Consider the following 413,456-nt stretch of genomic DNA (forward strand, 5'->3'; position numbering starts at 1 on the left):
GCTTCGCGACCTGAAAGTGGTGACCATCCGGGAAGGTTCGTTCATGGTAGTGGGGATGAAGCCATTCCTGAGGCCGGGCATCTGGCTGCTCTATCTTCCAGAAAGCGGGAGAGAGAACAATCAGAGTGTCAGACACCCTTCACCTTCCTTCTCAAATCAAAATCAAATCAAGTTTCAATGTTATTAAAACCATACATGGATACCACCGAACGAGACAGCATTCCTCCGGGGCCAAGTTGTAAAAACATACACACCACATTCAAGATAGCGAGGAAGGAAAAAAAGAACATAGTCATGTAAGAAAATACATTTTTAGTCCAAGAGACAAGGAGGGCAGAGCCACGGTTTACAAAGCCCAGGTACGAAGTATCATGGAGTATGCCTGCTTCTCACGGACGAATGCCTCACAGAGTGTCCTCAGCCAGCTTGATTCCGTTCAAAGAAAGGCTCTCAGGATTATAGGTGTAGATGAAGCCACAGCTCGTGAGAAGCTGGCCATCGGTAGCTTACACCACAGACGACAGGTTGCTGCAGCTACTGCGCTGTACAAAATGCACACCAGCCACAGCCCTGCAGACCTTCGCACCATGCTGCCTTCATCTCATGAGAGATGGCGCACCACACGATCAGGTTTATCTGTGCCTGCTCATGCTGTTTCTATGTCTGATGCGAGAGCCTACACACTGGATAGAACACGAGGAAATCTGCAGATGCTGGAAATTCAAACAACAACACACACAAAATGCTGGTGGAACGCAGCAGGCCAGGCAGCATCTATAGGGAGAAGTGCTGTTGGCGTTTCGGGCCGAGACCCTTCGTCAGGACTAACCGAAAGGAAAGATAGTAAGAGATTTGAAAGTAGTGGGGGGAGGGGGAAATGCGAAATGATAGGAGAAGACCGGAGGGGGTGGGATGAAGCTAAGAGCTGGAAAGGTGATTGGCGAAAGTGATACAGAGCTGGAGAAGGGAAAGGATCATGGGACGGGAGGCCTCAGGAGAAAGAAAGGAGGGGGGAGCACCAGAGGGAGATGGAGAACAGGCAAACAACTAAATATGTCAGGGATGGGGTAAGAAGGGGAGGAGGGGCATTAACAGAAGTTAGAGAAGTCAATGTTCATGCCATCAGGTTGGAGGCTACCCAGCTGGTATATAAGGTGTTGTTCCTCCAACCTGAGTTTGGATTCATTTTGACAATAGAGAAGGCCATGGAGAGACATATCAGAATGTGAATGGGACGTGGAATTAAAATGTGTGGCCACTGGGAGATCCTGCTTTCTCTGGCGGACCGAGCGTAGGTGTTCAGCGAAACGGTCTCCCAGTCTGCGTCGGGTCTCACCAATATATAAAAGGCCACACCGGGAGCACCGGACGCAGTATAACACACCAGCCGACTCACAGGTGAAGTGTCGCCTCACCTGGAAGGACTGTCTTGGGCCCTGAATGGTGGTGAGGGAGGAAGTGTAAGGGCAGGTGCAGCACTTGTTCCGTTTACAAGGATAAGTGCCAGGAGGGAGATCGGTGGGAAGGGATGGGGGGGACGAGTGGACAAGGGACAAGGGACGTAGGGAGCGATCCCTGCGAAAAGCAGAAAGGGGGGGGAGGGAAAAAACACTGGATAGAAGCTTCCTTCACTGTGCTGTCAGAATCTAGAACATCCTTCCAGATGCTGTGGTTGGAAACGTCTGCGACGATGGGGTCCAAGCCTTCAAGAGTCGAGTGCACAAACACCTATCGTCTCTGGGAGGGAAGTCACATGCTTCTTCATAAGCTCTCGTGAAGGGGACCAGGACGGCAATGCTTGGTTGTTGGTAGGTAGGATTAATACCTGACTTTCAGGAGCACTTGTGAGTTATGTTCCGGCTGGACTTAGTCCTTAAACTGCTGGAGAACAGTGCGGAAAGATCAGTTGCTGTTTTCTCCCGGTAGGGATTAGTTTTTAGGTCCAAGTGCTCCTGCCACGTTTTGTCACCCTGCAACCTTATCCTTCAATCTCTTTGAATTATGGAGGACAGCATGTGTATAAATGTCTCTCTCCAGCAGACTTCATCATGATCATCATGACTCCAGTATTTCTACTATTTTTTAAAGTTTCTTAATTGTACATATGATTTGTTTTATGTTCTATCGCTGAGCAGCAGATGATTGCTCTTAATTTTTTTAAAAAAGCAAGACCCTGTGCAAGAAGTCTCACAGATTGTTTCAGGGTAGGCATACTGTACCTCGAATTGATGGTTGAGGGCAGTCCAGCCTGTAATTCCACTGACCCAACACTGGAGGGCAGCACTAACTGGAGCGGCCACCTTCAACTGAGCCCAGATGCCATGCCACAAGGCAAGCCCACAGCTGGAACTCTTGTCCTCACTACAACCAAGGCGACACTCACCACCAAGCGAGGGAAGCAGGCCTGCAGCAAGCAATGTCCACCAGGGTCTTGCAATCACAGTCCAAGGCAGTCTCTCGCGGTTTCACTGCACACCGCCTCCGCGCACCAACTCGGGTGCCGCCGGGCAGCTGGCAGCAGCATGGTCTGCTCTTCCAAACCTGGCACCTCCTGCGGCCCAACCCCCCCCCCCCCGACCCGACCCGACGGTCCAACTCGAATTTCTCAGTTCAACAGCCCGACAGGCCCACTCGTATCCCTCGGCCTGATGACCCGACTCTGAGACACGTTGCGAAGATGGAGCGAAAGGCCTTGAGTTTACCATTCTCCGCAGCTCTCGGCGTGGTCCAGGGCAGACCGGGCTGAAACGCAGCCCCACAGGGCGCTTTCTCCAGAGCGCGTCAGTAGAGGTCGGAGAGAATCCCCATGGAAAAACCGAACCTTCTCAGTCGCCCAAGCAGGTACAGCCGCTGACGTGATGCATCATGCGAGGAGGTCAAGAGAAAAGTGTCAGTGCACAGTTACAAGATAATAGAACATAGAACTGTACAGCACAGGAACAGGCCATTCCGCCCACAGTGTTGTGCCGAACTATCTAAAAAGCAAATCAAAAACACCCAAACACTAATCCCTCCTACCTACACCATGTCCATATCCCTCCATCTTCCTTACATTCATCTAAACATCTCTTAAAAGCCTCCAATGCATTTGCCTCTACCACCATACCAGGCATCCATGGCTCTCCCTCACATCCCCCCTTGAATCTACCCCCTCTCACCTTCAGTGCATGCCCCCTGGCATTAGACGTTTCAACCTCAGGAAACGGATTGCTCCCCCCCTGTCCCCTCTATCCATGCCTCTCTTAGATCTCCCGTTTACATGCCTCATGATCTCTCTTATCTCTTAGGTAAGCCTCTATCAGATCTCCCCTCAGCCTCTGACGCTGCAGAGAAAGCAAAGCAAGTTTATGCAGCCTCTCGAGTAGGAGATATTGGTTTGAGGTAATATCGCTCTGTCCTTTGTGGTTTATTGATGCATCACCCCGACTGTACGGTTATGGTTTCCCGGGCGTTGATGTTGACAAGTCGTGAGAAAGGGATCTTGAGTGCGCAGATCACAAGGTTTCGTTTTCTATAAGTTGCAACCAGACGCAAGGCTGCTGGACTTCCGGCCATTTGGGAACAGTTTTTATTGCCTGCTTAAACCAAAAACACACAAAAAAACAACATCAAGCATTGGTGGAAAACAGAAAGTTTGAGGTCATGGACCACTTAAGCAGAAGAAGGATAATGTCCTGCAAGCAAATGTAAGAATGTAAGAAATCAATTAAGAAACAGGACCTCCAAACGTGGTAGTCTCTGGATTACCACCAGAGCCATGAGCTGATGAGTATAGAGACAAAACACCACGAACTAGTTAGTGATGGCACAAGAGCAAGAATTTAGGATTTCTGCAGCGAGCGGTGCCTCCTCAGGCCAAGTGGATTGTGCCCCTACAGAACTAGAAGCCCTGTGCTCACGGCAGGAACTTGAAACTAATGTGGATGAGCTTCTGCCCAGGAAGGTATCACTATAAGAGGGTAAAGATGATCAAAAATACTTGGAGGAAAGAAAGACAGTTACAACAAAAAAGGTGATAAGTCACGTTACTGTACTGTTGGGTAGGTTTCCATCTAGTAGATAGGATATCCTGTAGGCGGCGCGGCACACAGCAGCAGCAGCCTTTCGGATCTGGTGCTACTTTAGTTTTTTAATTTAATTACAAGGCACAATTGGGGTTTAGGGCAATGGATAACAGAGCGACTATCTACCACCGCCAGATACTGCTGGAATGCAGAGATCGCCCAAAATCGAACCTTCATGAGAATCTGCTGGTTAGATTGCGCGACCTCGGCTTGCTGAGGGAATCGGGCCTGCAGAGTCCTCGGAGTCGCCTGATGCCGGTGGCCGGAGGTGGGGACGGCGTAAGCGGTGGGCGAGGAAGCGGAAGGGAGGTGAGCGGGCAGGAGTCCATGCCAGGAAAAAAGTAAGCCCTAGCCGGTCGGCTCTCCCGTCCATTCTGCTCTCCAATGGACATTAAACTGGACTACATCTGTGGCAACGAAATACTCGGCGGGAGTACAGAAACGGACAGAATCCTGGACGCTGCCATTCAGCTGTTTATATTATGTAGCAGATTTCCCCCCAAGCCATCGGACTACCAACCTACTGCCCCCTGCTGTGCTACAATAAGTGTATGGGACATTGGAAAAAATGTTGAATTTCCCCATGGGGATGAATAAAGTATCTATCTATCTATCTATCTATCTATCTATTGTCTTGTTTATTATTTATTGTAATGCCTGCACTGTTCTGTGTACTTTATGTAGTCCTGGGTAGGACTGTAGTCTAGTGTAGTTTTTGTGTTGGTTTACGTAGTTCAGTGTAGTTTTTGTATTATTCATGTAGCACCATGGTCCTGAAAAACGTTGTTTCATTTCTACTGTGTATTGTACCAGCAGTTATGGTCGAAATGACAATTAAAAGCAACTTGACTTGACTTGATATTTATCCATTTATTGAAATAGGCCCTTCCGGTCCTTCGAGACATGCCACCCTGCGACCACTGAATTAACCCTAGCCTAATCACGGGACAACTTACAATGACCAATAAACCTACCAACTGGTACGTCTTTGGACTGCGGGATGAAACCAGAGCACCCGGAGGAAGCCCACGCGGTCACGGGCAGAAAGTACAATCTCCTTACAGGCAGCACCAGGAATTGAACCCCGGTCGCCTGTACTGTAAAGCGTTGTGCTAGCCACCACACCACCGTGTAGAGAAATTGCCGGGATGTACAAAAGCCGTAGAGTTGTCGGCGTTTAATTTTATTGGTAAAGAGAATAAAAGTGCACAAAAGACTGCAGGCATGATCTCGTCAAGACTGGAATAATGAGGCCAAAGCAACTTCACTCCTGCAAAGTTATCATTTATCATCGCCACTGCTTGTCAAAGCAGTTTGGTTTCATTGACTGGTGTACATGAACACACAGGTTCCTTTGTACATAAGCATTTCCCAATCTTTCTGTTGAAATAAACTTCCCGCATTACTGTTTTTCCACCGAAATGAAGTCAGTCGTTATGCACCTGTCATATGTTTTTCCATTCGCTCAGCTTGCACAAGCCACCCTGAAGCCTCTTTGCAACCTCAAATCGGGTGCTGGAGGGCCTGCAATGTGCTGTGCTCTATGTAAAACTCAGTATTGTGCCTTGGGCAAACTTGGGAATATTACATGAAGATCATAAAATTGCAAGAGGTAAAAATCTGAAGCGAATAGAAATACAGTGGATTGTGGTTAATTGGTCCACCGATTAATCGGGACAGCTGCTTATTTGGGACAACTCTCAAAGAACAAAGACAAACCGAGATTCCCTTCGTTTATTTGGGACACCTTGCCGCTTAACTGGGCCAGTCTGTGCTGGTTGCCATGTGTCCCAATTAACCGGAATCCACTGTACTGCATTTTGTTCTCTGGTCTAAATTGTTGATGTATATTGTGAATGGCTGGGGTACGAGCACTGAGCTATGCAGTGCGCCCGTGCCCTCCCTCCATCACCCATTCCACCCCAAGAAAGGCCCCTTTATTCTTGCTGTCTGCTTCCCATCTCTCAACCAATTTTCAGTCCATGCCATATATTACACCGGGATCCAACCTCTTGCATTACACCCCTACATACAAACCTCTTGCACACAAATGTTGCCTGGCCACTGAGTTCCACCAGAACTTTGAAGTTCTGAAGAGGTTGCGACACACCAATCAGTTTAATTTTTATGATGGAGGAGGTTCCCAAATCAATAATCAAGGAAGTCAAGGCATACCTTTGCAAAATACTGCTCGACCACAGCCGGAGTCTAGAGTCCAGTTCTGGGTGTTGTAGGAAAGATGTGAAGCTATTGGCAAGGGTGCAAAGGAGATTTACCAAATGACTCCACAAACGTGGGGTTTCAATTACGTGAATGGATTGGAGATGCTAGAATTGTTCCACTTGGAAAAGGACAGATTACAGGGGGATCTGACGCCATTGGAAACAAAAGTACGATTAAACCATTTAGCTCTGTGTATCTGTTCCACCATTCAGTAAGATCATGGCTGACAGCCAAATTATTTCACCCTATCAGAGAAGTTCCCCTTGTTCCACCCTTTGCCCTTCTCAGTCCCCTAGATTGATTTGATTCTCCCTTCTTCTGTTCTGATAGTACATCCCGGACCTGAAACAGTTTTAAACCTTCCGCAGATGTTTCCTGACCAACTGTGTTTTTCTTTAAGTGTTGTGGAGGCTGAGTCATTAAGTATGTCTAAGGCGGATGTCAACTTTTGGCCAGTGGGGGGGGGGGGGGGGAGGGTTCTTTTGGTTATGGGGAGCAGGCAAAAAAGTAGAGTTGAGGTAAGATCAGGTCAACCACAGTCAAATTGAGTAGCAGGGCAAGACTGAATGACCACTTCTCTTTCTTTCTAGGTTCCTTTAATATCAGAGAATTGGATAGAGTATACAACCTGAAATTCATACTCTTTACAGACATCCACAAAAAAGAGACCCTGTAGAATGAATGATAGAACATCGACGCCCCCAAAACCCTCCCTCCCCCCAACCTTCTCAGAACAAGCACCAAAACCCCCTCTCCCCCTCCACTGTGCCTGCAAAAGCACCGAACCCCCCCCCCCCTTCACCATGCAAGCAACAGCAAGAGCACCCCAAAGAGATCTTGATCCAGAGTCCATCAAAAACCCTGCGCACAGACAAGCTCTCTCTCTCTCTCCAGGGAGGGAGAGAGAGGCTCCTGCAACTGTGAGAGCAGAGACCAGCAGCTCACTGTCCCGATGTTACGCCTCTCCGAGCCCCCGCCCTGTCTCGAGAGCCATTGAGCTCTCACTCTCCAACAAAGGAGAGAGCGAGAGAAAGAGGGATCACGACAGTACAGGGACCTCCTTCTGACAGCAGCCGGCAATTAGCAAACACACCCCGCCGCTGTCTCGCTGTTTCGATCTCCCGCGATGCTTCAGTCGGCCAAATCGGCAAGGAATCGGGTCATCTACTGGGCCGCTCGTCTTCCAGGCTGCTCCTGGAGATAGCCAAGTTCCAGGCCGTACAGCTGGTCCGAAAACCCACTGCTTGTGAAGAACCATAGATTGAACTGTAGATCACAGACTCTGACAGAACCCCAGCCACCTTGAAAAGAAGGAAAAGACATGAGAGAAGAAGAATAAGCTGTTTCTGGGATGACCTGGAAGAAGTCGCCTTGGTCTGCAAAAACCTCTGGCAGAGGGAGAGGGAGAACCAGGATTTGTTGTAATTTATTGCTTTCGTAACTCAGGGTGCTCTGCTAACAACCATAAAAAAAAAACATATGTTTAGTTAATGTTCTTTCTATCCTTTTATTACTGTCTGATTCACAAATCATTAATTAAACAATATCTTATTTGAGGCTCAAAGATAATGAAACAACTAAAGTAATAGCAATAACCTTGTAAAACAGAGGGGAAATGTAGTTATGCATTAACGTTTTGTTAATCAATAAAGCGATGTCATAAAGATAGAACCTACTGCCAGTTTAGTTACAGTTAACTTTAAAAGTTAGGTTCTAGTGATGCTGAGTTTTATTCAAAAGCTAGTGCTCGTAGCTTTAGAAATATCCCACACAGAAGCCTGGTGGAACTTCAAAGTTTCTGGCCAATTTTCACAAAAATTGAGTAATATTAAACCACGTAAGCTGTTTCAAATTAATATATTCTGCCACAGGTTTATATAGTCATATATTGCAGCTGCTGAGACAAAATGAAATCGTGAATCTGGTGAGCTGAATATCATCCACAAGATTAGAATTCATATGTTATTTTGATAAAGTCACCCCCAGTGCAATGAAGCTGGTGACTCCAACAAAAGGCACTCTGTTGAGAACTTTCTCTTTTTAAGGTCACCAGTTCAGCTAACAAGTCGCCGGAATGACAGTCTGTGAGCGGAGGGACAATAGCCACAAGGACTTACACACATCAATTGAGTCATAGAGCGCCACAGCACAGAAGCAGGCCCTTCAGGACATCTAGTCCATGCTGACCCATTTTTTTCTGGCTGGTCCCATCTACTTGCACCAAGATCAAAGCCCTCCATACCCCTCCTACCACTTACCTATTCAATCTTCTATTGAATGTTGAAGTTGAGCCTGCACAGACCACTTTCTCTGGCAGCTCTTTCCATGCAGATACCACACTCCGAAGTGGTTCCCCTCAAATATTTTACCTTTCACCCTAAACCTCTGACCTCTACTTTCAGTCTCACCCGTCCTCAGGTGGGAAAGCCTCCTATCTGGAACGTAATTTTGCATACCTCCATGAGATGGCCTCTCATTCTCCTACACTCCACGAAATAAAGTCCTATTCAACCGTTCCCTATAACTCAGGTCCTCATGCCTGGGGAACATCCTCACAAATAATTTTCTTTACACCCCTTTAAGCTGAATGAAATGTTCCCTGTAGGTAGGTGCCATATCTGCCAACAATACTCCAAATGTGGCCTCAAAAATGTCTTATACAGTATAATTCAACATAACATCCCAACACCTGTACTCAGTGCTCTGATCAAGGAAGGCCAATATGCCAGAAGCTGTCTCTAGAACCCTATCTACCTGTGTTGCCACTTACAAGGAATTTTGGATCTGTAATCTCAGATCCCTTTGCTCTGCTACACACACCAGAGCTGTAACATTCACTGTGTAAATCCTACCTTGGTTTGTCCTGCCAAAGTACAAATCTTTAATAGCCTTCCTCACTGTTCACTACACCCACAACCGTGGTGCCATATGGAAATTTGCAGATTCAGTTTACCACATTATCATCTAAATCATTAATACTGATAGTAAGCCACAAGGGACCCAGCCCTGATCACTGTGACAGGCCTCCAGTCAGGAGCATAACAATCTTCCGACCCATTTCTGTTTTCTCCCGCTAAGCCAATGCTGAATCCAATTTACTACTTCATTCTGAACGCCAAGTGACTTAACATTCTGGACCAGCCTCCCATGAAAAGCCTTGCCAAGGTCCATGTAGACAACATCCATCAACATTCCTTCATCAGTAAACTCCTCAAAAAATGTCCATAATGTTGGTTAGACATGACCTACCACGCACAAACCCTAATCAGGGCATTGTCTATCTAAACCCTTACATATCCTGCCCCTTAGAACAGCTTCTGTTAATTTACCCATGACTCACCGGCCTGTCATTTCTTGACTATTATTAACTAAATACCTCTGCCAGGGTCTGTGCAATTCTTGCACTAATCTCCCACAAGGTCCGAAGGGACACTGTCAATAAGGGATAAAGTGTGCACCCTAACTTGCCTCAAGATGGTAAGCACCTCCTCTTTTGTAATCCGGTTACAGATCGAAACACGGGAATAGGCCACTTGTCCCACGGACCCACCTTGCCGGTTCGGTAAGATCTTGGTTGAACCGATGATTACCTCAGCTCTGGATTATGTAGTTGGAGGCTACCCAGAGATAAAGGAAAATTGAAAGAGCTCATTGTGCTCAAACTTCGGCGGAGTTCTGCATGATTTTATTACACTGCATGTCTCATGGAATATCTGGGAAGAAGTTGGAAAAGCTGAGTAAGTACTACCATGTTCAACCATGTATCTGGAAAAAACACACCTGGGAATTACAAACCAGTGAGTCTTACATCATGGTGGGCAAACTATTGGTGAGGATACTGAAAGACAGGATTAATGACCATTTGGAGAAGCGTAGTCTGATTAGGGATTATCAGCATGGCTCTGTGAAGGGCAGGCCTGGCCTCATTAGCCTTATTGAATTATTCGGGGCAGTAACGAAACAAACTGATGAGGGTAGAGCAGTGGATGTGGTGTGTATGGAACTTAGTGACGCATTGGGTAAGGTACCCATGGTAGGCTTATCCAGAGAATCAGGAGGGATGGGATCCTGGGAATGTGGCTGTCCGGATTCAGAATTGGCTTGCCCATAGAAGGCACAGAGTGGTGGCAGATAAACCATAATCTGCCGAGAGGTCGGTGACCAGTGGTGTTCCGCAGGGAGCTGTCCTAGGGTCCCCGAGTTTTGGTGATTTTTATAAAAGACTTAGATGAGGGTGGGTTAGTAAGTTTGCAGATGACATGAAGGTTGGTGGTGTTTTGGATACTGTAGGAGGTTGGCCAACGGTGTAGTGGCGTCAGCACTGGACGTTGATGTGGATGGTCTGGAGTTCGAATCCGGCCAGGTCCCAACCTGGCCAGCAGCGGAATCTGCGCGGAAGAAAGGCCGGACAATCTACTTCCGTATCTTGCCACAAAACCCTTTCGGACAACTACACAATCCATGAGTCCCTGACTCGACAGTGTTACGAACCCCATAACTGGGTCACTTACCAGCAAAGATAGAGAGGTCCGTTGAAGTCTGATGGTACTATTTTTAAACGTTTTTATTTATAAAGGGGCACAAAAGTAAGGTTAATACAAACATTCAGATAATATACGTCGTCAATACTCAATCTAAAGCGCGGGTATAGTAATAATCATCAATAAGAAGTAGCTCTATCGTTTTGTCTAGGGGTAAAAATATTGTCCGATGGAAATATAAAAGTCTCTCGAGTTCATGCAGGCTTTTAGCCTTTCGGGGTCCGCTGGGTTTCACGTGTTGGAGAGAGAGAGAGATTTTTGGTGAGAAAAGAAACTTGCCCAGTCTTTTAGGACGCAAACCGTTGAATCAGGAACGTGGGTTCCCCGTTGTTAGTTCAAAGTCCTTTTCGGTGTTATCAGCCACCCGCTCCCCAGGCCAGGGGAAACGGAACACACGTGGCTTCCGAATAGCTTCCCGTTATCACGGGAGCGATGAGCGATGGTGTCTTTTTCTGGTGCGTCGCTAGGGGACTGCCCCCTGCAGCCCCTCTTTTATCTTGACTTGCAGGGTTGTAGATGTCAATCAGGGTGGGGTGATGCAATCCCCAGCCCACATTGCCCGAGGGTGTACACGTAGCCCTGAGAGCTGGCACATAGTATAGGATCGCAATCCACAAAGGTGTCTCCAAGAAACAATGGCCAAATCCGTTGCTTTGTCCTGCTGAGGATTCTCTCTCATTTCCTGGGTCCAAGACCCGAATTAATAGCGATCTTGCGATTCTCAAGAAGGAGGGGGCTGGGATCATAACAACAGCACTCAACAACTACAACAGAAAATGGTCATGAGTTACAATGTGTCATCTATAGGATGCAGAGCTGGGCTGAGAAGTGGCAGATGGGAGTTCGATCTGGAAAAATGTGAAGTAACACACTTCGGTAGATCAAACTCAAAAGTTTACCATGCAGGTTGATAGGGTGGTCAGTAAGGCTTATTGACCTTCAGTAGTTGGAGGATTGAGTTCAAGTGCCACGAGGTAATGTTGCAACTCCATAAAACCTAAGTTAGACACACCTGAGTTTTGTGTTTAGTTCTAGTCGCCTTATTGGTCACAGAATACTACAGCACAGTAACAAGCCCTTTGGCCCACTTAGTCCATGCCAAACTATCAATCTGCCTAGTCCCATTGACCTGTACCTGGACCATAGTCTTCCATAACCCTCCCATCCATGTACCTCTCCAAATTTCTCTTAAATGTTGAAATCGATTCCACACCTTCCACTTCCACTGGCATTAAAGGAACTTAATTGTTTAGAGTTCAAAACGATTAAGAGTTTAACTGCGCACAAAAAATCTTAACAGAATGGGCAACTATCCACAGGCTTCCATAAGGGACGAAACTTTTGCAGTAGTTGAAATTTAAAACACTCAGCAGATCTGGCAGTGTCTGTGGTGGGCAAAAGTTTCTGTTTCAGGGCCAAGGTCTTTACTATTTGGGGGAAGAGGCTCAGATCGAACGGGTCAACTATTTTTCTTTCCAAAACTATTGCTTTACCTAATGAATGTTCCAGCATTGCTTTTTTAAAAATTGTTTTCAGAGTTACTCCATTTCAGTGCTGGGCTTAGTATATGGCTTGTAAGACTTGCATCCAAAGATAATTCACAGCATCACAACAAAAATGCATACCTTTGCTTCCTGAATGTAATATGATACAAGTGAAGACAAAATAAATACTTCAGTTTTGATCAACTTTATTTCTATACAAAGACCCATCAATTTCATATTGTAGGAAGGATTTGGAAGCTTTAGAGAGGGTGCAGAGAAGGTTTGCCAAGTTGCTGCCTGGATTAGAGAGCACGTCTGATGAGGTTGAGTGAGCTGGGGATTTTCTCCAGAGGTGACTTGACAGAGGTGTATCAGATGATAAGAAGAATGGACATGAGCAGGCAGCCGATGCCTTTTTCCCAGGTGGAAATATGAGGGGACATAATTTTAAGATGATTGAAGGAAAGAGTTGGGGGGGGGGGGTTGTCAGAGATAAGCATTTTCACACAGAGGGGCTGGGTGCATGGTGCGCACTACCAGGGGTTGTGATAGAGGCAGGTATGGTAGGGACATTTAAGAAACTCTTAGCTAGGCACATGGATGAACGAAAAAATGGAGGGCTATGTAGGAGGGAAGGGTTAGACTAATCTTGGAGCAGGTTACAAGGTTGGCACATTGTAGGCTGAAGAGCTTGTTCTGTGCTCTATATTCTAAACATCTTCAAGGTGAAAAGGTTTTGAATGGTTGCTCGATCAGAAGTGACCCAAGTACCCTATTTCATCTCATTGCAATATTTGATCCTCCTTCTCTCCAAGGTCAAATCTTTCCCAGTTTGTCAACATGATGTGGACCTCAATGGATTGAGGAGTATTTACTGACCACCCCTAACTGCCCCTAAACGAAGAGCACTTCGGAGTCAATCTCACCGAGGAGCCTGAAGTCCCATACAGTGTCACACCAGGTAGCGCTGTTGCTTCGTAGCTTCAGCAATTCAGATCCAATCCTGACCGCTGGTGCTGTCTGTGTGGAACTTCCACATTCTCCCTACGGCGTGTGGCTTTCTTCCACGTGTTCCAGTTTCCTCTTCCAACCCAGAGTCCAAAATTCAAAGTAAGCTTATTATCAAAGTACCGTATACTGAGCAACACACACAATATATACTCAGGTTCATTTTTACGGGCATACTCGAAGGATCTATGATAGAATAATAACTATAATAGAATCAATGAAAGACTGCACCGACTTGGGCATTCAACCAGTGAGCAAAAGACAAAAGACTGTCCAAATACATAAAGAAAGTAATAGTAATGATAAATAAGCACTAAGGCTGGTCATTGGCTTCAGGGGGTTGCAGTGCTTGTCTGCATTAATGGTGCTTAGGTCGAGTGTGTTGAGACCTTTAAGTTCCTAGGAGTGCTGGGAGTGAACATCACCAATAGCCTGTCCAGGTTCAACCACACGGACACCATAACCAAGACAGATCAATGTTTCTATTTCCTCAGGAGGCTAAAATACCTGGCATGTCCCCATCACCCTCACCAATTTATGCTGGTGCACTACAGAAAGCATCCTATTGGGATGCATCAGGCTTGGTATGGCAATAGCTCTGCACGTGGCTGCAGGAATCTACAGAAAGTTGTGGAGACAGCTCAGCATATCATGGAAACCGACTCTCCATGGACTCTGTCTAAACTTTTTACTGCCTTAGTAAAGCAGCCAACCTATTCAAAGATCCTACCCATCCTGGACCTTCACTCCTGCCTCCACTTCCATCGGGAAGAAGATACAAAAGCCTGAAAACACATACTACCAAAGTCAAGGTCAGCTTCTGCGCCCCCCCCCACCCCCCCCCGCCCCCGATACAAGAATATCGAACGGCTCCATGGTACGATAAGATGGACTTAACCACCCAGCCAGCCCCGGTACGTGTGATCTCTACCCTTTCCCTGGAGCTTTTACACCCGACTCTGCACTCTGTTTTTGTTTACTTTGTGCCACCTCAGTGCACGGTGTAATGATTTGATCTGTATGAACGGTGGGCTAAACAGCTTTTCACTGTTCTACCAACGACTTATACAACTGTAACAAAATGTCCCAGCTCCTGCACTCAAATCTCCATCAATCAAGAAAGATGTACATGTTTAATGAGGAATTACAAGAAAATTTGAAGCAAATGGCTTTTAAGGCAGCTTTAACAGGAAATGTCATGCCTTTTCTCCTTACTACCATCGGGGGGTGGTACAGGAGCCTGAAGACATGCACACGATGTTTTAGGAACAGCTTCTTCCCCCCGCCATCAGATTCTGAACCCCATGAACACTACTGCACTATTTTGCTCTCTTTTTGTGCTACTTATTTATTTTTAAAATATTTCTTATTATAATTTATAGTGATTTTTTTAATGTTTTGCAATGTACTGCTACTGCAGGACAAAAAGAACTCACGACGTATGTGAGTGATAATAAACCTGATTCTGAAACTTGCTGAAAGCAGGTGTGTGCTTGGGCTGGAGCGATGTGGACACAGATGACTTTAAAAGTCAGTCTGAGCTACCCGGCTTTTCTCTGTGTTCATAAAAGATGTGGACGTCAGTGCAAAAGCCAGAACCAATGCAAAGTTTTTTAGATTACACTAAGATGTATGGTTAAAGATGATATGGATGTTTTAGTATGCTAGTCCAATAGCATTGAAATTAAAAGCAACATGACTGGAGAAATAATGAGACTAAATGCTTATTGACAGCACGAGTAAAATAACAACAGTCAGGTTAGTTATTTATTTGATCTATTTAGTGATACAAGGCGGAGTAGGTCCTTCTGGCCCTTCCCTCCATCTCTAAACCCCCAATAAACCCGATTAACCCTATCCTAATCGTGGGACAATTTACAATGACCTATTAAGCTACCAGTATGTCTTTGGACTGTGGGAGGAAACTGGAGGACCCGGAGAAAATCCACAGATTCCACAGGGTGGATGCACAGAGTCTCTTTACAGAACGGCTCCAGAATTGAACCCCGGACTCTGGAACGCCCCGCTCTGTAATAGTGTTACAACTGACCGCAGTGCTACCACGGTGTTGTTTTTTATTGATGGGCTTTTTGCTACTCCAGCTATTTCAATGAGCCCTCACATTGTCCTTCTTACCTGACCTTCCTTATCAAAGTCCTCTTGAATCCTTTACATCAGGAGGTGTGATCAACGCCCGCCCTCTGGCACCTGTTTTCTCGTCAGCCCTTTCCCCGAGAGACATCAAATAAGGATTGCTCGCCTACATCATCAGAAAAATTACGAGGATGCCATTAATGCCTTCAACTAATGCCAGGACTCGGGTCAAAGATTCAACACTAGGCACTGAATTAATGGCTAGCATTGTCGCCACATAGGACATCTAGAGCCCCGCTCCCCCTGCCTAGTTAACTCTTCATCCCTCTTGCTGAGAACTAATTTTTCCTGTGAGAGTGAATGAAGTTGCTCCTGGTGTGCATGGTGATAGGACATCATGGTTATTGCTAACAACTTACATGAGATGTGAACCTGCAGGGCATCATTTCTGGGGGGGGGGGGGGCGTGATAAGGCATATAATATTCTATACCAGGAGTTCCCAACCTTTTTTATCCCATGGACTCCCACCATTAACTGAGGGGTCCGTGGACCCCAGGTTGGGAATCCTATTCCATACCAAGGACACTTCATTGGGGAATTTCCACAACAATATCTTGAGGCAGTGATGAATGGCCCCACAAAAGCATCTTCCCCTGTACTACACAGAGATTCTTACTGACCCCAGTTTTGTTTGAGCACTTTCATACCACGTTGGACTAAATGGTGTCACTCTAACCCAATTTCTGAAATTCAGCTCTTTTGTTCCAATTTCTAATTGATCCTGATGGAGCACAAATTGATCATTAGGGAATAGATCAGTGATAACTAAGGGCTCTTGACCTTGATGGATGCAGGATGTCTCTCATTCTGCTTTCCTTCTGAACCAGATCCTCCTATGCACAGACTATAAGTCTTAGAAGCTATGTTCTTCCCAGTTTATCTTTCCTCAGTAATTGCCGGCAAACATTCATTTTGGCTGCTCCTCTCCTCCACGACCTTTAATCAGTGCTGGCTAGTTTGAACTGGTGTACGGAAATTCTGGCTGAAGGTGCCGTGCCAATGTATGCACCAAGAAGTAACCTTCTGTGTCATCTGCTAAACAGTGAACTCAGAGGAACCATCGTTGGATGAAAGTTAATCATGCATAAAGATCCCCACGCACAAATCCCAAAATAGGCAATTTATCCCACCTAATACAATGCTTTACCAGAAGAAGGCCGTGGCAAACCGCTTCTGTAGGAAAATTTGCCAAGAACGATCCTGTTGAAAGGATCCTGATTGCCCATGTCATACGACATGGCACATAATGATGATGATGATAAATACAGTGTAATAACAGCACTTGTCTCTCTGCAGTAAGTTGAATTAATGTTTAGGGGTAAGTTTATTAACATAATGCTGACTTGGGACTGAGCTTAGCATCTTTTATAAACCACAGTTGATATATCTCAGTACCACAGAGGCCAAAGTACTCAGAAAACAAGCCAGATTAATTTCAGATAATAGATGTGCCTGGTACTTCATTGCACAGCAAGTGATCTGTACTGTTCATTCTGTTGTATTTTCAATGTTATTAAATTTCAGTTCAAGATTTTGCAATGTCTGAGCTCCTGCTGAAGTGATCTGAATCAGATGGGAAAAAATTTTCAAATAGCACATAACAAGGAGAGTGCAATAACGCCTCCAGGCCTAGCATCCTCTAAATTGCTTTCCCGATACACTTGCAAAGTAATTCATTGCATGTAAAATGTTTTGGGACAACATGAAAGATGGCCGGTAAAGACGTGAGTTTGCTGTATGGCACGATCTCAAGGCATTTCAGAGCAAACAGCTCAATAGCTCCAATAACTGGGTTTGGTCCTGACTTCATAGGCTGTCTGCGTGGAGTCTTCATGCTCTTTCTGTGATCGTCTAGGTTCCCCATAGCTGCTTCAGTTTCCTCCCAAAGAGGAGCTGATAGGCAATGGAGTACTATACATTACCTCTCGTGTAGAAAATTCAAAAGAATCAAAGAGTTGACGGCAATGTGAGAGATAGTCAAGTCAAGTTTATTGTCATTTAACTATATACAGTATGTATATACCACATATATAATCATATAGTGTATATAGAAATGAAACAATGTTTCTCCGAACCAGGGTATAAAGCATTGTGGTACAGGAGGATCTAATGCTTTCCCAGCCTATATGATGAATAAACTCTTCATTCAGATTCAGATTCAGTTTATTGTCATTTAGAAACGACAAATGCAATGGAGTTAAAAAATGAGACAACGTTCCTCCAGAATGATATCACAAAAGCATATGACAAAACAGACTACACCAGAAAATCCACATAACGTTTGGCAATCCCCAATCCAGAGTCCGGAGAGGCTGCTGCGTATTAATATCACGCTACCGTCTTAGCGCGGTTCCCCGGAAAGGAGCTCCAAATCCACCAGACAAAAACAAGACCAAAAACTAAAGCTACAAGACCTGCACAAAACCACATAGTTACAACATATAGTTACAACAGTGCAAACAATAGCATAATTGATTAAAAAAAAAGACCATAGGCATAGTAAAAATAGTCCAAAGATGTTAAAGGACTATAAGTTCAAAAGAAATCACCACAGTTTCCACAAGTCCCCAGGGTCCTGACAGACTCGCCATCCCACGCTGGTGGCAGAAGGGAATACCCCCACTATGGACTTACACGGCGCCGCCCGACTCAGCCTCGTAGATGCAGCACACAACGAAAGCGACCTGACCGCAGCGGATTCCAAGTCTGTCAAACTTCCGAGCCAACGACCATCCCCTCCGGCACAGCTTCTCCGAACACCATCCTCTGCCGAGCGTATTAAGAAGGACCTGCCAACGGCCATCGGCAACGTGACCCCGAGGACTAGGTGCCTGTTCTTCCCAGCAGAGTCCCAGACCTCACAACAGCAGCAGCAACAACGAAGGAGGTCTTCCTGGAGATTTCCCGATGTTCCTCTGTGCTCCCACGTCCATTTCCAATCGATTATGATTGCACACGGCACCCCACTTCACAAATAACAGATAATCAGCTCTGGAGTGGCCGCTGCAAGCTGCATTGCGCCGCCATCTTGGAAATTCATGGGCTTCCAGCTGGGTACAGGTATTGATAATAACCAACGTTTTGATGACAAGCTCTACCATCTTCATCAGGGATGATTCCTGGGCATGTCTAGGCTGGTGGTATTTATACCGTTGTCCGTCCCTCCTGATTGGTTAGTCCTCATCCAATCAGGTTTCTGCTCTCCCACCTTGTTTACAATCAAATTCCAGTTCTTAGAATGAGACATTTGTCTAATGCAAACCGATACACCTTCTGTGCTCCTTGATATGAGATTCCACCCGTGTGTCCTGACTGGTTGATACATGCGGCTCTGCATTCACAGTAAACACCGTAAATGCCAGCTGACCTGATTGCCAGTTCATCTTTGACCTGCATAAGCTGTGATTTGAGCTTCCTTACAGGTTAGTGGATGGTATTAATCTGGTAGTTCTTCAGCATCCTGGCAATCCTTTCATGTAAATCATGTAAATATAAGAAGGTTTTGCTCTAAGTAAGAATTGGAAGAGTGGAAACCTGATTGGATGAGGACTAACCAATCAGGAGGGACGGACTACAAGGGTATAAATACCACCAGACTAGACATGCCCGGGCGTCTCCTTGATGAAGACGGTACAGTTTGTCATAGAAACATTGGTTATAATTGACACCTGCACCCGGCCGGAAGCCTGAGAAGAGTTTATTCCACAGTAGTGCACATAACACATGATAACTTATGAAGATAAGGCTAAAATCTACAGATGAATTAAGCATTAATAACAAACTAAAGTGCATAAATTAAATATTGTAAGGTATGGGACGGATTAACTTGTGACTCTCCCAATACGAAGCGGCGGGGAGTTCAGAGGCTTAATGTCCGGCAAGGAGAAACTGTTTCCCACCTTGACTGTTCTTGTTTTCATGCATTGTGGTCTCCTGCCTGATGGTAGAAAGTCAAAGAGGATGCTGGATGGATGGGTGGGATCTTTAATAATACTAATGGCCTTGTGTATGCAATGCTCCTGATAAATGTCTCTGATGACCCCCATGTTCTCACAGTCCTTTGCAGGGACATCCAATCTGATGCTTGGCTGCTCCCATACGAGATGGAGATGCAACTTGTCAGGGCACTCTCAATGGCTCTCCTGTAAAATCTATTAAGGTGGAGAGGGCAGGGGAAGCTGGGGGTAAGCCTTGCTAGCCTCAATCTTCTTAGGAAGTGAAGACACTGCTCTGCCTTCTTGTTCAGGGGGGGGGGATAATAAGTTGCAGAGCCTCTGGGAATATAAGGAAAGGCAGAATGCTCTGCTGGATCTGACAGGAATTTGTTGGACCGAAGAGTCTCCTCCTTGTCAATGAGTTCCAAGTTAAAATATGTCACTGCTTTGAATTTCCATTTCCTATTTTCTTTGGTTGAGCATAGTAAGTCAAAATACTTTATAATTTTTATCTAATGGATGGAAAGGGAAAGGTGTGGGGGGGGGGGGGGGGCATTGGTGATGCGGTCTGGAAGCCAAGGGAGGTACGTAAAGTGTGAAGAGAAAGGAAGAGAAACTGCCAGAAGTCAAGAGGCCACGGACCAACATATCAGAGTGGGAAGGGGATTGGAATTAATACTTCATGCCATTTATCCCTGGGGCCAAGTGTTGCCCCTGCCCCTTCACCTCCACTTTTACCACCATTCAGGGCCCCATAGTGCAGGTGAGGCAACACTTCACCTGCAATTGTGTCGGGGTCATCTACTGTATCTGGTGCTCCTAGTGCTGTGGCCTCTTCATTGGTGAGACCCAACGTAGACTGGGGACCACTTCATTGAACACATTCATTCTGCCTGCCATAACAGGCAGGATTTCCCATCAACCACCCATTTTAGGAGAAGAGTTAGGCCATTTGGCCTATTGAGTCTCCTTCACCATTTCATTATGGCTGATCCATTTTTCTATCCCTTAACGCCCTGACCAATCAAGAATCTATCAACCTCTGCCTTAAATATACATAAAGACTCGTCTCCACAGCAGCTGGTGGCAATGAATTCCACAGATTCACTACTCTCTGGCTAAAGAAATTCCTCCTCATCTCCGTTATAAAAGGGCATCCATCTATTTTGAGTTTGTGTCCTCAGACACCCCCACCATAGGAAACATCCTCTCCACATCCACTCCATCAAGGCCTTTCACCATTCGATAGGTTTTAATTAGGTCACCACTCATTCTTAATTTTAAATCTACTTCTTAATCCCATAAAAACATGTCAGTTCATGGCCTCCTCTAATTCCACGATAAGGCTGCCTTCATGTTGAAAGTGCAACATCTTGTATTCTGTCTGGATAGCCTCCAACCTGACGGTTATAAATATTGATCTCTCTAATTTCTGGTAATGACTCTCCATTCTCTCTTTTTTATTCCTCATCTGGCACCTTTGCTAGCCCTTCCCCTCTCCTCACCTGCCCACCACCTCTCTCTGGTCCCCCCCCCCACCCACCACCTCCATCCCATTCTCCTCTCCTGTCAGATGCCTTCTTAGTCAGCCCTTTACCTTTTCCTCCTCCCAGATCCTCACTTCATCAGCCCTCCTCCATCCACCCATCTTCCCCCTCACCTGTCTTCACCAGCTTGTACTCCTTCCCCTCCCTCTCCCCTCCTTGTTCTGACTTCCTCCTTTCCAGAGCTAATAAAGGGTCTCGGCTCAAAACGTCAACAGTTTATTCTTGCCTGACCTCCCCCAGCATTTTGTGAGTTATCATGATTTAGAACGTAGAACAGGCTCTTCAGCCCACAATGTGCCAACCTTTTAATCTTCTCCAAGATCAGTCTAACCCTCTCTTTTCCATTACCTTCCATGTTTGCTTCATCCATGTGTCTATCTAAGAATCTGTTGAATGTCCCTAACGTATCTGTCTCTACCGCTACCACCCCTGGCCGCACAGTCCATGAACCTACCACTCTGTGTTTAAAAACTATCTCTGACCTTAAAAATTATGCTCCCATATTATACCCCCATTTCTGCCCTGGAAGAAAGTCTCTGTCTGTCCACTTTATTGTGCGTGCTATCATCTTGCACATCTCTATCACATTACCTCTCAAATATATATTTTCCCCGAATATCTACAGCCCATGATTTGTCCACTATTCTTTTGGCAGAGAAGCAAAGAGATGCCTCACGTGAATAGGTCACCATTCTCCAGGAGCAGGGAATGACGTGTAAGCCTGATTGTCGTCTTCCCCTTTCACACTGCTCCGCACTGTCAGCAGCACTGTGCTCAGATTGCACTCGGCTGACCCTGAGGTAAAGAGTGAAGAGGGGACAGGGGACAGATGTGTGGATTATGGCAGGGGGGGGGGGTCATCAGGAGCTCTTCGTCTGAAAGTTGCAGTGATGGTGGAATGGTTCTGGATTAAATGGACCATCATCCACACTGAGAGGTCATCTATTGTGAAGATTCACTACAGTGGGCCTCAGGAAGACTTGTTCACCTCCTACCATGGCCTCTCAGGTAGCAGGTTAACCTGATTTCCCCCTTCTCTGGCAATTTCAGATCTGCTCCTTCAGTCTGGCCAACCTAGACCTTACCGCAGGGCAATACATTTAAAAATTGTTATTCAAGATTCGAAGCTCAAAGTACATTTATTATCAAAGTACATAAATGTCACCATATACAACCCTGAGCTTCATTTTCTTGTGGCCATTCACAGTAACTCCAACAACTACAATGGAATCAATGAAAGACTGTGCCCAACTGGATGGGCAACCTAAAGACAACAAACTGTGCAAGTGCAAAAAGAAGAGGAAAAATAAATAAATAAACAAGCAATAAATATCAAAAGAACATGAGATGTAGAGTCCTTGAAAGTGAGTCCATAGGTTGTGAAAACAGTTCAGTGTTGGGGCAAGTGAAGTTGAGTGAAGTTATCCACTGTGGTTCAAGAGTTGACTGTTGAGGGGTAATAACTGTTCCTGAACCTGGTGGTGTGAGTCCCGAGGCTCCTGTACCTTCTTCCTGATGACAGTAGTGAGAAGAGAGGGTCCCTGATGATGGATGCTGCTTTCCTGCAACTAAACTCCATGTAGATGCACTCAGTGGTGGGGAGGGTTTCACCTGTGATGGATTGGGCTATATCTACTACTTTTTGTAGGATTTTCCATGCAAGGGCGTTCGTGTTTCCATAACAGGTTGCGAGGTAGCCGGTTAATGCACTCTCCACCACACATCTATAGAAGTTTCTTCAAAGTTTTAGATGTCATGCCAAATCCTTGCAAACCTCTAAGGAAGTAGAGGTGCTGCTGTGCTTTCTTCATAATTGCACTGATGTTCTGGGCCTAGGGCAGAATATCTGAAATGATAACACCGAGGAATTTAAAGTTGCTGACCCTCACCACCTCTGATTCCCCAATGAGGACTGCTAGTTTCTTCCTCCTGAAGTCAATAATCATCTCCTTGGTTTTGCTGACATTGATTAAGAGGTTCTCAGCCAGATTTTCAGTCTCCCTCCTGTATGCCAACTCATCATCATCTTTGATTTGGCCAACAACAGTGGTGTCATCAGCAAACTTAAATATGGCATTCGAACTGTGCTTAGTCACACAGTTATAAGTATAAAGTGAGTGGAGCAGGGAGCGAAGCACACAGCCTTGTGGTGCACCTATGCTGATAGTGATTATGGAGATGTTGTTGCCATTCTGATTGGAATCTGCAAGTGAGGAAATCAAGGATCCAATTGGACAAGGAGGGATTGAAGCCAAGGTCTTGGAACTTATTGAATAGATTTGAGGGAACTTTAGTATTGAATGGCAAGCTGTGGTTGATAATGAGCTTCCTGATGTTGGCATCTTACATGTGTACTTGGAACCATCCCTATAAATTTACAGATTTAGAACTCAAGAAGAGATTAGGCTGGGTGGCCTTTTTATTAAATCTGTCCCAGACACGACAGACCTCATTCTGCACTTCAAATATGATAGCATCAAAATAAGGAGCACAACGTGAAAGGGAGTAAGCAGCCTTCGAGCAGGCCGACTGCAGATGTACAAGACAATGCAATGTCGTGCTGTAACATGGAAACCCGTCTACTGGATTGTTAATTGGGGGTGAAAGATTAAAGATGAATAAAATGGTTTATTATTAATGGATGGTTTGGTCCTGGATAGTCATAAATCATTTTGAAGGCACTTGCACTGTTAAAATGGGTCTTCATTTACAACAAATCACGTACTGTAGATCACTGTGCAGTGATAAGTGGCACTGCAAACCCTGGGGAATTTGTTTGAGCATTACGATGATTGGTACCAGATACTGACTGCAGCAGACAACATGATGTGAAATAATTGAGATGCATGGTGCAGCTGCCATGAAATTCTGGCAATGATTTCATACAACTTCTGATATTAATTTGATTAGTATCTCACAGATAATATACCATGCATAGTCCTCTCTTACAATAATTATGTCCACTTCTGAGACAAGGGCTCCTATGAACAGCTGAGAATTATAAGGGAGAACATAAGAAACTTCTGGCCCTTTGAATCTGCCCTACAATTAATCAAGGTCATACCTCACCACAGTTCTACTTTCCTACATTATTCCCAATATTGCTGCTTCCTCCAATATCCAGAAAGCTATCAATCTTGGCTTTAAATAAACCAAACGAGTGTGCCTCCACAGCACCCCAGCAAAGAGAATTGTCAGCATTCACCAACTGCCTTGAAAACTTCTCCTCACCTTAGTCCTGGGATGAGAGGGCACGATGAGATACAAATACAAATGCAAATGAATACAAACGCAAATACAAATCAATAGCAATAAATAACAAGAACATGAGATAACAAGACAAAGAGTCCTTAAAGTGAGATCATTGGTTGTGGGAACATCTCAATGATGGACAAGTGAGTGTAAAAGTTTGTCCAGGAGCCTGATGGTTGAGGGCTAGTAACTGTTCTTGAACCTGGTGGTGTGAGTCCTGAGGCTCTTGTATCTTCTATCTGATGGCAGCAGTGGGAAAAGAGCATGGCCTAGAGGGCTGGGAATTTCTGATGATAGATGTTTCTTTCCTACTACAGCATTTCTTTTAAATGTGCTCATTGGTTTGGAAGGCTTTACCCATGATGTACTGGGTTGAATCCACTACCTTTTGTAGGATTTTTCATTCAAAGACATTGGTGTTTCCAAACCAGGTCATGATGCAGCCAGTCAATACACTTTCCACTACACATCAAAGTTTTAGATCCCGTGCCGAATCTCTGCCGGCTCCTGAGGAAGTAGAGGTGCTGCTATGGTTTCTTCGCAATTGCTTATGTGCTGGGATCTGTATCCTCTGAAATAGTAGCACCCAGAAATTCAATGTTGCTAACCCTCTGCACCTCTGATCCTCTGATAAAGACTGGTGCGTGGGCCTCCGGTTTCCTTCTCCTGAAGTCTACAATCAGTTCCATGGTCTTGCTGTCATTGAATGAGAGGTTGTTATGATATGACTCAGCCAAATTTTCAATCTCCCTCCTGTGTTTTGATTCATCCCACAATGGTGGAGTCATCAGCAAACTTGAATATGGTGTTGGAGTTGCGCTTAGCCACACAGTCATGGGTGTAGAGTGGGGACTGATGAGGACTGGCTCATAGATCTCTGGTTTCCTCCTACTGTTGTCAATAAACAGCCCTTTGGTTTTGCTGAGGTTGAGGTTAGCAGGGGGGCTAAGCACACAGTTCTGTGGTGCAACTGTGCTAATGGAGATCGTGGAGGAGATGGCGTTGCCAATCCAAATTGATTGGTGTCTACAAGTGAGGAAATCCTGGATCCAATTGTGCAAGGAGGTATTGAGGTCAAGGGTTAGTTTTGATGGAATGATGTAGTCGATAAAGGACATTGTGATGCATGCAACTTTGCTGTCCAGATGTTCCAGGGTTGAGTGATGAACCAATGAGATGGACCTAATCACCTACTCCAGATATTTAATGGCACTGCCATCACTGAGTTCCCAACTTTCATCCTCCTATCGATACCCATTGACTGGAAACATATCTGGTGCATCTAAATAAATATATCTGGCCAAAGAGCAAGCAGATGTTGGATATCCTGTAGTGTGTGCCTGACTCCACAACTGTCAACAAGCACAATACCATTCAATACAAAGCAGCCCAGTTAATTGGCATCCTGACCATTTCCACCAGCAGCCGTGCACAGTGGTTGTAGTCCGTACTATACACAAAATGCATTGCAGCTATTCACCTAGGACACACCAAGAGCATCAGGCAAACATGGAACCTCCACACGAAGAAGACACACGGGAGCACCATCACCTACAGGTAGTCCCTCTCTCCACACATGCCCTTGAACAGCATCTTGACTTGGAAATTTACCAGCATTCCTTCATCAAAACTAGGACTAATTTCACTCTGAAATCTGGCTGAATGGTGCCACAACAACCTCTCACTCAACCTCAGCAAAACCAAAGGGCTGTTTATTGACAACAGTAGGAGGAAACCAGAGATCTATGAGCCAGTCCTCATCAGGTGATAGGGGGTGAAGAGGGTCAGTGCCTTTAAATTCCTTGGCAATAATCATTTCAGAAGATCTGTCCTGGGACCAGCACATCAATGTCATCACCAAGAAGGCATGGCAGCACCTCTGCTTTCATAAAAGCTTGCACAGAGTTGGCATGTGAGCTAAAACTCTAACAGACTTCTACAGCTGTACAGTGGAGAGTATCCTAGCTGGTTGCATTGTTACGTACCCGTGACACGTGACAGTGGTACCCTTGTCACGTGACTGGGGTTGAAGTTATACTGGACTTGAGGTAATGGTCTTGTGATGGTGGAGTGACGTCATTTTCCCACCAGTAGAGGTCATGTGACAGGTTTTTTTTTACACAGGTTATAAAAGGAAGACCCACCCTGTCAGGTGGGGCAGTTCGTGGCTGGGTTTGCCAAGCTGACTTCATGTCACTGCGTGATTTAATGTTATGACGCAGTTTAGTTGAAAAATGAAGTTTTATATAATGCCTAAAGTTTAAAAGGTCATTGCCAGCAGTTTCTTACAATACTGCTAGTGGAGAGTGAATATCGGAGTTCGGAAGTTAAAGATCGAGGAGAATCGATTTTCGACGGTGGATGGGTTTCGACCTTATTTGATCCTCATTTGGAAGGATTCCATTGACTATTCTTGCTGTTAATCCCTGGGTTTGACCAGAAAGGATTTGAGAATAGTGTGGAAGGAAGGTCAGTGCCTTTAAGCCGTTATATTTCATAAAATTCTTCGTGGGAAAGTTCGACGCCGGGGATCGAAGGACAACGACATGGAAGAGAATTTAAATCGTCTTAAAAAGTCTCTCCTTTTAAATGGACTGTGAGCTTTTGAACTTTCGGCATACCGCTTTAAAGAACTGTTTTTTTTCAATACCGCTTTAAGAACTGTTTGAACTGCAACGCTATTAAGAACTGTGAATCTGCCGCACAGCAGCTGATTTTCCGGTTATGCTAGTGTTTGTTTACTTTTGGGGGGTTTGTTTTCAGTGTTTAATAAACGTGTTATTTGTTATTAAACCCTTGCCTAACTCATATATATTTATTGTTGCCTGAATACGTAACAGCATCATGTCCAAGTATGGAAACACCAACGCCAAGGAACAGAAAACCCTATAAAAAGTAGTGTACACTGCCCATTCCATCACAGGAGAAGCCCTCCCACCATTCAGCACATCAACGGGTGCTGCCACAAGAAAGAAATGGAAATATAATTTTAACGGTCTCCAACTCATATTTCAATCTTCAGAAATGCCAACTCTTCCCTAAAGGCCCCTTAATTACACACTTTTCAATAAATTTAATGAGACGTTCCCATTATAGAGTACTTGATATAATCCTTTCCCTAGTTGGTTTAACAACCTCCTGGTCTAGAGAACTATTTTGTAGACTATGAATTCTCACTCCACACTACAAGATTGGTTATTTAATTCACTGGAACACTGCACCCAGATAAGATAAAGAGAAGCCCCTGCAAAGTCACAAGATTTACCCTTCTTGCAGGGCAATGTTTGTGACGGTTTTAACCTTCAAATAAAGAACATTAAAGTATCATCATAAATATCACAAACACAGAGGTTATTTCTGCAGAAGACCAGAAATTTACATCTATAACATGCTAATCAGTTGAGATTTATTGAATATATAAAATAAGTAAATTCAACCTTAAGGACATGGTACAAACCATCTTGTCAGCTCAAAGAAGCAATTCAATGAATTAAAAAATTGACACAAAATGCAATAACTTCTAGAATTAAAAACTATCTTTCTATATTGTCACGGTACGTCTCCGGCAACAATGAATATAGAATTGAGACAGGTTTTTTAATAAACAAATAAACATTTATTTAACTTTGTTCAACAAAAATGAAAAGTAAACAAACGACTAACTTAACCGGAAGTTAACTGCTATACGGCAACTCGAACAGTTCGGAAAGCGATAAATGCGAACACAGTTCTGAAAGTGGTAAATGCGAAAGTCCAAATGATTTATACAGTCAATTAGGAGAGACTTTCCTGAAGTAACGAATTCCTCAACGACGTGACGTTACTGCTGATCCCAGCTGAAATATGCCTTGCCCGAAAGGCTCACGACAAAGGAAGTAAAAACGGCTTAAAGGAACTGTCCTTTTCCTTGACGAATAACACTGCCCCAACCCTTTCTGCTCTTACAGGCAGGGGTTATCTCAGATGCAGGTTACTATTTCCTGAACGAAGATCCAATAAGGTCGATCCTGTATTAAACCGCTGCCGACACCAACTTTATTCGATCCTTCGGGTTTCCGTACATTGATAAATTCTTCACTCTGCAACTGGATTGCAAAGGTAGATTAAACCAAACCTGGCAGTGTTTAGCAAAACTGCCAGCAATAACCTTTGAGATGTAAGACAGAAAGTAAAACTCCGCTTTAAAACAAAACCACGCCATGAGACGAATACACAGCATAACGGAGTAACTGATGAATTAAACAATGAACTAACCTGCATCACAGCTGGGCTTTCCCGTTTTATACCTGTTGGAACAGGCCATCACATGACCTCCCACTGGCCGGAAAACTACATCATGTGACCTCACACTGGCGGGAAAATACGTCACCCCACCATCACAAGACCATTACATCATTCTCACCAGATACTCAATTACGTCATGGTCATAAGGCGGTCACAAGATACCCACGGGGGATGTAACAATATGAAAAATAGAAAGAGGTTGGGAAAGTGTGCCAATACAAACAATGTGAGGTAGGCAAGATAAGTTGGTTTATACTAGTCATGACATGCAGTGAAAAACTTTGCTTCATTCCAATAGTGCACTGGGATTGTACAAAGGAAAACAACAGCAGAATGCAGAATAAAGTGCCACAGAGTAGTGGGAGTGCAGTGCAGGCAGACAATAAGGTTCAAGTCCATAACAACCTAAACTGTGAGATCAAGAGTCCATCTTATTGTACTAGAAGACCGTACAATGGGTGTGTGAAGATGGAAACATAACTTCAACAGACTCTTGCAAACAAGTTACTATTGGGAAAACCAACCTGGTCTGTGACTGGTAAATGTGATGCTCTGTTACTTTGAGCATGAAAGAAGCTTGATGAAGCAGAGCTCATCCCAAGCAAACGATCATTGGTGACAATGCACAGTCAAAGTAAGTCATCCGTTGCTTGGAGACATTAGGAGCATATTGGTCACAGGGGCTTCCACGTGGTCAACAAAAGGCACTCCCGCTCTACTTAAACGTACTTCTGAAGATCGCAAGTTCCTGCTGGACATTAAGAACTTAAAGCAATGCAGGTCCACACCATCAGCGAGGTGCTCGCTGGTGGAGATAATGAAGGAGTTGCGTAATGTGCTGTTGCATGAGTTGATGGAGACTTACAGTCAAATAGCGGGTGGCCACCTTGGTTGCTGTACTTGTGATCGCAGGACCACTTTGTACATTCTTAATCTGGTATGCCACAAGTTTGATTCGCTGATTTATTGGATGAGAGCGGGGGCAGACGGCAGGGGAAGCTCCCTGACCTCAGTTGTAGTAGAGACTAGGCCTCGAGCCTCGGTGTCGCCTGTTTGCGGCTGCCCGGAGTGAGGACACGAAGCTGTTACGTTCTGGCGCGGCACTCAGAACGGAGTCGACGCTGCCCTCCCGGGGTTTCCCTCAGCAGAAGACAAGCTCTGTCGTGGCTGACTGCAGATTTTCTTGGCTGCACTCAATGGGCACGGGGGCCTCTAAGCATTTGTTTCATTTGGCTGTATTCAAGAGTACTCGTGTGTGGCTGAATGATAATTAAACCTGAATTGAATTGAATCAGAAGGACCGATTTCAATATTAAAATCAACAAGCAATCATGGATCAAAGTAAATTACATGACAACACTTCAGACAGTGACAACGTTCCCAATGCTGAGATCTAGGACCCCGACATTGCCAGATTCCACACAGTCAGTTTGATTGGATGAGACTCTTAATAACAAAAAAATTAATTAGAGATGAGAAGAAGAAGAGGAAATGTTAATTTTTAAATCCTGCACAGAGGACGGACCTGGAGCTCACCAGGATGATTGTACGTTCATGCCAAAGTAAGCTAAACGATTAAGCCAAGGGGTAAAGAGGGAGCTGGAGAAAAAGATATAGAAACCCCCCCCCCCGAGAATCTCAAGAGAGTAAGTGAAAGGACACTGCTGGTGGTGGTGGTGAAAGTGGATACAATAGAGTCTTTTAAGAGCCTCTTAGAGAGGTACATGGAGCTTAGAAAAATAGAGGGCTATGTGCTAGGGAAATTTTAGGCAGTTTCTGGAGTAGGTTACATGGTCAGCACAACATTGTGGGCTGAAGGGACTGAAATGCGCTGTAGATTTCTATGTTCTAACATGTGAGAAACGGAACCGATCAGGCATGATGCCTGAAACAGAAAACAAGGAAATACTGTAAATCATAAACACCAGGGATTCTGCAGATGCTGGAAATCCAGAGTGACGCACATAAAATGCTGGAGGAACACAGCAGGTCAGGCAGCATCCGTGGAAGTGAATAAACAGTCAATGTTTCGAGCTGAGAGACTGCAAGTATTTTGATGGCAGGTTCCTCCAAATACTTAACAACCCGCATGCCCAGAGTCAGAGTAAAATCAGGCTAAATTGCTGGTTTTAGTAGCTGCATTGAATGGAAAGGTTGAAAAATTCAAGTTCATGTTCAAGGATCATTCAACCAAACATGAATACAGCCAAATGAAAACAGCTTTCCTCTGGGGCTAAGGTGCAAAACACAGTGCCAACAGTCACACACGGTACAAAGCACAAATAAGATAGAAGTAAAATACAGTCACACAAGAAGAAATAGTCTGAGTCCCTAAGACCATCAATGTTGCAGCAGTCTGCAGTTGAACGCAATACAGCTTGTTTACTGCCGAGCAAACACTGGAAGGCAGCAAGGACTCCAGCATAGATGCCATGCCACACCACCTCGGTACAGTGCCCAGCTCCGACGCCTCCCCCGGGCGGCTGCAAGCAAGCGACACTGCAGCCTGAGACCTAGTCCTCGCCTCGACTGGGGCCACAAAGCTCCCCTAGCATCTGACCCGCTGCCCGCCAATAAACCAATGAATTGGACTTGCAGCATTCCACACCACCAGTGTCCATCAGGGCCTAGAGATCACAAGAAAAGCGACTAAGATGATCACTTGCTGTTAGACTGCACGCCTCCTTCGTGCACCGATATCTCTCCGTTACGGGCAGCGTCGTGGTCTGCACCAAGTCCATCGCCGTCAGTTTCCCTGCCAGCGAGCAACTCGTAGCTGGGGTAGACCTGCAGTATTTTAAGTTCTTAATGTCCAGCAGGGTCTTGCGATCATAGAAAATACATTTAAAGAAGACAATAACACCTTTGGTTACCTCTGTAGAAGCCAATGTGTCCAAAGCGTGCCACCATCTTACCAGGAAAAAAAATACCATCCATTTTGGAAATGTTTATCCTCATCACTTAAGTATAGACAATCGATCACTATCTTTGCAACAGCTGTTTGTCACTCCCATTAGTTTCATAGGTGACTTATTCCACAAGCTTCATTAACAGTATATTGTAACACCTAAGTGAAGATTAAGCCAAAACGTCCTCAGGGAAGGCCAAATTTAGTTGCCCCAGTGTTTGAAAGAGACCAAGGCGGGAGATCTGTGAGGCACTGACAATCATCCTGAGAGACTGCCTGGTCAGGTGGGGAGACGACCTTGATTGGTCATAGACCCAAATGACTTTGTCTGCTTCTAAAAGTAAGAGTGGAATCAACTACAGTGCAAAGAATCTGATTCTAAAATACAGCTTTAGTGCCATTGAAGGGGTAGGGGGTGGAGAAGGAAAATAAATTGCATCCAATCTGGAACCTACATTATCGATCCCCGCAGATCTGTGAAACCAGAAGAGGTCCCTTTCATGATTTATTACAGATTATAAAGACACTGAAGAGCCCAAGAATTGTGAGGTTCCTGACGATGGCCCATCAACATTAACTAACGTTCACTCTGTTATGAAACCAGTAACTGGTTTCACTTACCAGCAAAGATAGATATGTCAGTTGAAGTCCAATGGTACTATTTTCAAAAGTTTTATTAATAAAGGGGCACAAAAATTAAGGTTAATACAAACATTCAGATAACATGCGTCAATACTCAATCTAAAACGCAGGTACATTAATAATCACTCAGAAATAAGCTCTTTCGTTGTCTAGGGTATAATACTGAGTCCAATTGGAAATATAAAGAGTCACTCTGAAGTCTGCAGGCTTTTCCCTTTTTGGTTTCACGTGTTGGAGAGAGAGAGATAAACGGAAAAACTTGCCCAAAACATCCGTGGAATCAGGGGAGCGATCTTCCCCGTTGTTAGTTAAAAGCGATCTTCCGTTGGTCCTAGCCACAAACTCCGCATTCGGAATTTAACGCACGTGGCTTCCTTCAAAATGGCTTCCCGTTCCCACGGGAAGCGTTATCGTGCTTGGTGCGTCTGAGGGTCGTCCTCTTTCAGACCCTTCTTTATACTGCCTCACGGGATCTCAGGTGTCAATCAGGTTGCAGGTGATGCAATCTCTCTCAACCAGCCCACTTTGCCCGAGGGCTTTACAATGTCCCTGTGAGTTGGCACGTCTGCAGTTCCCAGGTGTCTCCTGAGAACAATGCCACAGTCACCAGCTTTTGTCCCAGTGGAATGCGGTATCCAGCACGTCGCTGTCTTTCCATTTCCTGTGTCCATTCAGCCTGTCTCTCTCTCTCTCTTGCTCTCTCTCTCTCGGGTCATTGACCCCCCTTTCACTAGGGCTCTTGCAATTCTCACAAAGGAGGGGGCTGGTATCATAACAACTCTCTCTTATCTCTCTGTGTCACCGTGACCAATTAATTATTCCCAGCATTTTCTGCCTTTAGTTCAGAATTGTAGTTCTTTGAGGTTGAGGGTTGTTGAACATCATGGGAAAGAACAGAGAATCACCTCCAGTGCCCTTTTTTATTGGTGCTCCCTTTAAATATTTTAGAGAAATATATGGGCTCCCAATGGGGCTCTACCATCAACGTCTAACACCACCATTAAAAATGTGTTAGCTCCCGCAGAAAACAGTTCATGCTGTTGTGATTTCATGCTCAGATTCACATTCCTGGTCTTTGCAGATTTAGGTGGTCACTTCACTCTCTACTAAACTCTCACTTCATTCACCTACCGAATCAATACAAATCCAGGACCGAGTGCATCGATGTTCTGGCCCCGTCTCGTTAAGACAAGGTGCTCCGTGAGTGACGTGGATACGTGGATCAGATCGACTGAGATGGAGGATCAACCATGTTCTTCCTGAATGGTAAACCAGCCTTCTATCTTCTGGCAGAAGATGCACAGTGATAATGTTCCGATGCAGTCATAGTGTCCGTTTTGTTGTCCAGCTGGTGATAAAAGTGGTGTGTAAGATAGGGTTCCAAACTTGGGGTCCACAGACCCCCTTGCCTAACGGCATTGGTCCATGCCATAAACAAGGTTGGGAACCCATGGTTTAAGGGAATATAGACCAAAGGCGTGGGCATCATGTGACTTACAGGATGAGTCATAACTGACATTAGTGCTCAGGGACAAGGGGCACCGTGCCAGCCAATGCCCACAAGGACTACAGTCTGCTATACAACCTTGGAGGGCAGTTACTCATGCATCTGAGCCAGAACTTTGTGGGTTTAAGCTCCTCTGAAGCCCGGCAAAGGCAGTCTTGTCAAAAGTGCTGACTTTGCTGTCATTTGGACCGGAAAGATGCAAAGGCACTAAATGAAATGCCCACCGCTCTGACCTGCACTTATCGACCGGGAAAGGACTCGGTTGGCCACTTTCACACTGCTGCAAGGTATTAGGCCCCAAATGGCTGTTGGTTCCTACATTACAAAAAATGACCACAATTAAAAAGTCAACCAATTGAAAGTCAGTGCATCTAATATGTATGAGACGGTGCACTTGAGAAGATTCTGTGAGACAAGGGATGTACAATAAATGGGAGGATACTGAATGGACTGGAAGAACAGAGGGAGGTTTGCAGCACTGTAGGTCAATAAGGATCTTAAGCATGCACATGGAACACTTCTCCTTATCAGCTGTGCGTAGGGGGTCATGCTGGAACTATGTTAGATTCTCTCTAGACTACATCCTGAGTAATACATTGGTTCTGGGCTCTCCCCTGCCGGAAAGATCTGACCGTACTGAAAGGCGGGTTACAAGATTTAGCCAGGATTTGAATGTTGAGATGATGAGAACATTCTGGAGAAGACAGGATTAGACCACTTTCCCAGCATTCTCCTCTAATCCTCAAGGACCCAGTTCCTCCGGTGCAGTGCCAAACCCAGGGGCACGTGTAGAGGATGGTGCGGGAGGAACTGAAGGTTATTTTCCCCCCACTAAAATGTAGGTAGGAATCTAGAATTCGCTGCCTGGAAAGAGAAACCCTCAGTTTAAAAAAAAAAGTATTTTCATCCTTAATTGTGTCAGTAGCTCACCGAATTATCCCAAAGGTATAAACCCGTGCTCGTTCTGGATGGGTCTTTTGAGTCTCAGACAAGGTATACAGAGCACCGTACGGTTTGATCTTTGTTATTGTCGCCCTCGGACATATGGGGGCGGCACTTTCCAGTTTACTGAGCCTGAGGGAACCTGTTGGAAGAGAGCATTGGAAAACAGCGGTAACCGGGAAATTAGAAAGTTAACTCTCCCTCTACCGGATGAACGGTGTTGCTGTGCTTGTTTGAACACCAATTACCCAGCTCGGCTGGCGATGAGGTGAGCGAGGCGTTCTTTCAGCCGGCTCCGCTGCAGTTGGCCAGGGGGGTCAGCCCCGTCAGCCCCCCGACTCGGCCCTCCTGCGTCCAGACACTTTCGCCGTCCGCCGCTCAGACCCCCCCGGCATGGAGAAGACGCAGGCGGGGAAGCTGCAGCCGAAAGGCTTCAGGAAGAAGATCGGCCGGGTCTTCCAGCGCAGCAGGTCAACCGGAGACCAGGAGGAAGATGCCCAGGGCGAGTGCAAGGACTCGCAGGCTGCCAGCCGCAAGAGGAGAAGCTGGGGCTCCTGGCGACTGAAGAAGGCTCGGACGCCCACCACCCCGCTGCCGGCTGGAGGAGACGGGCGCGATCTCGCCTCTACAAACACCGTAACGTGAGCTAATTCTTCTTTACCCCCCCCCCCCCCCCCCGTGTTTCCCCCTTGGACTTTATCATGCAACGGCTTCATTTATATATTTGTTTTAAAAAGGCGTTATCCTAACCGCTGGCCGTTCATTTCCACCTTCTTCCGCGTGAGGACGAGTTTCTACTTATAGCATATAAACAGGCGGGTTGACACTGAACTCAGCTAACCAGGACACTGGATCAATAACTAACATATGGCACAAAAAAACTGAAGTTATTACCGTGCTCTGGGAGTAATTGTTTTTTAATGAGTGGGTAGGGACGGGCTGATGGAATCGACCACCGCCCCCCCCCCCCCATACACCGGCGTTCCCACTCACATAATTCGGCCAAAGTTTGACCCCCGCCCTTCTCCCCCCCCATAAAAAGCAGAGCACCCAGTCACTGGCTGCTGTTCATCGGTGGGAGCTCGGACTAATTACACAACGCATGGAGCCGCCAGTCCGCGCTGTTCAGACGGTGGGATCGGCCAAGGTCGCGTCTCGGAGCGATAACGGGGGGTGGCATAGCTGCCGGTGTCTCCAGCCACCAAAACCAGCGAAGCTCAGGAAAAGGAGAGGATCAGGAGCTGGGTGTGCTCGCTCTCCTCGATTCCCAGTCCAGTCATTAAAGCCTGTTTGTTCCGTGTTTTTGGCTTTTGCATACTTTTAGCCTGAAATAATTTTGATATTTGATATTCACTGTGTCATATTGTGGGGGCGTAAAGAACAAGTGAAGGCTGCAAATGATGTTTGATCATCATGCATTCAGAAATCTAACTTTAAAAGAAAATGTTTAATTACCTGAGCCAGGTGACTTCAGTATCATCAGTTTTACTGGATTATTCAAAAGTAAGAAACCTCCAATGGTTAGTTAGATGCACTTCACCGGAATACTAGAATCTAGACTTGGTTATCAAAGGGGGGGATGTCAACCCCTCTGGGGGAGATGGAAGCTTCTAAGGAGGCGATGAAGATAAAGGGGTGGGGGGTGTGCTCGGTAGCAAGGGGGCAGCTGAGGGACTACAGGCATCATTTAAGAAATGGGTTACTTTGAACTGGTTCAACCCTGGCGCCCGGCGGGGATTTTCTTTCTTTGGCGAGATTGGGCTAAATCGAGCCACGGCAACAACAAGATGTCACAAGCGGCGTTCACGTAGCGAGCGGCAAACTCGTTGGCGGAAGTTGCATGCGGCAGCAGAAGTGGCATTACAGTAATGAGGGAGGTTGGAGAGATTATGGGCTTCCACGGGGACAGGAAGGAGAGGGGTGGTAAGAGAGGGACGGGGAGTAGTCACATAACTGACATTTTCTTTTGTCGGTTAAAGGACTCGGAGAGGGACGGGGTTTTGTGGAGGTGGTTGAACAGTTATGGCCCTGGAGCAAGGGCTGTTATGGTTTATGAGGTTCATGCAATATTACATTGCTAAATCTGGAAGGTCCCCTACAACTGGAGAAGAACTGATTCTGTCAGCAGTAAGGGAGGTTCTGAGTATGGTTTTGAACAAGTCATCAGACCAAATAGAGTGATTCTGCTCAGGCATTACTCTGTTCAAAGACAGATAAATGAAACGTCTGAGAAGTCGATATTTCAGGTTGTTGAGCAATTTTTCAAAGAGGAGGACATTCTGCTCATCAGCACTCTTGTACAACCAACAGGGCACCATTAATGACAGGATATCGCCGTGGGGTTATTACTTCTGTGAAGAAAGCTGTACCTAACATATTTGCCATTCATTGTGTAATTCACAGATAATATCTTGTTGTAAAAGAAATCCTAAATCATCAGCTGCACAAGTCATTAAATACTGTCCAAGTTTAAGTTTAAGATGGTCATTCAACCGTGAATACAACCAATCGAGGCAGCATTCCTCCGGGACCAAAGTGCAAAACGGTACCAACAGTCACACCCAACTCAAGGCACACATACAAGATAGCAGTAAGTATACAGTTACACACTAAGAAAATAAATAGCCCAAGTCCCTGAGTGACAGGTCTTGTAAACTGATGGCGCATGGCCGTCGTCAGCAAGAACAAGTCCTCAGCAATCCACGCTGAAGGATCTGGTTGCGCAGCGAGTGGTTGAGACCCAGTTCTCAGAGCTTTGTTATTAGTTTTGAGGAGATGGTAGTGTTGAATGCTGAGCTGTAGTCAGTGAAGATGTTCCAGTGAAATGGCATCTGCGGTTGACCTGTTGTGACAGTAGATCAGATGTGATGTACTATCCCATTGATTCGACTGATGACTCTTGGTAAAACTGAGTAGTAAGATCTGCAAGCTGCCATGAACTGAACATCACTGTAAGCAAGATATGTTAATTATATAGAGAGAGCCCGGGTGCCTAAGACTATTACAGAGGACTAATAATTTTATGTATTGCACTGTACTGCTGCCACAACAAAACAAATTTCATGACATTATAAATTGGAGAAAGGCCAGTTTTGATGGTATCAGGAAGGATCTGGAAAGTCTGGATTGGGTTAGGCTGCTTTCTGGCAAAGGTGCACTGGGTAAGTGGCAAGGCTTCAAAAAGTAAAATTTTGAGAATACAAAGCTTGTATGTGCCTGTCAGAATAAAAGGTGAAGACAACGGGTTTAGGGAATGTTGGCTTTCAAGAGATATTAAAGCCCTGGTTAAGAAAGATAAAAAGCAGGTACAGGCAGGTAGGAACAAACGAGGTACTAATGAGTATAAGGAATGGAAGAGAACACAAGAAGGGAATCAGGAGGGCTAAAAGAAGGCATGAAGTGGCCCTAGCAGACAAGGTGAAGAAGAATCCTATGTTTAGATCAAAAGGATTGCAAGGGACAAAATTGGTCCTCTGGAAGATCAGAATGGTAATGAATGTGTGGACCGAAAGAGATGGGGGAGATCTTACATGATTTTTTATGCACCTGCATTTACTCCAGGAGAGGAAGACAGAGTTGACAGAAGTGAGGCTAAGCTGCATTAACTTCATGAACCCCATACAGATCACAGAGGAGGGGGTGTTTGCTGACTTGAGGCAAATTAGGGTGGGTAAATCCCCAGGGCCTGACAAGGTGTTCCCTTGGATCCCATGGGAGGCAAGCACAAAAATAGCAACGTCTCTACCAGAAGTATTTATATCGTTCTTAACAACAGGGGAGGTACCTGAAGATCGGAGGATAGCCAATGTTGTTCCGTTTAAGATAGGCTCTTTTAAAAAAAAAACCAGGAAATTATAGGCCAGACATCAGTAGTGGGAAAGTTATTGAAAGGTTTTCTAAGGGACTTTATATCTGTGTATATGGGCTGATTAGGGATAGTCAGCATGGCTTTGTGCGTGGTAGATCGTGTCTAACCAATCTTGCAGAGTTTTTTGAGGAAGTTACCAGAAAAGTGCATATTGTCTACATGGACTTCAACAAGACACTTGACAAAGTCCAACATGGGAGGCTGGTCAAGAAGGTTCAGTCACTCGGCATTCAAGATGAGGTAGTAAATTGGATTGGACATAGTCTTTGTGGGAGAAGCCAGAGAGTGGTAGCAGACGGTTGCCTCTCTGACTGGAGGCCTTTGACTAGTGGAACGCCACAGGGATTGATGCTGGGTCAATAGTTGTTTGTCATCTATATAAGACCATAAGGTGTAGGAGCAGAATTAGGCCATTTGGCCTGTCGAATCTGCTCCGCCATTTCATCATGGTTGATCCATTTTTCCTCTTGCCCCCAACCTTCGGCCTTCTCCCTGTATTTCTTTATGCCCTGACCGTTCAAGAATTTATCAACTTCTGCCTTAAATATGCATAAAGACTTGGCCTCCACAGCTGCCTGTGGCAACGAATTCCACAGATTCACCACTCACTGGTTAAAGAAATTCCTGCTCATCACCGTTCTAAAAGAACATCCCTCTATTTTGAGGCTGTGTCCTTTGGTCTTAGACGCCCCCCACCATAGCAAACATCCTTTCCACATCTATTCTATCAAGGCCTTTCTCCATTTGACAGGTTTCAGTTAGGTCCCCTCTTATTTTTCTAAATTCTAGTGAATAAGGCCCAGAGTCGTCATATGAGACACTATTTAATCCTGGAATGATTTTCGTGGAACTTCTTTAAATTCTCTCCAGTTTCAGCACATCCTTTCTAAGATAAGGGGCCCACAGTGCTCACCATACTCCAAGTGAGGCCTCACCAGTGCTTTATAAAGTCCCAACATTACATCCTTGCTTTTATATTCTAGTCACCTTGAAAGGAATGCTAACATTGCATATACCTTCCTCACCACACACTCAACCTGCAAATTAACCTTTAGGGAACCCTGCACAAGGACGCCATTTTGTATTTTCTCTCCATTTAGAATATAGTCAACCCTTTCATTTCTTCTATCAAAATGCATAACCATGCACTTCCCAAAACTGTATTCTATCTGCCACTTCTTTGCCCATTCTCCTAATGTGTCTGTCCTTCTGTGGCCTCCCTATTTCCTCAAACCTACCTGCCTTTCCACATATCTTTGTATTGCTTGCAAATTTTGTAACAAAGCTCTCAATTTCATCATCCAAATCATTAACATATAATGTAAGAAGAATTGGTCCCAACACAGACCCCTGTGGAGCTCCACTAGTCACCAGCAGCTAAACAGAAAAGGCTCACTTTATTCCTATTCTTTGCCTCCTGCAAATCAGCCACTGCTTTACCCATACTAGAATCTTTCCTGTAATACCGTGGGATCGTAGCTTGTTAAGCAGCCTCATTTGTGGCACCTTGTCAAAGGCCTTCTGAAAATCCAAGTACACAACATTAATCGATTCTCCTTTGTCTATCCTGCTTCTTATTTCTTCAAAGAATTCCAACAAAGTTGTCAGGCAAGACTTTCCCTTGAGGAAACCATTCTGACTATGGCCTATTTTATCATGCGCCTCCAAGTACCTCAAAATCACACGCGTAACAATCGACTCCCATATCTTCCTAACCACTGAAGTCAGACTAACTGGCCTATAATTTTCTTTCTTCTGCTTCACTCCTTTCTTGAAGAGTGGAGTGATATTTGCAATTTTCCAGCCTCCTGGAACCATTCTGGAATCAAGTGACTCCTGAAAGATCATTACTAATGCCTCCACAATCTCCTGAGCCCCCTCTTTCAAAAACCTGAGCTGTACACCATCTGGTCCAGGTGACTTATCTACCTTCAGACCTTTCAGTTTCCAAAGAACCTTTTGCCTAGCAACGGTAACTTCACACACTTCATGACCCCTGACATCTGGAGCTTCCAGCTTACTGCCAGTGTTTTCTTCAGTAAAGACTGATGCAAGATACTTATTCAGCATTTCTTTGTTGTACCTCTCCAGCATCACTTTCCAACAGTCCGATACCCACTCTCACCTCTCCTTTACACTTTAAGTATTTGAAGAAACTTTTGGTATTCTCTTTAATATTATTGGCCAACTTACTTTTGTATTCCATCTTTACCTTCTTAATGATCTTTTTAGTTGCCTACTGTTGGTATTTAAATGCTTCCCAATTCCTTTTGGCATTTTCTATCTACCATTGTAGCTTGTAGACCACATCCTTACTACTGCTTGGGGGTCTGTATACAACTCCCATCAGGGTCTTTTTACCCTTTCAGTTCCTTTGCTCTGTCCACAATGATTCAACACCTTCTGATCCTATGTTGCCTCTTTCTAATGATTTGGTTTTTTTTTTACCAACGGGGCCACCCCTCTGCCTTCCTGTCTATTCTTTCGATACAATGTGTGTCCTTGGACATGAAGCTCCTAGCTATAACCTTATTTCAGCCATGACTCAGTGATGCCTATAACATCATACTTGCCAATCTGCAACTGTGCTACAAGTTCTTCGACCTTATTTCTGTATGCTGCGCGCATTGAAATATAACACCTTCAAACCTGTATTCATTCTTTTCAATTTTGTCCGCCTTTTATGTTTCAATATTGACTGCAATTTTGCCCTATCGTCAGCCTCCCCTTGCTAGGAGTCTCACTACACACTGCCTCCGTTTGTAAACCAACTACCTCATCCTCAGCACTATCACTCCAGTTCCCATCCCCTGCCAAATGAGTTTAAACCCGCCTGAACAACTCTACCCAACTTCCCCGTAAGGATATTGGGCACCCTCAGCTTCAGGTGTAATCCATCCCTTTTGTATAGGTCATACCTTCCCCGGAAGAGATCCCAATGATTAATAAATCTGAACCCCTAACCCCTGCACCAGTTCCTCAGCCACACATTCACCTGCCAGATCATCCTATTCTTACCCTCACTGGCATGTGGCGCAGGCAGCAATCCAGAGATTACTACCTTGTAAGTCCTGTTTCTCAGCTTTCTACGTAGCTCCCTAAAATCTCTCTTCAGGACCTCCTCAACTTGTCTACCTAGGTTATTGGTGCCAATATGTACCAGGAGTTCTGGCTGATTGTCCCCCTTGAGAATTCCAAGGACATGATCCAAGACATTCCTGATCCTGGCACCAGGGAGGTGACATACTATCCAGGCGTCTCTATTGTGCCCACAAAACGTTGCTCTGTTCCTCCGACTATATCAATGATCTGGATGATAATGTAGTTAACTGGATCAGCAAATTTGTGGATGATACCAAGATTGGGAGTGTAGTGGACAGCGAGGAACATTATTAGAACTTGCAGCAGGATCTGGACAATTTGGAAAAAAGGGCTGGAATATGGCAGATGGGATCGAATGCAGGCAAGTGTGAGGTGTTTTACACTTTGGTAGGACCAACCAGGGTAGGTCTTACACAGTGAATGGTAGGGCACTGGGGAGTGTGGTGGAACAAAAGGGATCTAGGAATACAGATTGAGTGCGGGAGAGGGGATGTTACGTTGAAGTTGTTTAAGACTTTGGTGAGGCCTAACTTGGAATATTCTGTGCAGATTTGGTCACTGGAAAGATGTAAATAAGGTTGAAAGAGTACAGAGAAAATTTACAAGGATGTTGCCACGTCCGGAGGACCTGACTTATAAGGAAAGAGAGAATAGGTTAGGACTTTATTCCTTGGAACGTAGAAGATTGAGGGGGGGGGGATTGATAGAGGTTTACAAAATTGAGGGGTATAGATAGGGTAAATGTAAACAGGCTTTTTCCACTGAGGTTGAGTGGGAGGTTATGGGTTAAGGGTGAAAGGTGAAAAGTTTAAGAGGAGCATGACGGGAAATTTCTTCACGCAGAGGGTTGTGAGAGTGGAAGAAGCTGCAGCTGAAGTGGTGCACGCAAGCTCGATTTCAACCTCTAAGAGAAGTTTGGATAGGGACATGGATTGCAGGGACATGGAGGGCTATGGTCCCAGTGCAGCTCAGTGGGAGTAGGCCGTTTAAATGGATTGGCATGGATTAGATGGGCTGAAGGGCCTGTTTCTGTGCTGTACTTGTCTTTGACTCAATGACACATATGAGTGTTGGTAAATCTGATTCTGATATTGGTCTCTATTGTGGACAGAGTGGGAAGGGGAATCATGGTTGAGAGAAGAGGAAGAGAGAGGGAAGGGAGCAGAGAGGACTGGAGAGACATTCTGTAATGATGTCAGGATGCTGATGCAGGGCTCCAGTCACAGACCCAGGACTGTGCACGCAGTGATGTTAATTGAGTAACAAGTCCCGAGGTGCAAACAAAGTCGGCGTCAAAGTTCAGACAGAGATCAAAACATCCAGAGAAATCCAAAAACCAGAATCTGGAAACAGGCAGAGTCGATATTCAGACGGGCAGAGTACAGATACGAATGCTGGACAGGCTCAGGACAATTCACTGGCACAATCTGGCATCAAACAGGTGAAAACACAGGACTAAAATACACTGAGCAATAAACAGAGGCAGATGATAGATGGAGCACAATGAGACACAGGCAACTGCAATACAGGTAATAATAAGAAACAGGTGAGAGGCGGAGTAGAGCAGGAGCGGGGACAGGAGCACATGGGGCATGAAAACAAACAAGAGCACATGGCAATACAAAATCACAGAATGACGGCTAGGGGAAAAACACACAGAAAGACAGAGTTCAACTGGAGGTACTGACAAATGACCAATAAACCATTTGTTTGGAATCAGATGACCTTTCCTGGTATCTCAGGGCTGGGTGGGTATGCGACCACAGCACCTCTCCCTGTCCCTGGCACTCCCTCTGTCCCACCTGCAGAGCTCCACCTTCGCCATTCCCAACATCCTTTACTCCCTCCACATTTACCAACTCGCTCTCCATTCCATGTTGACAAATACAGCACCGTGGAAAAGTCTAAGGCTCCCTAGCTACATATATATGTGCCCAAGACTTTTGCACAGGGCAGTACATCACAGAAGCGTTCGCTCGCCATGCTGACCATTACCTGAAAAAATCCCATCTCTCGGCACCTGGCCTTTTAAACCCTGGTGAGTGAAGTACTCGTCTGGATTCTGCTGAGCTATTGGGAGGGTAGCTGCATCTGCTCCACCCATTTTCTATGTATTCCGGGTTCTGAGTGGGAAAAGTCCTCTTCGTGACTGCCTGAAATCTTTGTCCTCTTGAGTTTAGACTCCTCTGCTGTGGAGATGGGTTCTCTGGTCTCTACGCTGTGTATTACCCCTCGTACTGTTGTTTGGTATACTGTACCTCTTCATCTTCCACTGCTTCACAGGAAACAAACTCACTTTGTCCAGTTACTGAAGTGTTCCTTTCCAGGCAACATTGTGATAAAAATTTCCCTGCACTTTCTCAGGTGCAGAAACATAGCTTCAGGACAGCAACCGTGCACCAGCAATCTATAGGTCATGACAGTCAGGGACTTGGGCTCTATTATTTTTTTCTAAATACTGTTTTATTGGTAACTGAATTTTTTTCCTGCTATCAAAATTATATTTGCTGCGCGAGCCTTGTGCTGTGTGTGACAGTTGTTACTGTGTTTTTGCACCTGGGCAATGTGTACTGTGTTCATGGTTGAATGACAATTCTCATCAAGTCAAGTCAAGTTTATTGTCTTTTAATTATATATATGTACACCGCTTAATGAGAGAAAGTTTCTCCTGACCAGGGTGTAAAGCACAGCCATCCACATAACACACAGTATCTTAGGAAAGTAAGAATAAAATCTACAAATGAGTAACACATAGTTAAAGTGCATAGGTTAAATATCGTAGGAGTTAGTACGAATTATCCGGTGACACTTCAAATGCGATGCGGCCGGGATTTCAGATGCCTAATGGCCTGAGGGAAGAAACTGTTTCCCATCCTGACCGTTCTTCTCTTTATGCATCAGAGTCTCCTGCCTGATAGAATCTCAAAGAGGATGCTGGATGGATGGGTGGGATCCTTGATAAACTAAGGGCCCTGTGTATGAGGTATTTCTGATAAATGTCCCTGATGGATGGTAGAGAGACCCCTATGATCTTCTCAGCTGTTCTCACAGTCCTTTGTAAGGACTTGTGGTCCGATGCTTAACAGCTCCCATACCAGATGGGGATGCAGCTTATCAGGACGCTCTCAAAGGTGCTCAAAAATTCAGTTTAGGTGGGGGTGGGGGGAGCCTCACTTTCCTCAATCTCCTCAGGAGTTGGAGGCTCTGCTGTGCTTTCTTAGGCTATGTCCACACTAGACCAGATAATTTTGAAAACGCTGGTTTTGCGTAAAAATGATAGGCGTCCACACTATGTGTTTTTAAAAGTATCTCTGTCCACATTGAAATGGAGATTTCGGTGAATCTCCTCCTACTGTGTGTGCGCAGGACACATCTACCGAAAACAAGCAACATGTTTGGTGTCGAATCTCGCCGTGAAAGTGCGCGTTTGTGTAGTTACAGACTAGAAAAACTTAAACGACGAGCAGCTGCTGGCTCTCGCACAGGAGGACTTAAAACTTAAAAAAAAACGAATACTGGAGTGTATGGAGGCAACCGACAAGGAGTTCACGGACAGTATGAACCGGCTGACGATGAACATTGAAAAACTGACTAACTCTGTTGCATTAATAAAGGACCTTGTTAAATGTATAAATGTTTTAATGTCTGCATCAGTGTTATCTTGTATTTCCATGCAATGTTACATTAGGCTGTTACACATCTATTGTCAGAGAAGTACTTGCATAAATAGGTAAACCACCTTCATATGAGCAAGGACAGAAAACAGGGCAAAGTGAGTATACTTATTTATTTAGTAAGTTATGAGTCAAAGTATTTGGTGAGTACATTTCTAACTCTTCTGGCTTCAGTCTCGTTGCCGTCTGTTCTGAAATTGTTAGGTTGCGTTCAAGAAAACAATGAAATGGCGCGCTGCCGTCACCATCTGTTCCGGCACATCATGACAGCATTTTTAGATTTCTCCGGTTACCCCGTCCACACTGCTCCAGCTAAGCGGCGTTTTCAAAATTACACACCCTGGAGAGCGTTTCTGAAAAGCTCCCATTTCAGGGGATGAAAATGCTGTTTTAGTGGGGACGGAGGGTAAAAACGACGAGAAAAAGCTTCGGTTATGGACTTATCCGGTGCAGTGTGGACGTAGCCTTATTCAGGGAGGTGATAATGAAGGACCAGGTGAGGTCGTCCGTGATGTGAACTCCCAAGAACTTGGTGCACTTAACTTTCTCTACGGAGGAGCCACGTAGGCACAGAGGGGGATGGTTCATCTGCACCTTCTTAAAGTCCAGAATCATTTCCTTGTTCTTCTCCACATTCAGACTCGGGTTGTTGGTCTCACACCAGTCGCTCCATTTCCCTTCTGTCCTTGTCATCGTTATCGATGAGGCCAAGCGCTGCTGCGTCATCCGCAAACCTGATTCAGTTGGAGCTGAATTCCGTGACCCAGTCATGCAGTCAGCAGTGCAAACAGGAGCGGGCTGAATGAGACCAGAGGCGTTGCTGCCCACATGGGCTGAGCGTGGCCTTTCTGTTAAGAAGTGCAGGATCCAGTTGCGGAGGGAGGTGTTGAGGCCCTGCTAGGACAGTTTCCCCACCAGTTTCTGGGGTATGATGGTGTTAAGTGCTGAACTGAAGTCTATAAACAGCAGCCTGGCATATGAGACCCCATTTTCCAGGTGGGCAGAAGCTACGGCATCCTCAGTGGATCAATTTGAGCAACAAGCAAACTGAAAGTGTCCAATGTAGCCAGGAGAAAGACCTTAGTGTGCTCCATGACCAGCAGCTCGAAGTATTTCATAATAGTTGATGTTAATGCCACTGGACGATTATCATTTAAGCAGGTTATTGACGATTTCTTTGGCACTGGAGTGATGGTTTGCACCTTGAAAACCGAGGGACAATGGACTGTCCCAGAGAGATGTCCGTCAGCTGGGCTGCGCAGTCTTTCAGAACCCAACCCAACAGCTTTGGTTGGGTTGACTTTGATCAGGGTCTTCCTCACTTCAGCTTTAGCCGGTCTGCTCCCCTGGGAGGAGGGCTGTCACTTTGTCCTGTGCATCAAACCGGGCGGAATGTAAAAGACATTCAGCCTGCGAGAGAGTGAGGTCACTGACACGCATCGTTTGTGATACTCTGAATCCCCTGCCACATATGCCTAGTGGCTTTGGTATCACAGAAATGCTTGTATATTCTCTGAGAATGCTCCCGTTTCTCCTTCCTGATGGAGCGGGAAAGCACAGTTCTTGCTTCCTTGACAGCTGTCGGCGTCCCCCAAACTAAAGGCACGATCCCTCGATAGCACATGGACCTCTGCAGTAAGCCATGGCCCTCACTCGCATGAGGTTTCGTCATGGTAACATCCTCCGTACGCAGAATCCTCATGTTCCTCAGTGTTAACGTGGTTGCCATAGGTAGCAGCCTTCCCGAACATTCTCCAGTTCGTATTATTACCACCTTTAGAACTGGTTTGGCCCGTTTAATCAGCGGTTTCTATGCTGGAATTAACATAATAATTGATCTGAGAGGCCAATGCGGGGCCGGGAAGTGCACTCGGTATGTTCGTATAAAGCATGTCTAGTGTATTTTCAAAACCAACATGCTGGTGGGATTTCGGGAAGACTGTTTATAGGTTCGCATGGTTAAAGACACCAGCGACAGTGAAGATACAGAGAGTTAGCTTTGAAAGTCACTGTAGAGTTCATGCCTGTCAACATTAGTAGAGGAGGGAATATATACAGCTATCAGAACAATTATAGTTAACTCCCTCAGTAAACAAGACGGCCTACTCTTCACAAAAACAAACTCGATCATTGGCGAACAATGCACTGCCACTGCTGAAGCGTCCACACACCAGTTCTTATTAACGGAAGTACAGATACCGTCTGAGATCGCTGTAGATCCTCTCGGGCCGAAATGTGCTGGATGGCAGCATCCAGGGTGGTGCCCTGAAGCCATTTCCCCCCCCCCCCCCCCCCCGCCCCGCCCATGAGAATGAGTGCACAATTGTCCTTGGCAAGAAAAAATCTGCAGATGCTGGAAATCCAGCTGAGTGAGTGAATGAGTGTGAGTGTGTGTGGTGCAGTTGTCCTGGTTCAGTCCCAGGCGCAGGTAGTCCCGTTTATTTCAAGTGAACACAAGTTTGCCAGTAAGAACGACTGGCGAGCTGGGCGGAAGGGCTCTGAACTGACCCCCTCCCGGATCCCAGTCTGTCTTTCTTGCCCACCGCTTTTGACAGCGCCTCCCGCGGCTGACTGGAGCGGAGTTGCGTAGCTGCTCTGTGGTCCAACAGCTCACCAGCGAGGTGGAATTGCTCTTGACAGTATATTTAGTAGCCAGCAGCGTTTTCCAATCGTAACAAAGCCATACAAGACAAGGATGAAGTATTACGCCCGGAAACTGAACGCGCCGATATCTTACCAAAATTGAACTTGAACTAACGTGGAGCCTGCTATCTGATCAATAAACAGCAATAAAGAAATTATGGATGGCGAGGAGGAGGTGGAGATGTAAAGCGCCCCTTCCTTCCACTGGCCTGCAGGTCACCCTTGGGCAACGAATAGCACCTGCTTAGCCCCCCGCCCCGGATCAGGGTCATGGGAAGCCGTGGGAGCAGGTGGTGGACGGTCGTATGAGCAGCTGGTGCATATCACAAGTCCTGGTTATGCGACCACTGACGCCAGGCAGACAATCTCTGAAGAGCATTGATAATGGCTGGGGGTCACCCATCTTGTAAAGACACTGCCCAGATGAAAGCAATGGCAAACCACTTCTGTAGGAAAAATCTGCCCACGGTATATAAGGGATGATCTTGAGTACTGCAGAAGGAGGTAATGGTGAGTGTTGGCTTATTGTTTTGCTGGCCAGATACGTGAACAGCTGCCGGCAGTGCTGATGGGCACCTTCGTTTGGATCAGCACGCGATGAATACACAGTTTACACAAAGGTGAGAAGTCATGTGCTGCTGGTGAAGCACCTGGACCACTGCCACTGAGTAGTGAACGTTTTGGGCAGCTTGTTACAACTTCTGCTTTTTGTAACAGCTGAACCCAGGCAACACTTGTGGATGTCCGCCCTTTCAGTATTTCATTGCAAAGTCGGAGTCACCAAGTTAACAAATACTGGAGGGTAAGCAGCCAATACAAACACATGCATAGACTCTGAAGCATTGTTGTGCCTGGTAAATATGAAGTCAACAGGCGTGCACATTTATAAACACAAGATATTCTGCAGGTGCTGGAAATCCAGAGTAACACACACAAAGTGCTGGAGGAACTCAACAGGCTGGTAGTGTCAATGGAAGTGAATAAACAGGAGATGTTTCAGGACTAGACCCCTCATCTTTGCTGGGTCATTGTAACTTTGCTTCAAATTGAGACTGCTGAGCTTGCAAGTAGCTTAACAAACAAAAGTCTGGAGGACTCAGCAGGTCAGGCAGCATCTGTGGAAGGAACTGGGTTGGGGAAGTTTAGGGGTCAAACCCCATCACCTGAACTGAAAGATAGAGGGGGATGACCAACATAAAGAGGTGAGGGGAAGGATTGGAGCAAGAGCTGGCAGGTGATGGGTGGATCCAGGTGAGGAGGAATAGGGGAGGGAGAGGAAAGGGCAGCAGAAACTGGCAGCTGATAGGTGAGGGGGTGACATTGGGCTGCCAATGTTGGAATCCAGTATCTGCAATTCTTGTGCCTCTATTATTTATTGTGATGCAGTGTGGAATAGGCCCTCCCAATTCTTCGAGCTGTTCCACCCAGCAAACCCTGGTTTAACCTTCTGGTAAGCTGGTGGCGCACTCAATCTATGGGGTCAACCAAAGGTGCTACTGTCTTTTTTAAACATACTTTGTTTACAATCACAAGCCCTGCTGGACATTAATAACTTAAAGTACTGCAGGTCTGCCCCAATGGCGTGTTGCTCGTTGGTGGAGAAACTGAAGGAGCTGGGCCTGGGGCGGATCATTCTGCCTGTGACATAGAGGTGTCGGAGGAGTCAGTACGTGAAGGTGGGCAGTGTAGCTGCGAATGAACCTCTTGGTCGCTTTTCTTGTGATCGCTAGACTCTGTTGGACATTGTTAATGAGGAACTCTGCGAGTCCGAATCACTGATCTATTGGCGGGCGATAGGAGAGATGCGTGGCCTCAGTCAAGTTCAGGACTAGGCCTCGAGCCGCGGTGTCGCCTGCTTACAACTGCCTGGGAGAGAGGTGTCTGAGTCAGTGCCCTCCACCAGAGGAGGGATGTTGTGGCCTCCGAGTTGGAGTCGATGCTGCCCCCAGTTCATGGACTCAGCATCGTGGACTATGTTTCTTTGCGTGACTGTATTTTACTGACTTCGTGCACATGCCCGCTACCTTGTATGTGCTCTATGTGCCTTGTGCTGTGAATGACTGTTGGTACTGTGTTTTGCCCCTTGGCCCCAGAGTAACGCTGTCTCACTTGGCTATATTCATCTGTGGCTGAATGACAATTGAACTTGAACCCTAGCCTAATCACAGGACAATTTACAATGCCTTATTAACCTGCCAACAGGTACTTTTTTGGACTGTGAGAGGAAGCTGGAGCGCCAGGGGGAAATGCCACGGTCACAGGGAGCTGGTACAAACTCCTTACAGACAGCGGCAGGAATTGAACCTGGGTCGCTGGTACTGTAAAGAGCTGTGCTAAACTATAGTTAGGTTACGTTTGTCAAATAGCTTGACTGCAAGCAGTGCGAGCAAGAAGCTGTTCCATATGCAAACTGACCCAATTTGTAACAAGGCAAACATTGTGGAAGCCAGTATTTGATTCTGGGTGGTGTTCGAAGTGTAGTGAGATAAGGAACAGATGTAATGCCAATATTGTGCCTCAAAATTTGTTTAATTGCCCTTCAAGATTTGGGTGCAAGGTTGGGCTGGTCATGAGAGGGAGGAAGAAAAGACATGGCGGGGAGGAAAGGAGGTTCTTTTAACAGCACAAAGTTGGGAACAAAGAAGACAGTGACATTGATGATATGAAGGCAAAAGAAAGATTGAAAGAGCTGACGGGGGGGGGGCTTGCTGTATAAATGGTAACAAACAGGTCAAAGGAACTGAAGAGGAAAAAAATTAAAGGCGAGGGAACATACTGAAATTCAAAAAACAGGTTCAATTGTAGCTTTTTTGAGTTGCCTAAAGATAATACCAAGGTGACACAAAAGAGGTATTTTCTTTTATTGTTCTGTATGAATGGCACGGCAAGCAATGCAATTTAGTCTGTTCACTACGTCTAATAAAATTTTAATGTAACAACATCAAGAACCAGAAGCTGGAGAAGGCATTTGGCGGTAATCTGCCATTTTATAAAATCATGGCTGATGATCTATCTTTGCATTATTTTATTGACCTGTCCCATATCTTTTAATTACTCCAATATCCACAAATACACTCAGTGGCAACTTTATTAAGTATACCTGTACACCTTGTTCATGCGAATATCTAATCAGCCAATTATGTGGCTGTAACTCAATACATGTGGAGATGGTCAGGAGGTTGACCTGTTGTTCAGACCAACATCAGAAGAAATGTGATCTAAGAGACTTTGACAATTGAATGATTGTGGTGCCAGATGGGGTGGTTTGAGCGTACAACAGTTTCTAGAGTTTACAGAGAATGGTGCAAGAAAAATCACCCAGTGAGTGGCAGTTGTGCAGGTGAAAAATAATTGTTAATGAGGGAGGTCAGAGGAGAATGGCCAGATTGATTCAAGCTGACAAGAAGATGGCAGGAGCACCAATAACCACACGTTACAACAGTGGTGTGCAGAAGAGCATCTCTGAATGTACAACATGCTGAACCTTGAAGTGGATGGGCTGTGGTGGCAGAATACCACCAATGTGGCCAACTTGATGAGATATGGGAGGTACCCAGTAAAGTGAACACTGAGTGTATATCCAGCTCTGTTGTGTATTTAATATTTCAATAATTTTGAATAATTGTTTAAATAATTCATTACGGGTTATATGTGAATTGCATACGTCATGACGCTTTCACGTCATTTATGCTTAAGGTGAAAAGCAAACTAAGACTCGCACCTCTCAACTGCAAAACATGATCTCAGTTTTGAATAATGCTCATCTCCATCTGCCTTGAGTACCCAATTCCGAAGGCCCACCTCCTTTTGAGGGAACTTCTTTCTCATTTTAACCATATAACAATTACAGCACGGAAACAGGCCATCTCGGCCATTCTAGTCCATGCCAAACGCTTACTCTCACCTAGTCCCACCGACCTGCACTCAGCCCATAACCCTCCATTCCTTTCCTGTCCATTTACCTATCCAATTTTTTTTTAAATGACAATACCGAACCTGCCTCTACCACTTCCACTGGAAGCTCGTTCCACACAGCTGAGTAAAGAAGTTACCCCTCGTGTTACCCCTAAACTTTTGCCCCTTAACTCTCAACTCATGTCCTCTTGTTTGAATCTACCCTACTCTCAATGGAAAAAGCCTATCCATGTCAACTCTATCTATCCCCCTCATAATTTTAAATACCTCTATCAAGTCCCCCTCCACCTTCTATGCTCCAAAGAATTAAGACCTAACTTGTTTGACCTTTCTCTGTAACATGGGTGCTGAAACCCAGTAACGTTCTAGTTAATCTCCTCTGTACTCTCTCTATTTTGTTGATATCTTTCCTATAATTTGGTGACCAGAACTGCACACAATACTCCAAATTTGGCCTCACCAATGCCTTGTACAATTTTAACATTACATCCCAACTCCTATACTCAATGCTCTGATTTATAAAGGCCAGCATACCAAAAGCTTTCTTCACCACCCTATCCACATGAGATTCCACCTTCAGGGAACTATGCACCATTATTCCTAGATCACTCTGTTCTACTGCATTCTTCAATGTCCTACCATTTACCATGTGTGTCCTATTTTGATTAGTCCTACCAAAACGTAGCACCTCACACTTATCAGCATTAAACTCCATCTGCCATCTTTCAGCCCACTCTTCTAACTGGCCCAAATCTCTCTGCAAGCTTTGAAAACCTACTTCATTATCCACAACACCACCTATCTTAGTATCATCTACATACTTACTAATCTAATTTTCCGCCCCGTCATCCAGATCATTAACGTATATGACAAACAACATTGGACCCAGTACAGATCCATGAGGCATACCACTAGTCACTGGCCTCCAACCTGACAAACAGTTATCTGCCACTACTCTCTGGCATCTCCCATCCAGCCACTGTTGAATCCATTTTACTACTTCAATATTACTACGTAATGATTGAACCTTCCATGTGGAACTTTGTCAAAGGCCTTACTGAAGTCCATATAGACAACATCCACTGCTTTACCCTCGTCAACTTTCCTAGTAACCTCTTCAAAAAATTCAGTAAGATTTGTCAAACATAACCTTCCACGCACAAATCCATGTTGACCGTTCCTAATCAGACCCTGTCTATCCAGATAATTATACATACCATCTCTAAGAATAATTTCCATTAATTTACCCCCCAGTGATGTCAAATTTACAGGCCGATAATTGCTAGGTTTACTCTTAGAACTCTTTTTAAACAATGGAACCACATGAGCAATACACCAATCCCCCAGCACCATCCCCGTTTCTAATGACATTTGAAATATTTCTGTAAGAGCCCCTGCTATTTCTACACTAACTTCCCTCAAGGCCCTAGGATATTCCCTCAATATCCTGTCAGGACCCGGAGACTTATCCACTTTTATATTCTTTAAAAGTGCCAGTACTTCCTCTTCTTTAATCATCGTAGTTTCCATAACTACCCTACTTGTTTTCCTTACCTTACACAATTCAATATCCTTCTCGTTAGTGAATACCGAAGAAAAGAAATTGTTCAAAATCTCCCCCATCTCTTTTGGCTCCACACATAGCTATCCACTCTGATTCTCTAAAGGACCAATTTTATCCCACACTATCCTTTTGCTATTAATATAACTGTAGAAACACTTTGGATTTATTTTCACCTTACTTGCCAAAGCAACCTCATATCTTTTAGCTTTTCTAATTTCTTTCTTAAGATTCTTTTAACATTCTTTATATTCCTCGAGCACCTCATTTACTCCATGCTGCCTATATTTATTGTAGATCTCTTTCTTTTTCTGAACCAAGTTTCCAATATCCCTTGAAAACCATGGCTCTCTCAAACTTCTAACCTTTCCTTTCAACCTAACAGGATCAGAAAGATTCTGTACCCTCAAAATTTCACCTTTAAATGACCTCCATTTCTCTATTACATCCTTCCCATAAAACAAATTGTCCTAATCTACTCCTTCTAAATCCTTTCGCATCTCCTCAAAGTTAGCCTTTCTCCAATCAAAAATCTCAACCCTGGGTCCAGTCCTATCCTTCTCCATAATTATATTGAAACTAATGGCATTGTGATCACTGGACCTGAAGTGCTTCCCCAACACATACCTCCATCACGACCTATCTCATTCCCTAACAGGAGATCCAACACTGCCCCTTCTCTAGTCGGTACCTCTAAGTATTGCTGCAAAAAACTATCCTGCACACATTTTACAAACTCCAAACCATCCATCCCTTTTACAGTATGGGCTTCCCAGTCTATGTGTGGAAAATTAAAATCTCCCACAATCACAACCCTGTGCTTACTACAAATATCTGCTATCTCCTTACAAATTTGCTCCTCCAATTCTCGATCCCCATTAGGTGGTCTATAATACACCCCTATAAGTGTTACTAAACCGTTCCCATTCCTCAATTCCACCCAAATAGCCTCCCCTAACTGGTCCCAAACTGAAATGACTTTTGCCTTTTCTGACTGTGACACATAGTTCTTGCTCAATGTCAGCAAACAAAAGAGCTGGTCATTGACTTAATGAGGAGGGATGGTTGAGAGGTTCAAATTCACCAATAATTTGGCCTGGCCCAGCCACGTGAACATTACATCTTAGAATGCACACAAACATCAGAATCAGGTTTATATCATTGGCACATGTCAGTGATTTGTTGTATATAATAATGCTGGAATACCTAAAACTAAAAAAAAACTATGGATTACAATAGGAAGTATATATAAAAATTAAATACCTAGTGCAAAAAGAGAGAGAACAAAATACTGAGGTAGTGTTCATGGGCTCAATGTCCATTCAGAAATCTTCTGGCAGAGGGGAAAAAGCTGTTGCTAAAATGTTAAGTATGTGGCTTCAGGCTTCTGTAACTCCTCTTTGACGGTTGCAATGAGAAGAGGGCATGTCCTGGCTGGTGAGGGTCCTTAATTATGCATGCTGTCTTTTTGAGGCTTCGCCTTTTGTAAGTGTCTTTTATGCTGGGAAGGCTGGTACCCCTGATGGAGCTGGCTGAATTTCTGCGGCTCTTTCTGACCCTGTGCCAAACGTTGATGCAACCAGTTTGGATACCCTCCATGGTAGATCTGTAGGAATTTGCAAGTGTCTTTTGTGACATATCAAGTCTCCTTAAATTATTAATAAAGTATAGCTGCTGTCGTGCCGCCTTTGTAATTGCATCTTTATTTGGGCCCAGGATAGATCTGCAGAGATGTTGGCATCCATGAACTTGAACTTTCTCACCCTTTCTACTGCTAATCCCCTAGATAAGGACTTGTTTGCGTTGCTGTGATATCTCCTTCCTGAAGTCCACAACCAATTCCTTGGTCTTACTGTCTTTGAGTGCAACACCACTCCACCAGCTGATCTGTCTCACTCCTGTACGTCTCCTCGTCACCATCTGAAATTCTGCTAACAATTGTTGTGTCATCGTCACATTTGTAGATGGCATTTGAGGTGTGTGTAGCCACACTGTCATGGGTGTAGCAAGAGTAAAAAGTTGGGGTAAGCACACAGCCTTGAGGTGCACCCGTGTTGATGGTCAGTGAGGGGGAGATGTTATTTCCAATCCACACAGACTGTGGTCTCCCAATGAGGAAGTCAAGGATCCAGTTGCAGAGAGGGGGACAGAGGCCCAGGTTTTGGAGTTTGATTAAAACTGAGTGTATGATTATGTTGAGCTCTGAGCTGTAACCAAGGAACAGCAGTCTGACATAGATACTATCCTTGTCCAGGTAATCCATGGGCAAGTGGAGAGCTGGTGAGATTGCATCCTCTGTAGATCTATGAGGGGTGATTGATAAGTTCATGAAAAGGAGTCAATTTTAGAAAACCTAGCACATCTATTTTTCTTACATTTACACACTTAATCCAGAGGTCGTGGAGCATACAGATCCCTTCTTTGTGGTAGTCAGTGTCTTGGACCTCCAGAAATGGTCCACAGCATGGGGTGATTGATAAGCTCGTGGCCTATGGTAGAAGGAGATGAGTAATGAACTTCAAACTTTCTGCATAATCACTCAAAGAGTTGAACTGCACGTGCATGTAATGAGAGCTGTATAACTCGTCTCCTTCTACCTTAGGCCATGAACCTCAGTTGGGATTGTTTCTCGCTCTTGCTCAGAGACTAAGGAAATTTCTCATGTGCAAACACGAGGAAATCTGCAGATGCTGGAAATACAAACAACACACACAAAATGCTGGTGGAACACAGCCGGCCAGGCAGCATCTATAAGGAGAAGCACTGTCGACGTTTCGGGCCGAGTCCCTTCGTCAGGACTAACTGAAAGGAAAGATAGTAAGAGATTTAAAAGTAGTGGGGGGAGGGGGAAATGCAAAATGATAGGAGAAGACCGGAGGGGGTGGGGTGAAGCTAAGAGCTGGAAAGGTGATTGGCGAAAGTGATACAGAGCTGGAGAAGGGAAAGGATCATGGGAAGGGAGGCCTAGGGAGAAAGAAAGGGGGAGGGGGGGAGCACCAGATGGAGATGGAGAACAGGCAGAGTGATGGGCAGAGAGAGAGAAAAAAAAACAACTAAATATTGTCAGGGATGGGGTAAGAAGGGGAGGAGGGACATTAACAGAAGTTAGAGAAGTCAATGTTCATGCCATCAGGTTGGAGGCTACCCAGCCGGTATATAAGGTGTTGTTCCTCAAACCTGAGTTTGGATTCATTTTGACAATAGAGGAGGCCATGGATAGACAAATCAGAATGGGAATGGGACGTGGAATTAAAATGTGTGGCCACTGGGAGATCCTGCTTTCTCTGGCGGACCAAGTGTAAGTGTTCAGCGAAACGGTCTCCCAGTCTGCGTCGGGTCTCACCAATATATAAAAGGTCACACCGGGAGCACCGGACGCAGTATACCACACCAGCCGACTCACAGGTGAAGTGTCGCCTCACCTGGAAGGACTGTGTGGGGCTCTGAATGGTGGTGAGGGAGGAAGTGTAAGGGCAGGTGTAGCACTTGTTCTGCTTACAAGTATAAGTGCCAGGAGGGAGATCGGTGGGAAGGGATGGGGGGGACGAGTGGACAAGGGAGTCGCGTAGGGAGTGATCCCTGCGGAAAGCAGAAAGGGGGGAGGGAAAGATGTTCTTGGTAGTGGGATCCTGTTGGAGGTAGTAGAAGTTACGGAGAATTATACGTTGGATCCGGAGGCTGGTGGGGTGGTAGGTGAGGACAAGGGGGACCCTATCCCGAGCGGGGTGGCGAGCGGATGGGGTGAGGGCAGATGTGTGGGAAATGGGAGAGATGCATTTGGGAGCAGAGTTGATGGTGGAAGAAGGGAAGCCCCTTTGTTTAAAAAAGGAAGACATCTCCTTCGTCCTGGAATGAAAAGCCTCATCCTGAGAGCAGATGCGACGGAGACGGAGGAATTGTGAGAAGGGGATAGCCTTTTTGCAAGAGACAGGGTGGGAAGAGGAATAGTCCAGGTAGCTGTGAGAGTCTGTAGGCTTATAGTAGATATCAGTAGATAGGCCGTCTCCAGAGATGGAGACAGAAAGATCAAGAAAGGGGAGGGAGGTGTCAGAAATGGGCCAGGTAAATTTGAGGGCAGTATGAAAGTTGGAGGCAAAGTTAATGAAGTCAACGAGCTCAGCATGCGTGCAGGAGGCAGCGCCAATGCAGTCGTCGATGTAGCGAAGGAAAAGAGGAGGATGGATACCCGTATAGACTTGGAACATAGACTGTTCCACAAAGCCAACAAAAAGGCAGGCATAAGTGGGACTCATGTGGGTGCCCATGGCTACACCCTTGGTTTGGTTCCTCCAATTCTCCTCTACCACCACTCTCCTCCGTCTAGCGGAATTACTCTCAATAATTTCTCCTTTGGCTCCTCCCACTTCCTCCAAACCAAGGGTCCATTTCCGTCTCCTCCCTCCCCTTTCTTGATCTTTCTGTCTCCATCTCTGGAGACGGCTTATCTACTGATATCTACTATAAGCCTACAGACTCTCACAGCTACCTGGACTATTCCTCTTCCCACCCTGTCTCTTGCAAAAATGCTATCCCCTTCTCACAATTCCTCCGTCTCCGCCGCATCTGCTCTCAGGATGAGGCTTTTCATTCCAGGACGAAGGAGATGTCTTCCTTTTTTAAACAAAGGGGCTTCCCTTCTTCCACCATCAACTCTGCTCTCAAACACATCTCTCCCATTTCCCGCACATCTGCCCTCACCCCACCTGCCCGCCACCCCACTCGGGATAGGGTTCCCATTGTCCTTGCCGACCACCCCACCAGCCTCCAGGTTCAACATATAATTCTCCGTAACTTCCACCACCTCCAACGGGATCCCACTATCAAGCACATTTTTCCCTCTCCCCCCCCTTTCTGCTTTCCGCAGGGATCGCTCCCTACGCGACTCCCTTGTCCACTCGTTCCCTCCATCCCTTCCCATCGGTCTCCCTCCTGGCACTTATCCTTGTAAGCGGAACAAGTGTTACACCTGCCCTTACACTTCCTCCCTCACCACCATTCAGGGTCCCAGACAGTCCTTCCAGGTGAGGCGACACTTCACCTGTGAGTCGGCTGGTGTGGTACACTGCGTCTGGTGCTCCCGGTCTCGCCTTTTATATATTGGTGAGACCTGACTCAAGACTGGGAGATCGTTTCACTGAACACCTACGCTTGGTCCACCAGAAAAAGCAGGATCTCCCAGTGGCCACACATTTTAATTCCACGTCCCATTCCCATTCTGATACGTTTATCCATGGCCTCCTCTACTGTCAAGGTGAAGCCACACTCAGGTTGAAGAAGCAACACCTTATATACCGGCTGGGTAGCCTCCAACCTGATGGCATGAACATTGACTTCTCTAACTTCTGTTAATGTCCCTCCTCCCCTTCTTACCCCATCCCTGACAATAGTTGTTTGTTCTTTTTTCTCTCTCTCTGCCCATCACTCTGCCTGTTCTCCAGCTCCCTCTGGTGCTCCCCCCTCCCCCTTTCTTTCTCCCGAGGCCTCCCGTCCCATGATCCTTTCCCTTCTCCAGCTCTGTACCCCTTTTGCCAATCACCTTTCCAGCTCTTTGCTTCATCCCACCCCCTCCGGTCTTCTCATATCATTTTGCATTTCCCCCTCCCTCCCACTACTTTCAAATCTCTTAGTATCTTTCCTTTCAGTTAGTCCTGACGAAGGGTCTCGGCCCGAAACATCGACAGTGCTTCTCCCTATAGATGCTGCCTGGCCTGCTGTGTTCCACCAGCAATTTGTGTGTGAGATTCCTCATGTGCCTGGCATCTCTCAGCAAAGTTTACAAATGCACCATAGAAAGCATCCCGTCCAGATGCACATCTTGGTATGGCAACAGCTTTGCCCAAGACTTCAAAATATTTCAAAAGGTTGTGAATGCAGTCCAGCCTTCCCCACCATGGGCGCTCCATACCTGGAAAAGCGGCCAACTCTGTAACAGTGTGTACTGACCAGAGGATGTGTGCACATTCCTCTGTATGTGCAGAGGAATCCCACATACAGATGGCAAACAGAGTTTATACACTGGAATTCCAAAGGAACATTGGTGGCTCGAACGAGTGACACCGCGAGACGAAACAATCTCCAAAACTAGGACCCCGCGATAAGCACAAAGGAACGTTTGCTTAAGTGGTACAGATGACCCAGAAACCTGAGCCCATCAAATAAACTTAACAGGGTTAACACAGTTAATGATACCAGTTAAACAACAATGAACTAATTAAGGTACTCTGGAAACATAGGAGCAAAATGTTCTCCAACTCCCCATGTAACCCGGAGAGCTCATGGGGAGAATGTACAGGACGACGGGAATTGAACCTGGTTCGCTGGCACTGTAAAGCATCGTGCTAACCACTACACTACCGTGTTGCCCAGTATCTCTATAGTTATGTATAGAATGATATGTCAAGATGTTATACAAACAGCAGGTTATCACTGTATCTTGGTATGTGTAATGATGATAAATTCGTTACCAATTACTAAATGTAGTTCCTTCAGACGGGAGAAATATTTTTTCCACATTGAACTTACCAAAGCCTTTTTATGTTTCATTGAGGTCCCCTCTCGTTATCCTGTACTCTGAAGAGTTGAGCCCTCATCTACTCAGTCTCTTCTCGTACAACAGCTCTGCCATCCCAAGAACAACTCTGGTGAATGTTCACTGCAGCCAGTACCTCTGCCTTTAGATAAGGAGACAAAAACTCAGCATATTCCAGGTGTAGTTCACCAAGTCTGTTTGTAATTTCAGTAAAATGTGTACTACAGTAAGGACCAGAATAACAACTTCAGTTTCAGTTTATTGTCATTTAGAAATCACAAATGCAATGCAGTTAAAAAATGAGACAACGTTCCTCCAGAATGATATCACAAAAGCACATGACAAAACAGACTACACCAGAAAATCCCCATAACGTTTGGCAATCCCCAATCCAGAGTCCGGAGAGGCTGCTGCGTATTAATATCGCGCTACCGTCTTAGCGCGGTTCCCCGGAAAGGAGCTCCAAACCCACCAGACAAACAAGACCAAAAACTAAAGCTACAAGACCTGCACAAAACCACATAGTTACAACATATAGTTACAACAGTGCAAACAATAGCATAATTGATTAAAAAAAACAGACCATGGGCGCAGTAAAAATAGTCCAAAGATGTTAAAAGACTATAAGTTTGAAAGAAACCACCACATAGTTTCCACAAGTCCTCAGGGTCCCGACAGACTCTCCATCCCACGCCGGTGGCAGAAGGGAATACCCCCACTATGGACTTACACGGCGCCGCCTGACTCAGCCTCGCAGACGCAGCACACAGTGAAAGCGCCCCGACCGCAGCGGACTCCGAGTCCGTCGAGCCTCCGAGCCGACGACCGTCCCCTCCGGCACAGCTTCTCCGAGCACCATCCTCTGCCGAGTGTATTAAGACGCCCCCGCCAACGGCTACCGGCTACGTGACCCCGAGGACTGGGGGCCTGTTCTTCTCAGCAGAGACCTGGACCTCGCAGCAGCAGCAATGAAGGGGGCCTTCCTGGAGATTTCCAGATGTTCCTCCGTGCTCCCACGTCCGTTTTTCATCCGATTAGGATTGTGTACAGCACCCCGCTTAACAAATAACAGATATCAGCTCCGGAGTGGCCGCTGCAAGCTGCGTCGCGCCGCCATCTTGGACTCTGAGATGTCCAGAAGTTGCTGATTCTCTATATCGACTTTCAGTAATTTGTTTACTAAGTTATCAAAAATTACAGGGTGATATCGATCAGCTGGGTCAGTGGACTCCACATTGGCAAATGACTTCCAATTCAGATATGGTCTACGCCTTTATTCTTTCTACCAAAGTGCATGATCTTACACTATATTCCATCTGCCTCTTCTTCACTATTCTCTTAATCTGCCTAAGTCCTTCTGCAGACTCCCCACTTCCTCAACACCATCAATCTTCATACCATCTGCAAATATGGCTGTTATTTTAACAAAAGCTGTTAAACGGTATCATTTAGAAGCACCTGGAAGATGCATGCAGGGGTGTGACTTGGAGGGATGGGCTGAACACAGGAAATTGGGACTCACTGGGTTGAGGGCCCTGTATCTGTGCTGCATTGCTCTTTTATTGCAGGACCTCTAGGTCTGAACAAAACTTTGGGTTTATAGAGCCGTCATCCTTCCTGCACTATTGCATGGAGCTGAATCATGGACCACCTACAGCAGGCACCTGAAAGCCCTGGGACAAAGATCCTTATGATTGATTTTGAGCACCAGCTGGATGGACTGACACACTAACACCAGTGTTATTGGAGGAGACCAACGTGCACAGCGATAAAGCAACGCCAGCTCTGATGGCTCGGTCACATCACCCCGATACCTAACTCGCGTCTCTCCAAACGGAGCCCTTACTCCCAACTGAAGGCAGGTCAGCGAGCCCCCGGTGGGCAAAGGGAGCACTTCAAAGATGACATCAAAATAATCCTGAAGGAAATTCAACAGTGCACCTCAAAACTGGCAAGACATTGCACTGGGAGGAAATCTGTCAAGAGGGCGCTGCGTTACGTGACAGCGACCTCTGCTGTGATGCAGAGAACAAGCGGCAGACCGAGACCAAAAGACCCAGCCACTAGCCACAGCCACCGCTTACTCTTGCCCACACTGCACCAGAATACGTGGGTCCTGGGTCGGCCTTCACAGCCATCCGAGGGCCCACCAATAGACAAACCCCTTAGGAGAAGATCATGGAGAGCTCTTTGATTCTGAATTGAAGGAACCAGCTCCCATGGAGCATCCCATCTGCACAGTGGTCTACTCGTGAGTGGCGTTTCTCTGTTCAGAAGCCTTCAATCTCTTATGACATTCTTACTGTTCATTTAGACCTCCAAACTGTTCTGCTGTAGCAGAGACCGGAAAGTCCAGACAGACCAGAGCAAGACTGCAGACAGTCAGAACCATCTATGTGTCCTCCATCTGTGCCTTTACAGGAGCAGGCACTTTCTCCAACAGACTCTGTGTGGGTCCTCTATGGAGCTAAAAGTCACTTGGGATCTTCAGCATTTCCTCATCTTCACCCAGTGGACAACAAAGAGTCAATCAGGTTCTGATAGGAGGTTGTTTTTCTCCATTCCGTTACCAGAGAGTGGGATTGCAGATGTCTCCTGTCTCCTCGGTGGGAAAGTTCCCTGTCTTGGCATTTTGATTTCATTTATGAGGACAAGCAGAGGATGCAATGTATTTGGAACTCTGTAAAGCTTTTGACACAAGAGGTTGGTTATTGAGGGTAATACACTGACGTGGATTATAATTTGGGAACCCAAAGAACTGAACGGGGCTGGTGGAGTTCGATAAGGATTAGTGCTTGGGCTCCACAATCTATGTCAAAGATTTGGCCAGGGGGGCTGAATGCATCATTTCCACACTTGCTAATGATACAGATCTAAGCTGGCAGGTGGGATGTGAAATTGATCCAATTTAGCTTCTGGTTAGTAAAGAGATTTGGGAATATTTGAGATTATTCACATCAGTAGAAGAAGACACAAATGCAGGCTATTTTTTATATGGTCAGAGATAGGGTAATGTTATGTTCAACGAGACATGGGTGTCCCTGTACACATCATGATAGGCTTTTTTGACCCAACTCATCCATCCTGAACAAAGTGCCCATCGAAACTTGTCCCATTTGTCCACATTTGACACATATCCTTCTAAACCTTTCCTATTCATGTACTTGCCCAAGTATCGTTTTATTGTTGTTATTGTACCTGCCTCAATCACTTTCTCTGGTAGCATGTTCCAGGTACACTCTGCGGCCACTTTATTGGATACCGCCTGTACCTAATAAAGTGGCCACTGAGTGTCCGCTCGTGGTCTTCTGCTGCCGTAGCCCATCCACTCCAAGGTTCAACGTGTCGTGCATTCAGAGATGCTCCACTGCACACCACTGTTGGAATGAGTGGATACAGTTGCCTTCCTGTCGGCTTGAACCAGTCTGGCCATTCTCCTCCGACCTCTCTCATTAACAAGGCGTTTTTGCCCACAGAAACTGCCCCCACTCACTGACTGTGTCTTTCTTGCACCATACTCCGTAAACTCTCACGACTGTTGTGCACGAAAGTCCCAGGAGATCGGCAGTTCCTGAGATGTACCCAATAATGTGGCCACAGAGAGGTTGTATTTCACCGTGTGAGTGAACACGATAAGATGTTAGCACAAGAATTCAGTTGTCGTAGTGTTTTTCAACTAGCAGGCTATGGCTTAATACCGCACAAGCTGATGAGATGTTTCTCGTCGATCACTTTCAGCTTTGTGTCTGGGGTGTGCTATAATCTGAGCTATAAATTGTCTCTGTATTTACTTTCTGAACAGACTGCAGGACACCTGTTTCATCTGTCAATAACTGGAGCTCTAATTCTGGACAATAAAACTCAGTTAACCTGCCATGGTCAGGACTAAGGTGCTGGGCGAGCAGGTTTTCTGAAACACGGATGTTATTCCTTATTAATATTCAAACACTTTTAAAATCACTTCATGAGATGTTAGGATAGCTTTCCAAGTGAGCATGGTAAGTTGAAAGGAATCAGAGATAAAGTAACCCGTTCAAGAAAATGAATCTCGGGGTTGTGTTTGGTGACATACGTGTACTTTGATAAGAAATTTACTTTGAACTTTGAACCTTAAAGAAGGTATGTGGGAAATGGAATTCCAGGGAGTTGAATGGGAGTGAGGATTAGGGCCAAAGTGAGTTGGAACATAAACTGGTAAACCAGATGTCAAACCATTAGAGATTCTGAATAGGTGGATAATGGATTATAGTTCTGTATTCCGATTTGTCGGGTAAATCACACAGGCCTTACATAATCTGTTCAGTAGCTGACATCTATTCACTGTTTGAAGCTGAAACAGATGTTCTGAACCTGGTCTCCAAATTGACCAGAGCTGAGCTTCCGATTCCTGCAGTTCTTCCATTGTTAAGACCACTAACTTCAACTTCCCAGACTACATGCCGCTCTACCTGCCTTTGCATCGTCTGCAAACTTGGCCAGAAAGCCATCAATTCTGACATCCAAATTATTGACATAAAATGTGAAAAGTAGTGGTCTTAACAATGACGCCTGTGGAACATCACCAGTGACTGGCACTCCTTCTCTGCCTCCTGTCCCACACCACCAGTGACTGGCACTCCTTCTCTGCCTCCTGTCCCACACCACCAGTGACTGGCACTCCTTCTCTGCCTCCTGTCCCACACCACCAGTGACTGGCACGCCTTCTCTGCCTCCTGTCCCACACCACCAGTGACTGGCACTCCTTCTCTGCCTCCTGTCCCACACCACCAGTGACTGGCACTCCTTCTCTGCCTCCTGTCCCACACCACCAGTGACTGGCACTCCTTCTCTGCCTCCTGTCCCACACCACCAGTGACTGGCACTCCTTCTCTGCCTCCTGTCCCACACCACCAGTGACTGGCACTCCTTCTCTGCCTCCTGTCCCACACCCCTCCAACCCCCCGTGGTGCTCCACCCTTGCCATTCCCAACATCCTTTGCTCCCCCAGATTCACAAATTCACTTTCTGCTCAATGTTGACAAATACAGTACTGTGCAAAAGTCTTAGACACCCTAGAATATATATATATATATATGTATATGTGTGCCTAAGACTTTTGCACTGTACTGTATACCCCTAGACCTCTTAGATTTGTACTCCCTCTTCTCATTTGTCGTATCAAAATGTAACACTGCTAATTTCTCAATATTATATTTCATCTTCCATTTTACTACCATTTATTCTACTGTTCTGTCTATATTTCCATGAAATCTCATACTATCGTTTTCACAGTTCCCCTCACCTCTAAGTTTTGTGTCATTTGCTAATTTAGAAATTGTGTCTTAAGATCATAAGACATAGGAACAGAATTAGGCTATTCAGCCCGTCGAGTCTGTTCCACCATTCCATCATGGCTGATCCAGGATCCCACTCAACCCCATACACCTGCCTTTTCGCCACATCGTTTGATGCCCTGACCATTCAGGAAATGATCAACTTCCGCCTTAAATATACCCACGGACTTTGCCTCCACTGCAGTCTGTAGCAGAGCATTCCACAGATTTGCTACTCTTTGGCTAAAAAAAAATCCTCCATATCTCTGTTCTAAAGGGTCTCCCCTCAATTTTGAGGCTGTGTCCTCTGGTTCTAGATACCCCCACCACAGGAAACTTCCTCTCCACATCCAGCCTATCTAGTCCTTTCAACATTTGGTAGGTATCAATGAGATTGCCCTACAATCTTCTAAATTCCAGTGAGTACAGGCCCAAAACTGCCAAACGCTCCTCACGTGTTAACCCCTTCATTCCCAGAATCATCCTCCTGTACACTCATATCCAATTTGGTGATATAAATTAAGGAATAATAGGTGCCAAATCATGGAGAATGCAAGAAAATGTGAGTAGACCAGCTGGCCCTGTAAGCCTGCACTGCCGTTCAATATGACTGTGGCTGATGTACACCCTAGTGTGCGAGAGTTTTCCGTGGCACTCTCTTCCATCACCTTTCAGAAATGTATTCCATCTCTTTTTTTTTAAGTGTCGCAGTCTCCACATTTCTCTGGGATAGCGTATTTCAGATATTCACCACCTTCTGCAAAAGGAAATTTCGACGCATCTTGGTTTTGAATGCTTAATCGTGAGGCTGTCGTGATGCCACTCAACCAACCAATCTGCCTCTCTCCTCTGCGCCTCTTCGTAACGTTCTGAGATTCTGCCAGCGACAGTGAATTTGTAGGTGATGTCTGAGCTGTGCTAAGCCATACGTGGGTGTAGAGAGAGTAGAGCAGTGGGCTAAGCACGCATCTCTGGTGCACCTGTGTTGATTGTCAGCAACGAGGAGATGTTATTACTGAACTGCTCTGACTGCTGCCTCCCAACATGGAAGCTGAGGATTCAATTGCAGGAGCAGGGACAGAGGTCCACATTTTGAAGCTTAGTTATTAGTACTGAGGCAATGATGGCGTTCAACACGAAACCGTAATCAATCACAGTAGCCTGATGTATATCTTGTCCTTGCCCAGGTGAACTAAAGCAGAGTGGAGAGCCAGTGAGGTTGTCTCCACTGTAGAGCTGTTACAGATTCAGATCCCGGCTCAGGCAGGAATTATTTCTAGCCATAACCATCCCCTCGAAGTACTTCCTTGAATACTCCAGCCAATTGGTCAGCACAGGTTCTAAGTACACGGCCAGGACTACCGTCAGCGCCAGATACTTTGTGGGGGGTTCTCCTTCCTGAAAGATATTTGGATCTTAGCCAGTGTCACTGAATGTTGTAAGATTTGCACAGGTGTTATGTTATTCTCCCTCTCAAATCATGCATAAATTTTCCAGAGTTGATAACGTGTAGTTACTCTGGATCTGGAATTTATTGAGTCATAGTGGCTTTCTCTTTGCCACTCTCCCATAAACTGCAACTGGTGAATCACCCGGGCAACAGTTGTTGTACGTGCAGTTTCCCCCACCTCAGCCACTGAAGCTTGTAACTCCTCCAGAGTTGTCATCGGTCTCTTGGTGGCCTCCCTCGCTAGTCCCCTTCTTGCACGGTCACTCAGTTTTTGAGGACGGCCTGCTCTAGTCAGAGTTAAGCTGTGCCATATTCTTTCCACTTCTTGATGATTGACTTAGCTGTACTCCAAGGAATATTCAGTGACTTGGAAATTTTCTTGTATCCATCTCCTGGCTTGTATTTTTCAATAACCCTTTTGTGGAGTTGCTTGGAGTGTTCTGTTGTCTTCATGGTGTAGTTTTTGCCAGGATACTGACTCACCAGCAGTTGGACCTTCCAGACACAGGTGTATTTTTACTCAATCAATCAATCACCTTGACTGCACACAGGTCTCAACAACAGATTTTTATTTAACTAATTATGTGACTTCTAAAACCAATTGGCCACACCAGTCATGATTTGGTGTGTCATATTAAAGGGGTGAATCATTATTTTCTGTTTTGTACTTGTATTAATTTAGATCCCTTGGTAGAGATTTGTTTTCACTTTGACATGAAAGTGTCTTTTCTGTTGATCAATTATTTAAAAAAAGCCAAATTAAATCCATTGTGATTCAGTGTTGTAAAACAAAACATGAAAACTTCTGAGGGAGTGAGTACTTTTTATAGGCACTGTATGTGCGAGAAAAGTTGCCCTCTTGTTTTTAGATTCCCCTACTATAGGAAAAATACTGGGTCCATCAAACCTCAAGATTCTGAGATTCTGTATACCTCTAATCCAAAGTCTCATTTTCAAGATCATGAGAAAATCTGCATTTGCTGGAAATTCAGATCACACACAAAAATGCTGGAAAAACTCAGCATCTCCGGAAAAGTGTGAACAGTCAACAGTTTGGCCCGAGACCCTTCATCAGGACTGGAAAGGAAGGGGGAAGGACTCAGAAAATGAAGGTGAGGGGAGGAAGAAGTAGAAGGTGGTAGGTGATAGGTGAAACTGGGAGAGGAGGAGGGGTTGAAGTAAAGAGCTAGAATGTTGATTGGTGACAGAGATAAAGGGCTGGAGAAGGGGGAATTTGGTACAAAAGGACAGAAAACTATGGAAGAACAGGAATGGGGAGGAGCACTAGAGGGAGGTGATGGGCAAGTAAGGAGATAAAGTGAGGAGATATGGTGAAGAAGGGGGGGGGGGGGCGTGGTGGGAAATTACCAGTAGTTCAAGAGATCAATATTCATGCCATCGGGTTGGAGGCTATCCAGATGGAATATAAGGTGTTGCTCCTCTAACCTGAGTGTGGCCTTATTGAGGTAGTAGAGGAGGCCATGGTCTGACATGTCAGGATGGAAAGTAGAATTGAAATGGGTGGCCACTGAGAAATCCCACTTTTTGTGACAGATGGAGCGAAGGTGCTCGACGAAGCGGTCTCCCAATCTATGTCAGGTCTTACCGATATACAGGGGACCACACTGGGGCCACCGGAAATTTCAAAATGATTTCTTTTGATCTTTTTCATAAATTTGGCAGCAAGACAGCACAAGTCCTGGTTCAGCCTTGCAGTTTCTCCGGTATATCAATATGCTGCTGAAGCTACAATGGTGAAGTCAGTGTTTTTGCCAGATTGAAAAGGTCTGGGCAGGGTGTCAGGGCCGGATGTGAGAGCTGGGCTGGTGTTTAGTTCATGGCTCACGAGGTTTATTCATCACTGTGCTGAGCTGAGGTGTTAGCTGCAACTCGCAGGCTCCTGGATCAGTCACGACGGGCTTTGTGGCTGTGAACTCACTCTCGTGAGCTTCAGTACTGAATGTTATTTGCTTATTATTATTGTTTGCAAGATTTGTCTTTCTTCTGGGTGTTTTTTCATAGGAGGTTTCTCGGTTTTGTGGCTGCCTGTAAGGAGACGAATCTCAAGGTTGTATATAGTATGTGTTGAGCTTTGAAAATTCCTCTCGAGGTAAGAAGTACAAACCCTTTAACATTTAAGTGTCAAGTACAAGTTGGCATGAAATGTTAATTCCATTTCTCTCTGCAGAGATGCTGCTTGGCCTTGAGTGTTTCTGACATTTTCCGTGTTTATTGCAGATTTCTGCAGTTTTTTTGTTTCAAGGGTGGAACATTTGAGCAATGGCTCTGTCCCTTGTTGTCAATGGCTGCTCTGTTATATATTAATTGTGCTGAATGCTGCTGAAATCTGCGGAGGATACCAGGTGGTCTGTTTCCGTTGTGCTTGCTGCTCAGGAATTGTCGAGTTGTTTGAACGTGGGCTTGGATTTCTGCTGGACTTGGGATGTTGAATGAGGCTTTTTGTGAGTTGATTTTGTGATTAGCAACCTGATGGGACTAAAAGGTGCAGAGCAGTATCACTTCAATAGCGCAAAGGTGGAGTGTTTCACCGATGAGAGAGACTGCATAGACTGGATCTGCTTCCCTTGGAATGCGGATGACTGTTAGAGATACACAAATGGAAATTTTCCTTTTAGAGATGAATAAACTAGTGGGCATAGATTTAGAGTTAAGAGAGCAACAAAAATCAGAGGATAGTTAGAATCTGGAATACACGACCTATGGTGGTGATGGAGAAAGACGCTTAGGTGATGAACACTTGAATTGTCAAGGCATGGACTTGGCTATGAACCAAGTGTTGGTAAATGGGATTTCCAAAGATGGACATTTGGTAGTCAGCATGGATTAAAAAGGCCCATTCTTGCTGTCTGACTCTACAACTCTATATCCAATAAGCCAGAGATTAACTTGTTGAGAAAGAACAGCTGTTTAAAGTAACTGATTCAGAAAAGTTAGCAATGGAAAGGTTTGCTGTGTCTGACCCCTTTATCACCTGTAAAGATATTCATTTACAATTTATTCTTTCTCATGGGGTGAGGAGGGGGGGGAAGTAAGGGGGAAAAGGGGCATTGAGTCCAGTTTGTTCCTCTGGGAGCTGATGTGCTAAATCACCTCCTTTCTCTGTTCTTACAAAAGGCCAGATGACAAAAGGAATTGGATGAAACTTGAAAAAAATAATTTTCTGGGGAAGATGTAATACCAAATATCAAATTTTATCTAGAGCAAGGGTTTTGAACCTTTTTTTTAATTTCATGGACCCCTACCGTTAATCGAGGGGCCCGTGGACCACAGGTTGTGAAACGCGGAGCAAGAGGTTAGACTGAAATAAATAAGTTCTTTCTAGAATGTGGAACACCTGTCATGATTCAGTAAGGTGTGTGAAAATAATTATCATTGCAAAAATGTTACCAAGTTGGAAACTTTTGTTAACCTTGCTTACTTTCTACTTTGACTACTGGTTGGAATATTGTAGAATCAGAAATATCTCATTGTACTCTTCCCCTCTAAGTATTATTTTTAGACATATCATTAATCTTCGCCGTGTTTGTAGGAATTTTTCAGTGAACCATTGTGCTTTCTGAAAGTTGCCCATCTGCACTTAAGTGCTGGGAAAAGGGTCAGAGAGGATGTAACACTGATCAGACGATATTGAGAAAAATGATGATTAATGTACACAAGAATGTTACTTAACCCAAAGCTGAGCACAGAATGAGAAAATTATATGAGTCTGAAAGGTGGTTAAGTCTGGCAAGAAGCGTGTTCTTGGAATAGACTCTAAACAAATCCTGCTCCAGCTGCCCCGAGCTTCGTGTCTTTGGACTCTCCTTCTGAATTCTATTTGCTCACTTTTATTGTTTGCACAATTTGTTCTTTTCTCTCTCTGCATGTTGGGTGTTTGATGGTCTTTTTATGTGTTCTTTTTGGGATTCTTTGTCTTGTAAGGAGACGAATCCCAAAGGTTGTGTAATACATACATACTTTGGTAATGTACTTTCAACTTCATATCTTGACAAATTCTGTCAATAGGTATGTAGTGTGTAGTTAAAATATGCATTCATATACATATTCAGAATACAATTAAATCTTGCTGGGATAAATGTGGACATTAATAATTGGATATATTTGTATCACTGGAGGTTTCTTGTTGAACTGGATGGATGATTATATTATGACTTTCCTGAAATGGAGTGATTGATCATCCAAGTCAAGTTATATAGCAATACAGCAAGGGTACATCAAGGGTATACAACGTTGAGCTTCTTCAGCCCAACCTGTCCATGCCTGCCATATTGTCCACCCAGCTAGTCCCAATTTCCTGCATTCAACTCGAGCTCCACACCCCCATGTACCCATCTGAGTGCTTCTTAGATGGACTGAAATGCTCTCAAGTATGTGAAAGGCCGGTCTATCCGCTCTAGCTCTGCATATTGTTACCGCATCAGATGTCCCAAGGTGGTGACTGGGCTCCATAAATCAAAGCCTTCCATTCAGTGCTGCTTGTCTTTCAATAGGTACATTTAATGTCAGAGAAATGTATAGAATAGGACACGAGTTGAGAGTTAGGGGACAAAAGTTTACGGGTAACACGAGGGGGAATTTCTTTACTCAGAAAATGATAGCTGTGTGGAACGAGCTTCCAGTAGAAGTGGTAGAGACAGGTTCGGTATGATAGGTATATGGACAGGAAAGGAATGGAGGGTTATGGGCTGAGTGCAGGCCAGTGGGATTAGGTAAGAGTAAGCGTTCGGCACAGACTAGAAGGGCCGAGATGGCCTGTTTCCGTGCTGTAATTGTTATATGGTTATATACATCCTGAAATTCTTTTTCTTGTTGATTACACTGTTTCTACATCTTTGAAGGCCAATGTGTTGGACCCATGATCCTTTGCTTTAAATCGGGTGGTTTGGAGCCTGATTTCCATTTTGTAAACTCAGCAGCAGATTATCCCAAAGGATGATTGGAGGTATTAAATTGGAAAAATTATTGGCAGATACTTGATGATGACTGAGAATAAACGATTGAACCATCCTACACAGAAGGAGCCATTTGACCAGCTGGCTGTTTCAAAGCTGTCCACTCTCCTTGATATGAACGAGTGACGAGGTTTCTCCTTTGACTCTTGATGAGTCATAAGACAAGCCTTGCCAAGAACTCAGATGCTCTTACTCCCACTTCTGAAATTCAGCTGCTTTGTTTGTTTGCATTTAGACAAAAGTTGTTGAACAGTTTTGAGCTGAATGGTCTCAGCAGTACAGGGTAAAAGCATGTTATAATTGAAAAGGAGGAGTTATTAGATGTCGTAAAGGTGGATAAATCCACAAGGCTCCCAATTCAGCTGTCAGACACATCTCCTCCATTTCCCGCATGTCTGCCCTTGTCCCCAACCCACCCTCCCAACGTAGGCTTAAAGGTGGATAAATCCCCAAGGCTTGCTGAGCTGGATCCCAGGAAGGAAATGGCAGCCAGAGATTTTTTTAAATCTTTGCTGGCCATAGAGGAGATGGCAAAATGAGTAGAGGACAGCAACATTGGTACCTTTATTCAAACAGGACAACACGGACAAGCACCAGAAAAAAAAAGACAACTGAGGGTCAGGATCATTCTGACGGCGTGAAAGTAGAAGAGAAGTATTTAGATTATTTCTTGAATTACTAAGGTGTTGAAGCAAATGGGAAAAGTGCTGAGATAGAGGAGTATTTGATAGTCATAATGGACCTAGTAGGCCATTATCTGTGCAACGTGTACTACTTACCTGTACCAATCGCCTTTCCCTTTATTTACGGGGCTAAGTGTGTGGAATTGAAAATGACTTTTTGCGTGCTCCAGGGTGAACTGAAAGTGTTAGCAGTACTGTGAACAAATAAATATGCATCAACATTTCGCTCATCTTCCTTCAGACGCAGCCTTGCAATCATTGATTTATTTGTGAGAATTCATCACTGTATTTTCCCAGTGGCTGACACAGACCAAACTGATTTAAAAGCTCATTGTGTAGTGATAGACTCCGTAGTGGGAACATTATTTTACTAGCTGTCTTGTGAAGGTTTTACTGACTTAGTGTTTACTATTGTACTTCGAACTTTTGAAATCTTTTATGAGTTTTACACTGGCCAGATCTGCAGAGCCAAAGAGTAGTTAAAACCCTAAAAATTTAAAAGGGCCTAGTAAAGGAAAAGAATATGTAGAATAATGCTTAGAAGTACAACTTATGCTATTATATGCTTTGAGTTGAGACTAGGTGATCCTTGGGTTGAAGCATTGTCAGATCAATATTGTTCTGGGTGGGAGGGATTATTCTGCCCAATTACTCTCCCCCAAGGAGATGAAATTCTGTCACAATGTGGGAGGAACTTGAAGACTCACAACTTCATTGCCAGCATTTATGACTTGATCAGAGGGACAATAGAGGTAGCTATCGTTTTCATTCTGGAGTTTAGGATCTTGCCAAGTTTTACATTGTCCTTGTCAGCAATCTTAGAGGAAGGGCAGGAGAAGAAGACAGCTATTTAAACTAGAATTCATATGTATTTTATCGCTGACTGATGGTTATTAGAGATTGAAACACTTGGGCCCAGAATTTGTCGTCAATGGTGTAAGGACAGTTTTGAGATCTTGATGAAAGCTCTACACAACAACCTAGTGGCAAGAACTTGCCCTTTTCCTATATCTACTGTGAGAGTTCAGTTTATTTGGGTATCCGATGCAGGGCAGCTCTGATGTCGTTGACCAGTCGAATGGCCTCTTGTGTGAACAGTTCCATTCAGCTTACTAGGGAAGAACTTAAAATTTATCTTTGAAAGAAAATTTGGAGGCCTACATCAACAATGGGTCTGTTCAATGTGGAAACTGAAGCTGAAATGTACCTGTGACCATGTTTGATGTGCTAAGTGATGAAGTCAATCTGGTCTGCAAGCTCCCTTGAACTTAGTCACAATGGTGCAAATAACTTAGCCAATGTTATCTGGTTTGATGCAGGCCAATTAACAGAACCCCATTGTTCTACATTGATTCAACACAGGCCGACAAGACCTCATTGTTTACTTGTTTACAACAAGAACCTGAGCAAGGAATGTTGGTTAGAAGTTTAACTTTGTCACAATTATAACCCTTTGGAAAGGACATGCTGTGTGCTGGAAAGCTGAGGTTAGCAATAAGCTTCTCAGACCCTGGAAAATGAATATCCATCAAGTTAGGTCCTGACAGTTTACAAATCAGTAGTCATCAATAAGTAATCATCAGTAATCATCATAAATAAGAACTAATTAAATAATTTTACAGTTATTTCATGAACATGTTTGTTCATAAATAACTTAAGCTTGCTTTACCCTGTTTACTGAACTTGATTGTGATAGAATAGGCAGTAGCTTACAATTTAAATCCTGGTTAGCAGCTCCTGGATTTCTGCAAAAAGCAATGGGGAATGGGGGTACCAGTTTCACAAGGTGGGGGTCACAGAACATAGAAGCAAGCTGTTACACACCATTATGACAATCCCAACCGTCATGCCTATATACCTGAATTAACTCCATATTCTCCAATGCCTTGATTATTCAAGTAACTGTCCTGTTGCGTCTTAAATGTTCTTACTGTCCCTGCCTCATCTGCCAGCTCATTCCAGATACTACCAATTCTGTGTGAAAGAGCTATCCCTCTCACCTACTTATCTCCTCTCTCTCGCCATAAACCTGTGCCCTCCAGTTTTAGGCACTCGTATAATGAGAGACAGATATTATCTCTCTATGTCTCTTATGATTCTAAATATCTATCTTGTCACCTTATAGCCTCCCTTTGTTTGAGGGAAGACAGACATGCCTATCCAATATTCCTTATAACTCAAGCCGTTTAATCCAATAAGTAAAACAAACACACACACACACACACACACACACACACACACACACACACACACACACACACACACACACACACACACACACACACACACACACACACACACACACACACACACACACACACACACACACACACACACACACACACACGTCTGATAAAATCTGTGGAGGGACCCAGCAGGTCCGGCTGTTGGGAGAGTTGATGCTTTGGGTCGAGACCCTTAATCAGGACTGGAAAGAAAGAGGGAAGAGTGCCAGTATAAAAAGGTAGGAGAGGACGGTGACAAGCGGGAGGGTTGTAGGTAGGTGAGGGAAGGAGGAGAGTGGGATTGATGTAAGAAGCTAGGAGGTGATAGGTGGAAGTTACAAGGTTTGAAGAAGAAGGTATCTGATGGAGGAGGACAGTTGACCATAAAGGGAATGAGGTGCGGAGGGGAGTTGGTAGTGTGGGCAGGAGAGGGGAAAAAGTTGGGATGGGAGGGGAGCATGGGTTGTTGGAAGTTAAAGAAATCAACACTTTTGCCGTCCGGTTGGAGACTACCAGGGTGGAATATGAGTCACTGAGCCTCTAATCTACGGCTAGCTTCAGCTTGGTGTGGAGGAGGCTGCTGACAGTGTGGGAATGAGAAGTGGAACTGAAATGGTTGGCCACCAGAGATCCCGACTGTTGCGGCAGAGGGATTGACGGTGTTTGAGAAAGCGATGCCCGATCTCCATTGGGTCTCCCCGACTGGATCAGTAAGTGGATTCACGTGCAAAATGCTGCTTCACCTGGAAGAACTATGTACAGCTGCGAATGGTGGTGAGGGAGGAGGTGTTTCATTTAGCATGGTTACAAGCATAAGTGCCTGGAGGGAGATTGGTAGGGAGTTGATGAGCAGACAAGGGAGACACGGAGAGAGTGATCCCTATGGAAGGCAGAGGAGCGGATGGTGTCCCTGGTGGCGGGATCCTGTTAGAGATAATAGAAGTTGTGGAGAATAATATGTTTGGATTTGGGGTCTCGTTAGGGTGGTAGTTGAGGACAAGGTGAACCCTATCCTGTTTTGTTGGGAGGATGGGATTGGGCAGGCATGCAGGAAATGAAGGAGATGTGGCTAAGGGCTGTATTGGTAGCAGTGGAGGGGGAGCCCCGATTTCTGAAAATAGAAGACTTCTCGTAGGTTCTGGAAAGCAAACCCTCAGCATGTGAATAGATGTGGCAGAGACAGAGGAAGTGAGAGAAAAGAATAGCATTTTTGCCAGTGACAGGGTGGGATGGTCAAGGTAACTGGTAGTCAGTGGACTTGTAAAAGACGTTGGTAAATAATTTACCTCTGGAGATGGAGACAGGGAGATTTAAGAAAGGGGGGAGAGAGCTGTCGGAGGTGAGCAAAGTGAATGTGAGGTGTAGATGAAATTGGCAATGAAATTGATAAAAAAAGATAAATTTGACATGGATACAGGAAACAGCACCAATGCAGTTGTCGTTGTAGTGGAGAAAGAGTGGGGAGCATTATTGGTGTAGGTTTGAAACCTGAATTGTTCCAAGTAGCTGACGAAAAGCTGGTGCTCAGCCCTGTGCCCATGGCTACACTCTTCGCCTGGAAAAGGTGGGAAGAGCTGAAAGAGAAATTGTTGAGAGTCAGTACCAGGTCTACCAGACAGAGGAGGGTGGTGAGGGAGGAGAGATGGTTGGGATTTTTATTGTGGAAAAAAAAAGTGGAGAGCCCTGAATCCTCCCTTTTGGGGTTGGCAGTGTACAGGGACTGGACATCCATGGTGAAAATGAGGTGGTCAGGGCCGGGATCCGAAAGTTATCGAAGTGGAGGAGATCGTGCAAAGAGTCATGGATGTAGGTGGAAAGGGACTGAACTAAGGGCTCAAGTGGAGTTGTGATGTGAGGGCAGTATGACACGAACAGGTGGAACTGGCAGACAAACTGACTGAGTATTTTGAGTCAGTCTTCACAGACAGAGGGGCAGGTGGTATTGAGGAGGCAAAAGGACTTGGACAAATTGGTAGACAGGGCAAAGAAGTGGCAGCGTAAGGAAGTACATGGTCATGTGCCTTGATAGAATAAATAAAGGCATAAACTATTTCCTAAACAGGAAGTGAATTCAAAAATCAGGTGCAACATGAGAGCCCTAGAGCAGAATTTCCTACAGGTTAAGTTACCGGTTGATTCAGTAGTGATGAAGACCAGTGCAATTTTGGCATTCATTTTGCAATGACGAGCATACATATGTTTAAAAAACAACGTAATGCCAAGGCTTTATAAGGGTCAGGGCTCTTTGGAATATTGTGAGAGCTTTGGGCCCCTTATCTAAGAAGGGATGTGCTGGCATTGGAGAGAGACTGGAGGAGATGTATGTGATTGAATCTAGGAATGCAAGGGTTAACGTATGAGGAGTGTTTGATGGCTTTGGGCCTGTACTCACTGGAGTTTAGAAGGATGAGGGCAATCGCATTGAAAGCTACTGAATTCAAAAATGAATATTTAATAAAATTCCTTTCCATTGTGGCTTTGCTAGTGACGTGTAACAAGTACTCCAGTGAACATCTGTTTGATGGGGAAATGCAGCTCCAGCGCTGTTTTCTCAGTTTAATAATCGATGATTCCAGTCTGGCATATTGTACTGAAGGAACTGCACCTGACTTAGAGTGGATCCACTTGACAGCAATGTGTCTCTGAGTTTGGTTTCACATCTAGCCTTTGCTGGTCAGATGAAAATCTCCCTCGAGTCCGGATCGATGTCTGAAGGGATAGGGTTTTTTAAGTGACTCCTGGATAGGTACATGGAGCTTAGAAAAATAGAGGGCTATGGGCAACTCTAGGTAATTTCTGAAATAAGTACACGTTCGGCACAGCGTTGTGGGCCGAAGGGCCTGTATTGTGCTGTAGGTTTTCTATGTTTCCTTACTTACTCTTTTCCATGGATGCTGCCTAGCCTGCTTGGTTCCTCCAGCATTTTCTGTGTTTTGCTCTGGAATTCCAGCGTCTGCACATTTTCCCGTGTTTGTGATCAGAATCTTATGCCTTGTAGGATAATTCTTAAATGTTGTGAGAAACCTGCCTTCATCACTCCCTCAGTCTGGGCAGTCTAGATTCCAAACACCTGGGTGAAAATCTTCCTTCTTAGATCCCTCTAAACCCCTTACCCTCAAGCTATGACCTTTACACCTTCTGAGGGGTTTTTCCTCTGACTACCATTCCTGTGCCTCTTTCTGTGGCCAGTAAAATAAAATCAGATTTTGATCAAACTAACTTCAAAATTGAACATGTTTTAAGTTCAGAGGGAATATCTTTGATGGAGTGAATGATTAAGGCAAAGGGTAGTTCTGCTGAGAAAGGCTGGCTGAGGCTATCTGAAGGAGGTGAAAATGGAAGGGGATGGATGAGGTTTGCGGAGAGGGAAAGAAGATGGCAAAACTGAGACATAAAAAATTGCACTTGCTGGAAATCTGAAATTAAATGTTGAAAAATACTCAGTAGGTTGGGTGGAATCACGGTGAGGAGAAAAAACAGTTTGTATTGCAGATTGATGATTTTTGTCAGAATTGGCTGGTTTTGACATAACCCAGAAAGGCTGATGTTTGAACTGGGGGCAGTGTGGCACGGCACCTAGGCTAGAGTTGGTGCTGACCCCCCCCCACCCCCAGTGTTCACTCGACAGAAAATAAGCGACGGCAGATTTCTGCGGCATATACGGACTCTGGACTTTTATTTTGTGTAGCTGTATTTTCCTGATATCTTACATGCGCTCGCTATTTTGTATGTGCTGTGTGCGCTTTGTGCATGAGTGACTGTTGGTACTGTGTTTTGCACCTCGGTCCCACAGCAGCACTGTCTTGTCTGACTACATTCATGGGTATTCATGTATGGTTGAATGACAATTAAACTTCAGTCGAATTGAAATTGTTGAATTAAGTGTGAGGGTCTTACCTTGTGACTAGAGGGATGATGAGATGCTGTTCCATGAGCTTACATTGGGCTTTGTTAGAACAGAGGGGGAGACCCAAGATTAGAGTAAGATGCCGAATTACACTGCGAGAGAAGCAGTGCTTATTTTGCACTTCTGTTCCCAACATCAGAGACCCAAGCACTCCAACCACTTGAAGCTTCCAACCTGCTCACCAAGTTCAAGTTTAATTGTCATTCAACCTAACAGTACAATGAACACAGCCGAACAAAACAGCATTACTCTGGGATCAAGGTGCAGAACACAGTATCAGCAGTCACACACAGCACGTAGCACAAATAAGGCAATTAGGTTTTGTAATGTGTTCGGTCCTCACAATGTGTTCAGTCTCCTAGTTGCTACTTGCTGCAATTTTGTCATGCGTAGCCCTTATTGGCAGTGAACATTATTGCATCAGAATAGCAGAAAAGTTGGTGAGAAGATTTCATTTAGGAATACTTTTTTCAAACATTGGCCGTGTCAAGCTTATGTTTCTTTCAGTAAGTAATTTAAGGGAATAATAATTATGGACATTACACTTGATTTTCTAAATGTGTGAACAGAATGCATTCATTGCAAATGGTCCTGTGCAATTTCTCAGGAGAAGTATGAACCTATTTACAAATACAAATACTTTTTTTGTCACCAAACAATTGATACTAGAGCGTGCAATCATCACAGTGATATTTGATTCTGCGCTTCGCACTCCCTGAAGTACAAATCGAAGTAAATATAATAAAAATTTAAATTATAAATCACAATTAGAAAATAGAAAAGGGAAAGTAAGGTAGTGCAAGTCAGGTCCGGATATTTGGAAGGTACGGCCCAGATCCGGGTCAGGATCTGTTCAGCACTCTCATCACAGTTGGAAAGAAGCTGTTCCCAAATCTGGCCGAACGTATCTTCATGCTCCTGAACCTTCTCCCAGAGGGAAGTGGGACAAAAAGTGTGTTGGCTAGGTGGGACTTATCCTTGATTATCTTGGCAGCACTGCGTGTGGTGTAAAGTGAGTCCAAGGATGGAAGATTGGTTTGTGTGATGTGCTGGGCTTCTTCCGGTCTTGGACAGGACAACTTCCATACCAGGTTGTGATGCACCCTAGAAGAATGCTTTCTACGGTGCACCTATAAAAATTAGTGAGGGTTTTAGGGGACAGGCCAAATTTCTTAAGCTTTCTCAGGAAGTAAAGGCGCTGGTGGGCCTTCGTGGCAGTGGACTCTGCTTGGTTAGACCAAGTCAGGTCATTTGTGATATTCACCCCGAGGAACTTAAAGCTTTTGACCTGTTCCACCTGCGCACCACCGATGTAGATGGGGTCCTGCGGTCCGCTACTCCTTCTGAAGTCAACAACCAATTCCTTCGTCTTGCTGACGTTGAGGGATAGGTTATTGTCTTCGCACCATGCCACCGGGTTCTTAATTTCCTCTCTGTACTCAGACTCATCATTACCCGAGATGCGGCCTTCAATTGTCGTGTTATCAGCAAACTTATATATAGAGTTCGATGGAAACTTGGCTACACAATCATGGGTGTACAGTGAGTAAAGCAGGGGGCTGATAAAGTGATATAAAATAGCAGTGATAGAACTTAATGCAAATATATTATCTTGCATGATGATATCATGGTGAGTAATTTCCAAATCAGTAAATTAATGACACAGTGCCTGAGGATGCGTTAACTTTGTGTTATTGAATCCAGAGTACAAGATATCATGCAGAAATTAGTTCTCATCTTTTAACCTAATTAAAACAAAATGATAGTTATTTCTAAATTGCATACAGTTTTTGAGTTATGCTTATAAAGAATGCTTTTAAAAGATTAGCTTTCTTTCAAATGACCAAATAATTACTAAGCGGTCAGCTGATTGCAGGAAGGCCCAAGTCATGACTGCAGGTTAAAATAGTCAACTTGGTCAGATTGGCCAAAAACTGCTCAAGAATGTGGCATTATAATGATTGTGTTTTACAGAATAGTCCCTGGACCCCTCTCTGCCAGATAAATCCAATCTCAGTCTGCAAAAGTAATCCTGCTGTCTGGGAAGCTGAGTGGTGAGGCTGTCATGCTGCCAAAAGTCTCCCACAGATGCAACAAAATGGACCTCACCCACAGCAACCTCTGACGGCAAGTCCAAGCTACCGGTGTTGCCGTCTGTCAAAACTGCTAAAGGCTTTCAGTGCTTGTGGATTATTACCAACTCATTTTCAAAAAATCGCTAAAACACTTTTAAATATTGTTGCAAGCAAATCCAGTGCGAATCTGTCCCAGGTGCTCTGGTTGCTTCCCAGATGTGTGGTGGTAGGTTCGTAGGTGCTGCAGTGAGGGTAGGTGGCAGGATAATCAAAGGGGGTTTGATGGGGCCTGTGAGAAAGAAAGAACCTTCTAGCAATTCAGAGAAATAAGCGAGGAAATGGACGTGCGTTGACTCAATGATCTCCTGTGTGGTGATGGTTAAGTGAAAGGACAAGGGCCCAAAATGGATGAGATCCAGCCAAAGCTTTTGGCTTGGTGAGCCGACTGTCTACGTATAGGAGGTGCCTCTGACTCATGCAGGAAAATCCGAGTTAATGTAACACAGTTGTTCTTGGAAAAGGTGGAACAGAGTGGCGAAGGGTTGTTAAAAATGCAAGTCCATCAATATATGGCAGTTTAAGGTAGTGTGGTCACTGTACGGTCTGCCTGAATGTGAGAAATGAACAAAGGAACCAGGACAACATAGTATGACAAGATAGAACAGAGAAAAATAACAATTCCATGATATTGGCAGAGTGAAATACAAATTATTAATGGGTGATTTTGATTATTTTAAGTAAGGTCGAGGATGCTGGAGCATGGATATCTCTGAATTTATTAATATGGTGCCTACCTGCCTTTTGGATTTTTAAACATCTAATCTAACAGATTTTGGTACTTTTACGATGTGGGTGCATGCCTTTGATTAACACACATTTCAGAGGCGTTCCTCCGGCTAGCCTTCAGAAAACACATTGGTCAGAATAGGTCTTTTTCTCCTCGGAGCATGGGAGGCGGAGTGGTGACCCAACAGAGGTTTATAAGTTGGGAAGGCATCAATGGGGTGAGTAGCTAACATCTTTCCTCAGAAGAGGGGAGTCCAAAACTGGACGACATAAGTTAGAGGGGAAAGATTGAAAAAGAACCCGAGGAGCAGTTTTTTTTTTTTTTTGCAGAAGTCTTAGGCACATATATACAGCTAGGGTACCTAAGACTTTTGCACAGTACTGTATTTGTCAACATGGAGCAGGGAGCGAGTTTGTAAATCTGGTGGCAGCAAAGGATACTGGGAATCCTTTTGAGGAATCCTGTGAGGGTGGAATGCCAGGGTAGGAGTGTGGGACAGGTGGCAGCGAAGGAGAGCCAGGGACGGGGTGGTGATGCAGATGCCAACACACCTAGCCCTGGGACACCAGGCAAGGTCATTTGATTCCAAACAATTGGAATCAGTGTTGAGTGTATAAACATATTGGGACATTTAGAGGTCAAGGAGGAGGAAGTGTTGGCCATCCTAATGAGTATTAAGGTGGATGTCCCCAGGGCCTGATGGGATTTATCCCCAATTATTGAAGAAGACAAGAGAAGAGATTGGTGGGCCCTTGACCAGCATCTTTGTGTCCTGTCTAGCAAGGCGAGGTCCCGGAGGACTGGCATGTGGCTAATGCTGTGCCTCTATTTAAGAAGGGAACAAGAGAAAATCCTGGGAAGTATAGACCGGTGAGTCTCACGTCAGTTGTAGGGAAATTGCTGGAGAAAATTCTTAGGGATAGGATACTTGAGCATCTGGAAACCCATGGCCTATTTAGGGAGAGCCAACATGGTACTGTGTGTGGCAGGTGATGCCTTACCAGCTTGATTGAGTTTTTTGACAAGGTGATGAGGGAGTTTGATGAGGGTAGGGCAGTGGATGTTGTCTACGTGGATTTCAGTAAGACATTTAACAAAGTCCCTCATGGGAGTCCAGTCTAGAACATTAAGATGCATGGGGTCTGTGACAAATTGGCTGTTTGGATTCAGAACTGGCTTACACATGGAAGACACAGGGTAGTGGTAGAAGGGACTTACTCCAGCTGGAGGTCTGTAATTAGTGGAGTTCCACAGGGATCTGTGTTGGGACCTCTGCTGTTTGTGATGCAAATAAATGACCTGGATGAAAATGTAGGTGGGTGGGTGAGTAAACTTGTGGATGTTACCAAGATTGGTGGAGTTGTGGACGGTGTATAAGACTGGCAAGGAACACAGCACAATGTTAGATCAGTTGCAGATATGGGCTCAGAAATGGCAGATGGAGTTTACCTAAGATAAATGTGAGGCGTTTACCTTGGTGGAGCGAATGCAAGGAGACAGTACACTGTTGAGGACAACATCCTTAACAGTGTTGCTGAGCAGAGAGATTTGGGATCCAATTCACAACTCCATTGAAGTGGCTGCACAGGTCGATGAGGTGGTTAAGAAGTCGTATGGAATGCTTGCTTTTATCAGGCAAGTCATTGTGTTCAAGAGTCAGGAGGTTATGTTAGGCCACATCTGGAGTAGTGTGTACAGTTCTGGTCCCCCCACCATAGGGAGGATGGTGAGGTTTTCGATTGAGTGCAGAAGAGGTTTACCAGGACGCTGCCTGGTTTAGAGGGCATGTGCTATCACAAGAGGCTGGATAAACTTGGGTTGTTTTCTCTGCAATATTGGAGACCTGACAGAGCAGTGATTCCCAATGGGGGCGATACATATCCTCAGGGGGCATTAGGGGAAATAGAAATCAGGGGGGTATTCAAGGTTCTTGGGGGGGGGGGGGGGGAGGTGAGCGGCACCCTAACTTGAGGCACAGGACCTGACTAATAGTTAGTAGAGCAGGCACTTCCAAAAAAAAATGCTGAGGCACAGAAACACAGGAGCATAGCTGTGCAAGTGGTGAGCACTCATCGTTACAACACGTCTGAAACACTGCAATCGCATCCGACCTTACAAACCAAACAGGCATTATTGAGGAGGCATACGTTAGCAAGCAGGGTGCCCAGCAGTTCCCCTTGACTCACAGCATGGAACGAGTTCATGCAATTTAACAGTTGATAGGTCAAGTACACCCTCTCAACTTCCTCTCCAGATCTGCAGAAAACAGGTCGTGCAATGACACAGTGCTGGCCAGAACCGAATGGTGAAACTAGAGCCGATCAGTAAACCTGCCGACCCCAAGGATTCTTCTTGAGGTGTTCAAAGTGACTTCGGCTTCATATGTGCAGTCAAGAACCATCTTTGTGATCTTATGTGATTGGTCAATCGCACTAACTGGAATACTGTAAAGGTGGCTTGCCGAACACCAGCTCTATCCCGACTAACATTCAGATTCCAATCTGAGTCCTTGTCAACGTAATTTTCACTGTTGTGATCGTCTTCATCTTCGCCTTGCCGTTTCTTTGCGTGCAGCCACTATTGCTCAGTCCGTGTCAACTTGCTGCTGTCGTCAAAATCTGGTAGGCATTCCCAGTTTGTGTTAATTTTTAATTTTAATTTAACCCTGTTAATGATGGATAAATATGTACGGTATGATCTCTGTGAGTCCAAAGGCGAGTGAAACCTTGAATTCTAATCCTGATAAGAAATAGAAATTACAGAAAGTGCATCAATACAATGTTACGTACCTGGAGTATGATTTTATTCCATTCCCATCAGATCAGCGATGCCCCATGTGTCTTACTTGTAATACTGTGCTGTCTAATGAAGCCACAAAGCCATCTAGATTGCAGGGACACTTCCATAAAACACACCCTGAAAAGGCCACTTACGGTATTACTCAGTTCCAGAAGATGAAAGAAGCATTTGAAATGTGTTGACACTCAAGTCATTTGCCAGGACCTTGAGAGCGGTCTCATTGCTTCTTATTACATTTCCAAAATGATAGCAAAGTGTGGAAAATCTCATACAATTGATGAAAGATTAATAATGGCTGCTGTATCAGAAGTGCTCACCACTCTTCTCAAAATGGATACCAGTATTTTAAAATCAATCCCTCTGAGTAATAACTCTGTAGCTCGTTGTATCGATGAATTGAACGAAGACATTTAGTATCAACCATGCGCAGTTACAAAATACATAATTTGGGATACAACTGATGAGTCAACTGTGTGAGACAGCAAGACATTGCTAATGGCATATGTATGGTTTATCAAAAATGGAGAAGCTTATGAAGAGATTCTCCTCTGTAAAAAGTTTGAAATAAAAATCAACGGAGAATCAATCTACAAAGAGTTCAAAATGTATTTTGAGAATAAAAGTATTTTTGATTAGGAACATCATTTCTTGTGCAACAGATGGAGCACCATACATGATAGGTCACCATGCTGGTTTAGTGGCATGTATGAAAAAATAAATTCCAAGTCTGTTTGCAATCCATTGTGTAATTCATCATCAACATCTCGCAGCCAAAAACCTCAGCCAGCGACTTTTATTCAAGCATGACTCTCGTAATATCTGCTATCAACAAAATTAAAGCTCATCCATTAAGTAGCAGAATATTTTGCCTGCTATGCCAAGGTAACGATGAAGAGTTTGAGCGTTTAACTCTTCACACTGAAGTGCATTGGCTGTCAAAAGGTAATGAACCAATTTCTTTGCAACGGCGAAGAACAGGAAGAGAGCTTCTAAGAAGAAATTATTGAAATTCAGAATGATGAAGAAGTAAAAATGTCATTCAAAAATGTTGGCTTTTGTGGTATGTGGCTGCACTGACATACAAAGTTTCCTGGTCCCTGGAGAAGAGTCAAACTGTTCTTCATTGCATTTCCATCCTCTTACCTTGTTGAAAGAGGCTTCATTGCAGTGAACCACATATTCATAAAGAACAGAAACCACCTGAACATTGTTAATCATGGGGACTTAAGGCTTTTGTTGTCACAACTTGAAGCAGTATTTCAACTCTTGCTAAAGACCATCAAGCTCAAGGATCACATTGATATTGAAGCTGATGTACAACGTACCAAGTACTTTGTTAGCTAGGTTTAAAGACAAACGTTTAAAGCAGAATCATTTTTCTCATGTTAGCATATGGTAGACATGTTTTTACACAATGGGAGCTCAGTTATATTGTGCCTAAGAAGGTCATTGGCAAAAATGAATGTGATTTTGTGGGGGAGGGGGGTTTTGGGCTAAAAAAGGTTGGGAAACACTGTGATAGAGATTTACAAGATTATAAGAGGCATAGATAGAGTGAATTGAGAGTATCTGTTTCCCAAGGTAGAAATGTCTACTGCCAGAGAGCATGCATTGGAGTTGAGAGGTGATAGGTTCATGGAGGATGTGCGGAGTAAGTTTTACACTCAGAGACTGTTGGATACCAGGAATGTGCTGCCTGGTATGCTGATGAGGCAGACACACTAGAGGCTCTTAAGAGATGTTTGGAAAGGCACATGGATGTAAGGAAGATGGAGGGATATGGACACAATGTAGGTGGGAGGGATAAGTGCTTGGGTGTTTTTGATTTGCAAGTTATGAGCAAAATGGCCTGTTCCTGCACTGTACTCTTTCCCCATGGGGATGAATAAAGTATCTATCTATCTATCTATCTATCTATCTATCTATCTATCTATCTATATCCTATATTACAGAATGCCTCTCCAGTGCTTTCCGCTCCCTCTCCCTTTTCCCAACCATGATTCCCCTCTCCCTGCCCCTCCCTAATCTCAGCCCGCGATAGAGACCCATAGCAGAATCGGGTTTATTATCAGTCACGCATCTGCTGAGATTCGATTTTCAGCAGTACTGCACAATACATAAAATTAGGACAGTACTGTGCAGAAGTCTCAGGCACCCTAGTGATTTATATATGTGACTCAGACTGCTGCACGTTGCTGTAGGTGGAATGTGCTTCCAGAGGAAGTGGTTGAGGCAGTTACAATTCAAACACTTGTGTAAAAGGCATTTAGAAAGATATATGAATAGGAACAATTGAGAGGGATAATGACCAAATGCAGGCAAACGGGACTAGCTTAGTTCGGCCCCTTGGCTGCCACAGATGAATTGAGCCGATCTGGTTTATTCCGTGACTCTAACTCATCTCTCGTGAGAAATGCTGATTGTGAATAGCTTAAGTGTTACTTACTTACGAGGGGCCTTAGCTCCCAAGTGGAGCAGAGGCCAATCAATGACCTCCTGTCTCCTTCGTTCTCTGAAGTCGATGGTCTTGTTGATGCTCATCAACGCCTGTGCAATCCACTGAAAAAGGGGATTGGCCTACACAGCTTCACCAAGGCCCTGTTGGCCGGCCTTACCCGCGTCTGCCTCTCACGACCGGGACACAGGGTTGTACTTTGAGAGGCGAATAGTTCAAGTGTGAAAAATAAAATCAGTTCAATGAGAATCCAATAATTGCCATTTCTGTATTAGGCAGTTCATTGACTGAATTGCCATAGCAACCATAGGAGAAAAGATGGGCATACGTGAGAGAGAATAAAGTAGAAACTGGCAAGGAAGTAAAAAGAGCAAGAGTTTGCTTCCCAGGGATACACTGCAACAAATGAGAATCAGGCTTATTACCACTGACAGATGTTGTGAAATATGTTGTTTTTGGTAGTAGCATAGTGCAAAGATTTGACAATTACAATAAATTACAGAATAACTAGTGCACAAAAGGTAGTGTTCTTGGGTTCAGGGGCTGCTCAGAAATCTGATGGAAAGGAGAAGAAGCTGTTCCTGCAACTTTGTAGGTCTTTAGGCTCCAATCCCTCCTCCCTGATGGTAGAGTGGGAAGAGGACATGTCTCAGGCAGTGAGGGTCCTTAATGGTAGGCGCTATCTTCTTGGGGCACCATCTTTCGACGCCATCCTGGATGGTGAGGAGGGTTGTGCCCATGATGGAGCTGGCAGGGCCTACAACCCTCTGCAGCCTCTTGCATTGGAGACTTCATGCCAGACTATGATACAACCAGTCAGAATGGTATCTGTAGAAATTTGCAACACAGACAAAAAGCTGGAGGAACTCAGAAGGCCAGGCATTATCTGTAGAAAAGAGTAAACAATCAACATTTCGGACTAAGACCCTTTGAAACAGACTGTTTACTCTTTTCCATAGATGCTACCTGGCCTGCTGAGTACCTCCAGCTTTTTGTGTGTGTATTGCTTGGATTTCAGGCACCAGCAGATTTTCTTGTGTTATAGAGATTTGCAAGAGTCTTTGTCAGAAATTTGAAGAGACTTGGTATGTCACCAAAGTCGAGCCATAGCCATGCCTTCATTGTAAATACATTGATGTATTGGTCCCAGGATAGATTCCCTGAGATGTTGGTGTCCAGGAGTTTGAAGCTGTTCACCTTTTCCAATGTTGACCCATCGACGACGAATGCTGTGTGTCACCCAACTTCCCCTTTCTGAAGTCCACAATCAATTCCTTGGTCTTGGTGATGAAGAGTGGAGGTTGCTGCGACACCAGTCAAACAGCCCAATTGTCTCACTTTTGTGTGCTTTCTGTGTCACTGCAAAATAAGAAACAATTCACAACTACATTTAGTTGGATTACTTTGGAGAAAAAGAAACAATAGGTGTGCCTAGTTCTTTAATTCATTTGCAAAAGGGCTGCAAGTCCAAAATAGAATCAGAAGAAGCTGGAAAAACTCAACAAATCTGGCAACAATGGAGAAGCAAGGCTACAATTCTGGCCTGACGAGGGCCCACACATTTAATTGCAGCAACACTGGCAGTCATTCATTCACTTGCCAAATCTCCAACCTAGTGTGGAGGAAATTACAGAGAGGGGAATGGTTGAGATAAAAATAAGTGAATTGAGAAAATCCTGGAGTCCAGGCAAGCCAGGATGCAACTATGGAGAGAGAAAAGTAGAGATTTCAACTTGATGATCTGTTTCAGCGTGCTCAAATGAAAGTTTATCGACCTGAATTTTTTTTTCTCCCTGAGATGCTGCCTTACCTGCTGAGTGTTTCCAACATCTGTTTTTAATTTTGTCTTTCTGAGTCTAATAGGAATTAATTAATTAAGCCATTTTTGCCACAGATTTGAGCCACTGCTTCAATACCAAAATTAAAAAGGACAAGTGACATGGTTAAGGCAAAAGAGCCAAGAGAATATTTGGGTCCTTAGTGAAAGTAAAGAGTTAAATGATTCCTTGTTTCCTCTTAATCAAGGAGCATATTGACAAAGTAATATCAAGGGACTTGATTCTAATAAACCAGTTCTGGTGAGCTTCAGGACTGAAAACTAACAGATATGTTGCAACAATCAAACTACAGCCTGGAGTATTGAGAGAGGGAAAGGAGAGGAGCTCGTCCCACTCCCCTGCACTTGGTCCATATTCCTTTCAAGCTTTCCTTTCTCTCTTTTAAACATTGTTATTGCATCTGCTTCCACCATTTCCTCTGGAAGTTCATTCACCATACTCGCCACCTTCTGTGTGGAAAAAGTTTAAATCTTTCACCTCTTACATTAAATACATGACCTCTAATTTAGATTTCTTTCACCTGGGGGGGGGAATACTTCAACTTATCTATGCCCCTCATTATTTTAGAAACGTCTGCAAGGTAACTCCTCAGCTTCACATGTTCAAAGTAAATTTATTATCTAGGTACATTTGATACCGTATGCAATCTTGAGATTCATTTTCTTACGGGCATAATCAATAAATCCATAATACAATAATAGCCATAACAGAACCAACGAAAGACCACATCTACTTGGGGGTTCAACCAGTGTGTAAAAAAACAACAAACTGTGCAAATACAAAAAGAAAGAAGGAATAATAAAGAACCAATAAATATCAAGAGCATGAAATGAAGAGTCCTTTTTAAAGTGAGTCTATAGGTTGTAGGAACATTTCAATGATGGGGCAAGTGAAGTTGAGTGAAGTTATCCCCTTTAGTTCAAGAGCCTGATGATTGAGGGGTAATAACTGTTCCTGAACCAGGTGGCGTGAGTCCTGAGGCTCCTGTACCTTCTTTCTGATGCAATAGTGAGAAGGGAGCGTGGCCTGGGTGTGGAGGTCCCAGATGATGGATGCTGCTTTCCTGTAACAATGCTTTTGTAGATGTGCTCAATAGTGGGGAGGGATTCACCCGTGATGGACTGGGCCGGACCCACTTATTCTTCCAGGAGTCTTAGCCCATCCAACCTTCACTACAACAAACCCTCAAGTTACAGTAACATCTTCACGAATCTTTATTGCATAATTTCCAGTTTGGTGACATCTTTCCTATGACAGGAAAATTAGAACAGTACACAATACTTGAAATATGCTTTATCAACATCATGTACATCTGTTTTCAATGTTACGACTAATGAAGACAATTCTGCCAGATGTCTTCTTCACAATCCTGCCTACCGTGTCATCACTTTCAATGTGCACCCCTATCTACAACACACCCAGGAGCTTACCATTTGCTGTGTCCTGGTTTGTCTTACCAAAATGCATTTATATGAATTAACCTCCATCTGCCTTTCTTATCCCACTGGTTCATTACATCAATATCCCATTGTAATCTTTGGTAAAATTCTTCACTCTACATGGTATCACCAATTTTAGTGCCATCTCCAAACTTACTCTTATTTACAGATCCCAGCATGGCCTTTCCCCTTATCCTCGTTTACAGATTTCCACGTGGCCTTTCCCACTGCCTGGTAACACACTGCTACATCTGTGTTCCATCTGAAAATTACAGTTCATTGCTCTAACACAGGTACCATGTCTTGAGTTCCCAAGGCTCATTTTGCTCCAACTTTCTCTGGAAATTACAAGGCTAAGAAGGAGTGCTGTCACCAAGGGACTCAATAATGTGAAAAAATTGGAAAATGAAGAAAAATTGTTTCCCAGGAGGAAGAATAGGTCAGCATCTGTCCAGGTTTTGGTTGAAAAGGACAGTGCAATTTAAGTTAGTTTGGGCAGCAAAGCTTTCTATGGCTTTGTAAAATGTGGTTCGAGGGACAGTAGGGGAGAACATCGGAGTCATCAAGCCTATGGGAAGAAAGTTGAAGGAATCATGCTGTTGTTCGAAACTTGTTCAACGTTTTCCAAACATTGAGATCTGCGGGATTATCTTTTCAATAAATTGAGTTCAAATGACCAGGCAGTGTTGATTTAGGTCAGAATTCACTGGTGTTACTGTTTTCTAATGGACTCGTATCCTGGCACAGAAGATGCTATGTAGAATGTAAATTTGACGTAGAAAGAATGAAGTAATCCTTAGCTGTGAAAAACACCTTGATAAGCTGATGGTTTCCAGCCTTGAGAACTGACAGAGAAATATTGTATGCGAGCAAAAAGAATGAAATGATCTCAAAGTAATTCTTCTGATCAAGGGATGTAGTTGGACCGAAACCCACCGCTTCCAGAGCATGCTTAAATCAAATGACTAGAAGTATGCCCCCTGAAGCACACTGCCAGATCTCAGATGCAGGGTGTTGACCTGAAGTGGTGACTTTTCCCACTGCAGATACTGCCTGACTTACCATGTACCTCCAGCATCTGTAGTCTCTTGTTTCCCTAGCTACAAAATCCATTTAATGGTGAAGATGATGGAGTTAGCATTCTGGAGAGATATAATTAAATTTATCTGAAGTTATTTTCGCCTCGTAAAAATCCCTTTTTTGATTGATTAGTACATTAAGAGTTATATGGGAGAAGGCAGGAGAATGGGGTCGAGAGGGAAAATAAATCCGTTATGATCAAATGCAGAGGAGACCCAATAGGCTGAATTCTGCTCCAGTGTCTTGAGGTTGGGTGGCTTAATTTTGAACTGTTTTTAATCCTTTTAGCCCTCTCTGGGCTAACGAGGAGTCATCTCCAGCTTCTCATGGCCTTGTTTACTCAGGAAGAAGCCAAGGAGGAAGATTTTAAACAGATTTTCTCGGGTGTGTGTCAGTCTGGCAGACCTCTGTTTGGTGGACAGCATTTCAATTCAGCTCAGTGTCTGTTTAAAATCATTTATTTACAAGCCTTTCAGTTCCAAAACTCAAGGAGGCCAAAAGCACATTTGAAATCAGATGTGACACAATATTTATTATTCTGAGCCAAGGATTGAGCAACTGTGTAATTCATGTTGCAATTTTCTGCCCCACGAGGAACCCAGTTGCACAAAGTACAATCTGAATATAGAAAGAAGCTTTTCAGAAATATAGAAAAAATCTGAATATAGAAAGAAGCTTTTCAGTGCAGATGGATCTATTTGTGTTTATCCCAGCCGAACATTGTTCTACTTCAGGAGGAAGTAGAAACATTTACCTTCAATGTATACTGTTGGCGTACTGCTTTACTTTTTTACTCCATGTAATTTGAAACCTCATTGTTCATATGTTAGTATTGTTTAAATGTCAAGGTGATTCCTTTGGAGAAATTGGATAAAGCCGTTGACTGAAATAGCACTAATGTTGACTCAACTTCTCATTCCTTCCATACAACAAAAACAACAGTTTACCTTAGCAGTGGGGGGAAAAAACCATTAGAACTTTCTCTCACCTGATGTTCCAGGATTTATGAGAATGTTGCCAGGACATGAGAGCCTGAGTTACAGGGAGAGGTTGGGCAGGCTAGGACTTTTTTACTTGGAGCATAAGAGTCAGAGGGCTGACCTTATGAGGGGCTTAGATGGGGTTAATGTGCGCTATCTTCTTCCAGAGAAAGACAACTAAAACGAGGGAGCATAGCTTTCAGATGCGAGAGGAAAGATTTAAAAAGAGACCTGAGGAGAGCAACTTTTTCACCAGTGGATGATGTAGGTGTGGAGTGAGCTTCCAGATATAGCAGGTAATGCAAGAACATTAACAGAATTTAAAAGGCATTTGCATTGGAAAGGTTTCGAGGGATACGGGCAAAATGCGGGCCAATGGGTTGAAGTTAGACAGACATCTTGTTCAGCGTGCACCAGGTGGCCTGAACGGGCTTTTCCATGCTCTATGAATGTCATGGCTCTTCAGAAGAGCATTTCTGAAATCTGACTACCAATAACAGCCAGATCTCAAAGCCCTCATCCATAGACATAATTGATTCGAAGGACCTTCTTCATATATGCACGTTACATCTTTTGTTCATCATATAACTAGACATTCAGGTTTCGCAGGAGTTTAGTTGCCCTAGGCTGTACTCCATTTCTGACATGTTATTGTACTGGTGCATCTGACAGGTGTGTAATTTCTTCTGGAAATCTATTCAGTATTAAAGAATCTACATTATGCGAAGTGAAATATCACAATAAATGTCATCTGATGAAATACATTTTCCGATGAACAAACTTGGCAGCCAACTTGCATATTGCAAGATCCCAAGGGTGGTAAATGAGTTGGATGATCGATCTGCTTAGAAATATTGACCAGGACTTCGAAAGGAAATGCATGCTTATTTTTGCAATTATTATATTTTAAAGTCAAGTAGTCTGGCTAATATGATTTAGTTCTTTAAAGAACCAACAAAGAAGTTTTGAGAAAGAAAATGCTTTGGATATTGCATAGATTAAATTTTAAAGAATCTTTAAGTACCAAACATGGACTTGATCAAAAATGGAAGCACGTGACATAAATTGGACGAAGTTGTGTTGGTTTGTAATCGGGTTTGGAACAAAAAGGAAAAAAGGAGAGTTGCACTGGAGAGAGGTACTCAGCTGTTCCCATGAATTAGGATTATTTTGTTTTGTATGCAAGTAACTTGGACAGAGGAATTTAATTTCGTATTTTGCACATTAAAACCAATTCAGCAAAGTGGTTAATGGTGAGCAGAACAATAGGCAGTTGAGTTCCATCAAGGGATGGACAGGCAAAAGTTTGAAAGAGCTTATTAGAAGTTCTCGAATTAGAACTTCTCAAATTCTCAGCCGGCCCATAATGATGATGATGATGAGGGCATGCATTGAAGGTGAAAAAGAGGTAGGTTCAAAGGGGAGGTGAGGGGTAAGCTTTTTACTCAGATGCCTGGAATGCACTGCCTGGTATGGTGGTAGGCAAATGGATTAGAGGCTCTTAAGAGACATTTGCATAGGCACATGGATATGAGAAAAATGGAGGGATATTGAGATGGTCTAGGTAGGAGGGATTATTTATGTAAGTATGTATTTATTTATTAGCTGGTTCAGCACAATATTGTGGCCCTCCTATGCTGTACTGTTCTATGTATGATGAATGACAGGCTAACTTCATAATTATATGGGCAGACTAGTGTAAGGGGCAGGTAAAGGGCAAATACAGTTTAATTGGAATGTTTGAAATAGTGTACTTCGGTTAAAACAGAATCTGATAGGGTAATCTAGAATGCTTAGGGGGATATATGCAAATGATATGTTTGGTATCACAAACAAGGAAGTAATCTGTCCTGTCCATTGAACCTGGAAACAGAAAAAAGTTTTAAAACACTGAGCAAGAGAACCAGAAAGTAGGAGACACTGTTGGGAGGGTGTGGCATCTGCTACATATTGTATTGATTGTGCACTTCAGAAAGGTTAAGATGAGGGAACGCACACCTGTCCCTGTCGAGGGATCAGAAGTGGAAAGGGTGAGCAATTTCAAGTTCCTGGGTGTCAACATCAGTGAGGATCTATCTTGGGCCCAATGTATCGGGATGCAGTTACAAAGAAGGCATGTCAACAGCTATATCTCATTAGAAGTTTGAGGAGATTTGGTAGGTCACCATACACAATCGTAAATTTTTATAGATGTACCATGGAGAGCATTCCAGCTGGTTGCATCTCTGTCTGGTATCATGGTGCATGGTGATGGGAGGGGGGCTACTGCACAGGATCAAAATAAGCTGCAGAAAGTTGTGAACTCAGTCAGCTCCATCATGGGCACTAGTCTCCCCAGCATCCAGGACATCTTCACAGAGCAATGCCTCAAAAAGGCAAAATCCAGCATTAAGGACCCCTGTCACCCAGAACATGCTCTCTTTGCATGGCTGCCATCAGGGAGGAAGTACAGGAGTGTGAAGATACACACTCAACGTTTCAAGAATAGCTTCATCCCCTCTGCCATCAGTTTTCTGAATAGACATTGAACCCATGAACACTACCTCACTACTCTTTCTTTTTTTGCTCCTTTTGCTCTACTTATTTAATTTAACTTCAAAAATACATATTCTACAGTAATTTACAAATCTTACTATTATGTATTGCAATGTACTGCTGCTGCATAACGACAAATTTCATGACATATGCCAGTGATATTAAACCTGATTCTGACTGTATGTAAGCGTAGTGATAATCAGATTCCACACAAAATCAATTAGCAATGAGCACCAACTTTCAGGATCATAGGGAAAAAGTCTGGATGAAACTGAGTAGCCCTGTGACAGAGCCCGTGCATGCACAAAAGCCAAATGGTCTAATCCCTGGCCGTACAATTTTGTTGATACATCTGAACAATTGTCATCTCTGGCAGTGCAGAACTCCTGTGGTGTTTAGCAGCCTTTTGAGATTTATGTGTTCAATTCTGAGGCATTAACCAACAATCTTTGCATCTGCAGTCAATCTAATATCTCTTTCAATATTTTTATTAATGTATACAAGAATATATAACAAATACAGAGTATATATAAAAAAATTACTAACAGAATACAGACAATAGAAAAATTGAACTGTATAGGACTGAGTAACATAGGTGTATATTGTACTCCGGTAATGATTACTAATACTACAAATTTATAAAGAGTATACATTAGGAATTTTTTATATATATATATATATATATATATCTATATATACATACATAAGAAAAAAAATCTAGCCCCTACCAAGAAAGCCAATGGGTAAGAACAAGGAAAAAAATATTTTTTAAAAAAAGTATCGCTAAGTTGTTAACAAAGAATAACATAATTAATAACATCTACGTAGGAAAATAAACCTTTCACAAGTTAGAGTAGTAGTTCATAAAAATACCCCATGTCGTATAAAAGTACTGTACTGAATTAGAAATAGAACACCGAATCTTCTCCAAACTAAGATGAGTCATAATGTCTTCTAACCACTGCATTTGAGTAGGAGAGACTGCTCCTTTCCATTTAAGCAAAATCCGTCTTCTCGCCATAAGTGAGATAAAAGCTAGAACATACAAGTCTGAGGGAGTTACCAAGTTATATCTTGAGTTCCGAGAATACCAAAGAGAGTAGTAAGAGGATTAGGTTCAAAGTTAGTGTTAAAAAGTTGAGAAAAAGTAGAAAATACATCTTTCCAAAAATTTACGAAGCTGGGACATAACCAAAACATATGAATTAATGAAGCATTGGCTGAATTACATTTGTCACAAGTTGGAGAAATATCAGACTAAAAACGGGATAATTTCTCTTTAGACAAATTTTGGAACGATGTAATATCAATCAAATTGAGTTGGCAGTTCAAAATGTTGGTGGGCATTTTAAAGCTGAGGGGTCAGAGTTGAAAACTGTTTGTCATACTTTTTTGACTAAAACGTCCCATTAAGCTGCCACATTACACAAAGCTGAGGTTCAACTGACCTGAAATCAAGTCTGCGCATGTTACCTTACAGAATGGAAGTTTGTTGATTGAGTGCAGCACTAAAATAAACTGGCTACATTTTTCATTAGCTATGTTTCCATGGAGTGACTGTTTCGGGCTTGTTTTGAGATTAAAATGATTGGCAAATATTTCAACTTTTTTTTGTACTCAAGGCGATGCTCACCATCAGCCAAATTCAGTTAAGTTCCACAGTGAGCATTATTTTCCACTGTTCCTTAACTGCTTGACATCGACCTCATCTATAACACTAAAGAGGCTAATACTTAAACTAAGATGAATGTTCAATTGCAATGGGTTTGGTTGGAAATAAATTAATTTTTATTGTTTATTGGCAGCCTGTAGTGTGTGTGGCCTCCGTCGGTCGTGGTGGACCATGGGTACTGCGCCTCTGGTAGTCACTGGTTTATCGAGCAGTGTTGACAGTGGCTATTGAGGCCGATCCTGGAACAGCAGGCTGTGCCACAGTTGCTGCATGTGTAGGGCATCGTGGAATTGTTGTCCGCTGTGCTCTCCCTTTAGCTCTCCGCTCCTCAAACTGACTCAGGATCACTCCCTTGCCTTGCTCTAGGTGTTGATGAAGAGTACCTCGCCATTTGTTGCGTTTATCTGCTGTAACCTCCCAGCACTCTGTGTTGATTTTTAAGGATTTCATGTCGCGCTTGCAGATGTCCTTGAAGTGAAGCTGGGGTCTACCAACGTTCCTCTTGCTTGTTGCTAGTTCTCCGTAGAGGATGTCCTTTGGTAGTCTACCATCCTTCATACGACGGACGTGGCCCAGCCAGTGCAGTCTGCGTTGTCTTAAAAGCGTGAACGTTGTGGGAAGTCCAGCATGGGAGAGGACCTCAGAGTTTGGGACTTTGTCTCTCCAGGTGATGCCGAGAGTGTGGCGAAGGCTGTGCAGGTGAAAACTATTGAGTTTCCTCTCCTGTTTGGAGTAGATGGTCCACGTCTCACTACCATACAGGAGGGTGCTGATAACGCATGTGTTGTTCAAGGCAGTCTTGGTCTTTGTAACGAGTTTCGGATTCTCCCTGACCCGCGAGGAGAGTCCAGCAAGGATCGAGGCTGCTTTGCCGATACGCCTATTGATTTCAGCATCGAGGGAGAGAGTGTCGCTAATGTTCGACCCCAAGTATGTGAACTTGTGGACCACTTCTAGATCGTAATTGTTGATGGTAATGACTGTTGTCTCCACTCCGTTCTGGGCAAGGACATTTATTTTCTTTAAGCTGATGGTAAGCCCGAAGTCCTTGCATGCCTTAGAGAAGCAGTCCATGAGAGTTTGTAGTTGCTGTTTGGTGAGCGAGGTTATAGCAGCGTCATTGGCAAAGAGCATGTCACGTATTAGGATCTTTCGCACCTTTGTTCTTGCTCTCAGGTGTGCAGGGTTGAACAGCTGCCCATCAGACCTGATGTGCATGTAGATGCCTTCTGTAGTTGTCCCAAACATGTACTTCAATAGCATAGAGAAGAAGATGTTGGGGCCAACACGCATCCTTGTTTGACTCCACTATGAATAGCGAAGGGTTCTGATGAGCTGCCATCGTACTGAACAGTTGTCATGTTGTCATGGAATGACTTGATGATACTTTGGAGTTTCGGGGGACAGCCGAACTTGAGGAGAATCTGAAAGAGCCCATCCCTGCTGATATGGTCAAATGCCGTGGTCAAGTTGATGAAAGCGATGTAGAGGGGTTTCTGTTGTTCCCTGCACTTCTCCTGGAGTTGTCAGAGTGAGAAAATCATGTCAGCAATTGACCTCCTTGCACGAAAACCATATTGGGACTCAGGGTAGACCCATTCTGCCAGAGTTTGTAGACGTGCCAGAGTTACACGAGCAAAGACTTTGCCGACAATACTGAGGGAGGGAGATACCCCTGTAGTTGTTGCAGTCACTCCTATCACCCTTGTTCTAGTACAAAGTGACGATTTTGTAGAAGATGCAGGATATCCAACATTCTGTCCTAGAGTGATAGAGTGAGGTGAAGCAGAAACAGGTTTTGAATCCTTGCCAATCATTTACGCTAAAATTACATTTATCCTATATTATTCTCCCCACATTCCCACCGCCCCATGCCCCCATGGTTTCACACTCGGGGAAAATTCCAGTGGCCAATCAGCCCACTGACTGGCACACCTTTGGGCTGTGGGAGGAAACCAGAGCACCCGGAGGAAACCCACACGGTCACGGGGAGAACGTACAAGCTCTTTCCAGACAGTGGTGGGAACTGAGCCCGGTCACTGTCACTTGTAAAGCCTTGCACTAACCACAGCCATACCATACATACCACCACAAAACCACGATGGCTTTCTCCAGTCCATTCACACTTGCCCCAGATGACCATTAATTCTGTTTCTGACTATTGTTTCAGTAACATTCCCCGCCATCAAAGAGGTGGCTGGTCTGTTTCCTCCTGCGCCTGTTTTGAATGTAACGTTTGTAGATATGCATTTTTTAATTGCCACCCTTGAAATTAGATACGCTTGGAAGACATATCTTGCCTACCTCTGATTAGCAGTACAGATTATTTTTAAGATGTGGAAGGTGCCTATTTAGTTTCAGCTATTTCTCTTCCCTTTACCACCAGAATGAATGCGCCTACAGACATACGAAAATCACAACAATGAACGCAAGCTCATTACTGAAGTTGTCTGTCTTCTCTGCATCTCAAACTGATCATTTTGAGTTGAGACCTCAGCTCGATTTGTATACAAAGAGCATTGGGCTGAGCCAGGAGTGCAGCAAGAACCTCCCTAGTAAACCCTTCCGCGTTTCAAAAGCACCTGTCAACCGTAGCCTGCCAGTGTCAATTCTGTGAGTCATCAAGATGATAATATTCCGGTTCTCTTGTTGCTGGGGAGTCGGCTTGGCTCCTGACTGCCACCTAGCGAAGTTAGAGGAGAGATAGCCAATATATAAAAATGGAGGAAAGGGCCGGTGGGCGGAAGGCAGATCCAGGTGAGGAGCTGGTAGGCAGATGTGGGATGGGAGAAGGGGAATTGCTTCAGAAGCCGGAAGGTAATTGGTGGAGGTGACAAAAGGCTGAATATGATGGAATCTGATAGGAGAGGAAGGTAGAGCTTGGCATCCCAAGGGGCTCATGGGAGGAGCTTTCTCCAATCAGTTCACACTTACCCAAGTGAGCAGGTGGAGAGAGTTGTGGAGGGGAAAGAAGGGGAACTCACACGTTGCATCCTCAAAGCAAACAGCATTATGAAGGACCCCACGTACCCCTCATACAAACTCTTCTCCCTCCTGCCGTCTGGGAAAAGGCACCGAAGCATTCGGGCTCTCACGACCAGACTATGTAACAGTTTCTTCCCCCAAGCCATCAGACTCCTCAATACCCAGAGCCTGGACTGACACCAACTTACTGCCCTATTGTCTTGTTTATTATTTATTGCACTGTTTTGTGCACTTTATGCAGTCCTGGGTAGGTCAGTAGTCCAGTGTAGTTTTTTTCCTGTGTTGTTTTCATGTAGTTCAGTCTAGTTTTTGTACTGTTTCATGTAGCACCATGGTCCTGAAAAACATTGTCTCGTTTTTACTGTGAACTGTACCAGCAGTTATGGTCGAAATGACAATAAAAAGTGAGTTGACCTGACTTGACTTGGTAGTGGGGTCCAGGTGGATCTGGCAGAGAGAGGAAAGGCCCAGAGGGGAGACAGATTTCTAGAAGTTGGAGAGTTCATTGTTCACTCTGCCGGTGTAGACTATCCAGGCGGAATTTGAGGTGCTGTACTCCTACTTTGCCTTTAGTCTCATCTTGGCAGTGGAGGAAGCTGATGGCTGACTTGCGGGTGCGGGAATTAGGAGGAGAATTAAAATGGCCGGTTACCAGGAGGCTCAGACAGCCGGAATTCAGCTGCTTGGCAAGGTGGCTGTCCAGTCACCGTCCAGTCTCCATCCAGTCACCGTCCAGTCTCCAGACAGAACAGGGGTGGAGTTCCCCTGGCCCTCAGCTGCCAAACCATCAGCCTACATATCCAGCACATCGTTCTCCACAACCTCTGCCAGTTTCAATGAATCCCATTACCTGGCAAAATTTTCTCCTCTCCCTCACCTGTCCACTTTTAGTAGATATCACTCCCTTTGAGGCTCCTGGGTCTGATAATCCCACCCAGACCTCTCCCTCTTCAGGCTCTCAAAACCACAAGGTGTTACACTTCCTCCTCCGCCACCCTCAGGGGCTCCTGGGCAGCCCTTCCAGGAGAGGACCTTTCACATGGAAATCCCCTGTGCTTTTTGTTGCCTCAGGTGCTCTTGGTGTGGCCTCTTCCACATCAAGAAGAGTGCGACTCCTTCTCTGTGTACACACTCTGTCTTCCCTTTACCCCCTCCACCCTCCCCATCTGCCTATCACACCTCACTACCTCAACTGGATCCATTATCCTTGCCAGCTCTTGTGCCATCTTTACCCTTCACTTTTCTATTCTGGCTCCCTCCCCACTACCTTTCAAACCCAATGACGGGTTTTGACTTGGAATATCGACCTGTCCATTTCCCTCCTCGGATGCTACTTGCTTGACCTGTTGCGTTCCCACAGCTTTTCTTGTGTTGCTGCAAATAAGACATCCTCCCCTTAGCGATCACTAGGTGGCAGTCAGGGTCAAAAGCTTCTCCCCAGCACCAAAGAATCAGAATATTAGTCTTGTTGATTCGCATAACTGGAACCAAAGTTAGCACTTTGCAGGCTTTCAGATGACGGTTGTCAGGTGCTTTTGAAATTGCTGATGGTGCAGGAGACAGTAAACCAAGAGGGGCAACTTTGGATGGAGGCTTCAATCTGAAGTTCAGAGTAGATTTATTATCAAAGTAGGTGCATGTAACCTGAAATTCATTTTCTTGCAGGAATTTATAGTAGAACAAGGGAATGCAATAGAATCAATGAAAAACTACACGCAAAGACTGACAAGCAACCAATGTGCAAATACAAAAATAAATACTGATAACTAAATAAACCATGCTAAGTACATGAGTTGTAGAGTTCTTGAAAGTGAGTCTGTCGGTTGTGTTCAGTCTTCAGCTCAGCGTCAAGGTGAGTCAAGTTATCCGCATTAGATCTGGAGCCTGATGGTTGAAAGGTAATAATCATTCCTAAACTTGGTGGTGTGCAGCCTTCTTCCTGATAGTAGGAGGGAGAAGAGATGCCACTTTCTTGTGGTAGCTCTTGTAGATGTGCTCAATGGTGGGAAGAGTTTTCCCTGTGATGAACTGGACTGTATCCGCCAGACGGTGATGCAGCCAGTCCCAATGCTGTCCACAGTACATCTGTAGATGTTTTTGAGTGTTTTAATTGACAAACCAATTCCCTTCAAACTCCTAATGAGATATGGCTGCTGCCTTGCTTTATAGATGCATCAATATGCTGCATCTTCAGAGATATTGACAGGAACTTGAAATTGCGCACCCTCTCCACTTCTGATCCCTATATGTGAATTGGTTTGTGTTCCCTCATCATACCCTTCCTGACGTCCACAATCAGCTCTTCGGTCTTACTGACGTTGAGTGCAAGGTTGTTGCTGTGACACCACTCAACTAGCTGGTATGCCTTGCTCCTGTACATCGTTTTGTCACCATCTGAAATTCTGCCAACAATGGTTGTATCGCCATCAGATTTATAGATGGCGTTTGAGCTGTGCTTAACGGCAGTAATGGGTATAGAGAGAGTACAGCAGTGGGCTAAGCACACATCCCTGATGATGTGTGCCAGAGTTGATTGTCATGAAGGTGGAGATGTTACTTCCAATCCGCACAGATTGTGGTCTGTCAGTTAGGAACACGAGGGTCCAGTTGCAGAGGGACACTACCTGACTACTTTTTTCTGCATTACTTATTTATTATTATTATTAATAATAATATTATTATTGTACTCATTGAACGAGTACAGTCGATGTTTCAGACTGAGACCCTGCAGCAGCACTGAAGGGTCTGTGTTGCTTGGATTTGTAGCATCTGCAGGTTTTCTTTCGTCTATATATTACTGTAATTCTTTTTCTCTATTTATTTATCATGTATTTCATTAGACGGCTTCTGTAAAGTGACAAATTTCACGACATATGCTGGTGGTATTAAATCTGATTCTGAAGAACATCTCGATGTATGCATCGCCACTGTTCTAGATGTTCTAGAGCTGAGTAGAGAGCCAATGAAATAACGCCTGCTGTGACGGGAGGCAGATTGGAGCAGATCCAAGTCCCTTCTCGGGCAGGAGTTGGTATGCTTCATGACCAACCTCCCAAAGCACTTTATCACAGTGGATGTCAGTGGTCACTGGATATCGAGGCACGTTATTGTGTTCTTCTTGGGCACCAGTATGATTGAAGCCTGCTTGAAGCAGGTGGCTACCAGAGACTAGTGAAGCGAGGGGTTAAGAATGTCAGTAAACGCTCCAGTTGATTAGCACAGGTTTTTAGTACTTAGCCAGGTACATAGTCTCGGACAGATGCTGTCCGTGGGTTCACCCACCTGCAGTATGCTCTGACGTCAGCCTCAGAGATTGAGGTCACAGTCCCTCGCAGATGAGCTCAGGCAAAGGGAACTTGAGTGTTGCCCTTACAGGTGTGAAACTAGAAACCTCGGTGTTATACCTATCGGCAGTTGCTCTGCAGGTTGGCCACCCAGTCTGTGTTTGGTGCTCTGAAAGTTGCAGGAACCACATTGTGACTTTTGAATGAAGTGCACCGGATTGGAAAAAGTTCAACCACTTTTTTTTTACCCGGACATACTGATTGGGCCCTGGGAATTGTGGGAAGGGAAGAAGTGAAAGGGCAAGTGTTGCATTTCCAGTAACAGCAAGGGAAAGTGGCGTGTGAGAATGGAAAAATGGATCGGAGAACCCCAAAGAGATCGGTTCCTATGAAATTCTCAGAAGGGGAACACCTGTCTGGGAGTGGTTACTTAGGATGATGTTTGGCTCAATGCGGACCTGGTGTGGTAGAAGCTAATGACCAGTGGAAATGCATCCTCGTTTTGTCATGGTGGAGAGGAGGGGAGTACAGAGGTGTAGGAAATGGATGAGATATCAACAAGAGGTTTGTGGATGTGCTAGAGGGGAAGTCACAGTTTATAAGACATGGGAGCAGAATTAGCCCATTCAGCCTATCAAGTTTTCTGTACCATTCCATCATGGCTGATTTATTATTCTCCTCAACACCACTCTCCTACCTTCTCCCTGTAACCTGTGATGCCCTGACTAATTCAGAACCTATTATCTTCCACTTTAAAATATTCAATGACTTTGCCTGCACAGCCGTCTGTGGCAATGAATTCCACAAATTCTCCTTCTCTCTGTTCTAAATGTCCCTCTATTCTACTTTGCCCCCTGTTCTCCACCATAGGAAAAATCTTCCCCACATCCCGACCTTTCAATAGTCCATAGGTTTCAATGTGATCCTCCCTCATTTCTCTAAACTCCAGCAAGTACAGGCCCAGAACATCAAACGCTCCTCGTGTGTTAACCCTTTCATCCCCGGATTCATTCTCATGAATCTCCTCTGGGACATTTCTCATCACCAGCACACCTTTTCTTAGATAAGGGGCACAAAGCTGCTCACAATTCAGTACTCCCAAGTGCGGTCTGACCAATACCTCATAAAGCCTCAGCATTACATCTTCGCTGTTCTATATTCTGGACTCCTTGAAATTAACGTTGGCATTGCATTTCCCTCCCTTAGCGCTGGCTCAACCTGCAAGTTGACCAGTAGGAAATGCTGCACAGGGACTTCCAGATCCTTTTGACCCTCTGATTTTTGAATTTTCTCCCCATTAAGAAAATAGTCTAAGCCTTTATTCCTTCAACCAAAGTGCATCACTTCCCTAATACAGTACTGTATTTGATTTGCCACTCTTTGCTAATTCTCCCAATCTGTCTAAGTCCTTCTATAGACTCCCTGCTTCCTCAACTCTGTCTGTCCCTCTACCTATCTTCAGATCATCTGCAAATCTGGCCACAAGCCATCACTTCCAACATCAAAATCATTGACATATAATGTGAAAAGAGGTGACCCTAAAAATGGTCCCTGTGGAACACCACTGGTCATCACCAGCCAAACAGAAAAGGCCTCCTTTATTCTCACTCTTTGCCTCCTGCTTGTCAGCCATCTTCTATCCATGCTAGTATCTTTCCTGTAATACCATTGGCTTTAACTTGTTAAACAACCACATGTGAGGCAAAGGCCTTCTGAAAATCCAAATAAACATCTTTCACTGGCTCTCCTGCCTGTTATTTCCTCAAGGAATTCCAACAGATTTGTCAGGCAAGATTTCCCCTTAAGGAAACCATGCTGACTTTGGCAAATTTTATCCTGTGCCTTCAAGTATCCTGAAACTTCATCCTTAATAATGGGTTTCAACATCTTCCCAACCATGGAGTCAGGCTAACTGATGTATAACTTCCTTCTTCTGCTTCCCTCCTTTAAAGAGTGGAGTGACGTTTGCAATTGTCCAGTCTTCCGGGACCATTCCAGAATCTAGTGATTCTTGAAAGATCATTACTGAGGCCTCCTCAATCTCTTCAGCTACCATTTTTGGAACCTTGATGTATAGTCCATTTGCTCCAGTTGACTTATCTACCTTCAGACCTTTCAGCTTCCCAAGCACCTTTTCCTTAGCAATAACAGCTACACTCACTTCTGCCCCCTGACACTCCTGACACTGTCTGGCATACTGCTAGTGCCTTCCACAGTGAAAATTGACTCAAAATACTTAAGAATTTCATCCGCCATTTCTTTGTCTCCCGTTTCTACCTCTCCAGCATCATTTTGCAGCTGTCAGATATCCACTCTCACCTCTCTTTTACTCTTTACGTATTTGAAAAATCTTTTGGTATTCTCCAGCTCACCTTCATATTTCATCTTCTCTTACCTTTTTTAAAAACCTGGGTTTTTAGTTGCCTTATATTGGTTTTCAAAAGCTTCTCAAACATCTAACTTCCTATTACATTTTGCTATATTATTTGTCCTCTCTTCTGCTTTTCTGCTGTCCTTGACTTCCCTTGTCAGCCATGGGTGCGTCATGCTGCCTTTAGACTACTTCTTCATCTTTAGGATGTCTCTATCCTGCACCTTCCCAATCGCTCCCAGAAACTCCAGCCTCTGCCGTTCTGCCATCATCCTTGCTAGTGACCCCTTCCAATCAACTTTATAATTCCCTTTATGCATCGCTGTCATACTGATACATCTGACTTTACCTTCTCCTTCACAAATTGCAGGGTGAACTCTATCACGTTATGATCACTGCCTCCTAAGGGTTCCCTTATGTTAAGCCTCCTAATCAAATCTGGTTTACCTTATCCACAATTGCCGTTCCACCAGTGGGCTCAACCACAAGCTCCTCTAAGATGCCATCTTGTAGGCAATCTGAAAATTCCCTGTCTTGGGATCCAGCACCAACCTATTTTTCCCAAGCTACCTGCATATTGAAATCCCTCAGACTATCATAACATTGTCCTTTGTACATGCCCTTTCTATTTCCTATTGTAATTTATATCCCACATTCTAGATACTGCTCAGAGGCTTGTATATAATTCCAATCAGGATCTTTTTACCTTTGTAGTTTCTTAACTCTACTCACAAGGCCTCTACATCTTCTGATCCCATGTCACCTCTTTCGAAGGATTTTATTTTATTTTTTACAACAGAGGTTTTGCCCTGCCCCTTTGCCTACCTGCCTGTCCTTTCAATACAAGGTGTATCCTTGGATATTAAGCTCCAATCATTGATCTTCTTTCAACCACAACGTTATACCTGCCAATCTCTACCTGTGCGCAAGGTCATCTACCTTATTCCATACACTACAAGTTCAGGTGTCTTATCTCTGTTTGTTATGTATGAATCATCAAAAAACTTTTGGAAATTATGATTTGTGTATCTAAGTCCAAGCCATACTTGGAGATACTTGGCTGTGCTTTTTGCCAGCAATGATATTGTGGGAGAGACTGGAGGATTGTGCCTTCATGAGTAACAAGGAATAGGGCTAAACATCACCAGGTTCAACTGTCATCATGCTTTGAACTGAAGTCTTCTACCAAAAACTCAATTTTATTTTGAATTGTCTGCATCAGAAAGTGCTGTCTAGAAACAATAGGTCATAGTTAATTCATCAAAGGGTTAAACATTAATAAAGTGAAACTGGAGGGCTTAGTTTAAAAACTGTACAATATATACTTGTGATATTATTTCTGTAAATCAAGAAGTAATAAGGCAAGTAGTAATGTTCACTAATAATTAACACCAATGTTTTACTGGGAAGAGTAAACAGGGGATCAAAGGAAGCGATCATGGCACAGGCTACTGAATATTACATAAGGAAGAGCTGGTTTTTGTTTCAGCCTCTGACATAACACAATTCCTTGATTCTATCTTATTGTGGAATTATTGAAGGTAGTGTCTAATGATATTTGCTGTAGTGTACCAGTGAGACAACATCTATCCTGCTGCCAGAAGCCCTTAACTTTCTCTCCTTCAGTTAGTTACCTAATTGTGCCTTATTCTATGAAGCCATCTTTACTTCAGTCATGTTCTGTGGCAAAGCACCTTGTGCCTCAGCAGTACATTAAAATCTACCAAGTGAACACATCTGCACAAAACCAGGAATTGGGAAGGGAGTTTCAGAGAAAGCTCCAGATGGAAGACGCTTGGGCTGACCTGTGACCTAATTCATAACTCATTTCCTTTGACCTTACCCTTGCTTAACAAAGTGTGTGAAATTCAGATTGAAACTGGCTTTGCATCCATTGCCATCTTCTTAAAATGCCTCTCTCCCAGCATTGTGATGGGGTAAAAATTAGAAATGGGTCAGGTTTATTATTGTCATATTGTGGCGACCCACTTCCTAGCACACTCGAACTGGCTCACAAATAGCCAGCGCGCCGGCATAAAGGACAGTCCCAAAAGGGCGCCAAGTCTGCTTCACCAACAAAGGGAAAAGCCCGCGCGGGACTGTGAGTACGTGCCCCCTACAGCATCCGCGCCTGGGGAGGGCGGGATCAGGGAGGCTTTAAAGCGAGGCTGCGAAGTTCGAATAAAATCTTTTTTAACTGCAGTTTACCGACTCCGTGTCGTTATTTCAGCGCTGCGCGTAGCACACCACTACAATTGGTGACCCCGACGGCCCAAACGATATTTGGGCCGAATATGACCGACGCCGCATCTGTTCATGCAGTTTCGTTGAAACTGCCAAGCTTCTGGACGCTGCAACCTCACCTATGGTTCCAGCAAGCAGAAGCCCAATTCCACATTCGGCAGATAACCTCGGAGGACACACGTTACTACTACGTGGTGAGCTCCCTCGACCAGGACACAGCGGCCCAGGTTGAGGAGTTCATACAGTCACCCCTGGAAGACGGCAAATACACAGAATTCAAAGCCCTGCTCATAAGGACTTTCGGACTCTCACGGCACGAGCGGGCTGCCCGTTTACTGCACCTGGATGGTTTGGGAGACAGACCTCCATCGGCTTTAATGAATGAGATGTTGTCTCTGGCCGGAGGACACAAGCCCTGCCTCATGTTTGAGCAGGCATTCCTGGAACAGCTGCCCGAGGACGTACGCCTGCTGCTGTCCAACGCGGATTTCAGCAACCCCCCGGAAGGTGACAGCCCGGGCTGACGTGCAGTGGAAAGCCAAGAAGGAGAGTGGGGTGTCCGTTGCACAGATCACCAGGCCACGCTCCCAGCAGCAAACCAGACCAGGCCCGGCCGCAGAGCCCGCTAACTCCAGAGGCAGGGGTGAGGAGCCCAACGAACAATGGTGCTTCTACCACCAGTGGTGGGGCACAGAAGCCCGCCCTGCCAGTTCCCGGGAAACGCCAGGGCCAGCCGCCGCTGATGGCTACGGTGGCTGGCCATCGGGATAGTCTCCTGTGTGTGTGGGACAAACAGTCGGGACGCCGTTTTTTGGTCGACACCAGTGCCGAGATCAGCGTCTTACCTCCGACGAGTTACGACACCCGCAACAGGGCACCAGGTCCCCCCCTGAGGGCCGTGAACGGCAGCACAGTAAGGACCTATGACACCCGTCCGGTGCAGCTACGGTTCGGCTCCAGCCGGTTCACGTGGGACTTCACACTGGCCGCCGTAGCCCAACCGCTTCTGGGTGCGGGTTTTTTGCGGTCTCACAGCCTGCTGGTCAACCTGCTGAGGCAGAGACTGGTCCACGCCGAGACCTTTCAGATGTTCTTCCCACACCTCGACTCCATCACGCTGTCCGACAACGACTTCACCAGAGTCCTGGTGGATTTCCCATCGGTTCTGGCACCACAGTTCACGGCAGCCATGCCCCGACACGGCGTACAGCACCACATCCCGACCCAGGGACCACCCCTCCACGCCCGTCCTCGAAGGCTTCCCCCGGACAAGCTCCGACTGGCGAAGGAGGAGTTCAAGAGGATGGAGGAATTGGGGATCATACGGCGGTCCGACAGCCCATGGGCCTCCCCCCCTGCACATGGTGCCCAAAGTGACAGGGGGCTGGAGACCGTGCGGCGATTACCGCAGGCTGAACGAGGCTACAACACCGGACCGCTACCCTGTGCCGCACATTCAGGACTTTGCAGCAAACCTGCACGGCGCACGGATCTTCTCCAAGGTAGACCTCGTCCGGGGATACCATCAAATCCCAATGCATCCGGACAACGTCCCCAAAACGGCACTCATCACCCCTTTCGGCCTTTTTGAGTTCCTCCGCATGCCGTTCGGCCTGAAGAATGCCGCACAGACGTTCCAGCGGTTAATGGACGCGGTGGGACGCGACCTGGACTTCGCATTCATCTATTTGGGCGACATCCTCATAGCCAGCAGCAGTCATCAGGAGCATCTGTCCCACCTCCGTCAACTCAACGCCCGACTGAGTGAATACGGTCTAACAATCAACCCGGCCAAATGCCAGTTCGGGCTCGACACCATCGACTTCCTGGGCCACAGGATTACTAAAGACGGGGCAACCCCTCTGCCCGCTAAGGTAGACGCGGTCCGCCATTTTCCCCAACCCACCACAATCAAGGGCCTTCAGGAATTCATGGGCATGGTAAATTTCTACCACTGCTTCCTCCCTTCAGCTGCCCGAATCATGCGCCCCCTGTTTGCCCTGATGTCAGGTCCGGGCAAGGACATTGCCTGGGATGAGGAGTCCGCCGCCGCTTTCGTTAAAATGAAAGAAGCCTTGGCAACCGCCGCGATGCTAGTGCACCCCAGAACGGACGTCCCTACCACCCTCACAGTGGAAGCATCTAACACGGCAGTCGGTGGGGTACTGGAGCAACTCATCGCGGGTCGCTGGCAACCCCTGGTGTTTTTCAGCAAACACCTGCGGCCACCCGAGCTCAAATACAGTGCTTTCAACCGGGAACTGTTGGCGCTATACCTGGCAATCCGGCATTTCAGGTACTTCTTAGAGGGTAGGCCCTTCACCACGTTCACGGACCACAAGCCGCTTACCTTTACGTTCACGAAGGTGTCCGATCCCCGGTCGTCCCGCCAGCAGCGCCATCTGTCCTACATCTCTGAATACACGACGGATGTCCGGCACGTCTCGGGTAAGGACAATGTCGTGGCGGACGCGCTCTCTCGCCCTAACATTCATGCCCTTTCTCAAGGGGTAGACTTTGAGGCGCTGGCAGAGGCGCAGCAGGCAGACGAGGAGATCCCTAGTTACAGAACCGCAGTCTCCGGTTTGCAGCTCCAGGACCTCCCCATAGGCCCAGGCCTACTCTGTGATGTCACCACTGGCCAACCCCGTCCCATTGTCCTGGCAACCTGGCGGCGACGCGTTTTCGACTCCATTCATAACTTGGCGCACCCCTCCATCCGGACTACCGTCCGGATGGTCTCCAGCAGGTTCGTTTGGCACGGACTCCACAAGCAGGTCAGTGAATGGGCCAGAACGTGCATACACTGCCAGACGGCCAAGGTACAGCGGCACACCAAAGCCCTGCCGCAGCAGTTCCACCCCACCCACCGGCGTTTCGACCACATTCATGTGGATATCGTGGGCCCCCTGCCAGTGTCAGGCACCTCCTGACTATCGTGGACCGGTTCACAAGATGGCCAGAGGCGATCCCGCTCACCGACACCACCTCCGAATCTTGCGCCCGGGCACTGATCGCCACCTGGGTGTCCCGCTTTGGTGTACCGGCCCACATTACCTCCAACAGAAGCACCCAGTTCACCTCCAGCCTGTGGTCAGCTATGGCCAGCCTTTTGGGGACTCAACTGCATCACACTACTGCCTACCACCCACAGTCGGACAGTTTCCACTGTCACCTGAAGTCGGCTCTCATGGCCCGCCTGCAAGGAGCTAACTGGGTGGACGAGCTTCCCTGGGTCCTACTCGGCATCCGCACGGCACCCAAAGACGATCTGCACACCTCGTCGGCCGAGTTGGTGCATGGCACACCCCTGGTTGTCCCCGGGGAGTTCATACCAGCCCCAAGGGGGCAAGAGGAAGAACCCGCAGCAGTCCTGGGCAGACTACGCGAGAGGCTCGGTGCCCTGGCCCCCATACCCACTTCGCAGCATGGGCAGAACCCGACCTGCGTACCCAAAGACCTGCAGAACTGTAAGTTTGTGTTTGTATGAAGGGGCGGGCATCGGCCACCGCTGCAACGGCCCTATGAGGGGCCATTTACGGTGCTCAGGAACAACGGGTCCACGTTCGTGCTGGACGTTGGGGGGAGAGAGGAGGTTTTCACAGTGGACCGACTCAAACCGGCCCATGTGGACTTGGCGCAACCGGTCGAGGTTCCGGCACCGCGGCGCAGAGGCAGACCTCCCAAACAGGGTCCGGCCCAGTCTGTGTACATTGGGGGGTGTATCGCCGGTTCTGGGGGGGGGGGGGGGGTTATGTGGCGACCCACTTCCTAGCGCACTCGAACCGGCTCACAAATAGCCAGCGCGCCAGCACAAAGGCCAGTCCCAAAAGGGCGCTAGTTCTGCTTCACCAACAAAGGGAAAAGCCCGCGCGGGACTGTGAGTATGTGCCCCCTACAGCATCCGCGCCCGGGGAGGGCAGGATCAGGGAGGCTTTAAAGCGAGGCCGTGAAGTTCAAATAAAATCTTTTTTTAACTGCAGTTTACGACTCCGTGTCGTTATTTCAGCGCTGCGTGTAGCACACCGCTACAATATGTACTAAGATACAGTGGCAAACTTGTCTTGCATACTGTTCATACAGATCAATTCATTACCCAGTGCACTGAGGACAAGGTAGAACAATAACAATGCAGAATGAAGTGGAATTGCTTTAGAGAAAGTGCAGGTCAGGTAGGCAATAAGGAGCAAGATCATATGAGGTCCACTGTGAGTTCAAGATCCATTGTAGTGTACTAGGGAACCGTTCAGTTGTCTCAGAACATGCTTTCAGTTCTTTGTATCTTCAGCCCAGTTGGGGGGGGGGGGGGAAGAACAGACAATGCCCAGGGTGTGTGGGGACTTCGATTATGCTGGCTGCCTTGAGGCAGCGTAAGTATTCACAGAGTCCTTAAGATAAGACTTAGAAGCAAGTTAGGCCATTTGGCCCATCGAGTCTGCTGTGCCATTGGATGATGGCTGGTTTATTTTCTTTCTCCATCCCATTTTCCTGCCTTCTCCCTGTAACTTTGGATGCTCTTACTAATCAGGAAGCCATCAATCTCAGCTTTAAATATACGTAATGCCTTAGCTTCCACAGCTGTCTTTGGCAACGAATTCCACAGATTCAGCACCCTGAGGCTGAAGAAGTTCCTCCTCATCTGCGTTCTAAAGGGAAATCTTTCTATTCTGATGTGCCCTCTGGTTCTAGACTCTCCCACATCTTCTCCACTCTTCCCTCATGCTAAAGTCCAGCAAATACATTTGCGGCGTTATGAAACGCTCTTGATACATTTACCCTTTCATTCCCAGGATTATTCTCATAAACCTCTTCTGGACCCTCTCCAGTGTCAGCACTTCCTTTCTTAGCTATGAGGCCTAAAACTGCTCACAATACTCCAAGTGTGGGCTGAGCAAGGCCTCAGCATTACAGGGGTCTGGTTTCTGTCTTGTGCTAAGCTGTGTCCACAACTCTGCAGAGCAGAGCAGTTGACGTGCCAAGCCGTGATGCATCCAGATAAGATGCTTTGAATGGCGCACCGGTAGAAAATGGTGATGGTCGACAGGGACATAACAAATTCCTTTAGCCTCCCAAGGAGGCGGAGTTGTTGATGAACTTTCTTGACCTAGGTGGTTGGACCAGGGCACTCCTTGGTATTTGAAGCCCTCAACCTTTCAACCTCAGTGCTGCCTCTCTTCCTGAAGTCAATTACTTGAACGACAAGAAGATTAAGTGGTTCAAAATGACTTCGGCTACTTTGTGAGCCGACCATTAGATGAAAAGTGCAGTTCGACTTGCAGCTTATCAGCTGATGCAGGAAGGAGAGCTTCAGATTTATGGATCATTGGGCAATCGTCCAGGGCACACGTAAGTTGTAAAAACAAGATAGTTTACATCTGAACTGGAGGGTATCCTTGCTGGGAGGTTGGCTTGTGCTAATCAGTAGGGTTTTAACTGGTGTGGCAAAGGACCAACAACCACAGCAACAAGACAGCAAGGTGGGTAGGGTATAATACAAGAAAAATGGTATGACAGGTAAGACTGAAAGAAAGGCTAGCAAGGAACAGGCTATTAAAGATGGTACGATGGGCTGGAATGTATTAGGAGTATTATGGGCGAGGAGGTTCAGTACATGAAATTTCTGTGTAGTTGCTGTTACAGAGGTGGATGTGTGAAGAACAGGACTGGCTGCTCAATGGCTTTCACTGTTTTAGACGCGATAGAAAATGGGGTAAAAGGAGTAGAGGGGTTACATGGCCATTAAGGGAAAATATCACAATGGTACTCGAGAGAGGACGTACCATAGAGCTCAAACGCAGAGGCAGTTTGGGTGGAGCTCTGAAATGGGTAATACTGAGGGGATTATACTCTAGGCCTCCCATAGCCACTGAGAGGTGTAGGAACAGAACAGCAGACAGATTATGGAAAGATGCAGGAACAACAGGCTTGCCATAATAGGTGGCTTTAACTTCCTCAGTATTCATTGGTATTCCCTTAAAAGAAGAAACATTTAGATGGAGTGGCATTTCTTCAGTGCATCCAAGAGCAGTTCTTAGAAACATAGATTACAGGAACAATATAGAAACAACACAATACAGGCCCTTCGGCGCACAATGCTGTGCCGAACACGTACGTACTTTAGAAATTACCTAGGATTACCCATAGCCTTCTATTTTTCTAAACTCCATGTTCCTATCCAGGAGTCTCTTAAAAGACCTTATCGTATCCGCCTCCACTACCATTGGCAGCAGCCCATTCCACACACTCACCACTCTGTGTTAAAATCTTACTCCCTGCCATCTCCTCTGTACCTATTTCCAAGCACCTTAAAACTGTGTCCTCTCATGCTAACCATTTCAGCCCTGGGAAAAAGTCTCTGACTATCCACATGATCAATGCCTCTCATCATCTTACATCCCTCTCTCAAGTCACCTCTCATTCTCCGCCACTCCAAGGAGAAAAGGCCAAGTTCACTCAACCTATTCTCATAAGGCATGCTCCCCAATCCGGGCAATATCTTTGTAAATCTCCCCTACACCCTTTCTATAGTTTCCACATCCTCCCTGCAGTGAGGTGACCAGAACTGAGCACAGTACTCCAAGTGCGGTCCGACCAGGGTCCTATTTGGCTGCAACATTACCTCTTGGCTCTTAAACTCAATCCCACAGTTGATGAAGGCCAATGCACCGTATGCCTTCTTAACCACAGAGTCAACCTGCATAGTGGCTTTGAGTGTCCTATGGACCCGGATACCAAGATCCCTCTGATCCTCCACACTGCCAAGAGTCTTACCATTAATACTATATTCTGCCATCATATTTGACCTACCCAGTTTTGCATCCTATCAATGTCCTGCTGTAACCTCTGACAGCCCTCCACACTATCCACAACACCTCCAACCTTTGTGTCATCAGCACATTTACTAACCCATCCCTCCACTTCCTCATCCAGGTCATTTATAAGAATCACGAAGAGAAGGGGTCCTAGAACAGATCCCTGCAGCAGTATGTGGAAACTCCAACTACAGGCGGCAGTTATTTAAAAAGGGAGCAACAGCTTCTTACCCTCTTGCAACAGTATGTGGAAACTCCAGAAGAAGAAACTGGGCTTAGTTTTGGGAATTGAGCCAGGCCTGGTGACAGACCTGAACATTTTGGGAACAGCGACCATAGCTCCTTCTGTTTTAAGATGATTATGAGTGAGGATAAAACTGGATCTTGTAGGAAGGTATTAGATTGGGAGAGGCCGAATCATGACAAGATAAAACAGGAACTAAAGGGCACTGATTGAGAGCAGCTGCTGTCAGTCGAGTCCACACTTGAGGTGTGGAAGTTGTGTAAAGACTAGCTGATCAGAGCTCAGGATCGGCATGTTCTGCTGCGGAGCAAGGGCAAGGATGGTAAGGTAAGAGGACCCTGGATGATCCCAGGGGTCCAAAATTTATTCAGGAAGCAACAGGAAGAATATGCAGGGTTTAGGAAGCTAAAATCGTTGTGGAATGTAAGGGTAGCAGGAAAATGCTCAAGCAGGCAATTAGGAAGCCAAAAGAGATCTTGAAATGCCCTTGGTAAGCAGGATCTCAAGTATAATCCCAAGGAATTTGATACCCATACAGTCGGCCCTCCTTATCCGCGAGGGATTGGTTCCGGGACCCCTCGCGGATACCAAAATTCGCGGATGCTCAAGTCCCTTATTCAACCTGTCTCAATGCGCTGGACCTTAGGACCCAGCAGAACCCCAGACCTTATTTAACCTGTCTCAGTGCGGTGGACATCAGGACCCGGCGACAGAGATCTGAATCCACAGTGTTTCTGTTCGCGAAGATAATCACGATCACGATTGAAAATAAAGTGGAAATAATAAAGCGATCGGAAAGAGGTGAAACGCCATCGGTCATTGGAAAGACGTTAGGCTACGTCGGTCAACGATCGGAACAATTTTAAAGGATAAAGTGAGAAAGGCTCTGCCCCGATGCAAGCTACAATTATTACTAAGCAACGCAGTGGTTTAATTTTGGGGTTTTGGGTTTTTGATCCTTTGATCCTCCACATCAACCCGGCATGGATGGAGAGCACACTCGAAAACGGTCTGTCACTGGATCGAATTCCGTTCCCAAGCCCGGCGCTGAAACATACGTTTCTTAAGTGTTTTATATGCATAGAAAGGTAAAATATATACTATATACTAAGGCAAACATTTGACTAACTAACGCTAAATAATACCGGATGTACCTGTTCCGACTTCCTTGGTAAGAGAACTTCCGATTTTTCTCGATCCTGATCCACGATAACACACACACAACCTCCAATATACTTTAAATCATCTCTAGATTACTTTTAATACCTAATACAATGTAAATGCTATGTAAAATAGTTGTTATACTGCATTGTTTAGGGAATAATGACGAAAAAAAAAGTCTGTACATGCTCGAACAACAAATGCTGGAAGAGCACTTCCGGGTTTTCGCGATTGGTTGAATTCGCGCATGCGGAATTCGCGGATAAGGAGGGACGACTGTACTAAGAAAAAGAGGAGATACAGGAGTCTGAAGATGCATACTCTCAGCATTTCAGGAACAGCTTCTTCCCTTCTGCCATCAGACTCCTGAACGTTCCATGATCTCATGAACACTACTTCACTGTTCTTCTTTTGCATTCTTTAACTATTGCACTTTTTAATTGCAACTTACATTAATGTTTTATATCTTGAACTATACTCTGTCATAAAACAACAAATTTCATGACATATGTCAGTGGTGATAAACTTTGTTCTGATTCTGATAACCAAGGAGAGGGAGTGGGTAGCTCCACTCCAGGATAAAGGAGGGAAATTGTGTTTGGAGTCAGAGCAAGTGTCTGAGGTACTAAATGAGTACTTTGTGTTGGTATTGAAGAGAAGATACTAGAGAACAGTGAAAACAGAGTGGGGTGTGCTCATGTTCTGGGGTATTTTGAGATTAAGGAGGAGGTGCTGTAGGTCTTTGAGAAAGCATTAAGGCTTGTATGTTTCCAGAGCATGATGGTGTTTTTCTCAGAATATTGAAGGAAAGAAGCGGGGAGATTACTGGGGCTTTGACGAGGATCTTTGTGTCCTCATGAGCAACAGGCTGAAGGGGGTTTAGAATAGCAAATGCTTTGCCTTTATTCAAAAAAGAAACAGTCCTAAGGAGGGGAATAAACAGTGGCCATTTCAGAGCAAGGCCCTTTATCGAGGCTGGAAAGGAAGGGGGTGGAAGCCAGAATAAGGTGGTGTGGGGAGGGAAAAGAGTACACGTTAGCAGATGATAACTAGAACCAAGTATGGGGGAAGGTGAGTGGGTGGGGAAGGGAGGAGGGAAGTAAGAAGCTGGGAGGTGATTGGTGGAAGCGGTAGAGGGCTGAAGGTGAGGGAATCTGATAGGAGAGGACAGTGAACTGTGGAAGAAAGGTAAGGAGGAGAGGTTTTGCTATTTGTGATGTCGAAGTGGAAGAGAAAATTGTACAGTTGATGATAGTACAGAGGAATCTTAGGGTCCAGGCCCATATTGCACTGAAAGTGGCTGTGCAAGCGTGGATAAAGTGGTCAAGGTGTATGGCATGCTCGCTTTCATGGTGTTTAACGAGGAAGTCAGCCATGCAGGAAGTCAAACAAAGGTGGGGAGCTGTCCTGAAACTGGACGTGGTAAGGGAAAGAGATTCCACAGGGGCAGTGCTGGATAACATTGTCAGGGGCAGTAGACAGCCTTGATGAAGGTGCTGATGTAAAGTTGAAACCGTGGGGTCAAATATGACATGGACTTGCAGTTGGGTTTTCTAGAAGGTTTCAAGCCTGACAAGTCAGCCCAAGCACAGTTACAACAGCAAGATTGTGAGAAATCTGGTTCAGCCAGACACAAAGAGTGGAACTTGCAGTAGGGACTCAATGGCTTTGGTCTGTCCCGTATTGAAATGGAGCAAATTCCTGCTCTTCCAGTAACGGGTATCGGACGAGGCAGCCTGGCTTCACAGAGGATCTAGGGAGAAGTGGTGACAAGTTGAGCTGAAGGAAAAAAGGGATGGTATAGCTGAGAAGCTGATGACAGATTGAGGAGAGCCGAGGGTATATCCTTTCAGAATTCCAGAAGTGGCTCTGAGAGACTGGAAGAAAATCCATGGTGATAAATTCTGCAGCTGCAGTTGACAGGTGAGGGCAGGCTCAGCAAGAAGTGAGGTGTGGAGAGCACTGAAATCCATGGGTGGGGGTGAATCCGTCACGTTCTGACTTGAGAGGACATGAGTGCGATGACACTTACTGTAAGGCAGGTCTTTCACAACACCACAGACTCTGTAAATATAATCTGCCTGAGTGTGTAAAGTCTCTTTCTATGTGTTTAATCAGGTTGGGGAATTACAAATAAAAGCAACCTTAATAAAAAAAAAGATTACATTTTGCTACAAAACTAGAAATGCTTTCACCTCAGGACAATGAGTAGAGTGATGCATTGGTGAGAGAGCAGTCATCTGCAATTGGCAGAGTAGGGAGGTTGTTTCTTCTTCAATTGTGCTATATCCAGAAATTCAAAGAGTTCCCCTAACAAGGCTCCATCTCTTGCATGCAAATGTAGTTGCAATGTTTGCCTTACACAGGCGAGACAACAGATTGAAATAAAACCTTTCTTGGTACCCAGCAAGTCAGGCACCGTGTATGGAGGAAAAGGCAGGAGATGATGTTTCAGGCCGATTGGATGTTGCCTAACCTGAAACGTGAGTTCTTGTTCGTGGTTATTTTCCAAGAGTATTTCAGATCTCCAGTTTCTGCAGTGTTGTCCTGATGCTTTGAGCCTGTGTGCCTATTCACTGACTCACAGCTGAACTCCAGGATCATACTTCTCCACAGCCGAGGCCTGCTGCTTCATGTGGTTTGGTAAATTGCACCCACAGATCCACAGGATGTACTTGGAAGTGGTGTGAGTTATTTGAAGATCATGTGACTGAACATCAAACTTTACTGCAATACTTGTATGGTGCACAGTTGTCCCAAGGTAAGAAGCCCGGAGGGTCTACTCAGCCTGACCAGCTGGTCCCATTAAAAAGCCTGGTCTCTGCCCCATTACCACCTTATCTTGGAGACCCTTCTCAGTACAAAGCACTCAATGTTGTGCCCAGATATACTTAGAACTTACATGAACTGTCAATGTACCCGTGAGGGTATTTATTAAAACTTGCGAAATATCCCATCCAACTTGTACAATGCCAGCATGGACTTTGTTCAACAGTGTTTTATTAGCATCTTATCAGCTGACGAGGAAAAAGCCTTATTTGGCCTTGCTGTGACAAAATACAACAGGAAGCACTGAAGGTAATGAGATCGGACAGGGAACCTGGAAGAGTACGGCATCAGGCAGGCCATTTGGCCCACAATATTGTGCCAGTCTTAATGCTGATTTATGGTCCTGTTTATCACCCACATCCCTCCATTCCCTTTGTATTCATGTGTCTATCTAAATTTCTCTAAACTGCTTGATTCCACTGCTACCTCTGGAAAAACAGTCCAGGCAACCAACCACTCTCTGCAAAAAAAAAAATGCCCCTCACATTGCTTTTAAGCTCCTCCCCCCAATATTAAAAGCACGTCCAGTGGAGTTTGACATTTCTATCCTGGGGAACAATTTTTTTTACTGTCTGCCCTATCTATACCTGCCATAATTTAAAAAAAAAACTATCCATCACATCTCTCCTTAAAGTCATCAACGCTCTAAGGAGAACAACCCAATTTTCCCATCAGAGCTCACACCCGCTGATGCAGGCAACATCAAGGTAAACCTTGTCTGCGTCTTTTCCACAGTCTCCACATCCTTCCTATAATGGGGCGACCAGAAAGGGCACTCAATGCTCCAAGTGTGGTCTGACTGAAGTTTTATATAACTGCAGCATGATTTACTTAATTAAACACCCTGCCACTAATAATAAAACAGAAACAACGAACTACGCATAAACAACGAACTTGGCGCATTCATAAGATGAGCCTGCTGTTGGAATTGCAATGGTCAGTATATCATTTTAGTTGCTGCGGTAACATCTTATTAGGAAGCATTGAAGAAGGGTATTTGGTTCAAGCATTAGATTTGGAACAATATTGTTACTCTTCTACAGATCCGTCCAGACCAATGATTGCAATGAAGGTGAACAAGTCACACGGGACTCTGAATTGGTGCACAACAATGAACAGGTAGCAGACACTATTCAAAGCACAAAGCTGGAACCCAAAAGTCCCAAAAGCCCAACTGGAAAATCTAGCAAGGTAAGGAAAATGTTCAGTATTGAATACAAATGTTTGTTAATTGTTCTCTTCACGATTGTAATAAAATACCATTAATTTTAACCTGCCAACATCTTAAAGAGAGAAACATGAGCTGCATACATTAACATTTTCTTTTCTTGAGATGGTCCTGGGCTTGTACTCACTGGAGTTTAGAAGAACGGGGGGGTGGAGGGGAGTGGAATCTTAATTGAAACCAATTGAATATTGAAAGATCTGGATAGAGTGGATGTGGAGAGGATGTTTCCTATAGTGGGGCAGTTCAGGAGCAGAAGGCGCACCCTCAGAATTGAGGGATGTCCATTTAGAACACAGGTGAGGAAAAATTTTGTTAGCCAGAGGGTGGTGAATCTGTGGAATGCATTGCCATAGACAGCTGTGAAGGCCAAGTCATTGGGTATGTTTAAGGTGGAGGTTGATAGGTTCTTGATTAATCAGGGCATGAAGGGTTACGGGGTGAAGGCAGGATAATGGGGTTTAAGAGGGATAATAAATCATCAGGGTTGAATGGCCTAATTCTGCTACTGGGTCTTATATACCTCAGTTGTTCTGTGGTCTATATTACTTAACTTGCTTATCCTAGATAGAAGTGCTTACACAAACATAAAATAAAGAACTTTAGTGGGTTGTTGAGGCCAATCCTTTTCTTCTGCTCAATTGTCAGGAATTTTCCTTGTATCCATAATTCTCACATTATCCAGAAATCCTTCATCTATCTTGAATAAACTCAAAGACTGCACCTCCAGGGTGGAGAATAAAAAGACTCAACTCAATCTGAGTGAATGCATTTTTCATCATCTCAGTCCTAAATGTGCTCTTTAAATCTGTGAACCTTAGTTCCACACTTCTCAGCCAAGGGAAGTACCCTCCTTGTGTGAATTTTGTTCACTGCTGAATTCTACAGCACAGATGCCCAGCCTACTCAATCTCTTATCAGACATCAGACCTACCATTTTCGGAACCAAATTGGTACATCCTTGTGTCAGTCCTCCTATGACATGCTTAAGCTTTTTAAAGTAAAAAAAGAATCAACAATAGATAGACTATAATGGTTTCAGTATCACTTAGTGTCTATAGAGTTAATTTAAGACATCTGTATTCTTGTATTCAAATCCTCTTGTAATGCAGTCTACTGAAAATTTTGCCCAGTGTATAGTAGTTGACTCTGGAAGGGAGAGGGGTGCAAGTTGATGAGAAAGTGGGAATAAACAATGGGATTAACACAGGCTTAGAGTAAATGGTCAGCATGGAATTGATGGGTCAAAGGGCCTGTTTCTGTGCAGGATGCTCTATGACTATTTGACTCTTAAAGACCAGTATACCATTTGCCTCATTTGCCTTCATAATTGCCCTGTCATTGTTTTAAAAAATCGCCGGCATTTCTATACACCAAAGTGGATTATTTATAACACTGTGCGTGCCCATTCCCCCTGAAAGCACTTTACATCTCCCCATCCTCCCCACCACCACCTCACCACCCCCTATTCACAGTCCTCCTGGTTTTGTATCATCAGCAAACACAGCGATATAACGTTTGGTCCATTCAGCCAAGTCACTGTTCTGGTCCCAAAACACAATCCCTGCAGTTTCCCACTAATCACAGTGCAACAATCAGAGAAAGATGCATTTATAATTTTCTTTTTCACCTGATTGCTTTCCCATCTGTTCACCAATTTTATAACTATGAATTATTATTATTGTTATTATATATTACCGATAAACTATATAATGCAATAGTGACTTGCCTGTTGATACACTAATCCCTTGTGTTTCCTGAATGATATTCATGGCGTGATTTCTTATATTGTATGTATTTCCATTGGGCATCTGTAATTTTCCATCAGAGTGTGTCAAGATGCCATAAGCATGTTTAGTTTATTGTAGAGACCCCCTTTGAGCAATGTGGTTAGCTGGGTATGTTTCTAAAATGACTAGGATGCTTGTGACAAAACACTGCAGCCGCTGGAAAGCTGAAAGAAAAGTGGTGAATGTTCAGCAGGTTAGACAGCATCTATGGAGAAGAAAGCAGAGTTCATGTTTCAGTCTATGACCCTTTCTCAGAGCATCGGGCAAGTACCAACTGCTAATCAGAGCTATTCAAGCTTTGAATAATGTTATCATGCAAAGTCACAAACCCAAAATGTTACTGCAGTTTCTCTGTACCAGATGCTGCTGAATATTTGAATATTCTGTTATTTATTGCATATGTAATGTATAATATCAAATAATACCCATAATTCACCGAGATGATGTTGCTATGGAGAGGTATAATATAAATAGTACCCATAATTCACCGAGATGATGTTGCCATGGAGAGGTATGATATCAAATTGTACCCATAATTCACTGAAGTTAAGTTGCTATGGAGAAGTATAATATCAAATAATCTCACTTCTCTGTCAAAGTGCATGTCATATTCAACAACTAGTTTTCCATTCTGAGCATCTATCACTTTGGGATTACCCCATTGACCAAAAACGTTTCAACAGATCACTGTAAAATTAATTGTTTTTATCATCCACGGCATTTTTCCTTTCAAATTTCTAATATTGAAATAAGTGTTGAAAGACTTTCGAAACAATCCGGACAGTTTCATATATTGTTTGAATCTGATGATATTTATCTGCTGAACTGACTTCCTTAATGTTTCTTATTTCAACAATTTGACAAATAGACATCAAACCCAATTTTCAGCATATACCAGTACCATTCAGTCAACAGTACTGTTGGAATAAGGTCTTCTGGTTGCACACTTTTTTCATTCAACAATTTTCCTTAATTTTGAAAATTAAGAATGGCAATTTTACTTTTTGAGATAATAATTAATTTTAAATCCTCTGTGGCTGAGTTGGGACTAGCTTTCAATATTGAAGGATTGATGGGATTTCAGCAAGTGTAATCTACACATTGCTAAACAATCTAGTTGGAAGGTCTCAACTTGAAACATTGTCCACCCTTTGTAGATGTTGCCTGACCTGCTGACTTTCTCCAGCAGATCATGTTTGGCTCCAGTTTTCAACAACTGCAGTCTCTTCTGTCTCCAACACTAAACATGGTTCATTTGTGCAATCAGTACTGGATATTTACAACACAGAATGAGCCTGCTCCACTCTTCACTGAAAGACACCTCACCAACTCCTTACTACAAAGGAGATGGTGATGGATTTTAAGAAGACTAAGTCTGCACACTTCCCTGTTACTGTTGATGGTGATGTGGTGAGGACCTGGATGACAGATTTGAGTGGAGCACCAACACAGAGGCTGCTTACAAGAAGGGCCAGAGTCACCTGTACTTCCTGAGGAGTCTGAGGTCCTTTGGAGTGTGCAGGCCTCTCCTTCACATGTTCTACCAGTCTGTTGTTTCCAGTACAATCTTCTATACAGTGGTGTGCTGGGGCAATGGCATCAACACTGGTGATGCCAACAGGCTCAATAAACTGATTAGAAAGGCTGGCTCTGTTACAGGAGTCAAACTGAACACACTGGAGGCTGTGGTAGAACAAAGGACCTTATGGAAAATCCTGGCAATTCTGAACTATGTTTCTCACCCTCTGCATGCCATCTTGATTGAACAGAGGAGCACCTTTAGTAATAGACTAAGACAACTGCGCTGCTCCAAAGAGCACTATATGAGATAATTCTTACCCTCGGCTATTAGGCTCTATAATGAGTCACCTATAGCCAGGGAAGTGATGACCCCCTCCTGTTAGACTGTTTGAGGTAACGTTTTTTATTCTTTCTTACTTCTCTTCTAATAATTTATATATCTGTGCACTTGTATTGCAACTGTGACCACTGGAATTTCATTTGGGATCAATAAAGTATCTATCCATCTATCTATAACCTTTACCTAAAAAACTGAGATGTCTGCTCTTGTTCTTGTGTTGCACCTGTTAAGATTCAAAAGAACCTGTGTGTTAATTTTAGTTTAAAAAAACTGCAGTTGAATTTGAAAGTTGGCTCATTGACTCATCGATTCTAGCTAGGTCAACTTGAGATCTGAAAGATATAGTTTCTAGCACCCATGAGATGGACGCAGACATTGAGTAAGATGCGGTTCCAGTGAACATTCTTTCTGTCACCCTGATGAAGTTTCTTTAAAACAACTTGAGTTCTGAATGTAAGCAAAGTAAGAGAGGACTGAGGCTAGGAAGAGAAATCAGCAGAGGGCGACAACGCCTGAAGACCACACATTCTTAGAGAGGAAAGAAGAAGGCAGGTTGTGAGTTGGTCAATCAGTATCTGAGTCATGGTTATGGAGTACAGCACGGAAACAGCCCATGAAAAAACCTTTTAAACTGCCTTGTCCCATCAGCCTGCACTGGGACCACAGCCCCCATATCCCTATCATCCATGTACCTATCCAAACTTCTCTTAAACGTTGAAATCAAGATTCCATGCACCACTTGTGCTGGCTATTTATTCCACACTCTAATGACCCTCTGAGTGAAGAAGTTTCCCCTCATATTCTCTTAGATTTCTCACCTTTCACTCTTAACCCATGACCTCAGATCGTAATCTCACCCAACCTCGGAGGAAAAAGCCTGCTTGTATTTACCCTATCTATACCCCTCATAATTTTGTATGCCTCTATCAAATCTCCTCCCAATCTTCTATGTTATATATAAAAAAAACAGTCCTAACCTATTCAATCTTTCTTTATAACTCAAGTCTTCCAGAACTGGTAACATCCCTGTAAATTTTCTCTGTACTTTTTCAACATTGTCTACATTTTCCTGTAGGTAGGTGACTGAAACTGCACACAATACTCCAAATTAGGCTTCACTAACATCTTATACATCTTCAACATAACATCCCATTCTTGTATTCAATACATTGATTTATGAAGGCAATGTGCCAAAAGCTTTCTTTACAACCCCATCTACCTGTGATGCCACTTTCAACAAATTATGGACCTGTATTCCCAGATCCCTTTGTTCTACCACACTCCTCAGTACCCTACCATTCACTGTGTAGGATCTACCCTGGCTGGTCCCACTAAAGTGCAAAACTCACGCTTGTCTGCATTAAATTTCATGTGCCATTTTCAGCCGAATTTTTCCAGCTAATGCAGATCCCTCTGCAAGCCATGATAGCCTCCCTCACTGTCCAGTACACCCCCAATCCTGGTGTCATCCACAAATTTTCTGATCCAGTTTTAACCACGTTATCATCCAGATCATTGATACGGATGACAAACAAGAAAGGACCCAGCGCCAATCAGTGTGGCACACCAGGCCTCCAGTCAGAGAGGCAACCCTCTACTACCACTCTCTGGCTTCTCCCAAGAACAATATCTAATACAATTTACCGCCTTGTATTGAATTTTGAGCAACTGAACCTTCCTGACCAGCTTCCCATGCAGGACCTTGTCAAATGCCTCACTAAAGTCCACATAGACACCATTCACTTCTTTGCCTTCATCCACTTTCCTGATAACTTCTTTCAAAAACAAGATTATCTACAATGCACGAAGCCATGCTGACTATCCATAATCAGTCCCTATCTATCCAAATACTTATATCTCTGCTCCCTTTGAATACCTTCCAATAACTTTCCTGCAAATGATGCCAGACTCAACCGCCTGTAATCTCCTGGTTAATGTTTAGAGCCTTTTTTAAACAGTGGAACAATATTGGCTATCCTCCAATCCTCTAGTTCCTCCCCTGTCACTAAGGATGATTTAAGTATCTCTGACGGGGTCCTGGTTGTACATAATTTGATGAATGGTCACCTAAATAATTTAAAGAGTTATGTGTTGGGGGTGGGGTGGCAAGAAGAAGAAGCGGGTCCGTTATTAGAGGAGAAATGCATCACTGGGAGGGTAGAGTGTTAGAGGATGTGTCTGAACAAGCGATTGGGAGTGGTGATGGTGACAAGTATCTATTAACACAAGATGAGTGTAAATGGGTGCTTCATGGTTGCCGTGGTCTTGCTGGGCTGTTGCACCTTGCTCGGTGCCGAATCTCTCCCTCTGACTCCAAATCTAGGCAGAGCCAGCGGTGGCTGGCAGCTCCTCGTCTTGCAATGCTGGACCATACCTTCCATTAGCCCTCGCCTACAGGAAGGAAGAGACAGACGGAAGCAAAGGGGGTAACGGAGGAGAAAATGAAAGAAGATTAATTCCCAAGGAAGTGACAAGGAAAATAATATGCTACTGTGAGGGAAGGGTAAGGTAGGGGGCACCCACAATGGTGTGACGTAGTAGGACAATGATACCAGGATTTTTAGTAGGTGGGAGGAGCGGAAACAAAGACAGTGAAATAGTTTCTCAAAATCTTTCATCTCAACACTGCTGTAAAGTTAAACGTGAATTAACAAAAGCTGACAGACAGGGAAGCTGCAAGCTTTTTGGGTTACGTTTACCCACAATGAAAACAAAATATTCAAGGGCTGGTTCGTGCTGGGACTGGTTTGCTGTGTTATCTGAGGAGAATTTATTTATTTTGATGTGCACCGACGGACTTTTAATAATGGCGGAATCTGCATATCGGTTAACCCAGTATCGCAATTGCAGATGTGTGCGTCGGAAATGTCTGCAGACACTGTGCTTCAAGTAGTAGTTACCTTACCTAAACCTAATCTGCTCTGCCCACCGTGTTACGCTCCACCTTCCTCTTGGTATTCTGCCAGTGCTGTTTTGTGTCCTTGCACCCCTCTGTTGACAGCATTGACTCTCACTGTGATAACGATTATGCTGTACGTCCACAAGGCCCTGACCAACCCTGAACCACTCGTCCACTGTTTGTTGGCGCCTCTCCCACTGGGAGAAGATGATCACCCCTCCCCGTGATCGTAACCCTCTCCATCCCTGACAGCTTGTTGTAACAGAATCTCTTGAGCAGGTATTGTTATTGCACTTCCGACCCAGGTGACACAACATCAGATAGGAGTGGGGCCTGAAGCCTCCTGGTATTAATGTCTTGGCTGCTATTTATTCGGTCTCCTTCTCCCTTCCCCTCCACTCCATCTGCTCAGTTATATGGCAGCTATCCCCCTGAGCTTCTAAGAGGGCCACAGCCTCGTCGCAGGGTTTGGGGGCTTGCGTGACTCAACGACCTGGAGAGCTATGGCGGCTGGGGTCCAGGCCTTGAGTATTTGCTCCTGGTAGAGTCACCCGTGCCAAACAGGTCAAAGGGTAGAGGTCGGACCAAGCATGGTCCACTGGTCCTCCAGGTTCGGAGGTTCAGCTCAGGGCTAACGTCCCTGACTGCTCAAAAAAAATTGATATGGAGACAGCAAGAAAGAATCCTTCTATATACAGATGGAGGATCTTTATTGGTGCCCTAAACACCAGCGGCGTAGGGCAGTAAGTAAGTATCCACATTTGTTGTGCTTTATTTAACCATCACAATCCCTACACTGTGGCGTTCTCAGGTTAAGCAGATGGTTGCTTCGTGAACGGCAGGACGGACTGCTCTAGTTAACGGGAGAACTGCTGCTTTGAAGCGGCCTTGCACTGTTTTATTTGCAGGTTCAAAGAGAGGACCGTCTTTTAAAGATAGTAAAGGAATATTTGGAGGAAGGCAAGTTGCAATAACGACCCAGGATTTGTCATTCTTGAGAACAACCTTCGTAGTGAAGTGTAGCCAAACCCCTGAGTGAATGCACCCAGAACATGCCATTTGTAGCGGCAAAAACAAATCCAAAATCAAAACATTTGCAGCTGGCCTGCAACTGCCACCGGGTTGTTATACCTGGATGTCACACCCACAGTTCCAATGAAATCACCGTTCCAGAGTCGACTTCCTTATTTCGATCCTTTATCAGCAATTAGCAAATGTGCAATTAAGCATTATTGAGCATTTTCTCAGCAATGTTAGTCGTTGTCTCAGCAACATGGAGGTGGCCAGCAAAGATATGAGCTCCCAAGCTACAAACAGCCGCAAAATAAACAAGGAGCTTTTGTTCTCACCGCGCCCCCACTAATGTGACGAGGTGCAACACAGAACGCAAAGCAAATAGAGGACAGGTACACGGCTCCCACACCGTCGATGAAGTGACTGCATGCAGGGGCTGCAGCTGCCCGTTTCGGAGCACGAGCAGACCTGGCACTGAAGTGTTGCTTGAGCAACCACAGACACACCGAGCAGTGTGTCAGCTCCGGAACAGCTCACAAAAATCATGGTGATGCTCGTCTCGGTTAGTTGCACAGAGTAGGAGGTAGTGAATCATGGCATTCCTGGCCAGCTTTTCTCTTTTCCAACGGAGCAGAGGCTAACTGATCCACTTTCCACTACCAGCCAAGATAAATTTCGGTCAACGCACACAAAATGCTGGTGGAACGCAGCAGGCCAGGCAGCATCTATAGGGAGGAGTACAGCCGACGTTTTGGGCCGAGACCCCTGGTCAGGACTGAATAAATTTCAGTCCTTTAGTTACAGCATAATAGAGTAAAAGCTATCAATCAGTATCGTAAACTTGCGCTTTTAAACAGGGAGAGAACGTTAGCACCTGTGGATCACTCTGACGTGGACCTGTGCTGTCTCGTATGTTATTCTATCTCATCTGCCTAGTTTTCCTTTAGCTTCTGTATGTACCCTTCTCATTGTACAGCATAGTAGGCTTACACAAAGCACCTAGTTTGTTGTACGGTAGCCCTGCCCCAAGTGTATCCATTAACCTGTCAGCTAATTGTACTTATGACTCATGTGCCAGGTGATATATTTGCATAGTTTTCTGCTGCAGCCTGCTCAGTTGAACGAGGATCTGTGGAGACCGGTAGGAACAAAACTCTTTTAATAAAAACTGTGTTTGTAATATATATGAAAGCTTCCAGACATTTGCTTATCGGCATTGCTGTACAACTCAAGCTGGGCTCTGATCACTCGCCTTGCGCAGATTTGGAAACTGGATTGTTGCAGTGCTTTGCAGTTAAGAAGTTGCTTTGTCTGAAAGTTATAAACAAGTTTACTGATGGCTCTAGTGTGATTTAAGTTGTTTCAGCTCTTTCGTACGGTGTGAAATTTAGCCCAAAAATAGCCCGAGCCAATTAATGCAATTCAAGTGAGTTCAGTGTCCCTACAAATTGGAGCTGGAATTAGCCCTTAACTAGGTTAAAAACATCAAATGGACCTCTGTGACTGCTTTAGAGGGGAGGGTGGGATGGATAAATGATTTTCCAGTTTTTCTCTCTTCCTCTAACAGGAGGGCACTGTGACAACGAAGTAGGGCGGAGGGAAAAGAGGAAAGGGATGTAATGGTGTGATCTCTGCCTAGGTGAGATCCCAGCTGGGAGAAGAGAAGTTTGCTGTGTCAGCAAGTCATTTCCTACCCATCAAGTTTATGTTGGTGATGGAGAGTGAAATGCAGTACAATTGTACATCAATTGTTCCTTTACAATTCTGTAAGTTTCAGGGTACAGAGAATCACATTCCACTGTGAGCTTGCTGTCTGGAGAGGGAAATGAGTGGTGAGGTGACCCATCACCCATTCTGCTGTCGGCACCCTACAGTAACCCAATGCAGCCTAACGAGTTGACATATGATCGGGCGGGTATCCGAGGTTGTGGCTTTACCCGTGAAGATTCTTGTGTCAGGGAGGGAGGGGTGAGAGGGAGCGGGGGAGGGAGAGAGAGGGGGGTGAAGGGGGAGGGAGAGAGAGAGGGGGGGAGACAGAGAGAGAGAGGGAGAGGAGGGGAGAGAGTGTGGAGGGAGAGAGCAAGTGAAGGAAGGGAGGGAGAGAGAGAGGGAGAGGGGAAAGGAGGGAGAGAGAGAACGGGGAGGAGGGCGGAGAGAGTGAAGTAGGTGGAGAGAGAGTGAAGGAGGGGAGAGAGAGTGAAAGGGGAAGGGGAGATTGAGAGTGGAAGGAGGGAGAGGATGAGGGAGAGAGAGTGAAGGAGGGAGAGAGGGAAGGTGTGAGGGAGAGGGAGGGGTGGGAGGGAGCGAGGGAAGTAGTGAGGGAGAGGGGGAGGGAGGTAGAGAGGGGAGGAATGAGGGACAGATGGAGGGAGTAAGGAAGGAGGGGTAGAGAGGGAAGGAGGGAGGGAAAGAGTGAAAGAGGGAGAGAGGAGAAAAAGGGAAAGACAAGGGGAGAGGGAGAGAAAATTAGAATGAGGGGAGGGAGAGAGGAAGAGAGAGAGAGAAAGAGAATGAGATAGAGGAGGGAGAGAGGGGGAAGGAGAGACAAGGAGGGGAGGGAGAAGGAGAGAGAGGGGGAGGGAGGGAGGAGGGAACTTGTGTGACTCCAGCAGGAATGAGTGCAGAATAAATGGGAGATTTCTCACGCATTCAAGTCAAACAACGGGATGACAAAGAACCCCACTTCAGCCAACAGCACTTTGTAGTGCAGATCAGAGAATGACAATGTATTGATTTCAAACATCATCAAGGTCCCCAAATCACTCTGTTATGTAGGGGTATGGACCTGAAATATTTATTACTTCTTCCACTGATGTTTGAATTCTTGAGGAAGTGATTAAGAAGATAAGAACATAAGAAATAGGAGCAGGAGTAGGCCACCTGGCCCATCAAGCCTGCTCTGCCATTCAATGAGATCATGGCTGATCTGACCATGGACTCATCTCCACCTACCTGCCTTTTCCCCATAACCCTTAATTCCTCTATTATGCAGAAATCTACCCAACCTTGTCTTAAGTATATTTCCGCAGACTCACCACTCTTTGGGAAAAGCAGTACCTCCTCATCTCCATCCTAAATCTACACCCCCGAATCTTGAGGCTATGTCCCTAGTTCTAGTCTCACCTACCAGTGGAAACAACTTTCCTACCTCTATTTTATCTATTCTTTTCCAAATTTTATATGTCTGTATAAGATCTCCTCTCATTCTTCTGAAATCCTAAATGAGTGGTGTGCAGGAACAAAGAGAAAGGCAAAGAATTAGCAGGATAGCTAAAGAAAATGGTTACACAGGCAGAGGAATACCATCATTGTTAGCCAAGGTAGCAGTGAGGTTATGATAGGATGTATACAGAACTATTTAAGCCACAAACTGGGTTACTGAGTACATTTGAGGATGTGTGTTTACACTCTAGGGTACAGAGGGATTTGGAAAGATGTGGCCAGCATTGGAATACTCTGGCTATAAGGAGAGATTGGGTAAACTAAGTTTCTTTAAAAGAAGTTAGGGATAAGACTTTCAGTACTGTGCCAAAGTCTTAAGCAACTATGTACAGCTAGGGTACCTAAGACTTTTGCACAATACTGGATTTGTCAGTGTGGATCGGAGAGCAAGTTTGTAAGTCTGGCAGGAACTAAGGATGTTGGTAATGGTGAGGGTGGAGCGCCACGGGAGGGGTGTGGGACAGAGAAAGAGTGTCAGGGCGTGGGTGTTTGGCACGGGTGTAGACGCACCCAGCCCTGAAACACCAGACAAGGTAATTTGATTCCAAACAATTGCTTTATTGATCTTTGCAGAATGTCTCTCTGGTGCTTCCCGTTCGCTCCCCTTTCCCTTCCCCCTTTTCCCAACCACGATTCCCCTCTCCCTGCCCCCCCTTCCCACTCTCAGTCCATAAAAGAGACCCATAACAGGATCAGGTTTACCATCACTCACATGTGTCATGAAATTTCCTTTGCGGCAGCAGTACAGTGCAATACCCAGAATTGCTGCAGTACTGTGCGGATTTCTTAGGCACCCTGGCTATATATATCTGTGCCCAAGACGTTTGCACATTATTGTAAGTATGAATAGAATATACATCATTTTCTACTTAAAGTGTAATTGATATATTTTCATGAAGAAGGTTGTTTTCTGGAGTGAATTAACTGTTACAGGTTTGGGGAATTATTATCAATTTGTATGTTTGATATTAAATCCTAAAATACTTCACCTGCAGCAAAAGTATCGTTTGAATACGCCCTTCACATACTGGAGGGATCAGAAGCCAAAGAGCATAGATTTTAAGTAGTTGGTGGGAGGCTCCGAGGGGAAATGAGGAAAAACGTTTTACTGCTAAATGGTGGGAGGAGAACAGAACTCCCGGCCAAGAGGGTGTGCGAAACAAAAAAAAACCTCACGTGGCATTTAAAGATGGATGAGTTCATAAGGAGTGTGTAATGTAGGAGTATGAACTAAATGCCAGGCAGCTCACCAGTCACATGGCCGTTACATGACCAGGATTGTTCTTGGCAAATTTTTCTACAGAAGTGGTCTTACCATTGCCTTCTTCTGGGCAGTGTCTTTACAAGACGGGTGACCCCGGCCATTATCAACACTCTTCAGAAGTTGTCTGCCTGGCGTCACTGGTCGTATAACCAGGACTTGTGATATGCACCGGCTGCTCACAAGACTACCCACCACCAGCTCCCATGGCTTCACATGACCCTGATCGTGGGGCTAAGCAGGTGCTACGCCTTGCCCAAGGGTGACCCGCAGGGAAAAGGAGAGCCTTACGCCTCTTTTGGCAGTGACGCATCTCCCACCCACCACCCCAGCGAATCTCAGCCAGCTCCACTTCAAGCCTTAATCGCTTGCTTTTTAGAAAAAGGCTTTGCCCATTTCCTTCATTTTATGTCCCCTCGTCCTGGATCATCAAGCAGTGGTTTATCAGTTCTCCATTATTTTATCAAAAGAGATCAATCATATTGTATATGATATGTGTTATTAATTTAAACGTGGGGTGTAAACGGAATGGCATTACATTTGTTTATGACACAAAGTTGGGTGCAGAGAAGCTCCAGGTAGATTTGGACAGGTTGAGGAAGCAGGCGTGTGCTGTAAAATGCAGCTCATCCACACTGACTGCAGTAACAGGAAGGCAGATTCTCATCGGCATGGTGATACATTGGGAAACGGGGGGGGGGGGGGGGGTAAGATGGCCTCCTTATCCTCGTGCACCAATCACTAAAGGCAAGCCTGCTGATACTGCCGGATAGAGGAAGGCTTGTCTTCATGGCAAGAGGTATGAGTCTGGGGGAAGGAGGTCTTGCTGCAACTGCCTGTGACCCTGGTGAGACTGCACCTTGCTCACTGGGTGCAGGTTTGCTGAGCATGGATGTCCTTCCTGTGGAGCGAGTTCAATGAGCTTTTGCCAGGATAATTCCAGGAATGACGGGACTGACTTACGAAGCGAGGTTGCTTCTACCTGGCTTTTATTCAGCTGAGCTGAGACGATTGAGAGGGTATCTTGTAGAAACAGGATGCTGCAGGGTAGAGACAGAAATGATGTTGCTGGTGCCTGAGAAGTCCAGGACCAGGGATTATTGTCTAAGGATAGACCATCACCCCGAGAGCAGTTGAAACCAAACTGTTAAATATTTGCAAGATATTTTTCTATAGCTGGTGGATCAGGGATATGGGGAGAAAGCTAGACTGGGGGGCTGACGTTGAATAATAAAGCCGTGATCATATTGAGTGCTTAAAGGATTGATAGACCTGTTCCTGCTCCTACTTTCACCATTACTTAAACAGAGAGTGCATTTAATAGTTATGTACTGACTTTTTCTAATCAGCACACACTCGTTGAAATGACTCCAGCTTCTGTCCCGGATTACTGTTTCTGGAACCTACACCACCATAAGACTTTGGAGCAGAATTAGGCCATTCAGGAAATTCAGTCTGCTCTGCCATTCCGTCATGGCTTATTCATTATCCCTCTCAACCCCATTCTCCTGCCTTCTCCGCATAACCTTTGACGCCCTCGCTAATCGCGAACCTATCAACCTCCACTTTAAATATACACAATGATTTGGCCTCCACAGCTGTCTGGGCAATGAATTCCACAGGCGTACCACCACCCAACTCAAGAAATCTCTCCTCATCTCTGTTCTAAAGGGACGCGCCTCTATTCTAAAGCTGTGCTCTTTCGTCCTAAACTCACCCACGATAGGAAACATCCTCTCCGCATCCACTCAGTCTAAGCCTTTCAGTATTTGATAGGTTTCGATGAGATTCCCCTCCACTCATTCTTCTAAACTTCAGTGAGTACAGGCCCAGAGCCATCAAGTGCTCCTTGTACATTAACCCTTTTATTCCCAGAATCATTCTCATGAACCTCCTCTGGACCGTCTCCATCTTTTCTTAAATAAGGAGCCCAAAACTACTTGCGCCGATTCAGCCTGCAGGTCAACCTTTTAGGGAATCTTTCATGAGGACCAAGTCCCTTTGCAGCTCAGACTTCTGAATTTTTTTCCCCCATATAGAAAATAACTTTTCTTAGGCAAGGGGCCTAAAGCCGCTCACTGTGCTCTGTGTTGCAAGCTTAAAAAGTTTTTTGATCTTTGAGGTAGTGGGAGGGTGGGGTCTAACTAGAATGGTTGATCAGATGAGCTGCCTAGGGTAAGAAACTTTTAAAATGGCATGAAATTTTTGTTTTAGTGGCCCTGGAGTACTTCCTAGAAAGGAGCTTTTGGGAAAGAAAAACAGTTTTCTGGGTGGGTCATGTCCGCAATGACTTTTCCTCCTGACTTTTCTTATCCTGGACACATATTGTGATGGTACGTTGCAGCCAATAACCTCCAAAGTTCATTGTTCAAAGTAAGTTTATTATCAATGCACTCTGTCACCATATACAACCCTGAGATTCATTTTCTTGTGGGTAGTCTCAGTAAATACAAAGGAACACAATAGAATCAGTGATAAGCCACACACAACAAGGCAGACAAATGACTGATGTGCAAAACAACTTGTACAAATATAAAATGAACAGACCAAAACAATAATAACAATAAATGAATAAGCAATATCTGTTGAGAACGTCAGATGAAGAGTTCTTGGAAGTGAGTCCACAGGTTGTGGGAACATTTCAGAGAGGGAGCAAGTGAAGCTGAGTGAAGTTACCCCTTCTGATTCAAGAATCTGATGGTTGAGGGATAGTAACTGCTCCTGAATCTGGTGGTGTGGGTCCTGAGGCTCCTGTACCACCTCCATGATGGCTATAAAAGTTGAATATTGTGAGAAGATGCTATACCAAACCAGACAGTAATGGCTGATGTGTGGCTGTTTAACAAGTTGGCAGTATTAAATCGCACCAGTAAGTTTCTGGGGAAGGTGATGTAAGAAGTATGTTCTCTGCAGAGAGCCTTTCTGTGAATGAAGGAGGTGTGATTCTCCCACATGAGGTCCTGTGAAATAACGATGCTCTGGACGAATATTCTAACTGTAGAGTTGGTAATGGTGAGTGGGTGGAGAGGGGACACAGTCCTCCTGAAGTCGATAGGCATTTCCATAGTGTTGAGGGCATTCAACTCCAACTCGTTGTGGTTGCACCAAGACATCAGCCTGTTTACTTCCTGCTGCTGCTGCTACTTGCATTCCTCACCGCCAGTGATTAGTCCAGTGACGATGATGTCATCCACAAACATTATCCTTGGCTGAACAAGAATGAAATATTAACAGTTTCCCAGTCCTCAAATACAACCTCTGAACTTACAGATACCTGGAAGATAGAAGAACTACCGAGATTTTGTCCGTAAACTCTCTCATGCAGTGCATCTTATATGTACCAGGTGGTTAAAAGGTTTTACGTGCCATTGGCCTTTCTAGTATTACCTCATTATCCAGAAAATTATGTTCCTATGGCAATAGCAGAACAGTTTGTGAGGCCAAGTGTATATGAAGTCTGTGTGCAGAAACATTCCACTGAAATTATCAGTACTTGTTAGGGTCGCACAGCATAGAAATGGGCCCATTTATCCACCACATCCATGCACAGAACCTGTGCTCAGACGTTAGGACAGCCCATGTGAAGAGTTTTACCATGAAAGGGAATGGAACACTCAGCGAATTTGTATTTAGTTAAATTGAATGTAAATGTGTTTCTGTAAATCATTAATTCAATGTACAATTGCATGCATGTGGGTAGTTATCTGATGGTGGAATAATGAGTGTTGATAGAATCTTTGATGATCTCTGTGGGTTTGTTAGTTTTACAGGTGGAGTTCTTCATCAGAGGATGGTGAGAGTGTGGAATGGGCTACCAGTGACTGGGCAGATTAACGGTTTGGCACAAACCAGATGGGCCGAAGGGCCTGTTTCTGTGCTGTAGTGTTCAGTGGCGATAAAGGGAAGCAGCATTCTGAGGAGGTGTATGTGTTCAAGAACTGAGTTTACAAATATTATTATGCTGATAGATTTATGAACAGAGCACTCTGCTTTTGACCAAAAAATAATTGATAACCTTTGGATCGCTTGGAAATTTCTCCGTGTCATGTTCTTCTTTTAAATATTCAGCTGTGTCTTTTGCCATTATAAACTAGGCATGGAACCCAGTCTCTGAGAAGATGCTCTTTCTCAATGAATTACCAATTGATTTATGTAGGAAACATCAAGAAGGGAAAACATCATATTTCATATAGTCTAGGACTGAAAAAGAACCATCAACAGTAATTCACATAATCCATTGTGAGTTGTTTGTGTGCATGCAATGGAGGTATTATTAAATAAGGAACACAGCTACCCCTTATAAATTATTGGTTGTCTTGCTACATAGTACTGAAGTTCTGACTTCTTATGATAAAACTGTGAGATGTTCAGAATTAGTCTATCAGAATTAGAACTACTGGAAATTTTTTGTAAGATCATAAAACTGTTATGTCAAAGGAAACCATTTTTACAAAGGTTCATGTGATGGATATTTTAGATATAAAAACAGATAACATATTGCCCATGAATTTTGTGATTATTTTCCAAGTTCCAAGTTCCTAAATTGCTTCTCGTTATTGAGTCATAGATTAACACAGTGTGGAAACAGGCTCTTTGGCCAAACTGGTCCATGGTGACCACAGTTTCCTCACTGGTAGTCCCAGTTGCCCGTTCATCACCCTCTGCTTCTAACCTCGAGCCAGTTCTGAATCCACTTTGCTAGCTTCCTGCAACCTAACCTTTCAGATCAGCCTGCCATGCAGGACCTTATCAAATACCTTACTATCGTCTATTGGTAATATCCATTGTCCTGCCTCTTTGAACAACCCCAGGAAATTTGTCAAACATTCCCCCCCCCCCCCGGCACAAAACCATGCTGACTATTCTAGAGCAATGCATACAAAATTCTGGTCTTGGCCTGAAATGTCGACTGCTTATTCATTTCCTGCTGAGTTCTTCCAGCATTCTGTGTGCGTTGCTTTGGATTTCCAGCATCTGCAGACTTTCTCATGTTTATGATTATTCCTGATCAGGGCTTGACTATCCAGTTGATAGTAGACCTTGTCCCTCAGTATTCCCTCCAGTAACTTCCCTACAACTAAGGTCAGGCTCACTGGCTTGTAGTTCCCTGGCCTGTCCTTGCTACCCTTCTGAACAATGGGACAGCACTAGCCACCCTCCAGTCTTCTGGAACTTCACCCGGGGCTAGTGGCAAAATGAGCACTGCTACAAGGGCCTCTGCGATTGCTTTCCTGGCCTCCCATAAGGTGAGGGGTGCACTTGGTCAAGCTGTGAGGATTAGCCCACCTTAATGTGTTTCAAGGCTGCAAGTACATCATAATATGCATGTGTTCTTATCACAGTGATTTCTTTAGCATCCATGATATTCTCCTCAGTAAACACTGACAAAAATAGATAATAATCTTGGCCGTCTTTTACATTCCACATTTCAGCAGCCTTGATGTCCTTAGAGGACCTTTTCTCTTTCTGGTCACCATTTTACTGTGAATATACATACACACAGTGGATCCCCGTTAATTGGTCCATCGGGTAGTTGGGCTGCTGCTTATTTGGGACAATTCTTACGGAACAAAATCTCGTCAGGAAAATAGCTGGCATTCCATTCACTTACTTGGGCCATTTACTGCCTGTTCCGTCACCAGCGCTTAGGGCCACAATGAAGGTCCTCCATCTCTGGCAGTGTTCAGGGCTTCCTTCATCATGTCAGTAGCTTCCTCTGGGTTTTCACTACTGTCAGTCGTGCAAGTCCTGGGTGGAGACTCAGGAATACCGTCACACTGATGTAAGAGGATTCTTCATTGGTGTTTCTGTAAGTTGGAAGCCCAGGCTAACCAGAGGGATGCCAGTAGACTATGGCAGGGTCTAAATGAGATCACTGGGCGCAAAGAAAAGGCTGGGAATATCAATAACTGTAGCGCTTCTCTTCCTGACGAACTTAACGTATTCTACGCAAGATTCGAACAGAAGAGGAGTGCCCCGCCCCCTCCGGATGAACCAGACCTGGTGGCATTGAGATTCATCGTCACCGAGGAAGACGTTAGAAAAGCCTTCCTGAAGATAAATCCAAGAAGGCGATGGGCCCAGATGGCATCCTGGGACGGGTTCTCCGGGCCTGTGCAAGCAAGCTAGCTGGAGTGTTTGCTGACATCTTCAACTGCTCCCTGCTTCAGTCTAAGATCCCCTCGTGTTTTAAGAAGGCAACGATAATCCCAGTGCCGAAGAAAAGCAAGGTGGCATGCCTGAATGACTATTGACCTGTGGCTCTGACATCAATTGCTATGAAGTGCTTCGAGCCATTGGTTATGGCACACATCAACCATAGCCTACCGGTCAACCTTGACGCTTTGCAATTCGCCTACTGGATCAACAGGTCAACGGCAGATGCCATCTCTCTGGCACTACATTCCTCCTTAGAACACCTGGAGAATAAAGACACATATGTAAGGCTCCTTTTCATTGACTACAGCTCTGCCTTTAATACCATCATTCCAAATAAACTGATTCCTAAGCTCCGGAACCTGGGTCTCAGCACTCAGATCTGCAGCTGGATCTTCAACTTCCTTACAGACAGGACCCAGGCTGTAAAAATAGGGGACAAGCTCTCCTCTACAATCACTCTGAGCACTGGTGCCCCACAAGGCTGTGTACTCAGCCCCCTGCTGTACTCACTGTACACCCATGATTGTGTAGCCAAGTTTCCATCGAACTCAATATAGAAGTTTGCTGATGACACCACAATTGTAGGCCGTATCTTGGGTAATGATGAGTCTGAGTACAGAGAGGAAATTAAGAGCCTGGTGGCATGGTGCGAAGACAATAACCTATTCCTCAACGTCAGCAAGATGAAGGAATTGGTTGTTGACTTCAGAAAGAGTAGCGGACCGCAGGACCCCATCTACATCGGTGGTGCACAGGTGGAACAGGTCAAAAGCTTTAAGTTCCTCGGGGTGAATATCACAAATGACCTGACTTGGTCTAACCAAGCAGAGTCCACTGCCAAGAAGGCCCACCAGCGCCTTTAGTTCCTGAGAGAGCTGAAGAAATTTGGTCTGTCCCCTAAAACCCTCACTAATTTTTATAGATGCACCGTAGAAAGCATTCTTCTAGGGTGCATCACAACCTGGTATGGAAGTTGTCCTGTCCAAGACCGGAAGAAGCTGCAGAAGATCGTGAACCTAGCCCAGTACATCACACAAACCAATCTTCCATCCTTGGACTCACTTTACACCACACGCAGTGCTGCCAGGGTAATCAAGAATAAGTCCCACCTAGCCAACACACTTTTTGTCCCACTTCCCTCCGGGAGAAGGTTCAGGAGCATGAAGATACGTACGGCCAGATTTGGGAACAGCTTCTTTCCAACTGTGATAAGACTGCTAAACGGATCCTGACCCGGATCTGGGCCGTACCTTCCAAATATCTGGACCTGACTTGCACTACCGTACTTCCTCTTTTCTATTTGCTAATTATGATTTACAATTTAAATTTTTATTATATTTACTTCGATTTGTACTTCAGGGAGCGCGAAGCACAGAAACAAATATCACTGTGATGATTGTACGCTCTAGTATCAATTGTTTGGTGACAACAAAGTATTTGTATTGTATTGTAACAATTTAGTTTTACCAGTCAGGGTTGTCAGCCTGAGCTGAACACCCAAACCTGGAGGACCAGTGGATAACTCTTAGTCTGTCCTCTACCCTTTGACCTGTTAGGCATGGGTGACCCTACCAAGAGCCAAAGCATAAGGCCCTGATTCTGGGTCATGGAGGCACACAAGCCTCCAAACCATGACCAGGCCATGGTCCTCTTGGAGGTATTTGGGACACTTGTTGCCGAACAGTTCCTAGCTAGCATCAGTCCATAAACTTGTGTGGCTGTTAGACAGTACACAGCTTTTAAATGGCGACCTCTGTATGTGCTGCGTTTAAAAGCAGTGATTTTTTTGTCACTGACAGTTGGTAGGGCAATTTCGAAGTTTGAAGCATTTGGGTTTGGAGATGCCAGCAACAGGCGAGAGTGAAAATGAAACAGTTTCTCTACTTCAACAAGTGGGACTTACGACAAAGTTGAAGATATTGGCCATGGACTTTCTTGCTACAAAGAAAATGAAAATTTGGAGGACGCAATAATTGAAAGCTTTGTATGAAGACAGTCCATTATCTGCATGAGGTGTCTGCGCTGATACTGTTCATTTGCAGTCAATCATAAAAACACAGCAGTGGAATTCCTCCATCAGTGACTATTAGGGACTAATATACAGTTTTATCATACTGTAGAGGTATTGGTAGTATTCTAATTTATTTTGTATTTTGTTATTTAAACATTTTATCAATTGCTTTGAATTGTTTCCATGAAACGGCTAATTGGGGCAGCCGCTTAATTGGACAAAAATTCATCCTCTCACCCTCTCCAACCTCTCTCCCCTCTCCCCACCCTCTCTCCCACTTCTCTCTCTCTCCCCCCACAATCTCCCACTTCTCACTCTCTCCCTCTCTTCCCTGTTATGTTTTATAACTCCAAAGCATAAAAAAACTAATAAGCAATAAAAGATTGAGTCCAAAATAATGCGATTCTCAGTTTGCGTTTACTTCAAGTGAGACACCTATACATCACGTGGTAGTATCTGGATGTAAGCAATTCACTTATGTTTACTTATAACCCGTAATGAATTATTTAAACAAAGAAGAATGCTTAATCAACAGTATATTTATAATAGTAATCAAAGATTACACAACACTCCTCCCTGCTTAGCTAAGAACTCCAACTCAATAGAGAATGAATCTCAGTTGCGTACACAGAATACTATATAATACAACTACTGTACCGACAACCACAGCATAGTAAATTTTAAACTGTCCCATTCAGATTTAATTGCTGTGGAGGATTTCTTACTCTTGTGGGGTAACGTTTTTTCCTGACAAGGAGAGATTGGAGTGTTTGGCAGGTGAGACAAAACTTGTACCAGCAGCTTCTTGAAGTTCATACAATAACCTTAATGCACACAGAATAGGTTTGGATTCTTCACACTCACAAAAGCCAAATGCTTGCAACTTTCCTGAACCTCCTTGAACTCTCTTCCAGCTTAAAACCAAGCCACGTTTTGCAAGTACATGTCTGATTAACATATTGGAAGCTTTCTCATTTATGTTGCCTACAACTGTTGTAGTTGGACCACTGCTTTCGTCACTTCCACGATTATTCTGAGCAGCACAGTCCTTCCTTGGTCCAATATACTTTCCAACCAGAGGCACAGATGTTGGCATCAATACCTGTTTGACCTCTATTGGACAACAGGTCATGGTGTACAACATGGAGACAATCGAGGCATCATCCAGTACCTTCCTTAATTCGCTTTCAGTTGAATCTGTTGCAGGGGATGTGGCATGCAAATGGTGGGTGAATTAATTTGCCTTTCACTTCTGGTGTAAACCATAATGCTTGCCTCTTGCTAGTTTTCACATTGTAAATTTCAAAACTACTCATCCTGTGTCACACTTATTATTGGATTTTTCATCAAAAGCATGCAAATTAGTGCTCTTCGTGAAACTGCAACTTATTATCTTCTCTTCCAGTGCAGTCCATTTAATTTTGTCTGCCTGACATACTCTTTGTACAGTGTGTGTCCTACTTTGTTGCAGTGTCTGTAAGCTTTGCCTTTGAACCTGCATTGGTCTGGTGTATGTGAGCCTCTGCCACAGCAGTAACCCAGGTTTCTGTTTAGATACTGACATTTTGTCCACGCTCGCTTTCATTCCTGACTGCTACACAATTGTGCCTCTGCCTGCTGTTTCCATTGATAAGGCAGTTTCAACTGCTCTTTTAAATGCGAGTTGTGCCTCAGATTGGAGCTGTTTTAGGATGCTTTCTAGTAAGATTCCAGAACCTTAATGACCTCTCAGTGCCTCATTAAGACCATAACTGAACAGACAATGCTCGGACAATACCTTCAATTCAGCCCCATAGATGAATTGGACTCCCCTTCCCTTTGATTCCACTTATGAAACCTAAAGTGTTTAGAAGTTCCAGTTCCAAATCTTCCCGTATTACTTTCATGATATCAGCAAAGCTCATGTCGGCTGGTTTGGTTGGAACAGTCAAACTTAAAAGCGAATTGTATGCTTTTAAATCCAATGCACTCGGCACTTGTTTTTGGCACTTATTTGTCGTACTGCTCAATCCGTTCAATATATAAAATCCAAGTAACTGTTGTGCAATCAAAGGCATCAACCTTTCCAATGTAGCTAGGTACTTCTGCTCTTTTTTTAACGATTATTATCACCTGGTACGCACTGTTTATGAACCTGTGATTTATTTCACTTTGTCTTTTAAAAAAAAACTCAATAGTGTCTTTCCTTCCGAAGAAATGTTTTTTCTTTAAAAACTCAACCGTTTCTCACTGCGACTTTTAAAAATAAATGTCTTGCTGCACTCCAACAGGTAGGCAGTGACCTTGAGTTTGTTTTAAAAACACCTCGTTGCCACTGTTTTGTTTTGTAACTCCAAAACATAAAAAAAACTAATTGCAATAAAAAGTTGGGAGCGGAAATTATATGAGTCTTAGTTGGTGTTTACCTTAAGCGGGATGTGTTTGTATCACATGGTAGCCTTATGGTGTATGCAATTCACTTATTTTTACATATAATGAATTACTTAGATGACCAAGAATGCTTAATCAAATACTACTGAAATATTAAATACACAACATCCCCTACCTCTCCATTCTCCCTCATCTCCCCCTCCCCTCCTCTCAACACTCCCCTCTCCCCCTCCCCTCTCCCCCTCCCCTCTCCCCCTCCCCTCTCCTCCTCCCCTCTCCTCCTCCCCTCTCCCCCTCCCCTCTCCCCCTCCCCTCTCCTCCTCCCCTCTCCTCCTCCCCTCTCCCCCTCCCCTCTCCCCCTCCCCTCTCCCCCTCCCCTCACCCTCCTTCCCCCTCTCTTCCCCCTCTCCTCCCCCTCTCCTCCCCCTCTCCTCCCCCTCTCCTCCCCCTCTTCCCCCTCTTCCCCCTCTTCCCCCTCTTCCCCCTCTCCCCCCTCTCCCCCCTCTCCCCCCTCTCCCCCCTCTCCCCCCTCTCCTCCCCCTCTCCTCCCCCTCTCCTCCCCCTCTCCTCCCCCTCTCCTCCCCCTCTCCTCCCCCTCTCCTCCCCCTCCCCTCTCACCCTCCCCTCTCACCCTCCTTCCCCCTCTCTTCCCTCTTCCCCCTCTCCCCCCTCTCCTCCCCCTCTCCTCCCCCTCTCCTCCCCCTCTCCTCCCCCTCTCCTCCCCCTCTCCTCCCCCTCTCCTCCCCCTCTTCCCCCTCTCCTCCCCCTCTTCCCCCTCTCCTCTCTCCCCTCCCCCTCTCCTCTCTCCCCTCCCCTCCCCCTCCCCTCTCTCCTTCCCCTCGCCCTCCTTCCCCCTCCCCTCTCTTCCCCCTCTCCTCCCCCTCTCCCCTCTCCTCCCCTCTCTTCCCCCTCCCCCCCTCCTGTCTTTCCCACTCCCCCCTCCCCTCCTTGTGCGACTACCCAAACCGAATGCACTCATTCAGATATAGTTTGTTGTCAGAGGGCCAGCTTACTAGATATGCACTATTGATTAAAGGAAATAGTTTAATGAATCACTTGGGCTTGGTCCCCAGAGGGCAACCAATGAAACAGCCCTGACTGATCTTTGACAGAGATGAAGTTTGCACCAGATATTGTCAGGAAAGTGACAAAGGTGAATTTTTTAGATTTGAAATACCTCTGGCAGTCAAACATTGAAACTAAAGTACTTAAGGAAGTTATAATTTTGTAAAATATAGAAAAATTTAGATAATTGAAAGAAAAACTTAGTTTCTGTTTTGTAACTATTTCTATTTTACATACATTTCATGTTTCCTGTTGGGCATCTTAGGCCCATATTCCTGCACAGTTCCCGATATATTTGAGGGGATGGGTGCTGAATGAGAAAGTTACCAGTAGTCTGTTTGAAACTGTGCAATTTGGTTGGTCAAAAATCAACAAGGAGCAAATGCTACAAAGCTGAAATCGAGAATGCGGGAAAGTATGCAACAGTTCAGGCAGCAGCCGTGGAGGCGGAAACTGAGCTAATCTGATCCTTCATCAGATATGGGGAAGTTCAGAAAGTGGGCATGTTTTAACTTGAAGAAAGGAGAGGGTGTGGAGCATTTACACGAGAATGCCAACCAACAGCCACTGAACGATAGATTGGCACAGACAGATTGAGGGTGGCGGAGGAGGCTTGTCCGTGCCAGCTCACCTGTCTGGAGCACGTGTGATGTGAGAAGACAAACCCAAACCGGCGAGAATACAGCTACGCCGGGGCTCAGGCCGGCCGTAGCAGTCGCTGGAAATCGGAAATAAGGGGACGGGCACAGAGGCCTAGTGGCTAGCGTAACACCATGACAGCGCCAGTGACTCGAGTTCCGTTCAGCCATCGTCTGTAGGAATTTGCATGTTCTCTCCATGACTCCATGAGTTTCCTCCAGGTGCTCCAGCATTCAGGAACTAATGTCAGTACCCTCTTCCAAGCCAGCGTTCCAAGTTCTGGACTGTAAGACATAGGAGCAGAGTTAGACCATTTGGCCCATCGAGTCTGCTCTGCCATTCACTATTGCTGAATTATTATCCCTCTCAACCCCATTCTTCTGTCTTCTCCCCGTAATCTTTGGCACCCTGACTAATCAGTATGCCTGAAGTTGATGTGTGTGAAGGAAGAGATGTGGATGCAGTTACTGTTACAAGAGAGAAGGTGCTCAAAAAGCTGAAAGATCTGAAGGTACATAAGTCACCCAGACCAGATGAACTGCATCCCAGGGTTCTGAAAGAGGCAGCGTTAGAGATTGTGGTGGCATTAGAAATGATCTTTCAAAAATCATTGGAGGGGCATGGTGTCAGAGGACTGGAAAATTGCATATGTTGCTCCAGTCTTTAAGAATGGAGGAAGGCAGCTGAAAGGAAATTATAGACCAGTTAGCCTGACCTCAGTGGTTGGGAAGATGTTAAAGTCAATTGTTAAGGATGAGGTGATGGAGTACTTGGTAACAGTGGACAAGATAGGACAAAGTCAGCATGGTTTCCTTAAGGGAGAATGTTGTTTGACAAACCTGTTTGAATTCTTTCAGGAGATTACAAGTAGGATAGATAAAGGGGATGCAGTTGACGTTGTATATTTGGACTTTCAGAAGGCCTTTGACAAGGTGCCACACATGAGGGTGCTTACCAAGTTAAGAGCCCATGGAATTACAGGAAAGTTACTAGCATGGTTAGAACATTGGCTGATTGGTAGGAGGCAGCGAGTGGGAATAAAAGGATCCTTTTCTGGTTGGCTGCCAGTGACTAGTGGTGTTCCGCAGGGTTGGTGTTGGGACCACTTCTTTTTATGCTGTATATAAATGATTTAGATGATGGAATAGATGGCTTTGTTGCAAAGTTTGCAGATGATATGAAAATTAGTGGAGGGGCAGGTAGTGTTGAGGAAACAGGTAGGCTGCAGAAGGACTTAGACAGATGAGGAGAATGGGCAAGAAAGTGGCAAATGAAATACAATGTTGGAAAATGCATGGTCTTGCACTTTGGTAGCAGAAATAAATGTGTGGACTATTTTCTAAACAGGGAGAAAATCCAGGAATCTGAGATGCAGAGTGACTTGGGAGTCCTTGTGCAGAACACCCTGGAGGTGAACTTGCAGGTTGAATCTGTAGTGAGGAAGACGGATGCCATGTTCACATTCATTTCAAGAGGTCTTGAATACAAGAGTGAGGATGTGATGCTGAGGCTTTATAAGGCACTGGTCAGACCTCACCTTGAGTATTGCGAACAGTTTTTGGTCCCTCATCTTAGGAAGGATGTGCTGGCATTGGAGAGGATTCACACGGATGATTCCAGGAATGAAAGGGTTATCATACGAGCAACGTTTAATGGCTCTGGGTCTGTACTTACTGGAATTCAGAAGGATGAGGGGGGAGCTCATTGAAACCTTTCGAATGTTGAAAGGCCTTGACAGAGTAGATGTGGAAAGGATGTTTCCCATGGTGGGAGGGTCTAGGACAAGAGGGCACAGCCTCAGGATAGAGGGGTGCCCTTTCAAAACAGAGAGGCAGAGACATTTCTTTAGCCAGAGGGTGGGTGATTTGTGGAATTTGTTGCCACATGCAGCTGTGGCGGCCAGGTCTTTAGGTGTATTTAAGGCAGAGCTTGAGAGGTTCTTGATTGGTCGTGGCATCAAAGATTATGGGGAGAAGGCCGGGAATGGAGTTGAGGAGAAGATAGAAAAGAAGGATCAGCCATGATTGAATGGCAGAGCAGTCTCGATGGGCCTGATGGCCTAATTCTGCTCCCATGTCTTTTGGTCTTATGATCTAATCAAGAACCTATCAACCTCTGCTTTAAATATACTCAATGACTTGGCCTTCTGTGTCAATTAATTCTGCAGATTGACTACCCTCTGGCTACAGAAGTTCCTCCTTATCTTTGTTTTCTGTAAGTTAACCTTTAGGGAACCCTGTGTGAGGACTCCTAAGACCCTTTGCACCTCTGATTTTTGAATTTTCTCCCTACCACCTCTGATTTTTGAATTTTCTCCCTACTTAGAAAATAGTCTACACCTTTATTCCTTCTCTGAAAGTGCATGACCAAATTCTTCCCTACACTATATTCCACCTGCCACTTCTTTGCCCATTCCCCCCAATCTGTCTGAGTCCTTCTGCAGACTTCCTGCTTCCTCAGTACTACCTGACCCTCCACCTTTCTTCATATTGTCTGCAAACTTGGCCACAAAGCCATCATTCTGTCATCCAAATCATTGACATTATAACCTAAAAAGAAGCGCTCCCAGCACTGACCACTGTCCCTGGGCACATCAATTCCGGTGGTATGTACTATATACTCAACTCCCATTGTCAGTCCTTCCTGATTGGTTAGTCCGCAACCAATCAGGTTTCCGCTGCCTAACCCCGTTTAAAATCGGATTCCAGTTCTTAGTTTTAACTACTTAACAAGTTAAGAGCTCATGGTATTACAGCAAAGATAATAGCATGGATAAAGCATTGCCTGATTGGCAGGAGGCAAAGAATGGGAATAAAGGGAGCTTTTTCTGTCTGACTGCTGGTGACTAGTGGTTTCCCAAAGGATCTGTGTTTGGACTGATTCTTTTTACATTATATGTCAATGACTTGAATGACGGAATTGACAGCTTTGTGGCCAAATTTACGGATGATACAAAGATAAGAAGGGGGCAGATAATTTTGAGGAGGTAGAGAGTCTTCAGAAGGACTTAGATTAGGAGAATGGACAAAGAAGTGGCAGATGGAATACAGTGTTGGGAAGTGCATGGTCATGCACTTAGAAGAAATAAAAGTGTAGACTGCTTTCTAAATGGAGCGAAAATTTAAAAATCTAGGTGCAAAGGGACTTGGGAGTCTTCATGCAGGATTCCCTAAAGGTTAATTTGCAGGTTCAGTCAGTGGTGAGGAAGGCGAATAGCGATGTCAGTATTCATTTCGAGAGGACTAGAATATAAAAGCAAGGATGTAATGTTGAAGCTTTATAAAGCGCTGCTAACCCTCACTTGTCAGCAGTTTTGTGCTCCTTACCCAGAAAGGATATGCTGACATTGAAGAGGGTTCAAAGGAGGTTCGTGAAAATCGTTCCGGGTTTGAAAGGATGGCCATATGAGGAGCCTTGACGGTTCTGGGGCTCAACTCACCAGAATTCAGAAGAATGAGCGGTAACCTCAATGAAAGCTGTTGAATGGCCTCAATACTATGGATACAGAGAGGATGTTTCCTATAGTGAAAGTGTCTGTAGCTCAGAATAGAGGGATGTCAATTTAGAACAGAGATATAGAAGAATTTCTTTTGCCAAAGAGTGGTGAATTTGTTGCCACAGGTGTCTGTGAAGGCCCAGTCATTGGGTATATGTAAGGCAGAGGTTGATAGATTAGTCGGTATGAAGCAATACGGGAAGAAGGCAGGAGACTGTGGCTGAGAGGGAAAATGGATCAGCAGTGATGAAATAGCAGAGCAAATGGCCTAATTCTGTTTCCTATATCTTATGGTCTAAAACAGCATCAGAAACAAGTCCGTGGTAGGGCAAAAGGTGACCCATAGTGTTCATTTGCAGATTCAGCACTAGTGTTGTGCAGGTCAGTTCAGAACTTAATATCCTGGCAGGAGATTTGCTAAGGCTATTGGGAAGAGTTTAAGCTGGAATTGCTGGGGGATGGGAACTGAACTGAAGAGATGAGAAAGGGGCAGTTAGCTCACAAATCAAGAAAGCTTGTAGGGAGTGGGAGAGGGAGAATAGGCAGGCGACAGAGAATGGATATGCTCAGACTGATGGTTGGGATGTGTCTCTTTTAATGCAAGGAGTATTATGAACAAAGTGGATGAGCTCAGAGCGTGGATCAGTACTTGGAGCTATGATGTTGTGCCATTACAGAGACTTGGATGGTTCAGGGGCAGGAATGGCTTTAGATGTTTCAGAAAGGATAGGGAGGGAGGCAAAAGAGGTGGGCGTGTGGCACTGCTGATCAGAGATGGTGTCACGGCTGCAGAAAAGTAGGAAGTCATGGAGGGATTGTCTACTGAATCTCTGTGGGTGGAAGTTAGGAATAGGAAGGGGTCAATAACTCTACTGGGTGTTTTTTTTATAGACCACCGAATAGTAACATGGACATCAAGGAGCATATAGGGAGACAGATTCTGGAAAGATACAATAATAACAGGGTTGTCGTGGTGGGAGATTTTAATTTCCCCAATATTGATTGGTATCTCCCTAGAGCAAGGGGTTTAGATGGGGTGGAGTTTGTTAGGTGTGTTCAGGAAGGTTTTCTGACACAATATGTAGATAAGCCTACAAGAGGAGAGGTTGTACTTGATCTGGTATTGGGAAATGAACCTGGTCAGGTGTCAGGTTTCTCAGTGGGAGAGCATTTTGGAGATAGTGATCACAATTCTATCTCCTTTACCATAGCATTGGAGAGGGATAGGACAGGCAAGTTAGGAAAGTGTTTAATTGGAGTAAGGGGAAATATGAAGCTATCAGGCAGGAACTTGGAAGCATAAATTGGGAAGAGATGTTCTCAGGGAAATGTATGGCAGAAAGGTGGCAAATGTTCAGGGGATATTTGCGTGGGGTTCTGCATAGGTACGTTCCAATGAGGTAGGGAAAGGATGGTAGGGTACAGGAACCGTGGTGTGCAAAGGCTGTTGTAAATCTAGGTCAAGAAGAAAGAAAAGCTTACGAAAAGTTTAAAAAACTAGGTAATGATAGAGATCTAGAGGCTAGTAGGAAGGAGCTTAAGAATGAAATTAATAGAGCCAAAAGGGCCAAGAGAAGGCCTTGGTGAGCAGAATTAAGGAAAACCCCAAGGCATTCTACAAGTATGTGAAGAGCAAGAGGATAAGACGTAGGAGAATAGGACTAATTCAGTGTGACAGTGGAAAAGGGAACTGGAGGAACTAGCGAAGGTACTTAATGAATACTTTGCTTCGGTATTCACTACAGAAAACAATCTTTGCGATTGTATAGGGATGACTTACAGTGGACTGAAAAGCTTGAGCATATAGACATTAAAAAAGAGGATGTGCTGGAGCTTTAGGAAAGCCTCAAGTTGGATAAGTCACCGGGACTGGATGAGATGTACTCCAGGCTACTGTGGGAAGTGAGGGAGGAGATTGCTGAGCCTCTGGTGATGATCTTCGCATCATCAATGGGGATGGGAGAGGTTCTGGAGGATTGGAGGGTTGTGGATGTTGTTCCTTTATTCAAGAAAGGGACTAGAGATAGCCCAGGAAATTATAGGCCAGTGAGTCTTACTTCAGTGGTTGGTAAGTTGATGGAGAAGATCCTGAGAGTCAGGATTTATGAACATTTGGAGAGGCATAATATGATTAGGAATAGTCAGCATGGCTTTGTCAAAGGCAGGTGGTGCCTTACGATCCTGATTGAATTTTTTGAGGATGTAACTAAACGCATTGATGTAGGTAGAGCAGTAGATGTAGCGTTTATGGATTTCAGCAAGGCATTTGATAAGGTACCCCATGCAAGGCTTATTGAGAAAGTAAGGAGGCATGGGATCCAAGGGGACCTTGCTTTGTGGATCCAGATTTGGCTTGCCCACAGAAGGCAAAGAGTGGTTGTAGACGGGTCATATTCTGCATGGAGATTGGTAACCAGTGGTGTGCCTCAGGGATCTGTTCTGGGACCTCTTCTCTTTGTGATTTTTATAAATGACCTGGATGAGGAAGTGGAGGGATGGGTTAGTAAGTTTACTGATGACACAAAGGTTGGGGGTGTTGTGGATAGTGTGGAGGGCTGCCAGATGTTACAGCGGGACATTGATAGGATGCAAAACTGGACTGAGAAGTGGCAGATGGAGTTCAACCCAGATGTGCGGGATGATTCAGTTTGGTAGGTCAAGTATGATATCAGAATATAGTATTAATGGTAAGACTCTTGGCAGTGTAGAGGATCAGAGGGATCTTGGTGTCTGTGTCCATAGGACACTCAAAGATGTTGTGCAGGTTGACTCTGTGGTTAAGAAGGCAGGCAGTGCACTGGCCTTCATCAACCACGGGATTGAGCGGTAATGTTACAGCCATATAGGAGCCTGGTTGGGCACCACATGGAGTACTGTGCTCAATTCTGGTCACCTCACTGTGGGAAGGATGTGGAAACTATCGAAAGCGTGCAGAGGAGATTTAGAAGGATGTTGCCTGGATTGTGGAGCATGCCTTATGAGAACAGGTTGAATGAACTCGGCCTTTTCTCCTTGGAGTGACGGAGGATGAGAGGTGACCTGATAGAGGTGTATAAGATGATAAGAGGCACTGGTCGTGTGGATAGTCAGAGATTTTTTCCCAAGGCTGAAATGGCTAGTACGAGGGGGCACAGTTTTAAGGTGCTTGGAAGTAGGTACAGAGGAGATGTCAGGGGTAATTTTTTTACGCAGAGAGTGGTGAGTGCGTGGAATGGGCTGCTGGTGGTGGAGGTGGATACGATAGGGTCTTTTAAGAGACTCCTGGATAGGTACATGGAGCTTAGAAAAATAGAGGGCTATGGGTAACCCCAGGTAATTTCTAAAGTAAGTACATGTTCGGCACAGCGTTGTGGGCCGAAGGGCCTGTATTGTGCTGTAGGTTTTCTATGTTTCTGTGTTAATGGTTGTAGAGAGTAGCTGCTGGTGTGTGAATTGCCAGTCTCCTGGAAACTTCCAGCCTATGACCGCTCAAAGTTGAGAAGGAGTATTCAAGGCGGCATTAATGGTCTTGTGTCCATGCAGAAAAAGCTCACAAAGATCCTGAGTTAGCAGCAGACGGAATGCACCACCCCATAATCTAACAGGCTGTCTGCCTCATCAGCCACCTCCTGCCTCATTTGTTTAAAAGTTGCCATTTTGGCCTGAGTCACTATTACAGAACCACAATTCAGAATAGAAGTAGGCTATTATCATTTCTAGGAATTGTCTTAGAAGTAAAATTGAATTTGATTCAAGTTTAATTGTTCATGCATGAATGCCTATGAATGTAGCCAACGAGACAGTGTTACTCCGGAGCCAAGGTGAAAAACAGTTTATTGTCATGCAAAGCACAAACCACACATAGCACATACAAGATAGCAAGCACATGTAAGATATCAGTAAAATACAGTCACACAAAAGAAAGTAGTCCAGACCTTTTGTCCGTGAACGTTGCAGATAACTGCGGCAATCTACAATCCAGCTTGTCTTCTACTACGCGAGCACTGGGGGGCAGCACTGACTCCAGCTCTGACGCCTCTCTCCTGGTGGCTGTAAACAGATGACACCATGGCTCGAGGCCTAGTCCTTACTCCGATCGAGATCACGCAGCTCCCTTACTGAATCGGTGAATCAGACTTGCTACATCCCACATTAATAATACCCAAAAAGGGGTCTTGCAATCACAAGAAAAACGACTAAGACGATTGCTCGCCATTATACTGCACACCGCATTCACGCACCGACTCCTCTGACATGTTCCGCGCCAAGCCATCTCCTTCATTTTCTCCGCCAAAGAGCAACCCACTGATAGGGTGGACCTGCAGTACTCTTAAGTTCATAATGTCGAGCAGAATTTTGTGATCATAAAAAATACATTTAAAAAGGACAATAGCATCTTCTGTTCCGGTAGAAGCTGCTGCGATTCGATGCGTCACCACCTTAGGAAATAAAGTCAAATGCACTGCCTACCAGAGGGGTGAAGATGGAGGAAGAGAACTCCACGGAGTTTGCCCTGAACAGATCATTGAAGGGTGGGGGGGGGGGGGGGAGCAACACCTCTTTGAGTTTGTGTCTGTGAGACTGGACCACCCTAAATAGCCTGGTCTTGCATACCAGACGTCAAATAGGCATTGTCTCCAAACCTGACCCTGACCAGACCAGACCCTGCAGCTTCCTGGATGATGCAATCGTTAAGCTTTCCGCCTGGTGATCGTTGAAAAATGGACTGGAAGCCCCATAAAAATATACTTATTTGAAAGTGTGGCAAGGAGGTCATGGGCAACATTGGACTTGCCTGGAGCTTTTTTAATTGCTTCTACATCCTGCCTGGTCCACGCCTTCCTGTTTTACTGCGTTCCCTTGTTCCCACCCTACAGGCATTCCAAATTGCATCGGCCAACCGTTAAAATTCGTTCACCGCCAAACTGCCGATTGCATGCAAAAGGCCCATCATTGGGTGTGCCCAGCTGCCAGTTTGTGCAAGTGAATTACTGAATTATAATAAATTATAAAGTAGCTTCATTCGATTCTCACTGAATTGTCAGCACACCAGTCTTTTTCTGCACCTGCCTTTGAAACATAATACTTCTGTCCTTGTTGAGGGAGTCAGATCTAATCAGAAAATATTCAAAAGTGCTGACACTGTCCTCAGACTTCAAAGAAATTATAATGAAATGATGAATACTAGGGCTTTTGCTATGACTTTCTACTAAAGCTGGTGCTTTAAAACCCATGTTGTACTTTGAACTATAAATTTAGACCATGGAACATTAGGTCCTTCCCAGTAGAGTTATTACTTCCTTCCCATTTCTGACTTTCGCCTACACTGATTCAGCAGACAATCCCTCCACAACATCCTCTTCTCTGCAGCTGTGATACTATCCCTGGTTAGCAACGTCACTCTCCCAATCCCTCCCCGTCCCTTTTGAAATGTCTACACCCCGGAACCTCGTCCAGCAGTCATTCCTGTCTTTACAACAGCCAAGTCTTCATAATGCCACAGTCAATGGCTTTCTGGATGAGATGTGTGTGTCAGTGAACTGATGTTAAAAAAAACAAGTCAGAGGCTAGCTAAGAAGCTGGGTCACAACGATTTTAAAACAACAGGTAGCTGGTTGCAAACAAGAGGAAATCTGCAGACGCTGGAAATCCGAGCAACACACACAAAACGCTGGAGGAACTCAGCAGGCCAGGCAGCATCCATGGAAAAAAGTACAGTCAGCGTTTTAGGCCGAAACCCTTCGGCAGATGATGGTTGTCTTGAGTGAAATTTAGGCACCGCATTAAGTTCAAGAAAGCACATGTGAGAAGGATAGTATTGATGCATGCAAAACTACAAATCTCCCCGGCTTGCTTCAAAGATTTTGTGCTGATAAAACAGGCCTTTTTTAATCGTGCCACGCCGGATGGTTCCCTTCGCTACAAATGCACAACACTACCAGGTACAAAGAAAGCAATGGATCGCATAACTGTGTTGTGCTGTTGAAATATATCAACAACTGATTAAAAGATTGGTTATTGGGAAAAGTTTTAAAGCTCAATGCTTTAAGGGTCTAAGATATTTACCATTTGAGGGCCATGCCAGCATTCACCCGATGCGTTCCTCCACCAGTAGCCATTACGAACCAAGAAACAGTTTTATAGTACTTTAGAATTGGTGGTGGTCTAATTTGTTCTGTATTTCATTTAAATACATAGCTTACTACTCGGTTAAATGATAGATTGCTTTTTTTTAATACCTTTTTAACTATTTCTGTGAAACTTAAGATAATTGGGTCAGCCGCTTAATTGGGTTAAAATGTACTGGGCTCAATGTGTCCCAATTGTGAAATCCACTATATTTGTTATTGAGGGGGGCAGCCACAGAGGTACCCTGCCCTACCTGCTTATTACCTGTCACTCTCCTGACAATCACCTAGTTACCCGACTCTTCCACTTCGGGGAGACACCCATTCAGTAGATCATATTGATCTCTTCCTCCTCCTCCTCCCTATTGAGCTGCTGATCATCTAATGGTAGCTCCATTTCTCTCACAGTTTGGAAGGAGTTACAGCTGGATGCATCTCACACAGATATAGTTATCAGGACGACTGGTCTCCCAGATTTCCCATATCTGACATGAAGGACACACCGCTGATCCTGGACGCATTCTCCCTGAACTAGCTATGCAATAACAGACAAGGAAAGAAACTTACCTTGGCCTTTACCTCTTCTCACCTAAGCCTCAAGCCATCCACTCTAAAACTGGTCCACTCCCACAACTGCCGCTCTGCTTAAACCTAACCTTTTTATATTGGCCTTTGCCAATTGCCCAATAAATCAGAACGACTGAAGCCCATCAAAAGACCTTGTTCTCATTTTTTAAAGCCCGCACTGGCCCATCAAAACAAACGACTGCTTGTGATGATTGAAGCCCGCTGAAAATTGACTACTTTCCGGCTGAAAAGCAACTAAAAGGTTTAATACTTTTGAAGTTAGTAATTCATTACGTATACAGGTCCCCGATCCCTTATCCAAAATCCTTGGGGCCAGTTGCATTTCGGAATTCAGAATTTTTGGATTTCAGAATCCCTCCTTATCGGTTCCGGGACCCCCCGCGGATACCAAAAAACACGTTTGCTCAAGTCCCTTATTTAACCTGCCGCAGAATGGGTGGGCTTTAGGACCCAGCAGAGCTCAAGACATACGCACATCCTCCCGTATACTTTAAATCATCTCTACATTACTTATAATGCCTAATACAATGTAAATGCTATGTAAGTAGTTGTTAAATTGTATTGTTTAAGGAATAATGACAGGAAAAATATTTTATTTCCAGCAAAAACATTCAATAAAAGGTAAAAATATACAGCTTTGAATGAACCGAATCAAACACATGGTAAATGACTTATTGGAATAAATGCAGAAGGTCACTATCACTATAAAACTTAAGTAACTTGTCTTTCTGTTGCTTTAAATCATATACAGTGGTAGTTCTGACACCATATTCTTCAGTAAGATGCCACACAGACACACCACGATCAAGCTTCTGCAATAACTCCACTTTCTGCGTTATTGATAATGATAAATGCTTCCTTCTCTTTTTCTCATTGTAACCCACAGGGGTATCTGCAGCTCACAGTGAAATTAAACACAAAGTCAGCAGTGAAGACAAAATATCAGCGAACAGCAAATGCACGTGTAACCAGTACGAGCGCTGAGCCACAGCTGACGTCTGGCGGCCTCTGCTAGTGCTGCCACGTCACACCTGAGTGACGTCAGCTGTTGGCGAAAAAAACTTTGGTTTTCGGAGCTTTTCGGATTTCAGAATTTCGGATAAGGGATTGTGGACCTGTGTAGGTATATTATGTCAATGTGTTTCTTTTATAGAGGCAGCTGATAATTTTGATTTTAGATCATTTTAAATGAGCAAAAATTGAGAACGTTTATCTTTATTATTTGAGGCTTTGATTTCAAGAGTCAAGTTGCAGTTTTATATGTTAGGCCACATCTGGAGTAATCAATTGTTTGTTGCCCATTTATTTATTTATTATTTATGTAGCGATACAGTGTGGAATAGGGCCCCTCCGGCCCAACGAGCCACGCTGTCCAGCCTCTCGTGTAGGTGGTCACGGTCTTTCCGTGATCATGTTCGTTCTTGGCGAATTTTTCTACAGAAGTGGTTTGCCATTGGCTTCTTCTGGGCAGTGTCTTTACAAGACGGGTGACCCCCAGCCATTATCAATGCTCTTCAGAGATTGTCTGCCCGCCGTCAGTGGTCACATAACCAGGATTTGGGGAGTGGGGGGCTACACCTACTCCAAGGGTGACCTGCAGGCTTAGCGGAGGGATGGAACGCCCTACACCTTTTGGGAGAGACGTATGTCCATCCCGCCACCCAGTAGGTACATTGAGCTTGGAAAAGGGAACAGAATGAGGTGTAGCGATAACAGAGGAAGTGTGCAGTGCAAGGGCTGCAATAAGGGAGATTCAGTGTTTGGGAGGACTGTCCAAGTGTCTGGTTACGGTAGCAGAGAAGGTGGTATGTGCTTTCAAACCTTTGTATCTTCTCCCTGACAGGAGAGAGTCGTCTGGATCAGGGAGGTATCCTTGATGATATTGGATAACATACCGAGGCAGTGGGATGCGTAGGTGGGGCCAGTGGGGGGGGGAAGGTTGATTTGCACGGTGGACTAGACTGCGTTCTCAACTCTCTGCAGTTTCTTGTGGTGTTGAGCAGAGCGGATACCTTAGTAAGCTGTGATGCACCCAGGAAGGAAAGGCACATCTGTAAAGAGTGGTGAGTCATCTGCGACATACCAACGTTCTTTACTCCTCTGAGAAGTGGAAGTGTTGGTGTTGTTATATAGGCTACAGCATCAGTGTAACTCTTCCTTTCCCTTACCCCATCACCCTCCAACTCCAGGAGTTTAAAACATACCTATTTCTTAAAAGCTTGCCGTTCTGATGAAAGATCATTGATCTGAAAGGTCAGCTACATTTCTCTTCCCACAAGTGCAGCCAGACCTGTCGAGTATTTCCAGTGATTTTTGTTTCATTATGGCCACTACCTGTTCTTCATCACTGAAGTACTGAATGAAGAGCTGGAAGTGCTGGCTCCGGGTCATGACCAAGGGGCCGTTGTACAAGGATGAGGGACTTGTGTATTACATAGTGACTAGAGAAAATTGGTTTGCACTTCGAAAAATATCAAAGTAAGTTTTATTATCAGAGTACATCTGTGTCACCACATACAGCCCTGTGATTAGTTTTCCTGCGGGCATACACAGCAGATCCATAGAATAGTAATTATGACAAGATTCAGTGACAGATCATTTAGAGTACAGAAGACAACAGAGATGGCTGAGGGTTGATTTAATAGAATTACATAGAAATCTGCAGCACATTACAGGCCCTTCGGCCCACAATGTTGTGCCGACTATGCAACCAGCTTTAGAAACTGCCTAGAATTTCCCTACCGCACAGCCCTCTATTTTTCTGAGCTCCATGTACCTAAGAGGCTGTTAAAAGACCCTATTGTATCCGGCTCTACTCGTCGCTGGCACTGCATTCCACGCACCCACCACTCTGCGTGAAAAATTTACCTCTGACATCCCCCTTGTACCTACTTCCAAGCACCTTAAAACTATGCCCCCTCACGTTAGCCACTTGAGCCCTGGGGAAAAAAGCCTCTGGCTATCCACATGATCAATGCCTCACAGTTGTGCATGGTTTTACAAAGGAAGAAGCAACTATAATTCTATGGATCATTAACCAAAGGAGACAGATTCAAAACAATTGTCTTAGAGCCAGACGCTACATAAGAAACACACACAAAATGCTGGAGGAACTCAGCAGGCCAGGCAGCATCTATGGAAAAGGGTAAACAGCTGACATTTCAGGCCAAGACCCTTCATCGGGAGTGATGATGCTGCCTGGCCTGCTGATTTCCTCCAGCATTTTGCTTGGATTTCCAGCATCTGCATATTTTCTCTTGTTTGTGTTTGGGCTACGCAAGGAGGTAAGTTTTTATTTTCTCTAAGTTGATATAATGTACGGCCTAAAAATGCAGATACAATAATATATCAAAATGGAACAAGATATAGACTTGAACAGAAAATGTGAGCAGGGCTCTGAATAAAGAACAAATGGTCTTTCTAACAGCTAGCTTAGGCATGGTGGAACATCTTTTGACGTTATGTCTTTATTTTTTGAACGTAATGTGGAAAAGCTTGCTGTTTGTTCAAAGGCCTCTTTTCAATATGACAGAGTTCATTGTGAACATGCGGGTTGATAAGTTTTGATAAATCTTTCAGTCAGACATTAAAAATTAATTTGACAGTTGCACTTTCTTTGACATGTGGCCCAGAAGAGAGACATCTGTTGGAAAATGTGATTCAACATGATGTTGCCTTGATTAGAAATTTCACATTGCAAATCTATAACTCCTCTTACTGAAGAAGCCAGCTCTTGAGGTACAATAGGGACGATTCTTGCCCTGTTTTAATATATCTCAGACATGCAATCAAAATGCATATTATAATTAGAAAAGTGATGAGAGAAAGAAATATTCTTGTAATAAAATAGTAAATGCCACATACATTGTAAGCTGTGGAATCAGTTATTCACATTCTTCACACTTCATGACTTTACCTTCCAAATTATCCGTATGTTGTGAAAACAAGAGCAAAAAATAAACTTCTGAAACACCTCAGCAGCCCAATTAGAGTCTGTGCAGCCGAAGGGATGTTTGCCGTTTCAGTCGAGACCACTCAACCAGCTGAGTTCTTAGACCATAAGACAATAAGGCATAGGAGCAGATTTAGGCCAGTCAGACCCTCAATTCTGCTTCGCTATTCCACCACGGCTGATTTATAATCCTCCTCAATCCCATTTTAAGTTTCAAGGTATTATCCAAGTATGTATTCATTATGCAGCCTCATGATTCGTCTCCTACCTTTTCAAATTGGCCTGGCGCCTAAATCAACATCCAAACATTGGGTTCAGTAGCCCAGTCTGCTCTGGTGCCTGGACTTTGCTGGCTCGATCCAGCCTGTAACCGACTTTTAGCACTTGGCATGGCTCTGTATCGATCGAACCTTGGGCCTTCCTCGCTCTCTGTGAAGGGGCTGCCGCCTCACCTCATGTATCCTCGTCATCCATCCCTCCTGATTGGTTAGTCCTCATCCGATCAGTTTTCCACTGTCCCAGCTTGTTTATAATCAAGTTCCAGTTCTTACTTGGAGCGAGACCTTCGTCTTTGTTGTTTCCTGACCTGTCTCACAGTGTTCCTTCGTGAACTAGTTAATCTTGGATGGCATTGGACCAATCACTAGGAGAGAAGAGCACTGACAAGAGAGACAGTAGTCTGTTCGCGTTGATGTCCAGAGCAGATCCAATGCAATGGATACACTCCCTAATCAATGCTTGGCTAACTCGTCGTAGGTTGCACTTAGCTGCCGGAAAAACCACCGCAGAATACAATCTCACAAACTTAGGGATGATGTCCTTGTTCCGGCATCTCAGAAGGAAGTCTAAAGAACAAAGAAGCTTGGCCTTCTCTTCACTCAATGATTCAGTATTGTGGAGGACTTCCTCCCCATGGAGGTAAATGTAAAAGGATCTAGTTCTTTCCTGGTGTATATGACGAATAAACTCTCTCAGGCTTCCTGTGCCTTTCAAATTCCCACAGAAACTCCAACTATCGCCGTTTTCCTGTAATCCCTGCTAGTGTACTATTACAATCAACTTTGCACAGCTCCTATCTTACCTCTGTAAATGCATTTACTCGGTTGCAGTAATGACTTTTGATTTTCCCTCTCAAACTGCAGGTGGAATCAAATCATATGATCACTGGCTCTTAAGGGTTCCTTTGCCTTAAGCTCCCTAATTCAATTTGTTTCATTACAAAACACGCAATCCTGAATAGCAGTTTCTTAAGAAGTTCTTAAAGAGCCATCTTGTAGGCATTCCACAAATTTCATCTCTTGGGATCCACCACTAACCCGATTTTTCTAATCTACCTGCATATTGAAATCCCCCATCACTATCATAACATTGACTTTTCTACATGCCTTTTTTATCTCACACACTCAGCGATTCAGGAACAGCTTCCCCTTTGCCATCCGATTCCTAAATGAACATTGAATCTTTGGACACGACATCAATTTTTTTTAATAAACAGTATTTCTGTTTTTGCATATTTAAAAAAATCTATTCAACATGCGTATGCTGTAATTGAGATATTGTTTATTTATTATTATTATTATTTTATTTATTATTATTTTTTTCTCTGCTAGATTATGTATTGCATTGAACTGCTGCTGCTAAGTTAACAAATTTCACGTCACATGCCAGTGATAATAAACTTGATTCTGATTCTTCCATTGTAATTTGTATCCCACATCTGGGTAACTATTTGGAGGCCTGAATATAACTCCTATCGGGGTTTTTGACCCTTGTAGTTTCTTATCTCTATCCACAAGGATTCTGTATCTTCTGATCCTCTGCCTCTTTTTTCTAAGGATTTGATTTTATTTTCACCACAGGGCCACCCTGCTCCTTCTGCCTACCCGCCTATCCTTAAGTTACAATGTGTATCCTAGGATGGTAAGCTGTCAACTATGATCTTTCAGCCACGACTCAGTGATGGCCTCATTGTCGTATCTGCCAATCTGTAACTGCGCTACAAGATGATCCACCTTATTCCGTACACTGTGGGTGTACAAATATAACATTTTCAGTCCTGTATTCCTCACCCTTTCTGATTTTGCCCCATGTTACACTTCACTTCATCCCACTGACTGCAATTTTGCCCCATCCTCTGCAGCTACTTGTATACTGTTGTGTATTTAATATTTCAGTAATATTTGAGTAATATCATAAACATATTGTTTGATGAAGGATTCTTGTTCATTTAAATAACTAATTATGGGTTATACGTAAGAATATATGAACTGCATACATCATGACACTAACCATGCACTAAGGACATGCCTTGCTTAAAGTAAAAATGAAACTAAGACAAGTTCTCCTGTCTTTTTGCTTTCAAATAGTTTCATGTTTTGGAGTTACAAAACATAACAGTAAGATGAGGAAGTCTCAAATAAAGCAGAGATGACTACCCGTCGAAATGTAGCAAGATGTTCGAGTTTTAAAAAATATCGCAGCTCGCGTCTTTTCAGAAAGGAGAGCGGTCCAGTTAAAAAAAAAGGCATAAAACAAAATTACGGCTTTATAAACAGAGTAGTGGGTGATAATAATCATAAATAAAAGTAAGAACAGAAATGTCTGGCTACAGCGGAAAGATTGACTTGTTTGATCGCACAAGAGATAACTGGATTCTGTATACTGCGTGAATTGAGCAGCATTTTAAAGCAAATGAAATAGCCATTGAGAAACAAGTGCCGGTTTTGCTGAGTGCATTGGGTTTAAAGGCAATCAGGTTGCTTCAAAGTTTGACTGCGTCAACCAAACCAGCAGAAATGAGCTTTGCTGATATAGGAAAGTAATGCAGGAACATTCAGAATCAAAACTACTGTTAATAACAGAACAGTTTAGGTTTCATATGTGGAATCAAAAGGAATGGGACCATTTCAGTGTATGTGGCTGAATTAAAGAGGCTGAATTAAACATTGTTCAGTGATGAGCTTAATGATGCACTGAGGAACCATTTTGTTTGTGGAATCTTACAAGAGAGCATTCAGAAACTGCTCCTAACTGAAGCACAACTCACATTTAAAAGAGCAGCGAAATAGCTGTGTCAATGGGAACAGCAGACAGCGACGCAGATGAGTTGCAGTCAGGAATGAAAGTGAGTGTGAACTAAATTGCAATGTCTGAACAGAGACCAGCTCGGCCGCACAATTTGTGTTAACATTGTGGCAGTGGCTCACGTACACCAGACTTGTGTAGGTTTAAATGCAAACACAACAAACTACGGAACATACAAAGAGCGTGTCGGGCAGACAAAAATAAATGGACTGCACGGGGAAGAGAAAAAGATTAAAAAGTCAAGTTCCAGTTTCCAAAAGAGCACTAATTTGCATGCTGTTGATGAAAAAACTGATAATGATGAGAGTGTTGCAGGACTGGTAGCCTTGAGATCTACAATGTGAAAACTAACAATAGACAAGCAGTATAGCTTACACCAGAAGTAAATGGCAAATTAATCAAAATGGAATTAGACACTGGATTGGTTATTTCAGTCATACAAGCCACACATGGTTAATAACAGGAAGGCCAGCATTGTGGAGCTGTGATTGGCTGAGACAAATACAACTTGATTGGAGATCCATCCGCCATTGCATGCCACATTCCCTGCAAGAGAGTCTACTGAAAAAGATTTAAGAAAGGTACTGGATGAGACCAGAATCAGAAACTGGTTTTAATATGACTGGAATATGTCGGGAAAATTGTTTACGTTGTGGCAGAAGTTAAATGTAATACATGATAATAAGAAAAAGAAAACTCTGATTTATAGTAAGTATATATATTATAGTTAAATAGTGCAAAAAATAGGAAATAAAAAAAAAAAGGTAGTGAGGTAGTGTTGAAGGATGGCGCTGGAAAACTCAAACGTATCAAAGGTAAAGTTGTATTAAATGAAAATGCCACAGCCAAGTTTTGCAAAGCCTGTCTGGTTCCTCATACCTTCCATGCCAGTGAGCTAGATCGAGGCTGAGTGGAGCCCATAGGCAATGTCACTGGTCCCGGTAGCCAAGAAGAAGGAGTCTGTCAGGATCTGTTCTGATTTTAAAGTCACCATCAACCCAATTCTGAAAGTACATCGATACCCTCTGCCCAGGATAGAGGATATCTTTGCAAACCTTTCTGGGAGGAAGCGCTTCAGTAAAATGGTCAGCTTTAGCAAACATGCTTGAACTGAGAGACTGGTAGAAAATCTTCCAGCAGTTTCTTTTTGGCTCCAGATCACTGGTGTGACGTACTTAAATGACAGATTTTGCCAGCCTTTTATTTGATTGGTATCCTTAGTGATTTGGATCGACTTGACAGCATGTTTGCAGAACTGTTGTCCAGAATGCCCAGGCATGCAATAGTCAACTAATTCCTTGTGCATATTGATGCTCACGTTATTAATCCACATCCTGTTTTCACTTGAAGGGAGTCGCTTCATTGCTTTATTTTCAGTGTGGCTCTTTTCCCTGACATACCATGTCTGCATTCCAAGATATGAATTGAGTGAGCACTCGCCTAAATTCAGGTGGGTGAGTGTGAGAAGTACTGGGGGTGGGTAGGGGTGTGAGGGTGGTGAGAGGGGCTAGAGGCTGGGGCAGGTTGTGAGTTGGGATTAAGGTGGATGAATTATACCTGTCATATAGCATTTGCTTAAACTAACTTTAATTTATTTCTGCTGGTGAATCATATCCTGCTTTCACTAAATATGCCGGTAGTCACTCATATTATGATAATGCATAGCCTGGCCTGGGAGCAATGAATATTTACAAAGTTGCAGACTTATTCCATTGGCTTGGGGAGTCTCGGACCTGTGGGAATGACAAACAGTCGCACTATTAGGAACCACAGAGCTTTGGATTCTTTCCCAAGAGGCAGGCAATGTCTGAGTTTAATAATATTTTATTTTTTAGAATCACATGAAATTTGTTGCACTGTGACAAAGGCAAAATCAATATGTCTTCAGACTCCTGTACCACCTCCCCGATGGTACTAATGCGAAGAGGGTGGGTGTCTGATGGTGAGGGGCCCTTAGTGATGGATGTCATCTTCTTGGGGCATCGTCTCTTCAGGATGTCCTTGATGGTGGGTGGGGGGGGGGGGGGAAGCTTGTGTCTGTGACGGAGCTGGCAGAGTCTACAATCCTCTGCAGCCTCTTACTGTCCTGTGCAGTGGAGACTCCATACCAGGCTGTGATGCAACCGGCCCCCGTGCATCTACAGAAACTTGCAAAAATCTCTGCTGACATACCATTCAATCACTGCCCATGCCTGGGCAATTGACTCAGTCAAGCATCACCCTCAGCTCTCATCACCCTATTTGAAGTCAGAGAGTCAAGTGGTGTGGAAACAGTCCCTTTCACCCACTGAGCCTAAGCCGGCCATCTACTTTCAAACAGTGCAGAAATGCTTGATACACCCGTGTGAAACAGAGCACTGCCAGGACAAATCTATGTGCATGGATTTAAATTTGAAATATAGAAAACATACAGCACAATACAGGCCCTTCGGCCCAGAATGTTGTGCTGAACATGTCCCTACCTTAGAAATTACTAGGCTTACCTATAGCCCTCTATTTTACTAAGCTCCATGCACCTATCTAAAAGCCTCTTAAAAGACCCTATCGTATCCACCTTTGCTAGCAGCCCATTCCACGCACCTATACTCCCTGAGTAAAAAAACTTACCCCTGACATCTCCTCTGTACCTACTCCTCAGCACCTTAAACCTGTGTCCACTTGTGGCAACCATTTCAGCCCTGGGAGAAAGCCTCTGACTATCCACACGATCAATGCCTCTCATCATCTTATACACCTCTATCAGGTCACCTCTCATCCTCTGTCGCTCCAAGGAGAAAAGGTTGAGTTCTCTCAACCTATTCTCATAAGACATGCTCCCCAATCCAGGCAACATCCTTGTAAATCTCCTCTGCACCCTTTCTATGGCTTCTGCATCCTTCCTGTAGTGAGGCGACCAGAACTGAGCACAGTACTCCAAGTGGGGTCCAACCAGGGTCCGATATAGGATGGTGATATCTGTTTAGACATTGTGCTTGTAGTGTGCTGTCAAAAGATTCAGGCATGTTGTTCTGTGCTTGGCATAAAATATTAACAAATATACTTATTGTATCCAATAGTTATGTGCAAAGCCTGCGGACCCGCTATATTATCGACACCATTCTCTGCGGATCTTTGTTAAGTTGGGGGAGTCAAGGTTATAGAGTTTAAATTGGAAAATGGAAGGAAGCCAATGATAGATCATCTATGGTCTTATTGAATAGAGGGTGCAAGTGGGCTTGCTCTATTTCCCTTAACCTTCTCATTCTACACAAGTTGATAAATATAGTAATGAAGCATTTATGTTACTAGACCCGCAATCCAGAAATCTGGAAATGACAAATGAGAGATTCACAAGTGGTGAATTTTTCAGCTATTTATTACTGGAGTTGGAAGTTAGTATCAGCCACGCTCGCTGGAGTGTGGCTGCACATCTGCTGTGCTTTTCATGCATCTGCAGATCCACAGCAACGTGACTGACTCTTTAACTGCCTTCAGAAGTAACACTGCAGACTGCTCGTTTCAGAAGTGGGCAAAAAAAGGTGTTGACTTCACCCGCAATGATCAAGCACAAAATGAGCAGAAGTTTTTAAATACCAAGAAAAATCAAATCAACAGAGTGGTTCTGAATCTGCAGGATTTAAATTAGTCACCTTGATAATTACTAATAACATCATGAATTTTATCTTATCAAAAGCATAACTGTTTTTATGAGCAATTGCTTTGACTATAAGTAATTGTAAAAATAACAAGTATCAAGAAACAGCAATAAAAATTCAAAGTATTGAAGACAGCAAGTCAGACGGATCTGCAGAGAGAGAATGAGAGTTAAATGTTTCAGGACCGTGACCTTCCACCAGAACTGAAGAAGCTGGCCATGTATATAAAATATTGGCAGATAAAGCCTTCAGTATATACAAAATAGCAGCTGGGAGGTCTGACAATAAATACAAGATTCTTTGATGTATATAAGTCTTCAATGAGTTCTTGGTTTCCTACTCTTTATAGGGGTTTAAAAGCTGGAAATGCAGCAAATCCTCAGGCAATTTTGCTGGAGTGCAAGACTGGAAGATAAACGAAGCAGTTTATTTTTATGGACAAAATTTGAAGAGATAGTAGATGTGCTCACCTGAGACAATGGTGCTCTTCCAAGAGGCAGCTAAATCGGTCCAATGCAGAGGTTCCCAACCTTTTTTATGCCATGGACCCTTACCATTAACCAAGGGGTCCGTGGACCCTGGGTTGGGCACCCCTGGTTTAATGGTTTGATCAGTTGCTTGAAATATTGGAATGTACTGAATATTTAGATGTTGTACCCCCACTAGGTAGGTGCTCCTCATTTCGTCCCTGCTCTCTTAAGGCCCTAGTGCAACTGAGTTTTAAATCTGATATAAACTCTACAAAAGATGCACTGAAGAAGAAAGACTGCAAATAGATTGGGTCCAAGGCTGATCCCCCTTTTCATGAATCCGGATGACGCATTCCTGCTTTTCCACCACCGACAAATCTGACCTCTCAACCTTGCTGCCACTTGGACTCTGTTTATTAAAACTAAGAAGGAGGCCACTTTACCCAGTAGGTTTGTGTGAAGTCCCAGCAGATGAGTTCCTCTGATCCCAGTGTCCCGCTGATTCTTTCACTGTGCCCTCACATTATATTGCCACAAACATACACAGTGGCAAATTGGCCTATCAACGTTGATGTGGGAGGACACCAGGGCACCCAGCAGAACTTCACCTGGTCGTGAGAGAGATTGAACAAATTCCATGCAGACAGCATTCAAGGTGAGGGCTGAAGACAGGCCCTGGAACTGGGAGGCAGAGGCACTGAGTTATGTAACCATGCTGCCTTTTTTGCATACTCTGAGTCAGTGGTAACTCGATTTCCATCCATTTGTGGCTGGCAGCCTGCTGATTCATTTCCAAGGGGACCTGACAAAGAATCTTTTCAGCCAGAGGGGGGCAACAATGCCTGAAATGTGGTGGAGGCAGGTACTCTCACAACACTGAAGAGGCATCTGGAAGAGCACTAAAATCTCCAGGACATGGTAGGCCGTGGATCTAATGCTCTGGCAAATGGGACAACGGTTCCTGATCCTCTTTGAGAGAAAAGTTTAAGCACCAGCTTCAAAATCATGGCATTAAAGTTGAATTACATTTCTTGTGCAATTTTCACTGAATTTCACTAAAAGTCCCTGGACCTCAATTTTTTCCCCCAGAGATTCCAGGATACATTTAAAGTCCACGGAGCCTTGGTCTTCTTCAGGAGATGTTTTCCATCTCTTGAATAGAGCACTTGACTACACCAAAACACTCTTCTGTTGTTCTACTTTTCATTCCAAAAACAAGCTGCTCTCATTCTCATATTGATCAGCTGCCACTTGCTTGTAATATAACATGGTCCCATCATCCCCTTCACTTCCTGTTGTTGCTTTCTGTGAGGTCTGATTTTTTTCAGGGAGATCTTTATTAACAGTTTCACCAACCTTGAGATCTGATAGTTAATTACTGCCTGTTACGCCTCTGGTGTTTAGGGCACCAATGAAGGTCCTCCATCCCAGTCTGACCTTGGCCATCTTCTCTATTGTGCCCCAGGTGTGGTTCAGGGACCTCATTTCTGCCCTTAGGGTACAGCGCCAAATTGTCTTTGGTCTGTCATGTTTCTTCCGCCCTCCAAGGGTTCAATGATGTACTGTCCTGATGATGGAGTTGGCCTCTCTTCTCATCACATGCCCATGCCATCTCCAGCGTTTCCTCAGGATGACTGCAGCCATGTCCTCTTGATGACACTGAAGGAGTAGGGCGTGGTTGTAGATCTTTCTTGGCCTGAAAATACGGAGGATCTTCCAGAGGCTCGTGGTGTGGAATGGCGTCAACTTGGCAAGGTCGTTCTCTGTCATGTGCCAGCATGCTGTCTCATACAAGGGTGTGGACAGAACACAGCTCTGGTACAGCTTCACCTTGGTGTGGACACTCTACTTGGTTGATCCCCATATGTGGCTCATTGATCAGAAGACATTTCTAGCTTTGCTGAGTCTGCACTAGATGTCGTCCTTAGTCCCAGAAACCTGCTAAATAATTCTGCCCAGGTAGTTGAATCTGCCGATGCTGGGTAAGTTGATGCCATATGCCTTGACGGGAGGTTGAGACTGTACATTAACTGTCATGGTCCAGTCTTTCTGTGGTTGACTCTGAGTCCAGCTTGTCCACCAAAGGTACACGGGCACTGAGTTTTCTCTTGCGAGTGCTGGTGTGTATGTGGCAGTAATGCAAGGTCATCTGCAAAGTCAGGGTCTTCTAAAGTAGAGAATAGAGTCCACCTAATGCCTCTCTGCTTATCTTTCATTGTTTGCCTCTTAACCCGGTCAATCACCAGGTTAAATGACATCACCGACACCACACAGCCTTGCCCGACTCCTGTCTTCACTTCAAAGCTCAAACTGCAGTCCCCAGCTGCGCAGGTGAAATTAACAGAGAAACTCCGATTAAGCTGGACAATTTAATCCCAAATGAACTTTGAATTTGTCAGAGGCTGTCCCTGTGGATGCTATCAAAAGTCTTTTCAAAGTCCACAAAATTCACGTACAGTTGTCTCTGCCGCCCTGTGCACTGTTCTATGATGCTACGCAGTATGAAGATCTGGTGGACACAGCCTCTGTTCCTCCTGAAGCCAGATTGCCCTTTCCTCAATCACACATCGACAGCATCTGTAATCCATTGGACATTGACGTTGGTGAGAATCTTGCTGGTCACTGACAAAAGTGTAATGCCATGCCAGTTATTGTAATCACTTAGTGTTCCTTACATGGGGATCCTAACAATAACTCCCTTCGTCCAGTTCTTGGGTACTTGTCCCCACTCCTAGATTATAGTAAACAGTGGTTGCAGGATGGCTGCTGCAATTTTTGGTTCAGCTTTGAACGGTTCGGCTTTGAAATTGTCATGTCCTGGAACGTTGGATGCATCAGCAAGGGAGATGAGGCTGAGTACAGGGCTATGGTGGGAAGCTTTGTCACATGGTGCGAGCAGAATCATCTGCAGCTTAATGTGAAAAAGACTAAGGAGCTGGTGGTGGACCCGAGGAGGGCTAAGGCACAGGTGACCCCTGTTTCCATCCGAGCGGTCAGTGTGGAGATGGTGGGGGATTACAAATACCTGGGGATATGAATGGACAATAAACTGGACTGGTTTGTAGAACACTGAGGCTGTCTACAAGAAGGGTCAGAGCCGTCTCTATTTCCTGAGGAGACTGAGGTCCTTTAACATCTGCCGGACGATGATGAGGATGTTCTACAAGTCTGTGGTGGCCAGTGCTATCACGTTTGCTGTTGTGTGCTGGGGCAGCAGGCTGAGGGTAGCAGACACCAACAGAATCAACAAACTCATTTGTAAGGCCAGTGATGTTGTGGGGGTGGAACAGGACTCTCTGACGGTGGTGTCTGAAAAGAGGATGCTGTCCAAGTTGCATGCCATCTTGGACAATGTCTCCCATCCAGTTCATAATGTACTGGTTAGGCACAGGAGTACATTCAGCCAGAGACTCATTCCACCGAGATGCAACACTGAGCGTCATAGGAAGTCATTCCTACCTGTGACCATCAAACTGTACAACTCCTCCCTCGGAGTGTTAGATACCCTGAGCCAATAGGCTGGTCCTGGACTTAATTCCACTTGGAATAATTTACTTATTATTTAATTATTTATAGTCTTATATTGCTATATTTCTTCACTATTCTTGGTTGGCACGACTGTAACGAAACCCAATTTCCCTCGGGATCAATAAAGTATGTCTGTCTGTCTGTCTTTGCTGTTCATTAATGATTTAAACATGACAACAATCTCTTCTTTCTTGGGTGGATCCGTGTTGATGTCAAGGTTGTCTGCTGCCTCTTCTATGTCAGGTTCTTCATTTGGTGGTGGTCTATGCAGTAATTCTCTGACCCATGACTGTGCTGCAACACACAGCTTGAACCACATCATCAAGTTCACCGATGACACGACCGTGGTGGGTCTCATCAGCAAGAAGGATGAGTCAGGTTACAGAGAGGAGGTGCAGCGGCTAACGGACTGGTCCAGAACCAACAACCTGTCTCTGAATGTGAACAAAACAAAAGAGATGGTTGTTGACTTCAGGAGGGCACGGAGCGACCACTCCCTACTGAACATCGACGGCTCTTCGGTAGAGATCGTTAAGAGCACCAAATTTCTTGGTGTTCACCTGACGGAGAATCTCACCTAGTCCCTCAACACCAGCTCCATAGCAAAGAAAGCCTCTACTTTCTGCGAAGGCTGAAACTTATCTCTTCCTACTTAAGAAGTCATTGAATAGTCTTAGCATTGAATATTATTTATAGATATGTGATAAGGGGCTGAAAGCTTCCAGTGGGTAGATAAGACCATAGGATATAGGAGCAGAATTAGGCAATTTGGCCCATCGAGTCTGCTCTGCCATTTTGTCATGGCTGATCCATTTTTCCTCTCTGCCTCAATCTCCTGCCTTCTCCCCATATCCCTTCATACCCTGACCAATCAAGAACCTAGCAACCTCTGCCTTAAATATACGTACAGACTTGGCCTCCATAGCAGCCTGTTGCAAAGAATTCCACAGATTCACTGCTCTCTGGCTAAAGAAATTCCTCCTTATCTTCATTCTAAAAGGACACCCCTCTATTCTGAGGCTGTGTCCTTTGGTCTTTGACTCTCCCACCATAGGAAACATGCACTTCACATCCATTCTATCGCGGCATTTTACCATTCGATAGGTTTTAATGAGATCACCCCTCATTCTTCTGAATTCCAGTGAATATAGGCCCAAAGTCATCAAACTCTCTTTATATATCAAGCTGTTTAGTCCTGGAGTCATTTTCATGCACCTCCTTTGAACCCTCTCCAGTTTCAGCACGCCCTTCCTAAGACACAGGGCCAAACCTGCTCACAATACTCCAAGTGAGGCCTCACCAGTGCTTTATAAAGTCTCAACATTACATCCTCTTGAAATGAATGTTAACTTCACATTTGCCTTCCTCACCACAGACTCAAGCTGCATATTAACCTTTAGGGAATTTGTACAAGGACTCCCAAGTCCCTTTGTGCCTCAGTTTTTCTAAAATGTTCTCTGCATTTAGAAAATAGTCAACTCTTTCATTTCTTCGACCAAAATGCATGACCATACACTTTCTGACACTATAAACCATCTACCACTTATTTACCCATTCTGCTATATTTGTCCAAGTCCCCTTCTATAGCCTCCCTACTTCTCAAAAGCACCTGCCCCACCCCCAATTTACCTTTGACCTGTCCGCAAACCTTGCAACAACGCCATCAATTCTGTCATCCAAGTCATTGACATATACCATAAAAAAATAATTGTCCCAACACAAACCCCTGTGAAACACCACTAGTCACCGGCAGCCAAACAGAAAAGGTGCCCTTTATTCCCACACTTTGCCTCCTGCCGATCAGCCACTCCTTATCCATGGTAAAGTAAAGCAGAGGTTACACGCAGCAAGCACGATCTCATTATTTAATGATCTCATTAAATGGTGGAGTAGACTTGAGGTGTTAGTTGGCCAACTCCTACTTCTAATTTGTATAATAGACAATATTTAGCACTGAGTGACTAAAAACAGAATTACATGCTTACTGGAAAATTAAGATTTTTATTATTAAGTTGATGCTTCTTCGATCAGGAGACAAGTAGCAACATGACAACATGCTAACCAGATAAATGAGTGGAACAAGAGCCCAAGGGTAGTAATTATGTAAATGTAAATAAAAGGGATTATGTAAATACTTGCTCAACAGAAAGATTCTGTTTGAATACCAGACTGAATCGATTGTATGAGTTGCCTATAGATAACAGCAGATGCACTTTCAAGTTTTACAAAAGAAATGTGAGCACTATAAGATGCATCTTGACTACAAAAATTTATAGTACACTTGAAGCTTCAATTCCATGGGTTAGCCTGTAGTTATGAAATAAGAAGTTTCCCATTGCTGCTTGCTATTTTTAAACAAAGTGGCTGCTGGGTAGACTGGAACACAGACTGAAAGAAGGTTATAATCTGCCCTGAATCCAAGTTGTGCCCAAGAAACAGAATACCGTGTCAGTAAAATTGAATTTTGATTAATGCCTGTGCCATTTGCTTCAGGATAGTAACCAATTCAAACCTCTTTGCTATATTCCCTTAAAAAACAGCAATGTAAATTGCACGCAAATTAATGTTAGATTATATTGCACACTCCTGACTTTTTAAAATTCTGTGTTAACATTTCATGGTTTGTTGCTCAATGCTGTGAAAAACAGGGGCTGCAAAATCTCTATTTTTGACATTTTAATAAAAAGCATTTGCTGGGTAGCTTCAGCAATTTGTAGTGAAGTTCTGTTTGTAATAAGTTGGCATAATGTTACTCTGGTTAATGGAGTAAAATTGGTAATACTAGATCACCCATGAAATGCACACCCCTTCCAATATTAAGATCTATTTACTTCAATGGAATCTAAAATGTTAAAAAAAATTGCTGAACCAATACTGTGAATTTTACATTATTAGCAGAGAGTAAACTCTGTGTGTGGAAACAAGGAGCATTAAAGGAAGATATTCAAAGGACTCAAGTTAACCTCAGAAGCTCTCGTTGAAATCATTGGGACTCAACGGGCTTTTCTCGTGACTTCCTTTTCAGTGATTTTGATGAATGACATAAATAATGTGTGTGTGTGTGTGTGTGTGTGTGTGAGTGAGTGTGTGTGGGTGGGTGTGTGTGTGTGTGCACGTGCTTCACTGTATATATGCATGTACATATGCATTTCTGTATTTGTGTGTTTTATGTTTGCATATAGTGAGAGTGTGCATAAGCTTTAGTGAATTTTAAAAAAACATAAAACTTTTACTGCCTTTCAACTTGCTCTTTATTACCGAATGAATTGAAGCCGAGACGATCTCTTCCTACGTAAGAGGAAAGTGAGGCAATTGGACGGTAGCCCAGAGGGTGGGGCGTATGAATAAGGTATGTGTCACTGAGCTTTGCATGTAACACAGCAGTTGAGTGCAGTGTGGCCAATCCATCAAAACCCTCAGGCTCACAACAAGCCCACGCAAACTGATATGAACAGCACGTTGTTAAGAAATGGTAAGTAAGAGATACAAAGAAAACGTTGTCTGAACTTTGAAATTGTATTGAATGCTAGGAGTTGGCTGGGTTATCAGTTTCAGAAGTTCGATAATGGTATATATTCCAGTATTCATTGATTTGTGTCTGGGCAGATTCAACTGGTAGTTCTGGATTCCAGAGAGCTGATTTGCTATGACAGAATTTAACTCTTGAAGTGGTTCCAGCCATTTTCTTTAAAGTCAAGAACTTATTTAGAAATGCAACTGATAGCTTATGGAGCGATGCTGGTAAACACACATATTACAAAAAAAGATGCATACATGTGCATCCTTAGCATGTTTGATGATTATTGGTGATGAGGGGTTCCTGTGCACCCGACCCTTTCTGTAGTACGGTGAGCTTATGGTTTGATCTGTAACGTCTTGCAAAGTGAGATTTCAGATGGAATGGTGAATAATTGCATGGTACTGTGGCCCTTAGTTTTCCTGGTTTTAGGAGAAAAAGAGAAGTACTTTTTTAAATTCCCTGTTGTTCAGAGATGCTGGAAGTATGGTGGGTTATGGATTCCTCCAGGTAAAACCGTCCTCTTATACTTTGTCAAAGCAGACACGTGAGAAATAATCATTCAAACAATATATTAGGGAGTGTCTGTTTTCTAATGCAACATGGAATATTGGAAGAGAAGGCTATGTAATTCCTTCTTAGGTCTATATCTGATCGTGGCTGATTGGTAATTCAGCCATATCCATTAATACTCTTGCTGAAAAGTAATGTACATATTAACGACTGTTGACATTTTGAAATGACCTAAAATTTAGTCTTTGTCATTGAAAAGCCTGAAGGTTTCTAATACTCTGCAAGCAAAGAAGTGCTTCTGCTTCTTTTCTCAATGAAGGGGAGGGTTATGGGGGTTTGTGAGTTTTGTTTCATTTTCTTTTTCATGCCAGCAAGGGGGGGGGGGGGGTGGGGGTTGCGAGTTGATGTCTTTTCTTTCAACAGCTCCTGTGTTTTGTGGCTGTCTGCAGAAGACAGCAGAGTTCTATAGAACATGCATACTCTGACAATAAAATGAACCTTTGAACCTTTAAGTGGCCTGGTTCTAGTTTGAACATTTTGCAACCTTCTTTCAAATTCTCCCACTGGAAATAATTTTCTTTTATCTAACTCAGCGAATCATTTAAAAATATAAGCTTCCATGCTCACTTGCAATTTTAACTCTTTAATTTTGGTATCACAATGATTTCCTCCAGCAAGATAACTACGCGTCCAGTCACAGCGATTTTTAGGCGGCCAACCAAGGGAGCTATTGTCTTTTTCTGATTGTAGTTTTTTATGATTGCAAGACCCTGGTGGATATTAAGAACTTAAAGTACAGCAGGTCTACCCCATCAGCCAGTTGCTCATTGGCGGAGAAACAGCAGGAGCTCAACTTGGTGCGGCTGGGCTGTGTTGTTGCCTGTTACAGGGAGGCATTGGAGTTGGTGCGTGCAGGCCGTGGGCAGGCTAACTGTGAGTGATTGTCTTAGTCATTTTTCTCGTGATCGCAAGACCCCGTTTGACGTTGGTAATGTGGAATGCTGCAAGTCTGGTTCACTGATGAGATTGATGGCAGCAGAGCATGGCCTTGGTCATAGTGAGGAGCCTGTCGGTCCCGGCTTTTATGCTGCGGTACCGTTTCCCAGATAATAGCAGCTGGAACAGTTTGTGGTTGGGGTGACTCAAGTCTCCAATGATCCTTCAGGCCCTTTTTACACACCTGTCTCTGTAAATGTCCTGAATAGGGGAAGTTCACATCTACAGATACACTGGGCTGAAGCGTATTTCATCTCCTTTGTTTTCCATGCCTTTGGGTTACATCATTCCATTTGCCCTTTTAGTTATTTTATATTCTTGCCTTAAGACTTACCTAATTACTTGTATACAAGGCATCCCGGCTGTTTCATAACTCCGATTTCCTCACCACTTGGAAAATATTACCATTTCTTTTTTTTGGACTCAAATTGGATTATCTCAGCTCCAGATGAGTTCCAGTGGTACAAATTTGTTCTGCTTCTTCTATTTATAGGGAACGAATTTTGGAAATTGTGCACTACGTGCATCTGCACACGAGTTCATGGCGATATGGCCAAGGACAAACTTCTATCACCATTTTGCATTCTTTTGACAGTTGATTTAATCTGTAGACATTTCTTTGTCACATTCTGCCCTGTCTGTGTTCCTCAGAGTTTCAGTCAGATTTCATCCCATGCTCCAGTCACAATAAAACCACCCACTGAACACATCTACATGAAACGTTGCCCTAGAAAGGCAGTATCAATTGTCAAAAGACCCTCACCACCCAGGCCAAGCCGTTTTGTAGCGGCTGCCATCAGTTAGAAGATACAGGTACCTCAGGACTCACACCACCAGGTTCAAGAACAGTTACTACCCCTCAACCATCAGTTTCCTGAACAAAAGGGGATAGCTACACTCATTTAAGGACTATTTATCTTGTTATTTCATGATTCATTTTTCATCTTTCCATTTGGTGTTATTTTGTGTCCATCTTTGCTTTTGAAATTACTTTTTCCTCCCTACATTTTCTATATTTTTGGAAGGCCTGAACAGTTTTTAGTTCTCTCTACCTGGCATATGTTCCTTTTTCTTCATCCAGCACTTGATATCCCCTTTACATCCAGGGTTTCTTGGACTTGTTGTCCTTAACGTCCGCCCTGACGGGATCAGGTAATTTTTCTATAGATCTCATTTAACTAACAGATAACAATCAACGCCTGCACACCTCAGGGGTGTGTCCTCAGCCCAACGCTCTGCTCTGTCTACACCCACGACTGTGTGGCTAGGCACAATGTAAATCCCGTCAATAAATATGTTGATGACACAACTATTGTTGGAAGAACTTCTGATGGTGACGAGGAGATGTACAGGAGCGAGATAGATCAGCTTATCGAGTGATGTTACAAGGACAACTTTACCCTCAGCGTCAGTAAGACCAAGGAATTGACTGTGGACTTCAGAAAAGGGAAGTCGATCAAATACACCCCCATCCTCATCGAGGTTTCAGCGGTGGAAAGGGTGAGCAGTTCAAGTTCCTGGGTGTCGATATCTCTGAATATCTATCCTGGGCCCAAAGTATTGATGTAATTATGAAGAAAGCATGCCAAGGGCTAAATTTCATGAGGAGTTTGAGGAGATTTGGTATGTCACCAAGAACTCTAGCAAATGTCTACTGATATACTATGGAGAGCTTTTTAACTGGTTGCATCACCACCTGTAATGGAGGGGCCACCGCACAGGATCGGAAAAAGCTGCAGAGGGTTGCAGAGCCCATCATGGGCTCTAGCCTCCCCAGCACCGAGGACACCTTCAAAAGGCGGCATCCATCATTAAGGACCCATGTCACCAAGGACCTGCCCTTTTCTTATTGCTACCATCAAGTCACACACTCGATGGTTTAGGAACAGCTTCTTCCCCTGCACTGTCAGATTTCTGAATGAACAATGGACCCATTCATTGCTCTTTCCCTGCATTACCTATTTAACTTTTATATATATACTTCCTGTAATCCATAGTATATTTATATATTAGACTATACTGCTGCCACAAAACACCAAATTTCACAATATCTGTCAGTGATAGCACATCTGATTCTGATCAGTTTTTGTAGGCTGGATCTCAAAATGATGATAGGAAGGAGATTGAGAGCCTAGCAGTCTGGTGTGAAGAAACAGCCTTTTGACATCAAAACAAGATAACTGACCATTAACTTCAGGAAGGAAGCAAGGCAGAGCGCACACCTCTGTCTGTATCAGTGGTGCTGAGGTGGAGATGGTAGGAAATTGTAAGTTCCTCAGTACAAACAAATTGTCCTGGTCCAACCACTTGGATGCCACGGCCAAGAAGACACACCAGAGATCTCAGCTTCCTCAGAAGGCCAAAGTAGAAGATGCAACCCAACCTCTTTTCTGTTAACTCTGTCTACATTTCCTACTGCCTTGGTAAGGCAGCCAACATAATGAAGGACTTCTCCTACCCTGTCGTCCTCTCTTCTCTCCTCTCCTGTTGGGCAGAAGGTACAAAAGCTTGAAAGCACATACCACCAAATTCAAGGACAACTTCCATCCTGCTGTTATCAGACTCTTGAATGGACCTTTATATGCTAAAGATGAATTCTTGATCTCGCAATCTAACTCATTGTGGTTCCCTGACATTATTGTTTCTTGCATTCTCTTTCTCTCTAACACAAAATTGTGTTTGGTCACTTGACAACTAGTACGATACGTTCACTGACCAACATAGAACATATTCGGGCTGATCTTCCTGGAGGGGTCCAACTCACCAACTACAATGTTTTTTAAATATTTTGCCTTCACTGTCCGGATTGAGTTTTGTGCTGTGAACTGATAAAGGTGTGGCATGCACATTTGGGAACAGTGGGATCAACAATGCATCTCCTTATCTACGGTGCTTCAATAATTGTGAAAAGAACAAGAACAGCGAAGGGGGAAGTAGCATGAATCTTTCAAACTGGCTAGAGAAAATGAAAGAAAGAAAAGTTGGGCAGTCATTTAAACATTTTCATCATAAAATTTCCTTGTAGTTTGCAAAGTAGCTGCAGTGATCTCAAAATGTCCTTAGCGGTCAATCTTGTTTCCTGATCCAGGATTCTCCTTACTTAAGCAGACATGGTGAAAAGGTACCCAGCGAATGCACCAGAAAATTCAAGGTAAATCTATTATTAGAGTGCATCTATGTCTCCATATACTGCCCTGAGATTCATTTTCTTGCAGGCATACTCAATAAAACATAATGGAATAATAACCATAACAGAATCAATCAAAGAACACACCAAATTGGGTGCTCAACCAATGTGCAAAAGATAACAAACTGTGCAAATACAGAAAGGAAGAAAAGAATAACAATAAGTGAATAAGCAATATACGTAGCCCTCAGAAAGTCGCCGTGGTTCACCGGCGTCATTTTGATCATAAATCAGAAATTCAAGTAATTTCAGAGCTTGATAACCGCACAAAAGAAAACACAGGAAAATAGGAGTAACCCAGCTGCCCTCCACTCAATATGATCATGGTTGACCATTGCTGACTTCAAATCCTCTCCAATACAATTTCCCCCAACTCTCATTTTCTCGATCTTTCAAATATTTATCCATCTCCACCTTAAATACATCTAATGACCCTCTACCACACACTGGGCTGTGATTTCCAGAGATTTGCTGCTCTGAAAGAAGATATTTCTAAGCACCTCCATTTAAAATTACTGGCCCCTTATTTTGCAGTCACATCACATTGTCTGTGACTCCCCCACTGGTGGAAACATCTCAGTATCTATGCTGTCAAGCTCCCTTTGGAACTTAAGGAATTAAACAACCTCACCCCTTTTTCTTCCACACTTCAGGAAGCACAGAGCCAGAAAGTAAGCCTCTCTTGATAGGGCAACCCTCTCATCCCAAGAACTGGCCTGGAAAATTTCCTTTGGACTGCCTCCAATGGTACTGTAGCATTTCTTTCCAACGATGTACCAAAACTGTGCACAGCGTTCCAGGTGTGGGCCCACCAATCCATGTAATAACTACCTCCTCCCAACTTTTTGTCTAGTTTCCAAGCAACTTCATGCTTATCTTTTTTTCCCCTCTTAAAATTGACGTGCCATAAAAACGTAATGTGCAAATACTGTTCAGATTTCCAAACAAGTACCTCCTTGTTACAAAATGAAAGACTGCTTTGTAGGCATATGATTGAGAATGAAAATAAAAGAGAGACTGTAAGTGTTATAAACTTGAACTTAAAAACAGGGAATATGGGTTAGTTAACACTTAAAAATGAAACTTAGTATTTGGTGTGAGTAGTTAATTTTGGGGTGGTACGGTAGCATAGTAGGTTAGCAGAACGCTCTACAACACCAGCGACCTGGGTTCAATTCCCTCTGCTGCCCGTAAGGAGTTTGTACGTTCTCCCCGTGACTGCATGTGTTTGCTTTGGGAGCTCCAGTTTCCTGCCACAATCCCAAAAGACATACCAGTTGGTAGGTTAATTGGTCATTGTGAATTGTCCAGTAATTCGGCTAGGATTGAATCGGGGGGATTACTGGGCAGCGTAGCTCGAGGGGCCAGAGGGCTTATTCTGCATTGTACCTCAGTAAATAAATTACTGATAGCTTAATGAGCAGAAATGATTAAGACTGAGAAAGGTTTTTACAGGTTCCATGAAAAATAACTAACCACCCCTGCCACCTAAATTGGAGTAAGAATATCTTCCTTTATTTGTATGGCCCTCCGTACTGGCCTTTGGGGTAGAACAGTGGTTCCCAACCTTTTCTCTGCCATTGACCCCTACCATTAACTGAGAGGTCTGTGGAGACCAGGTTGGAAGCCCCTGGGGTAGAAAATAGGAACTGCCACATGCAAGTAAGTTCATCTACCTTTCTGATGATCCCAAACACAGAAAACAGCCTTATAACACAGATTGTGGAACTCCAGAGTACCACATGTAACATGCTGGAAGAACTGAGCAGGTCAGGCAGCATCTATGACATTTGGACCCAAGACCCTTGATCAGGACTGGAAAGTTCAAGTTTACATGAATGCCCATGAACAGCCAAACAAAATAGCATTACTCCCGAGCCAAGGAGCTAAGCACAATGCCAACAATTATTCACAGCACAAGGCACAGATAGCACATAAACGATATCAGTAAAATACAGTCGCACAAACAAAATACAGTATACAGTCCAAGGCCCTGGGTTCATGAATGTTACAGCAGTCTGCATTTGAACACAATACAGCTTGTCTTCTGCTGAGCGAACTCTGGGGGGCAGCACTGATACCAGTTTGAATGTTGCGCCACACTGCCCCCCTGGCACTCTGCTGGAGCCCACCAGCTCCAATGCCTCTCTCCTGGGTGGCTGTAAACCATGGCTTGAGGAATAGTCCTCACTCCCGACTGAGGGCAAGCAGCTCCCCACCATCCACCCCTGCCGTCCGCCAATAAATCAGTGGATCGGGCTTGCGGCGTCCCACATTAACAATGTCCAACAGGGTCTTGCGATCACAAGAAAAGTGACTAAGACGGTCACTCGCTGTTAGACTTCACACCAGCTCCTCTGACGCAGGCAGCAGCACGATACACATTAAGTCCAGCTCCTTTGGTTTCTCTGCCAACAAGCAACTCCCTGTTGGGGAAGACCTGCAGTACCTCAAGTTCTTGGTGTCCGGCAGGGTCTTGTGATCATAAAAAAAAATAGATTTAAAAATGTAAGGGGGAAGAATTCAGAATAAGAAGTGGGGGGGGGGAGGGGAACGAGTACAAGCTGGAAGGTGCTTATCCCCACAAACAGAGGAAGTGCTACACCTGCCCGTTCACCTCCTCCCTCACCTCCATTCGGACTTCAAATAGTCCTTCCAGGTGAGGCAACACTTCACCTGCGAGTCTGTCGGGCTCATATACTGTATCCAGGGCTCCCAGTGCAGCCTCCTCTGTATCGCTGAGACCCAATGTAGACCAGGGCACCACTTTGTCCAGCACTTTTGCTCCATCCACAACAAGCAAGATTTTCTGGTCGCCGTCAATTTCAATTCCAGCATCTCGTATTCTGTCTGGGTAGCCTCCAACCTAAAGGCATGAACATCAATTTCTCTAACTTCTGGTAATTTTCCCCTCCCCCTCTCACTCTTCTTTCATTCCCCACTCTGGCTCTCTTCTTATCCCACCTGCCCATCACCTCAACCTAGGTGCTCTTCTTCTTTCCCTATCTCCCATGGTCCACTCTCCTCTCCTATCAGATTTCAACTTCCTCGGCCCTTTACCTTTTCCACCTATCACCTCCCAGCTTCTTACTTTATCTCCCCTCCCCTTCCCACCTACTTTCCCCCTCATCTGCTTCACCTGTCACCTGCCAGCTTCCAGGTTTTGTTTTGGCCTTAGTTACATTGAATTTCTTTGCTTACTTGTCTTTGCAATTCGCAACTACATTCCCAATTACCTGTAGATTGTTGTGAAACAGACCGGATAAAAGCTGTACTTACTGTATTATTTAGAGATACAGTGTGCCCTTCTGGTTCTTCAAGCCATGCCACCAGCAACTCCCGATTTAAGCCTAATCACAGAACAACTTACAACGACCAACTAACCTACTAAGAACATAATAGGAACAGAAGAGTTAGGAGCAGGAGTCGGCCATCCGGCCCATCGAGCCTGCTCCACCATTCAATAAGATCATGGCTGATCTGGCCATGGACTCATCTCCACCTACCTGCCTTTCCCCCGTAACCCTTAATTCCCCTACTGTGCAAAAATCTATGCAACCTTGTCTTAAATATATTTACTGAGGTAGTCTCCACTGCTTCATTGGGCAGAGAATTCCACAGATTCACCACTCTCTGGGAAAAGCAGTTCCTCCTCAGCTCCATCCTAAATCTACTCTCCTGAAGCTTGAGGCTATGTCCCCTAGTTCTAGTCTCACCTACCAGTGGAAACAACTTTCCTGCCTCTATCTTATCTATCCCTTTCATAATTTTATATGTTTCTATAAGATCTCCTCTTATTCTTCTGAATTCCAGTGAGTACAGTCCCAGGCGACTCAATTTCTCCTCATAGTCTAACCCCCTCATCTCTGGAATCAACCTGGTGAACCTTCTCTGCACTGCCTCCAATTCCGGTATATCCTTCCTCAGGTAAGGAGACCAGAACTGCGTACAGTACTCCAGGTGTGGCCTCACCAGTACCCTGCACAGTTGCAGCATAACCTCCCTGCTCTTAAATTCAATCCCTCTAGCAATGAAGACCAACGTTCCATTTGCCCTCTTGACAGCCTGCTGCACCTGCAAACCAACCTTTTGTGATTCGTTCACAAACACTCCCAAGTCCCTCTGCACAGCAGCGTGCTGCAATCTTTTACCATTTAAACAATAATCTGCTACCAACCGGTTGATCCCTTTGGAATCTGGGAGGAAACAGGAGGACATTACAAACTCATTACAGAATGTGCCGAGATTGAACTCGGAACTCTGACAGCCCGAGGTATAATAACATCATGCTAACCGTTACGTTGCCGTGGCACCCAGTCAGTTCCCTAGTGGAAAAGATGGACTCTTGCCCTCACAATTTACCTCGTTGTAGCCTTGCGCCTTATTGTCTACCTGTGCTGTATTTCCTCGGTTACTCTCTGGTCTACATTCCTTTACTTCACACTGTGCTACCTCAATGCACTGTCGTCATGAGTTGATCTGTACGAACAAGACAGGTTTTTCACAGTGCCTCCGTACATGTGACAATAAAAAACCAATGTACTCAAAAGTTTTATTATACATCTTTAATATCTGAAAGGGGAGGTAAGAGGACAATGATTTTGATATTTTGGTATTTAGACACAACCTGCGGAAAGATGAACTAGGAAATCTCATACTCTCTGGAAAGATTGAGGGGAGCAAAATCCAAAAGTTGCTGGTGACCTCATAAAGGATTGGAATTGGTTTTTATTGTCACATGCAGTGAAAAGCTTGCTGAGTAAGAAGCCGACCCCTCTGACTACCTGTGCCCCTCATGATGTAAATCTATGAGGCCATTCAACCCACAAAGCCCGTGCTGGCCTTCAATTTCCATTTGCATTAATCCGACACGCTCCCATTTTTTTTCTCTCCCCACATTCTCATCAATTAACTCTAGAAGTCTGCCATTTACCTACAGATGAGAGGCAATTTATAGTGTTTTATAACGTCCTGCGTTTGGGAAGTAGCCGGGGCAGCTGGTGTAAGTCCAAGCAATCACAGGGGTAAGGGTGCAAACTCCACACGTTGAGCTGTGGAGATCAGCTGTGAGCCTGTGGGACAGCTTGAACCACTGTGCCACCCACCAGCTCTGCCAGTATTCTAGTCAGAGGCCTAACAAGATCAATGGCTCCCATTCACCAGGAAGGGATGAACTTGGACTAATCTCCTGGCTGGAGTATGGACAGGTGTGTGATTGGGAGCTGTAGGTAGAGTGCGACTAGGAGTGGGAAGCAGTGTGTAGCCAGGAGTGGGGCCTGTCAGAGATGCACGAATGAACAGATAGGGTTACAGACTTAACGAACGCAGAAAAAGGCCATGCTAACCAAGGAAACTTCCTGAGCTATCCCATTTTTCTGCATTTGATCCATATCACAGTAAACCTTTCCTCATCATCTACCTGCCCAATTGCCTTTTAAAATGTTGTAAATGTACCTACCACTTCCTCTGGCAGCTCATCCAACAGATGCACCACCTTCAGTGTGGAAAACGTGCGCCTCGGATCCCTTTTAAATATTTCCCCTTTCACTTTAAATCTCAGCTATTTACTTTGAGACTCCCCTATGCTGGGAAAAGTCTGTGACAATCCATCTTATCTATGCCACTCATGATTATATGCACCTCTGTAACATCACCCCTCAGTATCCTTTACTCTGTGGAAAAAAAGTCCAGGTAAATTCAGTCTTTCCTCGTAACTCAATCCCTCTAGTTGCGGCAGCATCCTTTTAAATTTTCTCCGCACCCTTTCTTGCTCTCGTTGTCCTGGTGAGACCACATAGGTTTGATCAGAAGAATGGACGTGCTCGCCATGAGGCAATGATTTCCTTGACTGGTTTCATATTTTGTAGTTACGGTGTAGGGAGACATGAGGAGAAATTGAGAAGCCTGAGCCTGTCGTTCAGCCTGAGCGCTGGTGCTGAGAATCGTGTGTTTCCCCGTCACGATTTCAGTTTGCTCTGCATGCTCCCAAAGGCAAGGAAATTGACACGACTCGGGCCTGATACCACACACAAACGCCACGAGGTTTGTTGTTTTTCGCTTGCAGTACAGTCCAATATATTTTTTTGAAAACTAGAAATGACAGTAAGAAATATATTCTTAAAAAATTAAATAAAGACAGCAAAAATATTAAGGTGGTGTTCATGGGTTGGTTCAATGTCCATTCAGAGATATGATGGTGGAGGAGAAGAAGCTGTTCTTAAAATGTTGAGTGTGTGTCTTCAGGGTCCTGTACCTCTTTGTTGATGCTAGTAATAAGAAAGAGAGCATGCCCTGGGTGATGGGGCCCTTAGTGATGGGTACCACATTTTGAGGTATCGCCTTCTGATGAAGTCCTCAATGTTGGGGAGGCAAGACCTCATCATGGAGCTGGCTGAGTTTACAACTTTCTCCAGCTTTTCCTGCCCCTCCATACTAGATGATGATGCAGCCAGTGGAGATTGCTGTCCATGGTACATCTGTAGAGTATTTGGTGACCTAATGAATCTCCTCAAACTCCGAACTGGGACATAGGCGTTGACGTGCCTTCTTCATAATTGCATCAGTACGTTGGCCCCAGGATAGATCCTCAGAGACGTTGACACACAGGGACTTGAAACTGCTCACCCTTTCCTCTGCTGACCCCTCATGAGGACTGGTGTGTGTTCCCTCGACTTCCCCTTCCTGAAGCCCTTCCTGTTTGTTGTTGCGACACCACTCGGTCAGCTGATCTGTCTCATCAATTGACAATTGCAAATTGCCACTCGTGTTCTATGGGAGTGCTAGAATCTAGGTACACTGAATTGGCCAAAGTGACTATTTCCTGTGTCATAAAAAGAGACCAGTAATACAGCGGAACAGGCCCCTTAAGCCCGTTATCTGTGCTCCAGCCGGGATGCCACTGCTGAACGTGGTCTGAATCCGGTATTCCCTGTATGTTCATGTGTGTGTCTAAATGCCCCTGCATCATTACTATCATGTCTACAACTACCACCTCTCCTGTCCCCTCAAAACTAATCATTCATCTCCGAGACCTGGGCCTCATCACCTCCTTGTGCAACTGGATCCTCATTTTCCTCACTTGTAGACCCCAGATTGGCAACAACATCTCCTCCACAATAACTGTCAGCGCAGGCTGGGTGCTTAGCCCACTGCTCTACTCACTTTATACTCATGACTGTGTGGCTAAGCATATTCAAGTTTGCTGGCAACACCACAGTTGTTGGCCGTATCGGAGGTGTTGACAAATCGGCATATGGAAAGGAGATTGAAGATCTGGTTGAATGGTACCACAACAACCACCACTCAGTCAACATCAGCAAAACCAGACGTCAGATTATTGAGAACAGGAGTGAGAAAGGAGGTGTCCATGAGCCAGTCCTTATTAGGGGAGCGGAGGTGGAGAGGGTCAGTAACCTTTTGGATTCCTTGGCGCTATCATTTCAGAGGATCTCTCCTGGGACGAGCATGTAAATCCCATTACAAGGAAGGCTCAGCAGTGCTTCTACTTTCCCTGCACAGATCTGGCACGTCATTGAAAACTTTGACAAACTTTTGCAGATGCACAGTGGAGAGTGTCCTGACTGGTTGCATCGTGACCTGGTATGGGAGCTCCAGAAAAGCCTGTAAAACAGCCCAGTCCACTGAGCACATCTACACAGAGCACTCCCAGAAGAGAGCAGCATCCATCATCAAAGGGCCTCTACCATCTCAGCCACGCTGACTTCTCACTGCTGCCCTTGGGAACGAGCTGCAGCAGCCTCAGGTCCCACTCCACCAGGTTCAAGAAAAAAAATATTAACGTTTATACATCAGTGGATAACTTCACTGTCCTCAACTCTGCACTGATTCCACAACCTGAGGATCTAATTTCAAGGACTCTGCAACTCAAGTTCTCAATATTGTTTGACTTATTTGTATTTGCACAGATTGCCGTCTTTCGCTCATTGGTTTTTAGTCAGTTTTTGTTTTGTGAACTTTTTCATTGATTCTATTATATTTCTCCGTGCTACTGTGAATGCCTGCAAGGAAATAAATCTCAAGGTAGTATATGGTGGCCACTTTATCAGGGATTCCTGTACACCTGCTCATTGATGCAAATATCTAACCAGCCAATCAGGCAGCAGCTCAATGCATTAAAGCATGCAGACGTGGACAAGAGGTTCAGTTGGGGGCTGAGTGAGTGGGGAATGACGAGCTCAGTCACGTGGTGCGCCAGCGTGCTCGAGCGCGGATGACTCTGAGCTGCTGAGCGGGGTGGGAGCAAAGGACTGAGCCTGCTGTTGGGAGTTGCTCTCAGGAAGGAAGGGAGAAAAGACAGAGGAACGAACAGGAGGTGGTATTGGGTGATTGGAGTTGTGTAGAGAAATGTGAATGGTAGGCTTCTGGGAAATGGAAAAAGTAATTAGACAATTAAAGATTGTCCATTGATGAAGACAGTAGTCAGGATTTAAATAAAAGAAGGAAGGACGAGTTTAAGGTTTGGTCGGGTTTTGCATGTGGACCTGTTTCTAATATCAGTCCAATTAGACTCAATTAGACTTTTATATCTTTTTCAGGCTTTACCTATTTTTATCCCTAAGACCTACTTTGATTCTTTAGATTCAATTTTAACATCTTATATTTGGAATAATAAACAAGCTCGTTTAAGTAAAGTTTACCTACAAAGAAATAAAGAGATGGGTGGATTAGCCTTACCCAATTTTAGGTTTTACTATTGGGCTGCCAATATAAAGAATATTACTTTTTGGTCCTATTATATTTATCGTAAAGATTGCCCATCATGGGTCTCCTTAGAAGTTAATTCTGTAAAAAATTCCTCTATTGTCTCTCTTCTTGGATCATACTCTTCTTTTTCAGCAAATACAACAACAGATAACATATTTGTTAAGCAAAGTTTAAGGATCTGGTTTCAATTTAGAAAATTTTTTGATTTAGCGAATTTTTCATTATCATCTCCCATTCTCCTTAATTATTTTTTTATCCCTTCCATGACTGACAAAGTCTTTAAGGATTGGGATGAACTAGGTATTAAGTGTTTTTGGGACCTGTTTATCTCAGGATCTCTTGCTTCATTTGACCAATTGTCAGCTAAATTTGCACTGCCAAAAACACATTTTTACTTTTACCTTCAAATTAGAGATTTCTTACATTCCCAATTAACTACATTTCCCATAGGTCCTGATAAAAATTTACTGGACGATCTTTTAAATTTAAAACCTTTTGTTAATGGTTCTATTACAAGTATCTATAACTTGTTGATTGATTCTAGACAAGACTTTTTAGATAAAATAAAAAAAGCTTGGGAGGATGACCTAAATTGTCAGATTTCTGATGAAAGATGGAATAAAATTCTTAAACGGGTTAATAAATCATCTTTCTGTGGCCGTCATTCTCTTCTACAATTTAAAGTGGTTCATAGAGTTTACATTTCTAAACAGAAGCTGTCCAGTTTTTATTCGAACGTTTCTCCACTTTGTAATAAATTCAACTCTGCTAATGCCTCTTTAATTCATATGTTTTGGTTTTGCCCTAAAATTGAAAAGTTTTGGCAGGAAGTATTCCATACCTTCTCACAACTTTTTAGGGTCCAATTTGACCCAAATGCCCTACTGCCTTGTTTGGTATTATTGCAAATGAAGATATAACTTTAAATACTCCGAACCTACAGGTTTTAGTTTTTACCTCTCTTTTAGCAATGAGAGCAATCTTGCTTAAATGGAAGGAGTCTACCCCTCCTACACATCTTCAATGACTACGTGATATTATGTCTTATTTAAATTTAGAGAAGATCCGCTGCTCAGTCTTAAATTCGAAGCAATCTTTTTATGATATCTGGGGACCTTTCCTAAATTACTTTTCCAATTTATAAAGTTTAACAGTGCACAGACTTTTATGTATATTTCTATCTTCTCTTAAGCGGATTTTTTTTTCTAATTATCCATTGTCATCCATCAGCTTTTTTCTTTGGTAGTTGGTAGGGGGTTGACTTTTTATATAAAAAATTTATTTTATGATGTATGACTTATCTTTAATTTTTTGATTACAGAGTGGTATACCTCTATGTGATATGCTATAACATTTTGATCAATTTTATTACAATATATGAATGTACACAATTTATGTTGAGATGTATCTATGTGTTTCACTCTGTAAATCTTGTTTTTTTTCTTCTGAATAAAAATATTGTAGAAAGAAAAGACTCACTAAAGATATGAAAAAAAACATTAGGAGATATTGTGGACATGAAGCCTTGAAGAGATGTGATACTCTTAATATTTTGTAAAGATAGTAAGCAATGTGAGAAGGCTTTGGGGTTAAAAGCTGTAGGAGGAAGGGAAGTAACATCAAGGAATTATAATGAATGATGGTGGCTTTGGGGAGTAATCTCTGGAGTGCCTCTAGCTGTATCTATGGACCAAGTTAAAAGTAATTTAGTTGGGTGAAGAGTTCTGGGCATTAAACGTTTAAAACAGTTTCGTAGTGGAGTTCGAATAGATAACCTATCAACCTTGATTAAATTTGATGGAAAAAGGGTGCTAGCTAGAGTTAAAGTACAGTACTGTACTTTACTGTACTGTACAGCGACAGGTTACTATCGATGCAATGCTCCTCAGACAGGATGAAGAGGTCAATACTCCCCAATGCCATTAGGCTTTACAATTCAACCGCCAGGACTTAAGAACTTTTTAAAAGCTATTATTAATGCTTTTTGAGATAGTGATTTCGATGCATATCATATTTTTTACTGAGTTAAGTATTGTATGTAATTAGTTTTGCTACAACAAGTGTATGGGACATTGGAAAAAAAGTTGAATTTCCCCATGGGGATGAATAAAGTATCTATCTATCTATCATCTATCTACTGTGAAAAAGTTTAAGGCATGTATCTATGGTTAGGGTGCCTACGACTTTTGTACGGCACTGTAGTAATTTACTGTAGTGCTGCTCATTTCCACGGATACTGCCCGACCTGCTGAGTTCCTCCAGCTTGTTGTATGTGTTGCTTTGACCCCAGCATCTGTAGTGTACTGTGTGTAGTAATTTTATGTTATTGTACTGTACTGCTGCCACAAAAAAAACCAAATTTCATGACGTATGTGAGTGGCGATAAACTTGACTCTGATATGGGGCTCTGTTATAGACCGAGAGCAGGAAGTGGGCAGGGAAAAGGGAAATCATGGCTGGGAAAAGAGGAAGAGAGGGGGAGGGACCAGGAAGCACCAGAGAGATATTCGGTAAACTAATTGTGTGGAATCAAATGACCATGCCTGGTGACTCAGAGCTGGCTGTGTCAACACCTGCGTCAAACCCCCACCCTGACACCTCCTTCTCTGCCACCTGTCCCACACCCCTCCCACGGCACTCCACCCTCGCCATTCCCAACATCCTTTGCTCCCAGGAGAAATTCCTATACTATTTGGTGAATCTCAATTCTGTACGCAGGAGGATGTGACTTCAATTAGTTTAAAACGGGCTTGGACGTATTTCTGGTTATTAAGAGAATAAAGGGAGCTGTAGGTAGGAGAGGAAGATGGAGCTGAGTAGTGATCTGAATGAATAACAGAGCTACCTGTTATTGGGCAGATGGTCCTTTCTGCTTGAATCCTTATTAATTATTGTCGACTAATTCCAGCATAGACCTGGATTTCTGCTTTTATTTGGAACTTTCTACTTTCAAAAGTACAATTATATACATTTCAATTCTCAGTCCCATTCCACTATGTCAGTCCACGGTCTCCTCTTGTGCCAAGATGTGACCACCTTTAGGTTGGCAGAGCAGCACCTTATATTCCATCTGGTTAGCCTCCAACTTGGTGGCATGAATATCGATTTCTCCTTCCAGTAAAAATAATTTTCCTCCCCCCTCCCCTCTTCTTCCCCACTCTCTCTTACCTCCTCTCAACTGCCCATCATCTCCCACTAATGCCCATACTCGTTCCTTTCTCCTTTTTCCAATCTCCTGTCCTATCAGATTCCCTTCACTCACGTCCTTTACCTTTCCCACCCACCTGGCTTCACTGATCACTTTCTACCTATCCTCCTTCCCTTCCTCCCACCTTTTTATTCTGGTGTCTTCCCCCTTCCTTTCCAGTCCTGAAGAAGAGTCTCTGCCCAGAAATGTCGACTGTGTGTTCATCTCCATAGATGCTGCCTGGCCTGCCGAGTTCCTCCGGCATTCTGTGTGTGTTGTTTTGGATTTCCAGCATCTGCAGGCTTTCTCATGTTTATTGTAAACAAGAGATCTGATTGGACTCCAAACACTGAGGATTCCCTCCCTGCCCTCCCCAGTGCGGCTCGACCCACTGAATTCCTTCAGAAAACTGCCCGTTAAGATCGTAAGTGATTTGCTTAACATGAAAAATCCTTGTTTCTGGTTTGCCTTCCCCCAGATGCCTGCTATCTTACTGCCTAACTGACTGGCAGGCGGGCAAGTACACTGCCTCACACACCCTCAACTGCAGTGGAGTGTGCGCCGGAGGAATGGGTGGAAGTTGTCCGGGATGGATGAGTGCTTTTTCTGTGGGTGGAGGTCACCTGGAGCCAGGTGTGTTCTGCAGGTGCTGCTGCTGCTTCAGGGCAGCATGGTGTTTCCACAGTCGAACAGGGGAAAAGTAATCACTCAGTGCTCTACTGTAAAGATTAAGCAACAGCGAGTCTTCAGAGCTTTACATCATATTTATCTTGCAGTTGCCTAGTTACAGCAGTCTCTCTGCTCAGTGTATGCTCATTGATAAAAAAAATGCTGTGTGCCATGCGTTGGCCATAAAACAACGCAATTCCTTTGGTTGTGACACTGCGTTCCAGTTGTATAGATGACACAGTTCTACTATTGATTATACTTGTAAAAATGTTTGCCTGATCGGACTGTACTTACCCCATTTCTGCGCCTATATTTTCTCTAACTCTGTTTCTTGTTCCTTTTCAGTTTCAAAATAATCGTTCTCCAAGCTCCGGAAAGGCAGAAGAGGGCAAAAGAAGCCAAGTGTTGGATTATTTGGGAGGGATTTTTAATTCTAGTAGGAAAAAAAGTGTGAAAGCATCATCTGCAGTGCCTTTAAGCCCAGGTAATTCTGTTGCGGAATCTGCTCCAACAACAAAAGACTTAAGTTCTCCTGGGCAAAACTCAAGTAACATTCAGGGTTCAGGATCTTCCAAAGACCATGGGAGTGAAGGACTGACTGAGGCTGATGTCCTTGACCGAAATCTAGCAGAGATATGCTCAGCTTCTCCGGATGAAAGTTGCCCAGTTGCTGTCTCAAGCGATCCGGGCGAACGGTCTGCAAGTTTGTCTGAAAATAAGAAAGTCACAGTAATTGATATCAGCCTGCAAGGCTCAGATAGAGACCCCAGGCCCAAAGGTCTTGAAAAGCAGTTCTCTATTGAAGTTGTGCGTAGTAACCCAACAAAAGTTAGAAGTAATGTGTTAAACGTATTGGTAAATAAGGGGGAACCTTCCTTCACGTCAGGCTCTGGAGATGCAAGTTTGCAACGTATTGACAGAACTGTAAAGGAGTGTGAAGCTGCTGAACTCAGTGATACATCCCGGCACACCCAACCAAAGAATGACAGCAAATTTGTAAATAGTGACAGACTTACTGAAGGCCAGTGCGATTGTGAAGGGGATGAGAAATGCATAGATTTACCAGCCATAAAGGAATATGTTTTGCCAATATCTGAGATTGTGAGAATTGAACGGGTAGCCGGAGTTGCTGAAATTGACATAAGCCCACCTAGAGTCAAAGTAGATTCTGGTATAAAGTTGTCAAAAGCATCTGTTTTGTTGCCCATTAATAGCATTGGCGTGGAATTCAAAGGGTTGGAAAAGCCATTGAAAGAAGAAGAAGACAAACAGTTGAACCATTCCACGCTTCCAGAGTTTAAAAAGGATATCAAAAATCACAGTATTTCTGAAAAAACTAAGTTTACACCTGACGTGGCAAAGCAACAGTTACTCAAAGTTGAGAGTCACGCTGCAGATAACCCATCAGGAGAAGAATCAAATACCGATAAACCTATTTCTAATTCTCACACTAATGCAAAATCTTTTAAAAGTACAGTGGAAAGGTCGAGCAGTTTGGAGTTAGACTTTGGATTAACGCTGGTTAATTCCTTTGAAATGGATAAGAAGTCACCCTCTGATGGGAAACAAGGTGGAAAAAAGGGAAAAAGGAGACGGTCTGTGAAATCTAATCAGTCTGGTAGGAGCGCTGTGAATGCAGAAGCTGGTGCGATTGAAGAAAGCTTTAACCAGAATGACTCTGAGATAAATGAGGTGAACCTGACACAACAGTCCCCTAAAGTCCCAGGTTATATGTTGCAGTCACCAACACAAGGCACTCCGCCATTAGTCCGCAGGAAAACATTACCTGAGTCTGTTCTGTCTGCTGAAAGATCTGCAGAAGCTATTTCCAAACCAGTTGTATCAAGAAAGAAGTCTTCTCAAAGGACATCTTTCAGTCCATCTCCAGATAATGAGGCGAAATCCCCAAAGATCAGTTCTTCGGAAAAGGCATCAAGTGGAGACGCCCAACAAAATGTGGGAAACAGCAACATTCATCACAGTGTGTTTACAGAGGAATCTCATGCTGACATGGAAAGGCTGAAAACTCAGAAAATGAATAATGCAGAAGGAAAAAGTAACCCCCAGAATGTAATTACTTCACAACTCCATTCCACAGTGACGACAAGAATAAGGCTGTAAGTGTATCTTTTCTTTACCTGGAGTTTATTGGTGTTAAAATCCTATGGTTTCACTATATCCCCAGGCAAGAAGTAAACTGCTGGAAGAACCCAGCAGGTAAAGCAGCATCTGTGGAGCAAAGAGAAGGTGAATATTTCAGGTTGAGTGGAGATAGTGAGATATGGGATGGAGACTCCAATGAGTAGGCCCTTCTAGCCATTCGAGCCTCGTTGCCCCAGCAACCCCACGACCCCGATTAACCCTAATCTAATCACGGGACAATTTACAACGAGCAATTAACCCTGATAGGTCACTGTAAATTTTCCCTTACTTCTTTGGACTGTGGGAGGAAAGCAGTGCACCCGGAGAAAACCCAGGCATTCCACAGAGAGGACGTTACAGAGACTCCTTCGGGAATGGCTCCAGAATTGAACTCTGAACTCCTGAATACCCCGAGCTGTAATACTGTCATGCTAGTCACATCGCTGCTGTGGCACCTGCTAATGGAACCATTCTATGCAGATGTCTCACTCTTTGTTCCTTAATGATAGCTAAACTAACTGGCCAATAGTTACACACCTTTTGCTTACTTCCTGTTTCAAACAGTGGCATGATATTCATTGTCTTCCAAGCCGCCAGGACCTACCCAGAGTCCAGAAAAGTTTGATAAATGATCACCAACATGTCTGCTATAACCGCCACCCTTTCTTTCAGTACCCTGGGATGCATTAGGTTCAGGGGACTTGTCTATCTTCAGGCCAACTAATTTATCATCACGAGGAAATCTGCAGATGCTGGAAATTCAAACAACAACACACACAAAATGCTGGTAGAACACAGCAGGCCAGGCAGCATCTATAGGGAGAAGCGCTGTCGACGTTTCGGGCCGAGACCCTTCGTCAGGACTAATCGAAAGGAAAGATACTAAGAGATTTGAAAGTAGTGGGGGGAGGGGGAAATGCGAAATGATAGGAGAAGACCGGAGGGGGTGGGGTGAAGCCAAGAGCTGGAAAGGTGATTGGCGAAAGTGATACAGAGCTGGAGAAGGGAAAGGATCATGGGACGGGAGGCCTCAGGAGAAAGAAAGGGTGGGGGGAGCACCAGAGGGAGATGGAGAACAGGCAAACAACTAAATATGTCAAGGATGGGGTAAGAAGGGGAGGAGGGGCATTAACGGAAGTTAGAGAAGTCAACGTTAGAAGTCAGAAGTAATTCCACGTCCCATTCCCATTCTGATATGTCTATCCATGGCCTCCTCTACTGTCAAAATGAATCCAAACTCAGGTTGGAGGAACAACACCTTATATACCGGCTGGGTAGCCTCCAACCTGATGGCATGAACATTGACTTCTCTAACTTCTGTTAATGCCCCTCCTCCCCTTCTTACCCCATCCCTGACATATTTAGTTGTTTGCCTGTTCTCCATCTCCCTCTGGTGCTCCCCCCCCCCCTTTCTCTCTCCCGAGGCCTCCCGTCCCATGATCCTTTCCCTTCTCCAGCTCTGTATCACTTTCGCCAATCACCTTTCCAGCTCTTAGCTTCATCCCACCCCCTCCGGTCTTCTCCTATCATTTTGCATTCCCCCCCCCCCCCCCCCACTGCTTTCCAATCTCTTACTATCTTTCCTTTCGGTTAGTCCTGACGAAGGGTCTCGGCCCGAAACGCCGACTGCACTTCTCCCTATAGATGCTGCCTGGCCTGCTGTGTTCCACCAGCATTTTGTGTGTAATTTATCATCACTGTCTCTTTGGTGACAGTGATTCTATTGAGGGGCACAACCTCCCACTGCTTCCATAACACCTTTCTTTGGCACGCTAGACCTCTTCAGCACCTGCATTGTTGGTTATTCTTCCATCCAGCTTATCCTTATCTTCACTTTTTTTCCCTTTGGTAAATGCCAAATTTGATAAATTTTAGCAATGCTATGGTGCTGGGGCTGAGTTTCACCGTTACATTGCCCAAGTGTAAACCCCATGTGTGTTTTGCACATACAAATTAATCTTATACTGCTGTCTAGGATAACTGAAGCTTCAGTAATCTGGCATAGTTTAAACTTTTGTGTTGCTGGGTGAGCAGATTTTCCTTGTGTTGTCTCATAATACATTCCCCAGTGAATCCAGCCAGTTTAACGGGTCTGTGTGTGTGGGATGGAACCCTGATCGACAGGAAGAAAGCATATGGTGAATTGAGTGGGAGCATGGGACTAGCATCACCAGTAGTTGAAAGGGGATACATGCGGCAGACTTTACCACTGGAAATCAGTGCGTTGTTTTGTTTGAGTGTCCCCTCTCGCTGTGTGACACCTCTCTGCCCCTTCATTAGGGGGGAGAGAGAGAGAGAGAGCCTGTGTATGTCGAACTGTTGGGTGAAGAATTAGTTTTTGTTGGACTGCAGATCACGGTCTTCCTTGGGGGCTTTGCTATTGCTTGCTCGGTGGGTGCTGGTGCTTGTCTGTGCGTGGGAGGGCGGAGCTTTGGGGTTCTAACATTTTTACCGTCGCTTATTCTTTAGGGTGCTCTTCTGTTTTTGTGGATGTTTGCGACGAGCAAGAATTGCAGGTTGTATATTGTACTGATTCTCTGCTATTAAGTGGTACCATCTGAAGCAAGGCTCTAGTGGGAGAATCAAAAGGGGGAATAGGATGAAGGACCCTAGCGGATGGAAAGGAGCAGAGGAAGCAGGGCCCTGTAGAATGGAAGCAGACACTGGCAGCAAGGCCCCGGCAAGCTGAAGAGTGTGGGAAATGGGGCCCTGGTGATGCAGGAGAGAGTGTGGTTAAAAACCGCCTGTTGAGTCAGATGCTGAACCAAATGATTGAATGCTGTGTAATCAAAGTTTTACTGGATGGGCTGTCCCCAACTATGGCAGGCTTCCCTTGCCAGGAATTGTTCGTAATCTTAACAATCTTCAGGTCAGAAGTGTGGCCATGAACCAAGTCCCTACACAGCAGACAGCAAATCAATCCCCCTGATCTCCTGAATGCTTGTTTATGTCCTGTGCATAATGTCGGCCATTTATAATTTGCGAGGATTTGTATGTAATATTTATTTGTAACCAAGTTTGAGAGATCAATGTGCTGTTTCTGAGCAATCACATAGTTCTGTTTTCTCATTCACTATGTTGAAAGTGCAGTTGCAGATCAGAACAGTCCTGATGTTTTATGTTTAATCATAACATCCCTTTTAAGTTATTGGTTAGCTAAGTCAACTTTGCTTAGCTAAAACTTGATTGGTATAAATAACTAACAAGAGAGAATTTGCAGATGCTGGAAATCCAAGCAACACACACAAAATGCTGGAGGAACTCAGCAGGTTAGGCAGATCTATAGAAAAAAAAAGAGTACAGTCGATGTTTCGGGCTGAGACCCTTCGGCAGGACTGGAGAGAAAAAGATGAGGAGTAGATTTAAAAGGTGGGAGGAGGGGATGAAGAAAAACACAAGGTGTCAGGTGAAACCGGGAGAGAGAGGGATGAAATGAAGAGCTGGGAAGTTGATTGGTGAAAGAAATACAGGGCTGGAGAAGGGGGAGTCTAATAGGAGAGGACAGAAGGCCATGGAAGAAAGAAAAGTGGGGAGGAGCATCAGAGGGAGGCAATTGACAGGCAAGGAGATAAGGTTAGAGAGGGAAAAGGGGATGGGGAATGGTGAAGGGGGGGGCATTACTGGAAGTTTGAGAATTTGATGTTCATGCCATCAGGTTGGAGGCTACCCAGTCTGAATATAAGGTATTGTTCCTCCTGATGCACCATCAATAACTCACTCTGAGACGTAAGAAGCGAGATATCGGCTTTTATTGACTGGAAGAATGAACAACACTACATCCTGGAGAATGAGGCCGGGCTCAGGCCTCAATCGCCTTTATACAGGGGTCTGTGGGAGGAGCCACAGAAGCAGTCAGCAGGGGTCTGTGGGAGGAGCCACAGGAGCAGTTCAGACAGGTATATGTAGTTCACCACACCTCTAACCAGAGTGTGGCCTCATCACGACAGTGGAGAAAGCCATGGATGGACATATTGGAATGGGAATGGAAAGTGGAATTAAAATGGGTGGCCACTGGTGGATGGAGGATAGGTGCTCGGCAAAGTGATCTCCCAGACTACGTTGAGTCTCCCAATCTACATCGGTTCTCATCGATATACAGGAGGCCACACTGGGAGCACTGGGCACAGTTTATGACCCCAACAGGCTCACAGGTGAAGTGTCGCCTCACCTGGAAGGACTGTTTGGGGCCCTGAATGGTAGTGAGGGAGGAGGGGTAGGGGCAGGTGAAACACTTGTTCCGCTTGCAAGGATAAGTGCCAGGAGGAAGATCGGTAGGGAGGGTTGAATGGTCAAGGGAGTCGTGTTGGGAGTGATCCCTGCAGAAAGCAGAAAGCTGGGGGAGGGGGGGGTGTGGCGGTAGGGAAAAGTGTGCTTGGTAGTGGGATTCCATTGGAGGTGGTGAAAGTTTTGGAGAATTATGTGCTAGACGTGAAGGCTGGTGGGGTGGTAGGTGAGGACAACAGGAACCCTATCCCTGGTAGGGCGGCGGGAGGTTGGGTTAAGAGCAGACGTGTGTAAAACGGAAGAGATGCAGGTGAGAGCAGTGTTGATAATGGAGGACGGAGAGTCCCTTTCTATGAAGAAGGAGGACATCTTCATTCTCAAATGAAAAGCCTCATCCTGAGAACAGGTGTGGGGACGGAGGAATTGAGAGAAGGGGATGGCGTTTTTACAGGTAACGAGGTAGGAGGAGGTAAAGTCCAGGTGGCTGAGAGAGTTTGTGGGTTTGTCATAGACATCGATGGATAAGCTGTCTCCAGAGACAGAGACACATTGAGAAAGGGGAGGGAGGTGTCGGAAATGGACCAGGTGAATTTGAGGGCAGGGTGGAGGCCAGAGGCAAAGTGGATGAAGTCGAGGAGTTCAGCACGGGTGCAGGAAGCAGCACCAATGCAGTCGTCGATGTAACATGGGAAAAGTGCGTGGCGGTCACCAGTGCAGGCTTGGACATAGACTGCTCTATCTAGCCGACAAACAGGCAGCCATAGCTGGGACCCACGCAAGTGCCCATGGCTACACCTTGTTTTTGAAGGAGGTGGCAGGAGCCAAAGGAGAAATTATTTAGTGTGAGGACAAGTTCCGCTAGGCAGAGGAGAGTGGTGGTGGTGGGGAACTGGTTGGGTCTGGTATCCAGAAAGAAACAGAGAGCTTTGAGGCCTTCCTGGTGGGGGATGGAGGTGTACAGGGACTGGACATTCATAGTGAAAGTAAGATGATGGGGGCCAGGGAACCTGAAATCATTGAAAAGATCCAGAGTGTGTGAAGCGTCACAGATGTAGGTAGCAACTTGGGGTGGAGGAACAATGCCTTATATTCCGTCTGGATAGCCTCCAACCTGATGGCATAAATATGGTTTTCTCAAACCTCCGGTAATGCCCCCCACTACCTCTCCTTCACTAATCTCCATCCCCTTTTCCTCTCTCACCTTGTCTCCTTGCCCACCCATCGCCTCCCTCTGGTGCTCCTCCCCACTTTTCTTTCTTCCATGGCTTTCGGTCCTCTCCTATCAGACTCCCTACTCTCCAGCCCTGTATCTCATTCACCAGTAAACTTCCCAGCTCTTTACTTTACCCCTCCCCCTTCAGCTTTTGCCTATCACCTCGTGTTTCTTTCTCCCCTCCCCGAACCTTCTAAATCTACCCCTCAGCTTTTTTTTCTCTCGTCCTGCTGAAGGGTCTCGGCCCAAAATGTCGGCTACACTCTTTTCCACAGTGGCTGCGTGGCCTGCTGAGTTCCTCCAGCATTTTGTGTGTGTTGCTTGGTACAAGTGACTACTTGCTGATTTTAGACAGGCAAACTCTCGGTTAGGGTGGCATAGTGGTTAGTGTGACATCATCAGATTGCCAGTGATCCTCGTTCAATTCCACCACTGGCTGTAGTTCACACTGTACGTTCTCCCCATGGTTGCGTGAGTTTCCTCCGGGTGATCTGGTTTCCTCCCACATTTCAAAAACACACAGGTTTCGCAGGATTCATTAGGCAGCGTGGCTTCATTGGACCAGAAGGACTTGTCACCTTGCCCTATCTCTTTAAATAAAAAGTTCTTAGAGAATGTAATGGTTGTAATGGATATCCAGGATGTTCTTCAGGCATTAAATTCCTGTCTTTTTCCATTCCTTTGTTTTGGACATTGCTTGCATTACCCTGAGCCAATTACTTCACTTTAACTAATGCCCACTGGATTCTTGTCTCTCAAAAATCCACAGGGAAATTCTCCAAAAGACCAAAGGTGTGTTAAATATTTTAGCAGCAGGATGTCTGACGCTGTTTGCCCTTCAGCTGCTAATGCAAACACATTAACGAGGAGCTTCCTAAACTGGCTCCATCATTCATTGAGATCATGATTTGCGTGCTAGTAACATGAGCTCCACCTTCACACGAAACATTTCACCCCATTATTTATGTCGGGCTTGTCTTGAAAATATTCAGAGGACAGGTATTTACCTCATCTGTCTTAAGTGACTAACCCCTTTGTTTGCTACTTCTAGCTTCTCGCAGAAGGTGAAACGTCCTCTCTACATCCACCTTGACAAAACTTACTCGGATTTTTAAATCAGCCAAGCCACTTCACGCTGTTCCAAATTCTGTTCTGTCCGATCATTCCTTGTTGGACAACTGACCCATTTCAGCCATCACTATGTTAAATCTCTGAACCACGTCCCGTATATTTGCATCCTTCCGTAAACAAGGAGACCGCTGTGATTTGCATGTCAGTGTGATTTTTAGTTGTTTATTTTAGTTATTGAGATACAGGGTCCTCAGTACGTCTCTGGAACGTTAGAGCAGGCAAAGCCCCTACTGTCCTGCTGCTCATTGCGAGCGTGGCTGATCTGCCCTAAGTCTCAGCTTTCCTTTTGCAGCACTTCACTTATTTATTTTGTCTTTATTTGGAGATGCAGCGTGGTTTTGGCCCTTCCTGCCATTCAAGCTGCACTGCGTGCAATCCGCCCCCAATTTAACCCTAGCCTAGTTCATTGTCAATCACTGGAAAGCTGGTTATAAGGGCATCTGTAAATTCCAGAAGTCTGCCGTTGGCTTTGTAGTTCTTGGTGACATTCTGAGTTTGAGGAGGTCTCTTCATAAATGTAACCACTCAGTGCTAAGCAGAAGTTTTACTGTTGGGTGCTCTATTTCCACATTTAAACAGTTAACAAAATTAACTTTCTTTTTCTGTTTCATTGCTCGTGAGTAGTCCAGAGCAATCCACTCTCCGGATTGATTGTCATAACTAGCATTACCGGGGCAGTCCGGGCAAGAGGCAGATATTGCTTTTAAGGCATGAAAAAGTTTGGGAGCCCCTGACTTTAGTGAGAATTGTTTTCTTCTCTTGGAAAAGCAAGGAAATGTATTCCTTCCTTGGGTCTTCATCCCCTTAAGTAGAAGGAAAAAGCTTCCCTGAGAGACATTCTGAATCTATGTCGATTTTTATTTAGAATATTGAGCAAACTACTTTTGACATTGTTCTGTTTCCCTTGACAGTCCGTCAAACGAAAAGGAAGGGGAATCGGATGCCCAGATCAAGCCAAGCCAGCTGAAGGGCTGCACTGAAATCAGAACTGAGGAAGAGGAAACCATCAGAGTTACGCTACCTAAAAGAAAGAATGCTACAAGCCACCACAAAGTCGACTTCTGCACCATTAAAAATCTGCCTTTAGCCCCCGCCTCAAATAAAACGTGCGTCGGGAGTCTAACGATCCAGCTGCAAAACAAACCTGCCAGGCGGACAGACGGCACTTTAACAGTAATCGGTAAAAGGCAGCCAAGCGCTTCCAAGAACGCTGAGGCAGCTGCTGGAGTAAAGGCGGACGCAAGGCCTCAAGCTGATGAAATATCCAAAGCAAACGCACAGCGTATTTCTGAGGGAGTGCACAGAACTGAAGGAGAGAAGACTGCAGGTGTCCGTGTGGAAACTGATCGATCAGAGGAAAGCTGCTCAGTTGAGACAGGATCTTCAGGGTTGTGTGGATACAGTGATGTGAAAAGCCAGTCACCTTCTGTGGATATGCAAACTTCTGAAATAAGTTTATCCGAAGTTGAGAAGGGCGTCTCCTCACAAAGTTTTAAAAAACATCAGGACCAGGTAGATACAGGCAAGTCCCCTCCAGACCCAGCAGTGGAAGTGCCCACAGCTTTATTGTCTGATGAGAACAAGGATGCAAGCCATGATCTTAATCGAGGGAAGAGGTCAAGTAATGTGGTAGTCAGAACTGTGGTATCTGCACAGCAGCGTCTACCATCAACAGGTGATGCAGCTTTGCCGCAGGCTCCTGAAACCATCATGCCTGAACTGGAGGAGAAAGACCACGCGAAAGCTGCCGATGAGGGGCCTACTGGCGCAGGTAAGCTTGCTCAAGAGCGTTCGCCGGCGTTGCGAGCTAGTGACTGCAAAGCACAGAACTCAGTTCCTCGGCCCAAGGACATGTCTGGAGAAGCTGAATCCGAAATCAAGACAGACACAAGTGCCAGCCGTGCTACTGAGCAACAGGGACGCTTGGGTACTTCAGCAGCTGAAAGCGACTCAGCTATAAAGTTAAGCTCATTACAGACGCAGGCAAAAGAAACTAAGAAAATGGATGAACTTGCAAGTGATGGTGCCTTACCTTTGCAAGTGGAGCCAGTGGACTCAGAGCATAAGGAAAAAGAAACAGGTCTGGTGTCATCTTTCTGTGAACAAGCATCCAAAATTAACACTGACATCTCTGCGGGTATTATTACTGACAGCAAACCAGGATCTACCGAAGCAGAAACGGGCCCTGATTTCCCTTCACAGCAGAATGTGTCTCTGCTCCACGGTCATGGTTCGGAACTGAAGAAGAAAGCATCTCTCCAAACTGTGCAGGCACTCAAACCGACGGAGGCTGTAGTTGACAAAGCATCGGCAAGGAGTTCTAATGAGCAAAACGATAACTTTGAAACGAAGAATGGATCCCTTGAGCCTCCACAGACTATTAAAAGCAGTGCGTCCGAGGCGGAAAAGTGTGCTACAGGAAACAGTGTTACTGAGCTGCAGGAATCTTGGGCTACTGCAGCAACTGATGACGCCATGCCTGTAAAGTTGAATTCACTACAGACGGAGCCTGGAAAATCTGAGGCAAAGGGTAGCTCACCTCAAAGTGCTGAAATACCCGAAGCACAGACAAGCTTACCGGGGGTTGCTGCTCCAGCTTTGCAAATGAATGACACGACACACGTGTGTGATCAAGCCCCTGACATTAAGGCTGAGACTGTAGCGAATGCTGCTGGTGGCATTGTATCAGGGCCCAGTGAAGTAACTCTGGGGCCTGCACTGCCTTCACAACAGATCGCTCCAACAATTCGAAGTGACGACTCTGAAATAACCGAGGCAGAACCACTTCAAAGTCCACCAGCTTTTGAAACCACGAAGGCTGAAACTGGCAACGAAGAACCAGTGGAGTTTTCTAAGGAGCAAGTTAACGACTGCAAAGCAAATGCACCTCCCGAGTCGAGGCAAATCTTTGAAAGCGCTGCGTCTGAAACGGAAAATGGCAGGAGTGCAGGTACTGTTCTTGGGCAGCAGGAAAGCAGATTGCCTGCAGGGTTAGCTTCCCCACAGACAGTCCAAAGAGAAAATGAAAAAACGAAGACATCACCTCAGAGTGCAGAAGTGTCAGATATGTTAACCAGTGCCAACAGTAATCTAGCGATTAATCAAGGGATGGCCAACTTGCCATTTAGAGAGAGTGAGGCAAACGATGCATCCGTTCGTTTACAGACCTCTACCGCGGAGCCTTCAATTGGGAAAGATGTCCCTGCTAATGGCGCTGGTGACACTGAAACAAAACTTGTCCAACCTTCAGAGCAGGACCTATCCATATTAGAAAACAGAGGTATTGATAAAAATAGCACAGCCTCTTCCCAGAGTGTACAGCCACCTGGGACTGCCGAATCTGACCAAAATGAGGCTTCTTCTACAAGGACTGCTTTGGAGCAAGATGGTGGTTCAGCGGTGACACCCAACAAATTGGGCCTGCCCCTGTTATCAAGCACACCTAAAGTACATCGGGAGGTGGAGTCAAAGAGTGCAAACCCGGCTTTAAATTTGGAGGCACCTGCAAGAAATTTATGCGGAGAAAAAGATGCCTTTGCAACAGATGCATTTGGGGAAAGGACAGAGGTCGGTGCATCGACAAATGCACGAAGTATAGAAGTATCACAACCAAGCAAAGCTAGTGTAAAGGAATCTTCCGTTGTCATTGATACGTGTACAGATAAAGTGAATGTGGACCTGGAGTCAACAACGAATGGCACTACGACAGCTATAGAACCAGCAGCCTCAATATCCCAGCAAGAAAGTGAAATCACGGTTTCTTTCAACGAAGGCAGTAGCTTGGACAGCTCTTCTGACATGGATAGCTTTACGGAAACAATCCGTCGATATGGCAATCCCATTCAACTCCAAAAGAGGCAGCGGGTTCCTAAAGTGCCTTTAACACCACCATTCGCCATGCCACCAATCCAGGAAGATCAACCATCACCAAAAAAGGAGAAGAAATTTGACCCAAGTACATTCAAGTTCGGTTTAATGAGAAAAAGTATCCGACAAAGTGAAGCGCCCTCCAGTCTCCTCAAAATGCAGCAAATTGAAACAAAATCAAAAGTAGTTAAACGTGTATCTGCTGAGCAGAGCTTGCTCTTTAAAACCCTAGCTAATAAGAAGCCGCTATTTAAAAAAAATGATCGTGTGCAGGATGATCTTGCCTCTGTATCTGACAGCAAGAGATCACGTTTAGAGATGGGAAAGACACTTGGCCAAACATCCAGTTTATTAACTGGACCTGAGACATCTGCTGATACCTCTCCATCATTACAGAAAAATTACACTGATAAAGAGCTTGAATGTGATTTGTCAAATACGACCTCTTCAGAGATCCCGTTACCAGCTAACGCAGAAAAATGCTTGAAATCCAATACCTCTGAAAATGAAAGTAATTCTCTTTCTGTATCAGAAAAATATTCGGAAAGTGGTTCAACCATCCCTAATTTGAAACCGAATCTCTTGGAAATTAATACAAATTTTGGGGCTAGTGTGAACACAAGTGAATCAGTTAGTGAACTCACATTCCAGGGGCTGGACTTTCTGCATCGTGATCAGAATACTCTAAGCTTATTTGGTACCGACCTGTTTACTCCCAAGTGTGATTTTCCCAATCAGCCGGATACTGAGGTAAAGTTTTCTTTTGGGGATAAATGTCTGGCATCTTAAATTAGATAGAATTTACATTGAAGTCTTGCTTCAGTGTAATGACCTTAACATGGAGATCATGCATGTTCACTTTTTTATGCTTGGGATTTATAGTGCTAGAGTATTTTTCAAAAATCATTATTTTTCGGAAAAATACAATGTGGGTAAAAAAGATGAATGAAATAGGAAGGTAGCTAATAAAGTGACGACTGAGTGTATCTTGCAGAATGCATCCACTTCATTAATTGAAAAATACTTGCATCCCAGTCCCTCTGCTCCTGCGTGTCTTTCAGAACTGTGGGTCAGTGTTATCTCCTTACTCTGAGCCAGAGTGTATCATTCCACACCAGTGTGGATTATTTTCCATCTGCGTATCAATATCTGCTTGCAACCTGTTACTCTCTCCTTGACACCTTCACATGTTATGTCGTCTGCACACTTTGCCATTTTACCCATGCAGTTTGAAAGAAGAGTAGCACCTCAGTGCTGACAGCTGGGTGACACGTCTCTCTACCATCCTCCATGTTCATTTCTGTGTGACACACAGTACTACAATAGCAACACGAGTGAATCTGCAGATGCTGGAAATAAATAAAAAAACAAAAAAAGCACAAAATGCTGGCAGAACTCAGCAGGCCAGGCAGCATCTATGGGAGGAGGTAATAACGACGTTTCAGGCCGAAACCCTTCATCAGGAGTGAAGTAACATGGGATGGTCGAGGGGGGATAAGAAGTGGGGGGGAGGGATGAAGTAGAGAGCTGGGAAGTGATAGGCTGGAGGGAAATGGGCTAGGGGGAAGGTGGAGAATTATGGGAAATAAAAGAGAAAGAGAGGTAGGGCTGGGGGGAGATTATAGTGAGGGGGGAAAAGAGTGAGAAAGAGAACTAGACTAAAATAATAAATAGGGATGGGGTAAGGGTGGGGGGCAGGGGTATCAACAGAGGTCAGTGAGTACTACAATAGCCTCTGTTTTATTATTTCATACATTATTATTGCACATTGATAAATTAAAATTTACCTTGTTACTTTATTAATTGATATTATTATATTTATTATTATTGATTATTATTGCTAAGTGTGCTTTAAATGTTGCTGCAGTACAAAATAATAATAATTATTATTACCACAACGAGGGTCTTAGTCTGTTCGCCACACCCGTACCGACGCTGCTCTGTTTCATAGACCTCAGTTTTGCTAGCCAACCTTTCATTCCGTTCATCAGTCGTCTTCGTTAACTAGATATAAATTGAATTGAGGTCTTTAATTTTTAAGTTGAACTTGGTATTTTTGGTGCCCATCTGTTATTGTATTGTAGATAATCTCCACCCATTTGGCAAATGTTTGAGATGTGTGGTTTTGCAGGCCAACTTCCTACTACGTGCTAGAAGTTTCCCGATTGAGAAATTAGCCTGATGACTACTGGGCAGTTTGATTTATTCCATTACAGATTTGAAAGTGCAATTTCTCTTTGTTTGCTGTATGCAATTGTGGTCATTGCCTTCCAGTGATGATAGGGGTGTGTGCGCGTTTAAAATCAGGATTAAGGTGTAGCTGTGATGCTCATGGTCAAGTGGCCTGTGAGACTGACCATCTTGGCAAGATAACAGGAACGGTGCGGTAATAAGCAAAATGGAAAAAAAAGAGGAAGGTATTAAACTCTAGTCATTCAGCGTCCCAGCCCTGAAATTGTAGCGAATACTGATCTTGCCAGTTATGTCCACTTTGCTCGAACAAATGATTTTCAAAAAAAAGCTTTAGTTCGAACGACAAGACTGCTGAAGGCAATTCAATATTCGTGGCTGTTTGAATGTTCAACAGCATGGCTGGGAGTTGATCCAGTAGTTCAGTTTTGGAAAATAACTAAGCATCTTTCTCATTTGTCCCTTTGAGTACAAAATAATCATCATATTGTAAGTGGGAGCTGGAAAATTCCTGCATTATTTTCGTTAACTTCCATCCAAGAGTCCATTTCATAGTAATTGTGATTTTTTTCGGTATTGTGATCAGCGGCCATTCTATATGTTGAGTCATAAAATATTACACCAAAATTGCAGCATTGATTTAGAATGGTCAATGGCCGGAATTCCCTTAATTTTTGGGCAAAGCGTGTTCAATAGCTAAAGAAACGTTAGAATATATGCAACAAAAAATAATCTAACTATTTAAAAATTTTATTAACAGATACCTGAAATGGAAAAAGTAAGATTAAACTCTAGACCTGGAAAGGTAGGAAACATATGCAAACATTTAATTCAGTGGTTTGTTGCTGAAACACAAAGCAAGGTGTTTAAACTCTTCTGTATTTTTCAGATTGTCATCTATAGTGAGCCCAGACTTAATGGAGAAGCTTCTGAATACTTTCATGATGTTCAGGATGCTACGTCCTTAAAGTTGTCCTCTGAAATTTCTATTAGAGTAGTAAGAGGCTGGTAAGATGTCTTTCCATTTGGGTGCTTCACTATATTAACTTCCAGGTGGCGGGGTCTCTACCAAAGGAGGTGTACAACACTCCTTCCTTCCGCTAGCCTGTAGGTCACCCTTGGGCGAGGTGTAGCACCTGCTTAGCCCCCCCACCCCACCCGATCAGGGTCTTGTGAAGCCATGGGAGCAGGTGGTGGATAGTCATATGAGCAGCTCGTGCATGTCGCAAGTCCTGGTTGTGCAACCATTGACGCCAAGCAGTCTCTGAGGAGTATTGATAATGGCTGGGGTCACCCATCTTGTAAAGACACTGCCCAGAAGAAGGCAATGGCCAACCGCCTGTAGAAAAATTTACCAGGCACAATCATGGTTATGGAAAGACCACGATTGCCCATGTCGTACAATGCGGCACATAACTAACAAACAAACTATATTAGAGTTGATGGAGAGGGAGCAAAGGGAAAAATTGGAGGAGGAGTCGAGAAGGACAAGCTCCACCTGAACCATGCTGGGACCAGGGTCCCGGTGAAGCACATAACAAGGGCTGTAGATCTAAATAGTCAGGTGGTGGGGGTGGTTCAACAGCTTGGAAGAGTATGGATGAAGTAAAAGGGAAAGAGAGTGCAGGCAACGTTGCTGAAGGACGAAGAATAAAACAAAGTTTTGACAGGGATTAGAATTTAACTTCAAGCAACGTAGAGACAAAACTGCAAAGGAGGGTGAAATAAAGACTGAACCGAAAGTGTTTTAATTGAATGCACACATTGTACAAGATAAGGTAGATGAGCTTACAGAGCAGCTAAAAATCAACAGGTATGATGCCATCTTGGCCGGCTGGTGGCGTAGTGGCATCAGTGCCGGACTTCGGAGCGAAGGGTCCCGAGTTCGAACCCAGCCGGCTCCCTTGCACGCTTTCCATCCGTGCTGGGTTGAGCGTCCAGCTAGCAACTCGGCCTCGTAAAAACAAGAAAGCCTGCATAAAAGAAAATGCCGTCACGATGGCGTCCCGATGACTCCACTTGGCTTTCTTCTTCTTTCTTCATGACGGCGTGTAATAATGTAATGCTACGGTGCTCATAGGGAATTTCAATATCGAGTTCAAGTTTAATTTTCAATTTAAAAAAGTTTAGTTTGTAAAAGTATAGCCCAAGTCCCTATGTTGCAGCAGTTCGCAGTCAGACACAATACAGCTTGTCTCTGCTGAGCGAACATGGGAGGGCAAAAGTGACACCTTCCAGCCACCTCCGCCACTCCCGTGGAATACACCAACTCTACCGGCTCGGCCCTGGACGGCTGCAAACAGGTGACACCGTGGCTTAGGCCCAGTCCGGGCCACAACTGAGATCCCGCAGCTCCCCCCACTGCCGTTCACCAACGTCCAGTAGAGTCTTGTGATCACAAGAAAAGCGATTAAGGCAATCACTTGCTGTTAGACTGCACACTGCCTTCACGCGGTGACTGCAACGCGGCTGCAGCACCATCCTCGCCAAGTCTGGCTCCTTCAGTGTATCCGCCAACGGGCAAATAGCTGATGGGGTTCTTAATGTCCAGCTGGGTCTTGCAGTTGTTAAGTATACACATTAACACCATTGGTTGGTTCTGTAGAAGCCACTGCGTACAGTTGTTACGTTATCATACCGGAATTACACAGGTAGATTAGGAAAATCAGGTCAGTACTGGATCCCAAGAGAAGGATTTTGTAGCGTGCCTTCCAGATGGCTTTGAGAGGACTAGAATATAAAAGCAAGGAAGTAGTGCTGAGTTTTTACAAGACGTTGACCAGAAAACATTTAGAGTACTGTCAGCAATTTTGAGGCCTGTGTCTAAGAAAGGGTGTGCTGGCACGGGAGAGCATCCCGAGGAGATTTACAAGAATGATCTCGGGAGTGAAAAGGTTAATGTGTGAGGACCATTTGGGTCTGTACTTGCTTGAGAAGGATGAGGGGGATCTCACTGAAAGGACTGGCTAAAGTGCACATGAAAAGGATGTTTCCAATAGTGGGAGAGTCTAGAATCAGAGGGCACAGCCTGCAAATAAGATGTCCCTTTAGATCAGAAATGGGGAGCAATTTTTTTTTAGCTGGAAAGTGGTGAATTGGTGGAATTCCTGGCTACAGAAGGTGGTGGTGGCCAAGTCATTAGGACTATTCCATGTGGAGGTTGAAAGGTTCTTGATTAGTAAGTGCATCAAAGGTTATGGGGAAAAGACAGGAAAGTAGGTTTAAGAGGGAGGATAAATTAGCCATGATCAAATGATGGTTCAAATTGCCTAATTCTGCTTCTATTATGTAACGGGTGCTCACTGAGATGCCAAGATAATTTTGTTGTGTTTACAGAAGCAACTTCAGTTGGTTGCTATATTTAACATGGGATGGCTCCACGATGATAACAGCACTGACTGAAAATAGTTTTGATTTGCTCCGGCACGACTTGATTGTAAATGCATGAGTGGCTGTGAATTCTGAACATATTGATAATATTGATTATTGTCACGTGTACAGTGAAAAGTTTATGTTTACATGCCATCCAGTCAAATCGTTAAGATACATAACTACATCAAGATAGTAAAAGGGAAGCGATTCAGAACTTAAAGCTACTGATCCAGAAAAATGCACTGCATGTACAGTATACAGGAAAAGAGACACGACAAAGCAGATGGGGAGATCAAGAATTCTTCCCTCTGTGTTTGAGGGGTGCGTTTAAGTGTCATGTAACGGTGAGGTACCGGCTGTCTTTGAGTTCATGGCAAAGTGTAAGCAAGATGAACTCCTGTCTTTGGTTTGAAACATGGCTTTTAAATGGACCAAAGTGAACTGAAATGCTTCAAAATACAAGCAGAATTAATAATGTGACTGGTTTTCGCAGTGTTAGTAATAATATTCCAAATTAATTTCAATTTTTTTTCCCCCAAACAGTTGGCTTCTTTATGAGAAACCAAACTTCGAAGGTAGCAGAGTTGCTCTGGAGGAAGGTGTAGTGGAGCTGACAGATATTTGGAGAAAGGAGGAGAATGAAGGCAATGCATCAACCTGTAGTGAATCCGTTATTGGATCGATAAGGAGAGTAACTAAGGTGGGCCTCCTTCAGAATTATTTTGGTCAATGTAATAACTAAATTACTTTGGAGGCAGAAAAAGGAGCTAACAAATTCTTCAACAATTTAGCAGTAAGTTGTTGATAGTACTGTACATCTGGGTTGCGCAGGTTTTGGCCTGTGGGGAATGCTTTAATTTTAAAGGCCTGGATACCTTCTGTGAGCTCTGAGGTGAGGTAAGTAAGATAAATTTTGCTCTAATTCCAGACAGGCCGTACGAATATATGATGAAGACAGAGTTGTGCGCACTAAAATACAACAGATAAGTAGGCACTCTGCTATATTTATATAAAGGGAAGTACCGGCTATATTGTAATAACAGCCAGTGATTCAGAGCCATGAGTTTAAATCCCATTAAGGCAGCTGGGGAAATGATCTTGAATAAAAATGAAAGTAATTTAGAATGAGAGCAAGTTCATAATGCCAACCATGAAACTATTGAAAATAGACTGCATATGCTGGGTATCTAATTGCCCCACCTCCCTCAGTTGAGCAGGCTTGTGTTACCTCCTCCTATGTTCTGATGAAGGATCTTCATGCTGAAGTGTTAGCCCTGTTTCTCTTCCCACAAATACTGCTTGGCTCACTGAGTGGTTCCAGCAGTTTCCCCTTTGCCACCGCCAGGCTGTGATTAGAACTAGTTCAGTTCACTAACATCCTTAAACGAAACAGGAAGCTTGCTTTCGTTCCCCGTTCTGGTCCATATTTGACCTGTGGCCTAGCAACTCGTTTGACTTCTACCTGCCTCCACAGTTCAGTGAGAATTAGGTCTGGACAATAAATGATGGTATTGGCAAGTCTTTACTATTGAAATAATTCAATAGTAAAACAAAGTGTTAATGTTTACTATGAATGCATGTGGGTAGAAAGAGATTGTGGGAAAGAAGGAGGAGAATCAACAATCGTAGAATTGTGGATAGGTAAGAAAGGGACTAACATGATAAATATTTAATTGGAAAGATACTGTCACAAAACACAAACTGACTATAAAGTGAAAAAGGTGGATTTAGTGGAGGTAGGAATAAATTTAGTAAACAATGAATTAAGCTGTAAAAAAATGACTCTGGTTATTGAATATATCTGCATTTGTGCAGAGTCTTGTCTCCACTGACTTCATCTTAAAGAACTGAGCCGTCATTCTCCTGAATATTTGTAATATCTCGAGATGTTAGTGATGCAATATTATAATTACAAGCAGGTACATGTACAGAATGTAAAAAGACATGTGGACATTTGGATAGAAAGGTGCAAAGGAAGGTGTGCTCAGCTGGGATTAAGCTGTGGGGCTCTTACTGAACTGACCTGGACAGAATGGGCTGCATTTCCCATGTGTTTCTATGATTCCATAAGATTTTTTTTCTGTGTGCCATACTCTGCCAGAGCCTCGGCGACCACTTACTTTTCCAAGTGGTTGTCTTGGAGGAAAGATTCTGTGAGTGGCCCCCCACGTCCTGCTCACAGCGCAGTTTTTTTTAAACGAGGTCGAGTTGCGAGCTCGACACTCAACCGGGCGCGGATGGAAAGCGTGTCCGGGAGCGGCCCGACTGGGTTCGAACTCGGGAACCTTCGCTCCGGAGTCCGGCGCTGATGTCACTGTGCCACCATAAGATTAGGACCTCTTAATTGGTGTAACTGTGAACGAGGGATTGTTAAACGACTTTCTTCCTGATACTGCATGCTCCCCCAGGGAAAATAAGCCAAAAGCTTTACATAACTTGTGAGAGAGAAATAAAGAATGCAAGACAACACAATTGTTAGTGTTTGGAGGTTGAGACGCAGGTGTGATTGGCAGAAGAAAATGTACCTATTTATTTGCGTTGGCTGATCATTAAGGAAAAGGTGGAAAAAGAAGGAAAGGTTAAACAGATTCGGAGTCCGCTGAGGGCGAGATCTGTGGCATTCAAGACTGGCGATCCAGAACCCTACAAGAAGTCTAGGTACAATCTACGGAAGGCTATTTTAAGAGTGAAAAACAATTCCAATTAAGGTTAGAGACAGAATCGGATGCATGTCAGCTCTGGCAGGGTTTGCAGGCCATTACATCCCACATGGCAAAACCTTACATCACGAATGTCTGTGATGCTTCACTCCGTGATGAGTTCCGTATCTTCAATGCACACTTTGAAAGGAAAAATAAGACTGCACCGGTGTGAATCCCTGCAGCAACTGACGACCCTGTGATCTCTGCCTCAGATGTCAGAACATCTTCCAAGAGTATGAAACCTGGCAATGTACCAGGCCCTGGTGGTATACCAGTCCCAACCGACTGGCAGGAGAGTTCAAGGGCATCTTTAACCTCTCACTGCTGCAGTGTGGCAATCAGACCAGTGCCCAAGAAGAGCAGGGTGACCTGCCTCAATGATTATCAGCTACTGGCACTCACATCTACTGTGATGAACTGCTTTGAGAAGTTAATCGTGGCAAGAATAAACTCCCCCCCTATGCCAGGACCTGGAACCCATTGCAATTTGCCTATCACCATAATAGGTCTATATCTCACTGGCACTTCAACCAGCCTTTGGTCACCTGGGCATAGCAAAACCTAAGTTAGGCTATTGTCTGTTGATTACAGCTTGGCGTTCAATGCCGTCATACACTCCGTAAGCTCCAAAGCTTGGGGCTCTGTACCTCCCTCTGCAACTGGATCCTTGATTTCCTCATCAGGAGACCACAGTCAGTGCAGATCAGAAATAGCATCTCTTCCTCTCTGACAATCAACACTGATGCACCTCAAGGCTGCGAGCTTCGTCCACTGTTCTACCCTCTCTACACCGACGACTGTGTAGCTAGGCAGAGCTCAAATGCCATCCGTAAGTTTGCCAACCGCACAACCACCATTGGCAAAATTACTGATGGTGACGAGGTGTACAGGAGCGAGATAGATCAGCTGGTTGAGTGGTGGTGCATCAACAACCTTGCACTCAATGCCAGTAGAACCATGGAAATGATGGTGGAAGGGGAAGTCGAGGGAGAGCACACGCCAGTCCTCATTCAAGGATCAACGGTTGGCTTTTTGAAGTTCCTGAGTGCCAACATCCCTGAAGATCTGTCCTGGGCCAAACATATTGATGCAATTACAAAGAAGGCACGACAGCAGCTATATTTCATCAGGATTCTGAGGGGACTTGATTTGATACCAAAGACTCCCGCAAATTACTACAGATGTAACGTGGAGAGCATTCTAACAGGTTGCATCACTTGCTGGTATGGGGGGGTGACTGTACAGGACTGGAAAAAGCTGCAGGAAATTGCAAACTCAGCTCAGGGCATCAAAGACATCTTCAAAAGGTGATGCCTGAAAAAGGTGGCGTGTGTCATTAAGAACCTCCATCACCCAGGACATCCCCTCTTCTCATTGCTGCCATCAAGGAGAAGGTACAGGAGCCTGAAGACACACACTCAATGCTTAAAGAACAGCTGCTTTCCCTCTGCCATCAGATTTCTGAATGGACAATGAACCCATGTTTAGTGCCTCAATAACTTTATTGCTCCCTTTTTGCACTATTTATTTAATTATTTTTTTTAAATAAATTTATTATTGTAAGTTATAGTTTATTATTACATGTTGCAATGCTCTGCTGACACAAAACAACAAATGTAATAACATATGCCTGTGATATTAAACCTGATTGTGATACAGAAGTATACTTGAAGTTCCTCATCTATGAGATTAAAAGTGTAAATTCAGAAACATTTCATGACAGCATTTATTAACAAGCCTTTAATAATAAAGCAAAAAAGGCAGTAAGTGTTACACGGATTTTTGTACTCCGGCAATATTTTATACTGTTGATAATTATTTGAAAAGAACTTGTAATAAAAGATCTTTAGGAAGTCATAGTTTTGAAACCCCCCAAACAGAGAATTTGATTAATCAAAGATTTAATGTGTAACCTTCCAGGAATGGTGTTTGCCTGAAATAAGTTTATGTACGGAGCTGGATGGTTTGGGAAGAAGGACAACATACTTTGATGAAATGGAGGAAATACAGACATATGGGATTCTGGAACCGACATTATCCCTTGAAGTAATTTCGAGCACGTAAGCAGAATATTTAAATTCTGAGCATTGTTCAATATTAGTTTAGTATTAGTTCAATATTAACTGATGACATAACTTTCAAGTAAATGTCCTACATGTGGCTGCATTTAAGAACTGCAATGTCTCACACACACACACACACACACACACACACACACACACACACACACACACACACACACACACACACACACACACACACACACACACACACACACACACACACACACACACACACACACACACACACACACACACACACACACACACACACACACACACACACAATGCTGGAGGAACTCAGCAGGCCAGGCAGCATCTATGGAAATGAGTAAACAGTCGATGTTTCGGTCAGTGAACCCTCATCAGGGTTAGCTGCCTGCCCTGCTGCTCAGCTCCTCCAGCACTTTTGTGTTAATGTGTCACCCTGGATTTCCAGCATCTGCAGAAAATATTTTCTGTAGATGATTATGTGATGCTGCTTATTATGAGTTGCCTTTGGAAGTTTGCTTTGCAGATTGGAAACCTGTAACCGGTGGTGTGCCACAGGGATTTTTGCTAAGTCTATTATTGATCATGTCTATTAACATGACTTGGAAGAGAGTGTTGAGGGGATGATCGGTAAAGATGTGAAATATATGACGGGCAGTGGAGAATGTTGTCTAAGGTCACAACAAGATCTACGTGAACTGTGGAGGAGGGCAAGGGCATTTTACTCAGATAAGCCCAAGTGGTCCAGAGGAGGTGGTAAAGGTAGGCTAAGCTGCGATGTTTAAGAGGCATTTGAACAGGCAGGTGGGTAGGAAAGGTTTCGAATAACGTGGGCCAAATGCGAGCAAATGGGATCAGTGTAAATAGGCATCTCAGTTGGGTCAAAGGGCCTGTTTCCTTGCTGCGTATCTGTGAGTCTAAAGATCATGAGCAATAATAAGCTCCCAACCTCCCTTTTATGACCTTGCACCTTAGTGTCCACTTGCACTGCCCCTTCTCTATAATTGTAATGTTTTACCCTGCGTTATTTTATTGTTTCCACTTTTACTACCTCAATGCACGGTGACATACTGGTCAGCACGATGCTTTACAGTACCAGTGACCTGGGTTCAGTTCCCGCTGTGGGTTTCCTCCAGCTGTCCAAAGACGTACCGGTTGGTAGGCTAATCGGTCCTTGTAAGTTGTCCCTTGATAAGACGAGATTGGGTGTAGCTGGGGCGGTGTGGCTCAAAGGGCCAGAAGGGTCTGTTCTGCGCCGGATCTAAATAAATAAATAAAAATTTTAAAACCTGTATGGATGACATGCAAAACCAAGTTTTTCACTGTGCCTCAGTACATGTAACAATGGTACAAGTGAGGTGTTGAGTTGAATTAGTCCCACTTCGTTTTGCTAGTTATAACTGTTATGCTTTGTGACTTCGAAACATTAAGCTAATTCAAAGGAAGACACGGGAATCTGAAATGTGAGCCTGACTCTCGTGTTTTACTTTAAGCGAGGCATGTACGTATCTTGTGATCATGTGATGACATACACAATTCACGTATTTATATCCCACAGGGGGCTGCATTGGCTCCCTTCCTGTTTACCCTGTATACCTCAGACTTTAGATACAACGCTGAGTCATGTCATCTACAGAAATTCTCTGATGACTGAGCAATAGTTGGGTGTATAAAGGGAGGACGGGAGGATGAATACAGGGCCCTGGTGGAGGACTTTGTCAAATGGTGCAAGCTGAATCATCCGCAGATCAACATCAGTAAGACAAAGGAGACAATGATGGACTTTAGGAAGACTAAACCTGCACTGCTCCCTGTTACTATTGATGGTGAGGACGTGGATGTGGTGAGGACCTACAAGTACCTGGGGGTGCACCTGGATGACAGACTTGAGTGGAGCACCAACACAGAGGCTGTGTACAAGAATGGCCAGAGTTGCCTCTATTTCCTGAGGAGACTGAGATCCTTTGGAGTACACAGGCCTCTCCATCACAGGTTCTACCAGTCTGTTGTCACCAGTACAATCTTCTATACAGTGGTGTGCTGGGGCAATGCCATCAACACGGGTGATGCCAACAGGCTCAATAATCTGATTAGAAAGGCTGGCTCTGTTACAGGAGTCAAACTGGACACACTGGAGGCTGTGGTAGAACAAAGGACCCTACGGAAAATCCTGGCAATTCTGGACAATGTTTCTCACCCTCTTCATGCCACCTTGGCTGAACAGAGGAGCACTTTTAGTAATAGACTAAGACAACTGTGCTGCTCCAAAGAGTGCTATATTAGGCTCTGTAATGAGTCAACCTATAGCCGGGGAAGTGATGACCCCTCCTGTTAGACTGTTTGAGGTAGGTTTATTTTTATTCTTTCTTACTGCTCTTCTGATATTTATATATTTGTCTATCTGTGCACTTGTAAATCTACTGTGACACTATGATTTCCTGTGGGATCTATCTATCTATAGCCATAGGAATTATGTACACCACAAAGAATTCTTAATTAAACAATATATTGACAAGATTACTCAAATATTACTGCAATATTAAATGCAGCATGATGACTACATGGAAGAGACTGATGTCAAAGTTCACATAAGGTCGTTGGAGAACAACAATAAAATAACCTCCTATCTTTAGGAGGTAAGGGGGACATGGGTATGTTCAGCTTTGGTGGTGGTGAGTCCTGAGCTCCCGTACCTTCTTTCTGATGGCAGCAGCGAGAAGAGAGTATGTCCTGGGTGGTGGAGTCCTTGGTTATGGATGCTGCTTTCCTGCAACAACGCTTCATGTAGATGTGCTCAGTGGTGGGGAGGGCTTTATCCGTGATGGATTGGACTTTCTATTCAAGGGCATTGGTGTGTCCGTACTATGCTGTGATGCAACCAGTCAATATACCCTCTGCCACACATCTATAGAAGTTTGTCAAAGTTTTAGACGTCCATGTTTGTTGATATAAACACTTTGCTGAGATGGAACACAATATAGCCCACCCACTGGCTTCACACAACATGGAAGGTATCTGCACTGGATGACTCAAATGTAAACATTAGGTATCTGAGAGTAGAGACTCAAGGGACTGCAGATGCTAGAATCTGGAGCAACAAGCAATATCTTGGAAGAGCTCTACGGGCTGGGCAGCATGTGTGGAGGGGAATGAAGTGTCACTTTGTGTCAAGGTCCTTCTGAACTGAGTTAGTCTGGGTGGAGGGTCGGAACCAAACTGTGAACTGTCCATTTCCCCTCACAGGTAATGCCTGGGCCTCCTCTAGCAGCTGTGTAGCCCCAGGTTTCTAAGAGTGCAGCTTGCATCAGGTCCAGTGCAGGGTTGAGCTAAAGGAAGGAGTCGATTGAAAAGGGAAAATATGTTGATAATCAATTGTTATAAAATTGATCAAGGGCTAATTAAAATGTTAATGTTTTGTAAATAATCCCCTGTTGGGAGTGCCATGATACAGTTGTTTGCACACAATATCAGATAAGAATGGAAGTGAACCAATCTCCAGCTTGTGGGAAGCTGACTGGAATACAGTGTCACCAAACGGCATGTTGCTTCCAAATACTACCAATTTATTGAATGAGTTATTTCTCGAATATTAACAGTTTAATCATATCATGGCCAGGCAAAATATAATGCGGCTAATTACACATAATTTGCCTCTTTTTATCATTTTATTCATTAACATTTTGGGCTAATCAAGATGATTTCACGTGCCACTGAACTTCATTTCAGTGGGATAATTTATTCTTAAATTGTAATGCATTTATATTTTGTACTATACCCTTTCAGTGCTGAGTTCTTAGAATTTTGTCAACTACAATTTATATCTGGTCCTTTACTTTTCAGCAGTGGGTCAATCAGAACTTGTTAATTTAGATAGGTTTAAAGCCATATAACTCTTTTTCATTCCCTTTCCCTCTCCCTCTCCTCCTCCCTCTCTCTCTCTCTCTTCTTCCACCCCCAACTTGCCCTCCCTCCATCTGCTGTGTGCCTCTTACATGTGTGTGGAGCCAGAACGTCAGAGACATAGTAGGGTTTTTACACAGTAGGGTTGGGACGTGCTGGGTAACTAACAGCGATGGGGCGACCAGCCCTCCGGGCATAGTTGGCCCAGTTGATTCACAGCATGGTCACTTGTCCACATGCACTCCTGAACATTCTTGTAATTGATCCGATATGGTCCATTCCCAGCACACACCCCCAAATCCATAGGGAATAAGTGAAGTCAACTAAGAGAAAGAATGAAATGTCTATCCTACCCCTCTGTGCCTGCGTACCCTCCGCTCTCTGGCTATGTGACCCCTCTCTCTGCCCGTGCGGTGCCTCACCCTCTGCGTGCATGGCAGCCTCTCTCTCTGTAAGTGCGTTCCTCTCTCTCCCTCTCTCTCCCTCTCCCTCTCACTCCCTCTCTCCTTCTCTCCCTCTCTCCCTCTCTCTTTCTCTCTCTCTCTCGCACTCTGCCTGCGGGCCTCTTTTCGCTCTGCCAGTACATCCCCCCTCTCTCTCTCTGCCCACACACCTCCCTCCCTTTCTGTTTGCCCTCTCTCCCTCCGCCTGAGTCTAACCTGCACCACCCCCCATCCTCCCGCGCTGTCTGCGCCTCTCCGCTTCTCCGTCCTTTTGATGTCATTCTGCACCGATGGATAATCATTGTCATCTTCTCTTCTCGTCTATTAATCTCTAAACTCGGTAAGCTGAGCCCTTCTTCCCTCGAGGCTAAGTATGTAGTGTCTGGATAAGCTGCTGCTTTCAGAGGAAATTACTTGCACAGTTACTCAGAAAATACCTTGCTTGTTCCGGCCAAACATAGTCAGTCATGAGTTCCCCCAGCCTTTGGTGGGTGATGGTTTCCAACTCAAGTTGGTCATGTTTATGCTTGTTTCAGGTTATGTAGAAGCTTCAAGGAATCAAAATTATTTTGAACATTAAAAAAACAGCCGTTGTTGGAAATCTGAAATAAGCACAAATGAGAAGGACAGAAATACTGTCAAGTTAGGAAGCTGTGGAAGGAGAAGCTTCATGTTACTTACAGTTTGAAGATCCTTCGGCTAATTTTGTGCAGAACATCTGCCTGTTGTCAATATCTATGTTGTACATGTGTGCTGAAGCATCAGTAAATTCTGGCATCTTCCCAACTTAATACCCTTATTCTTTCCAAATGGCCTCTTTCTCAGTGACATTTTCCTTCCTGACTTGTTCTTAAATGTGATGGAATGTGATGCAGTGACAAGCTTCCTTTGTACTGTCAAAAGCTTGTTCGTAATTCAGAGGCCACGCTGCAGGTTTGATGTGTTTCTGTATTTAGTCGCAGTTACCTACAAACAAAACATCTTGCGCAATCGTTTTGCTTCGTGTCTGATCTACTTCGGTGTTCGTTTCCCTGCTACGTATTATCAAAGGCATGCTGGTATGTTAACCGACCGGTGTAACTTGTCCCCAAAGTACCTGGTTGCCAAGAGAGCCGGGGGAAGTTGATGGACATGTGAGAGAGAATAGACTGTTGGGGGGAAAAGACGTTTGTGCATGAAAGCATCGGGAGGAAATTACTTGTGCTATTACTCAGGAATACCTTGATTGTCAGCATTCCAGCCAAGCATAGTCATGGGGCTAATGAGAAATCATAAATGACGGGCTTGGTGGCTGCCTTCATTGTCAAGAAAATATGAAAATATGACAGAAAAAGATACAAAAGGAACTACAGAGCTCTCACATTTATTTGAAATTCTTCCCAGTAGTCTGTAGCCTCTGAAAGACGGGAGTGGGTGGTTAGGTGTGCTTCGGAGGCCAGAAATCTGTTAAAGAGTGGGTGCGTGTATGATGCTAGTCCGTGAATCGAGCGATCAGGAGTATGTTGGAGTGGGTTGGGTTCAGCAGCAATGTTGGTTCGAGGGAACTTGTGGACCCATGTAAATTGTAAGGATTGCTCAGGAAATCAGGGTGATAAAGGTATATATCTTGCGGGTCAAGAGCAACACACAAGCTATTACTCCAAAGGACACATTACACAGTGTACGACATCATTCCACGCACATCTGATTTTAGAGTTACAAAGATGACCAGTGGCAGGAATCTCGCAGTTACCTTTTCAGAATGATGTGAAATGTACCAGAAATTGTCGCCCAGATGACGGGTCTCAAGCTCATTTCCCATTTCCCCTCAGTAATGTTGCCTGACAAGCTGATTTCCTCTAGAAAATGTGTTTTTAGAAATTACGGCTACCTTGTTTCACTCATAATCTTTAGTCACAGTATTATGCGCTTCCACTTCCTGCCAATGGGCATTGTCTAGTATGTAGAAATGTAGAAGAATAGGAGCCGGAATAAAATATTTTGCCCTTTTTTATTTATTTTATGAGATGTGGGCATTGCCAGCTAAGCCAGCATTTATTGCCCATCCCCATTTGCCCTTGAGAAGGCAATGATTGGCTGCCTTCTTGAACTGCTGCAGTGCCTGAGGTGTAGGTACATCCACAGTGCTGGGAGTGAGAGAATTCCATGATTTTGACGCAGCGACAATGAAGGAACAACGATATGTTTCCAAGTCAGAATGGTGAGTGACTTGGAGGGGGATTTCCTAGTGGTGGTGTTCCCAGGTATCTGCTGTCCTTTGATTCAGTGTGATCATATTAATTCTTTATCTCAAAGCTACGTTCTCATTTCTCCACTACCTTTCGATGGACACTGTAGCGTGCCCTTAACACCGAGCTTTTGTGGCATTAATTATTGTTCGGCACGGTTAACTTTGTTTCCTGATTTTGTCGTTCCCTGAAGTAGCATCTGATGTTATCCGGGAGAGCCTTGGCGTAACCGGGAAGAAACACCGGAGTTGGATAACAAGTCAAACAAGCTAGTCAAACATGTTAGATACTAAATGCTTGTTTGAGCCTTGGCATTTTGTACCAATTTTATTTGCTAGTTTGACGACGTGAGAAACCGCATGGAATCCAACTATATGTTGTTAGGACTGGGTATCAAAAGAATTCATGCACCCTCGGGCAAGCATAAGTTGTGATCAAGTCAGGTTTTAATTTTATTCCTGAGCAGATTTGTCAAGCAGCAGATTGTATACATGTTTTGGCTCATCAAGTTGGAGGCTTGCTATATTGGTTAGGTGCAAAGTTAGTTGGATGCTAAATTTCTCGACCTGATGTTAATTAATTGCCATTGCAATTTCCAATATAATAGTTTTCTCGTACATAATCATTGGATAAAATTTGCTTCGAGCTCCATTGGTTAAAGAAACTAAAATCAAACTTTGAATAAAAAAGCAATTTGGAAGTTTTCTTTTAACACCAGTGTGAGCAGAATTTCCACAAATCTTACTCTGTAGAGAATGGGAGCCCACTAATTACCCTCCCTTTGGGAAGGGTATTTGAAAATTACATGTCTAAATTAGTTTCATTTTTGTTAGTTGAATTGGTTGGACAATAGTAACTTTAACATGGTTTATGCAATCTTGATTGGTACTGAATGCAGAGAAACTACTGTACGTATACAACTGTGTAAAAAAAAAAGGATTAATTGAAGGGAAATAACTTGCATTTCCAGAGCTGTTGGTAAAGAGTGATGGGGTGAGAACAGCATGATTATTTTTCTCGGCCCTGATATACACTCAAGTTGAGTCAGGTCAATCCAGTTTGTTGTCATTTAGCTTTGTACATGTATATTGCCAAATGAGACAACACTTCTCCAGGAGTAAAGCACAGTAACACACAACAACTTAGGAAAGTAAGAATTAAATCCACCAATCGAATTACGCATAGATAAACAAAGTAAAGTGCATAAACACGAGGAAATCTGCAGATGCTGGAAATTCAAACGACAACACACACAAAATGCTGGTGGAACACAGCAGGTCAGGCAGCATCTATAGGGAGAAGCACTGTCGACGTTTTGGGCCGAGACCCTTCATCAGGACTAACTGAAAGGAGAGATAGAAAGAGATTTGAAAGTAGTGGGAGGAGGGGAAATGCGAAATGATAGGAGAAGACTGGAGGGGGTGGGATGAAGCTAAGAGCTAGAAAGGTGATTAGCGAAAGTGATACAGAGCTGGAGAAGGGAAAGGATCATGGGACAGGAGGCCTCGGGAGAAAGAAGGGGGGAGGGGAGCACCAGAAGGAGATGGAGAACAGGCAAACAACTAAATATGTCAGGGATGGGGTAAGAAGGGGAGGAGGGGCATTAATGGAAGTTAGAGAATTCAATGTTCATGCCATCAGGTTGGAGGCTACCCAGCCGGTATATAAGGTGTTGTTCCTCCAACCTGAGTTTGGATTCATTTTAACAATAGAGGAGGCCATGGATAGAAATATCAGAATGGGAATGGGACGTGGAATTAAAATGTGTGGCCACTGGGAGATCCTGCTTTTTCTGGAGGACCGAGCGTAGGTGTTCAGCGAAACGGTCTCCCAGTCTGCGTCGGGTCTCACCAATATATAAAAGGCCACACCGGGAGCACCGGACGCAGTATACCACACCAGCCGACTTACTGGTGAAGTGTCGCCTCACCTGGAAGGACTGTGTGGGGCCCTGAATGGTGGTGAGGGAGGAAGTGTAAGGGTAGGTGTAGCACTTGTTCCGTTTACAAGGATAAGTGCCAGGAGGGAGATCGGTGGGAAAAGATGGGGGGGGACGAGTGGACAAGGGAGTCGCGTAGCGAGCGATCCCTGCAAAAAGCAGAAAGAGGGGGGAGGGAAAAATGTGTTTGGTAGTGGGATTCCGTTGGAGGTGGCAGAAGTTACGGAGAATTATACGTTGGACCTGGAGGCTGGTGGGGTGGTAGGTGAACCCTACCCCGAGTGGGGTGGTGGGTGGATGGGGTGAGGGCAGATTTTCGGGAAATGGGAGAGTTAAGTGCATAAATTAAGTTTTGTAGGACAGTACAAATTATCCGGTGACACTTCGAATGCGATGCGGCCGGCAGTTCAGAAGCCTAATGGCCTGAGGGAAGAAGCTGTTTCCCACCCTGACCGTTCTTGTCTTGATGCATCGGAGTCTCCTGCCTGATGGTAGAAAGTCAAAAAAGGACAAATGAAGGAATGTCAGATATCCAAATAGCTTCTCCTGTGTGTCAATAAAATGCAACAATTCTCAATGTATCATTGTTTTATTCCAAGCAACGCACACACATCATGCTGGAGGAACTCAGCAGGCCAGGCGGCGTGTATGGAAACGATTAAGTAGTCAACGTTTCGGGCCGAGGCCCTGATGAAGGGTCTCGGTTCGAAACTTCAGCTGTGCTCTCTTCCCTAGATGCTGCCTGGCCTGCTGAGTTCCTCCAGCACTCTGTGTGTGTGCGTGCGTGCGTGCGTGCGCGTGCGTGTGTGTGTGCGTGTGTGTGTGTGTGTGTGTCTGTGCGCTCGTGCGTGTGTTGCTCGGATATCCAGCAACTGCAGCTTTTCTCTTGTTTCTGATTGTTTCATTCCAGTCAAGATTACCAATGCGTTTTTCAAGATTTTGCTTTCCTGGGAAAAGCTGTCGCCCGACTCTTGACATTTTTGTATTTATTTCACAGATGGCTGCTCTTCGAAGAGCCCTTCTATCAAGGAAATTCTTACATTGTGGAACCTGGTCAGTATCCTTGCCCAGAATCTTGGGAAGCTACGGATCCATACATCGGCTCGCTAAGACCATTAAAAATGGTATATATAAAGAAGCTTATCTGAAATGTGAATGTAATTGAATACCGATATTTAAAACAGTGCAAAATGACCAGCGTAGCTAGTTGTCCTTTTACATGGTGACATTCCACTTCAAAATTGAATTAAAAAGTCTGAGATTTGCTAGGTTGTATTCTGCAGAGGGCACCCAGCTCAATGAGTAGTAGCAATATAATCCTATTTGAATCTACAATTTCAAACAGTATTAGGATTCCCTGAAGGTTAATTTACAGTTTGAGTCTGTGGTGTTAGCATTCATTGCAGGAGGACTAGAATATAAAAGCAAGGATATACTTTGAGACTTTATAAAGCACTGGTGAGGCCTCACTTGGAGTATGGTGAGCACTCTTGGACCCCCTTATCTTCAAAAGGATGTGCTGAAACCAGAGGGGGTTCAAAGGAGGTTCACAAAAATGATTCCAGGATTGAGCGGCTTGTCATACGAAGAGCGTTTGAAGGCTCAGGGCCTGTATTCACTGGAATTCAGAAGAATGAGGGGTGACCTAAGTGAAATTTATCGAATGGTGAAAGGCCTTGACAGAGTGGATGTGGAAAGGATGTTTCCTGTGGTAGAACAGTATAAGACCAGTGGACACAGCCACAGAATAGAAGGGCATCATTTTAGAAGGGGGATGAGGAGGAATTTCTTAAGCTAGAGAGTGGTGAATCTGTGGAATGCGTTGCCAGAGGCAGCCGTGGAGGCCAATTCTTTATGTGTGCTTAAGGTAGAGGTCAATAGATACTTGACTGGTCAGAAATTGAAGGGATATGGCGGGGGGGGGGGGGGAGGGAGGGAGGAAGCCAGGAGATTGGGGCTGACAGCAAAAATGGAGCAGCCGTGATGAAATGGTGGAACAGGCTCAATGGGCCAAATGGCCTAATTCTTCTCCTATGTCTTATGGTCTCAGAGTAAAGAACTCATTTGCCTGGTATTAGTATTTGACATACACATGTACTGTTCCCTAGCTGAGTGAACTGAGTTGAAACATGTTCCCTTGGTTTCCTTTCATTGGTCCACTGTAATTAGCCTTCCCCACTCCCTCCTTGACAATTGCCTTCCAGAACATAGAATAGTACAGCACAGGAACAGGCCCTTCGGCCCACAGTATAGTGCTAAACCAAATAAATTAATAATCAAGTGACCAACTAAACTACAAACGAGAGAAAATCTGCAGATGCTGGAAATCCGAGCAGCACACACACAGAATGCTAGAGGAACTCAGCAGGCCAGGCGGCATCTGTGGAAAAGAGTAAACAGTTGACAGATCGGGCCGAGACCTATCATCCGGACTGAAGAAAAAAGATTTAAAAGGTGGGAGGAAGGGAGAGGAAAACAGAAGGTGATAGGTGAAACTGGGATGGATGAAGTAAAGAGCTGGGAAGTTGACTGGTGAAATAGGTACAGGACTGGAGTAGGGGGAATGTAATAAAGGCCATGGAAGAAAGAGAAGTGGGGAGGAGAACTGGAGGGAGGCGATGGGTAGGCAAGGAAATAAGGTGAGAAAGGCAAAAAGGGTTGGGGAATGGGGAAGGAGAAGGGAGTTATTACCCTACACCTGCCTAACACCGCCTCCCTCACTACCATTCAGGGCCCCTTCCAGGTGAGGCGACACTTCACCTGTGAAGTATTTTGGGGTCATATACTGTGTCTGATGCTCCCAGTGTGGCCTCCTGTATATCGGTGAGGCCCAATGTAGATTGGGAAACCGCTTCGCCAAGCTCCTACGCTCCATCCACCAGAAGAAGCGGGATCTCCCAGTGGCCACCCGTTTTAATTCCACGTCCCATTCCCATTCCGATATATCAATCCATGGTCTCATCTACTGTCTAGATGAGGCCACAGTCAAGTTGGAGGAACAACACCTTATATTCTGTTTGGGTAGCCTCCAACCTGATGGCATGAACATTGATTTCTCAAACTTCCAGTAATGCCTCCCCTCTTCACCATTCCCCATACTCTTTTTCCTCTCATTCAGTACATTCAGCCAGAGACTCATTCCACCGAGATGTAACACTGAACGGCATAGGAAGTCATTCCTACCTGTGGCCATCAAACTTTACAACTCCTCCCTCGGAGTGTCAGACACCCTGAGCCAATAGGCTGGTCCTGGACTTATTTCCACTTGGCATGATTAACTTATTATTATTTATTTATTTATGGTTTTATATTGCTATATATCTTTACTATTCTTGGTGCAGCTGTAATGAAACCCAATTTCCCTCGGGATCAATAAAGTATGTCTGTCTGTCTGTCACCTTATCTCCTTGCCTGTCTATCGCCTTTCTCTGGTGCTCCTCCCCCTTCCTTTCATGGCTTTCTGTTTTCTATTAGATTCTCCCTTCGCCAGCCCTGATTCTTTCTCACCAATCCACTTCCCTGCTCTCTGCTTCATCCGTCCCACTCCCGGGTTCATGACCTCTGGTGTTAGACATGTTGACTCTGAGGGAAAGATACTGTCTGTGTATTCTATCTATGCCTCTCATAATCTTATAGACCTTTATAAAATCTCCCCTTGACCTCTCCACTCCAGAGAAAACAGCCTCTCGATATAACACGTGCAATCTAATCCAAGCAGCATCCTGGTAAACCTCTTCTTCACCCTCAAACTCCTCAACATCCGTCTTGCAATGGGTGACTAGAGCTGTATGCAGTATTCCAGATGTGGCCTAACTAGAGCTGTATGCAGTATTCCAGATGTGGCCTAACTAGAGCTGTATGCAGTATTCCAGATGTGGCCTAACTAGAGCTGGGTTTTATAAAGCTGCAACATTAGCCCCTCAGTTCTGAACTCAGTGCCTCGACTAACAAAATCAAGCATGCCACGTGTCCTCTGAACCACTTCATCAAACTGTGTAGCCAGTAAACTATAAACTTGGACCCCAAGATCCCTCTGCTCATCAACACTGTTAAGGGTCTTGTCATTGACAGAAGGCTGTCTCTTTACATTTGTCCTACCGACGTGCAACACTTCACATCTGGCCGGGTTAAACTCCATCTGCCATTTCCCTGCCCATGTCTGCAAACGATCTATGTTCTATTGCATTCTTTATCAGTCTCCTACACTATCCACAACACTACCAATCGTCGTATCATCTGCAAATGTACTAACCTGGAAGAATGCATCTTTTCCAGCTCTAGCAATAAAGTTACTCATGAGGATCAAATTCTCTACTAGCATGACGTCTAAAATAAACCTTTGAATAAAAAAATATAATCAGAAGCTTTCTTTTAGAACAAAAAACATACAACAGTGCAGGCCAACGATGTTATGCTGACTTTTTAAACCTATTCCAGGATCAATCTAACACTTCCCTCCATTTTTCTTTCACCCTGTGCCTGACTTTGAGTCTCCAATGTATCCACCTCTGCTGCCAACTCTGGCAGTGCATTGGAGGAACTCTCTATGTTAAAAAAAATACTTGTGACATCCCCCCTATTCTTTCCTCCAATCACCTTAAAATTATGCCACCTTGTATTAGGCATTTCTGCCCTGGGAAAAAGGTATTGGCTGTCCACTCTATCAATGCTGCTGATCACTTTATATACCTTAATCAAGTCACTATTCACCTTCCTTTTCTCCAAAGAGAATTGCCTTGGCTTGCTCAACCTATCTTGGCCTCTAATACAGGCAGCATCCTGATAAATCTCCTCTGCACCCTCTCCAGAGCTTTCACATCTTTCCTATAATGAGGCAAACAGAACTGAACACAATACTCCAAGTGTGGTCTAACCAGAGTTTTATAGAACTCCAACGTTACCTCGAGGCTCTTGAACTTAATTCCCCATGACTAATTAAGGCCAACACACAATACGCCTTCTTCACCACTTGATCAACTTGCATGGAAATTGCGGGACCTATGGATGTGGACCCCAAAATTCCAGTGTTCCTCAACATTGTGCTAAGAATCCTACCATTAACCCTGAACTCTATCTTAAAAGTTCTACCTTCCAAAGTGTATCACTTCACTCTTTTCAGGATTGAATTCCATCAGCCACTTTTCAGACTGGCTGTAACCTTCAACAACTTTCTACACAATCCACATCATCAACTTTGCTGACACCTGCAAACTTAGTTACTCACCATTAAACTTCCTTATCCAAGTCATTTATAAAAATCACAAAGAGCCAGGGGACCCAGAGCACCACTGGTCACCGACCTCCAGGCAGAATAAGCCCCATACTCGCTGTCTATGGGACAAGCCAATTCTGAATCCCAGCAGCCAAGTTTCCCTGGATCCCATGCACCCTGACTGTCTGAATGAGCCCACCACGGGAAATGTTGTTGGATGCCTTATTAAAATCCATATGCACTGTTCAACTTTAAGCAATTTATTTTGTCACTTCCTTGAAGAATTCAGTCAGGCTCTTGAGGTACAATCTTCTCACAAATCTATGCTGTCTATCCCTAATCAGACTATACTTCTCCAAATGTTATCCAATAATACTCACCAGTGGATTGCTCACTACCAGTGAAATACTCACTGGTTTACAATTCCTAGGATTATCCTTATTATCTTTCTTGGACAAAGGGACAACCTTTGACACCCTCCAGTCTTCTGGAGCCACTCCTTTGGTCAGATAATCTGATTACATCTGCCCCCAATGTGGGGAACAATGGTAGTGTAGCGATTAGCACAATGCCACGACACCGCCAATGTCCCGGCTTGAACTCTGCAGCTGTCCGGAAGGAATTTTTCCTTTCTCCCTCTCTCCACATGGGTTTCCACCAGGTGCTCCTGTTCCAAATGCGTATGGGTTGACAGGTTAATTGGGTGGCAGGGGCTCGTTGGGCTGGATGGACCTGTTATGGTGCTATACCTCTAAATAAATAAACATCACCACCAAAACCGCAGTAATCTCTTCCCTCATTTTCCATACTAAGCTGAGGTACATCCCATCTGGCTCCAGGGACCTGTCTATCATAATGTTTTTCACAAGTTCCAGCACATCCTCTTTCTTAATAACGTGTTCTAGCATGTCAGCCTCTTTTATGCTGTCCTTACTTTTGTCGCTGGTGAACGCTGATACATAATATTCATTAAGGACCCCCTCTACCTCTGACTCCAGGGACATGTTTCCCCTTTTATCCATGGTCATTCCTACCCTCACTCCAGTCACCCTGCTAACCTCTGAAGCAATTCTCGAACCACACGTTTATCTGCCATATCCTGTGCTTACTCACACTGACCTGTGGCCCAGGCAGCAGTCCAGAGATTACCATGCTTGAGGTCCTACTTTTCGGCTTTCTACCAAGCTCCCTATATTTGCTCAGCCCTTTTCCTACCTATGTTGTTGGTGCCAGTATGTTCCACGGCCTCTGGCTGCTCACCCTCCCTTAAGAATGCTGTGGACCTGATCTAAGGTGTCCCTTCATGTAATTCAACTATGTGATTTTATACTTTCTCTGCCATCTGAAAATGATCAATAAGTATTGGCCTGAGATGAATATAAATATGCTGTATTTTCTGTGGGGGAGTTTTAGGAAGTTTTCCCTCTTCATTTGAATGACATTTACCTAAATTTCTCATTTGCATTTATATTTTTTTCAGCTAATCGGCATAAAATAGCTCAAGGGAAAACGGTGATATTTGGCGTGGTTACTTCAGTGTCTGATCAGTATATAGTACCTACCTGGAAGCTTGTAATGCCAGTGTCATATTTTTAATCACTCCAACCTTTGACTTAAGTTCTCAAAATATTTGTTTTTCTGTTTATTGACCCATTAGTTCATTAGTTAACAAAAGTTTACATTTGGGCGCCTTTGAAGAGTTGATCTGTTATTATTTTACCAAGAAGAAGACAAATATTAAAAAAAAGTAATACTTTTTTTTTGCAGGGTGCATTAAAAGTAGAAAACCTTCATGAACACAAGGTAAGATTTTCTGGCAGTACAGTACAAGTATTCTCCCATAATCTCATTATCTAGATTGCATACAGTAATTGATATTTTGTTATTTGAGCTCAAAAATCTTTTTCATTCATGTTGTAAGAAGGTGTTTCACACTTGGTGTGCATAAAACTGTGTGCACCCCTCCAATATTATGGCAAGGTAGTGATCAGCACAACACTTTATAGTGCCAGCAACCCGGGTTCAAATCCCGTCGCTGTCTGTAAGGAGTTTGCACGTTCTCCCCATGACTGTGTGGGTTTCCTCCCACAGTCCAAAGATGCACTGGTTGGAGGGCGAATTAGTCATTGTAAATAGTCCCGTGCTTGGGCTAGCGTTAAATTGGTGGGTTGCTGGGCGGCGTGGCTCAAAGGGCCAGAAGGGCCAATTCCACGCTATCTCAATTAAAAAAGAATTCTCTTATCAAACATCCTACCCTAATCCTTGACATTTTCAGATTTGTTAGCTACGTGGAGCCAGTTTCTGTCCGTATAGTGACAGGCATGATGATTCCCAGTCGAGTATAGTGACATATGCCCAAGTGATGTAAGCACAGTTGCAATGAAAGCCCTGCAGCATCAGCACAGGAACATAGCATTAGGTAAGTGGGATTCATGAGGAAAACAGAAATGAAACACTGAGTTGACTGAAGAACAAAGCCCTAGGCCTACTGACTCCATGTCAGAGCACTTGAATCTCTGCATTTGGAACGGCTGCTATCAGTTGTACAAAGCTTGGTAATTCAACCTGAAATGCTAACACCATTTCTCTTCCTACAGGTTAGGCTTGATCTGTCAATCATTTGCAGTTTTTAAAAATTTTTCCACTTGGTCAGAGCTTTCTTGCCACCTCGCAGTCCATTTGCCTGATATCGGAATGTTGGCTGTTTTTATTTCAGTGCTGTAATTGACAGATCCAAACTGTACTCTTTCATTTCCTTAAGTATGACCCTTCAAGGTTCAAAGGCCATTTTATTGTATTTTCTGAATCATAGCCAGCATCTCAAATTCCTAAAATTGGCACCTGAAGCATATTTAAACACAACAAGACTGTACAAACCCTTTGTATCCTCTTGGCACTGAATTCAGTCTCCATTGAAGGTTATTGAATCTGCTTCCACACCCACTGGCAGTTTACTTGTACTCCCTCGACGGCCTCATCACCTCTCTCCTCATGCACATTCTCCTGTTCCGTTTGGAATGATTAAGTGTCACTGCACCCTTCATTTTAATATTTTTTGATTTAAAAAAAAATATTAGAAGAATTTTTTTTTGGTGTTTCCCAATGCTAACTTGCTTGCTATGGAGTTGTGATATGTTAAATTTGTGTGATCTATGGATTATATACTTGGAGCATGTCCTGAACTTATGAAGAATAAATTGTGTAAACGAAATCAAAATTAAAAGTCATTTGACGCTCAGAGTCAGGTGAAACAATCCCTCATTATAAATTTCAGAGCAAATCCTGCTGCCGCTGACTTAGGAATCTGTGATACGTACTCGGGTAACTTTGCTGCGGGTGTTTAATGTTGTGCTTCTGTGTTCAGTCCTCTAAGAAGACCACAACCTTGCCATGGGGTTTGGGGGCTTGCGTGCCTCAGTGACCCGGAGAGCCATGCTGGCTGGAGTCAGGGCCTTTTGCTTTGGCTCTTCATAGAGTCACCCATGCCAAACGGGTCAAAAAGTAGAGCCCAGACTAAGTGTGGTCCACCGGTCCTCCAGATTCAGAGGTTTATCTCAGCGCTAACAACCCTGACTGGTCTAAAGACAATTGTAACGGAAGCAGCAATGAAGAATCCTTCTGTATAGACAGAGGTGGAGGACCTTCATTGCTGCCCTAAACACCAGCAGCATGAGGGGCAGTAAGTCGGTGTTCAGTAAATGAAAACCTGCAATAAACGCGAGAAAATGTTCACTTCCCTCACTTAGGCGTTTGTTTTTGCAGGTAATCATATATGAAAAACCATTGTTTGAAGGCAAACAGCTGGAAATAAGAACAGATGCATTCAGCTTCACTGAAGATGATGAAGAGTCAGCTTTGTGCCACACGTATCCGTTTGCAAATATTGGATCCATGGAAGTTTTAGGAGGATTGTAAGTTGTATATAAACACTGGCTGGTACTAAATCTCTGTTTTGCTTACAGCTTGAATCTTACTGTCACAAATTATCTGAGTGTTATATAATAGTAATTAAACCTGATGGAAATACTGCACCTGTTTATTTTCCTAATTTGCTTTAAACATTGTACCTGGATGTGTGTGCTAAATTTCCTAGTAGATTTCCCTTTGTTAATCTAACCTTACTGGTCAACAAGTCCATGATCATATGCAGTGTAATATGCTAGTTGTATGGTTTGGAGCAAGGGTTGCCAATCTTTCTTATGTCATGGACCAGTACCATTAAGCAAGGGGGTGGGGGAGGGGGGCGTGGGCCACAGGTTGGGAATCCCAGGTTTGGTAATGCAGCCATAGACTTATTAAGGGGTTGAGTAGCAAATGATTTCTTCCATTAGATGGAAAACTATCAATTTACATTTACTATTTCTCTTTGAACTTTTGTATAAACAAGGCAACTAACTTAATAGAAATAAACGTTATTCAGGCACTTAGACAGACAGACAGACAGACATACTTTATTGATCCCGAGGGAAATTGGGTTTCATTACAGTTGCACCAACCAAGAATAGTGTAGAGATATAGCAATATAAAACCATAAATAATTAAATAATAATAATAATTTTAATAAGTAAATTATGACAAGTGGAAATAAGTCCAGGACCAGCCTATTGGCTCAGAGTGTCTGACACTCTGAGGGAGGAGTTGTAAAGTTTGATGGCCACAGGCAGGAATGACTTCCTGTGACGCTCAGTGTTACATCTCGGTGGAATGAGTCTCTGGGTGAATGTACTCCTGTGCAGTACATTATGGAGTGGATGGGAGACATTGTCCAAGATGGCATGCAACTTGGACAGCATCCTCTTTTCAGACACCACCGTCAGAGAGTCCAGTTCCACCCCCACAACATCACTGGCCTTACGAATGAGTTTGTTGATTCTGTTGGTGTCTGCTACCCTCAGCCTGCTGCCCCAGCACACAACAGCAAACATGATAGCACTGGCCACCACAACCTCAGTATTGTCTGGCAAATGTTAAAGGACCTCAGTCTCCTCAGGAAATAGAGACGGCTCTGACCCTTCTTGTAGACAGCCTCAGTGTTCTTTGATGTTGACATTGCAGTAGAGAAGACTGTAGGCAGGAGGTTATCAATAAAGTTATTTTCAATCAGAGAATAGACTACTGTGCACAAGCAGAGTTTCAGAGGAATGATTTGTTGTCATAAACATAAGAGATTCTACAAAGGTTGGAACCTTTTTTAAGCAGCTCCCAGAAAATGCTGGAAGAACTCAGCAAGTCAGGCAGCAGCTATGAAGGGGAGTAAAACAGTCAACATTTTGGGCCCAGACCCTTCATCAAGACTGGAACGGAAGGGGGCAGAAGGCAGAATAGAAAGGTGAGGGATAGGAGTACAAGCTGGCAGGTGATAGGTAAAGCCAGGTCAGGGGTAGATAGGTGGGTGGGGGAGAGGGGGTGAAGAGAGAAGGTCTGTGGAGCTAGGTGGAAGTGATAAAGGGCCAAAAAAGGAATCTAATAGGAGGGGAGGGTGGAAGATCTCGGATAGCAGCAGATGTAAGTGAGATATTATCAGTCTTATGAAAGGTATTTTGGTTGATGGGGTTTATAAAAAAGAGCAATAAGCTTGTATGAAGCAGTAAGTATTACACATGGAAGCTTCTGATCTGAAGTTGCATGCACTAGAACTTCTGTATGGTTTTGAAATTTGTATCAGGGGTATAAATCATTCTTGGTTTGTCTCCTTGCCCTTATCCTTGTAATACAACAGAAATTCTAGCTGAGTAACGCTGTCATTTAAATTATGCATTACCCTTAGCACACAGGTACCCGTGTAGATGTAAATGTGTGTGTCGCCTCATGATGGGGAAAGAGGACATCGTAATTGTTATATAGTGAACTTGTTTGTATTTATCTTGTTTTATTCTTAACTGTGGTTATTCATTAGAGCAGTGTTTTTTTATTGTTCTGTGTGTTCCAACACCGAGCCACTGAGCTGTTCTCCTCATCTCCAGATCCTGCCCTCTCTTCATCTCTAGATCCTGCCCTCTCTTCATCTCTAGATCCTGCCCTCTCCTCATCACCGGATCCTGCCCTCTCCTCATCACCGGATCCTGCCCTCTCCTCATCACCGGATCCTGCCCTCTCCTCATCACCGGATCCTGCCCTCTCCTCATCTCCAGATCCTGCCCTCTCCTCATCACTGGATCCTGCCCTCTCCTCATCTCCAGATCCTGCCCTCTCCTCATCTCCAGATCCTGCCCTGTCTTCACTTCCAGATCCTGCCCTCTCCTCATCACTGGATCCTGCCCTCTCCTCATCTCCAGATCCTGCCCTGTCTTCACTTCCAGATCCTGCCCTCTCCTCATCACTGGATCCTGCCCTCTCCTCATCACCGGATCCTGCCCTCTCCTCATCTCCAGATCCTGCCCTGTCTTCACTTCCAGATCCTGCCCTCTGCTCATCACTGGATCCTGCCCTCTCCTCATCTCCAGATCCTGCCCTGTCTTCACTTCCAGATCCTGCCCTCTCCTCATCACTGGATCCTGCCCTCTCCTCATCTCCAGATCCTGCCCTCTCCTCATCACTGGATCCTGCCCTCTCCTCATCACCGGATCCTGCCCTCTCCTCATCTCCAGATCCTGCCCTGTCTTCACTTCCAGATCCTGCCCTCTCCTCATCACTGGATCCTGCCCTCTCCTCATCACTGGATCCTGCCCTCTCCTCATCACAGGATCCTGCCCTCTCCTCATCTCCAGATCCCGCCCTCTCTTCCTCTCCAGATCCCGCCCTCTCCTCATCTCCAGATCCTGCCCTCTCCTCATCTCCAGATCCTGTCCTCTCTTCCTCACCGGATCCTGCCCTCTCCTCATCACCGGATCCTGCCCTCTCCTCATCACCGGATCCTGCCCTCTCCTCATCTCCAGATCCTGCCCTGTCTTCACTTCCAGATCCTGCCCTCTCCTCATCACCGGATCCTGCCCTCTCCTCATCTCCAGATCCTGCCCTGTCTTCACTTCCAGATCCTGCCCTCTCCTCATCACTGGATCCTGCCCTCTCCTCATCACCGGATCCTGCCCTCTCCTCATCTCCAGATCCTGCCCTGTCTTCACTTCCAGATCCTGCCCTCTCCTCATCACTGGATCCTGCCCTCTCCTCATCACAGGATCCTGCCCTCTCCTCATCTCCAGATCCCGCCCTCTCTTCCTCTCCAGATCCTGCCCTCTCCTCATCTCCAGATCCTGCCCTCTCCTCATCTCCAGATCCTGCCCTCTCTTCCTCACCGGATCCTGCCCTCTCCTCATCACCGGATCCTGCCCTCTCCTCATCACCGGATCCTGCCCTCTCCTCATCACCGGATCCTGCCCTCTCCTCATCTCCAGATCCTGCCCTGTCTTCACTTCCAGATCCTGCCCTCTCCTCATCACCGGATCCTGCCCTCTCCTCATCACTGGATCCTGCCCTCTCCTCATCACCGGATCCTGCCCTCTCCTCATCTCCAGATCCTGCCCTGTCTTCACTTCCAGATCCTGCCCTCTCCTCATCACTGGATCCTGCCCTCTCCTCATCTCCAGATCCTGCCCTCTCCTCATCTCCAGATCCTGCCCTGTCTTCACTTCCAGATCCTGCCCTCTCCTCATCACTGGATCCTGCCCTCTCCTCATCTCCAGATCCTGCCCTCTCCTCATCTCCAGATCCTGCCCTGTCTTCACTTCCAGATCCTGCCCTCTCCTCATCACTGGATCCTGCCCTCTCCTCATCACCGGATCCTGCCCTCTCCTCATCTCCAGATCCTGCCCTGTCTTCACTTCCAGATCCTGCCCTCTGCTCATCACTGGATCCTGTCCTCTCCTCATCTCCAGATCCTGCCCTCTCCTCATCACTGGATCCTGCCCTCTCCTCATCTCCAGATCCTGCCCTCTCTTCATCTCCAGATCCTGCCCTCTCCTCATCACTGGATCCTGCCCTCTCCTCATCACCGGATCCTGCCCTCTCCTCATCTCCAGATCCTGCCCTGTCTTCACTTCCAGATCCTGCCCTCTCCTCATCACTGGATCCTGCCCTCTCCTCATCACTGGATCCTGCCCTCTCCTCATCACAGGATCCTGCCCTCTCCTCATCTCCAGATCCCGCCCTCTCTTCCTCTCCAGATCCTGCCCTCTCCTCATCTCCAGATCCTGCCCTCTCCTCATCTCCAGATCCTGCCCTCTCTTCCTCACCGGATCCTGCCCTCTCCTCATCACCGGATCCTGCCCTCTCCTCATCACCGGATCCTGCCCTCTCCTCATCTCCAGATCCTGCCCTGTCTTCACTTCCAGATCCTGCCCTCTCCTCATCACCGGAATCTGCCCTCTCCTCATCTCCAGATCCTGCCCTGTCTTCACTTCCAGATCCTGCCCTCTCCTCATCACTGGATCCTGCCCTCTCCTCATCACCGGATCCTGCCCTCTCCTCATCTCCAGATCCTGCCCTGTCTTCACTTCCAGATCCTGCCCTCTCCTCATCACTGGATCCTGCCCTCTCCTCATCACAGGATCCTGCCCTCTCCTCATCTCCAGATCCCGCCCTCTCTTCCTCTCCAGATCCCGCCCTCTCCTCATCTCCAGATCCTGCCCTCTCCTCATCTCCAGATCCTGCCCTCTCTTCCTCACCGGATCCTGCCCTCTCCTCATCACCGGATCCTGCCCTCTCCTCATCACCAGATCCTGCCCTCTCCTCATCTCCAGATCCTGCCCTGTCTTCACTTCCAGATCCTGCCCTCTCCTCATCACCGGATCCTGCCCTCTCCTCATCTCCAGATCCTGCCCTGTCTTCACTTCCAGATCCTGCCCTCTCCTCATCACTGGATCCTGCCCTCTCCTCATCACCGGATCCTGCCCTCTCCTCATCTCCAGATCCTGCCCTGTCTTCACTTCCAGATCCTGCCCTCTCCTCATCACTGGATCCTGCCCTCTCCTCATCTCCAGATCCCGCCCTCTCTTCCTCTCCAGATCCCGCCCTCTCCTCATCTCCAGATCCTGCCCTCTCCTCATCTCCAGATCCTGCCCTCTCCTCATCTCCAGATCCTGCCCTCTCTTCCTCACCGGATGCTGCCCTCTCCTGAGTGTGGCTCCTTCAAAGATCATGCAAGCAGTGCATCTCTTACCTAGTGTCTCTCATAAGTAGTGTCATCTCTATGTCTCTCCTCTTTGCTTCTCATTTTCTGTTTGCTTTTAAATGAGTTGCCTTTTATATCTCATATTCCTCTTCAAGCTGGGAGGGGAGTCCTCAAGATTTCTGAATTACAGGTTGCAGCCTCCATCTGTGAGTGGCAATAACAAGGAAAATAGAGGCGGTACAGTACATTGCAGGTGTAGGCAGGTAGGAACAAATGAGGTACTTGAGGAGTATAAGAAATCCTCGAGGACACTTAAGAAGGAAAGCAGGAGGGCTAAAAGAAAGTGTGAGGTTGCTCTAGCAGACAAGGTGAAAGATAATCCTAAGGGCTTCTACAGATATATTCAGAGCAAAAGGATAGCAAGGGATGAAATTGGTCCTTTGGCTAATCTAAGCGTGGAACTGAAAGAGATGAGAAAGTACTTAACTGGATATTTTTGCATCTGCATTTACTCAGGAAACAGATGCAGAGTCTAAAGGAGTGAGGTCATGGACCCTATAAAGATTACCAAGGAGGAGGTGTTTGCTGTCTTGAAGAAAATTAGAGTGAATAAATGCCCAGGGTCTGACAAGATGTCCCCTTGGAGGCTAGTGCAGAAATTGTAGGTCCCTAGCAGAGATAATTAAAACATTGTTAGCCATGGGTGAGGTACCAGAGGATCAGAGGAGAGCTAATGTTTTTCCATTGTCTAGGAATGACTCTAAGAGTAAGCCAGGAAAATTTAGGCCAGTGAGCCTGCCATCAGTAGTGGGAAAGTTATTGGATGGTATTCTAAGGGACCGGATAAGAACATAAGATGTAGAAGCAGAATTAGGCCATTTGGCCCATTAGGTCTGCTCCACAATTTCATCATGACTGATCCATTTCCTTCTCAGCCCCAGCCTCCTGCTTTCTCCATAACCTTTCATGTCCTGATTAATCAAGAACCTATCAGTCTTTACCTTTGATGTACCCAATGACTTGGCCTCCACAGCCGCTTGTGGCAATGAATTCCACAGATTCATCATTCTCTGGCTAAAGAAATTCCTCCTCATCTCCGTTCTAAATAGATGTCCCTCTTTTCTGAGGCTGTGCCCCCTGGTACTAGATATATAAGTATTTGGATGGACAGGGGCTGATTGGGCATATTCAACATGGCTTTGTGTGTGGTAGGTCATATGTCACCAAGCTTAGAGCTTTTTGGGGAAGTTACCAGGACTGTTGAGTTAAGTTGCTCTGCATTCAAGGTGAGGTAGTAAATTGGATTAGACATTGGCTTTGTTAGAGAAGCCAGAGAGTGGCAGTAGATGGTTGCCTCTCTGACTGGAGGCCTGTGACTAGTAGTGTGTCGCAGGCTGGGTCCGTTGTTGGCCTGTCATCTATATCAATGATCTGGATGATAATGTGGTAAAATGGATCAGCAAATGTGTGGATGACACCGAGATTGGGGGTATGGTGGACCGCAAGGATGACTATCACAGTTTGCAGCGAGATCTGGACCAACTGGAAAAGTCAGCTGAAAAATGCCGATGTAACTTAATACAGACAAGTGCAAGGTGTTGCATTTGGGAGGACCAACCAGAGTCGGTCTTGCATAGTAAGCATTAGGGCACTGAGGAGTGTGGTAGAACAGAGAGATCTTGGAATATAGATCCATAACTCCTTGAAAGCGGTGTAACAGGTTGAGAGGGTTGTAAAGAAAGCTTTTGGCTCTTTGCCCTTCATAAATCAATGTATTGAGTACAGGGGTTGTGTAAGACATTGGTGAGACCTAATCTGGAGTATTCTTGGTTACTTACCTACAGAAGAGATGTCAATCAGATTGAGAGATTGCAGGGAAAATGTACAAGGATGTTGTTGCATCTCGAGGATCTGAGTTGAGGGGAAAGGTTGAATAGGTTAGGACTTTAGAAAGTAGAAGATTGAGGGGAGTTTTGATAGAGGTATACAAAATTATGGGAGGTATAGATAGGGTAAATGCAAGCAGGCTTTTTACGCTGAGGTTGGGTGAGAGTGCAACTGGAGGTCATGGGTTAAGGGTGAAAGGTGAAGTGTTTCAGGGGAACATGAGGGGGAACTTCGTCACTCAGAGGGTGGAGAGAGAGTGGAGTGAGCTGCCAGTGTATGTGGGGTCAATTTGAAAACTTGAGAAGTTTGGATGGGTACATGGATGGGAGGGGTATGGAGGGCTATGGACAGGTGCAGCTCGATAGGACTAGGCAGATTAATGATTTGCCACAGACTAGATGGGCTGAATGACCTGTTTCTGTGCTGTAGTGTTCTGTGATAATATTTTGTAGTGGAACACATTACAAATGCAAATCCTTAATGTCTGCATATTTTGATATGAGCACATAGAGCAAAAGTTATAGGCATGTCAGGCTCAGAAATGTAACAGGCAGTCACCCTTTCCTGTGCTTTATTAACATTTTAATTGACAAGTATTTTATGGCATATTTTACAAGATTGTCAACTGTAGTTCTGAACTTTGCTTTTGGCAGGGACAGTTACTTCACTTAATAAATAATTATTTTTGCGCTACTTGTTGACACATAAATGACTTGATTTTTGACCCGTGTTTACAATCTCTCCTAGTTGGGTTGGTTATGAGAAACCAGGCTTTCGAGGGCATCAGTATGCACTTGAGGAAGGGCAGTATAAAGCATGGACTGAATGGGGAGGCTACAACAGACACCTACAATCTTTGCGGCTTATCCATGTTGTGAGTACTCCTTGTTTGAATGTATATAATTGCAAACGAACAGATCTTGTGTCCTTAAATAAAATATACTTGCAATTGTTTGCTTTCTTTATACCAACCTGCCATCACCTCCCCCACCAAAAAGTATCCCAGAAAATGACTTGTGGAGGAAGAATGTCGCTTGTCTGTGCCTTGTCCTGAGAAGAGAGTGAGTCCTGCTTGAGTGCTGATGTCTAGCTCAGTTGTACTTGGAGAAAGGTGGCCCATAAAGTAAAGAACTTGTTGATAATGAGCAGCAGTTACATCCCTTCATATAGAGCACCTTAACTGTAATGAAAGTGTCTGGAGGTGCTTCACTGGAGTTTTAGCAAAGGAAATCTAGCGAAGCCGTGCAGATATTTTGACAGATTACCAAAATCGTTCAGGGGTAGGTGCTGTAGAGTATTTTGAAGGTTGGGAGGGAGGTGAAGAGAGACTTTCTTAACTTAGGGCTTAGATAGTTGAAGACATGGCTGTGTATAGTTCCATCAGTTAAATTCAACAGCTGTTTATAGTCTATAAACCTCTGGTAACATCACACTTGCAGTATTGCATTCAGTTCTGGTTGCTTCATTATCAGAATGATGAGGACGTTTCCGAGGGGGTGCCTAGGAGATTTAGCAGGATGCTACCTGGATTAGTTTGTCTGATTATGAAAGGTTGAGTGAGCTCGGGCTTTTTATTTGGAGTAAAGGAGGATGAGAGGTGACTTGACAGAGGTGTATAAGATGACGAGGCATTGCTAGAGTAGAGGGGCAGCACTTTTATCCCAGGGTAGAAATGGTTAATATGAGGGGGCATAACTTAAGGTGATTGGAGGAGAGTATTGGGGGGTGTGGAATTCAGAGGTAGGTTGGTGGTAGGGGTTGATAAAATAGGGACTTTTAAGAAACTCTTAGGTGGGCACATGGATGAAAGGAAAGGACAGTTTTGCAAGAGGGATGTGTTAGATCGACTTAATAACTCAAAAGGTCGACACAATATTTAAGGCTGAAGGGCTCATATTGTGCTGTACTGTTGTGTGTTGTAAAGTCAGAGGAGTTCAACCATCTCAAATGACTGAGGCTGGCAGAAGTTGTGGCACTGTAGATATTTAAAGATAAGTGTGGTAGTTATAAAATTGATGCATTGCTCAATCACAAGTCATGGTCAACAAGCACACAGAAGGATTTAGAATGCTCTGATATTATTCACTATAATCAGCCAAATAAACGATGAACCTGCCAACTTCAAGGTTATTGTCCGCTTTTCTCGCCCACTTTGCAAAATCCATGATTTTTTAAATCTTACTTTTATGATTTACTGTCCATATTAGAGGTAGCATTCTCTATCTGGTTCAACAATGTTCTTTCTTTTTTCATTTAATACATAGGACTTGTCAAATCCAGCCATGATAATGTACAGTGACGCAAACTTCTCTGAAAAATGTGGAAGCATTGAAGTAGTAGGGCCTGTCCCAATCTTGGAGGAGACTGACTACGGATTGAGGACAATGTCCATAAATGTTCTCAGTGGGACGTAAGTCTAACTTAAGCATTCTTAAGCAAATAGCCAAAAGTTCAGCTTTTCTTCTGCAATGAAAACAAAATGAGTATTTGAAGAATTCAGTCAACTCAGCTCAGTAATTTCACACCAATGATGGCTTTGGCAACTCGGTATTATTGACCTGTGGGTGATTGCCACTTTGAGAAGGCAATCCTGTTAATATCAGGATCAGAATCAGGTTTATTATCACCGGCATGTGACGTGAAATTTGTTAACTTAGCAGCAGCAGTTCAATGCAATACACAATATAGAAGAGAAAAATAAATAAATAAATTACAGTGTATGTATATTGAATAGATTTAAGAAGTGCATAAAACAGAAATACTGTATATTTTAAGAAATGAGGTAGTGTTCAAGTGTTCAATGGCCATTTAGGAATCGGATGGCAGAGGGGAAGAAGCTGTTCCTGAATCGCTGAGTGTGTGTCTTCAGGCTTCTGTACCTCCTAATTGATGGTAATAGTGAGAAAAGGGCATGCCCTGGGTGCTGGGGGTCCTTAATAATGGACGCTGACTTTCTGAGACACCACTCCCTGAAAATGTCCTGGGTACTTTGTAGGCTACTACCCAAGATGGAGCTGACTAAATTTACAACCCTCTGCAGCTTCTTTCAGTCCTGTGCAGTAGCCGCACCATACCCATCTGTGATGCAGCCTGTCAGAATGCTCTCCACGATACATCTGGAGAAGTTTTTGAGCGTATCTGTTGACATGCCAAATCTCTTCAAACTCCTAATGAAGTATAGCTGCTGTCTTGCCTTCTTTATAACTACCTTGTTATAGTAACAGAGCATACTGTAATATTGTACAGCACATTTTGAATATGCTCCATTTGCTATAATGAGTTTGGGGTTGGTTTGAGATTTGAGGCTGTGAAAGATGTCCATGTAAATACGTACATTACCAGAAATAAACTAGGTAGTAGTCCCATTGTCCTTGAATTTGTCTGAAATACATAGGATTGGAACATTGTTTCATCAGCACATATGTATGTTATAGGTAATCAGTGCCGTGTTCAAACTTTTGGATCTCGCTTTTGGATTTGGATTTGGAGTACATTATTTTATATTCCAGTGTGAGCTTTATTGACCAAGAGATGAGGGGGAGAATTGACTTAGGAAGAATCCGCTGTTCTGCGGTTGTTGGGCGAGGGTCTATTTCTAAATAGCATTCTTGACTTTTGTCATGGTGCTGAGAGACAAGTGTTGACCCCTGCCACCTTTCAGTGAACTAGAGCTACCCAGCCTTTTGCTGTGCTTGCTTGAGTTCTTGATCCTCCAGCTTTCTTTTCCCTGGAAAACAAGAAGCAATGTGAATTTCGTTATGGATATTTATCTTTACCAAGAGGTGTCGATGAAGCCAAGGTGAAATTCACATTTCCCAGGATCTCATTTTTAATCTGAGGGGGAAGATTGTTCTGCTTCTCCCCTCCTCTATTCTCCTCTTCTTGAATTCTACCGATAGTAGCAATGGTAAATTTCACAGAGTCGTAGAGAAACACAGCACATTTTGATTAACCTTGCCGATGCCTTATGCGTGGCTGGGTATTTCTAGTAAGTGGGGCACTGACTGTTATGTTTGCCACAGTGATTGTTACTGTGCGGTGCACTGGAGAGACTAGGAGAGCTGATGCTGTCTCAGAGACCTGGCTCAATCCTTGCCCCAGGATTACACATTTTCCCTGTGACACTGTGTTTTCTCTCTGGATGCTGCAGTTTCTCCTCACAAGATGTGTGGGCCTTTGGGTAAATTGTTCCTAGAATGTAGGTTAGCAGTACAGTCTGGGTGGAGTTAACGGTATGTGGAGAGAATAGGAAATGGGATTAATAGAGGATTAGTGTGAGTAGGTGACTGATGATTGCCGTAGACTCAGTAGCCAAAGTGCCTGTTCCTCTGCTGTATTTAGACCATTAGATGTAGGAGCAGAATTAGGCCATTTGGCCCATTGATTCTGCTCCATTTTCCCTCTGAGCCCCAATCTACTGCCTCCCCTCACCCGAATCCCTTCATGCCCTGACCAGTCAAGAATCTATCAACCTCTGCCTTAAATATATGTAAAGGCTTAGCCTCCACGACAGCCTGTTGCAAAGAATTCCACAGATTCACTGCTCTCTGGCTAAAGAAATTCCCCCTCATCTCTGTTTTAAAAGGACACCCCTCTGTTCTGAGGCTGTGTCCTCTGGTCTTGGACTCTCCCACCATAGGAAACATCCTCTCCACATCCACTCTATCAAGACCTTACTCCATTCGATAGGTTTCAATTAAGTCACTAATGAATTCTAATGAATACAGGCCCAGAGCCATCAAACACTGTTTCATATGACAAGCCTTCCAATCCTGGAATCATTTTCATGAACCTCCTTTGAATCCTCTCCAGTTTCAGCACATCCTTTCTAAGATAAGAGGCCCAAACCGGCTCACAATACTCCAAGTGAGGCCTCACCAGTGCTTTATAAAGTCTCAACATTACATCCTTGCTTTTATATTCTAGTCCTCTTGAAATGAATGCTAACATCACATTGCCTTCCTCACCACAGACTCACTCCGCAAATTAACCTTTAGGGAATCCTGGACTTTTTTTTAATGTACTTCTCTGACTGTATGAACACTCTGAAGTTCATAAGAGTTATTAATCCAGTCACGAGAAATCCTAATTGAGTTGTTTCCTGTATGGTTCCATATTGCTCTTCCCTGTATAATTTGACGTGATATTATTCATTTTTTCCTTCCACACTGGACTGATATCCTGATAGTACATAACAGTATTGTAAGTGTGTCCTCCCCCTGGGTCCACTCCCCTCTCCTATCAGATTCCTTCCTCTCCAGCCCTTCATCTTTCCCACCCACCTGGCTTCACCCATCACCTTCGAGCTGTCCTGCTTCCCCTTCCTCCCACCTTTTTATTCTGGCATCTTCCCCCTTCCTGTCCAGTCCTGAAAGGGGGTCTTGACCCGAAACCTGGGCTGTTTATTCATTTCCGTTGATGCTGCCTGACCTACTGAGTTCCTCATGCATTTTGTGTGTGTTGCTTTGCAAAGGTGTGGGCACCACAGAACAACGCCTCAAGGAAAAGGCATCGTTGCATAAGGAGGAGATAGTAAAAGAATCCTTGACAGTATCACCCTTAAAAGAGTAAGTTAGATTCCTGGCTTAATGAGTCACAACCCAATTGATGTTGATTTGCGCTCTTCCAGTGAACCAGAAATCCACACATTTCTTCGTACTTTTGTTCTCCTGATTTTTGGCTCATGATTAAGACAGGCAGTTTGTATTTTTGTATGTGCCTTTAACGGTGAGAGGGAAAAATCAATCTGCAATTCACCTGCGTGTAGAAATCTTCTGGGGACTTGCTGTAAAACAGATCTAGCAGGAGAGTCGCTTGTACTCGAGTACTGCGGACTGGGGGTGGGATCGAGGAGCCTGCTGTCTTCAGTCATCTCGTGGACAAGTTAAACTTCCCACGTCGTTCTCGATCCTTTGTTGCATGATGAGGTGGAGAAAAGGAAGCAAGTCAGTGGTTTGTTTTCGTCGCACGCACAGCAAAAAGCCATCCAGACAGATAGTACAGAAGCAAAAAAAAATAAACAGCATTATTAACTGTGAGCACAAAACTACTGGCATACCTATACTCAGTGCCCACTGTATCAGGTACACCTTGTTCACCTGCTCGTCAACGCAAATATCTAATCAGCCAATCCTGTGGCAGCAACTCGATGCATAGAAGCATGCTGGCATAGCCATGAGGTTCAGTTATTGTTCAGACCAAATATCAGAATGGGGAAGAAATGTGATACAAGAGGAATGATAGTTGGTGCCAGATGGGGTGGTTTGAGTACCTTAGGACCTGCTGACCTCCTGAGGTTTTCACACACCACATTCTCTTGAGTTTACAGAGAATGGAGCGAAAAACAAAACAAAAAAATCATCCGGTGAGTAGCAGTTCTGTAGGTGTAAATGGCTTGTCAATGGGAGAGATCAGAGGAGAATGGCCAGACTGGTTCAAGCTGACAGGAAGTCGACAGTAACTCAAATAACAACAGGTTACAACAGTGAGGTGCAGAAGAGCATCTCTGAATGCACAATTCATTGAAGCTTGAAGTGGATGGGTCACAGGAGCGGAAAACCATGAACATACGCCAAGCGGACACTTTATTAGATACAGGAGGTATCCCATAAAATGACCACGGAGTGTACATCCTTCATCCTTGGTTACCTGGTCTGGCCCATGCGAGATTGCAAAATCACTGAAGTGTTGACTTTTAATTTTCCTTTGAAATAATTCAGCAAGCTGGTCTGTTTAAGGACCACTTGGAAAGGAACCATAAATTCTGGCCTTATCAGTGACATCCACATGCCATATCTGAATATCTTTTGTTTAAAAGTGAAGAAATCTCTGCAATTTTTTAAAAAACTGTTTAAAAAGGAAATAGTTAACTGGAGGAAGGGTTGGAAGCTTACAATGTAAAGGCATAGATAATAACTGGGGATTGGTTTAAATTCGTAGAAGTTGGCAGTGGAGACATGGAATCTGTGAGATTAGTCACAAACTATAGTACAGTCTGAGGCACATACGGTGCTTATTAAAAATATTAACCCCCCTCAGAATATTTCATGTTTTATTATTTTGCAACATTGAATCACAGTGGATTTAATTTGGCTTTTTTGACACTGATCTTTTGTGGCAATGTGACAACGGATCTCTACAAAGTGATCTAAATTAATTACAAATATAAAACACAAGATAATTGATTGCTTAAGTATTCACCCCCTTCAAGTCAGTATTTAGTAGTTGCACTTTTGGCAGCAATTACAGCCTTGAGTCTGGGTGGATGGGTCTCTATCAGCTTTGCACATCTGGACACTGCAATTCTTCCCCATTCTCTTTACAGAACTGTTCAAGTTCTGTCAGATTGCATGGGGATCATGAGTGAACAGCCCTTTTCAAGTCCAGCCACAAATTCTCAATTGGATTGAGGTGTGGACTCCAACGCGGTCACTCCAGGACATCAATGTTGTTGTTTTTAAGCCTTTCCTGTGCAGCTTTGGCTTTATGCTTGGGGTCATTGTCTTGCTGGAAAACAAATCTTCCCCCAAGTTGCAGTTCTCTTGCAAACTGCATCAGGTTTTCCTCCAGGATTTCCCTGTATTTTACTGCATTCATTTTACCCTCTATCTTCACAAGCCTTCCAGGGCCTACTGCAGTGAAGCATCCCCACAGCATGATGCAGCCACCCCCATGCTTCACAGTAGGGATGGTGTGATCTTGATGATGTGTGTAAGCCAAAGATAGCGTTTAGTCTGATGGCCAAAAAAGCTCAATTTTGGTTTCATCAGACCATAGAACCTTCTTCCAGCTGACTTCAGAATCTTCCACATGCCTTCTGGTAAACTCTAGCCGAGATTTCAGGTGAGTTTTTTTCAACAGTGGCTTTCTCTTTGCCACTCTCCCATAAAGCTGCAACTGGTGAATCACCTGGGCAACAGTTGTTGTATGTGCAGTCTCTCTCATCTCAGCCACTGAAGCTTGTAACTCCTCCAGAGTAGTCATAGTTCTCTTGGTGACCTCCCTCACTAGTCCCCTTCTTGCATGGTCACTCAGTTTTTGAGGACAGCCTGCTCTAGGCAGATTTACATCCTTGCCATATTCTTTCCACTTCTTGATGGTTGACTTGACTACACTCCAAGGGATATTTGGTGACTTGGAAATTTTCTTGTATCCATCTCCTGACTTGTGCTTTCAATAACCTCTTCATGGAGTTGCATAGTTTTGTCTCCACGGTGTAGTTTTTGCCAGGATACTGACTCACCAGCAGTTGGAGCTACCAGACACAGGTGTATTTTTACTCCAATCAACTGAAACACCTCGACTGCACACAGGTGATCTCCATTTAACTAATTATGTGACTTCTAAAACCAATTGGCTGCACCAGTGATGATTTGGGGTCTCATATTAAAGGGGATGAATTCTTATGCAATCAATTATTTTGAGCTTCATATTTGTAATTAATTTCGATCACTTTGTGGAGATGTTCTTTCATTTTGACACAAAAGAGTCTTTCTGTTGATCAGTGTCAGAAAAAAACCCAAATTCAATCCACTGTGACTCAATGTTGTAAAACAATAAAACATAAATACTTCCGGGGGGGGGGGGGGGGTGACAAATACTTTTTATAGCTAGCGTGACTAGGACTTTTTCACAGTACAGTAGTAATTTTATGTGTTGCACTGTACTGCTGCCATACTAAAAAAAAACAAATGTCATGACATAGGTGAGTGATGATAAGCCTGATTCTGATATGTATCTCTCTTGTGTGCCTGGTATGTCAGGGATGGGTGTGTCTGTACCTGCATCACCACCAGGCACACCTTCTCTGCTGCCTGCCCCACAACCACTCCCATGGTGCTCCACCCTCACCTTTCCCAGCATCCTTTGCTCCCACCAGATTTACAAACATGTTCTCCACTCTACCTTGACTACAGTTTAAATGTAATAGGCTCCCTAGCTACATATCTCCCTAGCAACACTGTGCCTAAGACTTTTGCAAGTATGGTATGAAATTGGCCTTTGTCACTGGGTTTAAAAGTCCTCAGGTCCCAATATACAAGCCTCAGCTGGTTGTTGAAACCCATCGTTCTTTCCATGTTGCTTTTTTTTCTCAGCGACGAACTCCTAGGAGTCACACTCAACGGTTCCGCTTTAATGCAACTGTATTTATAAAGCTCAGTAGAAGTAACCAGTCTGTTTTCTGCTTAATTTGCAGCTGGGTTGCATACGAGAATTCTGATTTCACAGGAGAGCAGTACATTCTGGAAAAGGGGCTATACAGTACCTTTGAAGACTGGGGGGCAAGAAATTCTACCATCGCTTCAGTTCAGCCTGTTGTAGTGGTGGGTATTTGTGTTAATCTCTTGCTTATTTAAGTTTGATCCAGGAATTGCACAGATTGTGATAATAACTTAAAGGTGTTCTAATCCAGGCTGTGACGTTGAGGCTCGACGTATTTTAGAGGAACCATATCTCATATTCCACCTTGGCAATCTCGAACTTCACAGGGAAAGAACCCTTCGGAGCCAAGGACCCTTATCAGGCAGTAATCATAATGTGATAGAAATCACCCTGCAGTTTGAGGGGAAGAAGATAAAATCAGATGTATTGGAATTACAGTTGCATATAGGTAACTGCAGAGGCATGAGAGAGGAGCTGGCCTAATTCATTGGAAGGGAACACTAGCAGGGATGATGGCAGATCAGCAGTGGCTGCAGTTCCTGGGAATAATTCAGAAGAGGTTGTATTGGTTCATCCAAAAGAAGAAGCATGTTAAAGGGAAGGTGAAGCAACCGTAGCTGACAAGCAAAAGAGAGGACATACAATGTAGCAAAAACTTGTGGGAAGCTAGAGGATTGGGAGGTTTTTATATGGTCAACAAAAGGCAACTAAAAAAGGAGAGAAAAGATGAAATATGAAGTTAAGCCAGCCAATAATATAAAAGAGGATACTAAAAGTTTTTTTAGATATATGAAGAATAAAGGAAAGGTAGGAGTGGACATCGGACTGCTGGAAGATGACGCTAGAGACAGTAATGGAGAACAAATAAATGGCAGATGAACTGAATAAATATTTTGCATCAGTCTTTGCTGTGGAAGACACCAACATCTTGCCAGAAATCCGTGAGTGTCAGGGCAGAAGTAGGTGTAGTTGCTATTACTATGAAGAAGGTGCTTAGGAAGCTGAAAGGTCTGAAGGTAGATCTGGACCATCTGGACCCTCTGCCCTCTGAAGAGATTGTGGAGGCATTTGCAGTGATCTTTCAAGGATCGCTAAATTCTGGAATGGTTTCCGAGGGCTGTTACTCAACCTTTTAAGAAGCGGTGAGGCAAAAGTCAGGGAATTATAGGTCACTGTGCCTGACTTCAGTGGTTGGCAAGATCTTGGAGCCAATTACTAAGGATCCTCTTTTGGGGTATGTGAAGGCACATGATAAAATAGGCTGGATGTGGAAGTAAAGGGGGCCTTTTCTGGTTCACTCTCAGTGAGATGCTCACACAATGCCCAATAGTTAAGATTTATATTTCAACTAAAATATACAGACTGGGTACCTAAGTTACCATGAACAAGAATAGAATTTCATTCCTAAACATTCTCTAACCTTACACAAAGAGGTACTGGAACAGATGAGGTAGGTATTAAAGAGCACCTACAAGGAAGATGGGGAGGCAAAGAAGTTGAGTGAGAAAATTCCCTGGATAAAACACAAAAACTCTAGCTTTGGATTAAAATCCAAAGCTGAAGATTGTTGGGTTGTTCACCTGTCTCAAATTACCTTGAAAGTGTGGCTGAATTATCAGAGGACATTTCATGGAACCGTGGGTAGATGGGTGTAATGGATGGTTGGCATAGATTGGGTTGGTTGAAGGGTCTATTTCTGTGCCATATGAATGTGTGATTGAAGCTAGGCTTTTCTCTTCTGGAGACTCAAGAAGATGCAGGTGCTGGAATCTGGAGCAAAAAACATGGGTTTGTTTCTGGTACCATTTGCCATTCGCCTCTCCCCTAATGGTTCCCATCATCTCCTAGCACTGGTAACCTTTAGAGTTTTGTTTATCTCTCTCCAGCGACTGTTTCTCACCTTCATACTTTTCTCCATTCACATGGTTTCTCTTTCCATCTTTGCCTGTTGTCATCTATCATCCACCTGCTTTGTCTCCCAAATCCACCCTAGCTCCCCCATCTGGTGCAATCTGCCTGATCCATCCTACACCCCTTCTCAATCCACCAATCACCAACTCTTCCCTTGTCCTGTTGTGCAGACACTCTTGGTCCTGATGCAAGGATACAACCCGAGACATTGGCAGTTTCTTTCCTCTCACAGATGCTGCTCAGCCTGCCAAGTTCCTCCAGCACACTGTTTGTTGTTTGCTCTACCTTTACTGTTTGGCATAAAGCCAGGGAACTAGCCTTGGTTCAGTGAGAATTAGAGAGGATTATTCCAGAAACAGCACCAGATACACTTAAATTGAACGGCCAACTTGCAGAAGACCAAACAGTGGAAGCAGTATGTTGTGGATGGAGCTAAGGTTTGAAAAGTATCAGAGCAGGTCAAATCGCACAGTTCTGCCATATTTGTACAATTGCAGTTGTTGAATTAACTGTTTCATTTTCATTTTCTTTGCAGTTAATTATCTACTTGCATATTATATAATTACTTATATACAAGTAACTCCTTCCTATGATTACTAGTGGTTATAATATACGTACCAATTTTATATGTCTGTAGCTATTATACGAAGTATAATTCTGGAAAGCTCTTGATGCTTTGCATTAAGTGAATAAGTATTTTCTCTTTGTTCAGTTTTTACTGCTGTATTGACTAAATATTTTCTAATTGGATTATTATTGTCTATAAATTAGAATGGATTTTTTTCTTACCTTTGAGTATAAAGGTAGCTGTGTTATGCTAGGCACCATCTTTAGTTTCTGTTCTCCTTCAAGTATCAGACTTCTGTCCCGTTTTTTATCGTTTCAACTTCCCTTTGTTCTATCAGCTCTTAATAAAACAATCATGAAGCAGCAAGCTTTATGCCTCATTCCTGACTTCTAAAACAACCTTGGATTTAAACAAGAGAATCCAACACAGTACTGGATAATTGAGGCAACTGGAGACGAGGGGATTTCATCTGATGCTAAGAGCCACAGAAGAATTCCTTTAGCATCCAATCCTGAGTTTAATTCACTTTAAACAAAAATAACTTAGGTCATTTGGCAGTGATGAATGAAATGATGGTAAAAAGCTAAAAAACTATCTGGAATCCTATGAATTTCAGATTGAAATAATAGATTTTGTGCATTAGCATGGACCTTAGGGATAGCATTAAACAATCTCTACTGTTAACTGGGCTTATAGGTTAAGAGCGTCTTATTAGCTAGGTAAGTAGTTTGTATCTTTCTTTGGGAGTGATATAGGGTTCAGTGGTGTTTTCTGGTAAATCTTCGTAATCTGTGCCTATTTTTTAATTTCAGGATGCAGTGGATAGCGAACTGTCTAAATTTAAGGTAAAGAATAAAGTTTTATGTTTTTATTAACTTGTTCTGTCAAAGGAATTATTAAGAGAACTTGAGAGTCTGAGCTAAATTGCCATGGGGATTTGCTCAATTATAATTGTAATTTCATTACGATCATTTTTACAGTCCATGTTATTTATGGTTTAAAGCAAATAAGATTGTTGATATATTGAAATTGTAAATTTCACACAGCATTAGCTCTGTATCGTATTTTTAAGCATATTGCATGTGTTTTATGTGATTTATTGCGAGCAGGTGAAATTCTTTTCTGAGCCTGAATTTCAAGGAAGCGTACAAATCTTTGACATGGATGCAGTCCAATTTCCTGATGGTTTTTCACCCAAGTCCTGTGAAGTTCTAAGTGGCAGGTGAGCAAATTAATCTAGATCCTGAAAACATAAAGGCTTCATAGGGTAGTTATGGATCACAATGGCAGTTCTTTAAACTGATAGTCAGTTAAATAGAATATTGTAGTCTATTTCAATATGTCTTTTATGGTTTTTAACACCTAACCTTATTGAGGTTAAATTTTGACACTCCCTCCTGATGCCCTATTTTAAGCTAAGGCTACCTGACCATTTCAAAAAACAATACCTATCATTTTGTTTCAGTAAATGAGAAAGCCCTGTTCATTATAATTGAAAAATATTTTAAAAATGAAGCAAAATGCTTTTGTGAACTCCTGTTCTGAGACCCTCAGCTTGCAAGACATTGATCAGTGATGTAAGAATTTTGTTTCCTCAGTTCAATAGTTGACAGTAAATACTGTGTGATGACACTTAGTGCAAAATGTCCGTTGTATGATCCGTTACGAGAATGAAATGAGAATTATCATGGGAATGATAGGGTTAACGTAGGAGTAGTGTTAGATGGCTCTGAGCCTGTACTCACTGGATTTAGAAGAATGATGGGAGATCTCACTGAAGCCTGTCCGATATTGAAAGGTCAAAACAGAGTGGATGTAGGGAGGATGTTTCCTACAGGTGGCGAGGTGGGGCGTAGAGCCAGCGGGCACAGCCTCAGGACGGAGGGACGTCCATTTAGAACATGGATGAAGAAAACCTTTTTGAGGCAGAGGGTGCTGATTCAGCGGGCACAGCCTCAGAACGGAGGGACGTCCATTTAGAACATGGATGAAGAAAACCTTTTTGAGGCAGAGGGTGCTGATTCTGTGGAGTTCATTGCCACAGATGGCTGTGGAGGCCACGGCATGGAGTACGTTTAAAGTGGAGGTTGAAAGGTCCTGGATTAGTCAGGGTGTCTAAGGTTATGGGGTGAAAGCAGGAGAGTGGGGTTGAGAGGGATAATAAATCAGCCTTGATTGAATGGCGGAGCAGACTTGATGGGCCAAATGGCCTAATTCTGTTCCCATTTCTTTTACTGTTATGCTAACCCCCTCTGGATTTCACTAAATAAATTAAAAATCTTGTGTTCTATTGAAATAAGTTGGGTTTGTGAATGTGCAGAAGTTGCAGGATGATTTCAATACGGGTTGAGGTGAAATTCAGAGTATAGCTAGTAATTAAAGGTGGTCCAGCAGACTTTTTCCTTGCGGCAGTAAGGAACAATACTTAGATTGTCCGCACTACATCCAAGCTGCCTGCACACTCCAGTGAGATGAATGAAGGGCGTAAATGATATTAAATGCATTGCAGTTACTAGTCCAGATTACTCCAGCAGCTCCCTCCAAACCTACAATTTATACCATCGTGTGAAAGTCAAGACAGCAGGAGGAGTCTAACACCTTTAAGGGTAGATTTCCCTCTATTGCCTATATCCTGAGCGTATCATAGGCCCACCATGGTTAGTGAGTTGAAATCCTGCATTTCCCTACCCAGCAGCACGGTGGGAATACTTTGCCCCGCTCTTCAAAGAGACCATAAGACATGGGAGTAGAATTAGGTGATTTGCCCCATCGAGTCTGCTCTGCCATTCCATCATGGCTGATTTATTATCCCTCCAAACTTTATTCATCCATTCTAAATGTAATCTTTGAGATCCTTATTAATCAAGAAGCTATCAACCTCCATCCAATTACCTGGCCTCCACAGCAATGAATTCCACAGTTCACCACTCTACGGCTAAAGAAATTCCTCTTCATCTCCATTATAAATGAACGTCCCTCTATTCTGAGGTTGCACCCTCTGATCCTTGATTCCCCCACTATTGGAAACAGCCTCTCCACATCTACTCTACCTAGGTCTCCCAACGTTCAACAAGTTTCAATGATACCCCACCCCCGCCCCATTCTTCGAAATGCCAGCAGGTACAGGCCCAGAGCCATCAAACACTCCTCATATGTAACCCTTTCATTCCTGGGATCATTTTCATAAACTTCTCCAATGTCAGCTCATCCTTTCTGCTTTTATTACCTTTGCACCTCAGGCTTTTGAATGTTTAGAGAGTAATCTATGCTTTTATTCCTTCTACCAAAGTGCATGACCGTACACTTCCCAGCACTGAGTTCCATCTGCCATATTTTTGCCCAGTCTCCTGAGGTGTCAAAGTCCTTCTGCAGCCTCTCTGCTTCCTCACACTACCTGCCCCCCACCTATCTTTCTATCGTCCGCAAACTTGCCTACAAAGCCATCAATACAGTCATCCAAATCATTGACAAGTACAAGGGGTGATTGATAAGTTAGTGGCCTAAGGTAGAAGAAGTCAATTTTAGAAAACCTAGCACATTTATGTTTCAACATATTCCCCTCCTACATTTACACACACAGTCCAGCAGTCATGGAGCATACGGATCTTGGACCTCCAGAAAGTGTCCACAGATGGGTGATTGATAAGTTTGTAGTCTAAGATAGAAGGAGATGAGTTATACAGCTCTCGTTACATGCAGGTGCAGTTCAACTCTTTGAGTGATTATGCAGAAAGTTTGAAGTTAATAACTCATCGGGGTGATTGATAAGTTCATGACCTACGGTGGAAGGAGATGAGTTATTAAATTCACACTTTCCGCCTAATCACTCAAAGAGTTGACCTGCATGTGCATGTAACGAGAACTGTATAACCCATCTCCTTCCACCTTAGGCCATGAACTTATCAATCACCCCTGATGAGTTATTAACTTCAAACTTTCTGCAAAATCACTCAAAGAGTTGACCTGCATGTGCATGTAACGAGAGCTGTATAACTCATCTCCTTCCACCTTAGACCACAAACTTATCAATCACCCATCTGTGGACACTTTCTGGAGGTCCAAGATCCATATGCTTCACAACTGCTGGACTACGTGTGTAAATGTAGGAGGGGATTATGTTGTAAAATAAATATGCTAGGTTTTCTAAAATTGACTCTTTCTACCTTAGGCCACAAACTTATCAATTACCCCTTGTATGTAAAAAGAAGCATTCCCAACACTGACCCCTAGTGTAACACCACTAGTCACTGCCAGCCAACTAGAAAAGAATCTCTTTATTCCCACTCTTTGCCTCCTGCCAATCAACCAATGTTCTTATCCATGCCAGCATCCTTTGTGTGATACCATGTGCTCGTCTTGTTCAACAACCTCATGGCACTTTATCAACTGCCTTCTGAAAATCCAAGTGCACAATATCTTCTGATTCTCCTTTGTCTATCCTGCTTGTTATTTCCTCAAAGAATTCCAACAGATATGTTAGGCAAGATTTTCCCTGCAGGAAACCATGCTGACACTGGCCTTTTTTATCATGTGCCTCTTAGTACCCTGAGATCTCTCTTTAACAATAGACTCCAACCATTTCCCAGTAACTGAGGTTAGGCTAACTGGCCTATAATTTCCTTTCTTCTGCCTCCCTCCCTTGAAGTGTGGAGTGACATTTGCAATTTCCAGTCCCCTGGAAGCATTCCAGAATCTGGTGCTTCTTGAAAGATCATTACTAATGCCTCCACAATCTTTTCAACTCTCTCAGAATCCTGGATGTAGTCCATCAGGTCCATGTAACTTCTCTACCTTCAGACGTTTCAGCTTCCCGTGTACCTTCTCCCCAGCAATAGTAATTGAACTCACTTCTGCCTTCTGACACTCTTGAAATTCCAGCATACTCCTGGTGTCTTCCACAGTGAAGACTGATGCAAAATACTTCTTCATTCATCTGCCATTTCCTTGTCCCCCATTACTACCTCTCCAGCATCATTTTCTAGTGGTCCGATATCTACTCTCACCTGATTTTAAATTTTATATGTCTGGAAAACATCTTGGTATCCTCTTTGAGATTATTGGCTGGCTTACCTTCATATTTCATCTTTTCTCTTTTTGTTTTAGTTGCCTTCTACTGGTTTTTAAAAGCTTCTCAATCCCCTAACCTCCCACTAATTCTTGCTCTATTATATGTCCACACTCTTGCTTTTATGTTGTTTTTGATTTCCATGTTTTCCTCATCCTGCCTTTTGAATACTACTTCTTCGGGATGTATCTATCCTACTCTTTCCCCATTGCTCCAAGATACACCAGCCATTGCTGTTCTGCCATCATCCCTGCTAGTGTCCCCTTCCAATCAACTTTAGCCAGCTCCCCTCTTATGCTTCTGTAATTCCCGTTACTCCACTGAAATACTGATACATCTGACTTTAACCTTTCCCTCTCAAACTGCAGTCTATCATATTATGATCACTGCTTCCTAAGGGTTGCTTTACCATAGCTTCCCTGGCACAATAGCGTAGTGGTTAGCACAATGCTTTACAGCACTAGAGACCCGAGTTCATTTCCTGACACTGCCTGTAAGGAGTTTGTATGTTCTCCCCAAGACCATGTGGGTTTCCTCCAGGAGCTTGGGTTTCCTCACACAGTCCAAAGACATAGCGGATGGTAGGTTAATTGGACATTGTAAATTGTCCCATGATTAGGGCTAGGGTTAAATCGAGGGATCCTTGGGCAGCACAACTCGAAGGACTGGAAGGGCCTTTTCTGCATCGTGTCTCCGGAAATCCGGTTCATGATACAACACCCAATCCAGAATAGCTGATCCCCTATTTTAGCTGCTCTAAACAGCCATCTTGTAGGAACTCTACAAATCCTCTCTCTTGGGATCCAGTACCGACCTGATTTTCCCAATCTACCTGCATACTGAAATCCACCCCCCCATGAACCTGACTTTTGAAATAACAGTAATACTTTGAACCTTTCTGGTCAGAAGGCAGGCGAAACTAATTGATTCATGGTTTGTGTTTCTTTGTAGCTGGGTAGTTTTTGATGCAGAGGATTTCACTGGGAGACAATACGTACTTGAGGAAGGAACTTACCCTGACTTGGCAGCTATGGGCTGTATAGTTGATACGTGTATCAAATCCGCACGGACAGTAAACTTTGTAAGTATCCCTTAAATATTTAACTTTCAGTCGAGAAATTTCTGATGCTGTTGATAGATTTAACAGCCCAATTTCCTTTTAGGAGTTGAAAGATACATAACTCGTGCTGGTGTTTTTTTCATGTCCTTTCTGCATCAACGGACGGTCACAATATTAGATCCTAATTTGTTCTTTGTGCTTCAGCAAGTCAAACAATAATCACCATCATCATTATTACATGCCAAGTCGAATGACGTGGGTGATCATGGTCTTGACCATGATTGTTCTTGGCAAAGTTTTTTACAGAAGTGGTTTGCCATTGCCTTCTTCTCAAACAATGACATTATCTTCCAAAAACATGATTGGAACTGGTGGAACTCAAGTCCTTTTATGTAAAGCTTTAAAATTTTCTTCTCTAGCTAAACGTGTGGAAAGATAATTTCTGAAATTGCAACTTTAACATTTAGCGCCTATAACTTACCTATTAATCATCAGAACATCCTAAACTGTAATATATAATGGGTGTTATTTCACTTTCAAGGCTGAATTGCTGATTAGATTGTGATATTACATGTGATTATTAAATTTTTATTTTGACTCCTCTAAGGAGATTTCATGAGTGGTGTGATAAGAAACTAAGAGAGAAACCCACAGCTCAGAACACTATTATGTCTGAGTTACTTTTCTGTTGAAAGATATATTCACTGTCTAACCCTTCTGCTCTGTCTCCACTTTCCTGTGAGCTTCCTCCCACACATTCACCAAGTATTCTTTTTAGAAGCTCTTATTAAATATGTTTCCATTTCCCAGTTCGCAATGTTAAAGCACTTGCTGTATAATTTCACTCTCTCGTGATATTATCTGTTATTCTTCCTGCCAGTTTCTGAGGTCTTGTTACTGACCCTATTGCCAGTAGAAAATCCATCACTATTTTGTAAAATTCATACTTTCCTTTAAGCTTTCTGTGAAGGCAAATCAGTCTATTGTATTCAGGCTTTCCAAATAGCTCATCTTTTGACTTCAGGATCATTCTCAGAAATCTCCTCTGCAATCTCTATTAGCCTTAAATTTTGGTGATTTATATTATGAACTACCAGTGTTCTTAGAAATATATACTACATATAATCTCCTTCTGTTTATAAAGCTAGCGATCCCTTATGTTATTTTCAAAAATGATGTGGACCTTTCTGACAGTAATCAAAAATAATTGTAATTGGTTAATCATGATCACATGTAGTGAGATACAATACGCACGATACCATATGGGGCACCACGGTAGCCCAGAGTTTAATGCGACCTTACAGCTTGGGGCTTTGGAATTTGGTGTTCAATCCCAGCGTCCTCTGTATGGAGTCTCTGTACGTCCTTCCCGTGGAATGTGCGGGTTTTCCCTGGGTGCTCTGGTATCCGCCCACTGTGCAGGGATGGACCAGATAGGTTAATTGGTATTGTAAATTGACCCATGATTAGCTTAGTGTTAAATTGGGGCTGTCAGAGGCGGCTGGGTGGTGTGGATCGAAGGGATAGAAGGGCCTATTCCACTCTGTATATTGAAATAAGATAAAATAAATATAATTGTTTTCTATGCTATCTATACAGATAATTTCAAAACAAAATATATTTGACTACTACAGAATGCAAAATATAATGTTCCATTTACAGAGAAAATGCCGAGTAGTTAAACAATAAGGTGCAAGGGCCTTGGCAACATAAATTGTGAAGTTACGAGGTAAACTTTATCGAAAAGAGGTCCTCTCAATAATCATATGATGGGATAGAAACTGTCTTTGAGGCTGGTGTTGCATGCTTACAATCTTTTGTATTTTCTGCCCGGTGCAAGAGGAAGAAGAGAAAATGTTCAGGGTGGGAGGGGTCGATGACTCTGTTGGCTACTTTCCCAGAGCAATGGGAGGTGGAGACAGAATCCATGGAGGGGAGGCCGGATCTCATGATAGCTGAGCAATGTCCACAGCTCTCCGTAATTGCTCGCTGTCGTGGCCAGTCAGTCCATACACTCAGTTTGTTCCAAGTTGTTCTGAGTAGCTATAATTGCCTTTTCTCCCTCTTCCTATGAAAAGTATTTTTTTCTTGTTTTCAGTGTTTCTCAATGCCAGGCATAATACTCTTTATGCGAGAGAAATTTGAAGGAAAGAGAGTTGAGTTGATCTCGGAAGTGTTGAATCTGAAATTAGATGGATATAATACTCGTGTTTCTTCAGTCAAAGTTAATGGTGGAATGTAAGTAAAAGAAAACCTACTTCAAAACTTCTGATGCAAGGGAACAATCTACTGTGATATTAGAAAATAATTGTCTGGATTGTGCATTTATTATTTATACACAGTATTTATCTTTATCTTTAATAATCTTTTGTGTTTGAAGTCATTTTCAAGTTGGTTTTAAAAATTAAATAAAACAAATTCAAATGATCCAGTTACCTAATATGCTAACTAGATTTGAATAAAATTAGATGCATGTTTTTCAGGCAACATGAATCGATGTATATGTAAATTACATTTCTTAAAGATGGCAGGTTGGATGTAAATTTGCATTTCTGATGCTTGGGAAGAGTCTCTTGAGTAAAATTCACTAACTCTGCCCCAACCATCTGACAGGGTTTTCCCAGTTGTCTCTGAAGCATAAAAAATCATATGTCTACCTAAAGATCTCTTGAGCATTGCTATCTTATCAGCTTCTAACAGCTCCTTTGGCCATGTGTTCCAGGTTCCTGTCTCTTCTCGTGCTTTTAAAAACAAATATTGCCTTGAGCATCTCTTTTAGATTCTTCCTCTCTTACCTTAGCATTATGCTCTCCAGTATCTGACATTTCTATCATGGGGAAAACACTCGATTATATATGCTATTCGCAATTGTACTGCTATCAGGTCTCCCCCCTTAATTTCAAGGGGAGTAGAACATAAAAGCAAGGAGGTAATGCTGAGCCTTTATAAGACACTAGTCAGGCCACACTTGGAGTATTTTCAACAGTTTTGGGCCCCATATCTCAGAAAGGATGTGTTGTCATTGGAGAGAGTCCAGAGGAGGTTGACGAGGATGATTCCAGGAATGAAGAGGTTAGCATATGAGGTGTGTTTGGCAGCTTTGGGCCTGTACTCACAGGGATTTAGAAGAATGTGGGGAATCTCTTTGAAACCTGCTGAATGTTGAAAGGACTAGATAGGGTGGATGTGGAAAGGATGTTTCCTGTGGCGGGGATGTCCTGAACTAGAGGGCGCAGCCTCAGAATTGAGGTGTGGCCCATTAGAACAGAGGTAAGGAGGAATTTTTTTTTTAGCCAGAGGGTAGTAAATCTGTGGAATGCTCTGCCACAGACTGCGGTGGAGGCCAAGTCCGTGGGTATATTTAAGGTGGAAGTTGATCATTTCCTGATCGGTCAGGGCATCAAAGGATATGGCAAGAAGGCAGATGTATGGGGTTGAGTGGGACCCAGGATCAGCCACGATAGAATGGCGGAGCAAACACGATGGGCTGAATGGCCTAATTCGCTCCTATGTCTTGTGGTCTAGTGGTGACCATGTAGGTTCCTTTGGGTGTTCCGGTTTTCCTCCACAGTCCAAAGACGTATCGGTTGGGAGGTTAGTTGGTTTTTGTAAATTGTCCCATAACTAGGCTGGGCTTTAATCGGGATTTGCTGGGCAGTGCGGTTTGAAGGGCCAGAGGGCCTATTCTGCACTGCAGCTCTAAATAAAATGAATGTTAAAAGTTAGAGCAAAATCTTGTCATGCAGTCATGTGTACAGGGAGTAGAATAGGGCCACAATACTCTGGAGCACCAGTGTTGAGAATAATCGAGGCAGAGGTGTTGCTGCCGATCCTTAAGGATTGTGGTCTGTTCCCACAAGTGCAGTCTGACCTGCTGAGTGTTTCCGGCAGTTTCTCTTTTATTACAACTCGTAGCCAGCTGGGATGTTCTAGTGTGAAACACATCTGTTTTTCTGATGTTGTGTCATTCCAACCTGGTCCATTACTTTTAGGTTGCTCTGCCTGTTTTCTCCTAAAGGGGAAAAAGAGTCTTGTCCCCTCACTAAAATACTTGAAGGTAGATCATTTTATGTTGTGGCTTTCCAGTGTGTCTTTAAACCAATTTAGAAATCAACGCAGTATCACAATCTTAATGGATCCTTAATGTTTTACTGAAGTAGCCTCTGTTTGCAGAAGTAATGCTCAATATTAGTGTAACATTCTGCAGGTATTTTGTATTGTGTAAATGTGCAAAATATATTCTGTCTTTTTAAAATGAAAAACAGGTGGGTCGTTTATGAAGGCAGTAACTACAGAGGTCGACAGGTATTGCTCCAGCCCAGTCAGATACCCAATTGGCATCAGCACACTGGATGGCACGTGATTGGTTCTCTGCGTCCACTGATTCAGGTCAGGACACGTGGCTATAAAGATCTGTCGTGTGAACTTTTGAATAATGTTTGTGTGGGACTTCATCACTGTTGCCCATCCAATCAAAAGTAGTTGAAACACTAATGAAGAAAAGAAAATTCATTCTCTAATGGATTAATGAAATTTCAATAGAAATCAAACGGGGTGGGGGGGGGGGGGTGAATGCCTGATTTCCTCAGGGGTTAAAATACATCTTCAAGCACAACCCCAAACAGATTCTTCAGGAAATGAAAAAAGTATTTTTGAAATTAAGGTTTTTTCTTTTCCTTGCATTGAATAAATATGTATTTTCTTCTGCATTCGCAGTACTTTTCCTTTTCCCCCTTATAAAGAAATGCCCAGACTTCGCAGATTTGCTGTTCTGTGTACCATAGAGATGATCAGGAATTCCTTAGCTGGGAGCCAGGGGCTTGCGGTGCCCCTCACGGCACTGGTCTCCTTGCAGGTCCGGCCTCAGGAGCTGCTTGTGTGGAGTTTTCACGTTCTCCCTTTTGGTGTCCTCTGGTTTCCACCCACTCTGGCAATAATTGTCCACTATAAATCGCTGCAAGTGCAACAGTGGATTCTGGGACAGAGCTGAGAATTCTGGGAAGCATAAAAACTGGGATTAATATTGGATTAGTGTTAATGGGTGGTTGATGGCTAACAACTACTCGATGGGCTAAAGAGCCTGTCTCTGTGCTAAATTTTTTTAACTACTGTACAGTATAAGGCAATGGAACTTATAGCTGAATGTTTTGGCAATTAGAGCAGTCAGATTGTCTGGAACAACATTTTTAAAAGAAAGTGTAGCTCAGTTACTAATGGGTACATGTTAATTTAGGAACTCTTTGGCCTACCTCCTCTCAGTTATTTCTGGTTTGTTTAACTGCAGAAGATATAAATATCCACGTGGCATAAACCAATGCATAATCAACACTGTAGTTTAAACTTACAATATTACAAGTGTTTAAAAAAGAACTGAGGAACATTTCAAAGTTTAGAGTGCATTTGTTATCAAAGTATGTGTACTTTATACAACCTTGAGATTCGTCTCCTAAAAGACTGTCAAACACACAATGTGCGGAGAGAGAAAAACACAAAAACCGTATTGTGCAGATAACAAAGCAAGCAAACAGCATTCAGAACTGATTTTTACTGCGCCAGGCATCGCTGCAGCTGATTCAGAAATCCCCTCGTTGCAGGCCGCTTTATGAGTCCAGCAAACCCAGCCAAACGGGCCTGCTCTCACCTCAAACCCTGACACCACGAGCATTTCAGTCCTGGCCAGCACCTAAATCTTCTAAACCTCAGGTCATTCCTCACCCGCAGTCTCAGGCTCCATTGCCTTGTTACGGCCAGTACCCGAATTTTCCAATTCGGCTTGATTCTTAAGTCGATAAAAACTTCAGATCTTTTCCACACCTCACCTTGGCTCTGCCACGTCAATTGCCTCCAAGTCTGCAACAGCAACTCCAGCCCCAACATGCTGCAACCATAGTGCCCCAGGGGGAACCGTCCTGCCCCAGGGAGAACTAACCTTCCCTAGGGGGAACCGTCCCTCCCCAGAGGGAACCGTCCTGCCCCAGGGAGAACTAACCTTCCCTAGGGGGAACCGTCCCTCCCCAGAGGGAACCGTCCTGACCCAGGGAGAACTAACCTTCCCTAGGGGGAACCGTCCCTCCCCAGCGAGAACTGTCCTTCCCCGGAGGGAACCATCCTTCCCCAGCGAGATCTGTCCTTTCCCGGGGGGATCCGTCCTGCCCCAGGGAGAACCGTCCTACCCCAGGGAGAACTAACCTTCCCTAGGGGGAACAGTCCTGCCCCAGGGAGAACTAACCTTCCCCAGGGGGGAACCATCCCGCCCCAGCGAGAACTGTCCTTTCCCGGAGGGAACCTTCCTTCCCCAGAGGGAACCGTCCTTCCCCAGCGAGAACTGTCCTTCCCCAGAGGGAACTGTCCTGCCTCAGGGAGAACCGTCCTTCCCCAGCGAGAACTGTCCTTCCCCAGAGGGAACCGTCCTGCCCCAGGGAGAACCGTCCTTCCCCAGGGGGGATCCGTCCTGCCCCAGCGAGAACCGTCCCTCCCCAGGGAGAACTAACCTTCCCCGGAGGGAGCCGTCCCGCCCCGGGGGGATCTGTCCTGACCCAGGGAGAACTAACTTTCCCCGGAGGGAGCCGTCCTGCCCCAGCGAGAACCGTCCTTCCCCAGGGGGGAACCGTCCCTCCCCAGGGAGAACCGTCCTGCCCCAGGGGGATCCGTCCCTCCCCAGAGAGAACCGTCCTGCCCCGGGGGGATCCGTCCTTCCCCAGGGGGATCTGTCCTTCCCCAGGGAGAACCATCCCTCCCCTGGGAGAATGTTCCTTCCCCAGGGAGAACCGTCCCTCCCCTGGGAGAATGTTCCTTCCCCAGGGAGAACCGTCCCTCCCCAGGGAGACTGCAACCACACAGCAAACATGCTAGACTGTACAGGTGATTCAGCTCATTTCTGACAGGGAAGCCACAGGCCACTGTTGTAGTGGTTACACACCAGAAAAAGTGGGAATAGCAAAGCGTTTAATTGCTTTTTTTTGTATAGTTGGCCACCGGTAAGTTGTCGCTCAAACCAGTAAGCAGCACCGCCTTAAACCAAATAGTTGATGCAGATAACCTGTTTCCTTCACAGAGGCGAGTATACTTCAGGGTGCGGAACAGAGGCACTGGAGCATTCCTGACTTTGACTGGAGAACTGACTGATATGAAAATGATTCGAATACAGGCCTTGGAAGAGTCGGGCATGGACGATCAAATTTGGTTCTACCAGGGAGGGTACATCAAAAACAAGGTACTTAGAAATAAAACTTAAATGCGATACATTTGATTAAAATATGCATCAGGCAGCTTTTATGATCAGGCAAAGGTATCCAAATGCTCTTTGGTTAATTATTAAAGCATATTCTCTTAATGTTTTATCAGTTTAATTTTATCTCTTTAATCTCTGTCCCATCCATTATCAATCCCTATCCCATCCCTCATCTTAATGTTTATTTAATGAATAAGGCACTTGATATTTTTAGGAGAGAGGATTGTCTTTTCACCCTTCCCAGTGAGAAAGACAAAGAAGCTGTGTTATAAATGTAGCTGTCAGAATGCAATCACTCTTTGGCTTCAAACTTCAGTGACAGTGAGGCAGAGTTTAAAGTTTTATAACCTCAGTCCTGAAGAAGGGTCTCGTCCCAAAACGTCGACCGGTTATTCATTTCAATAGATGCTGCCTTAACCTGCTGAGTTCCTCCGGCATTTTGTGTGTTGCTCTGATATCCCCTTGGAGCCTCTGTATGTTTATTTAATAAGCAACATGAATTTTGCATGTTACGTCGGTCCACTTGCTAGGTGGTGTGTCTAGATAATGGGCTGTATTCATTCTGTGTCTTCAACTTCTACCCTCTTCCTGCCTTCAGTAAATCTATCAAACGTCTCCCTTTCATCCTTGTAATGTTCTGATACCTTGATAGTTCGTTTAAAAAAAGTTGATTTAAAAAATAATTACTTGCATTTTTATTGAAACATTTCATCCTGTGTTGGTAATAGTAGCTTTTCTTCTTTGTGATAATATTTTTTCACCTTTTCTACAAAGTTCAACATGCTTTTATTATTTATTATCTATAAAGAAGGCAAGGGGGCAGCTATATTTCAATAGGAGTTTGAGGAGATTTGGTTTGTCAACTACAACACACGAAAACATTACTAAGGTACCATGGAGAGCATTCTGACAGGCTGCAGCACTGCCTGATATGGAGGGGATTGCTACTGCACAGGATTGAAAGTTGTAAAATTAGTCAGCTCCATCGTGGGTACTAGCCTCTGTCGTATCCAAGACACCTTCATGGAGCAGAGCCTTAGGAAGGCGGCATTCATCATTAAGGATCCCCAGCACCCAGGATATTCCCCCTTCACGCTGTTACCATTGGGGAGGAGGTACAGAAGTCTGAGGGCACGCACTCAGCGATTCAGGAACAGCTTCTTCCCCTCTGACGTCTGATTTCTAAACGGACATTGAACCCATGAACACAACCTCAGTACATTTTTATTTGTTTTTTTTTGCACTACTATTTTAACGTAAGTATTTAATAGGCATATATCGTATACTCTTACTGTAATTCATTGTTTCTCTCATGTATTTCATTGCCCTGCTGCCGTAAAGTTAACAAATTTCGCGACATATGCCGGTGATATTAAACCTGATTCTGATTCTGTAGTATGTATACAATATACAACTTTGCCACACCACATGCTCTACTGTGTCCTTTGTATTTTCGAGGATTAAGTTATTTGTAATAAATGAAGATCACATAGTATCACATCAATATTTGAATATTTTTCTCTATTGCTGTCTGTTGTTTAGAAGAAGTTTATTTGGAGTTATAGAACATTGAAATCTTCTTCGGCTCACTTACCATCAAGCCACCTTTCAGACTAATCCAGGGTGTTCCCAACCTGAGGTCAACAGACCCCTTGCTTAATGGTAATTATAGACAATAAACAATAGGTGCAGAAGTAGACCATTCGGCCCTTCGAGCCTGCACCACCATTCTGAGATCATGGCTGATCATCTACTATCAATACCCGGTTCCTGCCTTGTTCCCATATCCCTTGATTCCCCTATCCATAAGATACCTATCTAGCTCCTTCTTGAAAGCATTAAATATTAATTGGCCTCCACTACCTTCCGAGGCAGTGCATTCCAGACCCCCACAACTCTCTGGGAGAAGAAGTTTTTTGGAGAAGTAATTGGCCCATGGCAAGAAGAAGGTTGGGAACCCCTGGACTAATCCAGTTTTTATTCTCCCCATACCCTAAGCAATTCCTCTCTGATTCTACTACTCACCCACATAATAATAGCGATTAACTGTGAGCAATTAACCCACCAGTCTGCGTGTCCTTGGGATGTGGGAGGAAACCAGAGCACTCGAGAAAAACCATGCAGTGAGAGAGAGGAAGTAAAATAGCACCGGAGGTCATAGTTAACACAGATCGCTGTGGCTGTGAGGCAGTAGATCGGTTAGCTCCACTATTGTGACACACATTGCTCATGGGAGGTCCAGTGAAGATATAGATATAGAAATATAAAGGCTTTGAGAGTTGGTATGGTCATCACTGCTTCCTGTCCTAAAGTCCCTCTCCCATCTATAAGTAAATCAATACTGTAATTGAGTTCTTTTTCCCTGTATTATCGTGTTTTGCATTGCACTGCTGCCGCTAAGTTAACAAATTTTATGACATATTCCAATTATTTTAAACCCTCTTTTCTTCACAAGCCAAGAACCTGATTCCCAGGTAAGTAATCCTGGCCATTACAGTGCCTCCGGTAACGGAGTACTGCCAGTGGTGTCACCACCGGGAAGACACTCAAAAAGTGAGCGTCTCACCGGGTTAAAGATAGCTCTCATTTACTCTAGCTGACTCTCTAGAGCAGGGCTTCCCAATGTGGGGTCCACAGACTCCTCGTTTAATGGTGTTGGTCCATGGCATAAAGAAGGTTGGGAAACCCTGCTGTAGACTTTGAATTGTGTTGAAGCAGTCTTTAGTGAGGTGTGAAGATGCAGTCAGGTCTCCCAGGGGTAGTAGAGCTTCATTTTAAGGAACACACACACACAATGCTGGAGGAACTCAGCATCAAAGGAGGGAAATGAACAGTCAACATTTTGGGCCACGGCCTTTCATCGTTTTCAGTTCTGAACAGTGTTCCTCTGAGACAAAAATAGTCCAATTTATATCACGGAGTTGTGAGCCATTTCAAACTGCGTATGCAGCCGGTCAGTATTTCATTTATATTCAGTGACTCTCCCTTCATTTGGATGGAATTGATTGAAACGGTTCCCTTCCTTTCTCCGGCCACAGATAGGAGAAGATTGTTGCTTGGATGTAACGGGAAGCTTGCTTGGCGTAGGTTCAAGACTGGGGATTTCACTACTCAACAGTAAAGACGTTCACATCTGGAGCATCGATTCCGACGGAGTCATATGGAATTGTATTAGGACTGACTTGGTTATCGACATTAAAGGTGAGGAGTTGATCCATTTTCTAATTCTCACGTTCTTGTCAGTGCATTCCTCTCCACCACTTAATGATATTTGCTTTAGCAATGTGAACCCAAGGCAATAATGCTCTCCCTTCCATCCTCTCGACTCGAGTTTGGACTGAGCTGCAGTGTTTATGCAAGTTCTACTTTAAAACACAAACCAATATCAGATAGGTAATTTTTTTAAAAGTAGGGAGTGATGGTGTTCCCTATAGGCGACTGTTCGGTAGGGTTAGTGCATAATTTGTTAGTTTAAGGGATGTGTTGATATAATTTGTTTTATTAATCATTAACCATATACAGTCATTGAATTGTGAGATTTAATTTAATTACAGTTTGTAAATATGTCATTCCTTTCATTAGGAAGTAGGTCAGTATCTAACTTCAGGAAAGGCATTAAATGATTTACTGGGAGGGGGGTGCAATTAATGTGGAAACCCTTATAAAATGCTTAGTTTATAGTCAGTAGAATCACAGAATATATATTTCAGCACATAAATGACTCTTCATCTGCATTCACAAATCAGTATTACTTTTTTAAGTGAGAAATCCCAGCCTGGAGAGAAGGAAATGTCCTTCCGGGTGTACCCTAAAATGGGAATAGAATTTGCATCTTTTTTAACATAATGTAATTTTCAGAGATGGCATGCAAGATGGTGTTCTAGTGTAATCTATGACCCTTCAGATTCGCACCTACTAAAAGTAAAGGGAATTTTAGCCACAATCCTGTCAGTTTTTCTTTACTTCACACCTGCCACTGAGAAGCTGGAAGGCCAGTAGCACATCAGAAAGCCCAAGCGTGCTGCACGAGGCGTCAGTAGCTGGGAGAAGAATCAACGACTCAAGGAGCGTTCACAAGATTTTAGTCACAATGAAAGCTTGGCTCTTCCGTAAGCAGGTGCTCACTGATGAAAGGTTAAGTCGGAACATTATGTCAATAGGCCTTAAAAGGTGTAATCTTCGTTTTTTTTTCAAGGGGGTCAGCATTACGACAAGAACCAAACCATTCTCAGCACATTTGATGAGGTTCGGCCAATGCAGAGGTGGGACCTGGATATCGTTTGATTCTTTCAAGGTGGAAACAGAAATGAAAAATCGTGAAGCACTTTCTAAGCACTGTGCATAAGTTGTCTACTGTCAGTGCAATGTTATATTTTCAAAGTAAATTCAGTAACAACTGCCATCTGCTTTTTGTTACATTATAATCTTTGTAAGGTCATAAGCATTCTTACATTTAGTTCATGCGTTGGGAACTGGCTGTTTTTGTTTAACTGAGAAAATCTCATTCCTGGTGTAAAATATGCTGAAACATTTTTAAATACTATTTATAATTGACTAATCCTGCTCACTGGTTTTACTGAACACTGGAAGTCTCTTCAGGAAATGGGTATAATAACTTCTCTGGCAAATTAATGCATTGGGATGAAGATACAGTTTTGCAACGATCCCCGCTTGACATTGTAATTGCTGTTGATGGTGGGTCATAAATATGAGGGTACTCATGCAGAATTGAATATCCGTAATATTGGATGTTTGTAACTGCGCTTGTGCTACCTTGGTTTGTACAAACCATTAAAAGTTCAGGATGTATTTTTGGTGTGAGAGATGGATGTTTGACTTGCTCTGCACAGATTACTACTGTGATGGTTCTGTGTTTTTTTGGGGGGAAAAAATTGAAAATGAGAATTGGTGTTAAAGTTTTAAGAACCTTTTTTTTTACAAGTGGTTCTAGTTCCTTATTATGACTTTCACTTTGTGGCTGAATTTTGAACTTTGGTTCAATTCAAAATCCAACCCTTTTATCGTTTGCATTGAAAAAAGCTTTTGAACAACTGTGAGATACAGTTGCTGGCCAACACAGCCACAATTTGCGAATATACAGATTTTAAAAAGTAAATTTCATATTGACCACCTGAAGACGATTTAACGTGGTGATGTGGATATCATATCATCACTAGTATCTTTGTAGGATGTTGAGAGTTGTTATGGGCAGGCCCAGCAATTCCTTCGACGTTACGGAGACAGTGGATGTTCAAATGACGATATTGTTTGATAAATTGCATCAGGGATCATCATAAACACTTTCACCTTAAAGGTTTTGTAACCTTTTAATCACCCATACATTCCTTTTTGTACTTTAGCAAATGAACTGGGGGCTGTATTATCTTTAATATTGGGTATGATGGTACTTTACCTTTATTATCCTCTTCGTCATTTTTATCAACTCAACTATTTCAACACTTGTTTGTGCCGTAAACTTGGATAAATACTTGTATAACCATCTTATTTAGAGTTATTTTGGTAAATGAAAAACGGACAATATTTTATTTCCTTTTCACTGTACAGTACATAGTTGCTACGATCAGCGACAGTACTACTGTGTTTGTTGTTTTGAAATGCTTATGCAAAAACTGCAAAATAAAATAATTCATTCTCCACTCCTGTTGATTACAGTCTTCCCTCGTGCATGACCTCCTTCCATTTTCAGGAAAGCCTGCGGTACTGCAGAAAATGGGAAGAGCTGCTCAACAACTGGTCGGACCTGAAACACGAGAGAGAAGGTTATAAAGGAATTACCTCTGGCGATTATTCGTTGCCTCGAACCAACAAAATAACCGCACAACAAAAGTTAAAGCTTGAATATAAAGCTCATCTTTTATCATTGGCTCCATGCAGTGCTTTCCTGAAACACTTATCTTGCTTCAGCAGATCAATGCATCGTGCCAGTACCAATTGAGAATTGGTAAGGGTGCATCTGGTTTGGGCAACATGTACGCCGTCCCATAAAGTAATACATATGCACTCAGTGGCCATTTTATTAGACACCTGTACCTAATAAAGAGGCCACTGAGTGTGTTTCTGGTCTTCTGCTGCTGTAGCCCATCCACTTCAAGGTTCGACTTGTGCGTTCAGAGATGCTCTTCTGCACAGCTTTGCTGCAGTGCGTGATTATATGAGCTACTGTCGCCATCCTGTTAGATTGAACCAGACTGGATACAATAGGGTCTTCCAAGAGACTCTTAGGTACATGGAGCTTAGAATTATAGAGGGCTGTGTGGTAGGGAAACTCTCGGCAGCTTCTAGATTAGGTTACATGCTCATTTTCTTCTGACTTCTCTTATTAACAAGGCATTGTGGCCCACAGAATTGCCGCTAACTGGATGTTTTTGTTGCTTACACCATTCCCTGTAAATATTATAGGCTTTTGTGCGTGAAAATCCCAGGAGATCAGCAGTTTCTGAGATACCTGAACCTCCCTGCATTTCGTGGTCAAAGTCACTTAGATCACACTCCTTCCCCATTCCGATGTTTGGTCTGAACAACATCTGAGTCTCCTGACATGTCTGCATGCTCTTATGCATTGAGTTGCTGTCACATGATTGACTATTTAGGTAGCTGCATTAATGAGTACGTGAATCTAAACTGGCCACTGAGTATATCCCTTGCTGGTTTCTCAACATTGCACGATGGTCACCAATAGGCATGGTGTTGCTTCACTAATTCAACTCTACTGTGGTTTATACCTGTCCCAGGACTTATTATTAATCCAGCTGACAAAAATAGCTATTAGAACTTTCAAATCTTTACCTTGATAATTAAATACTAAGTGCTGATATTCTGCCTGGATGTGCTGTCATGCAGAGCTCCTAATGCAAACAGTAAATTGGGTAAATTGATTTATTATTGTCACATGTACTGAGGTATGGTGAAAAACATCGTCCATGGAGATCAATTCGATATAACTGCGCCTTGAAGTGGTACAAGGGAAAACAATAACAAAATGCAGAATAAAGCGTTACAGAGAAAGTGCAGGCAAGACAATAAGATGAAAGGCCATAACAAGATAGATTATAAGGTCGAGTCCATCTTACGGAATGTAATATTTTTCTAACATTTCATTATTTAACTTGCATTATTATCATAAACAAGAGAAGATCTGCAGATGCTGGAAATCTAAACAACACATACACAAAATGCTGGAGGAACTCAGCAGGCCAGGCAGCTTCTACGGAAAGGGTAAACAGTCTTCAGGATTGGAGAAAAAAAGATGAGAAGTCAAGAGTAAGGTGGTGTGGGGGAGGGCAGGAAGAAGTACAAGGTGATAGGTGAAATTGGGGGGCAAGGGGTGAAGTAAAGAGCTGGGAAGTCAATTGGTGAAAAAGTTAAAGGGATGGAGAAGGGGGAATCTGATATGAGAGGTCAGAAGGCCGTGGGAGAAAGGGAAGGGGTGGAAGCATCGTAAGGAGGTAATAGGCAGGTAAAGAGATAAGGAGAGAGAGGGAAATGGGAATGGAGAATTGTGATGCGGGGCGGGGGTTGCCATTACCGGAAGTTCGAGAAATCGATGTTCATGCCATTGGACTGCTGGAAATTCACACCAGAGAGTTAGTAATGGAGGACAAAGAAATGGCAGAAGAACCTTATAAGTATTTTGTATTAGTCTTCACTATGGAAGACATTATGCCAGAAATTTGAGAGTGTCAGGAGCAGAAATGAGTGTAGATGCTATTACCAGGGAGAAGTCCTGAAGGTGGGTGAGTCACCTGGACCCGATGAAATCAGAGGTACAAAGCGACTTGGGAGTCCTTGTGCAGCATTCCCGAAAGGTTCGTGTGCAGCTTGAGTCAGTGATAAGGAAGACAAACGCAATGTTAGCATCCATTTTGAGAGGGCTAGAATATAAGAGTAAGGATGTAATACCGAGTCTTTGTAAGGCATTGGTCAGACCACATGGAACATTGTGAGAAAATTCGGCCCCTTTTCAAAGATTTGCTGGCATTAGAGAGATTTCAGAGGAGGTTCACAAGAATTATTCTGGAAATGAAAGGGTTAACATATGCCTCTGGGCTTGCACTCACTGGAGTTTGGGAGAATGAGGGGGATCTCACTGAAATGTAACAAATTTTGAAAGGCCTAAATAGAGTGGATGTGGAGAGGATGTTTTCCATCATGGTGAAGTCTAGGACCAGAGGGTACAGCCTCAAAATGCAGGGATCTCCCTTTTACAGCAGAGATAAGGAGGGATTTCTTTAGCTAGAGGGTGGTGAATCTGTGGAATTCATTTCCACAGACAGATATGGAGGCCAAGTCATTGGGTATATTTAAAGCGGAAGTTGATAGGTTTTAGATTAATAAGGGTGTCAAGGGTTATGTGGAGAAGGCAGGAAAATGGGGTTGAGAGGGTTAATAAATCAGACATGATGGAATGGTAGGACAGATTCAATGGGCCAAATGGCCTAATTCTGCTTCTGTATCTTATGGTGCAAATAGAATATGCACGTGCCAACTGCTGTTCACATTGGTGGAGAGCTAGTTGATAGATTGTACAGCATTAAAGCAATGGACAACTATGTGCTGATTGAACATTGCCTGGGTTGTATTCACTGAGCCCCAATTCCTGCTCTCTTCACTGGTGGTGAGCATACAGGTGATGATAGTAACTTCACCATTAAAAAGAAAAGCAGGAAAAATACTTTTTCTACAAAAATGCCACTCATGAACAAAGTCTAACACAAAGCTATCAACCAGGAGAGACTGGCAGGGTTTCATCCAATGTCCCTTAGAAAGACGGGCAAAATTCAGCAAGGCAATGATGTTCACAGAAATTGTCCTCAATTTCTTAAGAAAGAAACCAAAAGCACAATGATTTTGTGACAAGCAAAGAACTAGTGATAAAAATGTAGTAGATGTCACGATTACGGTCTCTCAAACAAGCATTTGAGAACATGCCAGAATGCTACTAGTGGAGTAATTGTACACAAACATCAGAAGCAGTGGCTAAAAGAACAAGAACTTTTCTGAACAGTATGTTCTGAGTCCTGTCCCATCCTCTTCCCCATTGCCCTCCAACCCAGGGATAACATCAGACCATTGTTCGCATAAACAATTTCGATTTGAGATCAGGGACTCTATCAAAACTTAAAACCATCAAGAAGTCCAATTAACAGTGCAGGTAAATCAAGTTGTGGAAAAGACAAAACCAGGCTAAGCAAAGATGTAATTGAAGAGACACACGTCTCCACATTGGAACACCATATACCCGTGATCATAGGGCACCTATCAATCCACCAGGTGCCTATGATCTGGAAGGTGCCTCTACAAGTCTTTTGCTCCAGTTATAGAAAGCTCTGGTTAAATGTCATCTGAAATATCGCGTATAGGTCTGGTCTCTGCCAAAGGAAAGAGGCATCCACATCTGAATCCCATCTGAATGGTGACTAGGATCCGCTACAATTCTCCTACTGAAGCAGCAGGTCTACAGCAGATGCTATCTCATTGGCTCTTCACACAACCCTGGAATATCTGGACTGTAAAAGTGCATACATCAGGATGCTCTTTATCCATTACAGCTTGGCGTTTAACGCCATCCTCTCCTCAAAACTATTCAATAAGCTCGGGCCTCAATACCCCCTTGTGCTATTGGATCCTGGATTTCCTCACTTGTAGACCCCAGTCAGTTTGGATTGGCAAAAACATCTCCTCCACAATCTCCATCAGCACAGGAGCACCACAGGAATTAGCCCCCCTGCTCTACTCACTCTACACCTATGTCTGTGTGGCTAAGTACAGCTCCAACACCATATACAAGTTTGCTGACAACACCACGGTTATGGGCTGTATCAAAGGGGTGATGAATCAAGACTGAAAACTTGGCTGAGTGGTGTAATAACAACCACCTCTCACTCAATGTCAATAAGACCAAGGAACTGCTTGTAGACTTCAGAAAGGGAAACCAGAGGTCCGTGAGCCAGTAATCATCGGAGGATTGGAGGTGGAGAGGGTCAGAAACTTTAAATTCCTGGGTGTCACTATCTCAGAGGACCTGTCCTGGATCCATCATATAAATATAATTGCGAAGAAAGCACGATAGTGCCTCTACTTCCTCAGGAGTCTGTGGAAATTCAGCATGTCATCAAAAACCTTGGCAAACTTCTATAGATGTGTGGTGGAAAGTGTGCTGACTGGCTGCATTTTGGCCTGATATGGGAACACCAATGCCTTTGCACAGAAAATCCTGCAAAAGGGAGTGGATTCGGCCCAGTACATTACAGGTAAAACCCTCCCAACCATTGAGCACATCTACATGAAACATTGCCGTAGAAAAGCAGCATCCATCATCAAAGATCCTCACCATCCAGGCCACACTCTTTCCTCACTGCTGCCATCAGGTAGAAGGTACAGGTGCCTCAGGATTCACACCACCAGGTTCCAGAACAAAAGGGGATACTCATTTAAAGACTATTATATTGTTATTTTATGTATTTATTGCTATTTATTTATATCAGCATTTGCACTTTTTTTTACAGTTAACAGTTCCTGATGTTTACGTTACTGTTCTATAGATTTGCTAAGTATAACCCACAGAAAAGAATCTCAGGGTTGTATGTGGTGAATGTATGTACTCTGATAATAAATTGATCCTTTGACTACTTTGTTATTTGCTTGTAGGGGCTGTAGCAAAGGTTACTACAGTACTCCCTGGGATGATCGATTAGGTTTTTGGGTCTTGACTGTGCTGCAGTGATAGCCTACACATAGAGGTCACTGTGCTACTGTGACACACAGATTCCAGGGCATTGAAGCATAATTGCCTGAGACAAGAGGATATCATCCACAATCGTACTCCATTTCAAAGCTGCACAGTAGAAAAACTGGCCAGAGGTAGAATCGGGGACAGTATGCAGCAGTCGAGCAGCCTACTGACACTCTGGCCTGGATTTCCTTCACTCATGAGCCAGCTTTTCTGAATGCAGTGTCCACAGTGTCCTAAAGGAGGCCAATTGGGATGCTGATACTGGGCTTCTGAAAGTGTTTTCAAGGTCACCTGTTCATTCATCTACCTGAGAATAGAGCACATGGGAAGGCCCAAAAGGCTTCCAATTTGTATCTCTGGGCAGAAATGCATGGCCAGCACAACTGATAAAGGAACATGCTCTCCTTCCTACCTCCAGTGACCCATGTTGTAACCCACCCGGTATACTGAGAGGGTCTCGTTTCACACAGGCTGACAATGGGGGTGGGGAAAGGTGGGAAGGGGTAGGAAAACAGAGCCAAAGTGGCAAGAGACAGAAGAGAGAGCAAGGTTAAAAGAGAGGAGAGGGAGGGGAAAGACAAGAGAAGAGTGAGAAAGGGAAACAGGAGAAGGGAGAGCGATGGAAAGAAGAGAGGGGAGAGGGAGGGAAGGATGAGAAGAGAGGGAGGGAAAGACAAGAGAAGATAAAGAGGGAGAGAAAGAAAGTGAAAGAAAGACACAATAGGCATGAGGAAAGAGAAAATGTTAAATAGGGTTATTAGCACAGTAGGCATGAGGAAAGAGAAAACTACATAGGGTTATTAGCTGCTGTTGAGTAAGGACTGCATTGCCACCTATTGGACAAGAGCTGTTAGTTGTAGTAAAGCTGTACAACACATCACTCATAAATGAAATAAGTTCATTTAATGATTTCCTTTCATGAAGAAACTCTCCAGGGCATTTCATTTGACATTCACATTCAGTAAGACTAAACCAGGCCATGATTCCAATCAGCTTTGATGAAAAGTTGTTAGTTAGCTAGCTGCTAATAAACTGTGATTCTTTTAACACTTCAGAGTCATACAGTTATAGAGCACTACAATGAAGAAACAGGCCCTTCTGCCCATCTAGTCAGTGCCAAACTGTTGTTCTGCCTAGTCCCAACAACCTGCACCTGGACCTTAGCCCTCCATACCCTTCCTATCCATGTGCATATTCAAACTTCCCTCAAATGTTCCAATCAAACTTGCATCCACCACTTCCTCTGGCGGCTCGTTCCACACTCAAGTTCAAGTTTACTGTCATTCAACCAAACAAAATGACGTTTCTCCAGACCAAGATGCACAATGCAGTAATGTAACTCACACATACAACACAAAGTTGACAAATAAAAAGGTGCGAATACAGCACCTCCAAAAAGTATTCACCACCCCCCCTCGGAAGTTTTCATGTTTTATTGTTTTACAACACTGAATCACAGTGGATTTAATTTGGCTTTTTTTTGACACTGATCAACAGAAAAAGACTCTTTTGTGTCAAAGTGAAAACAGATCTCTACAAAGTGATCTAAATTAATTACAAATATAAAACACATAATAATTGATAGTATACAAGTATTCACCCCCTTTAATATGACACACCAAATCATCACTGGTGCAGCCAATTGGGTTTAAAAATCAGATAATTAGTTAAATGGAGATCACCTGTGTGCAGTTAAGGTGTTTCAGGTGATTGTAGTAAAAATACACCTGTGTCTGGAAGGTCCAACTGCTGGTGAGTCAGTATCCTGGCAAAAACTACACCATGAAGACAAACGAACACTCCAAGAAACTCCATTAAAAAAAGTTATTGAAAAGCACAAGTCAGGAGATGGATACAAGAAAATTTACAAGTCACTGAATATCCCTTGGTGTACAGTTAAGTCAATCATCAAGGAATGGAAAGAATATGGCACAGTTATAAACCTGCCTAGAGCAAGCTATCATCAAAAACTGGGTGACCATTCAAGAAGAGGACTAGTGAGGGAGGCCACCAAGAGACCTATGACAACTCTGGAGGAGTCACAAGCTTCAGTAGCTGAGATGGGAGAGGCTGCTCATACAACAACTGTTGCCCAAGTGCTTCACCAGTCACAGCTTTATGGGAGAGTGGCAAAGAGAAAGACACTGTTTAAAAAAAATCTCATATGAACTCTCAGCTAAAGTTTGCCAGAAGGCATGTGAGAGATGTTGAAGTGGCTGGAAGAAGGTTCTATGGTCTGATGAAACCAAAATTGGGCTTTTCAGCCATCAGACTAAATGCTGCATTTGGTGTAAGCCGGACACTGCACCTCATCGAAAACACACCATCCCTAGGAAAGCCTGATGCAGTCTGAAAGAGAACTGTCATTTGGGAGACTATTTGTTTTCCAGCAAGACAATGGTTCCAAGCATAAAGCCAAAGTTACACAGAAATGGATTAAAAACAACAAAGTTAATGTCCTGGAGTGGCCAAGTCAGAGTCCAGACCTCAATCCAACTGGGAATTTGAGGCCGGACTTGAAAAGGGCTGTTCACTCATGATCCCCATGCAATCTGACAGAGCCTGAGCAGATTTGTAAAGAAGAATGGGGAACAATTGCAGTGTGCAGATGTGCAAAGCTGATAGAGACCCATCCACACAGGGGTGAATACTTATGCAATCAATTATTTTGCGTTTTGTATTTGTAATTAATTTAGATCACTTTGTAGAGATCTGTCTTCACTTTGAAACAGAAGAGTGTTTTTCTGTTGATCAGTGTCAAAAAAGTCAAATTAAATCCACTGTGATTCAATGTTGTAAAACAATAAAACATGAAAACTTTCGGGCGGGGGGGGGAATACTTTTTATAGGGCACTATACAAATTAAAAAGTAAACAGTATAACAGAGCTGGCATTCCATACGTGATGATATCTAGGTAATGGCAGGGAGTTCAGCAGTCTTCTGGCCTGGGGGAAGGAACTGTTTTTCATCCTAACAGTCCTTGTGATAATGCAAGAATAGCCCTGCCTGATGGTAGGGGGTCAAAGAGATTGTGGGATGGATGAAAGGGATCACTGACAATGTTAAGGACCCTGCATACACTGTGCTCCTGATAAATATCTCTAATGGGTGGAAGAGAGACCCTGATGATCTTCTTCACAGTCTTTGCAATCCTTTGTAGGGACTTGTGGTCAGATGCCTCACAATTCCTGTACCAGAAGATGATGCAGCTGGTCTGGAGACTGTCGAGGGTGCTCCTGTAAAAATTGGTTAGAATGAAGTGGGGGGGGGGAAGCTTTGCTCACCTCAATCTCCTTAGCAAGTGGATATGTTGCTGTGCTTTCTTGACGAAAGAAGCAGTATTGAGAGAGAAGGTGAGAAACGGTGCTCCTAACTCTCTCCACAGAAGAGCTGGTCATGTGCACTGAGGGGTCAGGCTGCAGCTTTCTGAAGTCCACAATCACCTCTTTGGTCTTGTCCGTGTTGAGACTCGAGTTGTTGCGCTCACACCATCATCCCAGCTGCCCTTCCTCCTCTACGTACGCCATTTCGGCGGCGTCGTTGATGACATCAGCCACTGTTGTGTCATCAGAGAACTTGATTCAGATTGAGCTACATCATGCAGCGCAGTCGTGCACCAGCAGTACGGAGAGCAGCGGCTGAGCATACAGCCCGGGGGTACCAACGCACAGAGATACAGCTGCCAACACGGACAGACTGGGGCCTTTCCGTCGAGAAATCCAAGCTCCAGTTACGGAGAGAGGTGCTGAGACCCAATGTGGTCAGTTTACCCACCAGCTTCTGAGGGATGATTGTATGAAATGCCAAGCTGAAGTCGATAAACAAAATCCTGGCAGGTGAAGCACCATTTCCAGGCGAGTCAGGAGAAAGTGGAGGGCAGAGGCTACGGCACCATCAGTGGACCGTTTTGAGTGATAAGCGATCTGGAAAGAGTTCAACGTAGCAGGAGGATGGAATTTAGTATGATCCAAACCAGCCTCTGAAAGCACTTTGTCATTGTTGAGGTGAGTGGCGCTGGACAGTAGTCATTAAGGCAAGTTACTGTCACCCTCTTGGGCAGGAGGATAGCGGGCACCTTGAAGTCTACAGGGCCAGTGGACCGTTCCAGAGAGATGTTGAAGGTGTCTGTTCGAACGTCTGTTAACTGGGCTGCTCAATCCCTCAGCACCCAACCAGGTATGTTATCAGGCCCCACAGCTTTACGTGGGTTGACCCTGGCTAGGGTCTTTCTCCCATCTGTAGCGACCGACAGAGTGTCTGATGCTCGGGGAAAGGAGGGCCTTCCCTCCCTGGCACATCGTTCTGTGCGTCGTCTCACTGTCCTCTGAGTGAAGGTGGTCCCCCCATGTTCCCCTTAAATATTTCACCTTCCACCCTTAGCCCATGACCTCTAGTTCTAGTCTCACGCACAACCTCAATAGAAAAAGCCTGCTTGCATTTACCTCTGTCAAAGCTTTCCTCATTCTCTGATGCTCTAGGGAGTGAAGCCCTAACCTATTCAACCTTTCCCGAAAACTCAAGTCCAAGTCCCGGCAATGTCCTTGTAAGTTTTCTCTGCACTCTTTCAATCTTATTGATATCTTCCCTGCAGGTGGGTGACTGCACACGATACTCCAAGTTTGGTGTCACCGATGTCTTTTCCAACTTCAACATAACATCCCAACCGCTGTACTCAGTTCTCTGATTTATGAAGATCAATGTGCCAAAACCTCTCTTTATGACCTTATCTACCTGTTACACTGCTTTCAAGGAATTATGGATCTGTATTCCCAGAGCCCTCTGTTCTACCATACTCATCAGTGCCCAACCGCTAACCGTGTAAGCCCCACCCTGGTTGGTACTCCCAAAAGTGCAACACCTTGCTCTTCTCAGCATTAAATTCCATCTGCCATTTTTCAGCCCATTTTTCCAGCTGATCCACATCCTGCTGTAAGCTTTGGTAGCCTTCTTGACTGTATTACTGGAGATATTCAGACATTCATAGTGCTTGACAGTTTTGACAGGCAGCAAAGCAGGAAAACAAGAAAATAGGAGTGAGACAGCCTCCCCTGATCGTGGCAGATCAACACTGGCCTCAACTCCTTTGCCAGTTGCTCAGAACACTCAATTCCTCAATGTTTCAATTATTTATCTATCTCCAACTTAAACTATGTTAATGATCAGACTCACAGATGCAGAATTTCAGGCATCCACTTTCCACTGAGAGATAAATGTTTCCAGACCTCAGTTTTAAGTGACATCCCTCTATCTTGCAGCTACGGCCCCAGATGCATAAACTCTCCTACTTGTGAGATCTTTCAGGTCTCAATCTGAAACATTCACAGTCCATTTTCCTCCGTAGATGCTACCTGACCTGCTGAGTTCCTGGCTTGTTTGTGTGCTGCCCTTCATAATAACGGCCAACATTTTGTCTTCTTAACCACTTGTGAATCCTGCCTGCTAACCTTTTATAACTCCTGCAGTAGAACACATTGGTTCCTCTGAACGTCACGTGTAGGCAAAATGGAGACTTCATATCTGCAAGAGGTAATTTTAAGCTATCGGTGACTAAAGCTGGTGATTATGGTCAGTGAGCCTCTGCCAATAAAATCCAGGCTATCGTACATTTCCCTCTACACGGATGGTGGCCTCTCAGAGCCTCCAGCACACCCAACCATTGTTTCAGATGTTTTGCTCATTTATACCACTGAAAAGTGCTGAACAGCCCAAATGTGAAAATGCTTCAGATGAGGTATAAAGCTGGTTTTAAATGTTGAAGATAAAATTTGGTCTTTACTTCCTTTAAAATCTGATATTGTTGAATATCAGAGACTTGATAAGCTGTCAATACTTTCTCGGGAGTGATACTTTCATTGAGTGGTCCTGTGACCACCCAGACCAGATGCTGAAGTCCAGGACAACCTGTCTCAGTGAGTATACTCTTCACATTCAAACCAGCTGAGCTCAGACTGCAGGTTATGACTGTAGAACCAAGACCGTCCCGTTGCACTCACATCCATCATCATGAAGTGTTTCGAGAGGCTCGTCATGAGGCATATCAAGACCCTGCTGCCCCCCCTCACCGGACCCCCTGCAGTTTGCGTACTGTCCCAACCACTCAACAGACAACGCCATTGTCATCACCCTCCACCTGGCCCTAACCCAGCTGGACAAAAAAAGACACATATGTTCGAATGCTGTTCATAGATTTCAGTTCAGCATTCAACACAATCATCCCTCAGAAACTGATTGGAAAGCTGAGCCTACTGGGTCTGAACACCTCCCTCTGCAACTGGATCCTAGACTTCCTGACTGGGAGACCTCAGTCAGTCCGGATCGGGAGCAGCATCTCCAACACCATCACACTGAGCACGGGGGCTCCCCAGGGTTGTGTGCTCAGTCCACTGCTGTTCACTCTGCTGACCCATGACTGTGCTGCAACACACAGCTCGAACCATATCATCAAGTTCGCCAATGACACGACCGTGGTGGGTCTCATCAGCAAGAACGACGAGTCAGCTTACAGAGAGGAGCTGCAGTGGCTAACAGACTGGTGCAGAGCCAACAACCTGTCTCTTAATGTGAACAAAACAAAAGAAATGATTGTTGACTTCAGGAGGGCATGGAGCGACCACTCCCCGCTGAACATCGACGGCTCCTCGGAAGAGATCGTTAAGAGCACCAAATTTCTTGGTGTTCACCTGGCGGAGAATCTCGTACCAGCTCCATAGCACAGAAAGCCCAGCAGCGTCTCTACTTTCTGTGAAGGCTGAGGAAAGTCCATCTCCCACCCCCCATCCTCATCACATTCTACAGGGGTTGTATTGAGAGCATCCTGAGCAGCTGCATCACTGCCTGGTTCGGAAATTGCACCATCTTGGATCGCAAGACCCTGCAGCGGATAGTGAGGTCAGCTGAGAAGATCATCGGAGTCTCTCTTTCCGCCATTATGGACATTTACACTACACTCTGCATCCACAAAGGAAACAGCATTATGAAGGACCCCACACACCCCTCATACAAACTCTTCTCCCTCCTGCCATCTGGGAAAAGGCACCGGAGCATTCGGGCTCTCACGACCAGACTATGTAACAGTTTCTTCCCCCAGGCCATCAGACTCCTCAATACCCAGAGCCTGGACTGACACCTTACTGCCCTATTGTCTTGTTTATTATTTATTGTAATGCCTGCACTGTTTTGTGCACTTTATGCGTCCTGGGTAGGTCTGTAGTCTAGTGTAGTTTTTTTCTGTGTTGTTTTTTTACGTAGTTCAGTCTAGTTTTTGTACTGTGTCATGTAACACCATGGTCCTGAAAAACGTTGTCTCATTTTTACTATGTACTGTACCAGCAGTTATGGTCGAAATGACAATAAAAGTGACTTGACTTGACCCATAGCAGTGACCTCTAACCCAGTGTCTGCAGTGAGCCAGAACCTACTGTAATTCAGTATAGTTTGACGGGTTCAGTAACAATGGGGAAGCTAAGGAGAGAGAAAAGAAACCTGTGCACGGAGCACAGGATGATGCTTTTCTGGGAACAGCCACTTTAATAGGGACCAGTGAATATTGTTTGATCAAAGACTCTGGGCATGGCGAAACAACTGGCTTGTTAGCTGTGACTTCCTCAGTCACCGAGGGCCAATGGCCATTCCACAGCCTGACTAACAACATAGTCTCCGGACAAAAGAGACTGCAGATGCTGGAATCCAAAACGAACAAAGGGAACACTGAGAAAGCTCAGAGAGTTTGCAGCATCTGCAGAGGCAAAAGGTGTAGGTCAACATTTGGTACCGAGACCCTGCATCCAAAACGCGAACACACTGCATGGATGCTGCTTGATCTGCTGAGACCTTTCACCATTTTGTCCACTGCTGCCGCATCCATACCTCTTCCAGCCTTACAAAGTCAACGGATCCACTGACTGTACAATCAGAAATCAAGCCCAAACCACTCCCAATGTGTAAGGGTCAGTCTTCAGGTTCACACAGGAGGCCTGGTGGCCACTGTAGAACAGTCATCTGCAGTACTGTGCAAAAGTCTTGGGCACATATACATAGCTGGGGTGCCTAAGACTTTTGCACAGTGCTGTATTTTCCAACGTGGAGCAGAGAGCAAGTTTGTAAGTCTGGCGGGAATAGCGATGGTGGAGCGCTGGGGGAGGGGTGTGGGACAGGTGGCAGAGAAGGAGTGCCAGGAGTGGGGTTGGTGGTGCAGGTGTAGACACACTCAGCCCTGAGACACCAGGCAAGGTCATTTGATTCCAAATAACTGATTTATTGATCATTACAGAATGTCTCTCTGGTGCTTCTCACTCCCTCTCCTCTCCCTTCTCCTTTTCCCAACCATGAATCCCCTCTTCCCACTCTCAGTCCACAATAGAGACCCATATCAGAATCGGGTTTATCATAACTCACATATGTCAGTAAATTTGTTTTTTTTTGCAATAGCAGTACAGTGCAATATAGAAAATTACTACAGTACTGTGCAAAATTCTTAGGCAGCCTAGCTTTTGCACAGTACTGTATCTAGTCACCTTTCTTCTGGTGCCATGTCTCTCCCAGGTTTAAAAACCATTAACCGTGCAGTTTAGAATTGCCATTCCATCCATTTCCAACCAAGTCCTAGGGAGCATGTCCAAAATCATGACAATATGCTGCATTTAGAAACAAATCTTCCCGCTTATATTTTTGCCAATTGTCTCCTAACTATTGTGCTAGGTACTTAACCTGCTTTGTATTTAGATGAGATAGAATGGAAGAAAGGCAAAGAAAGGATTGGAGCGGAAGAAATAGCATCAGTGAATGCAACTCCTCGAGACATCAGGCATCTGTCTGTATGTAAGAATAACTGGGCAGTGGCTATCAACACATCTGTGTTACGTTTCACTTCTGCAATTGCCAATCCGATTTTCATCAACAATATGTTTGCAATCAGTCTGCGTTCGAAGGCCAGCGACGTGGAGGAGGGGTCGGGATAAGAGACATAAGAGGGGGCGGGATAAGAGACATATGGGGGTGTCGGGCTGTCTGAGGGCAGTGAGTCGGAGAGCCCAGTGTTTGAGCTCTGGAGTTTGGGGGTCCCGTTACTGGCTCGTCTGGGGCCGGACACAGAAGATCAAAGCCTGAAAGCTGAGCAGAAGTCCCGATGGGTGAAGGCTAGAGACCGGAGGTCTGGAGACCTGCCCTAAGAGAGGATGACTGTCTGCATGTGTGGACCGGTGGGAGGGAGGAATGGGGCTTGTTTTGCTGCTGTTGTTTTCTGATGCTTGTTCTGTTGACCTGCCAAGCATGGTGGGCATGCTATGTTGGCGCCAAAGCCCCCAGCACACCCCGCTCGAATTGCATTGGTTGCTGGCACAAACGATGCCTTTTATTTCTGTGCATTTCGATGCACATGTGATGAATTAATCTGAATCTGGATCAAAATGCTGTACACGCTAAGTAAACAAGCCAAGCCCAAAAGCAGCCATTAACATCCTGAACTGAACTGTAATCCAGAAGAATGAGAGACGGCATGTGACTCAAATGCCGACTCATTTCAGTTATGCAGTGACTCAACACAATTTACCCCTCACTGGTATATTTTAAAGCAATTATGCAGCGTAGAGGTTTTTGAAACTGCTGAATGGAATTTTCACTGTGTTTACCTCATACAGCAAGTTTCTCTGAACACAATACATTCACTTCATTCTCTGCTATCCTTTCATTGTCCTGGTGTTGTTAAGGAATTAACCAAACTGAAAACTCTCCTACAACTAGTTGGAAGTGACAGTGAGTGGAACTGAGGTCCAAAAGACCCCGGCACATTACGGCTGCGATGTGTACACTATCCACACCGTGCTCTGCTACAACTGACCAACACCTTACAAAACTGCAGCCTGTGCCGATCTGCAGGTGCATTGAAGCATCATAACCTCCAAAGACCCGCATCCGAATCAGGTTTATCGACACTCACATCATGAAATTTGTTTTTTTTTGTTGCAGCAGCAGTACAGTAAAATTACACCAGTACCATAAAAATGTCTGAGGCACCCTAGCTATATATATGTGCCTCAGACTTTTACACAGTATTGTGTAGTTACAAGTCAGAGTGACGTGCAGCTGGGAGTGGATGGTGTTGCAATGCACCTACTGCCTTGGTCTTTCTAAGCAGTAGGAGTATGAGATGCTGTCAAGTTAGCCTGGGTGAGCAAGTGCAGCACATTTGTAGATGGTAGACATCACAGCTCGTGATGGAGGCGATGAATGGTTGTCGGCGGAGTGACAAAATGCCGGTCAGGTTAACTGCTTTGTCCTGGAGGGTATTGAGTTTTCTGATTGTTGAAGACTGCATGCATTCGTACAACTATTGTACTACTCTCCTGATTTGTGTCATATGTGCAGTAGAAGCACCTTGGGGCATCAGAAGCAAGTTATTTGCTAAACGTGATCCCGTTTCTGACCTGCCCTTGTAGCCACAGTACCTAGATAAGACCGTTAGACATAGGAGCGGACTTGGCCATTTGGCCCATTGAGTCTGCTCTGCCATTTCCCTCTCAGCCCCATTCTCCTGCCTTCTCGCTGTATCCTTTCACAGGCTGACTTCTCAAGAAGCTATCAACCCCACTATAAATACACCCAATGACCTGGCCTCCACAACCATCTGTGGCAATGAATTCACCACCCTCTGGCTAATGAAATTCCTCTTATTCTCTGTTGTAAATTAATGTCTGTCTATTATGAGGTTGTGCCCTAGACTCCTACACCATACGAAACATCCTCTCCACATCCACTCTGTCTAGGCTTTTCAACATTTGATAGGTTTCAATAAGATCCCAGCCTACCCACATTCTTCTGAACTCCAGCGAGTACAGACCCACAGCCATTAAACATTCCTCATATGATAAGACTTTCACTCCCGGAATCATTTTCATGAACCTCCTTTGAACCCCCTCCAATGTCAGAACACCCTTTCTTCGATAAGGAGCCCAAAACTGCTCACAATGCTCCAAGTGAGGCCTCTCCAGTGCCTTACCAAGCCTCAGCATTACATCCTTGTTTTTATATTCCAGTCCTCTCGAAACGAATGCTCGCATTCCATTTGCCTTCCTCACCACCGATTCAACTTGCAAATTAACCTTTGGCGAATCCTGCACAAGGACTCCCAAGTATCTTTACACCTTGGATTTTTGAATTTTCCGCCTGTTTGGAAAATAGTCTATGCTTTTGTTCCTTCTACCAAAGTGCATGGCTGTACACTCCCTGACTCCATGTTCCAGCTGCCACTTCTCAGCCCATTCTCCTAATCTGTCTACGTCCTTCTGCTTCTTCAATGCTATCTGCTCCTCCACTTAGCTTCATATCGCCTGCACACTTGGCTACAAAATTGACATATAACGTAAAAAGAAAAGTCTAGCTGGTCCAGTTGAGTGTCGATCGATGGCATTCCCTTAGATACTGATGCAATAGCAATTAAACTTAAGTCAAGGGTAAGTGAATATATTCTCTTGTTCTGTGGATGGTCGTTGCTTGGAGTTTTTGTGGCAGAAACAGTACTTACTACTTATCAGCCCAAGCCTGAGTGCCATCTTGGTCTTGCTACATGTGACATGGACTGTTTTATTGGCTGAGGAGTTGTAACAGGAATTGAATAGTGTACGATCATCAGTAAACATCACAGTGTCTGTACATGATTTTCCTCTGCTTCAGTAACGGGTAGATGTATGCTCCCAATGGAGTCAGAAGGTTCAAGAGTTGGATCTCCAGTCTGCAACTGAAGCACATTTACCAGGCTGAACCAACAGGTGGCAGCATTGCCCAAGACAGCCAGTGGGTGAAGGATTTAAAATACCCATCTTAAATCCTGATGGGGGGAAACAGTGATGGGAGGTGTGGTATAATGTCTCAGTGCCTTAGAAACTCAACTCTCTCAACCAGCAAGGCAATCGTTTCTAATAACATACAATATCCTTTGCAGTAAGCTTAAAGGGATGCAGAAAGAGAGCAGAAATTAAAGCTACACATCAAAATATCACCAGTAGCCTTTACCTTTTGAAAGATGCAAACTGTAGTACAATTTCTTAGCCCTGAAATATGCAAGAAATTCACCTGCAGCCATATGGTAGTAAAGGAACCAGAAAATGCTTTTGTCCTAGAGAGAAGGTTAACCTACTTGACGGTTTTAAAAATTATGACGAGTTAAATGAGAAGATGATGATTTCATTCACAGCAAAACCCAGAGTTGGGGCCCAGAGCAACATCCTCATTACTAATAGATCAAATTAGGAGAAATTTATTTACCCACGAGGTGATGAAATGAGAACTTGGCACCAAAGAGGGTGTTGAGATAAATAACACTGAGGGTAGGTTAGATAAGTACATGGGTTAACGAGGGAGCAGACGGCTGATAGAGAGAGAAAAAGGAAGAAACATCCATTTCAGCAAAGACAATGGATTGGAGGGTGTGCAAAGTTTCTCTAATATTGGGGCTTTGTTTCCTTCATCCAGACTTACCTTTCTCTTCTCTACAAGCTCTGTTATTTTATCCAGAGTTGGGCCACTCGGGGCAAAAAAAGCCCAGCGATAGTGAACACCTTTGCTCAGATGCTACGAGGAAGAAGACAGAAAATGTTATAATGCAGAAGTGACAGAAGACAGAAATGCAGACCCTCAAGTTATCTCCATTAACAATCCTTCTAAATCTCTTAGAGCGGGACGCAATGCCACAATGAACCCATTTAGCTCAGTGTTCACCAAAAAAAAATCTTTTCTCTGCAACTCATCATTTTAAAATTAGCACCCGAGTACTTCAGAGACAGCAGAGTAAAAGTAAGCAAGGCCTCTAATTTACTGAGGATCTGGTTCTGCACTTTCACAGATAAACTGCAGCGACACACGCACACACACAATGCTGGGGTAAGTGGACAGTGGAGCAAGGGAAGGAGGAGGGAACCCAGGGGGAAGTAATAAGCAGGTGAGAAGAAGTGAAAGGTCAGAATGGAAAACAGGGGAAGGGGGTGGGAGTAATTTGTTCATCGGAAAGAGAAATCGATATTCATGCCATCGTGTTGGAGGATGGTCAGACGGAATATAAGGTGTTGCTCCTCCACCCTGAGGGTGGGCAGACAGACGGATATACTTTATTGATCCCGAGGGGAATTGGGTTTCCTTACAAGAGGAGACTACAGTCCAAAATGTCAGAACAGGAATAGGAATTGGAATTAAAACGTTTGTCCACCAGGAAGTCCCACTTGCGGTGGATGGTGCAGGGGTGTTGACAACAACAAATGCCTTTGTAAAGGCATTAATTGGTGAGTATAGATTGTATATCTGCTTGGCTGTTGAAGATCTCTAACATAAATGGAGGGAACCAGTGAATGCAGACCTCAAAATAACTGGTACATTTTCAGATGTTGATGCAAGTTAATTTGTGTGAATGAAAGCAGCTACCACAGCCTACCTTATGAATAATATTTTGGTTACGTGCTTTGCAAATATCTTCCTACGTTCGATGGATTCAGTTTTTGCAGAATGAGGTCCTGCGGGAAGTGCTAAGTAAACTGTGCGACTGGGTGAAGAAACCTCTGGGATACTATCTGTTTCTTCCAGACACACAAGTATTTGTAATGACAAACTACAATATCAGACTCCTTCCATCCTCTGCAGGGACCACTCTCTTAACTCCCTGATCTGCTCATCCCTCCCCACCTACCTCTACCTATCCATTAGCACTTCACCCACCAACGCCCGTCCCTACATCTCCTCCCTTACCAGCAAACAGCACCTCCAGGTGAGACAAAGGTTCCCATGCACATCCTCCAGTCTACTGCATGCTCAACACGGCTTCCTCCACATTGGTGAGAGCAAACACAAACACGGTGACTGCTTTGCCAAGCGTGTTCTCTGTCGGCAACGGGCATCTGGAGCTCTCAGCTTTCACCTCCCTTTCCCATCTCCGATGCCAGAGTGAGGCCCAGTGCACAGCAGAGAAACAACATCTCATAGTCTGCCTGGGCAGTCTGCAACTCAGTTTCAGGTGACTTTTACTCTCATATTCCCCCTCCCCAAACCTCTCTCCTTCTGATCGCTGACATTTTTATTCCCTTAATCATACTCCACTGCCCCCCCCCCCCCCCAGAACCTTTCCTTGACCTATTTATGTCTCCCTCCTGATTCCATCCATCTAACAATGAAACATGCTTTGCCAATAAAGAGAAGTAGGGTCAAGCAGAGCAGCCATTTTGGTGTTGCCATTGAGAGAGTGGGCCAGTGAAGGAGTGGGGAACCGAGGGTTTGGCTAGAGAGGCTTCAGTGAGGAGACACGGTTGAGGAGAAGTTAAGAATTAGGGAAGGTTTTTACTTTGCTGTTAATCCATGACCTTTGTCAGTGTAGATAAAATGGCAGTCAGGTCAGTGGAATGCTTCTCCTACAAGATATAACCATATAACAATTACAGCACGGAAATAGGCCACCTCGGCCCTTCTAGTCCATGCCGACGCTTACACTCACCTAATCCCACTGACCCGCACTCAGCCCATAACCCTCCATTCCTTTCCTGTCCATATACCTATCCCACTTTACTTTAAATGACAATATCGAACCTGCCTCTATCACTTCTACTGGAAGCTCATTCCACACAACCACCACTCTCTGAGTAAAGAAGTTCCCCCTCATGTTACCCCTAAACTTTTGCCCCCTAAGTCTCAACTCATGTCCTATTGTTTGAATCTCCCCTACTCTCAATGGAAAAAGCCTATCCACATCAACTCTATCTATCCCCCCTCATAATTTTAAATACCTCTATCAAGTCCCCCCTCAAAGACCTAACTTGTTCAATCTTTCCCTGTAACTTAGGTGCTGAAACCCAGGTAACATTCTAGTAAATCTCCTCTGTATTCTCTCTATTTTGTTGATATCTTTCCTATAATTCGGTGACCAGAACTGTACAGAATACTCCAAATTTGGCCTCACCAATGCCTTGTACAATTTTAACATTACATCCCAACTCCTATACTCAATGCTCTGATTTATAAAGGCCAGCATACCAAAAGCTTTCTTCACCACCCTACCCACATGAGATTCCACCTTCAGGGAACTATGCACCATCATTCCTAGATCACTCTGCTCTACGATGTGGTAATTCAGGGAATTTCACAGTCTCTCTGATGACCACATTCACAGGAAGTGCAACCAAGCTGCAGCTCCTGACAGGTCGGCAAAAGGAACTGGAGCTGGAGTTGGGTGAGCTCCTCAGCCGGCATTCCCAGGATATCACAAACAAAAGTTCTAGTGAGATGGTCACACCTTGGCTGCAGCAGATACATGGGTCACCACCAGAAGGTGGTGGGAGGGTACTGTGCAGGCAGAGCAGGTTCCCCTGTTGTCGTTCCCCCATCTAACTGGTACAGGCCTGGGGATACTGTGGGGGAGGGAGGGGAATGACCTTTCAGAGAACAGCAGTATCCGGGTCAGTGGCACCATGCCCAGCTTTAGGAGAACAACAGAAGATTGAAGTCAGCAAGAGTGGACTCAATAGTTAGGGGCGCAGATAGGAGTTTTGACGGCAACCATCGAGACTGCAGGATAGTGTATTTGCCTCCCTGGTCCCAGGGTCAAATACGTCTTGCAGTGGGTACGTGACGCTCTGAGAGGGGAAGGCGAGTGGCCAGACGTTGTGGTTCAGTGACATAGCCAGGGGCAGGGGTGCCGTCCTGCAAAGGGGTTTCAGAGAACTAGGTAGAAAGATAAAAAGGTCTGAGGATTACTACCCATGCTACGTGGCGTTCAAGACATGAACAAGGAGTTGATGTAGGAGGGTGGGCTTCAGATTTACGGATTATTGGACTCTCTTCCAGGGCAAGAGCGGAGGAGAAACAAAACCTTCTCTGGGTGGTTTGCCGGTGCTCCTCAGGAGGGGTTGTACTAGAGTGATAGGGGGGTGGGAACCACAGCAGCAGGGAAACAGGTGGCACGACGAGTAAGGGATAGCACGAGCTACCATGGTGAGACTGCTGCCTGAACTGTGTTGATTTCACCGTTGGGAGTATTATGGGTAAGGAGGCTGAACCTAACAGCCAGGATCAGTACGTGGAATGACAACGTTGCTTCCATTTCAGAGACCTGCTTGCGAGAGGGACAGGACTGGCACCTCATCGTTCCTGGGCTTCATTGCTTTAGGGGGATGGGGTTAGAAGAGGCAGAAGGGTTGCACGACTGATGAGGGAGAATCAGCAGGCTACAGCTGCCCATTCACCTCCTCCCTCACCTCCAGGTGAGGCAATACTTCACCTGCAAATCTGTTGGGGTTCTGTATTTTATCCAGTGCTCTCAATGCGGTCACCTCTGCGCGGGTGAGACCCACCGTAAATCAGGGAACCACTTTGTCGAGCACCTCCACTCCAACCGCCAACAGAGTAATTCCCCAATGGCCAACCATTTTAATTCCTATCCCCATTCCCTTTCGATATGTCAAGTCCATGGCCTTCTCTTGTGACACGATGCGGTCACCCTCAGGGTGGAGAAGCAACAGCCCATATTCCAACTGGGTAGTGTCCAACCTGATGGCATGAACATTGATTTCTCCTCCTGTTAAAAAATCTCTCCCTCCCCCTTCCCTCTTCTGTTCCCCAATCTGACCCCTTATCTCTTCTCACTTGGCTATCATCTCTCCCTGGGTCCTCCTTCCTCCTTCCCTTTCTCTCATGGTCCACTCTCCTCTCCTATCAGATTCCTTCCTCTCCAGCCTTTTACCTTTCCCACCCACCTGGCTTCACCTATCACCTCCCAGCTATTCCCTTCTCCTGCCCCTATCATTTTATTCTGGCATCGTTCCCCTTCGTTTCCAATCCTGAAGAAGGGTCTTGAACCAAAACACTGACTGTACTGGAGGACCCATTCACAGAGGCGATTTGGGCAAAGAATAGTTGCAATTACGCTGATGGGATTATACTACTGGCCTTCCAACAGCCACTGAAAAGCAGAGTAACAGAAATGTAGACAGATTCTGAAAAGGCACATAAACAACAAGGTTGTCAGAGAGGGGGAGGATTTAACTTCCCCAGCATTAAACAGGCCTTCCTTAATAAATTTAAGATGGGCTGGAATTTCTTCAGTGCATCCAAGAAGGGCCGTTGAAATGATATGTGGAGAAAAATATTTAGACCTGGTTTTAAGAAATGAGCCAGGCCAGGTGACAGACCTGATAGTGGGTGAACGTTTTGGGAATAGTGACCAAAACTCATTAATCACGAGTAAAGGTCTTGCAGGAAGATACTGAGTTTGGGGATGGAGCATTACAACAGGATAGAACAGAAACTAAGGGGCACTGATTGGGAGCACCTGCTGTTGGACAAGTCCACACCTGACATGTGGAAGTTGTTTAAAGACAAGCAGGTTCAAGTTCAGGATTGGCAAGAACAAGGATGGTAAGGTAAGGGAACCCTGGACAACCCAAGAGGTTCTTAATTTAGTCAGGAAGAAGTATATATAGGTTTAGGAAGCTAAGGTCAGACTGGGCCCTTGTGGAATATAAAGACAGCGGGAAAGTGTGGGATCATGAAATGTCCTTGGTGAGCAGGATCAAGGAGAATCCCAAGGCATTTGATACTTATATTAAGAAAAAGAGAATAACTAAGGAGAGGGTAAGTCCAGTCAAGGATTAAGGAGAGAAATCATGATTGGAATCAGAGCAAGAGGCTAAAGTACCAAATGAGTACTTCCATCTGTATTAACTGAGGAGAAATGGGAGGACAGCAGAAACAGAGTGAGGTTTAGTAACTTGCTGGGACATTTTGAGATCAGGGAGTAGGTAGTGCTGGGCCTTCTGAAAAGCACTGAAGTGGATATGTACCCATGGCCCGATGGCATTTATCCCAGAATATTGAAAGAAGCAAGTGACGAGATTGCCAAGGCTTTGACAAAGATCTTTTGTTGTCTGACTAGCAACGGGCGGGCTCCCAGGGGACTGCAGAGTAGCAAGTGTTGTGCTTTTGTACATGAAAAGAAATAGGGATAATCCAGGGAATAATAGGCCACTGAGCCTCACTTCAGTTGTAGAAAATTGGTAAACTGGCTGATCATTATCATGTGTACCAAGGTCATCTAAAATGTTAGCAAACTATTTATATGAGGTGAAGACCGACTGCATCACAGCCTGCTACGGAAACACCAATGCCCTAGGAAGGAAAAGCCTACAAAAAGCAGTAGATACAGCCTAACCCATCTCAGGTGAAGTCATCCACAGCACTGAGCATACCTACACAAAGCAGTGATGCAGGAAAGCAGCATCCATCATCGAGGACCCCCACCATCTAGGCCATGCTTTCTTCTCTCTGCTGCCATCAGCAAAAAGGTACAGGAGACTCGGGACTCACACCACCAGGTTCAGTAACAGTTATTACCCCCCCAACCAACCATCAGGCTCCTGAACCAGTGAGGATAACTTCACTCACTCCATCACTGAACTGTTCCCACAACCTATGGACTCGTCTTCAAGCACACCTCATCTCACGTTCTCGATATTTATTGCTTAGTTATTTAGTATTTGCATTTTGCTGTCTTGTGCACATTGACTGTATGTGGGGCAGCCTTTCGTGGATTCTCTTGTGTTTCTTGTATTTACTGTGAATACCATAAAAAAAATGAATCTCAGGGTTGTACTGTATATGGTGACTTATATACACTTTGATCATAAATTTAGTTCAAACTTTGGCAAAGTGAAAAACATACAGATTAATTCATTACAATCGTGTAACAGTTACAGAGAAAGTGGAGTGCAGGTAGACAATAGGATGCTTGGTCTTAACGTGGAGATTGTAAGGACAGGAGTCCATCTTACTGTACTAAGGAGCCATTCAATAGTCCTATAACAACGGGATAGAGGCAGTCTTTGAGCCTTGTGGGATGTGCTTTCATGCTTTTGTACCTTCTGCCTGATGGGAGGGGTGAGAAGAGAGTCTGGCTGGAGCGAGTGGGGCTTTGATTATACTGGCTGCTCTACGAGAGGTGCTGACAGGAGTTCATGGGAAGGCTGATTTCCAGAACGTGCTGGGTTGTGTCCTGCAGTCACAGACAGAGTGACTCGTATCAAGCTGAGATGCATCCGGATAGGGAAGCTATTGGACAGGAAGCTGGGGGATAACATGTATGCTCACTTGAAAAGGCATCAACTACTTAGAGAAAGTTAGCCTAACTTTGTGCAGGCAGGTCATACCTTACAAACTTAAGCAAGTTTTTTTTTGAGGTGGTGACAAAGGAGCTTCATTAGGTTAGTGTAAGAGTACGGAAATCAAGCTGCAATTTTCTAAAACTTCAGTCAGACCTCACTTGTTTGTGTGCAGCTCTGGTTGCCGTAAAATAGGAAGAATGTGGAAAGTGTGCAGAAGAATTTTACCAGGGTGCTGCCTAGATAGAAGATACATGTTATAACCAGGCGGCACAGGCTCACTGGGCCAGAAGGGACTAGGTATTACCGGACAGTATCTCTGAAATGAACAAACGACAGCCACCAGGTGGCAGAGCTGCTCCAGCTGACACCTCACACACTCCCCGTGTGACGGCGTGGTCTTCCCACGTCCCAAACACATCTGCAATGGTAGGCTGTGGGAATTTGTGCAAATGGCAGGAACCTGGAGGAAGCTGATGAAAATGCGGGGTAAGTAAAAGGGTATGAGTGTAGATTAGTGCAATCAGGAGTGGATTTGGTAGAACAGAGGACCTGCTTCCGTGCTGTATGACTCTATAATACTAAGTAAGCCTCTGCCTATCCAATCTGGATTGGACTTACAACCTCACCACACAGTAGAGCCTGCCATTCAAGAGTTAAGTGAGGAACAGAGCAAATCACAGCATGCATTGTAAATATCTGCTTTACATAGACTGGAGTGGCTGTGCAGTCTCGCTGTCTTGGACAATGACAACAAAGTTCTGTTCTATTCTCTTCTACGTGCATACTACCAAATTGCTTATAGTGCTGCTGGGGTCCAAAGCAGATGCGGCGTTCAACGAACCAGGTTGGTCCGCTTAAGGCCTCTGCTTTCTCAGCCCGCTGAGGAGCACTGCTCTACAGTACGCATCCCTATTCTGACCTTACGTATCGGTGGGCTGCTGATGCTGGAGGTTTTGCTGGAACAGAAGCGACCCAAACCCTCTCCCTGAAGGCAGATCTAATTCCACCGCCATCATCCATTCCGCTGCTGCCACTTTAGCATTTCCCTCTGCACAGCTTCAGACCGCGTGTGGCTTACATCAGCGCGGCATCTCAGAAAGCACCTTACAGCCAACCAAGTGCTTTAGAAACGTGGTCGCAGTTGCAGGAAGTATTGGAGAGCCAGAACATATTTTGTGCCCGTGCCCGTACAGTGAGACGTATTTCCGAAAATAATTTTACCTTTAGGACCTTGCTGCCTATGGTGGCCCCCGAGCGAAACATTCCATCAGTGACTCCAAGTCGATCCATATTGAGCATTAATGGCGTCACCAGTGTTACGTATGTAGCCCCTGACCATGGCTTCAGCAGGTTCAGTGCCCACTGCTCTGTCTGTCCACCCAGATTATCCAAGATAAAGTCAAACCTGGACAAGAGACACATGGTTGTGATAATCCTGGGGAAACACATCTGTAAATTCCCACTGAAAGCAACAGAAGGAGGGATCGAAGGAGTGGAGAGGGTTGCTACTCACATCCTATATAAAATGGGACTTGGATCTGTACCTTCAAATTATGCTAGGAGCCAATGCCAAAAGATCTCCCAAAAGAGGGACATTTTGTAGAAGAGAGACTCACTGGCCATTGCTGCAGACCTCCTGACTGAAGAGGATGGAGAAATTAAACTGAGGAAAGCTCAAGGGGATTGAATTAGTGAAACAGTGATAACAATGCTGCCGGAGATTCCAGACACAAGAGGTTCTGCAGACGCTGCAAATCAAAGCAACACACACACAATGCTGGAGGAGCTCAGCAGGCCAGGCAACATCTACGGAATTTACAATAACTGTAGAAGGCATCTGATAGGAGAGGAGAGTGGACCACAGGAGAAAGGGGAGGAGGGTCAGCAGGGGGAGGTGAGAAGAGATAAGTGGCCAGAGTGGGAACAGAAGGGAGAAATGGAGGGGAAAAAATTACTGGAAGAAGAAATCGATGTACATGCCATCAGGTTGGAGGCTACCCAGACGGAATATGAGCTGTTGTTCTTCCACCCTGAGAGTGGCCAGCTCTTCTTTCCTTGCTCTCTATTTTGGAGATGCCCATGAATTTCAGGACACATTCTTGAACTCGGGAACTCCTGTGTCTGATGCAGGCACATCCTCTGATTTAGATGAAGGGATTAAAAGTAACATTAGCAAATTTGCTGATGACACAAAGCTGGGTGGCAGTGTGAAATGTCAGGAGGATGTTATGAGAATGCAGGGTGACTTGGACAGGTTGGGTGAGTGGGCAAATGTATGGCAGATGCAGTTTAATGTGGATAAATGTGAGGTTATCCACTTTGGTGGCAAGAACAGGAAGGCAGATTACTATCTAAATGGAGTCAAGTTAGGAAAAGGGGAAGTACAACGAGATCTAGGTGTTCTTGTACATCAGTCAATGAAAGCAAGCATGCAGGTACAGTAGGCACTGAAGAAAGCTAATGGCATGCTGGCTTTTATAACAAGAGGAATTGAGTATAGGAGTAAAGAGGTCCTTCTGCAGCTGTACAGGGCCCTGGTGAGACCCCACCTGGAGTATTGTGTGAAGTTTTGGTCTCCAAATTTGAGGAAGGACATTCTTGCTATTGAGGGAGTACAGCGTAGGTTCACAAGGTTAATTCCCGGAATGGCGGGACTGTCATATGTTGAAAGATTGGAGCGACTGGCCTTGTATACACTGGAATTTAGAAGGATGAGAGGGGATCTGATTGAAACATATAAGATTATTAAGGGATTGGACACGCTGGAGGCAGGAAGCATGTTCCCGCTGATGGGCGAGTCCAGAACTAGAGGCCACAGTTTAAGAATAAGGGGTAGGCCATTTAGAACAGAGACGCGGAAAAACTTTTTCACCCAGAGAGTGGTGGATATGTGGAATGCTCTGCCCCAGAAGGCAGTGGAGGCCAAGTCTCTGGATGCATGCAAGAGAGAGTTAGATAGAGCTCCGATAGATAGTGGGGGTCAAGGGATATGGGGAGAGGGCAGGAACGGGGTACTGATTGTGTATGATCAGCCGTGATCACAGTGAATGGCGGTGCTGGCTAGAAGGGCCGAATGGCCTACTCCTACACCTACTGTCTATTGGCCTCATCGTGGCAGAAGAGGAGGCCACAGATCAACACGTCGGAACGGGAACAGGAAAAGGAAGTGAAATGTTTGGCTGCCAGGAAGTTCTGCTTTTGGCAGGTGCAGCTCAGCAAAGCGATTCCCTAAACGCCTCACCAACAGGAGGCTGCACTGGGAGCACCGGATACAATAAGACAACCCCGGCAGATCTGGCATACCTGGAAGGACAGTTTGGGACTCTGAACGGAGGTGAGGGAGGAGGTAAATGGGCAAGTGTAGCGCTTTGGCCATTTGCAGGGTAAGTACTGGACACAGTAATTACGGAGGGAGCAAACCCTACAGAGAGCAGGGAATCGGGTGGGAGGTAAAGATGCGTTTGGTGGTAGGATCCCTTTGGAGATGGTGGAAGTTGCAGAGAATGGTGTGCTGGATGCGGAAGCTCGTGGGTTGATAGATTAGGACAAGAGGAACTCCATCCCTGTTGAGGCAGTGGGAAGATGGGGTGAGTGTGGACGTACAGGAAACGGAGGAGACGGGTGAGGGCAGCATTACAGAGATAGTGAGAAGTGAAAATAAGGTAAAGAATTTTGAGTTCTTGGCATCGCTTAACCAGGGTTAGTGCAGCTGAGCAGGTACAGAGCCGATGGGTGAAAGGGGCTTGAAGTGAGATAACACATTGCAGCTGACCTTAAATTTCCAGAGAGTGAAATAAGGGTCATTGGCCAGAAATGTTGTAATAATCGAGTCTGGAGGGGTTTCACCGGCAGATGAGCTGAGGGCGAGGCAGGCTCAGATAATCGAAAAGACTACCAAATGATGGCACTGATAGAAGTTCCAAAACCTAACTCTAGTGATGCAATGGCTACGGACGGTGCATTTCAGTTCTACGCTGCCAGCACGGGTCCTGGCCACTCTACATCTCTTTATCGCCTAGCGTGACACTTCGCAGCGCCACCTGCATGATTGGGGGTTCAATTCCCACCACCGTCTGTAAAGAGTTTGGAAGTTGGCCCCGTGACCACATGGGTGTCCTCCAGGGGCTCATGTTTCCTCCCACAGTCCAAAGACATACGAGTTAGGGTTTGTAACTTGTGGGCATACTACATTGAGGAATACAGCACACCTACACCTGTGGGCTGCCCTCTGTACATTCTCCATGCAAACAACACATTTCACTGTATGTTTCAATATACATCTGATAAATAAAGCTAATCTTTAATCTGCCAAGAGAGGAACGGTTTACTCTGGTCACTGGTTAACTCATGACATGCACAGGAGGGGTGAAAACATATTGTCTGCCCTTCTTTCTTCAAAGGAGCAAACCTACATCTTCAAAATCTGCAACCTGAACTGACAGCCTTAACATAAAAAGCTATGTTCATAGGAGCACAAGGCGTACATTCACCTTTTGGTGGAAAAACAATGAGATCTAGGGATAGAAAATCGAATCTCTGCACGTAAATAAATTCCAATCATCAATACCATTCTCATGCCAGTACAAAATATTATCAACAAAACCCTAACTTGTTGGACAAGCTGCTGCAGTAACCCAGTGAGTCGAGCTGCATCTGTGAGAGGAAGGAATCGTAGGCACTTCCAGTCTGATACAGGGTTTCGACCCAAAAAAAAATCAACATTTCCTCCCCCCACCAGCCCCCGCAGCAGACTGTTTGTTGCTCTAGATTCCAGTATCTCTAATCTCTTGCGTCTTCTTGTCAGAAATTGTCAAGAGTAGCTCACTCTGCTGCTCTCCACCACAGCTACCTGGCACCTGTGCGTACTCCAGCACTAACCCTTCCATAGAACATTACAGCACAGAAACAGGCCTTTTGGCCCTTCTTGGCTGTGCCGAACCATTTTTCTGCCTAGTCCCACTGACTTGCACCTGGACCATATCCCTCCATACCTCTTTCATCCATATACCTGTCAAAGGTTTTCTTAAATGTTAAAAGTGAGCCCGCATTCACCACTTCATCTGGCAGCTCATTCCACACTCCCACCACTCTTTGCGTGAAGAAGCCCCCCCAATGTTCCCTTTAAACTTTTCCCACTTCACCCATGACCTCTGGGTTTTTTTCCTCCCCTGGCATCAGTGGAAAAAGCCTGCTTGCATTCACCGTCTATACCCATCATAATTTTATATACCTCTATCAAATCACCCCTCATTCTTCTACGCTCCAGGGAATAAAGTCCTAACCTATTCAACCTTTCTCTGTAACTCAGTTTCTCAAGTCCCGGCAACATCCTTGTAAACCTTCTCTGCACTCTTTCAACCTTATTAATATCCTTCCTGTAATTTGGTGACCAAAACTGCACACAATACTCCAAATTCGGCCTCACCAATGTCTTATACAACCTCACCATTACATTCCAACTCTTATACTGAATATTTTGATTTACAAAGGCCAATGTACCAAAAGCTTTCTTTATGACCCTATCTACTTGTGATGTCACTTGTAGGGAATTATGTATCTGTACTCCCAGATCCCTCTGTTCTACTGCCTTGGGAAGGAAGATAAACGTTCACGCACCTCAGTTAGTATCGCTGGCAGCCTCTGCAAAGAACGTGGCATAGTGAGGGAACGATGCAGAAATACTACCCTCAGCTCAGATTAAACTCCGTCAAGCACCAAACGCCTGTTGTGTACAACGGACACCAGCTGGTAGGGTATACAGACAAAGAGCAAGGGTTGCCTGCTTCCAAAGATGCCTCAGAAGAGAATGCAAAAAATGGCTCAGACTTTGATGGTATAACTTCTTCCAGCTCCCAAAGTTAGCAACAGTGGTACACTAGTTCACAAGAACCTCCAGGAAGACCACTACCTTGTCGTGGTTTGGGGACATGCATGCCTTAACGACCCAGAGAGCTAAGTTGGCTGGAGTCAGGGCTTTAAGCTTTGGCTCTTGGTAGGGTCACCCATGCCAATCAGGTCAAAGGTTAGAGGCCAAACTAGGAGTTGTCCACCAGTCGTCCAGGTTCGGGGGTTCGGCTCAGGGCTAACAACCCTGACTGGTCAAACAAAATTATTAGAGAAACACCAGCGAAGAATCCTCCTGCATCTGAGTGCAACAGTATTCCTGAACCCCCACCCAGGATTTGCGTGACTGAGAGTGGTGAGAACCGAGAGGAAGCTACTGACGTGATGAGGGAAGCCCTGAACACGGTCAGAGCTGGAGGACCTTCATCGCTGCCCTAAACGCGAGTGGCGTAATGGGCAACAGAAGAGCTTCACAAGAAGTTCCTTGTTGTGGGTAGAATGGACAAGATGAAAAAAGAACGCCTAAACTAAACCAAATACGTGGCACAGTCCCCAAAAAGGTGATGTCACATCCCTCAGCACTCTATCCTTCCCCAAACCACACATTTCCAAAGTTCCCGCACTGCACCGCATCTTCTGCGGTGGTTTCCAGCAACGCTCATTGAGATACGTGTTCGTTTAACTCCCTTCCCAAGGAAGGGTTAATGGTGGAGCGTGGGCAGTGGAGAACGGCAGCAGAGTGAGCTAGGAGAAACAAGGAACTGCAGAAGGCACCAACAGGATTCTCCAGGACAACTCCAACCTGCGCGTTCACTTCAGACATGGAGTTAAGGGTTAGAGGCTCTGCCCCTGCCACGGTGTGGAGTGCTGAGTGTACCCACCAAAGAGTCAACCGCGCAGGTCAGCAGAACGTTTCCAATTTCATGATTACGACAGCAAATCACTTACAGTTCCAGGTCCTTGAGCTGCTCCTCCACACTCCGAGCTCTATAGTCAACGATGTGATCGGCACCCAAATCTTTTAAGAGTGAGAAAGCATCTGCTGAGCAGGTAGTGGTCACATGGGCTCCCCAGGCTTTCAAAAGCTATACAGGAGGAAAATTCCAGAGGAAATGATGCACATGGCCACCATATACTGTATACAGAGTCTCATCACTGGTTTGATTAGGCAAACAATTTTCTATCAATGAGTCCAAAAGTACTTCAATTTAAGGAGCTGTGATGTACCCATCACTGTAATTTAATCTAACACATTCACTGCGGAAGGAGGGGAAAGGTGGGGTTTGCAGTTTAAAGTAATTCAGTGGAACAATTACCATCCAGTGCTGGAGGCATCATTTCCTCCCAAATGTTTAAATAAGGCCATGTAGTTAAATGTAGTTAGGAGTTTGAATGAACAATCATTGAACCGTTTGGAAAATGCCTGTAAAGGATGTTGGAAGGATATTCAAAACAGAACGATAAAAATAGCTGGAAGAATATTACAGGGCAACGAGGAAAGAAGAAGAGCCAAAAGGTAAAAGTTGAAATATCTATTTTCCCCCACACGTACAAGTACACATATGCGCAGGTGCAACAAAAAAATCTGCGTACAGCATCAAAAGCATTACATCACGGGAGCCCAGGAGTCACGGGAAAATCATAATTAAACATTAATTAGACAAAATTATATGAGAAAGAACAGAATTAGAACAAAGACAATGAACGATTACAGTGCAAAATAGTCATGCTGTCGTTATACTGAAGTAGTGAATCGGGCTGCGCAGGTTGGTTCAGTAACCGAAGCTTAAACCCAGGGCAGAGTGGGATTTCAAGCTTCTGGTCCTCCTAACGTTAGCTGCAAAAATACAGCGTGGCAAAGATTGATGGGGATCTGGGATTAATCAGTGGCGGTATGGACACTGACTGACATTGACACAAAGGGCATCTTCAGCACTAGACGATTCAAACAGAGGATGAATTAAAGTCTAAACCATATATGCGTTCCGTACACACTCTTTCAGCCAATGAGCTGTACGTCGACAGTGACCAGTCTGAGCCGTGCATCAACGTTTCCCAGTCACAATGCAAAGTCCCCCAACCTGAAGCAAGTGACAGATGTAAATAAATAAATAAAGATAACTGAGGATGGGACCAAGGAGGCCCTTAATGGGGCTGAAGAATATATGGAAGGAATCTTGGAGCTCAGGGTTTACACTGTTAAGGCATCACAGCTAGGAAAACAGTCTAGGGACAGGCAATACACCAGATATGACAAACAAATAATGTTTTATGAAGTACCAGTCCTGCCTGTTTTCTCTGACTGAACAGACAGTAAAGCACAGCTCGAATAGTAAGTGAGGCTGAATGAAATAATATTACCACAAATATAACAATCACATGATAGCAAACAAAAGGCATGAAATGGTGAGAAAACCAAAGCAGGACTCGCAGAAAATAGCTCCAATTAAACTAAATTAAAATCAGTTTATGCAACATTAAGTAATGACAACACGTTTCGTTTGAGTGGATTATATATGATAAATAATCATTAGGCAGGTTCATTTCCATTTCACCAGCCAAGGTTGCTACTCATTAATTTTCTACGGCTTGACACCAGGGACTATTAATGAGTTCTGCATCAATACTGAGAAAAACATGAAGCTGTTCCAACCCCAGATGGTCAGTTGCATTGAAAGATCAAAACACAGAGGAGTCAGGGGAATAGAAGTGATTTTGATCCAAACAAAACTAATTAGCTCGAGAAACAGCACAAAAATAATGTTTTTGTTCCATTCTAACTTCGCTACTATATTAAATTTACGACGTGCCTTCAACACGGATAACCATGAAATATTTTTACACAATATTTGGGCATCAGTGAAGCTAAAAGTCCAGAAGGACCTTTTCACCTTTGACATTTGAACTGAGTGAGGACCTGCTTTACTGAAGCAAAATCAAAAAGGGAGACTGAATGTGGCAGAAGTAAGGACGGTGTGAGGGAGGGGAGGTTAATAAAGGCAAAGAAAATGAGAGATACTGCACTTAGATCAGGGAAGCATTAAAATAGTCTGTTATGATATGAGCATGTTCAAAGGAAAAGATGTGGGAAAACAAAAATAAAACAAAATGGTCCAAGTTGAGAGAAAGAGGAAGGGAAGACGAAAGGTAAAATGCAATTATTATGGCTGGAAGACAGAAAGTACGGTGAGGGATATAATCAGGGTACACTGCAGGAAACCTTTCTCCAATATCAGAGGTAGACGAAACTAGAAAGGTAAGGGGCAAAAGATTTAGAGGGAATATGAAAAAGACTTCACATTATATGCCTAAGATTTGTATGATGGAATTGATGGCTTTGTGGCCATGTTTGTGGACTATACAAGGATAGGTTTTTTTCAAATATATAAAAAGTAAAAGAGAGGCGAGAATAGACATTGAACTGCTGGAAAGTAATGCTGGAGTAATGGGGGACAAGGTTCACTCCAGGTTCTGAAAGAAATAGCTGAAGAGACGGTGGAGGCATTAATAATGATCTTTCAAGAATCAATAAATTCTAGCATGGTCCCGGAGGACTGTTAATTGCAAGTGTCACTCCCCACTCTTCAAGAATGGAGGGAGACAGAAGAAAGGAAATTATAGGCCAGTTAGCCTGACCTCTGTTGTTGGGAAGATGTTGGAGTTGATTGTTATGGATGTGGTTTCAAGGTACTTGGAGACACATGATAAATTAGGCAAAGTCAGCATGGGAAGGGAAAATATTGCCTGACAAATCTATTGAAATTCTTTGAGGAAATAACAAGCAGAATAGACAAAGGAAAACCGGTGGATGTTGTGTACTTGGATTTTAACAAGGAGCCGCACATGAAGCTACTTAACAAGCTACAAGCCCATGGTATTACAGGAAAGATTCTAGCAATGGCTGATTGGCAGGAGACAAAGAGTTGGAATAAAGGGAGCCTTTTCTGATTAGCTAATGGTGACTAGTGTTGTGCTTGCTCCGTGAGTCAGTGTTGGGATCATTTCTTTTTATGTTGTACGTCAATAATTTGGACGATGGAATTGATGGTTTTACTGCCAATTTTGCAGATGATACGTAGAACGGTGGAGGAACAGGAAGTTTTGAGGAAATAGGGAGGCTGCAGAAGAACTTAGACAGATCAGGAGAATGGGCAAAGAAGTGACAGATGGAATACAGTGTCGGGAAGTATATGGTCATGCACTTTGGTAGAAGCACAGATATGATGCTGAGACTTTATAAAGCACTGGTGAGGCCTCACTTGGAGTACGTGAGCAGTTTTGGGCACCTTATTTGACGGTGAAGAGGGCTCAGAGGGGGATCCACAAGGATGATTCCGGGAATGAAAGGGTTATCATACGAGGAGCAATTGGTGGCGCTGGGCATTTACTGACTGGACCTTAGAAGAATAAAGTGGATCTCATTGAAGCCTATCAAATGTTGAAAGGCCTAGATAGAGTGGATGTGGAAAGTGTGTCTCCTATGGTGGGGGAGTTTAGGACTGGAGGACTTAGCCTCAGAATGGAGGGATGTCCATTTAGAATGGAGATGAGGAGGAATTTCTTTAGCCAGAGAGTGATGAATCTGTGGAATTCGTTGCCACGGGGCAGCTGTGGAGGCCAGGTGATTGGGTGTATTTAAGGTGGAGGTTGATAGGTTCTTGATTAGTCAGGTTGTGAAAGGCTACAGAGAGGAGGCAAAAGAATGGGTTTAGAGGGAAATGGATCAGCCACGATCAAATGGCGGAGCAAACTCAAAGAGCCAAATGGCCTAATTTTGCTCTTATATCTTATAGACTCAACAGTACCTGGCACGCAGTGCTTGAGAGAGTGGTTTAAACTGAGTCGCTGACAGCATTTCCAGTCAGCAAGTCATACAGCATGGAAACGGAGCCTTCAGCACAATCAAGATGATTATCTGAGCCAATCCCATCTGCATGTATCTGGACCATATTGCTTTCAATCATTCTTATCGCTATACGTGTGCAAATTTTTTTTATAAAACAGTGTAAGTGTTCATGCCTATACCACTTTCTCTGGCAACTCGTTTCATTTATCCACCATTGTCTGAGAGAAAGCGTACCCCTCAAGTCCTCTTTGAATCAAAATTCGAAGTACAGTTATTATCAAAGTATGTGCATTATATTATATACAACCTTGAGATTCATCTTCTATGAACAAAGAAACAAAAGCAAATTCATTAAGAAACAAAGACAGTAGAAACACATGTTGTGTGATAAAAAGAATAAGTCACGCGAATAATAAAAGAGTAAACAAATAACAGAGAGAGCGTGAACGACAGGGTCTGTGAAAGTGAGCTCACAGCCACGGAGCCAGTTCGGAGTTCGGTCAGTCCGGAGCCGAGGGCCGCAGGTCACAGCCACGGAGCCAGTTCGGAGTTCGGTCAGTCCAGAGCCAAGGGTCGCAGGTCACAGCCACGGAGCCAGTTCGGAGTTCAGTCAGTCCAGAGCCGAGGGCCGCAGGTCACAGCCACGGAGCCAGTTCGGAGTTCAGTCAGTCCGGAGCCGAGGACCGCAGGTCACAGCCACGGAGCCAGTTCGGAGTTCAGTCAGTCCGGAGCCGAAGGCCGCAGGTCACAGTCACGGAGCCAGTTCGGAGTTCAGTCAGTCCGGAGCCGAGGGCCGCAGGTCACAGCCACGGAGCCAGTTCGGAGTTCAGTCAGTCCGGAGCCGAGGGCCGCAGGTCACAGCCACGGAGCCAGTTCGGAGTTCGGTCAGTCCGGAGCCGAGGACCGCAGGTCACAGCCACGGAGCCAGTTCGGAGTTCGGTCAGTCCGGAGCCGAGGGCCGCAGGTCACAGCCACGGAGCCAGTTCGGAGTTCGGTCAGTCCGGAGCCGAGGGCCGCAGGTCACAGCCACGGAGCCAGTTCGGAGTTCGGTCAGTCCGGAGCCGAGGGCCGCAGGTCACAGCCACGGAGCCAGTTCGGAGTTCGGTCAGTCCGGAGCCGAGGGCCGCAGGTCACAGCCACGGAGCCAGTTCGGAGTTCGGTCAGTCCGGAGCCGAGGGCCGCAGGTCACAGCCACGGAGCCAGTTCGGAGTTCGGTCAGTCCGGAGCCGAGGGCCGCAGGTCACAGCCACGGAGCCAGTTCGGAGTTCAGTCAGTCCGGAGCCGAGGGCCGCAGGTCACAGCCACGGAGCCAGTTCGGAGTTCAGTCAGTCCGGAGCCGAGGGCCGCAGGTCACAGTCACGGAGCCAGTTCGGAGTTCAGTCAGTCCGGAGCCGAGGGCCGCAGGTCACAGCCACGGAGCCAGTTCAATGCTGAGGTGAGTGAAGCCCCTCCAGGAGCCTGACACCTGCAGGCCACGGCTATAGAGCCAGTTTAGCACTGAGGCAAGTAAACCTCACGCAGCTTTCGGCTGACTTTTGCCCTCTACTCTGATGCTTCGATCTTTCTCATCTGGCTCAGCACTCAAATCGGCCAAACATTTTTCACTCTCTCTAGCCCAGGCCCACCGGTTCGACCAAGCCCCAAGTCTGCTCCAGCAATAGCCGCCGTAGCCATGCCTCCATTTGCCAGAGTCCGGTTTGCCAAACCCTTCAGGATACCGCAAACACCAGCTCGGGCAGACTGCTCAAAAGCACGTCTCCCTTCGGGAAATTACAGCCTACAGATTGCAGTGTTCATACTCCAGAAAACGTGTCATTAATAGTTTTGTTTGCTGCCTGTAAAACATCATGCGTCTCACAATTATCAGCGCAATTGTTCCTCTCATCTTAAATCTGTGTACTCTGACTTTACACTACCCTGCAGAAAACAAATGTGCCCATCCCACCTTACAGTATGCCCCTTATGAGTTTATAAACCCCTATCGGCTCACTCCTCAACCTCCTTTGCTCCAGCCTATCCAGTTTCTCCTCATAACTCTAGTTCGAGTACCAGCAACGAGCTTATGAATCTTTTCTGCACCCTCTCTAGCTTAATCAAGTCCTTCCTTCAGCTGGGCAACCACAACTGCATACAACACTCCAAGTGTGGTCTTGCCAGCAACTTATAAAGCTGCTAGACAGATGTCCCAGCTGCTGTACTCAGTGTCCTGGCCAATGAAGGCAAACATGCCAAACAGACTCATTATCACTTTGCCTACCTGTGTTGCCACTTTCAGGAAATTTGGAGTTGTATCGCTAAGTATCTTTGTTCTACAGTACTCTCCAGGGCCCCTGTCCTGGTTTAACTTCCCAAAATGCAACACTTCGCACCTGTCTGAGTCATATTTCATCTGCCATTACTGTGCCCATTTTCCCAGTTGAGCTAAATCTTGTTGTAGTCTTAGGTAACCATCTTCACTGTCCACACACCGCCAATGTTGGTGTCATCTGCAAACTTACACATCTTGTCAACTACATTCTCAGCCAAATTGCTAAGACAGGTGACAAACAACCAGGGACACAGCACCAAAATTTACAACACAGGTCACAGGCTTTGAATCTGAAAAACATGCCTCCACTGTTACCATCTGAGCTGCCGCGAAGACAACTTTGCAACCAAAGGACCACATGTGATGTAACCTTCTGAACGAGTCTCCCAGGTGGGACACGGTCAAAGGCCTCGCTAAAGTCCACATAAGCAACCCCTAAAACCATGACCTCATCAATCTTCTTGTCACCTCTTGAAAAAACTCAGTGAAATTCATGAGCCATGATCACTCACGTTTAAGAAGTGTCTCCGGGAGCTCTGGAATTGCTTTGACATAGAAAGTAATCAATCTAGTGCTAGGAGAGGAGATTGATAAGGTTTGGACGAGTTGGGTTGAATGGCGTGTTACCATGCTGTATGATTAAATGATTCAATTAATTTAACTAGAATATAATAAGTACAATCATTACAATCAATACAAGAATTGAGAATAAATAAAACAAGTTAATAACATTCACTTACCTGAGTAGCAAAGGTACCGATTCCTCCTGATCCTCCAAGGATCAAAACCCTAGATTGAGGAAGATTCAAAAACATTATAAAAACCGATAAACAACACATTCAACATTTCTGGAACTCCTGAATGTTAATGGTCTTGCATGAAATTGCATTGCGTTCGAAACGTTTGCAGTAATCACTTACGAACCGCCCAGTTACACAAAAACGTGAAGAATTGTTAAAGATATTTCAAAACTACCACAGTTTCCATATACTGCCTTGAGACTCATTCTCTCGCAGGTATTTACAGGAAAGCGGGGAAAAAAATCATGAAAAGCTATACATAAACAGACAAAGATTACCGAACAACCAACGTGCAAAAGACAAACTACAAATTTAAAAAGATACTGAGAACATGAGTTGCAAAGACTTCTTGAAAGTGAGTCTGTTAGCCATAGAGTCAGTTCAGAGATTAGATTAAATTTCTAGTTAATGATACCTCCGAATACTGATAATTTAGAAAAATATTATGTTTTGTGGCTAAGCTGTTTCTAAGGTAGTCCCTAATTCACACATATTGGGAAAAATATCAACAACTGCTGACTCTGGATTAGTGGGATTATATTTTATAATTTTGGTGGGATTAAGTTTTATAATTTCACATTCCCATCATATAAAATTCAGTACCAGAAGTGGATATTTAGAAAATGAAGAGAGGTGAGATGGGAGTAAAGAGAAAATTGTCAAGGAACTTCAAAATGACCTCAAGAGGATTCAAAGTAGTAATTTTACAGTAAAAAAAAATAGACTTTAAATGTTCTGCAAAGTCTATCCAGCTCTTCCTTTATGGTGCACTTGAACCATATCTTAAATGCTACTGCTTTGTGTGGTTTTGGTACAGGGTTTATTAATGTGTATGCAATAATACAATTAGTTCTACCATTTCAACAATAATTGAAAAGGAACTGTTTTCTGGCAGAGATAAAGTGAAACTATGTTGATTTTGGAGTACTATTAAGTACACAGCAAGGTTTTTTTTAATTAAATACTAAAGTGCAGATTATTGCAAATTTATTTACCTGCAATACTGAGACAATTTTCATATATCTAAACTACATGTTAATATAATTTTTCCACCTTACCCAATTCAGACAATTGAATCTAATTTCAAAGGATTCTCTTGGGCCTAATCCTGCCTGGATGATTGTAGTTGCTAGGAAATACAGAGATCAATCAGATCCATTTGCTGTCTCCTACTACCAGTACACACATAAACCAGAGGATGATGAATGTTAATCATTGTCTGTGTAACAACATATTGTTCAAAACTACATAGTGTACTCTGATGCTTGAATCTGTTTCAAAGTTGTTGAAATCCATTGAAGTTCAAAGTAAATTTATTATCGTATGTTTAAAACAACGAGCAGGGCAGATGAGACATCCTGCGCATCACAGATCGTGGGGTAAGGGCCAACAAAATGGAGTTAGGTTTAAGTGGAGTGGCCATTGTGGGAGTGGACCAGTGTTAGAGCGGGGGCAGGTGGTGGTGGGGGCTGCAGCAAGAAGAGGCAGAGGCTGTAGGTAGACTTTTCACGTAGTTTTCTTTCCTGTTTTTTGCACAGTCAGAGCAATGGGAATGCCAGGCTGGATAGTGGAAAGCGGAACGTTTCTCCTGTAAGATGTGGGAAGGTAGGGGCACCTCCAGACGAATCGACCCACAGGAAGTGCATCCAGCTGCAGCTTCATGCAGACTGTGCTAAGGAATTGGAGCTGGAACTGGATGAACACCAGATCATTCATGAAGCTGAGAGGTTGATAGACAGGCGATGTAGAAAGGTAGGACATGGATAAGTGGGTGAATGTCAGGAGGGGAAGGGGAATAGGCAGTCAGTGCAGAGTACCCCAGTGGTTGTTCCCCTCAATGACAGATGCTTTGGATACAGATGGAGGGATAACGTAGCAGTGGAAAGCCACAGCAGTCAAGTGTCCAGTGCCAAGTCTAGCTCAGTGGCTCAGAAAAGGGGAGAAGAGGCCAGCTGTAGTGATAGGGAATTCAATGGTTAGGGTGTTCAGTGGACAAAAACAATATTCCAGACGGTATCTTGCCTCCCGGACTTGGATGGAGTCCATAGCATTCTGAAGTGGGAGGGTGAGAAGACAGAGGTTGTAGACCCCGGTCGATACCAATGACTTGAGTAGGAAGGGTGACAAGATCCTGAAAACTCTTCCCCAGGGAGTTAGGTGCTTAGTTAAAGGACAGGACCTCCAGGGTTGTGATCTCAGGACTGCTATCTGTGCCACATGCCAATGAAGCAAGACGAAGGGTCTCGGCTCGAAACGTTGACTGCTCGTTTCCACGGATGCTGCCCGACCGGCTGAGTTCCTCCAGCGTGTTGTACGTGTTGCCTTGAAATGGAGTCTGTAGTTCAGAATCACTTGCAAGGACTCTTTATAATTCAGGTTCTCAGTATTTTTATTTGCACACCGGGTTTCTTCATCAAAAGTACAAAGTAACAATTTATTTTCCAAGTACATGCATGTCTCCACATACAACGCTGAGATCCCTTTTCCTGCGGGCATACTCAGGGAATCTATAGAATAGTAACTGTAAACAGGATCATTGAAAGAGCAGGAGCATAGAAGGTAACAAACTGTGCAAATGTAAATATGAATAAATAGGAATAAATAATGAGAACACGAAGTAGCACCTTAAAGTGAGATCATTGGTTGTGGGAGCATCTCAATAGGTGAGTATAGTTGTCCTCTTTTGTTCAAGAGCCTGATGGTTGAGGGGTAGTAACTGTTCTTGAATCTGGTGCTGCAAATCCTGAGGCACTTGTACCTTCTACCTGATGGCAGCAGCGAGAAAAGAGCATGGCCTGGGCCAAATCCACTACCTTTTGTAGGATTTTCCACTCAAAGGCATTGGTGTTCCCATACCAGGCCATAAAGCAGCCAGTCAGCACACTTTCCACCTCACATCTATAGAAAAAAGGATCAGGTGCTTTCCCAGCATATACAACAAATAAACTCTTCTTGGGCTTCCAGCTGGGTACAGGTATCGATTATAACCAACGTTTCAATGACAAACTCCACCATCTTCATCACGGATGGTGATGCCTGGGCATGTCTAGTTCGATGGTATTCACACCCCTGTAGTCCAACACCCGAATGATTAGTGCTCATCCAATCAGTTTTCCGTTCTCCCACCTTGTTTACAATTGAATTCCAGTTTTTTTCTCAAAGTGAGACCTTCATCTTTGTTAAAGTACTTTTTCTCTAGTTTTATTTCAATGGCTTCCTTCACCAGGCAGTCCCAAAAACCATTGGTGTGGCACAGTAGTTTTGTGTGCCATTGTAGTTACTACTATGGCCATCGCGAATGCAATGTTCTGCTACCATCAATTTCTCTGGGTGACCCAAACAGGTACGCCTCCTGTGCTCCATGATACGTGTTTCCATCACACGTCCCATTTAGACAACATACACTACTCCGCACTCCCAGGGAACACCGTAAACGCCAGCCGACCCGAGTCCCAGGTCATCTCCGGCCTGCGTGAGCTTCTTCATGGGTTTGCGGATGGTATTAATCTGGTATTTCCTCAGGATCTTGGCCGTCCTTCCAGAAACCAAGGAAATACAGGGAAGACAGGCGGTAGTGACGGATTCCTCCACATTTTTAGGTTTCCTGGATTTCCATTGGATTTCCTTCACCTTGTAGCCATTCTGTAGGAACGTTGTGTGTAATCATCTTATTTCCTCAGGGAGACTCTCTGGATCTGAAATAGTTTCCACATGGTTAATCCAAGTAGGAAGAACTGCTGTACATCGGGAGGCATGACGGAGGCTGTTATTGTTGAGGTACAAGTCCGTGTGAGTGCATTTCCCATAGACACCATGTCCAAGGCTACCGTCCGGTTTCCATTGTATTGGAATGTCCAGATGGAACGCACGGTGGAAATGCATATTAAGGAGCACAGGAGGTATATCCATTTGGGTTAGCCGGTGAAATCGGTGGTGGCAGAAGATAACATTTGCAACTGCCGTAGGTTTGACTCCAATGGTACAAAACCACCATGCCATCCCAATGGTTTCTGGGACTGCCTGGTAAAGGAAGCCATTGAAATAAAACTAGAGGAAAAGGATTTTAACAAAGGCAAAGGTCTTGCTCTCAGTAAGAACTGGAATTCAATTGTAAACAAGGTGGGAGATTGGAAACCTGATTGGATGAGAGCTACCAATCAGGAGGAGGTATAAATATCATTGGTCTGGACATGCCCAGGCATCATCCCTGATGAAGGTGGCAGAGTTTGGTATCAAAATATCTGTTATAATCGATACATGTACCCAGCTGGAAGGCCGAGAAGAGTTTATTTGACATCTATAGAGGTTTGTCAAGGTTTTTGATAACATGAGAACCTTTGCAGAGTCCTAAGGAAGTAGAGGCACTACTGTGCTTTCTTTCCAATTATATTTATATGATGGGTCCAGGACAGGTCCTCTGAGATAGTGAGAGCCAGGGATTTAAAGATATTGACCCTCTCCACCTCTGATCGTCCGATGAAGACTGGCTCGTGGATCCCTGGTTTCCCTCTCCGGAAGTCCACAATCAGTTCCTTGGTCTTGCTAACATTGAGTGAGTGGTTGTTGTTATGACACCACTCAGCCAGATTTTCAATCACCTTCCTGTATTCATCGCCATCTCTGATATGGCCCACAATAGTGGTGTCGTCAGCAAACTTGAATACGGTGTTGGAGTTGTACTTAGCCACACAATCATAGGTGTAAAGTGAGTAGATCAGGGGTTCAAAGGGGCTTCTTAGAGCTCAAAGATGCCTACTGGCTGGTTTCCAATTGCAAGTCTCTGAAAGAAAAAATCAGAGATACAGGAGGAGCTGGGCAGCATAGGCAAGGATGGACCAAATGGCCTTGGCTGCACTGCAAGAATCCATGACAAGCAGCAACATCCCCAACAAGTTGTCCACCTGCTGCATTTGATCTCACAGACAATGACAAGCAACACATATTGTCAGTTGAATTTACGTGCTACCTTGAGGTCAGGCCTTAAATTATCCATATCCTCTGTTAAATTATCTTTCCCTTCAGGCCACACCTCAAAACCAGCTGATAATCCATGTTCAAAGTCCAAAAGTTCAAAATAAATTTATCACCAAAGTACATATGTATCATCGTATGCTACCTGAGATTAATTTTCCTGCAGGCATTCACAGGAAATAACCGATTAACCGATTCCAGTTATCTGGGCCATCAGTTAATCAGGACAGCCTCTTATTTGGGACAACTCATAAAGAACAAAAATAAATAGAGAGAAGGGCCAGGATTCCCTTCATTTCATTGGGACACTATGCTGCTTAATTGGGACAGGAGACCATTGCCGAACAGTTTCTAACTAGCGTCAGACACTTGCACTGGTATGGTCGCGAAGTGTTTTTTATAGCGTCCATTATGTGCGTTTGTGTTCAAAAAGCGGTGATTGTTGTCACTGATAGTTGGCAATAAGTAAGAAATAAAACAATTCAGAACTGTTTTGCTACTGCAGTTTCCAGCATTCAGAAAGAGGCAGTGTGAAAATGAAACAATTTCACTACTTCAACAAGTTAGGTCCTGCAAAGAATTTGAAGCTCCTAATTTGCTGACATAGTAAAATCAACAATCATCTTGAATGTTATGATGAGAATAAAGATTTGGAGGATGTAATCGTCAGTGGCATTATGTGAAGGTAGTCCATTATCTGCACTGCGCACAACACGCTGGAGGAACTCAGCAGGTCGGGCAGCATCCGTGGAAACGAACAGTCAACGTTTCGGGCCGAGACCCTTCGTCAGGACTAGGTGTCTGTGTTTGTTCATTCACAGTCAATCAAAAGAACATGATACCCTTCTTCGTTAACTATTAGGAACTAATACACAGTCAAATAGTACTGTAGTAGCATTGATAGTATTTTAATTTGTTCTGTATTTCATTTAAATACATAATTTTTGCAGTTAAACAGCAGTTTGTCTTCTTTATATCTTTTTAACTATTTCCATGAAATGTCGGCTAATTGGGGCTGCCATTTAATTCAGTCAAAATGTAGCAGTCCTGATGTGTCCCAATTAACCAGAATCCATTGAACAAAGAAACACAATATAATCAATGAAGAATTGCACAAAACAAAGACAGACACATAACTAATATGCAAAAGACAACAAACTGTGCAAATATAAAAAAAAGAACAAAATAATAAATAAATATATTGAGAACATTAGATATAGAGTCCTTGAAAATGAGTGGATAGGTTGTGGAATCAGTTCACTGTTGGGTGAGTGAAGTTATCCACTCTGGTTCAAGGGCCTGATGGTTGAGGGGTAATAACTATCCTGAACCTGGTAGTGTGGGACTTGAGGCTCCTGTACCTCATTCCTGATGGCAGCAGCGAGAAGGGAGCATGGCCTGGGCGGTGGTGGGGGTGTGGTCCTTGATAATGGATGCTTCAGCACTCACTGTAGGTGTGGTCAGTGGTGGGGTGGCCTCTACCTGCAATGGACTTCAGCCCTCAGCTGTATGCTCCAAAAGCAGCAGGAAACGTGCCATTTACCACACACGAAGAATGAAGCCGACATTACCGTTTCCCTCTGCAGTTATCTTTGTTCAGTCCTCCAGTGTTCACCAGGGCCGACCACGTCGTCAGAGCCACGTAGGGTAAAGCTGCAGCTTCACTGTGACCGAGGGCTTTTGGCTTATGGGACACCTAATGAGAACAAACCCTCGGGTGAGAAGAGTGAACCAAGTTTTAAACATGAAAGCTTGTCGAGCAAATTCACAGCAACACACACAAAATACCGGAGGAACTCCAACGGTCAGGCAGAATCTATTAAAGTGTTTCAACTGAAGTGTCATTGCACCAAGTGAACTGGGTCAAAGGGTCATCTCCTCAAATATAAATATCTCTACCTATTGCATTGTTCAGACTACTAATGATTATGCTTAATTAGTGGAACTGTAGTTGTTACACAAACTCTACCTTGGAGTTTAAAATGAAACAGCCATGCCAATTAAAGGCCACAGATGTAGATTAGCGTCAGCCTCAGGGAAATCTCCCAGCACAAATCATCACAGGATCAGATGCCCTATTACATTCTTGCAAATTGTCCCAGATTTTGCTGGTAACTGGCAGTGTTCCACACAGAACCAGGTTAGGCTTGAGTCTACTGACTACAGTAGGGATTGTATAATTGCACAAAGGACAAGACAAGTTCATTTTTAAGTAATCTTTGCATAGTTTTTAATTTTAGCTTTTTAATTTTTAGGTACTGTTACTTTTTATTCTGAAAATGTTTGATCCACTTTAAACTTCCTGAAAAGTTCGGGAATATTTGGGAATTCAGAGCTGCAGATGGGGGAGCTGCCAAGTGTTTTACCTTTCAAGGGAGTTTTGGGGTTTGGTGGCTCTGCTATTGCTCAGAGCACACCTCTGGAGTCCAAGGTGCTTCAAGCCAGAAAGGTAGACACTCTGCATCATGGCCAGGTACATGTGAGCATGAGCTCACAGAGCTGGGCCAACAAGATTTGCCCCGGCCTTTCGGTATGTCCTGGAGCCTTTAAGACTGCATAACTGTTGGGTGGGAACTGCAAGCAATTAAATGGCGAGCCACTTTATTAGGTACATCTACACACCTGCTCGTTAACGCAGGTATCCAATCAGCCAATCGCGTGGCACCAATTCGTGCACAGAAGCATGCAGACACGGTCAAGAGGCTCAGTCGTTGTCCAGGCCAAACATCAGAATGGGGAAGAAATGTGATCTCTCTGACTCTGACTGTGGAATGATTGTTGATGCCAGACGGTAAGGTTTGAACATCTCAGAAATTGCTGATCTTCTGGGATTTTCACGCACGTTTACAGAGAATGGTGTGATTTTTAAAAAATCCAGTGAGCAGCAGTTCTGTGGCTGAAACTTCTTGTTAATGAGAGAGGTCAGAGCAGAGTGGCTAGCCTAGTTCAATCTGACAGGAAAGCAACAATAACTGAAATAAACAAGCGTTACAACAGTGTTGTGTGGAAAAGCGTCTCTGAATACACAACACACCAAACCTTGAAGCAGATGGACTACAGCAGCAGAAGACCAGGAACATTCACTCAGTGGTCGCTCTTTAGCCACAAGAGGTACGTACTAAAGAGTCAACCGTGTGTATATGACCATTCCGCATGACAAATCGATCATCTGCTCTCTCAGCTTACCTCATTTGCACTTGCTACCACAAATTCTGCCAGCGTTCCCTGTTTCCAGGGCGGAACAGCTGCCCATACCTGAAACAGAAGCAAAGAATCTATCTGAAATTGCTTTTGTGAGATTCTGTGAAAATTATCAGTGGCAACTCACAATGCCATAATTCCATTAACAGAGCGAAGCTTTGACAAGCATAATGAGGCAGAAATAGGCATCTGTAATTGACAGAGAAATTGTCACATCCTGTGCTTCTGCAAAAGGTTCATTTTCCCAGCATTTATACCCTGGGTATGTATGTCCATGATGATAAACCAGAACGTATCCAAAGGCCAAAGAGAGCAAATATTTTATGACACTAAAATCTGTAAAGTGAAACCATTTTTGTTCTGCCTTTCATGACATCAAGATGTCCCAAAGCATCTTACAATCAATTGTTTACTGCTGAAGTATTGTTACACTTAGTAAATACCATCCTCAGTACAGTATGCATCACTTACAAAATGTTTTGCAAATATTCACAGAGCCTACTCTTGACCTGAAACTGGGAATCTGAAAATAAAAGCAGAACATACTGAGAAAAACTCAGTAGTCTAGACAGTGTCTGTGTAAGGAAAAACAGAATTAATATTTCAAGTTGAAGTCCCTTCATCAGAACAGTGGTGATGGATTACACCCACTCCTAATTCCCACCATTCATGTCAGTGCGTGATTGACCAGAAACATTAACTGTCTCACCATTTGTGTAAATTAACTCAGGTCTTTCAAATACTTTCTGCCTTTATTTCGGATTTCCAGCATGGCCCCCGATGGTGCCCTTGGTTGTGTCCTTAGATCCTGTTTGAGGGTCAGCTTCAATATAAGGTTCAAACATTCTTTAAGAAGACTATTGTTGTCCTGGTACTTCAGATAACGTGCCTTAATGACTACCACCCGACGGTGCAACAGGAAGTGCTTTGAGAGAAGGGTCATGACACACATTAACTCCACCCTTCCAGACAATCTGGACCATCTGCAACTCCCTTACTGCTGCAAAAAGCCAATGGTGAACATCATCTCCCCTGGTCCTACACTCGTCTCTGGAGCATCTGGACAATAAAGTCCCCGGTATTAGACTACTATTTATTGACTACAGCTCCTCCTTCAGTACTCCAGTTGCCAAACAACATAATCTCTGGTCTCCCAGATCTGGGACTCAACAGCGCCCTTAGCAACTGGGCCCCTGAGTTCCGGACCAATTGACTGCAATCAGTAAGGTAGGCAGAGGTGGTGTGACCATTTACAACGCCAGTGCCCCGCAAGGCTGCGTCCTCAGCTCCACACTCCATTCCCTATACACTGACGACTGTGTGGCCATTCTGTCCTAACTCCATCCACGAGTTTGCAGATGATACCGCTGTAGGGGTCAGTATCTCGAATAACGAGGAGGAAGAAGATAGACGAATAACGTGGAGCCATGACGCACCCTACCCCTTAACGTCAGCGAAACAGAAGAGTTGGCCATTGACTTCAGGAAGTTGTGGGGTGGGGGCGGGGCTCTTTACGACAACTGTGCTGAGGTCGAGAAGCTCGAGAGCCTCAGGTTCCTCGTAGTGAACACTATCTGTCCTGGTCCAACTATATAGAAACCATGACTAAGAGAGCTCAACAGCACTTTGACTTCCTCATCAAAGAAATTCGTCACGTCCCCGCAGACGTTCACAGATCTTTATCAAGTAGCCTTCCAGATGCACTGTGGTTGGTATGGCAACTGCTCTGCAAAGTTGTGGACACAGCTCAGCACATCACGGACACCAGACCCTTCTCCATGGACTTCGTCTACAGTTCACATTACCTCAGGTAAGCAGCCAGCATAATCAAAGAGGAGGCAAAGAGTGGGAATAAAGGGAGCCTTTTCTGATTGGCTGCTGATGACAAGAGGTGCCTCACAGGGGTCAGCATTGTGACTGCTTCTTTTTACGTTGAATGTCAATGATTTGGCTGACAGAATCGATGGCTTTGTGGCCAAGTTTGCGGCCAATACAAATACAGGTGGAGGGGCAGGTAGTGTTGAGGAAGCAGGGGGGCTGTGGCAGGACTTGGACAGATTGGGAGAACGGGCAAAGAAGGGGCCGATGGAATACAGAGTCGGGAAATGTACAGTCATGAACTTTGGTGGAAGGAATAAAGGCGTAGACCCGTTTCCAAATGGGGAGAAATTTCAAAAATTCAAGGTGCAACAGGACTTGGGAGTCCTTGTGCAGGATTCCCTGAAGGTTAACTTGCAGGTTGAGTCTGCGGTGAGGAAGGCAAATACAATGTTAGCATTCATTTCAAGAGGACTAGAATATAAAAGCAAGGATGTAATGCTGAGGCTTTATAAGGCACTGGTGATGCCTCACTTGGAGTATTGTGAGCAGTTTTGGGCCCCTTATCTAAGAAAGGATGTGAGGATGTGCTGATATTGGAAAGGGTTCAAAGCAGGTTCATGGAAAAGACTTATCATATAAGGAGTGTTAAATGATATTCATTTAAAACCTTCTTCACTGAAACAGATTAAATCATTATTATCTCATTGCTGTTTGAGTAACCTGCACCAAAAACATACTTAATTTGCTGTGAAGCGGTCTTGTCACATCTAGAGGTCATGAAAGGCACTATGAAAATGCAAGTTCTCTCTGACCCTCATATCCCTTTTATAATGTAGGTCAAGAAAAAATATAACCAACGTTTAATGTGCTCAGACACAACATTCTCTCAGGCATATCAAGAAACAAAATCCAGCAGCTACCTGATCTCCAGGTTTAAAATAAGATACATCCAGTCCAGTTTCCATGATGACACCAGAGACATCACGACCCAAAATCAAAGGAAATTCACTCCCGGTAGATTTTAAATGTAAGGGGTCACGTTTCACTCTTAGCGCAGTAGCACCATAACCATCTTTAAGACACAACGAACATGCAGACTGTTGGTAACGGCAAAGAGACTCACCAAAAACCCCAGGCATCAGTTGCAATCATGATGCAAATTAAGAATTCATTTGAGAAAAAGTAAAACAAAATTTCAATCAGTAATCAGACTCTTTCACCGAAAGGCATTGGAACAGTGTAATGCACGACATAGCTTGAATCAAGTGTGAAATTTGTTATTTTCTGAAAATTAAGTTGTCCTTTTAATCTTATAGATTTGAATTGAGACTGTTTAATGGAACCACTGACACAGCACAAAGGAACAAGCATTAAGCCCGAAACTGACACATGGATTAGAGAAAGGGTGGAGTGAGAAGAAGTGATAGCCGCAGGCATTATTCTCCTTTTCAACACAGGGAATGAAATTTTTCCAAGTTTCCACTGAGTGCAAGAACAGCAACTGGTCACCTTACTCCTCGTCTGGTCTGAACTCTTTTGCACTCATAATTACTATGTAGCTTTCACTAACTACAGTTAGTCATCCTCAGATTTAAGATTAACAATTGAGCTGAGTTCAAATATCAACTGTGGAAGGGAGTTTCTATGTACCTGCTTGTTCAATCAGTATTCACAATATAAACAGTATCATCCAATACAAACAACCTTGAGATAATACAAAGGCCGAGTAAGTCTCCTTCTTCCCTCCACGTTGTAACACTAGCAAGAGAAATGAAACACTGAGTAGAATTCTCCCTAGATGAGCTTTCTACCCCAAAGCCAGTAGTAAGCTTGTAGGGCCATTTGGCTCTCACCTTACAAAGCACTAGGAGAAACTTGCTTCCTGTAACACAACTATTTTGGGAAGACAATGGGTTCCACTTGTACTCCAACAGGATTTGAAGAGCAGAGTTACAATCTGACTTGGGAGTTGCTTACACAATGCAGGTAATAACAGACACCATGTCACGGAGACATCGCTCACTTTTTACAGCAGCCCAGACACCCCTTCTGAAATCCAGAAAAATCTAAACACAATTTCTGAAATTTCAGACAGTAAAAGATACCAAATTTGGTTGAAAGCCAAGAAGGAGCTAAAGTTGTTCCATTGTTCATGACGGCTAGCAAGGCCAGGCCACAAAGCCTGACTTCAGTTGCGGGGGAAGGTATTAAAGGGAAATCAGAGAGACAAGGTCTACCATCACTTGGATAATGAAGGCCTAATCAGGAATAGCCAGCATGGTTTAGTGCGTGAGAGATCACGTCTGACAAATCTGTTGGAGATTTCCAAAGAGGTAACTAAGGGGATATAAGAAGGTGGGGATGTGGATGCTGTCTAGGTAGGCTTCAGTAAGGCCTCTGACAAGGTCCTGCAGGTCAGGCTGACCTGGAAGATCAGGTCACATGGGATTTGGGGAACTGGCGAGGTGGATTCAGAATTGGGATCCCTCAGGAGTCAGTGGTGGGACTGCTGTTATTCATTTTGTGCGTACTCATTTGGATTTGAATGTTCATGGCAAAATTAGCAAGTTTGTTGATGATACTAAATTCATGTGTGTGTGGGGGGGGGGGGTGGAATCTTGTTGATAGTGATCAGGACCTCTATAATGAATACAGAGATCTTGATCAGTTAGGGAGATGGACTGAGAAATGGCAAATGGATTTCATAGAACATAGAACAATACAGCACAGTACAGGCCCTTCGGCCCACAATGTTGTGCCCACCCTTAAACCCTGCCTCCTGCATATCCTCCCCCCCACCTTAAATTCCTCCATATACCTGTCTAGTAGACTCTTAAACTTCACTAGTGTATCTGCCTCCACCACTGACTCAGGCAGTGCATTCCACGCACCAACCACTCTCTGAGTAAAATACCTTCCTCTAATATCCCCCTTGAACTTCCCACCCCTTACCTTAAAGCCATGTCTGCTTGTATTGAGCAGTGGTGCTCTGGGAAAGAGGTGCTGGCTATCCACTCTGTCTATTCCTCTTAATATCTTGTACACTTCTATCATGTCTCCTCTCATCCTCCTTCTCTCCAAAGAGTAAAGCCCTAGCTCCCTTAATTTCTGATCATAATCCATACTCTCTAACCCAGGCAGCATCCTGGTAAATCTCCTCTGTACCCTTTCCAATGCTTCCACATCCTTCCTATAGTGAGGCGACCAGAACTGGACACAGTACCCCAAGTGTGGCCTAACCAGAGTTTTATAGAGCTGCATCATTACATCGCGACTCAAACTCTATCCCTCGACTTATGAAAGCAAACACTCCATAAGCTTTCTTAACTACCTATCTACCTGTGAGGCAACTTTCAGGGATCTGTGGAATGTACCCCCAGATCCCGCTGCTCCTCCACACTACCATGTATCCTGCCATTTGCTTTGTACTCTGCCCTGGAGTTTGTCCTTCCAAAGCGTACCACCTCACACTTCTCCGGGTTGAACTCCATCTGCCACTTCTCAGCCCACTTCTGCATCCTATCAATGTCTCTCTGCAATCTTCCACAATCCTCTACACTATCCACAACACCACCAACCTTCGTGTCATCTGCAAACTTGCCAACCCACCCTTCTACCCCCACATCTAGGTCATTAATAAAAATCACAAAAAGTAGAGGTCCCAGAACCGATCCTTGTGGGACACCACTAGTCACAACCCTCCAATCTGAATGTACTCCCTCCACCATAACCCTCTGCTTCATGCAGGCAAGCCAATTCTGAATCCACCTGGCCAAACTTCCCTGGATCCCATGCCAGTGGTTAGTGAGGTTATACTTGCGAGGATCGTGCCTAGTTTTGGTCCTCCGCTATAGGATAAACATCGTCAAGCTGGAGAGGACGCAGAAAAGAATTAGAGGAGCCCGAGTTGTAGAGAGGGGTTTTTATTCCTTGGAGGGCAGGAAAATTAATGGTGACCTCGTGGAAGTTTATAAAATCACGAAGGTATCCATACGATGGACAGCCATTGGCTTTTCCTCAGGGTTGGGGAGTCTCAAAACTAGAGGGCAAACGATAAGAAGGGAGAGATTTAAAAGAGAACTGAGAGGTAACTGAGAGGGTAGTGAGTACTTGGATGAGCTGCCAGAAGAAGTGTTTGCGGCAGATGGAACTGCAGCACTGAGAAAGCATTTGGATAGGTACATGGAGGAGAGAGGCGTCAAGAGGGTAGTGTTAGACAACCAGGACTAGCAGGGAGGATGCTGTGGCCAGCATGGTCCAGTTGGGCGAAAAGGCCTGTTTCCTTGCTTTTTTTACTCTATGACTATATTGCACTCTCTTAGGTACACACCATATTCAGTCAGCTTCATATTAGCTACTTTATAGATTAAAAACATTTCTGTAGCCGAATCGTGATCATATTACTGCTTGCCTATCAGGCGAAGGCAGTGCGGAGTTAGGGAGATGACAACAAAAGAAACCTACAGCAAAAATTATTTCTCAATAACAAACATTCGCCATAACAATCAAACACAGCCACTCTCAGAAATGTTAAATTGAAACAAGTTCAGTTTTATGAAAATACTCAATTACAGTTCAGCACTTTCCAATCCTTGCAATATTCCATGGGCCATCAATCTCCCTACACATCAGTAATTGCATCAGCCCCAAATTACCTTCACACTCAGGCTTTCATTAATGTTCAGTTAATTGGCTTGGTAGCAAGCAGAGATGAGAAGACAAGGAGATAGAAAAGCTGGGTTGCAAGCACTATTTTAATGCTGTGTAGGATTCTGTGTTTTTTTTTACCTGACAAGCCACAAACAAGAACAGAAACGGAAAAAATAACTTAACAGCAACCACTTCATGAAAAACATTGATCATTTACAAATTATACTGGCAAACATTAATTATATTGATACACATCAGTTTGCTTACACAGTATGACCCTTACTGTATGAATCTACTCACATTACCATGATTTGCCAAAATATTAAAGTAGTTTAAAAGTATACAACAGGCCCACCCCAAAATATTCTAAGTTTCACCATGTCCAAATTTACAATAATAGGCACATTTGTAACATAAACCATTTTAAGATAATTAGCATTTTTAACTTTACCATAAAAACATGAACTTACTTCTCATGAAAATGTCAATTGGATTTAAGCTGCAAGCATGAACTTTTATTATAACTTCATTGGGGTAGTGTATGATTGGAAAGGGAGAATTTTTTGTCAAACGCAGCATACTGTTATTCCCATACTTATCTATCACCCAGGCTGGCATTACTGTCTGCCTGCATGAAGAAGTGGTAATCTTTCTACAAAAACACTGGATTAAAACATTTCCTCCGATTCTTGCTGACGTGCCTAAAGATCCACTACCAACTTTTCTACTCACAAAATGCAACATGATGAGGGACGTAACCAAACTGTGAAATTGTAGGTATATCAAACGCTGGATTTACCAGTGATCACTTACACAACCTCTTGTCTAAACTAAAATTCCCAACAATAGACTTTCGCAGCAGACTTTATACAGAAGCTCACACATTCTAGGTGTAGTGTAAAGCCGATAACCGTGTTCAGTGTCTGCACTGTTAAAGTCTGTCTTGGACGTACCACTTTACCTAATGCCAAGCTTCCTGTACCCACTTCCTCGACCTCAGTGACCTCCAGCAGACATCCAATCAAACGCCACTTCCTACGGGCCGCGTCCAATCAGCGGAGTCGTTGTTGCCGGGTTCCTGACAAACAACCTGCATGGCGGCGGTCATAGGAACCGGTTGGTGAGAAGGTGAATGGTGACTATGAGAGGCTGGAATCTGCGGGAGGTGAGCGTCCACACTCCGCCGCTCTTCACCTCATCGTCGCTGGGGCCGGCTCAGCCGCTCGCAACAACTGCACTTCCCCGTTTCTCGTTCACCGAACGAGAAAATCTCTCACTGCCCTAGTATTCCTCCGATCCAACATCTCTCCCCACTGTCTCTGTCCTATTCCCTCTTCACCCTGCCCGCGTCCCCTCTTCTGACGCATCCCCCAGAATTGTACAGAGATTTTATGAGTACCCATTTTCAGAATCGGATGCGATCACATAGAGACAAGTTCTGTGTCCGCAGAAGGCAGTACTGCTTCACTTGCTTGTTTTCTGGTTGAGGAATTGTCCTTCACTGAGAAATTGAGAGTGGCCCATACTCGCAGAGGTTTACAAAACAAGTGTAATTATATTGCAGCATAAGAATCTGTAAGCAACTGACAGGATTGATGCATAAAGGTTATTTCTCCTACCTGGAGAATCTAGAACTCGTAAGGTTTCATCTCAGGATATGAGCTGCAGTTTTTTCTTAAATTCAAATGGCTGGAAATTCTCCTTTATGAATGTGAATGCATCATCGTTGAGTACACTCAAGGTTGTTATTATGCAACAAATCACACAAGCTGCTGGATTTGTTATGGGCTTATTCTTGGTTTTGAGAGGCTGGATAAACTTGGTTTGTTTTCTCCAGAGCAGGTGGAGGCTGAGGGGAGATCTGATAGAGGCTTATAAGATTATGAGAGGCACAGGTAGAGTAGACAAGGAGTGTCTGGTTTCCAAGAGTTGAACTGTCTCAGACCAGAGGGCATGCATTCAAGGTGAGAAAGCTCAGGGTTCAAAGGGGTTGTGAGGGGTAAGCTTTTCACTCACAGAGTGGTGGATGCCTGGAATGCGCTGCCTGGTATGGTGGCAGAGGCAAATACATGCTGGTTTGGCACAACATTGTGGACTGAATGGCCTGTTCCTGTGTTGTACTGTTCTATGTCTCTGTCTAAACGATGGGCCTCATGGCCAATTTCCCCCTTTTTAAGAAATCTAAAATCATCCACTTTAAAATTTGTATATGTAGTGATAGAATGCTGGGGACTTAAATAAAAACCTTTTTGGGAAATGGCTACTATGAAACCTCATTGGATAGAAGAAAATTAAGCTTTTAGATGGTGTTTTCTTATCCTATCCATGTTAATATGTAAGGTTAATGTAGCCTATTAACATGCATTATTAAAATTGTAGGTTTCCCTGGCTTTAAGGCAAGGGCGAATTAGTCCGACTGAGCTGTGCCAGAGATGTCTGTCTTTAATCAGGAAAACAAAAGTTTTGAATGCCTATATTACTGTCACTGAGGAGCAAGCCCTGAAACAGGCTGCAGATGCAGAGGAAAGACTGCAGAGAGGTAATTTCAAAACTTATTCCCAACTTCATTGCATGAACATTTCTTTCATATACACTTGATACACCTTTCAAAACTTGCCATCTTATGTTTTGGGAACAAGCCATGTTTTCACTTTATCCATGTTTGACTGAGCGCAGTTTTAATTTTCACTTTGTTTTCTGTGACCGTGCTTGTCAAAATAAAAGGTTCACATGCAAAATGCTAGATGAACTCAGCAGGACAGGCAGCATCTATGGAAGAGTAAACAGTCAACGTTTCACGCTGAGATCCTTCATCAGGATATTTGATACTAATGTTTCTAATCAATTTATTTACTAGTCATTGAGACTTCAATTATTAATACTAATTTTACATATGCTTAAAGTAACTGCAGATGAAATGCAGAAATGTTAGAAGAGAGAAAAGCTCCTTTGTGTTGTAACATTTATGACAAAGGATCAGTCGAATTAATTACTTTTCTAAAGCAGCCCTGTTTTTCATTTGCAAGTGTAACGGTCCCAGGAGACAATTAACTGGATAATACGTTTCTTTGTAGTGTTAGTTCTAAAAGAAATGTTGACCGAAGCAACAGAAAAAAAAACAGCATCTTCTAATTACACTGCACAAAATTTTATTCACGCCGGTATCTTTCACATCTTTATGAAAAGGCAGGCAGAACTTCATCAAAGCTCAGAAGCTCCGCTAATGTAGCGCTCACTGTAACTATTTGAACCCTCAGTCCTGTTGTGAGGCTTGAAGCCACAACTGTTCATTCTTTTAAGCAAAAAGCTGGAATGCCAGTAACTAAAAATCATGTGAGAATAAACTTACTAGAATCATAAGTGACACACACAAAATGCTGGATGAACTCAGCAGGCCAGGCAGCATCTATGGAAAAGAATACAGTAGACATTTCGGGCCGAGCCCCTTCACCAGTCCTGCTAAAAGGTCTCGGCCAGAAACATTGTCTGTACTCTTCAATAGGTGCCTGACCTGCTGAGTTCCTCTAGTATTTTGTGTGTGTTGCGTGGATTTCCAGCAACTGCATATTTTCTTGTTTGTGATTAGAACCATAAATGGACTGTTAAAGTTTTAATAAAGTTGTGCAGAGAGAAAAAAATAATTTATGGAGACAGATGCAAGTGCCTTGCAGTCAGAAATTGGGGAATTTATAATCGGAAATATAGAAATAGCAGAACAATTAACTATATAGTTTAATTTGTCTTCACGGAAGAGGACACAAGTAACCTCCCAGAAATTGCTAAGAAAACAAGAAAAAAGTGAAAAGAATTCAAAGAATTTAGCATCAGTCAAAAAAAGTTCTAAAGAAATTAACCACACTAAAAATCCCCATGAGCTGATGATCTGCATCCTAAATATTGAAAGAGTAAGTATAGAACTAATAGATGCATTGGGTGTCACCTTCCAAGCTGCCTTGGATTTCTGCAGAGTAGAGGGTGGAAAATATAATCCCAATATTTAAAACAGGAGAGAGGAAAAACTGAAATACAAATTAATAAAGGCTAACTTGAAGTGGGAAAAATGCCGATTGAAAATTATAAAAAAAATAAATAGGCATCCGTTAGTCTCGAGAGACCATGGATTTGCACCGTGGAAAGTTTCCAGGGCATAGGCCTGGGCAGGGTTGTATGGGAGAACGGCAGTTGCCCATACTGTGAGTCTCCTGTCTCCACGCCACCGATGTTGTCCAAGGGAAGGGCAAGGGCTGATAACAGCTTGGCACCGGTGTCGTCGCAGAGCAATGTGTGGTTAAGTGCCTTGCTCAAGGACCCAACTCGCTGCCATAGCTGAGGCTCGAACTAGCAACCTTCAGATTACTAGTCCAATGCCTTAATCACTCGGCCACGCACCAACACACTTAAGTATTGTGATAACGGGATATATCAGGTGGTTCCACATGGTAGGCTTATTCAGAAAGTCAGAAGGCATGGGATCCAGGGAAGTTTGGCCAGGTGGATTCAGAATTGGCTTGCCTGCAGAAGGCAGAGGGTTATGGTGGAGGGAGTACATTCAGATTGGAGGGTGTGACTAGTGGTGTCCCACAAGGATCTGTTCTGGGACCTCTACTTTTCGTGATTTTTATTAACGACCTGGATGTGGGGGTAGAAGGGTGGGTTGGCAAGTTTGCAGACGACACAAAGGTTGGTGGTGTTGTAGATAGGGTAGAGGATTGTCGAAGATTGCAGAGAGACATTGATAGGATGAAGAAGTGTGCTGAGAAGTGGCAGATGGAGTTCAACCCGGAGAAGTGTGAGGTGGTACACTTTGGAAGGACAAACTCCAAGGCAGAGTACAGAGTAAATGGCAGGATACTTGGTAGTGTGGAGGAGCAGAGAGATCTGGGGGTACATGTTCACAGATCCCTGAAAGTTGCCTCACAGGTAGATAGGGTAGTTAAGAAAGCTTATGGGGTGTTAGCTTTCATAAGTCGAGGGATAGAGTTTAAGAGACGCGATGTAATGATGCAGTTCTATAAAACTCTAGTTAGGCCACACTTGGAGTGCTATGTCCAGTTCTGGTCGCCTAACTATAGGAAGGATGTGGAAGCATTGGAAAGGGTACAGAGGAGATTTACCAGGATGCTGCCGTGTTTAGAGAGTATGGATTATGATCAGAGATTAAGGGAGCTAGGGCTTTACTCTTTGGAGAGAAGGAGGATGAGAGGAGACATGATAGAGGTATACAAGATATTAAGAGGAATAGATAGAGTGGACAGCCAGCGCCTCTTCCCCAGGGCACCACTGCTCAGTACAAGAGGACATGGCTTTAAGGTAAGGGGAGGGAAGTTCAAGGGGGATATTAGAGGAAGGTTTTTCACTCAGAGAGTGGTTGGTGTGTGGAATGCACTGCCTGAGTCAGTGGTGGAGGCATATACACTAGTGAAATTTAAGACTACTAGACAGGTATATGGAGGAATTTAAGGTGGGGGGTTATATGGGAGGCAGGGTTTGAGGGCCGAAGGGCCTGTAATGTGTTGTACTGTTCTATGTTCTAAAGTCAAAGTAGATTTTATGATAGAGAAATCGTGTCTGGCAAATCTACCATTGTTTTAGGTGGATGTAATTAGTAGAATATATTAGAAACCACTTTAAGTAGTGTATTTAAATTTTCAGAAGGCATTAGATAAATTAGAATTTAAAATGTTGGTGTGCCAAAGGAGAGTCTGTGTTTCGAGGGGGTCATATGCTTGTATGATTAAAATTAGTTTGACAGATGTTTCAGAGTATGAATAAAAGGAACTAGTATTGGGTGACAGGTGTTTGACATAGGGTACTGCAGTAATTGGTGTTTGGGCCCCAGCTATAGATGAGGGAACTAAATATATTTCTATATTTGCCAGTGACGCCACACTGGTTCTGGGTTTTGCGAGGGAATCCAAGAGGCTTCAAGGTAATTTGGACAAGTTGAGTAACCGGCAAATGCAGAATAACATGGATAAGTGTGAAGTTATTCATTTCAATAAGAATATTGGAAAGGCAGTGTATTATTTAAATAGCAATAAACTGGTAAGTGTTGATCTACACGGGGAACTAAGTACAGTATTCCCGTACACCAGTTGCTAATAGTAAACATGCAGTTAAGGCAAATTGATGTTTTCCTTCATTACATGATATCTTGAGTACAGGAGCAAGAATATTGTTGCACAGAGCCTTGGTGGACCACACCTGGAGCACCAGGTGTGGATTTGCTCTATTTCCCCAAGAAGGATATATTTTCCACAGCAGAAGTTTAACAATGGTTGTTCAGGCTGATTCATAGGATGGAGAACTTCTGCAAAAGGAGAGTTTTGGTTAACTTTGGATAAGTTTATTAAAGTGTAGAAGAATCAAGTCAGTGAGGTACAGACACATCTAAAGCCTGCTTGTGCTTGTGGCAATAAACTTGATGACATGATTTCAATGAAATCTCATTCTTCTAAATGCTAATGAACACAAAGTTAACCACATCTCCTCTTGTATGACAGTTTTGCATCATAGGAATCAGTCCAATCAAGCTTGGTTAAACTCCCTCAGAAGTAAAAAAAAAACTTTCTTGAGTAAGGAGAACAAAATAGTGTATAAAATTCTGGCAGGTGTAATGCAGGGATGATGTTTCCTCTGATGGGGGTTAGGATATTGGGTAAGATATTTAGCTCTGAGATGAAGAAAATGTTTATTCAGAATGGTGAAGCTGTGGAATGCTTTACCACAGATGGCAGCGGAGTGCATGTTTCTGAAGTTATTTAAAAAGAAGGTAGATTTGGGTAAGGGAGAGATTGGGAATACAGTACTGATACAGAGGATTTTTATTGTATTTTATAGTACATCAACTGTGAATCGCCTACTTTTCTATGTTTCCATGTCCTACTAATCAGTCAAGAAAACATGAACTGCTGCTTTCAGTTATTGTGCTTAAGGCATCACCTGACATTTGTTTCTTAACTTTGATAAATAACAATTTTTTGACTAGGTAATCTGTGTTTCATTGTATTAACATTATTTATTAATATGCACTCAGGAAATCCTTTAGGTCCATTAGATGGGGTTCCAGTTGCCGTTAAAGATAACTTCAGCACTGCTGGTATTGAAACAACATGTGCATCAAATATGTTAAAAGGTAAAGATTTTTAAAAGTCAGTTTGAATCCATTTGAAGCAATCAAATTGAAATAAACAGTGGGAGGAAGATATGGCATTAATGAATCAATTTTAATATTTATGTAATCCTCAATGTCTTAAGTATTCTTTGTGGTTGAATATTCTGTTCACAATCTGTCCTTAAGAGTTAGTACATTACTATATTTGATTTACCAATATTCTGCTGAGCAGTATTTGCTTTCTAGAAATTACCTGTTATTCAGAATGTTGCAGCTAACAATTTAACACTACAAAGTCCATCATTCATATTTGTAACTGTTTGTGATTTTTTTTTCGGTTTAAAACATAGACATTTAGCAATTGACTTTGGCTACCAGTTTTCACATCTGAAAATGTATTGTGCATTTAATTTGGAGTGCAGCTCTGAACAGTGGGTTCTTAAAAGCTATGAATCCCAGACCAGACAATGCTGATTAATATTCATTCGGATGTCTGTGGTGGGGATGTGACTCAGGAGGTGTGAAGGTTGTATGTAGTTTCAAAGAAGGCACTGTCCATACATTGTAAATATGGAGTTGTCCTTTAATGTTTGGCACATAAAATATCAAGCTTCATGTTGTACCAGCCAGACCTTTTGACCGATGCCTGCTGTACCTCGTTTTGGCAAATAAAGAAGCTGGTTTGTACGTACAAGCAATTATCTCCAGTGACTTCATTCACGCAACAACAGTAACAGAATTCTTTGGCTATTGATCCAGAAATATTATACTTAACTATTGGTTTCTTAAAACATTGCAGCTTCAGCTTTATGGAGCTACAGTGAGCAGAGTGTCAGGTGTTAAACCAGTCAGGAGATGGAAAAGCTCATAATGTTAAACAGTTTATTATCCTGATCCAAATGTCCGAACAAATATTCACAGTTTCCAATTTGATGAATTCTGTTCTGTAGAGGGATAACGTACTCTGTCAACCAAGAGAGCTCTTGGGTACAGAGACAGTCAGTTCAATTAACAGTGCATGCAAAACAGTTTGCTGCTTTACGCTGTCAAGGTTAATAAGGAGAAAACATTGAGCCAGGATTTGAAACAACCCTCTATTTCTAACTTGAAATGTTGTTGAAAGGAGCTGTTGCTTGTAATTTTAAAATCTGTTTTCCAAATTTTTCAGTTCTTAACCAAATGCTATTTCAGACACGTGAAAGCATCTAATTACTGTTGATTGCGGAGACATGGGTTATCACATGTGATCTGTCAACTCTGTACAAGTCCTAGTGACTCACTCAAGATTGGTACTGCCAGAAGCCGAGAGTTCCCCAGTGATAGTTGGTATATGAGCTAAAAAAAAGTACGTGAAGGAAGGTTGGAAATATTTTGAAAAATAGCTGCAGTCGATTCCTCCAAAAGAAATCTGGGCTTGCTTTCTTTTTACTGCTACCCACCACTTCGGGTATTGAGCTGAATTTCATAGCCCTCCAGATGTGCTTATAAATTGCTGCCAATCAGTAAAGAGCAAGTCAATATTTGCAGAAGAAATGGGGGGAGGGGGGAAGAGGGATATGTCATAGTTGAGCTTTGCATTGTTCTTACCCACAGCTACTGGCCATCAATAAGACTATCATTGCCTTTATTTATTATGATGATTTCTCCTTTTCTTACCCTATCCTCCCAATAACTGAGATAAGTCATTAGTGCAGAACTCCACTGTCACGCAGCTAAGATTGAGCTCAGTTTAAATATGATCAAATTAGAGTCATTTCTGAATTTTTGAACTGGTGAGAAGCTATTACTTTTTTCAAACTGTAATAAAGTTATTTATCAGTCCAAGTTATTAACCTTTTCTGCAATGAACTATATTCCGTTAAGTTGATGCTTAGCTAATGACTTAATGCATAGCCTTTCAAAGTATAAAATATGTCAGGCATACTACAATAAATAAATCCTTTAACTATCTCATTCATTCTGTAGTCATTTCACTTAAGAGTTCAAAATTGTTTCTCAACTGTCTTGAAATACTTGACTTTAAATACTAAATCTAAAAGGTAGGCTGAAAGTGTCCATTAATTGTATTCTGAGATTTGGAGATAATCTAAATATATCCCAAATTAAGCAACTTGTTTAACAGAAGGATGGACTGAAATGTTGAAAGCATGTAATAAATTTAAGTTATACATTTTAAGCAGCATGGTAACGTAGTGTTTAGCACAGTGCTTTACAGTGCCGGCGATACGGGTTCAATTCCAACCACTGCCTGTGAGGAGTTTGTACGTTCTCCCAGTGACTGTGTGTGTTTCCTCCCACAGTCCAAAGATGTACCAGTTGGTAGGTTAATTGGTCATTGTAAATTGCCCCGTAATTAGGCTAGGATTAAGTTGAGGGATTGCTGGGCATCTCAGCTTGAAGGCGGAAGGGCCTTCTCTGCGCTGTATGTCAAATAAATAAATAAAGCTTTTCTGTCTAATGGAACTGATTTAAGAAGGAAAGAAAAAGTAGACCATTCTTCTCACCGTGTCTGATTTGCCATTCATTAAAGTGGTGGTTGATCTTTCACAGCACTACTTTATTACCATTCCTTGATTCTCTTAACATCTAAAAATCTACCTGCCTTTTCTTGAATATACTCAATGACTGTCTCCATAGCATCTTTGGTAGACAATTTACAAGGATTCACTATTGTCATGGAGAAGCAATTGCTTTTCAACCCTGTTTTGAATTCCTGACCCTGCATTTTGAGTCTGTACTCTTTTTTTTTTAGACATTATGGGCAAGGGAAGCATTATCCCTTCATACGCTATAGATAGATAGATACTTTATTCATCCCCATGGGGAAATTCAACTTTTTTTTCCAATGTCCCATACACTTGTTGTAGCAAAACTAATAACATACAATACTTAACTCAGTAAAAAATATGATATGCATCTAAATCACTATCTCAAAAAGCATTAATAATAGCTTTTAAAAAGTTCTTAAGTCCTGGCGGTTGAATTGTAAAGCCTAACGGCATTGGGGAGTATTGACCTCTTCATCCTGTCTGAGGAGCATTGCATCGACAGTAACCTGTCGCTGAAACTGCTTCTCTGTCTCTGGATGGTGCTATGTAGAGGATGTTCAGAGTTTTCCATAATTGACCGTAGCCTACTCAGCGCCCTTCGCTCAGCTACCGATGTTAAACTCTCCAGTACTTTGCCCACGACAGAGCCCGCCTTCCTTACCAGCTTATTAAGACGTGAGGCGTCCCTCTTCTTAATGCTTCCTCCCCAACACGCCACCACAAAGAAGAGGGCGCTCTCCACAACTGACCTATAGAACATCTTCAGCATCTCACTACAGACATTGAATGACGCCAACCTTCTAAGGAAGTACAGTCGACTCTGTGCCTTCCTGCACAAGGCATCTGTATTGGCAGTCCAGTCTAGCTTCTCGTCTAACTGTACTCCCAGATACTTGTAGGTCTTAACCTGCTCCACACATTCTCCATTAATGATCACTGGCTCCATATGAGGCCTAGATCTCCTAAAGTCCACCACCATCTCCTTGGTCTTGGTGATATTGAGACGCAGGTAGTTTGAGTTGCACCATATCACAAAGTCCTGTATCAGTTTCCTATACTCCTCCTCCTGTCCATTCCTGACACACCCCACTATGGCCGTGAAGCTCCATTCATTCTTATAAACTCAATAAAGTACAAGACCATTCTGTTTAGTTAGTCCTTATGACAACTATTCCATGTTTCAATCTGATGAACTTTTGCTCTACTCCCTCATTTGCAAATACAACCTTTCATAGGTAGGAAAGCTGTGTGTATATATATATATGGTATTTCCAACACAGTCCCATCAATGTCTTGTGTAAGTCATCCCTGATTCCTACTCTTGTACTCTTGCGATAAATATCATCGTGCCATTTGATTTCTATTTGCATGTTAACTTAATAATTTATACACATTGACACTCCGATCTCCCTGAACACTACAAACCTTTCAAAGAAATCTCAGTACTTCTGTAAAGTTTTACCAGAGTGGATGGTCTTGCATTTTTTCACATTGTATTTCATCTGTCATGTCTTTATTCATGCCTCTAATGTGTCTCATCCATCGTGACATCTCTCTTTTACCTCATCTCATTCCCACTCCGACGTGGCTTTGTGTCATCAGTAAATCTGGATGCATTATACTTGATCCTTTCATCCAGATCATTGACTGTGAAAAGCTGAGGCCTCAGCACACATCCTGTAGCACACTGCTAATTATAGCTGCCAAACCCAAAAATGACCTACTTATTCCTGATCTTTTTCTCCCTGTTTCTTTGTGTTCTCATTCCCTCTAGACTTGCGCTTCTCCACTACAGAGATTAACACCGAGCAATTGTTCAATTTCTCAGCCAACTCCTTATTCCCCAATACAATTGCTCCTGGGAATCGATATTAACTTTATTTTTTTCCCCCTTTTTTCATGCCTATAGAAGTTCTTGCGTTTCTCACTCAGTTATGGTTTATTCCTACATTCCTTTTACTCATAAGTACTTTGGTTCTCTTGAATTCTGACATTTTCTCAGTCTTCAAGCTTGCTCTGTGTGTGGTTTTTTTTGGGAACATTTATAAGGGTTTTTCCTTTACTCTAATGATATTTATAATTTCTCTTATTCCCCATGGCTGAATTTACAGATGTTTTTGTGCCTTAAAGGGACTTGATCTGACTTCAGTCACACTAATGAACTAATCTCACAAATTGTAGCAAAATTTCTTACAGCTTTTAAGCCTTTGTTTTATGCTTTTAGCGTAATGGATTCAGATTTGATCAGCTCACCAATTGCTACACTAACAGAACAGTTCACAGACTTGCATCATTCTTAAAACAGTTCTATTTGATTCTATAGCTTCCACTCACTGTAGCTTTACAAATGATGCATAGCCTCATATTGTATCTAATAAGACAATGTTTCTGTTTCCAGGTTATGTTCCACCTTTTAATGCCACAGTAGTGCAGCGGTTACTGGACCAAGGTGCTGTTTTGATGGGAAAGACCAATCTCGATGAATTTGCAATGGGGTAAGAAGATTTCACACTTTGATTACCTGACCAAAAGCTTCCTTTAGGATGTTTTTGCCATTCCTTTCAAAACTTTTTACAAGCATTCCTGTTTGGAATATAACAATGTATGTGGGGTTCTCCAGCAAACTTTGCAGAAAGTAAGCCAGTGACAGGAAGAAAGCTAAATTCATGATGAGAAGAGTTTGTACTTTAATCTGCAAGCAGAAATGTGAAGAAACCTTTTGGAATGTAATTTACTAATTCTGTAAATTCAGCCTCAGGAGCAGGAATTTTTCTGCTGCTGTTCTCAGCATTTATTTAAACGACATTCATCAGAAAATTATGAACAGGATCCATAATAGGCAGATAGGGTTGGTGTTAGATATCAATGGCACCAGTACTAGACTTGTATTTACATTAGCTTTACATATTTTATTGATCCTTTCAAGTTATAGCATAGATTTGTCAGAGGAACACTGAGATGTTTAATGCAACTAACTTAAGACAGCAATAGAGCTTTTGGCACTACGATGAAAGATCCAAGTACAAATTATTTTTCTTGAATTCACTAGGCCAACAAGAACCAATGCCCAAAGATATAAACTTGCACACTATCCTTTTTCTCTTGGTTATATGATGATTAGTATTTCATGAACCTGTATGTTCCCTAAAACCATGAACAAAAAGATCCCTCTTTTAGATACAGTTCCTCTTTTGATATTACATATCACTTATTTTTTGATGCGGGTACACAATATTTAAGAAATGGGTATTTTTGCGACATTGTATACTCTTAAAACTCTATCAAGAAGGTTTCCGATGTCCACGGTGCCTGTGGAAACTTCACAACTGATCTATCTTGTGCAATCGTCTTCTTGTTACTGCATAAACCTTTCTCCCCAAAGACATTTCTTGTAGACTGTGATATAATCTTATCAGATTAACTGTACTAGAGGCATTGTAATCATTACAGCTACAATTTTTTTTATGTCTTAGTTGGAGATGACAGGTTAAAGACTTAATAAACCGCAGAAGTGTTAAATATGATGTGCTGCGGCACCTAATACTGTCACTGTAAATCATTCCAATTTCCTAGGAGTGGAAGTATTGATAGTATCTATGGGCCAGTAAGGAATCCTTGGGGATATTCTGAACAATATAGAGAACGGCATGTTGAAGATGATGATGTGGAAGACTCCAGCTGGGTAACAGCAGGTGGTAGCTCTGGCGGTAGTGCAGTAGCTGTTGCTTCAGTGACATGCTTTGCGTGAGTATTCCAGTATGATTTTCTCTCCTTGAGTTTCTGTTCCCCAGTATCAAGGTGTGGATTTTTAAATGCAGTGCTAAATTGGAAATTTTAAAAAAAACTTCAAAATCATCAGTAAAATAAAATGAGTAAATCTTCTGACCAGACCAGTAGTTAAACCTGCAGTATGTTTTTTTTTTAAAATCAGCATGCTTAGGAATGCAGCAGACTTATCTATCACAGATTGGCTAGTGAGGGTATCTGTAGGGATTTCTAATCTCTTCCTGCTTCAGTATGAGGTTCCCACCTTATTTAAGAAACCACTCTCCTCCTGGTACCTAAGAAAAGCAAGGTAACGTCCCTTAGCGACTTTCACTTGGTGACTCTTGACAAAGTCATAGAACACTATGAAGCCCTTCAGCCCATCTAGTCCATGCCGAACTATTAATCTGCCTAGTCCCATTGATCTGCACACAGACCATAGACCTCCATACCACTTCCATCCTAATTTCTCTTAAATGTTGAAATTGAACCTGTGTCCACAACTTCTGCTGACAGCTTGTTCCACACTCACACTGTGAAAAAATTCTCCCTAAGTTCACCTTAAACATTTTACCTTTCAACCTTAACCCATGATCTTTAGTTCAACCTCAGTGAAAGAAGCTTGCTTGCATTTGCCTTATCTATATCCCCCCCCATAATTTTGTATATCTCTATCAAATCTCCCCTCATTCTTCTATGCTTCAGGGAATAAAGTCCTAATCTATTCAACCTATCCTTGCAACTCAGCTCCTCAAGTCCTGGCAAATTCCTTGTAAATTTTCTCTGCACTCTTTCAATCTTACTGATATCTTTCATGTAAATAGGTGACCAGAACTGCACACAGTACTCCAAACTAAACCTCACCAACATCTTATACAACTTCAACATAACATCCCAACTCCTGTAATCAATACCTTGATTATGAAGGCTTTATGACTCTAAAGCCACTTTCAAGGAATTATGGATCTGTATTCCCATATTCCTCTGTTCTACCATACTCCTGAGTGCCGTACTGCTCACCATTTAAGTCCTACCTGATTTGTCCTCCCAAAGTGCAACACTTCACTCTTGTCTGCATTAAATTCTTTATTAAAATTGCATTAAAATCATTAAATATGATCTAGATGATGGGGTGGTAAATTGGATTAGTAAGTATGCAGATGATACTAAGGTAGGTGGCGTTGTGGATAATGAAGTAGGTTTTCAAAGCTTGCAGAGAGATTTAGGCCAGTTAGAAGAGTGGGCTGAACGATGGCAGATGGAGTTTAATGCTGATAAGTGTGAGGTGCTACATTTTGGTAGGAATAATCCAAATAGGACATACGTGGTAAATGGTAGAGCATTGAAGAATGCAGTAGAACAGAGTGATCTAGGAATGATGGTGCATAGTTCCCTGAAGGTGGAATCTCATGTGGATAGGGTGGTGAAGAAAGCTTTTGGTATGCTGGCCTTTATAAATCAGAGCATTGAGTATAGGAGTTGGGATGTAATGTTAAAATTGCACAAGGTATTGGTGAGGCCGAATTTGGAGTATTGTGTACAGTTCTGGTCACCGAATTATAGGAAAGATGTCAACAAAATAGAGAGTACAGAGGAGATTTACTAGAATGTTACAGCACCTAAGTTACAGGAAAAGGTTGAACAAGTTAGGCCTTTATTCTTTGGAGTGTAGAAGGTTGAGGGAGGACTTGATAGAGGTATTTAAAATTATGAGGGGGATAGAGTTGACGTGAATAGGCTTTTTCCTATTCTCCTAGGGGAGATTCAAATAAGAGGACATGAGTTGAGAGTTAGGGGGCATAAGTTTAGGGGTAACACGAGGGGGAACTTCTTTACTCAGAGAGTGGTAGCTGTGTGGAACGAGCTTCCAGTAGAAGTGGTAGAGGCAGGTTCGGTATTGTCATTTAAAGTAAAATTGGATAGGTATATGGACAGGAAAGGAATGGAGGGTTATGGGCTGTGTGCGGGTCAGTGGGACTAGGTGAGTGCAAGCGTTCAGCACGGACTAGAAGGGCTGAGATGGCCTGTTTCAGTGCTGTAATGGATATATGGTTAAATTCCATCTGCCATTTTTTTCAGTCCATATTTCCAGCTGGTCCAGATCCTGCTGCAAGCTTTGATAGCCTTTTCTTGTTGTCCACTGTGCCCAAATCTGGGTGTCATCTGCAAATTTGCTGATCCAGTTTTGTTGATACAGATGACTGAGGGCAAGCAGCACCACCAATAATCGCAAGCCTCCAGTCAGGGAAGCAACCATCTACTACCACTCTCCGGCTTCTCCCAAGAAGCCATTGTCAAATCCAATTTACTATAGCATCTTGAGTGCTGAGCGACAAACCTTCTGGATTAATTTCTCATGCAGGACCTTGTCAGGTACCATGTGGGCAACATCCACTGCTTTACCTTCTTTGAAAAACTCTGATTAGCCACAAACAACTGCGCACAAAGCCACGTTGGCTATCCCTAATCAGTCCCTGTCTATCCAAATACTTCTATATTCGGTTCCATAGAATGCCTTTCAATGACTTGCCCACTAATGATGTCAGGCTCACTGGCCTATAATTTCCTGAGTTATTCTTAGAGCCTTTTTTAAACAATGGAACAGCATTGGGTATCCTCCAGTCCTCTGCAAATTTCCTCTCTTGGGATCCAGCACCAACTTGATTTTCCCAATCTACCCGCATATTGAAATCCCCCACAACTATTGTAACATTGTCCTTTGTACATACCTTTTCTATTTTCTGTTGTAATTTATATCCCACATCCTGGCTACTGTTCAGAGGTCTGTATATAACTCCCATGAGGGATTTTATACTTGTAGTTTCCTAACTCTACCCACAAGGATTCTACATCTTCCTATCCTATGTCACCTCTTTCTAAAGGGTTTGATTTCATGTTTTACCAACAGTCACCCCACCACCCTCTGCCTACCTTGTAGCTTTCGATACAATCTCTACAATGCACTGATGTAATGAATTGATCTGTATGAATGGTAATGCAAGACAAATGTTCCCACTGTACCTTGGTACATGTGACAATAATAAACCAATTTACCTGTTTTTTTTCTACGTAGTCCATTTACATATATAAGCAATCTTCTATAACCTTGATCCTGTCACATTCTGTTTTGCTCCCTGTGTGCTATACTACAAGTCACATATCATTCTTAACGGAAAGATCTGTGAATACATAATGGATATTTATTTGTCCACATTGAATGAGTTAGTGATACAGCAGATCTTATCACTATTCTTAACATAATGATATAGCCATCCGAGCTACTTGACATGACCTGTTTGTAATCTCTAAGCAGTTCAAGTGATAGGATTATGATCAGACCATATTAGAACCAACAGTTGTTCAACTTGTACATTGTCTAATTTTCAAGTTTTTTCTGGTCTCTTTACTAATTTTATAAAACTTGGTTTTATCTGTTTTAATTTTATTTTATTCTCTCATTTACTAGTTTTGTTGCAGTTTACTTTCTTTTATCAAAAAATCTTCAAAGGTGAATAGTTAATATTTTGATATAATTAATTAAAACAATCAACAAGCAAAGTATTAACCACCCAACACTTATTCCAGTTCTTTAGGTTCAGATACAGGTGGTTCCACACGTAATCCTGCAGCGCGTTGTGGTATTGTTGGCTTTAAGAGTACTTACGGATTGCTGTCTCGCCATGGCCTCATACCGTTGGTCAATTCTATGGATGTTCCTGGCATTATGAGCAGATGTGTAGACGATGTAAGCACGGTATTTGGTAGGTTACATATCTAGCATTTCCAAACACTCTTCATGTTTGTATTTATTTCAGTGACTTTGAAATGAAATGAGAGTGGGCCAGGGTCCACCAATGCTGTGAAATAACATTTCAAAAGCTTGGCTGAATTTTTATTGATTATGATTAAATAATGTTACAAAATGATCAATTGCAGACATATGAATTATTTGATCTGTCATCTTTAAACAACTTGTATGCCTATTTGTGCAATTATGGCCAAATTTGGAAACCTTTTAATCAAATTTTAATGAGTTACTTTTGAAGGTTATTACTCGACTCTTCAATAAACTAGCTACTAATATGTGCTGCTTTTAAATCTGTTTACTTTTTTAATTATCAGTTTCCTGAGTTTATTTATCCCATTTGCACTGTTATATAAATCTTCCATGCAGGGGAACATTAAGCACCCTGCTGTTTTTCAAGCACTTATGGGGTGTAATAAGAGTGACAGGCACATACTTAACTCCAAAAATGCAAACATTCCCTCAACTTTGCATTTAACTACTGGCCTAAGTTATAAGTTCAAGTCTGTATCAAGCCTGTTGTGCCTAGAATGGAAGATTGGTGACAAACTTATTTAAAATGGCACACAAGTTTGAGTAAGTCAGATGTCTTATCACTGCAAGCCAAAGGTAATACTTGTTCAATCAACTTCACTTGGTAATGGAACAGGCAGAAGGTTGGGAAGTAATGTAGTTATCATGTCACTAGAATACTTCCTTTTCATACCTTGCTAGTGATCTCAGCTTCTCATGAATGATGTTAACTGGACTGGAAGGCTTAAATTATAAGGAGAGACAGGATAGGTTGAGACTTATTCCTTGGCGTATAGCCCAAGGAATGACATTATGGAAGCATGTAAAATTGAGGAGCATTCAGACATAAGATCAATAGACACAGTCTTTTTTAATCCCCAAAGGAGGAGAACCTTAAACTGAAGTACGTAGATTTAAAGTGAAAAGAGAAAGACTTAAAGGGAACCCGGAGGGCAACCTTTTCACACAGAAGGTGTTGGATTTGTAGAATGAGCTACAAAAGGAATTTATGGAGGTGCGTGCAATTGGCGACTGACAAGTAGCCAACTTGGTCAGCAAGGACAAGTTGGATGGAAAAGCCCATTGCTGTGTTGTATAAATCTGACTCTTTCACCTTCAAAGTGAGTGATCTTGACCTTTAGGTCATTATTTTATCTAAATCTTTAATGATTTTAAACATCTTTCCATATCTCCCAGCAGTGTTTGCCACATCACAAAAAAACACCTTGAAACTTTTTGAGTCAATAACTCATGTACCCTTCCCTAATTGTCCCAATACCTAGGCTGGGGTAAACTAGTATCTTATGGAGGTATGTAATACCCTCTTGGCATTTGCACTTGTATGCCTGCACTTATTAAGATCAAGATTCTGATGTATTTATCCACACTTTGTTAATCTGTCCTGTCAATTTCAAAGATTTGCATTTGGGTGTGGAAGTATGTCTCCTTTTGCAATCCCTTAAAAAATTTCTTCCTTCCTGCCAAAATGGATTATTGTCTTTTTTTTGTTGAATTTCCCTGCCATATGTGCACACGTTGCATCAACCTGTCTATGTCCTTTTGTAAACTGGAATTCCTGATAATAGTTTATTTCATATTGGGACAAGATTAGTTACACATTTAATTCAATGTTTCATATCAGACTCCAAATTATCAGTCCAGTATTTTTATAATAAAAATACTTTGAATTTTTCTAAATGTAAAAAAAAATGTTGTCAAAGGCAAATCCCCATTCTGCAACCCAGTCCACCTTTTCTAGGAAGTAATTCTTACATTCCGAGAAGGCACAGGACAGGTTTGCTTCAGTGCAAGAAAACCTAACAGGAAGAAGAGACACTAAAGCAAAAAATGAAACATGCTTTAAAATGTACAGTATAAGTATGTACTTAGCACAAACTTTTCAGTTTCTGAACATCATACTTTTAATCTTGCCTTAACAACACAGAGCTCCTGTATATTTATGGTTTGCAAACCCAGCTGTTCATTTAATTGTGTGTACTGTATGACTGCCAGCATTGAAATGTGATTCCATTAACTTGCCTATAAATCTTGCATTAGGTGTGCTTGCTGGCCATGATCCCAAAGACTGCACCACTGTACAAGATCCATTTAAACCCTTTGAATTACCTGATGAGATCGATGTCAGGAATCTATGTGTTGGAATTCCAAAGGTGAGTCCTATAAGTACTTGGATTGTTGTAAATTAACTATTAGAAATTAAATAGGAAAAAAGCAGATAATTTGTTTCACAGCACAGCACTTTGTCACCTACAAAGTACAAATCAAAGGAAGGTATTACAATAGGATGATAGAAAAGATTGCATGAAATTTGCAGAATATTTCATAGTAATAGAACTGTTATTTATTTACTTAATGAGCTACAGTGCAGAATTGGTTCTTCTGACCCTTAAAGCTTTGCTGTCCAACAACCCCCAACTTAACTCCAGCCCAATCACAGAACAATTTACGCGACCAATTAATCTACAAACCAGTACATCTTTGGACTGTGGGACGAAACCCACGAGGTCACAGTGAGAACGTACAAACTTGTTACAGGCAGTTGTGGGTTATAGAATACAGCACAAGCAAAAAGAGCAAACTGTTGGAGGAAGTCAGGTCATTCAGGCTCTACAAAGGCAAAGGCAATGTTTCAGGTTAAGACCCTGCTTTGGGATTGACACCGGGCATTCAGAATTTGCAAATGTTGTAAATTTCCCTCTGAAGTGGATTGCCAATTTGTATTAGGTGAAGTAGCACCATATTTGTGGGTGCTGCCTAATTCCATTCCATCCAGTGACACAAAATCTGTCACCGTGAATTGGAATTGAAACCAGGTTTTATGTGAAAGTTCACCATCAAGCAAACTTCTCTTCTAGTTCCTACAGGTTTAAAAAGGAGGCTACACTCTGGAGCTGCTAATAGAACCACTGCATCACCACTTTGGTGATCCAGTATCCTTACCAATCTTGAGTGCTGACTGTATGAAGTTCGCATGTTCTCCCTTTGACTGCTTAGATATAAGAATTAGGCCATTTGGCTCATAGAGTCTGCTTAGCCATTCGATCATTGCTGATTTATCGACACCATTCTCCTGCCTTCTCACCATAACCTGTGACAGCCTTAGTAGTCAAGATCCTATCAACATTAAATTAAATATACCCAATGACTTGGCCTTCACAGTGGTCCGGTGGCAATGAATTCCACAGATTCACCATTCTCTGGCTAAAGAAATTAGTCCTCACCTTTGTTCTAAAGGGGCGTCTCTCACGCAAAGTACTGAAGGAACTCACCCAATCAGGCAGCATCTATGGAAAGGAAAACACAGTCAACATTTTGGGCACAAACCCTTCAGGACTGTTCTGAGGCTGTGCCCTCTGGTCCTAGACTCCTGCAATATAGGAAACATCCTCTACATATCCACTCTATCTAGACCTTTCAATATTAGGTAAGTTTCAATGGGATACTAACTCATTCTTCTAAATTCCAGCAAGTACAAACCCAGAGCTATCAAGCACTCCTTATATGTTAACCCTTTCATTCCTGAGATCATTCTGATAAACCTCCTCTGGAACCTCTTTTCATCACTATCTGCCTCTCCACCTATCTTTGTACGGTCTGCAAACTTGGCCACAGAGCTAGCAATTCCATCATCCAGATCATTAACATATAACATAAACAGTAGAGGGCCCAACACCATACGTCACCAGCAACACACACAAAATGATGGAGGAACTCAGCAGGTTAGGCAGCATCTATGGAAGTTAATAAACAGTCAACATTTTGAGCCAAGACTCTTCTTCAAGACCAGTCACCAGCAGCCAACCAGAAAAGGTCCCCATTATTCCTAGTGTTTGCATTTTTCCAGTCAGCCATGGGCTTTTAACTTGTTTAACAGCCTCATGTAAAGCACCTTGTCATAGGCTTTCTGAAAGTATAAGTAAACAACATCTATTGACAAACAAATCCTGGCAAGTGGAAGAAGTGCCACACCTGCCCCTACACCATGTCCCTCACCGCCATTCAGGGCCCTAAACAGTCCTTCTGGGTGAGGCGGCACTTCATCTCTGAATCTGTTGGAGTCATCTGCTGTATCTGGTGTTCCCGGCGTGGCCTGCTGTATATCAGTGAAACCCGACATAGATTGGGCGATTGCTTCGGCAAACACCTACACTCCATTCTCCAGAAAAAGCGGGATCTCCTAGTGGCCACCCATTTCCAGTCTGATATGTCAGTCCATGGCCTCCTATCCAGCTACGCTGAGGCCACACTCAGGTTGGAGGAGCAACACCTTGTATTCCGTCTGGGTGGCCTCCAACCTGATGGCATGAAGTTCGATTTCTCAAACTTCCACTAATTGCCCCCCCTTCGCCATTCCTCTTTCCCATTTCCTCTCTCACCTTATCTCCTTACCTGCCCATCACCTCACTCTGGTACTCATCCCTGTTCCCGTTCTTCCATGGCTTTCTGTCCTCTCCTGTCAGGTTTCCCCTCTCCAGCCCTTTATCTCTTTCACCAATCCATTTGCCACGTCTTCCCCTCTCCCAGTTTCACCTATCACCTACTGTCTTGTACTTCATCTTCCCTCCCCCTCCCCCCACCAACCACCTTCTTAGTGTGACTTCTCATCTTTTTTCTCTAGTCCTGATGAAGGGTTTTGGCCCAAGATGTCGACTGTTTACTCTTTTCCATAGATATTGCCTGGCCTTCTGTGTTCCTCCAGCACTTTGTGTGAGTTTCTTGAACATACATTGACTCTCCTTTGTCTACCCTTCCTGTTATTTCCTCAGAAAATTCCAACAGATTTATCAGGCAAGATTTCCCCTCAAGGAAACTATTTGGCCTGTTTTACCACGTGCCTCCAAGTACCCTGAAACCTCATCCTTAATAATGGACTCCAACATCTTGACAACCACTGAAGTTAGACTAACTGGCCTAAGATGTCTTTTGTCTCCCTTCCTTCTTAAAGAGTGGAGTGACATTGATTCTTGAAAGGTCACTAATGCCTCCAGAACCTCTTCAGCTACCTCTTTCAGAACACTGGAGTGTAGTCCATTTGGTCCAGATGTCTTATCTACCTTCAGACTTCTCAGTTTCCTAAGCACCTTCTTGGTAATAGCGACCGCACATTTTTCTGAAATTTCTGGCAAGCTGCTGGTGAATTCCACAGTGAAGATTGACACAAAATAGTCATTCAATTAGTCCGCCATTTCTCTGTTCCTCCATTACTACCTCTCCAGCATCATCTTCCAGTGGTCTGATATCCACTCTCGCCTCTCTTTTTCTCTTAATATATCTCAAAAGAATTTTTGGTATCCTGTGTTATATTATTGGCTAGCAGTTTCATCTTTCCTCTCCTTATTGCTCTTTTAGTTGCCTTCTGCTGGTTTTTAATAGCTTCCGTGTCCTTTGTGTTCCCACTGATTTTGGCTGTATTGTATGCCCTCTCTTTTGTTTTTATGCTGTCTTTGGCCACTCTTGTCAGTGACAGTTGCGTCATCCTTTAGAATGCTTCTTCACTGGGATGACCTAGTTAAAGTCTTACTAATTAAAGATTGTCTTTATTTATCATATGTACATCGAAACATACACTGAAATGCGTCAAAAGCATCAACGACCAACATAGTTCATGGAAGCATTCTTTGTATCTACATTTACTCAGGAGATGGATACGGAGTCTATAGAAGTGAGGCAAAGTGGCATCAACTTCATGGACCCTGTACAGATTACAGAGGAGGAGATGTTTGTTACCCTGAGACAAATCAGGGTGGATAAATCCCCAGGGCCTGACAAGGTGTTCCCTCGGACCCTGTGGGAAGCAAGTGCAGAAGTTGCCAAGGTCCTAGCAGCGATATTTAAAACATCCTTAGCGACAGGAGAGGTACCAGAGGATTGGAGGATAGCCGATGTTCTGCTGTTTAAAAAAGGCTCTGAACAGAAACCAGGAAATTATAGACCAGTGAGTCTGACATCAGTAGTGGGTAAGTTATTGAAAGGTATTCTAAGGGACCGGATATATAAGTATTTGGATAGACATGGACTGGTTTAGCATGGCTTTGTGCCTGGTCGGTCATGTCTAACCAATGTTATAGAGTTTTTCATGGAGGTTACCAGGAAAGTGGATGAAGGCAAGGCATTGGATGATGTCTCTATGGACTTTGGTAAGGCATTTGACAAGGTCCCGCATGGGAGGCTGGTCCAGAAGGTTCAGTCGCTCGGCATTCAGGATGAGGTAGTAAATTGGATTAGACATTGATTTTGTGGGAGAAGCCAGAGAGTGGTAATAGGTGGTTGCCTCTCTGACTAGAGGCCTGTGGCTAGTGATGTGCCGTAGGAACTGGTGCAGGGTCCTTTATTGTTTTGTCATCTATATCAATGGTCTGGTTAATAATGCAGTTAAATGGATCAGCAAGTTTGCTGATCTCATCTAGATTGGGGGTGTAGAGAACAGTGAGAAAGGCTATCATGGCTTGCAGAGGGATCTGCATCAGCTGGCAAAATGGGTTGAAAAAAGGCAGATGGAATTTAATGCTGATGAGTGCAGGCTTTTTCCACTGAGAATGAGTGGGACTACAACCAGAGGTCATGGATTAAGGTTGAAAAGTGAGAAGTTTAAGGGGAACATGAGGGGAAACTTCACTCAGAGGATCATGAGAATGTGGAATGATCTGCAAGCACAAGTGGTGCATGTGAGCTCGATTTCAACATTTAAGAGAAATTTAGATAGGTGCATGGATATGGAGGGCTATGGTGCCAGTGCAGGTTGTTAGGAGTAGGCAGTTCAAATAGATTTGCCATGGATTAGATGGACCAAAGGGCCTGTTTCTGTGCTGTACTTCCCTATAACTGTGCTTTGGGTAGCCCAAAACATTGCCATGCTTATAGCATACCATTAGCTTTCTAGCCATTCTCGTATATATATGGAATGTAGGAGGAAACGAGTGCCCGAAGGAAATCCTCGCAGTCAGAGAGAGAACATGCAAATACCTTACAGACAGCAGTAGGAATTGAGCCCCCTATTGCCAGCTGTAAGTGTTACGCTACTGTGCCGCCCCAGCACTCCCAGAAACTCCAGCCGTTATTGCTCTACCATCAACCCTGCTGTCAACTTTGGCCAGATCCTCAACGTGCCTCTGTACTTACCTTTACTCAACTGTGATACCAATACATCTAATTTTAGATACTCCCTCTCATACTGGGTGAATGCTATCATATTATAATCACTGCTTCCTAATGGTTCCTTTACCTTAAGCTCCCTAATCAAACCTGCTTCGTTGCACAAGTCAATCCAGAATTTCCCTATTGGGCTTGACCACAAGCTGCTCTAAAAAGCCATCTCTTAGACATCCCATGAATTCCTTATCTTGTGATCCAGCACCAACCTGATTTTCCCAGTCTACCTGCGTATTGAAATCCCCCATGGCCTTCATAGCATTGCCCTTTTTAACATGGGTTTTCTACCTGCTGTTGTAATTTTTAACCCACATTAATGCAGTATATACTGTATGTAACTGCCTTGTGAAGGTTTCCTCAGACATAAATATTGATAAATTAATTGGCCACCGTAAATTACCCCTAATGTATAAATAAATGGTAGAATCTGGTGGGAAAGTGAGAACAGTTTATAGGGAAATTAATGGTTGACTGGGATTAAAGTTGGAAAGCATCGACTTAATGAGCTGACTTGGCAGCCTTTGATGTTGTACAGAAGTATTCAGCACCTCATTCAGTCAGTGGTATATTGAAGATCTGTAAAGGGTGCCTTGAACACCAATGTTCTTGTGGATGAAAATTTAAAAAGCTGTCGATCAATTGCAGTGGAGAGGCCGTCATAGTGAGGCCAGAAGGACTAACTTCAGCTGAGAACAGTGTTGGGCCATTAACAGTATTTTGCTTTGTCCCATTTTTCTGCAATTAAATGACAAATGTCATGATGAATGTGCCCTTCACATTTGATTTGCTATTGACCATCTTTCATCTCATTATAAATCAAAATTATTGTGTCTGACAAGAAATGTGATATCTAACTTTTGGCTAAATTTTTATCTGTGTTGTCACACTATTCCCTGTGTTAAAGAGAGCCAAACAGTATTTATCTCAATGACTGGTAACGCACTGAAGTAATATCATATCACATTTGGAGGCCAATTTCAATAGAATCAATATACTGAGAACTTTCATGAAAACAATCAAAAGATTGCTACTTGCTGTTTCATTGTACCCAATGCAGAAAGATTTTTATCACTGCAGCCTAGAACTCCAATGAGAATATTGCAATCCTACAAAATACAATAAAGGATGCCAGAAATGGAAAAGTAACTTTGCTTTGCTTTTCTATATAGTGCCTTATAAAAGTATTCAAACCTAGCCCTTTGTTGATATAAACAATTATTACAACCAACCAGGGTATTTTTTTAATCAATTTAACTGAGGTTTTACTTGTGAATCACATCCTCCTTTTTTTCACAATGGAGCCCAAAAAAAACCCAGGGAAAATAGTAAAGCATGAAAAACTTAAAAATTTAAAAACTGAAATGGTAGCAATTCTAAAGTATTCATACCCCTTTGCTCAAATTAGTTGAACCATTTGCAGCTATTACAGCCAGTAATTTTGGTTAATATTTTGGTTAAATCTCTAATTAGCTTTGCACAATGTGATGGAGCAAGATTTTCCCCATTCCTCCTTGCAAAATTGTTCAAGCTGTGCCAGGTTTGTTGGGAAGCGGCAGTGGACAGTGTTCTTGAGGTCTTGCCAGAGATGTTCAATCAGGTCAAGGTGAGGACCCTGACTGGGCCATTCAATGGCATCAACTTTCTTCAATTGAAGCCACTCCATGGTTGCTCTGGCAATGTGCTTTGGGTCATCGTCATGCTAGAAAATGAACTTCCTCCCCAGTCTGAGCTTTCTGACAGAGGCTAGCAGGTTTTTTTAATCCTGGATCTCTGCGTATTTAGCACCATTCATCTTCTCATCAATCTTAACCAGATTTCCAGTCTCTGCTGCTGAAAAGCATTCCCAGATGATGTTACTCCACCGTTCTTTACAGTAGGGATGGTGTTAGCTGGCTGGCGTACAGTGTTAGATTTATACTAACACCTTAGTATTGAGGCCAGTCAGTGCTGTGCAAAGGCTTTACAGGCAAGGATGTGCCTTCTACGCCAGGGCTTCTTCCTTGCCACTCTTCCATAAATACTCTTTTTATGCAAGGGCCTTAGAGATTGTGGAGCCTGAACTACTCCAGTTGCAGCCGCTGATTTCTACAACTCACTCAGCGTGACTGTTGGAGCAATGTTCTGTGTATTAGCTCAAAAAAACTCCTACTTCAATATATTCTAAAATTAGAAAATTATGAAAATAGTTGTGGGGGCTGAAAACTTCCTCTGTAGATCTCGCAAAGTTACTTAATTCAAGTGTATTATTACAAAATCATTTTACCATTTAGATGTCTAAATAATCTATAGATCTTATGCAATACTTAATTCTCACAGGTATTTGAGAATTTCCATCCATTGCAGTAAATTTGCACTTATCTGATTGTGACGAGGCCTTAACTTTTGGGGAAGTCAAATCTGGCCAGCACCGTCCACATATATTCATGAAAGACAGAGTCTAATACCTTTGTGAAATAAATGAAGGCCATGAACGTTTTCCATTACTTTCTTCCCTATACTTAACCTAGATTTGGCAGCAATAAAGGTTATGTTGGTTGCCTGTGGGATGGCCTTGAAGCCTCACTGTTGTTCTGGCAGGATCCACTTAGCAAAGGAAAAGAAATAGTTAAGAGAATATGGGCTATAAAGCAAAGCAATGCCTTGATCATTCCTTCACTCAACATCTCCCCTGTTAAAGTTTGTAGCAGTGCTGGCAGATCTAAGTTCAGTGGAGCTTTTTGTAATGTGTCACCTGTGGAAACATATTTTGTACTTTGTACCATCAGACTTGCATCAGTATGCCATCTCATCCTGCAGAATTGTTGATTTCGTTTGCATAATGATTTCTCTGTGCTCTTCGGGGATATGTTGTTGGGGATTGTTGAGGGTTCACTTTGAAGTTGCCTATGTGAGATTCCCTTTCAGAGCATTGAGAGTGGATTCATCAGTGGCATCGGTCACGAGCTTCAAAGCTCAGGACTGTCTTGAAGTGCTGCTTCCATCTGTGTGTAATGCTTTGTTTTCCTTAAGGAGCATCAACTCATCTTTGTACCTGACTGCTGTGGGACCAAGAAGCTTGGGCTTTCCCAAAGTTCTTCTAATCGGGCTCATTCTTATTGGCAAACGCTCAGCCCTTTTGTCCTTTTCTTGTCACCCCTCATTTCCGATGACTGTCGTCTTCCTTTGAGCTGCCATCTTAATTTAGTTCATCGTTCTGATGGAAAGAAGTATTTTCTGGTCAAGCAGGCTGATAGGTTGAAAGTCAGCAGCAAAGACCCAGGCCCATGGTTGAAAAGGTAGCACACCAGTCTAAAGATTTGAAGGCAACAAGGGATACAAGAGACTGTCTGCATTTAGGGGCAGTGTAAGCTCATGAATTTAAGGGCCATGTGGCGGAGTGGGTGGCCCTATGGATGTTGGAGGCTCTGTTTGGTTTTGGAGCAGTATGGGACCAGCTATTGGATGTGCTACATGATGTTAGCAACCAAGTGAGGTATTGTCATTCCCACCGTAATGGTCAGATGAATCCACCTCTGTTGGTTGGGAATTCATATCCGGGCACCCTCCAGCCCATTTTTGGAGCAATGGCAGATCATAGTCTGCTGACATCAAGTAGTATCAGGCAGCCAGTTGAATAAACTCCTGAGGTTTTCTGGGAAAGGTTTGAATGATGTTGGTTAGGCCACAGGTTTCAGGCAATAAAGCTGGATGGTTGGGGTTTCAAGTGACTGAAAATCTGGAAATAATCCTGAAACGGTGGCATCAGTTTTTGAGAGAAAGAGAGCAAAGGGCTGGCAATTGAACAATTGGGGAGAAGGCAGCAAAGAGGAGGGGCAGGCTGAAGACAGAGGAATTGAAAGAGGCACACGCTGATCTCTCACATATATACACAGGCATGCTATATATCTTTATCTACATGTGGATGTATATACATAAAACAGAGAAAGAGATACACACAGCCATTATCCTTCAGGTTGCTTTCCTAATGCTAGTAACATGAAAATTAAGTCTGTCATCTGTTTTAATAATACTGGAGGATAATAATACTGCTTCAGTTTGCATACTGAAGAGGAAAGAAGGCAGAGAAGGGTTAGAATGAAAGAGTTAAGTGAAGGGAGGGAGAGCTGAGAGTGAGTGAGAACTGGAGCAGATTGGTACCAGGAAGATAGTCCAAAGAATGCAGTATGATCACACTGTGTGGGGGTGTGTGTGTGTGGGGAAGCCAATGATCTTCATGCTTTTGTGACAATGTAGAGTGCTAAAACCCATACGGGTTAACTGCACAACATTTTTGACAGAATTAACTGACAAAGTGTTTACTCTACCACTTCCCCCATCTCCCATGGCCTTCATCTTTTGACATTTCTAAATTCTGATATCATAATTTATCTTAATTAACTCAACAGCTTTTCAAAATGTCTTCAGCAAATATTTACAACTCCTTAGTGCAAATATTAACACTCCCGGGGATTCCATCCCTGCCCTGAATGGGGATTGTCAGGCTGCCTGAAATTATTGCAGAAGACAGCAGCAGAAAATGGGACTGCTGTCTGTGTAAATATTCACCATCTTGTTAAAAAGGTTCCAGCCATTGATAGCTAGTTGTAGGATTTATTTGTTTTTTTTAAACATAACCCTCCAGTATTATTAAAAGAAAACAAATGACATTTTATTTTCCTGTTACTAGCTTTACTGAGAGAGAAGTAGAATATTATATATTGTTCCTAGAGCTTCCTTAATCGAGAATATGGTCCTCATGTGGTTTTCACAGTATTATGTGGGAATGAATGGAGGTGTGTTTAATTACCATTATTACTAGCAGTTTAAGGGCATTTTAAAATAGGTACATTGACTATGCATTTTGTTTCTCATCATTGTTCAGTAGCTGAACAGATATATCTGTAGACACGCTGCTTTATTAGTACCACCAAAGTGCTATAATACCCAGTGTAATTGTATGAGGACATTGTTAGGGTCACATCAGTTTGCATTGTCATGTCTGTGAATAAATGCTGCTTTGTTGTTGGGTCAATATTGTAGCATTTAATACATATCATTTGTCATGTTGGGATCTGTACTGCTGCACAGTGAATGTGTAATGTCTTTTCTGAGTTAGATACACCAGTGCCAATGCGTATGAGTGTATTTAATTACACATAACTGTTAGTGGGTTCATTCTTGTTAGCTATGTAATACAGTTTGAGTTTAGATATGTCTATTTCACAATGGAGTAAGCATGCAATGCAGTGTTGAGAATAAGTGGGTTGATATTAAATATTCCGGTGGGTATGAGGGATGATCTTATTATGGTTCAAGGCAGAATAGATGTTTCTACTAGTGGAAAATCTCAAATGAATCATAATTATAAAATTAGGGGGTTGACAATTAAAACTAAGGTGTGTATGAACTCTTTGCAGAGGATGGTGAATCTGTGGAATTTTGTAGCCCAGGCAATTGAAGCTGTATTGAGGAAATTTAAAGAGAAAGTAAATACATTCCTTGTTTTTGAATAAGCAGGGAAATGAGAGGAATGGGGAATTGGCACAAAAGAGGAGATGAGGCTCGTGGAATATCGGCCATGGCCATAGTGAATGGTGGGGCAAATTTGAGTGGCTATGTATCCCGTGACTGCTACTTTCTTACATTTTTATGTTTTTAGTTTGGCTGATGTGTACTTCTGCAGTAGATGGGTGTGGAATTTTTTTTGGAATTTGTGAAGCTGTGCTGCATAGTAGCCAGGTAATGTTGTGTTAGGGTTAGATGAATGATGCCACACCAGGGTTCACCATAGAACCATTTTACTAGCTTGTTAAATGGTCTCCAGATCTGATCCTACCCCATGCTTCACTCTGCTTCTGTTGATTGATCCTCACGTTGTTTTTCTGAAAGACTGAGGGAAGCCCGAGTGACAGCTTGTCTGTCCACATTAGTGAAGAAATTGGTGGGCACCAAGCTACTCCTATGTAGTAAGAGAAATGTTTTGAAAACTTTCCTCAAACCATGATTTGAAAATAGTTTTACAATTTATTTATTATAGTTATAATGCCCCTCAAGTCTTCAGGAATGGATTAGGCTACATATTAACCTTGAAAACATTCTCCCAGTAGCTGGTTCTCTATTTTTGAAAATGTTAAATATAAACTTTTTTAAACCTGTAATTTAATTATGCTAATCTGACCCAGGAGATTAGACTTTTATTTAAATCAACACCTTTCCTTTTTTTTAAAAGGAATATCATGCACCTGGACTTTCCAGTGAAACATTGCAAGTGTGGACCAAGGCGGCTGAGCTGTTTGAAAATGCAGGTGCCAGAGTTGTTGAAGTCTCTATTCCTCACACCCAATACTCAAATGTGTGCTATCACGTCCTGTGCACTACAGAAGTAGCATCCAATATGGCTCGCTTCGATGGACTGGAATATGGTATGGAGCTACTGTATGGATACCCAAGAAATTGATTAAGTGGGTAGCATCAATTAAGGGCACGGTAGTGTACTTAGCACAGTGCTTTACAGTACCAGTGACCCAGGTTCACTTCCCATCGTTGCCTGTAAGGAGTTTGTACATTCTCCCCGTGACTGTGTGGGTTTCCTCCAGGTGCTCCGGTTTCCTCCCACAGTCCAAAGACGTACTAGTTGGTAGGTTAATTGGTCTTTGTAAATTGTCCCATGGTTTAGGCTAGGATTAAATTGGGGGATTGCTGGGCAGCACAGCTCGATGAAGGGCCTATTCCACACTGTATGTCGATAAATAAATAATCAGCATTTACAGTGCATGTGCTGAAATGGGAATTGATATTAAAAAGATAATAACTTTGCAATGACCTTAAAATCCATATGAAATGGTCCAAAATTATGCAGTAAAGCAGATGGTATACATTTAGTTACAAAGATGAAATTCAATCTTACTCAAATCTCAATGGGATAGAGTAAATCACATGGAATCTGGTCTCTGAAGCTGTTGTAAAGGTGTAATCAAATAAAGCAGGTTCAGGTCACATTGGCAATCACAAAAGTGAAGCAAAGGAATTAAGTGGTTGTGAACATGTTGACTTAAATGGTTGATTGTGATGAATGTGTGCTCTGTGCAGTTTGAAACACGACCTTGAGCAATAACAGCTGAATGTGATGTGAATTCATGTAGAAAATGTTAGAAAACTACAAGACATGCACACAATGCTTTTCACCCATCAATTTTCTGTGTTTTTTTAAAGACTAAAATTAAATAGTACAACTTGGGTTAAAGTGGCTATTCTGTTTTAGAAATATAATATTCTGCATTTGTAATTACATGTTGCACTTCTATTACAATAAATACTTGCATTCATCTGCATCCTTAATACCATAAAGTATATTAAAGAACTTCACAGGGATAAAATAAAATCAAAGCAAAATAAAACTCATTCAAATATTAGTTAATGAGGCAGGTTTTAAAGGAATGAGGGGTGGAAAGTCAGAGGTTTTGAATGAGAATTCCAGATCTTAGGAAATAGACTTCTGAAAGCATGTGGAAATGATGGACAGACATACAAATATAAACCAATAATGTCCCTTATCCACTAATGTTATTTTCTCACCTTCCTATTAAAATGCAGTCTTCTGGTGGTATACTTGGAACTTGACATAATGAAATACTTGGGCATTCGGGCTCTGTAATTGATTTAGAATATTTTTAATTAAAGGGCACCGCAGTAAAGTGGAAAGTTCAACAGAATCCTTGTATGCGGCAACCAGGCATGAAGGCTTCAATGATGTGGTTCGAGGAAGAATCCTGGCAGGCAATTACTTTCTTTTAAAACAGTAAGGCACTGAATAATCAGCTGATGTGCTGAGGTTACTATATTTTTCTTGGCTTTAATGTGGTTTATCTTGTATTGGGTCTATCAAGCACATTCATTACACTGGAAGCCATTTCATGAACGCTCTCTTTCAATGAAAACTGATGTTTAATTTGCATTGTGCTCCTAATTTATATGTTAAGTCTTTTTTGGTTGAACACTTGTCTCAAAGACTTGACTGCGGGAACATATGGCCACCAGGTAGTATTAACTTTTCAACATGTTCAGTTACACATTGAAAAGTATTCTTGTTGCCCCACCTGTCTTACTATAGTTGTACAGTTTGTGTCTGATACAGTGATTATTCTATCATATTAATTTTATTGAATCTAAAATTTTACTTATCACCATTAACAGGCTCTGCCATATTACATTAAGCCATTGGCTTTATCTAAAACCTTAGCAGCTGCTTCATGTTTATCTCTTCAACCATTATACCCTCTTGATTATATAATGATTCATGTTACAGTAACATTCCAATAATTCGGCACTGTGGTGATGCTGCCCTAGCTATTCTGAACTTTTGGATGTCATTTCTATTAGTTATCGCATAATGATGGAAATTGATATTACTTTAGATGTTATGCAGTATATAATGGCTTTGCTCCAGGAGCTCAGGTTTCCTCCCACAGTCTAAAGACGTACCAGCTAGTAGGTTAATTGGTCATTGTAAATTGTCCTGTAGGGTTAAATAGGTGGGTTGCTGGGCATCATGACTTGTTGAACCAGAAGGTCCTGTTCTGCAATGTAACTCTAAATAATTTTTTTTAAAATAATTGCATGAAAGTTAAGTTCCCCGGTCCTGGTGTGAGGAAGTAAGATGTGGCCATCGGGGCTTGGTGAGTGGGGAAGAAAGTGTGGAATCTGTGGCTCCAGTGAATAGAAATAGAGTGTGGGAACTGGAGTTCAGTGAATGGAAGATATTAGACAATGATCCAGATACTAAACCATTGGAATTTCTAAATTGGCAGACTGTGGATTATTGAAGTTTTATATGATAAATGAAATCTTTGCACACAATGAGCCATTAACGGAGTTTAGTTCATTACTTCTTACTAAATTTACTAAGGCCTCTCCCTTCCCCTGCCCTCTAACTCAGTTTGATCAATTTCTAGGTGCCATTTAGCTTTGTCATTATCAATAAAAGAAGAATGATCTAGGACTTGGTTCCTGTAAAGATGCTTTGTGTTAAAACATTGACCTGCTCTCTTAGTTGTTTTCACACTACAAGATGAATACTTTATTTTTCTTCCCTTATTTTTGTCTTTTCTTAGGAATTACGATGACTATTTTGTTAAAGCCCAAAAAGTGAGACGCCTTATTGCAAATGACTTTCTGAAGGTTTTCAGGTCAGGTGTTGATGTCCTCCTTACACCCACAACTCTAAGTGATGCCTCCACATATCTTCAGTTTATCAAAGAAGATAACCGGACAAGGACTGCACAAGAGGATGTTTTTACACAGTCAGCGAACCTAGCAGGTATACAATGCATCCTTTATAAAGGAAAATGGAGAGCTTTTTCGTATTTGCACTATAACTCTCATTACTTGGTTATGTATTTACCGATAAACCTCTTCTCAGGAAACGTTTCAGTATTCTTTGTGTAAAAGCTATCAAAGTTGAAGAAAAACCTTTTATCAAAAAAAGGAGCGTTCCTGCTGATGTTCCAAAAGTATTACCGTGGTTTAGATTGGAATGGCTTCAGATGGATTTTGTCCACAATACAAAACTCAAGTGTGTTATTGTACATTGTATTTTACAGTATCATCATCGTCATCATTATGTGCTGTGGCATGTGACATAGGCGATCATGATGACTGTGATTGTTCTTGGCAAATTTTTCTACAGAAGTGGTTTGCCATTGCTTTCTTTTGGATGGCATCTTTGAGCCAGCCATTATCAATACTCTTCAGAGACTGTCTGCCCAGTGTCAGTGGTCGCATCCACCACCTGCTCCCATGGCTTCAGGGGGCTGAACAGGTGCCACACCCTGCCCAAGGGTGACCTGCAGGCTAGCAAAGGGAAGGAGCGCCTTACATCTCCTTTGGTAGAGACATATCTCCACCCTGCCACCCATTTTCATATTGTAACAACATAATTTCAGGCTTTAATGTGAATAGGATTACAGAACAGAAACATTTCCAGGTTTCCTTATTACAAAGAAGGAAGCTATTCAGCCTGATCAGGTTGTGTTGCCTCTCAGAGCAATCCTGTTTCCTCAGTTATCTCCCAGTGACCTCCTCCTGATTCTCCTACGATGCACCTACATGAGGGGCAACTTACAGTATCCAATACTAATCAAAATGTCTTTGGGATTTTTTTAGTTTGTGGGGGGGCGGGTACCCATAATACTCAGGTAAAGGTCACAGAGAGAGCATGCAAACTTCACATAGACAGGATTGAACCCAGGTTTCTGTAAGATGCATCACTGCCTGCTGTGCATGGTACCAACCATTTACAAAAAAAAAGTTATATGGATAGTTAATTAGAAGAGTGAAAATCTCAAAAATTCCAAAGCCTATTAGAGACACAGGAAGTAAAGAAAGCATTAAATGTGGACTTCCAAGTACAGCATGGACAGCACAGTCTTCAAATTATAGTTATACAGCACAGAATTGGGCCCCTCAGTCAAATTTCAAGTACATTTATTATCAATGTATGTATACAGGCAGACACAAAACAAAGAAACCCAATAGAGCCCATTTTAAAAAAAACCATCAAACACCCAATGTACTTATATTGTGTAAACAAAGAAAGTAAGCAAATAGTATTCAGAACTAAAGTTAATAAAAGTGACTCCTGAAAAGAAACCAGCAGCCAATTCAGGAGCCATCATGTCTATGCCAACCTTTTTACCCATCTATACCAACTGTATTGTTCACATTAGGACTGTATCTTTCTGTCTTTCCTATTTAAGTATCTGCCCAAGTGCCTCCAAAATGTAACAATAATATCTGATTCTACCACCACCTCTGTCAATGCCTTGCAGTTATCACTCTCTGTGTTTAAAAAAAAAATCCTCAAGTCTCCTTGAAAGTAAATCCTTTACTTTTGATATCCCTGTATTGGGGAAAATCTGTTATCATCTGTGATCATCACTTAGCCTTGTCCTTTCACTCCAGGAAACAAATCCAGTCGAGCTAATCTTTCCCCATTACTAAAGCCCTCCAATCTGGGGAGCATCCTGGAGAATGTCCTATGTACTCTTTCTCTGATGCACTCGTAGGCAGTTGTTACCTTTATACTGTCATAAGCAGGGGAGACAGTAAATCCCAGTTTTGTTCCTCAGTCTGGTCACTGCTCCTTTCTGTTCATCCAAATGATGTCTTGTCTTACTGTAAGACGAAACTAAACATGCACTGACTGCTTTTGTCGATGTAGAGTGGAGAGCGAGTTTGTAAATCTGGTGGGAGCAAAGGGTGTTGGGAGTGGCAAGGTTGGAGCTCTGTGGGGGGAGCATGGGACAGGTGGCAGAGGCGGAGTGTCAGAGATGGGGGGGTTGACATGGGTTACACACACCCAGCCCTGACACACCAGACAAAGTCATTTGATTCCAAACAATTGGTTATTGATCATTACACAATGAAATCCTGCTGCTTCCTGTTCCCACCCCTCTTCTTGTCTCCTTCCCACTTCAGTCCACAATGGAGGCCATATCAGAATCAGGTTTATCATCACTCACCAGTGATGATCCACTGGATCCTTTTTCTTAGGCCTAAGAAAAAGGATCCAGTGCTTTCCCAACGTATATGAAACATAAACTCTTCTCAGGCTTCCAGCCGGGTCCAGATATCGATTTTTAACCAATGTTTCGATGGTAAACTCTACCATCTTCATCAGGGATGTTGCCTAGACATGTCTAGTCCGGTTGCATACAGGCAGTCCCCAGGTTATGAATGAGTTCCATTCCTGAGTCCGTCTTTAAGTCAGATTTGTAAGTAAGTCGGAGCAGGTACATCCGGTATTATATAGTGTCAGTTAGTTAAACGTTTGTCTTAGTATATAGTATATATTTTACCTTTCTATGCATATAAAACACTTAAGAAACATATGTATTTCAATAATTAAACTACTGCGTTGCTTAGTAATAATTGTAGCTTTCATCGGGGCAGGGCCTTTCACATGCTCCATTATTCTCACTTTATCCTTTAAAATTGTTCCGATCGTTGACCGACTGTAGCCTAAAGCTTTTCCAATGACCGATGGCGTTTCACCTCTTTCCAATCACTTTATTATTTCCACTTTATTTTCATTTGCGATTGTTTTCCGTCAACGAAAGAGAAAACTGCGGATTTTATTCTATTGCTGAGCAGTAGTGAACCATCTGATTGGCCTATCAGAGTTCTTTTTAGGAACTAGTTGACTTGATCAGCATTTCTGATCTGGCTATTGCTCACGATCGCACTTAATAAAAAGAATACAGCAGCAGCTGCGAGCAGCAAGTCTTGTGCTGCTCTGGGCCCTAAAGTCCACCCGCGTTGAGACATGTTAAATGGGACAAGTGGGGGCGGTGCTGACTGGAAAAGAGGGGGGTCAGAGTGAATCTTGCTAAGAATATTTAAGCCAAATACAAAGTTACACACTCAACACAGTGTTAACGGCAACAACTTAAAATGGTGGATGGCGTTCTCCTCCCTCTGTTCGTAAGTACGAGTTGTCCGTAAGTGACTGCCTGTATCTGCTCAACTTCTATCATCTGTGGCTCCTGATTGGTTAGTCCTCAACCAGTCAAGTTTCTGCTGCCCCACCTTGTTTAAAATTGTATTCCAGTTCTTACTTGGAGCAAGACCTTTGTCTTTCTTGGAACTTTTATTCTTTAGTCTTATTTCAATGGCTTCCTTCACTAGGCGATCCCAAAAGCCATTGGCGCAGTGGAGTAGTTTTGTGCTGTCGAAGTCAATGCTGTGGTCAATTTGTATGTAGTGTTCTGCTACCACAGATTTCTCCGGGTAACCTAAGCGAATACACCTACTATGCTCTTTGATGCGGGTTTCCACCATGTGCCCTGTCTGACCGATTATACACTGCTCCGCATTCACAGGGAATCCTGTAAACGCCAGCTGACCTGAGTCCCAGGTCATCTTTGAACCGCATATGCTGTAATTTGAGCTTCCTTACGGATTTGTGGATGGTATTAATCCGGTATTTTTTCAGGATCCTGGCAATCCTTCCAGAAACTGTGAAAATATAGGAAAGACAGGCAGTAGCAACAGGTTCCTCCACGTTGTTAAGATTCCTGGTTTTTTCATTGGCCCCTTTAAGGATCTGATTGATTTCCTTTGCCTTGAAGCCATTCTGTAGGGATGTCATACGTAATCATCTTATTTCCTCATGGACACTCTCTGGATCCAAGAGTTTTCACACTATTAACTAAAGTAGAAAAATTGCTCTATGTTGGGAGGTGTGTCACTGTTGAGGTACAAGTTCCAGAGGACATAATGGTTAGTTTCGACAGTGTCCCTTTTCACAAGGGTTCCCGTTAAGGACACCCTGGTCCTCCTGCGATCAAGGTCTGTTAAGTGTATTGTTGACCTTTTTGAACACATCCTTAGACTGATGTACTTCCTCTGTATGGGGAACTACTATGAACAATTGGACTGAGTAGCCATGGGATTGCCCTTGTCACCAGCCATTGCTAATTTCTACGTGGAGGTCTTTGAGGAGAGAATGCTGAGTTCATCGCCCTTAGGCCCCAAATACTACTTCAGATACGTCAGTGATACCTTTGTAGTGTGGCCACATGGACTCCAGGCACTCCAACAGTTCCATGACCATCTAAACAATATACATTCAAACATTCAAATCACGATGGAAACCAGGTGGTAGCCTCGGGCAGGGCATCTGTTGGTAGCCCACATGCATGGACTTGTACCTCATCAGTGACAGCCACCATCACACCTCCAACATTGAGCAGTTCTTTGTACTTTGATTAACCGTGCAAAAGCTATTTTGGACCCAGGGAGTCTACACGAGGAGATAAGATGATTACGTGCAATGGTCTTTCAGAATGGCTACAAGGCAAAGGAAATCAATCGGGCCTTTAAAAGGACTGACATAAAGACCAGGCAAACTAACAACAAGGAGGAACCATTGCCGCTGCTTGTCTTCCCTATATTTCCAAAGATTCTGGAAGAATCGCCAGAATCCTGAAGAAATACCGGAAAATACCATCCATATACCCGTAAGGAAGCTCAAATTATAGCTTATGCAGGTCAAAGACTCAGGGTGGCTAGTGCTTACAGGATCCCTTGTGAATGTGGCGCTGTGTATATCGGCAAGACGGGGTGCACGGTGGAATGTTGCACGTGAAGTGACCGCAGGACTGACTTCAGCACGAAACTGCAGTGCCACACCAATGTGCTTTTGGGACTGCTTGGTGAAGGAAGCCATTGAAATAAGACTAGAGAATAAGAATTTCTACAAAGACGAACATCTCACTGTAAGGAAGAACTGGAATCCAATTTTAAACAAGGTGAGACAGAGGAAACCTGATTGGTTAAGGAGTAACCAATCAGGAGGGACAGACCATGGGAGTTGAGTATATATTCCACCGGCCTAGACATGTCTAGGCATCATGCCTGATGAAGATGGCAGAGTTTGTCATCAAAACGCCAGTAAAAATCGACACCTGGACCAAGCTAAGACTTTTGCACAGTTCTGTAGAAGTGATTTTTTTTTAATGGTGAACAATTGATCATTGTTGATGTACAGAGAAACATAAATAATTAAAAATGAACTTGTAGGTCCATTGAAAAAGTTAAAGTCAAAAAGTATGGAGAGCTTAATCCATACGTAGAGGCACCGTGCTCCAAATATGCAGAACACTAGAATATTGTGTAGAAGTCCAATCTTCCCTTAGTAAGGAAAGCGTGGAAGAGACTGGTAAAAATTAGTGAGGTTGATTCTTAGGATGGTGGTTTTGTCATATCAGGAGACATATACTTCATTGAGTTTAGAAGACTGAACAGTAATGTCACTGAAAAGTACAAAATCCTTACGTGGTTGCACAGGGTAGTTGTAGAGTTGATATTTCTCCTGGTGATATCCAGAGCAATGAGTTGCATTTACCAAGTAAGATTTCTATATTCTGAGGTGGAAAGTAAAGCTAGTGTTGAAACTGCAGACTCATCCACAGATGGGGAAGTGGCTGGTGGTTGGTTTGTATAGTGAACTCTTCCTTCCAACACTAATGTAGGGCTTCTTGGAGCTCCCAGTGTATGCCTTAAGGTTCACAGTGCCATCACAAATGCTGCTTCTCCACTTTGAGTGGTCATGGTGCAGAGACAAAAAGAGTGTGTGGGAATATTGCCTTTAACCCAATAATGCAGCAGAGTGGCTTACCTACTGTAGATATTTGTAAGGTTTGATTGATCATTTTTAAGATTCAAGATTGTCAGTCTTCAGTATACAAGTGTAAAGGAGAAAGAAATGATTGTTACACCAGATCTGGTGCAGCAGAAAAAAAACATAATAAGTATACTGAACACAATAATAAAAACACACAATAAATATAAAAGCAATTCTGTAAAACACAGTATACAAGTAATTTGTATACATAGACTGATTGTACATAAAGTGATGCTAAGTCATGTCTGTGTGTAGATGGGGGGGATGTGCTGGGATGGGTTCATGGGTGGAGGTGTTGATCAGCCGGATGACTTGGGGGAAGTAACTTCTTGAGTCTAGTGGTCCTGGTGTAGATGCTGCATAGCTTGTTCCTCGATGGGAGTGAAACACGCAGTTCATAAACGGGGTGGGCGTGATTCTTCAGGATATTGCTGGCCTTATCTGAACATTCTGTACAAATGTCCTTGCTGGCAGGTAGACTGGTGCTGAAGACGTGTTAGGCAATTTTAATGACCCGCTGTAGCACTCTTCCGTCCGCCACAGTGCAATTTCTGTAGCACAGTGATGCAGCATGGTGGGATGCTCCCAGTGGCACATGAGTATTGATGTACGTAGATCAACTTCCTTCATTCTCCACCAAGTGCAGGCTTTGGTGAGCTTCCTTGACTGTGGAGGATGTGTTTTTGGACCATGAAAGATTGTAGGAGATGTGCACTCGCATGAGTTTGAAACTGTTAGCAGTTTTTACTATTGTGCCACCATTGAAAAGGGGGTGTGGGTGGTATATTATCTTTTTCCTGATTTAAATTAAGTGGCGAATATTATATATGGTTTTTTGTGGTTGGAAAATTAAGAGCTTTCTTATCCCCCTCTCCAATCTGTTCTGTATATTTTACCCATACTGACTTTATCGTCAAGGTTATAGCAAAACAAGGAAGGGAAAGGATTTAAGAACCTTGTGTCAGAAGCCAACATTGTTTTCCTATTAGTGGAAGCTTTACCTTACACTATCATAATTTTGCATTTCAGGTTTGCCAGCGATAGCTGTACCTGCCACATTGTCAGGAAGAGGACTGCCACTTAGCCTTCAGTTCATCGGACGGGCCTTCTGTGATAAGCAACTGCTGACTGTTGCCAAATGGTTTGAACAACAAATGAAATTTCCACTTCTCGATCTCCAGGCACTGTTAAATAATTGCAGTGATCTTGTCAAACCTCAGAGTTCACTTGGTGTCTCCTGATATTTTTTCCAAAACCACAATGGCTTAAACCATAAATGTTTGGGAAGGACTTCTAACTGTGAAGTTAAAACTGGAACTTATACATTTTAATAATGTAACAGAGAATAATACAATGCATCTTATCCAGAGGTACTTTCTCTTTTATCAGCTTATTTTCTATTTCCTCTTTTGGAGGCTTTGTCTAAACAGTACTCCTGCCTAAATCACTACAGTTGAGCAGTTCTGGGGTGCACAGGATTATTATTTTCTTCTCCATTTCTTTTTTAGATTTCTGTATCGCTGGGAAGATAGCTATTTAGTTCCAATTCCCATATGGCCATTCTGCCTGTCTACCCTATCAAGAATCGTGATGGTCTGATCTGGCCATGCTGTTCAATTAAAAAAAAATTAGGAGCATTGGTAGAATGGTAGAAGCGAGCATTTTAATTTTCAAAGTGCGTTCATGACTTTATGATTAAAAGTTTGATACAAAAAGGAAAAGATCACCTCTCTCCTGTAGTGCGCGCTAATGCATGCTATTGTTCAACTAGAAGAGTACTTCTAAATGTCAATACATTGCTGACACTGAAGAGATATTAATGAGACATAAGGGTGGACTCTTAAAGCTGAGGTCTGAAGGAATTCCTTTGCAAAAAGGGAAATTCTCGATTCTCTACTTTGTTGAGTTGTGGAGACTAGATCACTGGGGATATTGAGAGAAGAGGTGGATACATTTTTGAAAGACCAGAGCATTGAGGCCAATGGGGATGTGGAAGTGGAGAGAATAGTTCCTGTAGTAGGTAAGTCTAGGAACAGAGGGCACAGCCTCAGAATAGAAGGACATCCCTTTCGAACAAAGATGAGGAATTTCTTTAGCTAGAGGGTGCTCCATCTGTGCATACAGTTGTGGAGGCCACTTGGGTATCTTCCACTACTCGGAGCTAGAATCATTGGGTATATTTAAAACAGAGTCACTAGAAGTCATTGGGTATATTTTTAAAAGTCTCTAGAAGTGAATGTGTATATTTAAAGGGGAGGTCAGTAGGTTCTTCAACAGTAAGGGTCTCAAAGTTTACAAGGAGAAGGCAGGAGAATGGGTTTGAGAAGGATAATAAATCAGCCACGATGAAATGGCAGAGCAGGATCAATGGACCAAATAGCTAATTTTCCCATGTCTTTTTGAATCCTGACACAGAAGAAGAGGTGAGATCTGAGCAGTATGATCAGCCAAAGTCACATTGAAGTCTGAGACAAACTTGAAGATCCCAGTGCAAACTCTGGACATTTTCTTGAAATCTTATGAAGTTGGATTCAACAATGACACATCTTCAACTGTTGATTGATGGCTCAGGAATATATTGAAGCATTGCCTCCATTTGGCTTTGATGCCTTATATTCCTGAAGGAATATCACCTCGTCTTTGGTTCTGAGTGGTATGGGACCATGGGTGGTTATGCCTTGTCTCAATTATCAGCAGGGAACGCCTTGCCCTTTTCTTGCCACCACATTTCTGATGGCACTGATCTTTGGGATTTCAGTCTTAAGCTGCTGCTTTCATTCTGCTGTGTATGGTTTTTTTCTAGAAAAGCAGATCCTGAAAGCCAAGACCATTTTCCAATCCAACCCCATAAGTCTGAAAGGCAGCACCAGAGGCACAGACCCTGTGTTTTGAAAGACAGCACCTGCCTCAGCATTTTATGACCAATATATAAGACAATATATATATGATGAGTGTGAATGAGAATGGTTATGAGCGGCCACACTCTGGGAAGAGGTGACTGAGTGAATTGACGGGCAAGAGTAAAGGAGATGATTGAAGGTAGCAGAGAATCAGAATCAGAATCAGGTTTATTATCACCAGCATGTGTCGTGAAATTTGTTAACCTAGCAGCAGCAGTTCAATGCCATACACAATATAGAAGAAGAAGAAAAATAATAATAATAAATAAGTGAATCAATTACAGTATACATATATTGAATAGATTATAAAATGTACAAAAATAGAAATAAATAAAATAGGCATCCGTTAGTCTCGTGAGACCATGGATTTGTGCCTTGGAAGGTTTCCAGGGCGCAGGCCTGGGCAGGGTTGTATGGGGGACCAGCAGTTGCCCAAGCTGCAAGCCTTCCCCTCTCCGCGCCACCGATGTTGTCCAAGGGAAGGGCACCAGGACCCAAGCAGCTTGGCACTGGTTTCGTCGCAGAGCAATGTGTTGTTAAGTGCCTTGCTCAAGGACACAACGCACTGCCTCAGCTGAGGCTCGAACCAATGACCTTCAGATCACTAGACCGATGCCTCATTCACTAGGCCACACGCCAACACGAGAAAACAGAAATAATATATATTTAAAAAGTGAGTTAGTGTTCACAGATTCATTGGCCATTTAGGAATCAGATGGCCGAGGGGAAGAAGCTGTTCCTGAATCGCTGAGTGTGTGCCTTCAGGTTTCTGTACTTCCTACCTGACGGTAACAGTGAGAAAAGGGCATGCCCTGGGTGCTGGAGGTCCTTAATAATGGACGCTGCCTTTCTGAGACACCACTCAGAAGATGTTCTGGGTACTTTGTAGGCCGGTACCCAAGATGGAGCCGACTGAATTTACAACCCTCTGCAGCTTCTTTCGGTCCTGTGCAGTAGCCCCCATAATGCTCACTGCCGTACATCTGTAGAAGTTTTTGAGTGTATTTGTTGACATACCAAATCTCTTCAAACTCCTAATGAAGTATAGTCGCGGTCTTGCCTTCTTTATAACTGCATCGATATGTTGGGACCAGGTTAGGTCCTCAGAGATCTTGAAACTGTGCATTCTCTCCACTTCTGATCCCTCTGTGAGGATTGGTATGTGTTCCTTTGTCTTACCCTTCCTGAAGTCCACAATCAGCTCTTTCGTCTGACTGACGTTAAGTGCAAGGTTGTTGCTGTGACACCACTCCACTGGTTGACATATCTTGCTCCTGTACACCCTCTCGTCTCCACCTGAGATTCTACCAACAATGGTTGTATTATCAGCAAATTTATAGATGGTATTTGAACTATGCCTGGCCACACAGTCATGGGTATATAGAGAGTAGAGCAGTGGACTAAGCACACACCCCTGAGGTGCACCAGTATTGATAGTCAGCGAGGATGATATGCTATCACCAATCCGCACAGATTGTGATCTTCCAGTTAGGAAGTTGAGTATCTAAATACAGAGGGAGGTACAGAGGCCCAGGTTCTGCAACTTCTCCATCAGTATTGTGCAAATGATGGTGTTAAACGCTGAGCTATAGTCAATGAACAGCATCCTGACGTAGAGGGGAGATCGAAGCGGGAAAGAAGTGAATATGGGTAACATCTTGCATACCTGCTCTATGCATCAAAGTATTTCTGCTTTAAATGTATGAATATGTGTATGAGACCACATAAGTATTTAGACCAAGACCTTTCTCTGTCAGGAGTATGAAGCTGATGTACAACAACATAGAAAACCTACAGCACAATACAGGCCCTTCAGCCCACAAAGTTGTGCTGAACATGTCCCTACCCTAGAAATTACTAGGCTTACCTATAGCCCTCTATTTTTCTAAGCTCCATGCACCTATCCAAAAGTCTCTTAAAAGACCCTATCGTATCCGCCTCCACCACCTTTGCCGGCAGCCCATTCCACGCACTCACCACTCTCTGAGTAAAAAACTTACCCCTGAAATCTCCTCTGTACCTACTCCCCAGCACCTTAAACCTATGTCCTCTTGTGGCAACCATTTCAGCCCTGGGAGAAAGCTTCTGACTATCCACACAATCAACATCTTATACACATCTGTCAGGTCACCTCTCATCCTCCATCGCTCCAAGGAGAAAAGGCTGAGTTCACTCAACCTGTTTTCATAAAGCATGCCCCCCAATCCAGGCAACATCCTTGTAAATCTCCTCTGCACCCTTTCTATGGCTTCCACATTCTTCCTGTAGTGAGGCAACCAGAACTGAGCACAGTACTCCAAGTAGGGTCTGACCAGGGTCCTCTGTAGCTGCAACATTACCCCTCAGCTCCTAAATTCAATTCCATGATGAAGACCAATGCACTGTATGCCTTTTTAACCACAGAGTCAACCTGCGCAGCTGCTTTGACCGTCCTATGGACTCGAACCCCAAGATCTCTCTGATCCTCCACACTGCCAAGAGTCTTGCCATTAATACTATATTCTGACATCATATTTGACCTACCAAAATGAACCACTTCACTCTTATCTGGGTTGAACTCCATCTGCCACTTCTCAGCCCAGTTTTGCATCCTATCAATGTCCCGCTGTAATCTCTGACAGCCCTCCACACTATCCACAACACCTCCAACCTTTGTGTCATTAGCAAACTTGCTAACCCATCCCTCCACTTCCTCATCACAGTCCTGTGATGAAAGAATTCACACTCTGGTATTCCACTACTCTGATCTGGAGTGAAAGAAACCAATTTCTCTTCCAGAAGGACTGAATACACAGAGAAAGCACCCAATCCTTTTAAAGAACATTAACAGCAATCGGAAACAACTCAGGAGATTTTAATTGACTTTTGCTGATGAATGGGGGTGATTAGGTTACAATTAGCCAATTGACATTGTCCTGCTTGTTGCTAGGACATTCATGGGAAATCTTCCATGTTATTGTATAAATGCCAAGCCTCAGAACTAGCTTGATGCAGCTAGTTCTGAGACACAGGCCTTCAGTACTACAGCTGAGATGCCAGCTGATCCCGTACCCTTTGAGTGAATGGAATTGGCTGAAGGTTGGCTTTTTTGATGGTAGGGATTTAAGGAGCAAGCCAAAGATATGGGCAGTTATACAGAGGAATCTGGATTATTTACATTTAATTGTAGAAAAGTGCAGGGGTTCTCTCCAGTCTCTGGGTCAATATCGTTAAAACAGATACACCACTGGATATCTTTGTCATTTGCAGGAACCTGTTGTGCACAAATTTGCCACTGCATTTTCTCCAGTAGTCACTGCACTTTGACAGTATTTTAGAATATTCTGTGTTCTGAAAGACACTGTATAAATAATAATCCTTCAAAAATGTAGTAAAAATTACGAAGTAATCATTTCTAAATCTTGTCAATTTTTTACCACAATCTAAGCAGAATTTTGAATGGATGAATTAAACTTGCATTAGGATATATTGTGTAAATATTTTTCTGATATTACAACATAATATTTGAATATTTGTGTTTATACAGAGTGGATAAGCTGGAATCAGTCATCCCAGAAATACAGATATTAATTCAAATTTATCCACACTTTGACATAAAAATTCTTGTAATTCTTGAGTCAACTGTAAAACCAGTCAATATATTTTAAATCTAAACTCTGAAGTTCAAAGGTGATTAGTCCTTTAACTGCACGAGAAAAAGTTGGTGTAAACCGTGCCAATTTTAATATTTTTTCCTCAAGTTTCAGTTTCATCTCATTCGCATGCTATCAGTTGTAAAATTTGCTCTGAGCAAAGGCGGTTGGACAGACTTTTAAAAAAAAAAGTTAGCTTTTTTTGTATTCACTCACCTATAACTAATGAGATCCTAAACCAGGAGATGGAACAAAGCTGGAACAGAAAATAAACCTTTATTCAGTAAAACCACATGGCTACACAAATCTACACAAAAAAAGGAGTATTTAAGCAGCTTACCCGAGAATTTTTGAGATGTTGTTGGGAATAACAACCAACTCAACCTGGGGTTGTTTGTCAGTCGACCAAAATGCGTTGTTTGTTTCGGCTTGCCATAACACCTTCCTCTTGAAGATGATTACCAATAGGATTTTAGTCAAATGTTGATTTGGATCGTAACAACCAGCTTGTGCTGGCAATCAACCCTTTGTAGTGGTTGCAGGCTATGAGTTTCTTGTCGTGATGTTGCTTGCAGCTGTGCTGGGGGTTGGTTTGCTTGGGCTAAAAAAGAACCCTTCCAGAAGAAGACAACGGTCCAGTTCTGTGTTTAGATGATCTGCCTGATGAACCTGTTGTACTGTGGAGAACACATGGCCACAGCTGGTTGATGTGACAATGTCATCCATGACAACTTAGTAGAAGACTTCACCCATTCATTTGACAACCTGGCCTGGTGTCCAGGAGGTCTTGTCCATTGCAATACTGTCCAGGCCACACTGCAGATCTGGGCTTGAATGACTTCACCCGTCGACCAAGATCTGTGTGACTGCCCTTGTGCACCTGACCATCTATTGTCTCAGACGCTGGACACTATGACAGCAGTGTGTGCGGCACTGTGCACAGTTTCCTCCTTAAAACAACTTCAGCTGGAACCTTCCCTGGATGGGGTGTAATTCAATGTGTCAGCAGAAATGCATTGAGAGCCTCGAGCAATGCTCCCTCTTAATTTCAGAAGCAATCCTTTTAAAAGTATTCGCAAACCTCTCTGCTTGGGGATGAATGGATAATTCCGCTGTTCTGTCAGAATGCAGCAAACCGCTGTGAACTGAATTGGGTGCCATTGTCAGAAACCTGTTTATCTGACATCCAAAAATGGCTACAGATCTGCAGCATTTGCTGAATGGTGGCCTCTGTCGTCATAGACTTCATAGGTAATACTCCTGGCTGTTTGGAGTAGGTGTCAGTCAGGACAAGGAAGGTTGATTGGGCCAGCAAAGTAACTATGTACTTGTTTCCAATGTCTGATAGCCTGAGGCCACGGTTGTGGATCTGCATTACTTGGACTCCTCGCTGCCATAGAGCACTGACTACACTGCTTGAATGTGGATGGGATATAAAGATGTCAGCATATTCTTCACCCTATCAAAAGCCTTTTGGCATTGTTTCTCCCTGTAACCTCTGATGCCCTAACTAATAAAGAACTTATAAGCTTCCACTAAAAAAAAGTTTAAAAACTGTTAAGCATTTACGGGATTCTAACACATTTGTTAATGCTTAACAGTTTTTAAAAATATCTACCTTTTCAAACCTTACGCAGCCGTCATGAAAACAAATGGAAACAAACACTTTCCAAAACATCTCATTCTGCAGAGATGTTTTGGCCATGGAGCGTTCTGTACATATTCATTCTCATTCTCCTCCCCTCTCTTTCCCCCCTCTCTTTCCCCCTCTTCCCCTTCCCCCTCTCCCTCTTCCCCCTTCACCCCCTCTTTCCCCCACCTTCTCTCCCTCTCCCTCCCATCCTCTGACTTTCCCTCCTTCCCCTTCACCCCCCCCCAACAGCAAAGCTGAGGAAGAGATAGAACCTAATAGTGGGATATCCAAGTTTGAGGTGTTATATTTCCTGCGGAGGAATTTCAAATTGAACTCTATTTTAGTAGTTTGTTTTGGTCTGAGGATTTGAAGAGAAGAGGCAGAGGCAGAAAAATCATTGCAGTTTTATTCAGGAGAGTGATTATGACTATGTACGATAAAAGGAAGAAAATAGGTTCTTACCAATAAAGGAAAATGCAAGGTAATTATATGGTGACACATGAAGATTCCTGAAATCATGGGTGGAATGGTTGCATTACAGAAAGGCCCCATCTTGCGTGTCTACCATGGTCTACGTAAGAGAAATTCCTCAGCCCCATTCCCTGCCTTCTCCATGTAGCCCTTCGAACTCTTTCCTTTCAAATATACTAGTTCCCTTCGAACATTACACCTGTATCTGGAAGCTGACTGCAAGCATAAAATTTGCTATTATACACTATATGCAACAACACACCAGAAAAGATCACTCGGGGCCAACAACTGTCAGAAGCTTGGCAACAAATCGAGTAAGTACGTGGTGTCTTCATACATACGGATGGGCATTACCGTTGTTTTTAAAGCACAATATTACAAACAAACTCGGGCAGCCTTCTACAGAGTGGTTGCACTTGCCAGTGTTTCGATAATACTAAAAGCAGCTCCAAGTCCATCACATATACATCCCAGCAACTGCGAACAATCTGCTGGAGAAGCTCAGCTGATCCTGAAACGTGTAGGGAGGAAAGAAATTCGGATTGGGAACCCTGCATCAGGTCCTGAAACGCTAACCATTCCTTCCCTCCCACAGATGCTGCTCAACTCCCCGAGTTCGCTAGGCAGATTCCAGCATCTGCAGGCTCTTTATCTATTTGTTTGGTCTTTAAATACTGTTTAAAAAAAAATCAGAGGAATCGCATAATGCCTAAACAGTTAAGGGCAAAGGGAAGGCAAACAAAGCTAAACGATCCCATTTCTATTTACAATAAAACTTTGATAACTCCCTAAAACACACACAAAATGCTGGAGGAACTCAGCAGGTCAGACACCATCTATGGAAGTGACTAAACAGTCGGTGTTCCAAGCTGGTCTGACTCTAGAAATTCCAGTGGCTCATCAAGTGATGTTTCCCATGCTCCTTTTCCACTCACTGGTACTCTGAAGTGTTGAACTCTACCTCATTACTTTTTTTAAAATTTAATTTAACTATTTAACATATGTTTGCTTACTCTGATTCATTTTTCTATATTTATTATGCGTTGCATTTTACTGCTGCCACAAAGTTAACAAAATTCACAACAAATGCTGGTAAACCTGATTCTGATTTTGATTCCTGTGCTCCTATCCTCCCACCGTTTCTCTCGTCGTCTTTAAACCCACAAAAGTTATGCTGCCCCATGCTGCTTTGAAACTTACTGGGTTCACTGGAAAAAGCATTATTCTGCATTTATCAGACATGAATTTAAAGCTTGCTGGAGCATTTTTGTTAAGGAAACATCGGATCATGCAGAAGATCTGCTGCTCTGGCTGAGTCAATGTTCCACGGGTGCCAGATTAGAGGAATTTTGTCGCTTATTGATTTGAGCAGCGTTGGGTGTTTCTGGTGCCAGAGACATTTAAGACCACCTCAAAAGTTATCAGGGTGCACCACTGCCCAGAGCTTGCTCTGCCTTGTAGGATGCCTCTTAAGTGTAGAGGGTCAGCCAATAGGGAGCCTGCATCTGGGCAGATGACAACCCTGGGTAGAGGGCTGAGTCCAGGCTAATCCAAACCACTGTTTCTGACATAGAGTAGTGCAGCACAGAAACAGGCCCTTTGGCCCAATAGGTCAATGCAGACCACAGTATTTTTCCTGCTGGTCCCAGTTGTCCACATTCAGTGTACAGCCCTCCAAATCCTTCCCCTTCATTCAAATACTGAAATTGTGCTCACCTCGATCAATTCCTCTGGCAGCTCATTCCAGGTACTCACTCCCCTCTGTGCAACTAATGGAATTGGATCACTTGACCCAAATTCTCAAATGCCACTTCACTTATTTGGCCTGCCTCATCCTCTCAGAGGAGATCCAGCGATTCTCCTTCCTGAGTAAATCCCCCTCAATTTGTGTGAGAAAACTGTCTGGGATGCTCTACACAAATTTTGTGTCATCTTGGCCCTTTGCACTCTGGGCGGTCCAGTTGATACTGGGAAAATTGAAATCTCGCACTAACATTGCCCTACTATTCTCAGAACTGCACGGAAATGCTTAACACTTCTGTTCCTCAAGTTCCCACTTGTGGGGGGTGGAGTCTATAATATAGAGCACCAATGAGATCATCACCTTATTTCTAAGTTCTATTCAAATATCTTCATTAGATATCATTGATGTCCTCAAAGAATTTCGTCTTTGTGCAGTGCTGCTATATCTTCTCTAATCAAAAAGGCAACAACCTTCCACTTTTACTTGTTCCTACAGCATCAGTACCTCAGAACTTTGGCCTGCCAGTCTTGCTGTTCCCTCGGCCAAGTTTCTGTTATGAACACAATATCCCAGTTGCTCGAGACAATCAATGCCCTCATTTGTCCACCTTCCCTGTTCAAGCTATATGCATTGAAATAGATGCAATATAAAACACGGCTCCTATCTACCCTTTCACTGTAAATGTGGCTATCCTGATTGCTAGGCTTCAACTCTTTGATTGTTGCATGTAGCTCAGTCTTCTTGCTGGCTTCACTTTCTTGAATTCCTTGGACCCACCAATCTAATTTAAACTCTCCCCAGTGGCCAAAGCAAATATCACCCACCTGGATATTGGTACCCCCCCCCCCCCCGCCCCATTCAAGTGCATCCCTCTTACACAGGTTCACCTCTACCCTGGAAGAGATCCCAATGATCCAAGAACTTGAATTCCTGCCCCTTGCACCAACTCCTCAGCCGCACAGTCATCTGCCCTATCTTTCTATTCCTGGACTCATTAACGCATGGCACTGGGAGTAATCTGGGGATCATTGCCCTCGTGGTTCTTCTTTTCAATTGGTGACAACCATCAGTTGAAGGATATTTGACTTGAAATATTAACTCTGCTTGTCTCTCCAAGGACGTTTCCTGGCCTGCAAGGTTTTTGCTTCTGTTTTTAGTAATCTTGATCAAGAGATTAGTGTCAGCCAGGTCACTGTGAGAACAATAGAACACGTGAGGAAAGAAAGGCCTCTGAAAGCATCCGTCCCCAAATGCTACATCACTGTTTTAATGTAGTGGATGAAATAATGCTATTCAAACATACTGGCTAGTTTAGGGCACATTAATGCTGTGCTTCATCAAATATATTGTATTAATTTAGAGCACAACCAGCAATAGATACGAGGCAATGATTTAATGGTGCTTGAGTTTCAGTAATCACCATAGAGCGCTTGAGGTGCATAGCAATACCTTAGAAACCATTCTGAGACCCATTTCTCTAGTAAGCAATAATTATTTCTTTGTTTAAAATTATTCTTTTCAAATCTTTTTATTAATTTTTAAAAAAACAGAAGAAAAATATTATTACAAGACATTTGAGAGTACATAATAGATTAATTGACATTCAAATATATATTGATCAATACATAGAATCTCTCAAACTCATATTATAATATAAATGATTTAAGAGAAAAAAAAACCCAAAAGAAAACAACAACAACTAAATAAAAAAAAACTAACCAACATGGGCAATCACATAATGTTATATATATACAGTAGTGCCTATGACTCCCAACCTCCATCCACACAATTCAGGATAGTGGCAATAAGGTTCAGGATCAGACCGTTTAATTCATATGAAAATGCTGAATAAATGGTCTCCAAGTTACCTCAAATTTAACTGAAGAATCAAAAACCACACTTCTAATTTTTTCTAAACTTAAACAGGAAATAGTTTGGGAAAACCACTGAAATACAGTTGGAGGGTTAGTTTCTTTCCAATTCAGTAAAATGGATCTTCTAGCCATTAGTGTAACAAATGCAATCATTCGTTGGGATGAAGCGGATAAACACTTATTATCTATCATTGGTAGGCCAAAAATTGCAGTAAAAGGATGTGGTTGGAGATTAATATTTAAAACTCTTGAAATAATATTAAAAATATCTTTCCAATAGTTTTGTAAACAAGGACAAGACCAAAACATATGAGTCAGCGAAGCTATATCAGAATGACATCTATCACAGGTTGGATTAACATATGAATAAAATCGAGCAAGTTTATCTTTAGACATGTGAGCTCTATGTACAACCTTAAATTGTATTAGAGCATGTTTAGCACAGATAGAGGATGAGTTTACCAATGATAAAATTTTTTCCCATTGCTCAATAGATATAGGGCAATGCAGTTCTTCCTGCCATTCCTTCTTAATTTTTTCTGATATATCTGGTTGTAGATTCATAATCATATTATAAATGATAGCAACTAAGCCCTTTTGACAAGGATTAAGAGCTAAAATTCTTTCTGTAATGTCCAATGGACATTCTTTCGAAAAAGACTTTAGTTCATTATATAAAAAATTTCTAACTTGTAGATATCTAAAAAAATGGGTTTTAGATAAATTATATTTATTAGATAACTGTTCGAAGGACATAATGTTATCATCCAAAAACAGATCACGAAAACATGTTATACCTTTTGTTTTCCATTAAAAAAAGGCTTGATCTATGGAAGATGGTCGAAAAAAGTAATTAGATGTTATAGGACTTGACAGTATAAACTTATTCAAACCAAAAAATTTACAAAATTGAAACCAGATTCGTAATGTATACTTGACTATAGGATTAGTTATCTGTTTATTCATTTTAAATAACGAAAAGGGAAGTGAAGATCCTAAGATTGAAATCAATGAGAAATCTTGCACAGATTTACATTCCAAATTTACCCATTGTGGGCCAGCAACTGTAGTCAATTCTTGTATCCAAAATATCAAATACCGTATATTAACTGCCCAATAGTAAAATCTTAAATTTGGTAGAGCCAAGCCGCCCTCCTTCTTAGGCTTCTGTAAATATTTTTTAGCTAACCTAGGATTTTTGTTCTGCCACAAATACGAAGATATTTTAGAATCAACTATATCAAAGAAAGATTTAGGAATAAAAATTGGTAATGCTTGAAATAGATATAGAAATTTAGGTAGTATCATCATCTTAATGGCATTAATTCTACCTACCAAAGACAAAGATAGTGGAGACCACCTATTAGCAAGTTGCTTAATTTGATCTATTAAAGGCAAAAAATTAGTTTTAAATAAATCTTTATGTTTTTTAGTAATTTTAATACCTAAATAAGTAAAATAGTCTGTGACAATTCTATATGGTACCCGATTATAAATTGAAGTGTGCATATTTAATGGAAAAAGTTCACTCTTATTAAAATTCAATTTATATCCAGAAAAGTTACTAAATTGAGCAAGCAAAGAAGAAATAGCAGGAATAGATCTTTCAGGATCAGATATATATAATAACAAATCATCCGCATATAATGATACCTTATACATCGTCTCCCCACGGGTAATACCTAAAATATTATTCTTAATCATCCAAATTAGAACAGTTACAAGGTTCTTTTTCAGAAAGCAGTGCTGCTCGGGGTTGTGTTTTGTATACTGGCTATCAACTGAATGTTACTTTCAGCTGTAATGAAGTAGGTGCATTGCTAAATCAATAATAAGAAGGAAGAGAATTTCAGCCACTTTGGTCCAAAGTAAAAGGTACATCATGTGGTCATTATTGGTGAACAGTGTGAAGAAAGTTACTGTGGATGAATCCCTGATCTGTTTGGCTGATCCACTGAGATCAATAAACTTGCTGACTCTGTCTGTGGATGAATATTTACTTGCTTTGGTACCCTAAAAGAACAAAGCACCATTTCCAGTGGAGATTATTTGACCCTTTCTTTTATAAAGCAGATCAGAGCAGTGCTGCTTGATTGACTGTATCTGGGCCTAGATCAAGTGGATGTGAAGAGGAGCTTCCATTAGTGGGAGAGTCTGGGATCCAGGGGCACAGCTTCAGAATAAAGTGAGGTGACTAGGAATTTCTCTAGCCAACGGGTGGTAAAACTGTAGAATTCATCATCATAAAGGGCTGTGAAGGCCAAGTTACTATGAGTATTTAAGGCAGAGATTGATGGATTATTGATTAATAAAGGGATTAAGGGTTACAGGTAGAAGGCAAGAGAATGGAGTTGGGAAACAATTAGCCACAATTGAGTGACAGATCAGATTTGATGAGCTGAATGGCCTAATTTACCCCCTATATTTTATGTCCTAATCCTGCTTCTGCATCTTATGGTCTCACATTGCCCAAGTTAGTTTTACAGATAGATAACCTGTCTACAGAACTGACCAGATCAGATAAAACCAGAAAAAGTGTATTAGCTGAAATTGTTGAATCCAATATTGAGAGAGTAGCAGAGTGGTGCAGTGGAGACCCAGATGAGTCCTGACCTCAACCTCCTGATCATGGTGATCTACGCTGGCCTCAACTCCTCTTTAGTGCCAGTTCCCACATAACCGTCGGTTCCTTGATCTTTAAAATATTTCTCCACCTTTATGTTAAATAGATCTAATGATCTGTACAGATTTCCAGAGATTCATTATCCTCTGGGAGGAGAAATCACTATGCACGTCAGTTTTAAGTGGCTGCCCTGACTTTATAGTTGCTATGTGACTTTTCCCTAATCTCAGTGTCTACCCTGTCAAGTCTCCTTAGGGTCCTCGAAAAGGTCATTTCTCGTTCTTCTAAACTCCATGGAATATAGACCCAATCTATCTAGCCTTTCTTGGTAGGATAACCTTCTCATCCTAGGAATTAACCTGGAATTTGGTCTACCTCCAATGTTATTGTATCCTTTTACAGGTAAGGGCACAGTATTCTAGGGATGCACAGTACCTGGGAATGCACCTGGATGGCAGTCTTGAGTGAAGCACCATCACAGACGCTGTGTACAAGAAGGGCCAGAGTCGCCTCTGCTTCCTGAGGAGAGTGAGCTCCTTTGGAGTATTTAGGCTTCTCCTTCACATGTCCTACCAGTCTGTTGCCACCAGTACAATCTTCTACGCGGTGGTGTGCTGGGATAATGGCATCAACACGGGTGATGCCAACAGGCTCCATAAACTGATTAGAAAGGCTGGCTCTGTTATAGGAGTCAAACTGGACACACTGGAGGCTGTGGTAGAACAAAGGACCCTACGGAAAATCCTGGCAATTCTGGACAATGTTTTTCACCCTCTGCATACCACCTTTGCTGAACAGGGGAGCACTTTTAGTAATAGACTAAGACAACTGTGCTGCTCCAAAGAGTGCTATATGAGGTCATTCTTACCCTCAGCCATTAGGGTCTATAATGAGTTAATCTATAGCCGGAGAAGTGATGACCCATTTCTGTTAGACTGTTTGAGATAACTTATTTTTTTATTGTTTCTACTTCTCTTCTAATATTCATATCTATGCACTTGTAATGCTTCTGTGACACCGCAATTCCTTTGGGATCAATGAAGTATCTATCTTATCTAGATGTGGACTGTGCACCTGTAACCAAACCTCTCTGCTTAAACCCCAACCACTTTGCACCATTTTCATTCTTAAGTACTTCTTGGACCTCCCTGCAAACTTATTCAAGCAGTAAAAATGGGTCCTTTTCCATTTAGATAATAATCTGCATCTTTATTCTCATATCAAAGTACATGACCTCAATTCCCCCACATTAAGCTCCACTTACCAGGGTTTTGCCTGATCACTCAGTCTAACACTGGCTTCTCAAAGATGTATGGGTTGCTAAGTTAACTGGCCACTGTAAGTTTTCTCCTCATGTTTAGGTGAAGGGTGGAATCTAGGAGAAACGTGATCAGAATGTGGGGAAGTGGGAGGGTGGTATGGTTAACACAATGCTTTACAGTGGCAGCAACCTGGGTTCATTTGCAGCTGCTGCCTGTAATGATTTTTTTTATGTTCTTCCTGTGACCACGTGGGTTGCCTCGGGGTGCTCCAGTTTCCTCCTTTGGTCCAAAGACTTACTGGTTTAGTGGGTTAGTTGGTCATTGTAAATTGTCCTGTGATTAAACTAGGATTAAATTGGGGGATTGCTAGGAAGTGTGACTTGATGGGCTGGCAGGGCCTGTTCCATGATGAATCTCAATAAATAATTTTTTTAAAATCAGCAATTGATGGTTGACATGGACTCGGTGGACTGCAAGGCATGTCTTCACGATGTAATTGTTTTATTATTGTCTCATGCACCAAGACAATGTGAAAACTTCATTTGTTCTGAGGTCATGCTGAACAAAATAACATTCAGACATAAAAAGGGAAAAGCTTTAACAGAATATAGTGTTACAGTTTTACGGGAAGTTCAGAGTGGGGAGATGAATAAAGTGCAAAGGCCAATAGGAGGTAGGCTGAGAGATTAAGAGATCACCTTTATCATACAAGAGGTCCATTCAAGAGTTTTACTAGAGTGGGAAAGAAGTTATCCGTGACCTGGCCGAGCGTGTTTTTCAGACCAATGGAAGATGGGGAGGAGTGAGAAAGATCAGGATGGGATAGGGCTTTGATTGTGGGTGCTGTCCTTTGTGCATTGTTCAGTGGAGGGGAGTATGGTTCTTGTGATTGTCTGTGTTATGCTGTCATGTATCCCGTAGTTTGGTACATCAGCATACGGAACATGCAATATTGGCTTTAAAGCTGTGGCGGAACATCATTATTGCAACACACTAGGCCACAGCACACAATGTCAGAGTGGAAGTCAGTCTACTAAAGTGGAAGTGAGTCTCTAACGAGACAAACAATTGAAAGCTCAGGGTTCTCCTGGTGAACTGAGCAGAAGTGCTTGAAAATCTCTTACCCACTCAGCACGAAACATTAACTCTTTCGCTCTCCACGGAACCTGCATGACCTGCTAAGAATTATCCTTTTTCATTTGCATTTTTAAAATCTTCAATTAACTTGAGAGTAATAACCTGAAGAAGTTCACTTTCACCGCTCTTCTTGTCCCAGATGCATGTGTCCAAAACAAAGCTTTTTGCACCGATCTTTTTTGGTGACTTCTCATCTTACGGCGTGTCTTGAGTATCTGAAACCTGGCGGAACCCATCCCTCTCCAGGCTTTTAGGAGCCTGCTGGATTTGAACTTCACTCCGAAGTCCGGCACTGATGCCACTATGGCACTAGCTGGCCTAATATCAAGTATACCTTAGAATAAGATGCTAGCCAGGTGAGCCTATGTACAGAACAGCAAGGATACTAAACGCTGCAGACAGGGTTAGGTGAATGCAATTCTGCTGTGACTGGTTGTGAATTGCACACAACTAAACAACTCATGCTCGATAAACGTTTACATCCTCGACGGCTGAAGAGAGAGAAAGCAGAATAAACCAAGCTGCAGTGTCTGGCACCTTCTTCACCGCAGGGCTGAGTGAATGATCCACCTTCTGTGGTCTCCATCAGCAACTTCAGCTTTGACCCGCTGCATTTTCCCCTACTGCCTCAATCTCACTGGCTCTTCACTTGGCCTTGGACCAGCTGGATAATGCAATACCTCATGTCGGGCTGCTCAGCATTCAACACCATCATCCCCCCAGCACTAATCAACAAGCTGCAGATCTGGCCTTCTGTACCTACCTCTGCAATTGAACCCTTGACTTTCTCATCGAGAGTCAACAGTCAGTGTGGATATGAAATCACATATCTTCATTGACAATCCACACAGGCACACCTCAAGGATGCGTGCTTAGCCCACTGCTCTACACTCTCCACACGCATGACTATGGGGCTAGGCACAGCTCAAACACCATTTATAAATTTGCTGATGACACCACTGTTAAGAACGTACAAGAACATAAGAAATAGGAGCAGGAGTCGGCCATCTGGCCCGTTGAGCCTGATCTGCCATTCAATAAGATCATGGCTGATCTGATCATGAACTCACCTCCACCTACCTGCCTTTTCCCCGTAACCCTTAATTCTTCTACTATGCAAAAATCTATCCAGCCTTGTCTTAAAAATATTTACTGAGGTAGTCTCCACTGCTTCATTGGGCAGAGAATTCCACAGATTCACCACCTCCTGGGAAAAGCAGTTCCTCCTCATCTCTGTCCCAAATCTACTCCCACGAATCTTGAGACTATGTCCCCTAGTTCTAATCCCTCCTACCAGTGGAAATAATTTTCCTGTCTCTATCTTATCTATCCCTTTCATAATTTTGTATGTTTCTATAAGATCTCCTCTCATTCTTCTGAATTCCAGCAAGTACAGTCCCAGGTGACTCAATCTCTCCTTATACTCTAACCCCCTCATCTCTGGAATCAACCTGGTGAACCTCCTGTGCACAGCCTCCAAAGCCAGTATATCTTTCCTCAAGTAAGGAGACCCAAACTACACATAGTACTCCAGGTGTGGCCTCACCAATACCCTGTATAGTTGCAGTGCAACCTCCCTGCTCTGAAATTCAATCTCTCTAGCAATGAAGGCCAACATCCCATTTGCCTTCTTGATAGCCTGCTGCACCTGCAAACCAACCTTTTATGTTGTTGGCAGAATCTCAGGTGGTGATGAGGAGGCGTGCAGGAGTGAGATAAATTGACTTGTTGAGTGGTGGCGTGACAACAACATTGTGCTCAGCATCAGTAAGACCAAGGAATTGATTGTGGACTTCAGGAAGGGAAAGTCAAGGGAACACACACCAGTCCTCATCAAGGGATTGTTATATTTGCTCTTTAAAAAAGACAAACTTGCATGGCCAACAGTGTTAGAATTATTTTATTTACAGAATACTACAGTCATGGCTTCAGCTCGATCACATTTTACTCTTGACCTCTAGCCACCAAGAGCATGTCTGTTCATCAATGTTACTTCCAGTTCCAGGTGAACCACCCACATTGCACACTGAGAACTGAAGTTCTTTATTATGTGCACATATAATAACACATCTCCTTTTTAAAGAAAACAAACATAATAGTATGTCTTCATATACCTGCAAGACACAATAATGCTTTCCAACAACAATATTTATATTAGCTTCATTTGTAATAAGCAAATACTGTCCCTTATTCACTCAACCATTCTCAATCCATCTTTGTGGCAGTTTAATGATCCCTTTCAGTTTCTACAGACGTCTTGCTTTCATTTGCTGTGTTCAGTCTCTAACCTTGTTCTTGCTGTGTGGCCATTATTTGCTCCACGTGTTTCGTAATGGAGCCCTGGACTACATCCATGTGATCAGTGAGTCTTTGTATGAATTCCAACTGATTCTGTTTCAATTCACAGAGCTCCTTCTGTTGGCTCCTCTTCATAGATAGCAACTGTTCTTGTTGGTTCATGTTGAACTGGTGATGTCCTGACATTGGGGATTGTGTGTTCTCCCCATCTTCCTTTTCATTTTTCCTCTTCAACTTCGCCGAGGATCGTGGAGTTATTTTGATCTCCAGTCTGTAATGAAGTCGATGAGAGACAGATTTTGAACCACAGCTGCATGATGTGGAAGCAAGATTGGCAGCTTCTTCATCATGATCACTCTATTCAACACTGGCATCCTGACTGTCATGCCGGTGTAGCTGATGCAGATGTCTATGGAAGGTGGAGTTCTTGTGCTTCTCTTGCATAACCACATATGGATGCAGTTACGAGTTTCTTGAATTACCTCAGGTAAATATCCAAGTCTCTCAAAGATATCTGCATACTCTTCCTTGAGTGTTGCATGGTCATCTTTGGTCTGTGAAGCCACTATGAAAGCTCTTTTTGCCAGGTTGTGCTTTTCACACACACTCCGACCTAAGATTGGCTGTTCTCTCTTTTCTACAATCAGTAGCAGTGCTTTTAGCTGCTGCCCCTTGTGCTTGAAGGTCACTATGCAGTCTCCTTTTATTGGAACCTTCTCTCCAGCATAGCCAGTCACTTTTAACTTCACTGGGTAAATCTTGCTCTTTGCTTTGAAAGTCTTGTAATTATCCGCAGACAACAGAGTCACCTGGGCTCCAGTGTCAAGCTTGAATGGAATTATTGTCTCATTCACAGTCACTGGAACAATCCATTCTGTTTTACCAGAACCCACAGTCTGTAGAGAATCTACAAAGACTTCCTCCATTTCCTCAGCAACCGTGTACACCCTTCTCTTGGTAGCCTTGCAGCACTTTGTGTAATGATTCGTATTCCCACAATTATTGCAGGTCTTTCCATAAGCAGGACACTTATTTGGCATGTGCCTAGCACCATATTTGTTGCATTTACCGTTTGAGCCTATCTCTTTGGTTTGCGGTTGCTTTGTGAAATGCCTTGTGCTCTGCCTCTCTGTTTTCACAGTATGTGCTGTTGTTTCTGCTCTTTGCAGCTCCTTAAATTGTGCTTGTGTAGTCTCCACTGCCCTAACATATTCACAGCCCTTTCCAGCGTTAACTCTATTTCATGGTAGGATTCCACAAACTATATTGTCTCTGACTAGTGAGTCTCTCGAGTCTCCAAACTCACAGTATAGGTCAAAGTTAACACCTTGTTTCTGTTCACTGGAGAAGAACTTGTATCTCTAAAGCATGATGTTTTTACTTGGGACAAAATACTCCTCAAACTTTGTCATCAGAGTGTCCACTGTCAAGTCTGTCTCATCAATTTGAAAGCTGGTGTAGATGTCCAAAGCATTTTGCCTATTACGTGTAGAAAGATAGATGCTTTTATTTTCTCCTTCACGCCTCTGGCTCTGCTTGCCACTAAGTATATATTGAATCACTATTTGAAATATTTCCAGTTGTCTGCTAGCTTGCTGGTAAACTACATAGGTGACAGTGGACTTAAATTATTCACAACAGCACTTTCTGGGCTTCTCTCATGTCAGTTTCTTGGCAAACTTCGAGACAGCATGCTCTCTTGCCATTAGCTTTTCTCCATCAGTAATAGTGTCTCCTTCTTAGCTGTTCACTATATTCAGTTATGCTTCATAATTAGGCCTCATGCTGACTTGTGTCACCATGTTATGTTTGTTCTTTAACAAAGACTAACTTACCTGAGCATAAATGCTAGAACCGTTTTATTTACAGAGTACTGTAGTCGTGGCTTCAGCTTTACCACATTTTACTCTGGACCTCCAGCCACCACAAGCAGGTCTGTTCACCAACATCACTTCCAGGTGAACCCACTGGAAAATGAAGTTCTTCATTATGTACACACATAATAGCACAGGGATCAGCAGTGGAGCGAGTGAGCAGGTTCAAGATCCTGAGTGTCAACATCTGTGAAGATCTATCTTGGGGGCAACATTTTGATGGAAGTACAAAGAAGTTATGCCAGTGGCCACATTTCATTAAGAGCTTAAGAGTACTTGATATGTCAACAAAGACTCTAGCAAGTTTCTACAAATGTACAATGAAGAAAATTCTGAATGGTCACATCACAATCTGGTATACAGAGACACCAATACACGGGATCAGAAAAAGTTGTAAACTCAGCCAGTTCATTATGGTCACTAGTCTCCCCATGATCATGGATATCTTCAAAAAACAATGCCTCAACAAGACGTCATCCATCATTAAGGATCCTCACCACCCAGGACATGCCCTCTTCCCATTATTACCACCAAGGAGGTGTACAATAGCCTGAGGACACACACTCAATGTTTTACAAACAGCTTCCTGCCCTCCGCCATCAGATTTCTCAACAGCCCATGAACCCACTATTTTCCTCTCTTTTAGCACTTATTTGTATTTTATATATAGTATTTGTTATTATAAATTATAGTAATGTTTTATTTATTGTGTTGTACCTCTAATAAAATACAGTAAATTTCAGGATGTGTGTTGGTGATAATAAACCTGATTAAGATTCTTATTTTAACTCCATTAATATTATTAAAAGAAAACAGCTGAACATACTACTTATAGCAAGCGCACAAAGCCCCATCAGCATCTCAGGTGTAGACATAAGGGCAAGCATCAGCGTTTTCCTTCAACTGAGATTAAAGAAATTACATTTATTCTTTCCATCCTTCCTCTATCCTCTCTCTGGCTTAAAACTAACTTGCTTTCTCTCTTCTCCAGTTCTATGAAGAACTTTCAATCTGAAACGTGAACTCCATTTCTCTTTCTGACACTACTAAGTGTTGCCAACATTTTCTGTTTTCGTTTTTCTCTAACAGCTGTTCCAGCAAAATAGAACAGAATTTTGAACTCTGATCAGATAGAAGCTTGAAGTTGGGCCAGCAAATTCCGTAGGAAAGAATGGTTGGAAAATTAAATCAAAGAGTCTGCCAATAGATTAAGAGGTTTTAACACCTGTTTCTTAATCTCTGTAAACAGTTTGGATTGCCAAACTATAAGAAGGATGTGATTGCAGTGGAGAGTGTGCCGAGGAGATTCACCTGGATGTTGTCTGTGATGGAATGTTTCACTGCTAAAGAGAGGGATAGTAGGTTTCATTTGTTTTCCATGGGGCAGAGGAGGCCAGGGGGAGATCTGATAGTGCTATATAGAATTTTAAGGGCATAGGGGATAGAGAGTAAGAAACATTTTCTAATAGAAAAGTCTAAAACTAGAAGGCAAATGATTAGGGTGAGGTAAGGGTTTTTGGGAGGATGTGAAGAAGAAATTTTTCACCAGAGGATAGTTAGAATCTCGAACTACTTTAGTTTGGATAGGTACATTTAATGTCAGAGAAATGTACACAATACAGTATACATCCTGAAATTCTTTTTCTTCACAAACATCCACAAAATCAGGGGAGTGCCCCAAAGAATGAATGACAATTAAGCGTTAGAACTCCAAAGTCCGCCCCCCCACGCACAAGCAGCAATGGCGAGGCAAGGAGCAGCAGTGGTCTTGTGACATTTGGGAAGTAAATAGACCATCACTTGACTTGCCAAGGTAAAAGCATGTGTGACCAAGTGTTGGTAAATGGTATTAGTACAGATGGGCACTTGATGATCAGCATGGACATGGAAAGTGAAGGGTCTCGGCTCGAAACTTTGCCTGTTTATTCCTTTCCGTCAATGCTACCTGATCTGCTGGTCTCCTGTAAAATGCTATTCCCTTTTCTCATTTCCTTCGTCTCAACTGCATCTGTTTCCAAGATGAGGCTTTCCTTTCCAAGATGTCAGAGGTACTCCCCTTCTTCAAAGAATGGGGTTTCCCTCCCTCCACCATTGATTCTGCCCTCACCCGCATCTCCTCCATTTCCCAGACATCCGTGCTCACCCCATCTTCCTGCCGCCTTAACAGGATTAGAGTTCCTCTTGTCCTCACACACCACCCCATGAGCCTCCATGACCAGCAGATCATTCTCCGCAGATTCTGCCGTCTTCAACACGATCCTACCACCAAGTACATCTTTACCTGCCCCTTGCCCACTCTCTGCATTCCACAGAGATCACTCCCTCTGTGGTTCCCTTGCCCACTCATCTCTCCCCACTAACCTCCCCCAGGCACATATCCTGCAAGCGACAGAAATGCTCCACCTGTAAGTTCACCTCCTCCATTCAGGGCCGCAAGCAGTCCTTACAGGTGAGGCAATGCCTCACCTGCAAATCTGCTGGCATTCAGCGCTCCTGATGTGATCTCCCCTACACTGGTGAGATCTGACATAAATTGGAGGATTGCTTTGTTGAGTACCTCCACTCCATCAGCCAAAAGTGGAATTCCCCAGTGGACAACTATTTTGATTCCTCTCTCCGTTCCCGTACCGTTAAGTTGTTCCATGCCCTCCTCTTTTGCCACAATGAGGGCACTCTCTGGGTGGAGGAGCAGAACCTCGTATTCCATCTAGGTAGCCTCCAACCTGATGGCATGAGCATTGATTTCTCTTTCCAGTAATTTTTTCCCCTCCTCTTTCCCTCTTCTCCTATTCCCCGATCAGCTCTCTTGCCTCTTCTCCTCACCTGCCTCTCTCCTCCCCCTGGTGCTCTCTCTTTCTTCCCATTGTCCACTCTTATCTCCTGTCAGATTCCTTCCCCTGCAACCTTTTGGCATTTCCACCCACCTGGCTTCACCTATCACCTTCTAGCTAGTCCTCTTTTTTACTTACTGCCCATTATGCCACTGGTGTTTAGGGCAACAATGAAAGTCCTCCTTCTCCGGTGGTGTTCAGGACTTCTCTCGTCATGTCAGTATCTTTCACTGCTGACAGTCATGCAAGTTCGGGTGGAGATTCAGAAATAGTGTCACACTCAGATGCAGGAGGATTCTTCATTCTTCATTCTTCATTGCTGTTTCTGTAACAATTTGGTTTTACCGGTCAGGGTTGTTATCCTGAGCTGAACCCCCAAATGTAGCAGTTCAATGAACCACTCATAGTCTGACCTATACCCTTTGACCTGTTTGGCATGAGTGACCCCACAAAAGTCAAAGCAGGAAGCTCTGAATCCAGCTGACATAGCTGTCCGGGTCATTGAGGCACGCAAGCCTCCTAACTACAATGTGGTTCTGGTCCTCTTGGAGGCTCGTCCTGTAACATCTTTTTATTCCTCTCCATAGATGCTGCCTGACCTGCTGAGATCCTCCAGCATTTTGTGTGTGTTGCTTTCGAGGTTAAGGTTGGTGATTGATTAGAATAAGAATCTTGTAATGCTGTGAAGTTGTAGGTTGTGAGATGGGGAGAGTCTTAGGAAAGACTGGTGAGATAACAGAATGGGAGAAAATAGATTATGAGAGTTAACTAGCAGGAAATATGTAAAACCTTCACAAGGTCTAGCACAAATAAGAAAGATGCAAAGAAAATAAAAATGATCAGAGCCAACACATGTGTACTCCACTGTAATGGAGTACAAAGGAATAGCTATTTGTTTAAATGATTGGCCTCAACAAATATTTGGCAGTAAAACTGAGCTGGAGTCAAAGCTCTAATAAAATAAAGAATGTAAAGTCATTAATAGATTGTAGAACATTACAGCACAGTACAGGCTCTTCAGCTTACAATGTTGCACCAATCTTTCACCCTACTCCAAGATCCATCTAACCCTTCCTTCATACATAACCCTCCTTTCTTCTTTCACCCATGTGCCTATTCAAGAGTCTCTTAAATTTTCCTAGTTCATCTGCCTCTGCCACCACTCCCAGCAGTGTGTTCCATGTACATGCCACTCTCTATGTGACAAAAAACTTCCTCTGACATCATCCTCCAATCACTTTAAAGTAAAGATATGCCTTCTCATGTTAGCCATTGCCACCTTGGGGAAAAAGTGCTGGCTGTCCGCTGTATCTATGCCACTTATCATCTTATACTCCTCTATCACGTCTCAGGTCTTGAACAAATGGATAACATTTGCAATCTCCCAATCTTCTGGTACCATACCTGTGTACAGTGAGCACACAAAGGTCATTGCTGATCCAGCAACAATCTCTTCCCTCTATTGCCCAAGTAATGTGGAGTATATCCTGTCCAGCCCCATGGCCTTATCTATCCTAATGCTTTTCAAATGTTCCAATGCCGACTCTGTCTTAACCTCAACATGCTCCAGCACGTTAGCCAGTTCTGCATTGACCTCACTTTTGTCAACTGCGCACTCACTGTAGCAAAATATCCATTAAGGTTGTTCCCTACCTCATCCATACCAGGCACATGTTATCCCTGATCAGTCCTACCCTAAATCTAGTCATCCTCCTGTTCTTCACAATTGTATGTGTGGAATACCTTTGGGTTATCCCTAATCCTACTCAACAAGGCTTTCCCCTTCAAGCTATCAAAAGTCCTTTCGAAAGCTCCTTCCTGGCTAGCTTATAACTCTCAAGAGCCCTGTCATATCCTTGCTTCCTAAGCCTGAAGTATGCTTCCCTCTTCCTTTTGACTGAATGTTCCATCTCTTTTGTCAACCATAGTCTCTTCACCTTACTTCTTCACAGAACAGACTCATTGGGCTGAATGGCCTAATTCTGCTCCTATATATGGTGTCTTATGGCCTACACATGTTGGTCTTCATAGTGGAGGACACATCTAACATGCTAAATAGAGATGTTATGGAGGCAATGGGAGGTGAGGACCTTGATAAAATAACTATCACTAAAGAGGTAGTGCTGACCAAGCTTGTGGACCTGAAGGGAGATAAGTCCCCTGATCCTGATGGAATGCATCCCAGGGTATTGAAAGAAATGGCAGAAGTTATAGTAGAGGCTTTGGTGATGATTTGCCAATATTCTCTGGACACTGGGCAGGTCCCGGCGGATTGGAAGACGGCGAGTGTCACGCCACTGTTCAGAAAGGAAGTAGGCAAAAGGCAGGTAACTATAGGCCAGTTAGTTTAACATCTGTATTTGGGAAAATGCTTGAAGCTATCATTAAAAAAGAAATAGCAAGGCATTGGGAAAGAAGTAGATTCATCAGGCAAACGCAAGATGGATTCAGCAAAGGTGTTCCTGTTTGACAAACATACTGGAATTCTTTGAGGATATAACGAGTGCGGTGGATAGAGGGGAACAGATGGATGTTATTTACTTGGATTTCCAAAAGGCATTCAATAAGGTGCCACATAAAAGACTTATCCATAAGATAAGGATGCACAGAGTTGGGGATGATGTATTAGCATGGATAGAGGATTGGTTGATGAATAGAAAACAGAGAGTTGGGATACATGGGTGTTACTCTGGTTGGCAGTCAGTAGTGAGTGGTGTGCCACAGGGGTCAGTGCTGGGCTGGCAACTGTTCACGATCTACATTAACGATCTGGAAGAGGGGACAAAGTGTATCTAAGTTAGCTGATGACACTAAATTAAGTGGAAAAGCAAATTGTGTGGAAGATATGGAGACTGCAGAGAGATGTAGATAAGTTGAGTGAACGGGCAAAGATCTGGCAGATGGAGTACAATGTTGGTTAATGAGATGTCATCCACTTTGGAAGGAATACTGGAAGTGCAGATTATTATTTAAATGTTAAAAAATTTACAGCATGCTGCTGTGCAGAGGGACTTGGGAATGTTTGTGCACGAATCACAAAAGATTATTTTGCAGGTGCAGCAGGCTATCAAGAAGGCAAATGGAATGTTGACTTTCATTGCTAGAGGGATTGAATTTAAGAGCAGGGACATTATGCTGCAACTGTACAGGGTACTGGTGAGGCCACACCTGGAGTACTGTGTGCAGTTCTGGTCTCCTTACTTGAGGAAGGTTATACCGGAATTGGAGATGATGCAGAGGAGGTTCACCAGGTTGATTCCAGAGATGAAGGGCTTAGACTATGAGGAGAGATTGAGTCGTCTGGGACTGTACTTGCTGGAATTCAGAAGAATGAGAGGGATATAGAAGCATATAAAATTATGAAAGGGATAGATAAGATAAAGGCTGGAAAGTTGTTTCCACTGGTAGATAAGACTAGAGCTAGAGGACATAGCCTCAAGATTCGGGAGAGTAGGTTTAGGACTGAGATGAGGAGGAACTGCTTTTCCCAGAGGGTGATGAATCTATGGAATTCTCTGCCCAAAGAAGCAGTGGAGACTACATCAGTAACCATATTTAAGACAAAGCTGGATAGATTTTTGCATAGTAGGGCAATTAAGGGTTATGGGGAAAAAGCACAGTTGTCTTAGTCTAATACTAGAAGTGTTCCTCTGTTCAGCAAAGGTGGCATGCAGAGGGTGAGAAACATTGTCCAGAATTGCCAGGATTTTCCATAGGGTCCTTTGTTCTATCACAGCCTCCAGTGTGTCCAGTTTGACTCCTGTAACAGAGCCAGCCTTTCTAATCAGTTTATTGAGCCTGTTGGCATCACCCGTGTTGATGCCATTGCCCCAGCACACCACTGCATAGAAGATTGTACTGGCGACGACAGACTGGTAGAACATGTGAAGGAGAGGACTGTGTACTCCAAAGGTCTTGTTTTTTTTTACTCTATGGTGCAATTTTATTTATAAATCATGCATTATTTATATTCTGTACGTTGCCTATATCAATGTAAATATATATGATGCTTCTGCAAGCAAGTTTTTCATTGTACCTGTACCTCACCATGAAAGATAAATGTGACTTGACTTGACCCTTTCTGGCCACCTTAACTGAAGGCTTTTGATACCCTGATTTCATGGTGCAGCATCAACATATTTAAATGTGTTTAAATGAACATCATGTTTCACAGATCTCTGGAGTTGCTTGAGGATGGAAGTAGCAGAGTAAATATGTGGTAGCTCTGAAAATATGGGTCATGGAATTGAGAGCAATGTACAGTATGTTAGCATAAAGATATTTTTGTTAAACTGGAGGTAACCAATGAGTGGGAATAAATAGGTCAGTTCCAGGTTAGTAGAATATTGTTAACAGGACTCTTTTTATAGTAGTAAGCTAGCTCGAGATATAGGTTTGCCAACGACAAAAGTTAGTGGTAAATTGCCTTATTATTACCAAACACTGCACCATGAAGGCAAAAGAACACTCCAAGCAACTCTGCAAAAAGGTTTCTGAAAATCACAAGTCAGGAGATGGATACAAGAAAATTTCCAAATCAGTGATTATCTCTTGGAGTTCAGTTAGGTCAATTATCAAGAAACGGAAAGAATATGGCACAGCTGTAAATCTGCCTAGAGCAGGCCATCCTCAAAAACTGAGTGACCGTGCAAGAAAGGGACTAGTGAGGGAGACCACCAAGAGAACTATGCTAACTCTGGAGCAATTACAACCTTCAGTGGCTGAGTCGGGAGAGACTGTGCATACAACAACTGTTGCCCGGGTGCTTCACCAGTTGCAGCTTTATGGGAGAGTGGCAAAGAGAAAGCCTCTGTTGAAAAAAACTCACATGAAATCTCAGCTAGAGTTTGCCAGAAGGCATGTGGAAGACTCTGAAGTCAGCTGGAAGAAGGTTCTATGGTCTGATGAAACCAAAATTGAGCTTCTCAGCCATCAGACTCAACACTATGTTTGGTGTAAGCCGAACACCACACATCATCAAAATCACTCCATTCCTACCGTGAAACATGGTGGTGGCTGCATCATGCTGTGGGGATGCTTCACTGCAGCAGGCCCTGGAAGGCTTGTGAAGGTAGAGGGTAAAATGAATGCAGCAAAATACAGGGAAATCCTGGAGGAAAACCTGATGCAGTCTACAAGAGAACTGTGACTTGGGAGATTTTTTTTCCCAGCAAGACAGTAACACCAAGCATAAAGCCAAAGCTAAACAGGAATGGCTTAAAAACAACGAAGTTATTGTCCTGGAGTGGCCAAGTCAGAGTCCAGACCTCAATCCAATCAAGAATTTGTGGCTGGACTTGAAAAAGGCTGCTCACTCACGTTCCCCATGCAATCTAACAGAGCTTGAACAGTTTTGTAAAGAAAATTGGGAAAGATTGCAGTGTCCAGATGTGCAAAGCTGATAGAGACCCATCCACACAGACTCAAGGCTGTAATTGCTGCCAAAGGAGCATCTACTAAATATGGACTTGAGGTGGATGGGTGAATATTTTGCAATCAATTATTTTGTGTTTTATATTTGTAATTAATTTCAATCACTTTCTAGAGATCTGTTTTCATTTTGACACAATAAAAGTCTTTTTCTGTTGATCGGTGTCAAAAAAAGCCAAATTAAATCCACAGTGATTCAATGTTGTAAAACAATAAAACATGAACTCTTCTGAGGGGGGGGGGGGGGTGAATAATTTTTATAGGCACCATTCTTCACAAACACCATCATTAAGTTGTTGTGTTCACTTTTAAGAGACGGAGTTTGACGGAGTGACATCAGTGTAAGATGAACGCGAGGAAATCTGCAGATGCTGGAAATTCAAACAACACACACAAAATGCTGGTGGAACGCAGCAGGTCAGGCAGCATCTATAGGGAGAAGCGCTGTTGATGTTTCGGACCGAGACCCTTCGTCAGGACTAACTGAAAGGAAAGATAGTAAGAGATTTGAAAGTAGTGGGGAGAGGGGAAAATGCGAAATGATAGGAAAAGAACGGAGGGGGTGGGATGAAGCTAAGAGCTGGAAAGGTGATTGGCGAAAGTGATACAGAGCTGGAGAAGGGAAAGGATCATGGGACGGGAGGCCTTGAGAGAAAGAAAGGGGGAGGGGGGAGCACCAGAGGGAGATGGAGAACAGGCGGAGTGATGGGCAGAAAGAGAGAAAAAAAAGGAGGGGGAAAAAAGCTAAATATATCAAGGATGGCGTAAGAAGGGGAGGAGGGGCATTAACAGAGAAGTCAATGTTCATGCCATCAGTTGGAGGCTACTCAGCTTGCTGTTGGTTTGGTCATAATGGAAGTAAAGGGCTGCAGCTTTTGTTGAGCAGATCAAACAACTCTTGCATGATTTTTTTTCACAAAATACGACTCTCGCATGTTTTATTCACAAAATCCTACAGAGAGCCTATCAAGCAGGCTGATTTATTTTGAGTGGCATTGAGATTTTTTCATGTTGTTGGTTCAGCATCCATAGAGAACTTCAACATAGAAACACCTATTCCTTGTCGATCATCATAAACTGACTAGTCCAATCGATCTTGTATAAGGATTCACAAACCAAAATCATCGTCTCTCCCACACAAACATTCCTAGCATAGAATTACAGAGTTATACAGCACGATTAACCTGTCCATTATATCTGAGCTTCTCCCATATACTGTATCTGCATTCAGCCCTTTTGTCTCTAAAAAATTCCTAGCCGGGTACTTTGCAAATAACTATTAAACCTTGTAATTGTATCCACCTCTACAGCTTCCTCCAACAGCCTGTATCGTTAAGACAATAAGACATTGGAACAGAATTAGACCATTGGCACATGAAGTCTACTCTACCGTTTAATCGTGGCTGATTCTTTTTTCCCCTCCTCAAACTCACTCCCCAGCCTTTTCCCCCATAACCTTTGATGCTGGGTCCAATCAAGAGCCTATGAAGCTCTGCCTTGAATACCCCCAAAGTCTTAGCCTCCACAACTGCCTATGGTAATGAATTCCACAAATTCACTACTAAAGAAACTTCACCGCATCTCTGTCTTAAATGGATGACCCTCTATCCTGAGGCTGTGCCCTCTCATCCTAGACTCCCACACCATGAGAAACATCCTTTCCACATTTGCTCTGTCTAGCCTTTCAACATTCGAAAAGTTTCAATTAGATCTCCCCCTCATTCTTCTAAATTACAGCGAATACAGACCCAGAACTATCAAACGTTCCTCTTATGATAACCCTTTCATTCCTGGAATCATCCTTCTGGAGCTCTTCTGAACCTCTCCAAAACCAGCACATCTTCTCTTAAATGAGGGGTCCAAAACTGCTCACAATACTCAAGGTGAGGTCTCACCAGTGCCTTATAAAGCCTCAGCATCACAGCCCTACTCTTGTATTCTGGACCTCTTGAAATGAATGAGACATTGCATTTGCCTTCCTCACCATCAACTCTACCTGCAAGTTAACCTTTAGATTGTTTTGTACATCCCTTTGCATCTCAGATTTTTGGATTTTCTCCCATTTAGAAAATAGTCTGCACATTTATTTCTACTACCAAATTGCATGACCATGCATTTTCCAACATTATATTTCATTTGCCAGTCTCTTGCCCATTCTCCTAATCTGTCTGTCCCTCTGCCTCCTACCTGTTTCCTCAACGCTACCTGCCCCTCCATCAATCTTTGTATCATCTGCAAACTTGGCAACAAAGCCATCTATTCCATCATCTAAATCAGGGGTGTCAAACTCATTTTAGGTCACGGGCCGGATTGAGCAAAATGCAGCTTCATGTGGGCCGGATCAGTCGGACGCGTGCGAACGCAGCTTTCGTTGCCTCCGTTTTTTCAGCCTGCTCTCATGTGTCTCAGTCTCTGCTATAACTACAAAGTGTTTCACTTTACAAATTCCGTTTCTTATGAAGAAGACTGCCGAGCAAGACTGCCGAATAAACACTAAAATCCCTGAAAACCTGGTACCTGAATAAACTCAGCATTAGCCATATCATACGCCATAGGCGCTTCAATTACTGGGGCCAGCTTTAATAGTAATTAGATATTATCTCGCGGGCCAAAGATAATTCCACCGCGGGCCGGATTTGGCCCGCGGGCCTTGAGTTTGACATATATGATCTAAATCATTGATATACAGCATAAAAAGAAGTGATCCCAACTCCGACCCTTGTGGAATGCCACTAGTCACTGGCAGCCAACCAAAAAAGGATCCTTTTATTCTCATTTCCCCCTCCTATCAATCAGCCAATGTTCTAACCATGCCAGAAACTTTCCTGTAATACCATGGGCTCTTAACTTGGTAAGCTGCCTCATGTGTGGCACCTTGTCAAAAGCCTTCTGAAAGTACAAATATACAACATTTACTACTTGCCCTTTACCAATCCTATGTGTAGTCTCTTCAAAGAATTCCAACAGGTTTTTCAGACAAAATTTTCCCTAAGGAAACCATGCTGACTTTGTCCTGTCTTGTCCTGTGCCACCAAGTACTCCATAATCTCATCCTTAACAATTGATTCCATTATCTTCCGAACCAGAGGCCAGGCCAACTGGTCTATAATTTCCTTTCTGCTGCCTTCCTCCTCCTTTAAAAAGTGGAGTGACAATTGCAATTTTCCAGTCCTCTGGCACCATGCCAGAATTCAATGATTTTTTTTTGAAAGATCATTACTAAGGCCTCCACAATCTCTACCATTACTTCTTTCAGAGCCCTAGGGCACAGTTCAGGTGGTCCGGGTGACTTAGGTACCCTCAGGTCTTTCAGCTTTTTGAGCACCTTCTCCTTTGTAATAATAACTGTACTCATTTCTCTTCCCTCACACCCATCAACATCTGGCAAACAGCTCATGTATTCCACAGAGAAGACTGATGGAAAATATTGATTTAGTTTATCAGCCATCTCCTTGTCCCCCGTTATTATTTCTCCAGTCTCATTTTCTAGTGGTCCCATAGCCACTCTCATCTCTCACTTATTTTTCGCATTTTTGAAAAAGTTTTTACTATCCACTTTGATATGGTTTGCTAGCTTTTTTCATATTTCATCTTTTCCCTACAAATGATTCTTTTAGTTGCTCTCTTAATAGTTTTGAAAGGTTCCCAATCTTCTGTCTTCCAACTAATTTTTGCTTCATGGTATGCCCTCTCTTTTGCTTTTACATTGGGTTTGACTTCCCTTGTCAGCCATGGTTGTACTATTTTGCCATTTGAGTATCTCTTTGTTTTTGGAATACATCTATCCTGCACCTTCCTCATTTTACCCAGAAACTCATGCCATTGCTGCTCTGCTGTCATGCTTGTCAGCATCTCCTTCCAATTTACTTAAGCCAACACCTCTCTCATATCACTGTAATTTCCTTTACTCCACTGAAATACTGCTATGTCAGACTTTACATTCTCCCTATAAAATTTCAAGATGAACTCCACCAGGAAATTATAGACCAGTGAGTCTTACTTCAGTGGTTGGTAAATTGATGGAGAAGATCCTGAGAGGCAGGATTTATGAACATTTGGAGAGGCATGATATGATTAGGAATAGTCAGCATGGCTTTGTGAAAAACAAGTCATACCTTACGAGCCTGTTTGAATTTTTTGAGGGTGTGGCTAAACACATTGATGTAGGTAGAGCAGTAGATGTAGTGTATATGGATTTCAGCAAGGCATTTGATAAGGTACCCCATGCAAGGCTTATTGACAAAGTAAGGAGGCATGGGATCCAAGGGGAAATTGCTTTCTGGATCCAGAACTGGCTTGCCTACAGAAGGCAAAGAGTGGTTGTAGATGGGTCATATTCTGCTTTGAGTGGAGTGCCTCAGGGATCTGCTCTGGGTCCTCTACTCTTCATGATTTTTATAAATGACCTAGATAAGGAAGTGGAAGGGTGGGTTAGTAAATTTGCTGATGACACAAAGGTTAGGAGTATTGTGGATAGTGTGGAGGGCTGTCAGAGGTTATATTGGGACATTGATACGATGCAAAGCTGGGCTGAGAAGTGGCAGATGGAGTTCAACCCAGATAAATATGAGGTGGTTCATTATGATGGCAGAATATAGTATTAATGGTAAGACTCTTGGCAGTGTGGAGGGTCAGAGGGATCTTGGGGTCCGAGTCCATAGGACACTCAAAGCTGCTGCGCAGGTTGACTCTGCGGTTAAGAAAGCATACAGTGCATTGGCCATCAACAATCATGGGATTGAGTTAATGAGCTGAGAGGTAATGTTGCAGCAATATAGGACCCTGGACAGACCCCACTTGGAGTACTGTGCTCAATTCTGGTCGGCTCACCTCAGGAGGACGTGGAAACCATCGAAAGGGTGCAGAGGAGATTTACAAGGATGTTGCCTGGATTGGGAAACATGCCTTATGAGAATAGGTTGAGTGAACTCAGCCTTTTTTCCTTGGAGTGACAGAGGATGAGAGGTGACATGATAAAGGTGTATAAGCTGATGAGAGGCATTGATCATGTGGATAGTCAGAGGCTTTTTCCCAGGGCTGAAATGGCTATCACGAGGGGGCACAGTTTTAAGGTGCTTGGAAGTAGGTACAGAGGATATGTCAGGGGTAAGTTTTTTTACGCAGAGAGTGGTGAATGCGTGGAATGAGCTGCTGGTGACTGTGGTGGAGGTGGATACAATAGGGTCTTTTAAGAGTCTCCTGGACAGGTACATGGAGCTCAGAAAAATAGAGGGCTATGGGTAACCCTAAGTGATTTCTATGGTAAGGACATGTTCGGCACAGCTTTGTGGGCCGAAGGGCCTGTATTGTGCTGTAGGTTTTCTATATTTCTGCATTGTGATCACTGGCTCCCTAATCACCTCCAGTTCATTACATAACACCCAATCCAGTATATCTGGATCCTGTAGTAGGCTCAATGACAAACTGCTCTAAAAAGCCATCTCTTGGGCATTCAACAAGCTCACTTTTTTGCGACCCATTTCCAACCTGATTTTCCCAGTTGACCTGCATGTTAAAATCTCCCATGACTATCATAACATCGTCCTTTTAACACACCTTTTCTATTTCCTATTGCAATCTGTGGTCCACATCACAACTACTGTTGGGAGGCCTACATATAACTGCCATCAGAGTTCTTTACCCTTGCAGTTTCTTAACTCAACCCACAAGGATTCAACCTCTTCCGATCCCATGTCATTTCTTTCTACTGATTTGATGCCATTATTTACCAGCAGAGCCACGCCAATCCTCTGCCGACCTTCCTATCCCTTCGGTCAACATGTAGACTTGGACATTCAGCTCCCAACCACAACCATCCTCAGCCACGATTCAGTGATGGCCACAACATCATACCTGACAATCTGTAAAAGTGTTTTGCATAAAATCAGAGTCAAAGAGCACTGGAACAGCCTTTGACTCATCAATTCTGCACCCTCCGGCACCAATTTTTGTATTGATCTTACCATAACCCATTTATTCTCTCACATTCCTGTCTTCCTTCCTCCAAGTTCCCCAATTCACCCACGCACTAGGGGCAATTGACAGTGGTTAACTAACCTTCACAAAGCCTCATGGGTTGGATGTGGAGGGAGACCAGACTACCAAGAGGAAATTGAAGGGTTCACAGGGAGAATGTACAGACTCCATTCCATTCCAGAGGTTAGGAATGAACCCAGGTTACCAGTGCTGTGAGACAAGAGCAGTGTCACTGACTATCCATCAGCATTGGATTAAGCTCGATAGCTTAGATTTTGAACTTCAGACTCTGAAGTGCAGCTTGAACTAGCAAACACCTGACCAAGAGATGTGTGGTTTTGGGTAACTAGGGCTGACACCTTCAGCTTAAGTCAGAATTATTAAATGAAACAACAAAACTTTCAATTAAGAAGCACTGCTACATAACATTTACTGTCATAGGGACCACAGTGAAAGGTAGTGTTGGGTGGGTGAAGTTTTTATGCTTTTCCCCTCTGATGTATGATGCAAAGTAATTATCCATACAATTGTAGATTCTTTGCACCAATTACTTTCTTCCTTTTTCTCCAAATTCAAAAAAGGAAAGAAGTAGTTGGTGCAGAATATGCAGTTTCGAGAATTCATTCCCACATCAGAACTTTGTACAAGAGCAATGTAAATTGCTTTGTAAATATAGGTTGAGCAGCCTTTATCTGAAATGATTGGAGCCAGAAAGGCTTCAGATTTTTTTTTGGATTTTGGAATATAGTGTCATAGAAAACTACAGCACAGAAACAGACCATTTGGTCCATCTAGTCCATGCCGAACCATTTAAACTGTCTACTCCCATCATTCTGCACCCGGACCATAGCCTTCCATACCCCTTCCATCCATGTACCCATCCAAACTTTGCTTAAACGTTGAAATCGAGCTTGCATGCACCACTTGCACCAAAAGCTTGTTCCACGCTCTCACCATTCTCTGAGTGAAGGCATTCCCCCTCATGTTCCCCTTAAATAGTTCACCTTTCACCCTTAACCCATGATGGCTAGTTGCAGTCCCACCTGACATCAGTGGAGAAAACCTGTTTACATCCTTGCTAGTGGTTTGTACTCCATCACTTTCCTGATTTGTAGCTTGTAGATGCTGGAAAGACTTCAGATTCAGAATCTGTTGTATTATCACTGATGTAAGTCATGAAATTTGTAGTTTTGCAATAGCAATACAATGTAATACATAGAAATTATAATAAGAACATATAAAATCTAAATAAGTAATGCAAAACGAGAACAAAAACACTGAGCACACTGTCCATCCAGCAGAAGCAGAACTTCCTGATGGCCAAGCATTTTAATTCCCATTCCCATTCCCATTCCAACATGTCAGTCTGTATCCTCCTCTTGTGCCACAATGAAGTCACCCTCACCTTACCATCTGGGTAGCTTCCAACTTAATGGCATGATTATTGATTTCTCATTCCAGTAAAGATACTTTCCCTCCCCCTCTCCTCTTATACTATTCCCCACTCTGGCCTCTTCCCTCATCTCACCTGAATATCAGTGCCTCCTGCACCCCCTCCTCCTTCCCTTGCTTCTATAGTCCACTCTCCTCTCCTATCAGATGTCTTCCTCTCCAGCCCTTTACCTTTCCAACCCACCTGGCTTCACTTATCACCTTCTAGCAATCATCCTTCCTCTCCCCCCAGCTTTCTATTCTGCTGTCTTCCCCCTTCCTTTCCGGTCCTGAAGAAGGGTCTCGGCCTGAAACGTTGACTGTTCGTTCATTTCCACAGATGCTGCCTGACCTGCTGAGTTCCTCCAGCATTTTGCATGTGTTGGAAAATAGTGTCGTGGTGTTGATGGACCGTTCAGAAATCTGATGGAGGAGAAGCTGTTCCAAATACATTGAGTGTACGTCTTCAGGCTCCTGTAGTTCTTCCCTGCCAGTGGTAATGAGATGAGGGCATGCCCTTCTTGAGCCATTGCCTTTTGAAGATATCCTTAATGGTGGGGATTCTAGCATTCACGATGGAACCGGCTGAGTCTACAACCTTCTGCTGCTTTTTCCAATCCTGTGCATTGGTGCCTCATATCAAACCATGACACAACCGATCAAAACTCCTGGAGGTGTCAGGAGGTGATATACCCAGCCTCTGACCCAGTCCTTATCAGAGCATTTATGTGGCCCATTTGAGTCTCAGGTTACTGATTATCCCCCAGAATATCAATGGTGTGGGATTGAACAATGGTCTCACCAACGAATGTCAAGGCTGGGTGATTACAGTCAAAGATGAATTTATGTCATGTGTACTTGTGCTATGAAAATATTAACTTGAAATAGCATTTAAGATCATATAAGCACCATTCCACAAGACAAACAAATTAAACAATTTTTACAAGAAAGAGTCCATTTTAGTGCAATGTGATTAAAGTTGTCATAATGTTGTAGATGTTCATTGCTTGCTGTGACTTAATTTTTTTCCGGATACTTGCACCTGCATGTTGTCCTCATTTGATGGGTTGCAAGAGGAATTGTGCACTCGTCTGCAACTATTCCCACTTCCGACCTCAGGAGAAAAATGTTATTAATGAAGTAGCGGAAGATGAGACTCCACCTAAGGAACTCCTGCAGTGATATCCTGGGGGTGGCACGATGGACCTCCCATCATCTTCCTTTGTGCAAGGTACGCCTCCAATCATTGGAGTATTTCCTCTGTGATGGCCATTGACTTTAATCCTACCAGGGTTCCTTGATGTTAAGGGCAATGACTTTCATTCCACTTCTGAAATGGATCAAGGTTGTAATGGGGTTCGGAGCTGAATGATCGTGGCTGTGGCCAAGGTGGCCACTGGTGATCTGCTTGTCTGTGAGTTAACTACCAATTGATAGCGCAGTCAGTGACAGTCTCCACTACCTTGCTGGTGCATGAAAGCTAAGCACATCAGGTAGTAGTTCAAAGTGCATTTATTATCAAGGCATGTATGCAGTAGACAATCCTGAAATTCATTTTCCCCACAGACAGTCACAACACAAAAAAAGAACTATAGAACCAATCCGTTTGAGGAAAAACATCAAACACACGTGCAAAGATAAATCGCGGAAACAGCAACAAAAATAAGCTTGAAAACACAGAATATAAAACTCAAAATGCATATTTCAGGATGGCTCAGTACATCAGTTAGGTCACTGTTCTTACTTTAAGGAGGATTTGGCTCTTAATGGAGTGTAAATTCTTTCAGTATCTGATTTCAAGAATAATGTTATCTACATTGACAATGTAAATTATAGATTAAAATAAAAATAGATATTAACAGATAAAGCTGTGGAAGCATTTCTGAACAGTTTGTTCCGAGCCTGCAATTTTACATATAATCAGATAACGAACAAGAGCTACTTTGTGAAACTGCAGGTCAGTGTTGATCTGACATAGGAAATGGAGGCTGGGTGTATAGGCAGACAAAGTCAAGTTATGGGCTTACCGTGGATAATGAAAGCTGATTGAGTTGCTGGCCGTGACTCCATAGGTAATTACGTAAGTTTTAGCTTGTGTCAGTTCACAAAACTCCAAATGCAGCTCCAGCTACACTTTGGGCCCATATTCTAGACCAGGGCTTCCCAACCTTGTTTATGCCATGGATCCATGGCATAACTACCATTAAGCAAGGGGTCCGTGGACCCTGGGTTGGGAACCCCTGAGCCGTGGCTCCCGCTGCTTGCCTGGCTCATGGTCCAGACTTGGGCCAGCCACGCACTGCAAGCACACAGCAGGTTAAATTTACAAATATATTTTCCACCCTTTCGGTGTCTCTGTAAAACTTCAAGTGAAGATTTGGGTGGACTTCTTACAGAAAGTACACAAATAATGAAGACAGTGTATAATAATCTACTGTAGGTACTGGTACGTTGATTACAAGGGACTTATTGACTTTTTAGGAACTTATAGGTGTCCAGCACAAACAATGAACAAAAACAATAGTCATTGGCTGGTCCTCAAAGGCCCACACGCTCCTTCTCCAAATGACTGTGGAATGGTCTCTTTTTCACTTGCTGTGCTCTATTCACTACAGATCCTTGATAAAACCTGTATCAAGATGCCGTTTATTGACTATCGCTCAGCATTTAACACCATCATTCCTACAGTCCTGATCAATATAGAACCGGGGCCTCTGTACCTCCCTCTGCAAATGGGTCCTCGGCTTCCTAACCAGAAGACCACAATCTGTGTGGATTGGAAATAACACCTCCACCTCGCTGACAATCAGTACTGGTGCTCTACAGGATGTGTGCTTAGCCCACTGCTCTACTCCCTCTGACCCCATGACTGTGTGGCTAGGCACAGCTCAAATACCATCTATAAATTTGCTGATGATGCAACCATTGTTGGAAGAATCTCCGGTGATGATGAGAGGGTGTAAGGCAGTGAGGTGTACCAGCTAGTTGAGTGGTGTCACAGCAACAACCTTGCACTCAATGTTGGCAAGACCAAAGAGCTGACTGTGGACTTCAGGAAGGGTATGATGAGGAAAGACAAACCAATCCTCATAGAGGGATCAGAAGTAGAGAGAGAGAGAGCAATTTCAAGTTCCTGGGTGCAAAATATGTCTGAGAACCTAACCTGGACACAACATATTGATGCAGCTATAAAGAAGGCAAGTCAGAGGCTATATTTCATTAGGAGTTTGAGGAGATTTGGTTGTCAGCTCAAACTCTTGAAAACTTCTACAAATGTATTGTGGAGAGCATTCTGACAGGCTGCATCACGATCTGGTATGGCGTGGGCACAGCAAAAGATTGAATTAAGTTACAGAAGCTTGTAAAATTAGTCAGCTTCATCATGGGTACCTGCCTCCATATTATCCAAGATATTTTCAAGGTGTGGTGCCTCAGGAAGGAAATGCCCATTATTAAGAACCCTCCCCACCCAGAACATGCCCTCTTCTCATTGTTACTGTAGGGTTGAAAGTACAGAAGCCTGAGGGCACACACTCAGTGATTCAGAAACAGCTTCTTCCCCTCTGCCATCCGATTCCTGAATGGACATTGAACCCATGAACACTACCTCACTACTTACTTATTTGTGTTTTTCTTTGCATCACTTATTTTAACTGACCTAATTAATAATATACTGTCTATACTTCCTGTAATTCAGTTTTTTTCTCTATGTTTATCATGCATTTCACTGTACTGCTGCCATAAAGTTAACAAATTTCACAACATATGCCGATGATATTAAACCTGATTCTGAATTATTGCCACTTTACTTTTGGTTGACGCCCTCTTCTTGCCTGTAGACTTGCCTACAAGCAAATACTTCCAGTCCAATTTCCCAGCTGCTGTCTTATCATATTAAGATCAACTTTCTCCCATTTCAGGATCTTAATTTCGGATCTATTAACGCCCTTCACATTTGCAAGTTTAAAACTTCAAAAGCGATGGTCTCTAGCTCTGAAACTCTCACTGACGTTCCCTCGATTAGCTCGTGTGTTGCACTGCACTACTGCTGCAAAAAAAAAGGAACAAGTTTAATGATCTATGTGAGTGATGATAAATCTGACTCTGAGATGGGTGGCTATTGTGGACTGAGCATAGGAATGGGGCAGGGAGAGGGGATTATGGTTGGGAAGGGAGAGGGAGGGAGCAGGAAACAATGGAGGTGCATTCTGTAATGATCAATAAATAGTCGTTTGGAATCAATGAAGGATGCGTCTGTGCTCATGCCACCGCTTGCCTCAGTGCTCCTCTGCCACACCTGCAGCATCTACCCTCGCCATTCCTAACACCCTTTGCCCCCGCCACATTTACAAACTCATTCTCTACTCCACGTTGACAAATGCACTACTGTGCAAAATTCTTAGGCACCCTAACTACTGTATCTATCTATATATATTCCTAAGACTTTTGCCCAGTAGTGTACAGTTTAAAGTTCAGGGTGGACCCTTCTCCAGCACATTGGCTCAAAATGTTCTGTTACAGATGTCTTATATTCAGTCAAAATGTCCCTGGAATATTTTAATCCCTCCTTTATTCTCTCCAACTCTTAATCAGTGTTCTTCTCCTGACTTATTTCCTTTGGTTCTTTTGTTTCATTAGTACGGTCCTGGTTAATTTAGCTTACTTGTTTCAGGTACCATGTTTTGCTAGCATGTTTCAGTTCCAACACACAGTACTCTGATCTTTGCATTCTACAATTTTTGTACATTGCCTTGTTTCAGCCCAATTTCTCCAGTTAGTATTGTTTGGAGACATCAAGAACTGTCAAGTTTTGTTACCTAGCCATATAGAGTTCAGAGATTAATACATTAACATTATTAACAAAATATATTGTACTGATTATATTAAAATGCTCATAATAAATCAGAATCCCTTTACTAAAAAAAATCTGCTTCTACAGTACTGTGAAAATACCTGTGTGATGGAGATATGACTCTTGCAGGGTAAAGACGCAGAGACTGGAAAGTTGGAGTTGAGGATTCTTTAAGGTTGGCTTGCAGGTTGAGTCAGTAACAAGGAAATAGATTTCAAGAGGACAGAATATAAAAGCTTCATAAGGCATTGGTCAGACTGCATTTGGAATACCGTGAGCAATTTTGGGCTCTGCTTCTTAGGGAAGTTGGAGCGGGTCCAGAGGAGGTTCACAAGAATGATCTGGAAAATGAAGGAGTGTGTGGAGCATTTTACGGTTCCAGACCTATCATCACCCTGCTTCTTGCTTTGTCTCCCCTCCCCTCCTCCACCCACCCACCTTGCCCCTCACCTGGCTTCACCTATCACCTCCCAGCTGGTATTCCTTCCCCTTCCCCTACCTTCTTATTCTGACATCTCTCCCCTTCCTTTCCAGTCTTAGTGAAGGGTCTTGGCCCAAAACATTGACTTTTTATTCCTCTCCACAGATGCTGACTGACCTGCTGAGCCCCTCTGGCATTTTGTGTATCAGTCAACTGTCAAAGATTTTATTTTCTAATCGGTCTTGGCCACATCCCACTTGCAAGCCATCCAGTTGGAGAATGCTCCAGATGGTTTACACGAGCTGTGCAGCTATATTTTTTCACCCAGGCCATGAAAAAGTGATGATAGTCATTGCAAAACTACATTCCCTCTGTGTTTCTCTCTGCGGATGCTGCCTTTCATGGATAAATAAAGTGCATTCAATAAGGTAGCTTTGTGCCTTCTTGATACTGCAATACGGGAGGAGGTACAAAAGCCGGAAGACCCATTCCCAACGTTTTAGGGAGAGCTGCTTCCCCTCTGCCATCAGGTTTTCAGAAAAGTTCACAAACTCACGAACAGCACATCATCATTCCTGTTTGGAGCTAATTATTTATTACAATTTCTAGTCATTTGTATGTCCTGCTACTGCCACGCAACACATTTCATAATACGCGTTGGTGATAATAAACCTTATTCAGATTCTACAGTGAGACAAGCTTTTCAATCAGCTGAAGTCAAGCCGTAGGCAACTATTAAATCACTCACAATATTCGCATGTACAGTTAGGGGCTTAAAGAATAGTTCTAATAACTTGGTCTGAAGTTTTGAAACTTTCTTGAAGAACACAATGGCAGGTGGCGGAGCTGCTGAGTCACAGAGCCATAGAGTCATGGAGCATTACAGCACAGAAGCAGGTCCTTCGTCCCATCTGGTCCATGCCAAACCATTACTCTGCCTAGTCCCATCGACCTGCACCTGGACCATAGTCCTCCATACCCATCCCATCCACATAGTTATCCAAACATCTCTTAAATGTTGAAATCGAACTCGCACCCACTGGCCCCTCGTTCCATGCTCTCACCACCCTGTGAGTGAAGATAGCTCCCCTTAATTATTTCACCTATCACCCTTAACCCATGACCTTTAGCTCTAGTCTCAAATTTGCTCCTGACCTCAGACGCTGTCTGCGTGGAATTTTCACACTCTCCCTTTGAGGTTGTGGGATTTCTCACATGTATTCTACTTCCCTCCACATCTTAATGACGAGTAGGCTAATAGCTTAACTATCAACCTGTGGCTGATTCTAAACTAGTTCAGCAAAGCTTTCAATTGTATCGTAATTCCCATAATTTACAGAATAATGATAAAGTTTGATGGGTCATAGAGCATAGCAAAGGTCTTTCTAGCCCGATAATTCTCTTCAGAACCTTTACCACCACTCTAAATTGCTCCTAATGTGTCTGTAACTATGGAGTATGGAGGACATTTAGTGTAGGATTACTGTAAATGGATGTTTAATGGTTAACCCAGGCAACATCCAAGTAAGTCTCCTCTCCAGCACAATCCCATACTGTAGTGACCACAACTGTGGTCGAACCAATGTTTTATAAGGCAATACGCACAAGATGGAGGAACTCAGCAGGCCTAGCAGCATCTGTGGGAAAGAGTAAACAATCGGCATTTTGGGCCAACAGGTCCCAAAATGTTAACCGTTAGCTCTTTTCCACAGATGCTGTCTGCCCTCCAGCATTTTCTGTGTGTTGCTTTGGATTTCCAGCATCTGCAGATTTTATCACGTTTGTGATTTACAATGTTTTACTATGGACTCCCAGCTTTTTTTATTTTATCCCATTGCTAATGATGGTCAATATCCTGCATTCCTTCTGCACTACCTTGTCTAGCCTTGCGCTAGAATAACGAACTGTTTGCAAAGTCTGTTCATGACTTACTGGATCTGAAACCCAGCCATAGCAAACCGTGACAGTGTGTTTAAAAATAGCACTTTCCTCCACAAAGGGAACCGTTCGGATTGAATGTGCTATCAGACAATGGGGGCATCGTGGTATTGTTGCAGTTAGCTCGACACTATTACAGTTCAGGGAGCCAGAAGTTCTGAGTTCAATCCTGGCATATTCCGTAAGGAGTTCTCCCCGTGGAATGCGTGCATTAACCCCGGGTGTTCTGGTTTCCTCCCACAGTCCGGGTGGGTTAATTGGTCATCGTAAATTGTCCCGTGATTAGGTTAGGGTTAAATTGTGGTTACTGGGGGTGCCGGGGCAGCACAGCTAGAAGGGCCAGAAGGACCTCTGTATCTCTAACTAATTGACTGAATCTATAGTGGTTATGTTCAACGGTACATTTGATGACCATTTCACTGAACTGAACGTGGGATGGTGTTCTGACTAAATAATAGCTTCCTTGATTCTACAAGCATGCAGATGTTCTGTCTGGTATTGAGGGGCAGAAACATCTGTAGAGGAGCAGCATCTAGGCAGACAGCAGAATGCTACCCAGGCTGCTTATGGGGAGGGTGGGGAGGCTACAGGGCTTACAGCGCAAAGCAGTCAGGCACAGGGTTTCAGAGCTCGAGTCTCAGTAACCATGGTTTCCCAGGTAGGCCCAGGATGACTCAACTCAACCTCTTCCTAGTGTTCTGCTCTGACATGTCCAAACCGGGTGCCAGGTCCCCACGGCCCTGAACTGGGCTCCTTCAAGCATTTTTTCAAGAGACAACAGGACTATCTCTCAAATCTATTTGAATCACACTCCCTTTTGTTTCTCTATTACATCAAGGCCCACACAGGGACTAATCTACAATTCAGTCTGGAGCAGTTTCCAATCAAATTCCATTTGCCTTCAGTAACCTGTACAAAACTTACAATACATTAACCATTGCAGATTGTTCTTTGTTTTTAAAGTGTAGTTTTGGAAGCAGAAGACAGTATCAGCTGCTCAGATAGCTCAAACAAATTTAAAGCCGAGGAACACTGAGTGCGTAGAGGAGACTGAATGAGAAAGGAACAGCTTTAAAAATGAATTGTAATTCAATTGAATTAAATGAGATATTCTCATCTTTACTCTCAGTCACGGCTCAGCTGGTAGCACTCCCGTCTCTAAATTTCTATTTCTATATGAAGGCCACTTCACTGGAGTTGAGCATAAAAGTTAGACTGCCCCTTTTGTAATGAGTGCCAGCTGCATTGTCAGAGGTAACATCGAAGTACATCCATTACCAAAGTACGTAGACATTATACAACCTTGAGATTTGCCTCCTTGCAGGCAGCCACAAAACAAGAAGCTCAAGAAAACCCATTTTAAAAAAAATGACAAACACCCAATGTGCAGAGGGAGAGAGAGAAAGGAATCATGCAAACAATGAAAGTAAGCAAATAGCACTTAGAACGAAAGTGAGTCCTCACATACGAAGCCCAGAGCCTCAGCCTCAGTTCTTCACACAGCAGAGTAAACATCGCAGAGCGAGAAGAGTCAGCCCGACCTTTGCCTCTGGACCCAACACCCTGTCTTTTCAATCCACCTGGCCCAGTGTTTAAATCATCCAAACATTAGGTCGTTCCTCGCTCTATGACCCGGGCCCTGTTGCTTCGACATGCTCAGGACCTGGACCCCACCTCCACGTTTCTTTCAGATGTTACTCTGAGGCCCCCCAGATGTCCCTTGCCACTTCAAGTTACTGCTGGGACAAAATCCTGCTGCTCTCTCAGTAACAACACCATTGGAAATCAACACCAAATGGACAACAGGGCCCAGGAAGGCAGCTTCCTGCCACCTTTATTAGGTTGGGTAGGAACGGTCAATAAATACTAGCCTTGCCTGATATATCCATAACCTCTAAACGAATGCATTGGCTCCAGTGCGATCATGATTTAAAAAGTTTGGTTGGCAAACTATTGGAGAGGACCACTGGGCGAAGACTTCTGAGCTCGAGAGAGTGGAACTGCCCCAGGGCAACAGCTTTCCCACTTTGAAAGCTCTCCTGCACAGGTTTCCTGTCATTGTTGGACACAACGGACAACCACCAGACCAGGACATGGATTTTAGCAAGGCATTTGTCAAGGTTCCCCATGGTAAAGTTTATGCAGTAAGGCTGCAGGCACAAGGTCCAGGGAAACCTGGCTGCATGGAATCAGAATAGGCTTGCTCACAGGGAAGAGAGTGGTGGCAGACAGAACATATTCTGCCCTAGATACTGATGCCCAGTGGTGTTCGGCAAGATGCTGTGCTGTTTGCAGATGACGCAAAGGTTGGTGGTGTCGTGGGTAGTGTAGAAGGTTGTTGTAGGATGCAATGGGACTTTGATGGGATGTTGAACTGGGCTAAGGGAGAAGCAGATGCCATCCAATTTGGAAACGTGTGAGATGTTACACTTTGGAAGGTCAAACCTGAGGACAGAATGTGTTTAATGGTAGGACTCTTAGTAGTGTGGAGTTACAGAGGGATCATGGGGTTCATGTCCATTGATCCCTCAAATTTGCTGAGCAAGGTGTTTGGGTGTTTAAGAAGGCGTATGGTTGGGTTGGGACATTGAATTCAAGAGCCGCGAGGTAATGTCGCAGCTCTATAAAACTCTGGTTAGACCACACTTGGAGTTTTGTGTTCAGTTCTGATCACCTCATTCAAGTCAAGTCAAGTCAAGTCACTTTTTATTGTCGTTTCGATCATAACTGCTGGTACAGTACACAGTAAAAATGAGTCAATGTTTTTCAGGACCATGGTGCTACATGAATCAGTACAAAACCTACACTGAACTACATAAAAGTAGCTAGCATGGCTCGGGAGAATTTAAATTAATTTGTAAGGGGGATGGGACCCGGAGCGATAGAGCAGTGAAAGAAGTGCATGGAGTAAAGCCAGATCTAACATATAGAGAGGTTTTGAGGAAAGAGAAGCAGAATAAAGGGTGTAAAGGTAGTAAGGTAGAAGGGCTAAAGTGTGTATACTTCAATGCAAGAAGCATCAGGAACAAAGGTGATGAACTGAGAGCTTGGATACATACATGGAATTATGATGTAGTGGTCATTACGGAGACTTGGCTGGCACCAGGGTAGGAATGGATTCTCAATATTCCTGGATTTCAGTGCTTTAAAAAGGATAGGGAGGGGGAAGGGGTGGAGGGGTGGCATTACTGGTCAGGGATACTATTACAGCTACAGAAAGGGTGGGTAATGTAGCAGGATCCTCTTTTGAGTCAGTATGGGTGGAAGTCAGGAACAGGAAGGGAGCAGTTACTCTACTGGGGGTATTCTATAGGCCCCCTGGTAGCAGCAGAGATACCGAGGAGCAGATTGGGAGGCAGATTTTGGAAAGGTGCAAAAATAACAGAGTTGTTATCATGGGTGACTTTAACTTCCCTAATATTGATTGGCACCTGATTAGTTCCAAAGGTTTAGATGGGGCAGAGTTTGTTAAGTGTGTCCAGGATGGATTCCTGTCACAGTATGTTGACAGGCCGACTAGGGGGAATGCCATACTAGATCTAGTATTAGGTAACGAACCGGGTCAAGTCACAGATCTGTCAGTGGGTGAGCATCTGGGGGACAGTGATCACCGCTCCCTGACCTTTAGCATTATCATGGAAAAGGATAGAATCAGAGAGGACAGGAAAATTTTTAATTGGGGAAGGGCAAATTATGAGGCTATAAGGCTTGAACTTGAGGGTGTGAATTGGGATGCAGGGAAATGTACTATGGACATGTGGTCGATGTTTAAGGATCTCTTGCAGGATGTTAGGGATAAATTTGTCCCGGTGAGGAAGATAAAGAATGGTAGGGTGAAGGAACCATGTGTGACGAGTGAGGTGGAAAATCTAGTCAGGTGGAAGAAGGCAGCATACATGAGGTTTAGGAAGCAAGGATCAGATGGTCTATTGAAGAATATAGGGTAGCAAGAAAGGAGCTTAAGAAGGGGCTGAGAAGAGCAAGAAGGGGGTATGAGAAAGCCTTGGCGAGTAGGGTAAGGGAAAACCCCAAGGCATTCTTCAATTATGTGAAGAACAAAAGGATGACAGGAGTGAAGGTAGGACCAATTAGAGATAAAAGTGGGAAGATGTGCCTGGAGGCTGTGGAAGTGAGCAAGGTCCTCAATGAATACTTCTCTTCGGTATTCACCACTGAGAGGGAACTTGATGACGGTGAGGACAATATGAGTGAGGTTGATGTTCTGGAGCATGTTGATATTAAGGGAGAGGAGGTGTTAGAGTTGTTAAAATACATTAGGACGGATAAGTCCCTGGGGCCTGACGGAATATTCCCCAGGCTGCTCCACGAGGCAAGGGAAGAGATTGCTGAGCCTCTGGCTACGATCTTTATGTCCTCTTTGTCCACGCGAATGGTACCGGACGACTGGAGGGAGGCGAATGTTGTCCCCTTGTTCAAAAAAGGTAGTAGGGATAGTCCGGGTAATTATAGACCAGTGAGCCTTACGTCTGTGGTGGGAAAGCTGTTGGAAAAGATTCTTAGAGATAGGATCTATGGGCATTTAGAGAATCATGGTCTGATCAGGGACAGTCAGCATGGCTTTGTGAAGGGCAGATCATGTCTAACAAGCCTGATAGAGTTCTTTGAGGAGGTGACCAGGCATATAGATGAGTATAGTGCGGTGGATGTGATCTACATGGATTTTAGTAAGGCATTTGACAAGGTTCCACATGGTAGGCTTATTCAGAAAGTCAGAAGGCATGGGATCCAGGGAAGTTTGGCCAGGTGGATTCAGAATTGCCTTGCCTGCAGAAGGCAGAGGGTTATGGTGGAGGGAGTACATTCAGATTGGAGGGTTGTGACTAGTGGTGTCCCACAAGGATCTGTTCTGGGACCTCTACTTTTCGTGATTTTTATTAACGACCCGGATGTGGGGGTAGAAGGGTGGGTTGGCAAGTTTGCAGACAACACAAAGGTTGGTGGTGTTGTGGATAGTGTAGAGGATTGTGGAAGATTGCAGAGAGACATTGATAGGATGCAGAAGTGGGCTGAGGAGTGGCAGATGGAGTTCAACCCGGAGAAGTGTGAGGTGGTACACTTTGGAAGGACAAACTCCAAGGCAGAGTACAAAGTAAATGGCAGGATACTTGGTAGTGTGGAGGAGCAGAGAGATCTGGGCGCACATGTCCACAGATCCTTGAAAGTTGCCTCACAGGTAGATAGGGTAGTTAAGAAAGCTTATGGAGTGTTTGCTTTCATAAGTCAAGGGATAGAGTTTAAGAGTTGCGATGTAATGATGCAGCTCTATAAAACTCTGGTTAGGCCACACTTGGAGTACTCTGTCCAGTTCAGGTCACCTCACTATAGGAAGGATGTGGAAGCATTGGAAAGGGTACAGAGGAGATTTACCAGGTTGCTGTCTGGTTTAGAGAGTATGGATTATGATCAGAGATTAAGGGAGCTAGGGCTTTACTCTTTGGAGAGAAGGAGGATGAGAAGGGACAAGATAGAGGTGTGCAAGATATTAAGAGGAATAGACAGAGTGGACAGCCAACGCCTCTTCCCCCTGGCACCACTGCTCAGTACAAGAGGACATGGCTTTAAGGTAAGGGGTGGGAAGTTCAAGGGGGATATTAAAGGAAGGTTTTATACTCAGAGAGTGGTTGGTGTGTGGAATGCACTGCCTGAGTCAGTGGTGGAGGCAGATACACTAGTGAAGTTTAAGAGATATATGGAGGTATATAGAGGAACTTAAGGTGGGGGGTTATATGGGATGCAGGGTTTAAGGGTCAGCACAACATTGTGGGCTGAAGGGCCTGTAATGTGCTGTACTATTATTCTATGTTCTATGTTCTATAAAAACAACACAGAAAAAAACTACACTGGACTACAGACCTACCCAAGACTGCATAAAGTGCAAAAAACAGTGCAGGCATTACAATAAATAATAAACCGGACAATAAGGCAAGGTGTCAGTCCAGACTCTGGGTATTGAGCTGTCTGATAGCTTGGCAGAAGAAACTGTTACATAGTTTGGTCGTGAGAGCCCGAATGCTCCGGTGCCTTTTCCCAGATGGCAGAAGGGAAAACAGTTTGTATGAGGGGTGCATGGGGTCCTTCATAATGCTGTTTGCTTTGCGGATGCAGCATGTAGTGTAAGTGTCCGTGATGGCAGGAAGAGAGACCCCAATTATCTTCTCAGCTGTCCTCACTATCCGCTGCAGGGTCTTGCGATCCGAGATGGTGCAATTTCCGAACCAGGCAGTGATGCAGCTGCTCAGGATGCTCTCAATACAACCCCTGTAGAATGTGATGAGGATAGGGGGTGGGAGATGGACTTTCCTCAGCCTTCGCAGAAAGTAGAGACGCTGCTGGGCTTTCTTTGCTATGGAGCTGGTGTTGAGGGACCAGGTGAGATTCTCCGTCAGATTTACACCAAGAAACTTGGTGCTCTTAACGATCTCTACCGAGGATCTCTACGTCGATGTTCAGCGGGGAGTGGTCGCTCAGTGCTCGCATATGAAGGTCATGGAAGCTCTGGAGCAGGTGCAGAGGACGGTTACCTGTATACTGCTGGGATCAGAGAGAATGTCTTATAACAGATGTTTGAGCAAGCTAGGGCTTTTCTCTTTGGCGTGACGGAGGTTCAGAGGTGACTTGATAAAGGTATAGTGTCCAGTACGATAAAAGACATGGATAGAGTTGGCAGCTAGTGCCTTTCTCTCAGGGTGGCAAAACCTAGTACAATAGGATGTAATTTTAAGGTCATTGGGGGAAAGTATTAGGGGAGTGTCTGAGGCAGATTGTTTTACACTGAGTGAGAATGGAACACACTGCGGAGGGGTGCATCAGGGACATTTGATAGGCTTTTATACAGGTACATGGATATATGAAAAATGGAGGGTTATGTGGGTGGGAGGGGTTAAATTGCAATCAGAGTGGGTTCAAAGGTCGGCACAACATGGTGAGCAGAGGGGCCTGTAGTGTGCTGTACTGTTCTATGTTCTCTTAGAGTCACACAGTCAGCGAGTCTTTCAGCATAGAAACAGGCCATTTGGCCCAACGTCCATGCTCACCCGAGATTCTCATCTCAGTCCATCTGATCTGACCACATCTCTCCTTCCTATCATTCAACAAGGCCCTATTAAATAGGAACATAGAAACATAGAAAACCTACAGCACAATACAGGCCCTTCGGCCCACAAAGTTGTGCCGAACATGTCCTTACCTTAGAAATTAGTAGGTTTACCTATAGCCCTCTATTTTTCTAAGCTCCATGTACCTATCTAAAACCCTCTTAAAAGACCCTATCATATCCGCCTCCACCACCATTGCTGGCAGCCCATTCCACGCACTCATCACTCTCTGAGTGAAAAACTTACCCCTGACATCTCCTCTGTACCTACTCCCCAGCACCTTAAACCTGTGTCCTCTTGTGGCAACCATTTCAGCCCTGGGAAAAAGCCTCTGACTATCCACACAATCAATGCCTCTCATCATCTTATACACCTCTATCAGGTCACCTCTCATCCTCCGTCACTCCAGGGAGAAAAGGCCGAGTTCACTCAACCTATTCTCATAAGGCATGTTCCCCAATCCAGGCAACATCCTTGTAAATCTCCTCTGCATCCTTTCTATAGTTTCCACATCCTTCCTGTAGTGAGGTGACCAGAACTGAGCACAGTACTCCAAGAGGGGTCTGACCAGGGTCCTACATAGCTGCAACATTACCTCTCAGCTCCTAAACTCAATTCCACGATTGATGAAAGCCAACACACCATATGCCTTCTTACCCACAGAGTCAACCTGCGCAGCAGCTTTGAGTGTCCTATGGACTCAGACCCCAAGATCCCTCTGATCCTCCACACTGCCAAGAGTCTTACCATCAATACTATATTCTGCCATCATATTTGACCTACCAAAATGAACCACTTCACACTTATCTGGGTTGAATTCCATCTACCACTTCTCAGCCCAGTTTTGCATCCTATCAATGTCCTGCTGTAACCTCTGACAGCCCTCCACACTATCCACAACACCCCCAACCTTTGTGTCATCAGCAAACTTACTGTTTGTAAACTTGTTGAGAATTTTTTTTGCTCATCAATTAGTGAACATCAGAGAGCTAGGGGCATGATAGAAGAGGAAGAATGGAAGGGTTGTGAAGGGTGGTGGTAAGCTGGGCTGGGAACTGCCAGCATGCAACTTGAGTCAAACACGCACTGATGTTTACCATATCGGACAGAAACATCCTTCCCACTCCATTAAGTCTGCACACAACATCGAGCATCCATTTACACTAATCCTGGAACTGTGCAGTCTGAAACCAGGACCTTCAACTCATCTCATCCACGTGGAGACAGCGGTCTTTCTGAGTTGGTTCCACTTGCCTCCATTTGGCCGGTAAACCTCCAAACATTTCCTATCCGCAACCTGTTGAAACATCTTTTAAACATTTGAAAATGAAGCCCCTTCTTTCACTTCCTCTGGTGGCTCGTTCCATATGGACTCCACTCTTGGTGTGAACAGCCTGCCCCTCTCTCCGTATATCGATGTACCCTTCGCTGTTGCCCCACTACTCTGGGAAATAGACTATGTGGATACTCCTTGCATCTGCCCCTCATAACTTGACGGACATCTCTCCGTAAGGTCACCACTCAGCCTCCTTCACTGAGGAACCCATTCTCTCATTCCAAACCTGGAAACACCCCTGTGAGTCATTTCTGCATCGCCTCTAGTTCCTCCACACACACTCTCACCAATGCTCCCATCTTCATCCCTCGTCCGATTTAAACCTGGAATGTCAGCGGCGGTTTGAAATCTTTGTGAAGTTTCACCCTTTGCTTTTCCGTGCTCATACAAAAATTAAGTGGCTACCAACTTTATAACGCGTTTTCTGTGTTGATAATGTTTTAAAATTAATTTCATTGGAACAAATAGAATGCCAATGGGAACTTGAATCCCAAAGGGTGTGGCCTGTTAGGTTCAGCCACTGAATAAATGCAGGCCATCGGAGATCCGTCTTGGCTGTACAGTATTATCGTTTTGTAGTTGTACAGTTTAATCCCGTCGCATTTGAAAAGGATAGTCCTATTTTAAAACGGACACTGAGGTGACAGCAGCTCATTCTAAGAATGATCAGCCAAGGGTCAAACCTGTGAAATGTGCAGCGACACAAATTCTATTCAACACAAAAGCTGCAACTCGAGTTCCCCACTGAAACGCTGTTCTGATTACAAAAAACCTTCCAGCTTTTCAGAAGCCACTGAAAAAGTAAACAAAATCCTCTGGGACGGTCACTGCATCTTCCTTGATTATTCTACGTGTTGGTATTTACCAATTACTCTGCTCCTTCGACTCTAATTGAATTTGAGATAAATTCATTAGCTTGCTTCAGTTTGAAAACCTGGTCGGAATTAAAATTTCAGTGCCTTTAAAGAGAATGGCAAGTAGTCGTGGAGGAGATGAGGAGAGATTTTGTTTCTGCAGCAAGATGTTATGATCTGAAGCACACTGAAGGGAAGGGTGATAGAAACATATACAATAATAACTTTGAAAGAAAAGAGAATTGAATAAATATTTATAAAGGAGCAGCTTGCAGTACCATGGGTAAAGG

General features: G+C 43.8%; 3 protein-coding genes across 5 annotated transcripts; 2 read left to right on the forward strand and 1 right to left on the reverse strand.

Annotated features, from left to right (window-relative positions):
* Positions 1-34,681: 34,681 nt before the first annotated feature.
* crybg1a (crystallin beta-gamma domain containing 1a) lies at positions 34,682-267,294 on the forward strand. Of its 3 annotated transcripts, none has more exons than XM_073055847.1 (22): positions 34,682-35,133; positions 118,968-119,115; positions 189,439-191,210; positions 198,715-202,420; positions 204,621-204,665; positions 204,750-204,868; positions 207,776-207,932; positions 211,855-211,994; positions 221,493-221,619; positions 227,475-227,510; positions 229,470-229,618; positions 237,388-237,514; positions 238,905-239,050; positions 245,837-245,963; positions 249,094-249,126; positions 249,391-249,503; positions 254,298-254,427; positions 256,505-256,644; positions 258,672-258,795; positions 261,461-261,619; positions 264,676-264,838; positions 265,833-267,294. In XM_073055847.1, exons 1-22 carry the CDS (start codon positions 34,886-34,888, stop codon positions 265,919-265,921), a joined length of 7,998 nt encoding a protein of 2,665 aa, XP_072911948.1. In that variant the 5' UTR covers positions 34,682-34,885; the 3' UTR covers positions 265,922-267,294. The 3 variants fall into 3 exon arrangements, with proteins under 3 accessions (XP_072911948.1, XP_072911949.1, XP_072911950.1); XM_073055848.1 differs by lacking the exon at positions 34,682-35,133 and adding an exon at positions 114,239-114,261; XM_073055849.1 differs by lacking the exons at positions 34,682-35,133; positions 118,968-119,115 and adding an exon at positions 171,660-171,772.
* On the reverse strand, positions 267,140-320,961 carry rtn4ip1 (reticulon 4 interacting protein 1). Its single transcript, XM_073055851.1, has 9 exons — positions 320,427-320,961; positions 316,227-316,378; positions 313,471-313,539; positions 311,856-311,980; positions 305,254-305,302; positions 298,308-298,444; positions 292,737-292,920; positions 284,863-284,955; positions 267,140-267,398 (listed from the first exon to the last, which is right to left on the reverse strand). The coding sequence occupies exons 1-9, from the start codon at positions 320,698-320,700 to the stop codon at positions 267,285-267,287; spliced, it is 1,197 nt and encodes a 398-aa protein (XP_072911952.1). The 5' UTR covers positions 320,701-320,961; the 3' UTR covers positions 267,140-267,284.
* Positions 320,962-321,010: 49 nt separating this feature from the next.
* qrsl1 (glutaminyl-tRNA amidotransferase subunit QRSL1) lies at positions 321,011-365,822 on the forward strand. Its single transcript, XM_073055850.1, has 11 exons — positions 321,011-321,121; positions 322,336-322,495; positions 326,993-327,091; positions 332,018-332,114; positions 333,193-333,363; positions 336,970-337,145; positions 339,260-339,372; positions 350,580-350,772; positions 352,031-352,148; positions 353,461-353,666; positions 360,564-365,822. Exons 1-11 carry the CDS (start codon positions 321,089-321,091, stop codon positions 360,773-360,775), a joined length of 1,578 nt encoding a protein of 525 aa, XP_072911951.1. The 5' UTR covers positions 321,011-321,088; the 3' UTR covers positions 360,776-365,822.
* The last annotated feature ends 47,634 nt before the right edge of the window (positions 365,823-413,456 follow it).

The sequence above is a fragment of the Hemitrygon akajei genome, chromosome 9 (genome assembly GCF_048418815.1).
Source record: "Hemitrygon akajei chromosome 9, sHemAka1.3, whole genome shotgun sequence".
NCBI classification, from domain to species: Eukaryota; Metazoa; Chordata; class Chondrichthyes; order Myliobatiformes; family Dasyatidae; genus Hemitrygon; species Hemitrygon akajei.

Excerpts from the sequence above, each read along its gene's own strand:
- crybg1a (XM_073055847.1), top strand. The coding sequence starts at position 34,886 with ATGGAGAAGACGCAGGCGGGGAAGCTGCAGCCGAAAGGCTTCAGGAAG. Across the intron at positions 202,421-204,620 it reads CCAATCAGCCGGATACTGAG|ATACCTGAAATGGAAAAAGT; the intron begins GTAAAGTTTTCT and ends TTTTATTAACAG. Across the intron at positions 229,619-237,387 it reads ATGGAAGTTTTAGGAGGATT|TTGGGTTGGTTATGAGAAAC; the intron begins GTAAGTTGTATA and ends AATCTCTCCTAG.
- rtn4ip1 (XM_073055851.1), bottom strand. The coding sequence starts at position 320,700 with ATGTTGCATTTTGTGAGTAGAAAAGTTGGTAGTGGATCTTTAGGCACG. Across the intron at positions 305,303-311,855 it reads GATAACTGCAGAGGGAAACG|GGTTTTGATCCTTGGAGGAT; the intron begins GTAATGTCGGCT and ends TCCTCAATCTAG. Across the intron at positions 298,445-305,253 it reads TCGGTACCTTTGCTACTCAG|CTTTTGAAAGCCTGGGGAGC; the intron begins GTAAGTGAATGT and ends CCTCCTGTATAG.
- qrsl1 (XM_073055850.1), top strand. The coding sequence starts at position 321,089 with ATGGTGACTATGAGAGGCTGGAATCTGCGGGAG. Across the intron at positions 337,146-339,259 it reads CGATGTAAGCACGGTATTTG|GTGTGCTTGCTGGCCATGAT; the intron begins GTAGGTTACATA and ends ATCTTGCATTAG. Across the intron at positions 339,373-350,579 it reads TATGTGTTGGAATTCCAAAG|GAATATCATGCACCTGGACT; the intron begins GTGAGTCCTATA and ends TTTTTTTAAAAG.